Source organism: Aquarana catesbeiana, linkage group LG05 (genome assembly GCF_042186555.1).
Source record: "Aquarana catesbeiana isolate 2022-GZ linkage group LG05, ASM4218655v1, whole genome shotgun sequence".
Classification (NCBI taxonomy): Eukaryota; Metazoa; Chordata; class Amphibia; order Anura; family Ranidae; genus Aquarana; species Aquarana catesbeiana.
The window spans coordinates 80,576,470-81,153,185 of record NC_133328.1 but is presented as its reverse complement, the minus strand read 5'-3'; the positions used below and the strand labels follow the sequence as shown (position 1 = coordinate 81,153,185).

Here is a 576,716-nt window from a genome sequence, read left to right as displayed (position 1 = left end):
TGTTTACTGCCCTTTATTATTAGAAAAGGTTTGGGCCTATCCAAAATGGAGGCTGACAGCTTCTGTCCACTTATCTGCTCTGAGTTTTTTTCTCTTGGATTTGTTTCTAGAGCTAATGTTAGAGACATGAGTGCCTGAAAGGGCAACGGGGGGGGGGGGGGGGGGCAAGGGACATCTTTTGTTAATTATTTATGAGCCAGAAGACCAGCCAAGCTTTCTCCCCATTCATCCTGATGATCAGACTCCTAGAAAGGAAGAAAGGTCAACTGCTTCTACTTTTGACACTTCATTGTTGGTGACACGAAAGGCTTGCTTTCAGTATAAACATTAGAAGTGAAGCACCTAAAGTTGAACTCTAGGCAAACTAAATCAAAAATCAAAACACTTCCAGTATGTACTCATTGTAAAATCATTAAAATATACTTAAAGTGACACTGACAGCAGAACTGCACTGAATCTGAGCCCCACAAACCAAAAACACTACGTAATTCATTTTTAATATTTAAAGCAAACTCCCCTATCAGTCCATGTCTCAATGCGTTATGTCGCTGAGAAATCACTTTGAACCCCCCAGCATTTCTAGCCACAGCCATCTTGAGAAAGGGCAGAAGATTCACGTAGCATTTATTTCCTGGAATCCATCTGCCCTTAGCTCAGGCATGCATTCAGTAGGGTGCACTTAGCTGAGAAAACCTCTGCTCCCCTCCTGAAGACTACTGGGGTATATGACATCATTTGCCTAGGCATAGAAACCAGGAAGTAATTGAAGAAATGTAAAAAAAAAAAAAAAAAAGTTTAACACAAGTAAACATAATATACACTATATTGCCAAAAGTATTGGGACACCTGCCTTTACACCCACATGAAATTTAATGGCATTCCAGTCTTCGTCCGTAGGGTTCAATATTTAGTTGGCCCACCCTTTGCAGCTATAACAGCTTAAATTCTTCTGGGAAGGCTGTCCACAAGGTTTAGGAGTGTGTCTATGGGAATGTTTGACCATTCTTCCAGAAGTGCATTTGTGAGGTCAGGCACTGATGTTGGATGAGAAGACCTGGCTTGCAGTCTCAGCTCTAATTCATCCCAAAGGTGTTCTATCGGGTTGAGGTCAGGATTCTGTGCAGGCCAGGCACGTTCCTCCACCCCAAACATTCCTTCTGTTCATTTTTCATCCATCAATTGATAATCTATTTACATCCGCATCATTAGGTTCAGTTTTCTTTAACCATTTCCATATAGGGCATTTTCATCCGAAGCGCGCCGCAATGAAAAATGGGCGTGGCTTACGGGAAAAGTGGGTGTGACTTGTGTAAAAGTGGGTGTGGCTTACGTGAAAGTGGGCATGGTTTATGTGAAAGTGGACGTGGCTTGCGTGAAAGTGGGCGTGGCTTAAATGGGCGTGGCTCAGGAGGGTGTGGTTAGAGTCTGAGATGAATGAGGGATGGAGAGGGAAAGGGGGAGAAGGAAAGGGGGAGAAGGAAAGGGGGAGAGGGGAATGACGGGACAGCAGCCCCAGATCCTACACAATAGAAATATGTGTATTCTAGAAAGTTTAACAATCAGCAGATAAAGATACTCCAAACGCCTGGTGTTAACGCTTCAATCATCCCGGCACCATGGTTGTTATGGTGTCAGGATGATTGAAGCGCATTATTTCTATTATTACATTGTAATATAAAATTAAATCATTCAACTCACCATAATGCCGAATCAGTGGGATCCCTGAGCATGTCACTAGCCACGTCGCCTGCCACCAGCAGAGTCTGTCCTTGCATCAGGTGCCCCCGGCAGAGTCTGTCCTTGCATCAGGTGCCCCCAGCAGAGTCTGTCCTTGCATCAGGTGCCCCCGGCAGAGTCTGTCCTTGCATCAGGTGCCCCCGCCAGAGTCTGTATAGACCCCCTCAGTGCAGACCCCCTCCATCAGTGCAGATCCCCTCCATCAGTGCAGATCCCCTCCATCAGTGCAGACCCCCCCTCTATTAGTGCAGACCCCCCTCAGTGCGGCCCCCCCTCTAATATTGCAGCCCCCCTCTATTAGTGCAGACCCCCCTCAGTGCAGCCCCCCCTCTATTAGTGCAGCCCCCTCAGTGCAGCCCCCCTCTATTAGTGCAGCCCCCCCTCAGTGCAGCCCCCCTCTATTAGTGCAGCCCCCCCTCAGTGCAGCCGCCCCTCTATTAGTGCAAACCCCCCCTCAGTGCAGCCCCCCCTCTATTAGTGCAGACCCCCCTCAGTGCAGCCCCCCCTCTATTAGTGCAGCCCCCCCTCAAATAGTGCAGACCCCCCTCAGTGCAGTCCCCCCTCAGTGCAGACCCCCCTCAGTGCAGCCCCCCCTCAATTAGTGCAGCCCCCCCCTCAATGCAGCCCGGCCCCCACTCAGTGCAGGAGCGGCCGGTGTTCTGCAGAGAAAGTTCCCCTCGGCAATGGAGGACCCCCTGTACTGCGCAGGCGCAGCGCTTGCGCAGTACGGGGCTGGGAGAACTTTCAGCAAGACACGGCGACGGCGACGTGTCTTCTGCTTGCTTCAGTGGAGAGGGGAGGGGCCGTACAGCTAAAGAAGCCACTTCATTGGCTGCACGGATCGAGCCCCCTTCCTCTCTCCACTCAACACTAGGGGAAGATAGAGCAGCGGCGCCGGCCGCCATTTTGCTGGAGCCCGCTGCTCCAAAAACAAAAAAACCAACATTCCCGATTTTCCTTATGGAAAATCCTAATTCGGGACAGCCTCCAATCGGGACGAGGGTCCCAAAATCGGGATTGTCCTGGGAAAATCGGGACTGTTGGCAACTATGCTTTCAGCGCTGTCGCACTTTGAATAACAATTGCACAGTCATACAACACTGTACCCAAATTAAATTTTTATCATTTTTTCCCCACAAATAGAGCTTTCTTTTGGTGGTATTTGATCACCCCTGCGGTTTTTATTTCTTGTGCTATAAACAAAACAAGAGTGACAAGTTTGAAAAAAACACAATATTTTTTACTTTTAGCTATAATAAATATCCAAATTTTTTTTTTTTAAACAAATTTTTTCCGCAGTTTAGGCCGATACGTATTCTTCTACATATTTTTGGTAAAAAATATCGCAATAAGCAAATATTTATTGGTTTGCGCAAACGTTATAGCGTCTACAAAATAAGGGGATAGATTTATAGCATTTTTATTATTATTTTTTTTTTTTACTAGTAATGGTGACTGCGATATTGCGGAGGACATATCGGAAAATTTTGACACATTTTTGGGACCATTCACATTTATACAGCGATCCGTACTATAAAAATGCATTGATTACTGTATAAATGTGACTGGCAATGAAGGGGTTAATCAGGAGGGGGCCCTGTAGGGTTAAATATGTTGCTAGGGAGTGGGGGGAGTGGGGGGAGGGGACTCACAAGGGGAGGAGACCGATCGGTGTTCCTCTGTACAAGGAACACACCATCGGTCTCCTCCCATCTTACAGGACGTGGATCTGTGTGTTTACACACACAGATCGACGGTCCTGCTCGGTTACCGGGCGATGCAGCGGGTGCGCCCCCTGGGCTGCCTGTGAGGCTGCGCCGTCATATGGCGGTGGCCCAGAACAACAGCTGCACCATCCCGCCGTCATATGACGGCGGGCGGGCAGCAAGTGGTTAAATGGAACAGCCAAAGTCCAGATCTGTTGAAACGGAAAAAGGACTAAATGTAAGTAAACGGATGCTGTCCTTTTACATCTGTCCTGTTTATGTTCATTTTAGGCAAGAAAATTTTTTTTGTTTATATAACTGTAGCACTGACATTTTTGTTTCCTAATGCCATATAATGCAAAACAATAGACAGGGGTATTTGGCACCATCTAGTGGCTTAAACTGCAAATGGACTTGATTTATTTTTCTATTTCAAGAACATGGAGAAATGTTACAGGAAGTGACTGTTTGTTTACATTATACAAGAACTTGCATACCCACAATGCCAAGTGACCTACCCATGAGCACCAATAGACTGAACTGCATGCTGGGTAGGTTATAAAAGGACCCCGTGCGGCCATCTTGGGTCTCTTCTGGATGCGTGGCCTGCCTACAAGGACCTGTGAGGAGGTTTCCAGAGAGCGCGGCCTACACCAACTGCGGAGCGACTCTGTTCTACACCTGTGTGCTGGAAGGACTGTGTAACCGGATTGGGAAGGATCCAGAGGCATCTGTCGGAGCCATCAGAAGGTCCCGGTTCATCTCTCGGAACGGAGCGGTGTGATGGTGCCGGCTGGCGGGAAGCAAGATTGAGACAACCAGAGCGGAGCTGTTCTATTCTCCAGGCCTGTTTGGGTGAGAGGGCTGCCGCCCATAGTTACTAAGGCACCTTTTCACACTTAGACTCTAAACACGGTGTTGCTGGGACCTATAGTACCACAGAGGAGATCTTATCTAAAGGACTGAGTTTAAACAGGCCTTGAGCCTACATTCCATTGATTACTGACACTGTGTGGTTCAGAACCAATTACACCCAAGGCAGTTGTAAGTGTGCTGCATGGCATGTACAGTTCAAACACTCACCCTACAATAATTTTTGTGTTGTTCAACTGTGTGGATTACAGTTACTACAACACAAATAGCTAGCAGAAGACAGAAGACTAAAGACTGCATCTCTTATTGCAAGGCCTTGCATTCTATGAGTATTAAGAGGGACTGCATCATAAAGTAGGGGGAGCTCCCTAGTAATTGTATTGCACTGTACTGATAACTTTGCATTCCTGTGGTTACCTTGGCGTGCTGGAAGTGGGAAGGTGCCCAGAGTTGAGGTGTTGTCACACTGAGAACTGGTCCCACTTGGAGATACGCAATAATATAATATAATAATAATTCAACTCACCATAATGCCGAATCAGTGGGATCCCTGAGCGTGTCACTAGCCACGTCGCTTGCCACCAGCAGAGTCTGTCCTTGCATCAGGTGCCCCCGGCAGAGTCTGTCCTTGCATCAGGTGCCCCCAGCAGAGTCTGTCCTTGCATCAGGTGCCCCCGGCAGAGTCTGTCCTTGCATCAGGTGCCCCCGCCAGAGTCTGTATAGACCCCCTCAGTGCAGACCCCCTCCATCAGTGCAGATCCCCTCCATCAGTGCAGATCCCCTCCATCAGTGCAGACCCCCCCTCTATTAGTGCAGACCCCCCTCAGTGTGGCCCCCCTCTAATATTACAGCCCCCCTCTATTAGTGCAGACCCCCCTCAGTGCAGCCCCCCCTCTATTAGTGCAGCCCCCCTCAGTGCAGCCCCCCTCTATTAGTGCAGCCCCCTCTCAGTGCAGCCCCCCTCTATTAATGCAGCCCCCCCTCAGTGCAGCCGCCCCTCTATTAGTGCAAACCCCCCCTCAGTGCAGCCCCCCCTCTATTAGTGCAGACCCCCCTCAGTGCAGCCCCCCCTCTATTAGTGCAGCCCCCCCTCAAATAGTGCAGACCCCCCTCAGTGCAGTCCCCCCTCAGTGCAGACCCCCCTCAGTGCAGCCCCCCCTCAATTAGTGCAGCCCCCCCCTCAATGCAGCCCGGCCCCCACTCAGTGCAGGAGCGGCCGGTGTTCTGCAGAGAAAGCTCCTACCAAGTGACCTACCCATGAGCACCAATAGACTGAACTGCATGCTGGGTAGGTTATAAAAGGACCCCGTGCGGCCATCTTGGGTCTCTTCTGGATGCGTGGCCAGCCTACAAGGACCTGTGAGGAGGTTTCCAGAGAGCGCGGCCTACACCAACTGCGGAGCGACTCTGTTCTACACCTGTGTGCTGGAAGGACTGTGTAACCGGATTGGGAAGGATCCAGAGGCATCTGTCGGAGCCATCAGAAGGTCCCGGTTCATCTCTAGGAAAACGGAGCGGTGTGATGGCGCCGGCTGGCGGGAAGCAAGATTGAGACAACCAGAGCGGAGCTGTTCTATTCTCCAGGCCTGTTTGGGTGAGAGGGCTGCCGCCCATAGTTACTAAGGCACCTTTTCACACTTAGACTCTAAACACGGTGTTGCTGGGACCTATAGTACCACAGAGGAGATCTTATCTAAAGGACTGAGTTTAAACAGGCCTTGAGCCTACATTCCATTGATTACTGACACTGTGTGGTTCAGAACCAATTACACCCAAGGCAGTTGTAAGTGTGCTGCATGGCATGTACAGTTCAAACACTCACCCTACAATAATTTTTGTGTTGTTCAACTGTGTGGATTACAGTTACTACAACACAAATAGCTAGCAGAAGACAGAAGACTAAAGACTGCATCTCTTATTGCAAGGCCTTGCATTCTATGAGTATTAAGAGGGACTGCATCATAAAGTAGGGGGAGCTCCCTAGTAATTGTATTGCACTGTACTGATAACTTTGCATTCCTGTGGTTACCTTGGCGTGCTGGAAGTGGGAAGGTGCCCAGAGTTGAGGTGTTGTCACACTGAGAACTGGTCCCACTTGGAGATACGCAATAATATAATATAATAATATAATATATTGTTAACAAATTGTTAACAAATTGTTGATACTTATCACTGTCATATTACGTTGGTGTGGCAGTGTAGTTATTGTAATTATCTTTTTCTACCAGTTTCAGTAGAGTCATATTCTGGTTAATTGCAGCTGGTGTGAAGTGTTGTCCATTACCCTACAGGTGGAGTAACGGATACCCAGATACTGGTAAAGGTGCATTGTATTGTATATTGTACATTGTGGGGTTGTCTTTTATTGTTGTTTAACTTCACACTAAAACTGCACCACAGCTGTGTCAAGCGTGTTGAGCCAAGTTATTGGGGGTGTAGGAGCAGAGTACAGGCCCAATCAAATATCCGCAGCTCCTTCGGGGGTCTGTGCTACTTGTGGGGGCTCATCCGGGATATCTGTTACTCTGTAAGCAAACCCACCCCTTGGCGCCAGTATGGACCCCATCACAGTGGTCCAGTGGTGCAAAGCAGAAGGTGCTCACTCAGAAGTGAGCGTGGAAATTGAACTACCAGGGGAAGACTGGGAAGTAATACATGTTAAAGAAGTTGTGCAGACATTGTCCCCAGATAAAAAAGCCTGGGTGATAGCTGTGAGACCAGATTATGGGACCTCTCGCACCCATGCACTACTAGAGTGGAGGAAAGGTGTCTCTGAAAATTTCCAAGGTACCAGTGTGAAACTGTCTGACAGAGTCAAATTTTGCCTGACACACCGGGAGAGACCAGGTGAAAGCCCTACCAGCTCCACACAGGTAAAATCGGTCAAAGCAAAAGTTCCCTCCAGCTCATGTCTAACCACAGTTGAACCAGAGCTCTTTACAGCCATAGGGAACATTGTGGCAAAATGCCAGAAGGGAAACCTCACATACCCTGGAAATGCATACCAGAAACTCAACATTTTCTCTGGAAGACAGCCCGTACCCCCCAAGGAAGGCAACTTTGAAGAATGGTTGGAACAGACCACACAAGCCCTGGATGAATGGGAGATTCCTGAGGTGCACAAGAAACAGAGGATCGCAGAGAGCTTAAAAGGGCCTGCTTCATAAGCTATCTGAAACTTGAAGCTCAGCAAGCGAAACTGCGTGGCTCAGTACTATTTATACATCCTGCAGGAGGGGGTCTGCACTGATGGAGGGGATCTGCACTGATGGAGGGGGTCTGCACTGAGGGGGTCTATACAGACTCTGGGGGGGGCACCTGATGCAAGGACAGACTCTGGCGGGGGCACCTGATGCAAGGACAGACTCTGGCGGGGCACCTGATGCAAGGACAGACTCTGCTGGTGGCACCTGATGCAAGGACAGACTCTGCTGGGGGCACCTGATGCAAGGACAGACTCTGCCGGGGGCACCTGATGCAAGGACAGACTCTGCCGGGGGGCACCTGATGCAAGGACAGACTCTGCTGGTGGCAGGCGATGTGGCTAGTGACACGCTCAGGGATCCCACTGATTCGGCATTATGTTGAGTTGAATGATTTAATTTTATATTACAATGTAATAATAGAAATAATGCGCTTCAATCATCCTGACACCATAACAACCATGGTGCCGGGATGATTGAAGCGTTAACACCAGGCGTTTGGAGTATCTTTATCTGCTGATTGTTAAACTTTCTAGAATACACATATTTCTATTGTGTAGGATGTGGGGCTGCTGTCCCGTCATTCCCCTCTCCCCCTTTCCCTCTCCATCCCTCATTCATCTCAGACTCTAACCACACCCTCTTGAGCCACGCCCATTTAAACCACACCCACTTCATGTAAGCCATGCCCACTTTCACGTAAGCCGCACCCACTTTCACGTAAGCCACGCCCACTTTTCACGTAAGCCACACCCATTTTCGCGCACCACACTTAGAAATTTTTCTAAGCCACGCCTACAAACGAATGCCCCACACCCTAATTATTGCACGGCTCCGCCTGCAGCCAAAAAAGTGTCCCACGTTTTTTTTCTTCAATGTTGGCAACTATGTGAAAGCTGAAATTGCAGAAAAAAACGCTTAAAGCCAGCGGAAAACTTCAGAGGGCCCCAGTGAGGAAGTATTACAATAGCCAACTCCAAACCAACCCATACACACCAGACCCCTGGGACCACAGCTAAGCCAAAGCAAAAAAAGGGAAGTCCACGGAAGCCAAGTGTGAAGGTACAAGCCACCAAACAGGCCAACCGTGCCACTCCCCATGAATTCCCTCCCAAGCTAGTGGGACCTTCCCCAATTGTCCCCATCCAAGTAGAAGGGATCTACACTAAAGCCCTGTTGGATACTGGAGCCCAAGTGACTTTGTTATACAGAGACTTCTATGAGAAACATCTCAAACACCTGCCACTGCAGAAGCTGGAGGAATTGGAGATATGGGGCCTAGGGACCCAGAATTTCCCTTACGACAGCTACCTACCCATCAAGCTTGCCTTCAACCCGAGTGTGGTGGGAAAGGCCGAAACCTTTGATACCTTGGCAGTGGTGTGTCCTCGCCCTCCAGGGGCTGATAGAAGTTCCCTCATCATTGGGACCAACACTGACCTGGTCCGAAGACTTCTAACACCACTTGTGCAGGAGAAGAGCACCCCAGCCACGAGTGTGCACCCTATGCTAATACAGGTGTATAAGGATCTAGTACAGGAGCAGAAGGCCCCACCAGAAGGAGTGGGAAAAATCTGGCGACTAGACAGGAGTGAAAAAGTGGTACAACCGGGAGAGGTAGTCTGTCTAAAAGCTTCGGTCAAACTGAGTTGGAGACAACCTGGCCCATTCATCATCCTTGAGATGGACAGCCAGAAGGAAGATACAGGTCTGGAAATAATCCCAGAAGTGCTGTCAACCAAGGCACTTAAGAGAAACAGAGGGAAAGTCTCAGTCAGTGTGCGAAACACAACAGCCTCACCTGTGACGATGCCAGCTAGAGTGCTGCTGGGACAGGTGACTCAAGCAACCCCAGTCTCACCAAGTGGTATTGTGGAAGGAAAGGAGGGGGAGAATTCTCTGGAAGAATTTTACCTGAGGAACACACCTCTTACCCCTGCTTGCATGGAGAGGGCCAAAAACCTGAGATGGAAAATTGCTTTCTCAAAAAGTGAGTTTGATGTGGGGCTTGCAAGGAGTGCTGAACGCAAGATTCGGTTGGAAGAAGACTTTCTGAGAGAGGGTCAGATGGATTCCACTGGGAGACATGGGCATCCGCAGAACTTTTTTCAGAAGGGGGCATCATTTTAGGGTCACCCATGCGCTGCCCCTTTTCGACAATGTCATTATCACATTGTCATGGTCAAAGACTGCAGGCGTAATACAGTCCCTAGGATAAGTAATGGATAATGGCCGACAGGCCCTCTTACCAGACCCAGCGAAACTACATCAGTGATCCCTCCGGCTGGACAATCACTCACTCTGGGTTCCCCCCAGGACGATTCTGGTCAGTAGTGTAGCATGTCTGTACCCTGGCAGTGGCTCAGTCTGTCTGTCTCTGGTGGTGCTGGGCAGCGTGGCTCTCTCTGGTGGCGCTGGGTAGCATGGCTCTCTCTCTGGCACTGGGTAGCGTGGCTCTCTCTGCTGGTGCTGGGTAGCGTGGCTCTCTCTCTGGTGGCGCTAGGTAGCATGGCTCTCTCTCTGGCGCTGGGTAGCGTGGCTGTCTCTCTGGCGCTGGGTAGCGTGGCTCTCTCACTGGTGGCGCTGGGTAGCGTGGCTCTCTCACTGGTGGCGCTGGGTAGCGTGGCTCTCTCTCTCTGGTGACACTGGGCAGCGTGGCTCTCTCTGGCTTCCGCCTAACACACGCCTTTTTCTTTGTCCTCTAGCACTCACTCCCTCAGCTTTTTTCCAGGCTGTAGTCTCTCAATCTCTCTCTTGATCGAGCTGTAGCCTCCTTCCTGTGGAAAATGGGGCCGCCAATCTTTGGGACTACATGTCCCATGATGCTCTCCTAGTCTCCTTTGAATGGCCCTCAGTTATGGCAAATGGGGAAGGAACGTATAGGGCAGGAAGCTGGGCGGGGAACCTGGTGAGAGCCACCGTCTCTTCTCCCTGACAGGAGAAGGGGGGGTGAGCAGGGGAAACCTCTGACAGCCCACAGCTCACCTTTCTCCTGGCACAGTGCCGCTGAGTTCTCTGCTGGACTGAGCAGGGAAAAGAGCCCACAGTCAGACTACACTGATGGGGGGGCTTGACAGCACCTTGATTGTGTCACCCCGCTGGCTGCCCGCACCCCCATAGCGACGATACTGTGCTGAATGTGCCGATCCGATCCCTAATTCCAAGGGGGGGCACTTGACCCCCCTTGCCCCTACCTGCGGACGCCCATGCTGGGAGATCTTGAGGACCTGAGAGAACAGAGGACAGGAATTATCAGAGAGTCCATATGCCTCCCCAATAGTGGTAGTGAGGAAGAAAAATGGGTCATAACGGTTATCGACTACAGGACCCTGAACCGAAGGATCATTCCCGACCAATATACCACTCCTCGGATAGAAGATGCTTTACAGAGCCTGTCAGGGGCGAAGTGGTTCAGCGTGCTGGATCTGCAAAGTGGATATTACCAGATCCCCATGTGTCCCGGAGATAGGGAGAAGACCGCTTTCATTACCCCTGTAGGATTCTTTGAATTCAACCAGATCCCACAAGGCCTGTCTGGAGCCCCGGCAACTTTCCAGAGATTGATGGAGAAGACTGTGGGCGACATGAACTTGATTGAGGTGCTGGTGTATTTGGATGATATCATAGTGTTTGGTTGAACACTAGAAGAGCATGAAGAGCGCCTGGAGAAAGTCCTGAAGAGACTCCATGATGGCCTAAAGCTCTCAATGGAGAAGTGCCAGTTCTACCAACCCTCAGTAAACTACTTAGGACACATCGTGTCTGCAGAAGGAGTGGCAATGGACCCTAAGAAACTAGAACCCGTCACCTCTTGGCCCAGACCCACGAATGTGACCAAACTTAGATCCTTCTTAGGTTTTTGTTCATACTATCGGAGGTTTGTAGAAGGGTTTGCCAAGATAGCCCACCCACTCACTGAGCTATTAAAGAATCAGGAGGAAACGGGTCCTGACTCAGGGAAACCAAAAGAGGGGCCCAGGAGGAAGAAAGAGTCCATCCAGGACCAGTGGAGCCCACAATGCGAAGAGACCTTCAGACAGCTGAAGTGGAGCCTTACCACTGCTCCGGTCTTAGCCTATGCAGACCCTACCAAACCCATCCATTGCACATGGATGCCAGCTAAGACGGGCTGGGCGGAGTGCTCTACCAAGAACATGACGGGCATCTAAGGCCCATTGCCTATGTGGGCCGAAGTCTAGTCCCTGCTGAGAGGAACTACCCCACTCTCAAACTTGAATTTCTGGCCTTGAAGTGGGCTGTGGTGGACAAGCTAAAAGATTACCTGTATGGTGCAGAGTTCGTGGTCAAGACGGACAACAACCCTCTCACATACTTGCTCACTACAGCAAAATTAGACGCCACAGGCCACAGATGGTTGGCTGCACTCTCGGGATTTACCTTCAGCCTGAAATACTGACCAGGAGTTGGAAACCGAGATGCAGATGCACTTTCAAGAAGGCCCAACTGCCCTCAGGCCACTCAGAAGCATGGACCCAGCTTACCCCGGAAGGAGTAAGAGCTCTTTGTGAAGGGGCAGAACAGCAAAAAAAAGGGGAGCCAGGGCTGAAGAAGTCGGAGTGTCTGACGCAGGGTTGCCTAAATGCTACTGCAAGGTCACTCAGATCATAGAGAAGGGTCTACCCAAGCTATCTAGGAAGGACCTCCGGAGAGATCAACGGGAAGATCCACTCTGTAGCTTGGTATTAAAGGCCTTGGGGGGTCAACACCCTGATTTACTTCTCAAGAGAAGGAAGCTCGCACACTACATAAAGAGTGGGATCGGTTGCAGCTGCAACAAAGGGGTGGTCTACCGAAGGGGCCCCTCTGAAGATCCTGAAGAGAAGTGGCCTTGCATGACCACCGTGGCCATCTGGGATCAGAAAGGACTCTCCAGCTGGTAAGGGACAGGTTCTACTGGCCCTACATGAGAACCGAAGTGGAGAGCTACTGTCATTTCTGCCTCAGGTGCAATTTAGGTGAAATTTCAGGTGAAATTTACAGGTATTCTACAACCTCACAGCATTGAATTCTTAGATGTTAAACTTACTGGTACAGGCAACTCCATCCACACTACCCTATATAGGAAACCTACTGCGGGGAATGCTCTCCTTAGAGCAGACTCAGCACATCCCAAACATACCATACGAGGTGTACCGTATGGACAATTTTTGAGGCTCAAATGCTTATGTAGTACCCCTGAAAACTTCCACAGAGAAGCACACCACATGGCCCAGCGGTTTAAAGATCGGGGATATGGTACAGCCTTAGTTAACAGAGCACTCAATAGAGTGAGCGCTATCCCCAGACAAACACTATTACAAGATAAACCTCATACCAGTCTCCCCTCTATTACCACTCCAGTATTTTCTACACCATGCAGTGCAGAATTTAACCAAATAAGGAAAATAGTCACTAAATATCTTCCAATCTTGTATAATGACGCTGCATATAAGAACATACTTTCCAAGGGCATTAAAGTGGTCTCCCGCAGGGCACCTACCCTGGGGAGTTCCCTTTCACCCAGTTTAGTGGCATCTGAACAAACGAAAGCTAACTGGTTAAATTTTAAGGGTAACTACAAATGTGGTAAAAAGGGATGCAACTACTGTAATCACATAAAAAAGGGCAAGCAAGTTCAATCTTGCACAAATGGCAAAGTTTTCAACATTACTTCTTTCATAAACTGCAACACTCAGTTTATAATATATGTGATCACTTGCGACATTTGCCAGATCCAGTATGTCGGGCGGACAACACGCCGCCTTAGAGACCGTCTATATGACCACCTATATGACATTGAAAAGGATAGATTAACTAACGTGGCAAACCACTGGATCTTTGTACACCAAAAGGACGTATCAAGTCTCTATATTCAGGGTATAGAAAAGGTTGTAACCCCTACCAGAGGAGGAGACAGGTTCCAATTACTTTGCAAACGTGAAGTATATTGGATATTCTCTTTAAACACGAGAATTCCCCTGGGCCTCAATTTTGAATGGGATGTTTCTTATTTTTATGAGTAATTGTCTAAATACACTGCTTAGATATATATATAACACAAGCATTATCACAATTATCCATAATTTTTCATTTTTTACATTTTCTCAGTCATTCTTCACTTCTCTTGTCCCATACTCCAGTCAGACGGTGCCATGATATGGGTTTTTCCATCTACCGACCATTGAGGTCCATACACAGACATATCTAATCTCACATACAAGTAGAAAATATTTCACTACCTTGATTGGTTCATATGCTTGATATGGACCCCTGCTCAACACACCTGTTACACAAATCATGGTGGAGCAAGAATTTTCAATAAATCATGGTCAGTAGTAGATGTATGTAAAAATATTCTTAATATTGCCTTGCGACATCCATTTTGTTTAAATGTGATATACATTTGACTAAATAGTATGTTTGCTTTACTCTTGGATGTGTACTACGACAATATTAAGAATAAGAGTTTTACTTTTCCACACACATTTTTGTGTTATTATTTTTACTTTTATTCTTATTATTTTTTGATAATTATTTTTATGATCGCATTATCAACATTTACAATTTAATTTTTATTTCATTTTTTGCTTTCATTCATCTTTTATTCGCTCTTATTTTTCATATATTTTTTCAGTAGTGTAGGAATTATCCAATATATATATATAAAGTTTTTATGTAAATATATACACTTTTTTTACATTTTTGTACACATTGTGGCTTATACTTATATAGATACCTTGGGATTATTATTTAGACATACGGAATTTATATCCATGCATATAAGCTTGCATATATTATATTGTTGGTGTTTAGTATTCGTTTTGCTGGTCCAATGTCATAATATGAACATGTAATTTGTTTCATTGTAGCGCTCAGCATAATGACACATGTTTTATCATCTTTTTAGATTGGATTCACTTCGACCCATTATGTGCTTGTTTTTAATTGTTTTATTTGACGGTATTTACATATGAGCATTGTTTCAGTAGGTTTATAATATGTATTATTTAACATAGATAACAACACGGCTAGTTATTTGGTGGTCTCGGCATTTGCTGACTTTCACATATAAAGACATATCTTTACACGAGGCACCCGGGACCGGCTATTCATTATCATACTTTAAGTTAATTTCCATATTAGATGGAGTCTACCATCCCAGTCTAGCATTACTCTTGTCTGGTCTGCAGGGTTTCACTTGTTTTTTGTGATGTTCCATCCTCGGGCAACGGGCTGGGACGCCGCACATACCATCATTATTTTTATAACTACATTTGACCATTTCGTGTGACTCTGATCGGCGGGATTCCATTTCTTTGAAGCCCGCCGTTCTTTTTCAAAGTCTCATACACATCCCGCTTGCAGCCGGGTTCATTATTTAAGACTGTATGCCATATGGTTGTCCACCGGGACCCCGCATACATCATCACTATTTTTAACAACATTTGACCAGATCGTGGTAACTCAGATCGGCGGGATTCCATGGCTTTGAATCCCGCCGTTCATTCTCAATATTATAGAGTCTCATACACACCCCGCTTGCAGCCGGGTTCACTACCTGATACTCCATGCCATATTGTTGAGAACTTCACCTTAACTAGTCCGGCACATTGTTGAGAGTTTTTTATCCTCAACTCTTCTGACATTCCCATACATAGACCGACCTCGTCTTATCATCAATTACCGCGGTCGGCAGACACAAGCACCAGGACATCACTTTAGCTGAGTTAAACTTCATTTATTTATTATTTTTTACATAATTCTTGGACAAATCTTTTTATTATACACACTACACATATATACACATGTGATTTTATTTGTTTGGCGGTTCATTGTATCTTAGTTTATTTATATTTCTCAATACCAATGGCATTTCACATCTTCGTTATTGACCACACGATTTTTGTTTCGTGTCACATTTATTGTTACATGTGATTACCCATTGGAATATTCACTTTTCTAATGCAATATACACATATCATCATGATCATGCACATTTTACATACACTTACCGCACACATCATTTGTTCATATATACTTTTTCTTTTCTCTTTTTTCACTTTATATATATACATATATATATATGCATACATTTTTTCATGTTTTCACATCCCTTGCACTTTGTTCACATAACATTATATTTTCACATTCCATTTTAAACTTTTCTATATTAATATTCCTTCACGTACTATTATATACACAATTATAATAATAGAAACAAACTAATTAATACACAAAAATATATAAAGGAAGGATACACATCATCTTTCGTGAATATACACATAAACACATATCCATGCTCACATTTTTTTCTTATTGATTTAAATGTCATTGTTTTGAAGGATTTTTTATTGGATAGTATACTGATTGGTCAGCAGATGCTGAGACCTCATTAAATCGGCTTTCAGCTGAGACCTATTTTTTGCTTAATTAGGTGGTCATGTGGTATCCTCTTGAGTTATATAAGAGTCAGTCTTTTTAATATTTGCTAGCTATGAGTAAGCACTCAGCTCCGAGTGCGAAACACGTCAGCTAATCCTGTACTTTCTGCATGATGGTCTTGTATTTTTGATGATCCCATCTTTCTAATAAAGACAAGTTTTCTACCTCATCCGGTGTGCGGCATCCAGATCTTCTCATTTCAAGCCTCGTTGCCTCAGGTGCATACAGAGGAAGACCTTACCCCAGCGAGCTGCCCCAATGGGCCACTTAGAGAGCCAAGGGCCAATGGATCTGGTCTGCATAGACTTCCTGTGTTTGGAATCCGACCTGAGTGGACAAGAAAATATCTTAGTAGTCACCGATCACTTCACCCGTTATGCTCAGGCATTCCCTGCTAAAGACCAACAAGCAGCCAAAGTGGCAAAGATTCTAGTGGAAAAGTTCTTCGTCCACTATGGTTTACCCCCGTCCCAGGGGAGGGACTTTGAGAGTACTCTGATCAGAAGTCTGTTGGATCTACTAGGTATCCAGAAGTTTAGAACTACTCCCTATCACCCACAATGAGACCCCCAACCGGAGAGGTTTAACAGAACTCTTCTCAACATGTTGGGGACCTTGACCTCTGAACAAAAGCCGCATTGGAGCAGACACATCACTGCATTGGTGCATGCCTAAAATAGCACCAAGAGTGATGCTACAGGATATTCACCCTACCAGTTGATGTTGATGTTTGGGCGAGAAGCCAGACTGCTAATAGACCTAGCCTTCCGAACTAGCCTGGATCATACCTCAGAAACCTCTCATCAAGGGTATGTAGATAGGTTGAGGAGGAGTCTGAAGACTGTATACGAAAAAGCTCAAGCCACGTCAGATAACAGAGGAAGTAGAAACAAGAGGAACTTCAACCTCAAGGTACGGGTTCAGGGTCTACAACCCGGTGACCGAGTCCTATTAAGAAATCTGACCATCCCAGGCAAACATAAGTTGGCTGATCACTGGAAGTCGCAGCCATATGTTGTATGCAGACAACTTCCAGGACTCCCCGTGTATGAAATCAGACCAGAAGGAAGCACTGGACCACTAAAGACCTGGCATCGGAACCACCTTCAACCCTTCACAGAAGCAGTCAGGATTACCCCACAGGGGGGCTACCCTCTACATCTACTGCTGTACACCGACCAGTAACTAGGTCTCAGCCTGGACCCTCAGTCACTGAAAATGGTGAGGGAGAAGAAATGGAAATAAGCTGGCTGTGGTCACCTGAAATGTCAGAAACTGAAGCAGACTTTTCATTTCACACAGGAGGAGAGGATAACAGAATCCTTTGACCAGAGGCCCCTGAGTTTGTACCTCAACACAGATCAACAAAAGACTTAGAGGAGTCTCAAGCTCTTCTGTTGGAAACAGACCCAGAGGATCCTAGTGCTGGTGTTGAATCTGGAATACAAGAGGCGGAAGTGGATGTACAGGGGAGTGAAGGAATTGAAGAAAACGCCAGTTTGTCTTAGACGCCAAAAGCACAGAGTGAAGAGGGTAATTCACCCGCCAAAATGACTAACCTTATGACACCTTGGGTGAATGCTCTGAAGGGACTCAATTTACTGCCAGAAGAAATTCTGAAATGCCTGGTCCTTCTACTGCTGATTCAGAAAGACTCAACCCCATCTCACCCCTTGACACATCTGTACCAGACACCATAATGTCAGCTGTGGGTACACAGAACAGTCTCCTATCATATGAAAATTGGTGGGAGGCTCCTCTGTCAGTATTATGCAATTGAAAAATGTGTAATAGTAATAAGATTCTAAATATCTTTGGGGACCAAAGACTCAAAGCAGGGGGAGTGTGTAGCGCTGATATATTTGTTTCCTGATGACATATAATGCAAAACAATAGACAGTGTTATGAATGAGTATTTGGCACCATCTAGTGGCTTAAACGGGAAATGGACTTGATTTATTTTTTCTATTTCAAGAACATGGAGAAATGTTACAGGAAGTGACTGTTTGTTTACATTATACAAGAACTTGCCTCCCCACAATGCCAAGTGATTTACCGATGAGCACCAAGAGACTGAACTGCATGTTGGGTAGGTTATAAAAGGACCCCGCACAGCCATCTTGGGTCTCTTCTGGAGGCCTGCCTACAAGGACCTTAAAGTGACACTGACAGCGGAACTGCACTGAATCTGAGCCCCACAAACCAAAAACAATACGTAATTCATTTTTAATATTTAAAGCGAACTCACCTATCCGTCCATGTCTCAATGCGTTATGTCGCTGAGAAATCACTTTGAACCCCCCCAGCATTTCTAGCCACAGCCATCTTGAGAAAGGGCAGAAGATTCACGTAGCATTTATTTCCTGGAATCCATCTGCCCTTAGCTCAGGCATGCATGCAGTAGGATGCGCTTAGCTGAGAAAACCTCTGCTCCCCTCCTGAAGACTACTGGGGTGTATGACATCATTTGCCTAGGCATAGAAACCAGGAAGTAATTGAAGAAATGTAAAAAAAAAAAAAATGTTTAACACAAGTAAACATAATATACACTATATTGCCAAAAGTATTGGGACGCCTGCCTTTACACGCACATGAACTTTAATGGCATCCCAGTCTTCGTCCGTAGGATTCAATATTTAGTTGGCCCACCCTTTGCAGCTATAACAGCTTAAACTCTTCTGGGAAGGCTGTCCACAAGGTTTAGGAGTGTGTCTATGGGAATGTTTGACCATTCTTCCAGAAGTGCATTTGTGAGGTCAAGCTCTGATGTTGGATGAGAAGACCTGGCTCGCAGTCTCAGCTCTAATTCATCCCAAAGGTGTTCTATCGGGTTGAGGTCAGGATTCTGTGCAGGCCAGGCAAGTTCCTCCTCCCCAAACATTCCTTCTGTTCATTTTTCATCCATCAATTGATAATCTATTTACATCCGCGTCATTAGGTTCAGTTTCCTTTAAACGGAACAGCCAACGTCCAGATCTGTTGAAACGGAAAAGGGACTAAATGTAAGTAAACGGATGCCATCCCATTACATCTGTCCTGTGTATGTTCATTTTAGGCAAGAAACATTTTTTTGTTTGTATAACTGTAGCGCTGACATTTTTGTTTCCTAATGCCATATAATGCAAAACCATAGACAGTGTTATGAATGGGTATTTGGCAGAAATGTTACAGGAAGTGACTGTTTGTTTACATTACATTATACAAGAACTTACCCACTCCTCTGTTCTCACTTTATTTAGCGCTGCATTTATTTTTTTCTTATTATACAAGAACTTGCCTACCCACAATGCCAAGTGACCTACCCATGAGCACCAAGAGACTGAACTGCATGCTGGGTAGGTTATAAAAGGACCCCGTGCGGCCATCTTGGGTCTCTTCTAGATGCCTGGCCTGCCTGCAAGGACCTGTGAGGAGGTTTCCAGAGAGCGCGGCCTACACCAACTGCGGAGCGGAACAGCCAGCGACTCTGTTCTACACCTGTGTGCTGGAAGGACTGTGTAACCGGATCAGGAAGGATCCAGAGGCATCTGTCGGAGCCATCAGAAGATCTCGGTTTATCTCTCGGAACAGAGCAGTGTGATGGCGCCGGCTGGCGGAAAGCAAGATTGAGACAACCAGAGCGAGAGCGGAGCTGTTCTATTCTCCAGGCCTGTTTGGGTGAGAGGGCTGCCGCCAATAGTTACTAAGGCACCTTTTCACACTTAGACTCTAAACACGGTGTTGCTGGGACCTGTAGTCCCACAGAGGAGATTGTATCTAAAGGACTGAGTTTAAACAGGCCTTGAGCCTACATTCCATTGATTACTGACACTGTGTGGTTCAGAACCAATTACACCCAAGGCAGTTGTGTGCTGCATGGCAAGTACAGTTCTAACACTCACCCTACAATAATCCTTGTTTGTTCAACTGTGTGGATTACAGTTACTACAACACAAATAGCTAGCAGAAGACAGAAGACTAAAGACTGCATCTCTTATTGCAAGGCCTTGCATTCTATGAGTATTAAGAGGGACTGCATCATAAAGTAGGGGGAGCTCCCTAGTAATTGTATTGCACTGTACTGATAACTTTGCATTCCTGTGGTTACCTTGGCGTGCTGGAAGTGGGAAGGTGCCCAGAGTTGAGGTATTGTCACACTGAGAACTGGTCCCACTTGGAGATACGCAATAAAGGGTCACTCAAGGAAGTTATATATTGTTAACAAATTGTGGATACTTATCACACTGTCACATTACGTTGGTGTGGCAGTGTAGTTATTGTAATTATCTTTTTCTACCAGTTTCAGTAAAGTCATATTCTGGCTAATTGTAATTGGTGTGAAGTGTTGTCCATTACCCTACAGGTGGAGTGACGGATACCTAGGTACTGGTAAAGGTACATTGTATTGTATATTGTACATTGTGGGGTTGTCTTTTATTGTTGTTTAACTTCACACTAAAACTGCACCACAGCTGTGTCAAGCGGGTTGAGCCAAGTTATTGGGGGTGTAGGAGCAGAGTACAGGCCCAATCAAATATCAGCAGCTCCTTCGGGGGTCAGTGCTACATAACTGTCATCTCTGATTGGTTTCTGCAACACCTAAAAATAACATGGATGCAAAAACAGATGTAGACTGATGAAAGCTGAACTAAAGAAGGATGTGCAAACTGATATAATCTGAATCAGTTATTAACAGTTTTTTTTCTTAACAAAAAAGTGACTGAACGGATGACACCCATGTGAAAGCAGCCTAAAAGCCCGTACACGTAATCAGAAAGTCGGATTGAAAATACCACTTTCGAAGCAATCTTACGATAATCTGGTTGTTAGTCCACAGCTTTCAAGAGCACGACAGTTCATCTGATATTACCTGATGGGACAAGCACGAAAAAGTTTTCTCGTACGATCCCAGTATGTACGATTTTCACTTCAGCACAGTTTGTGTCTGAAAATGCAATACAATTACACTACAACACATTACATCACTTCTACATTTTTGTTCTGTCGTTTGAGAATTTTTGATATGAGATTAGCATGCAAAAAAAAAAAACGGATGATTATTCATCTGATAATCTCATCATGTGTACCAGGCATAAGGCCTCATTCACATAGGATACTGTATCAATCTGTACACCCGTGCGGAGGGCCATCTTCAAACACCTGAGATGCACAGGTGTTCTGTGCAGTCAGCCTGCTGAAACCAATGACAGCCGTGTGCCTATCTGACCTGCCACATCCAAGTCCAATGCAATGGTGTACGGATCAGTATACCCAGGTGAATGACCCTTTGTCAATACAAAGTTAATGAGACCTGCAGATCAGTTAGCATATCGCAGTGCGAACTGTGAATTCAGACAGGAATTGGATCGCATGGGTGTTCACACTCCAATCCAATTCAGGGACAGACAAAAAAAATTGTCCTGCACGATTTTGGCCCGAATGCGATGCGAATTCAGCCATACAATCTGTATGGCTGAATTTGCATTGCATGTGATCTGCACAGCAGTGCGGTGCGAGTCACATGCGATGTCTGACATAGCTACAGTGTGAGCCGGCACTAATGCCCCGTACACACGGTCGGACTTTGTTCGGACATTCCGACAACAAAATCCTAGGATTTTTTCCAACGGATGTTGGCTCAAACTTGTCTTGCATACACACGGTCACACAAAGTTGTCGGAAAATCCAATCGTTCTGAACGCGGTGACGTAAAACACGTACGTCGGGACTATAAACGGGGCAGTGGCCAATAGCTTTCATCTCTTTATTTATTCTGAGCATGCGTGGCACTTTGTCCATCGGATTTGTGTACACACGATCGGAATTTTAAATTTTAAAATTTTATATCCTGCTCTCAAACTTTGTGTGTCGGAAAATCCGATGGAAAATGTGTGATGAAGCCTACACACGGTCGGAATTTCCGACAACAAGGTCCTATCACACATTTACCGTTGGAAAATCCGACCGTGTGTACGGGGCATAAGAGTTGCAGCACTCATATTCCCAGCACTGAAAGTATAGCAATAGCTATACTATATGGCCTCAATGAAATGGTAAATGTGTAAAGTGTTTGTAAAGGCTCAAGGTTTTTTTACCTTCATGCATTTTATGCATGAAGGTAAAAAACCTTCTCTGTGTAGCAGCTCCCCCCAGCCCCCCCCCCCACTTATACTTACCTGAGCCCGATCTTCCTCCAGCGATGTGCACGAGACACATGCCACAGGACATCTCCCTCCTCATCGGCTAACAGCAGCGGCAGCCAATGCTGTCAGTCACAGCCAGTGAACCAATAAGGGGAGAGAGGGGGCGGTGCTAGGCCTCAGCTCTATGTGTGAATAGACATGCAGAGCCACTGCTTGGGAGCCCCCATAGTAAGATGCTTGCTCTGGGAGCACTTGGCAGGAGGGAGGGACCAGGAGCGCCGGCAAGGGACCCGAGAAGAGGAGGATCGGGGCTGTTCTGTGTAAAACCACTGCTCAGAACAGGTACGTATAACATGTTTGTTATTTTCTTTTTTTTTTTACTTTAATATAAATTTAACCGCTGCCCGATCGCCTCACGCAGATATACTGTAGCAGAAGGGCACGTACAGGTAGATTAACGTACCTGTACGTTGCTCTTTAAGAGGCGGCTCAAGGGCGCACGCCAGCCGGGAGCTCCGTGACCAGGATTGCGGGTCCCGTGGACTCAGTGTCCTCGGGCATACCCGCGATCATCTCACGGTGAGGAAGAACGGGAAGATGCTAATGTAAACAAGCATCTCCCTGTTCTGCCTAATGACACTGACACTGATCACGCTCCCTGTAATCGGGAGCGGTGATCAGTGATGTGTCATACACAGCCCCTCCCCCCCACAGTTAGAATCACTCCCTAGGACACACTTAACCCCTACAGCGCCACCTAGTGGTTAACCCCTTCACTGCCAGTGACATTTTTACAGTAATCAATGCAATTTTTTAGCATTGATCACATATTTGGTCCCAAATATGTGTCAAAATTGTCCGATGTGTCTTCCATAATGTCGCAGTCATAATAAAAATCGCTGATCACCGCTATTACTAGTAAAAAAAAAAAAATAATGAATAAAAATGCTATAAATCTATCCCCTATTTTGTAGACGCTATAACTTTTGCGCAAACCAATGAATAAACGCTTACTGCGATTTTTTTTTTTTTTTACCAAAAATATGTAGAAGAATACGTATCGGCCTAAACTAAGGAAAAAAAATGATTTTTTATATATTTTTTGGGGATATTTATTATAGCAAAAAATGTAAAAAATGCGTTTTTTTTCAAAATTGTCGCTATTTTTTTGTTTATAGCGCAAAAAATAAAAACAGCAGAGCTGATCAAATACCACCAAAAGAAAGCTCTATTTGTGGGGAAAAAAGGACGTCAATTTTGTTTGGGAGCAACATCGCACGACCGCGCAATTGTCAGTTAAAGCGACGCAGTGCCGAATTGCAAAAAGTGCTCTGGTCAGGAAGGGGGTAAATTCTTCTGGGGCTGAAATGGTTAAAGAAAACACAACAATTCTTGATATACACCTCTTGAGACTTAAAGTGACACCAAACTTGGGTTTATAAAAAAATCTATTCAAGTATGTAAAAATCCACCTTCTTCAAATTCCTTTTTTTGCTGCTGTAATCTGATTTCCTGTTAGAGGGTGGCTACATTCATTTTCCAGGGTTCCACTGTATGTAAGAACCTAGCCACCCTTTCTTGCTTGCTTCTAAAATGGATTAGGGACTATGGACTATGGACTATGGGATTTGTAGTGTGCATAGAGTAGAGCACATGACTACAACAAATGTAAACAGCGTGTTCCAAACAAATGAAATTGAGAGGGAAAAAAGAGAGGTTTGGGAAACATAGATTACAGGGCTATTAAAAGAGAAGTATGGGTTTCCTTTTTTTTTTCCTTATATCTATTCTATGTGAGCTGCTGATATCTAAAAATCTTCCCAGCCCTCTCAGAAGTGCCCCCATTCTGTTAAAATCAAGCTAAATACCTGTGGGAGGGGCTACAGGCTTTTGTATACTTTCATACCGACAATGGTCTGGCTCTGGAGTCTGGATCCACCCACTTTCCTGTAATTTTGCTTGATTGTCCTCTCTCTGCTCACTCCCGAGACTTCACAGAGTGTAGCTGCTCCCCCTCTCTCCTCCCTCCTCCCTCCTCCCCGCAGCATGTCTCAATGGTCAGAAGAGTCGCAGACATAAGAGCACTTCAGTGACTAAGGTAGGAGAAGTCACTGATAGTGCTGTGTATGTAAATCTCCTCTACATATTACTATCTACTAGAGTGAAAACAATATATTTGTAAAGCAGAATACACATATGGATGTGACAGGACACAGGCATTCCATGCATTACCGGCATAGTAAACTGAAATAAAATCAGAGCTAACATTGTGAATGAATCCTTTTATTGACTATCTGGATTTTTATATGAGACAATGAAACCTTCCATTCACATCTACTTGTATTTTCATACTGAAGCACAGAGCTCCTTGGACATGGACAGAGCTTTGTTCCCCCATAATTGGTGTATCACCTGGTACCCCTATAGCAGTAATGTTTCCTTCATTGTAAATAGAGTATTACAGGATCACATGCCGCACAGTGCCATCACATTCAGTACAGTGCCATCACATGCCATACAGAGTCATCAAATGCCGTACAGTGTTGTTAGATGTTGTACAGTGCCATCACATGCCGTACAGTGCCTTCACATGCCGTACAGAGTCATCCCATGCCGTACAGAGACATCACATACCATACAGAGTCATCACATGCCGTACAGTGTCATTACATGTTGTACAGTGCCATCACATGCCGCACAGTGCCATCACATGCCATACAGTACCATCACATGCCGTACAGTGCCATCACATGTCGTACAGAGTCATCACATGCCATACAGTGCCATCACATGCCATACAGAGTCATCACATGCCGTACAGTGCCATTCATTGCTGTACAGGGATGGGGATGATGGGACTGCATAGGAATATAGTGACAGAGGGATGATTTGTATGTACAATAAAGGAGACTCTGGGGACATATCGAGGGTCACTTTAGATGTGGGGGAGGTGTCGGTCTCCTATGTACTGTACACAGGTATGACTTCTACACATAGCACTGTGTACATTTCAGAGAACAGACACAGAGCACAGGTCACTATGTTCCTCACCATGTCTCCTGTTCTGATATAACGCAGTGCTATGTGTAGAGAGATTACCTGTGTTCATTGCTGGACATGAGAAGTGACTCTCCCCCTCCCCCCCATCGGCTGGAGGAGACGCTGATACAGACTTTGAATGAGTGAGGGGAGAGGGGGGAGGGAATTCGGAGGACACAGGAAAGAACACCAAAGACCAGGGGAGAGGTAATGGAGTCTCTCAGAGGAGAGCTTGCAGATAACAGCCAGGAAAAGGTGAGGATTTCACTTTTTGTATCACACTGTCTCTGATTCTGGGTTTTAGCTGGGGGCACACTGCCATGGAAACAGAGGCATGTGAAGAACGTGCTCATTCTAGATAGCAGCCTGGGTGTGCACCTCTTCACCAAACACACCCACATGTCCTCCAGAGGGAGGTAGTGAAGGAGTGGCTGGATTGTGGAGCTGTGTCCACCCCCCGGAAACTTTTAAACTGAAAAAGAACCTTTAGAGGCTGATTCTGGGATCTTCAAAAGACTATTCTACAAAAACTAAAGGACTGGGGAAAATAGAAATGCAATGCAGGTATGAGAATAGCATGTACTACCTATTTTTGCATTCCCATACTTCTCCTTTGAGGATATCATGTAGTGTCAGTTTAACATTTATTTAGACCGCATATTAAAAAATTGCTGGAGTTCTGCTTTAAAAATGTTCAAACTTATATACGATTTTAGTGATTGGGTTGAGATGTACATTAACCTGTGAAATACCACAAATTAACACGCATGCGGTAATATACCGCAACATATGAAACCAATCTGAATAGGACTTTATGGTATGCCTGCAGTTTAGCTTTGTAGCATTTTTTTAAATTACTGTCATGTTTATTGAAAAATTGTTTTGTTTTTGACTGGAGTTCCTCTTTAGTTCTCATTACTTTGCCACTAGTCCCATTCAGAAAGGTAATGTAGTACGGGAGGAGCTGTTACCTATTGCTCTTTTGTTTCCTAATGTTGCATAAACCTCATGAAACAAGACATGTATACATTCTCAGTGTATTATTCACAGCCACCTCCCTTCTAAAGCAGCCAAACACATCCCACAACATTATCAAGGCCATGCTTCCTTTTGACTCTCTCTACAGTGTATAATGGCGTGTGGGCGGGGCTACTCACTCTGCACGTGGGGGTATCTTTTGCCGTGAATGCGCTCATCAATGCCTGGAACCAGGCGGGGTCTGCAGTCATGTGAAAATCAAACATTACGGTAGTTCTCCGACTTAGAGATGAGCCATGTCACTGTGCGCAGTAATAAAAGGGCAGAGTTGCTCTGAAAAATGCTGTCCTGAGTCACTACACACTTTTGTCTGATATACTGTACATTGGATTTAAGGGGGACATTGCTGAGCGCTCTCCACCAGTTAAACGTACCTCTGTTATCTCACTCCCAGTAACAGAATGGGGTCCTGCCGTAGTTAAAGTGATTGTAAACAATCACCTTGTAAAACAACACATTCAGTTTAAAATAGAAATGAAATGCAAAACATTTTTGTATAGGTTTAAAAATACATTATAAATACCTTTTTTCCCTTTTTCCTTATAAGTGATCACATTCCCTCTGTTCTCAGCTGCAAACGATCGGAGGGAGGAGAAGCAGCAGTACACTGAGCTTCACAGTGAATGGCTGTTCAGCTGGGGCATGTCAGGACAAGTCTGATCATTGGAGGAGAGAAGGCGTGGTTTCCAGCATAGCTAGAGAACTGACCACGCTGTGCTCTCCTGCTTAGTGTAGTCAGTTTTTAATGGGAAAGCAGAGGGACTGGCAGAAACACCAGGGATTTCTCAAAAAGGAAGCAATAGAACGAAAACAGGAGACTTTCTCATACAAGTATATGGTACAGCAAGCACCTATCAGGAATGTGAAGTGTTGGGGTAACAAATGCTTTAATTCCTTCCTTCTCATACCTTGTGACTATGTCATAGATCTCCGTAATGTGGGTATGGCTCTGGTTGCTACTGTAAACAGACTGCTGGGGAGGGAGCCAGATCACTGACCCCCTTGCTACCAGGGAACCTGTCACCTATACCAGGTAACATGCTTCAGGACTGATTGTAGCTTGTTCTAATTCCTGCTTGTCTTGCTGAGTAGACCTTTGCAGTAGCGGAGCTTCATACCCCACATGTACCTTGCTGACCTAAGTTCTTTTGAATACGTCAGGACCAACAATCACCCCTTGAACCACTTCAGCTCTGGACTGGAAGGTTAACCTCCCTTCCTGACCAGGCCATTTTTTGCGATATAGCACTGCTTTATTTATCATTTTTATCACCAGACAGGGCAGAGCAAATCCAGTAACGAAATGTTGTACAGTAAGAATAGGCTGATACACAAACCAATAAGAAAGTAGCAACATCTAATAGGAACATAGCAAATCGGTTGTCAACATAGCACCACCTCACCTACTTTAGACTGAATTAAGATACAACAGTATAAAACACTTTTATTGCCCCGAGTCAAGTGTATACAAACAAATTTTCCAATATGATGAAGAAGACATTACATCTCAGAGATTAGAAAACAGGAAGGTAAGAGTAAGCAGAAAAAGAACCAGAGCAGGCTCAATAGAAACCGTCGGAAAATGAGAGTAAAGACTTGGGGGGGGAGGTTGGTTGAGAAAGCAAATGGTTAATTTAATTTACCACAGCTATCCACTGACCAATTAAAGGGAAATCTGAGCATTTGCATTTTTGCAGAATACATATTTTCGCAGCACACTGCATCAAATTGGTCTGCATGGCTGTCGTTCCAGAACAAAGCCTCTTCTAAAGATGATGCACAAGGAAGTCGCAAACAGTTTGCTGAAGACAAGAAGAATAAGGACATGGATTAAACTTACTTGGTTCAGATGGTGTCAAGCGTGTGTGGCGGCAACCAGGTGAGGAGAACAAAGACAAGTGTGTCTTGCCTACAGTCAAGCATGGTGGTGGGAGTGTCATGATCTGGGGCTGCATGAGTGCTGCCGGCACTGGGGAGCTACAGTTCATTGAGGGAACCATGAATGCCAACATGTACTGTGACATACTGAAGCAGAGCATGATCCCCTCCCTTCAGGGACTGGGCTGCAGGGCAGTATTCCAACATGATAACGACCCCAAACACACCTCTAAGATGACCACTGCCTTGCTAAAGAAGCTGAAGGGTAAAGGTGATGGACTGCCAAGCATGTCTCCAGACCTAAACCCTATTGAGCATCTGTGGGGCATCCTTAAACGAAAGGTGGAGGAGCGCAAGGTCTCTAACATCCACCAGCTCCGTGAAGTCATCATGGAGGAGTGGAAGAGGACTCCAGTGGCAACCTGTGAAGCTCTGGTTAACTCCATGCCCAAGAGGGTTAAGGCAGTGCTGTTAAATAATGGTGGCCACACAAAATATTGACACTTTGGGCCCAATTTGGCCATTTTTTACTTAGGGGTGTACTCACTTTTGTTTCCAGCGGTTTAGACATTAATGGCTGTGTGTTGAGTTGTTTTGAGGGACAGCAAATTTACACTGTTGTTATACAAACTGTACACTCACTACATTGTAGAAAAGTGTAATTTCTTCAGTGTTGTTACATGAAAAGATATAATAAAATATTTACAAAAATGTGAGTGGTGTATATATATATTTTTTTACTGGTAACAGTAGCGATTAGCGACTTATAGCAGGACTGTGATATTGCGGCGGACAAATCGGACACCTAACTGACACTTTTTTGGGGATCAGTGACACTAATACAGAGATCAGTGCCAACATTATGCCCTGTAACTGTACTAATGACACTGTCAGGTAAGGGGCTAACATCAGGGGCGATCAAGGGGTTAAATGTGTGCCTAATGAGTGCTTACTAAATGTGGGGGAGGTGCTTTTCCTACTGAAAGACATGGATCAGTGTTTCTGCTTCACAGAAACACAGGATCCATGTCTTCTGTACTCACAGAATGACAGTCTGCCTTGTTTGCATAGGCAGACTGTCATTCTGTCAGTAATCAACTATTGGCGGGTCCCAGTGGACATCGGCTCGCACCCAAAACCTGAAAGTGCAGAATCCCATATACTGTATATACGTGATTCTGCACAGAGCGGCCACCCTGTACCAGTAAATCTGTTATGGGGCGGTCATGAACCAGTTAAATAACTTCAGACCAGGTTTAGAACAGTTAATGCAACTTTACTGAAAAGTCGTTAAATAGTACAGTCCATAACGAACATTTGCATAGGAAGTACTCTACTGTATCTACAGTAAATTCAAAACAGTACCGATGTTTAATGTACAGTATATGGTTAGCATTAGCAGTTCACTGATTTAAAGGAGAAGTAACTGCCAAGCTCAAAATACAGTAATATGTAAATGTAAAAGCTTTTTACCCATTTCTACTTTTTATATTGTAGAAGAAAGTGTGAAGGCTGCGATTGCTGACAAATTCCTCTTAAAAATACTAGTTTCCTGGCAGTCATGCCGACTGTTTTGTGTCAATATTCTGAATCACTGACCCAGAACATATGTTCAGATAAGGACTTCATATTTGTTTTTCAAAATTTTCTGAATTTGTGAGTGTTGAACCCAGTGCATTTTCTTAAAGTAGTAAACCCTAACTGGATGGCATTTAGTTTGCACTGTGTATTGTGTATTGTGAATAAAGTTTTTTTATACAGTTTTCCCTTTTTCTCATTTTTTGTTGCATATTGGTGTTGCTGATCTTCTGCAGCTTCCTGTCCACATGTACTCTGGTGATGGCTGCATGGGTTTTCTGATGGTGATAGCAGTAGACCACCTTAAAACTGGTAGTGTCTGAGCAAGAACCTTTATGACAGGATTACCAGACAATAATACCTGCAGCTTTAGAGCTGAACTTCTGGATAAACAAATATTGTCCAGATATATAAGACATGTGAATTTTTAATTAAATCTTGGTGCACCCAACTAAGACACGCAGTGAAGGCCCAATTTCCTGAACCTCTGGTCCCTCTGTGAAGCGCCTGCTGACTTCAAGGGTGCTGGAGAAGCAACTGTCCTTTCTCTATCTCTTTCTGCCAGTGCGCATGCTTCCACCTTGACTAAGACTTTTGACAAGTAAAGGGGAGACATTCCTGACCTCTCGGAAAAACTGTGTAGGCACTTTTGTCACTACTATGATTTCTGCTAAGTCGCTAAGTCATATAACTTAAATTCCTGCATAGGGCTTATTACACTCTGTAGAGATTGGCTGCTATTTACTCTACTGTAAGTCCTCTTTGTACGTGTTGTAATTCCCCCCCCCCCCCCCCAGTACATTGTTTTCATATGGTGTGGTTGTTCCCTCATAATGGCTTAATGGCTCCTTTTGGGAGTTGGTGGTTGATTTGAATGAGCTGTCATGTCCACGCAAACGCGGCCCACAAAAAATGCATAGGTGTGAACCTAGGGTAAAGAAGAACTAGAGCACAATGAGAAAATTTGACATTTTGTGCTAAGGAATGCATGTAAAGCATACAGTATATGAGGGGAATATTCAAACTAGCTTTGAACCAAAAGAAAAGAAGACCTAAAACTGTGTTAGATATTACACAGGAGACCAGGGCATTTGAATAGTTAAATAAGTTCCAAACTTTTTCACATATTTCCAGACTGAGGACTTTACAACAACAATTTAGTCAACTGTTGTTGTATCAATTTGCATCAATTTGATTACTTACTGAAACAGCTTAGACTGAACCAATATTCTCCAAGCTAACATAGCTGGAGCATATTTGGCCAGCCTAATCAAGCAATGCAAGATTAAATAAAATATTCCCTATTTTGTAAAAAGGTACAGAGCTTTATAATCATGAAGGTATTGTGAGTGAATTTAGAGAATTATAATTCTTCATACAATATGAGATCCATTGAGCACACTCTCCAATCCACAACTTTGATTTCCTATTTTAAATGACATATTCCCAATATTATTAAAGATCAAAACACAAATCTTTTTATAACTATTACCGAATCTAAAATCTCCACAGTTTCATATATCCTCAGGGAAGTCAACAGGTGTTGATGACTTTATTAATAAGTATATTTAAGTCTTGGATAAACCGTTACCTGCTTAGCTGGAAAGTTTTATAATCCATCTATTGTAGAGGGATAATTTCCTTTTGAGAACCCAGAGGCCATTATAGTGAATCTGCCTAAGCCTTGGAAGCTGATAACTAATCTGGCTAATTTCATTTTATCTCGCTGTCAAATAGGGATATAAAGGTGAATGCAAAAATATTATTCTTCCATAATTACATACTGTATATCCTCTTTCCAGCATGTGGTTAAAGCTGGTCAAATACAATGTGTATTTAACAGGTAGGCCCTTGATGGGACAGGTCTTTTTTAATCTGGTACAAAAGTGGAGCTATGTGTAACGCTTTCTCTGCTTCTAGCTTTGAATGTAGAGAAGGTGTTTGACAGGGTCCATTGGGAACATAGTTTAGAAATTTTGACATAAATTGACTTCTCAGGACTAATATAAATAGCACTTATGAATCTCTACTCAACACTTAGTGCTAAAGTATGTACCTCAGAATACCTTTTAAAATTTCTAAAGGATCAAGGCAGAACTGCCCATTTTCCCCATTTATATTCACCCTAGTGATGAGGCTACTTGCTGAATATGTCATTATTAACCCAAATAATTATGGGTGACAGTGGGAGAGGAGGCTCAACAACTCAATACTGAACCTTACAGACCAAGACTGGGTGCCATTAAAGTTCATGTGCGTGTAAAGGCAGGCATCCCAATACTTTTGACAATATGGTGTATTTTCAGATGACCCAAAATGCCCTGATGTGTTTTGTCAGAGTATTTTACTATAAAGTCAATGGTACTTAATCACTCCATTTTTTTTTCCAGCTATTAGTGTTATTCTTTGTGTCCATGCACACTATTTTATGTTAGAAGCATTTTTTAAGCCTCTATATACACTCTCCTCTCAATATACCTTATGTGGAAAAAATATATTTGTATGTCACTTATTGACAAGCAATTGGGTTCTAGGTTGATACTTTATACTGTGAGTTGGCATAAAAAAGTCTACTTAAATGTTATTATACCCCGGCCCGATAGTTTAATGCCCCGTACACACAATTGGAAATTCCGCCAGCAAAAGTTCGATGTGAGCTTTTGGTCTGAAATTCCGACCGTGTGTATGCTCCATCGGACTTTCAACAGGTTTCAGCAGGTTCTCTATTTTTCCGTTGGAAAAAGTTCCTATCGGAAATTCTGTTCGTCTGTATGCAATTCCGACACGCAAAAAAACACGCATGCTCAGAATCATCGCTTCGTATGGAACTTCCCTTTTCTAGTGCTGTCGTACGTGTTGTACGTCACCGCGTTCTTGACAGTCGAAAATTCAGAGAACTTTTGTGTGACCGTGTGTATGCAAGCCAAGCTTGAGCGGAATTCCGGGTTTTTCCAATGAAAATTCTGATCGTGTGTACAGGGCATAAGATTCCTACAAAAGGCTCAAAAGTGTGTTGGGGGGTTGTTTTGTTATTGTTACTTTATTACAGGTAGTAGGCCTGCCCAAGAGTGACTAATTTTTGGTTGAAAACTGTTTACTTTATATCTTTTGGCCAAGTGTAACATTGCTCAGAGTCTAGAACTGGCTTTACTGGGCTTGGGTTTTGGAGCACATACATAGCATAAAAAAAAAACTTTTTGCATTTCACACCATAATGACTCTTATGCCGTGTACACACGACTGGACTTTTCGACCGAACTGGTCCGACGGAACGAATCCGTCGGACAATTCGATCGTGTGTGGGCTTCATCGGACCTTTTCTGTCTAAAAATCTGTCAGACTTTAGAAATAGAACATGTTTAAAATCTTTATGACGGACTCAAGTCCGATCGAAAAATCCGTTCGTCTGTATGCTAGTCCAACGGACAAAAAAGGACGCAAGGGCAGCTATTGGCTACTGGCTATGAACTTCCTTATTCTAGTCCAGTTGTACGTCATCACGTTCAAAACGATCGGACTTTGGTGTGATCGTGTGTAGGCAAGTCCGTTTCGTTGGAACTCCGTTGGAACTCCGTCGAAAAGTCCTTCAGGGTTCAGTCCGACGAAAAGTCCGGTCGTGTGTATACGGCATTAGAAGGTGTTTTACCAGACTTTGAAGGCAACATGATTTTTCACAGTTTCAAACATTACTGGACATTCTTAATGATAGCATCTATTATGAGCTAGTGTTTGCAAAAAAGAATCTGTCTTTGACATAACTCAACTCTTTATAGGCAATAGGGCTTAACATTCCGTAATGCACCTTGCCGTTGAAAATAATCTAGTTCTTTCCCTTGGATTAGGTGCTTTGGTTCCTGAAAAGTTTAATTCAACTCTACCACTATCAACATTTAAGAGTGGACCTATAATTAGTGAGGTTGATCTAAGAACCAGAACGTGTTTTTTATTTGTTCCTAACAATTTTCATTTTGTTCTTTTTGTTACAAGTATACTCAGCATGCTATTGTCAAAACTGTGACCAATATAGATATACTCCATATACAATATACTGTGATCAATACACTATATTGCCAAAAGTATTGTGACGCCTACCTTTACATGCACATGAACTTTAATGGCATCCAGGTCTTAGTCCGTAGGGTTCAATATTGAGTTGGCCCACTCTGCAGCTAAAACAGCTTCAACTCTTCAGGGTAGGCTGTCCACAAGGTTCAGATGTGTGTCTATGGGAATGTTTTACCATTCTCCCAGAAGCGCATTTGTGAGGTCAGGCACTGACGTGGATGGTCAGGCACTGATGTGGATGAGAAGGCCTGGCTCGCAATCTCCGCTCTAATTCACCCCAAAGGTGTTCTATCAAGTTGAGGTTAGGACTCTGTGCAGACCAGTCAAGTTCCTCCAACCCAAACACGCTCATCCACACTATATTGCAAAAAGTTTTGGGTCACCCCTCCAAATCATTTGGTGGAGGGGGGATTATGGTGTGGGGTTGTTTTTCAGGGGTTGGGCTTGGCCCCTTAGTTCCAGTGAGGGGAACTCTTAAGGTGTCAGCATACCAAGACATTTTGGACAATTTCATGCTCCCAACTTTGTGGGAACAGTTTGGGGATGGCCCCTTCCTGTTCCAACATGACTGTGCACCAGTGCACAAAGCAAGGTCCATAAAGACATGGATGAGCAAGTTTGGGGTGGAGGAACTTGACTGGCCTGCAACTCAATATTGAACCATACAGACTAATGCCCCGTACACGCGATCGGATTTTCCGATGGAAAATGTCCGATCGGAGCGTGTTGTCGGAAATTCCGACCGTGTGTGGACTCCATCGGACATTTTCCATCGGATTTTCCGACACACAAAGTTTGAGAGCAGGATATAAAATTTTCCGACAACAAAATGTTGTCGGAATTTCCGATCGTGTGTACACAAATCCGACGGACAAAGTGCCACGCATGCTCAGAATAAATAAAGAGATGAAAGCTATTGGCCACTGCCCCGTTTATAGTCCCGACATATGTGTTTTATGTCACTGCGTTTAGAACGATCGGATTTTCCGACAACTTTGTGTGACCGTGTGTATGCAAGACAAGTTTGAGCCAACATCCGTCTGAAAAAATCCTAGGATTTTGTTGTCGGAATGTCCGAACAAAGTCCGACCGTGTGTACGGGGCATAAGACTGTGATGCCATTACAGTTCATGTGCATGTAAAGGCAGGCATCCCGATATCTTTGGCAATATAGTGTATATATGTATTACCCTGTAATGAGGGTAACTGTATCTATGCAATTTTGACATAAATATTGACATTATTGTAACCAATTGTATGCATAGCTTGTACATGCCTACATATTTCTATAAAACAAAGCAAGAATGTTAAAGTGGAAAAAATAGCTTTGGTGACAATTTTGGAAAGTCAACAAACAAAGGTTTCTATTACAAAATTCTCCTGAAAATTCTATTTGTTTGTGATTTTTATACTTTAAGTCACTTACTCGGAACCAGCATGCAGGTTTTGAATTCTGACTTTAACTTGACCTCACTGACTGCATACTTGTTCTGTGTCAGTAAAACAGAATGCACTGAAGAAAGAAAACAAGTAAACCTGTCACTAGGAGTTAAAAAAGGTTTGACATCCATCTTCAACAAAGATGAGTTGACATTACGAGCTGGAGCTGGAGCTGAAACTGTTGTGCAATGAAATCAGCTTAATTTGGACCTGTCAGTCCAGACTGCACTCCTATAAAATATAAGACTCCCAATTCCTAGATGCTGCCTTTCCTGTTTCCTTGAACTTTAGAGCCTTTTAATGAAAATGAGGATTTGTGAGTCAGAACAGGTTTGATGCCAGTAAAACAAAGTACTTTTATTTCCAAAAATAAATCAAATAATCCATCCATATGAAATATATTTAGCCTGAGTTCCCATACAGCAGCTGCGTGACTTTGTGTGGTGTTCTAAGCCAACCTTCAAAAGCTCTGCTGCCTAGCTTGGCCAGTGAAAGTCAATGGGCTTGCAGTATCTGCCTTGAACTTTCAGACAAAATTATATCACTAACCCAGAACCAGTATATGAAGATATGACTTTCTCTGAATTTACCTAATTTGGATACTTGTTATGGGTCATTGACTCATAAAGTAGTAATGCCAGAGCTTATCAGGGAAACAATAGTGATTAAAATGTTTTTGTAATTTTTGTGTCTGCAATTTTCCTGATTGAGGCTTGGTTTCCAGTGTTTGTAGATGCCCCATTGAAATTTGATTTTCCCCTCTCATATATAGTTTATAGCTACCTCTAAGTAGACCCGTGCAGGACAAAGCAGCAGGTTTGGTGTAAGGCTGGATTTACACCTAAGCATAGCAGGAACTCACGTACCAACTCGCGTTTTTTGAGCATTTCAGCTGTTCTACGCACAACAAATGCCCCAAATAAGCTCCAGAACGTTTTTTGGAGTGGAGCCTGGCCTGTTTTTTCACTGCGCACATTGTAGTATCTGTAGCTTGTTTGCCACACAACAAAATGCGTTTGGAGTGCCATTACCAAATTAATGGCACCACAAGTGGGACAAGCATTTGCAACACATTTCCAGAACGTGTGGCAAAATGTGCATTTTCTGCGTGCCTTGTCACGTGTTCCAGAAATGCCAGGTGTGAATGGAGCATAATAATCGCTGCCCCAGCAGCACATACTGACCATTTCCTCACTAACACCTATCACATCTAGGTGTCAGAAGCAAAAAAAAAGTCCTGTAACTGGGGCCAGGCTACTGCCATTCTAATATTTACATACTGCATTCTAAACAAGCAGTATATGAGCTGTAAAACGGGCTTTCACTGACCTCTGTAGCTGCTAGCACTGTGGAACAATTCATCCGAGTTCACAGAGAAGTTGTTTAGGTCATTCTTTCAGAGGCTTAGTTTGTTCTGCTAACTCCTCTCAGAGCTCTTGTTCTGTGTGTATGTCATATAATAAAAGGCTGGTTTCCCTGCTGGGAGTGAAATGTTAACTCGCAAATTGTTTTTTGTTTTTTTTGCCAGAGAGACCGTAAAGTAAATAAAAACTGTGTTGGTCTAACACAGAACTCTGCTCTAATGCGAAAATCGAATTTCCATTCACACCAGGCAGTCTAAACAGGTTTCAAATCCAGGTACTATGTGATAAAAAAAAAAGAGCCTCAAAAATAAAATAATAAATCTTTTACTTATTTAGAGTCTGCATAACTTTCCTTTAAGCTTCACACACTCGCCCTCCCAGACACTGCAGCTTACAGTGGGAGGGTTTTAGGAGCACAGTCATTTCTGTCAATCCTGAAAGCAGTGGGCAGGACTATTTGTGGCCAGGTGCTGACTGACAAGATACAAGCAAAGAAAATGCTAATAGCCACACCCACTTGCAACATCTTCTCATCCCCCTGTTGTGCAAGCAGGTGCGGCTTACAGGAGGGACAATGCTGCTTTGAAATAAGGAGCAGTGCAGCAGGGTTGTTCCACTATCAGAGGAAACTGCATTATGTGAACTTCACTGGCAGATTCAACAGATATTTGTGAGACTTTGCAGGAGGGAAACTAGTGAGTGTACTTTTAATTAAGGGCTGCAGCACATTTTTTTTAATGGCAGGCCATAGTTCTACTTTAATGCACGCTCATTAAGTTGTGAATTAATGAGCATTGTGTCAAAGCAGGTAGTTCATTTGAATAGTCTGCCAACACACCGGAACTGGAACGGACATAAAAAAAAGCACCAGCAGATTTTCTTCAGACACAACACACCAGAGCAAAAGTAGTGCATTACCATGTGTTGCAGTGTGCAGCACTGCTGGAGTTTTTCCCTAGTACACTGGGATATACCATTAAAAATGAATGGCATACAATGTTATTATGAGTAGCATACTACATATTTGTTGTATGTAATGTTGTAATTTGTTCAAAGACTAACGTGAAACCAGCGATGTTCTAATTTGTATTACAACACTAACTTGGTTCAGGTATTATAATTATGGAGACCTCTCACTTAACAGTCAGTTAGACATGATAAGTTCTAAATTAATATCTTCAAAAGAGAGAAAGGCATGAATCTACAAAAAAGTTTGTAATTATTCTGAAGTATACTACATGTATACAATTCACCAGTAATTTTTTTTCAGTGAATGTAGATATTCACTTTAAAGAATATGGATGCTATACGAGGCCATCATTTGTTTACTGCTTCAGTAGATGTTGTTGGTTTTAGGCTTAATTTACAACAAAGCAGTCCATTGCAGTACATTATGCCGCAATGCGCTGCCAATGTACCATTATGGACCAAAAATTGTACTTGCACAAATTTTGTTAAAACAGTTGACCACAACAAATGGGAGCACATTACTGTGCTTGGTGGTGCTTTTTTACACATGTGTAGTCACCCTGTTGGTGTAGAGAAAAAATAGCACTGCAACTCTGTGTTGCGTTTGTTACAATATGATTTTTTTATATTAATCAGACATAAGATACATGGGACATAACATTACACAATAGTGGTTGGTCATAGAGATACTGTCAGGTTCTGGCTTGAGTAGACAATGGGTACGTTGTATTCAATTGACAGTTTTCAACAGACTATTGTCTCTATAGCTACAGTAAACAAGTAAGACATTACTTGTTTGAGATTCTTTCAGCTCTCAAACATAAAGAATGACTGTTAGATTACTGTCAGGTTTTTTAGACAATGGGTACGTAGATACCATTGTTGTATTCAATTGACAGTAAACAGATATGTTTTCTGCTGTTTGGTAGCTATGGTAAACAGCCTGACACATAAAAGGGGAATTCAGGCATAAGCTAAGGACACACACACATCATCATGCTGTAAGATCAGAAGCCACCCATGATAGAAGAAACGTGCCTGATCCTCCAGAAGAATCGTTGCCAATGGAGATCACGAACATACAGTAACAGAAGATAAGTAACCTTTAAGTGTATTTGTACGGCTATAGACCATAGGCTGTGCATGTGCTAGGCATTTTGCTTGTTATAGATATCTGTCAGTCTTGTATTGTATTCCTAAGATTGTAATAGTTTTATATGTACAGCATCTTTGTATAGTAAAAGCACATTTACACACTGCAGAAATCTCAGCTTCCTTGCTTATACCACAGAGTAACCTTGCTAGATAGACGCAAGCAAAACAAACCCACTAACATGTACGTGCCAATAGGCCCCTACAGAGTTGGGTGCTCTCTTCTCATTTCTGAGCACAGGCTTTGAGACCAGCCAGGGCACAGTCAGAAATTCAAACTGGATCTAACATAGATAGATGTCAATTAACTCACCAGAATATTTTGGCAAGAAAAGCAACTCACCCCCAAAAAAACCCAAAAAGATAAAAGTTGAGTGGAAGTAAAATTAGGTCCCTAACACTGCAATGCAAAAATGTTACCTCAGCGACCATGCTGCCCTTTTAAATATATAATAAAGACTAATATCAAAGCAGGATATTGTTTTAAAGTCATCTCTAAAAATCAATAAATGCAACCTAATACAAATTTTAATTGGCAGTGGGAAAACAGAGTAGCATCTTACGCACATCATGCATAAATACAAAAAGCAGATACTATGACTTCTATATAAAAAAAAAATATACAGTGATACCTTGGTTCACAAACTCTTCTGTTCACAAACAACTCAGTTCATGAACAGAAGAGTTCACAAAAATTTGCTTCGGTACGCAAACTCAACTTTTGTTCACGAACACAAACCACGGCCATCTTTCCTGCTCTGACACGTTCATATTGAGAAGAGCAGTGCAAGATAAGAGTCTTAGGAGAACCAGTCCACTCAGATAGGGGTTTCTGCCCCCTGACTACCAAGAGGGTGGGCTCACTTGATTGGGAATCATGGAAAAAAACGTTCATATGAATTATACAACTTTATCATGCCCTCATATAATCTTTTCCTGGATGCACAATGCTGTTTTTTGGCCCCTAGATTAGTCATTTAAATTGGGGTTTGGGATTGTTTCAAACAAGGATTAAAGAGGAGCTATAGTTTTTTTTTTTTTTTTAGATGTACACATGAAAGAGGTCAGCCTAATGTAAAAGACCGTATGTAATATATGTTTAAAATCCTTTTTTTGTACATACACTTCATAATTTTATATATAAACAAAAAAAAAGTTCAGAACGGATTAACCTGATTTACATTGAACCTTATTGGAAAATTTGCCTCAGTTCGCAAATTAAGTTCGTGAACTGAGATATCACTGTATTCTCAAATAATAATATGCTCAGAACATATTTTCAGCAGACATCCATACCCTAAGGAACCCATCACAACCATTCAAAACCACATATAATCCTTCTGATCTCCTAGGGAAATCCTAGGTTGATTTTCTTGTTTGAACATGCTGATCTGTATTTTCCTCACATACAATCTCTAGTTTTTGGAAATACACATAGTTTTCCAATCTCGTCTCTTCCAATCCCCATTCCCACACAATCTATATAGGGGTGTCTGACAGCAAGACTTGTATATAGTAAATCCATCAACGACTTGCTTGGTACTATTGGAGAATTTTTCTATTGGAACATTCGGAGGAGCAGGAATGGAACACAATGAGTTCTCTCCCACAGTTTCCGACTCTCACCCGTAACATTTCTCCTGACCCAAATGGATCTTTGGACTGGCTTTGCGAATAAGCCTAGCTGGGCCCTCAGTGTCTTCTGGATGGCTTCCTCCACCGACTTCTGCTCCAGAGGGCAGAGCCCATCAACAGGTTTCTCCTCCTGCAGATCTGGACCCGGGAACACTTCCACACCCTCTCATTTCTCCTGTTGCTTAGGCCTCAGACTATTTATGGGCTCTTACTACATCTTCTGGGCACACCTCCCCAGGGATTGGCTGGAGTTCCATATATTGTAGCACCCTTTACCTTAGGTAGGTGCTAAGTGTAAGAGTTTTTGTGTAAGCTGCCAGTGCAGGTAAATTTAAGCAGGCCTATGCTGTGAGCTAGGCCTGTTTGTTTTGATCTGGCGGCAGGGGAGTGGTTTAGTATAGCAGTAGGTGACTGACATGTACTTCAGCTCTTGGGTGCCTCCTCTGTTTCCAGGGAGAATGTTCTGGAAAAGGGGCAGGGCAGAGAGCTGGAGTGACATGGGGTGCATGTGAGGAGCCCTGACCAACCCCCAACTAGGATTAGCAGGGGGCAGGCCTCCTACCAGTGTTAATTTCATCAACTAAAATGACTAAAACATTTTAGTCGACTAAATGAATACTATTTTAGTCGACTAAAATAGGACTAAAACAAAAACAATTGAGATGACTAAAATACGACTAAAACTAAAATGGCATTTTATTCAAAAGACTAAAATGGGACTAAAATTAAAATGACATTTTAGTCAAAAGACTAAGACTACAACTAATCGAAATTTGCTGCCAAAATTAACACTGCCTCCTACATATACCCATGGTCAGCCTGCTAGGGGAGGAGTTGTTAGCTGGGTGAACTGGATGATGGAGTGTTAGACTATCGTGTCTGAGGGAACCACCTTTCTGGGGGGGTGTACCTCAGGCAGGGAGCTTGGGAGTGGGAGGGAGCCTCTCCTTACACGGTCATGGAGAGGTGTCCTGGAAGAGGAGCTGGAGGAGACAGTTGGTCCGCATGTCCGGAGTAAATTCATTCAGGAAGAATCCAGGGTAGGTGACGGTGAGTGGAAAGCACAGTGAAAAGCTCTGTAAGAGACATGCCAGGGGAGCTGGATGTAGAGCCATAGGGAGAGACTGTGGGAGTTTTGTGTCAAGTCGCAGCAGCCAGGAGGGCAGACAGGATTTGCAAGTCAGACTTGCTGGGATCAGAAGTCCATCTACATTTATTCTTCTCAAGTAAATCGGTTGCTACCACAAAGAGGTACTGCAGGCCCGGCCTACAAAGGGCTATCAAATAAAGACACTGGGACTTATTCAGAGTGAGGCCTAGTCATGTTCTGATGGTGTGACAGGATTACTAAAATTGGACAGTAAAGTAGTGTGCTGGAGGAAGTGAGCTGGAAGAAGTGTTCTGAGGTAAAAGTCTGTCAAGTTTAGGGTCAGCCATCTTGTTCTGCTGAGAAGTGTGACACAGTTACTTTTATTCTACAAAGTACAATTTATCCTATGGGCATCCCATGTCCCTTTTCCCCAACCAAGTTTAATCCCCTAATAAAAACAACAAAAAACAAGCAAAAGACTGTTCACTGACTGAGAAGTGTGTCTAATGGAGGTCTGAGAGCAGGGTAAAATATGTGGATGCTGTAACAAGTAGCAACCCCACGGGGCCATCGCTACATATATTTAGGCTGCACACTGAAAATTCTAGAACAGTGTTTCTCAACTCCAGTCTTCAAGGTGCCCCAACAGGTCATGTTTTCAGGCTCTCCATTATTTTGTACAGGTGATTTGATCAGTTTCACTGCCTTGGTAATTACCACAGCCATTTGATCTGAGGGATATTCTGAAAACATGACCTGTTGGGGTGCCTTGAGGACTGGAGTTGAGAAACACTGTTCTAAAATTGAGAAACGCTGCTCTAGAAGACAGGGGGAAGTGGCAGGGCTGATTACAGATGATTACTGATTACACTGGAGCTAAACTAAATTTACCTAGCAGCCTACTTTAAAGTAGGAGGGTGCTACATCAGTGTTCTGTGGCGGTTGGATGCAGTAAGTTGAATAATGGGCCTTTTGAACTGTTCAAGGCTGACAGTGGTGCTTGTTATATCAAAGGAAAAAGGCTGGTTAGAAAATATCCACATGAACAGGTTCCACATGAACAGATTCTTCACACTTTTATCTAGAAGAAATAGGAACCCAATTTACATTTTTGCTCAACTGTTTTGCTCCAAATTAGTTTAGTTTAGTTTAGATTCGTTAATCTAGTTATTTGGTTTAATGAAATTTGGTTAATTCACATTTGGGATTCATATTCAGAATTCGTATTTGGAATTATTTTTATGTCTATTTAAAATTTTCTTTGAATGTACAGATTTTTTTCGATTCAAAACATAGGAATCGATAAATTTTGAATTGGCGGAATAGCTACATTCGATTTGAATGTGGCAAAGTGAACAAACAAATCTAACAAATCTAACAAACAAAACAAATCTTCAAATGATTATAATGACTCTTTAAATCACCTTTGGCTTAACTAAAACAGCATTATTTTGAAATTGTACTCTAACACACACAGAGTCTTTGATTTCAGAAACATGTTTAAAGTTCGAATTCGACTGGAATTCAATGTAAATTTAATTCTAATTTCGTTTCGTTATTCGGAGCATTTGGTAGACTTCGTTTATACTGTAATTTGGGTATTAGAATATATCCGAATCTCCGAATAATGAAAAATTTGTCCGACTATTTATCCAGAACGAAACGAACCGCACATGTCTATTAGTTGATGATCCTTTTGTAGTAAAGAGTTGTGCTTGGAGGAACTCATATCTCGCCTCCCGTCATATCTACTGGCAACCTAAAGCTGGCCATGCAAAATTTTCATACGAATGTTTGAATGAAGGTTCACATCAGTTAATTCGATAATGTCATCAGAGATTTAACAAATGTCCTTCAAAAGTATTTCAAAATTTTGTTTGCTTTTAATTCCAGAACAAAAACCACATTCACTGTTAAAATTTGGTTTGATTAATAAAAGATTTCCATCCCGCTCCTTCAATTTTTTTCTTCACTACGGTCAAAAGCACCATGCGGCACAGACCACAATTCGACACTCCCAGAAGAGGAGAGAGCTATGTGCAAGGAGGAAAGGAGGTTGTGCTAGCTAGGGAATCGACTCTTACTGTAGGAGTCAAGTTCCTTAGCAAGTCCAAAAGCATATTGCAAGTCAATACAAAATCATTTATGGAAAGAAAAAACACTGCAAGTAAGGATTTAACATCCTTGATTTTTCTGTGCTTTTACTTGTATTTAAGTTGGTGACAGAGTCTCTTTAGGTTAAGCATTGATTTGTTAGGATACTGTTATGGTATTCTATACTCCACTTCCTGGTAAGCAATATTGTAGTATAAAACCTGTAGCTAGCATGGGCCTGTTAATTACTATTAGAGAATTAGCACCAGTAGAAGAGATTCCTTTGAAGGCGTAACCTATGGTGTCTGTTTTTAGGAGCTATATTTACCACCTATAAATCTTTCACTTCTGTGTTCATTTGAAATGATATAATCACTTTTGGACGTCAGCTTTTACTGCAATACATTGTGTTCTGCCATGTCAGATAATCCAGCACGCATTCCACTACATCTCTGTCACTGTCAAACTATGTCCTAATAATGTTTGTAATGTTTATGTCATCGCTTTTTGTGAGTAGTACATTTTACAGCATGGATATACTCAATCAATAATAGCTCTTAATAACTAGTTGTTTGATATAAAGACTGGGTTTATTGCCAATACTACAAATAATAGCACATACGTCAAAAGTTTCAAAGCCTTACCAGACTTGAACATGAACTGTATATGGGAAGTTCTGAAAGGGGAGGACATTTTTTGCAGACAATTGTCATATGTTCTATCTAAATGTATTACCAATCACCTTGGTTAGCACAGAAAATATATTTTCTATTCACCCCACTAAACCGAGTGTTAATAAGTCCCACCCTTCCGTGGCACCTAATTACAGTTCTTCAGTGGCCAACAAGGGCCGTGTCATTGGATGGGAGTGTAAATCTTATTCTAGCATGTGGCTCAAATTTCAGCCAATTTCTGCAGCATCGGCAGAACCACCCCGCTCAACAACTGCAATCTGAAAATTGAAGGAGCCACACGGAGAATTCTCAGCCAAACAGTGATTGCAGCCAATTAGATGCAGCCGCTCTGTGAATATTTTGATCAGAGTATAAAACCTGGCAGGTTTATGTATATGCAGTGATGCATGCTTGCCATACTCACTGTGGAACCTAAGGAGTATCCTGCATGCACAGATCCTTCTCTTTTTCCACTGTCTCCAAAACAAGTCTGGATATGACAGAGTTACTGGAGTCAGGCTGCACATGCTCACTTTGGTGTGTATTGCTAGAGATTTTTTTTTTCCTGGGAAGGGTGCATGTGATGAGCACAGGGCCGATCAGCACTGTCCAGACAGAGGGCCAGGGGCCAGCCAGTGCAATATGAAAACTCCTCCTACAAGCTTTAACCAGGCACTAATAGAAGTCACAAGACTGCTATATACTGCTGATGAGAAAATGTATTTAGCAGTTTATATTTACTAAAATAATTGGATTTCCATGTTATGTGTACTGTGGGAGAACAGATATAGTGAACATAGGGTCCTGGGTTTAGTAACACTTTAAAGAGGAACTGCAGTGTGCTCACATAATTTGTAATAAAAACATCTTTGCCATTCTAAAGCTTCCCTCCAACCACTTTGCATATTATTTTATATATACTGTGATTCTGTACTTGCCAAATATGCTGCAGAAATCTCCCTCTACGAAGTATGACTGCAGCCATTTTAACTGTGGGCAGCTGAAGCTGCTGCCTGTTCACTTCCTGGATTTACACAGATACACAGAGGCACACCTCCAGCTCTGCAGCTCTCATTGGCCCCCTTATGACTCATCTCCCCTCCCTTCCTGGCAAACTCTCACAAGAGTGAGAGAGAGAGCTGTGCTTGATGTCATAAGCCTAGGCTAATGACCAGACAAGAAACAGGAAGTGGGCTGTATAAGGTATTTAATGTCCGAAAAAAAAATGTTTTACTATCCAAAGTTAAAACAACAAGGGCAGAAAATTTAATAGATGGAAAGTTGAAAAAAATGACTGAAGGTCCGCTGTAAGGTTCTTGAAAGCCAAGCCCTAAGAAACAAAATGAAATCAGAGGAACAGTCAGAAGAGGATTTTCTGATGAAGGTAATAACAGTATCAACTGCTCTAAAACTAAAAGAGAACATATACAAAAACACTATACATTCCCTTTAAACAAAACCTTTAGGCTAGCTTCACACCTATGATTTGCATTCTGCATATTACTGCAACACATGGATCCCAGTTCGGTATATTGCAGCTCCCCAGCACAATAAAGCATTGCACCTGCTTTGCATCGCACCGTAATGTACTGCTGTGCATTGTGGTGCACTGCATTGGCAAACATGGTGCAAGTCCAATTTAAAGTCCATTGTGATTCATTGGCAGCCCATTCTTAAGCCCAGTCTTACTTGTCAATGTGCAGCATAATGCACTACAGCATGCCTGCCAAGTGTGAAAATGACCTAAGCCAGTATTGCTGCCCTTTTTCCCCCTTCTGAATATACTAGCTGTTTGGCTGTCATACCCATTTATTTGCTCCATTACTTTCAGAGTCACAGGGAACAAGTATGCAGTCACAAGTTCTATGTTCATATAAATTTTCCAGATCTGCATGCTTATTCTGGTTTAATGACTCAAAAGGTACCGGAGCTATCGAATCAGCAAAACAGCTAAGGCAACCAACATTTTGAGAAGGTATGGACAGCAGTGACAGCCTCCTTTATGTGTAAGTGAAGAATATTAAAAAAAAAACATGCTTTGGGAAACCAGGAGAGAGTTTTAGGGCATAGTCATAGCTTATAATAGAAAGAATGTTACCTACAGGCTACTGCCCTCTAGTGTTCTATACAAGTATCTGATAAGGGATTTACACGAGCACTGTGCCTGGCCATTTCATGTTCATGGTGTGATCTTTTTTCCCCTCTTATTTTCTCTTTACATATTGCTGTAATTATTAAAAACTCACCCTTATATACAACTGCTTGAAGAGAGTTGAACCCAGCAGTCAAAAATCAGTATGGATAAGAATTTGTGAAGTTAAAGCTAAATTAAAAACAAAACAAAACAAAAAAAAACAATGACCCATATAAGCTTTATGTATAATGTACTAGTATGCACAGGATAATAACACATTATGGCAGACTTAGGCCAACCATAGATGGTTAGAATCTCAGCCAGTTCAGCAGGGCCTGGCCAAGATTCAAACCTATGGGCAGGTCGATCGACTTTGTTACAACCAGCATGTCAGATATTTACATGTGATTATTGTCAGAGGCTATAGCCGCTAGCAGTAATTACTGTGTTCTCCTGGCAGGGACGGGCTTCCCAATAGCTCCTCCAATCATCAGTCAGTGTTGATGGGGGAATCGAAAAATGTATAAAATCTAACAGTGTCCTCCATCCAAGCATAACAGCATGTATATACAAATCTCCTGAACACTGAACCTGAACAGTGCCTGCATCTGACTGGATGCAGGTGCTTTTCAACCAACAATTGTCCCCCATCTCCTTTGATTTTGACAGGGTCACTTACTGATTGATTTTGGCTAGTTCATTCGGATCTAGACAAATTTTGGTCAGTGTTTGGCCAGCTTTAATGAGAAGTGGAAAATCCACCAGCTGGAGACCCTCTTCCATTCATCTGTTCCTGGTGTCAGCATGTCATATTGCTTCACATATTCAACATTTAGGCCAGATTAACATATATGGGCCGTGGGTTCGTGCCTGGCGTCTGGTACGCGTCTGTTCACCAATTCAGGTGCAAATCAGGTCCAAATTTTTGTCTGAATTCGCACCTGACCTGGGCCCAAACACATGCCTCCCAACTTTTGAACTTCAGAATGAGGAACACTTAAGGGAGAAAGCGACTGGCGGCACGCTACGTGCACCACGGCAAAAGTGGAAGGGGCTTATTGGGCGTGGTTAAACAAAACCCAGGTTTCCTTGTACCTATAAAATACGTTTTAGTTGCTGCGCCACAAGCAAGAGTCCCACTGACACATACAAATCCCAGCACAATTATTTTTAAAAAATTACATTACAAACAGTTTTGCATAAACTATGAAAGTGTGCATTACTCAAAGTGTGGAAGAAATCAGGAGTGCATTACACACAGAGTGTAGGGTTTAGGAATGCGTTACGTACAGAGAACAGGGTTCAGGAATGCGTTATGTACAGAGAACAGGGTTCAGGAGTGCACCATGTACAGAGTTCAGGAGTCCCATATGCATAGGGTGCAGGGTTCTGGAGTGGGTTATGCACAAGGTGCAGGGTTCAAGAGAGTGCTAGGTACAGAGTGCAGGGTTCAGGAGAGTTCTAGACACAGAGTGTGGGGTTCTGAAGTGCATTATGCACAGGGTGCAGGGTTCAGGCTAGTGCTAGGCACAGAGTGCAGGGTTCTGGAGTGCGTTACGTACACACACACATATACACATACTAACACATATATATATATATATATACATATATATATATATATATATATATATATATATATATATATATATATATATATATATATATATATATAAAGTGATAGGGGCGCTAATAAGGGAGAGAACCCACTAAATAATGTGCTAAATAAACAATTAAGACCATATATAAAACATGGTTTATATATATGTATAATATGTGATTAGACAAATAAATGCACCGGAAACACAAAAGTGTTTAAATGTCCATATATCTTCAGTGAAATAACTTCTGTTGACCAATATCGTGCAATGTAATCCTCCACCACTTGACAGTAGATTAAAATATACGCCCAAAGTGCTCATATAAAAAGGCCTGCTCACCAGATAGCCATGACCTCTTTAACTCCTTCAGATCTGCGCTATAGCCAAATGACGGCTACAGCGCAGATCTGCTTTGCCGGGAGGGCGTCAATAGACGACCTCCCCTTTACAAGCTGGCCACGCCCCCGTGAAGGGTGCGGGCGGCGCGTACTTTGATCATACAAGATACTCAGTGCTAAAGAGGAAGAGCTCAGGGGATCCAGTGGCTAGTGGATCTGAAGTTTAGTGAGAGAGGGACTGGGAGCTCGTTGATGGAAGACCCATAGTGAGTGAGTGTGGGCTAAGGAGAACTATAAAGCCCCATACACACTATCAGATTTTCAGTTTTTCCTTCAGATTTACCAAAACCATGTAATGCAAGGGCCTGCCTGATTGCATACACATTGAAACTCCTAAGGTTTGACCTCATATTATATGGTTTTGGTAAATCTGAAGGAAAAACTCAGCAGAAAATCTGATAGTGTGTATGGGGCTTTAGTGTTGCAAATAGCTGAATATCATTACCGTTAGTAACAGCTACAAGACTGTTGCCATAGGAGACAGCGGTCTTACCTATACAGAAGTGGTGTACTATACAGAAGTGGCTGGAAGCCTTCACCTGTATAGCTGCCCACCTATAGAAGTCTCTGAGTCTGCTAATTATCTTTGCATCTACCTAAGGGTGTTCTGGCCCTAACCCTCTCTCCCACAGTTCTGTTCAAGAGACAATAAATCTCTCTGCATTTAAAAAGTGTCTGGCGCCCACCTGTTCATCTTGCATTACACCCACCATGCCTTGTAACCCACTCTACACTGAAGGATGTCAGCTCTCCCTAACTCTGGAGGTAACCATTAGGCCTAAAGAAGCACGGGACTTTGCTACACATAAAAACACACATATATACACATACAAACACACACATACACTTACAAACACACATACAAACACACATATACACATACAAACACACACACATACAAAAACACATATACACACATACAATCACACACACATATATACAAACAAACACACAAACACATACAAACACACATACATACAAACACACACATACAAAAACACACATACAAACACACACACTTACATGGAAAATATAGTTTCCATTGCCCTCTCTTCCCATCATGGTTAGCTTATTCACTTAGCAGGCTGGGTGCCTCCTGCATTACCAACCAGAAGTTCTATCCAAAGTTCTGAAGCTCTACACCAGCCTTTCTCAACCTTTTCAACACAGAGGAACCCCTGAAATAACTTTCTGGGCTTAGGGATCCCCTGCTAAATAATACTACATTATATCTACAACTAGTGTACAGTACATTAGGGTGATTAGGAGTGGGAAGAATGCTCCTTACACTTGTGGTCATTGGGAAGAATTACCCCCTTAGGCCCCTTTCACACACAAAATAGCGCCTGCAAACCCACCTGAAACAGCCGCTGCTTTGTCTCCAATGTGAAAGCCCCGAGGGCTTTCACACTGGAGCGGTGCGCTAGCAGGACGGTAAAAAAGGTCCTGCTAGCAGTATCTTTGGAGCAGTGAAGGAGCGGTGTGTATACTGCTCCTTCACTGCTCCTGACACTGCGGCTATACCACCAGCAAAGCGCCTCTGCAGAGGCGCTTTGCGGTGGTTTTTAACCCTTTCTCGGCCTCTAGCAGGGGGGTGTAAAACCGCCCCACTAGTGGCCGCATACCGATGGTAAAGCACCGCCCCAGTGTGAAAGGGGCCTTATAGATAGCTAAAAAGATCAATGGTGTCAGTGAGAACTTATCTGAGAGCCAGAAATTGCTCATTGCTCAAAGAAACCCAAGCAACCTCTGGCGCACAGTGCATTCTGAGCCCTGATTGGGCAAAGCTTTGCCCAATCAGGGTGCAGTGAATAGCTGGTTGTTAAGGAGCAGGCCAGGAAGCCGGCCAGGGTGTCCTTAACAACTGATGAGTCAAAGAAACCCGCATCCAATTTGCAATAGTGTGAACCCAGCCTTAAGCATCATTAAAATCACTGCTCCTGAAAAAATGATCTTTTAAAAAAAAATTTGCATTGATACATGTCCCCCAGGGCATTACCCAGGCCTCCATACCCTTTTTATGGCCAATAACTTTAATATAAGCCCTTTCGATTTTTAAAGTTTGGGTCCCATAGATTTTAATAGGGTTCGCCGTTCGGGTCCGAACTTTTTCTCTGTTTGGGAGATCTGGTGTGAACCGAACAGGGGGATGTTCGGCCCATCACTACACTGGCACTGTGGTGTGAACAAGCCCTTATGACAAATGCCCCTTTACATTGTTGGTCAGAGGAAAAGGGCCCCTTACCTTGATAGTCAATAGTAAATGACTGCTTACATTGGTGGTCAGTATAGAAGGGTCCCTTACATTGGTGGTCACTATAGAAGGGTTCCTTACATTGGTGGTCAGTATAGAAGGGTTCCTTACATTGGTGGTCAGTAGTAAAGGGCCCCTTACATTGTGAGTCAGTGGAGAAGGGCCCCTTAAAATTGCTGATCAGTATAGAAGGGCCTCTTACATTTGAGGTCAGTAGAAAAGGGCCCCTTACCTTGATAGTCAATAGTAAATGGCCCCTTACATTGGTGGTCAGTATAGAAGGGTTCCTTACATTGGTGGTCAGTAATAAAAGGGCCCCTTACTTTGTGGGTCAGTGGAGTAGGGCCCCTTAAACTTGTTGGTCAGTATGGAAAGGCCCCTTACATTGGAGGTCAGTGGAAAAGGGCCCCTTACATTGGAGGTCAGTGGAAAAGGGCCCCTTACATTGGAGGTCAGTGGAAAAGGACACCTTACATTGGTGGTAAAAATAGAAGGGCCCCTTACATTGGTGGTCAGTATAGAAGGGTTCCTTACATTGGTGGTCAGTAATAAAGGGCCCCTTACATTGTGGGTCAGTGGAGTAGGGCCCTTTAAATTTGTTGGTCAGAGGAAAAGGGCCCCTTACCTTGATAGTCAATAGTAAATGACCCCTTACATTGGTGGTCAGTATAGAAGGGTTCCTTACATTGGTGGTCAGTAGTAAAGGGCCCCTTACATTGTGAGTCAGTGGAGAAGGGCCCCTTAAAATTGCTGATCAGTATAGAAGGGCCCCTTACATTTGAGGTCAGTGGAAAAGGGCCCCTTACCTTGATAGTCAATAGTAAATAGCCCCTTACATTGGTGGTCAGTATAGAAGGGTTCCTTACATTGGTGGTCAGTAATAAAGGGATCCTTACATTGTGGGTAAGTGGAGTAGGGCCCCTTAAACTTGTTGGTCAGTATGGAAAGGCCCCTTACATTGGAGGTCAGTGGAAAAGGGCCCCTTACATTGGAGGTCAGTGGAAAAGGGCACCTTACATTGGTGGTAAATATGAAAGGGCCCCTTACATTGGTGGTCAGTATAGAAGGGTTCCTTACATTGGTGGTCAGTAAAAAAGGGCCCCTTACATTGTGGGTCAGTGGAGTAGGGCCCCTTAAATTTGTTGGTCAGTATGGAAGGGCCCCTTACATTGGAGGTCAGTGGAAAAGGGCCCCTTACATTGGAGGTCAGTGGAAAAGGGCCCCTTACATTGGTGGTAAATATGGAAGGGCCCCTTACATTGGTGGTCAGTATGAAAGGGCCCCTACACAGGTGTTCAGTAGAGAAGGGCCCCTTAAAATTGCTGATCAGTATAGAAGGGCCCCTTACATTTGAGGTCAGTGGAAAAGGGCCCCTTACCTTGATAGTCAATAGTAAATGGCCCCTTACATTGGTGGTCAGTATAGAAGGGTTCCTTACATTGGTGGTCAGTAATAAAGGGCCCCTTACATTGTGGGTCAGTGGAGTAGGGCCCCTTAAACTTGTTGGTTAGTATGGAAAGGCCCCTTACATTAGAGGTCAGTGGAAAAGGGCCCCTTACATTGAAGGTCAGTGGAAAAGGGCCCCTTACATTGGAGGTCAGTGGAAAAGGGCACCTTAAATTGGTGGTAAATACGGAAGGGACCCTTACATTGGTGGTCAGTATAGAAGGGTTCCTTACATTGGTGGTCAGTAATAATGGGCCCCTTACATTGTGGGTCAGTGGAGTAGGGCCCCTTACATTGGAGGTCAGTGGAAAATGGCCCCTTACATTGGAGGTCAGTGGAAAAGGGCCCCTTACATTGGTGGTAAATATGGAAGGGCCCCTTACATTGATGGTCAGTATGAAAGGGCCCCTACACCGGTGTTCAGTAGAGAAGGGCCCCTTACATTGGTGGTTTGTATGGAAGGGCCCCTTACATTGGTAGTCCTTATGGAAGGGCCCCTTACAGCATACCTCCCAACTTTCTGAGATGAGAACGAGGGACACCTATTAGCAAATGTATGTAGGCATAGGACATACCCCCTTAAAGGAGAATTTTCCCCCCAAAAAATTAGTTAAGCCCACATGTGCTTTTTACCGTTACTATATACTGGATTTTGAAATTTACAAATGCAGCAATTTAGAAATTGGATGAAACGTTTAGCACTGAGAAACACTTTTTGAAAGATAAAAAGTGCATTTTATACACAATTATATAGATCAGACCAAAATGAGGGACAAATGAGGAGGAAAGAGAGACAGAGGGACTTTGTTCCAAGTCAGGGACAGTTAGGAACTATGCCTTACAGTGGTAGTCCTTAGGGAAGGGCCCCTTACATTGTTGGTCAGAATGGAAGGGCCCCTTACACCAGCTGTCAGTAGAAACCATTGCTATAGTAACACATTAAATTAAAAATAAAAGATGAGGCCGCTTGGGAAAATACAGCCGTCAAACGTCTGGCAAACATGCCCATAATCATCATGGCCGCTCCAGTGCTTGGCTCGGATTTCCGCTTCCTCTTTTCTCAGACGGCTGGTTTCCGGTCCCTTCCACTCTCTCGGAGTCCGGGTCGGGGCAGCACGCACCGCAGACATGGCGCTCTACAACTTCAAGAAGATTATGGTGGTACCCACCGCTAAGGTAAGTCCGGGAATGAGGCTCCTGTGTAAACCTGGGGGTGTCCGGCGGGGGCCCCGCTGTGCGACACGTGACAGTAGCCCGGGCCACATGAGACACGTGGAGAGTTTCCCTGCCACCCACCAGGGTTGTGTCTGGTGCCAGCAGTGTGCGCTCTCCGGGTCATATGGTGGGGAGGAGTCCCCAGGATCTTCTTATAGAGGCCGGAGTGGTGGGAGAGCTGTGATCGGCGTGTCCCCTGACTTCTAGTCCTTACCCTGTATTATGGGGGAGGAATGTCACTTCTTCTATAGTATTATCAGATCTCTGGCTGCTCATCCTCTGTCTTCATGTACTGATCTGTCAGGATCGCAGTCCTGTAGGATAACCATGACAGTCAGACGCAGTGGCGGCTGGTGCTCAAAATTTTTTTGGGGGCGCAAAAAAATTTTGAAAAATCAATTGCAGCCACTGTGCCCATCAAGTGCTGCCAACTGTGCCCTTGAATGCCCCTAGTGTGACCCCCCCGCTCGCCGTCTGCCCGGCACTCACCCTGTCTTGGTGGGGCAGCGGGCGACGAGCAGGGTCCTCCATGTGTCTCCTGCCGTCCTCCTGATAGGCGTCCAATAGCGGCGCCTGTTGTTTCAGCCAATCAGGTAACAGACCCGAGCACCTGATCGGCGGAGAGGCGGTTTAGTGTTAGGAAAGCGAATAGTCATGGCTCTAGCCTATGGCTCTGATCAGGTGCTTCAAAAACACCCCCGCCGCTGTAATTCAGCTTGCCCTGCGCCCGAAAAGGGACCGGGTGGCAGCGGCGGCCATAGATTCATGCAATGCATGAATCTTATCTATTGGTGATAGAGGGGGTGGCAGGAGAGAGGGGGCGGCGCCCTTAATGCACAGGCCACCACTGGTCAGACGATAAGCACGTGTTCAGGGAAGTCCTCAGTACCAGTTGTTATGTTCCCATCATATGAGCTTTGTGTTAAAGCAGACATACCTACCTGGACCAGAATGTACATCCGTCTGACACATACGCTGGACCTGTGTGTGAGACGCACATGGGCATACAACCTGTGTGCATGGGACCTTAGGTAAGGGTCACACCTGGGCGCAGGAAAACATGACAACCAATTTAAATGAGAAGTATGGGGAGATTTTTTTTGGGTGAATCATACTTACCTAGGTGGATGCAGCCTCAGCTCCCTGCCGGCTCTAAGACTGAGAACTGAGCGATCAAACACCACCGATCTCTCAGTTCTCAGAGCTCCCTGAGTGGAGAGTTGGTGACTGTCAGTCAGCGGCTCTCTGCTTTGTCACTGTGGAGGGTGCAGGAGTGGCCGGCTCAGGCTATCAGCGGCTCGCTGCGAGGCTGAGCCAGGTGCTGGTCCAGGCTTCCCGGCTGGATCCCGACCATATGGTCATCCTTCCCCATCCTGGACCAGCTCTGTGACATCAGCTGTCAGCGGGCTTCAGTTGGCTGCAAATAGGTCACAAGAGTGCAGAACGAACTGCACTGCTGTGATCGATAGAAGTACAGACAAACAAGCTTTGGCCATATTTCTCCTTTGACATAATTTCCTAGGAGTCCCATCCACATCTGTGCAGTTCCCTACAGTGTGTTTTTGGAAGAGGTACAGAGACTTTCTTTTTCATGCAGAAAGATGTGTTTTGGGCACCATTGACTTCAATAGAAGTGTATGAAAAACACATGTACATGCTTTTAAGACTCCTTTCACACTGAGTCTCTTTTCAGGTGCTTTTGGGCTAAAAATAGCACCTGTAAAGCTCCTGAAAAATGCCTCCCCTGCAGCCCCAGTGTGAGAGCCCGAGTGCTTTCACACTGGGGCGGTGCACTTGTAGGACATTGGAAAAAGTCCCGCAAACAGCATCTTTGGGTCCTGCAAGCAGCACGGTTTGGTAGATATTGACCCTGCATGCAGCCACTGACGTCAGCAGCGTGTGTGCTTTGCAGGTCCGCCAGAACATAGGGCTCCCGCTCGCATGCCGCCACTCACATTGCCGGAGCCAGCAATCCCGTAAGAACTGCTGAGGTAACATGTCAGCTCCCTCAGCGGTGACCGGGAGAGCTGCGGGAGCTTCGTTCTAAGGTAAGTATTTCATAATGTGCTAGTATGCGAGGCAGGTTTTTTTTTATTTTTCTGCGCGCGGATACCTGCTATAACCCTGAAATTATCATTGGAAATAGATAAAATCTCTCCCTGGTATCTGTTTGTCTCATTTTCATCACAAAATATTTGGGGTATAGTACCAGCAAAAGAAAGCCACCTATAATTCCTAAACAGAATTCTTAGAGCTTACACAGGGCTATGAATCATTTCCTGCCCCCATATGATGGTACTCTGCCAATTACAAGGTAAAAGCACTTTCACAGGGTGAGTGAGTCATAGGTTTACCTATACCTAGACATTCCAGGTATTTCACTATGTGTCCTTGGGGTGAATGGAGGAGTGAAGAAAGGGTTTGTGGATTCCACTGGAGAGGGAAGAGAGAAAAGCAGCTCCATTTATTTTGGCCTACATGGGCGAAGGAAGGAGTCACTTTATAAAGATAAGATTTAAAAGGAAAGATTGAAACAGTTTTGTACTTTGTTACCCTGTTGTGATCAGGCTTTCTCAACCTTTTAACCCTAGAGGAACCACATAAATAATTTTCATGTCTCGAGGAACCCTTCCTAAAACCAAATCATCAGGGCTCAATAGGAGTAATGCTCCTTACATTGGTGGTCAATAGGAAGAATGTCCCCCTTAAAGAGGAAGTAAACCCTGATGGGTTTACTTCCTCTTTGTTTCCCTGCAAAGGTAAAGCATAATGGGCTACTATGCATGGCATAGTAGCCCATTATGTGTCACTTACCTGACACCTGGAGCCTGCGATTTCCCCGATTTCCTTGCCGGCTGGAAGCGTCCATCTTCCTCCCGGGGTCGCGGACTCCGGCTCTGTGACTGGCCGAAGTTGCGTGATGTCACTCCCACGCCACCAGTCACGACATGATCTTCTCTTGGAATGGCACAGTGTGAGATTTCCAAAGTGCGCATGCGCCAAATAGGTCGGCGCATGCGCAGAAGAAGTCCTTGTACGGGGAATTGTAAATATCTCCTAAACCGTGTAGATTCAGGAGATATTTACAGCACCTACAGGTAATCCTTATTTTTAGGCTTACCTGTAGGTAAAAGTGTGTTGTAAGGGTTTACAACCACTTTAAAGACAGCTAAAAAGATATTTGGTGTCATGCTGCTGGCTTTGCCAAGTTGTGCTGAACCTTGAACTCTGTAGACATCATCAAATAGGTGGTTCATCAGCCGCAGCTCAAGGAACCCCTAGCAACCTCTGGAGGAACCCTGGTTGAGAATGGCTGGCCTAGATCAATGAGTAGTAGACAGCTTCTCTATTAGGGCTTATGAAGAAAAGTCAGACATTGGCAGTAATGCGTACCCCAGGGTAGGCTGTGGCTCTAGTTGCAGATTGGATGCTGATCTGGGGTATTTAATATATGGAGGGGCGGGGGAGGCTGTTAAGATTAGGTTGCCTCTAAGTACAGTTATCCTTTAAATTGTGCTGCAGATGCAGGGCTTGTCCATGCACCTGTGCTTAGTAACTGTTTTGCCCAAATACTTACATAGGTTGGATTTTGCAGCAGAACATTACTTGTCTGCCGCTCATAACAAAATCTGGAGTGATTACAGATCTCTTTTGAGGATTTTCATTGTTGTTTTCTGTCTTGCAGGACTTTGTTGACCTCACTTTGTCAAAAACTCAGAGAAAGACGCCAACAGTTATCCACAAACATTATCAGATTCACCGGATCAGACACTTTTATATGAGAAAAGTCAAATATACACAGCAGAATTACCATGATCGACTCTCGCAGATTCTCACAGACTTCCCTAAACTGGACGTGAGTATCTCCTGATTTTTTTTTTCTCCCTATGGGAAGGCAAAGAAGTGCGCTTACGTGAAGCAGCAGAAAGAGTTATTGGTGCTGAAGATTCATGTTGCAGAATTTCTGTTAACCGGAAATTAAAGTTGAACTATAAGCAAAACTCTTTTTTTCATTTTGGATAAAGTAAGGGAAGGTTATAACTCTTGTCAGATTTTTTTTTCCGCCATCTGTGTCCCATTGGGGAGATTTCCCTTCACTTCCGGTCCCATAGCCAAACAGGAAGTGAGAGGAAAGTCCTGCAAATTAAGGGAATTCCTTGGTGACCCCTAGGTCACCAGAACTAGTGTCTCTATTGGAAGATTTCCCCTCTATTACTTTTCTGGTAAAACCCAAAATTTGAGATTTTCTTTTACTTTCACTTTCAATGATAATGGTGAACAGGACAAATAGGGTGAATCTCCTTACTTGGAACACAAACAGCAATAAAAACCTAATGGGTGTTCTAATCCCTCTCCACTCTATCGAAAGTAAAGTCAGAAGGTTTTTTTATCTTAATGCATTTTATGCATTAAGATAAAAAATACTTGTGCAGCAACCCCCCTAATACCTGAGCCCCATCTCGATCCAGCAATTTTGCACAAGAGACTCGGCTGTCTGGGACTCTCCCTCATTGGCTGAGACAGCAGCAAAGTGCCATTTGCTCCTTGGCTCCCACTGCTGTTCGTCAGTGAGCCAATGAGCAGAAAGAGGGGGCGGGCCATGGCTCCGTGTCTGAATGGAGACACGGAGCTACGGCTTGGGTGCCTCCATAGCAAGCTGCTTGCTGTGGGGGTACTCAACAGGAGGGACGGACCCGAGAAGAGGAGGATCTGGGCTGCCCTGTGCAAACATGTTTGTTATTGTTAACCAAAAAAAAACAAGACTTTAGTATCACTTTAAAGCAGTGGTAAACCCTAGGTAACATGACTATCTCCTAAACATGCACCATTTAGGAGATAATTGCAAGCAGCCAGTGACATCAATGGCACATGCGCTCTGAAGGTCCGGCATACCTTGCCGGAATTTAAGAGCTTTCTACCGGAAGCGAGGGCTCCCATGTGCATGCGTCATTGCGGCTCCGGCCAGTCACAGTGCTGGAGCGGGCAAACCCAGAAGAAAGACCAGGGGAACTTGTCAGCCCTCTCAGCGGCGACAGTACAGCGAAAACGGTCTGGAGGGCTTCATTCCAAGGTGAGTATTTCACAATGTGCTAGTATGCGATGCATACTAGCACATTATGCCATTGCCTTGCAGGTATTTTTTTTAGAACATCTGCGATTTACAACCGCTTTAACCACTTAAGGACTGCCCACCACATATATACTGTGGCAGGGCGGCCCTATTGCCTGAAACAACGTACCCGTACATCTTTTCGTGAACGAGATACTGTGGCTGCGCCCGTCCTGACAGGGGAGTACAGAGTGTTTTTCTGTTCTCTGTTCCTAGTGATCAGGAACAGCGATCTCTCTGTACTCCCAGTCAGTACACTGCCCCCACAGTTAGAAAGCACCTCCCTAGGACACACTTAACCCTTGGTTAACCCCTTCCCTGCAAGTGATCAGTGCATATTTTCAGCTCTGATCACTGTAATAATGTCACTGGTCCCAAAAAGTGTCAAAAGTGTCCGATCTGTCTGCCGCAATGTCGCAGTCTGGCTAAAAATCGCTGATCATAGCCATTACTAGTAAAAAAAATAATAATAAAAATGCCATAAATCTATCCCCTATTTTGTAGACGCTATAGCTTTTGCGCAAACCAATCAATATACGCCTATTGCGATTTTTTTTTTTTTTTTTACCAAAAATATATAGAATAATACATATTTGCCTAAACTGATCAATTTTTTTTTTTTTTTTTTTATTGGATATGTATTCTAGCAAAAAGTAAAAAATATTGGGTTTTTTCAAAATTGTTTGTTTTTTGTTTATAGCACAAAAAAATAAAAACTGCAGAGGTGATCAAATACCACCAAAAGAAAGCTGTATTTGTGGGAAAAAAAGGACATATATTTTATTTGGGTACAGCACTGCACGCCCGCGCAATTGCAGTTAAATTAACGCAGTGCCTTATTACAAAAATGGCCTTGTCATTAAGGGGGTAAATCCTTTTGGGGCTGGAGTGGTTAAGAGAGTGTAATTAGTCAATTGTGTTGCAAGGTGCAAAAAATACTCTTCATGTGTTCCAGAGAACATCATTACATGTATTTTTTTCTCTTCAATAGGATGTGCACCCATTTTATGCAGATTTAATGAATGTCCTGTATGACAAAGACCATTACAAACTGGCTTTGGGACAGATAAATATCGCCAAGAACCTAATTGACAAGTGAGTGAGGATTTAATTTTTTTCATAATTGATAATTTATCCTGTTAAGCTCATCTGACTGTTTCTGTGTTCTGTTTCAGTGTGGCCAAGGATTATGTGAGGTTGATGAAATATGGGGACTCTTTATATCGTTGCAAACAGCTGAAACGAGCCGCTCTGGGGCGCATGTGCACCATTATCAAAAGGCAGAAACAGAGTTTGGAGTATTTGGAGCAAGGTATTTCCATGTACTACAGTGTCTATATATTGTACATGTCTTGGGTCGTGTGGCTGCAAATATTAATGGGACATCTAAATGACCCAAACCATTCCTCTTACTGCCCCATCTAATAGTACCTGTGCACAGGCTCTTTATTGATTTGTCTGTATTGTCACAGCTTGCTAGAAATCCTTAAATAAGAGTTGTGGAAACTACTTTATCTCCTTTCAATACCTCTATCCTTCCTGTCCTTTTAGCAAGTGGAGTGGTTAAGTCACTTTAAGGCCCAAATGCTTAAGCCTCATTCATATATCAAAGTGTATGTCCTTGGAGGGCTGTGTTTACTCACACAGGGATGCACAGATGTTCCATGCATCCTTGTGCAGGCAGTTCCATTGATGGCATTTTGGACATAGTGGCTGCACAGACGCTGCTCCCAATCTGGCATTGGTGTGGGTGTACGGCCCCAAATGCAGACAGAAGTGAAGTGCGGGAGTTATTCAGATTCGGCATTGCCAAATTTGTACACTGAGCTGCGCTTGCTCAGCTTACTGTACAAGAGTGGACAGGCTAGTAAGTAACTTTAATATAGAAGTGACAAAGCATTTCTCTTCTGCATTAAAATCCCTGCCTGTCCGCCCATCTCTAATTCTGTGATATAAAAATATCACTTATATCGATGAATACATTAATATTTGATTGATATATCAAACATTTTTGAGATTGTGGAAGTCTGTAATAACTTTCTGTTTTGAGAGGACAATGTTGTGCTTTGAATGGAAATACATTTAGTGGAAGTCCATGCTAAAACTAAAATCCCTGCATCTAAGCTGTAAAGAAGAAATCGGTATACATACCTTTTCTGAAGCCGATCAGACCCGATCTCCAGCGGCAGAAGCTCTACAAAAGGACACAACCGACAATGGCTGTGAAATGACTGGGAAGTGAAGTCACCCATAGAGTTACTATAGGGCTTCCGTTGTCTGATGTGTCATCTGCACCCACCTACACAGCGAAGCTGCGGCTGACAGCTCAGTGTGGGATCGGGTCAGATCAGCTTCAGAAAAGGTATGTAAACTCATTTTTTTCCTTTACAGGGCTAAATAGGTTAGTGTTAGATTGTGGGTGTCTATAGATGCAGGGATTATAGTTTTAGCATGGACTTCCACTTTACATTTACATTTAGGTCATTTTTATTAGTGTTCTCTGTTGCAATACTTTCTACTCTTATCTATGGTGAGGTGGCTGTACAGATGTGCAGAAGTCCTGTGTTATGTACAAGAGTCCCATGTGCTTAGTGTTGAAAAGGGGGTTGATGTCATTTGAAATTTATATCTATATATAAATATACCCTGTTTTTTTTTTAAATTTTTTTACAGTTCGCCAACATCTGTCTCGATTGCCATCTATTGACCCCAATACACGTACCTTGCTTTTGTGTGGCTATCCAAATGTCGGTAAATCCAGCTTTATAAATAAGGTTTGTGTTATTTTAATCAGGATTTGTTTGTATTCACGTTAGTTAACCACTTGCCGACCGCTTAACGACGATATACGTCGGCAGAATGGCACGGGCAGGCAGAATCACGTACCCATACGTGATCTGCCTCCCGCGGGCGGGGCGGGGTGTGTAGTACACACAGGCAGAGGATGTGATGTCATCTCTCCTCGGCTCGGCAGTTTCCGTTCCGGCGCCGAGGAGAGAAGACATGTAAGTGCACAAAACTCACACACACACAGTAGAACATGCCAGGCACACAAAACACCCCCGATCGCCCCCCGATCACCCCCCAATCACCCCTCCCCCCCCTGTCACAAACTGACACCAAGCAGTTTTTTTATTTTTTTTTTTTTCTGATTACTGCATGGTGTCAGTTTGTGACAGTTAGAAGTGGTAGGGCAGCGAGTATTAGCCCCCTGTAGGTCTAGGGTACCCCCCTAACCCCCCCTAATAAAGTTTTAACCCCTTGATCACCCCCTGTCGCCAGTGTCGCTAAGCGATCATTTTTCTGATCGCTGTATTATTGTCGCTGGTGACGCTAGTTAGGGAGGTAAATATTTAGGTTCGCCGTCAGCGTTTTATAGTGACAGGGACCCCCATATACTACCTAATAAATGTTTTAACCCCTTGATTGCCCCCTAGTTAACCCTTTCACCACTGATCACCGTATAAGTGTTACAGGTGACGCTGGTTAGTTCGTTTATTTTTTTTTATAGTGTCAGGGCACCCGCCGCTTATTACCGAATAAAGGTTTAGCCCCCTGATCACCCGGCAGTGATGTGCGTTGCCCCAGGCAGCGTCAGATTAGCGCCAGTACCGCTAACACCCACGCACGCAGCATACGCCTCCCTTAGTGGTATAGTATCTGAACGGATCAATATCTGATCCGAGCAGATCTATACTGGCGTCCCCAGCAGTTTAGGGTTCCCAAAAATGCAGTGTTAGTGGGATCAGCCCAGATACCTGCTAGCACCTGCGTTTTGCCCCTCCGCCCGGCCCAGCCCACCCAAGTGCAGTATCGATCGATCACTGTCACTTACTAAACGCATAACTGCAGCATTCGCAGAGTCAGGCCTGATCCCTGCGATCGCTGACAGTTTTCTTGGTAGCGTTTTGGTGAACTGGCAAGCACCAGCCCCAGGCAGCGTCAGGTTTAGCGCCAGTACCGCTAACACCCACGCACGCACCGTACACCTCCCTTAGTGGTATAGTATCTGAACGGATCAATATCTGATCCGATCTATACTAGCGTCCCCAGCAGTTTAGGGTTCCCAAAAACGCAGTGTTAGCGGGATCAGCCCAGATACCTGCTAGCACCTGCGTTTTGCCCCTCCGCCCGGCCCAGCCCACCCAAGTGCAGTATCGATCGATCACTGTCACTTACAAAACGCATAACTGCAGCGTTCGCAGAGTCAGGCCTGATCCCTGCGATCGCTAACAGTTTTTTTGGTAGCGTTTTGGTGAACTGGCCAGCACCAGCGGCCTAGTACACCCCGGTCGTAGTCAAACCAGCACTGCAGTAACACTTGGTGACGTGGCGAGTCCCATGAGTGCAGTTCAAGCTGGTGAGGTGGAAAGCACAAGTAGTGTCCCGCTGCCACCAAAAAGACAAACACAGGCCCGTCGTGCCCATAGTGCCCTTCCTGCTGCATTCGCCAATCCTAATTGGGAACCCACTGCTTCTGCAGCGCCCGTAATTCCCCCATTCACATCCCCAACCAAATGCAGTCGGCTGCATGAGAGGCATTTTCTTTATGTCATAGGTCTTTTTCATAGGTTGGACTTGATGGACTTGTGTCTTTTTTCAACCTCACCTACTATGTAACTATGTCCTCCCGAGTACCCCTACCCAACGAACCCCCCCAAAAAAGATGTTGTGTCTGCAGCAAGCGCGGATATAGACGTGACACCCGCTATTATTGTCCCTCCTGTCCTGACAATCCTGGTCTTTGCATTGGTGAATGTTTTGAACGCTACCATTCACTAGTTGAGTATTAGCGTAGGGTACAGCATTGCACAGACTAGGCACACTTTCACAGGGTCTCCCAAGATGCCATCGCATTTTGAGAGACCCGAACCTGGAACCGGTTACAGTTATAAAAGTTAGTTACAAAAAAAGTGTAAAAAAAAAAAAACACAAACAAAAATATAAAATAAAAAAAAATAGTTGTCGTTTTATTGTTCTCTCTCTCTCTATTCTCTCTCTATTGTTCTGCTCTTTTTTACTGTATTCTATTCTGCAATGTTTTATTGTTATTATGTTTTATCATGTTTGCTTTTCAGGTATGCAATTTTTTATACTTTACCGTTTACTGTGCTTTATTGTTAACCATTTTTTTGTCTTCAGGTACGCCATTCACGACTTTGAGTGGTTATACCAGAATGATGCCTGCAGGTTTATGTATCATCTTGGTATCATTCTTTTCAGCCAGCGGTCGGCTTTCATGTAAAAGCAATCCTAGCGGCTAATTAGCCTCTAGACTGCTTTTACAAGCCGTGGGAGGGAATGCCCCCCCCCCCCCACCGTCTTTCGTGTTTTTCTCTGGCTCTCCTGTCTCAACAGGGAACCTGAGAATGCAGTCGGTGATTCAGCCAGCTGACCATAGAGCTGATCAGAGACCAGAGTGGCTCCAAACATCTCTATGGCCTTAGAAACCGGAAGCTACAAGCATTTTATGACTTAGATTTCGCCGGATGTAAACAGCGCCATTAGGAAATTGGGAAAGCATTTTATCACACCGATCTTGGTGTGGTCAGATGCTTTGAGGGCAGAGGAGAGATCTAGGGTCTAAAAGACTCCAATTTTTTCAAAAAAGAGTACCTGTCACTACCTATTGCTATGATAGGGGATATTTACATTCCCTGAGATAACAATAAAAATGATTTAAAAAAAAAAATATGAAAGGAACAGTTTAAAAATAAGATAGAAAATCAAAAAAATAATAAAGAAAAAAAAAAAGCACCCCTGTCCCCCCTGCTCTCGCGCTAAGGCGAAGGGCAGTAATTTTAGCAGTAGACCTCCTCTGTAAATCTAAAGTGGTAACCTGTAAAGGCTTTTAAAGGCTTTTAAAAATGTATTTAGTTTGTCACCACTGCACGTTTGTGCGCAATTTTAAAGCATGTCATGTTTGGTATCCATGTACTCGGCCTAAGATCATCTTTTTTATTTCATCAAACATTTGGGCAATATAGTGTGTTTTAGTGCATTAAAATTTAAAAAAGTGTGTTTTTTCCCCAAAAAATGCGTTTGAAAAATCGCTGCGCAAATACTGTGTGGAAAAAAAAAAAAAAAATGAAACGTCCACCATTTTAATCTGTAGGGCCTTTGCTTTAAAAAAAATATATAATGTGTGGGGGTTCAAAGTAATTTTCTTGCAAAAAAAAAATAATTTTTTTATGTAATCAAAAAGTGTCAGAAAGGGCTTTGTCTTCAAGTGGTTAGAAGAGTGGGTGATGTGTGACATAAGCTTCTAAATGTTGTGCATAAAATGCCAGGACAGTTCAAAACCCCCCCAAATGACCCCATTTTGGAAAGTAGACACCCCAAGCTATTTGCTGAGAGGCATGTCGAGTCCATGGAATATTTTATATTGTGACACAAGTTGCGGGAAAGAGACAATTTTTTTTTTTTTTTGCACAAAGTTGTCACTAAATGATATATTGCTCAAACATGCCATGGGAATATGTTACATTACACCCCAAAATACATTCTGTTGCTTCTCCTGAGTACGGGGATACCACATGTGTGGGACTTTTTGGGAGCCTAGCCGCGCACGGGACCCCGAAACCAAGCACCGCCTTCAGGATTTCTAAGGGCGTGAATTTTTGATTTTACTCTTCACTGCCTATCACAGTTTCGGAGGCTATGGAATGCCCAGGTGGCAAACCCCCCCCCAAATGACCCCATTTTGGAAAGTAGACACCCCAAGCGATTTGCTGAGAGGTATAGTGAGTATTTTGCAGACCTCACTTTTTGTCACAAAGTTTTGAAAATTGAAAAAAGAGAAAAAAAATTTTTTTTTCTCGTCTTTCTTTATTTTCAAAAACAAATGAGAGCTGCAAAATACTCACCATGCCTCTCAGCAAATAGCTTGGGGTGTCTACTTTCCAAAATGGGGTCATTTGGGGGGGTTTTGTGCCATCTTGGCATTTTATGGCCTCGGAAACTGTGATAGGCAGTGAAGAGTGAAATCAAAAATTTACACCCTTAGAAATCCTGAAGGCAGTGATTGGTTTTCGTGGCCCCGTACGCGGCTAGGCTCCTAAAAAGTCCCACACATGTGGTATCCCCATACTCAGGAGAAGCAGCAGAATGTATTTTGGGGTGCAATTCCACATATGCCCATGGCCTGTGTGAGCAATATATCATTTAGTGACAACTTTGTGCAAAAAAAAAAAAAAATGTGTCACTTTCCCGCAACTTGTGTCAAAATATAAAACATTCCATGGACTCAACATGCCTCAAAGCAAATAGCTTGGGGTGTCTACTTTCCAAAATGGGGTCATTTGGGGGGGGGGTTTATGCCATCTGGGCATTTTATGGCCTTCAAAACTGTGATAGGTAGTGAGGAGTAAAATCAAAAATGTACGCCCTTAGAAATCCTGAAGGCAGTGATTGGTTTTCGGGGCCCCGTACGCAGCTAGGCTCCCAAAAAGTCCCACACATGTGGTATCCCCGTACTCAGGAGAAGCAGCTAAATGTTTTTTGGGGTGCAATTCCACATATGCCCATGGCCTGTGTGAGCAATAGATCATTTAGTTTCAACTTTTTGTAAAATTTTTTTTTTTTTTTTTTGTCATTATTCAATCACTTGGGACAAAAAAAATGAATATTCAATGGGCTCAACATGCCTCTCAGCAATTTCCTTGGGGTGTCTACTTTCCAAAATGGGGTCATTTGGGGGGGTTTTGTACTGCCCTGCCATTTTAGCACCTCAAGAAACGACATAGGCAGTCATAAATTAAAGGCTGTGTAAATTCCAGAAAATGTACCCTAGTTTGTAGGCGCTATAACTTTTGCGCAAACCAATAAATATAAGCTTATTGACATTTTTTTTTACCAAAGACATGTGGCGGAATACATTTTGGCCTAAATGTATGACTAAAATTGAGTTTATTGGATTTTTTTTAGAACAAAAAGTAGAAAATATCATTTTTTTTCACAATTTTCGGTCTTTTTCCGTGTATAGCGCAAAAAATAAAAACGGCAGAGGTGATCAAATACCATCAAAAGAAAGCTCTATTTGTGGGAAGAAAAGGACGCAAATTTCGTTTGGGTACAGCATTGCATGACCGCGCAATTAGCAGTTAAAACGACGCAGTGCCAAATTGGAAAAAGTGCTCTGGTCAGGAAGGGGGTAAATCCTTCCGGGGCTGAAGTGATTAATCTCTATGCAGCTTAAACATTCCATAATATTCAGGGGCATATTTATAAACTAAGTAGTAAGGCTCGGTTCACACTGGGGCGACTTGGGATCCGACTTTTACGCCCTCAAGTCGCCCCAAGTCGCTCCAGAAATAGTTTCAATGGGAGTTAACGCTAGCGTCTTAATAGACACTACTGAAGTCGCTCCGACTTCAGAGCGTACTCCCTGTACTACTTTGATCTGACTTTGATCCGACTTCAGCCTATTGACTATCATTGAAGTCGGATCAAAGTCGGATCGCCGTCTCGCATGATCCGACTTCGGCATGCGACTTGTGCTCAGATGATCTTGAGGGGAACTCCGCGCCAAATTTTAAATAAAAATCCGGCATGGGTTCCCCCTCCAAGGGCATACCAGGCCCTTGGGTCTGGTATGGACCTTGAGGAGAACCCCCCTACGCCGAAAAAACGGCGTGGGGGGTCCCCCCCCAATCCATACCAGACCCTTATCCGAGCACGCAGCCCGGCCGGACAGGAATGGGGGTGGGGACGAGCGAGCGCCCCCCCCCCCCCCTCCTGAACCGTACCAGGCCGCATGCCCTCAACATGGGGGGTTTGGTACCTTGGGGGAGGGGGGGCGCGCTGCGGCCCCCCCCCACCCCAAAGCACCTTGTCCCCATGTTGATGAGGACAAGGGCCTCTTCCCGACAACCCTGGCCGTTGGTTGTCGGGGTCTGCGGGCGGGGGGCTTATCGGAATCTGGGAGCCCCCTTTAATAAGGGGGCCCCCAGATCCCGGCCCCCCACCCTATGTGAATAGGTATGGGGCATATGGTACCCCTACCCATTCACCTAGGGAAAAAAGCGTCAATAAAAAACACAGTACACAGGTATTTAAAATAATTTATTAGGCAGCTCCGGGATCTTCTTCCGACTTCGGGGGTCTCTCCGGCGTCTTCTCCCGGTGTCCGCATCTTCTGCCGGCTCCACCGCTATCTTCTGGCGCTCTTTTGCCAGCGGTGGTCCGGACCTCTGGATCATCTTCTTCCCTCTTCTCTTCCAGAGATGTTGACATGACGCTCTCCCCAGCCAGAATGGTTTCTGTGCGCTCTGCAAGGGACTTATATAGGCGGTGACCCCGCCCCCTTATGCCGTCACAGTCCCTGGGCATGCTGGGTCTGTGACGTTTTAGGAGGCGTGGTCACCGGGTGATGACCACGCCCCCTTATGACGGCACAGCCCCAGCATGCCCCGGGACAGTGACCTCATAAGGGGGCGGGGTCACCGCCTATATAAGTCCGTTGCGGAGCGTTCAGAGACCATTCCAGCTGGAGAGAGCGTCGTGTCAACATCTCTGGAAGAAAAGAAGAAGGCAGAAGTCCGGACCACCGCTAGCAATTGAGCTGCAGAAGATAGCGGAGGAGCCGGCAGAAGATGCGGACACCGGGAGGAGACGGCGGAGAGACCCCCGAAGTCGGAAGAGGACCCCCGAAGTCGGAAGAAGACCCCGGAGCTGCCTAATAAATTATTTTAAAAACCTGTGTACTGGTTTTTTTATTGACGCTTTTTTTCCCTAGGTGAATGGGTAGGGGTACCATGTACCCCATACTCATTCACATAGGGTGGGGGGCCGGGATCTGGGGGCCCCCTTATTAAAGGGGGCTCCCAGATTCCGATAAGCCCCCCGCCCGCAGACCCCGACAACCAACGGCCAGGGTTGTCGGGAAGAGGCCCTTGTCCTCATCAACATGGGGACAAGGTGCTTTGGGGGGGGGCGCACACTGCGCCCCCCATGCCCCAAAGCACCCCCCATGTTGAGGGCATGCGGCCTGGTACGGTGGGGGCGCCAGCGAAGTCGCCCGTCATGGAGGCGACTTGAAGTCGCCTCGTAATTTGCCGAAGTCGTGCCAAAGTCGCGCTGAAGCCGCGTTGAAGTCGCGGTACAAAGTCGCGTTAAAGTCGTGTTGCCCATGTGTGAACCGACCCTAAGTGTGACTTTAACTAAATACTCACCGGTGGTGATTCAACAACATTCAGTTAAAACACATACACCTGGAAGTTTTACCTGCAGTGAATGTTTGGTGAATATCATATTTACTGCTTTAGGACTATGCCTTAGGTTTTCCAGCTTTATTATCATTTTAAATAGTTTGTTTTGGGCCAAGTTGGCCAAAGTGAACTGTTTTCATGGAACTATGCAGATGTTGTGTGTGCTGTAGTATACTGTGGTAGCATTGGCTACGTACAGTACATAGCGTTGTGCTTTCCGGCAGCAGTATGAGCTACATCCCGTCTGCCGCCAGAATTAAAGAGAGAGTGCTGCTCCGCCAATCTGGAGAAACCCTATATTTATATCAGTAGGTATAAGGCATTCTCCGATTGGCCCGAAGTGCAGAGATGGGCATATGATGTCACAATATCAACCTCAGCCAATGAGAGGAAACCTTGTATTCATTGAAAAAATATAAGACTTCTCCTGAGTGGCAGAGAAGCGCTTGGCCTGACTCTTTTTAATATGGAAAGTCACCCATGTTGCTGCTGAAACACAACCTCAATATGCGGTGTTGTTTACTGTATGCACCTATTGTTACATTACAGAACATCCAGTAGCCACATTGTTTTTTTAAATGGAAATAGGTCACTCAAATGAACTATATAAGGCAGTGGTTCTCAACTCCAGTCCTCAGGACCCACCAACAGGCCAGGTTTGCAAGATTGCTGAAATACATCACAGGTGATATCACTTGCTGCTCAGTGATTGCTGTATTCTAGTCTGCAACTCCCCAAGGTAATACTTAAAATCTGGCCTGTTGGTGGGTCCCGAGGACTGGAGTTGAGAACCACTGATATAAGGTGATACTTTTAAAGTGGTATTGCTGCCTAACACTAACTATGCTTAAAATGTTCCCTACCTCCCTCCTCCTACTACCTATTCTTACTAACCTGTGTAATCAGGATGTGGATACTTCCCTTTTTTTCAGTCTGCTCTGGTCCAGGCACATAATCACACAGCTCCATCTTCCCTTTATCAGTGAGCTTCAGTTTCAAGGGAGAGGAGGGAGCTCCACCAGTGGCTGGGCTATGAGCGATATCACATCTTCTGGAATTCCTAGCCATTGTCAAGGACTCCCTCCTCTCCCCTGCAGCCACCACTCACTGAAATGTAATCACATGACTGGAACAGAGTGGACTAAAAAAAAGATATATATACAGATCTTTTATACATAGGTTAAGCAGGATAGGTAGCAGGAGGAGGCAGAGGAAACTTTTAAGCATAGATAGTTTTAGGCAGGATTTTCATTTAAAATATTGTAGAATAACTTTACACTGGAATGTTCCCTGTTGGTCAAATACTTGTCAATTGCATTGGCACAGTGGGGTTGATTTACTAAAACTGGAGAGTGCAAAATCTGGTGCAGCTATGCCTGGTAGCCAATCGGCTTCTAACCTCAGCTTGTTCAATTATTCTTTGACAAAAAAAACAAAAAAAACCTGGCAGCTGATTTGGTTTCTCTGCAGAGCTGCACCTGTGTTGGGTGGATTTGGTGCATTTCGGGGAGTCTGTCACAAGAGGCACACTGCAAGTGTGAGAAGCCTGTAGTAAGTAAACCTGTAGTTAGAGAACTATAAAGGCTGCTATTGCCAGCACCTTCTGAAAGTGCTAGTTACCAGGCTGTTATTCTGATCTGCTGGGTAAAGTACTACTTATCATTGATCCAGAACAATTGTACTGCTCAGGATTTCATACTCCTCTTGCTGTTTCTGCAGTTTATTTAAGCCTGAAACAGCTCACCAACCAACAATCGCTACCTACATAGTTCTCTTAAGCAAACATGTTATTAACCTAATGTAGTAACTGTTACCTGATAACTCCAAGCAAGAAACATATTTGTGTGAATCAGAGCATGATTATCTTATGGGTCTGCCCTTGCCCAGTTTTAAGATTTACACCCACTTCAGGGTGGCATGTGCTGTGAGCCTATGTGAGAAACCATACTGCTTGTTATTAATCTTAGCTCAAACAAACATTTCTATGGAGCCGCATACACCAGGCAGCTCCCTGCCAGGCTATCAAACAGCAGGGCCTCCTTGACTCCAAAAGGTAGAATTCAGATATGGCTTGATAGGCTCCAAAATTATATCTAAGACAAAACTTTTTTTTTTTTTTTCATTTTGGATAGAGTGGGGCAGGGTTAAAACCACTGTCGGGTTGTTTTTATTTTGGTCTCATTAGGGAGGTTTGTAGGCTCAACAGGAAGTGAGAGGATCTCATTCCAAAATGAGGGAAATCCTCTTTCAGACAGTTGTCACAGGAAGAAGTGCCCCCATTGGAAGATTTCCTCTCTGTTACTGCTCTTAAGTACTATGTAAAACTTTGTAAGTAAGCATGTTCAGTTAAAATAATTACACTGAAATATTCTCACCTTTGCAAAGCTCAGTCCTAACTGGTTTCTGTTTTGCCCTATAGTATTGTGCATTGTATAATATGCACTGTTATCTTTATACTGTTAAAACAATAGCATACTGATATAATTTAAGCCGTTAGAAAATATGAACATTTGATAGTTGGTTGTAGTGATCTCTTGAATGATTGCTCTTTGTTTTTCAGGTAACCAGAGCGGACGTAGAGGTGCAGCCATATGCATTTACCACCAAGTCATTATTTGTGGGGCACATGGATTATAAATACCTCCGCTGGCAGGTTAGTTTTTGCTGTTTTAAAAGGTACCATAATTCATTTCTTGTGTACTGAAATATTTTTAAATGGCACCAAAGGCTATATCCAACTGTAACGTAATGAGTCTGATTCTTTGGATTTTTGACCCTATGTTCTAGTAAAATCTTCATACTTGTATTTTGATCCTGCCATGTGCTGGGTTTCTGCCTGTGACCCTGCCCCTTACTCCATATCCCTCTGACTGAGCTGTTGCTTGAGTGCCCTGACCATAGGGTAGCATGCAGAAGAACAAACGGCATGTCTGCCTTTTTGTTTTTAAAGAAAGATAGTATGTCAGAATTTACTTCAGTATCACAAGGATAGAAAGATGGTTCACTATAACTGTGGTACATTGCAGGTAGTGGACACACCAGGTATTCTGGATCACCCCCTGGAGGAGAGAAACACCATTGAGATGCAAGCTATCACCGCTTTGGCTCACCTTCGTGCTGCCGTCCTCTATGTAATGGACATCTCGGAGCAGTGTGGTCACACCCTGGAGGAGCAGCTGGAGCTCTTCAACAACATCCGTCCTCTCTTTGCCAATAAGGTTTGTCCTCCATAATGTTGAATTCAGATAAATAAGCGTTGCTTGTAAGTGATTAAGATCATTTTTTGTACTTTTCCTTCAGCCTTTAATGATTGTTTTGAACAAGTGTGATGTGAAGAGGGTCTCGGAACTGGACGAGGAACAGCAGGTAAGAGTAATGATGGGGTCATAAAATGGAGAGCACTACACAGGGCACACTACAAGTTTATTTTAATGGGAGTAGTACTGCATATACCATATGGCACACTGTACTGTGCAGGTTTGTGTCTTTTATCTTTTGTTGAAAAGGTATATAGTAGGGGTGCAATGGATCTTCAGTGATCCGTGATCCAAACAGTTCACCCTGTTCGGATCGGCACACATGCACTCCGCGGAGCGCGCCGCTGCCTCTGGCTTAGGAAAGGCCGCGGCTTCGGCCTAGCTCCGGAGTGGCGGCCATCTTGGTACACCCGGCGGCGGCGGTGGTGCGCACTGACGTCATCACCCCTTAACCCCTCATCGTGGATCTGATCTGGCCGGCTTGGCGGCCGGCTTCTATTCTGTAAGAGCCTGTAAACAACACTAAACACAAACAACACTAGTCATCTAATAGTCTTCCTTCCTAATTCCTATACTATACTGTATATACAGTGGGGGAGATGAGGTGGATATTACAACAGTGGGGGAGATGAGGTGGATATTACAACAGTGGGGGAGATGAGGTGGATATTACAACAGTGGGGGAGATGAGGTGGATATTACAACAGTGGGGGAGATGAGGTGGATATTACAACAGTGGGGGAGATGACGTGGATATTACAGTAGGGAAGATTTTTTTTTTTTTTTTTGATCCGAAAATTATCTGAACCGTGACTCCTTTTGATCCGTTGCACCCCTAGTATATAGCAAATCATAGCTTGGTTAGTCAGTGGAAGAAACCTTCAGGGCTCGTTCACACCATACGTGCATTAAAACTGAATGGAAAACCACATTTTTCACTTGCAGAGATATCAGTTTTCATGCGTGTTTTTATGCACATTGACATCAGTTTTTTACATTTTCTGTTCACACCAATGTTAATTTCATGTCAGTTGTTTTTCTGTGCAGAAAATTGCATACACATTGCAAATTCCTGCGCATAAAAAATCACATGATACAGGTGTTGTGGTGTGAACAGGGCACATAGAGAACCATTGTTTTCTTTGAGCCATTGCAGCACACGTGCTGAAAAACTGACCTTTCTGCATGTGGTGTGAATGAGGCCCTAAAGTTCACATTACTGAGGTCCATTAGGTCAATGTGGATGTGCCTTGTCCTCTTTACCATACTAAACTACTGTGTAATTGGGCCCTAAAACTACAGGGATTGCGGCTCATAACTTGCAAATGAGAATATTCAAAATTACTTTTTTTTTTCAAACACTTATTTCAGCATAAAAATGAATCTGTTACAAGATATAGGTTGAAACCAAAGTAGGAGTCTATGGTACTATTATCTTTTGAGAGAAGAGTATTCCAGTACAGAAGAGGTGTAAGGGGTTACATTCCCATCATATAAAGGTTAGGATTATGGGGGGGTTCATTTTAGGATCAGGGGGCCAGGTTTATTAGTGTTATTTTTACAGGGAAAGTTAAGCTGGGTGTACACTAGTAGAATTTACAAAATGAAAATTCATATGAAAGTTCTCAGAACATTTGAATGTTTGTTGAAAAGATTTTGTTTGCTTTTAACATGAGATTTTAGAGCAAATGGACTTTACTGAACGAAAACCACATAGACTATTAGAAGTTCGTACAATCGAGAGAAAATTTCAGTCTCACTCCTTGGAATTTTCTTGTCAGTGCGGTCGAAAACAGATATCGATCTGACCTCTCTAATAATTATAAGAACAAAGAAATGTTCTCTTACAACATTCTAACAACAGAAATGCCAAACGAAATTCTGTTACGTGTTAGGACTACTGATGTATTGGTGTCAGGTTGCAATTATTAGGCTGGGTTCACAATGCAGTACAAAGCGGTTCACAGCAGGGGTCCAGTGCGTCTCTGTTCACCTTTTTAGGTCCGATTTTGGACAAATTTTTGGCTGAATTTGGACCTCAAACGGAGCAGAAGATGCACACGACCCCTATGCTATTCGCTCTGGAGATGTGTGAACCGGCTCCATTGAGAGCCGGTCACAATCTCCTGACATGCGAATTGGATGTGGAGAAACCCGCATCCAATTCGCAATAGTATGAACCCAGCCTAAATTTGATTTTTTTTACATGGAGGATAGGCGTTATATTTATATTAGTGTAGTGGTTACAGGGGAAATTACAGATTTAGGGGCCTATTCAGAACTTTCCAGCAGTATATATCACATGATCGATATGTCCATGTAGTATATCTACATTGATATTGGTTAACCAGGTGGTGGTTGCTGCAGCATCCTCAGCATACTTCAGGCTTTTAACAGGAATGTATGTGATGGGAATATAACTAGTAAAGCTGCACATTGCATTAATGCAAGCTGTCATTTGAATGGCATGCCAACACCTTGAAGATGGACTAAAAAATGAAAATGCACCATTTTTTGGATGCAGTACACAACAATGCATTGTAGTGTGTTACCATGCATTGCAGTGCACAAGAGGGGCGTTGCCTTAGCTTGCTGAAGTGCCATTACAAATGTGTGCCCGGTGTGTTACAATAACGTACTTGTTACCGGAATAAACTACAATGAATGGGTCGGAAAGGGCTAGTGTTAGATTTAGTTTTAGGAGAGAGACTAAAGCCTCGTATGTGTGCCTGGATTTTGTCTTGCATACTAACGGAACGCAATTGTCTGCCAACAAACATGAACGTAGTGATGTACTGCGTGGAATTTCAGCTCTTGAGCGCCACCCTTTGGGCACCTTCTGCTAATGTTGTGTTTGGTGAGCATTGATTGCTACCATGCGTTCCGAGTAAATTGATACCCAACATGTCACGCTTCAAAATTGCGCCCGCTCGTGGAATGGCGTCAAACTTTTACCCTTAAAAATCTCCATAGGCGATGTTTAAAAAATCCTACAGGTTGCATGTTTTGAGTTACAGAGGAGGTCTAGGGCTGGAATTATTGCTCTCGCTCTAACGATCGCAGCGATACCTCACATGTGTGGTTTGACCACCGTATTCATATGCGAGTGCTACTTGTGTATGCGTTCACTTCTGCGCACGAGCTCGTTGGGATGGGGTGCTTTAAAAAACATTTTTTTTTTCCTATTTATTTTACTTTATTTTATTTTTTTTTCACTGTTTAAAAAAAAAAAAAAAAATGGGTCACTTTTATTCCTATTACAAGGAATTTAAACATCCCTTGTAATAGAAGAAAGCATGACAGGACCTCTTAAATATGAGCTCTGGGGTCAAAAAGTCCTCAGATCTCATATTTGGACTTAAATGCAAAAAAAAATAAAAAAATGTTGTCATTTGAAAAAATGACAACAAAAAAATGGCCCTTTAAGACGTATGGGCGGAGCTGACGTTATGACTTTGCTTCCGCCCTTCTATGGTATGGAGACGGTTAGGGGCCATCTTCCCCTCACTCGTCTCCATACCACAGACCATGACAGGTCCCGATCACCTCCACCGCTACCAACGGCTCCGGTAAGCAGCGGGAGAGCGGCGGGAGGGGGGTGGCACCTCTCCTGCTGCCGATAACGGTAATCTTACGGCGAATCAGCCGCAGAGACCACCATTATCGTAAAGACGACCGGCTCCTGAAAAGATGGATACCTCGATTGTGGCAGCAGCTGCTGCCGTTACCGAGCTATCCATCTTTAAAGTGCCGACGTATATGTACAGGAGCTGGTCGGTAAGTGGTTAAGGCTCCATTCACACTTGTGCAACTTGTCATGCGACCTTGGACATGAGAAGTCTCAGCCCATTCTTTTCAATAGCATCCACATAGATCGGTGCAACTTAGTCGCAATGATTTTGAAAAAGTGCCTGCACTACTTTGGTACGGCTTAGGTCCATCTAGTGTAAAGTCAGATCAAAGTTGCCCTGGAAATCATGCGACTTTGGGGTCGTGCTAGTGTGTGCAGAAAACTAACTGCAGTTCTGCTGGCATTAAAGGCTAACTTAAAAAAAGTCATTTATTTGGCTGCCTATTTAGTTTAATATAGCGCTCAAAAATGACTTGATTTGCAGACGTCACTATATCCCACTGCATTATGCATATGAATCTCTTGAATTTTATTCTATACTTGAGATAGGGCGTATTTCAAGGTGTAAGCCTTTCCCACTATAGCAGTATAAAATAGTCTTCTGCTTTTCTTTTTTTTGACAGAAAATCTTCAAGGACTTTGAAAATGAAGGTCTGCCAGTGATTGAGACCAGCACCCTGACCGAGGAAGGTGTGATCCAAGTTAAAACAGAGGTATGCATTGTTAGAATGTTCCATGTGGCCTTAAAAACCCTGGGATTATTATTTAATTTTTTTAAATGAATTCTGTTCTTTGATGTAGGCATGTGACCGATTATTAGCCCACCGAGTAGAGACCAAGATGAAGGGAAATAAAGTGAATGATGTCCTCAATAGGCTTCATTTGGCCATTCCAACCAAGAGAGATGATAAGGTGAGAAGATTTAATCTTTTATGTCACATAGTATGGTTTAGTGCTTATTGTACATCATAGTTCTAATTGTTCATAAAGCATGTGAGTTTGAATGAGAATGATGGACTTTTACTTGTGTCTAATGAACATAGGAAGCCTATAACGCCTAGCTTAAAGTGGAACTTTACCCATAACAACTTGATAAAAAATAATGTTCTTTTGCAAGGAACATACATTCCCCATTCACAACTATGATACTAAAATTAGTGTGTGCTGTAAATTGCCTCCAGTATTGTTCCTATCTTTTTGTGCCGGAGGCTGCCATTTTACTGAAGCCCAGAGTCCTGAGCAGCAGTAAATCTTTAGGCTGTCAGCAGATCATGCTCTACAATTTTGGCTAAGTACCTAAAAAAGAGAGAAACTGAGCATGTGCAGGGCAGCGTGAGACCTTGTATTAATGGATTTTAAACACTAGGCACGTATTTTTAATGTTTTACACAGCTATACCTGTAAAAGGGGCCGGCATGAAGTCATCTAGCCAGACTAATTTTCTGACTAAAGTTCCACTTTAAGTAGAAAACACTTTATGCTGTTATGGTGGCTTTGTTTCTTATGTGTTTTATAGAATAATGAGGAATCTAGGTTTAATGAATGTATTTGCTTTTAAAAGATCAAGGGTAGAATTGGGCACCTTATTGATTTTTTTTTTTTTCTTTATTGATACAAATATTGATTTTGTATAAATTGAACTTGGGATCACACTTCCTGCCTCCCAAGTTTTTTCTTTTGGCCAAGTTCACCCGATCTCTAAAGAAGCCCAGGATGGGGGTCAAGCTCAACTTTAACAGGTTTTATCTGATTGTATTGCTACATCAGTTTGCGATGCAGTTTTCCCTTAAGATAACCTCTGCTCTTTACATCTATTTCATCATGTCCTGCGTGATATAACTTGGATTTAGGAAATGTTAACCTTATAAAGAAAATATAAATCTGTTTGCATAACCTGGATCTTATTGTGGTGGGCTGCTGTCTTCATTTCAGGAAAGGCCACCTTTCATTCCAGAGGGCGCAATAGTCAGGAAAAAACGAATGGATACAAACGCACCGAAGAAGAAATCGGTTAGTAGCCTAAACTGTAAAAGACACTTTGTGTATGGAGGCTTTTACAGCACTAAATATAGTTTCATAATGTGATTTATATTTTGTGTTGTAGGAGAGAGACCTTGAAATGGAGATGGGAGACGAGTATATCCTGGACCTCCAGAGTGAGTGTTAACTCTTCACAATTCTTATTTATTTTAAATTTTTATAACATCAAAAATAGGAAAAGTCTTTTGATGACAGCTTTTTGGAGCTACATACTACAAAAATATTTGTTTAAAAGAAAATCAGTGCTGGGGACTGCCATAGCTCATGCTTGTTGCCTTTCTATCATAATAAATCCAGTACCTTGAACATTTTAAGTCCCTGACCTAGAAACAGTATGCTGTTTAGGAGCTCAGACTTTATCTGCATGCCTGTTTTTGGTCAGTAACCAAGAAAATATTGAAGTCAGAGATAGCTAGGTAAGGAGCATTTTCACAAGGTTTTCTTCAGTGGCAGCCTCCTTATTTCTGTTAGTACAGGTCTCTTTTAAGCCAATAGTTTGTCACCGTATAAGTACAGAAGCTACAAAGGCTTTCATTTTCCTGACTAGCTCATCCCTCGGCTTCACCATGTGGGAAGTCAATATCTTGGAACAAGTTTACAAATGAAACCACCTGACTTTATTGCATTCTTGTTCCAGTTCATTGGAGGATTCATGAATACCAAGGAAATAGTCAATTCTGAAAGAGGTCTGCTCTGGTAGTGCTGTCTGTTATAAGGTTACTATAAATTCTGCAAGACACCAGCATGGAGTAAAGCGGACAAATGCATTATGCTCACACAATGTTTATCTCAAATTCTTTTCCTTAGAAGTATTTTGGAACTGATGGATGGCTACTATCGTACTCACCCTCCTCATAAAGGGAGAATGACAGTCATTTGCTCATGCGTGTTTTTCCCTCTTGTTTTTAGAATACTGGGATCTAATGAATCCATCAGAGAAGCATGATAAGATCCCAGAAGTCTGGCAGGGTCATAATATTGCAGATTATATTGATCCAGATATCATGAAGGTAAGTCTAAATTTTGAGTCTTTGGGTAGGTTATAGTGCTACCTTCTTGTTTTTTTTGTTTTTTTTATCAAAATGACAAAAATGTTATACTTACCTGCTCTATGTGCAATGGTTTTGCACAAAGCAACCCTGAACCTCTTCTTCTATGGTCTCCTGCCAACAATCTTGACTCCTTCCCTTCTGTGTCTGCCCAATGGCAAGTGCTTGCGTGCAGGCTTCATCCCGAGTTGGGCTGTGTGCATCCATTGACACACACAGTGCAGCTCAACCCTGCCCCTCTCTCTGTGCTCGCTGGATTTGACTGAAAGCAGCAGGGGTGTGGAAGAGAGGAGAGAAAACCAGACGGGCATGGCGCTGGATCCTTTATAGGATTCAGGTAAGTATTTAGGGGGGGGGGGTGGATAGGCACAGCAAGTTGCAGAATGTTTTTTTTTTTTTACCTTTAATGCAAGGATTGCATTAACGTGAAAATTATTTTACCCTTAGAACCACTTGAAGTATGACGAGATGTTGTACTACTACTGCACTCTGTGGGTGTCAGGACAACATGCACTCCTTTGGAATTAGCTGCCATCCCAGCTGTCTTGTATAATGAGCCATTCTCAAAAGCTGAATTGTACAAAGATGATGGGTTTGGACTTTCATTATCATAGTTTTTGAGTTCTGTTTGCATATCAGCGATCTCTCCCTTTACCTAGATATGGTAATATTAGTTTATTATTTTGCAGTCATCTCTTGCTATGTTCCTGTCCTGTGATATTCCTGTGATATTTTTCAAACTTACACAGCACAGTGTAGATTGATCAGAGAGGTCAGTGAACCCCAAAAGCTGCATGGGGAGATCCAAACTGGCATTACTGACCAAAGTCATATGTGTACATTGAAGCTCCAACTGGACCATATCGTTTTGTATCTGTTATAAGTGTTAATTTAACATCCAGTATGCATTTACTTTGTATTAGAAACTGGAAGAACTGGAGAAAGAGGAGGAGCTAAAGGAAGCAGCCGGTGAATATGATAGTGATATGGAGAGTGAGGATGAGGAAATGGCCGAGATACGAGAACTTGCTCAACAGATTCGGGAAAAGAAAAAACTCAAGATCCTTCAGTCAAAGGAGAAAGATATACATGGCCCGCGATTGCCAAGAACTGTTAAAAAGGTAAGAGGACCATGGATATATTTCAGATTCATTAGGACCATTGCAGCACTTGCAGAAAAACAACCGGGATTGAGCTGAATAGGTTGGGAAATATATGGAAGCCACACATCACCTTTTAAAGGTGCCTTAGGAATTTTAGTTGTCTAACCTGTTGAAGTGCCATCACTGGTACATGTCCAGAAATGACTAAATTGAGAGGCAGTATACTAAATGTGGAAGTAGGCACATGTACACCATACCACAGCATTGTGGTAAATATGTTAATCAGCTGTCAGTTCCTTAGGGCCCTTTCACACTGGGGTGGGGACGTTGTCGGCGGTAAAGCGCCGCTATTGTAAGCGGCGCTTTACCGTCGGTATTCGGCCGCTAGCGGGACGGTTTTACCTCCCTGCTAGCGGCCGAGAAAGGGTTAAAACGACCGCAAGGCGCTTTGCCAGCGGTATAGCCGCGCCGTCCCATTGATTTCAATGGGCAGGAGCGGTGAAAGAGCGGTAAACACTCCGCTCCTTCACCGCTCCAAAGATGCTGCTAGCAGGACTTTTTTTCCCGTCCTGCTAGCGCACTGCTCCAGTTCACACTGGAATTAAAGCAGCGGCACTTTCGGGTCGGTTTGCAGGCGCTATTATTAGCGCAATAGCGCCTGCAAACCGCCCCAGTGTGAAAGGACCCTTAAAGTAAGCATGCCATACCACATTATTAAAGAATATGTAAACCCTCACCTTGTAGAACAACCCATTCAGACATATGAAGCAAACCATTTGTGTATACATATAAGAATAACATTATAAATACCCCCCATTCATAAGGATCACAGGGAAGAGAAACAGCAGTACACTGATCTTGCCAGTGAATGACTGTGCCAGGTGGCTGTGTCGTACAAGCCTGATCATTGGGTTAGCTCCCAGAACACTGACCGCTATGTGCTCTCATGCCTAGTGTGGTCACTTTTAATTGGAAAGCAGATTGACTGGCAGGAACAAAGGGGATTTCACACAAAGGAAGCAATACAAAGAGAACAGGATACTTTTTCATACATGAACATTGTACAGCAGGCACATATCAGGAATATGAAACGTTGGGATAACAATATGTGTAAATCTTTATTCCTTATTTTCATGCCATACCACAGTATAGTAATTTTGTTTATTATCTGTTACGTCCTGATAGGCAGAGCATATCACAGTATAGCTAATTATTTATTGCTTGACACTTGTTTGCAGCATTGCTAAAAATCTGAATTTTGCCTCTAATTTTACAGGTCCAACGGAAGACATTAGAAAAAGAGATGAGTTCATTGGGTCTTGATGTGAGCAATAATGAGGTAAGAGGACCTCCTAAAGAGAGCAGTTTGATTCACAGTTAGTTTTTAATCCTTATTTCAAAGGATCTTTTCTCAGAAATAAGCCGACTATAGACAATTTGAAACTCTGGTCGGTTCAGTAGGGACCAACCGGCTGGTATTCGAACCATGTATGGGCAGGCTGATTGTACCCAAGTCGATTTATTGGGTACAACCAGCATGTCAGAATTTTAATGCGATTATTGCCAACAACAATAGCTACTAGTAATATTTACTGTGTGATTTCCAGGCAGGGACGGCTCCCCACGCCGCCCCATCGGGAGAACACAATAGTTCCACAGGAGGGATTCCCCTATCAACACATTCAGCGATTGATTTTTTTTTTTTCCTACAACCCGTCGCACCATCTAAGGCCAGCTTTATTCTCATTGGCTTTTATAAGCTAACATTGGGCACCTCCTAAACTCACAACCTTCAAACTTAGAGGAAATAATTGCAGATGCACATGAAAACACAGTGTCACAATCTATTGTACATAAAAATGCTATTAAAAGGCACATTGTGAAATACAGTTTTCAGCACTGTATTGCAGCTGAATAAAATAAAAAAACGATGGTTGAAATTTTAACGGTAATCTTTCATACTGCCGTTTTTCTATTATAATAGGCTTTTACCTGGAAACGGCATTGCTCAGTGTGCTGAGTTTTCAGTGTGTGTGATGTAAGAAACCAAAAACGACAAGGATTCGGTCACTTTTGTTTTTTTGTTTACGAGCCGTTACTGGCTTTTACAGCATCTGATCAAACCAATCTCGGTTTGATTAGATTCTTTGAAGGCCAGCGTAGAAATATTGGGTTTGATAGACCCCCAGATCGATCTATAAAGATGGCCACCTGTCACAACCCATGCTTTCGCAAGGGATGTTGTTCCTCCCTTGTGATAGTAATAAAGTGGATTCAAAAACATTAAAAGGGACAGTATAAAAAAAAGTGGGAGTAAACATAATAATAAGGCTTACCTATACTGTAGGTACAGTAAATATCTTTAGGACATTTTTACTTTAGATGCAGCCAGTCACTGGGGTTGTAAACCCTCAGGGTTTTTCCCCTAATGCATTCTGTGCATTAAGGTTGAAAAACCTTTTGTCCTTTACAATTTACTTTAAGGAATGGCAAACCCGTGCCGTAGCGAGGGAGTCACGTCATCGCAGCCATTCACATTGCCGAAGCCTGTAAACCCAGAAAGAAGACCGTGTAAAGATGGAAGCGCCTTCAGCGGTGACAGCGTGCCACTGGAGGGCTTCGTTTGCAGGTAACTCTGTCGTAATGTGCTAGTATGCGATGCATACTAGCACATTAGGACTTGAACTTCCTGGGGCCTAATTTATTATTTTTTTTATGCGATTTAGTACCGCTTTAAATAAAATAAATGATACATTCAAAGAAAAAAAGTTTAAAGCATCCCTGTTCATCCATGCTCACATGCAAATGTAGGTCCTTCATGTACAGTATCTCACAAAAGTGAGTACACCCCTCACATTTTTGTAAATATTTTATTATATCTTTTCATGTGACAAAACTGAAGAAATTACACTTTGCTACAATGTAAAGTAGTGAGTGTACAGCTTGTATAACAGTGTAAATTTGCTGTCCCCTCAAAATAACTCAACACACAGCCTTTAATGTCTAAACCGCTGGCAACAAAAGTGAGTACACCCCTAAGTGAAAATGTCAAAATTGGGCCCAAAGTGTTGATATTTTTTGTGGCCGCCATTATTTTCCAGCACTGCCGTAACCCTCTTGGGCATGGAGTTCACCAGAGCTTCACAGGTTACCACTGGAGTCCTCTTCCACTCCTCCATGATGACATCACAGAGCTGGTAGATGTTAGAGACCTTGCACTCCACCTTCTGTTTGAGGATGCCCCAATAGATATTCAATAGGGTTTAGGTCTGGAGACATGCTTCGCCAGTCCATCACCTTTACCCTCAGCTTCTTTAGTAAGGCAGTGGTCATCTTGGAGGTGTGTTCGGGGTCGTTGTCATGTTGGAATACTGCCCTTCAGCCCAGTCTCCGAAGGGAGGGGATCATGCTCTGCTTTAGTATGTTACAGTACATGTTGGCATTCCTGGTTCCCTCAATGAACTGTAGCTCCCCAGTGCAGGCAGCACTCATGCAGCACCAGACCATGACATTCCCACCACCATGCTTGACTGTAGGCAAGACACACTTATCTTTGTACTCCTCACCTGGTTGCCACCACACACCCTTGACACCATCTGAACCAAATAAGTTTATCTTGGTCTCATCTGACCACAGTACATGGAATCCATGTAATCCATGAATCCAGTAATCCATGTCCTCAGTCTGCTTGTCTTCAGCAAACTGCAGGCTTTCTTGTGCATCATCTTTAGAAGAGGCTTCCTTCTGGGATGACAGCCATGCAGACCAATTTGATGCAGTGTGCGGCGTATGGTTTGAGCACTAACAGGCTGACCCCCCCCTTCAACCTCTGCAGCAATGCTGGCAGCACTTATACGTCTATTTCCCAAAGACAACCTCTGGATGCAATGCGGAGCACGCGCACTCAACTTCTTTGGTCATCCATGGAGAGGCCTGTTCTGAGTGGAACCTGTCCTTTTAAACCGCTGTATGGTCTTGCTGCAGCTCAGTTTCAGGATCTTGGCAACCTTATAGCCTAGGCCAGCTCTATGTAGAGCAACAATTCTTTTTTTCATATCCTCAGAATTCTTTGCCGTGTTGAACTTTCAGTGACCAGTATGAGAGAGCGAGAGTGATCACACTAAATTTATTACACCTGCTCCCCATTCACACCTGAGACCTTGTAACAGTAACAAGTCACATAACATCGGGGAGGGAAAATGGCTAATTGGGCCCAATTTGGACATTTTCACTTAGAGGTGTACTCACTTTTGTTGCCAGCGCCTTAGACATTAATGGCTGTGTGCTGAGTTATTTTGGGGGGACAGCAAATTTACACTGTTATACAAGCTGTACACTCACTACTTTACATTGTAGCAAAGTGCCATTCCTTCAGTGTTGCCACATGAAAAGATATAATAAAATATTTACAAAAATGTGAGGGGCGTACTCACTTTTGTGAAATACTGTATATGTAAACAGTGATCGCAGCACATATGAGGAATTGCTGCGAACGTCCGAGCAAGAACAAAAATTTTAGCACCAAAACTCCCGTGTAGCTTTAAACTGGTAGACTGTAAAGGCTTTTAAAGTGTCACAGTTGGAGATGTTTCGATACCATAGTTTGTCGCCATTTCATGGGCGTGCGCAATGTTTAAGTGTGACATTTTTGGTATCTCTTTACTCGGCATAACACCATCTTTTACATTTTACTAAAAAAATGGGTATTAATATGGTGTGCACTAACATTCTTTAAAATGTATTTTTTTTTTCAAAATGTGTTTTAAAAATAACATAAATTGCAACAGCCACCGTTTTAAAGTGGTTGTAAACCCTTACAGACCACTTTGACCTACAGGTAAGCCTAGATTAAGGCTTACCTGTAGGTCCAAGAAATATCTCCTAAACCTACACGGTTTAGGAGATATTTGCAAAAAATACAGGCACCACTGTCTACGGCGCAAGCGCCGTAGACAGCAGCGTGCAGGAGCACTGAGCATGCCGCTGCTAGCGGCGATATGCCGTTAGTGGTGGCTCCCGTGCTCATTCGCGGGAGTGGCGTCAGAGCCACGATACCCGGAAAGAAGATGGACGCTCCGAAGCAGAGGGGACAGCGGTGACATCGCAGGCTCCTGTGTCAGGTAAGTGACACATAATGGGCTACTATGCATCATTATGCTTTACCTTTGCAGGGAGACAAAGAGGAAGTAAACCCATCAGGGTTTACTTCCTCTTTAATATCTCTGCAGGGTCTCTGCTTTCAAAAATTTTATACTATTTTAGGGGTTCTTTCTAGAAAAAAAGTGTCAGAATTGTAAGAAGTGTCAGAAGATGTATAAGAGGTGTGGACTTCGGGGTTTATTTACTAAAGGCAAATCCGCTTTTCACTACAAGTGCACTGCAGTTGCTGTAGATCTGAGGGGGACATGCAAGGAAAATAAAACAGCATTTTTGCTTGTACATGATTCCATGATGATGATGATCTCCCCTCAGATCTAAAGTGATTGTACTTCCAAGTGCACTTGTAGTGCAAAGTGGATTTGCCTTTAGTAAATCAACCCCTCTGTACTCGCTCTGCCCATTATGCCACTGTCCGTTCACTGTGCTGTATTACAGCCTATCATATTTTATCTGTATACTTTTTTTGGCCACTGTCACCCTAATGCTACAAAAATGAAGTAGAAAAAGAGTTTAGAATGTGACTACATTGCTGTCACCACGGTGAGCTCCTCTCTACTAACCTTTTTCGAATCCCATGCCCTTTTGAGAGGAAAATCTTTGATGCTTCTGACTTTGTGAATGCTTGTCTGCCAGTGAGGCTGCCCAAAATATGGATAATTTAGAAGGAATTTGTAGGGCTTAGCAACACATTTTGAGGCTACAATGACAGAATAGCATGGCATATTTATCCATGGTGGGGAGATTTGGGTATCTGTTGCAGGTATGCAAGCCTCTAGGAACCTGCACTTCATACTTGCAGCATTAGTTCCAAACCCCCCCCCCCCCCAGTAGTCTCTTTAGCTTTGTTATATGCGCAGTATTTGCCAAGTGCTCATGGAGTTAATTTTTTTTATTTTGTAACTGGCTCCTGTCTTACAGACACATTATGCAGCACAAGCAAGGTCCAGAAGCCTCCAGAGAAAGCGTAAACTTGAAGATTCTGAGCCACCGACATCTGTTACTCGCAGCCGAAGCAACTCCAGGCCACCAAGAGACCAATCTGGAGTTCGTGATGCAAAGGTCAGTGATCCTCCATGTGTTATCATAGACTCGATTGTTGGCTGTTTGCCATTATGTATTCTTTTCATGATACTTTAAAGAGGTGCGCTCCAATTACCCATATGTGGATGCCCTCTAGGTCAGTTTTGCTATACAAATGGGTTTAATATGATCCAGGAGTATTTGTAAACTCTGGACAACTTTTTAAAAATTGGATTAAGACTTCTTTAACCAATAGCCATAATACATAATCATTTCAATGTCTCACCCTCCTCGTAATTGCCACTTAACACCCTTCAAATACCTAACTGGGGGCAGGACTGGGCTCGGTTGAAAAAAATAGTGAAAAAATGTGTTTCTAACTTACACCTGTAAAATAAAAAATATATATTTTGAGATCTGCTACCAAATGAGAACCCTGGCTGAGTAAAGCTTTTGAACGTTATCACTTTTGTGTTTCATCTGATATCATGAAAAGAATTATACATGTTCATTGTTATTTGTGTGTAATTATTATAAAATACTGCAACATATTGTGTATATGTGAACAGAGCCTTGGCTCATTTTGGGGGATGAAAGTCTCCACATTTAAAACAAAAAAAAATCTTTCTTTCTTTAATCGTACATCACGGGACACAGAGCCATAGTAATTACTATATGGGTTATAGTCCACCTTCAGGTGCTGGACACTGGCACACCCTAAACAGGAAGTTGCCTCCCTATATAACCCCTCCCATACTGGGAGTATCTCAGTTTTTTGCCAGTGTCTAAGATGTTGGTCACGAGTGAAGATGTTCTGTGCTGAGCTCCACTGGAGCAATCCTTGCTGGGGCTAGTTATGCAGCCAGATCCATTCAAAGTGTCTTTTAGGCTGAATTGAATGGTACCTGGGCCTGGTGTCCGAAGAAACGAGTTTTTGCCTGTAAACGCTTCTCTTTTTAGAGAGCTGGACCCCGGGATCCAGTACTTTTGGTATTAAGGCCATAAAGTTTTACTGGTGGAGGTTCTATTACAGGTCTAGGATTGTGGGTTTCCCAGAGGGTCCCCGGCTCCTGAAGGTTTGTTAACGAAACCCACCGTGAAGGGTTTCGATTGGGTCTGTTGGTTTTTTAAGAGATTTTTCCCTTAACGTCTTTCAGGACAGCACCTTGAGAGCGTGGCTCCACCCACTTGACAGGAAACACACCTCCACCAAACTTTAAAAGGAGGCTCCTTCCCACTTATCATCAGTTTATGTGTTTCCTCCGGCGGGAACACATGTGGGAGTTTGGAGCTCTCAAGGTTCTGTCCTGAGAGAACAGGCTCCCTACTCCACTATTTTTACCTACCTCAGGAGAGCCGATTCCTCCCATTTTCCACAGGCTTACGGGTGCCGGGTGGATGGGCTCCTTCTCCCTCGTCAGTGCTCGGGGAGAGCCAGGACTGCTCCGGGTATTGCTGCTCCCAGGCAGAGGCGTCAGGCATGTCAGGCATTTCTGTTTGTTTTTTTCTTGCCTGCACATGTTTTTTCCCTGACGCCGCCGCCATCTTGGGAAGGGCAGTCAGAGGACTGCATCCGCCGGATGTGAGGTATCCGGAAGTGGGGCGGCATCCATGGAGCAGGCGCCAGGCGTCATTTCCGCCGGAAGCGCAGGGGGAGGAGGGAGGAATAGGTCTGGTGCTTATTTATTGCTGGTTCCGGTCCGGCGCACAGGTGCTATTGGAGTCCGGAACCGGCGTTTTCGCCACAGGCATCACGCTGCTGCCTCAGCATGGATTTAGGAACCGCAGCGAGTGGAACAGGCACAGGCACCAGCAAGGCCCAGGTAAGGAGCAGACTGTAGTTTCTGCTCAGCTTTACTGTGGGGTCTCTCTCTAGCCCTCTTCTCTCTAATGTTAGTGAAGTTTGAGGGTATTTTTTCCCCCTGGTGGCGGAGGGGCCTGTCAGGGCACATGAGTCTGATAGCTTTTCTCACTGTGCACCTGTGGTGAGCAACCTTGAGTAATCAGGCTGACTCTAAAAGATGGTTTGTCTTTTTTCTCTCTCTTTTTTTCCCTTATCATGGCAGGCCAAGAGCTCTGACCCTGGGATTAGAAAGAAATGTCCTTCATGCAAAATTAAGTTAAATGAAGGCTGGAAAAAGGCTTTATGTCAAGCATGTATTGACTCCTTGGTGAGGGAAGAAACCACTTCCGCATGCAGTGATCTAATCGCATCTGCCAAAAAGGAATTGGATGCTACCATTCAATCCTTCAGATCCTCACTCACCTATCCATCTGCAAGTCAGCCCACTACCTCACAGTCCTCTCAAGGCTCACTGTTAGTCCCGGCAGTAGAGGCGGAAATGGGTCCTCTGAACCGGGAAGGGCTTTCCCCATCCCATTCTAATGAATCGAATGAGGATAGTGATGAGCTGGAAAATATGTCTTCCAAGTATAAATTGTCTTTGGATCAGGTGGATGGCCTTTTAAAGGCTATTTATGCTACTCTAGGCCTTGAGGAAGAGCATAAGGAGATGTCTTTACATGACAAGATGTATGCAGGGCTTAGTGAGTCTAAGTCCCGTACCTTTCCAGTCCATGCAGTGATTTCTGAAACAATCAGAAAAGAATGGGCTGACCCTGATAGGAAACCATTTTTCTCTAGGGCTCATAAGAGAAGGTTCCCTTTTGATGAAGACCCAGCAGCTCTTTGGAATAAGGTTCCAAAACTTGATGCAGCCTTTTCTCAAGTGTCAAGATCTACTGATCTAGCATTTGAGGACATGGGGATCTTAAAAGACCCCATGGATAAAAAAATGGATCAACAGCTCAAGCGGACTTGGCAATCCATTATGGGCAACCTTAAGCCAGCAATGGCAACTACTTGCATCTCCAGGAACTTGGAGTATTGGGTAAATCAGCTTAAAGCTCATATAATAGCAGATTCCCCTAAGCAAGAAATCCTTGACTCCTTTTCTACCCTCTCAGCAGCCGTAGCCTATGTCTCTGATGCCTCAGCAGAGTCTATCAGGATGACAGCTAAGGCGGCAGCCCTTGCTAATTCGGTTAGACGGGCTTTATGGCTAAAGACTTGGCAAGGGGACACAGCATCTAAAAACAAATTATGCGGGGTCCCTTTTCTAGGAGACTTACTGTTCGGCCCTGATTTGGATTCAGTTCTGGACAGGACTGCAGATAAAAAGAAATCTTTTCCTGTCAAAAAGAAGAAACAACCAGTCAAACGTTTTTTTCGTCCTCAAAGGGCTCGGGAACAGAACAAGTCTCAAGAGAAAAAGAAAAGCTGGTCAGGGCAGAGGGGTAAGGGCAGAGGAAATGTCCTTTTCCATCCTCCTGCGTCAGCCAGCAAGACGCAATGACAGTCGGTTACAGGTAGGGGGAAGACTACAAGACTTTCTCCCCTATTGGGCAAGCATAACAGAAAACCAGTACATTCTGAATATGCTAGCCCAGGGTTACAATATAGAATTTTCAGATCTCCCCCTAGAAAGGTACTTGGTGACAAATCTTCCAAGAGATGTAACAAAATCCCTGGCAATGAAGAGCCTATTAAAGGATCTGATAGATCAGGGGGTTATGACTTACGTCCCACAGGGGGAGCTTTATCGGGGGTTTTATTCCCGTATATTCCTGATAAAGAAACCATCCGGAGATTTTCGGTTAATCCTAAACCTGAAACCGCTGAACAGATCAGTCCAATACAAAAGGTTTCGTATGGACTCCATCTTCACGGTTAAGAATCTATTGACGAGGGAATGCTTTATGGCATCAATAGACCTTCGAGATGCCTATCTGCATATCCCTATAGCCCCGCAGTCCCAAAGATTCCTAAGGTTGGCGATAAATTTGGGAAAAGAGGTTCTGCACTTGCAATTCAGGGCCCTCCCCTTTGGCCTGTCTTCTGCCCCACGAATATTCACAAAAATAATGGCAGAAGCGCTTGCACCTCTTCGCATGCAGGGGATTGCGGTAATTCCATACTTGGACAACCTACTCCTTTTTGCCCCCTCCAGGGAAAGACTGCTAGACAACCTCGGAAAGACCCGAGGTCATCTAGAAACCCTGGGTTGGATCATAAATATGCAGAAGTCAAATTTCGTTCCAGCCCAGAAAATACTATTCCTGGGGTATCAGATCTGTTCAAGGGAACAAAAGATTTTTCTCCCAGAAGAGAAGAAGGGGAAAGTCCTGAAGGTGGTAGCGTCCTTGCAGGCAAGCCAGCAATTATCAGTCCGACAAGTGATGTCATGCCTAGGAACCCTAACCGCAACCATACCAGCCATTCAATGGGCAAGGTTACATTTCAGGCCTCTCCAGAGCTTTCTCCTGAGAATATGGAATCACAGGTCAGAATCTCTGGAAGAAAAGATAAAGATACCCACCAAAGTCAAGAGATCACTTTGGTGGTGGAGAAGACAGGAGAATCTGTCAGAAGGCCTGCTCTGGTCATTTCCAATAGAAAAAGTGGTAACGACAGATGCCAGTGTATGGGGTTGGGGAGCTCACTTAGACCAAGACTTCGCGCAAGGAATGTGGTCTCGGACAGAGGCAAAGAGGTCCTCAAATTGGAGGGAACTAAAGGCAGTCGCCTTAGCTTTAGATGCCTTCTCTCCTATCCTTCAAGGTTCTCATGTCCGGGTCCTCTCAGACAATGCCACTACCATAGCCTACCTAAACAAACAGGGGGGTACAAGAAGCAAAACACTTCGGTTGCTAGCTTCAAAGATCCTGGTTTGGGCAGAAAAGCATGTTCGGTCCTTATCAGCAGTCCACCTCAAAGGCACCTTAAATGTAGTGGCAGATTATCTAAGCAGAAGGCGGATTCAGGAGTCAGAATGGAGCCTGAATCCGGAAATCTTTGCAATGATTACCAGGGCCTGGGGTCAACCGCAAATAGACCTATTTGCGTCACAGGAAAATACACAACTCCCAGTATTTTTCTCTATTCACAGAAACGACAAGGCCCAGGGGACAGATGCATTAATCCAGCCCTGGAACTTCCATCTGGGTTACGCATTTCCTCCTTTCCAACTTATCCCGTTGGTGTTAAGGAAGATACAGAGGGAGAAGGTGGCAGTAATCCTAATTACTCCATTTTGGCCAAAGAGGGCATGGTTTTCCACCATTCTACAGATGGCAGTCAAACCATTTTGGCGGCTGCCTCTCCGGCAGGACCTGCTCCTACAGGGTCCAATACAGCATCCGGGAGTGGCCAGTCTAAGCCTCACGGCCTGGTTTCTGAGGAGCAGTTGTTAAGAAACAAAGGTCTGTCACAACCCTTGGTAACTACCTTACTTTCCAGTAGGAAAATAGTGACCAGAAAAATCTATGCTAAATATTGGAAGGTCTTCAACTCTTTTTGTCATTTGACTAAGAGAAAAGTAAAAAATTTAGTGTCAATTTTGGAATTTCTTCAAGAGGGGGCAGACAAGGGATTGTCAGTCAGCACCCTTAAAGTTCAAGTAGCTGCTTTGGGAGTATTTCTAGAAAGACCAATCTCTTCTGAGCCCTTGGTTATAAGATTTTTCAAGGCACTTACCAGATCTAGACCAGCTCCGGCTAAGCACTTTCCCAATTGGGATCTATCAGTGGTCCTGCAAGCCCTTACAAAGGAACCTTTTGAACCACTACAAAGAATCTCTCTAAGGAATCTTACTCTTAAGACCTTGTTCTTAGTTGCAATAACGTCAGCAAGGAGAATTGGTGAGCTGCACGCCCTATCTGTTAAGAGACCCTTTTTAACTATCTACACAGATAGGATTGTACTTAAAACCGATCCGGGTTTTTTGCCAAAGGTAGCGTCAGCACACAATAGGTCGCAGGAGATCATCCTGCCAACCTTTTGCTCTAACCCTTCGGGGGAAAAAGAAGGCAAATTCCACAATTTGGATGTAAGAAGGACTTTATTACAGTATCTGGAGGTAACAAGTAACTTTAGATCCTCGGATTCTCTATTTATACTTTTTTCGGGTAAAAAGAAGGGCCAACAAGCTTCTAAGGGGTCTATAGCTAGATGGCTTAAATCAGCTATTCTAGCAGCATACTCTCAGTCGGGGCTCTCTCCCCCGCTGGGAATTAAAGCGCATTCTACCAGGGCTCAGGCCACTACATGGGCAGAAATGGCTGGTGCCACCCCAGATCAGATTTGTAGGGCGGCTACGTGGTCAAGTTACCTTACGTTTGTCCGTCATTACAGGCTGGATCTTCTGTCAGCCAGTGAACAGGCCTTCGGCAGAAAGGTCTTGCAGGCTGTGGTCCCTCCCTAAGTGGGTAAGTCTCTGTTATCCTCTCAAGGTGCTGTCCTGAAAGACGTTAAGGGAAAAATCAAGTTAGACTTACCGGTAACTTGTTTTCCAGGAGTCTTTCAGGACAGCAGCAACCCGCCCTTATTGTATTAAATTACTATGCTGTGACTAACCATATTCTGATTATGTGTTCCAGCTTGGGCCGGAGGTTCTCTACTACTACTGATAAGTGGGAAGGAGCCTCCTTTTAAAGTTTGGTGGAGGTGTGTTTCCTGTCAAGTGGGTGGAGCCACGCTCTCAAGGTGCTGTCCTGAAAGACTCCTGGAAAACAAGTTACCGGTAAGTCTAACTTGATTTTTCTAAGAGATTTTTGAATTATCTTATGAAATGTCTCCTTTGTTTAGTAAATTTTGTCATGCCTATTTGTCACCACTGGGGACTGTATTAAGCACATACCTTCTCATGCTTCCTCGAGATCACGCTGTGTCCGGAGCAGCAGACTTCTTTTTCTCTCCAGCCAGCAGTAGACCTCTGGTAAGTCTGGGGGAGGGTTCCTCCTCACCAGACACCCCCCACCTGTGCTGTATTCTCCCCCTCTTCACGAGGAAGAGCGTCAGGAGAAAAAAAATGATCAACACGCTGCTCTACTCGGAGGCTTCCAGGCTCTCTCCTCGCAATTTTTTTCCACTCACATGACAATCTTGTAGGATCAGAGGTCCGCGCTCGCGCGGGAAAGCTCTTTTTAAAAAACAAAAAGAGGAGGGTGGCGGAGCTTAGCGCGGCGTTCTCCAACGTCCAGCATGGGAATGTGTTTTTTAAGCACCATTATTACTGCTACAGGCTGACGGAGGGACACAAGAGCAAAGAGGGGCATGAAAGAGGTTTGGTGACACAAGCATTCCTTTTGACACATTTACTATTGCATCAGGCTGAGCATTAATAGCAGCGGCAGGGCTGGACTATTGCTCAAGCAATGGATGCAATTTCTTCTGGTGGTACCTCTGCTTTGTGCATCGGGCTATGGTCAGAAGGGAGGTTGAAACACCCCCAAAAAAGAACTAAAAGGGTCTCCCTCAAGCTCTGGAAAGCCTACTCTACACATGGCATCCTCCCCTGAGAGGGGGTGGCTGGTCAGAGTGAGCATCATGTCCATGAAATGTTTGCAACTGTTTTCAACACTGCAGCCCCTGTTTATTTTACTAAAGATCTCTTTTTCCTCAGCCATGGTAGGTTTTTTTTAAAAAAAAAAAAGAAAAAAGTTTAGCGACTTTAATCGCATCCCAGTGTGGTCAAGATGCAACAGGTTATCTTCCATTTTCCTAGGACCCTCAAACTGGGGAACTAGGGGGCAGGAGAAGACGAATCCCCTCAGGGGACCGTGGTGAGGCTGATGACTCTTCTTCTGAGGTGTCAAATGCGGGATAGTCAGGTGTCACACTCTGTAAGATGGTAAAATTTTCTGCTGAATGATCAGCTCCACATTTATGTACCCTTAACTGAGTGTTTGGGTTTGCTAAAGCCTCCTCAAGCTGTGCATGCTTTTTCCTGTCCATTCTTTGTTGGAAAAGTTTTTTTGTATCTGGAGGGATCACCCAGATAAGCATTATTTTCCTTTCTAAAAAGTTTTCACACTTTATCCTATGGTAGAGAAAATTCACTAAGTAGGGTATACCCGAAATTGACGCTACTATATCCTTTGTGAATAAGTTTTACTTGTCCGGCATACAAAAGGTTGGAATTCCTATTAAATAAAAAAAAAAAAAAAAAAAAAGGCAGCTTTATGTTTGCAATAGTTGCTATGAGATTCTATCCTTTAGGCCTTGCGCCCTTCGCTAAGCGTCATGCAAGAAGCTCATGGCTAGTCTTCCTTTTTGCTGTGAAACAGCTATCTGGGGATATTTTGGATAATATATCCAAAGAATTTCTAGTGAAAAATTACCCCTTTTGCCATTTAAGTGAAGGAGTAAATGTATTTTCATTTCAAAACTCCTTCTGTGCCAGGGGCATCAGCCTCCAGGCAGTCACAACGGTTTCCACCGTCAGGTTTAAAAGGTAATCCTCAGGGTTAATTCCAGGGGCAAAAGGAGGTCTTGGGGGAGGAAGCATACAAGATACTGAAGCCTCCTTATGAGGAGGTGCCCCCGCTTGCTCAATAGGGAGAATTCTTCTGCAGTTCTCAGGGGTCTGGCAGAAGGAGTATCAAGACGAACGGGGGACTTCCTCAATAGCTCCAAGGTACAAACTGGAGTTCCAAGAGTTTCCATCTCCTCGTTTTCTCAGATCAAACGTCCCTAAGGATCCAGAGAAAAAGAAGTCTTTCTCTCAAGCATTGGGCCATCTTTTGGCAAAAAGTGTTCATGGTGGCCCCCATGTAAGAGCAGAGGTTGGGGTTTGGTTAAATCCAAATGGACATTCTGGATCTCAAAAATCTAAATTCAATTCCTGAATATAACCACTCTTTTTTTTGCATGAAGTCAATCCAATCAGTTATCTCCATCCTACAAGGAGGAGAACTTCTGGCGTCAATCGACGTCAAAGATGCATACCTCCATATGCCTATTTCCTCGCTCACTAGTAATATCTATTTTTCAAAGTGGAAAATCTTCATTTTCAGTGTGTAGCTGTGCTTTCTGATCAAGCTAATGCACCTCGAGTACAAAGGTTCTGGCTCCTCTTCTAGCCAGATTGAGGGCTCAAGGCATAACGATTATGGTTTACCTAGTCGATCTGTTCTTGATAGACCAGTCGGTAGCCCGCTTAGACCAAAGTATGGTCAGCACATTGGACTACCTGGAATATCTAGGTCAGATTCTCAACCTAGGAGAAATCTTCTTTAAAACCATGAAGAAGGCTAAAATACTTGGGTCTGATCATAGGTACACCCAGAAAAGGGTATTCATACCCCAGGCAAAGATCAGCGCCATGAAGGAACTGATTTAGGTGGTCGAAGCAAGATGAATTTCTCCTATTCAACTTTGCATGAGGTTGTTGGGAAAGATGGTGGCCTCATTCGAGGTCGTTCCTTAAGCTCTGTTTCATCACGACTGCTGCAAAACAGTATCCTATCGGCTTGAAACAAAGGGTTCAAGTTCTACATTCCCAATGTGTCTGACTCCAAAGCCTATGGCCACATCACCCTGATAGCGCCCGATCTCGTCTGATCTTGGGGGCTAAGCAGGGTTGGGCCTGGTTAGTACCCGGATGAAATACATACCAAGTGCTGTAGGCTGGGTGCGCCGGTGCCTCAGTTTATGGTTAATATCCAAAAATCTGCAAATGGGAAAATCCAACATATGCCAACCTTTTTTGTTTAGGTTGGGGAACAGTCCTGAAAGAGACAGCTATCCAAGAGAAGTGGCCCAGATCAGAAATGGCCTTGCCCATTAACATTTTAGAAATTCAGGCAGAACACTTGGTCCTGAGGGCTTGAACGTTCAGTTTACGGTATTGTCCTGCCAGGATTCAATCCGTCAGTGCCACAGCAATGGCCTATATTAATCACCAAGGGGGAACAAGAAGTTGTGCGGCTCAGAGAAAGATGAATCGTATCTTATCTTGGGCTGAAAATAATGTACTTTGCCTATCGGCAGTCTTCATTCTAGGAATAGAAAATTGGCAGGCGGACTACTTGAGTCGCCAGCATTTTTTCCCAGGAGAATGGTTCCTTCACCCCGATATCTTCCTGTCAATATGTCAAAGATGGGGGATCCCAGACATAGATCTGTTTACGTCCAGGTTCAACAAAAATCGACAACTTTGTGTCAAGAACAAAGGATCCGCTAGCATGAGGAACAGATGCTTTGCTTTTCCTGTTTAGTCGGTTCTCACTGATTTATGCATTCCCTCCTATTCTGCCTGTGTCCACGACTTCTTCGCAGGATCAAGCAGGAAGGGAAGTCGTTAATTCTTGTGACCCCCAGCAGAGCCCAGGAAATCTTGGTATGCAGAGATCGTAAAGATGGCAGTAGGGGACCCATGGACCCTACCATCACGGCCAGACCTTCTCTCGCAAGGTCCAGTGTTCCATCCTACTTTACAAACGCTAAATTTAACGGTTTGGCTATTGAGATCCACACTCTGAAGAAGCGTGGGCTGTCAGGTTCAGTAGTTTTCTACCTTGGTTAATGCAAGGGAGCCGGCCTCCATAATTATATATTATGGAGTCTGGGAAACGTATGTCTCCTGGTGTGAAACCGTGAGCTGCACCCCAGGAAATAGGTCAAAGGTAGAATCCTTGACTCTTTCTGTAGATGGGGTGAGAAATAAAGCTGGCCTTGAGTGCTTTCTAAGGACAGGTGTCAGCCTTATCGGTATTATTTCAACGACCACTTTCTTCGCATTCCTTGGTTCGTAACTTTATTCAGGGGGTAATGCGGCTTAATCTCTGGTTAGGTAACCCCTGAACCCTTGGGACTTGAATTTAGTTTTGTCGGCATTACAAAACAGCCTTTTTTTGGCCTGATGCAAAATATTCCCTTGGTCCTTTTTTTTGACAAGGAAACTATTTTTTTCTGGTAATCATATCTGCTGCAAGAAGGGTATCAGAATGGGATGCTCTTTCTTGTAAAGAGCCATATTTTTATTATTCACAAGGATAAGGTAGTATTGCATACTCATCCTAACTTTTTACCAAAGGTAGTATCAGGTTTTTATCTAAACCAGGATATTGTTCTACCTTCATTTTTCCAGAGCCCTGTTCTTTGGAAGAAAAAACACTGCATTCTCTTGATGTGGCGAGAGCAGTCAAAGTCTACTTACAGGCGATTGCTCAGATTCAGAAAATGGATGTTTTGTTTGTGTTGCCTGAAGGTCCTAAAAGAGGACAGGCAGCATCAAAATCTACTATTCTAAATAGATTCGACAAGTAATCATTTAAGCTTATGGTTTAAAGACGTAGATTCCACCCTCTTAAATCAAAACGCACTCCTCTAGGGCTGTTAGTGCTTCGTGGGCAGTGCATCACCAAGCCTCCATTGCTCATTTCTGAAAGGCCGCAACTTGGTCTTCAATCCATACATTTACCAGATTCTATCAGGTGGATGTAAAAGACATTTGGGTGCAGTGTACTGCAGGCAGCAGTATAAGTCCTCTGATCTCATGGTGCCTTGCTTTTGTTGTGTCTCCCTCCCCTCAGTTGGCATTGCTTTGGGACATCCCACATAGTAATTACTATGGCTCTGTGTCCCATGATGTACAATTAAATAAAATAAGATTTTTATAACAGCTTACCTGTAAAATCCTTCTCTTTTGAAGTACATCATGGGACGCAGAGGTCCCTCCCCTCTTTCTGGTATACACGTGTATTGCTTTGCTACAAAACTGAGATGCTCCCGGTAAGGGAGGGGTTATATAGGGAGGCAACTTTCTGTTTAGGATGTGCCAGTGTCCATCACCTGAAGGTGGCCTATAACCCACATAGTAATTACTATGGCTCTGTGTCCCGTGATGTACTTCAAAAGAAAAGGATTTTACAGGTAAGCTGTCATTAAAATCCTATTTTTCGCACTGCACACCTCATGTGCATTAGATCTGTACACATGTGTTAAGCAGAGATTAGCAATGATGATTATTTCAGCTCTTGATATAGCTAGAATTTAAACTGTAATTATAACAATGAATATTAGTATCATTGTCATCATTGCTTTGTTTTTTATTTATTTAGATGGCAAAGAAAGCCAAAGTGATCATGAAGAAATCCCAGAGGAAAATGAACCAAATGAGCAAGAAAGGAGAGGCTGATAGGCATGTGTTTGATCTTAAACCCAAACATTTACTGGCTGGTAAAAGGAAATCTGGCAAAACAGACAGACGATAAGACCTTCTCCTATAGGAATAAGACAGTCACTCTTCTGCTGCTGCTCCTCCGCGGACTTGTAACTGTCAGTGCACAGCTTTCTCCTTGTCACACTGTGTGGGGATCCCTGTGCTGCCCCGTGTACAGCTCCCTCCTTGTCATACTGAGTGGGTGGGGGTCATTGTGCTGGTAGTGTACAGCTCCCTCCTCATCACACCTAATATCACTGACCATTTTAGTTTTGTAAAAAGGAACAATCTGGACTGCCCATCCTTCATTTTCCACATTTAGGTTTCCTTCAACCACTTTTTCAGAATTGGATGGATTTTACAGCATACAGTGCCTTGAAGCAACCCTGAATCTTTAAATGCGCCCTGAGAAAAATAAATATGAAGTATAAGATCATATTTATTAAAGCTAAATGGACTCCGCTAAAAGTGTATGTGTGTTTTACCTTTACATTCTTCAAGTACTACATAGCAAACTGCTGTATACCGCAAAGAAAGATACCGTTCGTTTTTTAATATGTAAAAATAGTAGAATATTTTGAACACCTGATAAGCGTTACACTTTTCAATAATACGAAGGCCTGATTCACACCTATGCATTTTTTGTGCATTTTGCAGATTTTCACTACACAACGTGTTCCATAGGAAACCATGTTAAATGGCTTTAGTGCAAAATGCACTAAAAATGCATTGGTGTGAATCAGGCCTAAGGCAGCTTTAGTACATTTGATGTAACTAATTTCATTTAGTTACGTTTTTTGAAACCATGTTTTAGAAATTGGTGCTTCCTCCGCAGTGTACGCTATCAAGCATTACAGGTTTGTCACCCTCACCCCCAGCTCTCTGAGCCATGGCAAGGTAACAGGCAGGCAGCAGGGATATGAACATGATGTGAGTAACCTTAAACCACCTCCTGCCCAGCCACTGTACATAAATGACTGATGGGGACTAGCATTGTTCTGGGAAGAGGTACTAATTCGCCCCCCCAGAACCGCACCTCAGTGTGTTATCTGTGACCACTGAGTCATTCCCCATAGCAAGTACAGTGTGATTATGGTGACACATACAGTGCCAGTATGTAAAAAAAAAAACAAAATATTTTTAACATACTGTCACCAATGAAAGTGCCATGTCCATATGGTGACATTGTACTGCTGTGGTGATGATCATCTGCAGTGGCTGGCTGCTCTGATATCACTGTATGTCAGTGCTGCCAGCCATTGTCTCTGGTCACCGCCCCAACAGTACAATGTCATCTGCCAGTCCAGTGTCCTTGATCTCCACCAATCCAGTCAGTGTCCATGATCACCGCTACACCAGTAATGCTGTCCCCATAAAGACTTGTTCGTGTGTGCAATGCTCTCTGAAGAGCCATCTGTGTTTGGATCGCTCTTCAGAGAGCATTTTACAGGCCGTGAAGCATTGCATCGCCTCCTTACCACCTGCTTCAACCCCTTGGACTCCGCAGAAACAACCCTATTCACTTGAATGGGTTATGAACAGCGGGCGTACAGGGGGTTTAATTCTTGCCACAGCTGCAAAGCATCTCAGCCGCGACATGCATATACCTCCGGCCACTGTCTCTGTAGCTAAAGGGGGCATAGGTTGAGGAGGGGGGGGGGGGGGGGGTTAAAGAGAGAGATTTAACCAAGTTTTATCCGATTTTCCCCCTCCCCTCACCAGAGTGTGGCTACAACCCAAATGCAAAAAACCTGAGGCGCTGTGTAACATCTACATAAAAAGAGAATGCAATGATTTGCAAATCTCATAAACCCATATTTTATTCACAGTAGAAAACATATTAAATGTTTAAACTGCGAAAATGGACCATTTTAAAAAACACTCTGACAACACCTGGGAATTGAGACCATTTGCTGGAATTTTGGGAGAGGAATGTTGTCCCATTTTTGCCTCTTTTGGTAAGCCAGCATTGGTGTCCCTGATTTTCACCACACCAGTCCCAGTGTCAGCAGTGTGTTCCTGATTGCTGCCACACTAGTCCCCAGCATCACCAGACCAGTGTAAGTTGGCAATAGTGTTCCTGATCACTGCTACACAATTCCCACTATCACCAAACCAGTGCAGTCAGCAACAGTGTTCCTGACAACTGTCATACCAGTGCAATGTAACCTCTGCCTATACTAAGGCCCCTTTCACATTGGGGCGGTTTGCATTCGCTATTGCGCTAAAAATAGCGCCTGCAAACCGACCTGAAACAGCCGCTGCTGTGTCTCCAGTGTGAAAGCCCCGAGGCTTAGCGCACACTGGAGCGGTGCGCTACCAGGACAGGAAAAAAAAGTCGTACTAGCAGCATCTTCGGAGCGTTGTATACACCGCTCCTTCCCATTGAAATCAATGGCACAGCACGGCTATACCGCCGGCAAAAAGTCGTGCTAGCAGCATCTTCGGAGCGTTGTATACACCGCTCCTTCCCATCGAAATCAATGGCACAGCACGGCTATACCGTCGGCAAAGCGCCTCTGCAGAGGCGCTTTGCGGTGGTTGTTAACCCTTTCTCGGCCACTAGCGGGGGGGGGGGGGTAATACTAACAAGTGTAGGCACAACAACTCAGGATTCACATAAGACCAAAAACTACATCTGCTGATAGATAATATCTAAATAAAGTTCATGAAACGGGAATTGAGACGTTCAATAGTCCATATAGCAAACACAGGCTAATAAGTCTATGTAATAATGCTAGTGAAGGGATAAAAACGTCCAAAGGAAGCAAGCAGGGCTGCCATCATAGTAGGAGAGAAACCATAATCCTGGGGCTGCAAGACAACAAGTAGAGAGGCGCCTCTGGGTGCAGTCGTTTTCATAAAATAACACTAATAAATCAAATAAACTCACATAAGCAAGAAGAAAAAAGGCATATGGTATCCGATGTCAAAAGGTGACGCTCCCAGATCTGTGCCAAAAGCAGTCTGTGCCGTGGATGTAATCAGGGCTCTTCCAGATGATGTGAAAGCCGGCTAGGGAAGGCGGCCTCAGAACTAGGCTTGACACACAGAAGACGGCTGGCTGCAGAGGGATGGCGTCATCGATAGTGGACGCATTTCCTGGGCATGCGCATTTGGGTGTACTGCAAGTCGCGCCCCTTTCTCAACAGACATGGTCTGATTACCATAGGAGGTGGTTAAAAAGGGGATGGCGGAGAAAGCGGGAGCAGAATGACAATGAAAGAAATGATATATGTACAATGCTCTAGAAGCTGTTACAAGTAATAAAAAGGGGGCATATGAGAAACCCGATGCTGAGGGGGAATGAAGGAAAACTATATACATTAACCCCATTACGTAATGCATATTATTATTATTATTATACAGTATTTATATAGCGCCAACAGTTTACGTAGCGCTTTACAACTTGAGGGTAAACAGTACAAATACAATACAATTTGATACAGTAGAAATCAGAGGGCCCTGCTCCTTAGAGCTTACAATCTAATGTATATTGTAACTATTTAGATGAGATATAAATGGGATATGACAAATATATAAAAAGTGAAAGAGAGAGCGCCGAACTTGCAAACCACCAATGCGCATGCATGGAAACAGCCCTCATTTTTGTGGATGACCTCTGAGAACTAACTGGAATAATAAAATATATAATATATGTATACAAACATACTGGAATTCCGGGACAAAGTAACTGCTAACACCAGTACCTATACAGACCATAATAAATGCATAATGATGAAACAAAAAATGATAATAAAGAAAATAAAAATATAAAAATATATATAAGAAATGAATGAAATAGGCTGGCATATTGGGTGCAGTACTAGGTATCATAAGAGGTGATAAACAATGATGAGTACATGATAAAAATATGTATATATAAACATACACGTAAGTTTGAGGTCTATAGGAAAAAAGTGGCATCCAATAAGCCTCAGAGCAATGATATATAAAATTATAAAAATATAAATTATATAAAAATTACCACCTTGAATAAAAAGGATAGGGAAAAATGTAAGTGATATATAAAAACATACACATAAATATATATGTATATAAATATAAAATCATGTATATAAAGGCAGGAGGACTAAATCAGTGAATGGGACCAGACGAGATATTATAGAATGGTGGAGATCTCTATTCCTTCATTCATACCGCCGGGTGAAAGAACATCTAAATTATAAATCCAGAACGTTTCTCTGGCACAAAGTTTTTTGAAACGTTCTGCAGCTGGTAAAGATTTAGAAATTTGATCACCCAAACTTGCAGCCCTTCCGTGGATTGTTGGTGAGCTTGGGTAAAATGTTTTGGCACACTATGTGCAACTTTAGCAGGATCAATACCACCCTCAATGAATCTCCAATGTTCGCCGAACCTTGTCCTGAGGGCTCGTATCGCGCGGCCCACATACAATAGGCCGCAAGGGCAGGTGAGTCCCTAAATGACGAAGTCTGATGAACAGTTGTAAAAGTCCCTCAACGTGTGGGTGACCCCCTTGGTGGTAAATGAATTTTGGAATGTGTCGAACAAATTTACATGTTTTGCATAACGATTTGCGACACTGGAACATCCCAACTAATGGAACGAGTACAGGCTTGTCAGGAGAGGTACATCTGGATCGAATTTTGCTGGGGGCTATTTTCATTTTAGGATTGGACGCTCTACGATATGTGACCTTGAGCCTTGGTATAAAAGGTTTCAGGAGTGGATCTTGTAGTCGTATGCTCCAATGATTTGCCAAGATTTTTTCCATTTTCTTATATTGATGGTGGAAGGTGGTGGTAAAATGGACAGTTGATGGACTAGTTCACGTGATTGCTTCAGAGGTTTTCCTTTTAAATGAAAAATGAAAGTTTGGGTGATCAAACAAATTTCTAAATCTTTCCCAGCTGCAGAACGTTTCAAAAAACTTTGTGCCAGAGAAACGTTCTGGATTTATAATTTAGCTGTTCTTTCACCCGGCGGTATGAATGAAGGAATAGAGATCTCCACCATTCTATAATATCTCGTCTGGTCCCATTCACTGATTTAGTCCTCCTGCCTTTATATACATGATTTTATATGATTATATATTTATATACATATATATATTTTATGTGTATGGTTTTTATATATCACTTACATTTTTCCCTATCCTTTTTATTCATATATCCCTTATTGATTCGAGGTGGTAATTTTTATATAATTTATATATTTTTTTAAATTATTTTTTATAAATCATTGCTTTTAGGCTTATTGGATGCCACTTTTTTCCTATAGACCTCAAACTTACGTGCATGTTCATATTTATTTATATATATATATATATATTTATCATGTACTCATCATTGTTTATCACCTCTTATGATACCTAGTACTGCACCCAATATGCCAGCCTATTTAATTCATTTCTTATATATATATTTTTATTATTATCATTTTTTTGTTTCATCATTATGCATTTTTCATTTATTATGGTCTGTATAGGTACTGGTGTTAGCAGTTACTTTGTCCCGGAATTCCAGTATGTTTGTATAATATATTATATATTTTATTATTCCAGTTAGTTCTCAGAGGTCATCCACAAAAATGAGGGCTGTTTCCATGCATGCGCATTGGTGGTTTGCGAGTTCGTCTCTCTCTCACTTTTTATATATTTGTCATATCCCATTTATATCTCATCTAAATAGTTACAATATACATATGCATTACGTAATGGGGTTATTGTATATAGTTTTCCTTCATTGCCCCTCAGCATCGGGTTTCTCATATGCCCCCTTTTTATTACTTGTAACAGCTTCTAGAGCATTGTACATATATAATTTCTTTCAATGTCATTCTGCTCCCGCTTTCTCCACCCCCGCTTCCTCCCCCACCTCCTTTTTAACCACTTCCTATGGTAATCAGACCATGTCTGTTGAGAAAGGGGCGCGACTTGCAGTACACCCAAGTGCGCATGCCAGAAAACGCGTTCACTATCGATGACGCCACCCCTCTGCAGCCAGCCGTCTCCTGTGTATAAAGCCTCGTTCTGAAGCCGCCTTCCCTAGCCGGCTTTCACATCATCTGGAAGAGCCCTGATTACATCCACAGCACAGATTCGGGAGCGTCACCTTTTGACATCGGATACCATACGCCTGTTTTCTTCTTGCTTATGTGAGTTTATTTGATTTATTAAAGTGTTATTTTATAAAACCGACTGCACCCATAGGTGCCTCTCTACTTGTTGGCTAGCGGGGGGTAAAACCGCCCCGATAGCGGCCGAATACTGACGGTAAAGCACCACTAACAATAGCGGAACTTTACCCCTGCCCCAGTGTGAAAGGGGCCTTACTATGGCTTGTTTATTGGTCATGTTTCTACCTGTTTGCTGACTATGTCCCTGCCTACCACCTGAACTTGACCCATCTGCACATCCAACTGACTATGTTCCCAGGAGACACCAATTACAGCCATCCCATGAAGACAACTACACTCTTGAAACCACAGGAACTCTTTTGTTCTTCCTTTTTTTCAGCCTTCTGTACATGCTGGCCAGTGAACATGGCATTCCTGGGGGCAGCCATGTACCTCCCAGTAGTCTAGGCTCACTTGGCGTATAGGAACTGGGACTGCTATAGGTGATGCTGCACTAAGCTATGTTCCCTGACCACTGGTGCATAGGTAACCATTACCGTACACTGGTTTTGCTTCAACTGTTGAGTTGTGTGATAGACAAGATACAATGTCTGGTGCTTAATCAGTTCACAAAAAAAGAGAGAACATACACGCACATGGTTACCTTCTCAAAATGTTTTATTAGTATCAAAAGACATACAAGTAAAAACATTGTATCACAGGTACCACTCCCCACCCACCAAGCCACCCATGCAGCCCTCCCAAACCCCCCAGCCACCCAAATACCCACTACCCTGCAGGAGCTGTGAGTATGTAGCCAAAACACCAACAGTTGGAAATGTCAAAATGGCCAAATGCTGGTAAAGTTCAAGACATAAACCACAGTACCTAAAACTCTATACTTACACTAATAAACAGCACCCAACTAAATAAGGCAGAAGCAGCTGAGACATCCCCATCAAGAGAGGTGACACTTCTAACACACCAGGCTAAGCATACATGGGAGCAATGACAGTATAGGACCTGATGGATATGCATGTGATATGCTGCAGTGAGTGAGGGTACTCAATAAAATTGTCTACATGCACAAGTGCGCAGCTGCTGTGGTCAATAAAGAAAGAGAGACTCAGCTGTAGATTGATGCGATACAGATGAATGGTGAGCCATTCTCAAATCATTGGATGGATAGGTGAGCTGCAATCATGCCTTAGGTGAGTAGTTGAATAGCTGGCAAAAACAAGTATACCATCAAATATAGAGTGAGCTGTAAAGCCAACCATGCAGCCGATAAAATCACAGGGTATTCAGTACTGTAATGAGATAACATAACAGTCTAGTTCAACACCGTAGAAAGCATGCGGGACCTGTTTTAGAAGGTAAGCTGGGACTGAGAATCTGTACCTCAACCTCGTCTCCGTGCCCCAAGTCCAGCCTGTGCTAGTTAAACGCAGCTGTTATGACCTGTACAGGGATCACTGTGGAGTCTTCTGGTACTCGCTGTGTAAAGTCCATCTAGTCAGCATTATGGTTGTCTACCGCCAATGTGCACCCCATCCAAGCATGCCTAATAAGAGGCTGACTTTTCTCCTTCTCTCCCAGTACCCTACACCAGGAAAACTGGCTCAATCTTACAAACTGTTGGGGTGGCCATGCATGGTTCTATGTCACATTGATGCGTTTTGTCCCACCCACTACCAGGACTTCTTCAGGACATATGGTGGGACAAGCTGTCAATCATGCTTAAGTACTTCTCTGTGCTCCCGCCCAACAACCTCTTAAAGTGACCCTAATAAAGTGCTGCGCAAACCGTTGGCCCTATATTCATCCTCTAAAATAATCCTAATAGTGCCTGTCACCTAGATGTCCAGGTAAGTATAGTACACTACATCACAAAAATAATACTCTATACGCTTAAGAACAGCTATAAACAAAAACACAACCTGTGGGGCTGTCGAGAGAGAGGATTGGCCGATTCCTTTAACCGTACAATGTCTAACACATGAACTTTGATGCCTCATCCAATGCAATAGATCATATACACCGCGTTATACTCATAAGTTGTCTGCAGCATGGCAAATACAGATAGGTCATATCCCAGGGTTTGTCAGACATCCCAACCTTAAAAAAACTAATTTCTGGGAGGTTGCGTATTATGTGCAGGAGAGGTGTATGATGGTGGGTATGTGTAGGAGAGGAGTGTATTTAGGTGGGTATAATGTGCATGTGTAGAGTATACAGCGCAGTGGGTAGTATGTGTCAGTAGAGCAGTGGACGGTGTCGGTAGTTCTTTATTTTTACATAATTTAATTTTTTTGTATTTTTTTCAAAATGCTTTTTTTTTTCCATTTATTTTTCACAATGATTGGAGGAGAGGGGACAGTGTCAGGAGAGCAATGGATGCTGTCAGTGGTTTCTTGTTTTTATCTATTATTTTTTTTACAGTTTTGTTTATTTAAAAAAAAAAAAATCACAGTGCTTCTGGGGAAGGGGGTATGTGGCAGTGGATGTGTCAAGTCATTTATTTTTACAATTTAATTTGTTTTTAATTTTTTTCACAATGCTTTTGGGGTGAGGGGGTTGGGGTATCTAATTTTTTAATTTTATTTTTTACAATTTAAATATTTGTTTTGTTTTTCTTATCAGCCCTGTTGGGGGGCTTTTGTGAGATATCAGGGGTCTGAACAGATCCCTGACACCTCCCCTTTGAGACAGAGCAAGGGACTGAGGACACAGATTCCCCAGTCCCTTTCTCAGCACTAAAGATGACTGAACAGGAGACAGAGGCTCCTCTCCATTCATTATTTGAAGCAGAGAAATCACAGTTTACTCTGCTCAGTTATCACAGGAGCAATTGCTCACTGTGTCCAATTCATAACAGGAAGGGGCCAGTAAATTACATATTTACTGGTCCCTTCCCCCGCTCTCCATCCTGACAGATCCCCCGCAACCAGCAGGAGAGGAGAGCAGGGACCCTGTGTGTATGAGGTCTAATAGAAATTAGAACCAAATGCTAGTCCACACCCAGCTGTAGGGAGGAGGATTTGTCCCAAAGAAAATCTCCTATGTTAGAATCCCAGAGGCTCATACTAGTGAACTATACCTCCCACGTCCAATGATACCAGGGCTGTTTTTAACGCAGGGCAAATGGGGCACCTGCCCTGGGCCCAATCTTTGTTGGAGGGCCCAAAGCATTGAGCCTGTGCTACCCACAAATTAGGGCCCCGATGATGCTTTACAGAGCGCATAGAGTACACAGGAGGTTGTATTCCCGAGCTAGGCAGCAGAGAGAAGGTGGGGCCGGGAGCTGCTCTGACACACCCCCCCCCCCCCATATACAGCCTGTATGCTCGGAACAGAGCAGTGATCAGAGTGGGAATATCAGTGGAGCTTCAGGCCCCACCCCCTCTATACGGGCAATACAAGGTCACGGGGAAGTGGCGGGGGCTCCACTGATGCTCTAACCCCACCCCATGCCTGTATGCTCAGAGTGGAGCACTTGTAGTGAGAGCAGAGAGTGTAAGCCCCGCCCCCGGACCTCTGAATATATGCAGTGAGCTCGGCTGGCCAGGTGTGGCCTTACATCCATAAAATGCCTGACTGCTGAAACCCTGAGCTGTGTTCAGCTGTAAAGCTGTGCATTGCTGAAAGTTCTCTGACCATCTCCTGTATAATGTCTGCAGTCTTTGATTGTCACATGTAGCATGTCCGCAGTCTCTGGTCTCCTGCAGTATATTTGTAGTGTCTAATGCTCTCCTGCAGTATATTTGCAGTCTCTGATCATCTCCTGTAGTATTTATATTAATGTGCCGCTTTACTTGCTCAATTATTTGGGATTGCTCCACTTCTCAGTGAGTGGTAATAATGTGCATTAACCTGTAGCAACCAATCATTGAACAGTAGTGATCTGCTGTAATTTCTAGCAACCAATCAGTGAATGGTAATGAAGTGCTGTAACCCCTAGCAGCTAATCAGTGAGCGCTAATAATGTGCAATAACCTCTAGCAACCAATCCGCAAGCAGAAATTATGTGCTGTAACCTCTAGCAACCAATCCGCAAGCAGAAATTATGTGCTGTAACCTCTAGCAACCCGCCAGTGAGCAGTAAGGATAGGCTGTAACCTCTGACAACCAACTGCAATCGCTGCAGTAAATTGATTCAGAGTCCACCTGCTATTTTTTGTATGTCTCAGAATGGGGGGGGCCCAGGGCCCAATCAATATTAAAGACGGCCCTGAATGATACATCTTGCAAGTAGTAGACTCCCTAGCTTTTATCATCACCAAATCAGAGATTCCCTTGTCCCTCAGAACAACTCTGAAGCAGTGTAGCAAATGTGCCTTTGAGACAAAGATCCAGATGATTTGGTAGAGCACACAAAGCATCTACTAAAAATATTACGAGTCTGAAGTACCACAAGAGCCTTGCTTAATTCTGAGCAATGAGGATCACCAGAATACCCTCCTATCTCAGTTCTGCAAAGCAGTCAAAAGAAAAAAAAAAAGTTTTAGAGGAAGAAATGCTTAGATCGGTTTGTATTGATCCCATGGAGCCATTCGAGCATCCACTACTTCTGCAAAAGGATCGCAGTACCTAGAGACATCCCTGTCCTTTGTTATTAAACCTGGGATGCAGAGACCACTCCAGAATGCAGACACTGCCAGCTGAGGAAGTCTACATCCCAAGTAATACAGTTGACAGGCAAACAGCAGCCAAGGTTGGAACCTTCCCTGCCAGTGTCATTTATACAGTGATCAGTGCATTTTTTTTTTCAGCACAGATCACTGTATTGGTGTCACTGGTCCTAGAAAAGCAGAGTTAGTTTTTACCAGTAACTGTTTCCAGTAGTCTTCCAGGGCACTACACAAAAGCTCTCAGACAAACGATCACTTATCCGGCGCTTAGGAAAATAATAAATGAAGTAAAAGAGCAAAATTCCTGAAACAAGGGAAGCAATCAAAACTACGATTTGGAATAATTTCAATCAAAAGGTAATCTTTCAAAACTTCAGCAGCGCTAAAGATTTTAAATAGAAGCTCAAAAATCTGTATATTCAGCTGAAAACTGGAGAAGCCATAGTGTTTTACAAATAAAAGTTCATAAGTAATTCACCTGTTTAAAACTGGAGAAGCCATAGTGCTTTGCAAATAAATGTTCATAAGTGATTCAGTTGTTTAAAAACTTCAACAATCGATACATCTAATGCTTGAGATCCCTCTAGGAATTGCACTCACCAGAAAGATCAATCGAATGCCTTGTGGTGTATGTGAAGTGGCTGGGATCGCTGCCAAACAAACATCAATCCAATCCACAACGACCGATCAGCAAATAGGGAGGCCAGCACTCTTGTCTTCTAATTCACCCAGATCCAGTCAGCTGAAAGCTATAATTAGTACTCGGGCAAATAAGGAGAGAGGAAGCCTCATAGTGTAAAACTGTAAAGCTTTTAATATCCAAAAAAAACACCCCTCCCTTATTACATTGAACTTACAAACACGTTAAAAAATAGGGCATCCAATAAATGATAGCCTGGTACAATCCGTTATGAGAATCTCACCACCTCGTCTGTAGTGGTTCCCGGGGAGAGCCCAAAACAAATGACCTGTAGGCAAGCCGTGTGTACCGTCAGGGGTTTTAGATTTAATATCAAGTCAAAACTTCCTGGAAGATTTTTTGATCACAAACACATGAGAGTAAAAACACTTTTGTTTCTCTTTCTCTGGGACTGAAGGACTGTCTGGTCTACCGTCTCCCCCCAGCAACAATGAGAGAGCCCTTGCTTTTTCGGGATTCCTGGGAAGTTTCATTAATAAAAATCTCTCTGGAGGATGACAATTGAGTTTCAGGAAGTAACTCCTTGCACTTATGTCTAGAATGAATTGACTGGCTGTTGTCTTCTGCCATTGAGGTAGGAAGGTAGCCAGCCTTCCTCCTACTGACGATCTGTCGTCATTGTTTTGGGGTTTGGTTAGAAGAGCCAAAAGGAGGACATTACTCTTTGGCTTCCCCTTGTGACCAGTCCAGTTCGTTTTGGGGGTAGTCTTTTTTTTTTTTCTTGTGGACGCTCTCTTCGTCCACAAAATAAAAAAAAACTTTTTGGAGGTTTGCGTTTTTCGGTCAGGAACTTTTCTTCGTGTCTGCCGTTCTTTTTAAGGCTTCGTCCAAGCCTGTCCTGAACAAATAGTCTCCGAAGAATGGGAGATTGCATAGCCCTTATTTTGGATGCAGGGTCCCCTGACCAGGTTTTCATCCAAATAGCGCGTGTGGCTGCCACGCTAGTCCTCCTGATCTTGCTGCCAGCTTGACGGACTCTGTGGACACATCTGCTATGTACCCGACTGCCTTGGAGAGAATCGCTAGGGTCTTCAAAATTTCTTCCCTAGGTGTGCCAGTTTTTATATGGTCTTGCAGTTGGGAGAGCCAAAATTCTAGGTTTCTTGCCACAGAAGTGGCGAGTACCAGCTTCAGGCTGGCGACACTTGTTTCCCACGTTCTCTTTAGGATAATGTCGTCCCTCTTATCCGTGCAATCTTTAAGATGCCCCATATCTTGAAAGGCCAATGAATATTTTTTTTTGGAAACTTTGGATAGTTGTGCATCCAATTTCGGATTTTTATCCCACACTTCCTATGGATCGTCACTGAAAGGGAACCGCATCTTATGACTAGTGGCAAAGGAGGGATTCTTTTCTGGGTCTGCCCACTCATTCCTCACGACGTCCGACATCACCTGGTGGACCAGGAATACTATCTCTTCCTAAGACCTTGATACATCATCAGGTCATGTTTTGATGGAAGTTATTTTTCTTCCTCAATCTCCAAAGTCTCATATATGGCCCCAAGTAAGTCCTCTAAGTCTTCCAGGGACAATTTGTACTTGGGCCCCTTTTTCTCTTCTCCTCATCAAATCTCAACCGTCGGTGGCAATTACGCTAACCGCGCTGCTACCCGCTCGTTCCCTCGCCGTCGCCTGCGACGACCGATCTTGGCGCAGCTATGGGAGAGGAACTTCCAGAGGGAGCTGTTGGAGGTTTAACATCTGCAATAAATTTTTTAAGATCCTTAAAGGTAATAGCCATGTCCTCCCTCACAGATCCAAAGATTTTTGTGTAGATTGCATCTGACTGTTTTTTAACCAGTCTGTCAATGCACACTTGGCATAGCGGCTCTGTGTATTCCAAGGGCATCTGGGTAGCACATTTTGCACACAGCTTTCTGGGAGTGGGCTTTGGCTCTTTAGGAGGCTTGGCCAGCCAAGACAAACACAGGGGCCCATGGCTGTGAGGAAAAAGTATACTCAACCCGCTAAACAGTGTGCACACCCAGTGACACCTTACTAACCCATGTAGTGCCCCAGCCCGCTAGAGACCACCACCATCTAGCTAGCTGTTCCCAAACTGGAAAACAAAGGGTCACCCACTGGTACCTACCTGTGACCCGCTGAAGCCTGGGCAGATGACACTATCATCCTCGACCTTCCTGTGGCGTCCATGCTGTCCGCTGCAGCCACGTCCACGATACCGGCACCAGCCAGCCATTCAAGCTTCCCGCGCCTTTAAGGGGGTGGACCAGTTCCCCGGCGCACGTCGATGACATCACCCCTCCCCGGAAGTGACACGTTGAGTCTTCTGGGTCAAGCGACCTCCACGGATACACACCCCCTGCCAGAGCCACCGGAGGGATGGTGTATTGGCGCCTCTCTCCAAGCCTGGGCTCAGAAGCCAGAATCCGGTTCACCTCCTGCCCGCAGCCTAAGGAGGGTTGCCCATGGCCACACATACATCCTCCTCCACCAACCATACAGTAAGGGTGCACGCACCCCCGCAGCCCAGAAGCTCATACCGTGCTCTCCCCTGCTTGCCATGAGACACATGCCCCAGTTCAGCCCTTCGGAGATGGAGCCTCCAGCGGTCCCTTCAGGCAACATGTCTCCTCTGGACGGAGGAAACACTAGGACTGACCATGGACCGCCTTTTAAAGAAATTACTGGCAATGTGTTTCCTGTGTGTGCTGACCTGGAAGACGACCGGGGGAAAGTGTCAGTTAAGGTCAGATTTGTCTGCCACAGTCCCGCTAAAAGTCGCAGGTCACTGCCATTACCAGTAAAAACAAAAATAAATAAAATTAAGAATCCCTAAATCTATCCCCTATTTTGTAGATACTATAACTTTTGCGCAAACAAATCAATATATGCTTATTGGGATTTTTTTTTTTCAAAAAATATGTAGCAGTATACATATTGGCCTAAACTAATGAATACATTTGTTTGATTTTTTTTCTTTTCCCTTTTTAAATTGTCACTTTTGTTTATAGCGCAAAAAATAAAAACCGCAGAGATAAATACCCCCATAAGAAAGCTCTATTTGTGTGAAATAAAAAAAAAAAGTTGACATCAATTTTGTTTTGGTACGTCACACAACCGCGCAAATGTCAGTTAAAGCGAGGAAGTGCCAGAGCGCAAAAAATTGGCCTGGTCATTAAGGGGGGTAAATCCTTCTGGGGCCGAAGTGGTTAAAATTCACTCTGTAAAGAATAGTTGTCAGCATATGTAACATACCTGATATTACAAAAAAAAAAAAATTAACTCAAAATAACATGATGATTTGGTCCATAAAGTTTAACATGACTAGAGAAAAATTTCAACGGAGTGGGCAGGGAAGCTGGCCATACTGACTAGGCTAAAGAAGACTTGAAAGATGGTTTCAGGCTGCAGACGTCAGCGGGCATGCTGTCACCGTAGGAAGGCAGCAGCAGGGAGTTACTTTCTTAGTGCTGCAAGGCAGGATATGCTGTATGGCATGGAGCACGTGTGACACTCTACCACGTAGATATCGGCGTGCAGTCCTACAGCATTAACTCCTTCTGAGGTGGAAACCCATGATCCAATTAAAGAAGGTTGCTTAACTTGTCATAGGCCTGTTAAGCTAAGTCTTCAGAGACAGGACAAGTGGTTGAGGCAGAGTGAGAGAACAGTATTGATTAAAGCGGGGGTCCACCTATCTATCCTTTTTTTTTTTGAGTTCATTCACAAACTTTTCTTCTCAGCATTACATACTCACATATTGTGTGTAATATGTCCGCCTGTGTCAGATTTTGTCGCAAAGAATAACTTATATTCACTGCAGGCGGTTTCCATCTTCATTGTGGGAATTTGAAGCCCACAAGCATTTATTTCCTGGATGTGGTGAATGCTGTGCTCCCAGCATTCACTGCTCGTTCCCGCACATGCTCAGTGGCATCCTGGGAAGCCTGAGACTAGCTCCCAGGAGTCTGGGAGAGGCTAGAAACACGCCTACTCCCACGGGAGGAGAACCAGGAAGTGCAAAGAAGAATAGAAAAATAAAAAGGTAATTACGGCGATTTAAATTTTTTTTAAACGGCATGTCAGCATCTAGGCAAGGAAGAGAATACATACAGATATTGTTCAAAATTTGGGTGGAACTCCGACAAAAAACACAATAAATGAATAAAACTTGTTAGCAAAAAAAATAAAAAAATAAAATAATATAGGTTAGTCTTTCCCACGTCAGAGAGGGGGAGAGAAGAAGTAGTACATCCTACTAGGACACTAGGAAAAAACTGAGGCGTGTTGGCAGTGAGAAATTGTCCTTGGCTAGCCTCTTTTTTTGTTTGCCAATGTCCAGTCCCACTGTAGGCAGCAGTATAACATTCAATAGAAAATAAAGAAAATTGCAGTTCCAAAAAAAAACAAAAACACTTTAGATATCAGATCCATGACCCACTGTATGGCCCCCCATGCAGTACTTAAAGGCATAAAAACCATATGAACTGATAACACACAAGCATCACAGAGAGAAGTTTAATTGAAAAGCTTCATAGACAAGATAGTAAAATTACTTTTTGCATCAAATGCTGAATTAAATAATTATAAAACCACTTTAGGACTAAAGTAGAAATGGTGTGAAGTCTGTTATTGCACACAGTCAAATCAAATGTAAATCTTAATTTACTAATCAAATATTTAAATTCAGAATCTGGTTTCTACAGGTAACATGTCCAGCTTTTATAAAATGAGCCCCTGCCTACTCAATTTTATGTAAGGTATCACAGTTTACTAGCCCACTTAAAGTACTTTACAGAGCTAGAGAAAACAGCTCAATGTGCAGATTTTAAGAATTAAACCTGATCTTACACTAATCTGTAAATGAAGTAGGGCTGCAACTAACGATTATCATAAATCGATTAGTTGGCCGTTTTTTTTTTTCCGATTGAAAAAATAAAGTAATATGCCATTTTTTCGTTTATTTAAAATAAATGAAAAAACCGTCATATACGGGTATCCTGTCATGATGGGGTTTATAGTACAACCCCCCGCCCCCCCCCCCAGGAACACCAATAATGGGGTAATATCTCCCCCCCCCCCAGAACACCAATGATGGGGCACTATCCCCCCCACCCCCTCCGGAACACCAATGATGGGGCACTCCCCCCCAGAAATACTTACTTTCATGGGGTACTTGTAATCACAGAAATGACTGTATTGACTGAGTATTGTATTGCATATTGGGGGTCCCCCATAGGGAGGTTGGGACTTTGAAGGCAACGAAATATCATAAAGGAAACAGTAAATTTAAAATTGATATATTTTATTTAGTCAATGATTAAAAAGTCAGTGCATAAGATTGTTGCAGCTGACTCATTCATAACAATGACATGGAAAAAAGGGGATGTCAAAATACAAAATAACACTTATGGTCTCCTAAAAGAATACAAATGTCAATGTACAAATACGCCTGAAATGCGTCGGGCTATCTTCTCTTCTTTTTTCTCTTCCAGGGAGAGATCAAACTGTATTTGTACATTGACATTTGTATTTTTTTTTAGGAGACCATAAGTGTTGTTATCAGTGTTGAGTCAGCTGCAACAATCTTATGCACTGACTTTTTAATCATTGACTAAATAAAATATATCAATTTTAAATTTATATTCCTTTATGATATTTCGTTGCCTTCAAAGTCCCAACCTCCCTATGGGGGACCCCCAATATGCAATTTTGTACTAGGGATCCTGGCAACAACTCAGTCGCTAAGTTAGATATTTCACCAAAAAGTAGACAGAGTATTGTATAGCCATTAGCCGCCATCTTATAACTTCACACAGGTGCAGCTCGGCTCTCACGGCTGCTTCTCGCCTGTCTATTCCCTCGAGACAGCAGCGGGCGGGGCTGAGAATATCAGGGGGGAGCTGACATCAGCGAGGAGGAGAGGCGCGGACATGCCTGATCACATGAGCGCCGCCGTATTCTCATGCGAATACGGCACCGCTGCCGCCTTGAACACAAGAGGATTCTAACGGACTGGCAGGGAGGAAGGTGCAGACCAACCCATCGAAAATGAAAATCATTGACAACGATTTTCATTATCGATTATTATCAATAATATCAATTAATTGTTTCAGCCCTAAAATGAAGTTCTACTTATTCAGTGTCAGTAGCACATACTTCAGATCACTACATGCAATAAAGTATTATTTTGTGGTCTCCTTCACATCCGATGGATTTTATCATGATCCTCAAATGATTTCAGATTTTCCAAGTTATCCCACCATTTGTACAGAAAAGTGTCCGCAATCAGCTGGAACCATGGTGTAATCTTTACTTCTCCTTGCTTAGCCTTTTCCAACAACTGTGTCAGTTCCTCCTTGGATACGTAGCAGTGGCTTTGAATCTCATTGGAGTCTGGATCTAAAGTGACATCCTTTTGTATAAACAGGATGTAATCTATTTCATGCTCTCCCCAGATGCCATCTGATTGAGCTTTGTAGTGAATTCTCGTAAGGTATCTCAGTTCATCTGGAGTCACCTGTAAAATTTGAATAATTGTTTTACAATTAATCAGCAGACAAACAAAACTTAATAGGTCGCTGAAAGGGAAAAAAAAAAAAAAAAAAAAAAAAAAAAAAAAAAATTATATATATATATATATATATATATATATATATATATATATATATATATATATATATATATATATATATATATATATATATATATATATATATATATATATATATATATATATATATATATATATATATATGTAAACACTTCAATACCAGTCAATTTCACCCCCTTCCTGCCCAGGCCAATTTTCAGTGCTGTCACACTTTAAGCAACATTTGTGCGGTTGTGCAAAGCTGTACTCAAACAAAATTCTACCTTTCTTTGAGACACAGAGCTTTCTTTTGGTGGTATTTAATCACCACTGGGTTTTGTTTTTCTTGTTTAGCAAAATATAAGTTTCTTCGTTTTTGTTATAAAATTTTGTAAATAAGTTTTCTCCTTCACTGACGAGGTGGCAATAATATGCAGCACCGATAGGCAGCAATGAGAAGACACTGACAGGCATCACTGGTGGGCATCGCTGATGGGGCTGCACTGATAATCATCAGTGCAGATCCCCCCCCCCCCCCCCCCCCCCCCCCCCCATCAGGAGGGCAGCTTATCAGCTCTCCTCTACTCACACCCTGTCCGTGTGAATAGAGGAATGCTGGTAACTAGTACTTCCTAGTAATGCTGTGATCAGCTCTGATTGGACACAATAATCACATGGTAAAGAGCCTTCGTCATAAGCTCTTTACTGTGATTGCAGATGCGGTGTGTCAGAACGACACACCGCACCACCGAGTGCCGCGCTGCAGGCTTCCTGGGGCGAGCACGAGCAGCTTCTTCTCCCGGAACGCCATATGATGTCCAGTCAGATCGGGGGAGCCAACGCCCGGCCGTCATTGTGCTATAGGTCGAGTGGGAAGGTGTTAATGAAGCATTGCTAAATGGCAGACTGCTGTGGTCCAAACCAAGTAATTGTTCTAATCTGGACTGCCAGCTTTCCTCCTTTCTGCAGTGATTTGTAGGACCACCAGCACCCTTAATATAAAAAAAAAAAAAATTTGATGACGCCACATGCATGTCCCAAAACATCACAAGAGGGCAAAGTGGAACTTGCTCCATACAGATCATCAGCTTGTTCTGCTTCCTGCCTAGTGCTAAAAAGGTACAGGGATGCTGTGAGGGGGGCACTTGTTGTAAGGGAACAATCCTCAATATTCCCACTGCACACATTCTTGGAATAAGCTTTAAGAGATAAATGGGTGCTGCAGCAACAGCCAGTTGGAAAATGGTAACATCACAGATCAGATCTGCATTACTTGCCAGCACACCAAGGATCTTCAAGTAGAGTCCAGAAGTTTTTATTCAGGGATCCCATCACAGCGGAAGAGAGCAACATTTTGTGGCCATGCAGCAATGGGGACCTGCATAGCCTTGCAATGTTGCACTCTAGATCACTTGGAGTTAAAAATTTTGGAAGCTACCTGAAGATCCTTGGTGCGCTGGCAAATATGTACATTGAACTGATGCAAGGGGCACATTGGAAAATGGACAGTTACCACTATTTGCAACGCTTAAATTAAACTTTACCCTCCCTATCAACTTTATATAAAAGTTTTTTCCTGTAACAACGCAGCTATACAGGCAAGAGAGGAGGGTGAATAAAATAGGTGGCGGGGTCAGGGTTACGTTCCTCTTTAAGCATTGCAAAAACACATTACTTATTTGTAGCTTGCTGAGAAAAAACAGCTAGTACTATAATTTATAAGAGACTATTTACAAAACCAAGACACCAGTAAATACAGAGACAATGTGAAAAACAATAGAAAGTACGTATACCATTAGCACCTGGAAAAACAAAAACAAACACCACACACACTTTTCTCGATATCTAACACGACGGGAACATGCGTAAAACCCGGTACTGACCTGCTTGATTTTTAACTTGCATAGTTGCATAGTAGGCGAGGTTGAAAAAAAAAAAAGACGAGTTTAACCTATGTGTGTGACTATATGTCAGTATTACCTTGTATATCCCTGTATGTTGTGGTCGTTCAGGTGCTTATCTAATAGTTTTTTGAAACTATCGATGCCCCCTGCGCCCCGCTGAAACCGCCGCCTGTGGAAGGGAATTCCACATCCTTGCTGCTCTTACAGTAAAGAACCTTCTATGCAGTTTACAGTTAAACCTCTTTTCTTCTAATTTTAATGGAGTGGCCACGAGTCTTATTAAACTCCCTTCTGCAGAGAAGTTTTATCCCGATTGTGGGGTCACAAATATGGTATTTGTAAATTTAACATTTAAAGAGTTTTTTTATTGAGTACACCGGGTAGGGCAAAACAAGACCAACATTGACAGTTTGTACATTGAGGGCAGACCGATACATAAAACAAAAACACAGCATCAATATACTATATGAAGGTGACAAGTCGGCTGGCACCAAAAATAGCGCCAGCTCACCCACATTAACCATAAAGTACTACAATGTACATTAAAAAGGCAATATGCTCGCCCCAAGTCTGGTGCACCCACACAAGTTTTTCAAGTAATAAAGAGGACATAACAGTACGGAAAACTGAAGACAGGAAAGAAGACATGAACATGGTAAGAACCGATAAGATAAGGCAGGTTTAAAAGAGAGAAAGGGTGGAAGATCAGAAAGGGGAGGGAGAGGGGGTTGGCGAGAAGAAAAAAAAAACAAAAAAACAAAAAACCCACATGCTCTGTCACTGTAGCTCTACTGAGGGGGTCACAAAGGTGTTGTAATCCTGAGAGAATCGGAAATCGTGCCAGTGAAACCAGGTTTTGTTGAATTTTTCCTCCTTACGTTGTAATGCAGCCGTCAATTGTTCCATCAGGTTAATTTCATTCACCACAGCTATCCACTGTCCAACTGACGGGGGAACTGAGCATTTCCATTTTTGCGGAATGCATATTTTAGCGGCGTTTAGAAGGTGTATTAAGAGGGACTTCTTATACCGACGTCTCGACATCGGTGTAAGGTGGAGCAGGCACTGAGCCGGATCATCTGCTAATGTAATGTCCGTCAGTCTAAGAGCTATGCGCCTAATGTCTTCCCAAAAGGGACGAACCCGGGGGCATGTCCAGAAAATGTGCAGTAATGATCTGTCAGGGTGCTGGCAACGCCAGCAGGAAGAAGGAACTGAAGGGTAGATTTTGTGGAGAAGCTTGGGCACTCTATACCAGCGAGTCATTATCTTAAACCCAACCTCCTGGAACCTGCTCGCAATTGAGGAGCGGTGTGCAAAGTATAAAATTCGTTCTCTCTCTTCCTCCGAGAAGGCTCGACTCAGGTCATTCTCCCATTTCCGTAAATAATGAGGTATAAAGCCGTCCTGAGGGTCGACTAGAATCCCATACATTAAGGACAGTAGATGACGGAGGGGAGTAGGATCCAGGTAGAGCCTCTCAAAAGCAGACGTGGAATAACTAGTGGATGGCACGAACTTCGAGGAGGTAAGGAAGTGTCTGATCTGCGTTGCTCTCCATCTATCTAATGGTGGCGATAGCATTGCTTGTATTTCCTCGATGGTGCGCCATCGACCCTCATGATGAAAGTCTTGAAACCTAAATCTGTTAATTATCAGAAATTCCCTAAACCTCCTCCCCGATAGACTACATGGGAACTCCTGAGCGCCAATTACCGGTGACAAAGGTGAGGGAGTGTGGGAGACCAATGTGACACAACCCGTTTTTGCTGCCACCGACACCGTAGTCCCAAAGGGTGGGATTTCAGGGGTACTGGCAAGGCTGAAGTCTGCCACATCAAGGTTGGGAGCGGGAGAGATGTCATTGCCTGCTCCACCCCCACCCACTCCTTCTCTGAGGCATGCTTGGCCCAATCTAGGGCTCTAGTTAGATGAACCGCCTGGTAGTATTTAAACGGGTCTGGGAACCCCAAGCCGCCCTGGTCTTTTGGTAAGGACAGGATATGATGAGACAGTCTTTTTACTTTGTAGCCCCATAAGAAATTCAAAAATTCCCCACTGACAGAGCGAAGGAAGTGATTTGGGACCGTTATTGGCAATGTTTGGAGGAGATATAATAATTTTGGCAAAACCGCCATCTTTAAAATACTATTCCTTCCGAACCAGGAGAAAGTGTTCTTGTGCCAGCGCTGGAGATCTCGACGTAGAGAGGCAAGCCAGGGGACGTAATTCTCTTTGAAGACTGCTGGCACTGAGGGTGTAAGGTAAACGCCCAGGTATTTCATTTTTTGGCGTGCCCATGAGAAGGGGAAATTCTGTTGAATAATATTGAAAGTCTCCTTGGGTAAATTAATGTTTAGCGCCTCTGATTTGTGCACATTAATTTTATAATTAGAAAGAGCAGAGTATGTCTTGAGCGCCTGTAGTAAATTGGGGATTGAAGTGACGGGACTTGTCACAAAAAATAATAAATCATCGGCGTAAGCCGCAACTTTATGCTGTGTGTTGCCGGTGCTAACGCCCTTTATATTTTAGTCATTCCTAATGTGAGCTAGCAGGGGTTCTAGTACCAATATAAATATTAAAGGTGACAGTGGGCATCCCTGTCTTGTCCCGTTGCTCAAGGGAAAGGGGGCTGAAATTGCTTCATTTGCTCGGACTGCTGCTGAGGGTTGGGAGTAGATTGCCTCTATCCATTGACACATATGGGGCCCTAGGCCAAGGTGCTTCAGCGTGCGTTTCATAAAGAGCCAGTTGACCTGGTCGAAGGCTTTCTCCACGTCAGCTGAAATCAGCAACATTGGAGTTTTCCTGGACCGGGTCAAGTGGATAAGATTCAAGGCCCTAATCGTATCATCCCTGGCTTCCCTAGTTGGGACAAAACCTACTTGGTCGTAATGGATTCATTTGGGGACAAAGGAGATCAGGCGGTTAGCTAATATTTTGGTAAATATCTTGAGGTCCGTATTCAATAAAGATATTGGGCGGTAGTTTGCACAGTCTGTCGCATCTCTACCCTCTTTAGGGATCAGGACTATGTGAGCAAATAAGGAGTCCCTAGGGAGTGGGGTCCCGTCCAGGAGCGCATTGTAGGCCTGCACAAAACGCGGCACCAAGTGCGATGCAAACGTCTGATAATAAAGCAGGGGAAAACCATCGGGTCCCGGTGCTTTGCGAGCTTCCAAACCTTTGATGGCTTTGAGCACTTCTTGTTCTGTAATATGGCCTTCCATTTCCTCCCTCTCCTGAGACGTCAACGTGGGAACACCTGAAGTGAGCAGGTATTCGTCTATTAACGAATTATGAGTCTGCGATGTAGACTCTGTTACCGTAGGGGTCAAATTGTAAAGTTTCTCGTAATAACTGCGAAAGCAGTTGGCAATCTCTTGTGATTTGAAGATTTTTTGGCCCGAAGGAGACGTCAGAGAGGGGATATAGGAACGTGTCGTGGTCTCACGTAATGCACGGGCTAGGGGTCTGCCGGGTTTACCTCCAAATTCATAGAATAGTCTCCGTGAGTACATGAATTTGGTTTTTGCTTTAGCCATCAGGAGAGAGTTAAGGGAGTCACGTAAGTTCTGTAGATCTACGGCAACGTCTCGGGCTAGAGATAGTTTATGTTGCTTTTCCAGGACCCCAATGCGCTCCAAGAGAGAGTCCACTTCTCGTTGACCGTCTTTCTTGACTTTAGCTCCCAATTTTATAAGTACTCCCCTGACTACACATTTGTGTGCCTCCCATAACAAGCAAGGCGAGGACACCGAAGCTGTATTGGTTGCAAAATAAGCTTTAATCTCCTCCTCCACCATTTTTGCATATGGTGGCTGCTGGATCAAGCTCTCATTTAACCGCCATGACCCTGGTTGATGTGGCCGCCCCCCTCCCAACATGAGTGTCAGTAAAATTGGTGCGTGATCCGAGAGGGATCTCACCCCTATACTGCTGGAGGACACTAAAGGAAGGGCCGATTGGTGTATTAGAAAGTAATCCAGTCTTGAGTAAGAGTTATGGGGGGACGAAAAAAAAGGTATAGTCCCTAGTGTCGCTGTGTGTGATCCTCCACGCGTCCACCAAGTGAACAGCTGTCAAGGCTTTCTTAATCCGACGAAGGGCCGCATACGACAGATGCGAGGAACCCGTGGAGGTGTCCAACAGGGGGTCCAAGGCTACGTTTAGGTCACCTCCCAAGGTCACTTGTCCCTCTGCAAAGTCAGTCAGTTTGTCCAAGCAGTCCTCAATAAAGCCCACCTGACCTATGTTGGGGGCGTAGATGTTGGCTAGTGTAACAACCTGCCCATAGATTGAACCCTTCACAAAGAGGTAGCGTCCCAGATTGTCACTGAAGACAGCTGACATCGACCAAGCCACATTTTTAGAGATGAGAACACTTACCCCCCGAGATTTAGAGTCTGGGGAGCAGCTGTGGTAAACAAAAGGGTACCTGAAGTTCCCAAATTTTGGGGGTTTTGAAGCCTTAAAATGAGTCTCCTGGAGGAAGGCTACGTGGGCACGATTTCTCCAAATCTCACCTAGCACCTGCGACCTCTTCTCTGGGATATTCAGCCCGTGGGCATTCAGGGAGACCATGGTAACTTTTGGCATGATGATGAACGAAGTGTTCCCTGGAAAAAAAAAAAAAAAAAAAAAAAAAGGGGGGGGGGGGGGAGGAGAGAGAAAGAGAGAGGGGAAGGAAAAGGAGAAAGAGAAAGAAATAGAGGAAGAGAGAGAGAAAGGTAGATAAGTAAACCACCTGTCAGGAACACTCCCTCAAGGGTGGTAGCACAAATTCACAACGATATATACACTTGTACCTGAAAGATCTGGTAAACACAAGACTAATATATGGTCTCCACCTAAAAACGCAGGTGGAGAACGGGCCTATGTGGGGGAAGTGTTGACCGTGGCGGACCCGATTACACACATGGGCCTCCCCGGGCCAAGGTGAAGTGACAGTAAGTCACGGGGACCTTAAACATAGCGATCTGACCAGGGCCTGAAGCTATCCACTGAACCACTCCCCGCAAGTATAAAAATGAGGAATATAAAAGAAACTGAATGCACAGTTATTTAGGGACCGACCGGATCCCCGGGGCCCAAATACCAACCGTTTGAGTGGGATTGGGTTTGCGGTTGTCATATAAGATGCAGGGAGCAGTGCATTGGCCGCTTGTGGCAGGATAACTTATAGAAAAACGGAGCTAAAAAATTCAGCAGAAAACAGCTTAATGTATTTGTAACCTTAACATGTTATGAAATGCCCCCAAAACCTCCCTTATCGGGCCACCCAACCATGGGAACTGGGGTGAAAGGGGCAAGTCCTTATATGCCATCCCGTTGGCAGAGAGACCTGGAAGAGGATGAGCTGGAAACAAAGTACAAAGCCGCCCCATATCAACTGAATGTCAATCAGATCTCGCCCATCCCTCCGCTTAGACATATAACTCTGGATCTTTGGGTGTCCTGGACCGGTAAGGTTAAAGTTAGCCATGATGTAACCAGCGGGAGCAAAGTTTCATGACCGAGGGGTATAGGCTATAGGTAGAACCGTGCAATGTCATCTTTGGAAGTTCACAGGGCACTTGATGGCTGTCACAGTTCCGGATCAGAAGGGTGGATGTGAGCCTGACCAGAGACCGCACCTCTGGAGCGAGACCTTCTGCGCCTTTGGGGCAAAGGATTGGATATCTGTGGAACTGGATCATCAAGGAGGACATCCAACCAATTGGGTACGGGGATCGGGTCAGACCCCAAGAACAGAAAGAGTTCAGGGAGTTGGTCCGGTGACCTCAGGGTAAATTGGCGATTTTCCTTCTTCACTTGCACATAAAATGGGAAGCCCCAGGTATATGTAGCTCCAGATTCGCGTATAGCATTTAGGAGGGGTCTAACTGCCCTGCGCATCCCTAGGGTAGCACGGGACCGATCTGGCAGGAGTTGAATAGAAGCGCCATCAAAGTCAATAGGACCCCTGTGCCAAGCCTTCCGGAGGATCAGATCTTTCTCTTTATAGTAGTGGACGCGACACAAAACATCCCTTGGGCGTCCGCTAGCAGGGGTCATGCCCGGAGACACTCTGTGTACTCTGTCCAGCTCAATCTCTGTGGTTGGGGCTCTATCAAGGTAGGAGTTAAAAATGGACGTAATAGTCACAGCAAGGTCCCCGGGAGCCGTGGCTTCCGGTAAACCCCTGATCCTAATGTTATTCCTCCTGCTCCTGTTCTCGATATCTTCTGACCTTAGTCGGACTTGGAGGAGTTGGGATCTATGGTGGGACACTATGGATTCCAAAGCAGTGATGCGGGTCTCCTGTAAAGCTTGATCTGAGGCAATAGCAGTGACCCTATTATCAGTGTGGGTGACCTGCGCCCGAAGATCCTCCACCTCTCTCTTGAGGGAGGATTCAATACGTTGAGCCCAGTGATCTAGCTCCTGTCTAGTGGGGAGAGTGGCTAAGCTGTGTTGAATCTGCTTCAGGGCTTCTAAAGGGAGTAGCTCTTCAGTGCCGTGCCTGTCTTCAGCGGCGGCATGTGAGGGAGACAGGCTTAGGCTTGGTGAGGGGATCGGAGAGCAGTCTCTCACCTCATCTGTGGGCGCCTCTGGTGAAGCTGTGAGGCTTGATCGTGGGGAAGGTCTGTTCGCCACTGCGCGGCTTGTGGTCGGAGGCGCCGGCGCCATGTTGGCTGCGGCCGACTCCACGAGGACCGGTGTTTCTGGGTCCCGGGAGCCAAAGTAGCGGGTGATTACCGCCGATGTTCGGGGCCGCGGGACGCTCTGGGTCCTCCTCCTTCTGGGCATCAGTCGGGTGACTGTCTCATATAGTGAAACGGCCACGGGGATAGTTCCGTGTGTCGGGAGCTCAGGAATCAGCGTCCGGACTCCGCCATGGCCAGCCACGCCCCGGTATTTGTAAATTTAAATCATATCCCCTCTCAAGCATCTCTTTTCCAGAGAGAATAAGTTCAGTGCTCGTAACCTTTCTTCATAACTAATATCCTCCAGACCCTTTATTAGCTTGCAAATGTGCAAATAAGCTAACAATCAGTGCCCAGTATTCCCCCAATAAAAAAAAAAACCTTCAAGTGCCCACCACAGTGCCAGTCCCCACCAGTAACCCCTGTCAGTAACACATCACAGCCGCCTGTCAGTGCCGCCTATTGATGCCCATCAATTCTACATATCAGTGGCAACTCATCAGTGCCCGTCAGTGAAGGGGAAAAAAAAATTTATGACAAAAACTAAGAAAAATTTTTTTTTTTTTTCAAAAATGTCAGTCTTTTTTAGTTTATCAAACAATAAAAACCCCAGAGGTGATCAAATACCACCAAAAGAAAGCTCCATTTGTGGGAAGAAAATCATAAAAATTTTGTTTGGGTACAGTGTTACTTGACTGCGTAATTGTCATTCAAAGTGTGACAGCACTGAAAGCTGAAAATTGTCCTGGGCAGAAAGGGGCGAAAATGCCCGGTATTGAAGTGGTTAAACCTCATTTGCCATGTAGTTGCCCACACCATTAAATTTGTTCAGATCTTCTTGCAAGGCTTCCACGTCCTGCGGAGAAGTTATTCCCCTGCTTAGCTTAGTGTCACCCGCAAATACAGAGATTGAACTGCTTACCCCATCCTCCAGGTTGTTATGAATAAATTAAACAGGATTGGTGCTAGCACAAAATCTTGGGGGACCCCACTACCCACCCCAGACCATTTCGACTATTCTCCATTTACCACCACCCTCTGAACTCGCCCTTGTAGCCAGTTTTTAATCCATGTACTCACCCTATGGTCCATGCCAACGGACCTCACTTTGTACAGTAAACGTTTATGGGGAACAGTGTCAAATGCTTTTGCAAAATCCAGATACACCACATCTACAGGCCTTCCTTTATCTAGATGGCAGCTCACATCCTCATAGAGGGCAAACTTATGCTTTTGCCGGTATTAGGTAATTATTATTACCGGCTAGAAGGATGAACTTACAGTAAAAGTTTAAAGCAGTTCTAAAATGATAACTTTTTTTTTTACATTAATATATTTTGTGTACTATGAAAAAAAAAAAAAAAAAAAAAAATAGATGATAGATATCTAGCTATCTTATAATGTGCGTGCCTACCCTCCCCTCCCTAATCACTTACCTGCCACCACTCTCAATCCAGTGCTGTCCCTGCTGGCAGTCCTGCTTTCCTCTCTTCCTGCATTTACAGGTGTCACCGAGAGCAGCAGGAGCCATTGGCTCCCACTGCTCTCAGTGAAAACTTGTGAGACAGGAGCGGGGGGGGGGGGGGGGGGTTGGGGCGGGGGGGCGAGCCACACTGTGTCTATGGATGCACTCTGGCTGGATTGGTAGCATGCCCACACAAGTGCCGCCACATATATATGAAAACTGATCAATCGTGATGTACTGACAGCTCATTTCCCGACGCCCTAAAATGCCAGGACAGTAGAAATACAACCCCCCCCCCCCCAAATGACCCCTTTTTGGAAAGTAGACATCCCGAGGGATTTAGTAAGAAGCATGGTGAATTTTTTCCCCACAAATTCTTTGGAAAATTAAAAAAAAAAAAAAAGTCCTCCCCCCACAAAATTGTAATTAACTTTTTTCTCATACACAGTATAGCAATAATTGCAATTGCACCCAAAAATACATTCTGATACTCCTCACAAGTAAGGGGATATATGTATGAGATTTTTTAGCCACATAGAAAGGTACTACATCCACAAGCGCCTTTTGCCTTTCAAGGAGCGTTAATTATGCATCTAATTTCTACTTAAACTACTTATCACACTTTTGAAGAATGTATTTTTTTGGACGAGACAGGTTTTTGGAAAATGTGGAAAGAAAAATTAAACCCCCCCCCCACATAAGTATAAGATATTTCTAACACACATCATGGACATACTAAGAAATACACAATAAAATACATTCCGCTACTCCTCCCGACTATAGCAATACCACATGTGTGAGACTTTTCCAAAGCCTAGCCACAGAGTGACCCAACATCCAAGGAGCACCTTCAGGCATTATAGGGGCATAAATTACACATCCAATCTCCTGACTACTTATCACATTTTTTGGAGGCCATGGAGTACCCAGACAGTGGAAACACCCACAAAATGACCACATTTTGGAAAGCAAACACCCCAACATAAAGTTGTCAATTTCTAACATATATCTAATACACAGCACAGGCATTCTAAGAATTACACTTCAAAACACAGTCCACTACTCCAAAGTATGGTGATACCACATGTGGTACGGGCCCGAATTCTTTGTGGCGGACAGGTCACCCCACTACTAGCACCTGACTTAGGACACTGTGACAGACGCTGAGGTTGCAATGCGAAACACGGTGATGCGAAACTGGGTATCACATTACTGGGACACTGTGACAGATGTTGATTTGCAATGGGACACTGACGGATGATGCTTGGTCCACTGGTGACAGATGGCTGTACTGTGTGGATCTGTGTGTAACTGTACAGGAAATTCAGCAGCTACACACAGATCCCGCCAAGCTGCAGCGATACACTCCACATCCTCACTTAGCTCTCACAAGGCATGTGCCTCAGTTTACATTGTGTGATGGCTGTGATGGGACATGGCCATCACGTGATCAGAAGGGCCTATCAGAGAGCCCATCACAGGATTGTGCTGCTCTAGGGTCACACGGGAGGAGTGGCAGAACTTACCTATAACGTCCTCTCAGAACAGCGCTTGCCCCACCCTGTCATTTATGTGCAGTTACCAAAAATGGGAAGCGGTTAAAGAGTATAGTAAATTGGTCTTGAATAATAACCCACAGCTTTTATTCGGCACCAAATCTCTGTGCCTTGTATGGTAAATTTCAACCATAAATGGTTTTTATACCTGTTCCATTGGTATTCCGAGCTCTGCCTTCAGTCGTCTTTGTGCTGCTCGACGAACCCCTATAGCATCCTGCTCTTCTGTTTCCAGAGGTGCACTGAGGGGATGACTGCAGCATGTGTTTGTGAAACAACCTGAGGAGGTCGGGAAATAGAAACAGGAACCATGTTTAAAAACAAACACATGGCCAGTGTGTACAGCATATATGCAAAATTTGGCAAAAGACTTTATGCTCATCACCCACATCACAAAAGGGGTCATTTGGGGGATATCTGTACTGTCCCAACATTTTTGGGTCTCAAGAAATGAGATCAGCCGTCAGTAAATCAGGATTGGTCAAAACACACACACAGTTTGTGAACTTTCCTACAGACTAAATAATATACACTGATGTGGGTTATTTTCACCAAAGAAATGTAGCAGAATACATTTTGGCCTAAATTCATGAAGGAGGATTATTTATTTGCAAAGGTTTATAGCAGAAACTAAAGTAAAACATGTTTTTTTCAAAATGTTTGTTTTTTCTTAATTTATTAAGCAAAAAAACAAACCCAGTGGTCATTAAATACCACCAAAAGAAAGCTCCATTTGTGTAAACAATATGATAATAATTTAGTTTGGATACAGTGTTGCATGACTGCGCAATTGTCAAAGTGTGACAGCGCGGAAAGCTGAAAATTGGCCTGGGCAGGAAGGGGGTAAAAGTGCAGAGGAATAAGCAATACAGTTTTTAAACATCCTAGGCATAACAGAAGTTCCTGTTTAATACAACACTCACAAGGTGGACCCTTGTCATGGTAGGACAGGGGAAAGGGTCAGTGGGCCAGCCATCTGCCCCATATTTTGTGGAAGGCTTTAGTCCTCTTACAGACGTCAAAGGAAAGTTTATATAGAGGCAGGGAATCATTGACAAGTTTCAGCCACATATTCCGCATTGAGGACTCAGCAGGAGGGATTTCCTAGCATAGAAATAGAGGATGCGAAGTAGTCTTTTAGCATGAGGCTGGACAGCGAGGTCACCAAATATGCCCAACAGATAGTTTTTAGGGTGCACTATATTTGGCAAACCCAGTGCAGAAGATATGAAGGAGCCTATGTCAACCCAGAAGTCATGTACCAGTGGACAAGTCCAAAAGCAGTGGAGAAAATCAGCAGTTTGTCCGCAGCTGCAGAAGCAGTCAGCAGAGGGGGATAGTCCCATTTTTTATAGTCTAGCAGGGGTAAGGTGTGAATGATGGAAAATTTTTAGTTGAATCACCCTGTCCCTTGAGGAAATAACAGAGGTTTTGAATGTATCACAGAACTCAGACCAATCCTCTTATGTGATAGAGATATCATAGGAGGCCCACCTCTCTTGAGCCCTCCGAAACCTAGGGTTAGTGCCTGTCATGAAAGTGGAGTAATAAGTGGATATAAGTTTCGTCTGGTCCGGGTCTCTCAGAAGTTTTTCCAGGTCAGGTGTCTTAATAGGACTGAGCAGAGAACCAAACTGGAGTACGCATAGCATGTCTGAGTTGGAAATAGTAAAATAGGTGTGTCGACGGGATGTCAAAGTCTGTCTGTACTTGAGAAAAGGGTTTAAAACCCTGGGGGGGGGGGGGTATATAGATGACATAGGTATTTCACTCCCTTTGATGTCCATCTGATGGGGTCAGGTATAGAACATAACTCCTTAAGGTTAGGGTTGAACCACGAGGAACTGTTGGGGGAGGTCTGCCTTGAGTCAGTGGAAATTTTCGCAACTACCATACGGAATAGGGAGAGGGAGGTTTGGATTAGCGACATGCCCGGTCCAGGTGGTGTGCATCCCCTATAGACAAATGTTGTGGAGTGTCTCAAATGAGGAAACTATGGCTCCCTCAGTAGTGGTGCAGGCATTATCAGAGCTAGGGTGGAGCCAATCATGAATCTTAACCAGCTCTGGCATGCTAGGTAGTAAAGGTAGACGTTAGGGAATGCCAGACCTGCCATATGTGAGGGGAGGCGCAGAGTTTCTAGCGCAACGCTAGGGGGCTGCCCGTTCCAAAGAAACGCAATACAGATGGAGTCAATGCTTTTAAAAACTGGATTTGGGAATTTTCCAAGGTGAATTAGCCATAACATATAGTAGTTTAGGTAAGTAAATGATTTTAAGGACATTGGCTCTCCAATTGGCTCTCAATGATTTTAAGGACATTGGCTCTCCCTTGTCCAGGGGAAGATCTTGCCACTGTTTGGTCTGTGTCTGTAGTTGTAGCAGTAGGGGGCGTAGATTATTGGCAATATAGAAGGATAGTGGTAACTGAACTATAACCCCTAGATATCTAAAAGGAGGTAGGGACTTGCAGTTCAGAGTTTGAGTGAATCAGCGGGAGAACAGTTTGATCTAGTGGAAATAGGATAGATTTATCCCAGTTCACCCAGAATAGTCAAAACGTGTTATCTTCAGACAAGAGGTCATCAAGAGGTGTATGAGGGTTCGCCAGATAGACTAGAGTAGCGTCAGCATAGAGAGATATACTCTCTTCAGGCTGGGTTCACACTGCTGCGGTGGCAGACATCGCATGTAAATCGCAGCGCACTGCTGTTCACATCACATGCGATGTCTGTGCTGTGCGATATCAGCCATACAGATAGTATGGCTGATATCGCACCGCATTCGGTCCAAACTCGCACAGGACCCTTTTTTTTTGTTCGGACCAAAATCGGATCGCATGGGTGTTCACACCTATGCGATCCGAAAATGTCCGAATTGTCAGTTCGCATTGCGATATGCGGGCTGAACTGGGGGTGTCATTAACATTGTATGACACTCCCCAGCAGTTCGCATATGGCAGTGTGAACTGCCGTGCGAGTTGGTGCGATGCGGGAACCCGCAGTAAATTCGCTGCGTTCCCGCACCGCAGCAGTGTGAACCCAGCCTTAATGTCATTTAGAGGAAGACCCTTAATACTCGGGAGAGCTAGGGATCCTTACATCAAGGAGCTCCACAGCCAAAAGCAAACAGGAAGGGCGATAAGGGACACCCCTGCCCGCTGCCTCTAGTAAGCAGAAAGGACTCAGTGACTTGAGAGTTAAATTCTCAGTCGGGAAAGCGGTGATGTGTAGAGTAGCCGTATCCACGCTATGGGAGTAGAGGGTCAAACCCATACAGTTGCAATACCCGAAATGGATAAGGCCACTCTACACTATCGAAGGCTTTACAAGTGTCTAGTGACACAATCACACGGGTGTAGAGGTACAGTCATGGGGATAGGTCAAATTGTGGAACAATCTACGAATATTCATTCTGGTTGCCTGGTCTGGTATAAATCCCCCTTGATCACTCCCAACCAATTTCGCAACAACCCTAATCAGACGATTAGCCAAGATCTTGGCCAGGATTTTTAACATCCACATTAAATGAGTGAGATAGGTATGTAAGTCACATTTGAGCGGATCTTTCTGTGGTTTGAGTATCAAAATAATTAAAGCCTCTCTCGTAGAAGGAGGGAGCACTCCATCTTTCAGGGCCTCATATGTATTGAGTAAAATGGGACTCAAGGGGTGTCGAAATTGTGCATACCATTCAGCTGGAAAGCCATCCAAGCCCAGGGTCTTATGAGTCAGGCGCTGCGAAATTGCCAGGGAGAGCTCTTCAACAGAGACAGGTTTGTTCAATTCAGTCCGGTCTTGGTCAGAAAGCCAGGGAAGCACCGTCTGGGTCAAGTCGTCCAATTGGGTATCAGAGTAGTGGGTCCTAGTAGTGTATAAATCACAAAAGATGAGGAAGGCGTCTTATCTTCTGAGGGACATCGCTAACCATATCCTGAGATGTTAGAATCCTAGGAATAGAGATGGGAGTACGGTTCGGCCTAGTTAGATATGCAAGTAGGCGACTCGCCTTATTGCCGTGTTCGAACGACTTCTGAGTGACATGGACCTTACTAAAAAACATATGCTCTAAGAGGTGGAGCTCATATTCTCTACGACAATGTAGCCATGAGGTCCGGGTAGCCAGATCAGGATTCACAGCATATGCTGCTTCTGCAGCTACCATCATAATGTCTAGATCCTCAGTGCACTGCTGGGTATTCTTGCGCTAAATCCCAGTAATGGACATAAAAGGTGCCTCATAGCACATTCTTAGAAGCCTCCCAGGCAGTTGAGGACCCAACAGTGCCCTGATTCATACGCCAATAATCTGCAATGTTCTTCCTACAGTCATTCTGTACTATCTCATCCTCCAACCAATGGGAGTTGAATGCAAAGATTAGTGAAGTTTTGCTTCATTCTTCTGGCGATACAGACCTGGAAATGTGATTTTGGCATCTGACCTCTGTTGTAACAGTAGTTTATTTTCTGTATTAAATAAGAAAACGCTAAATGCTCTGTGCAGCAGACCTGTAAGGAATAAGAAAACATTTTAAAATAACAGTACAACACCACAAGAAAATCTCATTCAGAATTCTTGTACCCTGGGCCAAACTATCCCAAATGTTCTTTGGATGCAGCATTACAGGTGCAACCCCATGATCTCTCCTCTTAATTTTGCAACCGCCTCAGAGGGCTGTCATTGGTGATTCTGGAAAGGCAAATACATCCCCCAAAACAAAAAGCTATCAATTCCTTTGTTACTTGCTCCAGTCCACCCCTTCTTGCACCTACTACTGGTGAGACCAGCCATAACAATGATGGCCTTACAATAAAGGCAAATGATGCAGCAGGCTGGAGCCAATGACCAGGAAACTGGTTGCTATTTGCTTAAGAGAGTGCACCGTTTGGGGCTCTGTAGACACTCAAACAGAAATGTGATGTGACAGTCAGGCATTTGGAAATGCTAGACCCAACACTGAAATTGTAGTGCAACATCTTTATTTGAAGACTCAGATTTTTTTTTTTTTTATTTAGTTTGAAGCCATCAGGTTGCTTCCCCCCCCCCCCAAATCTCTTTAACTTGGTGGGCTAGGTTTATATTCCGAGTTCCCAACTAATTAGCTGAGCTAATAGGACTTGATTGATGTTCGAAACCTATAGTAAGTGTGAACGTATGATGTTGGGATTGGTTTGGTGAAAAGAGGGAGGATAGGTACAGGTTTTCATTGACAAGCCATTTGGAGACATAGCGGGTGATACCTGGCATCACAAGTATACCTCCCCCGGCTCCATACCCTCCTATCTCATCTGTTTATCATGATGCACCCCTGCAAATCACATTTAATATTATGGTGGTGGAGCAAAAGAAACAGATCCTCTGGTGATGAGATCTTAGCATTGCAGTAATAGTAAGATCTGCAATCCAGTTGATGAGTCAACTGACAAATATGCATCCTACATTTCAGCATTGGGTAGACACTGCTTTTAAATACACAGCTACAGGAATGGATTTTTTCTAAATCAGATTTAATTTTACTGAAAGTTGGTTTTCCATTTTTACAGAAAAAAAATAAAAATAAAATGGAAGAAGAAAGAAGAAACAGTCAAAAACAGAAAATATAAGCATTAACATAGTTACACATGAGCCTATATTATAATTTCCACAAAGAAAAAGAAAAGAATTGTGGACACTGCAAACCTAATATGGACGATTAAGGTGGACAATTGCAGGACATTTCTAATATCTGCATCTCTGAATCATAACTAGGCACATGTGAGTGTTAACATAAAATGAATGCAGCCATTAAACTTAGCACAGACACCATATCAAAATGACGGAGTAGGAACTGATATTTAGTCTTAAAGGAGTTAGTAAAGGCAGAAGGTTTTTTATCTTAATGCATTCAATGTATTAAGATAAAAAAAAAAACCTTGTGTGTAGCAGCCTCCCTAGCACCCCCCCCCCCCAATTACTTACCTGAGCCCCATCTCTCTCCAGCAATGTCCACGAGTATCTTAGCTGTCCGGAACTCTCCTCCTGAATGGTTGAGACACAGTAGCAGCGCCACTGTCAAAGTCAGTTAGCCAATCAGGGGAGAGAGGGGGCGGGGGCCCCGTGTCTGATTGGACACACAGAGCTGCGGCTCAGCTCGGGTGCCCCCATAGCAAGCTGCTTGCTGTGGGGGCAAGCAGCACCAGCACAGAAGAGGGACCCGAGAAGAGGAGGATCTGGGCTGCTCTGTGCAAAACCAACTTCACAGAGGAGGCAAGTATAACAAGTTTGTTCTTGTTTTTTGTTTTGTTTTTAACGAGACTTTACTATTACTTTAACCCTCTTACCTTTGTCAATGTTGACATTAAGATGGCAGCTTTTCTTGGTGTCAGCTCCAATCTTCTTGTCGTTCTCATCTATTAGAATACACATCTCAGCCAGCAGCTGGACCTGCTTCTCATCCAGGGAGTCTGTGTCTACCTCAGGCATGGCTGCTAGATGTCTCCTAATACCAAATACATGAATTGTAACAAAACTACACAAATCAAAAAGGTAAACAGACAAGTAGTTGTGTAACCTCTCAAACATGATGTATATAGTGTATACCTGACAATTACTATACATTACTGCTGCTTCTCTGAACCTTTTTAACAAGGAGGGGGCTTCCAGATATTAATTAGGCCCCAGCCCGCAGGCTCCCACAACCACAGCCAAGGGTTGTCGGGAAGAGGTCCTTGTCCCCATGAACCTCAACACCCCCCCCCCCCCATGTTGAGGGTATGTGGCCTGGTATGGTTCAGGAGGGGGAGCGGGGACACCACGCCTTTTTATTTTGATGGTCAGGGTTCCCCTTAAAAATTTACACCAGACCCAAGGAGCCAGTTTTTTGTCAGCTTAGTCAATTTTGCTGCAGCAATTTCTATACACAATACAGATGCACCAATTTGCAAGCAGACTAAGGGTATCCGCCAGGCATGTTTAAAGGAATTAATCATTTTTATTGTTTCACTTTAAGCATAATTAAACTCACTGCTTCTTTAAAAATGTATTTTTTTTTTTTAAAAATTTGCATTGATACATGTCCCCCAGGGCAGTACCCGGTCCCCATACCCCTTTTTAATGGCCAATAACTTGGTTACAAGCCTTCAAAATGGGGACTTTTGATTTTTCAAATTCGGGTCCCATAGACTTCAATGGGGTTTGGGTTCCAACTTTTGCGATGTTCTAGAGTTCTGGCAGGAATGAAGAAGGTTCTGCCCTGGAAAGACGTAAGCCTTGCTCCATGTGCATCACTTATACATTGTATTGAACTAAAAGTGTTGGATCATTGATGTGCCTGTTTATACTTACATTTGTGAGTATATTCAAATATTGTCATTTCAATAAAATGGTTTGAGGCTGGGTTCACACTGGTACGACATACGCTCCGACTTTGGGAGCACATGTCACATGACGTGTTTAAATCAATGATTCCCTACGAGAGCCGTCTTAACTGTTCTGACACAAGTCAGTCCGACTTTGAAAAATGTTCCTGCACTGCCTTGGTCCTACTTCAGCCCATTGAATATCATTAAAGTCGGATCCTTGTCCTAACCATCTGACATGGAGATTACTGCAGCAGTAAGGCCGGGTTCACACTGGTACGTCACGACTGTTGTACGACTGTCATCCTACTTTGCCCTGCGACATCGGTCCTACTTCCATCCAAAAAAGGGGGATGAGAAACAGAGGGTTTCTCTAAAGAAGGTCAACAGAGAACACTATTGTCAAATACAAAACCAGCTTTATTAATGACCAAAAAATATATATAACCAATTAATATATCAAAAAGTGAAGATATAAGCAATATGGACAGACGGTTATCACAAACAGATTAAAATGGACAACGTTGTCACAGGGAATATTTAAAATCAAATGGGAGCCGCGGCAACACACCCATACATACGCATCATACACACTTGATATGGGGTATATTGAATTAAGGATAGTCCTGCACAATAGATTGGAGATTAATGGAAAATGTTCCCAGTATAAAGTGTCCAGTAGGGCAGGAACAGTCCTATATCACTAGTTTGGTGATGTAAGTGGGTGGATGATCTGACAAATCAAAGAGTTGGACCATAGATGGAGCGATCTCTCAAACGATCATTGCACTCAATGGTTATTTAGATCACAGCTGATGAAATAGATTACGAACGCTTTCCCAATTGTAGTAAGAATGATTGTACAGATATCTACAGAGGCAGCAGGATACATGTCCTTGGAGACAGCATTTAAGGTAACATAGAAAAAACTGACATACGTTTTGTTGAAGTGCTGAGTAAGGTGGAAGAGTCTCATTAACTGCACTGTGTCTGTCGTCAGACTATGTTAGTCCTGGATGTTGGAGTCTCTCTGAGGATAGATGCCTCTGTGTGGCTCACTAGGAGTGCAGGCCGGTAAGGAGTCGTCACTCACAGCTCCTCACCGTGGAGCCGCCGAAGCACCGCTGCCCCCGTATGATGCGTGGCTGCAGGGAAAAGAATCAACATCAGCTGTTGGATCAGCTGTTAGGTCCGTGTAAGGATGAGTCAGGTCAAATTGCGCGCGGCTCCCGAGAACGTGCTGACGTCACACCGCTGACGCGTTTCACCAGCCAATGGACGCTGGTTTCCTCGAGGAAACCAGCGTCCATTGGCTGGTGAAACGCGTCAGCGGTGTGACGTCAGCACGTTCTCGGGAGCCGCGCGCAATTTGACCTGACTCATCCTTACACGGACCTAACAGCTGATCCAACAGCTGATGTTGATTCTTTTCCCTGCAGCCACGCATCATACGGGGGCAGCGGTGCTTCGGCGGCTCCACGGTGAGGAGCTGTGAGTGACGACTCCTTACCGGCCTGCACTCCTAGTGAGCCACACAGAGGCATCTATCCTCAGAGAGACTCCAACATCCAGGACTAACATAGTCTGACGACAGACACAGTGCAGTTAATGAGACTCTTCCACCTTACTCAGCACTTCAACAAAACGTATGTCAGTTTTTTCTATGTTACCTTAAATGCTGTCTCCAAGGACATGTATCCTGCTGCCTCTGTAGATATCTGTACAATCATTCTTACTACAATTGGGAAAGCGTTCGTAATCTATTTCATCAGCTGTGATCTAAATAACCATTGAGTGCAATGATCGTTTGAGAGATCGCTCCATCTATGGTCCAACTCTTTGATTTGTCAGATCATCCACCCACTTACATCACCAAACTAGTGATATAGGACTGTTCCTGCCCTACTGGACACTTTATACTGGGAACATTTTCCATTAATCTCCAATCTATTGTGCAGGACTATCCTTAATTCAATATACCCCATATCAAGTGTGTATGATGCGTATGTATGGGTGTGTTGCCGCGGCTCCCATTTGATTTTAAATATTCCCTGTGACAACGTTGTCCATTTTAATCTGTTTGTGATAACCGTCTGTCCATATTGCTTATATCTTCACTTTTTGATATATTAATTGGTTATATATATTTTTTGGTCATTAATAAAGCTGGTTTTGTATTTGACAATAGTGTTCTCTGTTGACCTTCTTTAGAGAAACCCTCTGTTTCTCATCCCCCTTTTTTGCAATATGTTTAAAAGGCCAACTTGAACTGCATCCAGGCTTTTTTCCTGTATGATAGGTCTATACTTACCCGCTGAAACTAGCCACCATTATTAATATTCATTGGTTGATCCGGGCAAAAAATTCCTGTTCTTTTGTCTACTTCCATCCAACTTGAATGAACGGGATAAGATTTTGCTCTGACTTTGAAATAATCTGACTTGTCCTTTGACCAATCAAAACAATCCCAGTCTAAGATAAATTCTTTTTGCTACTGCAATCTCCATGTCGGATGGTTAGGACAAGGATCCAACTTCAAAGATATTCAAAGGGCTGAAGTAGGACCAAAGTAGCGCAAGAACCTTTTTCAAAGTCAGACAGACTTGTGTCTGATCAGTTAAGACTCGTGTAAATCAAATGATTCCCTATGTCATCTGACATGTGCTCCCAAAGTCGGAGCGTATGTTGTACCAGTGTGAACCCGACCTAAAAAGGAAATCATCTCACACTGGGATTGTTTTAATTGGTCAAAGGACAAGTCAGAGACTACAGTGGTGTAGTGGGTAGCACTCTCACCTAGCAGTAAGAAGGGTCACTGGTTCGAATCCCAACCATGACACTACCTGCCTGGTGTTTGCATGTTCTCCCTGTGCCTGCGTGGGTTTCCTCCGGGTACTCCGGTTTCCTCCCACACTCCAAAGACATGCTGGTAGGTTAATTGGATCCTGTCTAAATTGTCCCTAGTATGTATGAATGTGAGTTAGGCACCTTAGATTGTAAGCTCCTTGAGGGTAGGGACTGATGTGAATGTACAATGTATATGTAAAGCGCTGCGTAAATTGATGGCGCTATATAAGTACCTGAAATAAATAAAATAAATAAATCTTATCCTGTTCATTCAAGTCGGATGGAAGTAGGACAAAGTAGGATGACAGTCGTGTCGTACCAGTGTGAACCAACCTCATGGTAATTCATAAATCTGCTGCGCCTTCTCTTTGTGCGTTGTGTTACAGTCTAGTTACTCTATTGGCCCATTACTGGTATAGAGATACTCGCTATTTGCTCTATTGGTGCATTAGTGTCATGGGCAGCCTCAATATTCACTCTTTTGGCTCATTACTGATATGGACTGCCTCTCTAGCCACTTACTTGGCCCATTACTGGTAGTTACAGTTACTATGCAGTCTATTGGCCCATTACTGGTAAGGTCTGTTATTGGTACAGGCGGCCAACTCTATTAGTCCATTCCTGGCACCGTCCATTACTGGTACAGGCGGCCACACTATTGAACCCATTTCTGGTACGGTCCATTATTGGTACAGACAGCCACCCTATTGGCCCATTCCTGGCATGGGCAGCCACCCTATTGGCCCGTCACAGGTTCAGTCCATCGCTGGTCTAGGCAGGCAATCTATTGGCCCATTACTGGCACAGGTAGCCTCACTAGCTGCTCTATTGGTGAATTAGTCATGGGCAGCCTCAATATTGGCTCATTACTGAATGGAGCGCCTCTCTTGCCCCATTACTGGTACTGACAGGGTTACTCTCCAGTCCTATTGGCCCATTACTGACACAGACAGTCTGACTGGATACATAAGTGACAGAGATCCCCAATAACAGCCCCCAGCCCCTGTCCTCGGAGGGAAGCAGTCAGTATTGGGGTATTCCGGTAGCAGGACACCCGCACAGTACAGGTCCAGTGTCCGCTCACAGCTCGCTCTGTACACGTTTACTTCCATGTCTGATAATGTCACCTTCAGGTCAGCCCGCCAGACACCCGAGACACACAATACTGCCCCTCCCCCGCTCTCACCTGTTCCCTGGCACTCCGCACACTCTCTCCCGCACAGCACGGCTCACAACGCAGCCAGCCCGGGGACTCTTCACTAAGGCACAAGCTCCGCCCAGCAGTCCCGCCCCCAGCGCGCGACACAACATCTCTTCACCAATCAGGGCACAGCACCACCAAGTCGCACCATCTGCTGATCACTGGCACGCCAGATGACGCCGCCCGCCGGGTCTTCTAGTCAGGCAAACCGAGGACAGGAGAATCAAATAAAATCGTGCGAGAATCCGAGGGGCCTAACCCATAGGAACACACCGTCCTCACACAGCTCCGCCTTCCCGTCCAGCACGACATGCGGAATACTGGACACGCCCACAGGCATGGCATGACCGTCCTATAACAGACCACGCCCCTCTGGACTAGGGCAGAGGCCACGTGATTTCTAGAGGCGCTCATAGCACTAGAGAACAGTACTAATGAAACTTTTGTTAAGAATAATGTCCCAGTCCATAGAGGCAGACATTTTGTTGTAGACTATGATAGGGGCGGCTGGAGTGAGCAGGATAGAGAATGGCTGATCATTAGGAGTAGCTTATGATACCAGTAGTAGCATAGTTCCCAACTGTCCCTGATTTCCAGGGACTGTCCCTGATTTCCAGGGACTGTCCCTGATTTAGAGCAATGTCCCTCTTTCCTCCTCATTTGTCCCTCATTTTGGTCTGATCTGTATAGTTGTATACAAAATGCACTTTTTATCTATCAAAAAGTGTTTTCCAGTGCTAAACTTTTCATCTGATTTCCAAATTGCTGCATTTGTAATTTCCTAAAGTCGATATAAAGGAATAGTTGTGGTAAAAAAGCACTTGTGGGTTTAACCAATCTTGTTTTTTTTATAAAATTCTCCTTTAAGGGGGCGTGGCAAGGGATGCATACTATGCCTGCATACTTTTGCTGATAGATGTCCCTCATTCCCATCTCAAAAAGTTGGGAGGTATGGGTAGTAGTATTTTCTCTTAATATATTTATCATTATAATAAAAGTATTTTAAAAAAGTGTTCTGCCCCCATGAAAAAAATAAAAGTCAGCAGCTACAAATACTGTAGCTGCTGACTTTTAATATTAGGTCACTTACCTGTCTAGGGTTCCCACGATTTCAGCACCCTCCCTAGCCGATTTTCAGCTGCCGCCATTTGTAGTAAGGGAGCCCCGCAGAGAAGCCTTCCAGCTTCACAGCCGGCTCCCTACTGCGCATGCACGAAGCACGCTGTGCTTTCTTACTGGCCCAGCAGCGGAGAAGGGGAGTGAACTTCCAAGGGACAGTCTCTCGGAAGTGAGGAAGGATACCTGTCAAAAACAGGTACCCGTTCCCCCCCTCCCCTGTCAGTTTTTCAGGCAGACCTGATTGGACCATCTATTCCCCCCTATGGAGCGGCAAATGTCAGTAGTGACATGTCTGCTGACATCCGCCGCTATCCAGTCCAATCCTGTCCACCGAATCCAGACAAATGGTGGTCCTATTTTCCATCTGTCTGGCGGATCGGGTGAAAACAGACAGGCAGTCCATTTTCACTTGATTTCCCCATAGGGAAGAGAAGGACTGGGTCCGTATCTGCTCTGCACAGTGAGCGGACATGGACATGTCATCCGCCTGCTCAGCGGGGATCAGCGGAGTGATCTCCTGCTGAGTAAGCAGGGGCGTCCATGTGAAAGGGGCCTTAAAGTTCACCTTTCGGAATATGTTACATTCTCCACCTATTTTTAGGGCTCTCCCCCAATCCCCCCCCTCAATGTAACCACAGGCTGGGGGCCTCTGTCACAATTTGAAAAGAGCACTGCCATGTGGGTCTCCGCCCACCTGGTTACATCATTTATTCGCAGACTTCTGTCAATGAATGAACTACATCTACAGCTGTGACCAAAAGTTTTGAGAATTACACAAATAATTTTCTGAGAGTCTGCTGCCTCAGTTGTTATGATGGCAATTTGCATATACTTCAGACTGTTATGAAGAGTGATCAGATGATTTGCAATTAATTGCAAAGTCCATCTTTGCCATGAAAATGAACTTAATCCTAAAAAAAAAACATTTCAACTGCATTTGTGAAGAAGGTTTCAGGGTGTCAAAGAAAGTCCAGCAAGTGTCAGGAATGTCTCCTACAGGTGATACAGCTGTGGGATCGGGTGCAGAGCTTGCTCAGGAATGGCTGCAGGCAGGTGTCAGTGCATCTGCAGGCACAGTGCGGCAAAGACTTTTGGATGGCCTGGTGTCAAGAAGGACAGCAAAGAAGCTGAACTTCTTCCAACCATCCAAGAATAGTTTGGTGAAGAACAATGCATTTTCCAGCATGTTGGAGCACCTTGCCATGAGGCAAAAGTGATAACTACAGTCCCTTGAAAAAGTATTCATACCCCTTGAGATTTTCCACATTTTGTGATGTTACAAACAAAAACGTAAATTTATTTTATTGGGATTTTTTTGTGATAGACCAACACAAAGTGGCACATAATTGTGAAGTGGAAGGAAAATGGTTTTCAACATTTTTTATAAATAAATATGTGAAAAGTGTGGCGTGCATTTGTATTCAACCCCCTTTACTATGATACCCCTAACTAAAATCTAGTGGAACCAATTGCCTTCAGAAGTCACCTAATTAGTAAATAGAGTCCACCTGTATGTAATTTAATCTCAGTATAAATATATCTGTTCTGTGAAGCCCTCTGAGGTTTGTTAGAGAACCTTAGTGAACAAACAGCATCATGAAGGCCAAGGAACACACCAGACAGGTCAGGGATATAGTTGTTGAGAAGTTTAAAGCAGGGGTAGGTTATAAAAAAATATCCCAAGCTTTGAACATCTCACAGAGCACTGTTCAATCCATCATCCAAAAATGTAAAGAGTATGGCACAACTGCAAACCTACCAAGACATGCCCGTCCACCTAAACTGACAGGCTGGTCAAGGAGAGCATTCATCAGAGAAGCAGCCAAGAGGACCATGATAACTCTGGAGGAGCTGCAGAGATCCACAGCTCAGGTGGGAGAATCTGTCCACAGGACAACTATTAGTCGTGCACTCCACAGATTTGGCCTTTATGGAAGAGTGGCAAGAAGAAAGCCATTGTTGAAAGAAAATCATAAGAAGTCCCATTTGCAGTTTGTGAGAAGCTATGTGGGGAAAACAGCAAACATGTGGAAGAAGGTGCTCTGATCAGCTGCAACCAAAATTGAACTTTTTGGCCTAAAAGCAAAATGCTATGTGTGGTGGAAAACTAACACTGCACATCATCCTGAACACACCATCCCCACTGTGAAACATGGTGGTGACAGCATCATGTTGTGGGGAAGCAGGGAAGCTGGTCAGAGTTGATGGGAAGATGGATGGAGCCAAATACAGGACAATCGTAGAACAAAACCTGTTTGAGTCTGCAAAAGACTTGAGACTGGGGCAGAGGTTCACCAGCAGGACAACGACCCTAAACATATAGCCAGAGCTACAATGGAATGGTTTAGATCAAAGCATATTCATGTGTTAGAATGGCCCAGTCAAAGTCCAGACCTAAATCCAATTGAGGATCTGTGGCAAGACTTGAAAATTGCTGTTCATAGATGCTTTCCATTGAATCTGACAGAGCTTGAGCTATTTTGCAAAGAAGAATGGCCAAAAATGTCACCCTCTAGATGTACAAAGCTGGTAGAGACATCCCCAAAAAGACTTGCAGCTGTGATTGCAGTGAAAGGTGGTTCTATAAAGTATTAAAAAATGTTGAAAAACATTTATCATTTTCCTTCCACTTCGCAATTATGTGACACTTTGTGTTGGTCTATCACATAAAATCCCAATAAAATAAATGTATGTTTTTGGTTGTAACATGAAAAAAGGTGGACATTTTCAAGGGGTATGAATACTTTTTCAAGGCACTGTAAGTGGCTTGGGGAACAAAACATAGAATCTTTGAGTCCATGGCCAGGAAACTCCCCAGACCTTAATCCCATTAAGAACTTGTGGTCAATCCTCAAGAGGTGGGTGAACAACCCCCCCCCCCCCCCCCCACCACCACCACCACCACCACAAATCAAATTCTGACAAACTCCAAGCTTTGTTTATGTAAGAATGTTGCCATTAGTCCGGATGTGGCCCAGAAGTTGATTGACAGCATGCCAGGGCAAATTGCAGAGGTCTTGAAAAAGAAGAGTTAACACTGCAAATATTGTGGGAGATTTACTAAAACTGGAGAGTGCAAGATGTGGTGCAGCTCTGCATAGGAACCAATCAGCTTCAAGTCAAAGCTTAATTGAACAAGCTGAAGTTAGAAGCTGATTGGCTAACCATGCACAGTTGGACTAGATTTTGCACTCTACAGTTTTAGTAAATCAACCCTATTGACTCTTTGCATTAACTTAATGTAACTGTCAATAAAAGCCTTTGAAACGTAAGAAATGCTTGTAATTATACTTCAGTATACCATAGTAACATCTGGCAAAAAGATCTAAAAACACTAGCAGACTTTATTAAATTTAATATTGTGTCATTCTCAAAACTTTTGGCCACGGCTGATCTGTGGCCAACGGCTTGTAGTTCTTAATGAACTGTGAGGGCACTTTTGAGCATCCTTGTAGATCATTGATTCTTCCCGGACTGAAGTAACTGCCAATCCATACGAGGTATGGGCAGACAGCTACACTGACTGTCTGCAGGAACCTGACATTGTAGCTGTGATTGCAGGTGCAATGCTTTAAGGCTCCTAAGAAACAATATTACTAAATAAATATTTTGTACCTGCAAAATGTGCATTTATTAGGCAAACTTATCATTTAACCTGTCCCCGCCTGGCGTATGGCAAGTAGGGCTGCCACATCATCCCTTTAATCCAGGATTAATTACACAGGTTTTGAGGCTGATTTAATGCAGATAAGGCACCAAGTGAGTTTAATTACCACCTCAATCAGCCACAGAACCTGTGTAATAATGTGTGTCCTGGATTAAAGGGATGATGTGGCAACCTTAATGGCAAGATGACGCTGGCGGGAACCTCTCGGCGATTGGGGCAGACGTCTTATGACGTCCTCCCGGACTATGCCCCAGGATACAGCCAATGACCTTATTATTATACACTGCCCAGAATGGAAGACGCTGTAGATCCTTTAGGCTGGGTTCACACTAGTGCGAATTGGATGAGGGTTTTCCGCATCGAATTCGCAATAGCAGGGGATTGTGACCGGCTCTCTATGGAGCCAGTTTACATATCTCTGCTGTGGCTGCGGTGCAAATTTGCACCGGTCCTGTGCGTCTTTTTGGTCCATTTCAGGTCCGAATTCAGCCAAAAATTTGGGCAGAAACTAGGAATATAATGCAGTGAGACGGTGATGGAATTCTTCCAAGACCCGCACTGGGTTACTGGTTAAAACATAATAGCGAGTACACAAGGAGATGGGCTTAAATTTGGGAGTAAAAGTATGTAACCTGTTGGCTAACAGCTTATTCGCCTTGGCATACCATTTCTGGTGGGACCAACGCAAACAGCGCTCAGCTACCTCTGTGAGGCATAGATCTAATTCTGTAGGTACCTGATCAAAAAGCTTACGAGTAGCAGGGGCAGATGATTGTTTGAATGTTGCAGAAAGTGACTCTAAACGGACTTCTAGTTTACGTTGCGTAGTTTGACACTAATATGGCGCAGAAGGACTGCTTTATATGCCTCCCAAAGTGTCACAGGAGAAGAGACCAAACCCGCCTTAAGACAAAAATATTCCAAAGAGGCTCTCAGGAGGTCTGCTTGAATCTCCTTAAAGGGGTTGTAATGGTTCGTGTTTTTTCACCTTAATGCATCCTATGCATTAAGGTGAAAAACCACCTGGCAGTCACCTGCCCCCCCTTTTACTTACTTGAACCCCTTCATTCAGTCGGCGGCGACGTGCTGTCTCTCTCTCCATGGGCTCCCGGCTCTTGATTGGATAAAATGATAGCAGCGCAGCCATTGGCTTCCGCTGATGTCAATCAAATCCAATGACGCAGGGGGCGGGGCAGGATCATTCGGCCTCTATGGACGCCGAATGCTGGACTCGGGAGCACGCCCGCAAGGTAATCCCCCGGGAGAGCGCTTCTCCCAGGCTCTTGAGCTCTGGAAGGTGTTACCCCCTTCATGACCAGGGCATTTTTTTTTGCTATTCAGCACTGTGCTAATTTAACTGGCAATTGCGTGGTCATACAATGCTGTATGCAAATTAAATTGTTATAATTTGTTTCACACAAATAGAGCTTTCTTTTGGGGGTATGTGATTACCGCTGGGTTTTTATTTTTTTAAGGAATATACATATAAAGGAAAAAATACAGAAAATTTTGTAAAAAAAAAAAAAAAAGAACAGTATTTTCTACTTTCTGTCATAAAACATATCCAATAAAATTTAATTTTGTCATAAATTTAGGTCAAATGTATTCTGCTGCATGTCTTTGATAAAAAAAATCCCAATAAGTGTATATTAACTGGTTTGTGTGACAGTTAGAGAGTCTACAAACTATGGTATATACAGGGCTCAAAATTTCAAGTCCTGAGCCACTAGCCAGGCCTTAAGAGTTACTGGCCAACAGTTGCCCCACCCAACCCTTCCCTGCCCTGTCCCTAATTCCGCCCCCTAAACACACCCTCGTAAATTATCTCATTAAATTACACTGTTAAATGTTTTATGCAGAATTAAGTTCCAAAAAAAAAATATTAACAACAACTTTAACAATATTAACATAAAGCATATCAGTCCCCATTAGTGCAGCCTCATCACTGCTTATCAGTGCAGCCTCACTGTGCCCATCAAATGCAGCTTTACTGTGCCCATGAATGCGGCCTCACTGTGCCCATCAATGCACTATCACTGTGCCCATCAATGCAGCCTCACTGTGCCCATCAATGCAGCCTCACTGTGCCCATCATTGCAGCCTCACTGTGCCCATCATTGCAGCCTCACTGTGCCCATCATTGCAGCCTCACTGTGCCCATCAATGCAGCCTCACTGTGCCCATCAATGCAGCCTCACTGTGCCCATCAATGCAGCCTCACTGTGCCCATCAATGCAGCCTCACTGTGCCCATCAATGCAGCCTCACTCTGCCCATGAATGCAGCTTCACTCTGCCCATGAATGCAGCTTCACTCTGCCCATGAATGCAGCTTCACTCTGCCCATGAATGCAGCTCCACTCTGCCCATGAATGCAGCTCCACTCTGCCCATGAGTGCAGCTTCACTCTGCCCATGAGTGCAGCTTCACTCTGCCCATGAGTGCAGCCTCACTGCCCATGAGTGCAGCCTCACTGCCCATGAGTGCAGCCTCACTGTGCCCATGAATGCAGCCTCACTGTGCCCATGAATGCAGCCTCATTGTGCCCATGAATGCAGCCTTATTGTGCCCATGAATGCAGCCTCATTGTGCCCATGAATGCAGCCTCACTGCCCATGAATGCATCCTCACTGTGCCCATGAATGCAGCCCCACTGTGCCCATGAATGCAGCCCCACTGTGCCCATGAATGCAGCCCCAATGTGCCCATGAATGCAGCCCCAATGTGCCCATGAATGCAGCCCCAATGTGCCCATGAATGCAGACTGCCCATGAATGCAGCCTCACTGTGCCCATGAGTGCCGCCTCACTGCCAATGAATGCAGCCTCATTGTGCCATGAATGCAGCCTCTCTGTGCCCATGAATGCAGCCTCATTGCCCATGAATGCAGCCTCACTGTCCCCGTGAATGCAGCCTCACTGTCCCCGTGAATGCAGCCTCACTGTGCCCATGAGTGTCGCCTCACTGAGCCCATGAATGCAGCCCCACTGTACTCATGAATGCAGTTTCACTGTGCCCATCAATGCAGCCTCACTGTGCCCATCAATTCAGCCTTACTGTGCCCATCAATTCAGCCTCACTGTGCCCATGAATGCAGCCTCACTGTGCCCATGAATGCAGCCTCACTCTGCCCATGAATGCAGCCTCACTCTGCCCATGAATGCAGCCTCACTCTGCCCATGAATGCAGCCCCACTGTGCCCATGAATACAGCCTCACTGTGCCCATGAATACAGCCTCCCTGTGCCCATGAATGCAGCCCCACTGTGCCCATGAATGCAGCCTCACTGTGCTCATGAAGGCAGCCTCACTGTGCCCATGAATGCAGACTGCCCATGAATGCAGTCTCACTGTGCCCATGAGTGCCGCCTCACTGCCAATGAATGCAGCCTCATTGTGCCATGAATGCAGCCTCTCTGTGCCCATGAATGCAGCCTCACTGCCCATGAATGCAGCCTCACTGTCCCCATGAATGCAGCCTCACTGTGCCCATGAATGCAGCCTCACTGTGCTCATTAAGGCAGCCTCACTGCCCACGAATGCAGCCTCACTGAGCCCATGAATTCAGCCTCACTGAGCCCATGAATGCAGCTTCACTCTGCCCATGAATGCAGCTTCACTCTGCCCATGAATGCAGCTTCACTCTGCCCATGAATGCAGCTTCACTCTGCCCATGAATGCAGCTTCACTCTGCCCATGAATGCAGCTTCACTCTGCCCATGAGTGCAGCCTCATTGTACCCATGAATGCAGCCTCACTGTGCCCATGAATGCAGCCCCACTGTGCCCATGAATGCAGCCCCACTGTGCTCATGAATGCAGTTTCACTGTGCCCATGAGTGCCGCCTCACTGCCAATGAGTGCAGCCTCATTGTGCCTGTGAATGCAGCCTCACTGTGCCCGTGAATGCAGCCTCACTGTGCCCATGAATGCAGCCTCACTGTGCCCATGAATGCAGCCTCACTGTGCCCATGAATGCAGCCTCACTGCCCATGAATGCAGCCTCACTGCCCATGAATGCAGCCTCACTGCCCATGAATGCAGCCTCACTGTCCCCATGAATGCAGCCTCACTGTGCCCATGAATGCAGCCTCGCTGTGCCCATGAATGCAGCCTCGCTGTCCCCGTGAATACAGCCTCACTGTGCCCATGAATACAGCCTCACTGTGCCCATGAATACAGCCTCCCTGTGCCCATGAATGCAGCCCCACTGTGCCCATGAATGCAGCCTCACTGTGCCCATGAATGCAGCCTCACTGTGCCTATGAATGCAGTTTCACTGTGCCCATGAATGCAGCCCCACTGTGCTCATGAATGCAGTTTCACTGTGCCCATGAATGCAGTTTCACTGTGCCCATGAATGCAGTTTCACTGTGCCCATGAATGCAGATTGCCCATGAATGCAGCCTCACTGTGCCCATGAGTGCCGCCTCACTGCCAATGAATGCAGCCTCACTGTTCCCATGAATGCAGTTTCACCGTGCCCATGAATACAGACTGCCCATGAATGCAGCCTCACTGCCAATGAATGCAGCCTCTCTGTGCCCGTGAATGCAGCCTCACTCTGCCCGTGAATGCAGCCTCACTCTGCCCGTGAATGCAGCCTCACTCTGCCCGTGAATGCAGCCTCACTCTGCCCGTGAATGCAGCCTCACTCTGCCCGTGAATGCAGCCTCACTCTGCCCGTGAATGCAGCCTCACTGTGGTTGTGAATGCAGCCTCACTGTGCTTGTGAATGCAGCCTCACTGTGCTCATGAATGCAGCCTCACTGTGCCTGTGAATGTAGCCTCACTTCCCATGAATGCAGCCTCACTGTGCCCATCAATGCAGCCTCACTGTGCCTATCAGTGCAGCCTCACTGCCCATGTGTTCAGCCTCTCTATGCCCACGAATGCAGCCTCACTGACCATGAATGCAGCCTCACTGACCATGAATGCAGCCTCACTTTGCCCATGAATGCAGCCTCACTGTGCCCATGAATGCAGCCTCACTGTGCCCATGAATGCAGCCCCACTGTGCCCATGAATGCAGCCCCACTGTGCTCATAAGTGCAGCCCCACTGTGCCCATAAGTGCAGCCTCACTGTGCCCATAAGTGCAGCCTCACTGTGCCCACGAATGCAGCTTCACTGTGCCCGTGAATGCAGCCTTACTGCCCGTGAATGCAGCCTCACTGCCTATGAATGTAGCCTCACTGTTCCCGTGAATGCAGCCTCACTGTGCCCATGAATGCAGCCTTACTGCCCATGAATGCAGCCTCACTGCCCATGAATGTAGCCTCACTGTTCCCGTGAATGCAGCCTCACTGTGCCCATGAATGCAGCCTCACTGCCCATGAATGCAGCCTCACTGTGCTCGTGAATGCAGCCTCACTGTGCTCGTGAATGCAGCCTCACTGTGCTCGTGAATGCAGCCTCACTGCCCATGAATGCAGCCTCACTGTGCTTGTGAATGCAGCCTCATTGTGCTTGTGAATGTAGCCTCACTGTGCCTATCAATGCAGCCGCACTGTCCCCATCAATGCAGCCGCACGGTCCCCATCAATGCAGCCGCACTGTCCCCATCAATGCAGCCGCACTGTCCCCATCAATGCAGCCGCACTGTCCCCATCAATGCAGCCGCACTGTCCCCATCAATGCAGCCGCACTGTCCCCATCAATGCAGCCGCACTGTCCCCATCAATGCAGCCGCACTGTCCCCATCAATGCAGCCGCACTGTGCCCATCAATGCAGCCGCACTGTGCCCATCAATGCAGCCGCACTGTGCCCATCAATGCAGCCGCACTGTGCCCATCAATGCAGCCGCACTGTGCCCATCAATGCAGCCTCACTGTGCCCATCAATGCAGCCTCACTGTGCCCATCAATTCAGCCTCACTGTGCCCGTGAATGCAGCCTCACTGTGCCCGTGAATGCAGCCTCACTGTGCCCGTGAATGCAGCCTCACTGTGCTCGTGAATGCAGCCTCACTGTGCTCGTGAATGCAGCCTCACTGTGCTCGTGAATGCAGCCTCACTGTGCTCGTGAATGCAGCCTCACTGCTCGTGAATGCAGCCTCACTGTGCTCGTGAATGCAGCCTCACTGTGCTCGTGAATGCAGCCTCACTGTGCTCGAGAATGCAGCCTCACTGCCCTTGTGAATGCAGCCTCACTGTGCCCATAAAAGCAGCCTCACTGTGCCCATAAATGCAGCCTCACTGCCCATGAATGCAGCCTCACTGCCCATGAATGCAGCCTCACTGTGCTTGTGAATGCAGCCTCACTGCCCATGAATGGAGCTTCACTGTGCCTATGAATGTAGCCTCACTTCCCATGAATGTAGCCTCACTTCCCATGAATGTAGCCTCACTTCCCATGAATGTAGCCTCACTTCCCATGAATGTAGCCTCACTTCCCATGAATGTAGCCTCACTTCCCATGAATGCAGCCGCACTGTGCCTGTCAATGCAACCGCACTGTGCCTGTCAATGCAGCCGCACTGTGCCCGTCAATGCAGCCGCACTGTGCCCGTCAATGCAGCCGCACTGTGCCTGTCAATGCAGCCGCACTGTGCCCATGAATGCAGCCTCACTGTGCCCATGAATGGAGCCTCACTGTGCCCATGAATGCAGCCTCACTGTGCCCATGAATGCAGCCTCACTGTGCCCATGAATGCAGCCTCACTGTGCCCATGAATGCAGCCTCACTGTGCCCATCAATGCAGCCTCACTGTGCCCATCAATGCAGCCTCACTGTGCCCATGAAGGCAGCCTCACTGTGCCCATGAAGGCAGCCTCACTGTGCCCATGAATGCAGCCTCACTGTGCCCATGAATGCAGCCTCACTGTGCCCATGAATGCAGTCGCACTGTCCATGAATGCAGCTTCACTGTGCCCATGAATGCAGCCTCACTGCCCATGAATGCAGCCTCACTGTGCTCGTGAATGCAGCCTCACTGTGCCTATGAATGTAGCCTCACTTCCCATGAATGCAGCCTCACTGTGCCTGTGAATGCAGCCCAACTGTGCCCATGAATGCAGCCTCACTGCCCATGAATGCAGCCTCACTGTGCCCATCATCAATACAGACCCACCATTGCCTGGATGATGGATCACACACAAATCATCTCCTGCTGTGTGTAACGGCTCTGTAACAAGGTCCCGCCCCCCTAGACTGGTTTGTGTGATAGGTGGAACACTAATTCACTCTACAGTGCCACCGAACACAGACCCAGCTCTGTGACACACAGCGGGAGATGCCCGATGTTTGTGTGATACACAAGAGGAGGAGGAGAGAGAGAGGGAGGGAGGGGAGCGCTGCAGCCTCAGCTCAGCTCAAAGCGTCCCTAGGGCAGTCTGGCCCTGCTGCTCTGTGTCTTCCGGCTGACAGTTTCCTGGCTGATTGCTTCTGGCAGAAGTGGTGCAGGCTTTTTTACAGCACATCAGAGGGGAGGGGGGCAGGGAATCCCCCTCCGGGCCACTCTGATGGCCACACCACTTCTGCCAGAATCGATCAGCCAGAAAACTGTCAGCCTGGTCCGCCCCTGCTCCTCACTCGCCCTGCACTAAATTCCACTCGCAAAATGCGAGGCGAGTGGAATTTAGAGGAAAGTAGAAAGGAAAGTAGACAGTTTGAGGCATTTAGTAAAAGGCATGGTGAGCTTCTTGAAGTTGTCATTTTTTGCCACAATTTTTTTTGAAAATTAAGAAATTGAATAAAAATTTTTTTTTCAATTTTTTTTTTTACATACTGTCACCAGTTTCAGTATAGCATCATTATATGGCTGATGTGAAGATGTGAAGGTGATCAGGGACACTCACTGGTGACAGTATGTTAAAAAAAATGGAAATGGGGGACGTGGCTTCGGCATGGCGGCGTGAGGACGCTTGTACTGTGAGCTCCCGGCCGGCGGCACCTGTGCAGCATACCAACGACATGATACCCCACATTACCGGCATCTACCAGCACTACAGACGGCTTGGATACCGAACCGCCGCTAACAGCACACTACCCGCGGCATGGATCGCTATTTAAAACAGCTTAAACTGTCCGCCTCTACCCCGGCGGTATCCAAGATGGCGCCGACCAGGGAGAGACGATCACCTGTGGAGGCTCGTAGCGGCAGAGAGAAGACTTCACGATGCCGCCATACTCCCCCATCAGTGACCTATCTCCCTGCCTGCCAAGATCGCTGGCAGTATCACCTGGTGTGGAAGAGGAGCTGCCCAGCTCCATACAGACCTCTCCATACACCTCTCCCTGCCACGCTACCTCTGGCTTCAGCACAGCAAACATCTCACAGCTACAGGACACAGTGAGTACCCCAGCTACATCATCCCAGCAGTTAGAGCCTGTATTCATTGCTGATCCTACCCACAAGCTATGGACACTATTACAGCAGCTCCCCACCAGAGATGATTTTGAATCACTAGCCTCTAGAATGGAGATGGCCATGAGGGGAGAGATATACAGTCTGTTAAACAGGAAGTTGCAGTGCTAGATAATCGCATTACAGCAGTGGAGCAGGAACAGGGAGCAATGTCCCAGAATATACAGGCTGTGCAGTCTTCACACTCAGAAATGAATGACCAATTTCTCCAGCTACAACTACTCCTAGACGATTTAGAGAATCGCAGTCGCAGACAGAACATACGCCTGAGGGGAATTCCTGAGTCCATCACACAATCTGAGCTCCGCGAGTCGGTGACCTCCATTTTTAACCGTTACTTAGATCGCCCGCGAGACACGGCTATTACCATAGACCGCGTCCACAGAACTCTCGGCCCTAACCCGAACTTACCGGACAGACCCAGGGATGTCCTCTGCTGCCTGCATTCTTTTAGCCTCAAGGAAGAAATCTTGCGACAGGCATGGCAGTTGGGCGTTTTGGAGTTCGATGGCGTGGCCATCCACCTGCTCCCAGATATTTCCAGGAGAACTCTGATGATGAGAAGAGCGCTTAAACCACTTCTAGACGGCATCGGTGAGAAGGGTCTCACATACAAATGGGGCCACCCGTTCCACCTTATTGTCTGTAAGGGTGCGTATGCCTTTGCCTTGCGTCACCCCTCAGAGCTTCCACACCTGTTCACTTTCGCTGGGATGAACCCAGTCACTGTCCCCAACTGGCTCCTGATGAATGTGCAGTTGAACCCACAACGTCGGCCCCTGGATGGAAGACAACAAAGGGTCCGGGCCTACCGTTGATCACAGAGAGGCCCCTCACAGGCACCCCAGGATCAAGCCTCTTGAATCCGAAGAAATGAGTAATTGGCAGTCCCCTTTTGTCGAGGGTGTGTTCACCCCTCACTGCATCGAAGCACTTTCTCCCCTCCTTGGGGGTTGGGCCCCCCCCTTTTTTTTTTCTCTTCGTTGCTTTGGTTTATTCCATTACCGAAGGAGGGCCCAACCGCCCCACAGTTGGTTTTACCGGAGCTCACTAGTCCCCCTTAATGCCTTGAGCCACTCTGAGACATACCTGACTTTCCCAAACGAACACTCCTCGGGACTCCCCGCACAAACAGTGTACACTGCATTGCTCCAGAGTCACGGAGAGGGGGTCTTCTGGGAGGGGGGTATTTTTTTTTTCTCCCCCATTCCCCCCCCCTTTTTTTTTTCTTTCAGCCTGGAGTACAGCAGCCGGACCCATCGCACAAAGACAGAGGAAGCCCAAGGACTTGTCCAATGCTACAGGGGATGGGGAAAGTACTTGATTCAACAGTTAATTTACATGAGCTCATCCCCTTCTGTTTTATACTGTTAGATTGCTTTTTGTTTGTTTCTTCCTATGGGCCTGTGGGGGTAGGTGTCGGATTCGTGTTCCCACATCACCTCCACTCACCCGCTCTGTTAGGTCAGAGGCAGGTATAACCACAGCATTTATGGGGTGCATTTACCTTTTTGACGCTTCACTGGTCTCCTTGGCGGCTCCAATGCCCATTAACGTTGGATCGCTTACAAAGGGCCCCATATAGGGAGACACTCTCTGAATTGCCGCAGAGAGTGGGTCGGGTTTATTTCCAGGTGGGCCTAGGCTGGCAGGGATGGTCCCCTGGTGAGACACGAAAGTGGTAAACCCGGTGCCAAACGCAGGGGAGACTAGGAAGTGTCTCTAGAGCTGGAGTACTGTAAATCTTCTTACTCTCTCCGTGCACTACTTGGCGTACTGGGCCCGATTCTATGGCATTAGATAACCTTTAATTGTTAACTTTTCAGTATTAATTTTGCTGATTGTACATGTTTATATGTTCGGTTCTCCAATGTTAGATCTACAATGACTGTTTTACCTTTCATGTTGGTAATGATATTTCATTAATATGCGAGTGTTGCTGCGGGGGTTCCAATGGCTGGGACTCCGCGCTTGATCGTGCCCTACCTCCTCCCACAGTAGGAACACTCTGCCCTGGTGGCAGTAGCTCTCCTGTACGGAGTTACACCTCTTGATAGACCCCATACCTTTTTTCGTATCTTTCTTCTTCTTTTCTATACTTTTGATTCTCTCACTTCCCTCAACTCCCCCTTTTTTGTCCACTTCCGCCTTTCCCCCTCTTCTCCTCTTTCCTTTTCTATACCCTCTCACCACCTAGGGAGCAGACACTCTACCATTATGGCTCTCAAATTCCTATCTTGGAACATTAACGGATTGAACGCTCCTGAGAAGCGGACCAGCTGTCTGTCTGAACTCTGGAGACATAGAGCGCACGTAGTCTTTCTCCAAGAGACTCATTTTCGGGCAGACAAGGTCCCGAGGCTTACTAACAAGTACTTTCCAGTGGCCTACCATAGTACTTCTACTTCCTCTAAATCCAAGGGGACAAGTATTCTACTATCCAAATCTCTACACTGGCAGTTCCTTGGTGAAATCCGGGATCAAGAGGGCAGGTTCCTGCTTTTGAAGGGCAAAATCGATTCTCACACATTTACTCTTGCAAATTTCTACTTACCTAACACGAATCAAGCTCAGGTCTTAGGAACTTTCCTAAGAAAGTTGGAGCCCTTCTGTGAGGGAACGCTAGTCCTGGGGGGAGACTTTAACTTCACCTTAGATCCATCTAAGGACTCATCTGCCCATTCATCATCCCTACCTCAAGGTGCGAGACGAGCTCTGAAAGACCTGCTGCATGACCATCAATTGGTTGATATATGGAGAATTTTCCATCCCCTAGAACGAGATTTTTCCTACTATTCTCCGACCCACGGATCCTACTCCAGGATTGATTTTTTTCCTAATACAACACTCCGCAATTTCCTTAGCCTCCAAAGCAGAGATAGGCCAGATAACACTATCTGACCACGCTCCAGTTTTCCTAGACCTCACTCTCCCATGCTCACACTCAAAGACACCATCTTGGCGTCTGAATGAAACACTTCTCAAGGACCTGAAACAGTGGCGGAGATCAGCAGAGAACTTCGCTCCTATTTTGAAAACAACACTGGCTCCGTGTCTAACCCTCTCTCAGTGTGGTCAGCACATAAATGCTACATTAGGGGGATCTTCATAAAAATTGGCCAAGCAACGCCGCGCCAAAACTCTGACAGACCTTTTGACAAAACTTCACGTTTTGGAGAAGCAACATAAAGTTCGCCCTGACCATACATCGGAAGCAGAGTTACTTCGGACTAGAGAGGCATTCAGAGAGCATTCCCTTTACAAGGCCAAACATATCCTGCTCAAGTCTCGCCGCTCTTTTTATGCGTATGGAGATAAATGTGGCCGTTTGTTGGCCAATGCATTAAGAACTAAACACACACAATCATACATCCCTGCTCTCTTGACCCCATCAGGGTCCAAGATTCATGCTTCCACAGACCTAGCAGCCGCCTTTTGAGATTTCTATTCAAAGCTTTATAATTTAGATGCAGCACAGGCTGTTGGATCTTCGGCCCCCTCCCTCTCAAACATTCGGGAATACCTCCAAGAGGCCAAACTCCCTTCTCTTACGGAAGCCGAACGGGAACTACTATCCCAACCTCTCCACATAGATGAGCTTGCAAATGCCTTGACGGGTACACAGCCGGGGAAGGCCCCCGGTCCTGATGGCTTTACGCTCCTGTACTACAGGGCATTTCAGACACAGCTGGCCCCCCATTTCATCACAGCCTTCAATGCCATACTCGAAGGACATACCGTTCCCCCTGACATGCTGCGAGCTTCTATTTCTGTTCTTCCTAAGTCCCGGAAAGACCCACTGCTGTGCTCCAGCTACAGGCCCATTTCTCTTCTAAATTGCGACATCAAACCCCTCACGAAAATCATAGCCTCGAGGCTCAACAGTCTAATGCAACGCCTGGTTGCGCTTGACCAGGTGGGCTTCATTCAAATGCGAGAAGCGAGCGATAACACCATCCGGACATTAAACGTCATAGAGAAGGCTAGGCATCCAACACCACTCTTTTACTCCTATCCACCGATGCCGAAAAGGCTTTTGATAGGGTGGACTGGGTATTTCTCCGGGAAGCACTCTGTTCTTTTGGAATGCCGAAGTCTATCCTAGACTGGATCTCTGCCCTCTATTCCAAACCCACAGCCACGGTAAGGGTGAATGGGGTGAACTCGGACATCTTTGCGATTTCCAATGGTACCAGGCAGGGGTGCCCCCTTTCCCCTCTACTATTTGTCCTTTCCCTAGAGCCATTTCTTCGCCATGTAAAAGACAACCCAAATATCAGTGGTGTCCATTCTGACCACTATCAACACAAAGTAGCAGCGTATGCGGATGATCTTTTCTTTTATATCACTAAACCTATAACATCCCTGCCTTCGTTGTTACAAGAATTGAAACGCTATGGCATTCTCTCCAACTTCAATGTTAACCTCCAAAAGTCAGAAGCTCTGAATATTTCGGTACCAGACCGTACACTGACAGGAATTCGTCCCTTCTTCCCGTTTAAATGGGTCACCCGTTCTATTCAATACTTAGGTACCAGAATATCTGCAAATCCAAAGGACATTTTTGCCCTGAATTTTAAACCCTTCCTATCAACGCTCACTACAGATCTTAGGAGATGGGATCCACTCGCTTTGTCTTGGTTCGGTCGATGCAACGTACTGAAGATGAACGCAATGCCACGGCTTCTTTATTTGCTACAAGCCTTACCTGTCAAATTACCGCAAACTTTCTTTCACGAGGTCTGTTCGAGGTTTATTAAGTTCATATGGCAGGGTGGACACCCTCGAATAGGTAGGACGTTGCTGCGAAGGCCGAAGCTGAGGGGAGGCATTGGATTCCCAGACCCTGCTCTCTATTACACAGCGACGCACATGACTCTGGTGATTGACTGGTGCCGATACGGGGAATGGAAACTCTGGGTCACGCTAGAGCAGGAGATGGCACGGGTCCCATTGGCTGGCCTGCCTTGGGCGTGTGGGCGGTTGGACCATTATCTGACCACTTACCCGTTGATTGGCCCCTCTCTCACGGAGATGGAAAGATTTTTCCGTCTTTCCTCCCTGCCTAACTTCCCTTCTCCCATGACTCCAATCTTGGGACATCCTAGATTTCCCCCGGGCCTGTTAGACCCGGTCTTTACCAGACAAGCCCCGAAAAGACTCTTACGCGCATCTCATTTCCTAGGACCCACAGGCTGGATCCCTACAGGGACATTAATAGCAGGACAGGCACCCATCTCATTGGATAGTTGGAGAGCAGGACAGCTCTCCCACTTCCTCAGCTCTCTACCCAAATATACGCTCTTTTCTAGACAACTCCATTCCTTCGAAGAAATATTCCTGAGTGATGGCCCAATCCGAGGTTCCCTTTCTAGGTCTTACAGAACACTGATGGACATACAAGCTACCACAGACCCTCCCTTCTTAACCAAGTGGGAAAAAGACCTACAAACCACATTTACCACCCCACAGAAGGAACGCATACTCTTCTTCGCTCATAAATCGTCACTTTGCAGCAAATATCAGGAAATTTCCTATAAATTGATCACACGCTGGTATCGTACTCCGGCCGTTTTGGCCAAAATATTTCCCAATCAATCTGACCGTTGCTGGCGTTGCGAACAACAAGCTGGCACTATTCTACACATTTTTTGGGATTGCCCCAAACTACAAACTTTCTGGCAACCTGTCCTCCGACTCATCCACAAATTCTCGTACATTTCCTTAACCAATGACCCTGCTGCTGTGCTCCTAAACCTCACCCCCATGTCAAGTAAGCGATACCACAAATCTCTCCTTAAACACCTACTAAACGCTGCTAGAGCTTGCATCCCAAGTCAATGGAAGCAACAATCTGCCCCCACGGTGGCCCATTGGTTCGCAAGGGTTAATGACATTGAGTGAATGGAAGACCTGACCGCAACGATCCGGGATAAATCCGAGGAACATAAGACCAGGTGGTTTTATTGGACCCAGTTCCGCTTCTCAGAGGAATACCTCAGCGCGACATAGTTGGGCCAAGGTGTACGCCAGAGGCTCTTGTTCCAAACCATGGCCTTCAGATGGCCTGGAGAGCCTAGGGCGGTCCTTGCTCTCTGGGTGGACTTCTACTTCTACCCCCTTCACTTCACCAGCACTTCCCCTCCTTCCCCCCCCCCCCTTTTCCTTTACTCAGTCCCTCTCCCCCAGTCTCTTTTCTTTTTTCTTCTTTATTCACTTCCTCTCCTTTAAATCAAAAAATTGGTATGTTTCGACCCCAGCTGGTCACACCACAGTACCCTTCCCCTAGGTGAGGATACCTAAATCCTCCATGGATACCAGGGCTAATCCCCAGAGTATTATTAGTGATTAATTGTCCTGTCGAGGAGAAGCCCTAGTCTTATACCTCCTGGGTATCTCTGTATCTTTTATATGTATAGAGATGTCTCTGTTATAATATCTTGAGTTTACTTATATTTTGTTCAGATACCACTACCTGGTGTTCATATGTAAGCTATTTTGTTTGAACAACATATTCTGTGAAGTTATCATTTCATTGTATGTCGCATACCACTAAATAAACAATTAAAAAAAAAAAAAAAATGGAAATAATTTTTATTCAATTTTTTTTTAAATTCTTATTCAATTTTTTAAAAATTTTTTTCATTTTTTTTACATTTTGTTTGTTGCTACAATGAGATCATTATAACGGCAACATTTTTAACTGTCATGAATGGGTTAACCACTAGTGATCTGTGATTGTCTACAGATAATCACATGGTACAGGGTGCTGTGATTGGCCCAGGTACCATGTGATAGCTGTGGGCCAATCACAGCATTGTGATTGGCCCACAGCATTATGTGGGCAGTTTGACCAATTGATGAAGGTGGATGGTATGATTACAGGTAGAATAAGCAGGAGAGGGATATAGGTCAATAAGGCCATGGACAGTATGAGCAAAACGCAAGAAGGTGGTGTTTACTTATACTCCCTGGCAGGCACACTATCTGATGGGTCTTTTACCATCAATATTTAAAAAAAAAGGCATGTGCGCATATTTTGGTGAACTATCATATTGTCAGGAGCGCAGTGTTATGGTACACACTATGGTATTGATTTACTAAAGGCATATATACTGTGCACTGTAAGTGTACTTGCTCCAGAGCTTAGTAAATGAGGTAAAACTACACTTTACAAAGAATAAAAGAATATTCAATCACAAGGAAAATAAAAAAAAAACAGCATTTTTGTTTGTACATGATTGGATGATCGAAACCAGCAGAACTTCCCCTCAGATCTAGAGCAAATGCACTTAAAGTGCACTTGCAGTCCACAGTATATTTGCCTTTAGTAAATCAATCTCTATGTGTATGAACTCTGTACATGGTACTTTTGTGCACACGTAGCAGATTTCCACATATCCACACATGCACAGAAATAGCACCAGTTTCTACTGAATGGGCACAGTAGTGCCCCGCTGCATTTATGCACATGCACGGACATCTTCCACGTATGCACTGCAAACTTGCAGCTTAGTGACACACTGCCTCCTGGTAGGTGTGACATAATCCCAAGAATAAGTGCATATGGCCTAGGCTGGGAACCTGTAATTACTGCCTTGCAGCACAAAAAAAGATGCAAAATGGTAAACAAATAGAACACATTTTTTTAGCATTTGTGGAAGTGGGGGAATTTCTGTTTTTTATGTCACCAGTGCATAGTTGCCAACATTGTCAAAAAATGTATAGGGATACTTTTTTGTCTGTATGTGGAGTCTTATTATAATTAGGGGGAGTGGCATTCATTTGTAGGCATGTGGTAGTGGGGACAGATAAATGCGCCGCTGTGAAAAATGAGCGTGGTTTGACTGGAATATTGGGTGTGGCTTAAAGTGGGGTGTGGTTTGAGTCTGAGATGAAGGACGGGTGGAGGGAGAAAGAAATAGGGAGGGAAGGAGAGAGAAAGAAAGAGGGATGGAGGGACAGCAGGCCCAGATCCTACACCACAATAGCAATATGTGTATTCCATAAAGTTTAACAATCAGCAGATAAAGATACTCCAAACACCTGGTGTTAGCACTTCAATCATCCTGGCACCATGGTTGTTATGGTGTCAGGACGATTGAAGCACATTATATCTATTATTATATTGTAATATAAAATGAATTTATTCAACTCACCATAATGCAGAATCAGTGGGAGCCCTGAGCGTGTCACTTGCCACGTTGCCTGCCACCAAATGCTTCAGGTGTCCCCAGTAGAGTCCCTCCTTACACCAGGCATTCCCAGCAGAGTCCCTCCTTACACCAGGCATTACCAGCAGAGTCCCTCCTTACATCAGGTGCCTCCAGTGGAGTCCCTCCTTACATCAGGCATTTCCAGCAGAGTCCCTCCTTACATCAGGTGTCCCCAGCAGAGTCCCTCCTTACATCAGGCATTCCCAGCAGAGTCCCTCCTTACATCAGGTGCCCCCAGCGGAGTCCCTCCTTACATCAGGCATTCCCAGCAGAGTCCCTCCTTACATCAGGCATTCCCAGCGGAGTCCCTTATTACATCAGGAATTCTCAGCAGAGTCCTTCCTTACATCAGGTGTCCCCATAGCGGAGTCCTACCTTACATAAGGTGACCCCAGAGCAGAGTCCTTCCTTACATCAGGTGTCCCCAGAGTGGAGTCTTTCCTTACATCAGGTGTCCCCTCCCCAGAGCGGAGCCCTTCCTTACATCAGATGTCCCCAGAGCGGAGTCCTTCCTTACATCAGGTGTCCCCAGAGCGTAATCCTTCCTTACATCAGGTATCCCCAGAGCGGAGTCCCTCCTTACATCAGGTGTCCCCAGAGCGTAATCCTTCCTTACATCAGGTATCCCCAGAGCGGAGTCCCTCCTTACATCAGGTGTCCCCAGAGCGGAGTCCTTCCTTACATCAGGTGTCCCCAGAGTGGAGTCTTTCCTTACATCAGGTGTCCCCTCCCCAGAGCGGAGCCCTTCCTTACATCAGATGTCCCCAGAGCGGAGTCCTTCCTTACATCAGGTGTCCCCAGAGCGTAATCCTTCCTTACATCAGGTATCCCCAGAGCGGAGTCCCTCCTTACATCAGGTGTCCCCAGAGCGTAATCCTTCCTTACATCAGGTATCCCCAGAGCGGAGTCCCTCCTTACATCAGGTGTCCCCAGAGCGGAGTCCTTCCTTACATCAGGTGTCCCCAGAGCGGAGTCCTTCCTTACATCAGGTGTCCCCAGAGCAGAGTCCCTTCTAACATCAGGTGTCCCCAGAGCGGAGTTCCACCTTACATCAGGTGTCCCCCCCAGAATGAAGTCCTTCTTTACATCAGGTGTCCCCAGGGCGGAGCCCTTCCTTACATCAGGTGTCCCCCCCGAACGGAGCCCTTCCTTACATCAAGTGTCCCCTCCCCAGAACGGAGTCCTTCCCTACATCAGGTATTCCCCCCAGAGCAGAGTCTTTCCTTATATCAGGTCCCCCCCAGAGCAGAGTCCTTCCTTACATCAGATGCCCCCCCAGAGCGAAGCCCTTCCTTACATCAGGTGTCCCCTCCCCAGAGCGGAGCCCTTCCTTACATCAGATGTCCCCCCCCCAGAGCGGAGTCCTTCCTAACATCAGGTGTCCCCCCCAGAGCGGAATCCTTCCTTACATCAGGTGTCCCCCCCAGAGCGGAGCCCTTCCTTACATCAGGTGTCCCCCCCCAGAGCAGAGTCCTTCCCTTACATCAGGTGTCCCCCCCAGAGCAGAGTCCTTCCCTTACATTAGGTGTCCCCCCCAGAGCGGAGCCCTTCCTTACATAAGGTGTCCCCCCCAGAGCAGAGTCCTTCCTTACATTAGGTGTCCCCCCTTCTCACCCGGGTGCAGGCTGCACCCCGGTAGCGACACTCCGTTGATCTGGTCTCTGTGCCATTTACAGGAGACCAGCTCGTGGAGCTGGAAGGGAAGAACCAAGAGGCGGAGCTTGGCTTCCGCCTCTTGTTTCCTCCTCACGATAGCTGGTGTTCTGTAAAATGGCAGCAGTGGAGACAATTCAATGCTGGCCATTGAAAAAATAAAACAGGAAAACTGCGATTTCCTGGGACATCTCCCGGGAAACGGCAATGCTGGGAAAAAGGTTTAAATCCCGGAATGTTCCCGAAAATTCGGGACAGTTGGCAAGTATGCCAGTGATAGCTTTAGATATAGAAATTATTGGCAGGGGTTCCTTGAGACCTGGAAGTTTTTTCAAGGGTTCCTCTATGTTAAAATGGTTGAAAAAGCCATTCATTTTATATATTATTGGTCAACAATGGTGCCATCCATCTGAAGCTTCAGAACGCTGCATTCTAAAGTACATTCAATAGCTATGTAGTGTGCAAAGTGAACAAGTATAGCATACCTCCCAGCTTTCTGAAATGGCAATGAGGGATACCAGTTAGCAAAAGTATGTAGGTATAGGACATACCCCCTGCCACACCCCCTAAAAGGAGAATTAAATTAAAAAATGATTAGGTAAACCCACAAGTGCTTTTTTTTTAACACTACTATTGCTTTATATTGGCTTTTAGAGTTTACAAATGCAGCAATTTAGAAACTGGATGGTTTATTACTGTAAGACACTTTTTGATAGATAAATAGTGCATTTTTATATAAAACTGTATGGCTCGAACTAAAATGAGGGACAAATGAGGAGAAAAAAAAAAAAAGAGGGACAGAGGGACTTTGTTCCAAATCGGGGACAGTCCCTCGAAATCAGGGACAGTCGGGAGGTATGGACTATAATCCTGTTTTTTTTCTGAAAATTTTCAAGCACGTTTAATAAGCCAGTGATAGACACTCAGTAGGTCTCCAGCTGCCATGCAGCCATGATAATACAAGTCCTAGCATGCTCTATGGGTTGCTAGTTACATGCAGTTTAGCTAGCAGACATGCAAGGCCTCATATGACTGTAACAGCCGAAGATCTGCAAACTGCAATGCAGAAAGGAAGAGTAAATGTGGTAAATCCATAAAATTAAAGTCATATTTCACAGATCTGATTGCACTATAAGAAAATAAGATTGGCTGCTACAAAGTTACTTCAGTTTGCACACCATCATTATTATTTGCACTGCTGTATAATAATCAGTATAATGATAATCACGCTTGAATGTTAATTTAATCACTATGTCCTATGCTTCTTCTGCCACCTAGTGTCCACTTAGGGATTTTTCTCTTTCCAGTGAAACTGACCATGTTCATAGTTGTAATTTAGAAAACAGAAAGCATTACAGGATAAGTTCATCCTAAAATAAATAAATAAATAAATGCACTTTTTTTGCAGGTAAAATAAAATTTGTATTTATTTTTTTCTCTTGGGAGCCTGTAAAGCATTGCCCCTGCGATCAGTAGATTGCTAGTGCAATTTCAGGCTCTCGTAGACTATCAGTACGCTGTCTGCTTACACCTCTGTACCAGGCAGTTACTGAAGTTCAGGAAGCTCAATGGACTATGAGAATGCTCACCAACACCCTCACAGTTTATTGGGAACTACAAGTTTTCAGCCGCAATGGCTGACAATACTTGTAGGAATTCATTCACAGAACTCTGAATGAATGATGCGACTGTGTGGGCGGAGCCCCACATAGCTGAGCTGTTTTCAAATTGTGACAGTGGGCGCAGGGAGAAGGTCCCCCATCCACTGTCACAAGGAAGGGGTGGATCAAGAGAAAAGGTGCTGGATGCTCAACATGTTACATGTTACACCCTGAATATGAGTATAACATGTAACATGTTGAGAATGGTAAATTTATCCTTTAAAGCAGGGGTCCTCAAACTTTTTAGACAGGGGGCCAGTTCACGGTCCCTCAGACTGTTGGGGGGCCGCACTATAGTTTAAAAAAAATATGAACTAATTCCTAAATTCCTATGCACACATCTTTTTTGTAGTGCAAAAGAATAAAAGAACGAATAATAAATAATAATATATATAGGGGATGGACAGGGGGACAGAGGGATGGACAGGGGGACAGTGGGATGGACAGGGGGACAGAGGGACAGAGGGGTGGACAGGGGGACAGAGGGGTGGACAGGGGGACAGAGGGGTGGACAGGGGGACAGAGGGGTGGACAGGGGGACAGAGGGGGGGACACTGGGGTGGACAGAGGGATGGACAGGGGGACAGAGGGATGGACAGAGGGGTGGACAGGGGAACAGAGGGGTGGACAGGGGGACAGAGGGGTGGACAGGGGGACAGAGGGGTGGACAGGGGGACAGAGGGGTGGACAGGGGGACAGAGGGGGGGACACTGGGGTGGACAGAGGGATGGACAGGGGGACAGAGGGATGGACAGAGGGGTGGACAGGGGGACAGAGGGGTGGACAGGGGGACAGAGGGGTGGACAGGGGGACAGTGGGGTGGACAGGGGGACAGTGGGGTGGACAGGGGGACAGAGGGGTGGACAGAGGGGGGGACAGTGGGGTGGACAGGAGGACAGAGGGGTGGACAGGAGGACAGAGGGGTGGACAGGGGGACAGAGGGGTGGACAGGGGGACAGAGGGGTGGACAGGGGGACAGAGGGGGGGACAGTGGGGTGGACAGGGGGACAGAGGGGGGGACAGAGGGGTGGACAGGGGGACAGAGGGGTGGACAGGGGGACAGTGGGGTGGACAGGGGGACACAGTGGGGTGGACAGGGGGACAGTGGGGTGGACAGGGGGACAGTGGGGTGGACAGGGGGACAGAGGGGTGGACAGGGGGACAGTGGGGTGGACATAGGGGTGGACAGGGGGACAGAGGGAGGGACAGAGGGATGGACAGGGGGACAGAGGGATGGACAGGGGGACAGAGGGATGGACAGGGGGACAGTGGGATGGACAGTGGGGTGGACAGGGGGACAGTGGGGTGGACAGAGGGGTGGACAGAGGGACAGAGGGGTGGACAGGGGGACAGAGGGGTGGACAGGGGGACAGAGGGGTGGACAGGGGGACAGTGGGGTGGACAGGGGGACAGAGGGGTGGACAGGGGGACAGTGGGGTGGACAGGGGGACAGAGGGGTGGACAGGGGGACAGAGGGGTGGACAGGGGGACAGTAGGGTGGACAGGGGGACAGTAGGGTGGACAGGGGGACAGTAGGGTGGACAGGGGGACAGTAGGGTGGACAGGGGGACAGTGGGGTGGACAGGGGGACAGTGGGGTGGACAGTGGGGTGGACAGGGGGACAGTGGGGTGGACAGGAGGACAGAGGGGTGGACAGAGGGGGGGACAGTGGGGTGGACAGGAGGACAGAGGGGTGGACAGGAGGACAGAGGGGTGGACAGGGGGACAGAGGGGTGGACAGGGGGACAGAGGGGTGGACAGGGGGACAGAGGGGTGGACAGGGGGACAGTGGGGTGGACAGGGGGACAGAGGGGTGGACAGTGGGGTGGACAGGGGGACAGAGGGGTGGACAGGGGGACAGAGGGGTGGACAGGGGGACAGTGGGGTGGACAGGGGGACAGAGGGGGGGACAGAGGGGTGGACAGGGGGACAGAGGGGTGGACAGGGGGACAGAGGGGTGGACAGGGGGACAGAGGGGTGGACAGGGGGACAGAGGGGTCCTCACTTGTTCGTAGGCTGTTGCTTGAAGCCTCCGCTCTGTCACTCTTCGCGCCTCCTGTCTCCGTGCGGGACTGTGCTGGGAACTACACTTCCCAGCATGCAGCGCGGCACACGGAGCCCTCCATTACTGGTGTGGGGGAGGCGGCTTGAGCGGAGCGGAGCGGATATGCTCCCTGCCGAAGCCGAGCCGACCTGGCCCCGGCCCGAGCCTGGATTGTCGGGAATCCGGCCCTGGGTGGATTGGGCCGGATAAATGTCCTCGGCGGGCCGCATGTGGCCCGCGGGCCGTAGTTTGAGGACCCCTGCTTTAAAGTCTAAGAATTAAAGCGGTTGTATTGTCTGCTTGGTCATTTTTACCTACATTTAAGCCTATAATAAGGCTTACCTGTAGGTAAAATGAATATCTCCTAAACCTGTATAGTTTAGGGGATATTCTCCTTGCATGCAGCCGCTGACATGTCAGCGGCGCATGCGCAGTGAAGGCGTATAGTGCTGGAACGAAGGACTCCCGTGCGCATGTGTGGGAGTGACTCACAGCGCCGGAGCCGCAAACCGGAAAGAAACGCCAAGGGAACATGTCAGCTCCCTCAGCGGTGACCGGGCAGCACTGCAAGGCATCGTTCTAAGGTAAGTATTTCATAGGGAAGTTAGTATATGGTTCACTTAGCATACATTTCCAATAACTATTCACACCTTGCTTCCCAAAATTCCATGCACCTTGTGTTTACCTTTCCTTATAATTATATTTTATTTAGCAGACAAATCCTATTTGCCATAAGTTGTCTATCAGACAGTATTATTTACCCTATTTATGACTAGAGAGAATTGTACTTTTGAGACTGCAATAATTCTCATCAGAAGACTAATTAATTTTCTTTATTTTAGCTATAGCAGTGCTTCTCAGCCTTTTTTCAGCCATGGAACTATTTGAAAGTACACAAAATCTCGGGACATCCCTAACATACAGTACTGTGCAAAAGTTATAGGCAGGCATGAAGAAATGCTGTAAAGTAAGAATGCTCTCAAAAATATATATTTTAGATGTTTATTTTTGTCAATTTACAAAATGTAAAAGTGAGAAAACAGAAGAAAAATGTAAATCAAATTGATTTTTGGCGTGACTACCTTTGGCTTCAAATCAGCATCAATTCCTCTAGGTATGCACAGTGCATGTGCAAACAGTTTTTAAATGGAACTCGGCAGGTAGGTTGTTCCAAACTAATCACAGATCTCCTGTGGATGTAGGCTGCCTCAAATCCTTCTGTCTCTTCATGTAATTCTAGACAGACTCAATGATGTTGAGGTCAAGGGAGAGAGGGAAGCGCCTAAGTGTAGCATAAGAACGGTTTATTAAAAACACAAAATTGGCAACTCACATTGTTAAAAGTCAACAGGCTCGGTATTGTGTGTCAAAAAAAGATCAAAATTTTTGAAAAAAAAAAAGCATTTTTCTTTGTTTCTGTTATAAAATTTTGCAAATAAATGATTTTCCTTCCTAAATTTAGGCCAAAATGTCTGCTACATTCGGTGAAAATAACTGAATTAGTGTATATTATTTACTCTGTAGAAAAGTTATAGAGTCCACAAACTATGGTATATACTGTACATATCTAAAAATTGATCAATCTTGAGGCCCAAAAATGGCAGGACAAAACAAATACCCCCAAATAACTCCTTTTTGGAAAGTAGACAGTCCAAGGTATTAAGTTAGAGGCATGGCAAGTATTTTGAAGTTGTAATTTTTTGACACAGCTTTTTTGCAAAATTAAGAAATTTAAAAAAAGCTTTTTTTGCAATTTTGTACATACTGTCACCAGTGCAGTACAGCGTCATCATACGACTAGTGTGGCAGTGACTGATGACAGTATGTAAAAAAAAAAACAATTTCTTTTTTGCAATTTTTTTTTCTTACATACAGTAACCAGAACACAGTGTTACCATAGTACTACTCTGGGGTGAATATCAGGATTTTCTTTTTTTACACACTATGATTGCTTATAACTGTGCATTTTACAATTATAAGCAACCATTTTTCTGAATGAAAACTACTCATTCAGTGTTTACTATTTCACAGCTAATCACATGGTACAAACAGATTGGCCCTGTCTGTACCATGTGATGACTGTGATCAATCACAGAGCTCATCAAAATAGTACACAATGAAAGGCGTGTAACAAAGTCTTTCATTGTGTACAACTGTCATGTGATCTGCTGTGATGGACCATATGGTACCAGTAGCAAGCAGGTGGACATGGCCGGTGACAGATTGCGCCAAAGCACAGCTCCTGGGGCGTGATTCTGGGAGGACGTCATATGATGTCCTCCCAGAACAACAGAACAACGGTGTTCCAGCCCAGTCATCATTTTACAATAGACTGGGCTGGAAGAGGTTAATAAATAATCAATAAATAATCCTTATGCTATACTTAGAAGGTGCTTCCTTCTTTCCCTTGCTTGTTTAATTACAGACACTGCTTCTGCTCCTGGGACCGCTGTCACAAGTGTTATGGAGTCAATTATAATTTAATAGACAGTATGTTCATGGGGTTGGCCAGATTGGATTTTGTGCCTACTGTTTCCTTTTAACATCATGATGTTGAGATCAGGGCTCTTTGATGGCCATATCATCACTTCTAGGACTCCTTGTTCTTCTTAACACTGAACATAGTTCTTGAGCAACAAAAGATCACTATACTTGCCTGTTCTCTAGCCACTCCAGTCCGGTCTCCAGTGGTGCCCTGTTTGCAGGAGAGAGTAGACAATGGCTGGGAAATGCCTGGGAAGTGACACCACCCATAGAGTTACCATGTGGCTTCCATTATCGGCTGCCTATCCTACACACTGAAGCTGTTATTGACAGCTCAGGGTGGAACTGGTAAGTGCAGTGATTTTTTTCCTTACAGAGCTAGATAGATTAGGCTTAGAATGTGGCTGAGAGTAGGTTTAGAGTTTGTTAGGTTTTGCCTTCAGGGCTGACTGTCAGGGCTGGGCTCAGACCTTCCTTCTCTGAGCTGGCCGCTCAGCTATCGGCTATTCGCCAGCTCCTATCTCTTCACAGTTACTCAGCTGTTGATGATATCCTGCTCGTCAGTCCTACCTACTTAAGCTGTCCAGTCCAGAGGATCTCTGCCTTCGCCTTGGTCAACATCACAGAAACTCTCCCGCGATCCTGGTCAAAGACTTGCTTTGCTGAAATCCCTTCTGGCTTCAGATCCTGCTTGCTGTTCCACTACACTGATCCCTGACTTTTGGCTTGGCTGACTATTCCTTCCGGTTACTGAACTCTGGCTATGTTTTGACCACGTTTGTTCTTTTTACTTTTATTATTAAAGAAGTGTATTTCTGTCTTGGTCTGATTTCATGGCTTCTGACACTGATGCCAGCATAGGGCACCATAGGCAGCTGCCTAAGGGCGCCAAAGCCGGGGATTCCTCAAGATGCGCTTAAGCTGGCACCACCCTGCTCGCATGCAGCTTTACCCATCTCAGGTCAGGCATGGTGCACAGTGCTGGCCAGCACAGTCCCAGGCTCTGAGGTTCTGCTTCTGCCTCCCTACAGTGACTTTCAGCTGCTCTCCCAGAGTCCCAGCCCTCCTCCTCCTTTCTCCTAGCGCCCGCTCTCTCCCACCTGGGCGGTAACAGAGTTTGCAGAGGCACCATTTCTGCCTGAAGACACGCGCCGCTGAACTGGAGGCGTGTGTGACAGAGGGAGGAGTCAAGACCAGGGCGAGGGGCCAGGTGGCACAGGAGCATTATTGGTACGGAGGGATCAAGGGATCCCACAGTCACAGTGAAAGGTAGGGCAAAGTGCTTAGATAGTTCTAATAATACAGCCCACTGACTGTACATTATGGATCCCACAGGAGAGATGAAAATATGAGGGCATAATGGGGACAGAGAAGGGGACATAGGGACAGAGCAAGGGACAAAAACAAATTGGGGCAGTCAGAGAAGAGTACATGGAGACAGAGCAAAAGAAATGGGGAAAAATAGAAGATATATTGATTGGTGAGATGTAGACAGAGCAAGGAAGATGGAAACAGAGCAGGAGACATTGGGAGCTGGAGACAGGGAGAGCAGGGAGATGGAGCAGTTAGAGAAGGAAACACGGGGACTGTCACAGTCTGGGTTTATAAAAAAAGGGCATTTTTCTCCTGTCCTTAAGACTAGGTTCACATACATATACGTTGTGCAAGAACTGCAGCGAAACCTGTGCATTTCCTGCACCGCATTGAAATCATACGGTGCTCATGCGAACCGCATAGGGTGTCAGGGTTAAGTTAATGACACCCCAAAATGATTTGCAAAAGGCGGTACAATTGACAGAATCGGATCGCATAGGTGTGAACACCCCGTGATCCATTTCCAGTGCAGGGGAAAAAAATGAACCTTCGCCTATGTGGACAAAAATCCTTCCACCAGCACTGTTTGTCTTTACTTCCACTTTAATAACATTGGTGTTATGTTTGGGGTTGATGGCATGACATGGTGGACGTCATGGGGTCCATGACATCATCAGCAGCCACCCCTACCCAGGGAGCCCGGCTAACAACCATGGAGCACTGACTGTTCATGCCAGTGATGAGGCAGACATACACATAAGCTACTCATAGCCTAAGCGCAATGAGCTGACAACATAGTGAAACTAGCCGTGAATTTGCGTCTATCAGACACGGATTAATACAGACTTATGCCATGTACACACGATCAGACATTCTGAAAACAAAATCCATGGATTTTTTCAGACGGATGTTGGCTCAAACTTGTCTTGCATACACGGTCACACAAAGTTGTCGGAAAATCCGATTATTCTGAACGCGGTGACGTTAAATGCGTACGTTGGGACTATAAACGGGGCAGTAGCCAATAGCTTTCGTCTCTTAATTTATTCTGAGCATGCGTGGCACTTTGTGCATCAGATTGGTGTACACACGATCGGAATTTAACTGATCGGATTTTGTTGTCAGAAAATTTTATATCCTGCTCTCAAATTTTGTGTGTCGGAAATTCCGACAGAAAAAGTCCGATGTAGCCCACACACGATCGGAATTTCCAACAACACAATCCGATCTCTCTCCGACCGCGTTTACAGGGCATAAGAGTGAACTGTGAGTACTTGCACCATGTTTTGTCTTTTGAACACTGATGTAAACAATGAACTGACTGGCTGGAGGCAGAGGATCCCCATAGCAGAGTGGCAAACTGAATTTATGTTCATTGATGTTGCTCTTTTGAATTTTTAAGAACTCTATGAACGTGAAAGTATTGACAGCCATGTTACACCCTATTTATAAGCTACAATCAGCTGAAATCTGGGATACATTGTAATTCTGTTGCACATACCGCAGATCCATGGATATCCACTAGATGGGATCACATTACTAACAGATAAGGGCGGAGTGCACAGACAATGCTACATCTTATCAACAGTAGCTATATAGAGACCGCGTCACTTGAATCTCTCTTGCCGAGTTAATATATCCTACGGAGGGATTACACATTCTACCAAAGGATTTATATAGCTGATTCAGAAACCAACAAAACAGTTGACTAGTCTGTCCTCATTGCAGCTACAGCCATGGCCAAAAGTTTTCAGAATGACACAAATATTAGTTTTCACAAAGTCTGCTGCCTCAGTTTTTATGATGGCAATTTGCATATACTCCAGAATGTTATGAAGAGTAATCAGATGAATTGCAATTGATTGCAAAGTTCCCCTTTGCCATGAAAATGAACTGAATTCCTTAAAAATATCTTTCCACTGCATTTGTGAAGAGGGATTCAGGGCACCCAAGAAAGTCCATCAAACGCCAGAATCATCTCCTACAGTTAATTCAGCTGCGGGATCGGGGCACAACCAGTGGAGAGCCTGCTCAGGAATGGCAGCAGGCAGGTGTGAGAGCATCTTCACACACAGTGAGGCAAAGACTTTCGGAGGATGGCCTGGTGTCAAAAAGGGCAGCAGGAAAAATATGAGGGACAGACTGATATTCTGTAAAAGGTACAGGGATTGGACTGCTGAGGACTGGAGTAAAGTCATTTTCTCTGATGAATTCCTTTTCCAATTGTTTGGGAATCCGGAAAAAATGCCTTTTCCTTGCCTTGCCATAAGACAAAAGTGATAACTAAGTGGTTTGGGGGAACAAAACACAGAAATTTTGGGTCCCTGGCCAGAAAACTCCCCAGACCTGAATCCCATCGAAAACTTGTGGTCAATCCTCAAGAGGCGGGAGAACTAAAAAAACCCCCACACGTTCTGACAAATTCCAAACATTGATTATGCAATAATGGGCTGCCATCAGTCAGGGTGTGGCCCAGAAGTTGATTGACAGCATGCCCAGACGAATTGCAGAGGTCTTGAAAAAGAAGGGCCAACACTGCAAATATTGACTCTTTGCGTAAACTTGTAATTGTCAATAAGAGCCTTTGACACTTATGAAAAGCTTGTAATTATCCTTCAGTATACCATGGTAACAGCTGACAAAAAGATCTAAAAACACTGAAGCAGCAGACTTTGTGAAAATTAATATTTGTGTCATTCTCAAAACTTTTGGCCACAGCTGTACCAATACACTAGATGACCTTACATCGGTTGGATGATTCGTCGTGGATGATATCATCAGTTGGATGATACATCGGTTGGATGATGTATACTGCTCCTGCTAGCCTCACAATTGTGTGCACCTAAGTGGTATTAATGCATGGATGTTGATCGGCCTAAAGTCTTGTATTTTAGTCTCAGACCCATCCACTCATGTGTGTGTGGCCCATACTCTGACCTCATTGGGGGGGGTTGGTGTGGGAAGACAACATTGTGTCCTTTTTATGGTGATGGATGCAAGATTTAGCAATTCTAAATTTTTGGATTTTTGATACATTTTGATTGATTTTTTCAATAAACTTGGTATTTTTATTAACCCCATCTATGCTATATAGTCTCTGTAGGTAACTGCTTATCTGCTGTGTTAAAACTATATCGTCACACCGAAAATAATTTTTGTTACTATGGATAAGTATCTGCCTGTATTTCTCAGCATTGAGGACACCATTGATTGAGGACTGTAGACACAGTGGTCGGCCAAGGAAACTTAATGCAGAAGACACATCATGCTTACTTCCCTTCGACACTGGAAGATGTTCAGCAGTGCCATCAGCACAGAACTGGCGAAAACTTGTGGGACCCAGGTACACCCATCTACAGTCCCGAGAAGTCTGGTCACAAGCGGTCTATATGGAAGCAAAAAGCCATACCTCCGACAATGGCACCAGGTGCTCTGGACTGATGTTTTAAAATTTGAAATCTTTGGCTGTATCAGGAGGCAGTTCGTTTGCCGGAAGGGCTTGTGAACGTTACAATAATGAATGTCTGCAGGCAACAGTGAATCGTGGTGGAGGTTCCTTGCAAGTTTGGGGCTACACTTCTGCAAATGTAGTTGGAGATTTGGTCAGGATCAATGGTGTCCTCAATGCTGAGCATTATAGGCAGATACTTATCCATCATGCCATACAAACAGGATGGCATGTGATTGGCCCCAAATGTATTCTTCAGCAGGCCAATGACTCCAAACATACACCCAATGTCATTAAGAACTATCTTCAGCGTAAAGAACAAGAAGTCCTGGAAGTGAAGGTTTGGTCTCCACAGAGCCCAGATCTCATCATCGAGTCTGTCTAGAATTACATGAAGAGACAGAAGGATTTGAGATGCTGTTTTGTTTTGAAAGCAAATGGTGGTCACACCAAATATTGATTTGATTTCTCCTCTGTTCTCTTTTTATTTTGTTAATTGATAAAAATAAACTATTATCACTTCTTATTCTGAAAACATTCCTAATTTACAGCATTTATTCACACCCGCCTATAACTTTTGTACAGTACTGCTTATGGTACTTATTATCAATGGAAAACCTAAACCTGAACCACCTTAATAAAATTACATTCACATCAGAATTCCTTTACATTAGAGGTTGCCCCATGAACGGCATAACCCTCCTCCACCATGTCAGACCCCCCCCCCTTCACATTAGAGTCCCTCCTATACATTGAAGTCTCCTATTCCCAATAGAGCCCTACCTTACTCCAGCAGCATGGCAGAGGGTGGGAGATGGAACAAGCCCAGATAGAGGTGGACGTCATCCCTCCTCAAAAGCTGGGGGGGGGGTGCCCTGAAAGCTCCTTGGCTTTGATCAGCATAATGGTGCAAACAGGACATTGTGAGTCCTTGCCCTAGAGCTTCATTAGTTATAGTACTGGTGGCATGCTCACACCATGACAGCACATAATGCTGATTCTGGCCAAACTGCGTCCGCGGCACTCCCAAATATCCCTGATGGCACCCTGGTTGAGAAAGGCTGAGCTATAGCATACATAGGGCTCATGCACACTGCATCTTAAAGAAGCAGCTCCTACAGGCTCTTGAACTTTTTTGAGTTCTCATTTTTTTCTGCCTGGAAACCCCCCTCTACGTTAGCCAATGAGTCCATGCACACTATGGCTTTTTCAGGAGTTTTTTCAGGAGTTTACAGGCATATGCTCTTACAGGCAGAAAACCCCCCCACCAAACTTGTGTTTTTGAGGAGCTTTCAAGCAGAAAAGACACCCAAGTGCCCAAAAACATGCAAAAAAGCATGAAAAGGCACAATTTTTTTTAGAAAAAAATAGGAAAAATTTGCTGAGTGGAGGGTTTGCAAAAAAACCCCCAAAAAACGCATATGCTCAGGTCAAAGACACTAAAAGAAGCTCAATAAAAACATGCAAAAGAGCACAAAAAGCACAAGCTTCTTTAAGCTTTTAGGCAGAGAAATAAAAGCTCAAATGCCTGTAAAAGCAGCTTTTTTTTTGAGCTGCGGTGTGCATGAGCCCTTAGACTGAGTTCACACATAGCATATGTGTGAACCCAACCTTATAGAACGTGTAGCAGTATACCTCCCTCTGTTCTATGACAAAAAGGACAATATTTTTATGATTTTTTGTTTTTTTTTTATCACTTTCTTTTGACATTGCTAAGCTGTGAATTAATGCATTAGGCCCTTGTAATGTTCCATGACAATAGGTGTAATAACAGTAACATAGCAAGTGTTCAGGACACACGAACATGAAAAAGTCACAGCTTGTTAAAATGAACGAGCACAGTAGTGTCACATCCAGACAAAATCTACAAACATTTCAGTCTCTGTGAATAGCAAAGCAAATTCAATTATTTTTATGGTAATAAAATCACAATGTTAATAAACATCCCCTTCTATCAAATTCTCTGCTGTGCAATTATACACAATGCTAACCTAATGATGAACAAATGTAAAACATTATCTTGTCTGACTGACTGCCATGTCTGATTATCATGTTATGAACATGTTTGGGTACAGTTACAGTTTGATTCAAGCTGGGTACACACTGTAAGATAATTGGAAGAAAAATTCCGTGTGAGGAACCATCGTTCGTTTTTTATATAGCGTATACACATCTTTCGACATCCGATCCAAATTTCTGAAGGGACAAACTGTAATATCCGATTTGTTAAAGGGGAGCTCCACCCAAAAGGGGAAGGTCCACATGTCTGCCTCCTCCCCTGCCACAATTGGCACCTTTTGGGGGGGAGGGGGTCTGGTTTTGACAGGTACCCGCTCCCACTTCCAGCTCAGTTTGTCGCTGTAAAAGTTCGGCCCCCCCTCCTTTCCGCTCAGCCTTCTGGGATACTTGACAAGTCCCAGAAGACTTCAGCCTATTAAAGCGCAGCGCACTTCGCGCATGCACAGTAGGTAGCCGGCTGTGACGCTTCAAGGCTTCACTGCCAGTTTCCCTTAGTCAAGGGGGCGGCGCCAGCTCTCGATAGCCAATTGAAGAATCGGCTCAGCTGAGGACACTGCTGGATGCCCGGGCAGGTAAGTGCCCTAATATTAAAAGTCAGCAGCTACAGTATTTTTAGCTGCTGACTTTTAAATTTTTTTGGAGGGAGCCTGGAGCTCCTCTTTAAAGGCGCCAAGCAGTGCCATGACATCGCCAATTCCCGCCCCCCCCAACCGAGCTGGCTCGGAACTGCGCATAAGTCATCGTGCCCACAGGCCCCCCACCCCACTGGCAGCATACACAGTTTCAAAGCTAGCCCATGGCCATGTTTTTTACGGGCGGCCGCTGTCGGTAACGGACATTGATGGACAGCTAATTTGCCCAATATTTACAAACGGTCTGTAAATTTACGTACAGTTGCCAACCCTGACACCCTCCCCCCTCCTGAGCTGGAGCTGGATTACAAGAACATTGAGAGTCGGTTCACATCATAGTCCGGATGTGTTCCGGATGGTTTTCTGCATGCGCATTTTGACGCGTTTTTGATGCATTCTGGTGCATTTGTCTTCACCTTAAGTAAAAACATGTGTGTTCCGGTGCCTTTTTGGTGCGTTCCAGTGCATTTTTCATGCATTTTCAAAATTTCCTGTACAGGTCAATGCAGAACAATGCAGCATGTTCTGGAACTGACCGCATTGGTGTGAGCTATGCCATTGGAAACCATATAACCTATTATCCAAGCATTTTTGGTGGAGAAAAAAAAACGCACTGGACTGCATGTGGTGTGAACCAGCCTTGACAGCTGAATGTCTCCCTGCCATGTACTTGTATAAAAATCGCCAATACAATATCCAATCTGATTGTACAATCTCTGTACAATTTTCTTTAAATTTACCAAAACTGTGGAATAGGAGAACCCACCCGAATAATCCATTCAATTTGTATCAAATCAGTCAGGCCCTTGCGCTACATAGCTGATGGTAGATGTAAAGGAGATTGTGCATTTAGATTGTATAGTGTATGGCCACCTAAAGAAAGAAGTAGGAAATTGGGTGGAATTAAAAGAGAGGTGGTATAGTAAAAAAGGAGGTGTGGTCCAGAGGAGTAAACACACCCTATTCTGTGATGAATAAAGCAGTGCATGACTGGATATGAAGTTCCTGGAAGGTCACGTGACAATACAAGAAGTTAGGACTCAGAATGCATTTTTTTAAATTTTGAACTGAAAGGAGAAGATTTAGAGATTCTGTGGACTAGGTAAGTGGGAGGGCAGAAAAGATATTAAAAAAAGGATAACATTTTTTATGAAAAGTGAAATTCTGCCTAAAAAGGTGAATGTAGGGGGCGTGTGGAGGAGTGAGGACGTGCGTCTCCTCAGCTCCGTACCCACCGCCGCTTAATCACAAGCACTGAGGGGAGATATCACCCCCGGAAAGGCAGTAAATATATCCCAGGGTCGGCGGGCGCTCTCCCAGCAGTCAAGGATGGACGGGAACCGGCAGGAACAGCTGGATGCTTTCTTTAACGGGACCCGCGGACCGGGACACGAGGCCACCAAGATGGCGCAGAAACTGAAAGCTACTAAAGCTGCACAGCGAGCCGTGGCCCAGCAGCAACAACTCATGGAGTCCCAGATCCCCTCTCCGAGCTTGGTCAGTGACTCTGCCCCTCCAGCCTCCCCGGGATCCTCTGACTCAAATGATAGGGGCTCTGACATGGCGGACTTCCTAGGGGATGAGGACATAAAACGCCATATTTGGTCCCTCCCCACCCGGGATGATTTAGAAAAATTTACTACCAGGGTCGAGAAGACATAGCCCAGCTATAAACTGACACCAATCAATTGGGGGCCAGGGTGGAAAACTTGGAACAGAGACTTGATGAGGCCCTGCCATCTCTATGCTCCAGGACAGATGCCCAGGATCCAAAAATTTAGACTTTGTGTCAGTTGGATGACTTTGAGAACCGCAACAGGTGGGCAAATATCCACATTCGCGGCCTGCCGGAAGCCATGGCTCCTAAAGGTATTGTCCCAACTCTGGAAGACATATTCAGGGAAATCCTAGGATTGCCTGCTACAGCACCCATTGAGATTAATTGTGCCCACAGGACCCTCAGACTCCCTTCCCAAGATGTGGACAATCCTAGAGATGTAATTGGTAAGCTTCACAAATATACGCTAAAGGATCATGCAAAAAATGCGTGGAAAACCGTTCTTTGATTTTGATGGGGCACACCTTCTCTTCTACCAGGACATTTCCAGGCGCACTCTCATGCAGAGCAGGGCCCTCCGCCGCCTGCTAGAAGCTATCCAAAAAGCAGGCCTGCCTTACTGCTGGGGATTCCCCTTCTACCTGCAGGCGACAAAAAATGGCAGACAAGTTACGCTTCGCACCAAGGATTGTTGTATATGTTGTAATATGTTCACCGATTTATGTGGGACATTATATTATTATATGTATGTACACATACAGTCAATATTAACCAGGCCAGAATTCAGTTGACAATGGTCGATTTGTCCAAGCCAACTCAATTTTAATATAACAGCTGAAGACCCTTTGATGTGTTAATCTTATGCAAGTCTACCTAGGGGTGTGAGGTATGGGCTGTTAACCTAATTGAACATTTCAAAGGGTACATTGTTTAAAGGACCATAGAAGAAGTATTTATTGATGGTAATTAGACTTGAGGGGGTAACCAAGGAGTGTTTTGGGTTGGCATAGCAGAGGCTCCCTCCTGGGGGGCTAATATATCAGGGGGACTTGTTGATATTAATATGCAAGAATACAGATTAGGAATGTAGGTATTCCAAGGGCTCAAAAGGGTGTTCAGGTGATATCTGTTAATCTAATCTAATTACACATATCTAAGGGGACTTGTTGATGTTGATATGCGGAAGCGCAAATTGGGGCGGTTTATGACTACAGCTGTTCACGGCTGGGAGTTGTTGTCTGTCTGAAAGACTAGAGTATATCAAAGTCCTAAATTGAAACGGCCAATCAAATTGCTCAGCCATTCAGTGAAAAAAATACTCAAGAACACCGCGCTTACTCTATTGTAGCAGCTCACACACAAAATAAGGAAATTTGGAAACAATATGGGTATATATATAGTGTAGCGCTAGTTTTAGATCACAAAAAAGTTTAAAGTAGCAAAAAACAAATGTATCCAACCGTTTGTTTAGACCACCCTAGATTCAAATAATACAAAAAAAGATTTCAATGAATATCTATTTGCCTAAAAACTGAGGACCAATAAAGAGTCACAATCAGGTGGTGGTGTCCATATACTGCGTAAGTGGGTTGAGAGAGGCAATATACAATAAAAAGGGTCAGGAAAAATGAATACATCCAACCATTTTGTTCATAACATCATATATTCAAAGTGATACTGAGAAGCATTTCAATAAGTATCTGTTTGTATAGAAACTAAAGACACAATAGAAAGTCCCAAATAGATGGTAGTGTCTATACACCACATAGATAGGTTGAAAGGAGGTGGTACACAATGATAGAATCCCCCATATGGAAGCAATGCAGGCTTACCGGAACCGTTGGACTCACAGAGACATATATCTCCTGAGTCAGAAATGCCTGTGTTGCCACCGGGCAATGGAATGAAGTCTCCCGATGGACCAATATGGACTCCGGATGCTATTTCCAAGGCTCCCGACAAAATTCTTTCATGTATAACCAGATTTTGTAGTGGCTCATAGAAAGTAAAAAAGGGGCCACATAGTATAATACCGTTTTTATAAGGTAAATTTATTAAGATAAAACACTTACATTTTCCATAATAAAAAGCGCTTAAAATAAAACTGGTGGCAGGCAGTGGAGTCTCCCGACGCGTTTCGTCTACTCAGACTTCATCTGGGGTACCTTGCCACTGCTGCCATACTCACTTATATATCTACCAAGACCCCCTTTAATGAGAATCCGGCATGTGCCACTTGTTTGCTTGCACTTCCGGGTATCACCAAAATGGCGGCCCCGCGTGCGTTCCAGGCCTCTTTTTAATGGCTTCTATGCATTCCAGCTTTCCCTTGTTGAAAGAATAAGAAATAAATATGCCCATTGACTATAAAGTTTCCGAATCTTATAAAAATTAGATATCAGTAATGATGTATATAGTTAAAATATAAAAAAGATGATGTTAATCAAAGAAAAATCATCCGGACCTCTCACAGGAAGTGAGTGGAACCGGATGACCGCTCCTCCTGACGTGTATAGCGTCAACTTCCGCCCGAGTGGAACGCAAGCTAGGCGGCCGTCCGCCGCATGCGTGCCACGCCTCGGTGTAGCGGTAGGCATGGCGCGATGTCGTCACCAGCGGTCCGCTCTGTCGACACGCCCCCCGCTTGGGAAATGACGCTCCACTGTACAGCACATCCACTGTGTACTGTGGAAATAGACAGCTATGTATAGAAAATAGCTCAATATTCATGCAAAATATTCAAAAAAACAAATGAAATCCTTCATTATAGGACTAATCCTACTAGGGTTGTGAAGGTGAAAAAAATTAATTAATTTAATAACAGTGCAAAAAAAAATATATTATTATTATAACAAATAGTGATATATCTGCATGTTAGTAGCAGGTGCATGTGTTGCACTAAAGCAATAGTATTAGTGTATGTATTTGTGGATTATCACCCACATGTATCCAGTGTGACTAGTATGACTGTGTACTTTATGTGCAATGTAAATTAAAGGAGAAAAAATGTGATTCCAAACCAGTGAAAAAATATTGGGTGTAATGATACCAGAAGTCTCCCAAATTTTACATTCCTAGACATTGTACAAAGAGATATAGATATAAAAACCTTATGAGTTGCAAAATTGCAAAGGGTATAAGCCCAAGACGGATTCTCAATAAGGGGCTCGTATTAAACAAAATTACATACACCATAAAAAATAAAATTCCAAAAAGATAAAAATAAACATCAGACAATAACATATACACAAATACACACAAGAATGGATTTCCTACGTGTAGTGTGTAGTCATCTGAATGGATGTATCTAGTCCCACCAACTTGTAGACCTTAAAATTCATTGGTAAAGATATTTCAAATATTTAGGTGATGTTTGTTTCCCTATATAAAAAAAGCTTAGTCTCACTACTTGTAAGCTTTATTAATGAAGGCATTAATCTCTAAAACCAAGTTTAATCCTGCCCGTTCTAAGATTCATTAATGAAGGCGTTAATATCTAGATCCACATTCATACCCCTTGGGTGAAGGGACCGTAGCTCATGGATCCAGAACATTTCTAAACGAGAAACGCCTCTAGTTAAGGCCCCATCAGTCATCTCGTCGCCCTTTGGGGGGACAAGGGACAGGGCATGATCCCAACTATGGGGAAAACTCATATTACCGCTACCCTCCTTCTCCATTCCCCACCCATAACCGGTATTCACCCCTTAGAGACGTACATAGCTCTAGTGACAGGGGGGGTGATTATAGAGACCATCCATACACATATGGTCCGAACACCTATGGCAACCAGGGTTTTCGCGAGGACCGCCACCCCAAAAAAACGAGGTCCAGACCTAAGAGAGGATGTCGGGGAGGCAGGAAATTACAGAGTAGAAAAGAGAAAAAGAGTGTAGCAGGGCAAGGTATATTCAATTTAAGCACCCAGCCACTCTCCCAGGGAGAAATATCAGTACTAGACAAAGGCCTGAAATATGCCCCACCAAACAAATTAAACAAATTCCATACGTATATAGATGTTCATAAATATATACGCAAAATCAATATACAGAGATATCTTGTTACTAATCCTATGAGGACGGATTGTCCAGCAGCCACTTCAGGGACTGTGCACTCCGGACTCTCTAACCCTTCTTTATTTACCCCCCCTGTCCCTATGGCACCTGCCGTTAAGATCTTCAGAGATCTGGTATTAGATGACCTTGCGAAACTACCTGAGAAACGCATAAGACACCCCCCAATATCAAAAAAGGGGTTGCAGTCTCTGTGCACATGGAAAAACATAGTTGTCCGCCCGGCAGACAAAGGAGGGGGTATAGTGATTTTAGATAAGGATAAGTATGAGGAGGAAATGTACCGGATCTTAAACGAACCAGGTACCTACACTGAACTTGCCAATAATCCCACCAACATATATAAAAAACAACTTCAAAAATTGATAAAGGATATGACCGTGGAATTTTAAATAAAAAAGAAAAAGCATTCATGATACCTAAAGCACCCAGAATTCCCACTATTTACTTCTTGCCAAAGATCCACAAAAATCCGATCTGCCCTCCAGGTAGGCCCATCGTGAGTGGCATTAATTCCATCACCTCACAAATTGGCAAATATATTGACTTTTATTTACAACCTGTGGTTAAAAAAACACCTTCCTTTTTGAAGGACACGGGTTCCACAATCAAACTCCTGGAAGGTGTGAACGTACGGGATGGCTACATCTTAGCTACAGCAGATGTGGCATCCCTGTATACATGCATACCACATCAAAGAGGCATAGAAGCAGTTAGACACTTTCTAAATCAGGAGCAGTCTTTGGCATCCTTTCAGAGTGATTACGTGATAGAGCTTCTAGAATTCGCAACGGAACATAACTATTTTTGGTTCAACCAGCGCTACTATCTTCAACAGCGCGGCGTAGCCATGGGAGCAAAGTTCGCTCCAAGCCTTGCGAACCTCTTTATGGCCAAGTGGGAGGAGGATGTCGTCTATACCCACCGCACCACATCATTGGTGTTGTGGGCAAGATATATAGACGACATCCTCCTCCTATGGAGTGGTACTTTTGAGACTTTAGCAAACTTTTTTGAGGATCTGAACTCTAACAACAGAGGCATTTCTCTTACATACGAAGCCAGCAAAACAGGGATACATTTTCTGGATTTAGAAATTAAAATTGTGGATGGTCAATTCAAGTTTAATACCTACTTTAAATCAACGGACCGAAACAGTTTTATCCCCAGAGATAGCTGCCATCACAGCTCCTGGCTTAATGCCGTCCCTCGGAGCCAATTTCTAAGGCTTCGTAGGAATTGTACCGATGTGGATACATTCATTTCACAAGCAGAGGTCTTGAAACAGAGATTTTTGGACAAAGGGTACAACCAAGCAGATTTGGACACTGAACTTCAAAGAGTGACCAACATAGACAGAAATACTCTTTTAGTAACTAAACAAAAAAGAGATCCAGATACCACTTATAAATGGGCATTGTCCACCACATACTCGATACAACATAAACAAATCAAGAGTATCATGAGAAAACATTGGGGAGTATTAAGACAGGATAATATCTTGGGAAAGATATTGCCGGAACAAGCTAAGATTATCTTTAGGGGAGCACCATCCCTGCAGGGACAGGTAGCACCCAATATTATTAACCCTCCAGCACGTCCATCCTTTTTTCATGATTGGACAGGGTTCTATCCCTGTAAAAAGTGTGTCGTGTGCCGACACAACATACCAATAAGAAGAAAATTAACGGAATTTACTTCGACAGTTACAGGGAAGAGGTATACTATCAAACCCTTTTGTACATGTAATACCAGATATATCGTGTACTTAATTGTTTGCCCATGTGGCAAACAATATGTGGGTCGAACAACTAGAACCTTCACGAAAAGAGTGAGTGAACATATCAGTCTCATTAAAAGCCGAGACTCAAAACATAGTGTCCCGAGACACTATAAAGAGGTTCATAATAGCGACCCCACTGGCTCATTATTCATGATAATTGATAAATACACCCCTCCATGGAGAGGTGGGGCCTTAACTAGAGGCGTTTCTCGTTTAGAAATGTTCTGGATCCATGAGCTACGGTCCCTTCACCCAAGGGGTATGAATGTGGATCTAGATATTAACGCCTTCATTAATGAATCTTAGAACGGGCAGGATTAAACTTGGTTTTAGAGATTAATGCCTCCATTAATAAAGCTTACAAGTAGTGAGACTAAGCTTTTTTTATATAGGGAAACAAACATCACCTAAATATTTGTAATATCTTTACCAATGAATTTTAAGGTCTACAAGTTGGTGGGACTAGATACATCCATTCAGATGACTACACACTACACGTAGGAAATCCATTCTTGTGTGTATTTGTGTATATGTTATTGTCTGATGTTTATTTTTATCTTTTTGGAATTTTATTTTTTATGGTGTATGTAATTTTGTTTAATACGAGCCCCTTATTGAGAATCTGTCTTGGGCTTATACCCTTTGCGATTTTGCAACTCATAAGGTTTTTATATCTATATCTCTTTGTACAATGTCTAGGAATGTAAAATTTGGGAGACTTCTGGTATCATTACATCCAATATTTTTTCACTGGTTTGGAATCACATTTTTTCTCCTTTAATTTACATTGCACATAAAGTACACAGTCATACTAGTCACACTGGATACATGTGGGTGATAATCCACAAATACATACACTAATACTATTGCTTTAGTGCAACACATGCACCTGCTACTAACATGCAGATATATCACTATTTGTTATAATAATAAATTTTTTTTGCACTGTTATTAAATTAATTAATTTTTTTCACCTTCACAACCCTAGTAGGATTAGTCCTATAATGAAGGATTTCATTTGTTTTTTTGAATATTTTGCATGAATATTGAGCTATTTTCTATACATAGCTGTCTATTTCCACAGTACACAGTGGATGTGCTGTACAGTGGAGCGTCATTTCCCAAGCGGGGGTCGTGTCGACAGAGCGGACCGCTGGTGACGACATCGCGCCATGCCTACCGCTACACCGAGGCGTGGCACGCATGCGGCGGACGGACACCTAGCTTGCGTTCCACTCAGGCGGAAGTTGACGCTATACACGTCAGGAGGAGCGGTCATCCGGTTCCACTCACTTCCTGTGAGAGGTCCGGATTATTTTTCTTTGATTAACATCATCTTTTTTATATTTTAACTATATACATCATTACTGATATCTCATTTTTATAAGATTCGGAAACTTTATAGTCAATGGGCATATTTATTTCTTATTCTTTCAACAAGGGAAGGCTGGAATGCATAGAAGCCATTAAAAAGAGGCCTGGAACGCACGCGGGGCCGCCATTTTGGTGATACCCGGAAGTGCAAGCAAACAAGTGGCACATGCCGGATTCTCATTAAAGGGGGTCTTGGTAGATATATAAGTGAGTATGGCAGCAGTGGCAAGGTACCCCAGATGAAGTCTGAGTAGACGAAACGCGTCGGGAGACTCCACTGCCTGCCACCAGTTTTATTTTAAGCGCTTTTTATTATGGAAAATGTAAGTGTTTTATCTTAATAAATTTACCTTATAAAAACGGTATTATACTATGTGGCCCCTTTTTTACTTTCTATGAGCCACTACAAAATCTGGTTATACATGAAAGAATTTTGTCGGGAGCCTTGGAAATAGCATCCGGAGTCCATATTGGTCCATCGGGAGACTTCATTCCATTGCCCGGTGGCAACACAGGCATTTCTGACTCAGGAGATATATGTCTCTGTGAGTCCAACGGTTCCGGTAAGCCTGCATTGCTTCCATATGGGGGATTCTATCATTGTGTACCACCTCCTTTCAACCTATCTATGTGGTGTATAGACACTACCATCTATTTGGGACTTTCTATTGTATCTTTAGTTTCTATACAAACAGATACTTATTGAAATGCTTCTCAGTATCACTTTGAATATATGATGTTATGAACAAAATGGTCAGCCATTCAGTGTCTAGTGAATATAACACGGCATTCAGTCTATAGTTAAAGTAATGCTTGTCTGTGTATTAAGACACAGACCTAGGAACATGGGACTCTGAATGATAAACTCTGCTGGATATTTTTGTCATCTGTGGACTTTGGACTTTGTTCTGTGTTGGAAGTCAGTAAAGTGCATCTCTCTGGAAGAATTGGGTTGCTGCGGAAGAGTACTTACTAATTAATTATCATACCCACGATACTACTATACATATTATTATTATATCACTACAAGGATGACCTCCCACACTTCCTGGCCACCCTGGGACTTGAGTCAACTTTCCAGTTTGGAGGAGAGCGCAGGAACACCCCCTTGCCCAACTCCCTCAACCCTGGCTCCCTGCCAGGTGCAGGGGTCGCAAGAGAGACCGCAGACATCTGCCCTCGGCCTCTCCCTTAGGCCATGCGTCCCCAAGGGACTGAAAAGATAAACTCAGGCACCTGCACCTGTTTATACCTTTCTTAATATTTATTTTTCATTTTCTAGTTTTCAGGTATTTTTTTTGCTCTCTGAGAGAGGTCCAGGCCCAAAATGAGTGCCTTTGTGTGACTCCCTAGTGCAGTGGTTCTCAACCTTTCTAGTGCCGTGACCCCTTGCTTAAAAGTTGTGGGGACCCCAACAGTAAAATTATTTTCGTAGCGTGGGTTGTCAGCACCCAAGGTAAGACAAGTAATTTGCGCCCCTAACCCACGGACATTTAGCGCTCCCTGAGTCCCTTTCACTCGTACAGTATTAAAACCCCTTATGGTACACTTTAGGATGTACCAATCTTTTTCTTTCCCTTTTATCTCTGTCTCTATCCTAATTTCTTGGGGTTTTTTTGCCCATCCCTCTCTCTAGCCATGTTTCTTGTTCTTTCTCTCCCATTTTCTTTGTTCCTCCCCCTCTTTTCCTCTCCCTTCCATGTTTTCTCTTATTCCTTCTCTTACTCCTTGGTGGTGGGGTGTGGGGAATGGGATGAGTGGCAGTGCTGGCGGGGAGTTGGGATGAGTGGCAATGCTGGGGGGAGTTCTGATCAGCCAACTTAGGTGCTCTTGATCAAGGTCATCTGCTGATCTGAGAACTGTAGTGGGGACTTTTAATGGCAACTATAATCAAAGGTAGTGTAACTCACTGTGTCTCCGACTTTGTGGTGTCTCCTAGCAGTGACACCTATGCCGAAATCAGGAGATAGTGTCTCCTCCAATCCCTCCCATTTCACATTCCTCACCAGTCAGCTGACCTCTAGTCTCTGCCCGCCAGCCATGCTGTGAACTGAATGGGCGGCTCCAGGAACAGCCCAGCTGGGCAGCCACAGGCTCCAGGGATAGTTCTGCTGGGTGGCCTCAAAAAGGCTGGGAGAGCAGTGCAGGCATCAGGAACAGCCCAGGATTCGGTGACCCCTGGCAAATCATGATTCGACCCCGAGGGGTTCCCAACCCCCAGGTTGAGAACCACTGTCCTAGTGGAATGCACAATTCTACTAGTTTAACGGACATTGATCTCCCTTGATGACTTTTGGGGATGGCCTGGGGCTTCGGTCCCTGTCTATTATGCCCCTTAGTGGCTGATCTACCTTACAACAGAACCCTGCAAAAGTGTACTCCCCCTTGTCAACTGACATAAAGCTGAGGTGCGGTGGTAGACTGGGGCTGACCCTCACGACTCTCTCTCTCATGTTGGTCCGTGTTCCCCGAGTAGGCTGTACCTTACTAGGTATACTTCCTTTTTGGAAAATGGGGTCGGGTCCCGGGGGTTTCTCCCTAGTGGGGTGGAACCCGGTGCCCGCCCCCCAGGTATTTAATGATGTGGTACTGTTACAATGACATGTTGTGATTTTTATGTCTGTTTTGCTGTTTCTCACCTGTGCCACGGATTTCCGATGGCATAACTTAAGGTAACTTCCTATAATGTCCGTGGTCTCTGTTCTCCATGCCAGCGTAACAAGTTGTGGTGGGAACTCAAGCGGTTAGGGGCCCAGGTAGTTTTCTTGCAGGAGACACACTTCACCCCCCAGTCGACGCCCAAGCTGCCTACTCACCTGTATAACCAGTGGTACTTGAGTAACCGGCTGCGAAATCCAGAGGCACAGCTATTGCCATACATGAGTCTTGTCCTTCCAAGTCGCAGGGAGCAGGGTGGATCCTCAGGGTCGGTACGTCTTCTTAAAGGGGGCTATTGCGGGACAGAAGTTCACCTTTGCTACGATTTTTGCTCCCAATTCCAACCAACCTACCTTTAGATAGCCTAGCGGACTTGAGAGGGTTCCCTGATTATGGGGGGTGACTTTAATGTTAGCCCAGACCCGCTGCTTGACACATCACATTGACGTCCCTCTCACGACTTCCTTAAACACTTTCGCAGATCCCTACAGACTCACCATCTGACAGACAGCTGGGAAGTGCTTCACCCCTCAGACAGGGATTACAGCTACCATTCAAAGGTGGTGCATGATGGATATACCCGTATAGATCTTCTCTGTGTAGACCATCTGACTCTGAAGCTGTTGCAGGCTTTGTCCATTGGGAATATAACTATTTCTGACCACGCCCCAGTGACGACCACACTAGCTTTGCTGCTGGGTACCTATAATGCCTGGTCGTGGTGACTAACTGAATACTCATTGGACGATGCGGCAGTTGTTTCTGGAGTCACGAATGTCCTGTCCCATTACTTCAAAGAGAACACTATGGAAGGCATGAGTAAGGGGATCATCTGGGAGGGTCATAAGGCGGTGGTGAGGGGCAAGCTGATCTCTTTGGGCTCCAAGCTCAAGAAAGCCCGTCAAGCTGACTTCAACAGGGTACTTCAGGCCCTCCAACAGGCAGAACTTCAGCAGAAACATGACGGAGACCCAGAGGCTCTGACGAAACTGACTGAATTGAGAGAACTATTCCTGCACTTATTAGATCATCAGGCGCGTAAACAATTACAATATATGTCGCATAAATATTACGAGCACGGCAAGAAATGTGGCTGAATGCTGGCCAGAGCTCTCAGAAGGAAACGTGCGCTGATGTATGTACATAGGTTGCGCCTATCCTTTGATGAGCTCTCAGTCAGGTCCTCTCAAATTGCCTCTGGGTTTCGTGACTATTATGCTACCCTTTATAACTTGGGCTCAGACCAGACCCCAGATGCTCAGGCAGTGAAACTGACTGCCATTCAAGCTTACATGACCACTTCTGACCTTCCCCGTTGACTGAAGATCAGTGCTCTACCTTAAAGTCCCCCATTACCCCCTACTGAGATAGAGTCAACGGTGAAGTCCTTGCCTAATGGGAAGAGCCCAGGGCCCTGACAAGTTCACCAAGGCGTACTACAGGTTATTCCTACCCCTGCTGTCAGAGTCGATGTGTGGTTACTTCAATTCTATAGCAGAGGGCACCGCGATCCCCACAGAGGCACTATTGGCTCATATCTCAGTGATCCCCAAAGAAGGGAAGGACCCCACTATGCCCCAAAGTTACCGACCTATATCCCTCCTTAATGTGGATATTAAGATTTTAGTGAAAATCCTTGCGACCAGACTGAAACACCTGGTTCCACTTATTGTCAGCCCTGACCAGACAAGGGTCATTGCGGGTCGAGAGTCTAGAGACAACTCCATCAGGGCAATACAACTTATCCACTGGGCACGTATCTCCCCAGACTCCCCCCCCACCTGATCTTGTCCACAGATGCGGAGAAAGAGTTTGACCGGGTCGACTGGACATACCTACACGCAGTGCTAGAGACCCTGGGACTACGGACGCATATGCTGACATGGATCATGGTCTTGTATTCGGATCCAAGTGCTCAGGTCAAGGTCAATGGACTCCCTTCCCCCAGATTCGGATGGGGGGAAAGACGGATAGATTTGACACCTTATATGCAGCCAGTTACCCCCCCTTGATGGCAATTGTGAAAAAAGATTTAGCTCACTGGACTAAGACAGCCTTCACCTAGTTAGGGAGAATTAACATTATAAAAATGAATATCCTCCCACAAATACTGTTTTACATGCAGATGATACCTGTGTCCTTGCCTAGAGGTTTTTTTACCCAAATGTCCAGCATGTTTTCGAGCCTTGTCTGGAATAATCAGAGACCGAGAATTGCGCTTAGAGTGCTGAGCCGCCCAAGAGTATGATATGGAGATTTTTATACCTACCTCACTTATATGGAGTGATTAAACATTTTCCTATATAAGAATTAAAAACGAACGATAACAGTGCGAAAAGATAAACAATTACATTTATTTATTCAGAAAAGGAACGTTAGAGATTACCAAATACAAAGTGGAGGATACAACCGTAAAACAGAGACCAATGATACAAAATATTGCTATAATGGTCATACACATGCTAGCTAGAGATTAATAATATATTAAGGCAAAATCGTACAGTAGAAAAGGTTACAGAAAAGAAAAGAGACAGAAGATAATAGAGATACATTGTATAGAGAAGTCTTATGTAACCATCCTTCATCTAGACCGTCAGCACAAGAGAATGGGCAGTGATCTGTGCTGCAATATATACACTTGTAAACCCCCCCTTCCTTCCATATGCCAAAACTGCTACATTGAGTCAATGGGGGTGGGGGGCTCTCTTACCAGCTACCATATCATGACCAGGTTATTCCTGTTCCCTTCACACCTCCCACCTCCTTTGAAGCGACACTGTACTATCAAATGGTCAGATAGCCACTCCAGATAACATTCCACAGCAGGGCAAGATGTCTCTGTCGATTCCAAACTAGGGTTCTCAAACTATAGTCATTAAAAAGTCACTGCAAGTAACATTAATAATAAAGTCCATCACCTTCAGGGCCCAAATCTCCACCACAGTCCCCCCTGAAGTTCATTCTTGATGTCCTCCTTCAATGATTCTGTACCCACCCACAACAGCCCAGAAGCCCCGACCCTTCCCCACCACCACTGCGGCCTCCTCTTCCTTTCTTGAACACGCCGGAACTCCTCAAGGTAGGCTTAAGACAGCAAAGAAATCCTGGTGCCTTTGAGACATCACATCCAAACCATGAGTGTCTGTACTGCAATGTTTCATCGCCCCTCTGCCTTGGAAGAGCGGAACTCCAACATTGATGGCGGGATCCTGGCATGTCTAGTCCTGTAACTTTGTAAGACCATGTAATGGTTGCACCAATTGGATCGGACCGCGAGACAGCACTTTTCAGCATGGTGAAGGAAAGTTCAGGAAAGTCTTATTCGTGACATATTTATCTCAAGAAATAAATTGGTTGTCGTTGCTTCTTCAGGTAGGGTTGGGGTGGGCCTCCAGACAGTCGTGCATGAATACAGAAAGAGAGAGGAGAACGTTAGTGTACAGATATTGGAGGAATGCCGGACAGGAGCAGAGTGTGGGCCATTAAGACTAAATACTTATAAGGGGTGTAATGTGGACGAGTAAAGTGGGATCCCCACAGGGTACAGAGTCCGAGCAATAGCCAGTATCATCCATGGCCCTTGATGGTAGGGATAGTCAACACTGCCTGTTATTGCCAGGTCCCTGGGTTCACCACACCTGCTCACGGGGCTCAGAGGTAGACTAGGGGAGGTGAAATTACATTAAAGACCTAAAACTGGATGTCCAGGGATACTTTAGTTAAAATATGGTACTTGTGGGCAGGCAAAGTCTTTTTTTAAACAAAAATGATATGACTGATGTCTTAGTTACATTATCTTGAGAAGATAGATGATAGAAACCAAAGGAAAAACTCAGAGAGCATAATATTAAAGAAGAAAAAGGAATGGAAGAGAGGTGAGTAATGAAAATAAACAGGAAAAATAGTGGGAATAATAATGAAAAAAAGAACAAAAAATCGAAAAAAACTACAGATTGAACGCTGCTCCAACCAAGACTGTTAAAGAGCCTTGAATCTGTATAAAAAAACGAATACATTGGTTAAAAAAAACATAATAAAAAATAAAAAACAAAAAACACAAAACAAATGTTTTTCTAAATAAAACTCCTCTCCCATTAACAGTATTTTTGCAGGTCAGGTACACAGATATTAACAACAAAAGGGAGAGAAAAGAAAAAAAAAAAAAAAATATGATTAAAACTTTTGGAATTTAGGTAAACCTGACTGCACTTTATTACTAAAAATTGAAGAGGCTTATCCCTGGAACAAGAAAATTATAGGGTCCTCTCTTAAATGCGCAACTTCTGTGTACTGGTCTGGATTGGATATGGCTTCCTCCGATTTGTTTCTGAGTTAGTGGCCTTTCTGTTCCTTGAGAGAAGATACCTTGTTGAGGTACACATTCTCATAGCTTTGGCATTCATTCTCCTGATAGTAACGCACATTATTACCTGCAACAGGAAAAGCAATAAGGCTGCACAGGTTAGGACAACAACAGGGTGGAGCAAAATGTTTAGGAAAGCTGTAGCGTTCGGACTATACCCAAATAAACTTTCCCACCAAGAAAGCGTCTGCGTCTAAAGCGTGGGATACTTGGATCAGTCTATTTTGATCATGGGTGAGTCGTATGGTGGCTTGTTTTTCAGCATCTCTTAGTACATTTAATATTTCATCCTGTTGTCCAAAATCCATCAGCCAAGCTTTTAACTCAGCCCCAAATCACAGAGGAAGTTTCTGTAAATGTATGGGGGTATCAGGTTTGATATCAAGCCTTTTCTCTGGGGTAATAGGGGTCCGCCCTTGTGTCCCTGCTATATCTATTCCAAGGACAGGGGAAGATGTGCAGTAGACTCCCTGAGGTAACGTACCACGCTGAGTATAGTTCAACCCGTAGGCAGAATATAGGGCATCACTGGACGTTTGATACCAGCACCAATACCCTTGGCCCAAGTATTTTATATAAGGTTGGGACATTTCCTCGGCATCCATGAGACATGACCCTTCCCTGTGCCAACATTGTTGTCTCATGATCCTATCCTGTTTCCCTTGGCATAACACAACCCCTTCCTTTCTCCAGCACCCATCAGTATCAATCATTTGAGGTTGTCCGGACTCATAAACCATCAGATCATGATGGACTCGGGGGTGTAACACGGTAGAGCCCGATAGGATAGTACCCAAATTGACTGTGGTATAAGCACGATGCTCAGTCCCTGCAACCGGAATCAGGGATGAGACTGTGCAAGTCAGGTTTTTACAGCCATGGAATTGAGTCATCCACCAATCCATATGACTCATAGCAAACTTGGATACTACCCTACCTGCTTGTTTTCTCAAATTTAGTGGAAATTATCCTGCTGAAAAAGAAGCAATCATTACTCTGAGGTCTTGGGACAATTCTGATTGTACCTGGGTGCAAGATAAAGCAAGTTGGATGCTTTCCTGTACTTTGGATAAACCCGCTATCAATCCTGTGAATTTCTGTTTCATTGCCTCAGATATTGAGGCAGTAGCATCGATATGCGCATGTTGTAAATTTTCGAGGATATGATTCACGTCTAGCTGCACCTTAACCCCTTCTCCAACATGTTGTGCCAACCCCCCTCCTAACTTGTTTCTGAGTATTTCTAAATCCATAGTGTTTAGGCTACCCAGGGCAACACCCCCTGCTCCTAAGGCAGTCTCTGTTAGGCCTCTCTTTACTCTAGTGCTGGAATATTCTGAATATCCCGACTGCAGCCACCCCTTCAACATGTATACCTGATTCTTTATGAAGGCTGCACACCGTTTATCCCACTTATCAACCCGGAAATCAGATAAGGTTATCCTCCAAGTATATAACATAAATTGCGTGTCTGTTAATACCGTCCAGTGAGAAGAGAGTAAAGGGATGACTAGATCTGCTGCCTTCACTATAGAAGCCTTACAGGAGTCTGAACTAATTTTTGCTGGCACAAGAACATCTAACTCATTGGGTACCCGTACAACTGTCACGCAGATTTTTCCTCGCCCCTTCCAGGGATACCAACGTTTAGGATCAATAACTGGGGTACTGATTCCGGGAAACATGTCATCATTCCTAAGCTTTGTCATTTGCATAAAGGTCCAACAGCCTTTGTCAAATGTGTTGCAGAATGGCCACACAAATGGGCCATCTAGATGTAAGTCTAAATCCAGATCATATCCTTGGGGATCCTGCCAGTCTACAGTCATATGCACGCCTCTCATTTCTTCATTCATTGGTCTTCCATTCATCCACTCATTCACACTAGGCAGATCCACACCATTGCATAAAACATCCCACTTCCATGGGTTTGGACTGTTAAAAGCCAAGGATTGATTTGGGGGCCAATAAGCGGTGTCAATAAAATAGTGACCCTCTGTTTCGGAGTCACAAGTTTCCCTCATTATTTGCAACACAAAGGCATGTATGGACAGTCTTGGTTGTAAATCCAGGACCTCATACTATTTGTTTTTAGCATCGGTCCTAATTTTTAGGATTACAGTGTTGGTATATTTGGTAGAGAGAGTCACATTTGCTCGTTCATACCACATAGCCTGATGGGCGCTACTACAATTCAACTGCAAGACAACCTTTTTCTTTGACAGATAGTTTAGTGGATGTGTCTTCCTATCATAGGTGGGACTTTTAGTGATTAGAATCTCAAGGGTTCCCTCCGCCGGGTGGAAACACTTATCCGCTAGTGACCCTTGAACAAGTTCTGGGAAGTCATAATAGTACCTCTTGTGTTCTTTCTCTTCCCCCTGATTGAAGATAATGTAAACAATATACTACCCTTCATAGTTCTCCCCTGTGGGATCTACGGGATATAACTTGCTATTTTTGCATTTTATCCTCCATAAATCTGACCCCTTGGTTAAGTTTGTTATGGACATTTCATAGGTCTCGGTATCAAGATCTACAAACATCCTCTGGGTAGATTGACTGTCATTTGATCCTTTAGGAAAAATTCCTGGGATTAGACATTCCACATCCTTGGGGTCCCAATCTCCTTCACACAAGGCAACGTAGTCATCTAGGTGATATGTTACATACATTGTGGTATCAGGGCTCTCTCTTACCACCTGCTGTATTCGTTCCCGCTCATCAGGACTAGTCTTCCAGTATGCAAGACTGCAAAGCCTCTCTAGTAGATACCCTGCATCAACGTCCCCAAAGGCTGTATGAAATCTGTAAGGGTGGGGATCGAGGCCGGTGGTATGTTCTAGGAAGGTCCCATCAAAACCCATCCCTGCTATGGCATGAATGAGTATATACCCATGAAAGTACATTGGGTATCTGGGGAGTAGTTGTCCTTGTTTGCACTCGGCCTTATGGATCTGTGTGTGACTCCACGCCTCAGGTTTTATTACCTATTTACTATACTCCTTCGGTGGGATCCAGTGTACAGGCTCTGTTTGGATTTCCTTCTTAGGAGCTGGTGTTTCTTGAGCAGAAACGAGAACATACCAGCTGAGTAAACCTAACAATAGGGAAGATGTGCCATCCCACCCACCTCCCTAAATCTCCTTCTGAACTTGTTTGCAATGAGAAGCATGCACCCAAGAAATTTTTCCCTCTATCTTCACTGAGGTGGGGGTGGTCAGCAATACCTGGTAGGGACCCTCAAACCTGGGTTCCAGTCCTCTTCGTTGAAATTTCTTGATTACCACCCAATCTCCAGGCTGTAGGGAGTGAGATTTACCGTCAGAATTTGGGTCTGGAATAGAAGAGAACACTTGGGCATGCTTATGTAATTCCTGCACATACATCTTTAAGGAACAATGCATTAATGTCATCTCTTGTGGAAAAAACAATCCTGTCATTGGGGGTCTCCTGAACAATATCTCGAATGGAGATAGTTTTTTTGGACCTCTAGGAGTATGTCGCATGGATTTCAATACCAGAGGGAGAGCTTGCACCCAAGTAAGGCGCGTATTCTCACAAATTTTGGCTAGTCTATTCTTGATCATTCCATTATACCTCCCAACCTTTCCTGATGCCTGTGGGTGATAGGGAGTATGGAACTTCTGTTCAATTTGGAGTCCCCCCATAACCTCAGCCATCACTTGACCTGTGAGGTCTAGGCCTACCAGACATCCAGAAGTATTATAGGTCTATTGTCCTCCAGAGAATACTCAACTGGCGCTTCCACACTCAATCCAAACTTTGGGTCTCCCTGGAGAAATACATGGCAGGTAGAAACCTGTCCTATGCCCTGTGGCTGGCTCAGGAACACAGAGGGTTGTTGGACTTTACCTCACCATTGACGACCCAGGCTTTAGCAGCTTGGGATCGCCTCAACACTAAAATGGCCCTGGCACCTCCTGTGTCCCCACTGGCCCCATTGGGGGGGTTTCTGTGGTTCCCTCCTGGGAAACAGGTGGCTTTTTTTGGCCCCTGGGTGGATGATAACGCCAGCTGTGGTAAACTTCTGCAGGACAGTAAATTATTACCCTTAGAGACCCTACGGGACTGACACGGGAGTTTCCCTATGGACTTTTGTTTTCAATCTCTTTTTATTATTTTCATTCCATATAAATACCGATACATAAATACATTTACACAGCTTCCTAGAATATTTCAGATTAATCTGACTCCATGTTCAAGCTATATATTAAAACAATTTCCATATTCTATTCTCTTACATAGGGTCCCTTAAATTATCTTCCTTCAATTCTAGACACCAACCTCTCCTCTCCCAAAAAAAAAAAAAAACACCCCTCATTCCCATCCTCCCCCCTCCCCCAACACTCAACATTGTAGGTCAGGGTGGTTCATTCTCTTCATAAATGAGTACATTTCCCGATGACCTAAACTCTCCCCATTTTTTCCATATTTTTAATTTTGGGGTATTCATTTTTTCTTCAGTAATTATCATTGTCTCTATTTGCTGTATTTCACTCATCTCACAAATACATTCTGCTATTGTGGGGCTGTTTGCTTGCCGCAACTTTCAAGCTATTATTGTCTTGGCTTCCGTTATCATATGGTGAAGAATATCTGTCTTAATTGTTTTTCTGGCTCCTGGGATAACATTCAGTATTGAGATGTTTACACTTGAATGTACCACATGGCTTGATATTTTTTGATACATTTTAAAAATATTGTCCCAGAAATCCTTCACTATCGAGCAATTATGCCATATATTTGTCATAGTCCCCCTTTCCTTCAGGCATCTCCAACACATTTCTGAATTGTTTGTTTATTTTATGTAATTCCACTGGAGTCCTATACTATCTTATAATGATTTTATAGTTCCTTTCTTGATTTCTAATTGTTATTGAGATTTTATATGTCAAGAAGATTGCCCTATCCCACTCTGCTACTGGGATCGAAATTCCCATTTCCTTCTCCCACTTCTTCATCTATATTAATTCATTAAGAGGTTCCGAAGTAGGAGCTTATATATAGTAGATAGATTATGAGTCGGCCTTTGTTCCTTTATTAATAATTGTTCAAAAATAGTTAGTTGTCTATCAAGTAAGGAGGGTTGTATGCTAGTCCTAATATATGTATCTAACTGTTGATATTGCAGGCTCCAGTTCGGACAATCGTGGAAGCTTGCCATCCACTAGGGTCTGAGCTATCCTTACATTTTCAATCCTTTTCCATTTAAGAAACTCTGGATAAGAAAATAATGTAATCAATGGACCCATCAATGTGGATAGACCTCCCTTTTTCAAAATTTGTCCCATATCTTTAAAGTTGTTAGTGTAAATAAAGTTAAATCTTTTTTCTCTGGTCTAAACTGAGGCTTAATCCATGAAAGAGATTTAAGCTGCAAGCCGACAATGTCTTCTTCCAAATTTACCCATTGTTTGTATTCCATTTTATGGTACCAGTCTATAATCCTATTTAACCACTTGACCACTGGGCACTTAAACCCATTTAATAACCAGACCAATTTTCAGCTTTCAGTGCTCTCACATTTTGAATGACAATTACTCAGTCATGCAACACTGTACCTATATAAAATGTTTGTCCTTTTTTTCACACAAATAGAGCTTTCTTTTGGTGGTATTTAATCACCGCTGGGTTCTTTATTTTTTGCGCTAAAAAAGATCGAAAATTCTGTAAAAAATTGCATTTTTTTTTGTTTCCGTTATAAAATTTTACAAATTAGTAATTTTTCTTTATATATTTTGGCCAAAATTTATACCGCTACATATCTTTGGTAAAAATAACCCAAATCGGTGTATATTATTTGGTCTTTGTGAAAGTTATAGAGTCCAAAAGCAATGGTGCCAATATCTGAAAATTGATCACACCTGAAGTACTGGTTCTTGAAACCCTAACATGCCAGGAAAGTACAAATACCCCCAAAATGACCCCTTTTTTGAAAGAAGACATTGCAAAGTATTTAGAAAGATGCATGGTGAGTTTTTTGAAGTTGTAATTTTTTCCCACAATTCTTTGCAAAATCAAGATTTTTTTTCACAAAATTGTCATATTAGCAGGTTATTTCACACACATAGCATATGCATACCACAAATTACACCCCAAAACACATTCTGCTATTACTCCCGAGTATGGTGATACCACATGTGTGTGAATTTTACACAGCGTGGCCACATACAGAGGCCCAACATGCAGGGAGCACCTTCAGGCGTTCTGGGGCACCCAGGCCAAATTCTGACATTTGTCTACTACATATAAAAATCATCATTTATTTGCTAGAAAATTACATAGAACCCCAAAACATTATATATGTTTTTTTAGCAAAGACCCTAAAGAATACAAAGTTAGCCCAATGTTTTTGCATAATATGAAAGATGAAGTTATGCCAAGTAAATAGATACCCAACATGTCACCCTTCAAAATTGCACACGCTCGTGGAATGGCGCCAAACTTCACTACTTAAAAATCCCCATAGGCGACGCTTTAAAATTTTTTACTGGTTACATGTTTTGAGTTATAGAGGAGGTCTAGGGCTAAAATTATTGCTCTCGCTCTACTGATCGCAGTGATACCTCACATGTGTGGTTTGAGCACCGTTTTCATATGTGGGCGGGACATACGTATGCGTTTGCTTCTGCATGCGAACACACGGGGACATGGGTGCTTTAAAAAATTTTATTTTTTTTATTGTTCATTTTACTTTATTTTAGTTTGATGCTTTTTTCCAAAAAATAAATTTTTAAATCACTTTTATTCCTATTACAAGGAATGTAAACATCCCTTGTAATAGGAATATGGCATGACAGGTCCGCTTTACAGTGAGGTATGGGGTGAAGAAAACCCCACATCTCCTCTCTAGGCTGGGAAGCCTGAAATAAAATGAAAACGATCCTGGCTTCGATCGTAGCGGTGAGCCGGTAGAAGCACTGTAGGGCGGCGGGAGATGTCCCCTCTCACCTCCCGTAAGAATGATCAAGCAGTGGAACAGCTGCTATGATCATTCTTATGGGGTAGGGAATCGCTGGCTGAAAAAGCTGATATATGAATGATGCCTGTAGCTGCAGGCATCATTCAGATATCCCCGCACAAAGTCAAGGACGTCGTATGACGGCGGGGGGGGAAGTGGTTACAACGCTTTTTTTTTAACACAAAGTTGTCCGTTTATACAATATTTCTAACATGTACACATACCAAAAATGACACCCCAAAATAGATTCTCCTACTCCTCCTGAGTACGGCGATACCACATGTGTGAGACTTCCACAGCCTGGCCACATACAGGGGCCGAGTACAGCCGAGTATGGCTGAGCATGACCGAGTATGGCTGAGCATGGCTGGGTATGGCTGAGTATGGTAGGGTATTGCAGGGTATCGCCGAGTATGACTGGGTATCACCAAGTATTGCAGAGTATGGCTGGGTATGGCAGAGTATGGCAGGGTATGGCAGGGTATGGCAGAGTATGGCAGAGTTTGGCAGGGTATGGCAGAGTTTGGCAGAGTATGGCAGGGTATGGCAGAGTTTGGCAGGGTATGGCAGAGTATAGCTGGGTGTTGCAGAGTATAGCTGGGTGTTGCAGAGTATGGCTGGATATTGCAGAGTATGGCAGGGTATTGCAGAGTATGACTGGGTATTGCAGAGTATGGCAGGGTATGGCAGAATATGGCAGAGTACGGCTGGGTATGGCAGAGTACGGCTGGGTATGGCAGAGTACGGCTGGGTATGGCAGAGTACGGCTGGGTATGGCAGAGTACGGCTGGGTATGGCAGAGTACGGCTGGGTATGGCAGAGTACGGCTGGGTATGGCAGAGTATTGCAGGGTGTTGCAGAGTATTGCGGGGTATTGCGGGGTATTGCAGAGTAGTGCAGAGTATAAGAATATGGCTGAGCATGGAGGGATGGATGGCTGTGACTGCAATTGTCACAGAGCAGCGCTGTGGGCACTACAGATCCAGCCCACAGCGCTGCTGCCATCCGATCCCTCCCCCTCTCCTCTCACACTGTACCGATCGGTACACAGAGGGGAGAGAGGAACCGGCGTCATGACATGATGCCGGTTTGTTTACATGTGATCGTCCGTCATTTGACGGAGCGATCACATGGTAAACGGCTGCGATCAGCGGCCGTTTACCATGATGCGACGGGTTCAGAGGTCACGGATGTTCTCAGGTGCGCGCCCCAGGGGCGCGTGAGATTGGGATTTTGGGAGGACGTCACTGTATGCCCTCCCGGGGTTAAACAACTACCCTATAGCCGTCATTCGGCTATGGGCGAGTTGCTAAGTGGTTAAAGATGCAGCTTGTAGATATTTTGTAAAATCTGGTAGAACAAGGCCTCCATCCTTTTATATCCTAATTAATATATTCCTTCTTATTTGAGGAGTTTTTATGAGCCAAAATAAAGTTTCCTACAGCCTTACATAGCTGCTCCATTAAATTAATTGGGGGGATCAAAGGTATAGCTTGGAATAAATACAGCAATTTTGGTAATATATCCATTTTTACTGTATTGATTCTCCCCATCCATGACTGGACCAATTTATCATATTTTGGAAGCAATTTCAAAATCTTACGTATCATTGAGGAATAATTCAATTCCTGAAATTTAGTCAAGTCTATTGGGATATATATCCCAAGATATTTAATTGCCACTTTTTGCCATTTAAAAGGGGAATTTACCTGAAGAAGTTCCTGATCTTTATTTGGCAATGATGCCCTATGGACTTTTGGTGGTAAAGGCAACTTCACCACTTTTTTGAGACTCACAGACACTCCATAAGAGATATCTTCACCCTTACGCCCTTTGAACGCCTCTTTATAGCAGAGGAACCGATCCCACATGTGGTCTCCAAACTTTGACGTCTGATTGACTCTACCACTATGGCAGCTAAGCCCACATACATCAGGTCCTGAGAACGAGATTTGGGGCTGGTTTTTACCCCAACCCAACTGTCTCACCTCTACCAATTTACCCGGTCCAGCTCTATTGACTCCAAAACCCAGGAAACTAACTATAAGATTCTGTCGCGTTGGTACCGTGTACCAGTGGACTTAGCACAAATTTACCCATCCACTTAGGACCAGTGCTGGAGGGGCTGTGGTCACAGGGGTACACTGTACATTTGGTGGGACTGATCGGTGAACAGACCCTATTGGGAGGACATTAGGTCTCAGATTAAGGATATTATGTGCCTGGACGTCCCTCTCTCCCCAGTTCATTTCCTTCTGCACATTCCTCCCAATATAGGAAAACGTGTTTTGCCTCATTTATTGCACGCAGCTAAGCCGCTACTCCCCATATACTGGAAACAAACACAAATCCCTAGCAGGGAGAAATGGAGGCGCAAGGTGAGTGAAATAAGGGAAGCGGAGGACTGGATCACCACCTGCAGGGGTGCCCAGGACTGCTTCTCCAGCACTTGGTCAGCTTGGATAACATATGTCTCCGACCCAGGACAAGTGTCCTGTAGCATAGACCTGGCCCTACTTGAACTGGCAGAGCCATCCTTTAAGTGACGCCCTCAGACTCCACAAGTGAGAACAGAGACCAATTTAGCCACCTGAGGTGGGAGGGAAATAATGTTTCTCTTTCAGTTACTCATCATATTTTGCTGTGGGATCAGAGACGGGGCGTGAGAGATGGTGTTGGACGCAAGATTCCAGGTATGTTTCAGTTATTCTGTTTTCCTTTTCCTGTTTCCTATACTTTTTCTTACTTTTTCCTCTACTTACCCCGGTCCCCTGACCAATGGTTCATTTGTTTATATATCTGGTGGTTAGTGGTGCGTGGACGTGCCAGCTGCAACGGCAAGCTGGAGAGTTTGCTACCATGTGACAGCCCGGCTCACCCCGGGGTTGACATACTTTTGGAGCAAACACTCGACCTTAGGGTGGCCCTGGTACGGGCGGTGTGCACGGTGAGGTCAGTTGGAGGCCTAAAGTTACCACCCTCACCCTTGCGCTCCACCTAGGAGACCCAGCCCTTAATCTTAACACACCATAAACTACTTGTTGCTTGGAAAGCTGACTATTCTGCTCCCACACTGCAACACCTCTTAAGGGGACATGTAAATGTAGAAAACGGGGGCTGTTGGAGTTCCCCTCACTCCCTGTAAGAGAGGGTGCCCCACTGCAGCCCTGTTACATTACTGCTAAGCCTTTCACACTTCTAGTTGTACTAACTATTTTACATTATGTTGTTTATGGTTTACATGTTTTATACTTTGACATATATGACTCGTGCAACATTTGCTACTTATGCCAATGGCACTGTTCATGGAGATCGTAGCGCACATGTGTCAAAAACATTCTGGCCCTCCAGGCCATTTCATGTGGCCCTCACACCTCTCCTTCGGCTGTGGCACCTTCATCGTCTCTGCCCCCACCTTGTCTCAGCAGTCAGCAGTGAAGAGGAAGATAGAACTCTTCCTACAGATCCTGCACCTCTATGTGCAGCCACAACACCCCCTTGTCTCCAACTGCCCTGGTGCATTCAGCAGACTCCAGCAAGTGATTACAGCCCTCCACTGGTCCTCCTCCAGACCCTGCACTTTCTGCTTACCAGCTCTACCCCCAGCTTCCTTCTGGCAACAGCACTGTGCACTGTGATGTAAGGGCGGGTGGAGGCCTCTTGACTTCTGATAGTGGGAGGGGGCTCTTGACACCTGATGTAAAGGGGGGTCAGGGTGCTCTGGACATCTGCTTATAATTATCATGAGAATAATACAATTGTTTGCCAGGTGAAAGGGAGGTTCGCACACCGCTGGTATCACCCACAATAAACTTTATTGGAGACTGCATAGAGAGAACACCACAGCAGAACCCTGTTCTGTCTGGGCAGTCTCCAATAAAGTTTTTGTGCATGATACCAGCAGTGTGCAACCCTCCTTTTCACACTTGCATCATTTGCTATAGGGGTGTGAGTGGGCTCCGTGCCAGTGTGCACCTGCATTTCACAGCCTAAAGCCCAACTCTGGGCAAAAAAAGATTTCCAATGCAGTCAGACTGTGCCCCCACTGCATGGGTCAACTGCTCGTTTTGTCTAGGGGTGAGGAGAAAGCTAATATTCCCCCAATCCTTCTTCCCTCCAGAAAACAGCGCTCCCCCATGGTTCAGCAGTGGATTGTTCCTGGTCTATGGAGCATGCTCTGAGCTTGATGATGACAAGAACAGTCCACAACTCAAGACTGCTGGAGCGTAGGGTTTGCTGGATGGGTCTTGTGCTGGGAGGATCGGAGGTTCAGGTAAGGATATCTCCTCTAATTCCCTAGACAAAAATGAGCAATTAACCCATGCAGTGTGGCTACAGCTCCACTGCATGGGAAAACTTTTTATTTTTGCCCAGAGTTGGGCTTTAAGTCTTAAGTTATTACTAAAACCAGTAATAATGGAATGCAGAGGCAATTATTTAAAGCGATAGTAAAGGCAAATTAACCCCCCCAAAAAATCCCCTGCAAGGCATACCTTACAACAAAGCCTCCCAGTTGTGCGCTGTCAGCGATAACAGGGCTTCCATCTTTACCCAGTCTTCGTTACGTGTTAGCCCGCTCTGGTCCTTTAAATGGCCAAACCACGATGACGTCACTCATGCAAAAATCATGGCTATGGCATGGAGCTCTGAAGGGGTTGCATGAGTATACCATCCCTTCAGAGCGCATGCATCGGTGACATCACTGCCTCCCATTCATTGCAATGGGTGCTTTCACACCCGGGCGGTGCACTTGGGGAACATTAGAAAAAGTCCTGCAAGCGGCATCTTTGGGAGTATATATACTGTATAGAGCTCTGCCAAAATGCCCCTGCCCATTGCAATAAAAGGACACCGCTTCTGAAGCGCCAAAAAAGCGCCCTTTTCTGGGGTTAAAAGTGCCCCGCTGGCAAAGAAAAAGCGCTGCATAAACAGCAGTAAAGCTCTGCTTTACCGCGAACACACAGGCGGTTTTTTGTTGCTCTTTCTCTCCAGCCAAGCAACTGGCTACACTAGAAAATGTTTTATTACTGTTTGGGCCACCAACAGAATTGAGGGGAATCTCTCTAACAAAGACACAAATGGCAAAAAAAAAAAAAAAAAATTGTACTACGTGCTTGAGTTCCAGTGCTGGTAGCTAAAGCAACATTTAAAGGCTAGGTCCACCTTTTCAGAAAAAAATGAAACAGTGAACTAGCTAACAGCATCCTGCTTGAGGATAAATAGCTTTGTGATTTATTCACCCCTTAAAGTGAATGTCAGGCATACAAAACAAAAAATTGTTTTGGATAGAGTGGGGAAGGAGTAGAACCCCTGTCTGGTTATAACTGCTATCCGTGGCTCCATTAGAGAAACGTATCCCTAATTTCCTGCACTGCTGACAACCTTTTCTCCAGGAAGCAAGTAAAGGAAAACAACAAATACAACAGGGACACTAGTCTTCCCAAACCATACTAAAGAAAATAATTTTTATTCCTGATTGTGACACCTGACAAGTGTTTCAACCCTTCCCAATTCTATCTAAAACTAAGAAGAAAGTTTTGGCTGAACATACACTTTGACCCTTAAACCAAACACTAACCTAATCTAAACCCTAAACTAAGAGCTAATTCTAATTATTATTATTAATAATAATAAACAGGCTTTATATAGCGTCAACAGTTTACGCAGCGCTTTACAGCATGAGTACAGACAGTACACTTACAATACAAATCAATACAGGAGGAATCAGAGGGCCCTGCTCATTAGAGCTTACAATCTAGAAGGGAGGGTCAAGTGGAAACAAAAGGTAATAACTGTGGGGGGTGTGCTGATAGAGAAAATTAAAAAACAGTTGTTAGGTGTGGGTAGGGTAGGCTTCTCTGAAGAGAAGGGTTTTCAGGGATCGTCTAAAATAGAGTAGGAGATAAGTGGACAGATTGGGGTAAGGCATTCCATAGGATTGGAGAGGCTTTGGAAAAGTCCTGGAGGCGAGCATGGGAGGAGGTGATGAGGGAGCTAGAGAGCAGAAGGTCTTGAGAGGAACAAAGAGAATGAGTAGGTTGGTATTTAGAGACTAGGCTAGTGATGTAGCAGGGGGCTAAATTGTGGATGGCTTTGTAAGTAGTTGTTAGTATTTTGAATTTAATTCTTTGGCCGACCAGAAGCCAGTGGAGGGATTGACAGAGAGGGATAGCAGAGACAGAGCGATTGGTAAGGTGGATGAGTCTGGCAGCAGCATTCATGATGGATTGAAAAGGTGATAGACTATGTAGAGGTAAGCCAATGAGAAGGGAGTTGCAGTAGTCGAGGCGAGAGATGAGCAGCGAGTGAATTAAGAGCTTTGTTGTGTCATTGGTTAGAAAGGGGCGTATTTTGGAGATGTTGCAGAGGTTGAGTTGGCAGGATTTGGACAGTGATTGGATGTGTTGCTTGAAGGAGAGTTCAGAGTCCAGGACGACACCTAGAACCTTGTCATGTGGGGATGGGCTTACAGTTGTGCCATCGATTTTGACCGAGAGATCAGGGGAAGGGGCATATGGGGGAGGACAAATTATAAGTTCGGTTTTGGATAGATTGAGTTTGAGGAAGTGGTGTGACATCCAGACTGATATATCTGATAGTAAATTAGTGATACGTGAGGAGACAGAGGGAGTAAGCTGAGGGGTAGAGAAATAGATTTGGGTGTTGTCAGCGTAGAAGTGGTATTGGAAGCCATGGGATGCTATCAGCTGACCCAGGGAGGAGGTGTAGATTAAAAATAGGAGAGGTCCAAGAACAGAACCTTGGGGGACTCAAACTAAGAAAGGAAGAGGAGAAGAGGAAGTAGAGTTGTAGGAAACGCTAAAGGTGCGGTTGGATAAGTAGGGAGAGAACCAGCGAAGAGTACAGTCACGGAGACCCAGGGTGTGGAGTTTTTTGAGGAGGAGGGGGTGGTCAGCTGTATCAAAGGCAGCAGAGAGCTCCAGGAGTAGGAGTACAGAATAGTGTCGATTGGTTTTGGCCGTTAGTAGATCGTTTGTTAATTTTAGGAGAGCATTTTCTGTGTAGTGTTGAGGACGAAATCCAAACTGAATGGGATCAAGAAGGCTATTATCAGCGAGGTGGATGCTCAGTCGGTTGTAGACCAGACGTTTGAGGAGTTTGGATAAGAAGGGGAACAAGGAGATGGGGCATAGGTTGTTAAGATTGGATGGGTCCAGTGAGGGCTTTTTAAGTATGGGTCTGACAAGTGCATGTTTTAGAGAGTTGGGGAAGATGCCAGAAGAGAGGGAGAGAGGGAGAGATTGAAGATGTGGGTTAGAGAGTGTAACATAGAGCCAGAGGGTGAACGTAGCATTTGTGAGGGAACAGGATCCAGAGGGCAGGTGGTAAGGTGGACATTAGCAGGTAGTTTAGCAACCTCGTCTATAGTGGTGGGGTTGAAAGAGGGAAGTAATGATTGTGCCTGTGGGCATGAAGTGTGAAGCGTGGAGGGTATCGGAACAGTAGAGATCTCCTCACGAACTGTATCAATCTTCTTTGAAGATTTTGAAGTGATTGGCGATCTCCTGGGCAGTAAGTGAGTTGGCAGGTGGAGGCGGTGGAGGACGAAGTAGAGAGCTGAAGGCAGAGAAGAGTTGACAGGGACGGGATAAGTTGCTAATGAGAGTGATAAAGTAGGTCTGCTTGGCAGTGAGGTGGCTGGAATTGTATTTTTGGAGGGCAGATTTATATTGGTTGAAATCTCTCTGAGACTTAGTCTTATGTCACTGGCGCTCGTGAGCATGACTACATTTTCTCAGACCTCTAGTATCATCTGTTTGCCAAGGTTGAAGGGGTCGGGGCCTGATTCTTTGTGTAGTGAGGGGGGCCATTGAGTCCAGTGAGGCTAGAAGTGAGGTGTTGTAGACAGAAGTGGCTAGGTTGGTGCAGGATAGGGGTGAGATTTTGTCGCAGAGGTTGTCGATACCAGAGTAGAGAAGAGAAGGGAGTTCTCATTCACACAGGTGTACTTAAAGTGGTTTTAAACCCTTACATACACCTAGTGAAGTGACTGGCCTCAGGTGACACACAGAGATGAAACAAATCCTCCTACGTAAGTTGTACCTGTTTATCTACAGTCTTCTCTTCACATCTGTCCAAACTGTTGAATTATGAAGCTTTTCTGAATGTTCAGAAAAAAGGGGGCGGAGAGCTGAAGTTACACTCTTCCCCTCCCCTCTAAAACATGCGCAGATCACTCCCATACTTAAAAAGCCCTCACTGGAGCCCACCAACCTGAACAACTTAAGACCCATCTCATTGCTCCCATTCACCTCTAAACTTCTAGAACGCTTAGTCTACAACTGTCTTAGCTCCTACCTCAGTGAAAATAACCTTCTTGACCCCTTACAGTCTGGCTTTTGCTCGCAGCACTCCACGGAAACTGCCTTACTAAAACTCACTAACGATTTACTAACTGCTAAAACCAACAGCCAGTACTCCATACTCCTACTACCTGACCTCTCTGCGGCCTTTGATACTGTTGACCACCCGTTCTTTCTCAATAAACTGCATTCCCTTGGCCTCCGAGATTCTGCTCTATCCTGGTTCTCTGCCTATCTATCACAGCGCTCCTTCAGTGTCACCTACAACTATCCATTCCTATCCTATCCTCTCCATTGCCCCTTTCTGTGGGGGTCCCCCAAGGCTCTGTTCTTGAACTCTCTTCTCTATCTACACCTCCTCCCTTGGTCACTTGATAACAGCCCACGGCTTCCAATACCACCTATACGCCGATGACCCCCAAATCTATCTGTCTACTCATCACCTCACTCCTTCAGTCTCCTCTCGCATTACTAACTTACTAACTGACATATCAGCATGGATGTTGCACCACTTCCTTAAACTAAATCTCTCTAAAAACTGAACTATTAATATTCCTCCCCGCCCGTGCCCCTCTCCATGACTTTTCCATCAAAATCAACAATGCAGCTATCAGTTCCTCCCCTCACGCCAGGGTTATGGTGTAATCCTAGACTCCGACTTGTCATTTCAGCCTCAAGTCCAATCTTTGTCAAAAGTTTGTAGAATTCACCTCCGTAACATCTCTAAAATTCGCCACTTTTTGACAAATGAAACCACCAAGCTCCTCATTCACTCCCTTGTTATCTCTTGCCTTGACTATTGTAACTCCCTTCTCATTGGCCTGCCTTTCCATAGGCTATCCCCTCTTCAGTCTATCATGAATGCTGCTGCCAGACTTATCCACCTTACCAACCGCTCAGTGTCTGCCAACCCTCTCCCTCATCCCTACACTGGCTCCCAATCACCCAGCAAATTAAATTCAAAATACTAACCACAACATACAAAGCCATTCACAACTCTGCCCCGAGCTACATCACCAATCTTGTCTCCAAATATCACCTAAATCATCCTCTCTGCTCTTCTCAAGACCTCCTACTCTGAAGCTCTCTTGTCTCCTCCTCCCATTCTCGTCTCCATGATTTCTCCAGAGTCTCTCCCATCCTCTGGAACTTGCTACCCCCACCTGTCCTGCTATCCCCTACTCTTGCCACCATCAGGCGATCCCTGAAAACTCATCTCTTCAGGAAAGCCTATCACGTCTCCAACTAATCTTTTACCACTTCCATCAGCTCATTCCCCAAAGTTACAACCTTTTGTACCACCTGCCCCACCCTATTAGATTGTAAGCTCTTCTGAGCAGGGCATCCACACCACTATTCCCACAGATGTATGCCCATGTGAACAAGGCCTAACCCCTATTCTACATACAGCAGATTTTCATTATTTAATACTGTGGGGGTTAGAATTCTTACCAGGTTTTTAATACTGTGACCAAGCTGCTGAGATTACCCCTCTCTTCCTGTCATCTCGTATGTTGGGGTGTAACAGAGTAAATGAGGGGAAATCAGCAATAAATGTGGTTCCAATCCTTCCCAACTCTGAAACAAAGAAGGCATTTTGGCTGGAGTTATGATGAAAATAAATTAATAAACATTTAGGCCGCTTTTACACTGAGGCACTTTACAGGTGCTATAGCGCTAAAAATAGCACCCGCAAAGCGCCTGTAAAGCGCCTCTTCTGTCACTCCAGTGTGAAAGCCCGAGTGCTTTCACACTGGAGCGGTGCGCTTGCGGGACGTTAAAAAAAGTCCTGCAAGCAGCATCTTTGCAGCGCTTTAGGAGCGGTGTATATTAAAGCGCCCATGCCCATTGAAATCAATGGGCAGTGCCGCCGAAGCGCCTGCAAAGCGATTCGGTAGCGCCGCTTTGTGGGCGTTTTTAACCCTTTTTTGGCTGCTAGCGGGGATTAAGAGCGCTCCGCTAGTGGCTGAAAATCTCCGCTATATTGACGGTAAAGTGCCGCTAAAAATAGCGGTGCTTTACCGCCGACGTCCCCAATGCCCAGTGTAAAAGTGCCCTTAAATAACCACAGGAAGTATTATGCTGTGTATGACTTAAAGTCTTTTAATTGCTGTCTATGCTGTAAACATGTTTGTAGTTTTTTTTCTGTAGCAAGGCACGCTCCATTCATTAATTTCAAGGTGACCTCTCCTGCCTAATTATCATGTAGCTTACAAATGACTCAGCTTAGTACATCTAATTAATGTCTCCCAGTGCACACAGGAACCCTGCTGCTGAATTTGCTTCCTCACTTGTAGTGTTCTTCTCTTTTCATTAAGATATACATGAGCCTTCCACACAGATACATAGGCTGGCTGTACAGTAATCATTTTTTTTTTTATTCAATCAGCTGGTTAAACAAAAAAAAAACAAAAAAAGACCAGATTGCTTACCACTGAGCTATTTTATACCAAACACACTGATGAATGCTATAGACGGTGGCACTGATCGTTCAGGAAAAAACAGGAAGGTTGTAGAGAAGTTGATCGGTAGATTGAATTCTGTATAACCAGCCTGCCCATACATGGATCTAAATTCGGCTGCTCCTATCTGAACCAGTTGAATTTGAATCCATGTATGGTGGCCATAAAATACAAGAGGGGTTCTACTCATTTTCCCATACGCAGCAGCCATTGTATTGTGAATATTTGCATTTTGTTTAGGAGACACCATACAATAAATCTCCTCCAGCAATGCAATATCCGCGTGCTATCTTGGCCAGCATGTTATCCAGATCTTTTTACAGGCTTGGCATCCTTAGCCATTTTGATGAGTCCAGCATGACGTACCCCCTCCCACCCCCCCCCCCCCCCCCCCCACACACGAACAATAATTAATCTAGGCATCAATAAATCAATAAAAACATAAAATCGCGCTAAACATATAAATATATATATATATATATATATATATATATAAAGTAAAAGTGCTCTCATGCACCAATTAGATGGCAAAAGCAGGTCATATAATTAGTTTTCTAAGACCCTATATTGAACAAAGGAAATATCCAAATCATAAATTACCAAACACCTAAATAATTAATGTAATAAAGATATAGAACATGTCCATATATAGCAAAGTGAATGGGCCAGATGAAATGATATCCAAAGGCCCACACAGTGATAACACCCGTGAAGTAAACAATAAATGTCCATCCATAAAAAGTATATTCCTCACAGATGAATGAAGGACTAGTGCGGAAATCCACCACCAAAATATAAGGGGTTACTGCTTACCGGAAGCCCGTGATCCCCCATTATAGAGGATCAAGGGAAGCCTGTATATAATAAGCCCTCCAGAAGGTGCACCAACTGTCCTCGGTGTATTGGGGGTGATAAAGGATCTCCAGAACTGCCCCAGGGCCCTCATAACATTTCAACACTCCTCATTTCATTCCAAACTCATGAATGGATGTATATGGCATGGAAAGATAAAAAGTGCTCCATAGTTTAAAACCTTCAAGTTTATGGAGTATAAAAACAGTATTGCACTTACATAAGCAAGCAGAAAAAAACGCCTTGGTGTCTGGTGCGCTTGCCGGTAGCACACAGACCAACCCATCCTTCTGGAACCGACAGTGGCAACACGAGGTGATGTCAGCACATCGGTCCACCCTACGCGTTTCGTAATAGGTTACGTCGTCCAGGGGCACGGGCGGCATGCTGCGTCACCTCCCTTTATATCATAGCAACAATGCCTTATTTATAAGGGGAAAAAAGGGATATTTGCTCTGATACCCCTATAGAAAAATATAAAAACTCAAATATACTTTTCTTTTATTAAAACTCATATTGGGAAGTATTATTTTTACGCTGGAATGTTTTTTTATTTTAACGTAGACGCCAAAATTCTGACTAAGATATTGGCCAATAGACTAAACTCGGTTATATTCTCTTTAATACATGGAGACCAGACAGGCTTTATGCTGGGCAAGGGTACAGACATCAATATTCGTCGGCTCCACACTAATATAGCACTGCTCAGATAAAAAAAAAAACGAGGGGGGCGGTGGCCTCGCTGGATGCAGAAAAGGCCATTGATTCAGTGGAATGTGATTTTTTGTGGCAGGTACTCGACAAATTTGGTTTCGGCCCCAAATTTACCACATGGATAAGGCTGCTATATAGGTCTCCCATAGCTAGTTTGCGTACTAACGGTGTCCTCCCCCCCTTCCACCTTTGTAGAGGTACAAGACAGGGCAGCATCTTGTCCCTGGGGCTCTTTGCTCTTGCCATAGAGCCCATGGCTATCCTGATCCGCTCGGCGGATGAGGTGGGAGGACTGATTTTGGGACCTCTGGTAAAGCGGATATCGTTGTATGCAGACGATACTCTTTTATACCTAAACAATGCCTCTGACTCTCTTGTGGCGGCCCATAGATAGATATGGTAGCTTTTCTGGGGTTAAGGTTAATTGGGGTAAATCCAACGTATTTCCTCTATCTGACTCTGTCCCTCCTCCGTTTAGTTTGACCCCTCTACAAAGGGTCTCCCAATTCCGCTATCTTGGCATTGAAATAAGTAATGATCTATCCCGATATCTGACAGACAACCTATATCCGGTTATGCAAACTCTAATACTGAAATGCTGAACATGGAAAACACTCCCCTTGATACCGGTGGGACGGTTAAACTTACTAAAAATGACTTTTCTCCCCAAATTCCTTTACATTTTTAGGAACACCCCTAGTCTCTATCGCTGCTGCTTTTTTCCACAAGTTGGATGGGATTTTCACATCCTTCATCTGGGGTGGGAAGGTCCCTAGGACAGCTAAACATAAACTACAGCTCCCTCTATCTTCAGGCGGACTGGCATTGTCTTGTTTCCGGAAATACTACTGGGCAGCAATGCTGGTCACTGTTCGCTGGTGGTTCACCCAGATCAGGTCTAACCCAGTGGTCAACCTTGAGGCAGCTGTTATGGGTTCCTACTCTGCCCTAACAAACATGGTCTATAGAGGAGTAAAGGCCAGTCCGCAAGCAACAACCTCTATGCGAACTACGGTCCAAGTATGGGAACAGGTTACCGCTGCAGTTAGAACAGCTGACACTATTTCACCTCCTACCCCATTATGGGGCAAACCTAAACTACCACACTTTAGATCCATTCCAGACCCCAACATCTGGGCTAGATTTGTAATAGTAAAACTGCAGCAGATTATGCCTGCTTGGGTGTTGCTTCCCTTCCTGGAATTGCGGGAGACATTCCAACTTCCCTTGTGGATGCTGTTCCGCTACTTACAGCTGAAACATGCAACACAAGCGCAATTCCTTAGAGTAATCTCCATGATGCCACATGTAGTGGAAAGATTCCTCACCTCTCATGGTGCAGAAAGACTCCTGTCCTCTCTTTATCTCTGCCTCATGTGCGGAGACTCAGAGGGGGAATCTCCCCTATTTCTCCCCTACATGTTATGCTGATCATGCTTACTCAGAGTGGGCCCTTGACAACCCCAATCCTTTTAAAAATCACCTATCTCTCCCTCCCATTCCCCCCCCCACCCTCATGCTTTGTCCTTTCCCCTCAATTAAACCTTGCCCCCTGAGGATGGAGGGGACTGTAATTGGTACCCGATGAACTAGGTGCGTCAACAGCACCTCTTAGATCCCTATGGAACCCCCTTTTCTTTTTTTCTTTTTTGGACCGCAACATAATTTGTGTTGATTAATTAACCCTATTGGAAGTTATCTCATCCTGTTCACTCACTCTAGACATCTTAATGTCCAGCATTACATCATTGTATGTATTTACTTCTGCTATCTCAATGTCTCATATGCCTCATTACTGTGTGTTCAAGTTGTATTAATACCTTGTCCACTAATAAAACTTTTCTGTTTTATTAGTATAAAAAAAAAAAAAATCTGCTTATAGTTCAGGCGACATGTATTTACTTTGATTATATAACTCATTTAACCTTTCCATGTAGGTATAACTTGTCAGTTGCAATGAAATGTAATAAACGGACTTTGATGTGTAAATTTGTGATTTGCTGTGTATTTTAATTCCCGTGTATGAGGGACCTACTAAGCCCCAAAAGGTCTAAATCTGGTCCTGCAAGCATGCGAGATAGTACATTGAGCTGCCCATGCACAGCTCAGAGTATACTCTCAGGCCCTATTCACTCCTCAGTGTTTTGTAGCTTGAAGCTCGAAGCTCCAAAACGCTGGAGAAAAAAACCCCCAGAGTCACTACACCGGGATATTTATCAATCACCAGCATACCTTGATGGTATTCAGGTAAGAATCAATGATGAAGTGGTTTATTAACTTTAGATATCCTCCACAGAGAAGACAATGGATAGAATGAAATCTAAAAATAGAGATCATAATATGTTATCAGAAAAATAATGTTAATCACCCACCAACTGGTTGCAAATTGAAAAGCTGTTCCACTTATGAACAACATTCAGCTGCAAACTTACCAATAGATCAGAGTGAGAATTAGCATCAATTACCATGCATTGCACAGCCACTGATATAATCCACATTCACTGGCGACACCATCAGCAAAATAGTCTAGGAAAATAAATATAGATGCAAATAGTCTTCAGTTAGGGCCCTTTCACACTGAGGCAGGGGCGGCGTTGGCGGTAAAGCGCCGCTATTGTAAGAGGCGCTTTGCCGGCGGTATAGCCGCGCTGTCCCATTGATTTCAATGGGCAGGAGCAGTGAAGGAGCGGTATATACTCCGCTCCCTCACCGCTCCGAAGTTGCTGCTAGCAGGACTTTTTTTCCCATCCTGCTAGCGCAGCGCTCCAGTGTGAAAGCCCTTGGGGATGTGGATGAACAGCGCCACAGCATGCCGCGCATGTGCCGTAGGGACATCAGAGCCTGCATCAAAAGTGCGCGCATGCGCAACGTCGACCACTTTGACCCAGCAGTAATAGGAATTTAATATGATATATACATTATGTGATTATATCAATGAGAGCTTCAATTTTCTTGTTTTTATCTTGTACTCATTTTTTAGAATCTTTTTGTAATATAGTTGTAATAAACAGAATTTCATAAAATTATGTAGTGTTCCTTTTTTGGTACCAGTGAAGTCTGCTCAAAATGTCCTAATCTTTTAAACAGGCATAACGGATAAGTATCTGCCTGTATTTCTCTCCACTCTCTCCTGCCCCCCTCCCTCCTGGCAGAGCCATTTAGAAGAGACCAGAACTTTTCCTGGGCAAATTACGAGAGATCGGGGCAGATAGTGCACGGAAACCAGACTGTGGGGACATGCTGCTGTGTGGGCCTGCACTGGGAAACAACTTGGTGGAGTCCAGAACTGTGTGCTGTGTCCTGTGTCCATAGAGGCTGAGAGATCTACCCTGAGACAGTCTGAAATCTGGGACTGAGCCTTGTGAACACCTGATCATGAGGCCTTAGTCATGAGGACTGAGCCATCTGGGACAACTGACCGCAAAGAATGTGGGACAGGAACTGTTATGAGCCAGGAGCAGTGAGCAAGACTACACAGCCTAGTCCCTTGCCACTAGGGATGAGCCGAACACCCCCCTGTTCGGTTCGCACCAGAACATGCGAACAGGAAAAAAGTTCGCTCGAACACGCGAACACCGTTAAAGTCTATGGGACACGAACATGAATAATCAAAAGTGCTAATTTTAAAGGCTTATATGCAAGTTATTGTCATAAAAAGTGTTTGGGGACCTGGGTCCTGCCCCAGGGGACATGGATCAATGCAAAAAAAAGTTTTAAAAACGGCCGTTTTTTCAGGAGCAGTGATTTTAATAATGCTTAAAGTCAAACAATAAAAGTGTAATATCCCTTTAAATTTCGTACCTGGGGGGTGTCTATAGTATGCCTGTAAAGGGGCGCATGTTTCCTGTGTTTAGAACAGTCTGACAGCAAAATGACATTTGGAAGGAAAAAACTCATTTAAAACTACCCGCGGCTATTGCATTGCCGACAATACACATAGAAGTTCATTGATAAAAACGGCATGGGAATTCCCCCCAGGGAAACCCCGAACCAAAATTAAAAAAAAAAAAAATGACGTGGGGGGGTCCCCCTAAATTCCATACCAGGCCCTTCAGGTCTGGTATGGATATTAAGGGGAACCCCGGCCAAAATTTAAAAAAAAAATGACGTGGGGTTCCCCCTAAATTCCATACCAGACCCTTCAGGTCTGGTATGGATTTTAAGGGGAACCCCGCGCCAAAAAAAAAAAAAAAAAAAACGGCGTGGGGTTCCCCCAAAAATCCATACCAGACCCTTATCCGAGCACGCAACCTGGCAGGCCGCAGGAAAAGAGGGGGGGACGAGAGTGCGGCCCCCCCCCCTCCTGAACCGTACCAGGCCACATGCCCTCAACATTGGGAGGGTGCTTTGGGGTAGCTCCCCAAAACACCTTGTCCCCATGTTGATGAGGACAAGGGCCTCATCCCCACAACCGTGGCTGGTGGTTGTGGGGGTCTGCGGGCGGGGGGCTTATCGGAATCTGGAAGCCCCCTTTAACAAGGGGACCCCCAGATCCCGGCCCCCCCCCTGTGTGAAATGGTAAGGGGGTACTTACCCCTACCATTTCACTAAAAAACTGTCAAAATAGTTAAAAATGACAAGAGACAGTTTTTGACAATTCCTTTATTTAAATGCTTCTTCTATCTTCCTTCATCTTCTTCTTCTTCTGGTTCTTCTGACTCTTCTGGTTCTTCCTCCGGCGTTCTCGTCCAGCATCTTCTCCGCGGCGTCTTCTATCTTCTTCTCCTCGGGCCGCTCCGCAGCCATGGCATGAGGGGAGGCTCCCGCTCTTCTCTTCATCTTCTTCTTCATCCTCTTCTCTTCTTCATCTTCTCTTCTTTTCTTCTGCGGGCCGCTCCGCATCCATGCATGGAGGGAGGCTCCCGCTGTGTGACGGCGTCTCCTCATCTGACGGTTCTTAAATAACGGGGGGCGGGGCCACCCGGTGACCCCGCCCCCCTCTGACGCACGGTGACTTGACGGGACTTCCCTGTGACGTCACGGGGAATGCCACAGGGAAGTCCCGTCAAGTCACCGTGCGTCAGAGGGGGGCGGGGTCACCGGGTGGCCCCGCCCCCCGTTATTTAAGAACCGTCAGACGAGGAGACGCCGTCACACAGCGGGAGCCTCCCTCCATGCATGGATGCGGAGCGGCCCGCAGAAGAAAAGAAGAGAAGATGAAGATGAAGAAGATGAAGAAGAGAAGAGGATGAAGAAGAAGATGAAGAGAAGAGCGGGAGCCTCCCCTCATGCCATGGGTGCGGAGCGGCCCGAGGAGAAGAAGATAGAAGACGCCGCGGAGAAGATGCTGGACGAGAACACCGGAGGAAGAACCAGAAGAGCCAGAAGAACCAGAAGAAGATGAAGGAAGATAGAAGAAGCATTTAAATAAAGGAATTGTCAAAAACTGTCTCTTGTCATTTTTAACTATTTTGACAGTTTTTTAGTGAAATGGTAGGGGTAAGTACCCCCTTACCATTTCACACAGGGGGGGGGCCGGGATCTGGGGGTCCCCTTGTTAAAGGGGGCTTCCAGATTCCGATAAGCCCCCCGCCCGCAGGCCCCCACAACCACCGGCCACGGTTGTGGGGATGAGGCCCTTGTCCTCATCAACATGGGGACAAGGTGTTTTGGGGGGCTACCCCAAAGCACCCTCCCAATGTTGAGGGCATGTGGCCTGGTACGGTTCAGGAGGGGGGGGGCCGCACTCTCGTCCGCCCCTCTTTTCCTGCGGCCTGCCAGGTTGCGTGCTCGGATAAGGGTCTGGTATGGATTTTTGGGGGAACCCCACGCCGTTTTTTTTTTTTTTTTGGCGCGGGGTTCCCCTTAAAATCCATACCAGACCTGAAGGGTCTGGTATGGAATTTAGGGGGAACCCCACGTCATTTTTTTTTTTAAATTTTGGCCGGGGTTCCCCTTAATATCCATACCAGACCTGAAGGGCCTTGTATGGAATTTAGGGGGACCCCCCCACGTCATTTTTTTTTTTTTTTAATTTTGGTTCGGGGTTTCCCTGGGGGGAATTCCCATGCCGTTTTTATCAATGAACTTCTATGTGTATTGTCGGCAATGCAATAGCCGCGGGTAGTTTTAAATGTGTTTTTTCCTTCCAAATGTCATTTTGCTGTCAGACTGTTCTAAACACGGGAAACATGCGCCCCTTTACAGGCATACTATAGACACCCCCCAGGTACGAAATTTAAAGGGATATTACACTTTTATTGTTTGACTTTAAGCATTATTAAAATCACTGCTCCTGAAAAAACGTCCGTTTTTAAAACTTCTTTTTGCATTGATACATGTCCCCTGGGGCAGGACCCGGGTCCCCAAACACTTTTTATGACAATAACTTGCATATAAGCCTTTAAAATTAGCACTTTTGATTTCTCCCATAGACTTTTAAAGGGTGTTCCGCGGCATTCGAATTTGCCGCGAACACCCCAAATTGTTCGGTGTTCGGCGAACTTGCGAACAGCTAATGTTCGAGTCGAACATGAGTTCGACTCGAACTCGAAGCTCATCCCTACTTGCCACACACAGTGAATGCCAGTAGATATGTCCCCCTTACTCAGTAGTCCATCAGCCATCCATTGCACAGTCTTAAAGAGACAGCTTCAAGTGCATCACCTTACAAATGGTTCCAACCATAGCCGGCTTAGTACTGCTAAATAGGTGGTCACCTTCAGGGGTACCCCTTGTCAGGAACTCCTACACCCTCCAACTATTACAGTTGTATGCACAGAGTGCACTCTGGGATAATTTTCTGAACAGCTATTGCCAAGAGTAAGGCCCCTTTCACACTGGGGTGGTAGGGGGCGTCGGCGGTAAAACAGCGCTGTTTTACCGCGGTATTCGGCCGCTAGCGGTGCGGTTTTAACCCCCCGCTGGCGGCCGAAAAAGGGTTAAAACCCCTCGTATAGCGCGGCTATAGCCGCGGTATTACCGCGGTATAGCCGCGCTGTCCCATTGATTTCAATGAGCAGGAACGGTGAAGGAGCGGTGAATACACCGCTCCAAAGATGCGGCTGACAGGAGATTTTTTCTTCTCCTGCCAGCGCACCGCTTCAGTGTGAAAGCCCTCGGGCTTTCACACTGAACAAACAGCGGAGGCTGTTTAGGGGCGGTTTGCAGGCGCTATTTTTAGCGCAATAACGCCTGCAAACCTCCCCAGTTTGAAAGGGGTCTTACAGTGAAGCTTTTATTTGTGCCATTCATGCTTTAACGGTTGATGCTGTTCTTATCAACGCTGCGTATACTACTTCTGTGTAGTCTTATACATACTAACATGCTAACGCTTAAGTTACACAGGTGTGAGCAACCTTCAACTTATAGCCAGGTGTGTCATTGGGGAACAAGTGGTTTAGCCTGCTGGGCACTTTTGCCCCCTTCCTGCCCAGGCCAATTTACAGTATTCAGCGCTGTTGCACTTTGAATGACAATTGCATGTCCATGCTACACTGTACCCAAACAAAATTGTTATCATTTTTTTCACACAAATAGAGCTAGCTTTCTTTTGGTGATTTTTAATCACCACTGGGTTTTTTATATTTTGCTAAATATACAAAAAAAGACTAAAAAAAAAAAAGCAAAAAACAAAAAAAAAACCCCTTTCGTAGTTTGTTATAAAATTTGGCAAACAGGTACGCTTTCCCCTTTACTGATGTGCACTGATGAGGCTGCACTAATGGGCACTGATGGGCACTGATAGGCGGCACTGGTGGGCACTGATGAGGATGCACTGATGAGGCTGCACTGAACAGCGGCACTGATGGGCACTAATAGGTGGCACTGGTGGGCACTGATGAGGCTGCACTGAACAGCGGCACTGATAGGGGGGCACTGATAGGTGACAATGATGGGCAGTGGTAGGTGACACTGGTGAGGCGACACCGATGGGCACTGATTGGCAGAACTGGTGGGCAATGTTGGGACTGCACTGATAATCAGTGCCCACTGATAGGTGGCTCTGGTGGGCACTGATAGGGAGGCACTGATGGGCACTTATTGGCAGAACTGGTGGGTACTGTTGGGACTGCACAGATAATCAGTGCCCTGATTATCAGTGTACATGTCCCTTTTACACAAGCCAGCATGAGGAAAGGAATGCTGATAACCGGCTTCTGCTTACATCATGGTCAGCTGTGATTGGACACAGCTGATCACGTAGTAAAGAGCCACTGATTGGTTCTTTACCTCAATCTGTGAACAGCAGTGTCCAGAGGCAATGTGTGGACTGCAATATTCCATGGTGGAGTCATTTATTCAATCATCTGACTATAGTAAAATAAAATATGACCGGCAGTTGTTAGCTACTACATTGTGCATAACACCAAAGAGCCAACTGTAGATGGTTTTGTTTTAGAAAGGATAGAATGAAGATGAATCTGTATATACCTGTATCCATCATATTACTGCTGTATTGGTCAGATCTAAGTTTGGATTGATCAGTTCCATAATTGCCAACATTGCAAAAAAAATATGTGGGACACTTTTTTGGCTGTAGGCGGAGCCGTACAATGATTAGGGGGCAGGGCATTCATTTGTAGGCGTGGCTTAACGGGAAAATGACAAGTGCGTCGCGCGAAGCGACGGAAAATGAGCGTGGGTTACGGGGAAAGCAGGCGTGGCTTAAATGGGCGTGGCTCAAGAGGGTGTGGTTAGAGTCTGAGATGAATGAGGGATGGAGAGGGAAAGGGGGAGAGGGGAGTGACGGGACAGCAGCCCCAGATCCTACACAATAGAAATATGTGTATTCTAGAAAGTTTAACAATCAGCAAAGATACTCCAAACACCTGGTGTTAACACTTCAATCATCCTGGCACCATGGTTGTTATGGTGTCATGATGACTGAAGCGCAATATTTCTATTATTACATTGTAATATAAAATTAAATCACTCAACTCACCATAATGCCGAATCAGTGGGATCCCTGAGCATGTCACTAGCCACGTCGCCTGCCACCAGCAGAGTCTGTCCTTGCATCAGGTGCCCCCGGCAGTGTCTGTCCTTGCATCAGGTGCCCCCAGCAGAGTCTGTATAGACCCCCTCAGTGCAGACCCCCTCCATCAGTGCAGACCCCCTCCATCAGTGCAGACCCCCTCCATCAGTGCAGACCCCCTCCATCAGTGCAGACCCCCCCCTATTAGTGCAGACCCCCCTCTATTAGTGCAGACCCCCCTCTATTAGTGCAGACCCCCCTCTATTAGTGCAGACCCCCCCCTCTATTAGTGCAGACCCCCCCCTCTATTAGTGCAGACCCCCCCCTCTATTAGTGCAGACCCCCCCCTCTATTAGTGCAGACCCCCCCCTCTATTAGTGCAGACCCCCCCCTCTATTAGTGCAGACCCCCCCCTCTATTAGTGCAGACCCCCCCTCTATTAGTGCAGACCCCCCCCTCTATTAGTGCAGACCCCCCCCTCTATTAGTGCAGACCCCCCCCTCTATTAGTGCAGACCCCCCCCTCTATTAGTGCAGACCCCCCCTCTATTAGTGCAGACCCCCCCTCTATTAGTGCAGACCCCCCCCTCTATTAGTGCAGACCCCCCCCTCTATTAGTGCAGACCCCCCCCTCTATTAGTGCAGACCCCCCCCTCTATTAGTGCAGACCCCCCCCTCTATTAGTGCAGACCCCCCCTCTATTAGTGCAGACCCCCCCTCTATTAGTGCAGACCCCCCCTCTATTAGTGCAGACCCCCCCCCTCTATTAGTGCAGACCCCCCCCCTCTATTAGTGCAGACCCCCCCTCTATTAGTGCAGACCCCCCCTCTATTAGTGCAGACCCCCCCTCTATTAGTGCAGACCCCCCCTCTATTAGTGCAGACCCCCCCTCTATTAGTGCAGACCCCCCCTCTATTAGTGCAGACCCCTCCACTCAGTGCAGGAGCGGCCGGTGTTCTGTCGAGAAAATTCCCCTTGGCAAGTAAGGACCCCCTGTACTGCGCTTGCGCAGTACGGGGCTGGGGAACTTTTCGGCAATACACGGCGATGGCAGCGCCATGTCTTCTGCTTCAGTGGAGAAGGGAGGGGCCGTGCAGCTAAAGAAGCCGATTCATTGGCTGCACGGATCAAACCCCCTTCCTCTCTCCACTTACTCAACACTAGGGGGAAGATCGAGCGGCAGCGCCATTTTGCTGGAGCCAGCTGCTCCAAAAATTAAAAAAAACAACATTCCCGATTTTCCTTATGGAAAATCCCGATTCGGGACAGCCTCCAATCGGGACGAGGGTCCCAAAATCGGGATTGTCCCGGGAAAATCGGGACTGTTGGCAACTATGCAGTTCACTTATTTCTACTCAACAGTGGAACGTAGAGGTGAATCTTTCTTTATCATGGGACATTGCTCAGGGTGGGGAACTTCTATATTTTCCAACCTTCCTACTTTTACTGGTGTGGATACAGCAAGTAAAGGTAGAGTAAAATCAGAACTCCTAATTGGCATGCATATTATGGGTCAGTGAAGCAGAAAGCATTAAAGAAAGGTCAGCATAAAAGCCAGATAATTAGCAATTTCAGAGAAAGGGGTCTGCAGTGGGAGATACATATTTCTTGCAGTACAAGTTTCTTTTAAAATGCTATCCTTTGTTAACATTCATCAGCAAACAATGGTAAACAGAGGCAAGCCCCAAGGTAGTGCATTTATATATGAAACTAGCCTCAGCTCTCCATCCCCTCCTATCTAATGTCTGCTTTTGAATGAATGTTAGTAAAGGACAAGAGGCAAGCAATTCTAAATATAAAGTATGTCAGTTTGTTACACCACATGGCCAAGAGCACATATATATGCGGAAATGACACAGATTGTTTCGTGCATAATAAGTTGTAGTTATTGTTGCACAACTGCAATTATGATTTAAAGGCCCTAAAATACAAGTAGACAGGAGGAAATGGCAGGATTTAGAAAAAGAGTTATTACACTAGACATGAGAAATGGTTAACTGAACTTTTTTAGGATTGGATCTAGAGCCCAGCACTGTCCTTGAAAAAAGCCACAACTAGCAACAGTTCTAGAACTTCGGATCCACCTCATACCTGCCAGTTGTACAGGATTCAAAGAGTCAAAGGAAAGGTCTTCTCGCATGATGTATTATTAATGGGACAAAATAGGAAGCATAGAGATGGAGTTAGGTATATCAGGGCAGAATATATCCTTGTCTTTGACTTAAATTTCTTGACAGCTGTGTGGAGAAGTTTTTAATTTAGGCTACATGTGGGAGTCAACTAATACTTCTTACCATTTGCACTTCCAAATAAAATAATGCACAATAATATAATTGTAAATTGTTCCAACAACTGAAATGCCGCACACCAAGATACAAAATAATATTCTTCCTTTATAAAAATAGCTAGTAGGAGCAGTTTCTATTCCAACATGTTTTGCTCTAGGCACAGCGCTTTCTCAAAGAAACTTTATTGAAACAATTCTTTGAGAAAGCACTGTGCACTTTGTAAAGGGACCCGCAACCTCCTGGAACCTGTGATAAGTCCCAGGAGGTTTCGGGATGATGGGGGGGGCTCAACTTTCAATGGAATTGCCTAGGCCAACCCAACAGAAGCGAGAGTGAGTACCTTCAGGGTTCCCAGAGTTACCACCCCATTACATTAAGTTCCCAAAGTCCCCTTCCAAGCATCAGGTTCCCCAGAGCCACCCCCACTTATATCAGGGTCTCCAGAGTCACCATCCCTTATATTAGGATTCTCAGAGTCCCCTTGCTTATATTGGGGTCCCCAAAGTCAGCCCCCAACATTAAATTAGGGTTTCCAGAGTTCCCTCACCCCCCCAACTACTAGACCTGACAGTGGCTGAGGCGGGGTGGCACTATAGCAGTGGCTGACAAAAAAGAACAACCTCTGTGAGATAGAGGTGCTATAGCAAACCCATGCTCACTCCTGGCGCTGCCCCTGTGCACTGCTGATGAGCTGTGCAGCAGCACTGGGTACTTGGACATCATGCTCTGTACCCTCCTGCCACCCCCCTCTATATATGCTCCTGATTACCATGGATGTATTTTTATAAGAACTTATCTTTAGGAATATGGAAAATTGGACTCGGGATTGGGAAAATATCCAACCACTCTACTCTTCCTGATCTACTGTCATTTGGCTGTGGTGTGTGTCTTGAGGCCCCACTGTCCAATCCATTTGCAGCCTCATGATCTTGCATGGTGTCCCCTGCCAGATGCATATGTTCACCTAGTCAATACACATATGTCAAATCTCAAAATGGTGAACCTACTTATTGACAGTCTGCTGTACCTAGCAGGCCCAGCATCAAGATTCCAAAATAGCAGCAACTGCAACCCAGTTTTGATCATCAGCTGAACCATCAAGGGTGCAGTGGTAGGGAGTTATGCCTGCTTAGACCAGTCACAACATCAAAGTGGTAGTTGTTGATTTTATTCCTTATTTGCTGATCACACTGCAGGTTTGCTTTTAAAAGAACTGGTCACAAATGAGCATAAGCAAGTACAGTAATCTAATATTTCTCCACAAATGAAGTTTCTAGTGGGTGAAAAGACTAATACTTCTCTAACTTTCTAACTAAATGTCCCCAATATCAAATAACATAACTTCCCCCTCAACATACTGTATAACCCCAGCATAAACAGTATATAATTTTCCTTTGTTCTCTGGCAAATTCTTTCTACTCCAGGAGCTGAAGTATGGAGGAGCATATGACTGGGCCATGCGGCTCCAGGGACTTATAGCTAACACAGCTCTCTTTTATTTACGGCTATTGAACTGAAAAGAACCAAACAAAAGGGAAAAATATATATTGTTGTAGGTTCACTTTAATGTTGCTTTTAAAGAGGAAGTAAAGCCTCTTACAAAAAAAAAAATTCACCCTGCAAGGCAAAGGCATAATGAGCTAGTATGCATAGCATACTAGCTCATTATGAATTACTTACCTGAGATCAAAGCCCCGGGCGTCAGCCTTCGTTTGCCTCCTCCGACGCCACCATCTATACTGGAGTGACTTCCGGGTATCACGGTTGCGGCGCTGTGACTGGCCAGAGCCGCAATGATGTCACTCCTGTGCATGCGCGCTGGTGCCACCACTAATGTCATGATCGCAGTTAGAAACGGCACGCTCAGTGCGCATGCGCTCGATGTCTACGGCGCATGCCGCTATTCCTGCAAATATCTCCTAAACCTTTTAGGTTTGGGAAATATTTCTTGCACCTACAGGTAAGCGTTAATCTTAATCACATTGGGTACCAGTATATAGTAATATTTTTGCTACACAATTGAGATTATCACATTGATTATTTAACATACACATGAACGTCAGTTTATCAGCTGCAGTGTACATGAGGCCTTATTATATTTCTTTACAAAATATCGCCAAAGCACTATTGTTTTCAAAAACAACATAAGTTATCAGTTTGCATGTCTCTCTATGAAATCTTGGGCAGAGTCAGTCCTCACACTCATTCACTTGTGTGTGTAAACTTCAGATTGAGCTCTGTAAACAACAGTTATACAACAATATACTAGAAAACATAAAAATTAGCTTAGAGTGCCACCAACTAACTGGCTGTCCGTATATGGTAATACATAATATTAATCTGCTACATTTCATATTTACCTGTCTAGTGTTTTATTTTCTAGCCCTTGCCATAATAAAGAAAGAAGATATGCACAAAACTGCTATATACTGCTTTTAAAAAAGTGGTTGCTTTTAAGAAAAGGGTAATTGCCCAAACTGCCCACTACATGTCGCCAGAGTTAGGGTTGGGAACCCTGTAGTGGGAGTAGGCAGTGAAATCAACATTTGGGATGACTGAAGTGTGCAAAATGTGTATATCAATTGTGTTTCAATGATGTGTTAAAATTAATTGTATGCACTTTTCTTACACCTAACTTTATAAGGGAAATGTCTTCTGGAAACAAAACTTTTGCTGGAAGGGCTGCTGCTGGGTTCCATTGCTGTAAGGCTTGAGGAAGGTCTAGAACAGGTCAGGGCAAGGGAAGGCTCTCTAGGTTAATAGGTTAAAGAGTGCAGTTGTTCCCCTACTATGAGGCTGTGTATGTAGAGGACATGCAGAACAGCATGGCTACACAAGACTTATTACCCTTGAAATAATTTTCATTTCCAATGGATGGTATGAGTAGCAATATTTTCTCACTCAGGATTCATTATTCATGGTGTCAGCAGTGACCTCACATGTCTAGAAATCACTTTCTTTTACACAGCTGACTCTCTAGCTTTATAAGATGAATATGAACTTTGAGAAATAGCCAACTATGGTTTTTCCTTACCAAACCCATCAAAGCTGACTATTCAGTGTGTGCAAAAATGTTAGCACAGCAACAATGTTATCGTTCTGATTACACACCTTAATATTTGTGCTGCGTACAGATAAGGAATGAATGTAAATACATTAAACTTGCTCTGTCAATTAATAGACAAGGTCAAAGTGATACTTTGTCAAAGATAGAAAACAAATGGATTAAACATTTTCTTGCAACAATATCAATGGCTCATGCCTCACACTCGTGTTGCAGTGTTTAGAGACTATCATTTTAAATTCAATGATTTCAAATGAAACAGGGATTATGATTGATTTTATGGGTTACAGGAAAGTTCTCTTATTAGCATTCTTAGACCCCTTTCACACTGGGGTGCTTTGCAGGCGCTACAGCGCTAAAAATAGCGCCTGCAAAGCGCCGCGGCTGTCTCTCCAATGTGAAAGCCCCGAGGCTTTCTCATTGGATCGGTGCGCTGGCAGGACACTAAAAAAGTCCTGCTAGCAGCATCATTGGAGCGGTGAAGGAGCGGTGTATACACCGCTCCTGCACATTGAAATCAATGGGGCAGCGTGGCTATACTGCCGGCATAGCGCTGCTACAGCAGCGCTTTGCAGTGGTTTTAACCCTTTCTCGGCCGCTAGCGGGGGGTAAAATCGCTGCGAAATTGACGGTAAAGTGCCGCTAGAAATAGCGGCGCTTTTCCTGCCAACGCACCCACCGACTCAGTGTGAAAGGGGCCCAAAGGTATTTGTTTCTGTCTTCCTTCTCCATTCCCATCTTTAATTTAATTTCCCTTCCTTCTTTCCTCTTCTTTTTTCATTCCCCCACTTTGCTCTCTCCCATCCCTTTTCTTTTTTTTTCCTTTTCCTTTTTTCTTCCCCTCCTTTTTTTCTCGACCGCCTAACTGTAACTATACATCATTACTCTGACACTGCCATAACCCAGGTATCTTTATTTACAGCAGGTGATTGGCTTTCATATAGACCCCTTTCACACTGAAGCCGTTTTTCAGGCTTATTAGCTCTAAAAATAGCGCTTGTAAAGCACCTGAAAAATGCCTGCCCTGCCACCCCAGTGTGAAAGCCTGAGTGCTTTCACACTGGGGCGGTGCTCTTGCGGGACTTTCTGAAAAGTCCTGCAAGCAGCATCTTTGGGGCGGTTTGGGAGCGGTGTACACACTGCTCCAAAAATGCTCTGACCATTGAAATGAGTGGGCAGCGCTGCTGAAGCGCCTGCAAAGAGATGCGCAACATGGGCAAAAAGGGCCACTAAAACGACGGTAAAGTGGCGCTTTACTGTTAACGCGGCCTGGCCCCAGTGTGCAAGGGGCCATAAAAGTGGTCAATGTCTCCTGCTGCTATCAATCTATCCAACAAGGACTCGAGACAGCGGCTGGAGCGACGTATATCCACGGTGGACGGTCCAGCAGTGGGATACATTTTTTCCCTTAAAGGCAAAATTACATTTTTTTTTTTAAAGGTAAATGAGAGATCTGGGGTCTTTTTTACCCCCGATCTCTCAATAAAGAGGACTTGTCATGCTTATTTCTATTACAAGTGATGTTTACATTTCTTGTAATAGGAATAAAAGTGGTCAAAAATAACTAAAGGGACAGCGTAAAAATAAATTAAATAAGAAAAAAATTTTTTTTAGAGCGCCCTATTCCTCCAAGCACGCACTCTGAAGCAAACGCATGCATAAGTTGCACCTGCATATGTAAATGCTGCTCAAACCACACATGTGTGGTATAGCCATGATCGTTAGAGTGAGAGCAATAATTCTAGCGCAAGACCTCCTCTGTAACAGTTAACCTGTAAAAAAATTGAAAGCATCACTTAGACATTTTTAAATACCGTAGTTTCCACGAGCGTGCACCATTTTAAAGCATGACATGTTAGTGTAGCAAAGTCCCGGGCCTCTTTAGGCCTAACGGTGACCTCCAGAGTTAGGGACAGCTCACATCCGTCTGTGTAGAGTGGGTTGCATGGCATGGTGAGTGTAATGCAAGGAGGATTGATGGGAGCCATACACTATTTAAATGCAAAGAGATTTATTGCCTCCTAAACTGAACTGTGGGAGAGAGGGTTGGGGCCAGAACACCCTTAAGTAGACAGCCATATCTTCCTGAAGCATCACCCCCCCATCCCTGCTGGGTCCCTAGCTTAGCACTCACAGATATTTCTCAAGCGTCACCCCGCTGGCCTGCTTGGTCTCTGGCTTGGCACACAATAATGCTTTGCAAGCGTCACCTCCACTGGCTGGGTCCCTGGCTTGGCACGTGCTGAAGTTTTCCCACTTCTTCACCATCCCCGGCTGGTGAGAATACTGCTCTGGTACTTGCTTCATCTACTCACAGTGGTCCCCGGTAACAAGGTGGATGGTCCCTTAGTGGCGACAGCTTTCTCCTCTACCTCCGACCACGACAGGTTCTCCGGCCAGCAGAACCGTTACTTCTGGTTGGACTGCAAGCCCGCAGTCCAAACCCTACGCTGCTCTCTCCCTACGCAGCATCGCGGCCAGATGTCCCTGGGATAGGCCTCAGGCTTCCGGCCTAGCAGCTCGGGGCAGCACAACACACGTCCACCCAGACAGCTGTCCCTGTGGCACAGACCCCGATCACCTGACTCCACCCAAATAAATAGGCTCTCCCAGCAAGCCTAGGGACCCAAGAAAATCCCTGCCCATTGGCCGTGACACCCCATTCATTCCTAATCTGTCCTTGCAATGTCCTTGTCTTATCTAATGTCACCAGATACCCAGCCACGTAACGACAGAAGTGAGAAGTGCAGCAATTCCAGAATTATGGCAAAATCAATTGACCTCCTAACAATTGGCCAAGGCAACTACCGCTTGGCAACTAAATTTAATAGCATCCCTGCCTAAACATCAGGGTGCTACATCCTCCCCTTGCCTAGGAAAACTACGGTTTAGGTTTTGCAGAAAAATAATGTGAGCTTTAAAACCTGAGAGTGAATGTCCTGGCAAAAACTGGGATGGGTGGGGAAACAAGGAAAAGAATAATAGTAACAAACAGTACATGTGGTGTACCACATAAATGGAATATACATACCATATATATATATATATGAGCAAGTGGCAGTTCACAAAAGGGCAAATAAATAATAGACATTATATACAGTTTTACATGTGGCGTACCACCCAAACAGTTAAGGAAAAAAAATGCAAAAACATTAACCTTTCTCGGCTTTCAATATCATTTCTACGCTGACGACACACAAATCTATCTCTCCACCCCTCATCTCACTCCATCAGTCTCCTCACGCATAACTAACTTACTAACAGACATATCTATATGGAGGTCACACCACTTCCTCAAACTCAACTTGTCCAAAACCGAGCTTATAATATTCCCCCCCCCCACGTGCCTCTTCCCCTGACTTGTCTGTCAAGAGCAATGGCACAACTATCCACCCGTCCCCACGTCAGGGTGCTAGGTGTTATCCTGGACTCTGAACTCTCCTTTCGGCCCCACATCCAATCACTTTCCAAAGCTTGCCGCCCCAACCTCCGCAACATCTCTAAACTACATCCCTTCCTAACCAATGAAACCACAAAGCTCCTGATTCACTCCCTGGTTATGTTTCGCCTTGACTACTACAACTCCCTCCTCATTGGCTTACCTTTAAATAGACTATCCCCCCTTCAGTCCATCATGAATGCTGCTGCCAGACTCATCCACCTTACAAACCGCTCAGTGTCTGCTACCCCTCTCTGCCAATCCCTCCATTGGCTGCCACTCACCCAACAAATTAAATTCAAAATGCTAACAATAAGTTACAAAGCCATCCACAACTCTGCCCCCAGCTACATCACTAACCTAGTCTCAAAATACCAACCTAATCGCCCTCTCCGTTACTCCTGCTTTCTAGCTCCCTCATCACTTCCTCCCATATCTGCCTCCAGTACTTCTCCCGAGCCTCGCCCATCCTCTGAAATTCCCTACCCCAATCTGCCAGACTGTCTCCAAATGTATCCACTTTTAGGCGATCCCTGAAAACTTTCCTCTTTAGAGAAGCCTATCCTACCTCCATCTAACAACTGCACTATTTTCTCCATTAGCTCATCCCCCACAGCTATTACCCTTTTGTATAACTTGACCCTCCCTCCTAGATTGTAAACTCTAACGAGCAGGGCCCTCTGATTCCTCCTGTATTGAATTGTATTGTACTTGTACTGTCTGCCCTAATGTTGTAAAGCGCTGCGTAAACTGTTGGCGCTATATAAATCCTGCATAATAATAACCTTATATCCTAACTAACTATCTAATATATACAGTATCTCACAAAAGTGAGTACACCCCTCACATTTTTGTAAATATATTATATCTTTTCATGTGACAACACTGAAGAAATTACACTTTGCTACAATGTACAGTAGTGAGTGTACATCTTGTATAACAGTGTAAATTTGCTGCCCCCTCAAAATAACGCACACAGCCATTAATGTCCAAACCGCTGGCAACAAAAGTGAGTACACCCCTAAGTAAAAATGTCCAAATTGGGCCCAATTAGCCATTTTCCCTCCCTGGTGTCATGTGACTCGTTAGTGTTACAAGGTCTCAGGTGTGATTGGGAAACAAGTGTGCTAAATTTGGTGTTATCGCTCTCACTCTCTCATACTGGTCACTGGAAGTTCAACATGGCACCTCATGGCAAAGAACTCTCTGAGGATCTGAAAAAAAAAAATGTTGCTCTAAAGATGGCCTAGGCTATAAGAAAATTGGGAAGGTCCTGAAACTGAGCTGCAGCATGGTGGCAAAGACCATACAGCGGTTTAACAGGACAGGTTCCACTCAGAACAGGCCTTGTCATGGTCGACCAAAGAAGTTGAGTGCACGTGCTTAGCGTCATATGCAGAGGTTAATGGCCCAATTTGGACATTTTAACTTAGGGTTGTGCTCACTTTTGTTGCCAGTGGTTTAGACATTAAATGGCTGCGTGTTGAGTTATTTTGAGGGGACAGCAAATTTACACTGTTATACAAGCTGTACACTCACTACTTTACATTGTAGCAAAGTGTCATTTCTTAAGTGTTGTCACATGAAAAGAATAATAATAAATAAAATATTTACAAAAATGTGAGGGGTGTACTTACTTTTGTGAGATACTGTACATGAGTGAACCTTGACTATCTGTTAATTACTCCCAGCTGAGAGCAGCATAGTGATGTAAAGACACCCTATAATATACCAAGAATACACACATTTACATCATCATCTGAGAATGCCACCCCCTTTCATAGTCATCTTACAGCAACTTTCTTAGCATGCCCTATCACAGGGCTCAAAATTTCAAGTCCTGAGCTACTAGCCAGGCCTCAAGGGTTACCTGCCACCAGTTGCCCCGCCCAACCCCTACCATGCCCTGCCCCTAATCCCACCCCTAAACACGCCCTCATAAATTATCTCATGAAATGACACTTAAATGTTTTATGCAGAATTACGTTATAAAAATAGATATTAATAACTTTATCTGTGTCCCCAATGCAGCTATGTGCCGCCAGTGCAGCCCGTGTCCGCCAGTGCAGCCCGTGTCCGCCAGTGCAGCCATGTGTCCCCAATGCAGCTGTGCTCGACAAAGAGGAGGGGCTGTATATGACGGCGCACACACAGCTATTGAAATGAAAGCTGTTACGTTCCCCGCGCTCTGATCAACCAGGCGGTGGCTCTACTCTCCCCTACGATCGCTCTGACAAACCCAGGCTGCCGGCGGTGCTCGTCCCCCCGCAAGCCCACATGAACAGGCGAGTGGATTTTGTGAGGGCTGCTATCAGATAAACACACAATATGAATAAGAGCTCACTCAGGTTGGGACCGCTCACGCCACCTGGTGGTCAGTGTATGAAAACAATTCTGGTACACTGGACAGTCCATCAAAGTGTAAGGTAAGAATTTTGCCTCAGCTTATTCTACCTAGCTAACTAAAAACCCAGTGAGAGAACCTCTGCGCTATTAAAATACAAATAAAGGTACAAGTAATGTGGAATTGCTGCAAAATCTACCAGTGATCACAAATCACCTAATGGTCATACAGTGAATATAAAGGATCATATGTGATCTTGCACAAGACCTTGGTGAATAAGAATAACAATAGTGACCAAAATAACATATAAATAATCAAACAGTGATAATGTGATGCAAAAAAAGTGCAAGTGCTAAATGATCTTCAAACTGATAAAAAAGTAGTAAAAAACTCATAGGAGTGAAAAAAAAAATATATAGGTATATATAATATATACTCTACAGTGTAGAATATATCGAACTATGTAGTAAACATTTCCAAAGTGTAGACAAGGTTAACTGAAACCAATCCCAAAATGCTCAAAAATGGTTAAATGTGCAAAAAAGTGAAAAAAGTTGAATGTGCAAAAAGTTCAAAAAATGAAAATAAAGTAAAAATAATAGTGCAAACAGTTCATAAATCAGTAGATTAAAGCAGAACATATCATGTTGACTGTAGATCAGATGGTAATAACTGTTCTGTCTCAAGGAGCAGATTGCTAAACCTTCTTATCTCAATAATTGTAGATACCATATTTCTTTGATCTCAGTTTTATTAGAACAAGCCAGGTGAAACTACAAAATAACAGAAATAGACCTCAATAAGTATAACATTGCATTCAATACAGCATACATTGCATAAACAACAATACACAGTACAAGATGGGATAGTAAAAACTTACTTTTTAAGTTCTCTAAGGGGTGATGGAGATAGATAGAGAAATACATGTGTTGTTTCCTGAATGTCTTCTCACAAAATGGTGGCTGTTTCACTTCCTGCTAAGATGCTACCCAGAATTCCCTGCTTGCTGACAACTTCCTTAGTTACACATACAAATAAACAAAGAAATAGAACTGCAGCAATACCAAAAAGGAACGCTAGATGGAGCCTGCACACCACATATGATTGTCTTAAGTAAATTACATATTTGCATGTAAATTTAACAGCACATACAAATAACCAGTATAAAACATCAGCAAGACATCTGGTGGACAGAACAATAACATCCATTCAATGTGCTCTGAGAACTCTTACCTCATGGGCATAGATAAATGCCTTAATCCATCAAATGGATAATTGCCACAATTCCAGAGTCCCGGATCAATCAGAGAAGAAGATGACTGCTCAGTAAAATAGGGGAGAATCACCTCTAACCCGGTGTTCGGATCCACATAAAAAAATAATAAACCTCTAATACGCATTTCAGTTTGAAGATCAGTTTGAAGATCATTTAGCACTTGCACTTTTTTTGCATCACATTATCACTGTTTGATGATTTATATGTTATTTTGGTCAGTATTGTTATTCTTATTCACCAAGGTCTTGCGCAAGATCACATATAATCCTTTATATTCACTGTATAACTAAAAACCCCAGTGTCCTTGAAGCTTCAAAGTCGTTCAATATTTTTCACTCGGGGTAGGGAAACATTTCCCAGCAGTTTCCCTTCTTTTCAGGGACAACTCCGGAGACAGGAGGCATGGCTGCAATCAGGCAACAAGCAGCCAGCCCATGGTGCAAAGGACCACACTTCTGAACACAGGTCCCCCTGCAATGGTACTCTCAGTCTGTCCACATAACAGCCAGGGACTATGAAAGATTTCCTCATTGGTTGAAGAACAAATCTGCTGAACGTCACATCAACAGATTACTTTTCAGAGGGAGGCACACTAGCAATTCCACAGCACTAGCCAGCATTACTCAAGTGGGCACTCCCTGTATCTGCCGGCAGCGTTCAGTCCAGCACAGTCCCAGCAATACAGCCAACAGGAATGTTCCCCACTAGTAACAATTTCTGTACAAAAGATGGAGTGGCTTTTCAGCAGAGCGTCTTAACTCCACAAAGCACACATTTGTAATCCACATGGTGTCAGTGAAACACAATGCAATATCTTCTAACAGTAATATCCGGGATCTGGCAATTTCAGGGCCTCCCCTTTGGCATTCACCCTAGTAATGAAATGTCGAATGTCCTTCTTGTTGGGCCTACGGATGATCACACTGTCTGCGTTAATTTTGCGACCATAGCCCCAGGTTTGCCATACTGAAATGTACTTTTCGGCTATCTTGGGTGACAACTTTGGGAAGTCCACCCGCAAAGGGATCCGAAGGAAACCTCGAACAGCTTCATTTACCCATTGTGTTTCCCTGTCATGAATCTCTTCCTCTAGATGAGCTGATATATGGGGATACAAATATCCATATTCCTCAGCCACTTTCTTAATAATGATGCGCTGTACTTTGGACAGCCTAGGCAGTGTCTTAGGGTCTCCATTTCCGGGTATGACCTGTGCGTCTGGAGCATGCTGAACCGTGTATCCTGCAACAACGTCGGGCTTGCAATCAAACTTAGTTACTTCTATCATTTTAGTGGGAATAACTTTAGAGACCCAATTTTCCAAGCGATCCTCCTGTAATACACACAGTTGGCACGGTATTAGTAGACAATCCAAACTTAACACAGTAGACCCTAGAGGAATTTCATCCTCTTCCAAGTCAAATAACTGCTCCTCTTCACTCTCACTCCACTTTCCAGTCCATGACAAATTGTCTGAAAACAGTTCGGAGATCCTGTCAGAGGCGATATCAGAATTGGATATGGTGGAGCATTCTTTGGCCGGGAGATAGAAGCACATGGAGCTGGCTTTAGCTGGCACAACCGTATTGTCTCCCTTAATGGCCAGAGGTATCACCTCCCCTACTAGCAAACCACTTTCACCCCTTGCAGGCTTACCCAACTCCGGTATCCTTTTCCTCAGTGATTCTGACATCAGGGAGAGCAGGTGGGCCCGACCACAGCCTCAAGGCAAATCTTTCCACTGTTTAGCCTGTGTCTGTAGTTGTAGCAGTAGGGGGCGTAGATTATTGGCAATATACAAAGATAGTGGTAATTGAACTATAACCCCTAGATATCTAAAAGAGGTAGCGACTTGCAGTTTAGAGTTCGGGGGAAATCAGTGGGAGTACAGTTTGAGCTAGTGGAAATAGGATAGATTTATCCCAGTTCACCCAGAATCCAGAATAGTCACCAAACGTGTTAACTTCAGACAAGAGATTATTAAGAGATGTATGAGGGTCCGCCAGATAGACTAAAGTATCGTCAGCATAGAGAGATATACTCTCTTCAATGTTATTTATAGGAAGGCCCTTAATAATCGGAGAGCTAGGGATCTTTACGGCAAGGGGTTCCATAGCCAGAGCAAACAGGAGGGGCGATAAGGGACACCTCTGCTTGGTGTCTCAAGTAATTGGAAAGACTCAGTGATCTGAGAGTTAATTCTTAGTCGGGCAAGCGGTGAAGTATAGAGTAGCCATATCCATGCTATGAGTCGAGGGCCAAACCCACACAGTTGCAATACCCGAAATAGATAGGGCCTCTCTACAGTATCAAAGGCTTTATAAGTGTCTAGTGACAAAATCATACGGGTAGATGTACAGTCATGGGGATAGGTCAAATTGTGGAACAGTCTAGGAATATTCATTCTGGTTGAACGGCCTAGTATAAATCCCCCTTGATCCCACCCCTAACCAATTTCGCAACCACCCTACTCGGTTTGCCAGGATCTTGGCCAAAATTTTAACATTCATATTAAAGTGGTTGTATACCCTATTTATTAATTTTTACCTACAGGTAAGCCTATAATAAGGCTTACCTGTAGGTAAAATGAATATCTCCTAGGAGATATTCACTTTGCATGCAGCCGCTGACGTCAGCGGCGCATGCGCTGTGAATGCCCGGCTGAAGGTCCGGCAGACACTGCTGGACCTTGACGGGAAAAAACTCCCGCTTGCATCGCGGCTCTGGCCACTCATAGCGCCGGAGCCGCAAACTCGGAAGACGCGCCGAGGGCAAAATGTCAGCTCCCTCGGCATGGAGCAGGATTAGATACCGACGCCTCGTTCTAAGGTAAGTATTTCATAATGAGCTAGTATGCGCTGTATACTAGCTCATTATGCCTTTGCCTTACAGGTTTTTTATTTTTATTTTTCCTGTGGGTATACAACTGCTTTAATGAGAGAGATAGGTCTATAAGAGTCACATTGGAGCGAATCTTTCTGTGGTTTGAGTATCAAAATAATTAAAGGCTCTCTCAGACGGAGGTTGCACCCCATCTTTCAGGGCCTCAATATAGGTATTGAGTAAGATGGGACTCAATAGGTGTTGAAATTGTGTATACCATTCAGCTGGAAAACCATCCAAGCCCGGCGTCTTATGAGTCGGAGCTGCGAAATGGCTAGGGAGAGCTCCTCAACAGAGAAAGGTTCGTCCAGTTCAATCTGGTCTTGGTCAAATAGTTGGGGAAGCACTGTCTGGGTCAAGTAGTATCGTCCAGTTGGGCATCAGTGTAGTGGGCCCTAGTAGTGTATAAATCACGATAGAAGGTCAGGAAGGCATCTGTTATCTCCTGAGGGACATCGTTAACCCTATTCTGAGAAGTTAGAATCCTAGGGATAGCGATGGGAGTGCCGTCCGGCCTGGTTAGATATGCAAGTAGGCGACCTGCCTTATCGCCGTGCTCGAACGTCTTCTGAGTGAAATAGAGCATATGTTTTTTAGTAAGGTCCAATAGGCGGAGTTTATATTCTCTACGACTATGTAGCCACGATGTCTGGGTAGCCGGATCAGGATTCACAGCATATGCTCCCTCAGCAGCTGCCATCTTGTTTTCTAGATCCTCAGTGCACTGCTGGGTGTTCTTGCGCAGAATACCAGTAATGGACATAAAGGTGCCTCGTAGTACAGCCTTAGAAGCCTCCCAGGCAGTTGAGGACCCAACAGTGCCCTGATTCGTACGCCAATAATCCGCAATGTTCAGTCGCCAGACAAAAGTGCTCGAGTTTGGCAGGAGGAGGAGATCCGCAGAAAGGGGGGCATGACACCCCTCAGGGAAGGTAGGAAGCCATCTGCACAATAGGGAGTACTTCAACAGTAGGGAATGCCATATCTATATGTGACATAATGTGGAAGGAGTCAGAGTGGCAAGAGAAATGTCGCTCCTCTGGGTGCTTCCACCACCACAGCTCAGTAAGACCATACACCTGGGTCCAGTCAATAAATGAGGGGTAGGGTCTACCCCCACCCCCAAGCAGTCCATGGTAGGATCAAGAACAGCATTAAAGGCCCCAACATAGAGCAGGGGACCAGGGACTCTAGACAGCAGCATTAGGGATAAATTAGAAAGTAGGTCTGAGGAAAATGGGAGAGGAACATATATGTTCACTAGTGTAAAGACTATAGAGATAATTGGTATAGCAAGTATAATGAATATCCCTTCTGGATCAGTCTTAATGCACAAGATTTCAGCGAGGAGGGATTTTGCTAGCAGATAGAAACCGCACGGGAGTAGTTGGTATGTGTAGCGTGGTACTGTGTAGTCAGCCAAGGGTGTTTAAGGGACCGCAGTTTAGCATTGGTGAGGTGAGTCTTGAAAGCAGACAATATGTGGCTTATATTTTTTAAGGAAGGAGAATACCAAGGACCGCTTAAGAGGTGAGATCAAACCCCTAACATTCTAAGAGATCAGTTTTAGTACATTAGCCACATTCAGTCATATACAGCATAACATAGGGAGGATCATGGGGAGATGCAATACAACATATAAAACATTGCACGAGAGAGACACCAGAATAAATGCACAGTAGCAACAGAAATGGATCAGCAATAGGAGCATAAAAAACATTAGCAGAAAAAAACCTAGAAGTCCAGACAATCCCAACAAATAAAACGTGAGAGGTACCAAAAAAGAAAAAAAAAAAACAAAGTCCCTTCCCCCCTACCCTGCTCAACCATCCCAAACATAGTGAGCTTTGGTTCCCCAAACAAGAAAACAATAACCTGTGGCCTCGCCACCTACTGGTGCGGGCTAAGTAGTGGGTCCAGAAAGGCTCTCTGTAAGGGCGAAGGTTTCTATCCGGGAGGATATGACAGTAACCTGTAAAAGAAGGCACAAACAGTGGTAGTCATTTAAGACAAGGCAGGTGTTATATCCAGCAATGGCATCTGACAGTTCTGCCACACGAGTAGCATATAGCAGCAAAAAAGGAAGAAAGGGGTGGGTGCAGTCCTCAGGTCATCTGTAGCAATAGAGTGTAGGAGGCAGAAAGAAGGATAGGGTGACCCACAGGTGCTCAAGCTTGCTTCAGGAGAGATGAGTAGTGAGGCAAGGAGGAAGAAAAAATACAGAGAGCAGCATCTGTTGCAGCGTTGTCTAGGTTGTTTCCCAAAACGAGCATCTATCCAGACCATAGCATCCTTTGGACAAGTGCAGAAGTGTGCTTTACCCTCATGGATAATCTGCAGCTCAGCAGGGAAGAGCATCGCATATGGCAAGCCCTCAGCGCTGAGGCGGTCTTTCCCCGCAGCAAAGGATATGCGCTGGCATTGAACTTCAGCCGAGAAACTCGGCTATATGGAGATATTGTTACTGTTAAACTTGAGTGGGCCCTTTGCTTTAGCAAGGCGCAGGATGGTGTCTTTTTCTTGAAAAGTGAGGATTTTTGCAAACAGGGACCTTGGGGGGGCCCCCGAGGGGGAAAGACGTGGGGGGGTACGATGTCCACCCTCAGTCACAAAGGCATGGGACAACACCTCCATCCCAAAAACATTTCGCAGCCAGGAGTGAAGGATCCTTTCATGAACGCTCAGGGAGCCCCACAACACTGAGATTATTCCTGCGAGAGCGGTTCTCTAAGTCATCCATTTTGGCTCTGAGGGACACCAGCTCATCAGTAGCCATACACACAGTGGCAGCTAAGGGCCTGCAGGATGTCTGTGTAGAGCCGGAGCTGTGGATCTAAGCAGCCACGCTCATGGACCCCAAGCAACGTCTCCCCTTCACTAGACCTTTTGATCCAATTGCCACCGGATCCCCTGAGCTCTTCCAAACTTCTCACTCAGTATCTTCCTCAAGCTTCACCCCTGCATCCCTGCTGTGTCCCTAGCTTGGCACTCACAGATACTCCTCAAGCGTCACCCCGCTGGCCTGCTTGGTCCCTGGCTTGGCACACAATGCTCTGCAAGCGTCACCTCCACTGGCTGGGTCCCTGACTTGGCACGTGCTGAAGTATCCCACTTCTCCACCGTCCCCAGCTGGTGAGAATACTGCTCTGGTACTTGCTTAAGCTGCTCACAGTGGTCCCTGGTAACAAGGTGGATGGTCCCTTAGTGGCGACAGCTTTCCCCTCTACCTCCAACCACGACAGGTTCTCCGGCCAACAGAACCATTACTTCTGGTTGGACTGCAAGCCCGCAGTCCAAACCCTACGCTGCTCTCATGCTTTTGGATATGCCCTCAGACAGCCTAGCAGCCAGATGTCCCCGGAATAGGCCTCAAGGCTTCTGGCCTAGCAGCCCAGGGCAGCACAACACATGTCCACCAAGACAGCCGTCCAGGTGGCACAGACCCCGATCACCTGACTCCACCCAAATAAATAGGCTCTCCCAGCAGGCTTCGGGACCCAAGAAAATCCCTGCCCATTGGCTGAGACACCCCATTCATTCCTCATCTGTCCTTGCAATGCCCTTGTCTTATCTAATGTCACCAGATACCCGGCCACCTAGCGACAGAAGAGAGAAATGCAGCAATTCCAGCATTAGGGCAAAATCAACTGATCTCCTAACAATTGGCCAAGACAACTACCGCTTGGCAACTAAATTTAATAGCATGCCTGCCTAAACATCAGGGTGCTACATCAGGTAACTATTTACTTGGCGTAACATCATCTTTCACATTATATAAAAAAATTGGGCTAACACTACTGTTTTTTTGTTTTTTATTCATTAAATTGTACTTTTTACCAAAAAATTAATTTTGAAGACCGCTGCGCAAATACAGTATGACATAAAATATTGCAATGACTGCCATTTTATTCGCTGGTGTCTCTGCTAAAAAAATATATATACTGTAATGTCTGGGGGTTCTAAGTAATTTTCTAGCAAACAATACAGATTTTTACTTGCAAACAACAAATGTCAGAAAAAGCCAGGGTCAGAAAGTGATCAACAGAAGTTTACTCCTACTTTGGTTGCTTTTCACTATTACATTCGTGCACATGTCCCCATGTGTTTCTGTGGTATCATTTGAAAAGAACATGCAAAATGCCATTGAAGAATGATAATGTGATGGAAGAGAGTTTGGTTGAGATGAGCAGTTGTTTCTTCTGCTAAGTATGGGAAATGCAAATTATAAAATGCACTGCTATGAAAATAATGACCGGGGAAATGTTATTGTTTGAGCTAAATGTAACTTTTCCATTTATAAAAATATAAATTTAGATTAAATTGGTATTTTATTGTACAGATGTAAAAATAATCTATCATTAGACCGAGTCGCGTTTCAGCATACATTATACTGGCTTGTTCATTAAATCTATTCAGGGCTGCTGTTGGAAATCACAGGGCTCGGTACAGCCTACCTGACAGGGCCCTTACAAATAGTAAAACTACTTTTTCGATGAAAATACACTTAAAAAAAAATACACAAAATTAATTTTTATGGACACAAACATGAAGAAACTTACAAAATCCTGCCAAGTCTAAAAGATAAAACTGTATTGACTTAATAAGTAAAGCTCTGTGTGTGAATAAGGTCCTAGGTCTCATTCACCTAAGTGTTGTGGTGGCCTGTACAGTGGCTGAAGCTGTGTGGAGGCAGGCTATGTTACTCTATAGGGACGCAGTGGCTCTTCGAACACAGCCACAGGTCCTACTTTGACAGGTATGTGGGTGCAGGTGTACAGGCCTAAACACAGACAGTGTGCAATCGGGGCCACTCACCCACACCTGCACACCTGTTAAATTAGGACCTGTGGCTGTGTTCGTACAGCTGCCGCGCCCTCAGAGTGACAAGTGGTTCCAGCTACACAAACAAACTACTCATTCACACTGTATTGGCCAGAGAACCATTGTGGATGAGCTGTACATTTTTTTGTCTCACTTTTGAGACAGAGAAAGGGACTGAGGACAGAGATTCCACCACCCCTTTCTCTGCAGCCTCAGCTGCACTGGACAGTGAGGCTGTACAGAGGCTTCCAGTTCATTCACAAACTGAAGAATAGTAAACAGTTTACTATGCTACAGTCATGAATAAATACTGTGAGTGATCGGTACTGATCACTCACTGTGGTCATTCAATAAATTAAGCACCGTTAAATATGACATATTTACTGACCCCTTATCTGCTCTCTATCCTGAAAGCAGCAGGCAGGAGAGGAGAGCAGGGTGACTGGTGTGGAGGTGCGCAGTTACAGAAACCGATCCCCTGTGTGTCTCTCCCTGCAGCAGCTGAAAGCCAGCGGGAGGGAGAGAAGGAGAAACCAGCTTTCAGCTGTTGCAGGGAGAGGCACACAGGGGATCGGTTCCTGTATTTGCCCTCCCGCTGCACTGATCACCTCTTCTCCTGCTCACATCTGATTGTTCTGTTGCCTGGGCCTCCTTGCTGGCCTGGGCCCAGTGCAGGAGAACTGGTTCTACCCCCTTATCAGCAGCCCAGAAGCTATAAGGCCGGGTTCACATAGGTGTGACCGTGGTTTCATGCCTGGGGTCCGGTGCCTTTCTGCTCACCGGTTCAGGTGTGATTCAGGTCTGAATTTTTGCCTGAATTCACACCTGAACTGGTGCCGACATCCTTACTAAAGGAGACGGGAACGGAAGCCTTGCAGCTTCACAGCCCATTTCCTACTGCGCATGCACGAGTTGCGCTGAGCTTTCTGAATGGTCCAGCTGTCTTCTGGGACCTTTGTGTCTCCCAGAAGGCAGCGGGGGGGAGGAGGAGGGGCCGGACATTGCGTAGATCGCCGCACAACGATCGTAGCAATCTTACGAGGGAGTGGGAGGGGATACCTGTGTTTTTTTTTTTTTAATTCTTTATTTTGAAGAGTAATCATGCGGAGACAAAGATACAATCCCAATGATATGTACAGAAGTAGGGGATACCTGGTTTTGACATGTATCTGCTCCCTCTCCCCCCCCCAAATGTACCAAATGTGGCAACGGAGGGAGGGAGGAAGCAACCAAGCAGAGCTTCCCCTTTAGGGTGGAGCTCCGCTTTAACACAGGAGGGAGGAAGCAAACAAGCAGAGGTTCCCCTTTAGGGTGGAGCTCCGCTTTAAAACAGCTCCTTTCACTCCCATATTGAATACACTTGGTATGTAAGACCCCGTCATATACAGTAGATGGGATTGACAGTGTTGAACATGAGAATTGTTTGGTAAATCTAGACCAGCCTTTCTCAACCTTTTTTACCCTAGAGGAAACCATAAAATAATTCTCAGGTCTCAGGGAACCTCTGTTAAGAGTAGTCCATCAGGGGTCATTGGGAAATGGTAGTGGTAAGTGGGAATAATGCCCTCCCTAAAGGGGTGACCAGAATGACATCTTTGCAGTCATACCCCTTTGTATCCTTTTGTAGATTTCCTTCCTGTCCTGTGCTTTGAAATCATTGTCATTGTGACAAGGAAGATCCCACCGAATTCTTCCCACTCTATCCTAAATTAAAAAAAATTACAATTGGTTGGACAAAATTTTCAAGTAATCGATAGAGCCAGCTGAATTCTTAAATTTATAACAAATACAGCAAGAGCTAAAGTATTTTTATTGCATAAGGTAGAATGTCATCTAGCATGGACATGTCATTATAGCTTCAAACTTTGATTTAAGGTGCCAGTTAAATGAACCTGTCATTGTGGCATCATGCAGGTGTAGTATTATTGAGCTCTCATGTCAGTGAAGAGGACTTCTGATTATGGCATCCTACAGATGTGACTGAAGCTGCCAGCAAAAGAGCCTGTCATTATGGCATCACGTGTAGGAATGACAGTCACTGATCCTGCCAGTAAAAAAGATCTTCTGTTGTGACATTATAAAGGTCTAGCTGTGGCCGGAGCTGACAGTAAAGACAATCTGCTAATATGACTCAGTGAATGAAACTGTCTATAAAGAGGACCTGTCATAGAGCAACATGCAGGTTTGTCACTGACTGAAATTTCCAGTAAAGAGGACCCATCATTATCACCTCATGTAGGTGTAGCAGTTAAACCTATGCATAGGGACAACCTTAAAGTGTATTTCCACTTTTGCAGCCAAATTAAGATAACACATGCTTTATATTTGTCACATGTTCATTAAAAATTGCTTACTTTTTTAATTGCTTCCTAGCTTTCCTCTTCTATGCAGCGATAAAGATGGGGCTGTGGATGTTTGCCATAATAAACCCTGTCTGAACTGTGCTGGCAAATCTCATTATTAGTCGTAAACTAAATGCGCACGTTGTCTGTCCTAACAAAGCGTTAGAGATCTCCAGGCTTTCATGGTACATTGTATGTTAAGGCACTTTCCCTCATTCGCTCCATTTACATGAGGTGGACCTGCCAGTGGGTCCGTTTGCTCGGTGGGAGATCTCTTCACTAATCTCCGCTGAGCAGGCGGATGACAGGTCCGTGTCTGCTCTGCTTATGCAGAACAGACATGGACACAGCCCGCTTTTTCTCTATGGGGTGGTCAGATGGAAGTGGACTGCCTGTTCGTTCCCATCTGACTGTCATCCGATCAGATACGCTGGACGGATGGGGAACATCCGTCCCCATCTATCTGTTTTTAGCGGACACTATCGTATCGGATGCCAGCAGGTGTCTGCTGACACCTGCCGCTAGATTGTAAACTCTAACAAGCAGGGCCCCCTGATTCCTCCTGCATTGAATTGTATTGTAATTGTACTGTCTGCCCTAATGATGTAAAGCACTGCGCAAACTGTGCTATATAAATCCTGTATAAGAATAATAATAACAATAAGTGGTCCGATCGGGTTTGCCTGAAAAACGAACAGCCAGACTTGATTGGTCCACTGGTGTGAAAGGGGCTGCACCAAAAAACAACCAGAAATATAAGGAATATTTTTTCTTCATTATTAATGCCGTGGAAACACATAACAAATATGTAAAAGTGGATCTACACTCCTGAAATAGTAGGGTGGGTGAGTGTTGTCATCTGGGCATAGGAAGCATAGGTGTGCGCAAGGGGTGTGCCAGGTGTGCCTGGGCACACCCTAATCCTGGAGTTGGCAACCCATCAATTGTGGACAGGTGACAGGTAAGCCGCGATCCTTACTTGACGACCCCCAGAACCTGGACAGGATAGGTGGCTGGAGTGGAAATTAAGGGACCGATCTGTATTTTCTTCTGCAGCAGCTGAAAGTAGGCTTCTCCTCCTCTTCCTCTCGCCGATATTCAGATGCCATGGGAGGAAAATACAGGGGATTGGTACCAATGTATGCCACCCCTCTTGTCCCAGTTCCTTTTCTTTCTGCTGCCCAGGTCCCCCTGTGTGCTCACCTGCTCCCCCCCATTGTTTTAGGATGACGAGTGAGGAAAAGGCCCGTTAGTATGTCACAAAGGCATATGTGTTGGAGCTTTGAGGTGCACACCTTAATACAATAGGCTGCGCACACCTATGATAGGAAGTATGTTTTTTTTTTTTCACAAGAAAAGGAAGTATGTTACTAGCAGGATCATTAGGTGAAAACAAAAACTGAAAAAAGAAAACTACTGCAGCCGCCACATCTAAGGACTGATATTATTTTCGGTTTAGATACTCCTTAAATGGATTTTTATTTCTACCCAGGAAAGAAACAAAATGAGAACTACACAGAGCCATCTACTCTACTCCTTATTTCCTTATCTGCTCACTTTCTCAATTATTATTCTGCTGTCTTTTTTTTTTTCTTTTCACAAATTGTTAGCCAAAATTGCAGGCTTTTTTTTATCATTTTGCTAAGGCTGGTCATAGATTAAGCAAAATCACTTGATTCAGTGACTGGCTATGTTGATGAAGAGATCCCTCCCGCTGCGCTATTGTATTCTGACAGCTGGAGGTTTTCTCGCCATTACAATCCAATGATCACTGCTGGCAGCTATAGCCACTGGAAGTGATCGTACAAATAAGAATATAAAAAGAGGCTGGTTGCACTAAACTAATTCGATAGATTGCCTTAAGTACAATCAGCCTGCCATAGATTGATCAAAATTGCTGAACCAGTCGAATTTCGATCTGTCTATGGCCGGCCTGAAATGGCAGGATCCCTAGCCAGGACCATTGTAAACATGTCACATCATTAGATACTGCAGAGTCTATTGTTTTTCAGACGGGCAGAGCCTGTCTGGTAGACTTTAAGCCTTGGTTCACACTGCTGCGACTTATCATGCAACATATACGGGTTGATTTACTAAAACTGGACGATGCAAAATCTGGTGCAGCTCTGCATAGAAACCAATCAGCATCCAGGTTTTATTGTGAAGGCTCATGCCGTGTACACACGACCGGACTTTTCATCAGCAAAGGTCCGACGGAAGGAATCCGGCGGACAATTCGATCATGTGTGGGCTTCATCGGACCTTTGCTGTCGAAAAATCAGACGGACTTTAGAAACAGAACGTTTCAAATCTTTCCGACGGACTCGAGTCCGATCGAAAAATCTGTTCGTCTGTATACTAGTCCGACGGACAAAAAAGTACGCTAGGGCAGCTATTGGCTACTGGCCAGTTTTAATAAATTAACTCCATAAAGTCGTATGACAAGTCAAAACACATTTATTTCAATGGGTGCTATCTTAGACCCCTTTCACACTGGGGCGGTTTGCAGGCGGTATTGCGCTAAAAATACCGTCTGCGAACCGCCCCTAAACAGCCTCCGCTGTTTGTTCAGTGTGAAAGCCCGAGGGCTTTCACACTGAAGCGGTGCGCAGGACGGTGAAAAAAGTCCAGCAAACCGCTTTTTTGGAGCGGTGAAGGAGCGGTGTATTCACCGCTCCTTCACCGCTCCTGCCCATTGAAATCAATGGGACAGCGCGGCTATACCGCGGCAATACCGCGGCTATAGCCGCGCTGTACGAGGGATTTTAACCCCTTTTCGGCCACCAGCGGGGGTTAAAACCGCACCGCTAGCGGCCGAATACCGCTGCAAGAACGACGGTACAGCAGCGCTAAAAATAGCGCTGTTGTACCGCCGATGCCCCCACCGCCCCAGTGTGAAAGGGGCCTTAATCAATGTGATTTAAGTCACAAGTGACAAAAAAAAAAAAAAAAAGGTTCTTGCGCTTCTTTTCTGCAACTTTGGTGCAACTTGAGTGCCATAGACTGCAATGTTAAATCCAAAGCAAATCTCAGGCAAGTCACACGACTTTTGGGTTCACAGCAGCATGAACTGAACCCTAGTAAGATAAGAATATCAGCCACAAATTAACACATACTGAGTAGACTCATTTAAAACGAAACTCCACGCCGAAAAAACGCCACTTCATTTGAAGAGTAATCATTTGGTGTATTTTTAAAAGCAAATAGTGTGTGTATATGAATTTGACAAGTTGTCACACTCTTGCATTCCCTTGTAAAACAGAGCTCAGACTGGATTAGGAAGAAGCAGCACAAGAAGCCCACCCATTATGTTGCAGTGCTTATGTGTGAACAAGGAGCATGCCCATAGGAGAGATCTCTAGTATTTCCTCCCCATAACAACTCATGCATTGTGTCTGCAAATGAATCACAGCCACACTGTCAGTTTGCATGTAACTTACCTCCTTTATTACTGCCTACACACAGGCTCCTATTTTATTATGCTCTGATTATTTATAACAGTGAGTGGTCTTTTTTTTTAATGATTTGCAATGTGTGACACTTTACAGTATTGTTCCGTGTCCCCCTTCAACCTGATGATCAGTGTATTAATGTTAGGGAGCGCCACAATTTTTTTCTGCAGGGTAACCCTTTATATTCATATCAGAACCTAATTCTGGATGAGGGTCTGCTAAAGGTATTAAGGGGTACCACACTTTTTTATATTTTACATTCATAACAACACCAAATCCTGGATGAGAGATTATTATGAACAACAATGGGACACCAAACATATTTATATTTTAAGTGAGAAGTTCCCCTTTATATACATATCAGAACTTAATCCTGGATGAGGGTCTGCTATGGATAATAAGGCTAAGTATGCACAGCAACAAAGAGCTGCCGGAACGCTTTACCGTTTTGCCACCTGTCTGTTCCCAGTTGCAGCTGGGGCATGTGGTGCATGATTTAGCACGTCACACAGCTCTCTTTGTTTTGTACAAACTTTTGTACAAAACACACTTCATTCATGGCGTCGTACAGCAGTGCGATGCACTATGCTGCAGTTCCATGCGATTTGCTACGGTGCACTGTGATAAAATGCAACATGTTTACTGCAGTGCAGGTCCGGGCTGCGTTGCAATATGAATGAGACACATAACAACAATTGTTTTCTGTTTGTCCTTGCGGTGACAGGCGTTTTACAATGCAATGTGTGAATTCAGCCTTGAAGGGGTTGTAAAGGCAGAAGTTTTTTTTTTATCTTAATGCATTAAGACAAAAAACCTTCTATGTATAGCAGCCCCCCTCAGCCCCCCCTAATACTTACCTGGGCCCCATCTCTGTAAAGTGACATGCACGAGGGCCTTGGCCATCCGGGACTCTCCCTCCTGATTTGCTGAGACACAGCAGCGGCGCCATTGACTCCCGCTGCTGTCAATCAAAGTCAGTTAGCCAATCAGGAGAGAGACGGGTGCAGGGCCGAACCGCGGCTCCGTGTCTAAATGGACACATGGAGCTGCAGCTCGGCTCGGGTTCCCCCATAGCAAGCTGCTTGCTGTGGAGGCACTCAGCAGGAAGGAGGGGCCAGGAGCACTGAAGAGGGACCCAGGAAGAGGAGGATTGGGGCTGCTCTGTGCAAAACTACTACACAGAGCAGGGGCGGAAGTATAGGGATCGCAGAAGTCGCCATTGCAGCTGGACCACATGCTGCAGGGGGTTCATCTGCCCCCCCCCTCCCCTCCCTGAGGGGGGGCTGCATATGGGACCGAGTTTCCCGATCCTCAGCCCATGCGTAAATCGGTAGTGCAGGTGCTGGGTCACGCTGTGTTTACTCTGAAAGTGAAAGCAAGGGAGAGGTGTCTAGCACAGTGTGTGCTGTGCTCTCTGCCTCCCCCTACAGTGCAGTACCCAGCATGGAGTGTGAAGGTACAGAGCTGCAGCTGCCGATTTTTAAAAAGGCGATCTATATATGGTTGTATGCATGTGTGTGTGTTTATATGTGTGTGTCTGCTTGGGTGTGCGCATGTGTGTGTGTTTTATATGTGTGTGCGCGTTTATTAGTGTGCATGTTTATATGTGTGTGTGTGGGCATATTTGTGTGTGAGCACGTGCGTGTTGTATATATGTGTGTATGTATTTATATGTGTATGTATACAGTGGGGACGGAAAGTATTCAGATCCCCTTAAATTTTTCACTCTTTGTTATATTGCAGCCATTTGCTAAAATCATTTAAGTTAATTTTTTTCCTCATTAATGTACACACAGCACCCCATATTGACAGAAAAACACAGAATTGTTGACATTTTTGCAGATTTATTAAAAAAGAAAAACTGAAATACCACATGGCCCTAAGTATTCAGACCCTTTGCTCAGTATTTAGTAGAAGCACCCTTTTGATCTAATACAGCCATGAGTCTTTTTGGGAAAGATGCAACAAGTTTTTCACACCTGGATTTGGGGATCCTCTGCCATTCCTCCTTGCAGATCCTCTCCAGTTCTGTCAGGTTGGATGGTAAACGTTGGTGGAAAGCCATTTTTAGGTCTCTCCAGAGATGCTCAATTGGGTTTAAGTCAGGGCTCTGGCTGGGCCATTCAAGAACAGTCACGGAGTTGTTGTGAAGCAATTCCTTCGTTATTGTAGCTGCGTGCTTAGGGTCATTGTCTTGTTGGAAGGTAAACCTTCGGCCCAGTCTGGGGTCTTGAGCACTCTGGAGAAGCTTTTCGTCCATGATATCCCTGTACTTGGCCGCATTCCCTCAATTGCAATCAGTCGTCCTGTCCCTGCAGCTGAAAAACATCCACACAGCATGATGCTGCCACCAACATGCTTCACTGTTGGGACTGTATTGGATAGGTGATGAGCAGTGCCTGGTTTTCTCCACACATACCGCTTAGAATTAAGGTAAAAAAGTTCTATCTTGGTCTCATCAGACCAAAGAATCTTATTTCTCACCATCTTGGAGTCCTTCAGGTGTTTTTTAGCAAACTCCATGCGGGCTTTCATGTGTCTTGCACTGAGGAGAGGCTTCCGTCGGGCCACTCTGTCATAAAGCCCCGACTGGTGGAGGGCTGCAGTGATGGTTGACTTTCTACAACTCTCTCCCATCTCCCGACTGCATCTCTGGAGCTCAGCCACAGTGATCTTTGGGTTCTTCTTTATCTCTCTCACCAAGGCTCTTCTCCCCCGATAGCTCAGTTTGGCCGGATGGCCAGCTCTAGGAAGGGTTCTGGTCGTCCCAAACGTCTTCCATTTAAGGATTATGGAGGCCACTGTGCTCTTAGGAACCTTAAGTGCAGCAGCAATTATTTTGTAACCTTGGCCAGATCTGTGCCTTGCCACAATTCTGTCTCTGAGCTCTTCAGGCAGTTCCTTTGACCTCATGATTCTGATTTTCTCTGACATGCACTGTGAGCTGTAAGGTCTTATATAGACAGGTGTGTGGCTTTCCTAATCAAGTCCAATCAGTATAATCAAACACAGCTGGATCAAATGAAGGTGTAGAACCATCTCAAAGATGATCAGAAGAAATGGACAGTACCTGAGTTAAATATATGAGTGTCACAGCAAAGGGTCTGAATACTTATGACCATGTGATATTTCAGTTTTTCTTTTTTAACAAATCTGCAAAAATGTCAACAATTCTGTGTTTTTCTGTCAATATGGGGTGCTGTGTGTACATTAATGAGGAAAAAAATGAACTTAAATGATTTCAGCAAATAGCTGCAATATAACAAAGAGTGAAAAATTTTTGGGGGCCTGAATACTTTCCGTCCACACTGTATGTGTGTGTATGTGCGTACATGTGTGTTTACATGCATGTGTATGTATACATATTACTTTTAATCCTGACCCCCTTTTTCTTTATGAACAGAACTGATTTTTTTTAGGGCGGGTTCATAATACCAACAAAAGAATTCCATTGAAAAGCGATGCAGGCTCAGGTCTCTTTTCAGAGGCATTTGACGGGCAGTGAAGAGGAAATATGTTGCACCTTGACTGGTAAAATCTTGGGAAACACTGATACAGAGAAACTGATCTCTCCATTTTCCTCCTGCAGCTGCTGAAAGCCTGTAGGAGGGAGAGTAGAAGTGGAGGAAATGGAAAGATCAGCTCCTCTACAAGCAGCCGCCCCCACCTCTCCTCCTATGCAGCTTCTTTCTGCTGCCCCCCCGTGTGCTCTCCAGCCCCCCTGTGCTTTTTCCTGGTCCCCCCGTGCTCTCTCCTGGCCCCTCCCCTTGTCCCCACAGCTCCGCAGTGTTCCCCCCTCCCCTCTCCTGATGGCTGCTGCAGGGTATCTATCAGGATGAATCCTTTTCTGAATGGAGAGTCAGTGATCCATACCGACCAAGGACTCAGTCTATTCATAACTGAAACATAGTAAACTATATTTACTGTGCTTCAGTTTGCGAATGAAGAGGGTAGCTCTATACAGAGCTATTCCTGTACATTCGTTCTGTGCAGCTGAGGCTGTGTTCTCAATCTCCTTTCTCAGTCTCAAAGGTGACACATCAGAGGTCTACTTAGACCCCTGATATCTCACCAAAGCCCCCCAACGGTGCTCTTAAAAAAATGAAAAAAAAATATTTTTAAAAAATAATATTGTAAAAAATTAAAAAAAAAAAATAAATGGTAGAAAAAAAAAAAAAAGAACAGACGCCAGTGGCAGAACTACCGGGGTCACAAACATTGCACTTGCGACCGGACCTTATCGTTTCCGACACCGGGCTTGAAGGGAAGGGCCCCAACTGGGGGTCAGGGGGGCCCTTCATGGTTTCTTGCACCGGGGGGCCTGAAGGTTCTAGTTATGCCACTAACACAGAGCAGGTAAGTATGACATGTTTGTCTTTTTTAAAGAAAAAGAAAACAAGACTTTTGTATGACTTTAAGGAGAACACCACACTTTAGTTATGTGGCAGAGTTATCCTTTATAATCATAGTAGCCCTTTATCCGAATGAGGGTCAAAATATTACAGCAGATCCCCACATGGCTTTTAAATTTTGCCATGGAGTTCCCTTTTATAACCATAGCAGATGCTAATCCTGTATGAGAGTTTGATATGAATATTAAAGAGGAACCCCATATTTTGTTTTATTTCAGCTGCAGTGTTCCCCTATATATTCATATTAGATACTAATGCTGGATGAGGGTCTGGTATGGATTTTGAAGTGGAAGACCACACTTTATCTTTGCTGCAGAGTTCCCAGTACTGCCTAAAAGAAGGGGATAAACCCCTAAAAGTTTGTCCTAATAAATGAACAGTTAGTGCACATAAAAAAAATATATCACAGACAGTACTCAAGTGTTTTTTGCAAAAGCACCAACATGGGCACAATCATCTTATTCAGGGTGTTGAGGCTGTCCTTACAGTAGAGCTGCAGGATGCTGGCTAAAATGAGAATCATGATTTATTTGCTTAGAATAAAGATCACGATTCTCTCACGATTCTCGGGGCGTAACATCATCTTTCATATTACACAAAAAAATAAATAAAAAATAAATAAAAAATTGGGCTAACTTTATTGTTTAGTTTTTTGTTTTTTTTTTAATTCATTCATTCATTGTAAATTCATTTCACACATAGGTTTGACTTGATGGACTTGTGTCTTTTTTCAACCTCACCTACTATGTACTATGTAAGTGTATTTTTTCTCAAAACATTGCGTTTAAAAGACCGCTGCGCAAGTAACGTCTGACAGAAAATATTGCAACAACCATTATTTTATTCTCTAGGGTCTCTGCTAAAAATATATATTTAATGTTTGGGGGTTCCAAGTAATTTTCTAGCAAATAATACTGATTTTAACTTTCTAAGAAACAAGTGTCAGAAAAAGGTTTAGTCTTTAAGTGGTTAAACTTCCCTCATGACAGACCGAAGTTCATCCCTTTGATCTAAGAACCAAAAAGTTACAATGTTTATAGTTCTCTTCCAGCACAGACAATGTTGTGAAAAACTTGGCCCAACTGCCCGTTTTTTTTTTCTTTTGACAGCTGAGTGAGCAGAGAACTCTCTACATATGTTACATGAATGAATCGGGAAATTCTACATAGAGATTGTGAGATCGTGAGGGTGGTTGAAACGAGATCGCGTTTTTTTAATCTGAAGCTCTAACTTACAGTCATGAAGACTTTATGGACAATGGTTACAGTGGTGTAAAAAATATACATGTGTCTTTTAGTGCTCATTCACACCATAGCATTGCATTAATGCATGGGATATTGCAAGTTTATCACTCAGCACATTGCATAACAGGTGGACTGGTGGATTGTGTTGCCATTTATTCTCAATGGCATCCTAGTGTACCTGCTGTTGGCAATGCGTTGCAGAGAAGCGCAACAACAGAATAATGTGCATTGCGGCGTACTGAAAAAAAAACAAAAAAAAAAACAATTGCATGCACTACTTTTTTCCAGCACACACTACTGCTTTGATGCACAGTTTGCTGTGTTGAAACCAATGGGTGTCGACGGGCGCGTTGGGATTCCATTGAGAATGAGTGGCAACACAACGTACGTAGCATGCGTTGCTATGTGCTATGCTACACCATGTTCTAAATGCGTGGAATGCCACACATTAGCCCATTACTATATTGTGAACAGGCTGTAAAGGTAGAACCAAAGGCAAAACATTTTGTTTTAGAGAAAGTGGAGTGGGATTAGAATCTCTACCTGCTTTTTGTTTTTATAGCTATCTGTGTACCCATTAGGAAGATTCACCTTCTCTATTTGTCACGTTTACCATTGTCACTGAAAGGGCAGGGAAAATTCCAAATTTTGGGTTGTCACCGGAACAGGGATAGAGGGTAAATCTTTCAATGGGGACACTAGTTCTGGTGACAACCAGGGATTCCATCACTTTCAGTTTTGGCTATGGGAAGTAAGTGAAGATAAGTCTCCCCAATAAGACAGAGATAGGAATAAAAACTGACAAGGGTTATAACCCTCCCTTACTTTATCCAAAATGAAAAAAAATGTTTAGCCTTTAGGTTACTAAAAGATTTGTAATTTATGTAAGCCAGGATTGTGATTCGCAAAGGCCGGTTCCTTTTTCAACTTCGCAGTTTCCCTTATCTCCTATCTGCTTCCGAGCTATAAATCATATCATCACAATCCCGCCGGTGTCAACCCACGTTTTTATAGCCATCAGACTAAAAAAATGACAGATAGTTATGACGTTTTTTGGGCTTACAGTGTCAATATCACACTCTCCTTGCGGGTAAGTATCATATGTATCTAATGTGCCGTAATGATTCTGTTCGTATTAGTAACATTCTTAGTAAAGATGTCATGCCTCAAAGCTTCATCATCATCAGTGTCAGAAGCGATGACTGGGCAGGTTGTCACACTGTACGGTGTTATACAACATGCAGGGACCTATCCTGTGTGTGACACCAATTAAACAGATATTCAAGAATGCATCAAATTATTCTTGGAGGACAATATGGTGGTTGTCATATTTTTTCCATCAATACAATCAATCAAACTGGTTTAATAATCTGTATTTACAATAAAACCTTGGTTTGAGAGTAACTTGGTTTGCAAGACAAGCAAAATTTTATAATACATTTTGACTTGATATACAAGCGATGTCTTGATACACAAGTAGTGTCATGTCACAACTGAGTATAAAAAATAAGAGAGGTGCCTCTAATGCCGTGTACACACAGGCGGACTTTTCAGCATCAAAGGTCCGACGGTCTTTCCGACGGACTTTTGACGAAGTTACGACGAACTTTCGGACAACCGGACTTGCCCACACACGAACAGACTAAAGTCCGTTTAAAAGTCCATTGGTTTGAACGTGATGATGTACGAAGGGACTAGAATAAGGAAGGTCATAGCCAGTAGCCAATAGCTGCCCTTGCATCCTTTTTTGTCCGTCGGACTAGCATACAGATGAACGGACTTTTCGACCTGACTCGAGTCCATCGGAAAGATTGGAAGCAAAGATTGGAAAGATTGGAAAATGTCAGCTGAAGGTCCGATGAAGCCCACACACCTTCGGATTGTCCGATGGATTTGTTCTGTCGGACCAGTCCGGTCGAAAAGTCCGCCTGTGTGTACGGGGCTTGCACACAGTGTAGCAATATGGTTACATTTAATGAAGGTACAATGTTTAGAAACTCACATGGTTGATGGTTAAAACAGACACATCTAAGTATGCAGGCATCCGGGGTAAATATGTCCACATAGACCATCCTCCGCACCACCATTGATGTCGTCCCTTCCATGCTGCACTCCACGAGTGCTTCAAGCCTCGCTTCCAGATCGCTCTACTGCAGGGTATTCTTCCCGTTTACGACTGCAGACAGCTTTACCCCAGATGCCTGCATACTTAGATGTGCCTCTTTTAATCATCAACCATGGAAGTTGCTAAATGTACCTTCATTAAATGTAACCATATTATTAAACTTAGAGGCGCCTCTCTTCTCTTTTATACTCTGTAGCTCCTGCTGGATTTTGCTTCTAATCCCCTTGAGGAGGCTTCCATTTGTGGATGGACATTTTATGGTTACACAACCTATCCCATTGCTATGATCTTTTTATATGGACTATAAACTGAAAGACCTATGAATAAATGGTTGTGGAACAAATCATCTGAGTTTCCATTATTTCTTATGGGGAAATTCGCTTTGATATACAGTGCTTTGGATTACAAGCATGCTTCCGGAACGAATTATGCTCGCAATCCAAGGTTTTACTGTACTGTGTATGTAGTCCTATATCTTCTACTAAAGCGATCGTCACCCAATAAGACAACTTTTTTGTACCTGGCTCCTCCCCCTCCCACTTCCCACATGTGTTACTCGTCAAGAATTGTACATGTCCATCTTTTTCATGTGCTAAGGTGGGTTGAGAGCCCATGTAGCACTAAAAATTCTGGATGAACCATCTGCACACTGCAACGCACACTTTCTAGCAAACTTTGCAATAAAAAAACAGGGATTTTTAGTTCACATGCATTGCAATACATGTTTAGGCTGGCCAACTGCGTCAAAGTTATCCCTCTCTGGCCAGTCTCTGCTCTGCAAAATGCAAATTCTGCAGTGGATATTATGCTAATATGGGGCAGATATTCGCAAGCTGTAGGAGAGCTATGAATGGCAGGTCTGGTCATTATGCCAACAGAAGTAAGATATACCTGTGCTCAAATCAATTAACATAATGGTGTAAATATATGGACTGTGCACTACATCTCGAGACAACATGCCCCTTCTCTGCTCTGCAAAGTGCAAATATTCCAGTGCCAATATTTTTTTCTAGTTTGAAATCCATGTGGAGAGGGATTGGGGCATCTATTTGGTTTGTATTGGTGTCTGTGCCCCCGGTAACAATAAGGACATATATACATCTATAGTTGAGAAGAATACTTGAAAGGTGTAAAGATCACTTGTTGGTTGGCTCTGTATAGTCACATTAAAGGTCATTGGATCCTGATGAAGCTATATATCTGGCATCTATTTATGATTTTAATATGTGAAGCTATAACACCTTCAAGCTGTTATGTGATATGAGTGACCTTTCTTGATGTGAAATTGGCATGCATACACTTTCTTTACTTCTTATACTGTTTTTAAATTTGTAATAAAGTATTATTGCATTTATTATACTTGTTGGTATTTTCTGGAAGGCATATTTAAAGTTCTAATAATTATGCCTCTCTCTGCACTTGTTGATCAGGTTAACAGAAGAGAGACAGTTGTGTAAATTGTATTTTTAGGGTTCGTGTCCTCTGGGAAAATTATATGTATCTGCCACTACCCTAGGTATTAATGAAATAAAGTCCCCAAAATTTGAATTGTCGCCAGATTAAAGGAGAAGTACAGCCAAAGCTTGTTTGGCTGTACTTCTCCTATGGATCACAGGAGTGCAGTTTGTTCTGCACTCCTGTGACACATTTTCAGCAGACAGCGAGCCGAAGCCCGCTTTCGGCTGACATCATAGAGCCGGTCTAGGCTCAGGCAAGATCGGGACAATGAAGTCGGGATCCGCCCACATGCCTGGACCGGCACTCAGCGTGTTGCTGAGAGTCTGAGCCGGCCGCTCCCACCCCCTTCACAGCCCAGCGCTCCAGTGAGTGAGGAGGGGGGAGAGCAGAGAGCCGCTGACTGACAGTTAGGCTCCATGCACACTGAAGCTCATAAACTGCCGTTTTTGGGAGTTTGGGCGTTTTTTTTTTAACAGCCCATAAACTCCTCTCTATGTTATCCTATGTGTCCATGCACACATGGACGTTTTTGGACGTTTATCAGCAGTGGAGTTTATGGGCTGTTTTTCTATGGAGTCGTTTTTCTGACTACAAAAAACGCCAAACACTCATAAACACTGATAAATGCTCAAAAAACGTGGCTCACCAGCGTTTTTTAAGGTTTATGATCCATTAAAAAAAAAAAAAACACTAAAAAATGCTGATGCAGAAAAATGCTTTGCTTAAAACCGTAAAAAAACCCTATTGCAAAAACGTTAAAAAACGTTGAAAGACTCACTGCAAAGCTACTGGCGTTTTTATAACATTATTTTAACGTCCAGTGTGCATGGAGCCTGACCAGCTCTCTGCTCAGGGAGCTCTGAGAACCGAGTGATTAGTGGTTTTTGATCGCTCAGTTGTCAGTATTAGTGCCTGCAGGGTGGAGATGTAGCATCGGACCACCTAGGTAAGTATGAATCCGAAAAAATAACCAAACCCATACTTCTCTTTTAACACAAGCCCCTTGCCCCCCCAACTGCACACCTTATGCTAACATGGTGGCTGAAGGTAGACTTTGCAGCCACAGCACAAATGATACCACATGTCACTTTTGGAGGGCTAAACTACTGCCAAATGTGTCCCATTCATGTGAAGGGGGTTACACCGCAACTGCCCTGCAACTGTGTGTAATGCACATGATTATAGTGCAGTGGTGCAGTATTTCAAGGGTTAAAACAGGCATCCAGGAGCCGATATATCGCCTCACAGCTGCCTGTCATCTGCCTTCTGAAAAGAGATCCACTGTGGATTCATTTTCCAGGAGGTCAGCATTGACCACTGGAAGTATGAATGAGACCTTAGGGCTCATTCACAATTCCAGTGGTCAATGCTGACCCTCTGAAAATCAATGCGGTTGGGGGGAAGTAAAACTCCTCAGCTGAGCCACACATATACCCCCTCCCCCCCAACCTCTACCTTTAGCTGGAGAAGCAGTGACTGGGGGTGTACACATGCTGCAGAATGCTGCAAAGCATTGTGGCAGGAATTATACACCCTGTCACTTTTGGTTGGTGTAGCATTTGCTAAATGGGGCCTATTCAAGTGGTTGGGGCTGCTCTGCAAGCACTCAACAAGTACACACTAGTGGTGGGTTCAAGGATCTAAAGCAAGCAGTGAGGAGGAGATACAATGACTGTCAAATGGTCTCTGAGACTTCATTCACACCTTCTCGTTTTGGGAATGTACACATAAACGTGCATTTCGCATGACCCTGGGAAAGCGCCTAAAACATGCCAAAACATGCATGATTTCTTAATGGCACCCCAAACATGGGTGGCAGTCACACATGTTGTGCACCAGAACATACATTGCAAAAATGAGCGAGGCTCACTGGCAAAAAATGCATGCGTTGCACATAGGGCAGCCCGTTCAGATGAATGGGCTGCCCTATACTGTTGTGAGACAAATGCGCAAAAAAAAAAAATGAAAAAACATGACGCTTTGCTCTGGTGTGAATAGGGCCCGAAGAGTGATCCGAATTTGGATCAAAGCTAGTGAGATGATGATGATCCCTGAGGCTAGGTTCACACCTAGCGTTTTATGAACGCACTTTTTTCACACTACAGGAATAAAGCAATCCATTAATTTCAATGGTCTGCCCTGCGTGTGACAAATGCACCAAAGAAGCTCATGTAGCTATTTGAGTGTCGAGTTTTGTGTATTTTTTTTTTGCCGGGCGCCAAAATCCGCCTCTGCTTGCTGCATTTGGCTTGCCATAAACAACGAATGGCACTAGAAGTGCAATACACTTTTTGTTCTCTTTTTTCCCTTTATGTTGCTTTCACACGTGCGTGTTCTGTGAACGTGTGCAAAAGTGCGCACATTCATGGAACACAAAAATGTGTGCAATCATGGAATGCTCAGGTGGGAAAGCATCCTAAAAGTGAAAAATAAAGAACAAAAACAGTAAAGACGGTAATGTGTCATAAGAACGCACATCAGCGCGCGTCCTGCGCTCTCTGAACCAAGGTCTGAACGCAGCGCTCCTCAATGCAAGAATACCAGCTATGCAGTGCGATGTGATACATTGGAGGAAGAGAACTCAGTGACAGCTGATTACATCTCCCATAGAGGTGAATTACATAGAAGCCACCATGACAAGACTTGCCGAGTGTCTCCATTCCTCCCACAGTGTAAGGAGGTGCCCCCCCCCTCATTATTCCTCCCCCTCCCCCCCCATTCATGTTATTAAACAAACATCAGGACAGAAATCAGGCTAAAAATAGCCCGGAGCTGCCAGTTTGACAGCAGACAGGAGTGGGCGTGGCAAAACCACCTGGAGCTCTCGATTGACGTCCCTCCCTACCAATGGCCGCTGACGCTATTCTGTCCAATCGGCACGAGCTGGCTGGTGACAGGCCAGGAAGGGGGCGGGACTTCCGTTGTCAAGGCAAATGTCCGGAGCTGGCTGTGTGTGTGCTGGGTAGAGAAAAGGAGGTGGCCGGTGGATGAGCCCGTGTACCCCGCACAGGTAATGGAGGGCCCGGGTGGTGGTGCGGGGGGAGGCTGTGTGTGGTGGGAAGGTGTCATGGCTGCTGGTCACCTGTCATAGGCTGTCAGTGAGCAGACAATGGAGCTGTGTGATGGAGACGGATCTTCTCCTCCAGGTGTGAGCACAGCAGTCCTCCTCCTGTGTGTGCGATCTCTATGGAGCTCTATGGCTGTGTGATCTCTATGGAGCTCTATGGCTGTGTGATCTCTATGGAGCTCTATGGCTGTGTGATCTCTATGGAGCTCTATGGCTGTGTGATCTCTATGGAGCTCTATGGCTGTGTGATCTCTATGGCTGTGTGATCTGGGCTCATCTTCCTGGAGATCCAGGTGTGCGCAGCTCAGCCCTTGTCTGTACATCAGTCTTCTGTTTACATTTCTGTTTACATCTGTCTGTACATTGTGTGATGCTGGGGGCCCATCCTGGGCTCTCCTTGGAGGTCTGCAAGACAACCTTCTTCCTGAGATTCTTCAAATACAAGAGGAGGGGGATTTACTAATCTAGACCTTCATCCCCAGCCTCATCCTCCGTCTTCATCAGAGGTATAGGCGTCTCCCCCCCCCGACCTCCGTCTTCATCAGAGGTATAGGCGTCTCCCCCCCCCGACCTCCGCCTTCATCAGAGGTATAGGCGTCTCCCCCCCCCGACCTCCGTCTTCATCAGAGGTATAGGCGTCTCCCCCCCCCGACCTCCGCCTTCATCAGAGGTATAGGCGTCTCCCCCCCCGACCTCTGCCTTCATCAGAGGTATAGGCGTCTCCCCCCCGACCTCCGCCTTCATCAGAGGTATAGGCGTCTCCCCCCCGACCTCCGCCTTCATCAGAGGTATAGGCGTCTCCCCCCCGACCTCCGCCTTCATCAGAGGTATAGGCGTCTCCCCCCGACCTCCGCCTTCATCAGAGGTATAGGCGTCTCCCCCCCCCCCGACCTTCGCCTTCATCAGAGGTATAGACGTCCCCCCCCCCCCCCCGACCTCCGCCTTCATCAGAGGTATAGACGTCCCCCCCCCGACCTCCGCCTTCATCAGAGGTATAGACTCCCCCCCCCCCCCCCGACCTCCGCCTTTATCAGAGGTATAGACTGTCCCCCCCCCCCCGACCTCCGCCTTCATCAGAGGTATAGACGTCCCCCCCCCCCCCGACCTCCGCCTTCATCAGAGGTATAGACGTCCCCCCCCCCGACCTCCGCCTTCATCAGAGGTATAGACTCCCCCCCCCCCCGACCTCCGCCTTCATCAGAGGTATAGACTCCCCCCCCCCCCCCCCGACCTCCGCCTTCATCAGAGGTATAGACTCCCCCCCCCCCCCCCCCGACCTCCGCCTTCATCAGAGGTATAGACTCCCCCCCCCCCCCCCCCCCGACCTCCGCCTTCATCAGAGGTATAGACTCCCCCCCCCCCCCCGACCTCCGCCTTCATCAGAGGTATAGACTCCCCCCCCCCCCGACCTCCGCCTTCATCAGAGGTATAGACGTCCCCCCCCCCCCCCCCGACCTCCGCCTTCATCAGAGGTATAGACGTCCCCCCCCCCCCCGACCTCCGCCTTCATCAGAGGTATAGACGTCCCCCCCCCCCCGACCTCCGCCTTCATCAGAGGTATAGACGTCCCCCCCCCCCGACCTCCGCCTTCATCAGAGGTATAGACGTCCCCCCCCCCGACCTCCGCCTTCATCAGAGGTATAGACGTCCCCCCCCCCCGACCTCCGCCTTCATCAGAGGTATAGACGTCCCCCCCCCCGACATCCGCCTTCATCAGAGGTATAGACGTCCCCCCCCCCGACATCCGCCTTCATCAGAGGTATAGACGTCCCCCCCCCCCGACCTCCGCCTTCATCAGAGGTATAGACGTCCCCCCCCCCGACCTCCGCCTTCATCACATATATAGACGTCCCCCCCCCCCCGACCTCCGCCTTCATCAGAGGTATAAACGTCCCCCCCCCGACCTCCGCCTTCATCAGAGGTATAAACGTCCCCCCCCCCCGACCTCCGCCTTCATCAGAGGTATAGACGTCCCCCCCCGCCCCCGACCTCCGCCTTCATCAGAGGTATAGACGTCCACCCCAACCTCCGCCTTCATCAGAGGTCCGTAGATAGACTAGATGTACTGAACTACTAATTTCTTAAAGTGTATGGGGTCATCGCATTCTTCAGATGTATGGGCAGACCTATCCAGCTTCTTCAGGGGTATGGGTAAAATAGAGAAAAACATTGCCGCCTTCAGCAACATGAACAGAATAGACCTACCCGACTAGCACCTTCTTCAGGGGAAGGAGCAGAAGCAGCATACCGCACAATCACCTTCTTCAGGAATATGTGAAGAATAGACATGGCCAACCACCAGCTTCTTTAGCATTATGGGGCAGAATAGAGACAGCCAACCCTCACCTTCTTCAGGGACTGAACAGAATAGATGTTTCCCTGAAATCTGATTAGGTAAATACAGGTTAGATTGAAATTTTCTGCTCTACCTATATGACCTGAGCAAAGCAGTCAAAGTAGATGTAAACTCGCATAGAAGCTGTAACATGATGACATAATTCCAGAAATAGTTTTCAGTCTTTCAAATCTAAAAGAATACCTGTGATCCTGCTGTGAAGGTCATAGTTCGGACACTTCTTGGGGTGACAGCTGTCACCTAATTGTGCTCATGTGTTGTCACTTTTCATATGACCCCCTCCCCTCCGTCTTGTAGACTACAAGCTGCCATGCCAACACACATTGTGCTGACGTTGGTCACCATTGAAGACAGGAGGTGGTGAAAGAGGGCTGGAGATCAGCAGCTGTCTTGAGATGTAATCATGTATCAGAAGTTGTTTACGATACAAAGTGCTTCAACTAAATGTACTGTCTGTCCATGGTGGCTTAGATCTTGGCTTCATGTTTGCATAATATATTGTCTAGTAACTATTATTATTAGTATCTTGTGTATAGATCTGTAAGTGGTTTTGGTGTATTATCTTCCTGTGCTGTGCTTGTATCTCAAGCACCCATATATAGATCAGCATGCAAGATTTGGGAACCCAGAGCATCCAATCAGAGTCCATCCTTGGTGCTCGTTTTCTGGATCAAGGCGATGTACCTACATCTTTGCCATACAACTGAATACAATTGGTGATAGGTGGAAATGATGTAATAATAGCTCTATGTATGGCCAATGTCACAGATCTAGGGCTGCAATCACGATAGCATTTTGTGAACACGTGCATATGTGCGTTTTTGTGTTGTTGTGCCACAAGCATAGGACAGCCCACCATTCATTTCAGTGCGCAGCAGTGTAGTTCTTGTACCTTCTTCTTCCTTTTTTTTTTTTTTTTTTTTTTTTTTTTTTTTTTTTTCAGCTTAAAGCTTTTTTTTTAACTGGGCGTTTTACAGCGTTTGGGGTGTTTGTTAACTATGAATGGTACCGTAAGCGTGAAATGCATGCATAATGTGTGTAAATGCAGCTTTACCGTGGATAACAGAAATGTGATTGCTATGAGTTATCACATCTTCAATACCATCTATAGTCTTTGCACTGCTTTGGCTTTTGTATACATCATGAGATAATAAAAACAGGTTTTATCTCCGTGCAATTACCTACAATGTGTTTTTCATATGGACAATTCTCAGTGAGTTACGGATAATCCAATCCATAGTGTACGCTCGTGCCTTGATGTCTTTTTATTATAACATTCGTTCCTTTCATTATTGTGCTGCAGTACAATGACATGTACCTGTGTCTATTATCTGTATCCATCTTTTCATTTGTGTGCCTTTGATCCCTGTTTGATTTGACTTCTCTCCTGTATTTGCTTCTTTTTCCGCCTTTGTTGTTTTCAATACTCTCCAGTATAAAATGTCATATTTAATCCTGTTTACATTCTTACTGTGAACATTTGGCGGGTTGATTGCTCTAGTCATTCTAAGCACGGAGTGTCTCTTTTCCACGTTACATGGTCTTTAAATTCTGCGTTCTATTTTGTTTTTCTACCTCTTGTCTCACATGCGTCTGTCTAGATTGGAAGGACATTGTAAGCTGTCATTTTGATCCCCCCCCCCCCCTATTGTAATCACTGATTGCTTTTTTGGTTTTTATATTATGGAGTTGCATGTGTTTGGCACAATGGCATCACATGTGGTACTGCATTCCCAATACTGAATATTGTGTTGATGTTTTAATTGCTCAGAGTAACAAGTGCATCTCTAAGGATCGCCATACACACTACATTATGGCTGTACAATCAATCTTAGGCCTCTTGCACACGGTACTGATGTTTGAGCATCTGCTTTTTTTGTACGTAATTTCAGGTGCTTGTTTTGCATGCATTTGCAAATATTTCTGCACGTATTTGTGCGCACAATTGATTTATAGATTTCTAGGAAAAATGAATTTATATTTGTGCTCACATGCAAGCATTTGTGCACATACCGTTGCAAAATACTGACCGAGAATGCAGATTTTTTACTTTTTTTTTTTTTTTTTTTTTAATTTTTTTTTTTTTTACTCTAGACTATGCAGTGCTTGTTTACATTCCTGTGTGTACAGACACATTATAAACAATGGGCTGCATTTTGGATCAATAAAAATAAACAAATGCTGTACGGAGCTTTTTCAAGCTGCTGTGTGCAAGATTTACCAAACCGATATAATTTGAGTACCTACCTAATGTATCCAATCAATTTATACCCAGTCGATTTAGGACTGGCTCACACCACAAAAAGGCACTCCAGATCTGTTCTGCATGTGTGGTTTTCGATGCGTTTCAAGATGCATTCCAGTTGCTTTTTTAAATTGTTTTCCTGTGGGGTGTGTTTTTTTTTTTTTTTTTTTTTTTTTTTTTTTTTTTTTCTTCACTGTACTACGGTCCGGTATGTTTTTGATGGGTTCTATCACGTTCGAGTACAAGAAAATGCAGCACGTTTTTTTTTTTTTTTTTTTTTTTTTTTTCTTTTTTTGTTTTGTTTTCCCCCCTAGAACTGGAACGCCCTGGAACTGACTGCACTGGTATGATCGTTGCCATTAAAAACCATGTTATCCACTTTCCATTAGAGCTGCACAATTAATCATTAAAAAATCGTGATCTCGATTCACCCCCTCTGAGGATGCTGAGTTTGCCGATTCTTTCATAGAAACAAGTGGAAAGATTATCTACTCACTCAGCTGTCAAAAGAAAGCATCCAGGAAGTCTGCCAAGTTTGTAACTTGAAACATTGTAACTAAGCTTCCTTCTTAGTTCAAAGGGATAGAACTTCTGTGTAAATAAATAATCTGGGCATTCTGCCAAGTTTTCAACAACATGTTAAAGCAGGAAGTTTAACCACTTAAAGTGGGGTTCCACCCAAAAAACTAAATTCTAAAAAAAAAAAAACAAAAAAACATTTGGATATTTTTTTTTTTTTCACTTGCCTCTAAATGCTTGTTGCTAGGTGGTCCCTCGTAGTCTGCCTGTTCCTTTACCTGGGCTGGTGACATCACTTCCCCCCCAGGCACAGGAAGGGCTCCGCTCTGCTCCCTCCCTCCTGTCAATCATCTGGGACCCATTACAGGTCCCAGGTGATTGAGCGGCCAATCACGGCACGCGGCGCCGCTCGCGCATGCGCAGTGGGTGCCGGGCTGTGAAGCCACAGCCCGGCGCCCACAGTTGAAATGCCGACGAGTGGAGGGGGGGGGACGAGCGGGGCTTCGATCCCCCGCATCGCTGGACCCAGGGACAGGTGAGTGCCCAATTAAAAGTCAGCAGCTGCAGTATTTGTAGCTGCTGACTTTTAAATTTTTTTTTTTTTTTTTTTTTTTTTTACGGCCCCCCTGGGTGGAACTCCTCTTTAAGTTAAAATCAATATTTTTTGCTAGAAAATTACTTGGAACCCCCAGACATTATATATATTTTAGCAGAGACCCTAGGGAATAAAATAGCAGTTGCTGCAATATTTTATGGCACACTGTATTTGCCCAGCGGTCTTTCAAATGCAATTTTTTTGGGGGGAAAAAAATACACTTCAATGAATAAAAAAAAAACAAAAAAACAAAACCGCAAAGTTATCACAATTTTTTTTTTTTTGTTTTAATGTGAAAGATGATGTTATGCCGTGAGAATCGTGATCTATCTTCTAAGCAAAAAAATTGTGATTCTCATTTTAGCCAGAATTGTGCAGCTCTACTCTCCATGCATTTTTTATGCAGAAAAATCCCACCGGTGTAAACTGGCCCTTACTTTACATAGTTGTTGGTAGATCCAAAAGGGATTGTACGATCAGACTGCAATGTTTTTTTTAGAGTCACCTCTAAGAAATATGGATTTTTGAAGTCAGCCTTTTATTGGGCATGCTAAGATTTAGGCCTCATTCATACTAAAGCGTACGCATATGGAGAGCCGTGTTACCTGCATGGGGATGTTCATTTTCTATTGCCCAATGCCTGGGACATGCAGTTCCGGGCAAGAGGTTTCTTTTTCACTTATCCCTGCTGCGGGCAAGCCTAACTAGCCGCTGGATTGCTTTTACGAGCAGCGGGAGGGGACGTGTCAGCTGATCATAGAGGCGGACAAAATCCAGAACCGTTCTGTTCCCTTCTATGATATAGGAAACGGTAAGGGATGAGCATACATCTCTTCTGGTTTCCTCTGCGCCATTTTTAAAAATGGAAAGCATTTGATCGCACCGATCTTGGTGTGATCAAATGCTGTTAAGGGCAGAGGAGGGAACTGAGGTCTTGTTGACCCCAGATCGCTCCATAAAGAGTACCTGTCACTGTTTATTGTTGTCACAAGGGATGTTTACCTTTTTTTTTTTTTTTTTTTTTTTTTCCTTGTGACAGCAATAAAAGTGATTAAAAAAAAATGAAAGTGAAAGTGTTAATAATAAATAAAAATAAAATTGAAAGCACTAAATCTTTGAAAAATCTTTTTTTTAATCAAATTTTTATTTTAATAAAATGCTTTTGGAGTAAAAATCTAGCTAAAGAGAGTTTTCTATATAACCACTTCCATACGGGGCACTTTTGCACCTTCCTTCCCAGGCCAGTTTTCAGCTTTCAGTGCTTTCACTTTTTAAATGACAATTGGGCGGTCATGCTACACTGTACCTCCTGCGGTTTTTATTTTTTGCTAAACAAATAAAAGAAGACCAAAAATTTTGAAAAAAAAAAAAAAAAAGTTTTTTTCTTTGTTTTTGTGCTAAAATTTTTTAAATACGTAAGTTTCTCCTGCACTGATGGGCACAGATAAGCTGCACTGATGAGGTGGCACTGACGATGGACATTGATAGGCATCACTGGTGGCACTGGCAGGCATTTTCCATTGGCACTGATTGGCAGCTGCCTGGGCACTGATTGGCATTTCGCTTGTGGTCGGCAAGTGGTTAAGATACATTAATAATTTTAGTTTATTCAGCATGAAATGGAGTTTATTCTGCAATATTAAAGTCTGCCCCCCCCCCCCCCCTGCTGTCTTCTGGGAGACACACAGGTCCCAGAAGACAGCAGGGACCATTCAGAACATGCAGCGTAGGGAACCAGGAGTGAAGCCGAAAGTCGATCCGAAGTGCCGACACTGTGGGCTCCCTGGACAGGTAAGTGTCCATATATTAAAAGTCAGCAGCTACTGTATTTGTAGCTGCTGACGTTAAATAGTTTTTTTTTTTTTTTTTTTTTTTTTCCAAGGCGGAACTCCGCTTTAAAGATTTTAACTACCAGCAAGAATAAGTTTACATTTAACAGCTTCAGCCCGGAAGATTTTACCCCCTTCCTGACCAGAGCACTTTTTGCGATTTGGCACTGCGTCGCTTTAACTGACAATTGCGCGGTCGTGCGACATTGCTCCCAAACAAAATTGACGTCCTTTTTTCCCCACAAATAGAGCTTTCTTTTGGTGGTATTTGATCACCTCTGCGTTTTTTTTTTTTTTTTTTTTTTTTAAATTAATTTTTTTATTTTTTGTGCTATAAACAAAATAAGAGCGACAATTTTGAAAAAAAACGCTTTATTTTTTACATTTTGCTATAATAAATACCCCACAAAAATATATAAAAAAACATTTTTTTTCCTCAGTTTAGGCCGATCCATATTCTTCTACATATTTTTGGTAAAAAAAATCGCAATAAGCGATTGGTTTGCGCAAAAGTTACAGCAACTACAAAATAGGGGATAGTTTTATGGCATTTTTATTAATATTTTTTTTTTTTTACTAGTAATGGCGACAATCAGCGATTTTTATCGTGACTGCGACATTATGGCGGACACATCGGACATTTTTGACACATTTTTGGGACCATTGTCATTTATACAGCAATCAGTGCTATAAAAAATGCACTGATTCCTGTGTAAATGACACTGGCAGGGAAGGGGTTAACCACTAGGGGGCAGGGAGGGGTTAAGTCGCTACTAGGGATGTGTCTCTAACTGTAGGGGGGATGGACTAGCTGTGACACGTCACTGATATCTGCTCCCATGACAGGGAGCAGAGATCAGTAACACTTGTCACTAGGCAGAACGGGGAGATGCTGTTTACATCAGCATCTCCCCGTTTGTCCTCTCCGTAAGGCGATTGCGGGTATCCCAGTGGCGATCGAATCCGTGGGACCCGCAACCCGACTCACGGAGCCCCCGGCCGGTGCGCGCGCCGCCGGCGGTGCGCACGTGATGGCATGGGAGCAAATTCAAGGGGACGTACCTGTACGCCCATTTGCCCAGCCGTGCCATTCTGCCGACGTACATCGGCGTGCGCTGGTCGGGAAGTGGTTAAAGATCATCTGTCATTTCAGATCCATCATGGCAGTGCCTGTTAGTGGGCATCCGCTCACCTGCTGCCGCCACGTCCCTCGCCTTGTTGTGTCACTGCCACATCACCAGCCGTCCCATTAAAGTGAATAGGACTGTCGGTGAGTCAACAGCGGGTCAGAGGAGGAGGAGCCACTGCGGGACAGAGATGACAGTTGCTCTTTAAAATTTTATGATTTAAATCGAGTTGATTTAAATCCAATCCACCCTGAGTGGGACTATGGAGCTACAACCACAAGAAAGTCCCCATTGACTTGAATGTCTGAGTTTAACAGGCGGTACTACCTGTCAACTCAACATGCTTTCTCCTCGCCGATCAGCGGTCACGTGACCACCCGTTGCTCTCTTCCTCTGATGTATGTACTATGAGGGAGGTCACATGACCGCTGATCAGCGAGGAGAAATGAGGTATTTAAAAAAACGACACAACAACCCCTTTAAGGTTCCGTTCACATATTTCTGCAGCCGCAGCATACCACATGGGGTCCGGGTGCGTCCCTGTTCACAAATTTTATTTATTTTATGGTGTGAATTGGGTCCGAATTTTTGCCTGAATTTGCACCCGAATCGGAACCAAAGATGCACAGGTCCCTTTTTTAATGTGGACCGCGGCCGCCCCGGAGCTGTGTGAACCGGCTCCATTGAGAGCGGATCACTCTCTCCTGTCATGCGAATTGGATGCGGTGAAACCTGAATCCAATTCACAGTAGTGTGAACGGAGCCAAAGTAAATCTTTTCTATGCCCCCTAGACCTATATGGGCAGGTAATCCTCGCAGTGGGGCTGCCTTCATTTTCCTGGACTTGTTCTTTAATGAATATTTCTAATAAAGGATGTCGCTCGAGGGGAATCAAGTGGCTTTACCTCTATAAATTCTGCTAAATGACATAATTGTTTTCATCGGCACGTGTTCTCTTCACATTCTTCTTCTTTGTTTGGAAGATATTTGGCAGCACTGCTGTAAAAAATATGTAAACCCGGCATGGTATTATAAACAGTACCTAGGTCTGTCCAAATATACAGAATAGAATGTGAAAGGTGAGCTGTGTTTTATACAACTAAACCAAATCGAGTTCTATTCATAAATCTACATGTAAAAGGATGAGATGACAGAAGGTTTAAAGTATAACTAAAGGCAAAACTTTTTTTTTTTCCCTAGTTTTGGGTAGTGGGGAGGGATTAGATCACCTGACAGTTTTTATTGCTGTCTGTTCCCATTAGGGAGATGTACCCTCTCGATTTTTCATTATCATGAAAGTAAAAGAAAATCCCATTATTTTGGGTTTTCCCCAGAAAATTAATTTTTTAGGTAACTCTTCCAATGAGGACACTAGTTCTGGTGACGTGGTGGGGTCCCCAAGAGATTCCCTTTTATTTGCAGGGATTTAATCGCACTTCCTGTTTTGGCTATGGGACAGGAAGTTGAAGGGAAATCTCCCCAATACAACAAAGATCGGGAAAAAAAAATGGATTGTAAATTTCCCTTACTTTTCTAAAAAATGGGAAAAAATTTTTTGCCTGTAGTTCTACTTTAAAGTAAATCTAAAACCAAAATCTCATAGCAGATATAAAATGTTAATTTTAATCTCAGATCTTCAGTTTCCATTAAAAGAATACCTGGTGATCCTGCCATAAAGATCCTTGTTCAGTCTCTTCTCATTATGGGCTGAGCACTTGTCTCTCTCTGTTTTTTGGTTCTGCGTTTGGGCCATGCTGGCACACATTGTGTGGGCGTGGTCCAACATTGTTACTATTGAGAAGCTGGTACAGAGCAATGATGTGCAGCCGACATTGGAGGAAGTAAATCTAGACTGAAAGAGGCTGGAGGAGATCAGCAGTACTGTTATGCAAACAATGGAAGAAAAAAAAAAAAAAATTTTATGGGAGAAGAAAAGCATGGCAGATATTTGACACATCGAGGAAGATTTACTAAAACTGACGCACACAGAATCTGGTGCAGCTGTGCATAGTAACAAAACGGCTTCTAACTTCAGCTTGGTCAGCTTTAGGCTCGGTTCACACTCCTGCAACTTAGACCTCTTTCACACTGAGGCGGTGTGGGCGTTAGCGGTAAAACGCTGCTAGTTCAAGCGGCGCTTTACCGCCCACTAGTGGCCGAAGAAAGGGTTAATAGCGCTCTTGTTGCGGCACTGTCGAAGCACTTTGCAGGCGCTTCGGCAGCGCTGCCCATTCATTTCATCCCCAAATATGCAGGCCCCCCCCCCCCCCAATCCTGCAAGCGCACCGCCCCAGTGTGAAAGCACTCGGGCTTTCACGGTGGGGTGGCTTGAGAGGCACTATTTTTAGCGCTAAAACGCCTGAAAAGCGCCCCAGTGTGAAAGGGGTCTAAGGATCCAACTTTTGAGACCCAAAGTTTTAGGACATGTGAAATGCCATGTATCTCTGAGAGCTATTCCATCTGACGCTGCTGAAGTCGCTGCTACTTTAGAAAATGTTCCTGCACTACTTTGGGGAGGGGACTGGACGGCGCAGGAGGCAGCTGGTCTACCTTTATGGAGTAGGAGCACATGATCTCATCCACAGCTTGGCGCTATTAAGGCATGCTATAGAACGGTGCACTAACGCACCAGATCCATGTGAGTATCTTATAATAGCGCTTTGTTTGCAGTAAATAAAATCTTTAAAATGGTATCACACTATATGGAGTTTCTTTTTTGTTATTTATATACTACATCTTTGAGCAGTGTTTGGACCTTGCAACCTGACCTGGATTCTGTTTTGATGATTCAATAGCGTGTATTGACCAAACTTAATTGCGAGGTCACACGCTCTGAGGTGAGCGGCCATTACCTTGGGGTGGGGAGCACCTGAGTATAATCACTGCTGCAGATCGTTATATTTACAGTCACCTATCAAGTCACGTTTATTATTGCTATAATAAGGACACTGAAAACTGATCCTGGGTGGTTAGAGTATCACGGACTTCTATGCACTTGAGCACTTTATGGATCACTTTTGTAGTAATATTTATATTTTATGAAATATGTGTATATTTACGCTATTTGATGGTGTAAGCTGAATGACAACTTTAGATATATTGCTCTTGCTCTAACGTTCGTGATGATACCTCACATGTGTGGTTTTAACGCTGATTACGTATGTGTACGCAACCTACATATGTGTTCGCTTCTGCGTGCAAGCACGAGGGGATAGGGACGTTTTAAAATCTGTTTTTACTTTTTTTTTTATTTTTACGCTTTCCCTTTTAATTCATTATTTTTTGATCACTTATGCCCTGTACACACGACCGGTTTTGCCGTCGGAATAAACTCTGAAGGTTTTTCCGACGGAGTTCCGCTCAAGCTGTCTTGCATACACACGGTCACACCAAAATCCGACCGTCCAGAACGTGGTGACGTACGACGGGACTAAAAACGTAAGTTCAATGGCCAGTAGCCAATAGCTTCCATCTCGTACTTGCTTCAGAGCATGCGTCGTTTTTGGTGTGTTGGAACAGCATACAGACGAGTGGCTTTTGCGATAGTAATTTGTTCCGTCGGAAAAATATAGAACATGTTCTCTATCTAAGTCCATCTGAATTTTCGACAGAAAAAGTCCGATGGGGCATACACACAGTCGGACTGTACGATAAAAAGCTCCCATCTTTCTGTCAGAAATTCCACTCGTGTGTACGCGGCATTATTCTTTTACTAGGAATGTAACCATCCCTTGTAATAGGAACAGGGCATGACAGGTCCTCTTTACAGAGAAATGTGGGGGCTATAAGCCCCCACATATATCCTCTATGCTGGAGAGGCAGAGACAAAAAAAAAAAAAAAAAAAAAAAAAAAAAAACACCTCAGGCTTTCCAGCAAAAAAAAAAAAAGATGGCAGTGTTCAAACCTGCTAGAGCTTGAAGTGATGTCATGTCATTACTTTTGGCCTCCAAGGGTCATAGAGATGGTTTGGGACCATCTGGTCCACGGCCAGCTGTATGGCAAACCGCTGCCGCTGGCAGATTCAATCGCTGGCTCCCTGAACGCACAGGAGAGACCAGCAGGGGGGAGGGCTTCCCTTCCCACCACCTGTAAAAGCTATCAAGCAGCTAAACAGCCGCTATGATGACTTTTACTTTGCAGGGAATTGCTTGCTGAAAAAAAAGCTGCAGGCATCATTCAGAGATCGCCACTCAAAGTCCACAATGTCATATGATGGCCTTCGGGAGGCAAGTGGTTTTAAATGATTTAATCAACCAATGAAATAATCGATTTAAGCTGTTTTAGGACAACTTGCATATAAATTTTTATCTGGGCTCAGCATTGATGGGCTCTCTCTCCTCCACTACATCTGTTTGCTGGATGTCATTAATGCACAATGCACCTAGATGACCCAAAGTTGTGATTGACATGAGACAGCGGGATGTGTCATTCAGTGATAGACGATGAGGAGTAATGATGACTACACCTGGTCAGTGATAGACGATGTGGAGTAATGACTACACCTGGTTGGGAGGGGAACGTAGGATTGCTATGATGAGGTCAGGTCTGGTTGGGAACAATGGTGTATGAGTAATACGGCTCTGTTGAAACCACCATTGTCAGACAAATTAGAAGTGACAGTCGATCTCCCTGGAAGAAACCTATGGCATTAATTCTGGTCAGCTCTGAGCTATGGAAATATTGGGAGCCAGGCTGTCATGAGGCAAATAAGCTGCCAATTCTCACCTTCCTTTTGTTAGCTGACTGTCAGGCTTATACTCTGGCTTCAATGCATTCCGAGTCACCATCCTGAAAACATTTGAGGACCATTCTGGGTCAGTAATTTATAATAAAGCTCGAGGGGTCTCATAACAGCCAGACATCCAGTGCTTATTATTATTATAGAGCTCGTTTAGTAGTACATTTTAGGGCTTAGGCTTGACGTGACTACTTTGTTGAGCATGCCTGTGTATTGAGCCGGTATGCAAATACCTGATATGTAAACAAAGCGTGTGCCATAGGATGTCTGTCTGTGCGAGTGGAAGGATGTGGGAACTGAAATGTATCAGCCTCCTATAACGCAGGGTTTGCGTTTACGCTACGCGCAGAGCGCAGGGTTTGCGTTTACGCTACGCGCAGGGTTTGCGTTTACGCTACGTGCAGGGTTTGCGTTTACGCTACGCGCAGGGTTTGCGTTTACGCTACGCGCAGGGTTTGCGTTTACGATTTAGGGGTGCGCTATGTATGTTTCTCACATCTCTCTCTCTCCTTCCCGGCCCAGCTCTTGTGCCTCGTCTTGCAGGGAGATCGTTCTCTCTCTCTCTCGGATTCTGGAGATCTGTTACTGCTGTGAGTGTGTACAGAGATCTGTTAGTTATGGGAGCTGATGAGAGCAAAACTGTCCCGAATAAAAAAAAAAAAAAAAAAAAAAAAAAATGCATGCACATAGATCTGAGTAAGCCCTATTATGTTTCGTGTTTTTGGAAAAAGTCTCATCATTGGAACCCTGTTTACTATGGCCTTGTGTTTTATGGCAGAGCAGATATCCCTACAGCTCATTGCATATGATAATTTATAGATTATTCAAAGCACCCAGAATAGAAACGTGTTCTTTCTTTTTTCTGCTCCATGCCTGGATTAAATCTAAAAAGCTAAAAGCAGTGGAGCGGACTGCACTCATTTCCTTGCCCTTTTGGGTTTTAAAAATAACTTTAGTTTGTTACCCTTAACCGAGTACAATAAAGGTCTGTAGCAATCAATGAGGTTTCTGGTCGCTTTGGGCATCAGGTTTTTTTTTTTGTCTTCAGTTTGCTCCTGGGCTAGGATTGTAGTGCTTTTGTTCTGAATAAAGATTTTATTAGGACTTGGGGGACATAATTATTCAGAGTAGCATCATGGAGAGAAGTGACCCTTTGCCAGGACCTCTAGTATTGGCACTATTTCTATCTATAACAGTATTCACGTGTGTTTTTTCCTGAATATAGTTTTTTTACTCATATGATTGTTTTCTTATTTTTGTTGTTGATTAATTTTGATGTATGGATTGGGTGGGAATTAATTGTAAGACCGCAGAAAAGAGGAGGTGAACGCAGAAAATCAGTTTGTACAATTCTAAGGTGCCATCATATCTAAGGCCCCATTCACACCCGAGCGTAGCGTTTTCAGGCAGAAAGTCGCGCAGTTTTACCGCAGGTCAAAAGGTCACCAATGTAAAAAGCAGAAATGCCTGTAATCTGCCTAAGGCCCCTTTTCACACTTGTACAACAACTTGGGACTGCAAAGTCGCATGACAAGTCGTTCCCCATGATTTCAACAACTATTCATATTAGTATGACTTCAAGTTCTTCCGACTTCAAAGTAGTCCCTGCACTACTTTGGTTCGACTTTTATGCGAGTTACACAGGCATTCCCTGAAATTGTGCGACTTTGAAGTCGTGGTAGTGTGAAAGGGGCCTAAAAAAAGTTCCAGAGCTTCAGGAGTTTTGGAGCTTCTGGCTTCAAGCGTTTTGGAGTGGAGATGTGAACCATCTCTATAGAGAATTTTTTTTTTTTTTTTTTTCCCCTCCAGCGTTTTGTAGCTTCAGGCTTCAAGCTACAAAACGCTCAGATGTGAGTGGGGCCTCAGGCTGCATTCATACCTGAGCGTTTTCAGCTCGTAAAACGCCCGCCAAGCAAAATCCCATTCACTTCAATGGCACCTGTTCACATCTGAGCGTTTTGTCACTTGAAGCAAAATGCCTGAAAAAAGCCCTGAGCTCAAAAAAGAACATTAGCTTATCTGGGGCAGATTACAGGCATTTTTTTTTTTTTTGCCTTTAACATTGCTGACCTGACTAAAAACGCACGACTTTGGAAAGCTCAGGTGCAGGGCTGGTGCAAGGATTTTTGACACCCTAGGCGAAACCTAATTTTGCCGCCCCCATTGGCTCCACCTCCGACCCCACCCCCTTTGCCCTGTCCATGTGACAGGAGGTGGCGCTATACAAGAAGCATCGGCTCTGCTTCTTCTAGCGCTGGCTCCAGTACTGCACTGCGCCTCTAATTTCACTACCGGTCGGACAGGACAGCAGCCTGAGACTGAGTTAGTTACATGCTGCAACCTGCAAAACATGCAGGTGCGGAAGGAATCCAGCGGTTGGGCGCACCTAGGCAGCAGTGAGCCCTAGGCGGTTGCCTAGTTTGCCTAGTGGTAGCACCGGCCCTGCTCAGGTGTGAATGCAGCCTAAACCATAATGTACTCTAGAGCAGTGGTCTCCAAACTGCGGCCTAGGGGCTGGATGGGACCCTTTGTTCGCCTTTATCTAGCTCTTGGAACACTTTTCCTTCCACTGATACAAGACACTATTCCTCCCACTGGCACCCATTGTTGGTGGGCGCTATTCCTGCCACTGGCACCAATGACGGGGCTCTTCTCCCCCCGATAGCTCAGTTTGGCCGGACGGCCAGCTCTAGGAAGGGTTCTGGTTGTCCCAAACATCTTCCATTTAAGGATTATGGAGGCCACTGTGCTCTTAGGAACCTTAGCAGAAAGTTTTTTTGTAACCTTAGCCAGATCTGTGCCTTGCCACAATTCTGTCTCTGAGCTCTTCAGGGAATTCCTTTGACCTCATTCTCATTTGCTCTGACATGCACTGTGAGCTATAAGGTCTTATATAGACAGGTGTGTGGCTTTCCATCTCAAGGATGATCAGAAGAAATGGACAGCACCTGAGTTAAATATATGAGTGTCACAGCAAAGGGTCTGAGATATATATATATATATATATATATATATATATATATATATATATATATATATATATATATATATATATATATATATATATATATATATATATATATATATATATATATATATATATATATATATATAATTATTCAGACCCTTTGCTGTGACACATATATTTAAAGCGGAGTTCCACACAAAAATGGAACTTACGCTTTTCGGAACCCTCCCCCCCCCTCCGTTGTCACATTTGGCACCTTTCAGGGGGGAGGGGGGGTGCAGATACCTGTCTAAGACAGGTATTTGCCCCCACTTCCGGCATAGACTCCCATGGGAGTCTATGCCTCTTCCTGTCCCTCCGTGCTGTCTCCTGGGAAACACACAGCTCCCAGGAGATAGCGGGGACCAGCTACGATGCGCAGCGTGCATGCTCAGTAGGGAACCGAGAAGTGAAGCTGCAACGCTTCACTTCCTGATTCCCTCACCTAGGATGGCAGCAGCAGCTGCCGAGAACCGAGTGGGTTCTCTGCGTCGCCTGCCGACATCGCTGGACCCTGGGACAGGTAAGTGGCCATTTATTAAAAGTCAGCAGCTGCAGTATTTGTAGCTGCTGGCTTTTAATATTTTTTTTTTTTGGCGGTTTAGGTGGACCCCCGCTTTAACTCAGGTGCTGTCCATTTCTTCTGATCATCTTTGAGATGGTTCTACGCCTTCATTTGAGCCCAGCTGTGTTTGATTATACTGATTGGACTTGATTAGGAAAGCCACACACCTGTCTATATAAGACCTTACAGCTCACAGTGCATGTCAGAGCAAATGAGAATTATGAGGTCAAAGGAACTGCCTGAATATAAATATATATATTTTTTATCTCTTATAACAAAACGTAAATCAATTTTAATAACATATTCTTACCACATGTTGTTATATAATAAATACGTACCACATCTGTACAATTGTCAATATTACTACACCCAATTCCTATTTCCACTATATTACATTTTTATTTTTTTCATTTATTTTTTAATATTGAAAATCAATTTGAAATCAAGTCATGCATTACTGCAAAATGTTTTTTTTTATACAGTATGTTGTCTGTCTTCCCCTAAAATGTGCTGCCTCTTCAAAATGTCATAATATATTGTACTTCCATATATATATCAGATATTTTTGGGCTGGGATAAATAAAGGTATGAGACATTAAGGCTTCAAAAAGAGAACGAAAAGGGGAGAAAAAAAGAAAAGCTTTTTCATTATAGAAGCCATACAGTTTGAAAGGAGACTGAATCCATTAGGAAGCTTACTCAAAAAGCATTCCTCTCCAGGGCTTCTGGTGACCATATGTTATATGTACAATGGAGATCAAAGGCGACATTTCTCTCCTAATTACCTATGTACACCGATCAGATATAACATGACCACCCATCATAACCCTTGCGACATGGACTACACTAGACATCTGAAGGTATGTTGTGGTATCTGGTACCAAGCCGTCAGTAGCAGATCCTTTTAAGTTGCGAGGTGAGGCCTCCATGGATCTGAGTTGTTTTTCCAGCACATCCCACAAATGCTTGATTGAATTGAAATCTGGAGAATTTGGAGCCAAGTCAATACCTTGAGCTTGTTGTGTTCCTTAAACCATTCTTGAACTCACCAGACCAGGCCACTTTCTTCCATTGCTCCATGGTCCAGTTCTAAAGTGGCCATGCCCACTGTAGGCGCTTGTGGCTATGGACATGGGTCAGCATGGCACCCTGACCGGTCTGCAGCTACGCAGCCCCAAAAAACACAAACTGCGATGTAGGGCTGAAACGATTAATTGATATTATTGGTAATGAAAATCGTTGTCAACGATTTTCATTATCGATTAGTTTGTCCGCACCTTCCTTCCGGTCCGTCCGTTAAAATCCTCCTCCTGTGTCCAAGGCACCGCCATATGTGACCAAGGCACGTCCGCGCCGCACCTCTTTTTGAAATCGGCGCAGCGCCACAGATGCGGAGTCGCACCAATTAGGACGGTGCCATTGACAGCAATTGCTGCCGATTTGACATGTCAAAATGCTCCAGTGTGAACCAAGGCTAAAACCTAAAGGCTGATCACTCTGTAGCCCCAAAAAAGAAGTAGAAGGGCTAATTACTCTCCTTGGGATAACACTGGTAGACACGTGACAACTCTAAACTTCTAACTTGATCAATAGTTATTTTTGTGCACTTATAACACCGATTAAAAAAAAAAAAAAAACAAAAAAAAAAAAAAAAAACTTTTAATAGGCAGCAAAGTGAGAACTGATCTGGGCTGTGGTTCCAGGTCATTGATGTATGATTAGCATATCGGAGCTCCCCAGTTTTTTAGGCACCTGGGCGCTCTACCGAACAGCTGAACGAATGTGCATGAACCTAGAAATGCTTTATATTGCAATACAAAAGTATGGCATATGTGTTTATCCCACAGATGTTTTAGGACATTTTATTTTATTTCCTCCTGGTTCAGCATTGTTCTGTCTTGTTTCTTCTGTCTTTTGTAATGGTGAAATTCTCATAATAGCACGTTTTTCCTTCCACACTAGGTCATAGAGTCTTGTACCAGAAGACTGACATCCCTGATGGGCCAGGAGTGCTTCTCTGCCTAAATACAAGTGAGTTGATTCTTTTATATAATTTGAAGAATTGATTTGTAGCAAGGTTACACTGGTCTTGGTTTATTTTAAAGCGGAACTAAACCCTCCTATCATTTTCCGCCAAGGAAGCTGCCATCTTGGCCTCTGGTCACATGTGCAGCATCATGGCGGTTGAAGATCTGTTATGACACCAACCAGTTATGACTCTGGTTGAGAGCACAACCAATGTGACAGTTACATTCCCGACATGTGCCAGATGTGCAAATGTTTTTAGAAACTGATAAATCCATGGGTTTAGTTCCGCTTTAAGTGTTTTGGAAAAAGCTGCTTTCTGCGTAGAAAAAACATCCAGAAAAACACGTTACAGAGTATAGAATACTAATATGTGATACCTGAAAACGTGTCCAGGGTCGGCTTGCGCCATTTTCATCTTGGGAGAATAAGACTCCAATTAGGGGAATATGCACTTAAAAACGTTTGATTTTCCTGATGTTTAACTTGAAGGATGAGCTTTGCTTATAACTGCTCAAGCTTTCAACATTGTCACCATTGCTAAGCTGGTTTACAATCCCTTACTGCTATTTCAAGGAGTTTAGATAACGATATTGTACCTGAGGATGCCCAAACTTGCAGCTTGTAGTTCTTTCTACCATATTCCATAAATAAATTTCAGTTTGTGCAGCTTTGTTCCTGTACTATCTGGGTTATGGGAGCTTTTGTTCTCTGTGTATTCATATGACTCACTGGTAGTGTTTGGGACTTTACATGTTATGCGTTCTGCAATTAAACTGCAGTGTTTGCTTTGGATGATCCTGCTTGTTTTCATTTTTACATGTAGCATTGTATAAATATGATGATGGTAGCATTTTATTACACATGATTATTGTAATGAAGGCATTAAATCATTTTCTGTGGGGAAAAAACACAGATTAGGCCAAGTTGTATTCTGCTCCATATATTTTTGGTAAAAAAAAATCCCAATTGGTGTATATTGATTGGTTTGCGCAAAAGTTATAGCATCTACAAGCTATGGGATAGATTTAGGGACTTTTTTATTTTTTAATTTTTAAATTTTTTTTTTTTGCTAGTAAAGGCGGCGATCAGTGATTTTTAGCCGGACTGCAACATTGCAGCGGACAAATCTGACACTAAGGCTACTTTTGCACTGGGATGTTCGGGGCGGTAGCGGTAAAGCGCCACTATTTTTAGTGGCGCTTTACCGTAGTTTTTGCGGAGGATTTCGGCTACTAGCGGTGTGCTTTTAACCCCTGCTAGCGGCCAAAAAAGGGTTAAAACCATTGATGTTGGCTTCAGTGGGCAGCGGCACTTTAGGAGCAGTGTATACACCGTTCCTACAGCGCTGCAAAGATGCGACTTGCAGGACTTTTTTTTACCGTCCTGCCAGTGCACCGCTCCAGTGTGACAGCACTCCGGCTTTCACACTGGGGTGAGAAGAGAGGCTCTTTACGGGTGCTATGCAGGCGCTATTTTTAGAGCTAAAGCGTCTCAGTGTGAAATCAGCCTAAGTGACACTTTTTGGGAACCAGTAACACCAATACAGTGATCGGTGCTAAAAAAAAAAAAAAAAAAAAAAAATGCACTGATCACTGTATAAATGACACTGGCAAGGAAGGGGTTAACCGGGACAATCAAAAGGTTAAGTGTGTTCCCTGGGTGTGTTTACTAACTGTGGGGGGGATGCTGACACAGACAGAGAGAGAGGTCTGTGTTTGTGATTACTAGGAATCTCAGATCTCTTTGTCTGTGACAGAATGACGATTCCTGAGAATGTACCAATCACAAATGTCAATCAGTGCTCGTCAGTGTCGCATATTGGTGCCTCCTCATCAGTGCTAGTCAGTAAAGGAGAAAACGTACTTATAACATTTTATAACCGAGAAGAAAAAAAAAAAGTTTTCACTTTACGTTTTTTAATGTGTTTCACAAAAATTAAAACCCCAGTGGTGAATAAATACCACCAAAAGAAATCTCTATTTGTGTAGAATAAAAATGATGTATGGGTACAGTGTTGCATGAACGCACAATTGTCATTCTAAATGCCACAGCGCTGAAAGGTGAAAATTGGCTTGGGCAGGAAGGGGGTGAAAGTGCCCGGTATTGAAGTGGTTAAAAACTCATTTGGCCAAGTCCTGAATTTTCAGTTTGGTGCACCACTAGTACACTTAGCCTTGGCGGCATTTTTTCCCATGAAAAGAGATCTCAACATTTATAGAACGTCATTATTCTGTGCAACATGCCATTTTATGTGATAAGAATCGGTCTCTTTCTGTATCTTTTAAAAAATAAATACACACTATAAAAAGTCTACACACCCCTGTTAAAATGTCTGGTTTCTGTGATGTAAAAAGATTAGACAAAGATGAATCATTTCAGAACTTTTTCCACCTTTAATGTAACTTATAAACTGTACAACTCAATTGAAAAACAAACTGAAATCTTTTAGGAGGGGGGGGAAGTAAAAATAAAAAATGTGGTTGAATAAGTGTGTTCTCCCTCTTATAACTGGGGATGTAGCTGTGTTCAGAATTAAGCAATCACATTCAAACTCTTGTTAATTTGGAGTCAGTACACACCTGCCATCATTTAAAGTGCCTCTGATTAACCCCAAATAAAGTTCAGCTGTTCTAGTAGGTCTTTCCTGACAGTTTCTTAGTCGCATCCTACAGCAAAAGCCACAGTCTGCAGAGAACTTCCAAAGCATCAGAGGGATCTCTTTGTTAAAATGTATCAGTCTGGAGATGGGTAAAAGAATTTTGAAGGCGTTAGATATACCATGGAACACAGTGAGGACAGTTATCCTCAAGTGGAGAAAATATGGCACAACAGTGACATTACAAAGAACTGGAAATCCCTCCAAAATTGATGAAAAGACGAGAAGAAAACTGGTCAGGGAGACTGCGGGGAGGCCTACAGCAATATTAAAGGAGCTGCAGGAATACCTGGCAAGGACTGGCTGTGTGGTACATGTGACAACAATCTCCCGTATTCTTCATATGTCTGAGGCAGAGTGGCAAGATAGAAGCATTTTTCCCCATTCATCTTTCAGGACAGCACCATAGAGAGACACCGGCTCCTCCCCTCTTAGGAAACACCGCCTTCCAATTCAATATTTAAATCTCATCCTCCCAACGGCCCCTCAGTTCAGGTGTTTCCTCCGGTGGGGAGACACTGCTTGGGAACCGTGGCGGATCAGTCAGGGAGACTGAAGCCAAAGATTTTGTGTGAGGAAGAGGGGGAGTCGGGTCTCTCTAGCTCTTTCCCTCTACTATTGTTTGTTCAGTTAGGTAAAGGCTGGGGAAGCCATACTTACCTGTTTTTAAAACTGAATTGGCGCGCCTCAGCCTCTCTTGGGGAAAGAAACAGCTGAGGAGGTCCGTGTTTCTTCTGCCCAGGGGGGCGCTGTGGGAAGTGCCTGAGTCTCTCCTGCTTGTTCAAGCAGCCAGCGTTTGAAGCTCTATGGCCGGGTCGGATGACGGGTGACGTCAGTTCTGGCGAGGGCGGGCACTTCCGACGATTCCGCGTCTTCCGGTTCCGGACGCGGGGAAAGAAAACGGACCGAGCGTTCGGCTGGTGCGACCCTCTTGCTTTGCTGTAGAGTCAGCTGTCGGGGGAAACGATCGACCACCATCCTCAGCGGACATGTCTGAGACAGAGGTCTCTAGAACTGCTCCAGGAGACAGTAGCCCCAGCCATGCTAAGGTAAGTGGAACCCTGGGGTGGTGTTCCCTTACCTAAATCCCGATAGCTTCACGGGTGTTCTCCCCTCACTGGTGGTCGGGGGGAAGGGGAGTGTGTCTGGGACCCTGGTGGTGGTTGGTCCTGGGGGGGGCACTCCTGGTGGTCCTCTGTAAAAGCACTGGTGGGATTGGGCATTTATGGCGACTCTCTCTCTTTCTTTTTCAGAAAGCCACAGAGAAAAGCAAGTCGCCTCATGGTTCAAAGAAAAAATGCCCCTCTTGTAGAGTTAGTATGGGGGAATCCTGGACCAAGGCACTTTGCAAGGAGTGCATTGATGGATTAGTCAGGGAACAGGCAGCAGAACAGGGTACAGATCTTGCTGCATCCGTCAAAGAGCTTTCTAGCACCTTTCAGTCCTTTAAGGCACTCTTTTCTAGCTTCCAGTTGCCGCAAGCCCAAAGCAGTCCTTTACCAGTGCAGCAGAGTGTTACACCTAGCCCAGTGGATACTCCCTCTGTTAGTGGAGAGAGACCAGGGGGCTCCAGAGTGGAAATTGAGGAGGAGCCAGATAGCACCGCTTCAGATTCTCAAAGGGAATCGGATGTGGAGGAGGTGGATGGGGAATCCACAAAAACCTCTCGCTATAAGCTTTCCCTGGACGAAGTGGAGGAGCTCTTGGGAGCTATTCACACCACTTTGGGAATTCAGGAAGAAAAGAAGGTGTTATCGCTCCATGACCAAATGTACAAAGGTCTTGGGGAACAAAAAAGGAAGGATTTCCCAGTCCATGATGTATTGGTTGAGGCCATAAAGAATGAATGGAAAGATCCTGAGAGAAAACCTTTCTTTTCAAGGGCTTTGAAGCGAAGGTTTCCTTTTTCAGAAGGGGAGTCTCTAGTCTGGAATAAGACCCCTAGGCTGGATGCTGCTTTTTCTCAGGTTTCCAGGCAAACAGATCTGGCCTTCGAGGACATGGGGGTTCTTGCAGACCCCATGGACAGAAGGATGGACTCTCTCTTAAAGAAGTCCTGGGATTCGTCACAGGGAAACCTTAAGCCTGCCATGGCGGTCACAGTAGTGGCCCGCAATATGGAATATTGGCTTACGCAGATAAAGGCGCATATTGAGGCAGGAACGCCAAAAGAGACTATTTTGGCTTCCTTTCCCATGCTACTTAAGGGTGTAGCGTATATTGCGGACGCTTCCGCCGAATCAGTGCGCATGTCCGCAAGGTCTTCAGCCCTCACTAATTCGGCTCGAAGGGCCCTATGGCTTAAGACGTGGCAAGGAGACAGCGCGTCTAAAGTTAAACTCTGTGGAATTCCCCTCACAGGAGATCTCTTGTTTGGCCCAGGTTTAGAGACCGTTTTAGACCGGACAGCCGATAAGAAAAAGGCCTTTCCCATTAAAAAGAAGTTTGGGGAGCAGGCTAAAAGAAAGTTTCGCCCTCAGAGAAAGTTTGAAACCCCAAAAGGAGAGCGGCAGAAAAAAGCTTGGGGGCAGAAGGGCAAGGGGCGGGGAGAGGCGATTTTTCGCCCTCCTGAACAGCCCAAGAAGACCCAATGACGGGGTAACCACGGTGGGAGGAAGATTGGGGGCCTTCCTCCCACAATGGGAGATGATCACCTCCAACCAGTTTGTGTTAGGGATCATAAGAAGAGGTTACCAGCTAGAGTTCTCAGAACCTCCTCAGCACAGACTTCTGGTCACCGAGCTGCCAAAGTGTGCAGAGAAAGCGTCAGCTCTTCTATCCTCCCTACAGGAGTTAGAGGAACAAGAGGTGATAGTGAGGGTTCCTGTAGAGGAGATAGGCAGAGGCTTTTACTCCCACATTTTTGTGGTCCGCAAGCCTTCGGGAAAATTCAGGCTTATCATGAATCTGAAGCCTCTGAATGTCTCAATTACCTACAGGAAATTCCGGATGGATTCTGTCTATTCGGTGAAAGCGCTTCTTCCCCCAAATTGCTTCATGGCGTCAATAGACTTAAAGGACGCTTATCTGCACATTCCAGTCGCAGAAAGTTACCAGAGGTTTCTCAGACTGGCGGTGAAAACTGGGGAAGGAACGTTTCATCTACAGTTCAAAGCACTCCCCTTTGGACTATCCTCTTCCCCCCGCACCTTCACCAAAGTGATGGTGGAGGTCCTGGCTTTCTTGCGGCTCAGAGGCATCTCTGTAGTCACGTACCTGGACGACCTACTCCTGTTTGCTCCTTCCCCGGAGCAGTTGTACCAGGATCTTCAGGTAGCAAGAGACAGCTTAGAAAACCTGGGATGGCTCTTGAACCTGGAAAAATCCAGTTTGGTTCCGGCCCAAAAGGTCACCTTCCTGGGCTATGTACTGGATTCGACAAAACAAAAAGTGTTCCTTCCAGCAGAAAAAATCCAGAAGGTGGACAGAGCAATATTACTGCTCCAGGGCAGCAGTCAGATCTCAGTAAGGAAAGCAATGTCAGCACTGGGCTTACTGACTTCCACGCTTCTGGCAGTTCAGTGGGCAGGGCTGCACTTTCGCCCCCTACAGCTGTTTATTCTGAGTGTCTGGGACCACAGTCCAGCATCTCTGGACTCCCTTATATCTGTGCCAAGTCAGGTCAAAAGGTCCCTCTGGTGGTGGAGGAAAGGGTCCAATCTCTCACAGGGCCTGGAGTGGGTTCTTCCAGTGTCCAGAACGGTTACGACCGATGCGAGCGGCACAGGGTGGGGAGCACACCTAGATTCCCAGATGATGCAAGGCACCTGGGAAAAAGAAGACGCAAAGAAGTCCTCGAACTGGAGGGAACTGAGAGCAATAGAGTTGGCTCTCAGAGCTTTTCAGAGAGAACTCCTGGGGCAGCATGTGAGGGTCCGTTCGGACAACTCATCAGCAGTGGCCTACATCAACAGGCAAGGGGGAACCAGGAGCAGATCCTTGTGGGGTCTGGCAGAATCCATCCTCAGGTGGGCCGAAGGGAACATTCTCTCTCTCTCTGCAATACATCTGAAGGGGGAGCAGAACCACGTAGCAGATTTTCTGAGCAGAAAAATGCTGAAGGAAGGCGACTGGGTCTTGAACCAGGACATCTTCGAGATGATTACTCGGAAGTGGGGGGTCCCCTCCGTGGATCTCTTCGCCTCAAAGGCGAATACGAAAGCTCGTCTGTTCTTTTCCCTAAACAGATGGGACGGAGCAGCCGGGGTGGATGCACTAGCTCAGAGCTGGCGTTTCTCAAAGTGTTATGCCTTCCCCCCTCCCGTAATGATTCCAGCAGTTCTGAGAAAATTTCGGTCAGAAGACACAACCCTCATTCTGATCGCACCACACTGGCCAAGGAGGCCGTGGTTCTCCCTCTTGAAGAGTCTGACAGTGGAGCCTCCCTGGATTCTGCCTATCCGGGAGGATCTTCTCTCTCAGGGTCCAATCTGTTGCCCTCAGGTGGAGCGATGGAACCTCGCAGCGTGGCTACTGAGGAAGAATTGCTAAAGGGCAAAGGTTTCTCGGATCGGCTAGTGACAACTCTCCTAAATTGCAGGAAAAGAGAGACGCAAGCCATTTACCTAAAGGTGTGGAAACGCTTTAACAGTTGGTGCACAGAAAGCTCCTTCGATGTACGAAGTTCTGTAGCAGTATTAGAGTTTCTGCAGGCAGGAGCGGACAAAGGATTAGCCCTTAGCACCTTGAAAGGACAAGTATCGGCACTAAGCGTTTTCCTGGAAAAGCCACTAGCTATAGATCCTTGGGTAGCTAGGTTTTTTAGAGCTTTAGGCAGACAGAGGCCTGTTAAAAGTTCCCCATTCCCAGTGTGGGATCTTTCCTTAGTTTTACAGTCTCTTACAGGGGATCCTTTTGAGCCATTGGAATCCTGTACCTTGAAGTTGATCACCCTCAAAACTGTGTTTTTGGTGGCGATCACCACAGCAAGGAGAGTAAGTGAACGCGAAGCCCTTTCTATTAGGGCGCCTTTTTTTCAGGTTTTTCCGGACCGTTTGATTTTTAAAACGGATCCGGCCTTTTTACCAAAAGTGGCCTCTAGTTTTCATAGGGACCAGGAAATTATTTTACCTACCTTCTGTTCGAATCCTGTGAGGGAACAGGAGCATATTTTTCACAAACTGGACGTTAGAAGGTGCGTCCTTCAGTACTTAGATAGTACAAAACAGTTTAGGAAATCCGATTCTTTTTTTTGTTTATTGTATTGTTTTCAGGGGCTAGGAAAGGGTTCAAAGCCTCTAGACGATCAATAGCCAGATGGTTAAGGTTGGCCATTAGCCAGGCCTATGTAATCGGGGGTTTGGAGCCCCCGGAGGGTATTAAAGCACATTCCACCAGGGCAGTGGCAACTTCTCAAGCAGAGTGGGCTGGTGCTTCTCCGGAGCAGATCTGTAGAGCAGCAACGTGGTCCAGTTTTTCCACGTTTGTGAAGCATTACAGATTGGACCTGCTGTCAGCCAAAGACCAAGCCTTTGGGCGTAAGGTGCTGCAGGCAGTAGTCCCTCCCTAAGGTAAGGTGCTCGCTTATCCTCTCTATGGTGCTGTCCTGAAAGATGAATGGGGAAAAACGGAGTTACTTACCGGTAACATCCTTTTCCAGGAATCTTTCAGGACAGCACTAGTACCCACCCAGGTTTTTGATTGTCTATGAGAACTCATCGCATGAGAACGTCAGGTAAGATAAAGATTTGTATGACGTATTCTTGTGTCTCCCCAGCTGGCCGGAGGAACTCGTGAAGAACTGAGGGGCCGTTGGGAGGATGAGATTTAAATATTGAATTGGAAGGCGGTGTTTCCTAAGAGGGGAGGAGCCGGTGTCTCTCTATGGTGCTGTCCTGAAAGATTCCTGGAAAAGGATGTTACCGGTAAGTAACTCCGTTTTTTTCTTACGAAGAAAAACGTCCAAGCCCAGCTAAATTTTGCAAAAAAATGCATCTCAAATCTCCCAAAATCATGTGGGGGGAAATGTGTTTTGGTCTGATGGAGCCAAGGTTGAACTTTTTGGCTGTAATTCCAAAAGATATGTTTGGTGCAAAAACAACACTGTACATTATCAAAACACCATACCCACTGTGAAACATGGTGGTGGCAGCATCATGCGTTGGGGCTGTTTTTCTTCAGCAGGAACAGAGGCCTTAGTCAAGGTAGATTAAATTATGAAGAGTTCCAAATACCAGTCCATATTGGCACAAAACCTTTTAAAATCAGTTTAAAGGTCACATTAAAGGTAGAAAAATTTCTGAAATTATTTCTTTGTCTCATTTTTTTACATCACAGAAACCTGACATTTTTAAAGGGGTGTGTAGACTTTTTATATCCACTGTGTGTGATATGTGTGTGTATGTATACATACATACATACATACATACATACATACATACATACGCACATATGCAGCTCAGTCCTGTTGAAAGGCAGCGTCGTCTCTCCATCCTTCACATTTACAATAATTGAACATTCCGCAGCTCTCCTGCAGCGCACACCTGCCATTGAATGTTTTGCTGAGCACAGTGGGAATCATCAGAATAAGATGCATTGCTGCTCACAGGCTTTCCACCGCGCTCAGCAAAACAGGCAAGCGCACGTGTACACCGCATGATTAATATTAATGAACTATAAGAGCAGTGAGGTTGGGGTGGTCCTCAAATGTGTACATCTAGCTTAATGCTGTTTATGCCTCTGGTATGTGCATGTGACTTAAATTAAAATTTAACTTGTTTCTTTTAAAACTCAGCCAGTTCATAGGGAACAATAAGTTGCCACGTTACAAAATCCTTCTTGGCACACAGTGTTTGCATCCTCCAGCACCGCTGATTTAGGTCATAGGAGTTCTAGCCTGTATATGCCCTCTTCTTCTTTTTTTTTTTTTTCCCCATTTTCAGCACTGTGAAAGTTTGACTGACAATTACTTGTTCATGCCATACTTTACCCAAATAAATGTTATATCATTTTATAAGACTGATCCTTTTGTTTTGCTGGTGTTTAGCAGCAGTTTACCTTGCTTTGTTATAGAGAATACCAAATAAAAAGCTGGGACAGTACAGAGACCTCCAAAATGACCCCTTTTTTGGAATGCAGACGCCCCAAGTTGATCTCCTCCTCCTTTTTTCTTTTACCACGATATTTTGTAAATAAATGTACTGGTAATGGTGCACTAGTTATACCTGGAAGGAGGAGGAGTTGAAGGGGTTAATGTACAGAGCACATACCGTACAGTGGGGGGGGATTAAGATGAAGGGGTTTATTAGCAGGATAAGGTGTTAATATACAGTTCTCATACAGACAGAATGTACTAGAGGTCGACCAATATCGTTTTTTCAGGGCCAATACAGATTTTTTGGCTGCCGATATTCTATAGATTTAAAGGTTGTGTTTTTTTTTTTTGTTTTTTGTTTTTTGTTTTTTTTACACAGTTCTTTTTCATTTTAATTTTTATTTATTTTTTTTATTGCTGTCACAAGGAATATAAACATCCCTTGTGACAGGTACTCTTTTTATGGAGGGATCTGGGGACCCCAAACTCCCTCCTACGCTTGAAAGTATTTAAAACTGCGGTTTTGTATACTTTCTATATTTTAAAACTGGTGCCTTTTTTAGGATACCAGTAATCCAGAAGTGATGTCATGACATTGCTCCCAGGTTACTAGATCCGAGCAAAGCGTGCTGGCTGGTCGCTTGGGCCTCCTGGTGGGACGGGAGACCCAGGCGGAGGGGGGAAGGGGGAGAAGAGAGAGACATCCCCTCCCACTGCTTATTACAAGAAATCTGACCGTCTGCTCTAAAGAACTGTACTGTTAGATCTCTCTCTCGATCTCGATATCTCTCTCTCTATCTCTCTCGATCTCTCTATCTCTCTCGATCTCTCTCTCTCGATCTCTATCTCTCTCTCTAGATCTCTCTCTCTCTCTCTAGATCTCTCTCTCTCTCTAGATCTCTCTCTCTCTCTAGATCTCTCTCTCTCTCTAGATCTCTCTCTCTCTCTAGATCTCTCTCTCTCTCTCTCTAGATCTCTCTCTCTCTCTCTCTAGATCTCTCTCTCTCTCTAGATCTCTCTCTCTCTCTAGATCTCTCTCTCTCTAGATCTCTCTCTCTCTCTCTCTCTCTAGATATCTCTCTCTCTAGATCTCTCTCTCTCTAGATCTCTCTAGATCTCTCTCTCTCTAGATCTCTCTCTCTCTCTCGATCTCTCTCTCTCTCTCGATCTCTCTCTCTCTCTCGATCTCTCTCGATCTCTCTCTCTCTCTCTCGATCTCTCTCTCTCTCTCGATCTCTCTCTCGATCTCTCTCTCGATCTCTCTCTCTCGCTCTCTCTATAGATCTCTCTCTCTCGCTCTCTCTATAGATCTCTCTCTCTCGCTCTCTCTATAGATCTCTCTCTCTCGCTCTCTCTATAGATCTCTCTCGCTCTCTCTATAGATCTCTCTCTCTCGCTCTCTCTATAGATCTCTCTCTCTCGCTCTCTCTATAGATCTCTCTCTCTCGCTCTCTCTATAGATCTCTCTCTCTCGCTCTCTCTATATATATATATATATATATATCTATACACACAATATCTTTTTAATATCTAAATCAGCGGGTTTTCTGTTCTGCACTGGCGTTTTTAAAAGACCAGAGTAGTGTCCACAAGCTGAAGCCAAAGTTGAATTTTGGATTGAGACAGACCAGGTCTACATATCAGCTTGGTCTGACACCGCCTGACTTGTAGTATTGAATTGGTGGTGCTGAAGGAGTTAAAGGCTAAGTTCACCTTTTCACAAAAAAATTGAAAGGTGAGCTAATGCCAGATATCCTGGCCGCCCCTCCTGCACATAGCAGCCGCGATGCCTTCTCCATACCACACATATCTGCCAGTGTGACAGTCCTTACTATGCGATACACAATCCCGATTTGATTACTGTAAAGCTCACACTGGTGAGTGCTCATTGGTCAACACAGCCATGTGACCTGATCAATGAGAAATGTGTCTGAGACGCCGTCTTCCAGTAAGGTGTCCCAGAAGAAGTAAGTGCTTCTCAATGGTCAGCATGGTCACATGACCAATGAGCGCTTGCCATTGCGATCATTCTTATGGATACTCTCAGGACTGTGTATTACAATGTATGGACAAATGCACGGCAGCATGGCCGCTATGTGCAGCGGGGTCCAGAGGGTCAGGATGTTTTGGAGTTCATTCACCTTTTTTCTTTTCACTTGACCCATTAAAGCTTAAGTACAGTCACAGACAAATCCTGAGCACATGATGAGCATCCTGCCCTTAACATTATATAGTCATTTTAGTGGAAATACATTTATGTCTGTGCCTTGTATGTAGCGGAGAGTGGCAAGATTTCCAATCTGTTACTTTTCTGGGGTGACCCCAAAATTTGGCATTTTCCTCTATTTTCACTTTCAATGATAGTGGGAGAAATCGAGATGATGAATCTCCCAGGGGACACACAGCAATAAAAACTGACAGGTGTTCTAATCCCCCTCCACTCTGTCCAAAACTAAAAAAAAAAGTTTTTTGTCTTTAGTTATACTTGAACCACCTCAGTACTGCCATACGTATGTATACTGAGCTACGTATGTATCCGTTTTTTCAGCTGCAGATTCCCGCTCTCCCGCTGCCACCTTGCCTGGGACTGATCCGACCGCGGCATCTGCTTCCCTGCAGCCAGTGAGAGGAACTCATATTGTGCCTCCCACTGTGTGACATCAGAAGCTTGAAGCAACCAAGGCTTTCGTCACTTTCGGTTTATTTACAAGCCATCACCGACTTGTAAAGCAGCTGATAAAAGTAATATCTAGACTGTTCGAATGAAAGAAATAATTCCAGCACCAGACCTCCTGTGTAAATCTAAACTGGTAACATGTAAAGGCTTTTAAGCCCCGTACACACGATCCGAAAATTGTACGAAAAATGCCGCATTTGAATCGATCGTACGATAATCGGATCGTTAGTACAGAGCTTTCGAGAGCCGATCAGGACAGTTCGTCCCATATTATTCTATCAGACATGCATGGAAATTTTTTTCGTACGATGCCAGATCGTACGATTTTCATTTAGTCAGTACACCTATCATTCGAAAATGCAATGCAAATGTATTACAACACATGACATCACTTCCGAATTTTTATGCTGTCGTATGGGAATTTTCGTGACTTTAGTAAACTCATCAGATTCGACATGAGATCAGCATGCAAAAAAAAAAACGGACGATCATTCGTCCGATAATCGGATCGTGTGTACCAGGCACAAAAGCGTCACCTATGGATAATTTAATGTATCGTAGTTTTTCTTCTTTCCATGGGCGTGCGCAATTTTAAAGCATTACATGTTTGGTATCTATTTACTCGGTGTAACATCATCCTTTTATATTTTAATATGGGTATTCTATTGCGTTTTGTGTTTTTTTTTTTTTTTTTTTTCCCCTGAAAATTTGTGTTTGATAAACCACTGTGCGAATATCTTGTGACATAAAAAAAGAAAAATTGCAACAATAACCATTTTATTCTCCAGGGCCTCTCCTTAAATATTTTATATATAACAGGAACTCAACCATGCCCGCCACACATACATACCTGCCAAATGGCATCAAACAGTAGCTCTTCCCTCTGCATACAACCCCCTCCCTCCACTGCCCTCATTTTCTCCCCCCTCCTTTTAAAAGCTCCACCATCTGTCATATGTCTTACCTTTTGTTGCAATATTAAGCTGAAACACCTATCCGGCTGTAGTACCTCCCAGCATACTATACTATACTACAGTCACTTGCAAGGGAGATCATGCGGTAGGAGCATCAACAACTGGTCACCAGGGAAAAATGGAGACCACAGAGGGTGCAGCCTACCACGCACCCTCTCCTGCCCATGACTGCACTGAACCCTGGGCCCCTGAGATAAGCTATCACTTGTAAATGCAGAAGCTGTACTTCAGTGTTTCCAAGCGATAGTGGGGAGCAGAAGACCTGAGCCAGAGGTGGTGGAACTGAGTTCCCCCTAGTTCCTGCTGAAAAAAAAGATATATTGCACCAATAACATTTTTTACAAATGAAATAAATAGTTTTTTTTTGTCATTTTGCACTTTTTCAATGGGAAATGTGTAAATATATGTTAAAATATATATATGTGCAAAAATATTCACTAACAAAGCAAACAAAAAAAAAGTTTTAATTGTTTGTTTATAAAATAGACGTGAACAAAAAAATAGCAGGAAAATAATTAAATGGAGGAGAATAAGGAGTTAATTAAGGCTGATTAGAGTAAATTAAGTGTTTATAAGGGGTTAGAGGAACAGAGGAAGATTTGTTCACCCCTTTGATCTGCAGATGAAGAAACAGAAAGATTAAAAAAGAAACAATGTTTCTTTTTGTTTTAAGCTGGCCATACACCTATAGATTATCTGCAGATTTTCTATGGTTAGATAGAAAATGTGCAACAGATCTCTCCATGTTCGCTAAACTGTGTGGATGGAGGAATCTCCCACTTTTTCCATCTAACCATAGAAAATCTGCAGATAATCTATAGGTGTATGGCCAGCCTTAGTCTTTCAGTGGCTGAGCAATGCTTTATTTTTTTGACAATTACCCAATTACCTAACACTTCAGCTGTCAACAGGGGAGACCCACTGACAGCTCAAAGAACAGAGCCTGATAATATCTGTTTCAGGTATTGGTTCATTTGCACAAGTACCGATACTTGGGCAAATACTCGGTGTCGGCACCAATACCATTATCGGTGCAACCCTAATAAAAAAAAAAAAAAAAAAAATAATATATATATATATATATATTGTGGTTGGGGACTTGCTCACACGAGCAACTGCACTGAACTTTCTTTCACTGGGTAGTTAGTATAGGAGTTAGAAGGGAGGTGGGAGCAGGGTTAAGCCTTGTTAGATTGATCCTGGACTTCCCAGTTAAGTTCTATTGACTTGGTGCCATGGCGTTGATTGACTGCAATGCAGGGGTGTGAGTTGAGCAGATTGTAAACATGGAATATTGCCTTGTCCTTTGTTCATAGCACACCTGATGTGAATGGGCTCTTAGGCCCCTCTCACACGGGTGGATTCTGCCTACTCAGCAGGGACTCTCTCCGCTGAGCAGGCATATGGCTTGTCCATGTCGGCTCTGTTTATGTAGAGCGGACAAAGACCCAGCCCCCTCTCCTCTATGGGCGGTCGGATGTAAATGGAGCGCCAGTTCGTTTTACACCTGATTGCCATCTAATCCGCCAGATGGATGGGGAACGGATCCCCATCCATCCATTTTTATCGGATCGAAATGGATTTCAGCGGGTGTAAATAGACATATGTCCGTTTACATCCACTGCTCCATAGAGGACAATGAAGGGGCCGATCAGGTCTGCCTGAAAATCTGACAAACTGACCCAATCGCCCTGCTCGAGTGACAGGGACCTTAGACACATACCTAGGGGCTTTGGTATATTTGAACACCTCAATGTTGCATTGAGTCTTCATCAGATTTTGCTGTAATATAGAAAATCTGCTGAATTTGAATAGTTACTCGTTTACAGTTTTGTTGCTGGTTGTGGTCCAGCTTACTATTACATATAAACTTGCTATTTGCAGGACATACAAATACTTAGAAAACCTACTAACAGACTATGAGACCACTTTTAATCTTTGAAGTTTTGTATTTCCTAAGATTAGCCATGGCTCAATGTTGTTGAGTGTTTAAAGCCTAGCAAATGCTGCTAGTTTTTTGTTTTTTTTTCGTTCAACCCAGTGGGCTGAGCGAAAAAAAAAAAAAAAAAAAAACCTGACCGATTTAGGTCGAAGCTGCTGTACTAACAATCTTCTGATGTTAGTACAGCAATCTCCCTGCTGAGCTATTTGTTCTGATAGGGAGCCTGCCCCCTCCCCTCTAAAACACCCAGGTCAGCCGATCGGTAGACCTTTTTTGGTCCTGCCCCTTCAACACAAGCAGGCCTGGCTGCAGTACACACGAGCCGAATGCCGCCTGACGTTTGGCCCTTGTGTTTGGGACTTTAACACAATACTGGTAGATTTTAATTCGCTTCTCATTAATTGACCCTAGTGGTGTGTGTGGTGGGGACATTAGATTGTGAGCACCAACAGAGACTGGTGTGAAGAGCTCTGTAATATATCGGTGTTCTAGAAGTATTTAAAACTAAAAAAATATCTACCTTCTCGGGGAATATCTTCCTGTCTATGGCAACTTTGGAAGGGAACATTTGAGAGAACGTTTGTACTGTGTTTCAGTATTGGCTGCTCCCTGTAATGGCCGTACACACGATCCGAAAATCGGACAACATATTGTCAGTTTTTTTTTTTTTTTTTTTTGCATGCCAGCCGCATATCAAAAATGGCGAGGTTCAGAAAATTCTTGTACGACAGAATAAAAAATCCAAAGTGATGTCATGTGTTGTAGTGTATTTGTATTGTATTTTCAGACGGCAACTGTACTGACTAAACGAAAATCGTACGATCTGGTCTCATATGAGAAATTATTTTCATGCTTGTCCGTTCGGATAATATCAGATGAACTGTCATGATCGGCTCTCGAAAGCTCTGTACTAACGATCCATTTTTTAGTGCGATCACTTCTAAAGCGGTATTTTTCGTCCAATTTTCAGATCGTGCATACGGGCATTGCATTGAACGTAGGTAAAGTAATTGTCACTTTAGGGGATTTCAATAGCTTCTATGTTGAAAACAATATCCTTCCTGGTAATTTATTGCAGACTTCACCTTCTCCTCCCTTGTAGGAAAGTGACTTGTCTGTAGAGGGTTTGGAGGTGATCATGTATAAGGTTACTGTCTCTGAGGAGCTGATTTACGTGAGCACTTTTGTCATTCTGCCATTGGACTCCTGATGGTCTCATGGTGCCAAACCACAGGAGGAATGAACGCATGATCCCTTGTTTTATATATAGTGCAGATGTGACACAGTCCACAATAAAATACAATTTCTGGAAAAGTAACCCTTTTCTTCTCTGTATGTGCAGCCTGTAAGAATTGCAGAATATTTTCCATGCCAATAAGGTAAGTATATAGGGGTATTAGGAGAATGTGTTGGGTTAAAATAAGGTTAAATTCTAAATTTCAGGCTTGCATTAAAGTGTTACTAAACCCACAACAGTAAAATCAGTCTGTGTATGCAGACTAGCATGCTTGTTATACTCACTCTGAAACTTAAGGGGTTAATCCTCAGCATTGTGTATAAAGGCTCTTTGATCCTGTATGCACAGATTCTTCCCTCCTGCACTGTCTATCTGGGGAAGGCCAGCTAACACAGGCAGGGTAGCCAACCTGCACATGCTCAGTTGTGTCTTTTATGCTGGAGAGAACATTTCCTTGTTCTCAGAGCTAGCCATGTCACATGATATTGACATCACACATGTGGGTGTGTATACAGGCTATAGTGGAAATCTCCTCCTACCCGGACACACAGCTCTGGACAAACTCTGTAGTTTATCATGTGACTATGGTATATAGTGGCAGTATTTTAATGTAAAAAGATTTATAAGCTGTGGGCACTGTGAACTATTTTCATATTACAGGGGTCCCCGGGTTACAAACAAGATAGGGACTGTAGGTTTGTTCTTAAGTTGAATCTGTTTGTAAGTCGGAACAGGTACGTTTTTTAAGTGTAGCTCCAGCCAAAAAAAATATTTTTAAGCTTTTTAGATAGCATAGGTAAGGGTTAACACCCCTGTAACATTTGTTTTGATGTGTGTGCCCCTGTTCAGAAGATTTCACCTCCCTTTCTGTCCCAATGACAATTGGATTTTGAAAATTGTGGGTTGTTGTTTAAACAAGGATTGGTGATAAAGCATCAGTGGAGGTACCTTTTCCCCATAATAGCTCTTACAGGAGAGAATTTCCCTTCCTAGGGGTAGATTTCCTCTCACTTCCTGTTGTCTCCCTCCGTTTGTAAGTAGGAGTCGTTTGTAAGTTGGATGTTTGTAACTAGGGGACCCCCTGTACTGTGTTTAGTAACACTTTAAGGCCTAATCTTCTGCTTCGGGAGGATAAATATGTGTTGGAGGTGGTTAGTTGTTAATTTTAGTGATCAAGTCACTTGTATAAAGAAATCGAGATGCTCTATACTGTATAGCAGGGGTCAGGAACCTATTGCTCGCGAGCCAGATGTGGCTCTTTTGATGGCTGCAACTGGCTCGCAGACAAATCTTTAACCACTTTAAGACCAGCCTCGTTTTGGATTTTAGGTGTTTACATGTTTAAAACAGGTTTTTCTGCTAGAAAATTACTTAGAACCCCCAAACATTATATATGGTTTTTCTTCTAACACCCTAGAGAATACAATGGCGGTCATTGCAATACTTTTTTTTGCACCGTATTTGCGCAGCGGTCTTATAAGCGCACTTTTTTTGGAAAAAATTCACTTTTTTGAATAAAAAAATAAAACAACAGTAAAGTTATCCCAATTTTTTTTTATATTGTGAAATATAATGTTACGCCAAGTAAATTGATACCCAACATGTCATGCTTGAAAATTGCACCCGCTCGTGTAATGGCGTCAAACTTTTACCCTCAAAAATCTCCATAGGCGACGTTTAAAAAATTCTACAGGTTGCATATTTTGCGCTACAGAGGAGGTCTAGGGCTAGAATTATTGCTCTCGCTCTACCGGTCGCGGCGATACCTCACATGTGTGGTTTGACCACCGTTTTCATATGCGGGCGCTACTCGCGTATGCGTTCGCTTCTGCGCGCGAGCTCGTCGGGACAGGGGGGTTTTAAAAATTTTTTTTTTTTTATTATTTATTTAACAATATTTTATTTATTTTTACACTTTAAAAAAAAAAAAAAAAAAATTGTGTCACTTTTATTTCTATTACAAGGAATGTAAACATCCCTTGTAATAGAAAAAAGCATGGCAGGACCTCTTAAATATGAGATCTGGGGTCAAAAAGACCTTAGATCTCATATTTACACTAAAATGCAATTAAAAAAAAAAAAAAAAAAAAAAAAAGTCATTTAGAAAAATGACATTTGAAAAAATATGCCTTTAAGAGGCGTGGACGGAAGTGACGTTTTGACGTCGCTTCCGCCCAGCAGTGTCATGGAGACGAGTGAGCGCCATCTTGGCCTCACTCGTCTCTATGCACACCACGGCAGAGGACGTGATCGCCTCCGCCGCTACCGACGGCTCCGGTGAGCGGCGGAGGGCACCGGATCGCGGCGGGAGGGGGGGGGCCCCCTCTCCCGCCACCGATAAAAGTGATCTCGCGGCGAATCCGCCGCAGGGACCACTTTTATCTAAAAGCCGGCCGCCGCACGAAAACGGGGATACCGGGGTTATGGCAGCTAGCTGCTGCCATAACCCCGATATCCCCGTTCAAACTTAGGATGTACATAGTCGTGCGGCGGTCGGGAAGTGGTTAATAAAACAATTATTAACGTTAAAAATATAAAACATTCTCATGTATTTCAATCCATTCATTTCCTACTGCTCATGTTCATGGTTGCGGGTAGGGATGGGCTTTATGTTCGGGTGTTCGCGGCAAATTCGAAAGCCGCGGAACACCCTTTAAATGTCTATGGGAGAAATCAAAAGTGCTCATTTTAAAGGCTTCTATGCATGGTATTGTCATAAAAAGGGTTTGGGGACCCGTGTCCTGCCCCAGGGGACATGTATCAATGCAAAAAAAACTTTTAAAAATGGCCGTTTTTTCCGGAGCAGTGATTTTAATGATGCTTAAAGTAAAAAAAAAAAAAAAAAAAAAATGTAATATTCCTTTAAATTTCGTATCTGGGGGTGTCTATAGTATGCCTGTAAAGGGGCGCATGTTTCCCGTGTTTAGAACAGTCAGACAGCAAAATTACATTTCTAAAGGAAAAAAGTCATGTAAAACTACTATCGCTAGCGCCGGCTATAATGAATTGTCGGTCCGGCAATACACTTAACAGTTAATTGATAAAAACGGCACAGGGGAACCCCGAACCAAAATTAAAAAAAAAAAAATGCGTGGGGGTCCCCCTAAATTTCATACCAGGCCCTTCAGATCTGGTATGGATATTAAGGGGAACCCTGCGCCAAAATTAAAAAAAAAAATGGCGTGGGGGTCCCCCTCAAAATCCATACTTGACCCTTCAGGTCTGGTATGGATTTTAAGGGGAACCCCGCGCCAAAATTTTTAAAAAAATGGTGTGGGGTCCCCCCAAAAATCCATACCAGAACCTTATCCGAGCACGCAACCTAGCAGGCCGCAGGAAAAGAGGGGGGGACGAGAGCGAGGGTCACCGGGTGGCCCCGCCCTCCGTTATATAAGAAGTGTCAGAAGAACCAAAGCGTCACACGGTGGAAGACTCCCACTGAGGCGGATCGTGCGGACGGAGCAGAGAAGAAGCCGAAGGAAGATGCGGGAAGACAAGCGCGGAGGAAGAAGATGGAGAAGAGGAAGATGAAGATGGAGGAGAAGATGAGGAGGAGGAGAAGATGGAGGAGGAGGAGGAGGAGGAAGAAGAAGAAGAAGATGGAAGAAGAAGAAGAACACCGAAGGAAGACCAGAAGAAAGAACATGGAAGAAGAAGAATTTAATAAAGGACTTGTCAAAATCCGTCTCGTCTTTTTTAACCTTTTTGACACTTTTTTTGTGAAATGGTAGGGGTACATTTGTATCCCATTACCAATTCACACGGGGGGGGGGGGATCTGGGTGTCCCCTTGTTAAAGGGGGCTTCGATTCCGATGAACCCCCCGCCCGCAGACCCTCACAACCACCGGGCAAGGGTTGTGAGGATGAGGCCCTTCTCCCCATCAACATGGGGACAAGGTGCTTTGGGGGGCTACCCCAAAGCACCCTTCCAATGTTGAGGGCATGTGGCCTGGTACGGTTCAGGGGGGGTGCGCTTTCTCTCCCCCCCCTCTTTTCCTGGGGCCTGCCAGGTGGTGTGCTCGGATAAGGGTCTGGTATGGATTTTTGGGGGGGACCCCACGCTTTTTTTTTTTTTTTTTAATTTTGGCATGCCGTTCCCCTTGAAATCCATACTGGACCAGGTCTGGTATGGATTTTGAGGATGACCCCCACGCCATTTTTTTTTTTTTTTTTTTTTTTTTAATTTTGGTGCAGGGTTCCCCTTAATATCCATACCAGACCTGAAGGGCCTGGTATGGAATTTAGGGGGACCCCCACACTTTCTTTTTTTTTTTTTTTTTTTTTTTAAAATTTTGGTTCGGGGTTCCCCTGTGGGGAAATTCCATGCCATTTTTATCAATGAACTTTTATGTGTATTGCCGGACCGACAATTATAGCCGGCGCTAGCAATAGTACTTTTACATGACTTTTTTTTTTTTTTCCTTTTAGAAATGTCATTTTGCTGTCAGACTGTTCTAAACATGGGAAACATGCGCCCCTTTACAGGCATACTACCGTTAGCAACAGCATAACAACGTTATTAAAAAGAATTCAGAGGTCATGTCATGTTCGGCAACTTTGCCGTATTTCTTTGTTCTGTGATTTCATCCCTTAATAAAGAACACCAGATCGTTAAAAAAAAAAAAAAAAAAATTCAGAGACTTATTGTACTTTTAAAAGTGTTGGTCTTACATAAAATGCACACATTTTACTTGTATTTAGTTTTAAACATATTGTATGGCTCCCACGGAATTACATTTTTAAAATATGTGGCGTTCATGGCTCTCTCAGCCAAAAAGGTTCCCGACCCCTGCTGTAGAGACTAAGGCCCCTTTCACACTGGGGCGGTTTGCAGGCGTTATTGCGCTAAAAATAGCGCCTGCAAACCGCCGCTAAACAGCCTCCGCTGTTTGTTCAGTGTGAAAATTGCTTATTTACAAAATTTACTGACAGAAACTAAAACTTCTTTTTTGCTAAAAAAAATTAAAAAGCCAGCAGTGATTAAATACCACCAAAAGAAAGCTCTATTTGTGGGAAGAAAATTATAAAAATTGAATTTGGGTCCAGTGTTTCAGGACCGCTCAATTGTCATTCAAAGTGCGACAGTGCTGAAAGCTGAAAATTGGTCTGGTCAGGAAGGCGGTTAAAGAAGCTTTAGGGGTAGTTTTAAGAGTTGAAATGTTGGGTGGCCTAAACCAGAACCATACTGCCTCTGAGTACCACAAACCAAAAATGCTATTGTGTTTCATTTATTCAAAGCAAACTTGGACATCCATCCATCCATCCATTTCTCCATGCTTTATTTTGTTGAGAAATCGGTTTGAAAAAAGCCCTCTAGCCGTGGCCATCTTCAGCAAGGGCAGATGATTCATATAACATTTACAGTACTTTCTGGAATCTATCTGCCCTTGGCTCATGCATGCAGGCTGGAGGTTGTGCTTGCCTAAGAAAAGCTTTCCTGAAGACTCCTGAATTGTATGACATAATTTGCCTAGGCCTGGAAACCAGGAAGGAATTGAAAAAATGTAAAAAAAAGTTTAAGGCCTCTTTCACACGGACGATCCATTCAGGTCCGCCTGTCAGTTTTTTAGACGGACCTGAACAGATGCTCCATAGACCTCTATGGAGCGTCGGATGTCAGCAGTGACATGTCCGCTGACATCCGACCCGCTCCGATCCGAAAAAGTGTGACGGAGGAAAAACCTACTTTTCCATCCGTCATCGGATCGGGTGACGATGGACTCTACGGTCCGTCTTCATCCGATCCCCCATAGGGGAGAGCGGCGCTCTGACAGGTCCACCCGTGCACAGTGTGCAGTGACAGACCTGTCATCTGCCTGCTCAGCGGGGATCGACAGAGCGATCTCCTGCTGAGCAGAGCGGGCTCCGTACACTGACACTTCCGTGTGAAGGAGCCCTAAAACCAGTAGATGGGAAAGTGTATCTTATTTACTAATACTAGCAGCATAAGGATTAACCCATTAGTGCCACTTGTTCCAATATTGGAACAGTAGTGATGTGGGAGCAGGGTGGATTTGATTTTAAATCAAGTCGATTTTAAATCACTAGTAAATAGCTTGATTTAAATCATTCATTTTTAAAGAGCAACTGTCATCTCTGTCCCACAGCTCCTCCTCCGACCTGCTGTTGACTCACCGACAGTCTCATTCACTTTAATGGGACGGCTGGTGATGCGGCAGTGACACAACAAGGTGAGGGACGTGGCGGCAGCAGGTGAGTTGATGCCCGCTAACTGGCGCTGCCATGATGGATCTGAAATGACAGGTGCTCTTTAAATGTAAGGACTTATTCTTGCTGGTAGTTAGAATCTTAATATTTAATATTTGCAAACAAAATGAAGGTTTCCTATTTAGAATAATAAGCTGTCAGGTTAGTAAAACAGCGATATTCGAACCGATTCAATCAAACCGTTTTGTAGTGTACATAGATTTGCTAAACAATGGGATAAAGGAATATTCCTGAACTTTGTTATATCCCATGGTTACTGTGAAATTATGTGAATGCATCAATGCAGTGCATGGTTTTTTCAGCTTGCAGAGCTTGTATTCATTGAATGAGTTTACAAAAAATGTAAATGTTGCTGAATATACAGCCTCATGCTACATAACTAAGCTCCATTTCATGCTGAATAAACTAAATTATTAATGTATCTTAAATAGAAAACTACCTTTAGCTAGATTTTTACTCCAAAAGCATTTTATAAAAATTTGATAAAAATAAAAAAAAATGATTTAAATCAAAACAATCCGTGTTTTTTTTTTTTTTTTTTTTTTTTTTTTATTTATAAAAAAAAAACAATTTTTATATCCACCCTGTGTGGGAGTTATTTATATCCTACTACTTTAGATAATAACATATATAAATGTTATTAATGGTCAATGTTGATTTAAGAGTGAATTTCCGCTTTAAGTGTTGTCAACCTAAAAGTTAGGGGTCTGTGGAAGAAAAGCTGAATTGGAGCCCCTGGATATTTTTTATTACAGATATTTATATAGCAAAGAACATTTACACAGCACTTTACATATGTATTGTACATTCACATCAGTCCCTGCCCTCCACGGAGCTCGCAATCTCTAAAGTCCCTATGTCACAAACATACACATACTAGGGCCAATTTAGACCAGTTCTAAACCTATGGAAACCCAAGCAAACACAAGGAGAATATGCAATCTCCAAGCGGCTAGTGTCCTGGTCGGGTTCGAACAGGAAACCCTAATGCTGTAAGGCAGGCGTTGCTAACCGCTAAGCTGGTCTACTAGTAAAACAAAATTAAAAAATAAGCGTTCCGTTGCTCTTGACACCAGAACCCCATGTGCCATCCATAGGATCTAGTAACATGAACCAGGATAGCAGAATGAAGAGGAATTGATGCTGCAGCTATAGCTTTTAACTTGGTGCACAGCAAACCCTTTTATTTTGCTCTTCAGAGTATTGAGCCATTTAGCGGCACTGGGGAGCGCTCAATGTGCTGCCTGGATCCTGCTGATTCTTCCATCTCTGTTCTGTTCTTAGCCCAAGGCCTGGTTTTCTACTGAGAAGTGCGCAGGCTCAAGGTAGCAGAATGGCTCCCTGCTTCTTCATTGCATTACAGGAATGGTGAAAATGCTTTGATGATGAAAAAAAGATGTGTAAATGCGCTCCTTTATCTGTCGCTGAAATCTGCTAGGCACAGCTGGAGGTGACAGTAATATATTGGACAGGACCCGGATCACATTGTTGCATGGAAGGCTCTGGAAACCGACTGTGGCAGTTACAACAAACTCAACAGAAGCGGAATGTCAGCAGACGGAGCAGGATAAATCTGTGATCAGGAGTACTGCTGAGCTCACAGTTTCCAAAAGAATACAAACAATTTTTTTATGTACAGCTCCATTTATTGTGTCTGTTCAGGAGTGAGGGCTCATTAACATCACATTTGTTGGGCTAACTAACGCATAGACGGGGCATAATGCTGATGTTGTGGTATTTACTTCTGTCATTTTTTTTTTTTTTCTGATGTTCTTCATTTATATTACTCTAGTATCATAAGATCTCTAATTTTAAAAGAGAAGTATGGTGTTTTTTTTTTTTTTTTTTCTCGCCTCATCTTTCAGGACAGCACCTGGAGAGAGCGCAGCTCCACCCACTTTCTAGGAAACACTGCAGTTATTTCTTTAAAGCCTGGACACTGCCACCATGGCCTCTGTTGTAGTGTTTCCTCCAGCCAACATACCCCCCCCCCCCCCCCCCACAGGTGGGGGGTGTTCCAGTGCCTTTTCCTTCATAGAGTCCGGCGAGGGCAGAGGCCAGCGGAGGCCTCATGCTTTAGTCTTTTAACTTGTCTGAAAATACACCAAGTGGACAAAACATACCATCAATACATTTTACAGATTGGATCTCCTCCCCAGCAGATCCCAAAAGAGTAGGTGAACAAAAACCATATCCCACAAAATCATTGCTATACAAACAAACCCACACTACTCAGAGAAGTCACTTGACTGCGCTCCAACAGCCAGAAGCCCTGCGCTGGCCAGAAGTCCTGCCCTGTCCGGCAATGACGTCACCGGCGCCGATAGACCGGGGGGGGGGGGGGGCGCATGGGCGGAGTGCGGGGCTGCACTAGGCAGTGTGGCGTCTCTGGCTTCCAGCCTGCATCCTCTTCCGGATCCCAAGTGGCGGATGACGTCACTGCCGGACAGGACTTCCGGTGGCACGCAGGGGCTTCCGGTTCCGGGTCTTGGAGCGCAGGAGGGGGGCAGAGGGAGCCTGCCTCACACTCAGGTGACTTCTCTGAGTAGTGTGGGTTTGTTTGTACAGCAGTGATTTTTGTGGGATATGGTTTTTGTTCACTGACTCTTTTGGGATCTGCAGGGGAGGAGATCCAATCTGTAAATGTATTGATGGTATGTTTTGTCTGCTTGGTGTATTTTCAGACAAACGTTAAAAGACTAAGCATGTTTCCCCTCCCCAGAGAGGGCCCCCTTTTTCTCTAGGTCTCTTAAAATTAGTTGTTATTTGATGAAGATAGCACGCAAGTTTGGAATAAGAGACCTAAACTTGACGCAGCTTTCTCGCAAGTATCATCTAATACCGACCTGGCTTTTGAGGACATGGGTGTCTTGAAAGACACTATGGACAGGAGGGCCAATTCTTTTTTATAGAAGACTTGGGATTCTACGCTAGCCAGTGGTAGCCAGGATTTTAGAACACTGGTTGGAACAACTAAAAGGCCATAGTGAGGCAGGGACCTCTCGCGAGGATTTGCTGGATACATGGAAGATGCACGTGGTTGGGTGATTCAGCATCCAAATCGAAGCTGTGTGGCCTACTCTTTGAAGGGGATCTGGTATTTGGCCCTGACCTTGACGCTGTCCTGGACAAAACAGCGGATAAGAAAAAAGTCTTTCCAGCCAAAAAGAAGGTAGCACCGCAAACTAGGCCAGTGATGGCGAACCTTGGCACCCCAGATGTTTTGGAACTACATTTCCCATGATGCTCATGCACTCTGCAGTATAGTTGAGCATCATGGGAAATGTAGTTCCAAAACATCTGGGGTGCCAAGGTTTGCCATCACTGTTCTAGGCAAATATGTATGGCCCAACTTGGAATTGGTGTTTCGTAGAGCAACTACATTGAGGAACAGACTTACCAGCAGCCATTATCGGGCACTTTTTCCAGTGTGGCCACTGCCCATGTTGTCCTTGGATCCAGGAAGGCACAACTTTCATTCTCCCCCTCCCCAGCCCCCCCCCCCAACATGCCAATTGTGGAATGAGGGCGTTGTTTACCTGATGGCCTGTGCCTGCAATATGTTTTATGTAGGCAAGACCATTAGAGAATTAATGCAAAGAATGGGAGACCATTTATACCACTCTTCCGCCATATAGGCTTACATCACAGATTTCAACTTGAAGTTGTCAAATTCCTGGTCCTAGAAGTTGTTCCAGGAGACCCCCTCGGGGGGGGGGGGGGGCTTGGAACCGAGCGATCCTGAGACATGAAGCTATCTGGATCGAGCAGCTCAATGCCCTCACACCACCGGGCCTCAATGAAGCTCTCTCCTATAAACCTTACCTATGAACGACTTATTTGTTGATTCCACCTTTTCCTGATCTCTATGTTCTCTCGGGCCCTTGCTTTTTGTTTTTTGTTTTCTGTTAATTGTTTTTTGTCATTTTGCTCTTTGTTTCACAATTTATCTTTATTTTTCCATCCCTTCTATGTCCCTTTATCCTACATTCCCCCTCCCCCTTCACCTCACTCAACTATACCTTTGACAACCAAGACAACCAAGACGAGTGTTTGATTGTCAATTGGGTCATGCATATATTCCAAAAATATTTTAATTTTTAGGATCACTTGTAATCATGTGCGATCCTTTGTGGTGAGATTAGGACTGCAGACAAATTGTTTTTATTATTAACCACATGTTGTAATTGCCTGGCATATGTGTGTGCCTTGGGCATGAACCGGGATGGAATTCCTGCTGCGGCCGCATCTTTGGCACACACATTGCCTCGCCAACTGCTTTGTTTAATCAATGTTCTTTGATTAAACCTTTTTTGTCAGGCATGCTTTGCCATGGGATCTACAGCGGCCTGAGGTGCTACACTCCCCCTAGCGGCGGATATGCATCTCTCTATTAGGAAGAGGGGCTCCAACTCCTGGATTGCCCTCCCTTTCTTCCCTCGATGACGTCCTTGCGCCCTCTTCTGTCAGGGTTACGTGCGCACACGCGCAGTGGCCATCCTTTCACGAGTGTCACGCGCGTGCGCTTGCACTGTGGGTGAGACGGACCCGGTGACGTCAGGCGTCGGCACACTGACGTGGGCCTAGTTGGAAGCTCTTTAAAAGGATGCTTATGGGGGCCTCTATTCAGATGGCTGCCACCCAGGGACAGGCTTCAATACAGACATTTAAAGATAGGACTGGCTTGTTTGACTGCTGCTAGTGTGGCCTACGGTTCTATGATGGGAGGTGCTTGATACTCTTTTCTGCCTCTTGTTATGCTATGTGACCGCTGCTGCTGGTGTGGACTGACGGTCCTCTTCTCTGCACGTATTTATTGCATTTCTTTTTTCAGCCCAATAGCTGCAGGAGACCTACTTATTGGCCTCATCTGACAACTGGATACCGTTCTGTATCAACGGCCCACCTGCCTTTCCTTGCTACATGGTTGTGTTATGAGCCTTGTTCCTGATCCCTGGGTGTTTCACTATCTACATGCCATCTATTGGGTGGGTTAGTTCTTTAATTGGATCAATGTTTTTCCCCCCTCCTCTCCTCCTCCCCCCCCCCCCCCTCCCCCCTCCTGGTACATAATTGTGAAGTGAAAGCAAAATGATAAATGTTTTTTTCCAAATTTTTTACAGATATCTGAAAAGTGTGGCGTGTGCTCAGCTCCCTTTACTCTGATACTCCTAACTAAAATCTAGTGGAACCAATTGCCTTCCGAAGTCACCTAATTAGTAAATGGAGTTCACTTGTGTGAAATTTAGTCTCGCTATAAATACAGCTGTTCTGTGAAGCCCCCAGAGGTTTGTTAGAGAACCTTGGTGAACAAACCGCAGCATGAAGGCCAAGGAACACCCCAGACAGGTCAGGGATAAAGTTGTGGAGAAGTTTAAAGCAGGGTTAGGATATAAAAAAATATCCCAAGCTTTGAACATCTCACAGAGTACTGTTCAATCCATTATCGGAAAATGTTAAGAGTATGGCACAACTGGAAACCTACCAAGACATGGCCGCCCACCTAAACTGACAGGCTGGCCAAGGAGAGCATTAATAAGAGAAGCAGCCAAGAGACCCATGGTTACTCTGTAGGAGCTGCAGAGATCCACAGCTCAGGTGGGAGAATCTGTCCACAGGTAACTATTAGTTGTGCACTCCACAAATCTGGCTTTATGGAAGAGTGGCAAGAAGAAAGCCATTGTTGAAAGAAAGCCATAAGATGTCCCGTTTGCGAGAAGCCATGTGGCGGACACAGCAAACATATCGAACAGGGTGCTCTGGTCAAATGAGACCAAAATTGAACTTTTTGGCCCAAAAGCAAAATGCTATTTATGACGGAAAACTAGCACTGCACATCACCCTGAACACGCCATCCCCACCATAAAACATGGTGGTGGCAGCATCATGTTGTGGGGATGCTTTTCTTCAGCAGGGATAGGGAAGCTGGTCAGAGTTGATGGGAAGATGGATGTAGCCAATACAGGGCAATCTTAGAAGAAAACCTGTTAGTCTGCAAAAGACTTGAAGCAGAAGTTCATCTTCCAGCAGGACAACGACCCCAAACAGCCAGGCCCACAATGGAATGGTTTAGCTCAAAGTGTATTCATGTTTTAGACTGGCCCAGTCAAAGTCCAGACCTAAATCCAATTCAGAACTTGTGGCAAAACATGAAAATTGCTGTTCACAGACGCTCTCCATCCAATCTGACAGAGTTTGAACTATTTTGCAAAGAATGGGCAAAAATGTCACTCTCTAGATGTGCAAAGCTAGTAGAGACATCCCCCAAAAAGACTTACAGCTGTAATTGCAGCGAAAGGTGGTTCTACAAAGTATTGACTCGGGGCTGAATACAAATACACGTCACACTTTTTTCACATATTATATATATATTTATAAAATATTTTGAAAACCATTTATCATTTTCCTTCAACTTCACAATTATGTGCCACTTTGTGTTGGTCTATCAGATAAAATCCCAATAAAATACAGTTACGTTTTTGGTTGTAACATGACAAAATGTGGAACATGTCAAGGGGTATGAATACTTATTCAGGGCATTGTAGATACCCTCTAAAAAATGCTGCACTTCACATGACACTACATTCCTAAAATTTCTTTATAATCCATAACATTGTGCAGTGGTATAATCGAGCACTCTAGGCATCTGTCATGCTACATGTGATTTTCTCAGAATCTCAGCAATAATACCATAAATGTTCTGCAGGCATCCTCAATGTGCACCGTTCAACAACCGTCTAAAAGCAAAGTTATGGTATACATCCATCTGATGGGAGACTTGAGGAAATAATGGCTGCTAAAGTTAGACTTAAAAGGGGTTGTAAACCTCTTGACATGAAATATGAACAAAGCATATCCTTTTATAGTGTGTACTTGCCTTAAGATCACCAAGTATCACTTTTTATCTGCCGAAGGATCTCTAGCAGATTGACAGCCTCAGCTTTGTTCCTGTGTGCTGTGTGAAGGTTGGGGGGTGGGTGTTCCCTTCCCCCTACCCTTCCCTCTCTCCCCCCCCCCCCCCTCCAATCAGCTGTCAGAGCTCTCCTCTCTGTTCTCTGCAGAGTCTAAGGCCGGTCATAGACGGTTTGACTCTTAGCTGGAATGTGCTGAACCGAACCAGGTTGACAGGCTCGATGTACCAAGTTGATCGATCAATTAACTTGGGTACAACCAGCCTGCCAGATTCACTTGCGATTATCGCTAGCAGCTGCCGGGAACAGACAGTTGCTCGGCAATTGGGATTCCCCCTGTCAGCACTGTCTGTGTTGATGGGGGGAGTTGACGTGCACATTTCTTTCTTGCAACCCGTTCATGGCCTGCTTAACTTCAGCTCTCCGGCTTCTTTTTTTCTGAACTTTTAAATAGATGTAGAGAAGAGAAGACTGCAGATAAACATGTACAACTTACGTAGGAGGATTTGTTTCATCCCTGTGTATCACCTGAGGCCAGTCACTTCACTGGGTATATGTAACTATTAAACCACTTTAACAGTCAGCTCCCTCATCTTGCTGATTGGATAGTGAAGGAGCAGAAGTAAAATAATGTCATCCCTGTGTCTTCCCCACCTGTTAATCAATTTACTGTTAAGCCGGCCATAGCAAGGACCTGCTACAAATTTCTCACTGTGTATGCATAGGCTGGTTGTACACAAGTTTGTCAGTTTATTGGTCTGTGGCTGGACACCAAGTGCTACTTATGTTTAGGGCAGTATGTGCCCAGGGACTAAAGCTTGGAACACAAGCAGTCTGCCTACCTAATATTCATCCCTGGGTGCATACCGCCCTAGATGTTAGTACGGCTCCGTGCACCCTCCAGCCGTAGCAGCTGTTAGTCTCTTAGAGTTTTACAGGCTATTGACATTGGGGCTGGATGGTACGCCTGTGCCCTCTGCCCACACCCAAACACCAAGTCTGGTTTATCAGATCTAAATACCCACTGTGCAAGAGGCCTTAAAGTGGTTGTAAAGCCAGAAGGTTTATCCTAATGCATTCTATGTATTAAATAGCCTTCTGTGTACAGTAGCCTCCCTCGGCCCCCCTAATACTTACCTGAGCCCCATCTCTATCCAGCGATGTCCACGAGTGCCTCGGCTGTCCGCGACTCTCCTTCCTGATTGGTTGAGACACAACAGTGGCGCCATTTGCTCCCGCTGCTGTCAGTCAGTTAGCCAATCGGGAGAGAGAGAGGATGGGGCCGGGTCGCAGCTCTGTGTCTGAATAGAAACATGGAGCTACGGCTCGGCTTGGGTGCCCCCATAGCAAGCTGCTTGCTTTTGGGACACTCGACAAGATGGAGGGACCAGGAGCTCCAGCCAGGGACCCGAGAAGAGGAGGATCTAGGCTGCTCTGTGCAAAACCATTACACAGAGCAGGTAAGTATAACATGTTTGTTATTTTAATAGAAAAAAAACGAGACTTTACAATCACTTTAATGTATGTGTTTTGTGTAATGGTGTTACGTTTTTTATAATTACTTGGAGTTCTGCTGTTATTTCAGAGAAGTGAATTGCACATCGTACACACGATGAGAATATCATATGTATGTCTGTTTTTTTTCGGGGGTGTTTTTTGCATGCTAGTCTCCTATCGAAAACGAATAGATTACTAAAAGTTATGAAAAATCTCATACAACAAAATACAACTTCGGAACTGATGTATTGTATTCTAATGTATTCTTTCATTTCTGAGCATGCGTGTTCTTGGGCTGGCCATATAGGGTGCAAATTTCTTTCCTGCAACCCGTTTTGCACGATTCCCCCGATCAACACAGCCCGTGCTGATAGGAGAATCCCTTCTAATGAGCCATTGTCTTCTCCTGGCGGGGGGGAAGCTATCTTTGTCGGGAGAAGACATCGATTATCGCTAGCGGCTATAGCAGCTGCTAGCGATAATCGCAAGAGAATTCGGCAGGCTGGTTGTACCCAAGTTGATTGATTTATCAACTTGGTACATTTAATACCAACTCCACCGCTCAAGTATATCCAAGCCAAAATGCATGCGTCCTAAACCTCCGGGAAGAGAAGAGCCCCAGGTGCTGGCTAATACTTGTATAGGTAGAAGTAAACGAAAAACTCTGGGCAGCCGCACACCGGAAGAAATTTCATATGCCTTTTGTTCGTAGAAAAGGATCATGAAGTACACAGGGCACCACGGCAAGGTGGTACAGAGTAACAGCTGACGCGTAAGCACTTAGTTTAAGTGTGAAACACGTCAGCTGTTACTCTGTACCACCTTGCCGTGGTGCCCTGTGTACTACATGATCCTGTTCTACGAACAAAAGGCATATGAAATTTCTTCCGGTGTGCGGCTGTCCAGACTTTTTCGTTTACTTCTAACTTGGTACATTTAGCCTGCCCATTAATGGTTCGAATCTGTGTTCGAAACAAATTCAAACTGTGTATAGCCAGCCCTGGTCGCACGATTTTTTTATTTTTTTTTTTTTTTCCGTACAAATACTATTCTACTGACATGAAAATCGTTCATTCTGTTATATTTCCTGCTTGTCCATTTTTGCATATTTTTGCATGAACTGTCATGACCGGCTCTGGAAAGCTGTATACTAACAAATAGATTGTTGGACGATTGCTTCAAATGTGCTTTTTTTTTTTTTTTTTTTTTTTTTTTATATTTTTTTTTCATTTATTTCTTTTTTTCCATCCAATTTTCTCTGTGTACGTATATATGTAGGAAACCCCTCATTTAATGTAATCCCAGTATAAGAGACCGATATTGTTAAAGTTTATGTAGAACATCAAACCAAACCTGCCTTGGTACGTGAAATCAGATAAGTAGAAATATGCCGGAACTTGACATGAGAATTGCTTGAGAGGCGAAAGTTGGAAATAAAGAACCCACGTCTGTACGTTTTATTCTGTCTCATAGCATTCATTGTTTGCATTTCTTCTAAGAGCTTCCTGCGGTCTGCTGCCTGTGCATTAGGAATGCTTCACCACATCTCTAAAGCTGCTGCTTATTGAATTCTCTGCTTTTCTCCATTTTTACTACCATCCTGCTGGTTTCTAAGTCTCGGCGGTGAGTAATGACATCTCCAAAGTGCAGTTCTTTACATCAGCCAATCAGGTTTTACCTTTCAAGAGAAGTGTTATTGCTGATTTTGCTGATTAGTTAATGTGTTATTGTACTTTTGCAAATTGCCGTTCGCTCATTTTTTATTCCTTTTTGCATGTCCCAAGCCTCCCAGTTCTTTTTTTTTTTTTTTTTTTATTTGCCATTCTGGTCAAAAGGCAGGCTCAGGAGCCACTAGGGTCAAGTTTATATTTTATAGGAAAAAAATCAAGATTTGCATACGATTTCTACCACCTTTTTTATATAGATCGTTTTGACACATTACCCCCATATGCCTTACAGCAATGTTGTTCTAGATTCGATTCCTGGTCAGGGCACTTTTATGTGCATGGAGTTTGCATGTTCTCCCTGTGATTGCGCAAGTTTCTTCCAGGTGCTTCGGTTTATTCCCACACTCCAAAGACACGCTGGTAGGTTAAAGGGGCACTATACTCTTTCAATCAGCATTATCCATTTTTTATCCTTATGCTGCTACTAGGGTGTATTATATTTAGTTGTTTTAACCACTTAAGGACAGAGCCTCGTTTTTGAGAATTGGTGTTTAGTTAAAATCAGTTTTGTTTTGCTAGAAAATTACTTAGAACCCCAAACATAATACATAATATATTTTTTTTCTAACACCCTAGAGAATAAAATGGCGGTCGTTGCAATACTTTGTCACACCGTATTTGCGCAGCGGTCTTACAAGCGCACTTTTTTTGAAAAAATACACTTTTCAAAATAAAAAATAAGACCACAGTAAAGTTAGCCCAATTCTTTTTTTTTTTTTTTTAATATATTGTGAAAGATAATGTTACTCTGAGTAAATCGATAGCTAACATGTCACGCTTCAAAATTGCATCCGCTCGTGGAATGGGCGACAAACTTTTATCCTTAATCTCCATAGGCGATGTTTAAAAAATTCTACAGGTTGCATGATTTGAGTTATAGAGGAGGTCTAGGGCTGGAATTATTGCTCTCGCTCCAACGATCGTGGCGATACCTCACGTGTGGTTTGAACACCGTTTTCATATTTTTTTTTTCTTATTAACTTTTTTATTTATTTTTACACTGTTTTTTAAAAAAAAAAAAAAATTGTGTCACTTTTATTCCTATTACAAGAAATGTAAACATCCCTTGTAATAGAAAAAAAGCATGACAGGACCTCTTAAATATGAGATCTGGGGTCAAAAAAACCTCAGATCTCATATTTACACTAAAATGCTATTTAAAAAAAAAAGAAAAAAAAAAGTAATTTGGGGTAAAAAAAAAAGTCCCTTTTTAAGAGCTATGGGCGGAAGTGACACGTTTTGACGTCGCTTCCACCCTGCAATGGTATGGAGCCGAGCTGGGGCCATCTTAAGTCACAAGATGGTAATGAATCGCTAAATAAAGTCACGAAAATTCTGATATGACAGGAAAAAAAATCGGATACTGACTAACCGAAAATCGTACAATCTGGAATCGTACGAGGAAAATTTTCGTGCATGCCCGATCGAATAAGATCGGATGAACGGTCATGATCGGTTGTCGAAAGTAGTGTACACACGATCCGAAAATCGTACGATCCTTCCTCGGACGACCATTTTCATACGGTATTTGGATCCTGTATATGGGCCATTACCCTCAGTCAGCTCCATAACACAGACTGAGAAGGATCTGATTGCCTCCACCGATACCGATGGCTCCGGTAAGCGGCGGAGGGCATCGGAGTGTGGCGGGAGGGGCTTCTCCCACCACCGATAAAAGTGATCTCGCGGTGAATCCGCCGCAGAGACCACTTTTATCTAAAAGCTGACCGCCCGCTGAAGAAGAGAATACCGGGGTTATGGCAGCTAGCTGCTGCCATAACATCGATATTTCTCTTCAAACAGCCGACGTATAACGATGGCGTGCAGTCGGCAAGTGGTTAAACGTGGTGTGTGTGGTGTTGTGTTTTGTTTTTGTTTTTTTTTCATTTCTTAAGTTGCTTCCTGGTTTCTGGCCTGGACTAAAAATGTCATCTGAAGGAGGGGCTTTCTCAGCTAAGCACACCCTGCTGCCTGGATGCCTGAGCTAAGGGCAGATGGATTCCTGGAAGTAAATGCTACTTGAAGCATCTGCCCTTACTCATGGCTGTAAATGCAAAAGGGTGTTTTGCAAAGTGATTTATCAGCAAAATGAATCATGGAGACCTGGATGGATGTGTGAATTTACTGTAAATATTAAATAGTGTTTTCAGTTTGTGATGCTAAGCTACAGTTGAGTTTCACTTTAATTGGCCCTAGTGTGTGTGTGTGTGTGTGTGTGTGTTTGTTTGTGTGTGTGTGTGTGTTTGTTTGTGTGTGTACATGCGGGATAGAGACCTTTAAGCTCTTGAGGGTAGGGACTGATGTGAATGTACAGAATGGTGGCAATATATAGTCATTTAAAGTGTTACTAAACCCACAACAGTAAAATCAGTCTGTATATGCAGTAAAGCATGCTTGTTATACTCACTGTGGAACCTAAGGGGTTAATCCCTCTGTATTGTGTAAAAAGGCTGTTTTATCCTGTCTTCTTTTGATCCTCCCCTTCTTCCACACTCCCCAATCCATCTCCTGATAAGACAGATCATTTGAAATCAATCTGCACAGTTTGGTGCGTATTGCTGGAGAGTTTTTTTTTTTTCCCCTTTTTCTTGTGAAGGTGCATGTGATCAGCACAGGGCTCTGACAGACAGAGGGTCAGGGGTCCTGCAGCCTCATAGGACAGTCAGAGGAGAACAAAAACTCCTCCTACAAGCTTTAACCAGACACTGATAGAAGTCACAAGACTGCTATATACTGCTGATGAGAAAAGGTATTTAGCAGTTTATATTTACTAAAATAATTGCATTTCCATGTTCTGTGTACTGTGGGAGACCAGATATAGTGAATGCAGGGTCCTGGGTTTAGTAACACTTTAATAAGTAACAGAACTCTGTTTGTTTTTAAATTATTCAGATTTTTGAAAGATTTAAAGTATTAAATGCATACTTGGACATGAATTGTACTTTTTCCTTTGCAATTTACCTGTCCCCCTCTGAGTTAAACTTCCAGTAGATTAGGAAATATAATCTTATTATTATTATTATTATTTATTTTTTTGCCCTGGCTATCTTCTCAGTTTGTCTACTGGTCACTGAACACACATCACTGTAAGGCTCCGTGCACACTGGACGTTAAAATGATGTTATAAAAACAGCAGTAGCTTTGCAGTGAGTTTAGCGTTTTTTTTTTTTTTTCAATGGAACAAAAACGCTAAACGCTGGTGAGCCACGTTTTTGAGCGTTTATCGAAGTTTATTAGCGTTTATGAGTATTTGGCCTTTTTTGTGGTCAGAAAAATGACCCCTGAACGTGATTTTATGGCGCTCAGAAAACAGCCCATAAACTCCACTGCTGATAAACATCCAAAAACGTCCATGTGTGCACGGACACATAGGATAACATAGAGGGGAGTTTATGGGCTGTTAAAAAAAAAAAAAAAAAAAAACAAAACGCCCGAACTCCCAAAAACGGCTGTTTATGAGCTGCATGGAGCCTAAAAATCCTATGAGGAGAGTTGAATGTGAATTTTAGGCCCCTTTCACGGATGCCTTTGTCTTGCGGATTCCGCTTGCTCAGCGGGGGATCGCTCCGCTGAACCCCCGCTGAGCAGGCGGATGACAGGTTTGTCTCCCCTCGCTGTGTAGCGCGGACATGGACACTGTCCTGCTCTCCCCTATGGGGAAATCTGGTGGAAAACGAGCCACTTGTCTGTTTTCATCTGATCCTATCCAATGCACTAGACCAGTGCAACATAGGACCACCATCCATCTGGATTTTGCAGGCAAAATCGGATCGCATGGCAGTCGGTGCTCCATACAACGCCTTGAAAAAGTATTTTTACCCCTTGAAATTTTCCACATTTTGTCATGTTGCAACCAAAAACGTTAATGTATTTTATTGGGATTTTATGTGATAGACCAAAAGAAAGTAGCACATAATTGTGAAGTGGAAGGAAAATGATAAATGGTTTTCAAAATGTTTTACAAATAAATATCAATATAATGAAAAGTGTGCATTCATATTCAGCCCCCTTTTACTCCGATACTCCTAACTAAAATCTAGTGAAACCAATTGCCTTCAGAAGTCACCTAATTAGTAAATAGAGTCCACCTGTGTGTAATTTAATCTCAGTATAAATACAGCTGTTCTGTGAAAGCCCTCAGAGGTTTGTTAGAGAACCTTAGCCCTGGTTCACACAGGGGCGACTTGTCAGCCGCCTGACAAGTTGCGTCCTGTTCTGTACTACGGAACCATTCTAATAGGAGCGACGCAAGTCGCTCCGACTTAGAAAAAGGTTCCTGTACTATTTTTGGGGCGACTTCAGGCGACTTGCATTGACTTCTATACAGAAGTCGCCGCTGAAGTCATGTGCAGGTCGCCTCGGTGAGTCGACCTGCAAGTCGTGTTGCCCCTGTGTGAACCGGCAGTAAGTGAACAAACCGCATCATGAAGGCCAAGGAACACATCAGACAGGTCAGGGATAAAGTTGTGGAGAAGTTTAAAGCAGCATAAAAAATATCCCAAGCTTTGAACATCTCACAGAACACTGTTCAATCCATCATCTGAAAATGGAAAGAGTATGGCACAACTGCAAACCTACCAAGACTTGGCCATCCACCTAAATTGATAGGCCAGACAAGGACCGCAAGAAGCAGCCAAGAGGACCATGGTAACTCTGAAGGAGCTGCAGAGATCCACAGCTCAGGTGGGAGAATCTGTCCACAGGACAACTATTAGTCGTGCACTCCACAAATCTGACTTTATGGAAGAGTGGCAAGAAGAAAGCCATTGCTATAGGAAAGCCATAAGAAGTCCCGTTTGCAAGAAGCCATGCAGGGGAACTTAAACTTTTCGCCTAAAAGCAAAACGCTATGTGTGGTAGAAAACTAACACTGGACATCACCCTGAACAGACCATCCCCACTGTGAAATGTGGTGGTGGCAGCATCATGTTGTGGGGATGCTTTTCTTCAGCAGGGACAGGGAAGCTGATCAAAGTTGATGGGAAGATGGATGGAGCCAAATACAGGGCAATCTTAGAAGAAAACCTGTTAGATTCTGCAAAAGATTTGAGACTGGGGTGGAGGTTCACCTTCCAGTAGGACAACAACTCCAAACATACAGCCAGAGCTACAATGGAATGGTTTAGATCAAAGAATATTAATGTGTTAGAATGGCCCAGTCAATGTCCAGACCTAAATCCTAAATTGAGAATCTGTGGCAGGACTTGAAAATTGCTGTTCACAGATGCTCTCCATCCAATTTGACAGAGCCTGAGCTAAGAAGAATGGGCAAAAATGTCACTCTTTAGCTGTGCAAAGCTGGTAGAAACCTCCCCAAAAAAGACTTGCAGCTGTAATTTCAGTGAAAGGTGGTTCTACAAAGTATTGACTCAGGGGGGCTGAATACAAATACACGCCATACTTTTCACTTATTTGTAAAAATTTTGAAAACCATTTTATCATTTTCCTTTCATTTCACAATTATGTGCCACTTTGTGTTGGTCTGTCATATAAAATCCCAATAAAATACATTTACGTTTTTGGTTGTAACATGGCAAAATGTGGAAAAGTTCAAGAGGTATGAATACTTTTTCAAGGCACTGTAGGGAAGACTGTAAGGTCCGATCAGGTGATCTGCACCCATAAGCTTTTTTCGCTTTTCTGAATATAGCCGTCGAAATAGAAAAAAATAAATATAGTATTCTTGTGTGGCCCTACTAACATGCTGAGCTTTCACTGTCTGAGAGAGAATTACACAGTCGTTACACATAAATAGATAAGTGGTTGGCACCTTTTTTTTTTCTCACCGTGGGTTTTTTTGTTTGGTCAGGGTTCCCTTCACAGCTCAAAATATAATGGTAGCTTAATTGGTGGTCACCCAGATTGGCCGTGGTGTGGATAGATGATTGTATGGCTGTGGTATTGGCTTTATTTTGTAAGCTTATTCTGCTAATTTTTATGGACGATCAGTGTGCTCTGTAAAGCCATGCATAAGTCAGTGAACTATTTTAAAATGGAGTAATTACACACTAGATACTCATGTGTCATCTGTGTCCATTATCTACCATTGTTCCTTGCTAGAAGATTTTCTTAAAGCAGGGCTCGACAAAACCCAGGTCGCAATGGCCATTGCATCCTGGCGTCTGGGTTACACTGCAGCAGTGATTGGAATCCTCCCATGGTGGATAAGAATGAGCTCAGGCGTGTTCGCAACCCGCACGTGCAGAGACCGCCAGGGTGTCGGCACTGCACAGCGCTATTCACAGGCAGTGAGACATTTCCCAATCTCTGCAGCCTCGGATCGGGTAAATGGTAAATGTCTCACTGCCTGTGATTAGCGCTGTGCCGTGTGAATTCCTGGTGGGCTCTGCACGTGCGGGTTGCGAACATGCCTGAGCTCATCCTTACTGGTGGACAGTGCTGTGAGCGTGGCTTGCTCTCACTGCCCGCCCATCTCCGGCATCATCTTCTCAGGTTGACGGGTTGAGGATGCAGTCATGATCAGTCACTGAGTGGATGGAGATTGCTGCCCATCAGGGCAGCCTCATCAGTGCCCATAAGGGCCACCTATCAGTGCTTGTCAGCGCAGCCTCATGAGAGCCGCTTGTCAGTGCCCATAAGTGCCACCTCATCAGTTTCGCCTGTCAGTGCTCATCAGTGATCAGCGCAGCCTCGTCAATGCCTATCAGTGCAGTCTGTGTCACTTGTCAGTGCCACCTCATCGGTGTCCATCAGTGCTTATCACCATCGCCTGTCAGTGCCTCCTCATCAATGCATATTTGCGCAGCCTCATCAATGCCCATCAGTGCAGCCAATCTTTTATTTTTTTTATTTTTTCTGTCTTTTTTTGCCTGGCACCCCGGACATGCAGTTCTGGCCGCTGGGCAGCTGATTTAAAAAACTGGCTCCTAACTTTTTTTTTTTTTTTTTTTTTTACCTGGCTCCTAGATGCTAAGCAAATGGATGATTTGTTTACATCCGCCCACCCATAGGAATGAATTGACTGTTTTTCAACTGAAAATGGAATATATATATATATATATATATATATATATATATAATATACCTATATCTCCCACTAACCCACTTTTAAGTACACAATGGGATTTATTTACTAAAGCTGGAAAGTGCAAAATCAGGCTTACTTCTGCATAGAAACAAATGAGCTTCTAACCCCAGCTTGTTCAATTAAGCTTTGGTAATAAAACCTGGAAGCTCATTGGTTTCTATGCAGCAGTGAGCCTGATTTTGCACTTTCCAGCTTTAGTAAATAAGCCCCATTGTGTACTTAAAAGTGGGGTAGATATATATAGATAGAGAGATTTATAATTTTTTTTTTTTTTTTTTTTTGCCTCTACGGGCCCTTTTACATGGGTGCTTTAGTCTGGATCTGTTTTTGTCAGTATTTCAACCAGATCGAACTACAATGGGATGTCTACACTCAAGTCTGTTTTATAACGGCTTGCTGACCACGCTGTAGCCACATGACAGCTACAGCACAGTCATCCAGTTCTTGGAGGGTGTCTGTTAATGTCCTCCCAGAACCACGCATCCGGTGCGCTCAGTGATCGCTGTGTCATCACGACCGCCGATCACGCACATCGGCACCCCCGCGCACGCCTGCTATCCTGCCTAAAGAGACTGACGTTTAGCTATGACAGTTTGCTGGATCGTGCCGACCTGCCGCAGTATAATGATGGCGGCTGCTCTGCAAGCGGTTAAACAAAAATCGTTGGCGGCAATTTACAGCACACACTAATTTTGGTAGCATAATTATTAATGTGGAATGTATGTTCCTTGTTAAACATTATTTTTATCAAGTTCCACTTTCATTTACATTCATCAGGACTGCATATTCCATCATGAATAGTGCCAATGTGCCCCATCTTTGAGATTGATTGCCAGTGTGATGAAGCTGGCTGTGTGCACACACATAGGGGGGTTTACTGTGGGACTCTATAAGACCCTGTAAGGGGAAGGAACCACCCTAAAAATGGAAAGTGGGGCCAGCGTACCTGAAGTACAAATTGCTAAAAAATAAAAAAAAAATAAAAATAGGCTTTAATGTTACTTTAAAGACATTTAAAGTGGTGTTCCGGCCGAAATGATACTTTTTAAATAAAAATACCCCTTTAACACACAAGCTTAATGTATTCTAGTAAAGTTAGTCTGTAAACTAAGGTCTGTTTTGTTAGTTTATAGCAGTAGTTTGTTATTTTATAAACTTACAGCTGGCCGTGGCCATCTTAAGTGTGGGCATCTGAAGCCAGACTGTATTTCTTCCTGGATCTCATCCTTGCAGATCTCGCACATGCTCAGTGCAGCGCAAGCAGTGTAATAGGTTTCAGGTCAGGTTTCCATAGCAACGGCAGTGTCAGAGGAAGTTGCCGCCCCTTCCCAGAAGGCATTGCAAACAGGAAATGATGCGATGGGCCGCGGCCAGGGAGGAGGAGGTGAAAAATGAATACAACAGATATACAGTAGGTGCTGAGAAAAAAAATTTAAAAATATCCAATTTGTTTACAGTGCACAGTTTAGTGAGGGATGCTGAAGAGTTGTAAAAGTGGGTGGAACTCCACTTTAAATATTGAGAAAACAAAGCATAAAGAAAATATGATATAGTAGAAAGACACCGCAAAGATTCAAAATGTAAATATCCTTTTTACAAGAAAGAATGCATGGCAAATATGGAACTGATAAAAAATATTTTGAATTGTTGCTTTGTTTGGTCAAGTACAGCAGCATGGTGTGTGTGTGTGTGTGTGTGTGTGTGTGTGTGTGTGTGTGTGTGTGTTTTTTTTTTGTTTTGTTTTTTTTTTTTTTTTTTTTTTTTTTGAAGCATAAACAGCCTCGGTTCACACACATTGCATGTGATTCGCACCCTCATTGCTGTGCCTCACGTGATGTCTGTGCAATGCAAATTCAGCAATACAGATTGTATGGCTGAACTCTCATTGGATTCGCACAAAAAAGGTGTTTGGTTTTTTTTTTTTTCTCCCACACTGGAATCTGATCACATGGGTGTTTTCACGCCCATGTGATCTGATTCCTGTCTGAATTCACAGTTCACACTGCGATCTGTGAACTGATCTGGGGATGGCATTAACTTTGTATTGACACCTGCAGCGGTTCACGGAGGGCAGTGTGAACTGCCTGCGGGGGAAATGCGATGCAGGAACCGGCACTGGAATCGCGCTGGTTCCCGCATCACATATATGTGAACCCAGGCTAAAGGGTTCTAATTCGTAAAGGATATCCCAACTCCAGAACAAATGCACTATTATTATTATTATTATTATTATTAATATTATTATTATTATACAGGATTTATATAGCGCCAACAGTTTATGCAGCGCTTTTACAGTGTAAAAAGGAGACAGTACAGTTACAATACAATAAAATACAAGAGGGTTAAGAGGGCCCTGCTCATGAGAGCTTACAATCTAAGAGGATGAGGCAAGTGGTACAAAAGGTTATAACTGTGGGGAATGAGGCGATGGAAGAAATAAGATTAGTTGGAGGCGTGATAGGCTTCCCTGAAGAGATGAGTTTTCAGGGATCACCTAAAGGCCGCCAGAGTATGAGATAGCCGGACAGATTGAGTTAGAGAGTTCCTAGAGGATGGAAGAGGCTCTGCAGAAGTCCTGGAGATGAGCATGGGAGGAGGAGACAAGGGAGCTTGAGAGTAGGAGGTCTTGAGAGGAACGGAGAGGACGGTTTGGGTGAAACTTGGAGACGAGATTGGTGATGTAGCTTGGGGTAGAGTTGTGAATGGCTGTTTATGATGATGATGATAGTATTTTGAATTTAATGTGCTGGGAGATCGGAAGCCAGTGTAGGGATTGGCAGACACTGAGCGTTTGGTAGAGTAGATGAGTCTGACAGCAGCATTCATGATAGACTGAAGAGGGGATAGCTTATGGAGAGGTAGGCCTATGAGAAGGAAGTTTCAATAGTCAAAGCGAGAGATAACAAGGAAGTGGATGAGTAGCTTGGTGGTTTCCTTAGTTAAAAAGGGGCAAATTTTACGGAGGCGAAGTCCTACAAGCTTTTGACAAAGATTGGATTTGGGGCTGAAAGGACAGGTCAGAGTCTAGAATTACACCTAGTACCCTGGCGTTGGAGTATTGATGGTTCTATATTGCAGCTTACCAGTTCTTAGATGCGATTGCTGTATTTGTTTCCTTTTTTTCAATCCAAGTACATTTTCTACAAGTGCAGTAAAATACCAGTTGATGCTGCCAAAAATCCAGTGTTTTTATAATTTCTGTGAACTGAACTAATCAAACAATGTTACCAGCTTTTCAAGTTATTTCCTCCTGAACCACAAAATACCTCCCCTCTAATGGGGGTGAAGAGATGGGGAGGTGTTTATAGTCCAAATCAGGAGGAGATCAGCCTAGGGTGACAACACTGCTCTTCCATAAATACAGTACAGTGAGCGTTGTCACCTTAGGACAGAAATTGTTGCTGGCAGTGTCAGCAGATAAAAAATAAAGAGTAACAAACCTGAAAAAATTTGAAGCCAATTCAACCACCATATCATTAGTAAAATGCATTATATTTCATTTTTGTGTTTAGATTTGCTTTAAGATTAGCCAGTTTGAATGCCCTCTGCTGATGTCATACTGGTACATGGGGTATTTTGATTGGTTGGTTTAGGGTATTGCACTCAGATTAGCACTCTTTATTATATACTCTACATCTAGTAGTTTACATAAACCAAGAATAGGCAGGTATGCTCCGATTTCAACCTACAGAAAAATAAAAAAAATAAACGTTCTCTTTCTATCATAGGCTTTGCCTCCGCAGTGACCTAAAAAAGATTAGTTTTCAGCTGAATTTACCATATGGACTATTTATACATCTATGTAAGGTAATCCTATCCCTCTTAATCATGTCATTGCCGGGGTCAGTAAATTAATTTAAACCAGCCTATCCTTGTAGCTGTGAACCTTTTTGTGTCTTTTCTTAAAGGGAACTTTAAGCAGAAAAATGCGTGCTGCCGTTACTTTCTGCAAACGCTGGTTGCTTGGATCTTCTACCCCTTATTGGCTTCAGGGCCGTCTTTAATTTTGATTGGGCCCTGGGCAAACATTTTCTTGGGGCCCCCCCTCCATTCTGAGACATACAAAAAATAGCAGGTAGACTCAAAATCAGTTTACTGCAGCAGATCACGCAGCGATTGCAATTGTTTGCCAGAGGTTACAGCATATCATTACTGCTCAGTGGCTGGTTTCTAGAGGTTACAACACATAATTTCTGCTTGCCGATTGGTTGCTAGAGGTTAATGTACATTATTAGTGCTCACTAATTGGTTGCTAGGGGTTACAGTACATCATTAGCACTTACTGATTGGTTGCTAGAGATTAAAGCAGATCACTACTGTTTGCTGATTGGTTGCTAGAGGTTCATGCACATCATTACCTCTCACTGAGCAGTGGAGCAATCCCAAATAATTGAGCAAGTAAAGGGGCACATTAATACACATACTACAGGAGAGGTTCAGAGACTGCGGACATACTGCAGGAGATTACCAGAGACTGCGGACATACTGCAGGAGACAATCAGAGACTGCGGACATACTGCAGGAGACAATCATAGACTGCGGACATACTGCAGGAGACACTCAGATGCTGCGGACATACTGCAGGAGACACTCAGATGCTGCGGACATACTGCAGGAGACACTCAGAGACTGCGGACATACTGCAGGAGACAATCAGAGACTGCGGACATACTGCAGGAGACAATCAGAGACTGCGGACATACTGCAGGAGACAATCAGAGACTGCGGACATACTGCAGGAGACAATCAGAGACTGCGGACATACTGCAGGAGACAATCAGAGACTGCGGACATACTGCAGGAGACAATCAGAGACTGCGGACATACTGCAGGAGACAATCAGAGACTGCGGACATACTGCAGGAGACAATCAGAGACTGCGGACATACTGCAGGAGACAATCAGAGACTGCGGACATACTGCAGGAGACAATCAGAGACTGCGGACATACTGCAGGAGACAATCAGAGACTGCGGACATACTGCAGGAGACAATCAGAGACTGCGGACATACTGCAGGAGACAATCAGAGACTGCGGACATACTGCAGGAGACAATCAGAGACTGCGGACATACTGCAGGAGACAATCAGAGACTGCGGACATACTGCAGGAGACAATCAGAGACTGCGGACATACTGCAGGAGACAATCAGAGACTGCGGACATACTGCAGGAGACAATCAGAGACTGCGGACATACTGCAGGAGACAATCAGAGACTGCGGACATACTGCAGGAGACAATCAGAGACTGCGGACATACTGCAGGAGACAATCAGAGACTGCGGACATACTGCAGGAGACAATCAGAGACTGCGGACATACTGCAGGAGACAATCAGAGACTGCGGACATACTGCAGGAGACAATCAGAGACTGCGGACATACTGCAGGAGACAATCAGAGACTGCGGACATACTGCAGGAGACAATCAGAGACTGCGGACATACTGCAGGAGACAATCAGAGACTGCGGACATACTGCAGGAGACAATCAGAGACTGCGGACATACTGCAGGAGACAATCAGAGACTGCGGACATACTGCAGGAGACAATCAGAGACTGCGGACATACTGCAGGAGACAATCAGAGACTGCGGACATACTGCAGGAGACAATCAGAGACTGCGGACATACTGCAGGAGACAATCAGAGACTGCGGACATACTGCAGGAGACAATCAGAGACTGCGGACATACTGCAGGAGACAATCAGAGACTGCGGACATACTGCAGGAGACAATCAGAGACTGCGGACATACTGCAGGAGACAATCAGAGACTGCGGACATACTGCAGGAGACAATCAGAGACTGCGGACATACTGCAGGAGACAATCAGAGACTGCGGACATACTGCAGGAGACAATCAGAGACTGCGGACATACTGCAGGAGACAATCAGAGACTGCGGACATACTGCAGGAGACAATCAGAGACTGCGGACATACTGCAGGAGACAATCAGAGACTGCGGACATACTGCAGGAGACAATCAGAGACTGCGGACATACTGCAGGAGACAATCAGAGACTGCGGACATACTGCAGGAGACAATCAGAGACTGAGGAAATACTGCAGGAGATAGAGACTGCAGACATTATACAGGGGATGGTCAGAGAACTTTCAGCAATGCACAGCTTTACAGTTAAATAACACAGCTCAGGGTTTAAACAGTCAGGCATTTTATGGTTGTAAGGACATACCTGGCCAGCCAAACTTACTACATACATTCAGGACTGTGGGGCGGGGCTTCCACTCTCTGCTCTCACTAAAGCAGCTGGGAGCTCCACTGATGCTTTGTTGGGGGGGCCCACATCACCCGTGAATGGTCGCCCCGATGACAGCTTTGCAGAGCGCACAGAGGACACGGGAGGATGTATTCTGCGCTAGCCAGCTGAGAGGGGCGGGGCCGGGAGCTCCACTGACGCTCTTACCCCGCCCACGTGCAGCCTGTGTACTGGGAATAGAGCGCCTGTAGTGAGAGCCAGTGATCGGAGTGGGAGTGTCATTGGAGCTCCCGGCCCCGCCCCCGGACCTCTGTATTCACCAGCCAGTATAGAGGGGGCGGGGCCGGAAGCTCCACTGACAGTCACACTCCGATCACTGGCTCTCACTACAGAAGCTCTTTTCCGAGTACACAGGCTGCACGTGGGCGGGGTCAGAGCGTCAGTGGAGCTCCCGGCCCCGCCCCCTCTCAGCTGGCTAGCGAGGAATACATCCTCCCGTGTCCTCTGTGCGCTCTGCAAAGCTGTCATCGGGGCCCCAATTCACGGCTAGCGCGGGCCCCCCAACAAAGATTGGGCCCGGGGCAAGTGCCCCGTTTGCCCTGCGCTAAAGACGGCCCTGATTGGCTTCAACACTTGGAGTCATTGACCAAAAAGAGATCTGCAGTCAGTAAAGACACAAGGACCTTGGAGCTGCTGATTTTCCATACTGATAGATGAGTGATTTAGAAAGTATTGGAGCCTGTGGATACATTTTAAAAAGCCAGGCGACTATTATTTTAAGATTGATGGTAGAAAAGGCAAACAACATCTTTTTCTCTTGTCGTCATATCCAGTTATTGTAGCTTTTACCCAAAACTGAGCTTCATGTTCTTGCATATAAATGATAATAATGTTCCAATACCCTATTGGGTTTTTAAGAAGGTGTTCCCCAATAGAAAAATAATGCATACAGTGGGTATAGAAAAGAATCACCCCTCTTTAAATTAATTACATTTTGTTGCTTTGCAGCTGGAAATGAAGACAGACAGTTTTTGTTTTATCCAGCTGTATTTATTAGTGCAACTTATAACATCCAAGTGAAAGATAGATATATAACACCAACATGTCAGAAAAAAATAAAAAATAAAATAAACAATCACTGAGTTTGAAAAGGATCCCCCCTTATGTCAGTATTTTGTTGGACCACATTTTTCTTTAATTACAGCCTTTAGTCTGTTGGGATATGTCTCTACTAAGTTTGCACATTTAGGCTGGGTTCACACTGCAGGGTGCTCCAGCTCACAGCAGGGGTCCGGTGCGTCCTCATTCACCTTTCGGGTCCAGTTTCAGACTCAATTTTTGGCTGAATTCTGACCTGAAACAGACCGAAAGATGCACAGGACTCCTTTACAATTCGCACTGGAGCCGCTGCGGAGATGTGTGACCCGGCTCCATAAAAAGCCAGTCACAATCTCCTGCTATGCGACTTGGATGCAGAACTGCTCAAGTTCAGGTAAAATTGATGGTGACCGTTTGTGGACTGCAATCTTCAAGTCATTCCACAGATTTTCATTGGGGTTCAAGTCTGGGCTCTGACTAGGCCATGCAAGGGCATTCACCTTTTTCTCCTTCAACCACTGTGTGGTCATTTTTGCTGTAGGCTTTCGGTCATTGTCATGTTGGAAGGTAAACCTTCTTCCCATTGACAACTTTCTGGCAGTGGGCAGCAGATTTTCCTCAAGAATTTGATGGTATTTTGCCCCATTTATTTTTCTTCTATCCTGACAAGTGCTCCAGTCCCTGCTTGCAGAGAAACACCCCATGGCAGGATATTACCACCTCCATGCTTTACTGAAGGAATGGTATTATTTGGATGGTGAGCTGTGTTGGATTTCCACCACACATAACAATTGGTGTTGAGACCAAATAATTCAATTTTAGTCTCATCTGACCACCTTAACCACGTAAGGACTACCCCACCTACATGTACTGCGGCAGGGCGGCTCTTTAGCGCAAAATCACGCCGTGGAAGCCAATTAGCGGGGCCGCGGCCACCTGCGACCATTTGGGGGAATGACAGAACGGAGGTCTGCCTATGTAAACAAGGCAGACCATTGTTCTGTCAGCGAGGGAAAGACAGATCTGCGATTCCTGCTAATCAGGAACACAGATGTGTCTCTTCCTCCAGTCAGTCCATCCCCCACACAGTAAGAAAACACACCCAGGGAACACGGCTAACCCCTTAATTACCCCTGTTAACCTCTCCCCTGCCAGTGTCATTTATACAGTGTCAGTGCTTTTTTTTTTTTTCACTGATCACTGTATTGGTGTCACTGGTCCCCAAAAAGCGTCATAGTGTCAGATTTATCCGCTGCAATGTCACAGTCCCGTCAAAAATCACTGATTGCTGCCATTACTGGTAAAAACAAAAAAATATATAAATTCCATAAATCTATCTCATATTTTGTAAACGCTATTACTTTTGCATAAACTAAGCAATATATACTTATTGGGGTTTGTTTTACCAAAAATATGTAGCAGAATACAATTTGGCCTAAACTGATGAATTTAAAAAAGAAATTTTTGATTTTTTTTACTTTTTTTTTTTTTTTTATTGGATATGTTTTATAGCAGAAAGTAAAAAAATATTATTTTTTTTTCAAAATTGTCGCCCATTTTTTTGTTTTATAGCTCAAAAAATAAAAACTGCAGAGTTGATCAAATACCACCAAAAGAACTAGATGTGTACCTCAAAATGGGATTTTAAGGGCAATGCAGAAATTGGCAGTGTTGAATTATAGTTAAAAAGAAGTTTATTGATACAAAAACGAATAGGATATACATGAACATACACATTGATCTAGTTAAGAATAATTATAAAAACATCAGATATATGGAAACATATGATGCATCCTACTGCTAGTTACAAGTACCACCCCCGCTAGGTGTGATGGCGTCCTGATAGCAGATTTCCAACGCGTTTCAGCTTATTGTAAGGATAAAGTCTTCCTCAGGGAGGGACTGCATCACATTCTAAAATTTTAAGTAACAGCATGATTATTGGTATATACCTAAATATTTGTTTGTTACCTATATCTACAGAAATCGCATTACAACAGAAAAGTATTATATGCGACTTACATTTGCGACTACAGAAATCGCATTACAACAGAAAAGTATTATATGCGACTTACATTTGCATTTAACTGTGAAAAATCGCTTTCCCAGTGCTGGCAGGGGTCCTAACACGTGATTGTCAATGCTGCTCAAATATCCTCTACGGGATGGCCTGGTATATTGTGAAGAAACCAGTATTTGGCAGTCGTGATAATTAAACAACTGAAAAACATGAAGGTATAAGGGAAATGCTAAGAAATTGAACATCAAAGAGGTCAAAGAATGGAAATAATGGTGATTCGTAGGGGAAATAAGGTTCCCCAGGGCCATCATAGAGTAAAAGAGATCAAATACCTTAAATTGATTGTGTCAGGTGTATTGTTCCAAGTGGCAGGGAGCTCCGGTCCTGGAGTACCTCTCTGTAACAAAGCCAGTTGTGGAATGCTGCCTGTGGCCATCCCTGGCGTCCTAATATATGGGGTGTGGGCGTGGCTAAGTGATGGGCGTAGCCCTATTCTAGGTAGAGTCTCACATTCATTGGTGGTGCAGTGGAGGGGGTGCGACTTCAATTGGCTGCTGTCACTGTTTAGAGGAAGCACCTTTGTACAATGTATTAAGGGGAAGCGTCCACAAGCTTCCCTGTTGTCTAGGTAGCAGACGCTTGGACCTCCTCCTTCCTTTTCTCCTCCCCGTGACGTGAAGCCTATTGCTTACACATAGCCCATGTAATATGGGCACGGGGTGAGGCGGGGAGAGAGGTGCGTCTGATTGCCAGGGCAATGTGCATATGACGTTGGGGTCACATGGCCCCGACGTCAGTTCCTAAAAGAGGGAGGGGCGCCGTGTGACTCCACAGCGCTATTGAGCAGTCTTATCCATGTTAAACCGGGCATCGGGGCATAGTAGCCCCGCTGTCTGACAAAAAAGTATCAGACTATGCACAGCGGTGTATGGGGTACTGTTCTATGCTGATGTCATAGATGTCACCAAGATATACAGTGACGAGTATGACAAAAAGTAGCAGGTCTATACTCCCTCATTAGAGATGGAAAAAGGAAGTAAGAAAAATTGTATAAAAGAATTGCAAAGAATTGATTGAAATGGGGATAGTACTGATGAAATATGAAATATATATAATAAGAGAATGTGAAGGGAGATTTTTATTCTTAAATATGCCCAAACCTCTTTATGATGATTGTACTGTCATTGAGCGAATGGCAGAACATCAAAATTAGGGCTTATAACCACCGACACAGTAGGAAATCCCGGGGCATCAAAATAAGATCTGACGCCTTCGGGGTATTCGGGCCATGATGTTGCGTCATGGCCCCCCCCTGTGCCGGGTAGGGATAGTGGGCAGAATGGCAACGGTATCATTGGCCCCTTGTTTCAGCACTGAGAGGCGGATTCATATGGCACAGTCGCATGAAAAATGCATCTGCAGAAATAACAGCAATTAACATAATACTGTATACAAAATAGTTACACAGAAGAGATTACAATAATTACAGTAAATAAGTTTAATTAGTTAACTAATTAAACTTATTTACTGTAATTATTGTAATCTCTTCTGTGTAACTATTTTGTATACAGTATTATGTTAATTGCTGTTATTTCTGCAGATGCATTTTTCATGCGACTGTGCCATATGAATCCGCCTCTCAGTGCTGAAACAAGGGGCCAATGATACCGTTGCCATTCTGCCCACTATCCCTACCCGGCACAGGGGGGGGCCATGACGCAACATCATGGCCCGAATACCCCGAAGGCGTCAGATCTTATTTTGATGCCCCGGGATTTCCTACTGTGTCGGTGGTTATAAGCCCTAATTTTGATGTTCTGCCATTCGCTCAATGACAGTACAATCATCATAAAGAGGTTTGGGCATATTTAAGAATAAAAATCTCCCTTCACATTCTCTTATTATATATATTTCATATTTCATCAGTACTATCCCCATTTCAATCAATTCTTTGCAATTCTTTTATACAATTTTTCTTCCTTCCTTTTTCCATCTCTAATGAGGGAGTATAGACCTGCTACTTTTTGTCATACTCGTCACTGTATATCTTGGTGACATCTATGACATCAGCATAGAACAGTACCCCATACACCGCTGTGCATAGTCTGATACTTTTTTGTCAGACAGCGGGGCTACTATGCCCCGATGCCCGGTTTAACATGGATAAGACTGCTCAATAGCGCTGTGGAGTCACACGGCGCCCCTCCCTCTTTTAGGAACTGACGTCGGGGCCATGTGACCCCAACGTCATATGCACATTGCCCTGGCAACCAGACGCACCTCTCTCCCCGCCTCACCCCGTGCCCATATTACATGGGCTATGTGTAAGCAATAGGCTTCACGTCACGGGGAGGAGAAAAGGAAGGAGGAGGTCCAAGCGTCTGCTACCTAGACAACAGGGAAGCTTGTGGACGCTTCCCCTTAATACATTGTACAAAGGTGCTTCCTCTAAACAGTGACAGCAGCCAATTGAAGTCGCACCCCCTCCACTGCACCACCAATGAATGTGAGACTCTACCTAGAATAGGGCTACGCCCATCACTTAGCCACGCCCACACCCCATATATTAGGACGCCAGGGATGGCCACAGGCAGCATTCCACAACTGGCTTTGTTACAGAGAGGTACTCCAGGACCGGAGCTCCCTGCCACTTGGAACAATACACCTGACACAATCAATTTAAGGTATTTGATCTCTTTTACTCTATGATGGCCCTGGGGAACCTTATTTCCCCTACGAATCACCATTATTTCCATTCTTTGACCTCTTTGATGTTCAATTTCTTAGCATTTCCCTTATACCTTCATGTTTTTCAGTTGTTTAATTATCACGACTGCCAAATACTGGTTTCTTCACAATATACCAGGCCATCCCGTAGAGGATATTTGAGCAGCATTGACAATCACGTGTTAGGACCCCTGCCAGCACTGGGAAAGCGATTTTTCACAGTTAAATGCAAATGTAAGTCGCATATAATACTTTTCTGTTGTAATGCGATTTCTGTAGTCGCAAATGTAAGTCGCATATAATACTTTTCTGTTGTAATGCGATTTCTGAAGTCGCAAATGTAAGTCGCATATAATACTTTTCTGTTGTAATGCGATTTCTGTAGATATAGGTAACAAACAAATATTTAAGTATATACCAATAATCATGCTGTTACTTAAAATTTTAGAATGTGATGCAGTCCCTCCCTGAGGAAGACTTTATCCTTACAATAAGTTGAAACGCGTTGGAAATCTGCTATCAGGACGCCATCACACCTATCGGGGGTGGTACTTGTAACTAGCAGTAGGATGCATCATATGTTTCCATATATCTGATGTTTTTATAATTATTCTTAACTAGATCAATGTGTATGTTCATGTATATCCTATTCGTTTTTGTATCAATAAACTTCTTTTTAACTATAATTCAACACTGCCAATTTCTGCATTGCCCTTAAAAACCCATTTTGAGGTACACATCTAGTTCTAAAAATTACAAGGGATGTTGGCAATGACACGGCCAACCCTCTGAGTCATACATTTATGTAATGCCACCAAAAGAAAGCTCTATTTGTGGGGGAAAAAAAAACATCAATTTTATTTAGGTACAATGTCACACGACCACGCAATTGTCAGTTAAAATAACGGAGTGCAGTATCGCAAAAAATGGCCTGGTCAGGAAGGGGGTAAAACCTTCCGGAGCTGAAGTGGTGAAACGCACCTTTAGACTCTGAAGGCACATGAAAAAGGTGTTATGGTCAGATGAGACTAAAAATGAATACCGTCAAATTCTTAACACCCCAAATGTAGGTCACAGAACACAGTGTGGTTCCCTGAATCGGCTCGCATAGGCTTCCTTTACACCATGGTGCAGAGACATTCGCTTTTCTGTATGCATTCTGCAAGGGCTTAAAAAAAAAAAAAAAAAAGGCTCTTTATGTGCCCTGTTCACACCACAACGTGCTGATTTTTTTTTTTTTTTTTTTTTTTTCTGTGCAAGAATCTGCAACGTGTATGTAGTTTTCTACACAAAAAAAAAAACTGACATGAAATCAACAGAAGTGTGAACAGGGCACAGAACTGATGCGCATGAAAACTGATGTCAACTGGAGCGCATTGAAACGCATGTAAACTCGTGTCTATGCAAGTGAAATCTGCGTGGTTTTCGCATCAGTTTTCTTGCACGTATGGTGTGAATGAGCCTTAAAAAAATGATTCTGCACCATTTTGGTGCAGATATGGTGCGATTTGAACCATACAAAATGCCTCAGATTGCACCACACAGACATCGCATGGGATTTGCACAGGAATGCAAATTTAAATGCTCATTTAAAGTCCCAAAACTCCCCTTTTTTGTAATTTATACACTTTATTATTCTATTTTATTCAATTTTTTTTTTTTTCCATTTACATTATATTTTCAGTGTTCATTTTGGCAGCAAATTTCGATTTAGTTTTAGTCTTATGCCCTGTACATGCCCTGTACTTAATGTGGTTTGATCTGTATAGAGAACTATTAGATGAAAGGATACATGTCTGGGCCACTTCGGGACTTTTCTTCCAGGAAATCTGTATATTTAATAAGCGGAGTAGAATGCTGAGTGTACACAAGCTGATAACGCCTGCAGCTAGCCGGAGTGCTGAACGCGCCGAGCTGTGCTGGGCTTCTTCTCTCCCTGCAGACTGGGAGGCTGTGCGATTCCCGGGAGCTTTCTGCTGTGGGTAAATGGCTAGAAATCAGTTTAAACAATTAAACAGCCTAATGAGGATGCTTCCGGCCCTATGTTTTCTTCCTTCCACGACCACGGCCAACTCTCATTGATTCAGGCCAAACGTTATAGGATCATTTTTTTCTTTTAATTCATTTTTCCATTATCTTCTTCCTACATCTTCCAAAGCTAAATTACTGTTGTGTGCAAATACCAGATCTTCCTACACTTTCCTCGTATGCTGTGACATAGGCAGAGCTGCCTATAATAGAGGAGTCAGCTGGCCCGTGCTTAGAAAGCAACATGCATCACACATAAGTGATGAGATTTTCAACACTATATGTATTTAAAGCAGTATTAAACCCAACACTAAAAATGTATTATATTGCATCGTACCAAACCTTAGATGTGGCTGCATTAGTTTTTTTTTTTTTTTTTTAGTCTTTTTCACCATTTGTTTTCACCTGGTGATCTGTCCAGTAACATACCTCCTGTATTAGTGCCCTTACTCTGGATCAGTGTTCTCCAAACAAAGGGCCAGTTTACTGCCCTTCAGACTTCAGGGGGGTTGGACTGTGGCCAGTGGGAGTGAAAACTGTTCTGGCATCAGTGGGAGAAAACAATGCATCTTCAATGTTAGAAGGAGGGGAAATAGTGCCTATCTCATCGTTTGTGTCAGTAGGAGAAATAATGCTCCATTGTTGGTGTCAGTGGGAGAAATAATGCTCCATTGTTGGTGTCAGTGGGAGAAATAATGCTCCATTGTTGGTGTCAGTGGGAGAAATAATGCTCCATTGTTGGTGTCAATAGCAGGGATTATGCCCCGTCGTTGGTGCCAGTGGGAGGATTAGAGCCCCATCATTGGTGTCGATAGCAGGAATTATGCCTCATTGTTGGTGTCAGTGAAAGGAATAGTGTCTTGTATCAGCTGAAGGAAAAGTTTTCCAAGGGCCGGATAAAGACAAGCGAAGGTCTGAATCTGGCCCCCGGGCCGCAGTTTGGAGGAGACCACTGGTCTGGATAAAGAAGCACAAGGGACACACAGCAGACAGCAGCATTGTCAGTCTGGGGGGGAAGGGAGTAATGTACTAGCAGATTTAAATACACTACCAAATTGAAGACAAACTTCAGCATACACTTAACAAGCAGTTTCAGCAAACCTTTTTTTTTTTTTTTTTTTTTTTTTCTTTTTGGGATAAAGGTTTTAAATGAACAAATGAAAGCTGATCATTGTAAGCACCCTGTGCTAAGGGTAAATGGTCTGTCTCATCCCTGTAAACCGATACATATGAAGGAGAGCTTGTTCTATTGACTTACTGGTGGGATCTCCAGATGAAAACAGAAGATAGAAAGCCTAAAAAAATAAAAGGAATGCAGCCACCACATCGAAGAATTGGTAAGCTGCAGTTTATTAAATGTTTGATTTTGGGTTTAATACCACTTTAAGCTATGAGGGTTTAATAACACTTTAATGCACCACAAGAGGATTGCTATTGCTATGGGGATTGTTAACACCCGTTGCTCATCTTTGAGTCTGCTGGAACCCTGTCCAAGTGGAACCGGTCTAAGTGATGAGTTAAAAACCGGAGTTAAAAACAGGAGGTTATAACAGGGGTCATAGTACCTGAGTAGTGTGAGTAACTGAGTGTTGTCTGAGTAGTGTGTGTGGATCGTTAGTACTTGTGTATTGTGTACCTTGTATTGCGAGTGCACGTAGGTCTGCGAGTGCCCGTGTATTGTCTTGTTGAGTACCTGTGTATTGTCTTGTTGAGTACCTGTGTATTGTCTTGTTGAGTACCTGTGTATTGTATTGTTGAGAACCTGTGTATTGTCTTGTTGAGTTTTAGTGTCAGGAAGCTAGTTGTTAGGTAATTTGGACAGGGTATAATCCCCAATCCTCATTAAATTTAATGGGTACGATGCCCGGCGGGTGTGGAGAGGCGACTCGTTGTACATGTATGCGTTCTTTGATCATCCGATCGAGGGTGAATACTGCTGTGCAAAATGTAAGCGCATTGTTTCCCTGGAAGCCCAGGTTCTGAATCTGGGGAAGCAACTGTCAGCACTGAGACGTCCCTCTATACTAAAGGAGAGCCAGGAACGTACGAGGCAGGTTCTGGCTGGGGCCAGCACAGAGGCAAGTGGAGACAAAGAGGTGCAGGCGCTAGCAAAGAGTAGATGGGTGACAGTCAGGAAGGGTAGAGAGGGAAGTGCCAGGGAGGCCGATCCAGGGCTGGAGCATCCCAATAAGTACGCTCCATTGAGTGACATTGGTGAAACCAGTCAGGGACCAGCACTGCTGGAGCTGAGGGAAAGGAAAGACAGATTCTGGTTGTAGGTGACTCAATTCTTAGAAGGACAGAGAGGCCAATCTGTAACAAAGACCTGAAGCGCCGAACAGTATGTTGTCTACCGGGTGCTCGGATTCGGCACATCACGGATCTGATGGACAGATTACTGGCACGTTGGCACCAATGACAAAGTCAGAGGCAGATGGAGTGTCCTAAAGAACTATTTTAGGGACTTGGGAGTTAAATTGAGGAAAAGGACCTCCAAGGTAGTATTCTCAGGAATACTACCGGTACATCGAGCCACACCAGAAAGGCAGAGGGAGATTAGGAAAGTAAATAAGTGGCTGAAGAGCTGGTGTAGTAAGGAGAGGTTTGTGTTCTAGGAGGACTGGGCCGACTTCTCAGTCGATAACCGGTACTGTAGAAGGGACGGACTGCACCTAAATGAGGAGAGTGCAGATCAGCTGGGAATGAAGATGGCCAAAAAGTTAGAGGGGTTTTTAAACTAGGAGATGGGGGGGGTCCAGAGGTAGAGATAGTCAGCTGGAACATATTCCATGGGGTAGTATTGGGGGCATTAGTGGTAGGTTGACCAAAACACATAAACCCAAGGTAAGTATAGTAGCAAGTCCTAGTTGCAGTCTCGGAGCACCCAATAAGAGGATAATATGCGACCGGTCTAAACTACGTGGCATGTTCACCAATGCCAGGAGCCTGGCGGACAAGATGGGTGAACTAGAGATACTGTTGTATGAGGAGGATTTGGATTTTGTGGGAATTTCAGAGACCTGGTTTAACAGCTCTCATGATTGGCTGGCAAATATTCAAGGGTCAACCCTTTATCGCAAGGATAGAGAGGGTAAAAAAGGGGGAGGGGTATGCCTATATATGAAGAATAATGAAGAACTGAATGTGAGAGATGACATCACTAAGGGAGCTAGGGAGGAGGTGGAATCCTTATGGGTGGAGCTCCAAAGGGATGAAGCTAAGGGGCAAATAATACTGAGAGTATGCTATAGCTCCCCTAACCTGAGGGAGGAAGGGGAGACAGATCTCCTATCACAATTTGGATTAGCAGCAAGGATGGGAAGTGTTATCATAGTGGGAGATTTTAACTATCCAGACATAGACTGGGCGGAGGGATCCACACATTCCTCTAAGGCTTGCCAGTTCCCAAATGTCTTGCAGGACAATTTTATGGGTCAGATGGTAGACACACCAACTAGAAATAAAGCGTTACTGGATCTACTGATTACCAATAATACAGACCTCATCACAGATGTGGAGATACAAGGCAATTAATGTAACAGCGATCACAGGTCAATTGGCTTCAGTATAAATCACACAACATAAGGGGAATGCAAAGACATCGAATTTCAAAAGAGCCAACTTCCCTTGCTTGAAGGCATAAATTGGAATAAAATCTTAGGAACAAAGAACACTAAGGAGAGATGGGTTTGCTTTAAGAGCATATTAAATAAGGGCATTAGCCAATGCATCCCATTGGGTAATACATTAAAAAGAGCAAACAAAAGTCCTGGATGGCTTAACTCCAATGTAAAAATGCATATAAAAGCAAAGGAGAAGGCCTTCAAAAAATACATGGTTGAGGAATCATCATCGGCATTCAGACTTTATAAAGAATGCAACAAGAAAGAAAGTGTGCAATAAGGACGGCTAAGATAGAACATAAAAGACACATTGTGGAGGAGAGCAAAAAAAATCCCAAGAAATTCTTTAAGTATGTAAACAGTAAAAAAGGGGCTACAGACCATATTGGCCCCATAAAGAATGAGGAAGTACATCTGGTTACAAAGGATGGGGGGATGGCGAAGGTATTGATTTTATTCTTCTCCTCAGTCTTCACGAGGGAATCGGGGGGGGGGGGGGGGGGGGGGCTTCAGTAACCAAAACTGCAGTGTTTATCCTCATGACACATCACAGGAAGCACCTCCATGGTTAACAGAGGACAGAATTAAAATTAGACTTGGGAAACTTAACATTAATAAATCACCGGGACCAGATGGCTTGCACCCGAGGGTACTTGGGGAACTCAGTCAAGTAATTGCCAGACCATTGTTCCTAATTTTTACTGACAGTCTACTGACTGGAATGGTACCAGCTGATTGAAGAAAAGCCAATGTAGCACCAATATTTAAAAAGGGCCCAAAATACATTCCTGGGAATTACAGAAAAGTTAGCCTAACATCAATAGTATGCAAGCTCTTGGAGGGGATGATAAAGGACTATATACAAGATTTTAGTAACGAGAACAGTATCATTAGCAGTAATCTGCATGGATTGATGAAGAATCGTTCTTGCCAAACCAATCTATTAACCTTCTATGAGGAGGTGAGTTGCCATCTAGATAAAGGAAGGCCCGTAGATGTGGTGTATCTGGATTTTGCAAAAGCATTTGACACAGTTCCCCACAAACGTTTACTGTACAAAATAAGGTCCGTTGGCATAGACCAAAGGGTGAGTACATGGATTGAAAACTGGCTACAAGGGCAAGTTCAGAGGGTGCTGATAAATGGGGAGTACTCGGAATGGTCATGGGTGGGTAGTGGGGTCCCCCAGGGTTCTGTGCTGGGACCAATCCTATTTAATTTGTTCATAAACAACTTGGAGGATGGGGTAAACAGTTCAATCTCTGTATTTGCTGACGATACTTCTCCGTAGGATGTGGAAAACCTTGCAAAAAGATCTGAACAAATTTAATGGGGTGGGCAACTACATGGCAAATGAGGTTCAATGTAGAAATATGTAAAATAATGCATTTGGGTGGAAAAAATATAAATGCAAATTGTACACTGGGGGGAGAACCTCTGGGGGAATCTAGGATGGTAAAGGACCTGGGGTCCTAGTAGATGATAGGCTCAGCAATGGCATGCAATGCCAAGCTGCTACTAACAAAGCAAACAGAATATTGGCATGCGTTAAAAAGGGATCAACTCCAGAGATAAAAAGATAATTCTCGGGCTCTGCAAGTCTCTGGTCCGGCCGCACCTAGAGTATGTTGTCCAGTTCTGGGCACCAGTCCTCAGGAAGGATGTACTGGCAATGGAGCGAGTACAAAGAAGGGCAACAAAGCTAATAAAGGGTCTGGAGGATATTAGTTATGAGTAAAGGTTGCGAGCACTGAACTTATTCTCTCTGGAAAAGAGACGCTTGAGAGAGGATATGATTTCAATATACAAATACCGTACTGGTGACCCCACAATAGGGATAAAACTTTTTCGCAGAAAACTTTTTCGCAGGAGTTTAACAAGACACGTGGCCACTCATTAAAATTAGAAGAAAAGAGGTTTAATCTTAAACTACGTAGAGGGTTCTTTACTGTAAGAGCGGCAAGGATGTGGAATTCCCTTCCACAGGCGGTGGTCTCAGCGGGGTGCCTTGATAGTTTCAAGAAACTATTAGATAAGCACCTGAACGACCGCAACATACAGGGATATACAATGTATTACTGACATGTAATCACACACATGGGTTGGACTTGATGGACGGTGTCTTTTTTCAACCTCACCTACTATGTAACTATAGGCTGCACTGCAATGTACTTCAGGTGCTTTTTCGGAGCATCAATGTGTGTGTTTTGAACCCAGCAGACTTTTCAGCGCATGAAAAATTGTATGTGAACTGCACAAAAAATGCATATGCAAAGCTGTGAACCGAGCCTTTTTGTATCAAATGTGCTCCACATTTTCTATTAAACCCTCCTTTGCATCACAAAAAATAAACTTCTATCAAACACTGCAGCCTCTGTCTTCCCCCACTTCAATATTTCAGTGTTTGCCCTGTATCCATAAGCCAGAAGATAGAAATTAAAGCTGAACGCTCGAAAACTTAAATTCTCCCTTGCAGTGTGGCTGGGTCTGCTTTTTTAAGTCTAGGTGGCATAGAAAACTAGATGTACTGAACTGATCTTCAGCTCCTGCAGGTTCCTCCATACCACCTGACCCATCCCCGTTTTCTCCTTCATGCAGTCTAAGGACCTGAGCTCATTAAAATCAATGCAGGGTCCAATCTCTGAATTGAATGTAAAGATGCTGAGGAAGAGACCACCACCACGGCCTATTTAGCATGGAAGCAGAGGATTGGCTAAGTAAAATTGCTTTTACCATTCTCTAGAGAGCAGTCAACTCCTGCAGTGCAGGGGCAGCCCCATTGCAAGGGAGAATTTTCAGGTTTAGTGGAGTTCTGCAATTATAACCATCGAAAAGGTGTGGGTGTGTGTGTGTGTGTGTGTGTGTTTTTTTTTTTTATTTATATATTTAAATTTTTTTTTTTTTCACAAACACTATAACAGTATTATAATAGTACATCTCCATACATCTGTCTCCTTTCCATACAGGCGAGGAAAGAACAAAATGCATACATTTTTGTTTCATTGGTGGAAACATTTAGGTAAAAAACTGGACTGGAAGAAGTCGGGGGATGCGTCGTTTTAGAGAAAATCCATGACGTTAAGCGTCCTCATATTGTAACATGAGACCTTTTCATAAAAATCCAGCAGTAGTAGGGGAAGGATTAGGAGACCTGATGAGCTTGATCACCTACAATACATCTGGAAGGCAGGGAGATGCCTAGGGGATGCTTGTGACCAGGAAATGCTGGGATTTGATAATTGCAATGCAAGATGATTGTGTGCATTATACTACATTTCTGCCGACTTTGTTGGGCACTTATGTCACTTGGCACGTTTACTTTTAGGATATAGGTTCAGATTAAATTCCATAATGCGTTGCTCAGTAACTGGTGGATGCATGTGCTTATTGATATTTTGAAGAAAGGCTGTGTTATTTAATGGAAAGGAAATGCAGTCATGTGCTTTAAAGTATATTGTATGGGTGGGTGGAGGATGTAGACACCTAGAAAGTATAGGTAAAAACGGGCCATAAATTAAAAAAAACAAAAAAAGTAATGAACTATTCTTATTGGACTGCATTTATTACTGATACATTATTAAAGTGTCGTTTTTTTCAGCCTGTTATAGAAAATAGTTTTCGGAGTGAGTAATATTACTCCACAAATGGCTCTGAAAGTTGTTTCCTGTCTGGAGTAATACCAAGTATCGGTTTCAGACGTTGTTCGTTCGATCTTGCATGTCAACCTCAGGGCATGATTTATTATCTCACCTTCGTAAGAAATGCTGTCATGGGTGGGTATTGGCCTGTCACTCAGACTTGTGCAATAAGGAAGTACAGGAACTCCCACCAGCCATTCAGGTTTTCAGTTTTCACTTGCATTCCTGTTGTGTGTTTTTTATTTTTTCGTCTTCTGCATTTTGCACACCATCATTGCTCTTTGCTTTGCTTTATTGAAGGAGTACTAGATGTAAACTGTTAATGAATGCCATTTCATTTTTTAAAGGCAGGTACACATGGGCCGAGTATCAGCCTAACCGCTTCTGTTGAATGGGCATGCTGGAAAACCAGCAGCCGAATGGCATCTGATCAGCGCTTGCAGTGAACGACGTGCGTGTGATCAAACCGTCAGATCACAATAGCTTAGCGGGAAGATTGCATAATTAGTACAGCAAGCTCCTCTTTTTTTTTTTTTTTTTTTTATTCAGCCTGGTGGGTCGGAAAAAAATCTACCTGTATGTATCAGGCTTAAGGAGCTGTGTTTCATAAGCAAATGCCATGTTATATTTTTATGTAAATTCCTTGTTTTGACCCTTTTTTTTTTTTTTTTTTTTTTTTTTTTTTTTTCAGTAATTTGTTGCATCTAAATCCTGCTGTTTTACTGGACTCTGCCTGCCTCTGTAGACCAGTGATGCCCAACCTTTTGAGGAGCGAGGGCCACTTTATTGACTTGATAACTGGTCGCGGGCCACAATGAGCATAAAGGGGGGATGGCAGGTCTGTGTCCACTCTGCATATGTAGAGCAGACACGGATGCAACCCGCTCTACCCTAAGGGCCTTCTGATCCGCCCAGACAGAAGGGGACAGATCCCCTTCTGTTTTCTTTTTAATGAGATCGTATTGCAGATAGGTGGGTGTAAATGGACATAAGTCCGTTTACATCTGCCGCTCTATAGAGGTGAATGGAGAGTCCGTTTGAGTCCACCTGAAAAACAGACAGGCAGACCCGATCGGACTGATCATGTGAAAGGGGCCTAAGGCTGCTTTCACACTGATGCACAGCAGTTTACCTGCATCTCAACTGACCTCAATCTTCACTTCTTCATCAGAAATTCCTGCAGCTGGTGGGTACTGTTGGCTGGTACTGTTGGTTGGTACTGCTGGCTAGTATTGTTGGCAGGTACTGGTACTGCTGGCTGGTACTGGTACTGTGGCTGATACTGGTGGCTGCTGTCCCAGATCCCGGGTTCCTGTGTCCCGACCCCCCATCGCCGAGCATAATTGTGACAAAAGCATGCAGCTGCAGTAGAGAGCAGAGCCGATGCTTCCTGTCACAGGCGGAGTACATTTGGTATCATTCTGCCTGTGAAGGAGCCAGCGCTATAAAGGAAGCATCGGCTCTGCTTCCTCTAGCGGTGGCTCCGTTCTTCGTACTAATGCTCGGAGATGGCGGGTCGGGAACCCGCGATCTGGGCTTGCCTACCCACCATCTCAGAGCAAGACATGGCAGGCCACATCGGAGGGCGCCGCGGGCCACATGTGGCCCACGGACCATCGGTTGGGCACACCTGCTGTACACCAACTTAAGCTATGATGCACACTGAGCAGGCATGCAGTGTGTCTTCTGCAATAAAATTATATCCTATCTTTCTGCTCAGAGTGATCCCCAGACTGTAAACTGAGTTGCACACGTGCAGGTCAGCTTACAGCAGCCAGGCCGATTCTGTGTGCCGGGATTACTAGCTCCTGTGCATGCTCGGGAGTGACCTCATTCCGTTCCGGCCAATGAAGATGGGACGAAACCCCACACAGGAGAAGATGACGCCTGTGAGGGAGCATTGGGAAGGTGAGTATCCTTCATTTTGTTTTGCTTAGTTGTCAATGTCTATGAATCGCCATTGGGCCCCACCTATCCCAGCTTCAAAAGTCCTCAGCTGCTGTGCAGTTTGTGTGATCGCTGTGGGGAGGGAGAGAGCTGCACTGCAGAGGACAGAGTGTCAGTTTGAACACTCCAGTCTCATTGTGTCTCTACATGCTGTGTGTTCTCCAAATGGACATATCTATTCACAACAGGTGCATAAATGTCCCCTGCACCAACATTTGTCATGTGGAGGCACGTCGGAGTTCTTAAGAGTTTACAAATTCCCCACAGTGTGTGTTGAACTGAAAAAAAAAAGGCAGCATGCAGATTCATTTCACAAGAGAATGATCATTTCATTGACTTAAGCCATCAGTCCTAGGGTTGTAGATGAATTTTGGGTAGTGTGTACATTTTCATGCTTTAATCCCTAACCTTTACTCTGTGCGACATTCACTGCACTGGCATTTAGATAATACTTTCCTCTTTAGCTTTCCAACCTTGTCTTTGCTATTGAAGAAATTTATAAGCTCAAATCTGGCCTTCAGGATATCTGCTGATGTGTTGAGCCAAACACATCACATATTAATTAGACAAATCTGTTTGGGCAGCTGTCCTCTAAATCCGTTCTGTTCAAGTTTTCCATGGGATGGACTACATATGGGTTAGAATACCATGCTCCAGTGCCATATTATTAAAAATGTTGTCTAAAAACTATTAAGAGATTTCAGAGAAAAAGAATTGTTGAGGACCATAAACTGCTTTGTTTGACTTTCTGATTAGTTTCGTGCAAATTCTCGTTTTCAAAAGACAAGGCATCAGTAGAATTTAATTGGTTAGCCTGCCAAAACTAATACTAGAGATTCCGGTATTTCATTTTCTTCCTCCTCGTACATACTGTGGTTATTGAAAGGACTTTAAGGGCCCCATGTACACTGCTGCTGCTAAACGGACGTTCAGAGGCAGTTGGACACTTTTTTCAGTTCTTATGTGTACCATGTACACAGGTTCGTTTACTATCATTTTTAGGCAGTTGCATTTATAGGCCTTTTTTTTTTTTTTTTTTGAAGGCAAAAAAATGAGTTCAGACGCCAAACTCGACTAAAGGTGGCTAAACGCGGTAACCCACGTTTCTTTTATAGGCGTTTTTTCGTTTTTGGCCATTTAATAAATAATAATTTGAAACTCTTCTAAATGCAAACACGACTAAACGTGGCATGTAAACGCGGCAAATGGACGTTTTAAACGTGTGTTACTATCTGTCAAGTTAAATCGTTCGGGAGAGATTGTAAAAACGTCCTGTGTACATATGAAGCCTGACTCCCTCCTGAATTTTTTATACATTACTAGAAATGAAAGCTTACAGTAGATGGACTCTACGAAGTGCAGTAGACCATCACTGTCCATACAAAACTTCAGTACATCTTGGAAACAGCATGTATCACTGGACCAGTAGGTCAACCTTCTCATTTAAAGTGCATCAACGCACAGGCAAATATCTGAGATAGCTTGTTACCCAAAGGGCTTGTAGGGACCCTAAGAAGACAAAATCAGGGTCATGTAACATCTGAGAAGTTGTGAGCCAGGCTGAGCCTCTAAGTGTTTTTGTTGTTTTTGCAGTGTTAGAAATGCCTTATCCTGTAGACAGCATGACAGTATTTCCTAAGATAAGGAAAAAGGGTTAAGAGAGGGGAGAAGGTGCCGTAACATCTAAATCACAGTCCGCCAGGTTGGGGCCATGTTGGGATGCTTGTAAATGGCAATTTGCTAGAAACAAATGTGAAAAGGACATTTTTCTTAGCATCTTCAGCATAGGAAAATGGCATGTTGGATGAGCGCTGGTCTGGAGGACCATATGAAGCTGTTCAACACTATTTGGATAGATTTGAAAAAGTAGCTGAACAAAGTTGAGTAAAGAGTACTGGGGTGAGGTTGTTTGACAGTTGTATGCCAAGCTATAGAATGTGTTCCTTCTGAAGATGAAGTTGGTTTTAAGTTTTGTGGAGGGTTGCTCTCATGAAAATCAAGTTCCACTGCCTCTTGATAGTTAATGTGGAAGTTGGATAATACTCCATATTGAATTCAGCCACTGAGATTGGGGTTTAAGATATCTGAGCTACTTAAGAAGAAACGTAGGCCATCAACATATGCAACAATTCCAGATATAATTAGTAGTGCACTGATTATTTATTTTATCTAGCAAATGCTACAGCAGGGTTAAATTCAGAAATTCCATCCCATTTACTATAATTCTTTCAAATCAACTGAGGTAAGAATTAACAGACCTTTTTTGCATGCTCAGAGGGAAAGGTGTTCTTCAAGCCTTTCACTGGTGATGCAGCAAGTAAAAAGAAAATTACACAGCAGAGTCAAGCTTTTAAATGCATTTTTGAATCAAATTGGTTTCCGTTAAACATCTCTAAGGAAATCTTGGGGGGGGGGCAAAATATATAGACGTTGCAATTCTCAAATTGGTTATTAAAGAGGCTAGGTTTTGGGCTGCCATCCAGATCCTGACTTCACTAACTAGTGACTCAGTAACATGAAACAAGCTTGGTAGAGCGAAGTTCAGATTTGCTGAGTGCAAGCTTGCCCCATGAACATGACTCAGTAGGTTAGTAAAGTCAGAATCAGGATGAGAGCCACAAAGCATGCCTGCCACCTACCACCAGTGTAGAAAGCATTCTTGCCACTGACCACCAGGCTAATGTATCATGAGTTGTTGATACAGTAATTATTGGCAGAGGTTCCCCGAAACTTGAAAGTTATTTTAAAGGATTTTCCATGGTAAAAAAGTTGGGAGAGGCTACTCCAGTGGGTGTTACTAGTACCTCAGCCTGAGTACTCTAAATACAGGATTACGTTTAGATAAAAAGTGGAGCTTAGAGTAGGTAGTTTCTGCCTCCTTTTTGCATTTAAAGGGTTTATTTTTAAATTTGACTGGAGTTTACAGAAAAGAGTGCCTCTCAGCAGTCCAACATAATCTTCACACTTCAATGCAGTTGGGGCAGGTGGCATATACATGTGTCATAGTGTTGGGTCTGTCATTACCTGCCAACCCCCCCCCCCCCCATCCTCTCCAGTAATGTGCATGCCAGCCACAGATCATATGAAGGACTGCTTGGAGGGAGGTTTTACCAGGATCACCAAATTGAGTGTCTCCCATTGGAAGAGTTCCCTTCTATTCCTGTTTTGGTGACGACACAAAATTTGGGATTTTATTTCACTTTTATTCTCAGTGATAACATTAAACCAAGTGAGACAAATAGAGAAGCTGACTCTCCCAAAGGGCACACAGACAGGTGTTCTAATACCGCTCCACTTTATCCAAAACTTTAAAGGCATTTTTTAAAATTTTCTTTTGTACTTTAATATTGTGTTATGTAATCCTCATGAAGTACCACATATGTTCTGTGTGTATTGTCCTTTGGATCATAGTAAAAGTGAATGGGAAAATGTAGACTTCTGCTATTTGCTGTCCGACATAAAAAAGACGGAGAACCTGGTTGTCTTTTTAATGTTCTGTTTTAAAAAAAAATAAATCACGTGTCACTCTTGTGAGAGGAAGTTTTGTCATGTTGACCTTTTGATCACGGAGGATTTTTAAGTTTTTCTTTAGAGGAACATGTGACATCATACATTGTTTTTCATTGTGTTTTGACCTAAAAGCATGGTCTTAATGCTGAAAAGGGTTGGTAGAGACTTGTACTCCTTCATATCTGTCTGAATATTGTCTTTATAATAATAGAATTTTGGGGGTGTACAGGTGGTCCTGGGTGCTGCAGATGAATCCTGTAACCATCAGACATTCTAAGGAGGTTTGTATCAAGCTTCAAGACTTTAGATCTCACAAGGACCCAAATGTCAGGTTAACAGGTTAAATCATTTTTTCACTGATATCCACTTTTTCTGCTGCTATCATGACCCATCGGGGCAATTCAATAAAGCCTTGCATCTCTTTTCTGATGTTATGGCCACATTCAAAAGTCCTGCACCAATTTTTTATAAAAGCTGTGAGACAGTGTTCTTACGATTTCATTTATGAAATTGTTCTTATGTACAGCACTTACGTTCTGCTGCGATGGCTGCGACAAACTCATTAAGAAATACCTCCATATATTGGTGGTGATAAAAGTGAAGATAAATAAAGCTAATATGCTAATTGAAACTCTACCGGTTAGATGAATATTGGGAAGGGAGGTAGGGCTATAATTTGAACAGTGGGGCTGGGGACCGGTTAAATTTTGATCAGTGTGTGTCTGCCCCCACTTGACAGAAGTCAATGTTTGATTGCTGGAAAAGTTTTCTTGATAGTGGCCACAGCTGCTTATCAGTGTCTTCTGATAGCAGTGGGTACAGCTGTCAGAATACAGTGTCCCGGTGTGGGGGTTCCTCCATCCACTTTATTTGTGTGGATGGAGGAATCTGTTGGTTTGTTTTTGTTCAGTATTGTGGCTGAACGAAAAAAAAAAGTTTGTATGGCCAGCTTAAAACCTCTAACATGTTTGGAGTAAACTGTATCACGTGCAAGTATTGGGTTGCAGACACAATTCTGTCTGACCATAGTGAAATATGCCGGCAACTCGGTATACTCTTCTATTAGAAATTTATTTGCTACATGTAAATAGACAGTGTACAAAATGTCAATGCGTTTCGGCTAATACAGCCTTCCTCATAGCTATGAGGAAGGCTGTATTAGCTGAAACGTGTTAGCTTTTGTACACTTTGTCTATGTAAATGGTCTATTTCTAATAGAGAAGTATACAGAGTTGCTGGCATTTTTCACTATGGTCAGACAGCATTCGGGATGGAAAATCCCAGCCTGTACACCGGTCTCCAGCACAGAATCTTGGATTGAGCAGTAGAGCTGGGGAATGATGTAGGTTTTCAAATTGAAAAAAATCTTGTTTCCCCGGATGAATCGGCTCTGGGACTATCCTTTGGTTTTATAGCCTAAACAGAAACACTCTGGCGACTCCAAAATTCCTGTTTAGAAGTAAAGCTGTGTCAGAAGACTTCATGAGATAGTCAGGTCCAACGTCGCACTGTGGTCTGCTCTGTATGGTCCACTTTATATTTCCAGCTAATATATCTTCAAACAATATGTGAGAACTGCTGCGGCTGTCATTTATAAGCATGCAAAACTCTTAACTGCACAAACCAAATGCTGCATCTGTTGGCGGACAGCAGCTCGTAACTTCTATTCTCTTTTATGTATGCTATAGGTGTGCAGGTGTGTACGGAGTGCACACGTTTTCACGTGTTGCATGTAAGGCAGCCTAATCATATGAATGGACAGCCCTACACCTGAGAAACTCACTAAAGTTATTTCTGACCCTTTTGCAAAGTCCCACCAAACTACATGGTACATACACATTTTAGCAAACACATGGGGTTGCCATGTAGAATTAAAGGTACCACTGCGTGTCTGCAATTTTTTTTCTTCTAGTCCACAGATGGGAGTACAAACAGTATATAATATTTTTTTTTATTTTGTGAAATAGAAAGCCCTTCTAAAAGATAAATGCCTTTACTGAACAGGAATGGATCCCTGTAAGTGATGTAACTATTCTAAACATTTCTCAGATACATAAATCAGGCTATTAGGCTGCATTCACACCTGAGTGTTTTTACCGAGATTTTGTTCAGGTCACCAATGTAAAAGGCAGAAAAACGCCTGTAATCTCCCCAAAGAAGCTTGTGTCTTTTTTTTGAGGTTAGGGCGTTTTTCAGGTGTTTTGCTTCAGGTGACAAAACGCTCAGATGTTAACAGGTCCCATTGAAATTAATGCGATTTTTGCTTGTTGGGCATTTTTCATGTGTTTTTTTTGGGTACATTTATGAGCGTTTTTATGAGCTTAAAATGCTCAGGTGTGACTGCAGCCTTATGGGATTTCCTAGAGAGTGATACTGAGCATTTCTGAAGGTTTTATGCCCTGGTTACTACATAAAATTTGTTGGGAAATCTTGCTTTGACTGGGTGCCTGTTGAAGAATAAGAAACTACCATTTTACTAATATTGTGTGCACCACACAGAGCTGGTCCCAGCAGCACAGAGACATTAATCGGGAATGTCGAGCTGCCGAGGACCTCATGCACATTGAGCATTTAGCCCTGGGGCATGAGACTTTGGAGTTTAGGTGCAGGCGGAAGGCACATATAAAACCAATATAAAGTTCAGTGCATATAACACATTTCAGACAAAAATTAAAAAGTGATTTCTTAGTAATCAATAATAGTAGTAATAATAACCAATAAATATATGTGTAAAATTAAATTCATAAAAGTCTAGAAGGCACACCGTGAAATGTGCTAATGAGTACACCTCAAAACCATGGAGTGGTAAAGAAAGAAATAAAGTTCCAAACAAAGGTTCTGTACTGGAGTGGAAGGAAGTCCAAGGATAGCCAATCTGACCCCGAGGGAATCCCACCACCAGAGGCTTACCAGAATGCTGGTGGTCCGTAAACGCTCAATCAGCCAGTGAGGATATTCTTCTTAGTAGAAACATGGACAACCGCTCATATATTCCTGGTAGCCTGTCCAATAGATTCTATATAAAGGCTTGTATAGAATTTAAGCTTCAACGTTTGGACGCAGGGGTATTATACCTGCTTTTAGATTTCATGTTCCTCTAGCAGTTGACAGAATCGCTTAACTAAATAGATTGAGGGCAAATTATTTTCAATTTCTTGGAATTTTGTAAAACTGATTAGTGATACATTGACAGAAAAACAGGAGTTAGCACGGACTAGACAGCAGAAAGCAGAAGCACCACTCTACACGTGAGGGGCATTCTGGCACAGGCGTACCTTCCAGCCCCACTGCAGACAGGAAATGATCTACTTTAAGGCATGGTTAGGTTGTGGTGTGATAGCAGACATTTTTGTAAATTATCTACAAGATGGATTTATATACTTTGATCTCTCTGACACTTGGCTTGGTCCAGCTCAACTTTGCTGAAACAAAAAGCTTTGCCGCTGGCAATAATGCTTAGTGCCACTGTTTGGTATTGCTGGCTGGTTTGATGAATTTACCTGCACACCAAAGCGAATTAAGTTACCACGCGGCTGTTCTGTACAAACAAGTGGTTGAAGCTGCTTTGTCCTAGTTCTTTATTATTTCCCTGTGCATTCTGTGATACAAGAACCTCCACTGCCTCTCCCCCATGCCCAGTTAATGCTTTATAAATGTTTCTGTAACTCTCAATAAATGCTTTAGGTGCTGTTTTTTATAGAGCATTACCATTTGAAATTGGTGGAGGCCATCAAACTCCCATACTTCACAAGATCCCAATTTGAACTGACTACATATGTTATACTAGTAGCAAAACAAACTATCGCAAAAGCTTGAAAACCGTTTGTTCCTTTTGTAGAAGTCCATTGTCGTCTAGACAACTTCTTTTTTCTTAGCTTTTCATTGATAAAAAAAAAAAGAAAAAAAAAAACTAGCATTCTTCTAGACACCCAAAAAATTCCTAAAAACCTGGGCACTATTGATACAATACGCTCATCCTTCCATGTCTCTCAAAAGCTATACACTCCTATAAGTATTAACGGCCCTGTGTTTTCAGCTAGGGTGTCCCCTACGTCCTTTTTCTGCTCTCTTCCCTTTCTTTCAATCTTGCTCGATTCCTTTCCCTCTGATCTTTCTCTTGGCCCCCAGTTCTGGAAAGCACTGGTTACTAAAATTCTTGACCACCCTCTGTGTAGAGCCCGATTCCATGTAATCAAAGAGTGTCGCCTAGTTCACGTTTAACACATGTTTACCCTCCGCCTCTTACCCCTCCCACCCTTCCTTTCCTACCTATTTTTATGTTATTTACAATACAGGTATCGCTACTGCAACTCTACAGAGTAAGGAAAGGGATGGTCGGCACTCGGGATCACATCCAAAAAAATTGTATTTCTTTAATAAGTAGCCGTGACTAAGGACTATTTTTTTTTGGATATCATCCTGAGTGCCAACTATCCTTTTCCTTAATCTGGTACATTGGAGGTGTCAGCAGCCTCAAGGTCTGAGCATGGGACGTAGCTTTAATGTGGGAAGGTTGTAGCGCCTTTACACCTGTTTTCCGCTACTGCAACTCTGCCTTGTAGTATGTCATGCTTATTGATCTTTACTGTTATAACCTACAGTATATTGTTTTCTATGATTTACAGATACTCTAAAATTTCTTCATATGTTAGTCACATTTGAGCATTTGTATGGGTTACAATATGTATCTTGCAAAATTTGAAAAAAAAGCGTTGAAAGTGAAATCGACTGAGGCGTCTGACCAGCGTCGATGCCTCATGAAAGAGACATGCTGCTTAAAGTGGAATTCCAGTCAACCTAACACTAAACCAACCTGCTCTCTGACACATTCTGATCATAATCTATCTAAGACTGTAAAGCAAAAATCGCTATACTTCCCTTTTCTGATCCGGTCTGATCTCGAGCGGCGGATGCTGTGTGCAGGAGAGCACCAACAATGGCTGTGAAATGGGTGGAAAGTGACGTCACCCATAGAGTCACTATGGAGCGTCCGTTGTCGGCTGCCTCTTATGCACATGCCTACACACTGAATCTGCTGCTGACAGCTCAGCATGTGACCAGACTGGAGTGGCTGCAGAACAGACAAGTACAGCAATTTTGCTTTACAGTGCTAGATAGCTTAGGCTAAGAATGTGGTAGAGTGTAGGTTTAGAGTTAAAGCGGTTGTATACCGCTGGACGTTTCTTGTTCCCTTTTTTTTTTTTTTTTTTTTTCTTCCTGCAAGGTAAAGTCTTAATGTGCTAGTATGCATCGCATACTAGCACATTACGTGAAAATTACCTTAAAACTAAGCTGTTCCAGCGTCGCAATGTCAGAGCTGCAGCCGCTTCCATTTTCACCCATCTTGCCTCTGGGTTCGCGGGCTTCGGCTCTGTGACTTACCGGAGCCAGGATGACGTCACTCCCACGCATGTGTGCGGGAGCCGCCGTTTACAGCACAGGGCTTGGAAGGAAAGGCAGCTTCAGAGAGCATGCGCCAGTGATGTCACTGGTTGCATGTCATGTAAATATCTCCTAAACAGTACACGTTTAGGAGATCTTTACACTAACTATAGGTAAGCCTTATTATAATTTGAACAAGCCCATGGAGTTTTACAGGTTGCCAGTGATGGGGCTAAACATCCAGTGTGCAGGAGGCCAAGCACTCTCATTAGACATCTGTCCATCTTTGATCAGCCATATACAGTCATGGTTTCAGACTTTTTCAGCAATCACTAATTTACTTTTCTTATCCTAGTATAGACAAGCTGGAGCCATATTTAGAGCAGCCCTGTATAAAATTTTGTGTGTTAAAATTGGTCCCTGTACATCATTAAATTTGATCCAAATAGCAGGCCCATAATTGAGTGTGTGAGTGTGTGTGTGTGTGTGTGTGTGTGTGTGTGTGTGTGTGTGTATGTATGTATGTATGTATGTATGTATGTATGTATGTATGTATATATATTTATATATATTTTTTTATGTATATGTTAGGGTTTCTTGAAGAACAAGGTTAGGACTCAAGGAGTCCTAACCTTGTTCTTCAAGGGGAAACCCTAACCTTAAAAGCCCTGCATAAATTGATAGCGCTATATAAGTACCCTAAGTGAATAAAATAAATATACACTGTGTAAATATTCACTAGCAGACTACAGATCTTTAAATAAGTCTGAACTGTTTTACATTACATATACATTACTTTACATGCCTGACAAAGTGGCCCTGCGCGGCTATGAAACGTTGCACTTTTTTTGTAATGTTATCTTTCTTCAATAAAAATACGTTTGAACTTTTTATATGAAGATCTGTGGCGTGCTGGTGAATATTTTCAGTGTCGTCATGCTCCAGTATCCAGCTGGTGGTCACTACAGCACCCGATACCCTTTGAGCTCATTTCAGGAACGTGTGTGATGGGAATATAGAAAGTGACCCATATATAAACATCCTCCCCTTATTTTGTTCTCTCTTTTGCTGGTTTTTCCTGTCTGTTGGCATGTTCTGTCCGTAGAGACGTATTTGAGCAGATTTCCATGTTATTATAGTACTAATCATTTTCTTGTAGAATTTAAGGCTTGATTGCCCAGGTTCCTAGAAAGCGTAGGCCCCAGCAACTGACTGTTACCTTGGTAACCGCAGGCACTCGACAGCTAGGCGAACTGATTGGAGACCTCACAAATAGGTTTCCTTTAAAGCCTCTGGACATTCTTCTCTTTCAGTGTGTTGTTAGAATCAAATCTCTGAAACTCCCTTCCTTATTCTAATGCTGGTGAAAGTCGCGAGTCAACCTGTGGTAGAGGATTTCACACATGATCTAATGTCATGCGCTAATCCAGTGCTGTGTCATGAGCCCAGCTTTTGATGTCAGGTCATGGATTAATAAAGACAGACTGTTTTTAAAAGCTTAGCTCACCTTTTGCAGAAAATATTTTATGCAATTAAGGGACCCCGGTAGGTTATTAAAAAGTTGAAAATATGCCCAAAATGGGCTCTTTTCTCTTATTTCTCTTCTTTTTGTGTCGTTATATGTTATGAAAACCAAAATAAAAATTACTTTACTGGGATTATTCATAGAGATATGAGATACTCCATCAGACCCCACTAAATGAGGGTGTAATCCATAGCTGTAGCTTTGATGTTGGACTTCCCTAAGCAATCCTTTCCCGGTTCTATTGCTTCCTCTTCTGCAGCACTCCCAAGTTAAACAAAAGGGGCATTACTCTGAATAATTCCCTCTGCCTGACTGATGGATTTCCTTTTGGTGTTGAACTTAATGCCACAGGCCATCACTGCCTATTTCCATGACTCCCACGCCAACGCCCATCAGTCTTTGGGAAGTTACTGTAATATGGTTTATACGATGGTCCATAGACTCACAGTATGTCATTCCATTTACTTCTACACTAGTTTCTCTGGATTTCACTGACCTGTTCTCTCCCAATCCACAGTCCATGTTTCACTCACAGAAAGTAGATCCCCAGTCCTTTTCTCCCGCTTTACTTCTACTTCCTCCTCACTCGTCCGGCACATCCCCACATGGGAATGTCTGGTTCTGTCCCAAACGCTACGTGCTGGCTCCGCCGCAATCCTGGTGCCCAAACTGGACTCCTGAAACACTCTTCTGGGCCCCTGGCCCCTTTCCTCCTGCGCTCGGGCCCCAGGCCCCTCCCGCCTCCTAAAGCATGCGACCTCCCTTTTATATAAGAGACCTCCTTTCGACCAAACAAGCTAATGATTGGTTGGGACTCTCACATAAGTTCCTTGCCACTCAGGTCTCAGCCCATCCTCTCCTTCTGGAACAATCCACCATCAGGTAGAGGAGGCGTCTCTGAACCCAAGTGTAGGGGGCCACACCCCCCACTATTCTGACACTTCCAACCCCAAACCAAAACAACCAGGCCTGGTAAAACACAGCAGGCCTGGCTAAATTTACCTGTAATAACTCCTATGCTACAAATTCTACAATATCCCACACCTATCTTTAAGTAGAGGGCGCTACCAAAAAAATAATAAATTGTAAAGCGTTGTAAAATGTTTATTCATTTTGTTGTTATACCATTTGAAACCCCCTTGGAAGCCTGGCTGCAAAACTCCCAGTTAGCAGTCCTCACGTCTTGTTGCTAGGACAAGAAAACATTGCTTTTTGCTCCTGTAGTGCTGGGAGTGAGTTTCCTATGCTTTTCAAGTCTTCGCAACAAGTGAGGACATGGAGATTGATGATTCAGAAAGATGAAGAATAAACAGCTGTGAGATTTTCAGCCAGGCTTCTGGTAGGGCACAAATGGTGTACAGGTATGACAACAACCTTAACGAACATTTTACAAAGCAGGAACAGTTTTTTTTTTTTTTATCAACTTAGGCCGCTTGACTATATAGGCTATTTTCTGAAAAAGGTGAACATAGCCTTTATCGTGAAATGAAACTCACAAGTTAAAGTGATGGTATAGTCAGAAAGTTTTTTTTATCTTAAAGTGATACTAAAGGTTCCTTTTTTTTTTTTTTTTTTATAACAAACGTCATACTTACCTCCACTGTGCAACTTGTTTTGCACAGAGTGGCTCCAAACCTGCTCTTCTGGGGTCCCTCGGCGGCTCTCTCTGCTCCTCCCCGCATTAGATAACCCCCTGGGAGAAGTGCTCTCCCGAGGGGGTTACCTTGCGGGCGTGCGCCCGAGTATAGCATAAGGCTTCCATAGAGGCCGAATGCAGGACTCAGCCCTGCCCCTGGTGGCTGCGTCATTGTATTTGATTGACGGCAGCAGGAGCCAATGGCTACGCTGCTATCAATCTATCCAATCAACAGCTTAGAACCCCCAAGTTCGAGGGTTCAGGTAAGTAAAGCGGGGGTGGGGGGGCCATGGCTGGGGGGACGGTCACTGACAGGTGTTTTTTCACCTTAATGCATAGGATGCATTAAGGTGAAAAAACACTTACCTTTACAACCCTTTTAATGCTTCTATGCATTAACCACTTCAGCCAACTGACAATTGCGTGGTCGTGCGACGTTGTACCCAAACAAAATTTATGTCCTTTTTTTCCCCACAAATAGAGCCTTCTTTTGGTGGTATTTGATCACCTCTGCGGTTTTTATTTTTTGCGCTATAAACAAAAAAAGCGACAATTTTGGGAAAAAAAAAAAAAAAACCCAATTTTTTTTTTTTTTTTTAGTTTGCTATAATATCCAGAAAAAAAATATATAAAAAAACAAATTTATTCATCAGTTTAGGCTGATGTATATATTCTTCTACATATTTTTGGTAAAAAAAAATTGCAATAGGCATATTGATTGGTTTGCGCAAAACTTATAGTGTCTACGAACTACGGGATAGATTTAGGGACTTTTACTGTTTTTTGTTTTTTTTGTTTTTACTGGTAATGGCGGTGATCTGCGATTTTTAGCGGGACTGCGACATTGCAGGGGACAAATTTGGCCCCATATTACACTTTTTGGGGACCAGTGACATTATTACATTGATCAGTGCTATAAAAATGCACTGATCAATGTACAAATGACACATTACTTCACTTGAACATCCTCCATATTCACCCGATTTAGCACCATGCGGCTTTTATCTTTTCCCAAAAGTTAAATCGGGGCTTAAGCCCAGGTTCACACTTATGCAATCTCAAGACACATGTGATTCGCACCCGCACTGTAGGTGCTGATCACATGGAATGTCTTTGCGATGCGAGTTCAGCCATAACTCGCATCGTTGTATGGCTGAACTCGCATTGGATTTGCAGAAAAAGGGCCAGGGACCCCCCCCCCCCCCACTGGAATCGGATCCCATGCGATCCGAATCCACAGTTTGTACTGCGATTCTGCGAACCGATCTGGGGGTGTCAGTAACATTGTATTGACACCCTCAGCAGTTCATGGAGGGCAGTGTGAACTGCCTGCGGGAGAGATGCGATGTGGGAACCGGCGCTATAATCGCGCTGGTTCCCGCATCGCATATGTGTGATCCTAAGCTAAAGGGACATGTTTTAAGCTGACAGAAATTTGATTTTCTCCATGCCTTCGACCAGTGAAAATCAAGACTGCAGCAATGTATTAGTGCAAATGGGGAATATATTGAAGGGGACAAGCATTAAATTTGTATTGCATATAAATAAAGCGGAGTTATTTAATACACACCTCGATTATGTCATGCTTTGTGCCAACTATTCTTCACATATATGGACTATTTTATTTGTTTTTGAATTTTATTGTATAACGTGCTAATTTTATATAATATATACTTTTTTGGTTTCTGCTGCACTACTTTGTTTTATCACTGATCAGGTCAGGCCTCAATCTTTGCCTCCATTTACACTTGAGCCTCATGTACACTGCTACTGGTAAAGGGATGTTTAGGAGCAGTTGGGCATTTTTCTCAACTGCTCCTGAACTCTCCTCTGTTATCTTATCACTACATGTACACAGGGTGTTTCTAGGCAGTTGAGTTTAGAGGCTTTTTTTGGAATGCAAAAAAATGGGTTCAGAAATTGAGTTTAGAGGCATTTCAAGTGCCAAACGCTTCTAACAACAATAAAAACCCCACATTTTTATTTAACGCTTCTAAGCGCAAAACGGGTGTTTTTAAACGTGGGTTACTATCTGTCAAGTTAAATTGTTCAGGAGAGGTTGTAAAGCGTCCCGTGTATATCAAATCTAAGACCCCTTTCGCACTGGAGCGTTTTGCAGGCGCTATAGCGTTAAAAATAGCGCCTGCAAACTGCCCTAAAACAGCTGCTCCATTCACTCCAGTGTCAAAGCCTGAGGGCTTTGACACTGGAGTGGTGCGCTGGCAGGGCGTCAGAAAAAGTCCTGCCAGCAGCTTCTTTGGAGCGGTGAACTCGACAACTCGACTCCACAGCTGCTCCCCATTGAAATCAATGGGGGAGCGCTGCGATACCGCCGGCAAAACGCCGCTCCGGCTGCATTTTCCAGGCGGATTTAACCCCTTTTTGGCCGCTAGCGGGGGGGGTTAAAACCGCCCTGCTAGCAGCCGAATAGCGCCGCTAAAACGACGGTAAAGCAGTGCTAAAAATAGGGCCGCTTTACCGCTGATGCCGGTGTGAAAGGGGTCTTAGTGTGAGCATAGCCAGGCTATTTTTTTTTCTTTTTGTGAGTTTGTATTCATTACTTGTAGTATAGGAGCAGAGCTACGGGATTTTGGCCCCATAGACTTTTAAATGGCCCCACCAGAAGCTTATAAATTTTAAGCTTCTTGCAACTGAAGATAAGCGACAAAACATGAACGGGCCCATTGAGAATGCAGAGATTGTTCACATTTAAATATTGTTGAGCTTTGGGAATTGGGTGACTAGAAGCTCAGGTGTGGTATAGTCAGTGTTTATCTGGTGCTCCAGATGGAGTAATCCTTAGGGGTATAGTCTGTGGCTGTAATAGCTGGGATGGTGATGTATCCATAGAAAGGGGCATTAAGTGTTAAAATGAAGGTAGCCATCCTTCAGAGTGTGCCCAGAACTCTGCAAGACATGTAAGGTAAAAAACAGGGAGGGGGAGGCGCCAACCTGAGTGTAGTATTAAAATGATGACTTTAATAGGATATGATTAAAAACACTTACAAGATGATAGAAGATGCATGCTTGTCAAAGTAAGTGCAGTCCTGGCATTCCATATGGCTCTGTGGGTCCCACCGCTGTGCCGGATTGCTGGAAAGGATTGAGAAGCTGCCTGGAATGGATCACAGTGTTAATCCAGGAGCAAAGGAACCAAGCGGCTCCACACAGACCAGCATGGACTGTGGAACAGGAAGTGATGTCACCGGTGTCTGATTGGACCTAGGCAGGGCTGGAATCTTGTCAATCAGGGCTGCAGTGATGAAAGGCTACGTGCTCCGAGCTGACCGCTCCTTCTATTGGCTTCAGGTGTAAATGGGACCTTCCTGTCAACATGTTCACATTTGCATTCAACAGATTGGCTCCCTTTCCCAGTCTGAGTGCTGCTTTACAGAGGATTACAGGAGGCTAAAATCAAGACGGATTCAGATACTTAAAGCTGAATTTTTAAAAGCAGTCTAACAATCCACCATTTGTTATGTCTTTGTGGAATAACAGAGGCACGATTATGAGAAGCGTGCTGCTAATGCAAGCCAAAAATGTAAATAATATCTAACAGGCGTCTAAGACAGACAGTAATGAGCATTTTTGGGGAGTAGGCGTTCTGTTCTTAGCAGGAAATGTTGTCAAGGGATGAGTCCAGGGGAGAGTCTCCATTATAGAGAGAACTGCTGGTGGTAAGTAGGTAGAGAATTGTCAAGCTGTGTCTCCATGAAAGTCTGTTCACTTTTTTGTTTTTACTGTAAATAAGCATAAATGTATGCATTCCTATGTGTGCTTCATTGTGTCCACAACATTAACAAATATGCATGGAATGTGTTTACAAAAAAAAATATGTATAAAACGGCTGGAAAAATAAATTCCTTCTATAATTGAAGACTCTTTGGATGCTACATTGTTCTCAATTCACAGCGTGAACCAACTGCGATAAGATCCTTGTTTAAAAAAAGTTTTTTTCAGTTGAACTGTAAGGCCGCGTACATACGGGCGGACTTTTTGGCCATTCCGGCAGACTTTCGTCAGACTTTTGATGGACTTTTGAACGAACGGACTTGCCTACACACGATCACACCAAAGTCCGACGGATTCGTACGTGATGACTTACACCGGACTAAAATAAGGAAGTTGATAGCCAGTAGCCAATAGCTGCCCTAGTGTCGGTTTTCGTTCGTCGGACTAGCATACAGAAGAGCGGATTTTTCGACCGGACTCGAGTCCGCCGGAAAGATTTGAAGCATGTTTCAAACCTAAAGTTCGTCAGATTTTCGACTGGAAAAGTCAGCTGAAGGTCCGATGAAGCCCACACACGATCGGATTGTCCGCCGGACAATCCGGTTGAAAAGTCCGCTCGTGTGTACGCTTCATAAGGCCTCATGCACACTGGATGTTTTTCTGACCTTTTTACAGCAGCTGTTTTTGGCTGTAGATGTCTTTTTCTACAGTCATTAAACTCTCCCATGTTATCCTATGTGTCCATGCACACATAGGGGGTTATTTACTAAAGGCAAATCCACTTTGCACTACAAGTGCGCTTGGAAGTACAGTTGCTGTAGATCCAAGGGGGACATGCAAGGAAGATAAACAGCATTTTAGCTTGAACATGATTGGATGATAAAATCAGCAGAGCTTCCCCTCATTTCAGATCTACCCCTTAGATTTAGAGCGATTGCACTTTCAAGTGCACTTGCAATGCACTTGTAGTGCAAAGTGGATTGGCCTTTCATAAATAACCCCCATAGTCTGTTATCAGCAGTTTTGGGCAGTGGCGTTTTTGAGCAGTAAAAAACCCCCAAAACTAGTGGGTTCTGAGAGACATTTTTCAGCTGTAAAAATGCTCTAATGCTGATAAACACTGGTAAACGTCGATAAACGCTCAAAAACGACGCTCATAAGCATTTTTTAACGTTTGAGATCTATTGGAAAAAAAAAAAAAAAAAAGCTATTGCAAAAACGTTGAAAAAAGTCGAAAAACTCACTGCAAAACTACTGATCTGTTTTTATAATGTTATTTTAATGTCCAGTGTGCATGAGGCCTTAAAATGTAATTCACTTGGGTTTATTAAAGATAATTGCCCTTACTAAAGCTTTCAAAATTCAATGTATTGCTTGTGATCCTAAAGTAAAACTATAGGGAGAACTTTTTAATTTTGGATAGAGCAAAGGGATTGTTATAATCCCTGTCAGATTTTTTTTTTTTTGGCCATCTGTCTCCCATTGTGGAAATTTCCCTTCACTTCCTGTCCCATAGCCAAACAGGAAGTGAGAGGAAATCCCTGCAAATTAAGGGAATTTCGTTAGGCTCCCCAGGTCACCAGAACTAGTGTCCCCATTGGAAGATTTCCCCTCCATTCCTTTTCTAGGAACAACCAAAAATTTGGGATTTTCTTTTACTTGATAATGGTAAACGGGACAGATGGAGAGGGTGAATCTCCATAACGGGGGCACAAATGGCAATAAAAACCATCAGGTGTTCTAATACATCTCCACTCTGTCCCCAAATGAATACGATTTGCTTTTAGTTATACTTTTAAAGTGGAACTAAATTTTGTTTGCGGGTGAATTCTCACCTTAACATTCTTGTATGCACATTTACCTCACACAGCGCCCTCCTCCTGCCATGATAGGTCCTTCTTCTGGGTCCTGAGACACTCCTCTTCCACTTTTGCAGGAGGTGGCTACACGACTCTAGCACCCAGCCCTGTTCTCAGCATTCCCATTATGAGCAGGGATATACACTTTGCCGTGCACCTGACTGTATTCTCATTGTGCCAAGTATGATCCGGGATATACATGTAACTGTGCACCTGGCTCTATTTTCATCATGCTGAGTCTGGGCAGTGCATCTGGCTGTATTCTCAGATTGCCAAGTATGAGAAGTGATATATAATGCACAGTGCACCCAGCTCTATTCTTCTCAGAGTATGAGCTACGGGTATACACGACACAGTACACCAAGCTCTATTGTTGGTCTGCCGATATACACAATGTGGTGCACCCTTCTCTATTCTCTGCACTTTTTTTTATATTAAATGTGGTAAAGTATGCCCAGGATTATCCAGAGTTAAGCATCTGGCACCAACATCCCTTAGGTATGAATACGAAGAACAATGGAAGGGAGATATGGGACTTTATAGGGGCCGATTACATAATTCCATATAGCAAAGTAAATTAAAACAAATTTTTTTTTGTTAAATCACATAAATAGAGATAAAAACATTAATACAAAACAACATCCATAGAGGATATAGAACACTACTTTTTTATGGTTACATTGCTGTTTGCACACTCTTATTTCAACATGTTTCGCCGTAAAACTTCTTCAGGAAAAGGCGTGGTATGATAGCTACTAAACAGATAAAAAAGCATATATCAAAAGACTGTACATAAACATGACTAAATGCATAGGTATTAAACAGATTTACAACTGTATAGCAAGGACAAGGATCCGCCTCACCATTCAGGCAGAAGTGGATTCCTACCTCAGAGTGATGGGGTAATGAAGCCAAAAAAAAGCGGGTTCTAAGAGAAAGGGGTCTGTTCATGACGGCCTTGTGTGCCCAACCAACTGAATTCTGCTCACCCACATATACTTCTCTCCGCGGGAGATCGGTGTATGTAGGCGATCAGAATTCAGTTGGTTGGGCACCCAAGGCCATCATGAACAGACTCCTTTCTCTTAGAACCTGCTTTTCTTTATCGTACATCACGGGACACAGAGCACCTATAATAATTACTATCTGGGTTATACGCCACCTGTAGGTGAATGGACACTGGCACATCAAAAAGACAGGCAGTCCCCCTCTATATAACCCCTACCATACAGGAATTACCTCCCAGTTTTTTTCGCCAGTGTCTGCAAGGTGGTGGTCATTGATGTGATGTATGTGCTTTTGGGGCATACTTGGAGGTCTGGACGGTTCTTCTGAGAATCATGGACTTCAATAGGATCCATTAGAAAAACCTGTCAGCCAAAATGAATAGTACCCGAGCCTCATTGGAAGGAGAGAAGATTCCTCGAGGTTTGCCTGTAATACAGCCTTTTGGCGCTGGACCCTGCGTAAGGGCGGCCATGCCATGTGGCAGCAGGTTCAGCAGGCCTCTAGAGACAGCAGCAGCCCAGAGATACTAAGTGTGAGTACTTGCTATGGGAGAACTGTGTGACAAACAAGTCATGATTATATGCTGCATATTTACTGCTTATCCGGGGGGACTGTACAACTGTAAGTCGATACACCCCTGGATAGTTAGCAGTTCACTTTAAAGTGTTCTTGACTGCTCGGTAGGCAGGTGCAGTGTAGTATACATGCTTGCAAACTTGTTGCTTAAATGCATGTTTAAATATACAAGTTTGGAAAAACATGAGCATGGGTGCATTTTAAGGAGTTGTATCTCCAGTATAGTGCATATGTGCTTGGCTAAATCCTGCAGGACTAGTATGGGGCCAACTGCAGTTAGGCAGGTGCATGCTTGCAAACTAGCTAAAACACACAGTTGCTGAAACGCACGGTTGCTAAAGATGCATGTTTTTACATATTTGCATTAGGGGTGCAACGGATCAAAAATCTCACGGATCGGATCGATCCTCGGATCAGAGTCACGGATCGGATCATTTTCGGATCAGCAAAAAAAAAAAAAACACACAAATCTTGTTACACCCACCGGAGTTTTAGATTTAAAAGCTATTTTCAACACAAAACCGAGCTTATATGCATAAATACAGTATTTGTGCATATAAGCTCAGTTTTGTGTTGAAAATGGCTTTTAAATCTAAAACTCCAGTGGGTGTAACAAGATGTCCGCTTGCCCCCTTCTCACTCTATCATTATTGTACTGTGCAGGAATGTGGGGTGTAGCAAGATGGCGGCGACGAAACGTCACTTCCTGACGAAACAGCGGCCGCTTCCGGGTGTACTAAGATGGCCGCCGGCTCCGGAGCTAGGCCGAAGCCGCGGCCTTTCCTATGGCTGAGGCCGAAAAGTGCTCCGCGGATCGCGGGTGTGCCGATCCGTGGAGGGTGATCCGTACAGATCACGGATCGGCAACGATCCGTTGCACCCCTAATTTGCATACATATACATGGTTATACATGATTGCATGAAGATAGATGGTTGCATAAAGATGCATGTTTAGTCATGTTTGTATAAATATACATGGTGATACATGTTGCATAAAGATGCATGTTTAGACATGTTTTTATAAATATACATGGTAATACATGATCGCATAAAGATACACGTTTGCATAAAGATACATGTTTAGACATGTTTGTATAGATATACATGGTTTTACATGATCGCATAAAGATACATGATCGCATAAGGTTGCATGTTTATACATGTTTGCTTAAATATACATGATCGCATAAGGATACATGGCTGCATAGAGATACATGGTTGCATAAGGATTGCATAAAGATTCATGGTTGCATAAAAATGCATGTTTATACATGTCTGCATAGATGAGTTTTGCGTAATGTTGCATAAACACGTTTCATAAATGCATGCTTGCTTATTGCGTAAATGCTTGTTTCCATGGGCACATATTGCATGGATGCGTGTTTACAGGGACGCACGCTTTCATATTTTGCCTAAATGCATAGTTGTATAAACGCATGCTTCCATAGATGCATATTGCTTAAATACATGCTGGCAAGTTTTCATTTGTACTGCATATCTATGTTTATTTAGATTAAGCTGTATACATATGTACTTGTTTTCCTGGAACTACATACATATGTGCTTATTTGCGTAGGATTACATGCATATGGGCTTATTTGCCTGGGGCTACATGCATATGTGCTTGTTTGCCTGGGGGTACATGCATGTGTGCATATTGGCCTTGTACTGCATTCATAAATGCATGAATGGCAAGAATACTTGTATACCTGCATGTTTGCATACCTAGGTACTTGCATACCTAAGGGGTTGCATAGAGGTAAACCAACATTGTTTTAGGCCTGCATCCTTGGAGGACTGTATATTAGGTTGGCTAATATAGTTGCTGCGTTATCTACCTGTTATACTAGTTAAATGGTTCCAGAAAAGAGAGGCAGCCGGGTGAAGGCAGGGGCACCGCTCTCAGGTTCAGGGATCTGGTGGTGTCCACATCTCCCGATGGACAGTGGTGTCGGGTGCATCTGAGCCACTGTAGTGTTTGGCATTGCAGTGTTTCCTGTCGCATTCATTTTTCGTCAGACTGCGACCACAGTTTGAACCCAGCAGTGATTAAATACCACCAAAAGAAAGCTCTACTTGTGTCAAAAAAAATTATAAAAATGTCATTTGGGTACAGTGTTGCATGACCGCGTAATTGTCATTTAAATTGCGACAGCGCTGAAAGTTGGCATGGGCAGGAAAGGGGTTTAAGTGCCCAGTAGGTAAGTGGCTAATAAACATTTTTTGTTTTAATTGACTTTGCTATATGGAATTATGTAATCAGCACCTATAAAGTCCCATATCTCCCTTCCATTCTTCCTATTCATTTTTATATTGTATACATCCCAAATTTCTGAGTTGGGAAAAGGGACACCTTTCAGCACAAAGTATACAAAGGAACCCCCCCCCAGTTATGCAGACAAATGCTTTTCTTATTTATCTCTCACACGCGCCCCCTCCCAGTCACTGCAGCTCTCAGTGGGAGGGTTCTAGCAACAGAGGCAGTGATGCCAATCCAGAAGGCAGGACAGGTGTGGCCAGGTGCTGCCTGACAAGCTACAGACTTGTCAATCAGAGTATGAATGATAGCCACACTGCCTGCAATATCTTCTCACCACGCCTTAGTGTAAGCAGGCATAGCCGACTAGTGTGACAACTCTGCTTGAGATTCAGGAGCAATGCAACATCATTGCCAGCCTATCCCAGCATGTATATATGTGTGTATGTGTATATATATAAGTCACATGACACTGGGGATGGAAAATGGCCAATTGAGCCCAATTTGGACATTTTCACTTAGGGGTGTACTCACTTTTGTTGCCAGTGGTTTAGACATTAATGGCTGTGTGTTGAGTTATTTTGAGGGGACAGCAAATTTACACTGTTATACAAGCTGTACACTCACTACTTTACATTGTAGCAAAGTGTCATTTCTTCAGTGTTGTCACATGAAAAGATATAATAAAATATTTACAAAAATGTGAGGGGCGTACTCACTTTTGTGATAGAGATATAATTTAAGTATTTTTCTTACACAGGTTAGTTAGCATAGTGTTAAGAGGGGGGAGGGGACGGTTTTAAGGCTTGTTTCGTGTAAGCTGGAATTCCACTTTAGGTACTGCGGAACATTTTTTTTTTTTACATTTTTTATTTTGTTCAAGAGGAAGGTAGAATGGTTAAATTATATAAGCGTTCACATTTGTTATGGATATAGACAACGTAATTTCCATGTAGGCATGCACAGTTGGATAATGCAGTCGTATATACTCGAGTATAAGTCGACCCTATAAGTCGAGGCCCTAATTTACCATAAAAAAATGGGAAAAACGTATAGACCCAAGTATAAGACGAGGGTGAGAAATGCAGCATCTACTGTAAGTGGAAAAAGAGGGTCAACAGTGCCCATCTGCAGCCGTATACCTCCCTGTGTAGTTTCATGTGTATATGTGTCATGTGTGCATGTGTCCTGTGCATGTGTCCTGTGCATGTGTGTATGTGTCCTGTGTATGTGTACAACCCACCTGTGTCCTGTGCATGCCTCCGTGTGCCCCTCTGCATCCACTGATCAGCGTGTGCTATTACTATTCGGCGGCCATTCACTGTTCAAAAGGCGCGCCTCCTCCTCGTCCGTGATAGGCAGAAAACTCCATTTCCCAGCAGTCAGCGGTCAGCCTATCACGGACATTCTCTCATCCTCATACCTTGGACGAGGATGAGAGAATGTCCGTGATAGACTGCTGGGAAATGGAGTTTTCTGCCTATCACAGACGAGGAGGAGGCGCAGCTTTTGAACAGTGAGAGGCTGCCGAATGGTATGTAGGCAGATGGTGGTGACTCGAATATAAGTCGAGGGGGGCACTTTCAGCCCAAAAAAAAGGGTCTGAAAATCTCGACTTATACTCGAGTATATATGGTATTTTCATTAGCTGTGTGCAAATAACATATTACAGCGTTAAGGCCCCTTTCACACTGGAGGTGTTTTTCAGGCTCTTTAGCGCTAAAAATAGCACCTGTAAAGCCCCTGAAAAATGGCTCATCTGCAATCGCAGTGTGAAAGCCTTAGTGCTTTCACACTGGGGCGATGCGCAGGCAGGACGTCAAAAAAAGTCCTGCAAGCAGCTTCTTTGAGGCGCTTTAGAAACGGTGTATACACCACTCCTAAATCGCCCCTGCCCATTAAAATCAATGGGCAGCGCCGCCGACGCGCCTGCAAAGCGACTCTGCAGCGCCACTTTCAACCCTTTATTCGGCTGCTAGCGGGGGTTAAAAGCTCCCTATATATATACACCAGTTTCCATGGGCATCGGCCAGGTATAGTATATGTATAGTTACTGTATATTGGTCCAGTGTAACTATGTACAAAATATCCATGCCTTTTTCACCACTTAAAGTGGTTGTATACCCACTTTTTAAATTTTTACCTACAGGTAAGCCTATAATAAGGCTTACCTGTAGGTAAAATTAATATCTCCTAAACCTATACTGTGTAGGAGATATTCACTTTGCATGCAGCCGCTGACGTAATCGGCGAATGCGCTGTGAATGCCCAGCTGAAGGTCCAGCAGACGCTGCCAGACCTTGCAGGGAAGAAGACTCCATGCGCGGGAGTGACGTCATTGCGGCTCCGGCCACTCACAGCGCCAGAGCCGCGAACCCGGAAGACACGCCAAGGGCAAAATGTCAGCTCCCTCGGCGTGGACCGGCATGTGATACGGGGACCTCGTTCTAAGGTAAGTATTTCGTAATGAGCTAGTACGCGGTGCATACTAGCACCGATTAGGGAGAAGGGAGGAGCTGATAGTCACGTTCAGTTGGGGGGGTCAGATCCTTATTAAAAGGGTCTAGTACACGCCCCAGGGTTATATCCTATATGGAAAGGTGATGTTTAATTTTTCTTGCATGTATTTTAGAAAGCTACTGAAAAGTCAATATCCTCACATAGCTCTAAGAGTGTGTGCCTCTTGTAGGGACACCTTAGGGGAATCTTGGACAAAAGTATTGTGCAAGGACTGTATGGATGCTTTAGTCAGAGAAAGGGCATCAGAGCAGGAAGCGGGGTTAGGGGCTTCAGTAAAAGAACTTTCTTCCACCTTTCAAATCTTTGTTTGAAGGTTTTCAGCTTCCTACTAATCCCTCAGCTGCATCCCAAAGTACAACCCCTCAACAAGCGCAGGGCTCTGCATCTTCCCAACCGGCTGCGACTGCCACGGCAGATGGATCTACTGGGGCCTCCAGACAGGAGGCTTGGAGAAGACCCGGATAGTAACACCTCTGGTTCCCAGGATGAATCTGAGGGAGAGGACCGGGACGGGGAGTTCAGGAAACCCTCAAGATATAAACTGTCCCTGGAAGAGGTAGATGACCTCTTGAGGGCAATTTATACCACCCTTGGAATTCAGGTGGACAAGAAACCCCTGACACTCCACGACCAGATGTACAGGGGCTTGGGAGAACAGAAAAAAGGTTTTCCCAGTCCATGAGGTCCTAGTGGAAATGGTAAAGGAGTGGCAGGATCCTGAGCGGAAACCTTTTTTTCTCCAGATCCTTGAAGAGAAGGTTCCCGTTTTCAGAAGATCCATCGTCCATCTGTAATAAGAACCCCAAACTGAATGCTGCCTTCTCCCAGGTCTCCAGACATACAGATCTGGCCTTCAAGGATATGGGGGCTCTGGCAGGTATTATGGACAAGAGAATAGATTCTCTCCTGAAGAAGACCTGGGAATCAACTATAGGAAATTTAAAGCCAGAAATGGCTCTCACAGTAGTGGCCCATAACCTGGAGCTTTCCCAAATTCAGGCTCATATTGAAGCGGGAACTGCCAAGGAAACAACATTGTCATCTTTTCTAACTATTTTGCAAGGAGTGGCATATATAGCAGATGCATCTCTAGCCAACTTGGCCAGAAGAGCCCTCTGGCTAAAAAACGTGGCCGGGCGATAGTGCTTCTAAGGTTAAACTGTGCAGGATCCCACTGATGGGGGATCTACTTTTTGAGCCAGGTCTAGAAGCCATGCTAGACTGCACAGCGGACAAGTAGAAATCCTTCCCGGTGAAACGTAAACCCCCAGTTCAAACAAAGAAGGGGTTTCCTGCACAGAAGTGAAGGGGGCCCCCCAAGCCGGAGGGGGAAAAGAAAACCTGGGGCCAAAGGGGCGGCGCAATTTTTTTGTCGTCCTGAACAGCCCTGAAAAAGCCAATGACCCTCCAAACACGGTGGGAGGAAGACTGGGGGCCGTCCTCCTCCCACAGTGGGAGGCGGTTTCCCCAGCCAATTTATCCTGGGGATCATAAGGAGGGGGGGTGCCGCCTAGAATTTACAAGACCACCCCTATGAAGATTCTGCGTCACACACCTTCCCAGGTGTGCGGCGAAGGCCGAGGCCCTACTGGAGACATTAAAGGAGCTAGAGGAACAAAATGTGGTTCGCAGAGTTCCAAAAGGGGAGGGGGGCTTTTATTCACACATTTTTGCACTGAAAAAACCCTCAGTGAAATACAGATTGATCCTGAACCAGTCGATTTCCTGCAAGAGGTTCCGTATGGAATTGATCTAGCAAGGCTCTGATCTTTACAGTCAGAGCCTTGCTACCGCAGAACTGTTGCATGGTGTCACTAGATCTCAAGGTCGCCTACCTCCACGTCCTATCGTGGAGGCTTTCCAGAAGTTTCTCTGTCTAGCGGTGAACATAGGAGAAACAATTCATCTACAGTTTCAAGCACTTCCATTTGGCCTATCCTCGTTACCTCAAATATTCACAAAGGTCATGGCAGAAGCCATGGCCTTTCTGCGACTCAAAGGAGTCTCGATTATTGCATATCTGGACGACCTGCTCCTCTTCGCAGTATCTCCAGAACAGCTAACCAGAGATCTGGATCTGACAAAGGCATCCCTGACAAGGCTGGTGTCAGAGTCCTGGATGTGAGGCCAGATTGCCGAGGGGGCGCCCCTTGCGGCTAAGTGCAGCGTAACCCTGGGAGTGAGACAGGGAGTACGGTGCCCAAAGGTGCACGGGTTGCCAGAGCGCTGTTGCTGAGTAGCAGATAGCAGGTAGCTGCTGGGGTGCGCTGGTAAGGTTGAAGGGCAACCGTGCAAGGAGGGATTCCAGGTATGGAGCTGTGGAGCAACCAGGAGCGGAGTCAGAGCCAGGCCAATGGTCATTCAGCACAGGAATCAGTCCAAGGTGAGGTACAGCAGGATAATCAGGAACGGAGAAGGTAGCCGAGCCAGGGGTCAAACACAGGAGGATGATCAAGGTACAGATGCGGAGCCGAAGAATAGTCAGGTCCAAGCCGGGGTCAATGCAGGCGGAACACTGGAGCAGTCAGGCAAGCCGAGTAGTAACAGGAAGCAGGTATCACAACAGGCACAAGGAACACAGGAAGCTGATGATAATCCAGCAACCAGCATGCACCAGCAGCAGACTTAAATAGGCAGAAGGGCGCCACCATGAGGAATACTGGCAGAATTACCCGTCATACGGTTATCACCCTGACAGCTGGGGTGGCTGCTGAACCTGGAAAAGTCCAGCTTGATTCCATCTCAGTACATTGCCTACTTAGGATACCTGCTAGACTCCACTCAGTTGAGAGTTTTTCTCCTGGAAGATAAGATACAGAAATTGGACAAGGCAGTAGCCTCTCTCCAAATCAATCAGCAGGTCTCTAAGGTCAGCAATATCAACTCTGGGTCTGCTAACGTCAACCATCCCAGCAGTTCAGTGGGCAGGGCTACATTTTTGTCCCTGCAAGCCTTGGTGCTACAGGTGTGGGATCACAGCCAGGAGTCGTTAGACACCTTACTATGCGTTCCACCTCAGGTAAAAAGATGCCTCTGGAAAAATGGTAAACCTGTCGCAGGGGCGTCTGTGGCTCATCCTGGTCTCCAGGGTGGTAACCACGGATGCAAGCGGCAAAGGCTGGGGCGCACAGTTGGGAACCCTACTGGCACAGGGCACCTAAAGGGACAAGGAGCTCAAAAGGTTATCCAGTTGGAAGGAACTAAAAGCCATCTGGTTGGCACTCAAGGCCTTCGGGAGGGAACTTCAGGGCCACCACATTCAAGTGTTCGCTCAGACAACTCCTCGGTTGTTGCTTATGTAAACAGGCAAGGCAGCACAAGGCATTCAGCGGTATTCTGTTGGCCCTAGCATAGAAGTCCTGAGCTGGGCAGAGGCCAACGCACTCTCCCTATCGGCGGTTTTTCTAAAAGGGGAAAAGAATGTGGTGGCGGACTTTCTCAGCAGAAAGCAGCTGAGAGAGGGCAATTGGGTCCTCAACCAGGAAGTCTTCAGCCTTCTATCCAAAAGATGGGGACCCCTGGAGGTTGACCTCTTTGCATCAAAGGACAACGCAAAAACCCCCTTTTTTTTTTTCTCACTAGACAGGTGGGAAAACGCACTAGGGGTAGATGCGCTAATGCAGAGCTGGCGTTTCAAAAAATACTATGCCTTCCCACCCCCGGTCTTGCTCCCGGCTGTGCTGAGAAAATTTCAGACAGAGAACACCTCTCTAATCTTGGTGGCACCACATTGGCCCAAAAGGGCTTGGTTCTCGATCCTCAAACAGTTAGCGGTAGAACCTCCTTGGTTCCTAAAACTTCGGGAGGATCTCCTTTCACAGGGCCTGGTCCTCTGTCCCCAAGTACACTGTTGGAACTTAGCGGCCTGGCTACTGAGGAAGGTATATAAAAAACAAAGGGATTTTCACAAAGGCTCATAGCCATTCACTCTCCTCAATAGCAGAAAGGAGACGCGCCAGATCTACAAAAAGGTCTGGGTTCGCTTTAGCGAGTGGTGCATAGGAAACTCCTTCAGATGCAGAGCCCCATAGCATTTTTGGAGTTTTTGCAGTGCGGGGCAGATAAAGGGTTAGCCATTAGTACCCTTAAGAGCCAGGTATCAGCACATATTTGGAAAAACCTCTGGCCACCAACCCTTGGGTGGTCAGATTTTTCAGAGCTCTAGCAAGACAGAGGACCAGTTCAAGGTCCACCCTTCCCTAAGTGGGACCTATCTCTGGTCTTACAGGCCCTAACTGAGCCACCATTTGAGCCTTTAGAAAATTGTTCACTAAAGCAGTGGTCATCAACCCTGCCCTCGGCCCACTAACAGGCCAGGTTTGCAAGATAACTGAAATACATCGCATGTGATATCATTTGCTGCTCATTGATTGCAGTATTCTAGTCTGCATCTCCCCAAGGTAATACATAAAATCTGGCCTGTTAGTGGGCCCTGAGGACAGGGTTTTGATGACCACTGCACTAAAGGATCTTACTTTCAAAACAGTATTTTTGGTTGCAGTGACAACTGTCAGGAGGGTCATCAAAATAGAGGCTTTATTAGTCAGACCCCCATTTTGTGTTGTTTTTTTCGATCGGGTAGTTTTTAAAACCGATCCGGCATTCTTACCTAAAGTGGCCTCGAAGTATCATGGAAGCCAGGAGATGGTCTTACCCACTTTCTGCCCTAATCCCTCAGAAGAAAGGGAGTTTAAATTTCATACCTTAGATGTAAGGAGATGTATCCTGCAGCATTTAGACCTGACGAAAACAGTAAGGAAGTCAGGCGCTTTGTTTATTTTGTTTTCTGGGGCAAGAAAGGGGTATAAAGCGTCTCATCGCACCATTTCCAGATGGCTCAAGGTAACCATTGGCCAGGCCTATAAGTTAGCAGGAAAAGAGGTTCCTGTTGGTAAAAAAGCACACTCTATTAAGGTTATGGTGGCTTCTCAGGCGGAAAGGGCTGGAGCGAAGCCAGAGCAAATTTACAAAGCAGCAATGTGGTCCAGTTTCGCCACCTTTGTAAAACATTACAGGGTTGACCTGGTGTCGGCGAATGAGCAAGCCTTTGGGCAAAAAGTTTTGCAGGCCGTTGTCACACCCTAAGTGGTAAGTACTCGTCTATCCTCTCATTGTGGCTGTCCTGAAAGACGGGGAGGGAAAATTTAAAGTGGTGTTCCGGCCGAAATGATACTTTTTAAATAAAAATACCCCTATAATAAACAAGCTTAACCACTTAAGGACCGCCTAACGCCGATTTACGTCGGCAAAGCGGCACGGGCAGGCAAAATCACGTACATGTACGTGATTTGCCTTCCGCGGGTGGGGGGTCCGATCGGACCCCCCCCCGCCGCCCGAGGCGGTCCCGTTCTGTTCCCCGGCGATCCGAGATGAGGGGGAGGCCATCCGTTCGTGGCCCCCCCCTCGCGATCGCCGCCGGCCAATGGGAACATTCCTTTGCTGCTGTATGCTAAACAGCAGCAAAGGAAATTATGTCATCTCCCCTCAGCTCGGTATTCCGTTCCAGCGCCGAGGGGAGAAGACATCAATGTAAGTGCACAACACACTACACACACAGTAGAACATGCCAGGCATACAAAACACCCCGATCCCCCCCCCGATCGCCCCCCGATCGCCCCCCGATCACCCCCCAATCACCCCCCCCCCTGTCACAAACTGACACCAGCAGGTTTTTTTTTTTTTTTTTTTTTTTTTTTTCTGATTACTGCATAGTGTCAGTTTGTGACAGTTACAGTGTTGGGACAGTTAGTATTACCCCCCTTTAGGTCTAGGGTACCCCCCTAACCCCCCCTAATAAAGTTTTAACCCCTTGATCACCCCCTGTCACCAGTGTCGCTAAGCGATCATTTTTCTGATCGCTGTATTAGTGTCACTGGTGACGCTAGTTAGGGACGTAAATATTTAGGTTCGCCGTCAGCGTTTTACAGTGTCAGGGACCCCCATATACTATCTAATAAATGTTTTAACCCCTTGATTGCCCCCTAGTTAACCCTTTCACCACTGATCACCGTATAAACGTTACGGTTGACGCTGGTTAGTTTGTTTATTTTTTATAGTGTCAGGGCACCCGCCGTTTATTACCGAATAAAGGTTTAGCCCCCTGATCGCCCGGCGGTGATATGCGTCGCCCCAGGCAGCGTCAGATTAGCGCCAGTACCGCTAACACCCACGCACGCAGCATACGCCTCCCTTAGTGGTATAGTATCTGATCGGATCAATATCTGATCCGATCAGATCTATACTAGCGTCCCCAGCAGTTTAGGGTTCCCAAAAACGCAGTGTTAGCGGGATCAGCCCAGATACCCACTAGCACCTGCGTTTTGCCCCTCCGTCCGGCCCACCCAAGTGCAGTATCGATCGATCGCTGTCACTTACAAAACACTAAACGCATAACTGCAGCGTTCGCAGAGTCAGGCCTGATCCCTGCGATCGCTAACAGTTTTTTTGGTAGCATTTTGGTGAACTGGCAAGCAAGCACCAGGCAGCGTCAGGTTAGCGCCAGTAGCGCTAACACCCACGCACGCACCGTACACCTCCCTTAGTGGTATAGTATCTGATCGGATCAATATCTGATCCGATCAGATCTATACTAGCGTCCCCAGCAGTTTAGGGTTCCCAAAAACGCAGTGTTAGCGGGATCAGCCCAGATACCTGCTAGCACCTGTGTTTTGCCCCTCCGCCCGGCCCAGCCCAGCCCACCCAAGTGCAGTATCGATCGATCACTGACACTTACAAAACACTAAACACATAACTGCAGCGTTCGCAGAGTCAGGCCTTGATCCCTGCGATCGCTAACAGTTTTTTTGGTAGCGTTTTGGTGAACTGGCAAGCACCAGCGGCCTAGTACACCCCGGTCGTAGTCAAACCAGCACTGCAGCAACACTTGGTGACGTGGCGAGTCCCATAAGTGCAGTTCAAGCTGGTGAGGTGGCAAGCACAAGTAGTGTCCCGCTGTCACCAAAAAGACAAACACAGGCCCGTCGTGTCCATAGTGCCCTTCCTGCTGCATTCGCCAATCCTAATTGGGAACCCACCACTTCTGCAGCGCCCGTACTTCCCCCATTCACATCCCCAATCAAATGCAGTCGGCTGCATGAGAGGCATTTTCTTTATGTCCTCCCGAGTACCCCTACCCAACGAACCCCCCCAAAAAAGATGTTGTGTCTGCAGGAAGCGCGGATATAGGCGTGACACCCGCTATTATTGTCCCTCCTGTCCTGACAATCCTGGTCTTTGCATTGGTGAATGTTTTGAACGCTACCATTCATTAGTTGAGTATTAGCGTAGGGTACAGCATTGCACAGACTAGGACACACTTTCACAGGGTCTCCCAAGATGCCATCGCATTTTGAGAGACCCGAACCTGGAACCGGTTACAGTTACAAAAGTTAGTTACAAAAAAAGTGTCAAAAAAAAAATATATATATAAAATAAAAAAAAATAGTTGTCGTTTTATTGTTCTCTCTCTCTCTATTCTCTCTCTATTGTTCTGCTCTTTTTTACTGTATTCTATTCTGCAATGTTTTATTGTTATTATGTTTTATCATGTTTGCTTTTTCAGGTATGCAATTTTTTATACTTTACCGTTTACTGTGCTTTATTGTTAACCATTTTTTTGTCTTCAGGTACGCCATTCACGACTTTGAGTGGTTATACCAGAATGATGCCTGCAGGTTTAGGTATCATCTTGGTATCATTCTTTTCAGCCAGCGGTCGGCTTTCATGTAAAAGCAATCCTAGCGGCTAATTAGCCTCTAGACTGCTTTTACAAGCCGTGGGAGGGAATGCCCCCCCCACCGTCTTCCGTGGTTTTTCTCTGGCTCTCCTGTCTCAACAGGGAACCTGAGAATGCAGCCGGTGATTCAGCCAGCTGACCATAGAGCTGATCAGAGACCAGAGTGGCTCCAAACATCTCTATGGCCTAAGAAACCGGAAGCTACGAGCATTTTATGACTTAGATTTCGCCGGATGTAAATAGCGCCATTGGGAAATTGGGGAAGCATTTTATCACACCGATCTTGGTGTGGTCAGATGCTTTGAGGGCAGAGGAGAGATCTAGGGTCTAATAGACCCCAATTTTTTCAAAAAAGAGTACCTGTCACTACCTATTGCTATCATAGGGGATATTTACATTCCCCGAGATAACAATAAAAATGATTAAAAAAAAAAAATATGAAAGGAACAGTTTAAAAATAAGATAAAAAAAGCAGAAAAATAATAAAGAAAAAAAAAAAAAAAAGCACCCCTGTCGCCCCCTGCTCTCGCGCTAAGGCGAACGCAATCGGCGGTCTGTCGTCAAACGTAAACAGCAATTGCACCATGCATGTGAGGTATCACCGCGAAGGTCAGATCGAGGGCAGTAATTTTTGCAGTAGACCTCCTCTGTAGATCTAAAGTGGTAACCTGTAAAGGCTTTTAAAGGCTTTTAAAAATGTATTTATTTTGTTGCCACTGCACGTTTGTGCGCAATTTTAAAGCATGTCATGTTTGGTATCCATGTACTCGGCCTAAGATCATCTTTTTTATTTCATCAAACATTTGGGCAATATAGTGTGTTTTAGTGCATTAAAATTTAAAAAAGTGTGTTTTTTCCCCAAAAAATGCGTTTGAAAAATCGCTGCGCAAATACTGTGTGAAAAAAAAAATGAAACACCCACCATTTTAATCTGTAGGGCATTTGCTTTAAAAAAATATATAATGTTTGGGGGTTCAAAGTAATTTTTTTGCAAAAAAAAAATAACTTTTTCATGTAAACAATAAGTGTCAGAAAGGGCTTTGTCTTCAAGTGGTTAGAAGAGTGGGTGATGTGTGACATAAGCTTCTAAATGTTGTGCATAAAATGCCAGGACAGTTCAAAACCCCCCCAAATGACCCCATTTTGGAAAGTAGACACCCCAAGCTATTTGCTGAGAGGCATGTCGAGTCCATGGAATATTTTATATTGCGACACAAGTTGCGGGAAAGAAACAATTTTTTTTTTTTTTTTTTTTTTTTTTTTTTTTTTTTGCACAAAGTTGTCACTAAATGTTATATTGCTCAAACATGCCATGGGAATATGTGAAATTACACCCCAAAATACATTCTGCTGCTTCTCCTGAGTACGGGGATACCACATGTGTGAGACTTTTTGGGAGCCTAGCCACGTACGGGACCCCGAAAACCAAGCACCGCCTTCAGGCTTTCTAAGGGCGTGAATTTTTGATTTCACTCTTCACTGCCTATCACAGTTTCGGAGGCCATGGAAAGCCCAGGTGGCACAAACCCCCCCCAAATGACCCCATTTTGGAAAGTAGACACCCCAAGCTATTTTCTGAGAGGTATAGTGAGTATTTTGCAGACCTCACTTTTTGTCACAAAGTTTTGAAAATTGAAAAAAGAAAAAAAAAAATGTTTTTTCTTGTCTTTCTTCATTTTCAAAAACAAATGAGAGCTGCAAAATACTCACCATGCCTCTCAGCAATTTCCTTGGGGTGTCTACTTTCCAAAATGGGGTCACTTGGGGGGGTTTTGTACTGCCCTGCCATTTTAGCACCTCAAGAAATGACATAGGCAGTCATAAACTAAAAGCTGTGTAAATTACAGAAAATGTACCCTAGTTTGTAGACGCTATAACTTTTGCGTAAACCAATAAATATACGCTTATTGACATTTTTTTTACCAAAGACATGTGGCCGAATACATTTTGGCCTAAATGTATGACTAAAATTTAGTTTATTGGATTTTTTTTATAACAAAAAGTAGAAAATATCATTTTTTTTTTCAAAATTTTCAGTCTTTTTCCGTTTATAGCGCAAAAAATAAAAACCGCAGAGGTGATCAAATACCATCAAAAGAAAGCTCTATTTGTGGGAAGAAAAGGACGCAAATTTCGTTTGGGTACAGCATTGCATGACCGCGCAATTAGCAGTTAAAGCGACGCAGTGCCAAATTGGAAAAAGACCTCTGGTCCTTAGGCAGCATAATGGTCCGGGGCTCAAGTGGTTAATGTATTCTAGTAAAGTTAGTCTGTAAACTAAGGTCTGTTTTGTTAGTTTATAGCAGTAGTTTGTTATTTTATAAACTTACAGCAGGCCGTGGCCATCTTAAGTGTGGGCATCTGAAGCCAGACTGTATTTCTTCCTGGATCTCACCCTTGCAGATCTCGCACATGCTCAGTGCAGCACAAGCAGTGTAATAGGTTTCAGGTCAGGTTTCCATAGCAACGGCAGTGTCAGAGGAAGTTGCCACCCCTTCCCAGAAGGCATTGCAAACAGGAAATGATGCGATGGGCCACGGCCAGGGAGGAGGAAGTGAAAAATGAATACAGCAGATATATAGTAGGTGCTGAGAAAAAAAAGTTATCCAATATCCAATTCGTTTACAGTGCACAGTTTAGTGAGGGATGCTACTACTTACCCACCTGAAATTTATGGAGGGTCTTGAGGAAGACCTGAACACAGGCACAATAGTAATATGTGATGGTATGTTATTAATGTGTTCTTGCGTCTGCCCAGCTGGCTGGAGGTGCTCTTAGAAAAATTGAAGTCCGGCTGGGGGGAAGTGAAAATTTATTGGCTGGCGCAATGTTTCCTAAGGAAGGGGAGAAGCCAAGGTCTCTCATTGTGACTGTCCTAAAAGACGTTGCAACAGAATTAATCAATTTTCAGAGATAGGCCGTGTGTGTGTGTGTGTGTGTGTGTGTGTGTGTATATGTATATGTGTGTGTGTGTGTGTGTGTGTGTGTGTGTATGTGTGTGTGTATATATATATATATATATATATATATATATATATATATATATATATATATATATATATATATATATATATATATATATATATATATATATATATCATAGTTTGTGGACTCTATAACTTTCCTACAGGCTAAATAATACACTGATTTGGATTATTTTCACCATAGAAATGTAGCAGAATACATTTTGGTCTAAATTTTATGAAGAAAAATTTATTTGAAACATTCTAATACAGAAACAAAAAAGATTTTTTTTTTTTACAAATTTTTTGTCCCTTTTTAGTTTATTTAGCAAAAAATAACCTCAGTGGTGTTGAAATACCCCCCAAAAGAAAGCTCTATTTGTGTAAAATAAAAATGATAATTTCATACATTGTTACATGACCACGCAATTGTCATTAAAAGTGTGACAGTGCTGAAAGCTGAAAATTGGTCTGGGCAGGAAGGGGGTGATAGAGTCCGGTGGTTAAGCAGTATGCGCCAGAGGTAAGCACTCCCATACATCTGCATTTCATACCACTTGGGTCACCCTTTAAATGGCAGGCTAGCCAATCGACATCGGACTATTCGCCGTGATGTCCAGATCTGACACTTGTCAATTGACCAGACATGTGATAGCTACCATTGTCTAAGAGGGGTTGTAGGTCTTCTAGAGGTGCATATATGTGATGTTATGGCCCTTGTAAATTGCATTACTCCTGACAAATGCTAGACTGAATAATGAATTATTGGTGGTAGGGAAGGGAGGTGTTGGGGGTTTGGAGCTGATGCTGGCAGAGAAGGTATTGGATGATCTTTCCGGGCAGATCACCTGCACGTGTTTGGGCTCCTTTTGTGATGCCAGATACTGTGATGTCTAGATGCTTTACCAGAAATAGCAACACCAGATAATGTAATTACTATGTTTCTAAATGGATCAACTCCAGACAGCTTGCACGCCAGTGACCTCAATGGCAGGAGGAAGAATGGTACTTGAATCGCCTAAATGTTCTCTGAAGAACTGGTCAGCTTTACATCACACAGCTTTTTCTTTGTATTCTGCTAGTCCCATTGTGTCTTGATATTTACATAAAAAAAAAAAACAAGCATAATTTAGTCTTGAGCTGGATGAATTCCCTTTTTTCATAGCCGGTATAATTTTTATCGACATGCAGCATTCGATGAGTTACAATATATGAAACCAAATAATTCAATCAGACACAGCCAGACAGCTAGCTTTTTATAGTCGGGGATGGTAGCCCACACATGCCGCTCGTGACTAGTTTACCTAAAGTAGAACTTCACTTTTTGTTTTTTTTAATAAAGTAAACAGGCAGAATTTTTTATGCAAGAGACATACTATGTCTCTTCTGCAATAAAGTTACTTAGCCGCCTGTCTGCACTGTACACTAATCTGTGCACGTACATCCCAGTGCAAGAATTTCGCCATTTGCCAAAATGACCAAACTCTTATGCATGCAGAAACAGAATGCAAATGGCCAGGAATCTACACTCACCGGCCACTTTATTAGGCACACCTTACTAGTTCCAGATTGGACCCCCTTTTGCCTTCAGAACTGCCTTAATTCTTCATGGCATAGATTTAACAAGGTGTTGGAAACATTCCTCAGAGATTTTGGTCCATAGTGACGTGATAGCATCCCACAGTTGCTGCAGATTTGTCGGCTGCGCATCCATGATGCAAATCTCCCATTCTACCACATCCCAAAGGTGCTCTATTGGATTGAGATCTGGTGACTGTGGAGGCCATTGGAGTACAGTGACCTCATTGTCGTGTTCTAAAATCCAGTTTGAGATGATTTGAGCTTTGTGACATGGTGCATTATCCTGCTGGAAGTAGCCATCAGAAGACATGGATGAGTAAGTTTGGGGTGGAGGAACTTGACTGGACTGCACCTCAACCTGATAAAACACCTTTGGGATCAATTGAGAGCCAGGCCTTCTCGTCCAACATCAGTGCCTGACCTCACAAATGCGCTTCTGGAAGAATGGTCAAACATTCCCATAGACACACTCCTAAACCTTGTGGACAGCCTTCCCAGAAGAGCTGAAGCTGTTATAGCTGCAAAGGTTGGGCCAACTCAGTATTGAACCCAACAGACTAAGACCGGGATGCCAATGAACTATGACATGCCTGGAAAGGAATCGCACCGCATCCTGTTCAAATCGTATGTAATTCTTTGCAGTGCAATTTGAGCCCATTCATTTTGTATTGGCTTAAATCGTACTTCGTAGGTATCAGAGCATTTGCACAAGTACTCGTGCAAATGCTTAGTATTGGCACCGATGCCGGCACTGACCCTGGTATCGGTGCAACCCTAGTATGAAGTAGGGCTGGGGAAAAATTGGTTTAAATCTTGAATCGAGTTGAGAGGTCAATTCGATTTAAAATTTAAGCAAATCGATTTTTTTAGATTTTTTTTTTTTTTTCACCGCGCCAGTCCTGAGGAGCTACGGGCAGGAGTTTTTAGGCGAGGCAGCGGCTTCGGCCTAGTCTGTGGCTTCGTCCTAGTCCGCGAGGCCGGACGCCGTGGACTAGGCCGAAGCCGCGGCCTCGCCTAAAAACTCCTGCCCGCAGCTCCTCAGGACCGGCGCGGTGTCCAAAAAAAATAACTACATTTTTTTTTTTAAAGAAAATCGTTGATTTTTTTTTTTTTTCTTTTGGAAAAGCTCCCAGCCCTAGTATGAAGTATTTGCAGTGCACACAGTCAGTGCTTCTCTCTGTATATGGAGAATCCTATGCAGTGTGGGATACAGAAGAAACATACTGTGCGGTCCTCGGATCATGCCTGATAAGCAGGTTTAAATCCCGGTAGAAGGGAGGGGTTAGTGGAAAAGTTCAGAACTTCATACACATTTTACTTTGTGGAATTATAAATCCGCTTTGCCTTCTTTTCCACTGCTATTAATCTGGCCACATTCCATCTCCAGGCGTTCACTGCCTGTCCATGTCCTGTTGTTAATGGGCCTCTCTGGTAGGTCAGCCAGAGTCTTTTAAGGTTTTTCCTGTATGTAGGAAGTTAGAGACCTTTATTCCTTCCTGTGCAAGAATAAAAAAAAATATATTCTACTGGTTACAGCACTGAATATACAAAGAAAGATTGAGCGTGTTGTGTCTTCACTGTATGTGTTAAAGGGGTAAAAAATATATTTTTAATGACCATGTACTATAAATCAATAAACATTCTTCAGAGCATTCTTTCCTTAGAGTTCGTTCACCCCGGGTGCATTGAGCTCTACTGATCAGCACTGCTCAATGTAGGCTGAATGAAAGAGAACATAGAAAATAATTGTTCTCGATGTGCCCTGTTCACACCATACATGAGCAGCGGTGTGTGTTGTGCAAAAATGCAGCATGCAAGTCAACTCACTGCAGGGCAGCATTGAGTTGAATGTATTGTCATTTTGTTATAATTGCAGTCCAATACTTGTGATACAATTTACTCTCAACATTATAGAGGAAACCCAACACCCTGCATGCACTATATTGGGTCTCCCACAGTACACAAAAAATGGAAATGCAATTATTTTTGTAAATATACACGGCTTAATACATTTTATCATCAGCTGTTAGAGCAGTCTTGTAACATCTATCAGTGTCTGGTTAAAGCTTGTAGGAGGAGTTTTCATTCTCCTCTGATTGTCCTATGAGGCTGCAGGACCCCTGTCCCTCTGGACAATGCTGATTGGCCCTGTGCTGAACACATGCACCCTCCCAAGAGAAAAAAAATCTCTAGCAATACACCTCAAACTGAGCATGTGCAGCTTTTCCCCTAGCCTCTGTTCTATCAGGAGATGGGTTGGGGACAATAGGAGAGGGGGAGGATCAGGGAAGACGGGATTGAACAGCCTTTTTACCCAATGCAGAAGATTAACCCCTTAGGTTCCACAGTGAGAATAGAAAGCATGCTTTACTGCAGAGATATGCATTTAGTGGACCTCCAGCTGTTGCAGAACTACAAGTCCCATGAGGCATAGCAAGACTCTGACAGCCACAAGCATGACACCCAGAGGCAGAGGCATGATGCAACAACTGGAGGTCCGCTAATTGCATATCCCTGCTTTACTGCATATACAGACTGATTTTACTGTTGTTGGTTTAGTAACTCTATAATTTAAAAGAAATTAGGAGACTGTGTGATGCCTTGTACCTCACTTCCCACCAGTGTGCAAGAATTATATGGTTTGTAATGTGTGCGGGCTGGTGTGAACAAGCTCTTATAATCCTTAAAGTTTATACACTATATTACCAAAAGTATTGGGTTGCCTGCCTATATACGCACATAGAAATGCGAATACATTTCTGCGCCACCAATGTGAAAATAAGCTGCTAACACAACAATAAGACTAATTGTATGCAAAATGTGAGTGAAAAATGTGTAGCGCTAAAAGCATATAAGCCCTAGAAATGAGCCTAGGGAAAAGTGCATATACACCTCTCTGATTGTGTAAAATAAAATACTATTCTGAACCAAACAACGTAGATAGGATATTACTATAACTACCGACTCCACTGAATGCAGGCATATAAGGTAATATCTATAGTGCACATATATACACATCAATGTTCAAATGAACAAGAAAAAAGTGTGATGAAGTGATAAGTCCAAACAAATAGGTTTTTTGGGAACAATCCACAACCGGAATCTTTTTAGTAGAGTAAAAGATGTTAATAATATATCCCAAAAAATTTCAGATGATGATATTCAAATAGTCTGAATCTGACGGCACCCAGGACTGTGCTTCCACCACCGAGGGGAGGGGTAGGTACTCTTACCATGAGTTGTGGACCCACAAATCAGCGGCAATGAGTCGTGCAGTTTAAGGATGCAAACCTAGATTGCAGGTTACAATCTCCTTGGATGGCTGAGATAAAGACACACTCCAGCACTTTTACAGCATTTAACGGGTACTGGAACCAGGAATTCAACCGAAATCTCCCAGTATTGTGCAATATTCACAGACCGCTCACCAATCAATGGTGGGAGCAATGATCATAAAAGAAAAAAGAGAAGGACTCCACATGGCGCAGATAAAAAATGTAGGGTTTTAATACAAAAAGGTACAAACGTCATGACAGATGTGTACTATAAAAGGTGATCGCTTAAAATATATATAAAATTGCGCAGTGTGTATAGCTTTAACAAGCATTAACTCAACGCGTTTCGTCCTACAGGACTTCCACTGGGGCATTCATGCTTTTAGCACTACACATTTTTCAATCACTATATACGCACATGAACTTTAATGGCACCCCAGTCCTAATTTGTATGGTTCAATATTGAGTTGGCCCACCTTTTTGCAGCTATAACAGCATCAACTGTTCTCGGAAGGCCCAAAGCAAGATCCATAAAGACATGGATGAGCAAGTTTGTGGTTTAGGAACTTGACTGGCCTGACCTCAACCTGATGGAACACCTTTTGGATGAATTAGAGCAGTGACTGCGAGCCAGGTCTTCTCGTCCATATAAGTGCCTGACCTCACAAATGCGCTTCTAGAAGAATGGTCAAACATTCCCGTGGACAGCCTTCCCAGAAGAGCTGAAGCTGTTATAGCTGCAAAGGGTGGGCCAACTCAATATTGAACCGCCATTAAAGTTCACGTGTGTGTAAAGGCAGGCGTCCCAATACTTTTTGTAATATAGTGTATTAAACATAATTGGTAAAATCACGTCAGGTAATTTCCAAAGCCATTTTAAATATACAGTTGTATGCAAAAGTTTAGGAACCCCTGACAATTTCCATGATTGCCATTTATAAATATTTGGGTGTTTGGATCAGCAATTTCATTTTGATCTATCAAATAACTGAAGGGGTGCCCAAATGTATGCACCTGTCTAATTTCGTTTTGATGCATAGTGCGCATTTTCTGTTAATCCAATAAACCTAATTTCACTACTGAAATATTACTGTGTCCTCCGGTTATTTGATAGATCAAAATGAAATTGCTGATCAAAACACCCAACTATTTATAAATGACAATCATGGAAATTATCAGGGGTTCCTAAACTTTTGCATACGACTGTATATTTTTTAAAAAATTCTTTATTTAGAAAGGTTATGAGTTGTACAGGACCAGTTGTACACACCCTGCATGTAGATTAGGGGCTTACACCGCATCCAATTTGCATGACATTTTAACCATTTGACCACTGGGCACTTAAAGGGGTTGTAAAGGTAAAAATTTTTTCACCTTAATGCATTCTATGCATTAAGGTGAAAAAACTTTTGACAATACCGCCGCCCCCAGCCCCCCCGTTTTACTTACCTGACGCCTCGAATCTTCGCTGCTCGTTCTCGTCATCTTCATTGCAGCTCAGCCTGGTCGCTGATTGGCTGCAGTGGATGGATTGAAAGCAGCGCAGCCATTGGCTCGCGCTGCTGTCAATCACATCCGATGACGCGGCGCGCCGGGGGGCGGGGCCGAGTGATACAGCGAGCGGCTATAGCCGCCGGCTGTATCACGGGAGCGCGCCCGCAAGCACTCACCACCATGCGAGGGAGCTCGCATTAAGGTGGTTAATGCTTGCGGGGAGGAGCTGAAACAGCCGCCGAGGGATCCCAGAAGACCAGGTTCGGGGCCACTCTGTGCAGAACGAGCTGCACAGTGAAGGTAAGTATAACATGTTTGTTATTTAAAAAAAAAAAAAAAAAATTTACCTTTACAACCCCTTTAAACCCCCTTCCTAACCAGACCAATTTTCAGCTTTCAGTGCTCTCACATTTTGAATGACAATTACTCAGTCATGCAACATGCTACCCATATGAAATTTTTGGTGTGAATTGCAAGCACATTATCTTCTATGGGAACGCATCTGATTCGCAGATACATTCCGTTGTGAACAGGATAAAATCCTGATGTAAACCTGACCTGATCCTTATCAAAAACTGACGTGAAACGCTGAACTACTTTGTCAATTAGCTGTGAAAACGGAGCGTCAATTTGCACCGCATATGTGTGAACCCAGCCTCAACCTGTCTTCCCTAATGGCTCCCGTCACTTTGTATGTGTGTGTTAGAGGTGCACAGAGTGCTGCACTCAAAATGCCACATCACTGTATATTTTGTAACAAATTATGGAATGCTTACCTGTGAGTAATTGCAAAACTAAAGGTACGTTAGCAAATATTTTGTCTAGGTGCGTGCTGGAAGAGTGGTTGTGCCTGCAGTGTCTGGCCTCCCCATTTTAGATGATGGATTGTTTTAATTCCTCAGCACTATTTGTGGCAAGTAAAGGCAGTTGGGGCATTTAATTGCTTGTATACGTCTTAAACAAACATAGCTGAGTACATAGAGAACACATCTTGGCGGAAATGGCAATACTCTGTGCTGTGATTTTTTTTTTTTTTTTTTTTTTTTTTTTTTTTTTACTACTCACTGAACTGCAACTCAATTTATAACATTTGTATATTGTGTTTTTTTTCTGGATTTTTTTGGTTGATATTCTGTCTCTCCCATTTAAAATACACCTATGAAAAAAATGATAGATTCTTAATTTCTTTGTAATGCCGCGTACACACAATAGGAAATTCCGCCAGCAAAAGGCCGATGAGAGCTTTCGGTCGGAAAATGCGACCGTGTGTATGCTCCATCGGACTTTTGCTGGCCGAATTCCAGCCAGCAAAAGATTTGAGAGCATGTTCTCAATTTTTCGGTCGGAAAAAGTTTTTATCTGAAAATGCGATCGTCTGTAGCAATTCTGATGCCCAAAATTCCTACACATGCTCGGAAACAATTCAATGCATGCTCGGAAGCATTGAACTTCATTTTCTCGGCTCGTCGTAGTGTTGTACGTCACCGCGTTCTTGACAGTCGAAAGTTCAGCAAACTTTTTTGTGACCGTGTGTATGCAAGGCAAGCTAGAGCGGAATCCCGTCGGAAAAGCCATCATATCTTTTTCCGACCAAATCCCGATCGTTTGTATGCGGCATAAGTGGGCAAACTTACAAAATCTGCAGGGGATCAAATCATTTCCCCACTGTATATTTTATTCCCCCCCCCCCCCAAAAAAAAAACCCATGTCATCTCATCTCTGAGCTCCATCGGTCAGTCATGTCCATGACGGGTGGTGGTTTTCCAGGGCACATAATGAAGGTATTTATTACAAAGAAGAGAAAGCATTGTTTTTGCCTTTGCTCTGTTAGAGAAACATAAATGTGAAGGAGCAAACAAACTGTTAATTGAAGCAGAGGCAGCAGTGGCTGGTGGGTGAGTTCTAATGTCTGCTATATTACCATATAGAAAATGTAGTTTGCATATAAATTAGGTTAAGAAAAGAAAAGGAGCTTTAATTTGAACAGATGGCTGTTAATGGTGGCCTTTTAAAAAAAATGCAACTTATGTTTTTTTTTTAGTTTAGTTATCCTCCTAATCTAAATAATTAATAATATGTCACTAATGCAGAAAGTTTAAAGCGATTATTAAACCCAAAACCAAAAAATGGAATATATTGCAGCTTATCAATCATTCGATGTTTTGGCTGCATTAGTTTTCTTTTTTCTTTTTTTTTCTTTTCACCTGGTGATCAAGCCAGTAACATACATCCTGACTCAGGGTGGCTCCTCTATCTATGGAGGAGCAGCAGAGACACTCTTGAAGACAGAGCTGCCTGTAGAGGGTACTGTTAGTGATATTAACCGCTTCAGCCCCAGAAGATTTTACTCCCTTCCTGAGCAGAGCACTGTTTGCGATTCAGCACTGCGTCGCTTTAACTGTCAATTGCACGGTCGTGCGACGTTGCATCCAAACAAATCTGACATCATTTTTTCCCCCACAAATAGAGCTTTCTTTTGGTGGTATTTGATCACCTCTGCAGGTTTTTATTTTTTGCGCTATAAACAAAAAAAAAGTGCAAATTTTGAAAAAAACACAATATATTTTTTCCTTTTTTCATAATAAATAATCCCCAAAAATATATAATAATATTTTTTTTGCTCAGTTTAGGCCGATATGTTTTCTTCTACATATGTTTGGTAAAAAAAATCGCAATAAGCGTATATTGATTGGTTTGCGCAAAAGTTATAGCGTCTACAAAATAGGGGATAGTTTTATTATAATAGAAATGCCATTTTTTTTTTTTTTACTAGTAATGGCAGCGATCTGCGATTTTTATCCGGACTGCGACATTATGGCGGACACATCGGACACTTTTGACACATTTTTGGGACCATTGGCATTTATACAGCGATCAGTGCTATAAAAATGCACTGATTACTGTAAAAATGTCACTGGCAGGGAAGGGGTTAACCACCAGGGGGCGATCAAGGGGTTAAATGTGTTCCCTTTCTGTGTTCTAACTGAAGGCGGAGGGGACTGTGTAGGGGAGATGACAGATCACTCTTCATACTGTGTATGATTAGACGACCAGTCGCTAGGGGGCACGTGCGCCCCTAGTGAGTGGCCACAGGGAGAAGCGAAAAGCAGTTGTGTTTTTTTTTTTTTTTTTTTTTTTTTTTTTAAATAAATAACAAACATGTTATACTTACCTGCTCCTGCTTCTGACCATTCGGATATGGAGTTAAACTTGGCCCTGCCTCCACTCTCTCCTCATTGGCTTACTGGCTGTGATTGACAGTAGTGGTAGCCAATGGCCAATGGCTACCACTGCTGTCCCAGCCAATGCGGAGAAACAGACTTGGGAGAGTCGCTGCTCTCGTGCACATCACTGGCTTGAGATGGGGCTCAGGTAAGGATTATGGGGGCTTGCGGCCCGCGTTCCTGTTTTGAACGGCCCGCCTGGTTATCTGGACATATATATCTTTTGTGGCCCCCAACGATCTCCCAGCGCTGGGGCCAAAAAAAGATATATATCTGGCTGCCCTGGAGGGGACGGGGAGGAGGCGGGACGAGAGCCGTACACACAGGAGTATTTCCTGTTTACACGGCAGCCTCTGTAATAGGAAGTCCCGTCTCTGGCGCTGCCATTGGACAACTGTTCTGTCCATCAAAGGAGGCGGGACTTTCTATTAAAGAGGCCGCCAAGGAAAACAGGAGTTTCTCCTGTATGTAATCTTTTTGGCGCTCTTCCAGTCCCTTCCCTGTCCCCTCCGAGGCTGCAGATGGATGAGCAATCCTTCTGGCCGCACTGATGGCCATGGTGAGTCTGCATTCCTGGCAATGTTTGGGTGCTGCATTTCTGACAATGGTGGGGTGCTGCTTTTCTGACAATGGTGGGGTGCTGCATTTCTGACAATGGTGGGGTGCTGCATTTCTGACAATGGTGGGGTGCTGCATTTCTGACAATGGTGGGGTGCTGCATTTCTGACAATGGTGGGGTGCTGCATTTCTGACAATGGTGGGGTGCTGCATTTCTGACAATGGTGGGGTGCTGCATTTCTGACAATGGTGGGGTGCTGCATTTCTGACAATGGTGGGGTGCTGCATTTCTGACAATGGTGAGGTGCTGCATTTCTGGCAATGGTGGGGTGCTGCATTTCTGGCAATGGTGGTGTGCTGCATTTCTGGCAATGGTGGGGTGCTGCATTCCTGACAATGGTGGGGTGGTACTGGCAATGGTGGGGTGCTGCATTCCTGACAATGGTGGGGTGCTGCATTCCTGACAATGGTGGGGTGCTGCATTCCTGACAATGGTGGGGTGCTGCATTCCTGACAATGGTGGGGTGCTGCATTCCTGACAATGGTGGGGTGCTGCATTCCTGACAATGGTGGGGTGCTGCATTCCTGACAATGGTGGGGTGCTGCATTCCTGACAATGGTGGGTTGGTGGGGTGCTGCATTCCTGACAATGGTGGGTTGGTGGGTGCTGCATTCCTGACAATGGTGGGTTGGTGGGTGCTGCATTCCTGACAATGGTGGGTTGGTGGGTGCTGCATTCCTGGCAGTGCATTCCTGGCAATGGTGGTGCTGCACTTATATGAATGGTGGGGCTGCATTCATGGCAATGGTGGGGCTGCAGATTGGTGCTGATCCTTTATTTTGCTTCACAGTTCTTTATTTAAAATTGACGTTTTTTCTGAAACTTCTCTCTTAAAGTGCGTGTTATAGGCCAATTAATACGGTATATCCAAATAACACGCCCAAGCTCATCTCTTTACTCACACACAGCCACAAAGGCAAGAGAATTCTTGTTGGGCAGTGTATTAGTGCTCGAATGAACACACTTGGACCGAATTTTAATGGTTCGAAGAATGTCAGGCAAAATGGTCGGCCCTCACGCATGTTCACTTCATCAAATCTGGCCCTCTTTGAAAAAAGTTTGGACACCCCTGGTTTAGGTCATTTTGATAAAACTGGCCATAGATGGGTAACATTTTGAATAAAAATACTTAGGAAAAGAAGGATCTAAAAAAGTTTGTTCGCTTTTCTAATCATTATAGGTCAAAACGACATTAGTTTTCAACTGCAGTGATGAGAAAATTCAAAGCCAATTTTCAAATGTGATTGTGGTATTCGTTCAGTAAAGTCCATTCATTCCAAAATCATATGGTAAAAGCAAACAAACAAACTTTTGAATGACAAATGTTCTGACAAACATGATATCCTTTTATTGAAATGTATGCACCCTTAACAAGGGATCTAAGGCATCCTGAAAGCTTGCACATTTAATAACCTAAATTGACCAATAAAAGGTATCATTTAAAATGGTCTTAAAGTCTAAGGACCCTTTTGCACTACTGCGACTTCAAAGTCGTGCGATTTTTGTCGCGGTTTCAGGGAATGCCATTGTAACTGGCATCAAAGTCGGACCAAAGTAGTGCAGGGACTACTTTGAAGTCGGCACGACTTGAAGTCGTACTAATATGAATGGTTATCATTGGAAATCGTGGGGAACGACTTGTCATGCGACTTTGCAGTCCCAAGTCGTTGTACAAGTCGTACAAGTGTGAAAGGGGCCTAAATGTTTTTTTACGGTTTTAATGTTTTTTTAAGGTTTTACTGCATTAAGGTAAAAAACATCCCATTACCTTTTCTACCCTAACCCCCCTCAACCCCGTTCCTAAACTACCTTATCCCTCTCACCGCTCCAGCACTATCTTGGCATCCACTCTGTTGTTTCCTGGTCTCATAGGAGCCTCTGAGAGCCGTGGGAACCATTGGTTGTCAGTCAAATCCTGTGGGGAGTGAGCGAGGGACATGGCCAAGCCATGCTGTGTGTGTGTCTATGGATGTACAAAATCCATTTCAGGAGCCCTTAGGCGCCCCCTTAGCAGTCTGTTTGCTAAGGGGGCACCCGGAGGAGAGGAAGACCAGACCGCACTTGCAGGGGACACCAGAAGAGAATTGTTGCTTAGAGCAGGTAAGTACACGTAAGTAAGACAAAAAAAAAATTGCCTTTAAAATCTCTAACTACACACTTAAAGTGTTACTAAACCCAAGACCCTGCATTCACTATATCTGGTCTTTCACAGTACACATAACATGGAAATGCAATTATTTTAGTAAATATATACTGCTAAATACCCTTTCTCTTCAGCAGTATATAGCAGTTTTATGACTTTTTTCAGTGTCTGGCCGAGCACTGGTTAAAGTTTGAAGGAGGAGTTTTCATTCTCCTCAGACTGTCCCATGAGGCTGCATCAACCCTGACTTTCAGTCGGGACAGTGCTGATTGGCCCTGTGCTGATCACATGCACCCTCCTAAAAAAACAAAACAAAAACTCTCTAGCAATACACACCAAACTGGGCATGTGCAGAGTGCCCCCAAGGCTCTGTTCTATCAGCAGATGGATTGGGGACAGTAAAAGAAGGTGAGGATCAGAGATGACGTGATCAAACAGCCTTTTTACACAATGCTAAATATTTACCCCTTAGGTTCCACAGTGAGTATAACAAGTATGCTTTACTACATATACAGACTGATTTTACTGTTGTGGGTTTTGTAACACTTCAACCACAGTCATAAGACTAGTGTCCAGGTGTCTATCACATGGTGTCTGCCGAAAGGGTTTGAATGAATGACATTCCTGTAGAAATAGCCAGTTAACAGTGCTGCCTGAGCAGTGACCTCTCTCTGCCTGAGCAGTGACCTCTCTCTGCCTGAGCAGTGACCTCTCTCTGCCTGAGCAGTGGCCAGCAGTGACCACTCTCTGCCTGAGCAGTGACCTCTCTCTGCCTGAGCAGTGGCCAGCAGTGACCACTCTCTGCCTGAGCAGTGACCAGCAGTGACCACTCTCTGCCTGAGCAGTGACCTCTCTCTCTGCCTGAGCAGTGACCAGCAGTGACCACTCTCTGCCTGAGCAGTGACCTCTCTCTCTGCCTGAGCAGTGACCAGCAGTGACCAGCAGTGACCTCTCTCTCTGCCTGAGCAGTGACCTCTCTCTCTGCCTGAGCAGTGACCTCTCTCTCTGCCTGAGCAGTGACCTCTCTCTCTGCCTGAGCAGTGACCTCTCTCTCTGCCTGAGCAGTGACCTCTCTCTCTCTGCCTGAGCAGTGACCTCTCTCTCTCTGCCTGAGCAGTGACCTCTCTCTCTCTGCCTGAGCAGTGACCTCTCTCTCTCTGCCTGAGCAGTGACCTCTCTCTCTCTGCCTGAGCAGTGACCTCTCTCTCTCTGCCTGAGCAGTGACCTCTCTCTCTCTGCCTGAGCAGTGACCTCTCTCTCTCTGCCTGAGCAGTGACCTCTCTCTCTCTGCCTGAGCAGTGACCTCTCTCTCTCTGCCTGAGCAGTGACCTCTCTCTCTCTGCCTGAGCAGTGACCTCTCTCTCTCTCTCTGCCTGAGCAGTGACCTCTCTCTCTCTGCCTGAGCAGTGACCTCTCTCTCTCTGCCTGAGCAGTGACCTCTCTCTCTCTGCCTGAGCAGTGACCTCTCTCTCTGCCTGAGCAGTGACCTCTCTCTCTCTGCCTGAGCAGTGACCTCTCTCTCTCTGCCTGAGCAGTGACCTCTCTCTCTCTGCCTGAGCAGTGACCTCTCTCTCTCTGCCTGAGCAGTGACCTCTCTCTCTCTGCCTGAGCAGTGACCTCTCTCTCTGCCTGAGCAGTGACCTCCCTCTCTCTGCCTGAGCAGTGACCTCCCTCTCTCTGCCTGAGCAGTGACCTCCCTCTCTCTGCCTGAGCAGTGACCTCCCTCTCTCTGCCTGAGCAGTGACCTCCCTCTCTCTGCCTGAGCAGTGACCTCCCTCTCTCTGCCTGAGCAGTGACCTCCCTCTCTCTGCCTGAGCAGTGACCTCTCTCTCTCTGCCTGAGCAGTGACCTCTCTCTCTCTGCCTGAGCAGTGACCTCTCTCTCTCTGCCTGAGCAGTGACCTCTCTCTCTCTGCCTGAGCAGTGACCTCTCTCTCTCTGCCTGAGCAGTGACCTCTCTCTCTCTGCCTGAGCAGTGACCTCTCTCTCTCTGCCTGAGCAGTGACCTCTCTCTCTCTGCCTGAGCAGTGACCTCTCTCTCTCTGCCTGAGCAGTGACCTCTCTCTCTCTGCCTGAGCAGTGACCTCTCTCTCTCTGCCTGAGCAGTGACCTCTCTCTCTCTGCCTGAGCAGTGACCTCTCTCTCTCTGCCTGAGCAGTGACCTCTCTCTCTGCCTGAGCAGTGACCTCTCTCTCTGCCTGAGCAGTGACCCCTCTCTCTGCCTGAGCAGTGACCTCTCTCTCTGCCTGAGCAGAGACCACATGAACAATGCTGCGCCATTTCTCACTAAATGAGCTTTGCTTGGGGAAATGTGATCAACAGCAGAAATATTTAAGCATGGGAGAGAAGGGCTGTTTAGTTGTGCTGCACATAGGAGTTTAAATTGTGAATAAACTCCCATCTCTGACTTTTACCTATAGATAAGTCTATAATGAGGCTTACCTATAGTGTTAATTTTGCCTAATCGTGCACCGTTTAGGAGATATTTACTGTACATTCAGCCAGTGAAATCACTGGCTCATGTGCTCTGAAGGAACGGCCATGCGGACCATTCCTTCAGAGCCCTGTGCCGTAAACTGCAGCGCACGTGTGGGAGTGACGTCATTGCGGCTCCGGCCAGTCACACAGCCTGAGTCTGCGAACCCTGAAGAAAGACCAGTGAAGATGGGAGCGCCTGCAGCTCTGACATCTCGGCCCTGGAATGCTTCGTTTTGGGGCAAGTTTAACATAATATGACATTTACCTTCCAGGGGAAAAAAAAAAACGTCCCGCAGTTTACTACTGCTTTAAAGCCCAACTTCAGTAATTAGAAAAACTACAAGGCTAGATTTTTTTCTAATTCCTTGACTTGGGCTTTTAAGCATAGGTACAGTTTTCGATTCATACAAATCCCCCTTCATACTTCACACAGTATAAAAACCGCAATACCAATAGACGCCTGCCTAACTGTCAGATTTACATAGCTCTGCTAAATAACAAGCTGTAGCAATCATCAGCCACAGTAGATCTGTTAATGCTTGGTGCCAGCTGGCACTGCTAAAGGTTTTACCACTTCGGATGGTAAAGCTTTCATCATCATCATCAATCAATTCCTGATCAGTGTTTGAACATTGATAATCCTATGGCTGTGTTGTGCGGTAGGTCATTATGTTGAAAAGCTAATTTGTCTTTCCATCCCTATGTGCTGTTCTGGTTATATCTGTTTGACTACTTTGCATAATCCCAACTTAATCTGAATCTCATTTGCTAAATCTTCTTCTGCATCACATGAACTGGCAAATATAGTAGGTCGAGACATCAGGGTGAGTGCGCAAAACAAATGGCTTCCATGTGCGTTCAGCTCTCCAAGTTGCTGAAAATGGGGGGATGGGGGAGTATAGCCTAACCGTGATAAAAACAAAAATATTAGCAGTGTGGGGCTGATCCTAGCATCCTTACTGATAATAGTGTAGGCCAGCATTTCCTAACTTTAATAAACTATGCATATTTTTATAGTAAGCAGTTTTTACCAAGTAATATCAACTGTGGGTTAGCTTCTCTCCTCACCATCTCATTGTGAACAGCAAAAACATCTGTGTACCAGTAGGTGCAGATTTCAGTATTATGCTGGCCATAGAGGGGTTGAATTTCGAAAGAACTTTCTTTCGAAAATCTTATCTAAGAATTTTTGTTGTTCTGCGTATTTCGCACCATTAGTGGGCTGCAGCAACAGCTGATTTTTGTGCGGCTATCGAATTTTAATAATCGGACATGTTGGAAATTTTTTGAAAAAACGAACGATTTTCTAATCAATGATGGGAGAATCGTGCGAGAAATGTAATCGAAAAAGAAATGCGCATGTGCAAGAAAAGAAGATTCCCGGAAAGAAAAGAAGATTCCCGGAAAGAAAAGAAGATTCCCAGACACGAAAATTCTTTTCTGTTTGCACATGAGGTGAAATTGAAGGTTTGGTTGGTCGAATTTCGAAATCGATGGTGGCAACATCAGATCACAAAATGCACAAATTTTCTGATTTTCAAAAGAAAGTTTTTTTCGAAATTCGCCCCGTGTATGGCCAGCATAATTCTAGTTTACACTTTTTAAAGCCCAACTCCAGTAAAAGAAATTAAAATGGTTCAGTTAGTATCAGTTACTTTATTCCTCAGTCTTCATTTCGAACACCTCTTCCTAGGCTACCTTGCAGTGTGATGGATCAAAGTTACACATAAACTAAGCTAATAACTTAACACTTTGATAGTGCATAGAAAGGGTGTTGTAAAAAACTGGGCATACACCCTGCAAACCTAGCCCAACAATTAATGAGAATATGCTGGGCTATACTACCAGAAACCCTACATATGCATGTGAAAAATCAATTTGTGTGCATAATAAATAACAGAAATAAGCTAAAAACGATCCGCTCAAGGAATTGTAGATTAATGCAAACATAAAATGTCAATAATAGGAAGAACGTGGCTGATGGTAAAGACCCTCTTCATAGGAAGACAATGAGCAGGCTTCCAGCTCTCACATCCTTAGAAACAAACAGGGCTGATAATGTAACGAAGCAGAGATTGCTTGGAGGGGACCACAACACACGTTCCACCGGAGGAGAAAAAGAGAAGCATATAGCATAAAACCCTATGTCACCAAGGGTCACCTGCGCAAAAATGCGCTACTCACGAGACCGGTAGAAAAAAATTTTTGTTTATCCTTTGTCACAGGATTCAACAGGCAGTATCGTGATCTAGAGAAAATTATAAGGAAGCATTGGCCCCTTCTTTATCAGGATAATGATCTCAAGAAGGTGCTGCCAAAACAGCCCAATTTTATCTACACCAAACCACCTACATTGAGGCTCCAGCTAGCACATAATGTTATAGACCCCCCTAGGAAGGTATGCACTTTTCTAGACAGTGTTGGGTTCTATAGTTGTGGTAGGTGTGGAATGTGCAGGACATCTAAATTTCGTAAACGCAAAACCACCCACTTTAGTTCCCTGGTAGATGGTAGATCATATGTAATTAAAAAAATTTATAACCTGTAGTACAACACATGTTACCTACCTCTTGTCTTGCCCCTGCAATCTTCAATATGTAGGAAGAACCACCAGACAACTGGGTATAAGACTTAATGAACATGTAAATAGGATCAAGAATGGGTATAGGTTTCATGGTCTCTCCAATCATTTTAGGCTTTTTCACAACAAAGATCCTAGCCTACTCACTTTTTGTGGGATTGATAGAGCTGAAAACCACTGGCGAGGTTCTAATCTCAAACAAAATATCTCACAAAATGAAACCCAGTGGATACATAGATTACGTACATTGAGCCCCCTGGGCCTGAATATCGAGCTAGACCTGAATTGTTTTTTATCTAATTGGTAGTTTAAACATATTTTTTATATTTCCATTAAATTTTATTTTATATTTCTATTTTTAATATTTTGAATATATTTTTGTTTTTATATATATACCACCTATTTTTGTATTTGGATAGTTGTTTAATATTTATTTTATTTTATTGGCATCAAATACCATCAATTATGAATATTATTTATTTTTATAAATAAGTATAGAGCCAAAAAATTTATTTTGTATTATCCGTCATGAATTTTATCATTTGTTTCTGTTCTCATAATTAATTATTGAGTTAAATTTGTGATTATTCATTAATTATAATTTTCATTTATATATGTGTTTGCACACATATTTTTTGTGTTTGCACACATATTTTTTTCAATATATTTTTAGGTATTATTAAATAATTGTTTTATCATTAGAGATTCAGATATTCAATATATTGTATAGAATTCCTCCATTTATCTAAATGTCCTGATGTCAGCATATGCTTTTGTTTGGTGGAAGATAGTGAGTGTAAAATCGTTTTCTATGGAGATGTTACAAATGTCTATCTGTTTACTGGAGGTGTTTTGTCTCCGACCACTGAATAAAGTTTTTGTTTACAAACGGGATATGATGATGGAGGAAGGAATGGGTGCCTCTCACCCATTGGCCGTAAAGGGCTGTCACTCTCTTAAGCAGAATATAAATGTGTCTCTACGTGAGCAGGATGATGAGTCTTTGATAACGCCCTGGGGGAGGGGCGAAACGCGTCGACGCAACATCCTGTCCACGTCCATCTGATCTGATACCAGTGACATCACTTCCTGGCGGTGGAACGCACGCCGGAGAGCGGCGAACCGACCATAACATCTGAATGCCTGTTTTTTCTACCGGTCTCGTGAGTAGCGCATTTTTGCGCAGGTGACCCTTGGTGACATAGGGTTTTATGCTATATGCTTCTCTTTTTCTCCTCCGGTGGAACGTGTGTTGTGGTCCCCTCCAAGCAATCTCTGCTTCGTTACATTATCAGCCCTGTTTGTTTCTAAGGATGTGAGAGCTGGAAGCCTGCTCATTGTCTTCCTATGAAGAGGGTCTTTACCATCAGCCACGTTCTTCCTATTATTGACATTTTATGTTTGCATTAATCTACAATTCCTTGAGCGGATCGTTTTTAGCTTATTTCTGTTATTTATTATGCACACAAATTGATTTTTCACATGCATATGTAGGGTTTCTGGTAGTATAGCCCAGCATATTCTCATTAATTGTTGGGCTAGGTTTGCAGGGTGTATGCCCAGTTTTTTACAACACCCTTTCTATGCACTATCAAAGTGTTACTTTATATATATTTTTTGAGTTTTTGCATATGTTTAGTTTCATTCACAGTTGCTAGCGCAGTTCACTTGGTTATATAATACTAAAAGTACAGCACTTTCACTCTGCAGCTGCAACATATTTCTTTCTTATATTTTGAGATCACAGATTATATTTGCGAGCGCTGTATTGTATGATTTTAAGCTAATAACTTGCCCTGGGGACCATACATATTTTCCTGCACAGAATGTTAGGAATATGAGTTGCACTCTGTCATTTATTTATTTATTTATTTATTTATTTATTTATTTATGGTACTTATATAGCGCCGTCAATTTTACGCAGCGCTTTACATATACATTGTACATTCACATCAGTCCCTACCCTCAAGGAGCTTACAATCTAAGGTCCCTAACTCACATTCATACATACTAGGGACAATTTAGACAGGATCCAATTAACCTATCAGCATGTCTTTGGAGTGTGGGAGGAAACCGGAGTACCTGGAGGAAACCCACGCAGGCACAGGGAGAACATGCAAACTCCAAGCAGGTAGTGTCGTGGTTGGGATTCGAACCAGCGACCCTTCTTACTGCTAGGCGAAAGTGCTACCCACTGCACCACTGTGCCGCCCTTAGTGTCATAGACCACCATGCGTTTTACTCCAATGGGCTTGTTCACAGGGATTTGAAAGGCATCTTCTTACAATGCCATGCTGAAGTGAAGAAGGGCTACAGGATTTGACACTGGATGGTCCGTGAACTTGGGGGGGAGGGTTTGGAGTGGTGCCATGCATTTGGCTGTTTTTTCCCTGCTTGTTAACTTCTTAGGCACTGGGTCCTTCTTCGATTGTCTGCATCACTGCCTGCTTGATGTGGGCACCTCCTATTGGTTGAGGCAACACTTCTAGCAGCCAGGTCCTCTCTCATAGGCTTCAGAAGCAAGGAGAACTCATGGGGGCGGTGAGAGCACCAGTGCCCACTGCTGAGAGGCTGAGCCTGCCATTCCCACCCCCTCCGCAGCCCAGCGCTCCAGTGAGTGAGGAGGAGGCAGAGCAGAGAGCCGGTCACTGACAGTCACCGGCTCTCTGCTCAGGGAGCTGTGAGAACCGAGCGACCTACGGTGTTTGATCACTTGGTTCTCAGTCTTATGCCCCGTACACACGGTCGGATTTTCCGACGGAAAATGTGTGATAGGACCTTATTGTCAGAAATTCCGACCGTGTGTGGGCTCCATCACACATTTTCCATCGGATTTTCTGACACACAAAGTTTGAGAGCAGGCTATAAAATTTTCCGACAACAAAATCCGTTGTTGGAATTTCCGATCGTGTGTACACAAATCCGACGCACAAAGTGCAACGCATGCTCAGAATAAATAAAGATGAAAGCTTTTGGCTACTGCCCCGTTTAGAGTCCCGACATACGTGTTTTACGTCACCGCGTTCAGAACGATCGGATTTTCCGACAACTTTGTGTGACCGTGTGTATGCAAGACAAGTTTGGAAAAAATCCATGGATTTTGTTGTTGGAATGTCTGATCAATGTCCGACCGTGTGTACAGAGCATTAGAGGCATCGGGTACAGATGCAGCATCGGTCCAATGCTGCATCCACCTAGATAAGTATGATTGAGAAGTGGCAGCAATGAAATTTATAATATTGGTGTCTTCACCATGGTATGGTTTTACTAAGGGCCGAAATTACACCACTTCATATATGGTTTTTTTTTTTTTTTTTTTTTTTTTTTTTTCAACCTGTGTGAGCTGGGCGTACTGGAAACAAGGATTTTTGACTTGGTATTGCATTTTGGCCTTTGTTGAAGTGGACGTAAACTGTATCTGAGCACTACAAACTGAAACCACAATTTAATTCATTTTTAATATTCAAAGCAAACTCCCTCATCCATCCATGTCTCCATACTTTATTTTGATGAGAAACCACTTTGAAAAACACCTGAATCGCACATTCCTGGAATCCATCAGCCCTTAGCTCAGGTATGCAGGCAGGAGGGTGTGCTTAGCTCATAAAGCCCCTCCTCCCTGATGGAAAAAAAATGCTCATGAATACTCCTGGGATGTATGACATTATTATGGCCTAGTCCAGAAACCAGGAAGCAACTAAAAAAATACACAGCTCTAGGCATATGATGTAAATGGGCCTTGAAAGAGAAAATTCCAGGCAACACAAAAACAATCAGCAAGTTACTGACTGTCCAGCAAACAATGCAACGGTACTTTAGTTGGAATCTTTTGGGTGATCCACTGCTGTGAAAGTACCATTCAAACTTGGACAGTAATGTTCTTCCATTAGGTGATCCATGGTACTATTGCATTTAAATGAGTAAAGCCTCATACACACGATCAGATTGTTGGCCAAAAAGTGTCAGACTTTTGTCCGGAGGGCGTGTGCCAGGAACTTGTCTTTCATACAAACTGTACACAATTGTCAGCCAACAAACACGAACGTAGTGACGTACTACGAGAAATTTCAGCTCTTGAGCACCACACTTTGGGCACCTTCTGCTAATGTCATGTTTGGTGAGCATTGATTCTGAGCATGTGTGTTTGTACTTTCAACTTTTGTGTGACGGACTTGTGTACAGACGATAGGAAAATCTGACAACAGAAAAATTGTCCACCAAAAATTTACTAGCCTGCCATCCAACATTTGTTGGTGGAAAGTTGGACAACAATTGTCTGATGGAGCGTACTAATCTTAGGCCAACAGTCTGTCATCACACAATTCCCTGCCGAAAATCTGATCGTGTGTACGAGGCTTAACAGTGCTGGGCTTCTTATTTTGACTTTCAAAGTACCTCACCAGTACAACTGCACAGAGGTGAAACGGGCTGCTCTTTTATAGGTACCATATTTATCGGCGTATAACACACTTTTTCCCCCTGAAAATCAGGGAGGAATTGTGCGTGTTATACGCCAATTCCTGCTGCCCCGGAGTGGAAGGAGGGGACGAGCGCCGCCAGATTACACAGAGCCGCGATCTCCTGTGTACCAGGTGCTCAGTCATGTGCAGTCCCGCCCTCCTGGACCGGCATTGGACCACTGTTCTGTGTATCATATGAGCTGGGCGGGACTGTGAGTGACTGAGCGCCGGGTACACAGGAGATCGCAGATCTGTGTAATCCATCACTGGCGAGGCTGCAATGATCGACAAAGGTGAGGCTGCAGAAGGGCACTAAACAGGCTACAATGATGGGCATGTTAGAGGCTGCAGATGGGCATGGATCAGGCTGCATTGATGGGCACTGGGTATATGCAAAAATGGATCATTTTTCATTGTTTGCTTAGGCCCCTGTGCTATACTTGTGTTTTTGTGAGTACAGCCACAAACAGCCGTTCATGTCTATGGGGTGCTGGGTGGAGGAACACTAAACGTTACATTGATTAGGCTCAGACTCCCGTGTTCAGGAGCCCCCCATACACATGCAGTATAATTTAGCTCGGCTTTCACTTGTTTTTCTCATTATAAGCAGAAAGAGCAGCTTGTTCTCTATTCGCAGGTTCTTTAAGCCTGTTTGTGAGAATTTATGGCGTTTTGGTTATCATGACCTTCCACCGTCTAGTGGCTGTGTAACTGATATTGAGAACACTGTATTAAAATGGCATATATTAGCTTCAGTACTGCTTGCATTTTGGAAAAAGACTTGTGGTTTCCAGCTAAGACTTCTAAAACGTTAATCATTTATGGTGATTGTCACTAAATTAAACCACTTAAATTTAAATGACTATAAAAATGTTACTACATTTTTGTTAGAAGTGTTCGTTTGTTCATTAAAACTTAATTACAGATAGATGGTTAAATACACCATTGATATCAACTTTTATTTCTGTCCACTTAGTCCCAAAATTAAAAAAAAAAAAACGAACACTGGCAATGGAACAAACAGATTTTTCCATCCATAGAAACCAGGTGGGTGGAGGAATTCCCCCCCCCCCCGACATTGTATTCTGATGGTGGGACCCAGCGCTATCCAAATATACTGATCAGTGACTGTAACTGTTTATTGACATAAGTTTTCCAGCTTTTCCGCTTGACCGGAGTCAATCTAACGTAAGGTTGCCACTTTATCCCTTTAAAACCGAACACATATTTTTTACACGGGCTCTGTGGCTGATTAAGGTGGTAATTAAATTCACTTAGTGCCTTATTTGCACTAAATTAGCCCTAGAACCTGTGTAACGAATGTGTTTAGTTTTAAAGGGATGAGGTGGCAACCCTAATGACGGTTGACTTTTGTTGAACAGGGACAGCCACACACTGGTCAAAATCTGGCCGTTTCTTGCCGAACCAGCCGAGTTTCGATTCAACTAGAGGCAGCTTTGATTTTTACCAGCTAGGGTTGTCAGGAAGAGGCCTTTGTCCTCATCAACATGGGGGCAAGGTGCTTTGGGGTGGGGGGGGCTCAGAGCCCCCCCCGCCCCAAAGCACCCATCCCCCCCATGTTGAAGGCATGCGGTCTGGTATGGTTCAGGAGGGAGGAGAGCGCTCTCTCGACCTCCCTTTCCTGACCCGCCGGGCGGCATGCTCGGGTAAGGGTCTGGTAGTATGGATTTTGGGGGACCCCACGCTGTTTTTTTTTACATTGTGGGGGGGTCCCCTCCAAATCCATGCTAGATCTGAAGGACCTGGTATGGACCGGGGGGGGGGGGGGGATGCCACGCCATTTTTTGCACAAATCTTTTTGTCTGCAATTTTTTAAAAAATTTTTATTCAGCTTTCAGCATGAACCCCACTGACAGCTGATCTGATGACTCATTGGTTGTTAGGGATGTGGCAGCCGGCTTCCCGGCCCCCTCCTTAGCAACCAGCTTTATACAGTCTGTTTTTACAGTGCATTTAAAGAGAAAAAAACGCCAAATGCACAAACACTGCATGCAAAAACACATTAAAAAAGATGGTTCAAAAAACGCAAAATGCACGGAAAAACATGCCAAAAAACCCATCAAACGCAGCCGCATAGGTGTGAACTTAGACAAGTTACTTTGAATGTTGCCATTATTGGCTGCAATAAGAATAAACTAAGATAGCTCGACATGAGCCTTCTAAGGGAATGCGTTTGTTTTTTTTTTGTGAAATAATCTTTGCTTTAGGAATAAATGTAGTTTTGAAAACCTAGTTGGAGACCTCAAGCAACTTTGCAAGTATAACCTCTCTCCATTTTACAAGTATGTTTGCTTGCTGTCCCCTGAGGGCTGTACTGCAATCCATCAAGAATTCTCCAATTTTAAAGGTTCCTTTTTTTTCTATTATGTTTGCAGACACAGGACATACAGCCTTATAGGAAAGGTATTTGGCAACCCCCATGGACAGGCATGATCTGTAATCTTGCTCACAATTGACTGGCAAGGATGTGCAAGGAGAATACAATTTTAAATGGGTCCCAGGAATTACTTCTTTAACACAAAATCGCCACTGCCTCTGTGCTCTATAGAAATTTAAGTAGAACTATAGGCAAAATGCTTTTTTTAATTTTTTCCTTTTGGAGTAAGGGATTTCCATAACCCCTGTCAGTTTTTTGCCAACTGTGTTTTTTATTGGGGAGATTTCCCTTCACTTCCTGTCCTATAGCCAAACAGGAAGTGAGAGATAATCCCTGCAAATTAAAAACCCTTGTGGCCCCCGGGTCACCAGAACTAGTGTCTCTATTGGAAGATTTCCCCTCCTATTCTGGGGACAACACAAAGTTCAGGATTTTCTTTTAGTTTTCACTTTCAATGATAATGATAAACCGGATAAATAGGGATGAGTCTCCCTAACGGGGGCACAGACAGCATTAAAAACCTAATAAGTGTTCTAATCGATCTCCACGCTATCCGAAACTAAAAAAAAAAATAGTTTTGGTTAAAGCTGACCTCCAGATTATCTTTTTCCCCCCACACTTTTATCGAATCCTCAACTGTGTTTAAATTACTCTGAATTCCCTTACAACTTACATCTCTACAATATTGTATAACCCCTTAAAGATGCAGCAGTGTGCTTTTATTTCCTGTCTAAACAGCATCAATCATCAATGCCCACTCCCTCTACTGTTTTTACTTGTCAAAGCAATTCCCTTTGTCTGCCATTAATAATTTTGTTCCCAAACATTTTATGAAAGAACACATCCTCAGTATCCCTTTATACATGCATGCTAAAGTCTGCAGCACCCAGTGGCCAGCAGGAAGGAGCATGTACATTTAAAAGGGTACTGGAAATGTGTTCTTTCAACGCTTTTAAACAAAAGGCAGGGGTGCTGTGCCAGTTTCTCCCACAGAACTCAGAGAAAAAGCCCAGCAGACAGACCCAGTGATAACGTCTTTTCCAGAATTTCACTATAGTTTACAGTATATATATTTTTTATTTTAACAACTGGCTGTGCGTTGAAAAATGGTATCAAAAAGGATGATCTTGGCTATTTCCCATCAACATATTCGACAGCAGCGAAGCTGATAAATCACTGAAGCAGTAAGATAATGTAGTTTGTAATTTTATTGAAAAGTTCATTCTGGTTGAAAAACCCTTCTATCCCCATGGATGTGAAGCTGGCCTCTAGGTATCCTCTGCAATCTGAAATGAAGAATATCTGGGTGTGATTGGCCAGTTCCGGACAAAGCAGCTGTAGGCTGAGAACAGGGGATCAATATCATCCTCCTATCATCCTCCTCTTGTCCGCCCACCTTGGATGAATCACTGAAACTGGTATTCCTTATAAAAATAACACAATTACAGTAATATCTACCAGCCTTAGGTGCGGCTTTTTCTTCCATACTGAGATATTATTTGAAAGCCGCAATCTAAATATACCACAGCCAGGAAGACACAGAGGTCAACCGACATGAGTATAAAGTGCTGTTCAATGTTTCTCGTAGATCTGCTTAGATTTGAGTAGAAAGAGCTGTTATTGTTACTCACAGATCTAGTAAGGGTTAAATGCTTGTTTAATCTGGGAGGGTGATGTAAAATAGTGGAATATTTACTTTATTGCTCGCTTCTCTTTAGTCCTGGGGTGTGAGCAGATCCTCAACCGTGTTATGCAATACAGGACCGCATCCAAAGGCTGCACAGCTGGCGAGGAGGAGCTGCTTCGTGGGACCGGTCAACTGGTATGGAGGATGAAGTCCATCACCTGGGGTTTAAGGGACCCATCACGCCTAGCCCGTCCTTCACCACCTTCCCTTTTTTTTTTTTTTTTTTTTTTTTAATCTGTACGTAACTTCTTTTTTTTTTTTTTCCCCCAAGTGCATTCTGGCTGGTCTGATGACCTGATGGGTTCTTCCTCTTGTCATCTGGCAGTGGTAGTAAGTGGTCCTGGTCCTAGACTGAACAGTGTAATGATGTGTGACCTCCATGGGCTGCAGTAGCCCATGGTGGGGAAAGTGTTACCATGGTCAGTCTGGTATGGTAACTTTTCCCAGTAGGTTTGACCATGACAGCCTGGGCTCAAAGTGCAGTTGGAAGTGCAGTCACTTTAGATCTCAAGGGGAAGATCTGAAATGAGGGGAAGCTCTGCTGATTTTATCATCCAATCATGTACATGCAAAAATGCTGTTTTTTTTTATTTCCTTTGCATGTCCCCCTCAGATCTACAGCAACTGCACTTCCAAGTAAATAAAGCCCAGTGTTTCATTAAGCCCGGGTTCACACATGTGCATTGCGAATTGAAGCTCCGGTTTCACTGCGAAGATAAAAAATCAGTTGTTCAGAGGTTCCTCTGCGTTTTAGCTGCGGATCAGTGAGCAGGGAGAGGGGGAGGTGTAATGAGGAGAAGGAGAGAATTTGTGTTCAGAACGGAATGCATCTGCGAATCAGATGCGTTCCCATAGGAGATAATAGGCTTGTAGTTCGCACCGCAATGCCCAGAAAACGCACACTTTTTTGTGCAATGCGCAGTGCGAATGCAACGCACATATGTGAACCAGATGCATTCAAATGAATGTATTTTAAAATGTCCTGTGAATTGGATGCGGTGTAAGCCGCATCTAATTCGCATGGGTGTGAACGGGGGTTAAGGATTAAAAATGCAATAAAAGCTACTTTTTTTTTTTGTGTGTGTGTGTTTCTAATAGGAGTTTAACTGCTTTACCCACTTGAGCTCCGGAAGGTTTTACTCCCTTCGTGACCAGAGCATTTTCTGCAATTAAGCACTGTGCTACTTTAACAGGCAATTGCACTGTCATGCAACACTGTGTGCAAAATAAATTGATATCCTTTTTTTCATACAAATAGAGCTTTCATTTGGTTATATTTGATCACCACTGGGTTTATTTTCTAATCATATAAACGAAAAACATTATAACACCTATCCAATAAAAAAATCTAATTTCTTCTTGAATTTAGGGTCAAAATGTATTATGCCACATGTCTTTGGTGAAAAAAAAATAAAATCTAAATTGTTTATTGGTTTGTGCGAAAGTTATAGCCTCTACAAACACTGGTGTATATATACTGGAATTTAGGCAGCGATGACACTATACTAGTAATGGTGGTAATCAGTGACTTATAGTGGAACTGTGATAGTGTGGCGGGCAATCTGGCACTAGTTGACTCTGGCTGGGTGGTACGCTAACTGACACTGACATCAATAGTGACACTAATATAGTGATCAGTGCTAATACTGTACACTGTCACTGTGCTAATGGCTGGGAAAGAATTGACATCTAGGGGCAATCAAAGGGTTAATTGTGTGCCTAACAATGTGTAATGTGTTCTGCTTTTACTTTACTATCTGGCTGTTTTTTCTCCCTGCTTTGTAGGAAACAAACAGCCAGATCGCTGTTCACAGTACACAGTTCTGTGTTTCTGCAAACACAGAACTTTGTGATTGGAAACAGCCATTTAAGTGAATTCAGCCAATAACATGGCAACAAACTGATGATGTACAGATACATTGTTCGGCCTGCCCGTGCCACTCACTTGTAATAAATACACTACGGGCTGGCAGCCAGCAGTTAAAATGACAGTCCAGCTCCTCTAATGTCTGAAGGACAGTAAACTGGCCCTTTTTGTTTAGAAAATTTGGAGACCCCTGCATGTAAAGTAAAAAAAAAACTCTTAAAGAATATGTAAACCCAACATTTCATATTCCTGATATGTGCCTGCTTCACCATGTACTTTGTATTGCTTCCTTTGTTGGAAATCCTTGGCGATCCTGCCAGTCCCTCTGCTTTCCTATTAAAAACTGACCACACTAAGCAGGAGAACACAGCGTGGTCAGTTCCCTAGCTATGCTGGGAACTCACCCTGCTCTCCTCCATTCACTGGGAGCATCCATGTATTGCTGTTTCTCCTCCCCAGCTCTTATATAGCTTAGAACAGAGGGTATGTGATTAAATAAATAAAATAAAAGGGGAGGCGGGGGCTTAGTTTTTATAATGTATTTTTATATCTTCAATGGTTTGCCTTTCATTTCTATTTTAAACTGAATGGGTTGATTCGCAATGTGAACGTTTACAATCATTTTAAAACTACTTTAAATAGTTTTTTTTTAAATTGACTCATCTGATTTATTTATTTATTTATTTTTTGTAGTTTTTTTCCTTGATTGTGCTGAGAACCAAAAAGTGAGGCGGGATGCCCACGGAAAGTGGAAGCTGGTCGGCCGCGCGCCAGACGAAACAGAAACGCAAGTCTAACAGTCTGACGTTGAAACGGACGAACAGCTCAGAGCAGGATCGGCCCGGTCTGCAGAGAGACTTGCTGGAGGGACAGGTAAATTGGCAGCTCTATGGTGCTTGTATGTTTTGTTATGACGTTTATTTTGGGGTGTTTTTCACTGATAGCGGTGTGGTTGGAGGGCTTGATTAAGCTTCAGAATTATTTTATACCTCTTTTGAAAAAACTTTGGAGTTGGGAGTTAGTACTCCCTTGATTAGATTTTTTTTTTTTAATTTTTATTTGATGTGAAGGAACAAGGCAGACAATCAATACTGTTCACAGTGCGGATTTTTTCACTGACCTCCTTTGGGCGTTGTATGGTGCAGAAGACTGAAATAGCTTGAAGCAAAAAAGTACTCGGCAAAGTATGTCCCTCGCCTTGCACTATATAGTGATATAATGGAAACAGTATGTGGGTTTGTGTACATACACAACATTTTTAATTTGTTTTGTATAAAACAGGAAAGGGTTAAAGCCCCTGTCAGTTCATACTGCTATCTGTTTTCCCATTGGAGAAAATTGCCTTCATTTCTTGTTTCCGAGAAAATGTTCTCTTTTCTTTTCCTTTCCTTTCTTTCTTTCTTTCTTTCTTTCTTTCTTTCTTTCTTTCTTTCTTTCTTTCTTTCTTTCTTTCTTTCTTTCTTTCTTTCTTTCTTTCTTTCTTTCTTTCTTTCTTTCTTTCTTTCTTTCTTTCTTTCTTTCTTTCTTTCTTTCTTTCTTTCTTTCTTTCTTTCTTTCTTTCTTTCTTTCTTTCTTTCTTTCTTTCTTTCTTTCTTTCTCCCCTCGCCACTCCCCCCCCCACTTAACTACTTAAGGACCGAGCCTCTTTTCTGAGATTTGTTGTTTACAAGTTAAAAACATTCTTTTTGCTAGAAAATTACTTAGAACCCCCATACATTATACATTTTTTTTCTAACACCTTAGAGAATAAAATGGTCATTGCAATACTTTCTGTCACACTGTACTTGCGCAGCAGTCTTACAAGTGCACTTTTTTGGGGGAAAAAATGCACTTTTTTGAATTAAACAAATAAGACAACAGTAAAGTTAGCCCATTTTTTTTTTTTTTATATTGTGAAAGATAATGTTACACCAAGTAAATTGATACCCAGCATGTCACGCTTCAAAATTGCGCCCGCTCGTGGAATGGCGACAAACTTTTTACCCTTAAAAATCTCCATAGGCAACGTTTAAAAAATGCTACAGGTTGCATGTTTTAAGTTACAGAGGAGGTCTAGGGCTAGAATTATTGCTCTCGCTCTACCAATCGCGGCGATACCTCACATGTGTGCTTTGAACATCGTTTTCATATGCGGGCGATACTCGCGTATGCGTTCGCTTCTGCACGCGAGCTCTTATTTATTTTACCTTTTTATTTTTACACTGTTTTTAAGAAAAAAAAAAAGTGTCACTTTTATTCCTATTACAAGTAATGTAAACATCCCTTGTAATAGGAAAAAAAAGCATGACAGGACCTCTTAAATATGAGATCTGGGGTCAAAAAGACCTCAGATATCATATTTACACTAAAATGCAATAAAAAAAAAAAAGAAAAAAAAAAATGTCCCTTTTAGAGCTATGGGCGGAAGTGACGTTTTGACGTTGCTTCTGCCCTGCAATGATATGGAGACGGGTGGGGGCCATCTTCCCCTCACTTGTCTCCATGTCAGGCCACAGGAAGGATCCAATTGCCTCCGCCGCTGCCGACGGCTCCGGTAAGCGGCAGGGGGGCGAATCCGCCACTGAGACCACTTTTATTTTAAACCGGACCGCGCACTGAAGAAGAGTATACCGGGGTTATGGCAGCTAGCTGCTGCCATAACAACGACAACCTCCTTCAAAGTACCGACGTATAACAACGTTGGGCGGTCCGGAAGTGGTTACCTAAACCTTTTGATCCAGCGTTGTGCACGTCTGCAGCTCTTCTCTCTCTCCTCACTTCTGGGTCTCACTGTCTTTGCTGAGGCACTGGGAGCCATTGGCTCCCAGTGTTGTCAATCAAAGCCTGTCACGAGGGAACTGGGGCGGGGCCAAGTCCCACTGTCTGTGTTAATAGATGTAGCAGCTGGGCTCGGGAGTAAGCACTCCTGAGTGCCCCCACGGGAAGGGGCTTCCCGTGGAAGCACAGGACAGAGAGGAGGAGCGCCGGCGGGGGACCTGAGAAGAGGAAGTTTGGGGCCGCATACACACAGCCCATTCCCCCTACAGTTAGAATCACTCCCCTAGGACACACTTAACCCCTCCCCGCCCCCTAGTGGTTAACCCCTTCACTGCCAGTGTCATTTACACAGTAATCAGTGCATTTTTAATCGCACTGATCGCTGTATAAATGCCATCGGTCCCAAAAATGTGTCAAAAATGTCCGCCATAATGTCGCAGTCACAATAAAAATCGCTGATCGCCACCATTACTAGTAAAAAAAAAAAAATTATTAATAAAAAATGTCATAAAACTATCCCCTATTTTGTAAACGCTATAACATTTGCGCAAACCAATCAATAAACGCTTATTGCGATATTTTTTTTTTTTTTTTTTTTTACCAAAAATATGTAGAAGAATACGATCGGCCTAAACTGAGGAAAAAAAATGTTTTTTTTTTATATATTTTTGGGGGATATTTATTATAGCAAAATGTAAAAAATAATGCTTTTTTTTTCAAAATTGTCGCTCTTATTTTGTTTATAGCGCAAAAAATAAAAATCACAGAGGTGATCAAATACCACCAAAAGAAAGCTCTATTTGTGGGAAAAAAAGGACGTCAATTTTGTTTGAGAGCCATGTCGCACGACCGCGCAGTTGTCAGTTAAAGCGACGCAGTGCCGAATCGCAAAAAGTGCTCTGGTCAGGAAGGGGGTACACACTGGACATTTTTACAGCTACAGTTTTTGGATCCAGGTGTTTTTTTTTTTTTTTGCAGCCAATAAACTCCCCATCATGTTATCCTATGTGTCCATGCACACATAGGCTGTTTTCAGCAGTTTTTGGCAGGGGCTTCTTCTGGCTGGAAACCCCCTCCAGAACTAGTGGGTTTTGAGAGGGGTTTTTCAGCTGTAAAAATGTTCTAACTCTAAAAAAAAGCTTAAAAACAAAAGCTACTGCAAAAATGCTGAAAAACTCATTCTACAGCTTTCTACAGATAACGCCACTGGCATTTTATAACATCCGGTGTGCATGAGGCCTTACAATCGCTTTAAAGCAGAGTTCCAGCCAAAAATGGAACCGCTATAAGTGCTGGTGACCCCCTGACATGCCACATTTGGGGGGGGGGGGTACCCAGTAAATATCTCCCATACGGTGCAAGTATTCACTGTACACTGCCATATTATAGGCTTACCTGTAGGTACAATTAAAGAGGAAGACTTTACTTCCTATTTAACTGAAAAATCTGAAGTTAGAAATTGATTCTGTGTGCTCCAGTCTTCGTAAATCGTCCTCCGTGTGACAACATGGTCTCCCCTATGAGACCACAGATAACACCTGTCAAATTTTAATGGTACCCAATTAGGGAGATTTCGCCCTCTGTTTGTCCTGTTTATCGTTATTACTGAGAGTAAAAGTAAAAAAATCCCAAATTTTAAATCCTAACTCGAACATGAATTGTCATAGTGCGAGTTATTTTGAATTTGCTTAAAGTGGTTGTAAAGGCAGAAGGTTTTTTCTCTTTATGCATTAAGAGAAAAAACCTTCAGTGTGCTGCAGCCCCCCTCATACTTACCTGAGCCCCATCTTGATCCAGCGATGTTGCATGAGAACCCCGGCTACCCAGGACTCTCCCTCCTGATTGGCTGAGACACAGCACCGGGCACCATTGGCTCCCGGTGCTGTCAATCAAAGTCAGTGAGCCAATGAGAAGAGAAGGGACAGAATGGACACACAGAGCAGTGGCTCAGCTCGGGTGCCCCCCATAGCTAGCTGCTTGCTGTGGGGGCACTTGGCAGAAGGGAGGGGCCAGGAGCGTCGGCGAGGAACCCAAGAAGAGGAGGATCCAGGCTGCTCTGTGCAAATCCACTGCTCAGAGCAGATAAGTGGAATATGTTTAAAAAATAAACTAAAAAAAAAAAACACGAGACTTTACTATCACTTTAAATATGTTCACACGGGCCTTTTCTGATCTTTTACAATACAGGATATGAATCATAATTACATAGGAGTTGTAGAACCTGCAAATCCCACGTTTTTGTTTCACTCGGATATTTCCTTGTAGATTGTCTGATTTGTAGAGTGATTTTCCTATCCCTGTCTATTTTATGGTCTGTACCAAGTCCGTTCACTGGGAATAAGAACAGGCCAGTGAAAGCTGTGGGGCGGTAAAACAAAGACTAAAGTTGTCATCTATAATAACTAATCAGAAAACATCGATCGCTATAAACTGCGTAATTTGTATAATTTGGGGAGTTGATATGTAGCAGCCTATTTATGTTCTGATAAATGTTCAGTATAATCCGTCTACTTTTCCCTGAAGTGTATTTCATGTTTTTACATTTTGTTGCTAAAAATCATCGTTACTAAAATCAGAGATTCTTTCCCAAGCCCTCTGTGTACATTGGATTGATTTGTGTACTGTCTGATAACCCTTTTTGTTTATAATGTCTTGTTTCCTCATTTCCTTTTTATGACCATTTTTGGCAAGTTTTGTCTAGCTGTGATTTGTATTTGTTTTTTCTGTTTTCTTCACACGCTTGTAGATTGTACCACACATTTTCTTTCTCTTTAAAGTGTTAGAACACCCAGGACCCTTCATTCACTATATCTGGTCTCCCACAGTACACAGAACATGGAAATGCAATTATTTTAGAAAATATAAACGGCTAAATACCTTTTCTCATCAGCAGTTATAGCAGTCTTGTGACTTCTATCAGTGTCTGGTTAAAGCTTGTAGGAGGAGTTTTCATTCTACGCTGACTGTCTTATGAGGCTGTATGACCCCTGACCCTCTGTCTTGACATTGCTTGATTGGCCCTGTGCCGATCCTTTGAACCCTCCCAAGAAAATAAAAAAGCACTCTCTAGCAATGCACACCAAACTGAGAACATGTAGAGTGACTCCAAGGCTCTTTCTTATCAAGAGATAGTTAGGGGACAGTGTAAGAAGGGGAGGATCGGAGAAGACAGGCTAAAAAACAACCTTTTTACACAATGTGGAGGATGAACCCCTTAGGTTCCACAGTAATTATAACAAGCATGCTTTACTGCCAATACAGACTGATGTTACTGTTGTAGGTTTAGTAACACTTTTAAGGCTCGGTTAGGCGTTTTGAACCGCATCCAAATCGCATAACATGTGAACTAGGCTGCCTTGCAATAGAGCCGCTTGACACATGTCCGGGGGCGACGGCCGCAGTCTATTTTTGAAAAGAGTCCTGTGTGATTTTTGTGTCTGGTTTAGGTTACAAATTCAAGTAAAAATTCCCACCTGAACTGGTGAACAAAGCTGCACCGGACTCCTTTTAAATACTGACTGCAAACCGCAGCTGGACATGTGTGAACCTTGCCTAAGAGCCTATTCATACCATATGCATTGAGCTGTGATGTCCGAATTCGCCCAACACATAGACAGGGCAATTTGCCTTTGTTTTATTAGTGAAGTTGCAGCGATGCATGCTGAAAAAAAAATAGGACATCTGCATTTTGTGCAGTGTGTTGCGATGCATAACATTGCATCACAAAGTGCTGCTATGCGTAGAAATGATTGGAATGTCGTTTTGTGACATTTCAATAAAGTAAAAAAAAAAGAGAAAAGAAATGGTTTTAAACACGACCCATCACAACATTTGCCAGCAGGCACGTGTTATACTGAACATAATGCATACCTGCATGTGAATGGGCCCTAACAGAACTGCAGCCAAAACGTTAGTGCGGATGGTTAGAACCTCCTTTAGGTATATATTTCTTTGTCTCTGTTGTCACAGTTGTATGGTTTTTGCAGGAACAGAAAATACGGGGAAATCCTACAACCATCACCTGAGAAGTATGGAGAAATCTCCCTGTGATGACTCGTGCCAGTAACAGATGTCCAGGGTGGGATTCCCCATCATTTTGGGAAGGCTTTCTAACTTCCTTTTGTGTCACCAGTACATTCTGCATTAAGTTGAAAATCCTTCCGTGCTGCAGCTCCCCCCACTCCTCCCCCTTTTCCTTAGCTGAACGCATCTGATCCAGTGATGTGCACGAGCGTAGCGGCTCCCGCCGCTGTCTCTCTCCTCATTGGGCAGATTGATAGCATCAGGAGCAATTGGCTCCCACTGCTGTCAGTCAAATCTGGTGGGCGGGGCCGAGTCCTGCTGTCTGTGTCAATGGACACAGCAGCGTGATTCGGGAGCTAGCTCGCACAGGTGCCCCATGGAACGTGGCTTTTCGTGGGGGGCCCCGATGAAGAGGGGGAGCCATGCGCGCTCCCCCAAAACCATTGCACAGAGCAAATAAGTATAGGTATTTTTGTTATATATATATATATATATATATATATATATATAAATTTATCAAAAATAAAAATGAAAAAATCCCATGTACAAAAGTATTCATAGCCTTTGCCATGACGCTCAAAATTTGAGCTCAGGTGCATCCTGTTTCCACTGATCATCCTTGAGATGTTTCTACAACTTGATTGGAGTCCACCTGTGGTAAATTCAGATGATTGGACATGATTTGGAAAAGCACACACCTGTCTATATAAGGTTAACAGTGCATGTCAGAGCACAAACCAAGCCATGAAGGCCAAGGAATGGTCTGTAGACCTCTGAGACAGGATTGTATTGAGGCACAGATCTGGGGAAGGGTACAGAAAAATTTCTGCAGCATTGAAGGTCCCAATGAGCTCAGTGGCCTCCATCATCCGTAAATGGAAGAAGTTTGGAACCACCAGGACTCTTCCCAGAGTGGGCCGCCTGGCAAAAACTGAACTATCGGGAGGTTGGTGGGGTGGGGGCTTTAGTCAGGGAGGTAACCAAGAACACAATGGTCTCTCTGACAGAGCTCCAGCGTTTCTCTGTGGAGAAAGGAGAACCTTCCAGAAGAACAACCATCTCTGCAGCACTCCACCAATCAGGCATGTACGGTATAGTGGCCAGACAGAAGCCACTCCCCAGTAAAAGGCACATGACTGCCCATCTGGAGTTTGCAGCTGAAGGACTCTGACCAAGAGAAGTGATCAGTGATCCCTACAGTGAAGCATGGTGGTGGCAGCATCATGCCATGGGAATGTTTTTCAGAGGCAGGAACTGGGAGACTAGTCAGGATTGAGGGAAAGACAAGTGCAGCAATGTACAGAGACATACTTGATGAAAACCTACTCCAGAGCGCTCTGGACCTCCCTCAGACTGGGGCGACAGTTCATCTTTCAACAGGACAACGACCCTAGGTACACAGCCAAGATAACAAAGGAGTGGCTATGGGACAACTCTGTGAGTGTTCTTGAGTGGCCCAGCCAGAGCCCAGACTTGAACCCTATTGAACATCTCTGGAGAGATCTGAAAATGGCTGTGAACCGATGCTCCTCATCCAACCTGATGGAGCCTGAGAGGTCCTGCAAAGAAGAATGGGAGAAACTGCCCAAAAATAGGTGTGCCAAGCTTGTAGCATCATACTCAAAAAGACTTGAGGCTGTAATTGGTGCCAAAGGGGTTTCAACAAAGCATTGAGCAAAGGCTGCGAATACTTATGTACATGGGATTTTTTTATTTGTAATAAATTTGCAAAGATTTCAAACAAACTTCTTTCACATTGTCATGAATGTAAACCATTTTGGAATAAGGCTGTAACGTAAAAAATGTGGAAAAAGTGAAGCGCTGTTAATACTTTCCGGATGCAGTGTAAATCCTGTCTAATAATGTAAAGGTTTGAAGTTATGCTAGATGCAGCTTTTCATGCTATCACCCACTGTAAACTAACACCAGTGCAGTAGTTTTCCTGCATGCAGCTCAATCATAGCATTATCTCTATTATCTCTATTATCTCTATTGGCTTTATTTCTGTGATTTTAAGCAACAGAAACCCGGGACTGATTATCTCTATCATACATCAATAATAAAGAAGTATTGCTGGCCAATGACTTTAGTTTTAGCATATTTTGTTTAGCTTTATATCTTATGCTGAGGGTGGGAACTGGACAACCTCAAGTTAATTTAGTCCTTGGTGTGTTAGCATACACTGTACAAAGTGACTTTTGGCTCATTTTGTATTGTTTTGATGATACATGGCAGTTGGAAGAGTTTGGGGGCCCATTTACAATATATGCACTGGGCTTGCTGAACAGCCTTGCCCAGTACATAGACAAAGAATGTTTCCTTTGTCCTATTAGTTTCATATACACCACTGTGCATTGTGTGCATAAAAAGAAAAACTAGGACACGGTGCAGTCTTACGCAGCACAGCATGTTGGGACACACTACACCAAATCATGGGGAACTGAGGCTCATAAAGATGAATGTTATATTTATTCAATGACATTTCAAGTTAAAAAAGATGACTAGTGCAATGTATTTCAAGAATGCATGACGCTGTCTTGTAATGCACACCAGCAGCTGCATGTGTTAGATCCCTTTCACACTGGAGCATTTTGCAGGCGCTATAGCGTTAAAAATAGCGACTGCAAACCGCCCTAAAACAGCTGCTCCATTTTCTCCAGTGTGAAAGCCCGAGGGCTTTCACACTGGTGCGGTGCGCTGGCGGGGCATCAGGAAAAGTCCTGCCAGCAGCTTCTTTGGAGTGGTGAAAGCGGTAAACTCATCGCTCCTCCACCACTCCTCCCCATTGAAATCAACGGGGCAGCGCTGCGATACCGCCGGCATTTTGCGGGCGGATTTAACCCCTTTTCGGCTGCTAGTGGGGGGGTTAAAACCGCCCCCACTAGCGGGCAAATAGTGCCACTAAAAATAGCGACACTTTACCGCTGATGCCGGTGGCGGCACAGTGTGAAAAGAGTCTAACAACCCTTTCACACTGGGGCGCTTTGCAGGCGCTACACCGCTAAAAATAGCGCCTGCAAAGCGCCCTGAAAGAGCCGCTCCTCACACTCCAGTGTGAAAGCCCCAAGAGCTTTCACACAGGAGCGGTGTGCTGGCAGGACGGTAAAAAAAGTCCTCCTAGCAGCATCTTTGGAGCGTGTGTATACCGCTCCTGCCCATTGAAATGAATGGGGCACCGCGGCTATACTGCCGGCAAAGCTCCGCTGCAGCAGCGCTTTGTGGTGGTTTTAACCCTTTCTCGCCGCTAGCAGGGGGGGTAAAACCGCCCCCGCTAGCGGACGAATAACCCAGCTAAAACAACAGTAAAGCGGTGCTAAAAATAGCGTCTCTTTACCGCCGGCGCCCACATCGCCCCAGTGTGAAAGGGCTTTTAGAGTATAATGTGCTGCTGGTTTGAATGGGCCCAAACAGTCCTGCAAGACAAATCTAATCAGCTGGACACATTGGGGTTGATTTACTGAAACTGGAGAGTGAAAAATCTGGTGCAAAGAAACCAATCAGCTTCTAGATTTTTTTTTTTTTTGTCAAAGCTTAACCACTTAAGGACCAGGCCTATTTTTCAAACTTGTCGTTTACAAGTTAAAATCAGGTTTTTTGTTTTACTTTTTTTTTTTTTTTTTTTTTTTTTTACACTGTCCCTTTAAAAAACAAAAAACAAAAAAAAAAAATTTGTAAACATTGCTTGTAATAGAAAAAAAGCATGACAGAACCTCTTTAATGTGAGATCTGGGGTCAAAAAGACCTCAGATCTCACATTTACACTTAGACCCCTTTCACACTGTGCCGTCAGCGGTAAACAGCGCTATTTCTAGCCGCGCTATTCGGCTGCTAGCGGGCAGTTTGAACCCCCTGCCAGCGGCCGAAAAGGGGTTAATTCAGCCCGCAAAACGCAGCTGGTATCGCAGCGCTGCCCCATTGATTTCAATGGGGAGGAGCGGTGGAGGAGCGCTGAGTTCACCGCTCCAAAGAAGCTGATGGCAGGACTTTTTCTGACGCCCTGCCAGAGCACCGCTCCAGTGTGAAAGCCTGGAGCCGCGGCTCGGCCTCACCCTCTATCTCATTGGCTCACTGACTTTGACAGCAGCGAGAGCCAATGGCGCCCACTGCTGTGTCTCAGCCAATCAGGAGGGAGAGTCCCGGACAGCCAAGGCTCTTGTGCAACATCGCTGGATCAAGATGGGGCTCAGGTAAGTATTAGGGGGTGCTGCTGCACTCTGAAGGTTTTTTATCTTTTTTTTTAACAAGCTGAAATTAGCCAATTGGTTTCTATGCACAGCTGCACCAGATTTTGCACCCTGAGTAAATCAACCCCACCGTTTATTATTTTTTCTTGTCTTTTTTAATTTTGCAAGCTTGGGTAATGTACACGTATGCCCTGCTGTTCCTTACTTATTTGCATTACAGTATTAGTGCACTTTTAAAACCTTACCCCCAATTAAGTGTATGTATACACCATACACCATCATATCTCAATGTATACAGTTTTTTAAGCAAAATTGGTTTTTATCCGTTGCAAAGTTTCTTACTAGGAGATCCTGCCACTAACAGAACTTCCTCTTGCAGGTTGATAAGGTTAAGCCACTGCCTTGAAATAAACATCAAAGGACTAAAGAATAGGACGGCCTCAACGAATTTAGCTCACTGTGGTCTGTTGGACCTGTAAGATAAAGCATCATGCAGTGTGATGTACAGTAAGGCCCGGTTCACACTGCTGCGATGTCAGACGTCTCATGAGATTCGCAGAACTCTGCTGTTCACACCACATGCGATGTGTGTGCGATGCAATTTCAGCCATACAGATAGTATGGCTGATATCGCACCGCATTCAGTCCAAACACGCACAGGACCCTTTTTTCTGTTCGGACCAGAATCGGATCGCATGGGTGTTCACACTTGTGCGATTCGATTCATGTCCTAACTGTCAGTTCGCAGTGCGATATGCAAGCTGAACTGGGGGTGTCGTTAACAGTGTATTGACACTCCCCAGCAGTTCGCATGTGGTAGTGTGAACTGCCGTGTGAGTTGGTGCGATACGGGAACTCACAGTGGATTCGCAGGGTTCATGTATACATGTTGAATTTTTTTTTCATTCAGCCAAGAGGTTGAACAAAAAAAACATGCAGATTCCCAATCAACACAAGCAGTGATGTAGGGATCTCTCCTGCTGTTCTATTGGATTCTGACATGGGGGACACTGACAGCGGTACAAACGGACCAAAATTCAGCCAGTTCATACCCTGCTTAATTTAAAAAAAAAAAAAAAAAAAAAAAAGCAAATAAAAAAATTCGGCACAAGGGATATTACTTACCGTCAGTGTGATGTGTCCCTTGTGCTGCTGTGTCCTCTTTTTCCTGTTATCTTCCTCCTCCAATCCCCTACACCCCATGACGTATTAATCTGCCAGCATGTCAGGGGTTAATAGAACTGAGAGAACTGTGACCGACACTCATCAAGCGTGGCCGACTATGCCTGCCCATTCCACTGTAATACAGCTTCTATGAATGAAACCTGATCTATAAATGGAGGATGGGCGGATGATTGAAACGTCCACCACTCCATTCATAGATCACCTTTCATGCATAGAATAGTATTCATAGATCACATTTCATGCATAGAATGGTATTCATAGATCACATTTCATTCATTCATAGCTTCTAATAATGGAGGAGCTGGACAGAAAGGCTGGGCATAGTTGGACGCTCTTCATGAATGTCTGCCACAGCTTGCTCAGTTCTGTTAACCCCTGCCATGCCAGAAGATTATGGGGGTGGGGGGCATTGGAGGAGGAAAATTTTACCTACATCAGTGGACAGCAGCACAAAGGATGCGTCACACTACAAGTAATGTCCCTTGTGCTGATTTTTTTTTTTTTTTTTTTTATAGTAAGCATTGGCTTTAATTAATGAATTACAGGTATGCAGGCCAGGTTAAATAATTGTGGTTTTGGCTGGGTTCACACTGGTACCACACAACAGTCGTTGTGAATCTTTAGGGGGAACTCCACGGCAAATTTGAAAATTAAAGGAAAACGGCATGGGTTCCCCCTCCAAGAGCATACCAGGCCCATCGGTCTGGTATGGATTTTAAGCGCAGAAAACCCGGCAAAAGAGCGAGAAGACATCGAAGAAGACCCGGCAGAGGCTGAAGACAGAGGACAGAGGGAGAAGAACCGGAGAGGGCTAGAAGACATCAGCGGAGGAGGCAGAAGAGCTGGAAAGGGGAGAAGAAATCGGAAGAGATGCTGGAATTGCCTTAATAAATTACTTTAAAAACCTGTATACTGCGTTTTATTTTTGAAACTTTTTTTTTTTTTTTAATAGGTGAATGGGTAGGGGTACAATGTACCCCATACTCATTCACATAGGGTGGGAGGCCAGGATCTGCGAGCCCCCTTGTTAAAGGGGGCTTCCAGATTCCGATAAGCCCCCTGCCCGCAGACCCCGACCACCAATGGCCAGGGTTGTCGGGAAGAGGCCCTTCTCCTCATCAACATGGGGACAAGGTGCTTTGGGGTGGGGGGTGCAAGGTCCCCCTGCCCCAAAGCACACCCCCCCCCCATGTTGAGGGCATGCGGTCTGGTATGGTTCTGGGGATGGGGGGGTGTCCCCACCCCCTTTCCTGACCTGCCGGGCTATGTGCTTGGATAAGGGTCTGGTATGAATTCTTTGGGGGACCCCACACCGTAATTTCGGCGTGGGGGATTCCCCTTAAAATCCATGCTTGATCGAAGGGCCTGGTATGGTCTTGGAGGGGGAACCTATGCCGTTTTTTTTTTAAATTTGGCGTAGAGTTCCCCTTTAAGATAATCGGAGTACAAGTCGCTAGCCAAAGTCGGATCAGTTAAGTCCGCGATCCGGCTTCAGTGACATCCAATGGGCTGAAGTAGGAAAGTCGGACCAAGGTAGTGCAGGGAGCATTTTCAAAGTCGGACTGACTTGTGTCGGACCAGTTAAGACGGCTCCCATATAAAAACATTGCTTTTCACACGTCATGCAACATGAGCTCCCAATGTCAGAGCGTTTGTCGTACCAGTGTGAACCCGGCCTGAGTTCCCATTGTAAAATAGACAATACTAGTATGATGTATTTCTGCAGCACGTCAGCATTTCTACCACTAGTTTTTACTTTAAATGTCAATATCATGAAGGAGAAGAAAGTAGAATCCATTGTGTGTTGGGAGAAAGCATTGACCTTCTGCCTGTGAATTATTGCTCCTATAAAGGTATTGTTTAAAACAGTCTGCTTGCAGTTTGTAATTGCTGAGGTTAAGGTGAATTTTTTCTGTCTTGCCCATAAGAATCTCTTATGCAGAGCTACATTTATGCCTGAACCCGAGTACTTTGATGTTCTATGGCATGATAACGTGATTTATTCCAACATTTGGGATGTTGAAAAGATACAATGGAGAATAGTGTTAAAATGAAAATCTCCTCAATTCTTCAGACTAAAATCACCTTTCTGAACATGTTACATGTTACACCGTATTTAGGGCACTGCTGATTCTATTGTGACAGCCGGTGGGGGATATTCTTCCCACACCTGCTGTCATGATTTAAAAAACGTGTAGCCATGTGGGGCTCCACCCTCATGTCCACGTCATCCATTCACAGAATTCTGTGATTCAATGAACTACAAGTACCGTCTGCCATTGCGGCAGGCGGCTTGTAATTCTCAATGAACTGCAAGGGAACTGATGAGTGCTCTTAGTTCATTGATCACCCTGTTCTCCAGTAACTGTGTACAGGAGCTACGGACAGACAGCTTTACTGAGAGTCTGCATAAGCCTGGTATTACACCAGCGATCTGCGGATTGCAGGTGCAATGCACTTCTGGCTCCTAAGAGAAAAAAAAAATTCTATTTTTTTTTACCTGCAAAAAATGTGCATTTATGATTAAAGTGAACTTATCCTTTAAATATAATCGGCTTCATAGAGAGAGCAGCTTACATTCCACCTCAGGACAGCTCCAAAAAATGTATCTATGCAAACTGCCCTTTTTTTTATGCTTTTGGTTGATCGCAAAGCTTACACAGAAGAACTGAAATAGAGAGTGTGCTTTCTATCTCAGTGTCTGTTTTTTTTCCCCTCCTTGTTAAAGTGAACTTAAACAGTAGGAACTATGCCCAAAAAAAAAAAATTTTAAAAATGGGGAAGGTCCAAGACTAGTCACCAGTATTGCCTGCAGCCAATCTTTTGTCCAGGGCTGACTTAATATGCCTTGTTCCTGCTAACAGCACTCCAGCCCCAGTCTGCTAATTGGAGAGTGAAGGACCAGAGGAGACTGATGAGGTCATTACTCTGCTCACTCTGTTCTCTTGTTCCTTTCAGCTTAATACTTTAAATCATATTTGCATGCAGCTCATCTGACTTCCAGCATTGTTCCTTCCTCTTAGTCACACTGCTGATGTACACGGGTTTAAAATAGTCTGAAATCTAGCCAAATGTGAGTCCTTACACTTGCTGCATTAAAACAAATCCGTGGTTTACTAATGAATACAGAGTAACCCTATAAGGACACAGCCTTTTTCTGACATTTTGTTGTTTACAAGTAAAAATCTGTATTGTTTGCTAGAAAATTACCTAGCACCCCTCCAAATAAATATATATATATATATATATATATATATATATATATATATATATATATATATATATATATATATATATATATATATATATATATACATATATATAATTTTATTTTATTATTATTATTTTAGCAGAGACCCTAGAGAATAAAATGGTGGTCCTTGTAGTTTTTTTTTTATGTCACACGGTTTTTGCACAGCAGTTATTCAAATGCAATTTGGAAAAAATGCACTTAAAGAGGATGTAAACCCGATTCACGAAATTTGTGCTGGGCACATTTATCTGTTTTCTTATCTCTTTTCAAAGCCCTGTCTCTTGTAACTTTGTTGTGCTCCTTTTGTCTGTTATCTGCCATCAACTTTTGTCAACTTTTGACAAGACTCTGTGAGGCCCAGAGATAGGAGGGGGTTGCTAGCACACTGCTAAACTATACACAGGCAACCTCTGCGTGTGTGTGTGTGTGTGTGTGTGTGTGTGTGTGTGTGTGTGTGTGGGGGGGGGGTGCCTTCCCTCCAATCAGCTGTCTCACAGTCTCTCACAGTGTCTAGCAATGATCTCCTCCTACAGGGGAATCAGAAAGTGAAAATTCTAACAGGACGTTCACTTTCTAAACAGTATATCAAGGTGAAGACAGCATATATACATGTAAAACTTATATAGGGAGATTTGTTCCATCTCTGTGTATCATCTGAGTCTGTTCCCTTCACTGGGTATATGGAGGGTTTACATCCACTTTAAATGAATTACAAAAAGAAACAAAACATAATATATACCCCATTTGTTGTGTACTATGAAAGATGATGTTATGCTGAGTAAATGGATACCTAACTTGTCACGCTTTAAAATTGCTTGCACTTCTGGAATGGCGCCAAACTACGGTGCTCTCCATAGGCAATGCTTTAAGAAATTCTACAGGTTACCAGTTTACAATTACAGAGGAGGTCTAACATTGTTGCAAGAATTATTGCTCTCGCTCAGACATTCGCTGCGATACCTCATGTGTTTACATATATGGGCGTGACCTAAGTGTGCGTTCACTACTGCACGTAGGGACTGGGTGGTTTAATGACATTTTTTTTTAACAATGTTTTTACAATGTCCCTTTAAACAAAATTTTTTTTGATCACTTTTATTGCTATCGCAAGGAAAGTAAACATCCCTTGCGATAACAATACAGCATGACAGGTCCTCTTTATGGAGAGATCTGGGGTCTAAAAAAACCCTAATTGCTCCTCTACCCTTAAAAGCAACAGATAAAAAAAAAAAAAAATTCTTTTGCTTTAACCTCCCTGGCGGTGTGATTATTTCGGATTTTAGGTGCTGAAAGCGATACAATTATGTTGCATGGAAATTTGGCATTCTATATTGTAGGTCTGTAATTTTTAACAATAACACACTTAAATCTGTCCAAACAAGAGTCTAGTAGATATCCCGGGTATGATAAAGTTTGAAACACAAAAACATAAATTATAATATAAAAAAAAAAAAAAAAAAATAATGATAATAAAATACATTTCCCCACGATTCACTATCGTCCAATTCTACAAGTGTTCTAATTTACTATCGCTGTTTTCTAGCTGGTCTAAAGCCACTTTTGACGTAAAGGGACACTTTTTGGTTGCTATGGACAATCTCCAGTTTCCAGGCAGAAAGAACAGTATATATATAACATAAAACTGCATGCAGGGCATGGGCCAAAGCACTGGGGACAAAAGGGATGTGAAATGATTTCATACAGTATTGTAATCTGTAAGATTACAGTACTGTATGTGTTATGATTTTTACAATTTTTTGAATTTGTTGCCAGGCTCCGCCCCCGTGCGTCACGACGCTCGCAGGGAACGGAGCCTGGCACGGAGAGGCTTCGGAGGAGGACGGAGCCCACGGACACAGCGGGGGACATCGCAGGATCCCGGTGACAAGGTAAGAAAAGCCACACCAGGATCCTGCGATGTAATCCCGAGTGTGGCTCGGGGTTACCGCTAATGGTCCTGAATTTTAACCCTGAGCCACACTCGGGAAAACCGCCAGGGAGGCTACGAAAAAAAATAAAACATGGTTTACATGGTCCGAGAACTGGTGTTCTGTCCAAACAGCCAACTCGCCAAAATCCCATACCACGCCTTGTCCGGTGACACTCCAGTAGCAGTAATTGCAGATTTTGACTACTGTTTTCACAGAACACCGGCAGCGTATACACTGCAGTACACAATATAATGAGTGGACATTGTTAGTCCACACGCTAGTAACCAACAATGTGGCTGCCTCCAAGGCGGTGACAACTTTTTTTACTCCTTAGCCAGTGTTCTGTCAAAACAGCCAACTTGTCGTGTAACGTAGTGTATACGCTGCCGGTGTTCTGTGAACAGCCAAGTCGTCAATCTGCAATTACTGCTGCTGGAGAGTCACTGTAAGTGGCGTAATTGGAGATTTTGACAAGTTGCCTCTTTTGACAGAACACCGGAAGTGATGTATGACATCGTTACGGTCCTCCAAGGGCATAGAGATGAGAGGTGGCCATCTTGCTATCGCTTATCTCTATGGCAAGCAGACCGACGGTGCCGGATGGTTCCCAGGCTCAGTGATTGGCAACATAAGCCCTTAAGCCCGAGAAAGGGGGGGGGTTACCTCTCACGCCACTTCTAAAAGTGATCCCGCGGTGAATCTGGAAAAGGTAAGGGAAAAGAAAATACCGGGGTTTGGGCATAACCCCCAGTATTTAACGTCAGAGTCATGACATAATTTCCCAGTTAGGTGGTCGGCAAGTGGTGTGCTTCCTAAAAGCTTGTTGTAGGTAGGCTGTGTTCTCTGTGTGCATCAATTTTGCTTAGTGTGCCTTTTGACCTTACCTTCAAAAAAAAAATACTGGTTCCCTGTTGTACTGAATTTAGGGTCTCCTGGTCCCTGAAAAAAGGAACTTGACTCTGGCTTCACTTGTTGCATGCTTGTTCTGGATACGTGACATGGAAATGACTAAACCTGAGAAGATCATTTTCCAGATGAACGCCATATGTTGATCAGAACTTTTTTTTGAGCCCTGTAGTGATTAAAACTGGTTGCACAATTTCAGAGATGAAGTGTCATGATTTCCTGATGATGGGGACCTTATGCAGCTAGAAATGCTGCATGTCTTTCACGCTGACTATATAAAAACTCTGCTTACTGAGCGGTTCTGGTGACCTGGTGACATACTTTTCTTCTGCAAATATCGAAGCCAGAAAGTCAAACAGCTGTCCTTTTTAGAAGGTTTAGCAATCTTTAAATTTATCACCCTGCAAAATAAAGAATTGGCTTTTATTTAAACACGTGCTCCATAGTGTATTTCTTTATGATCTATCTGGGGGGAAAAATTCTGCCCACCGCTCCACCTTGTCTTAGACACCTCCTGGATGGGAATTTTTCTTTTTGTTCTCTCAGGTTACTTTTAAATTAAATAGCTTTTAATTACAGATTTAATTTCCCCATCTTGTGTGTATGAATTGACAGTATAGTAGTCCATAGCGACCAATTAACAGATTTAGCAGATTTGAAAAAAGCTGGTTGCTGTAAGGCAGGCCATAAATTGTGCGATCTTCTTTCTCTCTCTGCAACCACGGGTTGCAGGAAAGAAAATATTGCTTTAATTCCCCATCAACCCAGTTAGTGTTGATGAGGCATCCCTCCCACGGAGCTATTCTGTTCTCCCGCAGAATTTTTTCCTGCTGGGAGAACACAATGATTATTGCTAGCGGCTAAGGCCACTGGCAATAATCACATGCTAGAAATTCGACATGCTGATGGTCCCCAAGTCGATCGATGTGTCAACTTACAAAATGCTGTACGCCTGATGTCAGCCCGGCGGATGGTGAATGTGCGGTAATACTGCATGTAGCTTCAGTATACACCGCTGAGCCGATCACAGCAAGCGATGTATTCTATTAATGAATACAGTAGCCTGCCTAGATTGGAGTAACAACCTCTGCCAATCTAAGCAGGCTACATACAGTAGCCTGCTCGGATTGGCTTTGAGAGTCAGAGAGGCACAGGCTGATGATGTTACAGCCTCTGCCAATCCGAGCAGGCTTTGTATTCATTAATAGAATACATCGCTTGCTGTGATTGGCTCAGCGCAGTATGGCTCCAGCAAGAAGAAGGAAATATGAAGCCTCGTAAGGGGGGTCGTCTTATATGGTGAGTATAGGAAAAAAATGTAAAATTAGGGGGGTCATCTTATACCCTGGTCGTCTTATGCGCCGGCAAATAAGGTAATCAATTAGACTGGATTGTAAAAATAGTTGTCAACTATTTTCATAATCGATTAGTTGGTCAGCCGATTAGTTGACCAGCACATGGAATGCATTATTTGTTTACATATCAGGAAATACAGTGCATCCTATGCATTAAGGTAAAAAAACCTTCTATGACCAGCCCCCATGTATACTTACCTGATCCCAATCTCAATCTAGAGCTGTACCTGAGAGCAGCAGCACTGCTCTTTCTCCTTCCCACAGGACTCCGATGCAGCAGTGGGAGCCATTGGCACCTGCTGCTGTCAATCACAGCCTGTGAGGAGGAAGCAGGGGGCGGAGCCGAGCCGCACTGTGTGTATCAACAGAAGCACACAGTGCGGCTAGGAATCGAGCCCGCATAAGTACCCCCCATAGCAAGCGGCTTGTGATAGGGGCACTCTGAAGATAGCAGGAGCCAAAAGTGCCAGTGGGTGACCCCAGAAGATGAGGATTGAGGCTGCTGTGTGCAAAACCAAAAACCATTACACAGAGCAGGTAAGAATGGCATGTTTAAAAGAGGAAAAAAATTGCATGTTAACAGGGCTCTGTGCAGGGAAGATCAACATCTGAACCCAGAGAAGCTGGAAGCCAAAAAGGGATTACATTTAAAGTAAAAGTTTACCAGTATTGTCCATTCTATTTAAAATGATTATATCCATGCAAACAAGTCTCGGCCTTTAGTACTACCTAAATATAAAAGATTTATATCCCCTCTCCACCCTTTATATAGCTTCATCTCCTAGGTAAAATACCCTGTATATCCTACTCTGGATATATTATTATTATTATTATAAATATATGATATAAACTTTACATAATAACTAAATTTATACACCACACTTTTTTGAAATTTTTATCCGATTAATCGGAACAATTAATCGGGCAAATAATAATTTATGAAAACAAATGCCCTACCATACGCGGATCGAATATTGGCCGGTCCCTGCTGAACTGGCCGAGATTCTAACCATCTATGGCAGGCATTACTTACAATGTCATTGTTGTTTCCCACCTGCTGTAATGCTGTGAGCATTGCATTGTCAAATCATGAATTATGATCACAGGTGTTGGCTGGAGGGAAATGTTCTTCTATGAGTTTTTTGTTAGAAATCATTTTTAAATAATGCATCCATAGTAATTATTAAAGCATTTATAAACTGCAGCCATGGTACACGCACTGACAGCGTACTATAGACTAAGTAAGTTGTAATGAATGCTGACCCACACAGTTTATTGATCTCCCTCCAGTCAATAATTTCCTGCCACATTACTGCATGTTTAAACACCACTTCTGCTGCAATGTATTGCTTTCCTAAGTTGATTCATCTTTGCATTGAATTATGTGGCTAGACTGGGCTCAAGACACTGAAAAGCAATACACCTCTGAATTGAAAGCGGTATTAAACACAAAACCAATAATTTAATTTTTTTTTTTTTTTTTACCAATCATTAGATGTGGTGGCTGCACTTTTTAGGCACTATCCACCCCCCCACCCCCACCCCCGTCTATCCCTGGTGATCTGGCTAGTAACACACTTCCTGTATTAGAGTGCCACCAGAGACACCTTTGGACAGCAGCATTGTCAGTCTGTGGTTTGAAGAGTGCTAGATGTACTAGCAGATTCAGATACACTAAACAGTTTGAAGTTGAACTCCAGATAACACTTTTTAACCACTTCATGACCAGGCTATTTTTTGCGACCCAGCACTGCCTTACTTTAACTGACCATTGCACGGTCCTGCGATGCTGTACCCAAAAAAATGTATGTCCTTTTGTTCCCACAAATAGAGCTTTCTTTTGGTGGTATTTGATCACCTCTGCGGTTTTTATTTTTTGCACTATAAACAAAAAAAGACAGACAATATTGAAAAAAAAACAAAAAAAAAAACAATATTTAACAACTTTAACAACTTTCTGCTGTTAAACACTTCCAATAAAAACGTGAAAAATCAAATTTCTTCATCAATTATCAATTTAGGCCAATATTTATTCTACTACATAAATATTGATTGGTTTGTGCACAAATTATGGGATATTTTTATGGAATTTTTATTTTTATAATTTTTTTTTTTTTTTTTACTAGTAATGGCGGTGATCAGGGACTTTGATATTGAGGTGGATAAATCCGACACTGACGCTTTTGACACTTTTTTGGGAACCAGTGACGCCAATACAGTGATCAGTGCTAAAAATATGCACTGTCACTGTACTAATGATACTGGCTGGGAAGGGGTAACATCAGGGATAGTTCATCCTATGACAGTCAGCTCCATCTAGTGCCCATAATGCCACATAAATCGGAAAAATACAGATTTATGGGCACTAGATGTAGCTAGAAAAAAACAGAAAAGAAGGAGGGCGCACCAACCTAGTGCATTACCACTAATAAACTTTAATGCAGCATAAAAACAGCAGAAATAATACTCACAAACGAGCTTGTATAACCAGCTTTAAAAAGGGCGCAACAGCGCTGTTTCTGTAAATCGACACACCAGGACCTATTGCCAAGAGGGTCAAACCGGTGCAAACGGCTAACGCGTTTCGGGGGAGCACCCCTTTCTTCAGAGCCTAAGCGGGCAATGGTTCATGTGTTTTTTTTCTAGCTTGAATACCCATTGTTCAAAGGAGGGCTGCAAGACAGTAGGCATTACCTTTTTAGGCGGTTGCACCACATGTTTGGTTCATGGACACCTGAGCGCAGGAGAGATTGTTACTGTGTTCACTAGATGTAGCTGACAGTCATAGGATGAATGTATTTATTTCCTATGATCGTCAGCTGCATCTAGTGGCCATGGGATGCTATGGCTCTCAGGGCAGTGGCACTTGGATGCTTTGGCTTGCATGGCTGCGGCATTTATTTGAAGATGTTGTTGTCTTTTACAAAATCTCTGCTGCTTCCAAGCTATCTAGCAGTACTCTTGTGTTTTGGCTTGGTGTATAAAATGGCCCTGCATAGTCTGCTTTTATATAGCAAAATCTCAATCGGATGTGAAATTAGGCTAAGTGAAAGAATGATGAGCATTATGTAAAAGCTAGACTAATTTCTACATTCGACTTTAGACATTTTTTATTGGATGCAATTTTATCCATTTCCTTTAGCGCTGAATCCATAGAAATCACTAATCCCTTTTAATGTTGTAAAGAGAACTGTAGAGAAAAGGGAATGTTCTGTAGAGTAGGAGGTTGGGGAAAGTATTAATTACTAATTCTTTTGTTGTATTATAAGGCATTTAGTACATTCTTCAAGTGTGATGTATAAATCTTGCTGCAGTCCTATGTAATCTCTGCCTCCACTCTATTCACTTGATCATGGCGGTACAACGAAGTACATATGTAGGGGAAGTTATGTGTGCCTTTCTGGGGTGATACAAAGAGAAAGAGGGGCAAAAATAGAAGACTGGAGGGGGACAAAAGTTAGAAACCTGGTCCCTGGATTCATTGCTTTGCCTGTTTATCATTTGTTATATAGCTCCCTCTGTTTGTCCTATTAGCTACTGTATTTTTCGCTCCATAAGACGCACCTTGACCATAAGACGCACCTAGGTTTTAGAGGAGGAAAACAAGAAAAAAAATATTCTGAACCAAATAGTGTACTAAAATATTTACCAGTGCCAATAAAATGCAGCCTGACCTGTGCCAATAAAATGCAGCTTGAAATTTGCCAATAAAATGCAGCCTAATCAATGCCATGAAATGCAGCTTTACCTGTGCCACCTCCACCTTGCACAGACTGACATTTCTTATGCATCCACCTGTCACTCAGAACACAGAGAAGCCCGAGCGGCCCCATGGCCATACTCCATTCAGCCGCTCGGGTTGCTCTGTCTTCTGCTTTGTGTGAGTGACAGGCCCAGGGGGAGGCGGCCGTGCTGCCGCCGGACCAGTTTTGTAATATGGCAGCGACGGGGGTTGTTGGACCTGGCCAGTATTCGCTCCATAAGACGCAGAGACCCCATTTTTGGGGGGGAAAAAATGCATCTTGTGTAGCGAAAAATACAGTATTTAGGAATAACAGTGCTAATTACCCCACAGTCTACCCCTTTAGATAATTTAAAAGGAAAAAGTAGTTTAATTCTATTAAGTATGTATTATTGTAACATTTTCCTTAAAGTAGGGGTGCCCAAACACTGGCCCGTGGGCCACGTGGTCTGCAGAGCCCTCTGATGTGGCTCGCTATCTCCTGCTCTGGGATGGCAGATCGGCAAGTAGATCCCAGAGCATCAGTGTTCTGAATAAAGAAGAAGCATGGCTGCGGAAGGAGCAGAGCCGCATAAGCCGATTCTTCCTGTATAGCGCTGGCTCCTGTCACAGGCGGAGTGATACAATATGCTCTCTGCCCGGGACAGCAACAGCTGGCAATACCTGTAGTAAGGGAGATTCCTGAATGGAAGATTATTATTAAAGGTCAGTTTATATTCTAAAATAACACTGTACTACATGGGCATATCTATTCTGCAATGGTTACTGGGCTACTTTCAACAGCTGCTGGTAAACTTTTTTTTCTACAATAATAATAAAAAAAGTTGGATTTGGGCTATAATAGCAGTTGAGAGAAGATATCAGACAAGCATTGAATGCATTGTTTTTAATGAGTCTGCTGACTGATGTAATTATATTGTGAATGGGGAATCCCTAAAAGACAATGGATATGTAGAATTGCAATACATGCACAGCCTGTGTATTTAATGAGAAAATAAGGCTTTCCCCATGTGAATGTAGAATTACAAACAATGCATGGGAAAACTGTTTTTAAAACATTGATACATTGATTAGATTTATATCAAGCTGATCTTTTTCATATATTACATATTGATAGGACTGTCCATGCCCTATATTTACTAGGGCACACTTCACAAATATATGAACGCCTTCAGAAATATATATCACAAATATATGAATTGAGAAAAACAAGGTGGTGTCTACTCTTCCTCCCTATGTGTCATGTTATACAGTAAAACCTTGGTTTGCGAGCATAATTTGTTCCAGAAACATGCTTGTAATCCAAAGCACTTGTGTATCAAAGCAATTTTTTTACAGAGTATAAAAGAGAAGAGAGGCACCTCTAAGTGTAGCAATAAGTTGCTAAATGTTGTACCTTCATTAAATGTAACCATATTTCTACACTTAGAGGTGCCTCTCTTCTTTTTTTTTTTTATACTCAGTTGTGACATGATGCTACTCTTATATCAAGACATCGCTTGTATATCAAGGCAAAATTTATTAAAACATTTTGCTTGTCTTGCAAAACGCTCTCAAACCAAGTTACTCTCAAACCAAGGTTTTACTGTACTTGTATTGTCTCATTTTTAAATAATTTTGACAGCATTATCAAACCCACGGTGAGTAAAATTCTTATTTTCTACCTTTTTGTTTTTCCTATGTAGGATTCCAAGCTGCCATCTTCTGTGCGCAATACACTCATGGATCTTTTTGGACAAATAGAAAGGGAATTTGAGAACCTTTATATTGAGAACTTGGAATGTAAGTACTGCATGAGTGCTGCTGATCACAAAGTTGTGGAGACTCTTTCCTGGTTTGAAATAAAGAAATCTGTGCCATGAGAAAGTGTCTGACGTGCCTACTGACGTGGAAATTCCCCCATACGCTACACGTAATCCATGTCTCCTACGCTAATAAATCACCCTTTCAGCCTTTTGATATAATGCTTCTGTGTACACCCGTATCTTCCCAAATAACACAGACATGACCACCATCCTCACATCCTTAGCTCCACCAACAGCCAGCCTCTGACCATGGGCGCGATGTTTATTTATATAATAATAAAGCTTGATTGCTTCACAATCAGCCAATCAAGCACAGGCAAACAGGAGGAGTTATACAAATCTCAACCAATGAATAATGACTAGGGGAGTTTATGGGCGTGTCTGGGCAGGGGCAGTGTGTATGATTCCCCGCCCCTTGTACCTCTAAGCTGTGTTCTCCAGTAAGACAAAGAAAGCCACATGGCTGGCCTAAGAACTCATGAACACTGCCCCCGACCACAACGCACACAAAGACTCCTGTTTTTACTGTTGGCGCGAATCTTTATTCTGCATTGTTCAGAGAACAACGCATACCCGGATTATTCTACCATTCCAGAGGATGGGAGATTCTCTGCAGAGACACACCATAGCCCCTCCACGTGCTAATCAGACACACAGAGCGACACGAGTGTACACCCCCCAGTCTGTGGGAATGTTTGACCATCCTTCCAGAAGTGCATTCCAGAAGGTCAGGCACTGATGTGGATGAAAAGGCCTGGCTCGCAGTCTCCAATCAAATTCATTCCAAAGGTGTTTTATCAGGTTGAGGTCAGGACTCTGTGCAGGCCAGTCAAGTTCCTCCACCCCAAACTCACTCACCTATGTCTTTATGGACCTTGGTTTGTGCACTGTCAACTTGCAACAAGAAGGGGCCATCCCCTAACTGTTCCCACAAAGTTGGGAGCATGATATTGTCCAAAATATCTTGGTATGCTGACACCTTAGCAGTTCCCTTCACTGGGACTAAGGGGCCAAGCCCAACCCCTGCCCCTCCACAAAATGATTTGGACCAGTGCACAAATCAAGGTCCATAAAGACATGGATAAGCGAGTTTGAGGTGGAGGAACGTGACTGGCCTGTGCAGAGTCCTGACCTCAACCCGATAGAATGCCTTTGGGATGAATTAAAGCAGAGACTGCGAGCCAGGCCTTCCCATCCACATCAGTGCCTGACCTCACAAATGCGCTTCTGGAAGAATGGTCAAACATTCCCATAGACACACTCCTAAACCTTGTGGACAGCCTTCCCAGAAGAGTCAAAGCTGTTATAGCTGCAAAGGGTGGGCCAACTCAATATTGAACCCAACAGACTAAGACACCATTAATATTCATGTGCGTGTAAAGGCAGGTGTCCCAATACTTTTGGTAATATAGTGTACATTGTGTGCTACAGTTTAATATTTTGACACTTGAGCCATTGCAGCTGAGTTGCAGTGAATGCAGTCAACCACGTTGAGCAAAGCCGATTCAATGGTACATTTTGTATGATTTTTTTTTTTTTTTATATATAGATCTATATAGCGCTAACATACTTACACATGTAACATTTAACTCATTAAAGGATAAAAAGAAGTGTGCCTGGTAATGGTGCCTGGGGTGAGGATTAGCTGCCCCTTTAAAATGGTAGGAACCAGACTGGTGATGTAACAAACGTAAAGGTGTTGGCGCTCAGATCATCATGAACAACAAAATATTCAACATATATATTGGTGCAAGTGAACCATATGCAAACTGCAAACTATAAAAGTCCAAAATGACAATCCCAACACCATAATATCTAAAGATTCTTCTGGTTTGAAGTATCTTCAAATAAATGCTTCATCATGAGGGCTCATGAGGTAGATAGCAACTCACCAGAGGTGTTTGACCACTTTTTACAGTAGGTCTAAACACGCTTTATTGAATAAACCAGTATGATCCTGGGTAAAACATCTCTGCACTGTGGGACCCCCTCCGACAAAGGATTTGGGAACAGACTCCACCAGGGACACAAAGAAGAGCGCTTATGGTGTAGTACGTTTTAATAAAAATGGTTTAAAAGTGATAACATTTGCACTCACATGTGCCTGTGCCAAGCTCGGCACTAAGGTATCTACAGCCTGTGCGGATGGGTATATTGAGCTCCTATTGGCGTGCGATCCACTCCTCGTTCTGGATATACCATTTGCTTGGAACTCACAAATGGGACTCGGAAATGGAGAATTCCCGCTCCCGGGGATTTGTCATTTCCGGGTCCCATTTGTGAGTTCCATTTTTTAGGAGCCTTGAAAGCATTGCACCAGCGATCAGCAGATTGATGGTACCATGCAGGACTCCTGCAGACTGTCCGTGTAAATTTCCCAGTTTTACACTGACAGTGAAGAATCAATGAACTACCAGAGCGCTCAACAGCGCCATAGTAGTTTATTGAGAACTACAAGCCAACATCTGCAAAGTATGTTGGTATTTGTAGCTGATTCATTCACAGAACTCTGTGGATAAATGACACGGCCATGTGGCCAGAGCACCGCACAGCTGCGCTCTTTAAAAAAAAAAAAAAAAAAGTGACACATGGCACGGGGAACTTCTCCCTGTATTGCTGTCACACAGAGGGCTTGATTGGCCGAGCCGCTGCAGGAGCAGGTACATGTTACACACTTAAAACTGGTGAAACAAAACATGCTCCTGAAGGTGCACTTATCCTTTAAATTGCTTGTTTTTGACAAATTTTTCAGTATCTAGACATATGTCAGGGCAATACCAAATCGTCATCTCAATTTAACCCCCTCCCAATCCTAATCAGCCATTTCCTCGATTCTTTAAAACCATGCAGAGCCGAGCTGTCAAAAAAAAAAAAAAAATCTGACAAATGTTTATCAACATTCCTAGGCACTGAGAGATAGAGAAGAGATACAATGCATCTTTTAGGGATCAAAGGGAAGAACTTTGGTCTGTAAATGAGGTCAGTTTAACCACTTAAAGACTAAACCTTTTTTGACAATTGTTGCTTACAAATTAAAATCAGTATTTTTTGCTGTAAAATTACTTAGAACCCCCAAACGTTATATGTATGTGTATATATGTATGTATGTGTATATATATATATATATATATATATATATATATATATATATATATATATATATATATATATATATATATATAGCAGAGACTCTAGAAAATAAAATAGCAGTCATTGCAATATTTTATGTCACAATGTATTTGTGCAGTGGTCTTTCAAACGCAATTTTTTGGCAAAATATACACTTCAATCAAGTAAAAAAAAAAAAAAACAGTAAAGTTAGCCCAATTTTTTTGTATCATGTGAAAGATGTTACGCTGCAAGATCGTGATCTTTATTCTAAGCCAAAAAAATTGCGATTCTCATATTACACACACAATAAAAAAAAAAAAATATATATATATATATATATATATATAATATAAATATAGGCTTCTGATTATTGGCAGGGTCTGAACTGTCAGTCTGACAGCTAGATTTTTTGTGCTACAACAGGGTACATAGAGGCAGTAAGAGGTCTCTAATGCATTTAGTACTGAATAGCACTTCAAAGGTTATAACTGAGTAAGCACTATTCAGCGTGAAACATGCTTTTACATCACAACAAATAAACGACACTAGATTGTAAGAGCTTTTGGCTCATTCATTTTACATCTGTGTCAGTATCTGTTACCACCTGATGTTGTTGTTCTAGACATATGGCATTGACGGTTACCAACCTCCTGCATCATTTTTTGCTGACAGAACATGGAAAATTTACTGACAACCTGGGAAAATGACAGAACTCCTTTTTAGAAACTAAAACAATCATATTTAAACATAAACACCATCTGTAAACAATGACAATACCCATAACAGGTAATTGGCCCGGTTTACATTTAGAAAATCGATACAGCATGACATTATCAGCCACACTGCTGAGTTACAGTTGAAAAACGATTTCTATTATGCATGTCAAATAGACCAATGGGCATGACCGGATTGCGGATTGTGTCTAATAGTGGGAGTGGGCCAAAAGAGGATGATTAAACAGAACCGCTCCCTGACCACCTACCATTAAATGAAAATAGCTGCTGCTTGGGTGAGTACACACTGCCATGGCCCTAATGCTTAGCTTTATAGCAGCATCGCCTGTCAAACTTGCCCATTAAGCTCAACGGGGCTGCACAGCAGCCTCAAGCCAAATACTTGGCTTGCGATAGTGACACAGTATTTCAATGCAAAATTTCCATTCAGCTAGAAAAAAAAAACACATTCGGGAAGCAGTAGTATTGCCTCCTGCACGAACAGTGGGAGGGTCTTAAAGGGGCATTAAATACCAGGAGTGTGTGTTAAGTACAGCGTGCAGGGTTTGGGTGTGAGCTGCGCTACAGAGTGCAGGGGTACTCCCACCCCCAAATCCCCCTCCTTAAGTTACCTGATGGAGAACTGCTGCTGCAGAAGAGCAGGATAGGTTGCTCAGGAGGAGAGTAGTGTAGCTGTGGGGCCGTGGGCACAGGCTTCAGGAGCTGTTGACACGAGACAAGCACTGTGATCCAACTACCTATCTTTGCAGAGAGGCGGCAGGCGGAGCTCTGTTGAGATCATTCCACAGCCAGAACTAGAGGAAGCAGGCTTGGCAAATGTGGCTGCCTGCTCCTTCCAGCCTGCTTCTATTTAGAAATAATCCCAACTGGCTCCAAACTCTGCCTGAATCAGTGGCTGCTGGTGCTGCATCAAGCTGTCAAGAGGTCTTTTCTTACACTTGCCGAGCCAACACAAACCTGCCTGAAGAAAGGACTGATTTTTACTGACATAATATTTCTCAAACTGACATTTACAGACAGCTGTAAAGATCACTTTTTTTTTTTTTTTACACAAGCTGTCAATAAATTTGCTGATGGTTGGTAACCCTGATAAAGGGGGTAGGTGGTAGCTTTCTTAATCTCAAAGTAGTGTGGATGTTGATTGGTTAACTCTTCTTTTACAATGCAGATAAAACCTTTTGATGTTTTCGTTCAAAATTATTTTACTACATCAAGGCAAAGTTGTTTTAATGTTATTGTCCAAGGACAAAGATTAAACACACGGATAACAATTTTAATTAAGCAGGAATGTATGTGAAGCCTAAGAACTGTTTCTTTGATTAAGGTTTTTTAATACAAAGGAATCTAAGAGGCTGCCTGAATTATGGCTCAAATAATTCTTTCATGTCTGGTTATGTTTTATTAAGGATGGACAGAACAGATGGCATGGAAATTACAAAATGACAGGCATATTTTATTAACGTCCCCACTCACTGCACTCACTGTCCTACACTGCCCCGATCCATGTGTGCTCTACATTGATCCCACTCCCTGTCTGTCCTACATTGCCCCCGATCCATGGGTGCACTACATTGATCCCACTCCATGTCTGTCCTACATTGCCCCCTATCCGTGTTTGTGCCACATTGATCCCACTCCATGTCTGTCCTACACTGCCCCTGATCCATGTGTGCACTACATTGATCCCACTCCATGTCTGTCCTACACTGCCCCCCCGATCCATGTGTGCGCCACATTGGTCCTACTCCTTGTCTGTCCTACATTGCCCCCATCCATGTGTGCGCTACATTGATCCCACTCCATGTCTGTCCTACACTGCCCCCGATCCATGTGTGCGCCACATTGGTCCTACTCCTTGTCTGTCCTACACTGCCCCCATCCATGTGTGCGCTACATTGATCCCACTCCATGTCTGTCCTACATTGCCCCCGATCCATGTGTACGCTAAATTGATCCCACTCCCTGTCTGTCCTACATTGCCCACGATCCATGGGTGCACTACATTGATCCCACTCCATGTCTGTCCTACACTGCCCCTGATCCATGTGTGCACTACATTGATCCCACTCCATGTCTGTCCTACATTGCCCCCTATCCGTGTTTGCGCCACATTGATCCCACTCCCTGTCTGTCCTACACTGCCCCTGATCCATGTGGCACTACATTGATCCCACTCCATGTCTGTCCTACACTGCCCCCGATCCATGTGTGCGCCACATTGATCCCACTCCATGTCTGTCCTACGCTGCCCCCCCGATCCATGTGTGCGCTACATTGATCCCACTCCCTGTCTGTCCTACATTGCCCCCTATCCATGTTTGCGCCACATTGATCCCACTCCATGTCTGTCCTACACTGCCCCCGATCCATGTGTGCGCCACATTGGTCCTACTCCTTGTCTGTCCTACACTGCCCCCATCCATGTTTGCGCCACATTGATCCCACTCCATGTCTGTCCTACATTGCCCCCTATCCGTGTTTGCGCCACATTGATCCCACTCCCTGTCTGTCCTACACTGCCCCTGATCCATGTGTGCACTACATTGATCCCACTCCATGTCTGTCCTACATTGCCCCCGATCCATGGGTGCACTACATTGATCCCACTCCATGTCTGTCCTACATTGCCCCCTATCCGTGTTTGCGCCACATTGATCCCACTCCATGTCTGTCCTACACTGCCCCTGATCCATGTGTGCACTACATTGATCCCACTCCATGTCTGTCCTACACTGCCCCCCATCCATGTGTGCGCCACATTGATCCCACTCCATGTCTGTCCTACACTGCCCCAGGTCCATGTGTGCGCCACATTGATCCCACTCCATGTCTGTCCTACGCTGGCCCCCCCGATCCATGTGTTCGCTACATTGATCCCACTCCCTGTCTGTCCTACATTGCCCTCTATCCATGTTTGCGCCACATTGATCCCACTCCATGTCTGTCCTACACTGCCCCCGATCCATGTGTGCGCCACATTGGTCCTACTCCTTGTCTGTCCTACACTGCCCCCGATCCATGTGTACGCCACATTGATCCCACTTAGTGTCTGTCCTATATTACCCCTTCTTCATGTGTCTGCTGCATTGCCCCCACAATGTGTCTATTCTACACTTCTGCTGCTCCATGTGTCTGCTGCTTTGCTCCTACTTTGTGTCTGTCCTACACTGCCACTGCTCCTTGTATCTGCTGCATTTTTTTTGTCCTTCCTAAATTGGGGTACACTCTAAAAGAAAATGTAACGAACGATCGTCTAGTTTTTCTAGGTTGTTCGCAGCTGGTTGAACCTGAGGGTGCTACTCATTGTATGAAAAATCTCTTGTGACAAAAGCATTTTTTGTTTTGATGTAGGAACATCGTACGTAGATTGTATTGTTTATTGTTGCCGATCATTCTTGTACGAAAACCATGCACATTAAACTAAACTCATTAGTTCTGCTTACGTACGAGAAAAATTTTGGAGCTTGTACCTTTTAGAAATTTTGGTTTGGAAGGTTTGAATCGGCTGTCGAAAGTTTTGTACAAGCTATACGAAAATCCTATGATCATTCCTCGTACAAAAATGTTTGGCTGCTTTTCTTATAGTGTGTACCCTACCTAACTCTTTGGATAGATTAGGAGTATTGCACCAAGGATCACATAGATTTAAAGTGGAAGTAAAAGCAAAACCTAACTAACTCTAAACCTACTCTCAGCCAAATTCCAAGCCTAATCTATCTAGCCCTGTAAAGAAAAAAATCACTATACTTACCTGTTCTACAGTTGCTCCGGTCTCCAGCAGCGTCCACTGTGTGAAGGTGAGTGGGCTGGGAACACATAGCATTATTATGGGGCTTCTGTTGGCTGCGTCTCCTATACATTCCTACACACTGAAGGTGCCTCTAACAGCTCAGCCTGAGGCTGGACCGGAGTGGATGCAGAACAGGTATAGTCATTTCTTTCTTTACAGGGCTACATAGATTAGGCTTTAGAGTTTGGAAGAGTGTGTTAAGAGTTAAGTATTGCATTTACTTCCACTTTAAGGGTAGGTTTGGTGCATGAAAAGCTAAATGGAGACCTCCAGCTCTGTTGGTGTGGGTACTGGTGTACCCAGCCAGATGCCACCAAGCTTACAGCAGTACAGTGCTGACATCACAAGCGCTCCTTGGGGTTCTCGATCCAACACTTGTGTATGAACCCTTGCTATGAGTAGTCCAATGCCAATATGGTGGCTCTACCAATAGACATATAGCCAATTGTAAATAATAACTATGACATTTACTTTACATGCTGAACAATGAAGGATTTTAAACGTTTCTCCAGAATGCTAATTCCTGCTTTTGTTATATTGAAGTGCGACGTGAAATAGACACATTGAATGAACGCCTGGCAGTAGAAGGACAGACGATCGATGGAGCCGAATTAAATAAAGGTCAAATGAAAACAAAAGGTAAATGGTTTTGTTGAATAGCCAATCTTGTTATCAAGCCTAAAACTGCAGTGTCAGTGTCTTGTACATTTTGGTGCCGTCTAGCTTTAAAAGTGTGAGCACAGAGAATGTCTGAGACTGGACTTCTACTCCAAGGGTCTACTGGTTTATATGTATTTTTGGATGGAGGCTGAGCAAGTGGAGAAGCGCTAGTATCTGCCCTTTAGTCTTGGTTCAAGCCCCTGCGTGCGGGTGCGGGAATCGCCTCCGTTCCGCAGCCAAATTGCGTTGCTCTTAAGAGAGACGCAGGCTTGCCATTCATTGTGAATAAAAAAATTGGTGCCCCCCCCCCAACCAATTTCAGCATGCAGCGCGTTTGTGGGTGCGGTAACCACAGGGAAATCACGTGGTCAGAAAGACCACGTGATTTCCCTGTGGCCGCATTTTTAAAAAGATGCATGCACTTTTTTTTTGTTTTTTTGTGAAAACTCAGGCACAGTAGCCCATTCATTTGAATAGGCTGCTGTGCTGGCGCAAACACTGCCCACAAAAACGCATAGGTGTGAATCTAGCATTAAAGCTGAACCATAAAAAAAAAAACCTAAATTTTATTATATTTGTTTTCCTTTTAAAAAGTAATAAATACTTTTTGGAATTGTTTCCTTCTGGGGGTTTCTGGAATAGAAATTTAGCCTGGTTCAGCACGAACCTGGCGAATTTGATCCATCTATGGGTGAGGCTGGTTATACAGAAGTCGATCTATCTCTCGATCAACTTCTGAAGAACCAGCTTATAAATTTCCTGTGTTGGGCTAAGGGCCAGTTCACATCATAGAAACGCAGTCCAGATGCGTTTGAGATGCTTTTCTGCATGTGTGTTTTTGACGCAATTTTGATGTGTTCCAGTGCGTTTTTGATGCAGTCCAGTGCATTTTTCCCTTTTTTTTTTAAAAATAAGGACGTGTGTTCTAGTGCATTTTTGGTGCGTCCCAGTGCGTTTTTAGCGTTTCAGTAGAGTCCAGTGCAGCAAAAATGCATGTTTTTTGCTTTTTTTTTTTCTTGAACTGGAACTGCAAGCCCTTGTGTGAAATTTGCCATTGAAAAACCATATAACCTACTTTCTATGCGTTTTTTATGCAGAAAAAAAAAACACGCTGGGCTGCATGTGGCCCTAAAACAGCGGGTGACTAAATCAATCTTTGGTTGGCTCTTTTTGGAGTACTTTTTATTGACTTTGGATACTATTTTGTTGTTGTGTTTTTTTTTTTTTTTTTTTTTACAATATTGGCACTTTATGTATATTTGGTTATGTATATGTTTGTTTGATTTACCGATTGTTTAACACAACACAGATAATTTATATTTTGATATTGGAAGAGATATCTTCTTTTTGTTTTTGCAGCTTTTATATTATATTGTACACTATTTTGCACATTTTCCTTTTATTTATTTATTTACTTTTAGAACCAGCTTGTTGGAAAATTAATGATCAGTGCCCTCGGCTGTAGCTGACAGTGCTGATAAGTGTATTATGACAGAGGGGAACTCTCCCCACTGTCACAATACAATAGCTCCATGGGAGGGATTCCCCCAACCACCTCAAATGTGTTTTTGGGGAATCGATTAATTTTCTGTCGTTCAACCTGCTGGCTGAATGGTAGAAAATGAATCATATATGGCCAGTGTCCCAAGTATGTTTGTGTGTTTTTTTTTATTTTCTGTTGGCAAACTCGGGTTTTGGGTCTTTTTTTCTTGTTTGGGAATTGGTTGTTTTTGGTAGGTTCTGGTTAATCAGCTTCCTGCTGACTCAGGTTCAGTGTTTCCTTCTGTGTAGAGCCATTCCCCTCTGGTGTTGTCCTTCTCCATTCTGGTCTGGACAGTTGGGTTGTTCAACTTGCTCTCCCTTTGGTTGCATTGACAGGTTGACCTATATGGTAGGGGGTCCCAAGTCATCCATTCAGAATTGGCAGTTGATTCTTCAGTTGGCTTCTGGGCTTTAAGCAGCCCCTGGCCTCCTAGTGTGGCATGTTGTGATTTTTTTTTTTTTATGTCTTTCCCATCGCTCAGTTGGGCTGCTTTTGGATGTCCTGACTCTATCTGAATTCTTGTGTCCCACAATGGATAAGAGGGGAAATATTTCCTTATTGATTTGTCTGCTGTCTCTGCTATCTTTTTAGACAAAATAACTATACGGGTTAGGGAGAAAAGGGGCCAAAGCAGGCCTGCAGCACAATAAAGCCTTCTTAAACAGAAGGTATTGACATGTCTCGTTTTACCACATATCCCAAAAATAAGAGGTTTATTCCTCATTTCCGGACAGTGGAGGGAGTCATGAAAATCCATTCCTTTACCCCAAACAGCCAAATGCAAATTATGAACTGCTGATGCATAGTGCAAAATATTGCCTCATAATAAAGTGATATTAAAAGCATTTTTTTTTGTTTTAAATAACAAACATGTCAAACTTACCTGCTCTGTGTAGTGGTTTTGAACAGAGCAGCCCCGATCCCCCTCTTCTTTGGTCCCCCGCCGGTGCTCCTGGCCCCTCCCTTCTGGCAAGTGGCCCCATAGCAAACTGCTCTGTGTCCGTTTACACACAGAGGGTGGCTCGGCCTCGCGCCCACTCTCTCCTCATTGGCTCACTTGCTGTAATTGACAGTAGTGGGAGCCAGTAGCTCCCGCTGCTGTCTCAGCCAATAAGGGGGAAGAGACCCCAGGAGAGCTGCTGCTCTCGTGCACATTGCTGGATCGAGATGGGGTTCAGGTAAGTATTAGGGGTCTGCTGCACACAGAAGAATTTTTACCTTCATGCATAAAGATAAAAAAAATCTTGAGCCTTTACAGTCACTTTAAAGAACCATTTATTCCAAACTGTAATTCAGACTTTTTGGTCATCATCAGTGCAGTGTATGGAACTGTGTTAATTTCTTCTACGAAATTAAAATAGAACTATAGGGGAAAACTTTTTTTTTGGATAGAGTAAGGGAGGGTTATAATCCCCTGTCAGACTTCTTTTTTTTTTCACCATCTGTGTCCAAATGCGGAGATTTCCCTTTGCTTCCTGTCCCATAGCCAAACAGGAAGTGAGAGGAAATCCCTGCAAATTAATGGAATCTCGTGGGGCTCTCCAGGTCACCAGAACTAGTGTCTCCATTGGAAGATTTCCCCTCAATTACTTTTCTGGAGACAACTCAAAATTTGGGAATTTCTTTTACTTTTGCTTTCAATGATAATAGTAAACAGGACAAATAGAGAGGGTGAATCTCCCTAACGGGAGCACAGAGAGAGAGAAAAACCTGACAGGTGTCCTAATCCCTCTCCACTCTATCCAAAAAAAAAGAGAAAGTTTTGCCTTTAGACATCTTTCACACTGGAGGCGTTTTTCAGACGCTTTAGCGCTAAAAATAGTGCCTGAAAAATGCCTCATCTGCAGTCCCAGTGTGAAAGCCAGAGTGCGCTTGCAGGACGTTAAAAAAAGTCCCGCAAGCAGCATCTTTGTGGCCCTTTAGACATCTTTTGGGGCTAAAGCGACCCTGCCCATTAAAATCAATGGGCAGCGCTGCAAAGCACCTCAGCAGCAGTGCTTTGCGGACCCTTTTAACCCTTTATTCGGCTGCTAGTGGGGGTTGAAAGCGCCCCGCTAGCTTCCGAAAATCGCCTCTAAAACAACGGTAAAGCGCCGCTAAAACTAGCTGCGCTTTACCGCCAACGCTGACACGCTGTCCGTGTGAAAGGGCTCTTAGTTATACTTTAACACCATTTTACTCCACTGAAACACGAATTAAACTAAAAAAGTTCAGATGACTAAAATGGCAGTTTAGTCAAAAGATTATGACTAAAATGAAATTTGATGTCCAAATTAATTACATTTTTTATAACAAATTTTTGATAACATTCAATTACAATATGACTTGTGTTGCAATTTTATGTATTAGTCCCCTTTCACACTGAGGCAGTTTTCAGGCGCTTTCGCGCTAGAAATAACGCCTGTAAACTGCCTCCCATTCATTGCAATGGGTGCTTTCACCCCTGGGCGGTACATACAGTGCTCCCAAAATGCCTCTGCCTATTGCAATGAATGGGCAGCGCTTCCGAAAGTGGCGCAACACGGGAGTTTTTAATCCCTTTTTTGGGGTTAAGAGCGCCCCGCTAGCGGCCGAAAAGTGGCACAAAAGCGCCACTTAAACAGCGGTAAATCGCCGCTAAAATGAGCGGCGCTTTACTGCAAATGCACGGGCAGCCCCAGTGTGAAAGGGGTCTTATATTTTATTTTGCTCACTAATTTTTTTCCCCACAAAAGTGGATTTGCCCTTTTAATACCATAAACAATATGTTATTAGATTTTTACTCCAGGAGTCTATAATGAGTTTGGAAATTCTAAAGAAATGCTTAAATAATGCATCACAATGTAACTAATCCCATAAGATTTTAGTAGACTAAAATGTACTTGATTAAAATATTAATTAAACTAAAACAATTCAGATGACTAAAATATGACTAAAACTAAATAAAAATTTGGTGTCAAAATTAACACTGGTATGGAAACCACTGCTTCTATGGAGTAGGGCTTGTAAGCAGTTTGGAATAAATGGCTCTATTATATTAGGAAATGTATATTGGTTCTCAATGTGTATTTGGTTGTTTGGGAAGTAAACAAATGATTTGCATGGCTCAGCCCCCTGTCCTGAAATTGAGGAACAATCCTCTAATTTTGGGGCTATGTGATGGAATGAGATGTGAATACCCATCAAGCCTCTTCTTGGAGTCATGTTTATGGCGTCAGTCTTGCAGTGCCTTATGGTACTTGTAGGACCGAAGTTTATCTAGCCCTGCCTTAAGGTTTTGCTCGCTATCTGTAATCTAAAACATGCACACACATAACACATGGTGAAAGTATTCTCTCATCTGCACCTTGTAAAGGGTTGTTAGGAGAAGACTTTCTCCTTTTACAAGAGACAAGAAAACTGTGGGGGTTATTTACAAAAGGCAAATCCACTTTGCAGTACAAGAGCAAAGTGCACTTGGAAGTGTATTCACTGTAAATCTAAGGGGTAGATCTGAAATGAGGGGAAGCTCTGCTGATTTTATCATCCAATCATGTGTAAGCTAAAATGCTGTTTTTTTATTTTCCTTGCATGTCCCCCTCGGATCTACAGCAACTTTACTTCCAAGTACAATTTCAAGTGGATTTGCCTTTCGTAAATTACCCCCACGGTCTATCCTTAGGCTTTACAGCTAAAGAATTCCTATTTTGGCATCTTGTGGAAATTCTTTGGTCTTACCTATTATGCATGTTTAAAGTCTTTATTATTTTTCAGCTAGCCACAGTACCAGCCAATTGTCCCAAAAGCTGAAGACCACTTACAAAGCATCTACTAGCAAGGTAAACCTCATATTTTATAGCTTTTGTTTTTGTTTGATGAAAAGAGAGCATTTCGCTTTAATTAAAAAATGTGCTTTCTTTTGCAGTCATAGTTTACCTGTTTGTGCACACAAGATCAGTGGGTTTCCAATCAAAGCAGGCTGATCACCTATGCACATTGACTCTGCACCAAATCAAAGCTACATACAAATCAATATGCTTAAATTGTAGTTTGTAGTATCACCACAATTCCTTTTGTACACAAATGTTTGTTAAACTACCATTGGTTAGTATGAATACATATTAATATATCCTCATGTGCTCACTGTGCTTGTGGAGCCTCTTAACTTGTTACCACTAGTATATAGAACATCGGATGGGCCAATCATTTAGAAAGAATTTAAGCGGCTTTCTCAAAACCTTTAAAGGATAAGTAAATCTTTTGTAAAAAAAAGAAATAAATGCACATCTTTTTGCAGGTAAAAAAAAAATGTGCGTTGATTATTTATTTTTTTTAATTAGAAGCCTACAGAGCATTGCACCTGTGATCTGCTGATCACGAGTGCAATGCTCTGTAGGCTTCTAATCTCAGGCTCCTGCAGACTGTCAGTGTAGCTGTCTGCTTGTACCACGTATGGGCACTGCCAAACTGAATGGCAGGAAGAATCATTAAACCATCTAGAGCGCTCATCAGCACCCTGGTAGTTCATTGAGAACTACAAGCCGTCAGCTTCAATGGCTGATGGCATTTTTAGTCCCCCCATTCACAGAACTCTGTGAATGAATGACTTGGTCTTTTGGACGGAGCCCTGCACTGCCATGTGTTTTTTTTTTTTTTTATTGTGACAGTGGGTGCAGGGAGAAGATCCCCAGCCCACGGTCACAATGGGAGCTGCTGCATCTTTAACATGTTATGTGCTACACCCTGGTTGTAATACGTAACGTTATAGAAGGCAAACGTATCCTTTAAAACCCCTCTCTGCTCTAATCACGGAGTGCTGAATGGTCACTTGTAGTTTAGTTAATTGGTCTTACACATGGCATCTCGGGAACAGATGTGCCTTCAGTCAATACTCTTAGAGCTTGTGTTAATGGCATCCGTTTAAGATACTTCTGAGATCATTCAGTATTCTTTGAAAGATGCATTGGACCTGCATTTCACTTGCTCCAAGCAGATTTTTTCCTTTCCCAAAGACTTGTATGGGAATGTAAAACTCATTTGAGGCAAATAAATGTTCGTCAACATTGGCCCTTAATGCATGTGTGGTTGCACTTGTTCTTCTTTTCATATCTTAAAGCAAAACTCAAGAAAAAAATAAAATACAAAAATTCTCCCATGCAGTGCATGGGTTAACTGCTCGTTTTGTCTAGGGGCGCACCAAGAGGCTATATTTACCTGATCCTTTGATCCTTCGGAAAACAGCACTTTCCCTGTTCCTGCCGTTCTCGCGTCCAGAGCTGGTCTATGGGTGTGATGACGTCAGGAAAAAGTCCATTCACAAGACTGCTAGCATGCAGGGGGCAGGTGTGGCAGGGATCGGCCTTGCGCTTGAAGGATTGGTGGATTAGGTAAGTATATCTGTGCAATCCCCTAGACAAAAATGAGTGGTTAACCTGAGCAGTACAGGGCACCGCCCCACTGCATGGGAAAGTAAACATTGTGCTCAGAGTTCTTCTTTAATTGCTTCCCCCTGCCCCCCATACACATCAATAGGTAGCAACTTCAAGTGGGTTAATACAGCTTAAAAGGAGGTCACCTGCACCTGCCAGTGAATTTTAAATGTTCTCAGAAGAGTCTCAAACTGATCTCAACTGACAAATGCGTTTTCCAAACAGATCCATCAAGATCTATTTATATGGTGCAAGAAAGATTTCTAGCTATGTTCTGCTATATACATACAGAACAGTGTTATTACACCTAGGTCACTATTGGGCAGACCTCCCTTGTTCTAAGTGAACTTTGTTATTAGAAAATGTATATACATATTGTCACATGCAATTTGCCAAATTGCTATTTCATTGCTTTTCTCCAAGGAAAGCTTATTGGTTAGTCCTTGACAATTACATTAATCACAGTTGTAAGAATAGACCTTCATAGAAATTGCTTTGAATAGTGACCTTATGTGAGGATAAAATTGGAAGAAGGGCTAATTAGTTCATCTGTGGCCTCTCTGAAGACTTGCCCTCATTTTTCTCTGTGACATGTCATTAAAGTTCACCTGTCTTTATACTCCTATGTGGACAGTCATTTGTCAGCTACACTGATATGTCATACAATTTAGCCTGTAGGAACTGTTTTCATCACTGTGGGAGAAGATAGGTTAGGCTTTTTACATAAAATTAAATGCAGTGTGTAGTAAAGGTGGTAATATTTAACCTGAAAAAATTGGTTGATGTAACAACAACTTTTGGGCCCTATTGGGGTGTGTTAATGAGCACTTTTAGTACTTATTTCTGCGTATAGATCATCCTCATATCAAAAATTATTTGACAAGAAACTAATCATTGATGTTATCACCGCTGGGGCTCATCTGCTGTTTTGGGAAATTATTCCCCTTAAAGTAATTCTAAATCTACTGGCAGCCACATTTTAAGACTAATCTATCTAACCCTGTAAAGCAAATATCGCTATACGTACCTTTTCTGCAGCTGATTCGGTCCAGTCTCCAATGGAGGAAGCTGTGTGGAAGAGAGAGCCGACAACAGCTAGGAAATGCCTGGGAAGTGACGTCACCCATAGAGTTGCTATGGGACTTCCATTGTCGGCTGCCTCAACTGCACTCGCCTACACAGAGAAGCCACCGCTGACAGCTCAGCGTGGGACCAGGCCGGATTGGCTGCAGAAAAGGTATGTAAAGGGATTTTTGCTTTACAGGGTTAGATTAGTCTTAGAATGTGGATGCGAGTAGGTTTAGAGTTAGTTTTAGGCTGAACTACTTTAACAATGTATTTTACAGCTTCCAAAATGGTGCAAGATTCCAGGCATAGACAACCCTTGCTCAAGCACTCCTAAGGACTTATGACTGGGCAAATAGTTACTTTTTTTATTGCTAAAAGGGAAGCCTGCCTTTGCCATATGACCACCACATTCGTCCTTGGCCAAGTCAGGGAGTAGAATGCAACAGATCCTGGTGCCTTATGAGTCATGCAAGGATTGGCATATGTCTGCCTTTCCATTGATCTTGGATAGACATCTGCCTCTTCAATGTTAACTCTGACCCATTGCAGCCAAGCGTAATTATCCCTTAATTTATTTGACTTTAGCTGCTTGAAATCTGGTTCTATGGTTAGTAATAGTTAATCACATTTAACTGGATTTATTAAATGTGATGATCTACGACTACTTATACCATGATCCAGATAAATGTAAACCTTCATAAACATGTTGGTTCTATGGGCCTCTGCAGTCTGGACCACTTTTTAGAAAACTCCTGTCTGACGCCATAGTCATAATTTTAGTTCTTAAAGTGAACCTGTAACTACAGTAAGTAAGCTACAGCCGGTAAAAGAAGAGGCTATATACTTACCTTTCTGGTAGCCTTTGAGTTGAAACACATTGTTGATGGTCAATCGTAGGAGACATCCAACATTTCGAGATGTGTTGAATGCAAGCTCCACACTGCACCCAGTGTTTTTTCTTGCTGGTTCTTACATCCTGGAGTTATGTATAAGCCAGCGGGAGAACCCACAAATCTGGTATTTGCCACACCTGAAAGTGTTGCATGTCTGCAGCAGCTGGGGATCGCCAACATAACAGTTTCAACACAAAGGCTGCCAGAAAAGGTAATTGCATAGAATCTTGTTTTTCAAGCTGGGGTTATTTTACTTTTGATCCTTGTATTGACAAGGTCTCTTTAAGAAATTCATAGGTTGAAATAGGGCCTGATTTTATAAGGGGGTAAAAAGAAAGCGGCCCCCCTTTATACAAAAGATTGTATAAAACAATATAAAAGATATATAAAATGTATAATTAAAAACTTGTTTTATGTTATTAAATGTATCTTGGGAAGTAATATTTTGCTGGACATCATCTGTAAAACTCTGGACTGGTATATTGTATAATTTTTCAAAAATGAATTTTGGCGGCTCAAGCAAACAACACATAGAGCACTATGTCTGCGTTTGTGTGGGCATATGTGACCTCAGAATGCCATTGTCATGCATTTAAAAATGTGTGACTGTCACTGAGAATGTAAACCAACTTTGTGTATAAGCTCCGGGCCCCCCCAAGGTTTAAATCTGGCTCTGTGTTTAAATGTAGATATAAATTTGGTTATTTTTCTGCAAATAGAATGGGGCTTAGGCAGGCCATACATGGTCTGAATCTCGGCTGTTTCCTGCTGAACTGGCCCAGATTCAAACCGTGTATGGACAGGCTGAATGTAGCAAGTTGATCGATCAATCAACTTGGGTACAACCAGCATGCCAGGTTTTACTTGTGATTATCGCTAGCGGTTGCTATAGCCACTAGCAATTATCACTGTCTTTTCCTGCCAATGGGAGAAGATAATGGCCCGATAAGAGGGATTCCCTCATCAACACTGTGTGAATGGGGGGAATCAAGCTAATTTCTTTCCTGCAACCAAATAAATTTGCTCCGTGTATGGCCGACCTTTGGAAAACTAGACTAAAAGACTGATCTCTGAATCTGAACCCTGTAGCAATCAATTCCACTTTTCACCCTTTTTTTTTTTTTTTTATGAGGCCCTATTCACAGCACAATTTTTACGCATTCTATGTACTGATCATTGTGCAGGAACTTTTGTTCCTTATCAGTAAATTGTTCAGTAAATTGTTACGACCTTGTGAATGAGGCCATATAGCGAATAGTAAAGAAAATACAAGCCTTTACCTGAATAAATGTTATAGGCAAAGCCTCCATTTTCATGTCCTCAAGATGTCACAGGTAACCCAATTTATCTCACTTTGAATTGCAGTAGCGTCTTAGTGGATTGAGACTGCATTTAAATTGGCCGTTTATTTATCTTTCACTTAATTTATGAGCTTAATAAAGATTATCACAGGACGATGTTAGGAAAAACTGAATTTCCAAAATTTCCCTGTGAATTCTCTATATAGTGTAATGGTGGACATATCAGAGCTCCTGAGACCATCAGCTCCTATTCTAGATCTGTTAAGTAGCACTGCTTAAAGCAGAGTTTCACCCATTTCTGTGTTTTATTAAAAGTCAGCAGCTACAAAAAGTGTAGCTGCTGACTTTTAATAAACACATACTCACCTGTCCCACGATCCAGCAATGTGGATGCCTGAAGCCTCGGTTCTCTCCCGCGCCTCTCCCCGGCGCCGACATCACTAGTGTGGGCACTCGGCTGTGACAGCTTGCGGCTTCACAGCCAGCTGCACACTGTGCATGCGCAACCTAAATGGCCAGGCAATCTTCTGGGGCCTGTGAGGTGTCCCAGAAGATGCCTCGCGGAAGCTCCACCGAAGCCTAACGGAAGCACCAAGCAAAAGCAAGGCGTAAACAGGACTGTAAGCTAACCATTTTATTTAGTGACAGGAGCTTTGACTGGCATTCAGAGAGCTTTAACAAAGCGTGTCCGAAGCCTTGTTTTGAAGTAAGTATAAACTAGCCCTAAGAGTGATTTGGTTATTGCATGGGGATCATAATATCAAAATTGTAGGCAATTATTTAAGGGCTCATTGACACTTGCTTTGGCTTCAACGCACTTTAACGGATAGTTTACACTTGCTTCAAAACAAGGCTTCGGACAGGCTTTCTTAAAGCTCTCTGAACACTAGTCAAAGCTCCTGTCACTAAATAAAATGGTTAGCTTACTGTCCTGTTTACACCTTGCTTTTGCTTTGCTTTACTTAAGCTTCGCTTCAAAAATTATACCTCATGTAGCTTTAGTGGTGCGTCTTCAAAGCCTTCATAGACATCTACGGCAAAGCTCACTTGAAGCACCACAAAGCCCCACCGAAGCCTCATCAAAGCACCAAGCAAAAGCAAGGTGTAAACAGGACTGTAAGCTAACCATTTTTTTTAGTGACAGGAGCTTTGAGTGGTGTTGAGAGAGCTTTAACAAAACGTGTCCGAAGCCATGTTTTTGAAGCAAGTGTAAATTAGCCCTTATGATGAACACCCAGATACAGGATTACTGTTGCCTGCAGTCTGTTTCTTACAGGAAAGTGAAGGTGAAGCACAATTTTGTATGCGTACAACACTGAGGGCTGTGTTTAAATGATTTATTCTCACAAAAGTATTGGACAATGAATTGCATTTAAACGATCAGTCTTTTTCTGTAGAGCATGGTTACATATAATATGAAAGGTTTCTACTTTTGCTTGTAAACGAAGCTTCGTGGGGTAGGGTGGGGTGGGGACTCGTCCCTTTTTTGTTTAAAAAAAAATTATATACATACATTTTTCTAGGCATGTTTTCAGGTTTATATCAGTCAATATCATCCCCTTGGATACATAGCTACAAGATGTACAAATAGATTGTATAATTATCTGCATGGCATAACTCCATTCTGTTTCTTGTTCAAGACATACTTTCCTTTTAAGATTTATTCTTGGGGGTCTCTGCTTTTAAAGGTCAAATATAGAAATGCTAAATATTTGTTCTCTTGGTCTTGCTGTAGCGCTTACATTATTTCTCAGACAAGGCACATCGTCGCATCTCCAGAGGGCGGAGCTGGGAATTATGGGGTGGAGACTCCTGGGTAACTTCTGTGTGCCAGTGTGCATGTGTGGGTGTGGACCTGAATGAGCATTCTCGGAGCCATTCGTTTTTTTACCCTGTCCTTTAAATGTTGCTAAATTCCTGCTTGGTAGAACCTAATTCCAACTAAATTGCTCAGTACCTGTGTTACCTGAGATTGCTTTTTTAGAGATATCATATCTATCAACTGACCCTTTCTACCAGCAATTTGGGCAGTCTTATGACTGTGCCGAGTGTGCAATATGTTCATCTCAATTTGCGGGAAGGTAATTGACATGTTGAGAAGGAACCAATAACCGCATATGTCTGTATGTTTTATATCTATTCTAGACGACGTTTTGGTGCTCTATCAAGGAGATATCTTGAGCTAGTTACGTAGAATATCACAATTGTGTATTCACAACTAGCATTCTTTCTCAGTGGCTTAGGATTGAGGAGCATTGGCAGCCATTGAAAAGCTAATTATTGGTCTTTTCTGCTTGCCAACTGTTAGTTGTCCTATGGTGGAAATTATCGGTGGACGCCAACAGCAGCAGACTTCTAGACATGAGCTGGGGTTACACCTTTGGATAGAAATCCTTAGAAAAAACACGCTTCTCATTTAAACTAATGTTAATCATTTTTTCAATGTTCTGTTAAAGTAAGCACAGATGAGTCGGTCTTGGGATGCGTTTTAAATGACGCTCTTCCATCTTCTACTGTTAAATTGCCTGATTTTCCCGTAGCTCTTGCCACTGCCTTCCAGTCTATACTTTCTTCTCTCTCCATTGGTTTCATAGACCTCTTTGCTGATATGCATAGCACCTAGGGAGGCAGCAATCGCCTGCTGCTTGGTCAGAACTTTAAAACAGAAGATGGGAGAGCACAGACAGACAGTGCTTATGATTTGTATTGTCTGGTGTCCTATAATACAGAATGCCTGTCAAGCCAAATCGTATTAATTCACTTATCTTCCGCCAACCATGGATGTTTATATAATACTTAAATGTAAAATGTATCCCCATAATTTTCAGGCTTCCTGAGTAATAGCTTCTTGGCTCTTTGTTTTAGCAAGGATTATACTAGGTCTAATGGAAAAAGTAGGCTAAAATCTGGACGAGTTCCAACTAATAAACATTTCAAACCTTCCAGTTGAGTTGCAGTATGTTTGTTTTTTTTTATTTCAATTTTTTTGTTCTGTGAACTCTTTTCCATCATTGTACAAAACAGCAGTGTAAAATCATTTCATGAGGATATACAGTATGTAGCTTCAGGTGTCAAGGATCAAGTCCTTTTCTTTCAAAATCTTTAATAAGAAAAAAACAGTATTTTAATCTCACTATGCAGAAAGCTTATAATTAATTTTAGGTGGGCACAGATGGGTTGATTCATCCATCAATTTAATATTTATTTTCCATAGACTCCAGTATTGATATATACTAGTAGTAAATGAAGGGATCAGTTCACTAATGCTTGTTTCCTGCAGCTGGATCTCCCTGGCCTTTTTTCTAGGGTGGTGCCTTTTTAATTGTTTTATTAGTTTAGTATTATTACTCCTATCATGGTGTTCCTTGTGAACAAATTTATATATGGCATACCTCAGGGCTCAAAGCTAATAGCCAGGCCTCAAGGGTTACTCCAGCAGGGTTACTACCACCAGATGCCCCACCCAACCCCTACACTGCCCCCCCCTAATTCCGCCCCTAAACACGCCCTCATAAATTATCTCATGAAATGACACTTAAATGTTTTATGCAGAATTAAGTTCTAAAAATAAATATTAACAACAACTTTATCTGTGCCCAACAATGCTGCTTTAACTGTGTCCACCAGCGCAGCCTCCCCGTGTCCACCAGCGCAGCCTCCCCGTGTCCACCATGCTGGGGAAGAGAGGAGAGGAAGATGATTGCCGGCCGGACGATCAGAGCGCCGAGGGACATCACTGGAACAGCTCTCATTTCAATAGCAGTTGTGTTCCCGCCGCTCGGCGTCACATACTGCCCCGCCCCCTGACTGGGGAACTTTGATACACGTCACTCATCCCGGGTGATCTGTCTATCAAGGTCCCGGGACCAGGGGGCAGGACTGTGTGTGACAGCAACGGCGGAGAACACTCTACTATTGAAATGAAAGCCGCTAATGATGTTCCTCTCAATCTGATGATCCAGCCATCTGCTCTCCTCTCTTCCCCTCCGAGCGCTCTGAGAAGGACTCCCATACAACCCACCTGCCGGTGGTGCTCCCCCCTCACTCCCAGGCAGCCCACGCTCGCCAGACCTCAAAATCCACTTACAAAATGCACGCAGGCGAGTGGATTTTTTTAAGGGCTGGAATACCTGATCTAAACTGACCTCTTAAGTTTTGACCCTTCCTCTCCTGATTTAAATGCTGCTGTATAAGGATTTGCAAAATGCTGCTTGCACATCATGTTCAAGTACTTGCACTAGTGGCATTTAAAAAAAAATAATTCTGCCTAGAATTCAGATTTAAAGTAATCCTGTCAACACAGGCCCACTTTTATAAAACCATATACTTGCTAAAACAAGAAGGGAATGTGCTTACCTTTTATGGTGGCCCTTGTGCTCAAATGCCACCACTGCACTGCTCCCCTGCCCTTATTGCGGTTGGAATGGGTCAAATGCCTGTTACCCCCTCTGCTCACTGTGGTTCCTCCTGTTGGCTCACATGTCCTGTAGTGATGAGGGGGCAAGAGGCATTGTGTGCAGCAAGGAGCAGGAATTCCACACACCCAGAATTGCGGAATATGTACCGCTGCCAGGGAGCAGTGAAAGGTAAGTTTATTTTTCTTCTTTAAGTATGCTATTGTAGAGAAGTGACCCTGTGCTGACAAGGTCATTTTAAAGCAGAACTGTAGGAGTCAGACGCATGTAAAATAGAGATGAAAAATGTTCCCAGTTTGTAATGCACTGGTTCCTCATATATTCTCACCTCCATCTTACCCTCAAACTTCTTTCATATTTTCATGTTCACCCATATTTCCCGCAATGGCAGTGCCATCCTAGCTTTCTCCATCTTCTGCTTCCTGGTTCACTGTCTGTCCCAATTATGATGCTAGTATTGCAGTCTTGTGTATGCACAGGCAGAAACCTAATTGGTAGTTGCAGACAAGATAAGTACTTGCTGGAGAAAGTGACAAACATAGTCATCCCTGAATTAAGTTTTGAATTCATGCAGAGGAAGAAGACTAGTAAAATAATCGTACAATAGAAAGAAGCAGCTGAGGTGGTTGAAAAAAGGCTTGATAAGTACGGTAAGTTTTAGGACACTGCTCCATGTATCACAGATCTGGTTTAGGCCTACAGTTCCACTTTAGGGGAACCAGACACCCAAACAGAGCAGGGGAAAAGAAGACAAGTCTCAGATGTGCTTAAGACAGGAGATTCCAAACAGTAAATGGTTGAAATCGAGGCATGGAAATTAATTTGATTAACTTGTCAGGCTTGGCTCAACTTGGCCCAGTAGTTATGGCTGGCTGGATTTTGAATTAAGTTGCCTTTTGAACATTTGTGCAGCACAGAATGGTTTCTGCTCAGTCTGCAGTGGCTTGGTTAAAGAGGAACAAATACAGAAAGTAACAATGTGCGCGCAAACCTTTCATCTCTGAAGTTGTCGTACATACAAGGCCACATCAACTGCTAGACATTATGCTGATTGATACGACAGGATCTTTCTTCACTAGGAACTCCAGTTTGTACCATAGCCAGTCAGCTTCTGACTGGCCATACTTTTCTCCCTGAGTTCAGAGTGCTAGCGATCTTCAATATGGGGCATTGCCTAGTGGCACACAACCTTTCTCCTTAAAATGTCCCTGTCCACTTAGTACGCACGCGTTGCAGCCCCATTTATTTCCATTAGTGAGCCATATTTCAGCCAATATTTTTCAATGACGGGGGCAGGGCTTACTGTCCAAAAACCTGCTTACTGTCCTAAATTCACACCATAGCTGCTGACCTAGGCTTTTAACCATGTGACCTGGCTGTCATGATGATCAAATTTGTTACATAAATGTTAGTCACTTACCTTCAACTAGTCTGTAAGCCAAGAGTTTGGCCATTACTGGCTGTGTGCTGGATGTGTTGCACATCTGTGATGTAGAAGTATCAAAGCCAGAGACAGCTAAGAGATCAAGTCAAATTACATGAGAGGTCTTCAAAAAGTTTCCGCACTATTTTATATTTAGCAGAGTTAAAAAAAGAAAAAAGTGCGGAAACTTTTTGAACACTCGTATTTTAGAAGTGTGCAAATGACCTCAGGAGGAAGCCTAAAAAAAAAAATTGCCACAGTATCCATAAGTGTTTTAGAGGACAAGCAGAGAAACCTATTAGGTATACCAGAGAAAAGGGCACAATAAGGACAAATGAGATTTATTAGTAAAAAAAAAATCCTAAGGTTGAGTTAAAGTGGTGTTCCGCCTGAAATTATACTTTCTTTCTCGAACATCACGGGACACAGAGCCACAGTAATTACTGATGGGTTATATAGGTATCACTGGTGATTGGACACTGACACACCCTATCAGGAAGTTCAACCCCCTATATAATCCCTCCCCCTTGCAGGGATACCTCAGTTTTTACGCCAGTGTCTTAGGTGATGGACGTGTAAAGATGTCCTGTGCTGAGCTTCAAAGGGAAGATCCTATACTGGGGCAAGTTAGGCGAACCGGATCCATTCAAAGTGTCTTTTCATGGCCGAATTGAATGGTACCCGGGCCTCGTGTCCGAAGAAACGAGGTTTTACCCGTAATGCTTCTCTTTTTAGAGAGCTGGACCCCGCAGATCAGAAAATGGCTTTAAACTTCCTCATTTCTGGCGAGGAACTTTACGGTCCCAGAACTGTTGGATCCCCCTACTGATGGGGGCCCCAGTCTCTGACGGTTTTTTCAAACGGAGCCCACCGTGAGAGGTGAAGATTGGGTCTGTGTAAACAGCACCCTGCGGCTGGATAAGGTAAGAGGAGATTCCACAGAATTTTTGAGTTCTAGTGGCTTTTCTCCTTTAAGGTAAATGCATGCTATGCCTATTGTGACCACCGGGGGCTGCCTAGAGCACAAACCTACACATGCTGACTGACTGTCTCAGGTGTTCAGTGCTGATTATGTCCCAGCATCTCAAAGCAGGCTGCAAGCAGGTAAGGTGGAAAGGGGGATTTCTCATGTTTGAATGTTCCCCCCAGGCTAGAGAGGGGCCACAGGGGTCTAGAAAGTGGTTATACCACCGGGGCTCTGCGGCCTAATGGCCACCATCTCTGAAGATAGCCGTTCAGGCAGATCTTGTTACCAGTCTCCCTCCCCCCCCCCCCCCCCCCCCCCCATCCCCAGCCTTTTCTCCAGAAGCATGACAGGAGAGTCGGCAGTGCGGGAAGCGCTTTTTTTTTTTCAAAACTCGAGGGGGGGGGCGGTAGAGGAGGGGGCGGGATGTCAGCACAGAGTGTTTAGACTCCCACTCAGGCCAGCTGCAGGCTATTAAAGGCACTCTGTACAGGTGCACTCAGCCTTCTGAGAGACACAGAGCTGACGGTCGCATGTAAGGTGGGACACAGGCATTCTCCTAGGCAGCATTTACTGAAGTAACACCAGACTGAGCACTGGGTAGCAAGGCTTTTAGCCAGACTACATCGCTCAGCGGGCAGTGTTCATTTGTATACCTCACACCTTGTTGCTTTGCACTATGGGTAGAAGAGGTTCAAGCACCCCAGGAACCAGAGACACTAGGGGATCTCGTTCAGGTTCTGAGGGCCCCCTGTCGGCAGCATCCTCCCCCCCTAAAGATGGGCCAGGGACGGCTAGCCAGGGAGAGCCATCGGGGTCAGGGGCTACACCTGCTTCTGGCACTTTAGCCCCTGTATATATTACACAAGAGGTTTTTTCCTCAACCATTAATGGTCTAGAGGAAAGATTAATGGCCGTGATTATGTCTTCACTCAGTGGAAGAAAACGCACTAGGCTTTCCTCTGTTCCCCAAGACCCTCAGACAGAGGAGCGCTGGGATAAAGGAGATGAATCCCTTTCAGAGGATCGGGATGGGATGGATGATTCCTCTTCGGAGGATTCAGGTGGAGAGGGACCCTCTGCGACTTCCCAAGAGGAGAAAGTCTTAGTGCAGATCCTCACTGGATTGGTCCGCTCCACATTTAAGTTGCCCATACCTGAAACTGCTAAAGAATCCTCTTCTGCTTTGGGGTCACTGAAACCTTTCCAAGCAGCACATGCTTTTCCTGTTCATACTTTACTTGAAAAGCTTATTTATTCTGAGTGGGATCACCCAGACAAACGTTTTTTTCCGCCGAGAAAGTTTTCAACACTTTATCCGATGGAAGAAAAGTTTATTAAAATGTGGGGAATACCGGCTATTGATGCCGCCATTTCCTCCGTAAATAATAGCCTGACTTGTCCTGTAGACAATGCTCAGATGCTCAGGGATCCTGTAGATAAAAGGATGGAATCCCTATTGAAGGATGTTTTCTCCTTAGCAGGATCAGTGGCCCAACCTGCAGTAGCAGAGATTGGAGTCTGTCAATACTTAAGAGACCATGTTAAGCAGGTCATCAAAGTATTACCTGAACAGCAGGCCCAGGGGTTTGCTAACCTTCCAGCGGCCTTATGCTTTGTGGTTGACGCCATTAGAGATTCTATCGTGCAAACCTCCCGTCTTTCACTGGGGTTGGTGCATATACGTAGAATCCTATGGTTGAAAAATTGGTCAGCCGAAGCACCATGTAAGAAGCTACTGGCTGGGTTTCCATTTCGTGGTGCAAGGTTGTTTGGAGAGGACTTGGATAACTATATCAAGAGAATCTCTTGTGGGAAAAGCACTCTCTTACCTGTCAAGAAGAAGCGTAAGCGTCCCTCTTTCAAACTGACTCTTTCCCCAGCGCCGGGGGCTTCAGCCTCCAGGCAGTCTCGACGACCGCCTCCATCGGGGTCCAGAGACAAGAGTCAACCCCAGGGACAAAAGAAGTCCTGGGGAAAGAAGCCTACTAGGCAAAACACTAAGACCTCTGCATGAGGGGGCGCCCCCGCTCACTCGAGTGGGGGGAAGACTGCGACAGTTCTCAGAGCTCTGGCACGAGGACTTCCAGGACAGATGGGTAGTCTCCACGGTAACCTTAGGGTACAAGCTGGAGTTTCAGGAATTCCCTTCTCCTCGGTTCCTCAGATCAAATGTTCCCAGAGACCCAGAGAAGAAGCAGTCGCTCCTTCTAGCGTTAGAGCGACTTTTGTCGCAGGAGGTCATTATGATAGTTCCCGCAAAGGACCAGGGATTGGGCTTCTATTCCAACCTTTTTACGGTCCAAAAGCCAATTGGGGATGTCAGGCCCATTTTGGACTTAAGGGATCTGAACCGATTCCTAAGGATTCAATCCTTCCGCATGGAATCAATTCGAACAGTAGTTCCCACCCTGCAGGGAGGAGAATTTCTGGCATCAATAGACATCAGAGATGCATATCTGCATGTGCCCATTTTTCCTGCTCATCAGAAGTTTCTGCGCTTCGAGGTAGGAGGGCGCCATTTCCAGTTTGTGGCTCTGCCTTTTGGGATAGCCACTGCACCTCGAGTGTTCACAAAGATCTTGGCTCCTCCTCTGGCCAGATTAAGGGCTCAGGGTATAGCTGTCATAGCATACCTAGACGACCTGCTCTTGATAGACCGGTCGGTAGCCTCTTTGAATGGAAACTTGAGGACCACGGTCAGGTATCTAGAACACCTGGGTTGGATCCTCAACTTAGAAAAGTCTTTCCTAAAACCAGTAAGAAGACTGGAGTATTTAGGTCTGATTATAGATACAAGCCAGGAGAAAATATTTCTACCCCAGGCAAAGATCACTGCTTTGAGAGAGCTGATTCTGACAGTAAGGACCAAGAAGGGTCCCTCAGTCCGCCTTTGTATGAGGCTACTAGGGAAGATGGTGTCTTCATTCGAAGCAGTTCCCTATGCTCCGTTTCACTCAAGAATGCTGCAACACAGTATTCTGTCGACCTGGAACAAGAAGGTTCAGGCATTAGACTTTCCGATGCACCTGTCGCATGCGGTGCGTCAGAGCCTCAATTGGTGGCTCATACCCGAAAACCTGCAGAAGGGGAAATCCTTTCTACCGGTTACTTGGATGGTGGTAACAACAGATGCCAGTCTGTCAGGTTGGGGAGCAGTTCTGGAACAGGCTGCGGTCCAAGGGGTATGGTCCAAGACAGAGAGGACCTTACCCATCAACATTCTGGAGATCTGGGCGATACATCTAGCTCTAAAAGCCTGGACTATCAGGCTACAGGGTTGTCCGGTCAGGATCCAGTCCGACAATGCCACAGCAGTGGCTTATGTCAATCATCAGGGAGGCACCCGGAGCCGAGCTGCTCAAAAAGAGGTGAACCAGATCTTAGTCTGGGCAGAGATGCATGTGCCATGCATATCGGCAGTTTTCATCCCGGGAATAGAGAATTGGCAGGCGGACTATCTAAGTCGCCAGCAGTTACTTCCAGGGGAATGGTCTCTGCATCCCGATGTCTTTTGGGCCATATGCCAAAGATGGGGGGTTCCAGATGTAGATCTCTTTGCATCCCGATTCAACAAAAAGATAGACAGATTTGTGGCAAGGACAAAAGATCCTCTTGCATGCGGGACAGATGCGTTGGTGATTCCGTGGCATCGGTTCTCACTGATTTACGCATTCCCGCCTATTCTGCTACTACCACGACTCCTTCGCAGGATCAGGCAGGAAAGGAAGTCGGTACTTCTGGTGGCCCCCGCTTGGCCCAGAAGGACTTGGTATGCAGAAATAGTAAGGATGACGGTGGGTTCCCCGTGGACCCTACCGGTACGCCCAGACCTGTTATCTCAGGGTCCAGTGTTCCATCCTGCCTTACAAACGCTAAATTTGACGGTTTGGCTATTGAGACCCACGTTCTGAAGAGTCGTGGGCTCTCAGGTCCTGTCATATCTACCTTGATTAATGCAAGGAAGCCAGCTTCCAGGATGATTTATCATAGAGTCTGGAAGGCTTATATAACCTGGTGTGAATCCAGAGGTTGGCATCCCAGGAAATATGTCATAGGTAGAATCCTTGATTTTCTACAGATGGGATTAGAGATGAAGCTGGCCTTGAGTACCATCAAGGGCCAGGTTTCTGCTTTATCAGTATTATTTCAGCGGCCACTTGCTTCGCATTCTTTGGTCCGAAACTTTATGCAGGGGGTGATGCGTCTTAATCCTCCGGTTAAAGCGCCCCTAAACCCCTGGGACTTGAATTTGGTCCTGGCTGTGTTACAGAAACAGCCTTTTGAACCAATAAGTCAGATTCCTTTGGTCTTGTTGACAAGGAAATTAATTTTTCTGGTGGCCATCTTTTCTGCTAGAAGAGTATCAGAATTAGCAGCTCTTTCCTGTAAGGAGCCTTATTTGATTATACACAAGGATAGAGTGGTACTACGCCCTCATCCTAGTTTTTTACCGAAGGTGGTTTCTGATTTTCATTTAAACCAAGACATTGTTCTACCTTCCTTTTTTCCAGATCCCTGTTCTCCGGAAGAGAGATCTCTACATTCGTTGGATGTAGTAAGAGCAGTTAAGGCCTATCTAGGAGCAACTACTCAGATCCGCAAGACGGATGTTTTGTTTGTGCTGCCAGAGGGTCCCAATAGAGGACAGGCAGCGTCAAAAGCTACCATTTCTAAATGGATTCGACAGTTGATCATTCAAGCTTACGGTTTGAAACAGAAGATTCCTCCGTTTCAGATCAGGGCACATTCCACAAGGGCTATTGGTGCTTCTTGGGCAGTGCATCACCGGGCCTCTATGGCTCAAATCTGCAAGGCCGCAACCTGGTCTTCAGTTCATACATTCACCAGATTCTATCAGGTGGATGTGAGAAGGCATGAGGATATCGCCTTTGGGCGTAGTGTGCTGCAGGCAGCGGTACAGGGTCCTCAGGTCTGAATGCACCCTACTTGGTCGTGGTTCCCCCCCCTCAGGTAGCATTGCTCTGGGACATCCCATCAGTAATTACTGTGGCTCTGTGTCCCGTGATGTTCGAGAAAGAAAATGGGATTTTTTAAAACAGCTTACCTGTAAATTCCTTTTCTTTCGAAGGACATCACGGGACACAGAGGTCCCGCCCCTCTTCTAATACACTATATTGCTTGGCTACAAAACTGAGGTATCCCTGCAAGGGGGAGGGATTATATAGGGGGTTGAACTTCCTGATAGGGTGTGCCAGTGTCCAATCACCAGTGATACCTATATAACCCATCAGTAATTACTGTGGCTCTGTGTCCTGTGATGTCCTTCGAAAGAAAAGGATTTTACAGGTAAGCTGTTTTAAAAAATCCTATTTTTTAAATAAAAATACCCCTATAATACACAAGCTTAATGTATTCTGGTAAAGTTAGTCTGTAAACTAAGGTCTGTTTTGTTAGTTTATGGTCTGTTTTGTTAGTTTATAGCAGTAGTTTGTTATTTTATAAACTTACAGCAGGCCGTGGCCATCTTAAGTGTGGGCATCTGAAGCCAGACAATTTCTTCCTGGATCTCATCCTTTCAGATCTCGCACATGCTCAGTGCAGCACAAGCAGTGTAATAGGTTTCAGGTCAGGTTTCCATATCAACGGCAGTGTCAGAAGTTGCCGCCCCTTCCCAGATTGCAAACAGGAAATGATGCGATGGGCCACGGCCAGGGAGGAGGAAGTGAAAAATGAATACAGCAGATATACAGTAGGTGCTGAGAAAAAAAATTTTTAAATATCCAATTCGTTTACAGTGCGCAGTTTAGTGAGGGATGCTGAAGAGTTGTAAAAGTGGGTGGAACTCCACTTTAAGTTTTAATTCAATAACCAGTAGAAGCCCCTAAAAACAGCATCATCAGGTGCCATGACATGTTCAGTTGTCATCTTTAATTCTGACCTCTGCAGGATGCTCGGGAGAGGGGTGCTTGCCAGAGTTTGGACTTGGTACTCAGTTGAAAATTGAATATATACCAGGGTTACTGGGTACCTGAAAGCCTCTTTTGGGGGTTGCGTTTATTTTATATTTTTGTGTTCGTGCCAGGTTCATTTTAAATGCAGTTGAAAGATATGATTCCTAACAAAATAGCATTGCTTTTTCCATCTTGTTTCCATTTTTGCAATTTGATTACTAACTGTTAATGCATTGTACGCATTATTTGTAGATTAACTTGTAATGGATTTGTTAACAGCTGTGCTCAGCATTGCATTTGAAACAGGCTGTCCTCTTGTGTTCTTAACTCTCGAGTACAAATTTGTTCCTCGTCTGTAGCATTTGTTATTTTAGTGGTTCTTGTGGCATATAGCTTCCCTTCACTGACTATTTGTGGGGTTGGAGGACCTCTCTGTCATGTTAAAAATAGAGAGCTGCTACCCAAAGCATTTGCACTGAGCAGACATTCCACGGTCATGTACTCCCTCCAGAGACAGACATCTGTTAGCTGCAAATGTCATGAGCATGACGACCTGTTCTGTATATTTAGATTTTACTGTCCCAATCAAGGTCGTCGAAATATTAGTTGTTCTATGCCGTACAAGTGAACCTCCTGCGCAAAAACTCCTAATTTTATGTTGCTACTTCATGTAGAAGTTTTCATTATTCTTTTCCAGATTTTGATAAACTACCTTAAGAACTCTGCAGATAGTATTTTATATTTTTGTTGACCACAGAACGTTGGGCTGTAATTGTTGAAAACCTATCATGCTTTCCATGTTTTCTAATTGCTAGAGCCCTTGTATAGAAGTAGTAATTTTGTTCTTGTGTAAAGGAACTACTCCTCCTCCGAATGCTAAAGCTAATAGGTGCAAATAAAGTTTAATGGCTGGCCTATCACTTGATATGGTTTACTGAAGGAGCTGGGCACATAAAACTGCTACAGCAAAGCTGTGCTTTGGGGAATACAGAGGCCACCATTTGGAAAATGCTAGTTGCTTTGTGTCATGCCGACCCTCTGTCTTTAATAGTTTGTCACTGTCATGGAACATGTATGCGCCAGTGCTGACGGACGACTTTCTGTGTTCACAATGCAGCAGGGCAGCCACTCAGCACAGGACCCTGAAGCTAGTGTAGATGACTGGAGTAGTGGCGTCTACCTCAGTGATTTCCATCTTCCAGCTGCATCAGCCAGGTATGATATGTACAGTGGGTAAAATAAGTATTGAACACGTCACCATTTTTCTAGGTAAATACTTTTCTAAAGGTGCTACTGACATGAAATTTTGACCACATGTTGGTAACAACCCATGCAATCCATACATACCAAAAACTGAAATCAAAACAAATAAGTTCTGAAATTAGGTTATGTATAATAAAATGGAATGAAACCGGGAAAAAGTAATGAACACGTGAAGAAAGGGATGTGCAAAAAGGCATGGAAAGTCAAGACACCAGCTGAAATCTATCAGTAATTAGAAAGCAATCCTGCCCCTTGTCAGTGCAAATTAATATCAGTTGGTTTAGTCTCAACTGATGGCCTATAAAAAAGGTGTCTTATTACCAAGGTGTCACACAAAAAACCTCTCATGATTGGTAAAAGCAAAGCGCTCTCTCAAGACCTTTGCAACCTTATTGTTCCAAAACATACTGAAGGCATTGGTTACAGAAGTATTTCTAAACTTCTAAATGTTCCAGTGAGCACTGTTGGGGCCATAATCCGGAAGTGGAAGAAACATCATTTCATAATGCAGTCACGGCCAGGTGCTTCTCACAAGAATTCTGACAGAGGAGTGAAAAGAATTCTCAGAAGAGTTCTCCAAAAGCCAAGGACCACTTGTTGGAGAGCTTTAGAAAGACCTGGAATTAGCAGGTACAATTGTTTCAAAGAAAACAATAAGTAATGCACTCAACCGCCATGGCCTGTACACATGTGCACCACACAAGACTCTATTGCTGAAGAAAAAGCATGTTGAAGCTTGTTTAAAGTTTGCTGCACAGACAAGCCTGTGAAATACTGGGAGAATATAGTCTGGTCAGATAGACCAAAATTGAACCCTTTGGATGCCATAATACACACCATGTTTTGAAGTCAAATGGCACTGCACATCACCCCAAAAACACCCCCATACCAACAGTGAAGTTTGGCGGGGGGGAACATCATGGTGTGAGGTTGTTTTTCAGCAGACGGTACTGGTAAACTTAATATGATTGAAGGAAGGATGAATGGAAGTATGTACCAAGACATTCTTGATAAAAATCTGCTGCCATCTACCTGGATGATGAAGATGAAACAAGGGTAAACTGTTCAGCAAGACAATGATCCCAAACACAAAGCCAAGGAAACTCTCAATTGGTTTTCAAAGAAAATAAAGCTGCTAGAATGGCCCAGCCAATCACCTGACTTAAATCCAATAGAAAATCTATGGAAAAAACTAAAGATCAGAGTTCATAGAAGAGGCCCACGGGACCTTCAAAATTTGAAGACTGTGTGGAAGAATTGGCCAAAATCACACCTGAGCAATGCATGTGACTAGTTTCTCCATACAGGAGCCTGCGACTTAAAGCTCATTACCAACAAAGGATTTTGTACGAAGTATTAAATAAATTTCAGTTGGTGTGTTCAATACTTTTTACTGGTTTCTTTGTGTGTATGGATTACCTAGAAAAATGGTGACATGTTCAATACTTATTTTACCCGCTATGCATAGTTACATTGGTCTCAACTGGACCAATGTTTAACATATCGATGCCTGCAATTCTTCTTTAAAAAAAGACCTATATATTATCGTACTATCTATTATTTTATCAGATGTTTCAAGATACAATAGGCTCAGTAACAACATTTGTGGATGTTGCAAAGCAGAGTCTTCTCTATGTTTCTCCAGACTTTTATGTTATTTATGGTAATCTGTAGCCTTTGAACTTGACTATACTTGGGTCTGGTTATCTGCACCCAGCATTACTGAGTACAGCTCTCCTAATATTCATGGTTGTGTTAATTCCCCCACAACATCTACAGTCTGTGGTATTTGCTATGCATTCCAGAAATGTTTTAAACCTAGCAACGTTTTTTGTGAATAAGTAGGCGAAAATGCTGTAGAACAATTGTGGAAACTGATATTTCTACCAACAGAAGGTAAAGTCATGCAAAGATCTTACCTTGTGAGTATTGCTAGGTCTCAGCAACGCATGCTCAGCATATACTTTAATTGATATTTCATTTTACAGATGAACTTGTTTTGCATATGTGAATGTAGATTAGCTGTGCAGAGCAGAACTTGTTAAATGACAGCAATAGCTGTGATAACATTAAAGAAGGTTTAGTTACCTGTAGCATATGAAGGCGATCTGATCTCTTAAAAGGTATAACAAACTTACAGTGTGATATAAGGAGTAAATACAAGACAAGTGCTAAAGCTAATATTTTAATGTATCGAGAGGTTTAACATTAACAATTTTTTTTTTTATCGGGAACCTACTATAAAGGTACAGTAATACCTCGGATTGCGAGTAATGCGGTTAACGAGCATTTTGCAAAACAGGCAGGATTCAGGCCTCTGCGGCATGCAGTACGCATTTAGCCAGAGGCGCTGGGGCGCCGGTGACACGGAGTTGCTCGGATGCACTCGGAAACAATCCGTTCCCGAGTGTTTCCGAGCCTTTCCAAAGGTGTCTGAGTATTTCCAAGTCTCTCCAGTGCCGCCCCCCCAACCTCTGGCCACATGCGGTACTGCATACAATAGAAGTCAGTGTGGAACAAATTATCTTCGTTTCCAAAAGGTGTTTTTAGGCTGCTGATCCACAGGTGCATCGCAGTGCACCTGCGGCTTTCCTGCAGGTTACCTTTCTCTGAGCCATAGACTTCAATTATATCCTGCAGGTTTGGTGTACTTTCTGAAAGCCCACTAAAACTCCTGAATGCAGGAGTTTTGATGCACTTTCAGAAAGCGCACCACACCTGAAGGATATAACAGACATCTATGGCAAAGCACAGTTACCCTGCTGGAAAGCCACAGGTGCACTGCACTGCACCCACAGTGTGGGTAAATCACAGCACATCAATGTGAAAGCAGCCTTGGGCCCCATTCACATGATTGATCCAAGTAGGTCTGCCTGTCCCTTTCATTTCTTTTTGAGATTGTGTTTTAACCGTGGGTAAACATCCAATGGGGATTGGTCCCACAGAAAACGATGATCCTGATTGTTTAAAATCTTCACTATGCTATTCAAAATAAAAAAAAAAAAAATTCTGAAGCATTTCATATTATTGTGGCCCATGACCAATTACCAAATCGCTTAAGTGGCTCTCGCTCTTCAAAAGGTTGAGCACCCTTGCCATAGAGTGTACCCATTGACCTTCCATTATTACTTATCTGCCTTCAATTAAATGGATTGATTTCTCCATATTACAGCACATGGGCCTTTCTGCTACTTTGTGAAATGTGTAAATCTGGTTGTAATTAAAGTGGTTGTAAACTCTGTTAGACCCCTTCTACCTAAAGGTAAGCCTATAACAAGGTCTACCTGTAGGTACCGTGAATATCTTGTAAACTTGCACAGCTTAGGCGATATTCAGTATATGCGTTGCTGCCGGCGTCATCAGCGCATGCGCACTGAAGAAACGGCCTGCTGGTGCCGTTTCTTCAGGACTCCTGCGGCTCCCACGTGCATACATCATCGCGGCTCTGGCCAACCACAGCACCGGAGCCGCGAACCCGGAAGTAACTTCGGTGAAAGATGTCGGCCATGTACTTGGGAGTGCCGAGGCCGATTCGGGGCATTGTTCTGAGGTATGTATTTCTTAATGAGCTAGTATGTGATGCATACTAGCTCACTATGCCTTTCTTTGTCTTGCAGGGTTTTTTTCCCCTACGAATTTTACAGCCTTGTTTAAAGCACTTCATTGCTTTGTCATTGTCAACAGAGACCACTTCCAATGGTCAGCAATTAAGATTATAAATAACCTGAGTGTTGAGTGGTACAAAACTTGTGAACATAGCCAATGAACAAAAACTCTTCTCCAATCTGTCTCCAGAGACCAAGTTATTCAACTGGTGGGAGAAAGTGAAGACAGGCTGTCAACAAATTGAATGCTTAAAACAAGTCCTTCCCTACTACTGTACCATTACTTTCTACATACCTCTGTAGCCAATGACATATACCTCTAGAAGTGTTTCGGTGATGGAAATTCGATCTTTGCTATTACCTTAAAAAAAAAAAAAGTGGGTGTGTGTATGTATATGTGTGTGTGTGTGTGTGTGTGTGTGTATATAGATAGATAGATAGATAGATATATATATAGATCTATATATATAGTTTGCGTGTGTGTATATATAGATAGAGATATATATATATAAAATCTCACACGGAAGTGTGGTTTAGTCTGCAGTTTTTGGGGCAGGAAAATTAATGTGTTTTTAAATCTGCTGATGAAGTGGAAAACTAAAATCTCACAATGTTCTTAGGGGTGGAGAACAGAAAAAAAGGCTCACTTTATAACTGAAACTCAGCTTAAAAAGAACAGAAATATCCATGTAGAATGTGCCAAATACAGATACATTAAAGTGGAAGTCCATGCTAAAACTGAAATCCCTGCATCTATAACCACCAACATTCTAACACTATCCTATCTAGCCCTGTAAAGAAAAAAAAATTGGTATACATACCTTTTTTGAAGGGGATCCGACCCGATCTCCAGGGACGGAAGCTCTGCTGAGTAGATGTCCGACAACGGCTGTGAAATGAATGGGGAGTGACATCACCCATAGACTTGCTATGGGGCTTCCATTGTCGGACGCATCCTCTGCACCCGCCCACACGGCAAAGCCGCGACTGACAACTCAGCGTGGGATCAGAGCTTCCACCGCTGGAGATCGGGTTGGATCGCCTGCAGAAAAGGTACGAATACTGATTTTTTCTTTACAGGGCTAGATAGGATAGTGTTAGAGTGTTGGTGGCTATAGATGCAGGGATTTTAATTCTAGCATGGACTTCCACTTTAATTCCCGTTGACCCTTATTTAGTTATTTTTATAGTTTTTAGGCTTTGCTTTATGGATCCTAGTGAAATTCCAGCCTAAAACTCCCATCCCTCTTATAACTCCTATTCTAACTACCCAGTAGAAGGAAGATGCTTATACTTACCTATTTTCAGGGTGCTCTGGTCCGGTTACGTGATCTCCCCAGTGGCTGCGTTCAGGGGAGAGGAGAGAGTTCCCGCATCGGATAGAATGCCTGGGTGGTCATATCATCCATAGGCTTACTATGGTTCATCCGTTGGCAGCACTCATTCCTCTCCTCTGAAGCCGGTCGCTGGGAGTCTGCTACGTGACCAGACCGAAGTGCTCTGAGAATAAGCAAGTAAAAAAAACATCTTCCCTCTACTGGGTACATATTGTAAGTGTTATAAGGAGTTTGGGAGCCATTTTAAGATTCGTTAGTACCTGGAATTCCACTTTAGGTATAATGGCACATAAGCTTAGTGCTGATGTCAATGAGCTGTTATTTTTTTTCTTCACTTTTATGTTGCTTTGCTTCTAGCTTCAGGTTGAGCTTTTTCTGCTCGATTCAAAATTGATGACTGAACTTTGGGTGTGAGTCACACTGTTTGAAGTTTGAGCCTTTATTTTTCAAAAGGTTTGCTATAAATGATGGCCGCATAGCAACTGACCTACTGATATATAATACATTGTGTATGTAAGTTTGAGTCTCTTTCTGAGAAGCAGTAAGTATCGTTTGACAAATTTGATGCTTGAACAGATTTCAGGGCAGCTACATTTATACAGTAATTTTTTGTTATACTTTTTCTTTGTTTTAAAAAATGTATAGTTTCAAACTTTGAGATTTACCCTAGTGCCAAACTCTACTGGTTTGTTTTGCTTCCTAATAAATATCTATTGTATATGGTAAAGTGCTGGTGTGCCGTAGCAAATAATTGTGCATATATCAACATGTGCATCAATTCATATAACATATTCAAAATTCATCAGTATATGGAGATAAAAAACTAGATACGGCACACCAGCACTTTACTGTATACAATAGATATTTATTAGGAAGCGCAGCAAACACCAGTAGAGCTTGGCACAAGGGTAAATTTTACCATTAATGCTGCAGCATCCTAGCAGTGGACAATTATTGTATTTTCTTTTTACCCACATACACATTTTGGTTTTCTTTTTATTCAACATTTTATCTCAATTTGTATTTGTCTTCTGACACCTTGCACGAGTGACACTTATAACACATTAGCTTTTTTGAGATTTCCCTGAAAAATTTTGTTTTGTTTCTCCACCACCTCACGCACGATTATAACAAATTTGTTGGATTTCTATTTTAGTGTTTGATCTACATGATGTACTGTAGAATCCTTTGAAGAAGTGGGTCCTTTGTCAATCATTTTATATTGTAGTGGTGGCAACAATGTAAATGTAAAGTATATTGGTGTAATTTTGCCACTGCAGTCCACTGGACCTTTAGGAAGCCAGCATGACATTTAACCATCAGATGGGAACTTTTCTGCCTTTCCTTCTCCCTCTCTAGAAGGTGTCTTGTCCATTAGAGTCTTCAGGAAACTCGATAAAACACAAGGAGATTGAGGTACAGATTGTGGAAGTCCCAGAAGCCACTGTAATTGGCACATTCAAGTGGTGGAATGGGAAAATTTTGTCAATGGGTTTCTCAGACTTGAGGTCAATAGATATCTGACTCCAAAAATAAAAGATGCACTCATACAAGGGCTATATCAGGGCATGCGTGTGGCTTTTTATATGTGCTTCTCTTGTCCTCTGTGCATTAAGTGCCCATCAAAAAGAAGTGTGTCTTCACCATTAATGAGAAGGGTTCTGAGACTGTAAGTGCCGGTTCACACAGGGGCAGCACGACTTGCAGGTCGCCTCAGCGAGGCGACCTGCAAACGACTTCCGAGGCGACTTGCAAAACGACTTCTGTATAGAAGTCTATGCAAGTCGCCCCAAGTCGCCCCCAAAGTAGTACAGGAACCTTTTTCTAAGTCGGAGCGACTTGCGTCGCTCCTATTAGAACGGTTCCGTAGCACAGAACGGGAGGCGACTTGTCAGGCGACTAGGTCGCCTGACAAGTCGCCCCTATGTGAACCGGCACTAAGTGTTTGATCAACTGTGGCTTCAAAGGAGATTTGTGATCTTATTTAGCCCATTTTTTTAATCGTTGCATGTTAAAATCAGTATGTTACAAATAAACTGACTTCCAAGATGGGCTTCAGCTCACGCTGTGAAGAATTATAACTCTGAGGAACTTGGGCCTTTCTGGCCATACACTAAGCAATTTTTGGCTGGTTCCTGATAAGCCAGATGGCATTTGCTTAGTGGGTAGCCTTGCTATGTTTCAGAGAAGTCAATCCTTCAATTGACATTTGTTAAAGGAACCTTCTGGAAAATTTATGGCTGAACAGTGACTGCATCCATTCAGTTGCACTTGTTTAGGATTTCTGACAACTGCCACCATAGACTGTCAGAATACAATAGCCCAGCAAGGGGATTTGTCCATCTGCACTGTTTAGAGTGGATGGGAGGAATATGTTAGATTCCTTTCATTCAGTTCTCAAGGTGAACCAAAAAGCTGTATAGCTTTATTTGTCCTTTTTACCCAAGACTAGGGATGAGCTTCGAGTTTGACTCGAACATCGGCTGTTCGCAAGTTCGCCGAACAGCGAACAATTTGGGGTGTTCGCGGCAAATTCGAATGCCGCGGAACACCCTTTAAAAGTCTATGGGAGAAATCAAAAGTGCTAATTTTAAAGGCTTATAACTTGCATATTGTCATAAAAAGTGTTTGGGGACCTGGGTCCTGCCCCAGGGGACATGGATCAATGCAAAAAAAAGTTTTAAAAACGGCCGTTTTTTCAGGAGCAGTGATTTTAATAATGCTTAAAGTCAAACAATAAAAGTGTAATATCCCTTTAAATTTCGTAGCTGGGGGGTGTCTATAGTATGCCTGTAAAGGGGCGCATGTTTCCCATGTTTAGAACAGTCTGACAGCAAAATGACATTTCAAAGGAAAAAAAGTCATTTAAAACTACTTGAGGCTATTGCATTGCCGGTCCGACAATACACATAAAAGTTCATTGATAAAAGGCATAGGAATTCCCCACAGGGGAACCCCGAACCAATATTTAAAAAAAAAAATGACGTGGGGATCCCCCTAAATTCCATACCGGCCCTTCAGGTCTGGTATGGATATTAAGTGGAACCCCGGCCAAAAAAAAAAAATATGACGCGGGGGTCCCCCTAAATTCCATACCAGACCCTTATCCGAGCACGCAACCTGGCAGGCCGCAGGAAAAGAGGGGGGGATGAGAGAGCGCCCCCCCCCCCCCCCCCCGAACCGTACCAGGCCACATGCCCTCAACATTGGTAGAAGAAGAAGATGAAGGAAGAAAGAAGAAGCATTTAAATAAAGGAATTGTCAAAAACTGTCTCTTGTCATTTTTAACATTTTTTTTGTGAAAAGGTAGGGGTACTTTTGTACCCCCTTACCATTTCACACGGGGGTGGGTGGGATCTGGGGGTCCCCTTGTTAAAGGGGGCTTCCAGATTCCGATAAGCCCCCCGCCCGCAGACCCCCACAACCCATCAACATGGGGACAAGGTGTTTTGGGGGGCTACCCCAAAGCACCCTCCCAATGTTGAGGGCACGTGGCCTGGTACGGTTCAGGAGGGGGGGGCGCTCTCTCGTCCCCCCTCTTTTCCTGCGGCCTGCCAGGTTGCGTGCTCGGATAAGGGTCTGGTATGGATTTTTGGGGGGACCACGCCGTGTTTTTTTTTTTTTTTTTTTTTTTTAATTTTGGCGCGGGGTTCTCCTTGAAATCCATACCAGACTTGAAGGGCCTGGTATGGAATTTAGGGGGACCCCCACGTCATTTTTTTTTTTTTTGTTTAATTTTGGTTCGGGGTTCCCCTGTGGGGAATTCCCATGCCGTTTTTATCAATGAACTTTTATGTGTATTGTGGACCGGCAATGCAATAGCCGCAAGTAGTTTTAAATGACTTATACAGTATAGTTACATAGTTACATAGTAGGTGAGGTTGAAAAAAGACACAAGTCCATCAAGTCCAACCTATGTGTGTGATTATGTGTCAGTATTGCATTGTATATCCCTGTATGTTGTGGTCATTCAGGTGCTTATCTAATAGTTTCTTGAAGCTATCAATGCTCCCCGCTGAGACCACCGCCTGTGGAAGGGAATTCCACATCCTTGCCGCTCTTACAGTAAAGAACCCTCTACGTAGTTTAAGATTAAACCTCTTTTCTTCTAATTTTAATGAGTGGCCACGAGTCTTGGTAAACTCTCTTCTGCGAAAAAGTTTTATCCCTATTGAGGGGTCACCAGTCCGGTATTTGTAAATTGAAATCATATCCCCTCTCAAGCGTCTCTTCTCCAGAGAGAATAAGTTCAGTGCTCGCAACCTTTCCTCATAACTAAGATCCTCCAGACCCTTTATTAGCTTTGTTGCCCTTCTTTGAACTCGCTCCATTTCCAGTACATCCTTCCTGAGGACTGGTGCCCAGAACTGGACCGCATACTCTAGGTGCGGCCGGACCAGAGTCTTGTAGAGCGGGAGAATTATCGTTTTATCTCTGGAGTTGATCCCCCTTTTAATGCATGCCAATATTCTGTTTGCTTTGTTAGCAGCAGCTTGGCATTGCCTGCCATTGCTGAGCCTATCATCCACTAGGACCCCCAGGTCCTTTTCCATCCTAGATTCCCCCAGAGGTTCTCCCCCCAGCGTATAGATTGCCTTCATATTTTTGCCACCCAAATGCATTATTTTACATTTTTCTACATTGAACCTCATTTGCCATGTAGTCGCCCACCCCATTAATTTGTTCAGGTCTTTTTGCAAGGTTTCCACGTCCTGTGGAGAAGTTATTGCCCTGCTTAGCTTAGTATCGTCTGCAAATACAGAGATTGAACTGTTTATCCCATCCTCCAGATCGTTTATGAACAAATTAAATAGGATTGGTCCCAGCACAGAACCCTGGGGCACCCCACTACCCACCCCTGACCATTCTGAGTACTCCCCATTTATCACCACCCTCTGAACTCGCCCTTGTAGCCAGTTTTCAATCCATGTACTCACCCTATGGTCCATGCCAACAGACCTTATTTTGTACAGTAAACGTTTATGGGGAACTGTGTCAAATGCTTTTGCAAAATCCAGATACACCACGTCTACAGGCCTTCCTTTATCTAGATGGCAACTCACCTCCTCATAGAAGGTTAATAGATTGGTTTGGCAAGAACGATTCTTCATGAATCCATGCTGATTACTGCTAATGATATCGTTCTTATTACTAAAATATTGTATATAGTCCCTTATCATCCCCTCCAAGAGTTTACATACTATCGATGTTAGGCTAACTGGTCTGTAATTCCCAGGGATGTATTTTGGGCCCTTTTTAAATATAGGTGCTACATTGGCTTTTCTCCAATCAGCTGGTACCATTCCAGTCAGTAGACTATCTGTAAAAATTAGGAACAACGGTCTGGCAATCACTTGACTGAGTTCCCTAAGTACCCTCGGATGCAAGCCATCTGGTCCCGGTGATTTATTAATGTTAAGTTTCTCAAGTCTAATTTTAATTCCGTCCTCTGTTAACCATGGAGGTGCTTCCTGTGTTGTGTCATGAGGATAAACACTGCAGTTTTGGTTACTGAAGCCCCCCGATTCACTCGTGAAGACTGAGGAGAAGAATAAATTCAATACCTTCGCCATCTCCCCATCCTTTGTAACCAGATGTCCTTCCTCATTCTTTATGGGGCCAATATGGTCTGTCCTCCCTTTTTTACTGTTTACATACTTAAAGAATTTCTTGGGATTTTTTTTGCTCTCCTCCGCTATGTGTCTTTCATGTTCTATCTTAGCTGTCCTAATTGCACCTTTACATATCCTGTTGCATTCTTTATAAAGTCTGAATGCTGAGGATGATCCCTCAACCTTGTATTTTTTGAAGGCCTTCTCCTTTGCTTTTATATGCATTTTTACATTGGAGTTAAGCCATCCAGGACTTTTGTTCGCTCTTTGAAATTTATTACCCAATGGGATACATTGGCTAATGCCCTTATTTAATATGCTCTTAAAGCAAACCCATCTCTCCTCTGTATTCTTTGTTTCTAATATTTTATCCCAGTTTATGCCTTTTAGCAAGGTTTTTAGTTTAGGGAAGTTGGCTCTTTTGAAATTCAGTGTCTTTGTATTCCCTTTATGTTTCCTATTTGTGTGATTTATACTGAAACTAATTGACCTGTGATCACTGTTACCTAAATTGCCCCGCATTTCCACATCCGTGATCAGGTCTGTATTGTTGGTAATCAGTAGATCCAGTAATGTTTTATTTCTAGTTGGTGCGTCTACCATCTGACCCATAAAATTGTCCTGCAAGACATTAAGGAACTGGCGAGCCTTAAATGAATGTGCGGTTCCCTCCGCCCAGTCTATGTCTGGATAATTAAAATCCCCCATTATGATAACACTTCCCATCCTTGCTGCTAATCCAATTTGTGATAGGAGATCCGTCTCCACTTCCTCCCTCAGGTTTGGGGGCCTATAGCATACTCCCAGTATTATTTTCCCCTTAGCTTTATCCCTTTGGAGCTCTACCCATAAGGATTCCACCTCCTCTCTAGCTCCCTCAGTGATGTCATCTCTCACATTCACTTGTACATTATTCTTGATATATAGGCATACCCCTCCCCCTTTTTTACCCTCTCTATCCTTGCGGTATAGGGTATACCCTTGAATTGACTTTTTTTCTTTGAAATGTCATTTTGCTGTCAGACTGTTCTAAACACGGGAAACATGCGCCCCTTTACAGGCATACTATAGACACCCCCCAGCTACGAAATTTAAAGGGATATTACACTTTTATTGTTTGACTTTAAGCATTATTAAAATCACTGCTCCTGAAAAAACGGTCGTTTTTAAAACTTTTTTTGATCCATGTCCCCTGGGGCAGGACCCAGGTCCCCAAACACTTTTTATGACAATAACTTGCATATAAGCCTTTAAAATTAGCACTTTTGATTATTCATGTTCGTGTCCCATAGACTTTAACGGTGTTCGCATGTTCGAACAAACTTTTTTCCTGTTCGCATGTCAAGATGTAGTCAAGCCAACAGCAAGATATAATCTTGTTATTTTATGGGCAACATACAGGCCCCTAGTGGTTGAAAATGCCTGGGAAGCTTCTCATGAAGCCTCTAGTGGCACATCTGTATAAATGCTCAAAACACCTTACTGGTACATCTTCATTAGAAGGAACTTCTTTTCGTACCATGATGCTGCTCATATTTTTCCCTGTGCAGTCCTAACAGTCCTAAAGAGATTTCTCCTCCTCTACTTTTGACTACATTGTTTTTTTTGTCAGTACATGGTCAGTCATTTGGAAGCAAGATTTAGATTGATCAGTAATTCTCAAATTGTAACTTAAAAACCCAGCTATTTACCAGCCACAGACCAGTATGTATATGCATCAACTAGCAGTCACTTGTAACATATGTATGTCACTTTAATGTCTACTACTTGACATTGTCTCCCTAAATGTCTAATGTATAGATTTGGTTCCTTAAGAGGAAAGAGGGTACTGAGCTGCAATTTACCTACTAACCAGAGGGAAACTGGCTGCAAGATTGTGCGTTACTTACTGCGTTTCTCAGTTTAATTAACGGATTTCTTTTCTTTTCTTTTTTTTTTTTTTGTGCCTGCTGAAAGTGTCTTGTCTGTTCCAAATTCTATGATTTTATTTATTTTTATTTTTTTATTTTAGATTGTTTCCAGTTTCAAGACTACAACCTCTCGGGCGATCTGCCAGTTGGTGAAGGAGTATGTTGGACATAGAGATGGGCTTTGGGACGTCGGTGTTACACGAACACAGCCGGTGGTTCTGGGCACAGCTTCTGCTGGTAGCGTAAATAACATTAATGATATGTTTTGCATAGTATGTAGCATGCCAACAACACAATATCCTGTGTCTAAACAAGCTGAATGCACAGATAAGCATTTTTTTCCTTTTTCAGCAAAATATTATTTACATCTTTAAAGCAAACCTGTGCTTTGTCAATGCAATCTAAAGCAACATGTTTGCATTGAAGCCCCCTTTCCAGAAGCTCATAGGTCTTTCCAATACCCAGTACTTGTTGATAAGGAGGAGTACGTGACTTACTGCTTTGATCACATATAACCATGCAGATGCTTGATTGCCAGTTTGGTATTGTAACATTTTGACGTGTACAAGGTCCTCGGCTCTGCATAAGCTCTGACTGGAACTTACACAGGTTCCCTTACCCTTTTTCCTGGCTGCTGAATGGCATGCCAGGAAAGCAGGAAGCAGACGAATATAAACTGCTGGGAAGGAAAATGATCGTGTGAACTTCTGTTTGCCCATGTAGGTGCACTGCAATTATATTTGAAAATAAAGTTTTGAGATGCAAACACAGAAAGAAACCTGCAAATATTTTTAAGGCATTGTTTAATAGCACTAATTCACCCCATGCTCTTTTATTGGGAATCTGTTGATCCTGCACCATGTCTGCTTGTGTACTTACACTACTGTATAGGCTTCTTGCTGCCTCTCACAAAAAGCACAATTAAAAGAAAACGCCAGAGCTAAGATTTTTTTTTTTTGTTCATTTTTGTTGACGCATTATGTCAGTACAATACATCAGGTGAAAAGGGGTACAGATTCTTTAGATACATATCAATTCTCAAATGAAATGGTGTTTACCTGTGTCATACCTGGAACAGCAAGTATGGATTCCTTATACCGGTAGGCCACATAAAAGACCTATTTTGGTCTCAGAACTCTGCCTAGGTATTCCTCTCAAGAGCTCTAAGTGCTGATGCAAGCAGTGAACTGGCTTTTGGAAGGAATCACACAAGTATTAAAATGCCTTGATGGTTGGATATCAGTCTGGAGAAATGTGCATTCTGATGCAAACTACCCTAGGTAATGTCCACACATGATGCTGAGCCTCCATGATTGAAAGAACTGAAGTCTAAGGGCTCTTTCACACAAATGTGAGGGCCAGGGACATTATGACTGGGGAGGAAAGGGTTAGATAATGCTGGACATCCTCCATCCAAATAATGAGGCAGGCTCTATCTGATATGCTGCAACTTCTAATGAGAAGATCACAGTGTACAGTTAAATCTGAGTAAGCAATATTGGTACAGGAGATGAGCTTATACAGCTGTGCAAACCTGAAAGTAAAGCTAAAGTTCAATTTTAGGAATATGCAGATTAAAGGTTCAGTCTTGGCCCAGGTAAATTTAAAAAAATATATATATGAAAACAAAAATGTTGCATTTTACTTCCTCACTAATTCTCACAAAGTGAATATTCCCAAAATCAAATGACCGGAAATTTCTGCAGCTATTTATGCCATCTGCTGGTTTATAGTAAAGATGCAGCCTAATATTGTTGAGACATTTATTCTAATACACCTACTTCGGTTTTGTTAGGTTGGTTGAGGTATTTTGTGTTTCTTTAAGCCCACTCTGCTATAATCTGTCTGGTTATACTGTCTTATTTTGTAGCTCTAAAGAGACACTAATACAAAATCAATAGTTGAGGCTGGTGTTTAGACACCGCCGTCTAAACTCTACTTTGTCATGACACTCAGTCCCTCTGTTATTGACAAAAGACAGAGAGGCAGAGAGCTACATAGGTTCCCAGCACTACGTAGCCATTTGTTATCTTAAACCTAAACTTTTTTTTGAATATAATAGGTAAGGGTTATAACTGTTGTTTTTTTGCCATCTGGGTCTCATTAGGGAGCTATATATTTACTTCCTCTCCTCTAGACTGCCCTAGTGAGACAATATCATTCCAATGTGATGGAAATTATTATTATTGTTATACAGGATTTATATAGCGCCAACAGTTTGCGCAGCGCTTTACAACATGGGGCAGACAGTACACTTACAATACAAATCAATACAGGAGGGATCAGAGGGCCCTGCTCGTTAGAGCTTACAATCTAGAAGGGAGGGTCAAGTGGAGACAAAAGGTAATAACTGTGGGGGATGAGCTGATGGAAAAAAAAAATGAAAGTACAGTTGTTAGGTGTGGGTAGGATAGGCTTCTCTGAAGAGAAGGGTTTTCAGGGATCTTCTGAAAGCTAATAAAGTAGGAGATAAGCGGACAGATTGGGGTAAGGAGTTCCATAGGATTGGAGAGGCTTTGGAAAAGGCCTAGAGGCGAGCATGGGAGGAGGTGACAAGGGAGCTAGAGAGCAGGAGGTCTTGAGAGGAACGAAGAGAGCGATTGGGTTGGTATTTAGAGACCAAGTTAGTGATGTAGCTGGTGGCAAAATTGTGGATGGCTTTGTACGTATTTGTTAGAATTTTGAATTTAATTCTTTGGCCGAGTGGAAGCCAGTGGACGGATTGACAGAGAGGAGTGGCAGACACACAGCGATTGGTAAGGTGGATGAGTCTGGCAGCGGTATTCATGATGGATTGAAGAGGTGATAGACTATGTAGTGGTAAGCCAATGAGAAGGGAGTTGCAGTAGTCAAGGCGAGAGATGACCAGCGAGTGAATTAAGAGCTTAGTTGTGTCATTGGTTAGAAAGGGGCGTATTTTGGAGATGTTGCGGAGGTTGAGGCGGCAGGATTTGGACAGTGATTGGATGTGTTGCTTGAAGGAGAGTTCAGAGTCTAGGACTACACTTAGAACCTTGGCATGTGGGGATGGGCTTATAGTTGTGCCATCGATTTTGACAGAGAGATCAGGGGAAGAGGCATAGGGGGGAGGAAAAATTAGAAGTTCGGTTTTGGCTAGATTGAGTTTAAGGAAGTGGTGAGACATCCAGACTGATATACCTGAGAGTAAATTACTGATACGTGAGGAGACAGAGGGAGTGAGCTGAGGGGTAGAGAAATAGATTTGGGTGTCATCAGCGTAGAGGTGGTATTGGAAGCCATGGGAGGCTATCAGTTGACCCAGGGAGGCAGTGTAGATTGAAAATAGTAGAGGTCCAAGAACAGAACCCTGAGGGACCCCAACAGAGAAAGGAAGAGGAGAGGAGGAAGTAGAGTTATAAGAAATGCTAAAGGTGCGGTTGGATAAGTAGGAAGAGAACCAGCGAAGTGTACAGTCACGGAGACCAAAGGCGTGTAGTTTTTTGAGGAGGAGGGGGTGGTCAACCGTATCAAAGGCAGCAGAGAGGTCCAGGAGTAGGAGTACAGAATAGTGTCGATTGGTTTTGGCCGTTAGTAGATCATTTGTTAGTTTTAGGAGAGCAGTTTCTGTGGAGTGTTGAGGACGAAATCCAGACTGAAGGGGATCGAGAAGGCCATTATCAGCGAGGTGGACGCTCAGTCGGTTGTAGACCAGACGTTCGAGGAGTTTGGATAAGAAGGGGAGCAAGGAGATGGGGCGTAAGTTGTTAAGATTGGATGGGTCCAGTGAGGGCTTTTTAAGTATGGGTCTGACAAGTGCATGTTTTAGAGAGTTGGGGAAGATGCCAGAAGAGAGGGAGAGATTGAAGATGTGGGTTAGAGAGTGTAGTATAGGGCCAGAGGGTGAACGTAGCATTTGTGCGGGAACAGGATCCAGAGGGCAGGTGGTAAGGTGGACATTAGCAAGTAGTTTAGCAACTTCGTCTGTAGTGGTGGGGTTAAAAGAGGGAAATAATGATTGTGCCTGTGGGCATGAAGTGTAAAGCGTGGAGGGTGTCGGCACAGTAGAGATCTCAGCGCGAATAGTATCAATCTTCTGTTTGAAGTGATTGGCGATCTCCTGTGCAGTGAGTGAGTTGGCGGGTGGAGGCGGTGGAGGACGAAGTTGAGAGTTGAAGGTGGAGAAGAGTTGACGGGGACAGGATGATAAGTTGCTAATGAGAGTGGTAAAATAGGTCTGCTTGGCAGAGAGGAGGCTGGAGTTGTATTTTTGGAGGGCAGATTTATATTGGTAGAAATCTCTCTGGGACTTAGTCTTGCGCCACAGGCGCTCCAGAGCACGACTACGTTTTTTCAGACTTCTAGTATCATCTGTTTGCCAAGGTTGAAGGGGTCTGGGCTTGATTCTGTGTGTAGTGAGGGGGGCAAGTGAGTTCAGTGAGGCTAGAAGTGAAGCGTTGTACACAGAAGTGGCTAGGTTGGTGCAGGATAGGGGTGAGATTTTGTTGTAGAGGTTGTTGATAGCAGAGTAGAGAAGAGAAAGGTTGAGATGATGTAGGTTTCTGCGGGTAACTTTAAGGTGGTTGGAGGGAGAGGAGGTGAAGGAGAGGGAGAGAGTGAAACTAATAAGGTGATGATCAGAGAGAGGGAATGGATAGATAGAGAGGTTGCATTAAGTGCAAAGGTGAGAGAACACGAGGTCAAGGATATTGCCTTCTGAGTGAGTTGGAGCATGTATCCACTGCTTCAGGTCAAAGGAGGATATTAGGCTGAGAAGTTTGGAAGTGGAAGGAGTGTTAGTATTAATAGGGATGTTGAAGTCCCCGAGAATGATAGTGGGGATTTCAGAAGAAAGAAAGTAGGGTAGCCAGGCAGAGAAGTCTTATACCGTGTACACACGATCAGATTTTGCGATGGGAAAAATGTGGTTATTTTGTGAGTGTTTCTACTGTCTTGGCATTCCAGGGCCTCCAAAGTTTGATAGGTAGTCAGGAAATTAAATGTGTAATTTATGCCCCTTGCAAGCTGGAAGGTGCTCCTTGTATTTTGAGCCCTGCTGTGCAGCTAGGCTCTAAAAAAAAGTGTTGTGTGTGGTATTCCTATACTCAGGAGGAATAGCAGAATGTGTTATGAGGTGTAATTGTAAGTATGCCCACGCTGTGTGTGGGACATTTCTTATTAACAACTTTGTGTAAAAATGAATACATTTCAAATTCTTACATTTTCAAAAACTTGTGGCGAAAAATGTGATCTTCTAGACTTGCTATGTGTCTGAATTAATATGGTGGCGGGTCTACTTTGCAAAACATCTTCATTTTGTGGATGTTTTTCCTGTCCTGGCAGTTCAGGGCCTCAAATGTGATAGTCAAGAAAACAGATGTAATATTTATGCCCCTTGAAAGTCTGAAGGTGCTCCTTGGATTTTGGGCCTCTCTACGTATCTAGGCAGTAGAAGTCTCGCATGTTGTATCCTCATACCTGGGAGAAGTTGAACGTGTATTGAGGTGTAAGTGTCAATTTGCCTGGAATGTATGTTAGAAAACAACTTAAATAAACTCTTCATACCTTTTTACTAAATACCTTGGACAGTCTGCTTTTCAAATATTGGTAATTTTTGGGGTGTTTATAATGTCCTGGCATTTTAGTAACTCGAGCAGTTAGAGAAGTAGTCCTACTACATCAGGGTTGTTAAATTTCACATATAATATACACCTTGAATCATAGAAATATTTTAGTAAAAACAAATGCTAAAATGCATTGCTGGAGGCAGTGTGGTGTCTTTTAAATATTCAAAGTTGCTTTTACCTGTACAGACTACCAAACAAGAGAAAAGAGATACGATTTCATGTTTCTTGACCTATAGTAACCTGCACCCTTTTCCAAAGATGGCCGACCAGAGGTGGTCAGAAAAGGAAAACAAAGTGAGAAAATAATGCAAATATTAAAGCTTTGTGCTGCTCCTTGTAACCTTGATGTCCTAGTGCCATTATAGTAAACACAGCCATCGCCACAAAGGGTTTAAAAGGAATTTTCCCCTAAAACCTGGAGCTCTTGCAATATGCAGATGTTCTTTACCAACTTTTGCAAAAGTTGATATTTGCACGCAGCGGAATCCTTATCCAAGAATCTCCCAGGCTGCCCTGCAGCTAATTATTAGGGGCCCTGTAAGTTTAGTTTGAGGAACTTGCATGAACACTGGTTTCCTTTAAAATAATTATTTTGTCATGTCCATATTTTTTCATGTAATTTTTTTATTTTGTTTGTAAGCCATCATGCATTTGTTTTTGCAGATCACACAGCATTACTTTGGAGTATTGAAACAGGAAAATGCCTTACCAAGTATGTCGGCCATGCTGGATCAGGTAAAAACAAAAGAAATGAAATTCTATGGTAGTGAGGTGTTAACCGTTAAGTAACACTTCAAAAATGTTTAGTTACTGGGACAGGGATTATGGGGGAAGTTTTCCCTGTATGGACACAGATTGTAACCCCCTTCCCATTTCCATCCAGAACTGAAAAAAAAACAGGTTTGACTGGAGTTTACTGTACATTTGAAGGATAATTGCACCAGTAGGGTCAGTTGCATGCACTAAGCTAAGCTTGGGGCCCTGGTTAAAGAGAACAAGGGCCAGACTACCCATCTGAACTTATTTTCAAGGGCCTGTCTTGAACTTATTTTCTATAGCCAGACCCCATCCTCTATTGGGCCAGATTTAAAGAAAGCTAGTAAACACTGTACAAACTAGACTTTTTGCTTTATAAAGTTTCTCTTATGTTTAATTGATGCAGGAGCTGGGGAGAAAGGGGTACTCATATTTAAGATACAATTATGGATGTTCTTTAAAAAAAATCCCCTGCACTAATTCTTGTCACAGCGTGGCCCTCTAATAAATAGAAAATAAATAAGTGAGGGAATGTAGTCTGTGAATTATGAGGTTTTTTACCTACTATCTAAAAGTCTAGCCTGTTTCTGTCTTGTAAAATGCATTGTGGTGTATGATTAGAGGTGCTCAGTGGAGTTGGTAATATTTACTCCGAGATAATACAGGGGTTTGGCGCAATAACCTAGCAAGGTTTTCAAATTATCAATCCATTTCTTTAGTTTTGGAGAGGTAGGGCCTAGATACGGTATGTATAAACTTTTGTTTTTATTGTTACAAAGTAGCCAATTTTTTTTTTTTTTAAATAAAGTTGGGTAGCAAAATGTATTTTTCTTTGAAATTAAAGGAACAAACTCTAAAACATTTTAAACCCCCATGGTAGTTAAATAGAACATTTATTTATACAGATATATAGTATAACGTACATTAGACGTAAAATAAAGGTGAGTCTGAAGGATGAAACAACAAAGGTCTTTGTGCCGTTCTCCTTCAGAAGAGGGATAACTGAGGCCTGTGCATTCACATTTGTGGTGGTATTAGTAATCTATATGATACAGGGAGGGAAAAAAAGTATTTGATTCCCTGCTGATTTTCTACGTTCGCCCACTGACAAATAAATGATCAGTCTATAATTTTAATGGTAGGTTTATAACAGTGAGAGACAGAATAACAACATAAATATCCAGAAAAACGCATTTCAAAAAAGTTATCAATTGATTTGAATTTTAATGAGAGAAATAAATATTTGACCCCTTTGCAAAACATGACTTGATACCTGGTGGCGAAACCCTTGTTGGCAATCACAGGGGTCAGATGTTTCTTTGGTTTGCACACATCTCAGAAGTGATTTTCAAATCTGGTGCTTTCGTTTCTACAGAAGCCTTCGTTTGAAAATATTCGAGAAATTCCCCTGCTCACTCTGTCACAGAAGGTGGCCTTCTTGGTGGCTACCACCTCTGCTTGCAGGGTGTCGGAAATGGCGGCACTATCCTGTCGCACGCCCTACCTGGTGATTCATAAGGATAAGGTGGTTCTTCGTCCTTGTCCTTCATTCCTTTCAAAAGTTGTTTCTGATTTCCATTTAAATGAAGACATTGTGTTGCCTTCCCTGTGTCCCAGGCCGCAACATCCGAGGGAATATGTCTTACACACCCTGGATGTGGTTCGTGCAATCAGGGTGTATTTGGCAACCACTGAGTCCTTTCGGAGGTCAAACTCCCTGTTCATGGTCGTGGACGGGCCAAAGAAGGAGCTGTCTGCTTCCTCGGCGACCATTTCTAGATGGATCAGACAGACGGTGACTCAGGTCTAATCTGTTAGGGGTCGGGTTCCTCCCTACCCGGTGAAGGCGCACTCTACTCGGACGCTGAATTATAGACTGATCATTTCTTTGTCAGTGGGCAATCGTACAAAAAAGCAGGGGATCAAATACTTTTTTCCCTCAGTGTTATAAAGTATATAATTACATGATCATTTTTGTAGTATCTTGCTGTTTGCACTAGTTTATTCAGTCCATATGCAAGTAACTCCGAATTCAGCTTTTATTGTTAAAACCTCACGAAAAGGAAAGTATTTACCTACCATATGCTTTTCCTTATCATTGTTCTGTGTTCTTGCTGGTAACCTTGTACTGTGGTTTAATTTTAAATATTGTGCTTATTAAATTTGTAACATTTTAACGCTTTAGTAATTTGCTTTCACTGGATAATTCAAATGTTTTTTTTCTTTTGCAGTAAACTCAATAAAATTTCATCCCACTGATCAAATTGCATTAACAGGCAAGTATAGCAGTTTTAAATCATTTGTAAAATTGTTGACTTGTTGCATTAATGGGATGGGGATTGGGGTAAAGTGCCTCATCAAAACTTGCTGAAACTTTGCTTCTACACAAACCGCTGAATGCACTATTAATAATAATACTTATATTGGAACGGTTTTACCCATCCAAATATTTATAATTTGGTTTATTTAGTCTTGTAATCCATGTAAATCCTTTTTTTTTTTTAAGATATTTTTATTGGGTTTAAAGACAAACCAACATACAAAGGAAAAAAAAACTTTGGTTGTTCATTGGTATACATAAACAAGCAATACACTCTTTCAGTCAATAAACAATTATCAATTCACTTATCTCCTGCGATTATTAATTGCATAAGTACAGGAATTGACCATACCGTCAGTGTGTACTTCATATATCTACAGTGGAGATCAACACATTTAAAGTATGTGGCACGACCAAGAAATGACATAATGTATTCACTCTGGGGTAAGGGTCAGAGGGCTCGCTATCCATTACCCCAAATTTTGTGGAATGTCTTTTTTCCTTTTCCGGAGTTCAAAAGTAAGTTTGTATAGTAGTATAGAATCATTGTTTAACTTTAACCATAGGAATTTCAGGATGGTCTGTGCTCCTTTCCAAGACAGCATGATACACTTTTTAACATAGAAGTACAGAATGCGGAGTAGTCTCTTAGCATGGAATGGTATGTGTTAGTGACCAAAGATGCCTAGAAGGCACTTCTTGGGATGGACAGTGTTGGGGAGACCCAGTGCCGAGGAGATGAAAGAACCTACTGTACCTCTGCCCAGAAGAATTGAACCACTGGACAGTACCAGAAACAGTGTAGGAAATCAGCGGTTTGGCCACAGCCTCTGAAACACTCAGCCGAGGGAGTTAGCCCCATTTTATGTAACCCAGCTGGAGTAAGTGAGAGTGGTGAAAGATTTTAATGTGTATAATTCGGTCCCTGGATGAGATAACTGAGGTCTTGTATGTATCACTAAATTCCGACCAGTCATCGTCCGTGAGGGAGATGTCCATAGAGGTCCATTTCGTTTGAGCCATACGGAATCTAGGGTTAAAGTTAGTCGTGAGGGCAGCATAGTAAGTGGAGATGAGTTTAGTGGGGTCAGGGTGTCTTAGCAGTTTCTCCATTGGGGGTATAGTTAGAGTCGTCTAAGGAGCCAAACTGGGCACGAACAGCATGTCGAAGCTGATAATAGTATAACAGGTAGGAGGTTGGTAGGTCAAAGTCAATGCGTAGTTAAGAGAAAGATTTAAAACCCTGTGTATCGTATAAATGACATGGGTATTTAACCCCTTTAGAGTACCAGGGATTGGGTAAGGCGTACAGTTCCTGCAGATTGATTAAACCATAGAGTGTTATTGGGAGAGGTCGACCAAGATTGTTTGGATATCTTCGAAACAACTCAGCGGAATAACGAAAGGGAAGTAGCTAATATGGATGTGCCGGGATGAGCTGGAACCCGGCCTCTATAGATAATGTTATGGAGGGTCTCTAGGGAAGAGGCAGTGGCTCCCTCAGTGGTAGTGCATGCATTTGCGGCAGCCGGGTGTAGCCAATCATGAATATGTACCAATTGAGATGCTAGATAATAGAAATAAAAGATCGGAAATGCCAAACCTGCCAGATGTGTCGGCAGCCTCAGCGTTTCAAGAGCCACCCGGGGGCGTCGGCTATGCCATAAGAAGGCCACGCAGATCGTGTCTATACACTTAAAAATGGATTTAGGGTTTTGCAAGGGGAGTTAGCCAGAACATACAATAACTTGGGTAGATATATAATTTTAAGGGTGTTGGTCCTGCCCATGAGATCCAGAGGCAAATCCATCCATTGCTTGGTTTGTTCTTGTAGCTGAGTTAATAAGGGACCTAGGTTATTAGCAACGTAGGAAGATAGAGGTATCTGTACCACAACTCCTGAGATACCTACAGGAGGACGCAACCTGTAGTCTCGATTCTGGGTGAATCTGGGGGAAAGCAGCGGGATCCAAAGAAATATCGGACTTATCCCAGTTCACCCGGAAGCCAGAGTAGTCGCCAAAGGTGCTCATTTCAGAAAGCAGAGTGTGAAGTGACTTATGAGTATCAGCCAGGTATACCAGGGTGTCATCCGCGTACAGTGAGCTATAAGGGAAGGTGGAGGAGTACGGTGTGCGCGCTCAATGACATACGAGAATGAAGGTGCATAGGTGCCAAAAATGTCCCGCAGCCAGGAGTAGAGAAACTTTTTAGGGTGGGAGCCCTCTGCGTGTTCAGGAAACCCCATAAAACGGACAATAATCCTGTGTGAGCCACTCTCTAAGTCATCGAGTTTAGCGCAGAGAGCTGCCATCTCACTTGTAGTATCACGCACTGTAACAGACAAGGAGTGCACAGCATCTTCCAGGGAGCTTATACGTTCCTCAGTGGCCCCGGTTCTATCACGTAGATTCTGAACATTTCAGGAGGGAGAAATCCATATGTATGGAAGCTGAGTGGAGAGGGAGGCCCTACAATCCTGCATGGCCAGCATAATGGTAGACAGGGTAGGCTCATTAGGGGGAGTGTGTCCTGGCCAGTGTCCTGGCAGCCTTCGTCATGCTGTGGAGATTCCTGGGACAGCAGGGGATCTAATTGGGTGGTGAACAGAGCAGGGGATGATTCACTCACCCTTGTAGCAGAGCCCCTGTCAGCAGAGAATACCTGCAGTGTGTCTGACGGCAGCTGCCTGCGTCCCAGCGCTATCTTGCTGCCAGAACTGAGTGCGTTGTTCCACCGTGGATGGAGGCCAGGGCGGCCCATATTTTACCATCTCAGACAGCCTGGTGGATGCCCACAGCCGTAGGGAAGGATTTGGTGCTGTTTGCGGAGAGCGAGGACACAGAATGAAGGCAGGATGGTCGTTGAGAGCCGGAGCGGTGTTGCTATGCAGCCGCTCGCTCCACCATTAAGCCACGCCCCAATCCATGTAAATCATTCACACAATACAGCCCACACCCACTGAGACTTCTCTGCAGACAGTCCTAACTTAGTCAAGGACTCCCCCAAACTCTCAGTTTGGGCAGTGATGGAGAAGCAGCACACTGTTTAGAACATCACTTTGTTCTCTACTTTTCTCAACACTTTCTCTGTTATATGGAAGGGGGTGTACAGTGCAGCAGATCCCTGATTGGGCATACAGGGCTCCCTCGCCTCCTGTAGGAGTACTTCTGTGTAGGGGATTACCGGAGGCTACAATTGGGGCAGCTTAAAGTGAAGCTCCACCCAAAAGGGGAAGTTATGCTTTTAAGGCCTCCTCCCCTGCTCCTGCTTGTGAAATGGAGCTTTGGTGGGGGGGGGGGGGGTGGTTAGAGGGTACCCGATTTTGACAGGTGCCTGCTTCCACTTCGGAAGTGGAAGTCCCCCCCCCCCCCTCCGAAGTCTTCTGGAACACATGACAGGTCCCAGAAGACTGCAGGACCAGTCACAGGGAGCAGCGCCGCTCACACATGCGCAGTGGGCACCAGGCTGTGAAGCCGCATGCTATCACAGATGGGTGCCCATGGTAATGATGCCAGCACTGGCAAGGGAGGACACAGGGAGAAAGCGGCCGCACACCACCAGATCGTGGGACATGTGAGTGAGTGTTTATTAAAAGTCAGCAACTACAGTTTTTTTTAGCTGCTGACTTTTGATTTTCACTTAAGCGACTGGAGCTCCCCTTTACGGTACCTTTTAAAGTGGTTGTAAACCCTTACAGACCACTTTTACCTACAGGTAAGCCTAGATTAATGCTTACCTGTAGTTGCAAGAAATATCTCCTAAACCTACACGTTTAGGAGATATTTCCAAAAGACAGGCACCGATGTCTACGGCGCATGCGCCATAGACAACGGCGCGCAGGCGCACTGAGCTTGCCGTTTCTAACGGTGATCATGCCGTTAGTGGCGGCACCAGCGCGCATACCCGGAAAGAAGATGGACGCTTCGTGGAAGGAGGGACAGCGGTGACATCGCAGGCTCCTGTGTCAGGTAAGTAACACAATGGTTTACTATGCGATGCATAGTAGCCCATTATGCTTTACCTTTGCAGGGAAGCAAAGATGAAGTAAACCCATTAGGGTTTACTTCCTCTTTAACAGCTGTATGTAAAAACATATTTTAAAAAATATATAAATAAAATCTGTTCATGCCTATAGATATACAGTACTTGTCAAAAAGAAGACCTTTCCCCATTTTCTGCCATGGCAACTCTCATTATTTGAAGATCTTTTATTGATACTATACATGGATTAAATTTTGGATTTTTATTCCTGCTTGAAAATGCAAATACCTAAGGCCCCTTTCACACTGGGGCGGTTTGCAGGCGCTATTGCGCTAAAAATAGCGCCTGCAAACTGACCCGAAACAGCCGCTGCTGTGAATCCAGTGTGAAAGCCTCAAAGTCCTGCTAGCAGCATCTTCAGAGCAGGGAAGGAGCAGTGTATGCACCGCTCCTTCCCCGCTCCTGCCCATTAAAATCAATGGGACAGCGCGGATATACCGCCGGCAAAGAGCCTCTGCAGTTGGTTTATAACCCTTTCTCGGCCACTAGCGGGGGGTAAAACCGCCCCGCTAGCGGCCGAATACCGACGGTAAAGCGCCGCTTTACCGCCAACGCCACCCCCGCCCCAGTGTGAAAGGGGCCTAAGAGCAGGTAGTTACAAAATCAAGCTCCCATCTACACCATAACCTCATATACAGGCTTATCTCAAGGTAATTTTAACAATGGAATCAGGATCAGAGTTTTATCTGTATGTGAAAATGAAACAGGTGGACAGGTATGCCTGCATGACTTCAGATGGGATAGGGAAGTTCCAGCTCCGCAACAATTACTGTACAGTACATGGACTTTGTTCCACAATTTCTGTTCTCAAATCCTCAGACAATTCTTTGCTGCTCTTTCTCTTCTCCATGCTCCGTGTGACACACAGAGACACACAACAGAAAGGTTGAGTCAGTTTTTCACTATTTTAACTGGTTGCTGGTGTGATTTCTATATTGTCAGCACCTGTAAATTGATACAGGTGAGTTAAATTACAAAGGAGCACCACAAACATAGAATGCAATTACCGTATTTATCGGCGTATAACACGCACCCCAAGTTTAGGAGGAAATTTTAAGGAAAAAAACTTTTAGGAGGGAAGTTTAAGGAAAAAAAACTTACATTAAAATGCCCATCAATGCAGCCTTATCGTGTCCATCTGCAGCCTTGTCAGTGCAGCCTTTCAGTGTCAGTGCAGCCTTTCAGTGTCAGTGCAGCCTTTCAGTGTCAGTGCAGCCTTTCAGTGTCAGTGCAGCCTTTCAGTGTCAGTGCAGCCTTTCAGTGTCAGTGCAGCCTTTCAGTGTCAGTGCAGCCTTTCAGTGTCAGTGCATCCATTCAGTGTCAGTGCAGCCTTGCCCCAGTGTCCAGTGCAGCCTTGCCCCAGTGTCCAGTGCAGCCTTGTCAGTGCAGCTTTGCCCCAGTGCAGCCTTTTCAGTGCAGCCTTGTCAGTGCAGCTTTGCCCCAGTGGTCAGTGCAGCTTTGCCCCAGTGGTCAGTGCAGCTTTGCCCCAGTGGTCAGTGCAGCCTTGCCCCAGTGGTCAGTGCAGCCTTGCCCCAGTGGTCAGTGCAGCCTTGCCCCCAGTGTCCATTAAATGCTTGGACAGATCGCCGCTGACATACACATAGCATGTCGTTTTAAATATGGCGCCGCGGAGTTCGGAAGGACTCGGCGGAGCTGAATGAGCGCAGCCGAGATACACATAGTCGAGTCGACATTCACATAGTGTGTAGTTTTAAATATGGCGCCGCGGAATTCGGAGGGACTCGGTGGAGCTGAACGAGCGCCGCCGAGATCACAGTGACTGGGCGGAGCCGAGATACACATAGTATCGAGTGTACTCGGCTCTTTCCGGCGCCGCTCACAGTCCCGCCCTACGATGGACATAACACAGGTCCAATGGCGGGACTGTGAGCGGCGCCGGAAAGAGCCGAGAACACTCGACTATGTGTATCTCGGCTCCGCCCAGTCACGGTGATCTCGGTGGCACTCGTTCAGCTCCGCCGAGTCCCTCCGAACTCCGCGGCGCCATATTTAAAACTACACGCTATGTGAATGTTGGCTGCGATCGCGGCAATCGCTCCGATAGATCACAATTAGCGGGGATCGCGTATAACACGCACCCACAATTTCCCCCTGATTTTAAGGGGAAAAAAGTGCGTGTTATACGCCGATAAATACGGTATTTCTTATGATTTTGAGAAGGTGCCAAAATCTATTTTTGGAGTTTTGCTTGGAATTTGTCAGATTTGGCTTTTTGTTTCTTGACTTTTTCGTGTCATACCAATACAAACGAAAGAAATAAACATGAGAATGCCAAAACATTTGTAATTGCAACAATTTTTATGGGCAAAATGGTGCATTATCTGACAGAAATGCAGGGGTGCCAATATGTTTCGTCATGACTGTATAGTTGATGTACATTCAGTCAAAACTGCATAATAATCATCCTCATTTCAGAAGCCTTTTACATTATCTATAAGGCACACTGTCCAACACCTTTCTAGCATATTTTCTAGCATTGTAACAATCAAATGCCATGCTTGGCTAATGGGCATATGGGAGTCGCCACCACCATGAATGTTCAGATACCCTTGTCTATTTATTGTAACTGATCATTGTCAGCAGAATCTTTTTCTGGTGTATTGGCATTAGACAGAGTTATTTGTTTGCATTTATGACTGCAGTAATATCCCAGACAGACAAGGAAGATGCATGGGGGTGCATGGAGCCTTATTAGAAATACATAAAATAAAAATGTATTTACACTGAAGGATGTGATTTGACTCTGTTTTCTGTCCTGCAGCATCTGGGGACCAGACGGCTCACATCTGGCGCTACGTGGTACAGTTACCCACTCCACAGCCGACGGCAGACACCAGTGTAAGCTTGCCACTGAAATAAAGACATTATCCTTAAGGGTAGCAGACTACAATGATATGGGAAATAGTGATGTTTGTTTCAGTTACTACATGATTATATCTACTGGAATACATTTTCCCTGACATTAAGGAGATCGCTTAAAAAAAAGTACAGGCCTTGGGGTGGATGTTTTTTTTTTTTTCTTGTTTTTTACATTATTGCTACTTGTTATGCACATTCCTTAACACAGCAAATCCTATCCTGCTGACTGTCTGTTCTTTGCCAGTTGGTTGTGCAGCCAGTGAAGTCAGAGCTGCTTAGCTGCCTACATGTTTCAGCTTAGTGACACAAAGTATTTAAGCCATTGAATAAACACAACAGCCAGGCAACTAGCAGTCAGAGGGAGAGGTCATTTTGTGCCTTTCCTTTAGCCCAGAGATTTTACACATCACTTTCTGATCTGACAGAAAGAGAAGGGAAATCTTAAAGGATAAGTTCACCTTTTGTTAAAAAAAAAACTAAAAAAATACATGCACGTCTTTTTATTTATTTATTTTTTTACTCTGCAGCCTTTAAAGCAGTGCACCCACAATGAGCAGATCACGGGTGCAATTCCAGGATACTTCCGTCTCTTAGTAAGCTGTTTGCCCATACCTTCAATACGAGGAGGTAGTTATTGAATGGTAGGAAGAATCAATGAACTATGAGAGTGCTCACCAGCGCCCTCACAGTTAATTGAGAACTACAAACCATCAGGCGCAATGGCTGACAGCGGGTGCTGGGAGAAGGTTCCCCACCCATTGACACAAAGCAGGGAGCGCTGACGGCGGTAGGTTGCTGCATAGGAACATGTTACATGTTACACCCTAAATATGCATGTAACATGTTCCTAAATGTGAACTTGGCCTTTAACCACTTGACCTCCATAAGATTTACCCCCCCCTTCTGTCTGACCAGGGCATTTTTTGTGATATGACACTGCATTACTTTAATGGACAATTGTGCGGTAATGCAACGCTGTACCCAAATAAAATTAAAGTCTTTTTTTTTTTTTTTTTTTTTTTTTTGCACAAATTGATCTTTCTTTTGGTGGTATTTCATCACCTCTGTTTAGGAAGAAAAACACAACAAATATTTTTCTGTATAACATTTACGTTCTATAAAACATATCCAATAAAAAAAAAAATTCTTCCTAAATTTAGTCCATTATGTATTCCGTTATATTTTTGGAAAAAAAAAATCCCAATAAGCGTATATTGATTGGATTGTGCAAAAGTTTTACAGCGTCTACAAACAATGGAATTTTTTTGTTTATTAGTAATGGTGGCGATCAGCAACTTATAGCGGGACTGTTGCGACACTTTTGACACTTTTTGGGGTCCAGGGGGGATAAAGTACAGTACATAAAATAATGACAGTGCAGGAGATTTACTAAATTGTGGTGTAGCTGTGCGTGGTAGGTCTTATTTAAAACAATTAGTTATAGAATGAATTGACAGGGATTTTTGTATTCTCCAAGACCGATCTGATATTATTATTTTTTAAATATCTGCTTTTATTTATGGTGGTACATATGAAATTTTAAGGAGGAGAAAGTGATGTCTCCATAGCACCCACTCAGATGCCAGCTACTATTTTCATAGTGCAAGTTGGAAAATAAAAGCTTCTGATTGACTGCTTTGGGTAACCGTTCCATTTTTAAGAGGAATAACAAAATTATTTTGTTCTGGAAGGGGTATACTATTTGCTGTAATGCTAACCCTGAGATTAATTCATTTTAGCAGATTTCTGGAGAAGAAGAGGTGGAATTTTCAGATAAAGATGAGCTTGACCAGGATGGAGATATTTCCAGTGATTGTCCCACTGTTCGAGTCCCAATCACGTCACTGAAAAGCCATCAGGGAGTGGTCATAGCAGCGGATTGGCTGGTTGGCGGCAAGCAGGCAGTCACTGCTTCTTGGGACAGAACAGCCAATCTGTATGACGTAGAGACATCCGAGTTGGTCCATTCTCTTACAGGTATGATATGAATTGGGATATCAATGCACAGCGTTGCTAGTTAGAGCATTTCTGAGTGGCTCAATTTTTCATGAAACTAGAAGTCTCATAGGGGCAGATGTATGTAATACAGATGTGTGAAATTTCACACATCATATATGTGATATTACTCTCAGCCTCACCCTGTGCTGAGATTTTCCAGCTTGCAGGACAACATTCTAAATGTCAGCAGTCTGGGAGTGATTGTCACTGGGGCAAGTTAAAGTGGATGTACACCCTCACATATGCCCAGTGAAGTGAATAGCCTCATATGATACACAGAGATGAAACATATCTCCTTACATAAGTTTTAAATCTATATCTGCTGTCTTCAGCTTTATATATTGTTTAGAATAGTGGTTTTCAACCCCAGTCCTCAGGACCCACTAACAGGCCAGATTTTAAGTATTACCTTGGGGAGATGCAGACTAGAATACTGCAATCACCGAGCAGCAAATAATATCACCTGTGATGTATTTCAGATCTTGCAAACCTGGCCTGTTAGTGGGTCCTGAGGACAGAAGTTGAGAACCACTGGTTTAGAAAGTGCACGTCCTGTTAGATTTTTCACTTCCTCATTCCCCTGTAGGAGTGGATTATTGCTAGACACTGTGAGTAAGCTGATTGAAGGAAAGGCACACCCCCCCCTTCCCACACATGCATAGGTTGCCTGTGAATAGTTTAGCAGTGCGCTAATCTATTTATAGCAACCTCCCCCGACACGTGTATCTCCCATCTCGGAGAGCTTGTAAGAAGTTATCCAGCTGATAACAAACAAAGGGAGCAGGAGACCGCTACGGGACATAGTGCTTTGAAGATAGATAAGAAAACACTGCAGATATTCAGTGGGGATGGAAAATATTCAGACCCCCTTAAATTTTTCACTCTTTGTTATATTGCAGCCATTTGCTAAAATCATTTAAGTACATTTTTTTTCCTCATTAATGTACACACAGCAACCCATATTGACAGAAAAACACAGAATTGTTGACATTTTTGCAGATTTATTAAAAAAGAAAAACTGAAATATCACATGGCCCTAAGTATTCAGACCCTTTGCTCAGTATTTAGTAGAAGCACCCTTTTGATCTAATACAGCCATGAGTCTTTTTGGGAAAGATTCAATAAGTTTTTCACACCTGGATTTGGGGATCCTCTGCCATTCCTCCTTGCAGATCCTCTCCAGTTCTGTTAGGTTGGATGGTAAAGGTTGGTGGACAGCCATTTTTAGGTCTCTCCAGAGATGCACAATTGGGTTTAAGTCAGGGCTCTGGCTGGGCCATTCAAGAACAGTTACTGAGTTGTTGTGAAGCCACTTCTTCGTTATTTTAACTGTGTGCTTAGGGTCATTGTCTTGTTGGAAGGTAAACCTTCGGCCCAGTCTGAGGTCCTGAGCACTCTGGAGAAGGTTTTCATCCAGGATATCCCTGCACTTGGCCGCATTCATCTTTCCCTCGATTGCAACCAGTCGTCCTGTCCCTGCAGCTGAAAATACCCCACAGCATGATGCTGCAACCACCATGCTTCACTGTTGGGACTGTATTGGACAGGTGATGAGCAGTGCCTGGTTTTCTCCACACATACCGCTTAGAATTAAGGCCAAAAAGTTCTATCTTGTTCTCATCAGACCAGAGAATCTTATTTCTAACCATCTTGGAGTTCTTCGGGTGTTTTTTTTTTTAGCAAACTCCATGCAGGCTTTCATGTGTCTTGCACTGAGGAGAGGCTTCCATCGGGACACTCTGCCATAAAGCCCCGACTGGTGGAGGGCTGCAGTGATGGTTGACTTTCTACAACTTTCTCCCATCCCCCGACTGCATCTCTGGAGCTCAGCCACAGTGATCTTTGGGTTCTTCTTTACCTCTCTCACCAAGGCTCTTCTCCCCCGATGGCTCAGTTTGGCCGGACGGCCAGCTCTAGGAAGGGTTCTGGTCGTCCCAAACATCTTCCATTTAAGGATTATGGAGGCCACTGTGCTCTTAGGAACCTTAAGTGCTGCAGAAATTTTTTGCAACCTTAGCCAGATCTGTGCCTTGCCACAATTCTGTCTCTGAGCTCTTCAGACGGTTCCTTTGACCTCATGATTCTCATTTGCTCTGACATGCACTGTGAGCTGTAAGGTCTTATATAGACAGGTGTGTGGCTTTCCTAATCAAGTCCAATCAGTATAATCAAACACAGCTGGACTCAAATGAAGGTGTAGAACCATCTCAAGGATGATTAGAAGAAATGGACAGCACCTGAGTTAAATATATGAGTGTCACAGCAAAGGGTCTGAATACTTAGGACTATGTGATATTTCAGTTTTTCTTTTTCTTTTTTAATAAATCTGCAAAAATGTCAACAATTCTGTGTTTTTCTGTCAATATGGGGTGCTGTGTGTACATTAATGAGGAAAAAAATGAACTTAAATGATTTTAGCAAATGGCTGCAATATAACAAAGAGTGAAAAATTTAAGGGGGTCTGAGTACTTTTCGTCCACACTGTATGTGCCCAGCTCAAATTTCATGAATCTAGTTTACTTCCACTTTAACACTGCAGTTAACTAGTGGCACACACAAACTGTAGCTGCCACTATGTGTTACAAAAGAAACACGCACAGTTTGCAGCATCTTCTATTGTAATTATGACCTCTAAGAAAAGATGTCTGTTTCACTTGCTGCCACACTCAGACAGGAACGTGTGTGTATATATACACTACTCAAAAAAAATGAACACTTTGAAAACACATCAGATCTCAATGGGGAAATATATATTGCTGGAAATCTATACTGATATGGACTGGGTAATGTGTTAGGAACGAAAGGATGTCACATTGTTTGATGGAAATTAAAATTATCAACCTAAAGAGGGCTGAATTCAAAGACACCCCGAAAATCAAAGTGATGCAGTAGGCTAGTTCATTTTGATGAAATTTTGCATTGCAGCAACTCCAAATCAGTAGTTTGTATGGCCCCCACGTGCTTGTATGCATGCCTGACAATATCGGAGCATGCACCTGCTGAGACGATGGATGGTGTCCTGTGGTATTTCCTCCCAGATCTGGACCAGGGCATCACTGAGCTCCTGAACAGACTGAGGTGCAACCTGGTGGCGTCGGATAGACTGAAACAGAATGTTCCAGAGGTGTTCTATTGGATTTAGGTCAGGTGAGCATGGGGGCCATTCAGTGGTATCAATTCCTTTATCCTCCAGGAACTGGTGGCATACTCTCGCCACATAAGGCCGGACATTGTCGTGCACCAGGAGGAACCCGGGACTCCACTGCACCAGCGTAGGGTCTGACGATGGGTCCATGAATTTCATCCCAATACCTAAAGGCAGTCAGGGTGCATTGTCTAGCCTGTAGAGGTCTGTGCGTCCCTCCATGGGTATGCCTCCCCGGGCCATCACTGACCCATCACCAAACCGGTCATGCTGAACGATGTTACATGCAGCATAACGTTCTCCATGGCTTTTCCAGACCCGTTCATGTCTGTCACATGTACTCAGGGTGAACCTGCTCTCATCTGTGAAAAGCATAGGGTGCCAGTGGTGGACCTGACAATTCTGAGTTCAAGGTGTTCAAATGCCAATCTAGCTCCACGGTCCCAGGCAGTTGGCACAGGAGGTTGGGGCCTCAGGCCACCCTCATAAAGTCTGTTTCTGATTGTTTGGTCAGAGACATTCACACCAGTGGCCTGCTGGAGGTAATTTTATAGGGCTCTGGCCAGTACTCATCATGTTCCTCCTTGTAAAAAGGAGCAGATACCGGTCCTGCTGATGGCTTAGGCCCTTCTGTGGCCCTGTCCAGCTTTCTTACAGTAACTGCCAGTCTCCTAGAATCTCCTCCATGGTCTTAAGACTGTGCTGGGAGTCGCAGCAAACCTTCTGGTAATGATACATTTTTAGGCGGGGTTCCCATTAAAAAAAAAAATTAAAAGTCAGCGGCTACAAATACTGCAGCTGCTGACTTTTAATCGGACACTAACCTGTCCCAGGGTCCAGCGATGCGGGGGATCGAAGCCCTGCTTGGCGGCACCGGCATTTTAACTGTGGGCGCCCAGCTGTGCCTTCACAGCTGGGCACCCACTGCACATAGCCAGGTGCACATTGCGCATGTGTGAGTCGCGCTGTGCCTGCTGAATGGTCCAGCAGTCTTCTGGGACCTGTGACATGTCCCAGAAGAGGGCTCCGTGGGCCACTGGTTGGGCACCCCTGGCCTAGGCAATCCAAGTGGGAATGGGTACCTGTCAAAACTAGGTACCCGCTCCCCACCCAAAAAAAAGTTAAATGCCAAATGTGGCGGGGAATGAGTGCTTAAAGTGTAACTTTCCCTTTTGGGTGGAGCTCCGCTTTAAGCAAGCTTCGCCTGATCTTTGGTTCCATTGCAGAGTGAGCGCAATCTGATATATCAGATTAGTCACTGGCTCTCATACATGACTTTTTGCGTGTCTTTATAGTTTTGATGGTAAGAAAGAGCTGCAGCTTCCAATTGCTACCTTCTTTTTCACAAGTGATCAAAGAGTCTAAGGTGTGTGCTGAAGGGGCTGGAAAGTTTTTTTTGTTTTTTTTTTGGTGCTCAGCAGACACTCCCTCATAAAGACGTTTATAAATATATCTATTCCCAAATGACCAAGTTTTACATTTAGACAACCAACATATATTGTACAGAATTAAATTATGATTTGATAGAAACCATACATCTATGAATCAGATGCAGTGGCGGCTGGTGCTGAATTTTTTTGGGGGGCAGTAAACAAACCTGGTCCCCTCACTCACCCCCCTCCCCATCACTGGATTGATCGCTGTTTCGTAAGCCCTGCACTTACCCCATCCAGTTTGTGGCTTCGGTTGCTTCTCCTCCCGGGCAATCGGGTCTTAGGACTCCCGGCCAATCGGGTCTCAGGACCTGCTTCCTGATTGGCCGGGAGAAGAAGCAGGAAGACATTAGTCGAATATCAATTTGCTAATGTCACACAAGTGGGTGGCCTGGGGCGCAGTGCTCGGCACCCCGAGCCCACCCATTTTGAAGCCAATTTAGAGCCTCAGGCTCTAAAATGTGCTTCAAAGAAAAAAAAAACCCCATTGAAATCCATGCGTCCAGCACCCTGCATGGAGATTAGGGGGGCTGCGCCCCTTATGAGCGACCGCCACTGATCAGATGCATATATTAGATTTCTTGTGTATCATTAGTTTGCTGAGCATCATAATATGGTCATATTACAGTGACAGCAAAACCTTTATCTATGTGTAAGCCCAACCAACATGTTAAATCAGGTCATGGCTGATATTCTATAACAAGCTGTAGTTCATATTTAAAAGCTGTACAAAGAATGTTAACACTACAATGCCATATGTTTTCCTATATAAATGAGTCTTAAGTAGTAGCAATAAAAACACATTGTGGAGGAAAACATAATGTGTTCTCATAGTAACTGGTATAGTGTTTTGATTCTAAAGCTGTGTAACATGCCTAATAGACTTAGTAAAGGGAAAAAAAGAAAGGTAACCAAAGTCTGAAATATGTATCTTTCCAGGACAAATGCTGCTGTAGACTTCCTGCAGTGTTGGTTATTTAACCAATAGTTTAGGCATATAAGAGCATACAGTATCTCACAAAAGTGAGTACACCCCTCAAATTTTTGTAAATATTTTATTCTATCTTTTCATGCGACAACACTGAAGAAATGGCACTTTGCTACAATGTAAAGTAGTGAGTGTACAGCTTGTATAACAGTTTATATTTGCTGTCCCCTGAAAATAACTCAGCACACAGCCATTAATGTCTAAACCGCTGGCAACAAAAGTGAGTACACCCCTAACTGAAAATGTACAAATTGGGCCCAAAGGGTCAATATTTTTTGTGGCCACCATTATTTTCCAGCACTGCCTTAACCCTCTGGGGCATGGAGTTCACCGGAGTTTCACAGGTTGCCACTGGAGTTCTATTCTACTCCTCCATGACAACATCACCGAGCTGGTGCATGTTAGAGACATAGCACTCCTCTGCCTTCCATTTGAGGATTCCCCACAGATGCTCAATAGCGCTTAGGTCTGAAGACATGCTTGGCCAGTCCATCACCTTTACCCTCAGCTTCTTTAGCAAGGCAGTGGGTGGTCATCTTGAAGGTGTGTTTGGGGTTGTTATCATGTTGGAATACTGCTCTGTGGACCAGTCTCTGAAGGGAGGGGATCATGCTCTGTTTCAGTATGTCACAGTACATGTTGGCATTCATGGTTCCCTCAATAAACTGTAGCTCCCCACTCATGCAGCCCCAGACCATGACACTCCCACCACCATGCTTGACTGTAGGCAAGACACACTTGTCTTTGTACTCCTCACTTGGTTGCCACCACACACGCTTGACACCATCTGAACCAAATAAGTTTATCTTGATCTCATCAGACCACAGGACATGGTTCCAGTAATCCATATCCTTAGTCTGCTTGTCTTCAGCAAACTGTTTGTGGGCTTTCTTGTGCATCATCTTTAGAACAGACTTCCTTCTGTGATGATAGCCATGCAGACCAATTTGATGCAGTGTGTGGCGTATGGTCTGAGCACTGACAGGCTGACCCCCACCCCTTCAACCTTTGCAGCAATGCTGGCAGCACTCATACGTCTGTTTTCCAAAGACAACCTCTGGATAGGACACTGAGCGAGGCCTGTTCTGAGTGGAACCTGTCCTTTTAAACCATTGTATGACTTTGGCCACAGTGCTGCAGCTCAGTTTCAGGGTCTTGGCTGTCTTCTTATAGCCTAGGCCCTCTTTATGTAGAGCAACAATTCTTTTTTTTTTTTTTTTTTTTTTTTTTTTTTAGATCCTCAGAGTTCTTTGCCATGAGGTTCCATGTTGAACTTCCAGTGACCAATATGAGAGAGAGCGATAATACATCTGCTCCCCATTCACACCTGAGGCCTTGTAACACTAACGAGTCACATGACACCGAGTTATTTTGAGGGGGCAGCAAATTTACACTGTTATACAAGCTGTACACTCACTACTTTATGTGACAGACTCTTCCGGGACAGAGGCTTTTGGAGGGGACTGAATGCTAGCCTCTTGCCTACCGATTATGGGCCCTGGCTTTTGGGGGAATGGTGCTCTTTGTGAGCTGTATGCCTGGGGACCCTTGAGGTGGTGTTACTTTAGATTCAGGTCCATGTCCCCCAAGACACACAGACTCTTGGAACCCTGTATATGCCTTATTAGAAATAGTGACTGATTCATACTGTTGGGACACATACTGTTAGATGCTAATGTCATCAACTCCAGCCACCTGTCTGTTGTCTTCTATATTGTAAATGAGTCTAGTCTGGCTTGCCACAGCTTCTAAGAGTATTTCACCCATTGTTGTTTGTGCTAATTAACCCTGCTATTGTATGAAGGAGTTCTGGGTTGATATTTATGATAATGTTGATTGTGTCTTCTGAGCTAAAAGACGGCAAGTCTGTCCTAAAGGTCATTTCTCTGAGTCACCTAGGCTGTCTAAAGGATTAGATAATTAGCGCATGTTAATTAGGTTTCTGGTTACAGTTTGTATTATCATCCTGCTGTATATACAGTCATGGCTGAAATTGTTGGCACCCCAGAAATTTTTCCAGAAAATCAAGTATTTCTCACAGAAAAGTATTGCAGTAACACATGTTTTGCTATACACATGTTTATTCCCTTTGTGTGTATTGGAACAAAACAAAAAAAGGGAGGAAAAAAAGCTAATTGGACATAATGTCACACAAAACTTCAAAAATGGGCTGGTCAAAATTCTTGGCACCCTTAACTTAATATTTGGTTGCACACCCTTTGGAGAAAATAACTGAAATCAGTCGCTTCCTATAACCATCAATAAGCTTCTTACACCTCTCACCAGAAATTTTGGACCACTCTTCCTTTGCAAACTGCTCCAGGTCTCTCTAATTGGAAGGGCGCCTTTTCTCAACAGCAATTTTAAGATCTCTCCACAGGTATTCAATGGGATTTAGATCTGGACTCATTGCTGGCCACTTTAGAACTCTCCAGCACTTTGCTGCCATCCATTTCTGGGTGCTTTTTGATGTATGTTTGGGGTCATTGTCCTGCTGGAAGACCCAAGATCTCGGACACAAACCCAGCTTTCTGACACTGGGCTCTACAGTGCGACCCTAAATCCTTTGGTAATCCTCAGATTTCATGATGCCTTGCACATATTCAAGGCACCCAAAACATCATTGAACCTCCACCATCTTTGTAGTCCTCATTCTGTTTTCGGTAAACAGTAGAAAAATGTGCTTTACCAAAAAGCTCTTTCTTGGTCTCATCTGTCCACAAGACGTTTTCCCAGAAGGATTTTGGCTTACTCAAGTACATTTTGGCAAACTGTAGTCTTGCTTTTTTATGTCTCTGTCAGCAGTGGGGTCCTCCTGGGTCTCCTGCCATAGCGTTTCATTTCATTTAAATGTCGACGGATAGTTCGCGCTGACACTGATGCTCCCTGAGCCTGCAAGACAGCTTGAATTTCTTTGGAACTTGTTTGGGGCTGCTTATTCACCATCAGGACTATCCTGCGTTGCAACCTTTCATCAATTTTTCTCTTACGTCCACGCCCAGAGAGATTAGCTACAGTGCCATGGGTTGCAACTTCTTGATAATGTTGCGCACTGTGGACAAAGGCAAATCTAGATCGCTGGAGATGGACTTGTAACCTTGAGATTGTTGATATTTTTCCACAATTTTGGTTCTCAAGTCCTCAGACAGTTCTCTTCTCCTCTTTCTGTTGTCCATGCTTAGTGTGGCACACACAGACACACAATGCAAAGACTAAGTGAACTTCTCTCCTTTTTATCTGCTTTCAGGTGTGATTTTTATATTGCCCACATCTGTTACTTGCCCCAGGTGAGTTTAAAGGAGCATCACATGCTTGAAACAATCTTATTTATCCACAATTTTGAAAGGGTGCCAAGAATTTTGACCAGCCCATTTTTGGAATTTTGTGTGACATTATGTCCAATTTGCTTTTTTCTTCCCTTTGTGTATGGCAAAACATGTGTTACTACAATACTTTTCTGTGAGAAATACTCTGGAAACATTTCTGGGGTGCCAAAATTTTGGCCATGACTGTATTTGTGTGAGATCTCAAATAAAAGGCTATTGCTGATGTACTCCAAGACTGGTGTGATCTGATGTTTTACCCTACACTGAGCTGTGACTAGTGAATGGGAAAGCTAAGGGGTCTTGGATTGTGTGGTACTGGACAGAGGAAGCATTTACAGGGGACATCTTGAGTACGGGGGTCCGTCACACTTTACATTGTAGCAAAGTGTCATTTCTTCAGTCTTGTCACATGAAAAGATATATAATAAAATATTTACAAAAATGTGAGGGGTGTACTCACTTTTGTGAGATACTGTATATGCCCATTTACAACTGATATAAAAAGTCTACACACCCCTTTTTTAAAATGTCAGGTTTCTGTGATGTAAAAAAAAAACACGAGACAAAGATAAATAATTTCAGAACTTTTTAAACCTTTAATGTAACTTCTAAACTGTACAACTCAATCGAAAAACAAACTGAAATCTTTTTGGGGAGGGAAGTAAAAATAAAATAACGTGGTTGCATATGTGTGCTCACCCTCTTATAACTGGGGGTGTAGCTGTGTTCAGAATTGAGCAATCACATTCAAACTCATGTTAAATAGGAGTCAGTACACACCTGCCATCATTTAAAGTGCCTCTGATTAACCCCAAATAAAGTTCAGCTGTTCTAGTAGGTCTTTCCTGACATTTTCTTAGTCGCATCCTACAGCAAAAGCCACAGTCCACAGAGGGCTTCCAAGGCATCGGAGGGATCTCATTATTGAAATGTATCAGTAGAAGGGCACAAAAGAATTCGAAGGCATTAGATATACCATGGAACACAGTGAAGACAGTCATCATCAAGTGTAGAAAATATGGCACAACAATGACATTACCAAGACCTGGACGTCCTCCCAAAATTGATGAAAAGACGAGAAGAAAACTGGTATGGGAGGCTGCCAAGAGGCCTACAGCAACTTTTTGGTCAGAATTCCAAAAGATATGTTTGGCGCAAAAACAACACTGCACATCACCAAAAGAACACCATACCCACTGTGAAGCATGGTGGTGGCAGCATCATGCTTTGGGGCTGTTTTTCTTCAGCTGGAACAGGGGCCTTAGTCAAAGTAGAGGGAATTATATACAGTTCCAAATGCCAGTCAATATTGGCACAAAACCGTCAGGTTTGTGCTAGAAAGCTGAACATGAAGAGAAACTTCATCTTTCAGCATGACAACAATCCAAAGCATACATCCAATTCAACAAAGGAATGGCTTTACCAGAAGAAAATTAAAGTTTTGGAATGGCCTAGCCAGAGCCCAGACCTGAATCCGATTTAAAAATCTGTCGGGTGATCTGAAGAGGGTTTTTCTGTTGTGTGTCTCTGTGTGCCACACACAGCATGGAGAAGAGTAAGAGAGCAGCAAAGAATTGTCTGAGAATTTGAGAACAAAAGTTGAAAACAAAGTTGAGAATAAAAGTAAAAATGCATGGTCAATCTCATGGCTACAAGTACTCCAGAGATCTTGATTTTCCTGTGTCCACTGTGCGCAACATTGTCAAGATGTTTACAGCTTATGGCACTGTAGCTAATCTCCCTGGACGTGGACAAGAGAGAAAAATTGATCATTGAGTTTGCCAAAACTTACCTGAGGAAGCCAAAATCCTTTTGGGAGAATGTTCTGTGGACAGACGAAACAAAATAAAAGCTCTTTGGTAAAGCCCATCATTCTACTGTTTTCAGAAAAAGACGAGGCCTTTAAAGAAAAGAATAGATTCCCTATTCAAACATGGTGGAGGTTCACTGATGTTTTGGGGTTGCTTTGCTACTTCAGGCACTGGATGTCTTGACTGTGTGCCTGGTATTATGAAATCTGAAGACTATCAAAGAATTCTGGGGTGCAATGTAGGGCCAAGTGTCAAGAAGTTGGGTCTCCGTCAGAGGTCATGGGTCTTACAGCAGGACAATGACCCAAAGCACATGTGAAAAAGCACAGAGAAATGATTTAAGACGAAGCACTGGAGAGTACTAAACTGGCCAGCTATAAGTCCAGATCTAAATACTATAGAGCACCTGTGGAGAGATCAACAGCAGTTGGGAAAAGGAACCCTTCCAATCTGAGAGACCTGGAGCAGTTTGCGAAAAAAGTGGTCCAAAATTCCAGTGGAGAGGTGTAAGAAACTCATTGATTTCAGTTATTTTTTCAAAGGGGTGTGCTACCAAATATTATATTGAGGGTGCCAATTATTTTGCCCAGTCCATTTTTGGAGTTTTGTGTGAAATGTGTCAAATTTAGCTTTTTGTGTCTCTACTTTTTTTGTGTTATACTGATACAAACAAAAGTAATAAACATGAGAATGCCTAAACATTTGTAATTGCAACAATTTTCTGGGTGAAGTGGGGAATTATCTGACAAATGCAGGGGTGCCAATATTTTTGGCCATGACTGTAGCTATTACATCTAAGAATTGACAAGCTGCAGTATGTAAGCTTTTGGATTTAATACCACTTTAGGGCAACTAATCAGATTTCATATTAAGAGTATTTAATATTTTGTTATTTTTCAAGAAGTGCAGAAAAAAGTAAATCTTTATGGAGGAGAGGGAACAAAACAATTTTGACTTTGTAAGGATGGGACTCTAGAATAGGTAGGCGGTATCTTAAAGGCCAATGAGGATGGATATGTATACTTTAGCCAGTATAAATGGAGATGGTGTCCATAATTATTATTATTATTATAATACAGGTTTTATATAGCGCCAACAGTTTGCGCAGTGCTTAACAAAATAAAGGCAGACATTACAGTTACATTACAATTTGGTACAAGAGGAATCAGAGGGCCCTGCTCATTAGAGCTTACAATCTAAAAAGGAAGGGTTAATTGATACAAAAGGGATGAGCTGATGAAGTAAAACAGTGTTAGAAGCAGGATAGGCTTCTTTAAAGAGAAGGGTTTTCAGGGATCGTCTAAAGATGGATAGATTAGGGGACAGTCGAACAGATTGGGGTAGGGAGTTCCAAAGGAGGGGAGAAGCGCTGGAGAAATCTTGCAGGCGAGCATGGGAGGAGGTGACAAGGAAGCTTGTGAGCAGGAGGTTTTGAGAAGACCGAAGAGAGTGGCTTGGTTGGTATTTTGGGACTAGGTTAGTGATGTAGCTGGGGGCAGAGTTATGGATGGCTTTGTAAATTATTGTTAGTACTTTGAATTTTATTCGTTGGGTGAGTGGAAGCCAGTGGAGGGATGGAGGACTCTGGTTGGTAAGGTGGATGAGCCTTGCAGCAGCATTTATTATGGACTGAAGGGGGGATAGTCTATGTAAAGGTAATCCAATGAGGATAGAGTTGCAGTAGTCGAGGTGAGAGAAAACCAGGGAGTGAATTAGAAGCTTGGTGGTGTCATTAGTTAAAAAGGGGCATATTCTGGAAATGTTGCGGAGGCTAAGGCGGCATGATTTTGACAGGGATTGTATGTGGGCCTGAAAGGACAGTTCAGAGTCTAAGGTTACCCCTAGCACCCTAGCATGTGGGGACAGACTGATAGATGTGCCATTGATCTTGACAGAGAAGTCAGGGGAAGGGGCACGTGGGGGGAGGAAATATTAAGAGCTCGGTTTTAGATTCAGTTTGAGGAAGTGGTTTGACATCCAGGCTGATATGTCTGTTAGTAAATCAGTGATGCATGAGGAGATGGATGGGGTGAGCTGAGGGGCAGAAAGATAGATTTTGGTGTCATCGGTATGAAAATGGTAGTGGAAGCCATGGGAGGCTATCAGCTGACCCAGGGAGGATGTGTAGATCCAGAATAGTAGAGGTCCATGGACAGAACCTTGGGGGACCCCAACGGTAAGAGGAGTTGGAGAGGAGGAAGGGGAGTTGTAAGTGACACTGAAGGTGCGATGAGATAGGTAAAATTTTAACCAACGGAGAGTGCAGCAATGGAGACCAAGCAAATTTAGTTTTTTGAGGAGGAGGGGCTGGTCAACTGTATCAAAGGCAGCGGGAAGGTCCAAGAGTAAAAGTACGGAATAATGACCGTTGGTTTTGGCTGTTAGTAAGTCGTTTGTGAGTTTTAGGAGGGCAGTTACTGTGGAGTGCTCTGGGCGAAATCCAGACTGAGGGGGATCAAAAAGGTTATTCTCAATGAGGTGATCGCTCAGTCAGTTGTAGACTAAAGGTTCAAGGAGTTTGGAGGCAAAAGGGAGTAAAGAGATGGGTCTTAGGTTGTTAAGATTGGTGGGGTCTAGTGAGGCCTTTTTTGGTATGGGAGTGTGATTAGCGCATGTTTTAGAGCAGGGATATGTAATTAGCAGACCTCCAGCTGTTGCAGAACTACAAGTCCCACGAGGCATAACAAGACTCTAACAGTCACAAGCTTGACACCCAGAGGCAGAGGCATGATGGGACTTGTAGTTTTGCAACAGCTGGAGGTCCGCTAATTGCATATCTCTGTTTTAGAGGGTTGGGGAAGATGCCAGTAGAGAGTGAGAGTTTGACGATATGAATTAAACAGTGTAGGATAGAGTCAGATGGTGACTGTAGTGTTTAAGAAGGAACAGGTTCAGGGGGCAGGAGGTTAGGTGGGCGTTTAGAAAAAAGCTTAGTGACTTCCTCTATAGTAGCTGGGTTAAAAGAGGGAAGTATTGATTGTGCAGGAGGACAAGGAGTGTAAAGTGAGGGGGATATCTGTAGAGCAGAGATCTCGAGACGAATTGTCTCAATCTTAATTTTGAAGTGATTAGCAATCTCCTGGGCAGTGAGTAAGTTAGTGGGTGTAGGTAATGGAGGATGAAGTAGAGTGGTAAAGGTAGAAAAGAGTTGACGGGGACTGCGTGAGAGGGTGTTAATTAGGGTGATAAAGTATATCTGTTTGGCAGTGTGCAGGCAGGAATGGTATTTTTGGAGGGCAGATTTATATTGGCTGAAATTTTGCTGTGACTTAGACTTAGGCCACAGACACTCAAGAGCGTGGCTACGTTTTTTGAGGCTTCTGGTATTGTCTGTCTGCCAGGGTTGTAGTGATCGGGGCCTGATTCTGTGTGTAGTGAGGGGGGGGCGAAGGTATCCAGGGTGGATGACAGTGAACTGTTGTAGACAGAAGTGGCCAAGTTGGGGCAGGACAAGGATGAGATTTTGTCGTAGAGACAATCTGTAGCAGCAAAAAAGAAGAGAAGGGTTAAGATGGCGAAAGTTTCTACAGGTAATAGTTTGGTAGTTGGAAGGTAAGGAGGAGGCAGATCCATTCCTGCATGCTCTGTAGGTAACAATACTGCTTAAGCCACAGGAGTTCTAGTGATATTTTATTCATATGTTTTTTAGCACCATGGGTTAGGTGCTTGCTGACACAAGTGCGTCTGTTGTTTATTATCCAATTGAGCTCTTTGTACGTACTGTGTACATCCAATGAGCGAACCCTTAATCACAAGCTGATGGCTGCAGTAGTGGGTTTTGTTCAGCCAGCGATCAGCTTCAAAGTGAGAGTGATGCGGCAGCTCCATAGCTGCCGACCACTTTCACTTTCGCGCCCCCCCCCGTGGTTTCCAGGCTGTCGTGCACTCACCGGAGCCCGGGAACACATCCATCAGCTGGAGGAGAGAGATTGCAGTGAGACCGAGGCAAATCCATGCCTCGATCTCACTTGCAAACAGTGTAAGCGGAAGTCATGTCACTTCTGGTTTCAGATGCACCCTTTCCTGGCCAGCACAACCAGGGGACACTTCCAATCAAGCCGATCTGTGCTTGGTTAGATGGTGTGAAGGGCAGGGGAGACATTGGGGTGTGCACACGCATGTAAACCCTGGTCGCACCACATGTATGACATATCTCAGCGAACGTCAGAGTGAGAACAATAATTCTAGCGCAAGAGGTTACTAGCTCACTCTAAACTGATGAGCTGATGAAAATTTGTGTTTAATAAACAGTTCCCAAATATCATGTGAAACAAAAATTTGCAACTGTCACCTTTTTATTCTACGGGGCCTCTGCTTTCAAAAAATATACAATGTTCTGGGGGTTTAATTAATTTTATTGCCAAAAATTAAGATTTCTACATGTATGCGAAAAATAAAAATAAAATGCTCTGCAGCCAAACTGGTTATTGAAAGTCTCACAGAAAGGGACTTTGAAAATTCAGACTTTATGTACTATTTACATTAAAATGATTTGGATTGTTTGTTTTCTATGGATTACTAAATTTTAAGCTGATGTAGCAAAAGTATTTTTTTGTTTTGTAGAATTTCACTAATGGATCCATAATAAGATAATTTCTGTTTTAAGGTCATGACCAGGAATTAACCCATTGCTGTACTCATCCCACACAACGCTTAGTGGTGACATCTTCCCGAGACACAACCTTCCGCCTGTGGGATTTTCGAGACCCCTCAATACATTCTGTGAATGTTTTCCAGGGTCACACTGAGTAAGTGTACATTTCCTCAATACTGAATAACACTAATGTTGATGCTTTTTTTATATGTTATTACATCATAACTAAGCATTCATGGAATACTATGCACTTATGGCACTTTATCTAGTTCCTGATGGTACAAAACACATGTAATAATTTTGTCCTATCTTCCTAGGTACAAGTAGCAAGCTTTGATACCGGTCTCCCATCAGGACTTGAATAATGTAGAAAAAAAATGTTCTTTAGGTTTATTCATCTCTACATCATATTACGTTAAAAAAAAATGGCAGTAGAACAATATTTACATGTGTCAGACCAGAGAATTTTGTGCCAATCTGTCACAAACGTCTCATAATAATAGAAATCTTATGACCTGTTTTGTTGGGTGATGGTCTCTTTATTTCTGATGATAAACTCTTTTGAAAGTATAACTATGTTGTTTATTTAACATAAATGCCAGTATCTGTGGTATCATCTCTCTGCACAGCAGATATTAGACAGAGTTAAAGGAAATACACTTTAATCTTTGTTGCATTGGCTACCAGTAAAGCATGTTTTCAGGCACTTGGAGCTGGAGTGGGAATATTCAGACAGCTTATAGGCCAACAAGACTTCCAAAGCATGATTGCTGGCGTCACTTCTGGTCCATTGACCTGGCGGGTGACACTGAAGACTAAAACAGTGAATAGTACTGTCACCGTCCTAGCTATACATTGGAGGGCATGGGGAGATTATCACAAGAGGTACAGAAAAGAAAGACATAAATTTTTTTTTAGGTAACACAGCTCACATATTTGTATTTAGCTGTTTGGCAGAAATGTGGCTTCAAGGACCAAAATATCTATATTTCACATTAATATGCTTAAAGTAGAACTATAGGCAAAACTTTTTCACTTTGGATAGTATAAGGATGGGTCATAACTCCTGTCAGTTTTTTGCCATCTATGCCCATTTGGGAAGATTTTCCTTCACTTCCTGTTCCATAGCCAGAACAGGAAGTGAAAGGAAATCCCTGCAAATTAAGGGAATTCCTCGGGACCTCCAGGTCATCAGAACTAATTGTGCCCACTGGAAGATTTCCCCTCTTATTACTTTTCTGGGGACAACCCAAAATGTAGGATTTTCTTTTACTTACAATGATAAAGGTAAACTGGACATTTCCAAAGGCAGACAGCATACACAGAGTCTGAGACAAAAAACAGTCAGACTATCAAATCCACAGAAGTACACAGCATAGCAAGGGAGCCAGGGCAGCACATCCAGAGACAGAAAGGAGTCAGAATCTGAGGGGTCATCACACCGAGACCAAGTTACGTGTAGAAGAGCTCTGCCCAGAGTCCTAGATGCAATTTGGATTCCATATCATTTGGTTGGGAGACCCCACTTCATTGCCTATTGGCAATACAAGCTTTACTGACTCATGAGACATATGTTTGTATGAGTCCAACTGTTCTGGTAAGCCTGCATTGCTTCTACGCGGGGGACCCATTATACCTGTGTCACTTCTTTACCAGCTATCCATGTGGTGAACAACACTATCATGTCTATGGGACTTTTACCCTTTTTCAAAATCTTGTTTTTATAGATGCCTATTAGAGTATCTCACATCAATATTTGTGCTATATGCAGTCATTTGCGTTTTTTGTGTATGCATTTTTTTCAATTTAAAAATCTTTGTAATTTAAGTTAGCGCTACACTATATATGCAAACTGGACAAATAGAGAGGCTGGATATCCGTAACGGGGCCACAGACAGCAATAAAAAATGACAGGTGTTCTAATCCCTCTCCACTCTGTCAAAAGCTTAGAAAAAAAAAAAAAAAGTTCCAGTTGTACTTTAAAAACAGTACTTTGAACTGACTTGCTATGCAGAGAGAGTTGTACTTCTCTGGCAATTTCACCTAATGTCTATACACTTTGGGGATTTTTAGCACAGAGTTAGTTTGAGATCATTTTAGTACTATATTATATGTATCTATGTGCATTGGGTTATGCAGCTACTTCTTATGAGACTGGACACATGCAAACAATGACAGCCTAGTATAACCAACTCTTCTTACCCCAAATGCATTAGGGTATTTTCTTTTACTTTTTTAGCTAGTTTCCTTCGGAAAACTAATGTCTTCTCTCTGATCTGGAGGAAGAAAATGACATCTTATTTTTTTCTACTCTTGTGATTCTTTTTCAAGGACCGCTTGCCTTTCACTCCTTAGTGAAAGCCTTTGTGCATTGTGTTGCACATATTCCTCTCTGTTAATTCCCCAGTCACTCATTGGGATCCCAATTTGCTTTCGTGTTTCTTCAGAAACCGCCCTCTTGTATATTCCTCGGTCTACTTTCACTTACAAAGTTGCCTTCTTTGAGCATGTCCTGCTCCATGACATCCCAAGGAGATTTGCCTCCACTGGTCTGGGTGTGGTATGTGCTGTTCATGTGTGTCTCTCGGACTACAACTTCCTTTAGGCTTCATGTACACTACAGCTACCAAACTTGAGTTTAGGAGCTTTTGGCATTTTTTTTGCCAAAGCTCCTAAACTCAACTCCATAAAAGCCTATGTGTCCATGTACACACAGGCTTTTAGCATTGTTTATGAGCTGCTGTGGTTAGGGGAGGTTCGACCTCCCTCTCCTGAACGTGGAAGAATCTCGTTCAGGATAGTAAGGTTTTGACCGCCAACCGCAAAATGTGTTTTGTGTTTTCCCATGGCCGGCGGTCATAATAGGCTATGTGTACATGAAGTCTTAGATAGGCTGGCTTTTTTGTGTCTTACTTGAGAGTCCCTGTAGAGGACAACCTGCTTGTGCCACTATTGCGCAGTGTATTTGTCATCTAATTCAAGCCTACAGACCTTGGGACAATGCTCCACCTTTCTCTGTCAAAGCAAGCTCCACTAGGGCAGTTGGTGCTTCATGGGCTTTCAACATCAGGCATCTGTTTCTGCCATCTGGTCTTCTGTTCACATGTTTAAGTTTTACCATGTAAGTGTTCATGCCATCTTCAGTCTTTGAAGATTCTGTGAGCCTTGTTGAGACCCTTCTGGTAAAGTTTGTCAGTCAGTGACTGCTGCTATTGTTCTGTGTATTCTGACAGAGGTGAGGCCTGCTGTAGTTAATAATGTCCTGGAGGGGGATTCCTATATCCATCTTGTTTGTGTGGATGGGGGAATCCTTTTTTTTTTTTTTTTTTTTTTTTTTTTTTTTTTTAATCTTCTTCATTCAACCCACTTTATTGCTGAAATGCTTGAGATATGAGGTCTCTTGGTGGTTCAATCCTTTAGTGTCCCCTATAGCTAAAATATTTACTTTTTAAACAAGGGTTCAGATTTGTTGCTACACATTGCAGGTCTCAGCAGACAGTTGCAGAAAATAAAGCAGGGTACAACCATGCATGCACTCTGCAGTTTTAGGAGCATAAAAGCTATAAACGTTCTATTTACACCTGAGGTAAGTAGCCTACACTCTGCATATATCCATAAACTGCTTTTCCTGCAATTTTTGTACATTTATGTTCCTCAGCATGGTGTACAGTACTACGGGAATGTTATCAATGTTTTCTGGTGGAACTTGGAGCCAGCAGCAATGTGGGCTCCGAGCTACAAGACTGCTCTGTCACTAGCAGCAGTGGTCTCCCACAATGATTAGGGTTCATGCTGATTGGTTTCTATTCATGTTATTACAACTGCCTATCATGGTTCTAACATCAATTTGTTTACAAAACAAACCTGCTGGGTTAAGCCAGCTATATAGTACATGGACTGACATTTGTCTGGTTCAACAGGGACTGGCCAAATTTCAATCCATGTATGGGCAGGGTGGTTGTACAGAAGTTGATCTACAAATCGACTTCTGTAAAACCACCCTGCCAGAATTTTGCCGCTCGAGCAGTGATGCCGCATTTCGGAAAGCGCATCAGAAGTCCTGCATGCAGGATCTTTGGTGCAATGTGTGAGTTCAGCTTTAAATTCAGTTTGTGTAAGCACTTGGATTTGGACTTGGTACCAGCCTCTTGGAATCCCCTGTACTCCAGAGCTCAGAATGGGAGAGGGAGAAGCAGCACAAAGAGCCAATCAGTTCATGTGCTAGCAAGAGACCTGCTGATAGGTTGGAAGAACAGAGTGACAGACACAAGCTCATCAGTCTGCTGCGTGTTTTGTAATTCATTTGAGACAAATGTCATACAGTTGACCATCAGCTGCTTTTTGAATTTATATATATTTTTATCGGGAGAGAAGCAGTGCTGAATGTAGTGCCTTGTCAACACCGACCCAAAGTGTGGTTATAATAATTTTTGTGGTTTTAAACCGCAGTGTGCAATGGTTAAGCACAGGAAAACACCTGATTTATCAAATGACAATTTAGATAAGGCTGGCAGGCGGCATCCTCTGCATTTTTTTTTTTTTATTACACCAAACGGATACACTAATCTGATTGGCTCATGTACCATCTGCTGTACACTGATTAGGAGATGGCATAGCGTTCATTATGCTATCCAGTCTTCTCTAGCCCCACCTTCCCTTACCCTGTGGATACAAGGTGCAGGAGGATCAAGGTCGCTTTCACACTATACAATGTGGTTTGGCCGCAGCACAGTGTACCCGTGGGTTTCATGCAGGTTACCTGCATTTTTACATAGACTTTCTATTGTGTCCTGTGTTTTCGGTGCATTTTCTGAAAGCGCACCATGCTGCATCTTTGGTGCGCTGTGCGTAATCAGCCTAAGGGGTTGCCCCTGGCTGGTTGTTAGGCACTGATGATGTCCATGGCTGCCTGGTTTTGCATGCAATTTGTGGTGATCTGGATGTGCTTAATGTTTGAACTTTTTCTATTTAAATTGTAAAATATATCCTAGCTGTACTTATCCTTAAAATCCAGGATCCAGCAGGAATGCATTAATAGATATAAATCCATGCTGAATCTCTCACACATGTTTTGGGCAAATAAAAGGAACTTGAAAAAATGTGCAATACAGATTAAACGTAAAAGTCACAGCTGAAAAAAAAAAAAAAAACAATAAGAAAGATACTGTATATTGAAGCTCCACTCCCCACTGTTCCGTTCTTCCGTTCTTAGGAGTTTGCTTTGCTGATTTGCTTATAATTTCTGTCTGCTTTTGGTGCCAAGAGTTTGAAGATTACCTTACAAATTTAGCCCAGTTTTCACAATTTCCACATACATTTTCATGTACAAAAGCCATTTCCTAAGACCCACCTATGCACTTTAGTTCTCTTTGTAATAAATTTGGATTTAAAACTGTCCTGTAGAGATTCCAATTTATAAATCCATAAGCTTATTACTCGCTTCTAAGTAATACTTTTGAGTTAGAGTGGCCTATCTGAATGAAGATTTGCAGCTGAAATATGACTTCCATGGACTGTGCAAATGCTCGCCTTGCCTTTTCATAATTTCATTGCTACTATATCTTAATAAAGAGCTTTTCTTAAGAGCGCCTGGAGCTGTGCGATAAGGCTCGGGTGCCAGGGCGCTGCAAAGACATGCACACATTTTAACAAGGCTTCAATCTGTCCTGCGTTGGCCCATTAACTAGCCTATTAATATATGATCTGGCACATTGTTTACTGAGGCAGCAAGTCTTTATATAAAACAAAAAATAAATAAATAAAATAAAACGATAATGGTTTCATTAAAATAATGCGGATGTATTAATAACTTTGAAATGACATCTTCAGTTGTTAGTTCTTTGCCCAGCAGATGGCATTGTAACACCGCAGTGAAAGCCAACGGCATATTGGGCCTTATGAGATGCTCAGAAAAAAAGGAAGCTAGGGAGAGAGACGGATGTGGTTTGGTAGGTTTGGATAGGCTTACCTTGTTTGCACCTATTAATGAAAGCAAACTGGGTTGAGGGTTTAGGGAGGATCATGGTGCTGGAAGGCTCCAGTGGTTTTAGGAAGGCACAGGGGGTTTTATGTCAAAGGTTAAGGAATTTATCTTGTGTCTTTTATTACCAGTACAAATTACTGCTGCCAGACAAATCTTCTGCCTGTCATTTCATACTCTGTAAATCCACCTTGTAGACATTTACTAGGCTTTGTTTTCTTGGAATTTACAAGGCTGTTTGTTTTCTTTTAAAAAGTTTGTTTTTTTGTCAGTCTTTGAGTCTACATTGGCATTGCCGAGTATGACATGCCTTACACTAGAACTCTAGCTAAAACCTTTAAATAATTTTGGACAGCATGGGAAAGCTTGGGGTATGTTTCAGGCTGTCGTCATTGTCTGTGCCCCTTTTTCTTCTATTGCATGTCCAGGAGACCCCAGTGGAGATGGAAGTTGATCTTTTACATAGGAGAGGAATTCCAGCCTTGACCGTTGTGCAAGTGTCCTTATTGGGAGATAGTACTTACTGGTGACAACTGTAGAATTTGTCTCCACTGTGGCAAGATTTCCTGTAAGTGCCTATTGTGCAATGTAAACCTGACCAAGGTTTTTGAAAAAATAAGGAACGGGGCATGGAGAGGAGAATGGTGTATTTTTCGTAAGGGTAACTTTTAGAGTTGTAATTATTGTAACGTTAATCAGAAAGTAGTGATTAATTGCGGACATGGTGTGGTCACCTGTTCTATCTCCTCCAAAAACCCTTAGTGGTTGACCTCATCCCCATATTTCAGCATTTTAAAGGGTCTTTTATATTTCAACCATTTTTTAATCCTTTCATGTGTAAAGCTATTTCTGACATTTATTGCTTACAAGTTAAAAATCCGTATTTTTTGCTAGAAAATTACTTGGAACCCCCAAACATTATATATATTTTTTTTTAGCAAAGACCCTAGAGAATAAAATGGTGATTGTTGCAATATTTTATGTCACATGGTATTTGCACAGTGGTCTTTCAAACACAAATTTTTGGGAAAAAATACACTTTTGTGAATTAAAAAAAAAGAAACCGTAACATTAGCCGCCCAATTTTTTTGTATGATGTGAAAGATGATGTTACGCAGATACCTAACATGTCATGCTTTGAAATTGCGCACACTCGTGGAATGGCGACAAACTATGGTACCCAAAAATCTCCATAGGCGACGCTTTAAAAAAATGTAACGGTCACCAGTTTAAAGTTGCAGAAAAATTCTGATCACTTTTATTGCTGTCACAAGGAATGTAAACCTCCCTTGTGACAGTAATAGGTGGTGACAGGTACTTTTTATGAAGGGATCTGGGGTCTAAAAGACCCCAAATCCCTCCTTTTGCACTTCAAAGTATTCAGATTGCCAAAAACGGCGATTCTGAATACTGTCATTTTTTTAAATCAGTGCCATTGGCAGCTGAGTTAACCTGGAAGTAATGTTGCAACGTCACTTCCATGTTTTTACTTAGGAGACTGAACAAAGCCATTTCCGGCTATTTTCCAGTCTCCGCCTAGGCGGCGGAAGTGCCGGTTCGTGGATCGGGTCTCCCGGTGGGACAAGAGGCCTGGAAAGAGTGGTGGGAGGAGGGGGGGCGTCCCCTCCCGCTCTTTTAGGATAACAGCCGAGCGACTTTTAGCCTCATCAGTTGTTATCTCTAAAGAGCTGACTGCCCGCTCTAAAAAAAAAAAATGGTACAGGGGTGATGCCTGCAACTGCAGGCATAACCCTGGGTCAACCCCTTCAAGCCGATATGTGCAAACGGTCGGTGCTAAGGGGTTATATCATTTTTGCATCTTTATATGAATACTTTTGTGATGTATCGAATACATTATGCCGAATCAAGCTCACTTCCAAAATGGTTTGATATTCATTGCTGATAATTTTTTTTCCTTTATGTACTAAAATGCCTTGAAATAAAGAGTTTAATTAGAAAAAAAAAAAAACTAGAAAATTCTCTGCTGAGTGCTCAGTGGGAGACTGCGTGGCTCAGTGACTGCACCCTGTCAGACATGAATTTAATTTTTTTTTTTTTTTTTAAATGTTTTATTTCAGTGCAGTATCGGATGCAGTCAGTGTTTAGGCCATCTGTGGAGATTCCTCCATCCACATGGTTTAGGAATCTCTTGTACGGCTAGTTTACACTTGAGAGGTTTCCAGCACTAAAACACAAACATTAAAGTGATTCTAAAGCCAGGGCATATTTTTTTTTTTTTACCTTAAAGTGTTACTAAACCCACAACAGTAAAATCCGTCTGTATATACAGAATAGCATGCTTGTTCTACTCACTGTGGAACTTAAAGCAGTTGTATACCCCTTCAGCACATTTTTACCTACAGGTAAGCCTATAATAAGCCTTACCTGTAGGTAAAATGAATATCTTCTGAACCTGTACGGTTTAGGAGATAATTCCCCTTGCATGTAGACGCTGACGTGAGCAGCGCATGCGCAGTGAAGGTCCGACGTACCATGCCGGAATGGAGGCTAAATGTCAGCTCCCTCGGCAGTGACTGGTAGACTGTGCGTGGGCTTTATTCTAAGGTAAATATTTCATACTGAGCTAGTATGTGGTGCATACTAGTTCATTATGCCTTTGCCTTTAAGTTTTTTTTGTTTGTTGTTTTTTTCTGGATATACAACCGCTTTAAGGGGTTAATCCTCTGCATTGTGTAAAAAGGCTCTTTGATCCTTTATGCACAGATCCTCCCCCTCCTGCAGGGTCTCTCCGGACAAGGCCAGATAATACACAGTCAGAGAGGTCCCCCTGCACATGCTCTGTTTGGTCTCTATTGCTGGAGAGAACATTTCCTTGTTGAGCTGAGCTTTTCCGGTCACATAGTATTGACATCACACATGTGGGCGTGTAGACAGATCCAAAATGACAATGTAGTGGAAATCTCCTCCTACCTGAACACTCAGCACTCGGGCAAACCCTGCAGTTTATCACGTGACCATGGTATACAGATCAGCCAAAAAAGATATATAGTGGCAGTATGCTAATGTAAAAAGAAGAGTTTTTAAAGCTGTGGGCACTGCTGGGGGGCAGGGTTTCATATTAACTATGTTCATATTATGGGGTTTAGTAACACTTTTTAATGCATGCCCTGCATTTAGGTAAAGAAATGAACAGGGAAGACACTTATTGAGAAAAGAACAGAATGCTGCACACCCCGAATGATATAGGAAAAAAGGGAAATGTCCCACATGTGGGGTTTTCTAGGCAGCAAATGAGTAGAAAGGTGATAACATGTGGTTTAAAATTGTTTAGATTTTATTAATAGCATGATCTCAAAATTGTCAATGACAGTTAAAATATGAGCTGTGGAACAGGAAATATGAAAGCAACAACACAAGTAAAAGTAAACCTAGTATTCTACAATGTTCGAGCGCTACAATGAGAATTTAAGTGAAATCTGACGCGTTTCGACCCCACGGGTCTTCAGAGGATTTGGGCGCTGTAGAGGAATATTATTTGTATTGAGATTCATAAATATAACCGCAAAAATAAAATAAACTATAATAGTGGTGGACATTTTTCAGTATAGTTACCAATCACATTGTGTTGAGCAATTTCTCCTGAGCCTGAAATCCTCTAAGACCTCCCTCTATCTCGGCAGGGGTCCCGGCCAGCCGACACGCCACCAGAGGGAGCCGACCGTTCATGCGTAACTTACAAGGAGTCACACAGGTGGATAGATTACAATTTGCCAGGAAGGGGCGTGAGGGCGAACAAGCAGCACCTGCAATTGAGGCATCGAGTAACAATGCTATCAGTGCATTTTTATAGCATGGATAGGAGTATTAGGGTATTCCCAATAATTAAATGGAAATAGCAGATCTATTAATTAGTTTTACTATCATATGTGTTTCTAAAACCAGCAGCATATAAGCATTCCCATACTTGTATCAGGATAGAATAGAAATAATACTAGGTTTAAATTATCCTTTTATTAAAAACGAAAAAATATAATATAAATGGGGTTATGGTGAGTTTGTTATGTTTATGGAATAAATTAGAAAGGTTGAAATAAAATAAATGTGATTGGTAACTATACTGAAAAATGTCCACCACTATTATAGTTCATTTTATTTTGTGGTTATATTTATGAATCTCACTACAAATAATATTCCTCTACAGAGCCCAAATCCTCTGAAGAAGACCTGGTGGGGTCGAAACGTGTTAGAATTCACTTAACTTCTCACTCTAGCGCTTGAACATTGTAGAATACTATATTTACTTTAACTTGTGTTGTTGCTTTCATATTTCCTGTTCCACAGCTCATATTTTAACAGTCATTGTCAATTTTGAGATTATGCTATTAATAAAATCTAAACAATTTTAAACCACATGTTATCACCTTTCTATTCATTTGCTGTCTAGAAAACCCCACATGGGGGACATTTCCCTTTTTCCTAAGGTAAAGAAATGTCCCATTATTTGTTTTGCCCCCTCACCCACCCTTATACTTGCAGTTCCTTGAAAAAGTATTCATACTCCTTGAAATTTTTCACATTTTGTCATGTTAAAACCAAAAACGTAAATTTATTTTATTGGGGTTTTATGTGATAGACCAGCACAAAGTGGCACATAAATGTTAAGTGGAAGGAAAATTATAAATGGTTTTCAAAATTAAAAAAAAAAAAATATGTGAATAGTGTGGCGTGCCATCCAGCCCAAATGATCTCTGCCTTCGCCTTGGTCAACATCACAGAGACTATCTCCTGAGTTCCCAAATGATCTCTGCCTTCGCCTTGGTCAACATCACAGAGACTATCTCCTGAGTTCCTGTTAAAGACTTGCTTGGCTGACATTTCTTCTGGCTCCAGATCCTGCCTTCTGTTTCACTACGCTGATCTCCTGGCTCACCCGACTTTCTGGCTTGTCTGACTATCCGTTCCGGTTACCGAACTGGTTATGTTTTGACTACGTTTGTTCTATTTACTTTTATTATTAAACAAGTGTGATTTAACTGTACTTCTGTCTCGGTCTGATTCATGGTTTCTGACAGATATAAACAGGGCCAAGGATAAATCCAAGGAAAAAAACAAGCTTAGGAAGGAAAATGATAAATGGTTTTCAAATGTTTACAAATATCTGAAAAGTGTAGCGTGCATTTGTATTAAGCCCCCTTTTACTCTGATACCCCTAACTAAAATCTAGTGGAACCAACTGCTATCAGAAGTGTATCACTGTATATTGGTCAGGCAACGCACTGACACCTTCGCAGCCATTGAGCTACATGCCGGGTGCTCAGTGTGCTCCTGTACCTTTTTAAAAAGTGGTGGGCTCCCCTTCAGTCCACCTGCCCTCCATCTATCCATCAGAATGCATGTGCTTCCACTGTGGAGACGCTTATAAGTTAGTGTTAGGGACTAGAGGTCGACCGATATATCGGCCGGCCGATATATCGGCCGATATTTGGTGTTTTTTACTTAATCGGCATCGGCCGATTGTGCTGATAAAAAAGCCGATATAGCTTCAGCGCGACTTGCAAAAGACTTCTGTAATAGAAGTCAGTGTAAGTTGTCTGTGTGAAGCGACTTCTCCCCCTCTCTGGGCAGCCTGCCAAATCTGATAAAAAGAACCTGAAGGATACAATGTTTACACTTCTGAATGAACTAAATTCCGTGTGTAGAAGTTCTCAGTTTAACCATTTAAAGACTAAATCTTTTCTGACATTTGTTGCTTACAAGTAAAAATCCAGTATTTTCTGCTAGAAAATCACTTGGAACCCCCAAACATTATATATATTTTTTTTAGCAGAGACCCTAGGGAATAAAATAGCGGTTGTTGCAATATTTTATGTCACACGGTATTTGCGCAGCGGTCTTTCAAATGTAATTTAAAAAAAAAAAATACACTAATAAATTTAAAAAAAAAACTAAGCAGTAAAGTTAGCCCATTTTTTTTCATCCAGAAGTTTTGATTACCTGTTTTTGTGTATTTAATATTTAAGAGAGGTTTTTTTTATATTTTTTTTATCTAAATTCTACATACAAGTGAACTGATTGGAGGTTTGTTTTGTTTAATAAATGTTTAAATGTAAAAAAATTTCCGTATCACTGAAGGTTGCTTTCACACTGGAGCGGGCATGCATTGACGGTAAAAGACTGCTAGTTTTAGCGGCTCTTTACCGTCATTTTAGCGGCGCTATTCGGCTGCTAGCAGGTCGCTTATAACCCAGCTAGCGGCCGAGGAAGGGGTTAAACGCACCCCTGAAGCGCTGCTGCCGAAACGCTTTGCAGGCGATTCGACAGCGGTGCGCATTAATTTCAATGGGCAGGAGTGGTGGTATACACCGCTCCAAAGATGCTGCTTGCAGGACTTTTTTTAATATCCTGCCAGCACATCGCCTCAGTGTGAAAGCACTCGGGCTTTCACACTGAGACTGCAGGGGAGCCGTTTGACAGGCACTTTACAGGTGCTATTTTTAGCCCAAAAGCGCCTGAAAAACGCCCCATTGTGAAAGGGGTCTAACTGTTAGATTTTATGAGATGAAGGTAAAAAAAAAAAAAAAATCGGCCTAATATATCGGCCCAAAAAAATCGGCATCACATATCGGCCATCGGCCACCGCGATTTCTAAATATCGGCATCGGCATCGGCCAGAGAAAAACCCATATCGGTCGACCTCTATTAGGGACCACAGATACCAGGGTGCTGTGACGAGGCTCTGTGGCTTACGCATGCATTTGCAAATGCGTGCAGACTAATCCCCTGTTTCTTTATCGTACTTCATGGGACACAGAGCCTTAAGTAATTACTTAATGGGTTATAGGCCACCGTCAGGTGATGGACACTTGTATACCCAATCCAGGAAGTTCACTCCCTACATAACCCCTCCTCCTCCCAGGAACACATCAGTTTTTTCGCCAGTGTCTAAGGTGTTGGTCACGAGTGAAGATGTGCTCTGAGGAGCTCCAGGAGGGATCCATGCTGGATTTAAATAGCCTCCATAGACTAGATCCATCCAAAGTGCCACTGAGGTCAAAGTGGATAGTACCTGGGCCTCGTATCCAAAGCACGAGGTTTTGCCTGTAATGCCTCTTTGTAGGGCTGGACCCCGGGACCCAGGGCTTTGGTCATGCTACATTACCTAAAGCTTTCCTGGTGGGGTGCTTTTTATAGGTCCAAGGGAGTGGAACCCTAAACTAAAGGGACCCGGTCCTTAAAGGTTTGCTAAACGCAGCCCGCTGTGATGGGTGAAGGTTGGATTGTCTGTTAATTCAGCAAATCCTGTGACAGGGAAAAGGTAAGGGAAGAAACTTAGGAACTGTAAAGTCCACCTATGCTTTCTTCTTTAAGGGAAAAAATGTTGTCAAGCCTTAATTCTCCACTAGAGGGAGTCTATGCACATAGCTTAATCTGATGTTTTCACTGTAAAGCTCAGTGTCAGTCTGTGTGTAGCCGCAGCAGCTTGCGCAGGGGGATTCTCTCAGGTAAGAGATCTGCCAAAATGCTTTTTTTTTCTCCCCCAGGGCCAGGGGTTAGGGAAACACCAGCGGTGTACCCCCCTTGTAATACCCCCCCTCCCCCCGCCGCCCGTGTGTGAATGAGGGAACATTTTCAAAAACGAAAGAGGGGGGCGGGTGTACGGAGGGGGAGAGGCCTAAGCGCAGCGCCGTGCAACGCCCACAAGGATGCACAGCAGGCAAGCAGGAAATAAAAATACAGCTGGAGGAGGAGCAAGCAGGCTGCACACAGACACAGGAGCTGTGGGGCACGGAAGGGTGGCAAGTGGCATTCCTGATACAGGAAGACTTTTTTTTCCCAGCACTAGGCTGAGCTTAATAGCGGCTTTACTGTCATGACCATGTTCAGCGATTAAGTGCAATTTAATAGTGCCTTTGCTTTTGTGCTTAGGAATATGCGTACCAAAAAAGACACCACAAAGACCAAAAAGGTACCAAAGGTTTCACCCCCAGGTGTCAGGATCTTCAGTCTTATTTCCATGCTGTCATCCTCACCTGAAATACCAATTATGGCAAGCCAGGGTGAGCCATTGGAACAAATTGATGGTGCAACTGCTTCTCACATCTCAGCCCCTGTATACATGACTGAAGATGTTTTTTCCTCCACCCTGCAGGGCCTGGAAGGAAGATTAGCGGCTTTAATCACATCCTCCATTCAAACGGATATGAAGCGTGCTAGACCCTCCTCCCCCACTTCAGACCCTTTGCGAGGGGAACAGTGGGCACAGGATGAGGTATTACCCTCAGCCGATCAGGAGGAAAGACAAACCAATGATTCCTCTGTGGAGGAAACAACGGTAGATAAACCTTTTTCAGCCTCACAATCTGAGAAGTTGCTGATTACACTCTCTTATGGAGATGGTTCGTTCTACTTTCATGCTACCCCTTATGGAGTCTCCTGAAAGCTTGATTTCTTCTTTGGGTTCTTTAAAACCGTCACAGCCTTTGCATGCGTTTTCCTGTGCATGCATTACTTGAACAGTTTATTCTTGCTGAATGGGATCACCCAGAAAAGCATTTTCTCCCTCCAAAGAGATTTTCAGTTCTCTATCCCATGGAGGAGAAATTCACTAAAAAATGGAAGGTACCACCAGTTGACGCTGCGATTTCCAGTATGAATAAAAGTCTAACTTGTCCAGTAGACAATGCACAAGTGGTTAAGGATCCAACAGGTAAAAGGTTGGAATTCCTGGGGTACAGGCTGGAACTTTGGGACTTTCCACCGTCTCATTTCCTGAGGTTAAACGCTCCCAAAGATCCAGAGTAAAGACTATCTCTGTTTCAGGCACTAGACCGATTAATATCTCAGGGGGTGATCATACAGATCCCCACAAAAGAGCAAGGTTTGGGGTTTTTATTCAAACCTTTTTATGGTACTAAAACCAAATTGAGATGTCAGACCCATTCTAGATCTAAAAAATCTAAATCAGTTCCTGAAGATCCGCTCCTTTTGCATGGAGACGATCAGGTCAGTAGTTTCTGTCCTATTAGTAGGAGAACTTCTGGCTTCTCTATCGACATCAGGGATGCATATCTGCATGTTCCTATGTTTCCCGCTCACCAAAGGTTTCTGTGGTTTGAGGTAGAACGGCAGCATTTCCAGTTTGTAGCCCTGCCCTTCGTGCTAGCTACAGCACCCCGGGTGTTTACAAAAGTCCTGGGCCCACCTCTAGCCAGGTTAAGGGCGCAGGGCATAACAGTCTTGGCGTACTTAAACGATCTCTTGCTAATAGACCAGTCTGTGGCTCGTTTGGAGCAAAGCGTACGCATTTCAACCAGTTACCTGGAAAGTTTGGGTTGGATTCTCAACCTAGAGAAATCTTCCTTAATACCGCTAAAAAGGCTGGAGTACTTGGCTCTGATCATAGACACAGCCCCGAAAAAGGTGCTCTTGTCTCAGGCAATGCTCAACTCCATAAGAGAGCTGGTGTGGATGGTCAGGTCAAAAGGCGATCCCTTCATTCGCCTTTGCATGAGGTTGCAAGGAAAGATGGTGGCTTCATTCAAAGCAGTTCCCTATGCCCAGTTCCAGCCAAGATTGTTGCAAAACAGTATCCTGTCTACTTGGAACGAAACAATTAAAGCTTTAGACTTGCCAATGCGGCTGTCCCCAAAAGTGCCCCAAAGCCTCATTTGGTGGTCACTAACCCAGAATCTGCTGAAAGGAAAATTCTTCAGACCAGTTATCTGGAAAGTGGTAAAGACAGATGCCAGCCTTTCAGGCTGGGGATACTAGAAGAGACAACTGTCCAGGGACAGTGGTCAAGAGCCGAAAGAACCTTGTCCATCAATATCGTAGAGATTCGGGCAGTACGTCTGATTCTGAAGGCCTGGGCTTCAGGTTATGGGATTGTCCTGTCAGGATCCAATCCGACAATGCCGCAGCTGTGGCCTATATCAATCTCCAGGGGGGCACCAAGAGTCTCTCAGCGCAGAGAGAGGTGAACCATATTCTAACTTGGGCAGAAAGGAATGTTCAGTGCCTTTCGGCAGTCTTCATTCTGGGAGTAGAGAATTGGCAGGTGGACTATTTGAGTCACCAGCAGTTATTGCAGGGGGAATGGTCTCTTCACCCCAACATTTTTTGGACTATTTGCCAAAGATGGAGACTCCGGATGTAGATCTTCTAGCGTCCAAGTTCAACATGAAGTTAGTCAACTTTGTGGCCAGAACAAGGGATCCACTCGCATGCGGTACGGATGCGTTGGTGACCCCGTGGGATCAGTTCTCACTGATCAATGCATTTCCCCCTACTCAGTTGCTGCCTCGACTTCTTTGCAGGATCAAGCTGGAAAGAAAGCCGCTAATTCTGGTTTCACCAACCAGCATGGCCCAGAAGGTCATGGTATTCAGAAATCGTAAAGATGGCAGTGGAGGGTCCATGGTCCCTCCCACTACGGCCAGATCTGCTCTCACAGGGACCGATATTCCATCCTTCCTTACAGTCTCTAAATTTAACGGCTTGGCTATTGAAACCCACATTCTAAAGAAACGTGGGCTTTCTGGGTCAGTTATCTCTACCCTGATTAATGCAAGGAAGCCAGCTTCCAGAACTATATATTATAGGGTCTGGAGGGCTTATGTTTCCTGGTGTGAATCCAAGGGTTGGCATCCTCAGAGATATATCATAGGCAGACTTCTTGCCTTTCTACAATTAGGGGTAGAGATGAAATTGGCCTTGAGTGCTTTATCGGTCTTATTTCAAAGACCACTTGCTACACATTCTTTAGTCTGGGGTTTTTATGCAAGGGGTGATGCGACTTAATCCGCCAGTCAAACCTCCCTTGAACCCTTGGGACTTGAACTTAGTTTTGTCTATGTTGCAAAAACAGCCATTTGAACCGATACAACATATTCCCTTAATCCTTCTGACAAGGAAGTTGGTATTTTTGGTTGCTATATCCTCAGCAAGGAGGATTTCGGAATTGGCTGCTCGCTCTTGTAAAGAGCCATATTTGATTTTTCATGAGGACAGAGTGGTGTTACGCCCTCGTCCAGACTTTTTGCCAAAAGTGGTTTCAGGTTTTCACCTGGACCAAGATATTGTCCTGCCATCGTTTTTTCCAAAACCATGTTCCAGGGAAGAAAAGTCACTACATTGTCTTGATGTGGTGAGAGCAGTGAAAATCTATTTTAGGACAACTGCTCAGATTCGTAAGACTAATGTCTTATTTATTCTGCCAGAGGGTCCTAAGAAAGGACTGGCAGTGTCGAAATACACTGTCGCTAAGTGGATTGGGCAAGTTATAATTCAAACTTATAATTTAAGCGGTAAGATTCCCCCTTTTCAAGTTAAGGCGCACTCTACCAGGGTGGTTAGTGCTTCTTGGGCAGTGCGTCACTAGGCCTCCATGGCTCAGATCTGTAAGGCCGCAACTTGGTCTTCAGTGTATACATTCACAAAATTTTATCAGGTGGATGAAGGAGGCATGAGGATATCGCCTTCGGGCGCAGTGTGCTGCAGGCAGCAGTATATGTCCTCAAGTCTGTGGGTACCCTGCGGGTTGTCTCTCACTCCCCTCAAATAGCATTGCTATGGGACATCCCATTAAGTAATCACTTAAGGCTCTGTGTCCCATGATGTACGATAAAGAAAATAGGATTTTTTTTATTTTTAACAGCTTAACTGTAAAATCCTTTTCTTGGAGTACATCATGGGACACAAAGGTCCCTCCCCTCTTTTTGGGGTTTAAGTATATTGCTATGCTACAAAAACTGATGTGCTCCTGGAAGGAGGAGGGGTTATATAGGGAGTGAACTTCCTGAATTGGGTTATACCAGTGTCCCTCTCCTGAAGGTGACCTATAAGCCATTAAGTAATTACTTAAGGCTCTGTGTCCCATGATGTACTCCAAGAAAATAATTTTACAGGTAAGCTGTTATAAAAATCCTATTTTTAACGCATACTGTTAGACAGGTTTATTTGGTTGTCTTCGAACTGGTCGGTAAGTAAGCTTGTTTTTTTCCTTGGATTTATCCTTGGCCCTGTTTATATCTGTCAGAAACCATGAATCAGACCGAGACGGAAGTACAGTTAAATCACACTGGTTTAATAATAAAAGTAAATAGAACAAACGTTAGTCAAAACATAGCCAAAATTCGGTAACCGGAACGGATAGTCAAAAACAAGCCAGAAAGTCGGGGGAGCCAGGGATCAGCGTAGTGCAACAGCAAGCAGGATCTGGAGCCAGAAGGAATGTCAGCCAAGCAAGTCTTTAACAGGAACGCAGGAGATAGTCTCTGTGATGTTGACCAAGGCGAAGGCAGAGATCATTTGGGCTGGACGGCACGCCACACTATTCACATATTTATTTATTTTTTTAAAAATTTGAAAACCATTTATAATTTTACTTCCACTTCACATTTATGTGCCACTTTGTGTTGGCTATCACATAAAATCCCAATAAAAAACATTTAAGTTTTTGGTTGTAACATGCCAAAATGTGGAAAATTTCAAGAGGTGTGAATACTTTTTCAGGGCACTGTACTTAAGTTCTCACTTGAAGCATTGTGCCCTTCTCTAGAGGCTCTCTCCTCTCTCTCCTCTTTCCTTGCATTCACAAGACGGAGAGGCAACAGCGAGAACCATTGTTTCTGGCTGCTGTCAATCAAATCCTATGAGCAGAGAATGGGGGTGGGGCTGAGTTGCGCTGTGTACAGTGGGGACGGAAAGTATTCAGGCCTCCTTAAATTTTTCACTCTTTGTTATATTGCGGCCATTTGGTAAAATCATTTAAGTTCATTTTTTTCCTCATTAATGTACACACAGCACCCCACATTGACAGAAAAAACAGAATTGTTGACATTTTTGCAGATTTATTTAAAAAAGAAAAACTGAAATATCACATGGTCCTAAGTATTTGTTTGCTGTGACACTCATATATTTAACTCAGGTGCTGTCCATTTCTTCTGATCATCCTTGAGATGGTTCTACACCTTTATTTGAGTCCAGCTGTGTTTGATTATACTGATTGAACTTGATTAGGAAAGCCAAACACCTGTCTATATAAGACCTTACAGCTCACAGTGCATGTCAGCAAATGAGAATCATGAGGTCAAAGGAACTGCCTGAAGAGCTCAGAGACAGAATTGTGGCAAGGCACCGATGGTGAGAAATAAGATTCTCTGGTCTGATGAGACCACAATAGAACTTTTTGGTCTTAATTCTAAGCGGTATGTGTGGAGAAAATCAGGCACTGCTCATCAACTATCCAATACAGTCCCAGCAGTGAAGCATGGTGGTGGTAGCATCATGCTGTGGGGGTGTTTTTCAGCTGCAGGGACAGGATGACTGTTTGCAATCGAGGGAAAGATGAATGCGGCCAAGTACAGTGATATCCTGGACGAAAACCTTCTCCAGAGTGCTCAGGACCTCAGACTGGGCTGAAGGTTTACCTTCCAACAAGACAATGACCCTAAGCACACAGCTAAAATAACAAAGGAGTGGCTTCACAACAGTTCCGTGACTGTTTTTGAATGGCCCAGCCAGAGCCCTGACTTAAACCCAATTGAGCATCTCTGGAGAGACCTAAAAATGGCTGTCCACCAACGTTTACCATCCATCCTGACAGAACTGGAGAGGATCTGCAAGGAGGAATGGCAGAGGATCCCCAAATTCAAGTGTGAAAAACTTGTTGCATCTTTCGCAAAAAGACTCATGGCTGTATTAGATCAAAAGGGTGCTTCTACTAAATAGTGAGCAAAGGGTCTGAATACTTAGGATATTTCAATTTTTCTTTTCTAATAAATCTGCAAAAATGTCAACAATTCTGTGTTTTTCTGTCAATATGGGGTGCTGTGTGTACATTGAGGGGAAAAAAAATGAACTTAAATAATTTTAGCAAATGGCTGCAATATACCAAAGAGTGAAAAATTTAAGGGGTTCTGAATACTTTCCGTCCCCACTGTATGTCTATGGACGGACACAGCCTGGCTTGGGAGCGAGCCCATACGCGCACCCCCATGGGAAGCGGCTTCCTGTGGTGGCACATGGAGAAGAGGAGGAGCCAGAAGTGCCAGTGTGGGACCACAGAAGAGGTTTGGGGTCACTGTGTGCAATACTATTGCACAGAGCAGGTAAATATAGCACATTTAATATTTTAATTAAAAAAAAAAAATACTTCACAACCACTTTAAAAAGGCGTTTCTTTGCTCCTTACCTTGGGTACAAAATGAGTGAGAGAGCATAGCAAGTTGCACCCCAGATTGTGCCTCATCCTTGAAGGATGCTTCTACAGAAGGCGTAGCAAGCATTCTTGACACAACTTCCCGCCTTCCTCATCTAAACAGAAGTGTGTAGGAATGTAAATTAGGGAACTTAGATTGTAAGCTCCTTGAGGGCAGGGGCTGATGTGAATGTACAATATATATGTAAAGTGTTGCGTAAATTGTCAGTGCTATATAATACCTGAAATGAATCAATAAGTTGGCACTGTAGGACACAACATAGAGAATTCTGCACACCTAGTTAGATGAACAATCAGAGGTACCATATGTGACTCTAGAAACGGTCACCTACCTGTTTAGCTTTGCTAAGCCAAACTGCAAATATTGTAATGACTTTTTGGCATGTAGGGACATCAGAGAGCGAACAGGCATTAACATATATGTCTTCCCCGCAACTGGTTTCAATTAAAGTTTATGTTCAGCCTAAACTTTTTTCTTAATCTTGGACAGAGTTTGAGAGAGGTTAGAAGTCCAGGAATGTGTGCACTGCTATCTGCGACGCCATTAAGCCATACACAATCTCTGTACAATCTGCTATAGATTTACCAAAACTATGCAATATGAATACAAGCCTAAACAACCTATTTAATATGTAGCAAATCAGACAGACCTTTGCACTGCATTGTAATTCTAAACTAGATCAGATTGTGTAGTATATGGTGAGCCCAATGGTGGTCGGACATACTTTTGATTTTATTGTCCAGTACAAATCTTCAAACAATTGAATAGCCATAACTTCCCTTACAATCAAATTAGACTGAATTTGGATTGGATTTGATCGGACTGGGCCAATAGCCAGGACAGGACATATTTAGTTTTGCATCGATCAGCAGCACTGAGATACTATGTCCTTTAATATGATCGTATTTTGATCAATCAGGTTATGAGATTACATAGTGGAGACAGAGATGGGATTGATACTTTACAAGGGTCACTTAAATAATGATCGAAATCCACTTCCTTGTGTGTGTGTGTGTGTGACAAAATGATCAAATGGGTTGTCGACTATAAATTGATTATTCCTATCGAATAACAAAGATAGTAAAAGAAATTGATAGTTTATCGAATGTGTATGGCTAACAATAGCGATTTCCCCTGCTTCCTGCCTTGTTGATGACATTTCGCCAGACAGGAAGTGAGGGAAAGTCGCCAACAGCAAAACATAAATGAACATTTTTTTTTCTAATTAGAGTAGGGAAGACCAGAAACCCCTGTCAGTATTCCTGTCAGTGTCCGTGTTGCAGGTTTTCCCTCCCTTCTGTCTGGTGAAACTGTTGTCACTGTGTCAGAAAGGAAGGGAATCTCTCTAGTGAAGCATTGGAAAGGGCCCTAATTCTGCCCCTCTATCCGAAACTAAAAGAAGAAAAATAAAAAAACATTGTATTTGGGTGCAGAGAACGTCTTCATCCCTGTCAGAGAGTGAGCAGTTCCTGCGGGTATACTTACCTAACGAGGTGTTCTGTATGCTACGCCAGCAAATACAAGCCCAGATTTGTTCTTTGTAGACAAGAACTAGTTTGAGTCAGAGGCTGCAAATGGCAAAGAACTGCGTTCTAGTGAACCATTCCCATTATGAAGTTCTGTCTCTCTCTGTTTAAAGCTGATTTGTGTGTGTGTATATGTATATGTGTATATATATAATATATAATACAGTATCCCACAAAAGTGAGTACACCCCTCACATAAATATTTTTCATGTTACAACACTGAGGAAATTACACTTTGCTACAATGTAAAGAAGTGAGTGTACAGCTTGTATAACAGTGTAAATTTGCTGTCCCCTCAAAATAACTCAACGCACAGCCATTAATGTCTAGACCACTAGCAACAAAAGTGAGTACACCTCTAAGTGAAAATGTCCAAAAAGGGCCCAATTAGCCATTTTCCCTCCCCGGTGTCATGTGCCTTGTTAGTGTTTCAAGGTCTCAGGTGTGAATGGGGAGCAGGTGTGTTAAATTTGGTGTTATCGCTCTCACTCTCTCATACTGGTCACTGGAAGTTCAACATGGCACCTCATGGCAAAGAACTCTCTGAGTATCTGAAAAAAGGAACTGTTGCTCTACATAAAGATGGCCTAGACTATAAGAAGATTGCCAAGACCCTGAAACTGAGCTGCAGCACAGTGGCGAAGATCATACAGCGGTTTAACAGGACAGGTTCCACTCAGAACAGACCTCGCCATGGTCGACCAAAGAAGTTGAGTGCACATGCTCCACGTCCTATCCAGAGGTTGTCTGGGAAATAGACGTATGAGTGCTTCCAGCATTGCTGCAGAGGATGAAGGGGTGGGGGGTCAGCCTGTCAGTGCTCAGACCATACGCTGCGCACTGCATCAAATTGGTCTGCATGGCTGTTGTCCCAGAAGGAAGCCTCTTCTAAAGATGATGCACAAGAAAGCCCGCAGTTTGCTGAAGACATGCAGACTAAGGACATGGATTAGTGGAACCATGTCCTGTGGTCTGATGAGACCAAGATAAACTTATATTGATATTTAGTTCAGATGGTGTCAAGTGTGTGTGTGGCGTCAACCAGATGAGGAGTACAAAGACAAGTGTGTCTTGCCTACGGTCAAGCATGGTGGTGGGAGTGTCATGGTCTGGGGCTGCATGACTGCTGCCAGCACTTGGGAGCTACAGTTCATTGAGGGAACCATGAATGCCAACATGTACAGTGACAAACTGAAGCAGAGCATGATCCCCCTCCCTTCGGTGACTAGGCCGCAGGGAAGTATTCCAACATGATAACGACCCCAAACACACCTCCAAGACAACCACTTCCTTGCTAAACAAGCTGAGAGTAAAGGTGATGAACTGGCCAAGCATGTTTTCAGACCTAAACCCTATTGAGCATCTGTGGGGCATCCTTAAACAGAAGGTAGAGGTCTCTAGCATCCACCAGCTCCATGATTGATGTCATGGAGGAGTAGAAGAGGACTCCAGTGGCAACCTGTGAAGCTCTGGTGAACTCCATGCCCAAGAGGGTTAAGGCAGTCAGGAAAATAATGGTTCCCGCACAAAATATTGGGCCCAATTTGGACATTTTCACATGGGGTGTACTCATGTTTGTTGCCAGCGGTTTAGACATTAATGGCTGTGTGTTGAGTTATTTTGAGGGGACAGCAATTTTACACTGTTATACAAGCTGTACACTCACTACATTACATTGTAGTAAAGTGTAATTTCTTCAGTGTTGTCACATGAAAAAAGATATAATAACATATTTACAAAAATGTGAGGAGTGTACTTTTGTGAGATACTGTATGTGTATCATTTTAAATAAATAATATATATATTAGGGCTGTTACTGATTAAAATTTTCGTGTTCGATTAATCTTTTTTTTTTTTTTTAATCGATTAATCGACTAATTTCGATTAATTATAACGCACATACAGATCCAACTACTTTTAGCTGATCTCCTTGCATTGCAACTCTGCATTAGTCAGTGGTAAATGTGGTATACAATCACCCGACACTAGTTAGTTTCCACAATCCATGACTTAACTTCACAGTTCACACAAATACGTTTTAAATTCAAACTGTAGAACTGACGTAAGTAATTATTTTTTTTTTTTTTTTTTTTTTATTAAACTTTAAGAAAAATGTAAAAAGTTTAATTTTAGTTATAAAACTTATCTAGTATATTGACTGTCAAATTTGGTTATCAAATTTGCCTACACTTAGCTCACTGAATGAGCCCAGTTAACCACATCCATATTTACCATCACTGTCCAGGCTGTCCGGTGACGTCACGGACATCAACGTCACCGGACTCCTCCCCCCTTCCCTTCGTTGGTAGACGGAGGCACTTGGGGGGGGGGGGGGGGGAGTCCGGTGACGCCGATGTCCGTGACGTCACCGGATCTCTGATGGAACTCCCTGAAGACCCGGAAGCAGGCGGAGAGGTGAGTACCGATCAAAACAATTAACGATTAATCGAGGAATTAATCTTTAATTTCCACAGCCCTAATATATATATATATATATATATATATATATATATATATATATACTGTTATGCGCGAGTTGTTGCACGCATAATGAGTGAGTTGTTTTAAGCAAATACAAATTTTAATAATGATATGGTAGTGTTTTGCATCCATGCCCTTTGTTAAGCCTGTGAGTACTCCTCCACACACCCCACTCTTCTCCCAGCATGTAATATTAGCCGGTTCTAATCTCAGCTTTTTTTAACTAAATCATCACTTCTATAACTTCATTCTCTGCATTTTGCCATCTAGAATGCATTAACTAAGCAGGGGACAGAATGATGCATATGGGGAACGAAGGCTGCAGTAATGGGATCAGGGGAATCTTTCACTGCTGGATCCCCAAAAGTCTCATTGGGTAATTATTAGCTGCTCTGCCCAAATAAAATATTCAAGGTGTTCCTTAATCCCCCTCCCGCCCGCCCTGGCGACCATTTAAAAACTTCTGATCGCCCAGGGGCAGGAAGGATTGGAGATCTTGTGACCACTGTGATTGCCTGTCATAGTGGTCACAGGTTTTGGAGCTGGTCCAGCCAGCTACTGCTCATTAGGGGGAACCAAGAGCTGTCTTTGACAGCGCAGTCTCTGTGCTGAGAGCCGTGCAATCCTGTATGAATTTGACTACTTTTCAGGCATTACTTTTCAGGCATTAGATTGCAAGCTTTTTTTTTGGGGGGGGGGGGGGGGGCGCTATTGTTGAGGGCTGTATTAAACTTTAGTTCTTCAGGGAATAATAAACATTTACAGGTGCACTTTAAAAATGGAATTCTGAGATTCCATATGCAAAAAAATGGTTTTCTGTTAAAGTCACATAAGATTTTATATGCTCTATTTTCCTGATCAGTTTAAAAGGCCATTCCATTTGTTTCAGTAATTAATTTTTGTTCCTGTACTTTTACTTCTCTTCTTTTCTGACTTTAATTTGATATCTCTTTCCCACAATTCCCTGTTTTTGCCATCTGCTTTTCACTTGCTGGCACTTTAATGTGCGTCGCTCATTTTTCCATTAGAATTTTTGTCACAACTCATTTATTTTATGGGACATTTTGGAATCTGTGTAGCTGTCTGAGATAGAATTGCCTGCCATAGATGAGCAAAGTCAGCCTCTCACTGATCACTTTTACCATTCGAACAGGTAGATGTGTCCATCATTTATAAGGTGCCTTTCATGACATCTTTCTTAAGTGCCATTGAAAATAGAAAGGCGGTGAATGATTATATATGTAATCTTGATTTGATTCTGCCATTGAGAATTTATGCAAAATGAAAACCTTGCACAAGATATATTTTTGAGATGATAAGGATAAAAGAAAGAGGATAAAGTACCCACAGTGCTAAGATAATCGCCCAGTCCTGCTAATAGCTACTACACCGCCTCTGGATGCAGCAGCACTCTGCTATGGCTGCATTCAAACTGGCCAATTAACTGCATCCACATTGTGTGTAGCCAAAACTCTGCAGAATGCCGACTCTTGACACATACTGACTGGGTTCAGGGTTGGCCGTAGGATCTTTTTGCATGTAATCGCTCAGTTGAGTGGCTACATGTGAACAGCAGAGGCACCAGCCATTGATTTGTACAGAGTACAAATTTTACAGCTGCGACTGACAGTTGCAGCTGTTCACACACTGTGTGAAAGCAGTGCCTACTGATACTTGCCAAGGGCCATCCCGGGCTGCAGATAAACTGCCATGTAAATGTAGCCTAACTCTTTCATCTCCTGACCTACTAATGGGTTCATATGATTTCTCCAAATTAGATTCCAACAGTACTCCTTCACAGCCCTGTTGAGAGCACTTTTTTGCAGCACACAGAATGTGTTCGTCCCCCAGTGGGTCTCAAATACCCCTCCTTTTGTAGAAGTATGAATGTTTTAACTTGATGGACTTGTTTTCTTTTGAAAAACTTGCTAACCAACTATGGGGCGAAGGGCCATCCGCAGACGCTCTTAGGTAGGGTCCCGCTGGTTGGATCTCCTCTTAAGTCCAGTATTGCCCTTTCTCTTTTGGATTCCTATAGTTCTCCCAGCAAAGGAAAGAAATGAATGAGGGATCTCATCGCCCTCCCCCAATCCCTCATTCCTTTTTCTCAGTATTACTTTAATTACATTATGATTTTGACCAGGGGGTCTCCAAACAGTTTATTGTCCTTCAGACTTTAGGGGGAATGGACTGTGGCCAGTGGGACTAGAAAAAGCCCCAGCGACTGTGGGAGTATAAAAAAAATACATAACGCCTGTGGTCAGTAGGAGGAGGAATAGTGCCCCATTGTTGGTGTCAGTGGGAGGACTTGTACCCCATTGTTTGTGTCAGTGGATTGAAACAATGCTTCATTGTTGGTGTCAGTGGGGGATATTACACCCCACTGTTGGTGTCAGTGGAAGGAATGGTGCCTCATCAGTGTTAGTTGAAGAAATCATGCCTTGTATCAGTGGGAGAAACCACGTCGAAGGGCCAGAAAAAGGCATAAAAGAAAAAGGGCCAGAAAAAGGCAAGCAAAGGGCCGCAGTTTGGAGACAACAGATTTAGACTCTGATGCTTGCTTTGAATTGCCTGATTCTGGAACGGTTTCTGTGCTTTCCCCTGCACCAAATGTGTTGGTTTTGTGTTCGGTTTTACTGTCTGTATTTGTCCGCTTTGTTGAAAAATCCGAAAAAATTTATAAATAAAATCTATTTAAAAAAAAATGTGAAAGTCACTTCAAAAGCTACTGTTCTAGGAAATTGCTGAATTTATGAGGTGATGTATCTGCAGGAACCTCCAAAACCTTGATGTTAAAGTAGGACTATAGGTAAAACTTATTATTTTCATTTTGGATAGAGAAAGGGAGGGTTATAAACCCTGTCGGATTTTTTTTTTTTTTTTCACCATCTGTGTGTCCCGTTTCGGAGATTTCCCTTCACTTCCTATCCCAAACAGATTAAATTAAGGGAATCCCTTTGGGATCCCTCGGTCACCAGAACTAGTATTTGATGGGTGCGAGGTACTTTATACTGTACTTGCAGCAGTCATGTTAAAAAAAACCTTGATAGGTGCTCCTTTATACTACACTATACTTTCCTTCTAAATACCTCGTTTTCACAATATGACTTTGGTGTGAAGATTAAAAAACCCCAGTTAAAAGTTTAGAAAAACAATTTGCATATTGGGTAGGAAAGACTTGGAGTCCTCCTCATATCTCATACAAAGCTGAACAAATGCAAGTTGTAAATATCTGCATGGAAGCCTCATCACCTCAAAGCTTTTCCAGCCTGAACAAAGAAGAGTCTCAGCTCCAGTGATGCACTGTTGTGCTGTGCACCAGAATGATGTAGTCGATTGAGTATATAGACAGCACTTTACAGGCTACCTGGCATTTATCTAACCTTTTAGAGGTTTTCCCAGATTTGAGCAGCTCTTCATTTGAAGGAAATATCCTGTTTTTGCCATGGACCAGAGTCCTTATTTACCTTAACGCAAGCTTCAGTAGTAGAAAACGTTCCATATGATGCAGTTCGTCACTGAAAATGTATTTTAAAATGTTGACAGCTATTCAGAAGTCATGTCTGAACAGCTTTCCATTGAATCAGTGGTGCCAGTAATTGCCTCATTACCATAGATCTTTCATTCAAATTTTGCTTTATTAGTCCAATCAATATCTTCTGGTCCTCAGAGTTCAGATATACCCCTGTTCCATTTTACGGATGGTTTTTTGAGCTTGTGTTTTGATGAGATTTGTCCTTTGATGTGAAGTTACTAATTAGCTCCTGTCACTTGGTTCAAGCGTTTTATTCATTTAAACTTTTTGTCATTCGCATAACTACTGTACCTCCCTATGAGGAAAAGAAGAACGTGTGTTGTACTTTAATATAACTGGTTCTTACAAGGTAAAGAAGAGGTCGCCTAGAACTGCAGTCTAGAGAATTGTGTTACTGCTATTAATCCAGATCAGCCATTCTCAACTCTAGGGTTCCTCCAGAGTTTGCTAAAAAATTAATCTTATATGAATGAGCTGTAATGAGACATCAGAAATTTACAAAAACTAGGGTAGAAGTTGTCACAGTAATTTTTTCCTGGTAAAGTGATGATTGGGTATCTCATTCTCTCATTTTACAGTAATAAGTGAGCTTTGTAAATTTTTTTTTTTGGTGTGCAGCACAGTGACATTTTCTTGGTAAAGCCTCAACCAATAACCTAATTGTGCTCCTTTACAGAACATAGGGGATTAATGTTGACATTTAAGAAAGCCAGCATGAGTGTGGATTCTTCTCCTACCAGTACCTTGCTGAGAGTATTAACAAAAGATAACGAGATGTTGCTTCCTTCAGGCATCGCTTGTATCATGCAATTTTTGGAGATGCTCAAAAGGTGTCTTATTGGTGTACTTGTCTAGTTAGATCTTGTCATCAACACCTTTTAAGACGTTTGCCGGGAAGAGCATAGTTAATTTTGAGACTTAATGCCAACTCTGATCATACTGCATCAGCATTTCATGGTCCAGCATCCTTCCCATCATATTTTTATTTTTTTTTGTTTCCCTGTGTATGTGAAATTTCAGCAGATTGTTATGCAAAACAGTTCTCGGTCTCTGTGTGACTGGGGAGACAGCTGTTAGTCCTAATGAGGAGTGCTAGCATCACAGTATTTCCGTTGATTGAGACCCACAGAGGGAGCAGAATGTTCCAGATCGGGCAGTGGTGTGTGGTGAGAAAGTGCCACGCTGTCAGCTGGAAGTACATGCTCGGCTGCTCCCTACGACAAGATAAATGAGTTTTGCTGGGGTTTGGCAGAGTCTGAATCTTTTCCAGAGGAGAGGAGCATCGTACCAAACTCCCAGAGCGACCTGCTGCCTAAAGAGTCTCCAGCCTATACAGAGGCTGCCTCTCTGACTTCCTCCCCCATTGATCTGCATTGCTTGTCATACCTTTGAGTTATTAAAATCCTAATGTCTTATAGCATTCCATTAAGACATGGTCCACTGGATGTCCAGATTTTTTTTTATCTGTGATCTAACCTCTGGTTAACCCTCATACTTTTTTCTAAATGGGTGCCAGATGTAAAGAACTGATCACATTTGCTCTCGGGGTCCCAAGGAAAAGAATTTTGTATTCCAGCTGAACAGCGGTGAAGGAAATAATGCTTAAACATTTATATGCAAATTGATTTGGCTTGAAAATCATTGTTGACTCAGGATTCCTTTAAAACCATCCTTCGGTGTTAAATTGTGTGAGTGTTTTTTTCCCATTCTCTTTTTCTTTACCTATGTATTGGTTTGCGTTTCGGAATCCATACGCAGATCTGGCACATATGGTGATCAAAAATGCAATAATTGTGTTAGTGGTTACAATTCAGTTGTCACAGTACATCCCAAATGCAAAGTAAAGTTTTTTTGTTTTTTTTTTAAAGCCAAGGGATATGTAGTGATTTGTGGCAGAAAAGGGTTTTCTAATTTGCCAAACACATTTACCATCTATGTGATGTCTGGCTTTACACGGTAGAGGCAGCCAGGTACGTGGCCCTCAACCTGCACTTTTTTACTGCTTTCCTAAATGCGATTATTTTCCAAGAGGAACACCCATTTCTGTTGTTTGCAGAGTTGTTCAGCAGTGGTGTCATTGTCACCAACAATTTCCATATAGCGCTAGGTTCCACGCTATGTTGGCATTCATAGCGTGGATTTCATCAAGGAAATCTGCACTGGTGGTTTTTGGCAGAGAGTTTTTGTTGAAGACAATGCAAGAAGGCAAGCCAATGGAAGCAGTGGGATGCTTTGGGCAATGTTCTGCTGGAAATCATTGGGTTCTGTGGATGTTACTGGCATATACTAAATACCTAAGCAATGTTGCTGACGAAGTACACCCCTTCATGGAAACTGGTTTTTACTGATGGTAGTGGCCTCTTTCAGCAGGATAATGCTCCCTGCCACTCTGCAAAAATAGTTCAAGAATAGTTTGAGGAAAACAACAACGCGTTTGAGGTATTGACTTGGCTTCCGTCTCAAGATCTCAATCCAATTGGGCATCTGTGGGATATGCTGGAAAAACAAGTCTGATCCTTGGAGACCCTCTCAGCTTGGTGCCTGATACCACAACATACCTTCAGAGTTCTAATGTGTTCATCTCTTAACAGGTCAGGGCTGTTTCGAGGGCAAAAGGGTGACCTACTCAGCGAGTGGTCATAAAGTTATGACTAGTGCGACTTATCATGCGACTTTGGACACACAAAATGTATTTCGATGAAACCCATTCCAGTCTATGCGACTTAAGTTGCAGCAACTTTGAAAAGGTTCCTGCACTACTTTGTGACTTTCTTGCAACTTAAGTACCAGAGTGTAAAGTTGCATCAAAGTAGCACTTGAAATCGCACAACTTTGGCGTTGCACTAGTGGGAACAGAGCCTAAGACCCTCACAAAGAAAGTCGTGGATGCCTGTGAGTCTGGAAATGGATTTTAAAAATTGCCAAATTTTTTTAAGTCAATCATCACTCTAAGGAAAAACAAAGTCTTTTACCTTTTGAAGCTAGGAGTTTTTTCACTTCTCCCAGTCCTCTATGCTGAAGTCCAAGCCTGGGATTCCATTTTGCCTTGGTCTCTCCAAGTCTGCAAACAAGTCCTAATCAAAGTGGGGGGATGCCTGTCAGCATTGCTAGCACCTAATCTGTAAGCATGTCAGATGCTTGGGTGAAAGTTATGGTATCCAGGGACTATAACCCTTTGCTTAGGTGGTGGTCTTTGCCTCCTTTTGAGGCAGTTCTGTATGCTCAATTCCACTCCAAATCACTGTAACTTGACATTATAGCAGTATGGGACGAGAAGACACTATTATTAGACAGTCGCATGCACCTGACACCCAGGACCAGGTTATCTCTGGCTTGGCAGCTCACAAATCCAGCCCTGAAATCGTGGCAATCCTTCCTTCCATTGGTCTGGCAGATTCTCACAATAGGCATCAGTATAGGCAGGCTTGGAATCTGGAGAGTGCTCTCGCTTCACTCGTGGGAGTGGTCTCGCTTCACTCGTGGGAGTGGCCTGTCTTTGCTCGTGGGAGTGGCCTGTCTTTGCTCGTGGGAGTGGCCTGTCTTTGCTCGTGGGAGTGGCCTGTCTTCACTCTGTCGTAGGTTGGGAACCGTGAGGTTTCTCTCCAGGTTCAGGGAACCCCTAGGCATAGGAGAGCATCCCTTAGGTGTCTTTGTGGGATCTATTCAGCCTGATATACGCCTTTCCCTCTGAAACGCCTTCCCCGTCTAATTCACAGAATTGAAACCGAGCATTATGGTGCTACCCAACGCACTGAAATGACACAGGTGGATGTGCTACTCAGGCCTCATCAGACTCTTGGTGGACTTTCTGTGGGCTCTTCCACATCGCTCGTCTGTGCCAAGGAACTGGTTACCACCTTGCTTTATGCTTGCTGGTTTTAATGACATGGCTGTTGAAATTCAGGTCATAAAAGATGGGGCCTATATGATCCCAATATTCTTCTGCTCCTAAAATCTAGGAAAGGTGCCTCTTGCAAGGACTATCCTCGCACCTGAAAGGTGTACTTTGCAGGGTGTAGGCAGGGAATTTTCTTCTTAGGAGGTACAATCAAACGTCTGATTGGACTCTTCTTTCCCCAAGACCACTTGCCTCTCATTCCATGGTGAAAGCCTTTGTTCAGGGTGTTGCTTACATAGTTCTGAGAGTAAAGCTATCTGTGAATCTTGGGGACACCAACCTGGATCTGTTAGCTCTTCAAAAACCAACCCTTAAACCTATCATAGAGATTGCTCTTAACGCTTTCCTTAAAGCCTTGGTGTTTTGTGTTTTTTTTTTTTTGTTTTGTTTTTTTATGCAAGCAGTGAATTTGACATTTTGTCGGCCTCTTGCTATCCTTGTACAGCAGGGCTTAAGTGTGAAAAGAAGCAGTAGCACAAGCAGCCAATCAATTCATGAACTGATGGGAAGAGAAAGCAGAGTGACAGTGAATTGATATTATTACTGTGCTGCTTTTCCTTTCACTTTTGGGTCACAGCCTGATGCAGGTCCAGGATGTCGTGGGCTCAGAGAAAGTTGGTTGAATGATGCAGGCCATCAGACATCTAGTGTCTATAAAATTTCAGCTTGCAAAGCTCTGGAATAATGAAAGGTCTGGTTAAGTGTGTGTGTTAAACACCAAACATTTGTTATGACACAAAGCATTATTTTCAAATTTCAACTTTTTCTGTATAAACTTAGCCCCACTACTTTTCCATCTCCAAAGTTTTCCTTTTGACCAGTGTGGTAGCTGTCAGTCATTGTAAAGAACAAATAGAGAGACTTAGTAAGCAGAAAGAGGTAGGAACCAACTTGAATTTAACAGGCAAATTTAAGATTTGCATGTAACCACAGCTGCAGAAACCTCGGGGTCGAAGACGTGTGGCTCCTCCATTGCACATGCAGATGCATGATTGTATCCTACGGTCTTATCTGGACTGTGAACCTCTGTAAGGCCTGGTTTACGCCTATGCATTTTTTTTAGTGCGTTTTTAGTTTTGCTGAAATGCACTACAGTCCATTTAACATGGTTTACTATAGGTCACGATCACATCTGTTCATTTTATGAAAAAGGCCAGAGACCAGCAGGTTGTGCCTTTGGTTTCATAGACTTCAATGGATCAAAAACTTGTATTGAAAAATGCAAAATGCACCTGGAATATGCATCAACTGCAACCTGCATTGGTGTGAATCAGACCTTACTGACCTGAGCTATTAGGTCATATAGGAACGTTTTGAGATACCTTCTTGTAGATATAAGGTTGCATGAAACCATCATTCTTTCTTCATATGAAGACTGATTTCCCTTCACAACATACCTTTAAAAAAATCTCGGCTGTTTCTGTATCATATCTTTAGTGCAGTTTCCTAAAGATGATCTTTTGACAAGCAAATAAAGATAAAATGGCACTAGACCCCTGCCTAAGGATTTGTATTTTTAATTTTTTTTTTATTAACCCTGGCAGACTGCACAGTAAGGTGCTTGGTCCTCACGTCCACAAAGGCCAGCTTGGTCAAGAAAATACCCACAACCTGCTCATTGAACAATTAATGGTGCCACACAGCCTTGTTTCTGAAAACATTCTTATCAAGACCTCATCATTCTGAACATGCATGCTACCGTTACATTAATTTCTATGGAGAGCCATACTCATGTCGGTCTCCAGTGTTCCTGCAGAGTATGACTTCCCCATAGGAATAAGTGGAGCTGCAGAAGGACATGTGCAAGCTGAAGAAGACCTAGCAAGGATGTTTTTAGAAGAAATGTATTTATTGAAAATGGTGAAACCTCACTGTGTAAGATCTAGGGGAAAAGGAAACTCCAAATTTCACTAATGTCTAGGCAGCTCAGGAGGAGAATAGGCTAAACTTGCCTTATGCAGAAAACAATGAAGTCTTGCTATAACTTCATCTTCTATATCCCTGTGTACTGACTGTTCTGACTTTCACTGTTCACTAGAGGTATCCTCTGCTTATTCATTTTTTACTCTTCATATGCCCAGTCTGAATTAACCAAGTTTTCAACAGGTTTACAATAATTTCAGTAGTTCCTCTTTTTAAAACCATTTTCTTGCTATTCCATTAAACCAGATTTATTTATTAATCATTGACCAGATTGATCCTTTCAACTTGGCATGCATATTATGATTTGAAAATGTACGAAGTGTACTTTTGCATATAAAACTTGTTTCTAGTATGCAAATTAAGTCTACAGTATTCTACAGGAATAAAAAGCATTTTTTAAGGCTTGAGAGAAAAGACAGACAAGTTAATTACTGCAATGTTTCTTTTTTTCTTTTTTTTTCTTCTTTACTCAAATCCTTATTAAAAGCTTCAGTATAGTTTTATTCAGGGCTCAAGGGTCAATTGTAATGTGTGTACTAGTCTGCTTGTGAAAGGGTTAATGGACAGCAGAACGGATTTAGGTGCCATATCATTTTACGAGGAATGTTGCCGCACTCTGAAATTACATTAAGCAACTTTGTCTCATTAATGCAGTATGGTCCGTCCTAATTAGAACCTAATTTGATGTCAATTTAAATTAAGAGGGCTTGCGTAAATTGGGCCTTTGTGACCTGGATAGTGCTAATCTCTAATCAGCAGACTGAATGGAACATGAAATCAAATTCCCGCAGTACCGGGGAAATGACAGAAACAACTGACATTTTAAATTAAAATTACAAAATTCACCGAAATAGATGTTCATGACCCCTGCTAAGGCATGTGTCAGGAAATCAAATGCACTGGAAGGATAAGCTGACAAACCTGAATTAATGTGATGATTTCGGACAGAAAATGTGCCATGGTTTTTTTTCCCCTGCATTCTAAGTAGGCTAAATTTCATCTTGAAACTTTGTGCCTATTTCTCTTTGTGGAAATACAGATCTGATCTTAACATAGATCTGGGGCTGTACATACATAGCTCAGTTTGGGTATTGCTTGTGATAATCGGACCATGTCGGTGTAAGTAAAAATGTAGTACTGTATTTTTTAAGCACAAAACAGAATAACTTTATTATGGGAGCATTGACTTGGCAGATATCTCTGTGGCCAGCCAGATAATGCTCTCTTCAGATCCAGTCCTCAAAAGCATCATCACTACACAGATTCTAATGAAGGTTTTCATTTGATTCCAAAAAAAAGTAAAACTTTCTTTTTAAGGTAGCACAGGAGTCTTAACACATATGCCCCGTACACACGGTCGGACATTGATCGGACATTCCGACAACAAAATCCTAGGATTTTTTCTAACGGATGTTGGCTCAAACTTGTTTTGCATACACACGGTCACACAAAGTTGTCAGAAAATCCAATCGTTCTGAACGCGGTGACGTAAAACACGTATGTCGGGACTCTAAACGGGGCAGTAGCCAATAGCTTTCATCTCTTTATTTATTCTGAGCATGCGTGGCACTTTGTGCATCGGATTTGTGTACACACGATCGGAAATTCCGACAACGGATTTTGTTTTCGGAAAATTTTATAGCCTGCTCTCAAACTTTGTGTGTCGGAAAATTCGATGGAAAATGTGTGATGGAGCCTACACACGGTCTGAATTTCCGACAACAAGGTCCTATCGCACATTTTCCGTCGGAAAATCCGACCGTGTGTACGGGGCAATAGAGATCACTAGAGCTGGCCAGACATGGGCACATCGTAGCTGGAGTGGTCTTCACAAGGACTGGACAATCCAGTGACTTTTAGCACATAACGATGTTTAGTGCTGGTACAGACTACCATATCATTCAGGGGACAATAGAGGGAATTCCATAACATACAGCGGTTAAAATAAGTATTGAACACGTCACCATTTTTCTAGGTAAATATACTTCTAAAGGTGCTATTGGCTATTTTCAGCACATGTTGGTAACAACCCAAGCAATCCATACATACAAAGAAACATACAAAGAAACCAAAACAAAGTTCAGGAATTAAATTTTGTGTATTAAAATGGAATGACACAGGGAAAAAGTATTGAACACGCTAACTGAAATGTATTTAATACTTAGTACAAAATCCTTTGTTGGTAATGACAGCTTCAAGATGCCTCCTGTATGGAGAAACTAGTCGCATGCATTGCTCAGGTGTGATTTTGCCCCATTCTTCCACACAGTCTTCAAATCTTGAAGATTCCGTGGGCTACTTCTATCAACTCTGATCTTTAGTTCTTTCCATAGATTTTCTATTGGATTAAAGTCAGGTGATTAGCTGGGCCATTCTAGCAGCTTTATTTTCTTTCTTTGAAACCAATTGAGAGTTTCCTGGGCTTTGTGTTTGGGATCATTGTCTTGCTGAAATGTCCACCCTCGATTCATCTTCATCATCCTGGTAGATGGCAGCTGATTTTTATCAAGAATGTCTTGGTACATTTTTACATGCATCCTTCCTTCAATGATATGAAGTTTGCCAGTACTGTATGCTGAAAAGCAGCCCCACACCATGATATTCCCACCTCCAAACTTCACGGTTGGTATGTTTTTTTTAGGGTGATGTGCAGTGCCATTTGACCTCCAAACATGGTGTGTATTATGGCAGGGCTCACAATTTCAAGTTCCGAGCTACTAGCCAGGCCTTAAGGGTTACCCGCCACCAGTTGCCCCACCCAATCCCTACCCTGCCCTGCCCCTAAACACGCCCTCATAAATTATCTCATGAAATGACACCTAAGAGCCCTTTCACACTGGGGCGGGGGCGGCGTCGGCGGTAAAACGCCACTATTATTAGCGGCGTTTTAGCGTCGGTATGCGGCCGCTAGCGGGGCGGTTTTACCCCCCGCTAGCTGCCGAGTAAGGGTTAAATACCACCGCAAAGCGCCTCTGCAGAGGCGCTTTGCCGGCGGTATAGCCGCGCCGTCCCATTGATTTCAATGGGCAGGAGCGGTAAAGGAGCAGCATACACACTCCTTCACCGCTCCGAAGATGCTGCTGGCAGGACTTTTTTTACCGTCCTGCCAGCACATCGCTCCAGTGTGAAAGCAGCGGCACTTTCAGGTCGGTTTGCAGGCGCTATTATTAGCGCAATAGCGCCTGCAAACTGCCCCAGTGTGAAAGGGCTCTAAATGTTTTATGCAGAATTAAGTTACAAAAATAAATATTAACAACAACTTTATCAGTGTTTATCAATGCAGCCTCACCTGTGCCCAACAATGCAGCCTCACCTGTGCCCAACAATGCAGCCTCACCTGTGCCCAACAATGCATTCTCACCTGTGCCCAACAGTGCAGCCTCACCTGTGCCCAACAGTGCAGCCTCACCTGTGCCCAACAGTGCAGCCTCACCTGTGCCCAACAGTGCAGCCTCACCTGTGCCCAACAGTGCAGCCTCACCTGTGCCCAACAGTGCAGCCTCACCTGTGCCCAACAGTGCAGCCTCACCTGTGCCCAACAGTGCAGCCTCACCTGTGCCCAACAGTGCAGCCTCACCTGTGCCCATCAGTGCAGCCTACCTGTGCCCATCAGTGCAGCCTACCTGTGCCCATCAGTGCAGCCTACCTGTGCCCATCAGTGCAGCCTACCTGTGCCCATCAGTGCAGCCTACCTGTGCCCATCAGTGCAGCCTACCTGTGCCCATCAGTGCAGCCTACCTGTGTCCATCAATGCAGCCTCACCTGTGCAGGGGAAGAGAGGAGAGGAAGAGGATTGCCAGCCAGATCATCAGAGAGTGGGGAACATCGCTGTTACAGCTTTCATTTCAATTGCCGTGTGTTTTCGCCGTCACCTAAAGCCCCGCCTCCTGGCCCAGGTACTTTGATATACGTCACACATCCCGGCATTTGACGGGGTGATCTGTCTATCAAAGTACCCGGGCCAGGAGGCGGGGCTGTATGTGACGGCGTGCTATATCACTCCAAATACCCACGTCTCGCTGCACCGTCCTGTGTCAGTATCTCTGCTTAGGATAGTGTCCAGCTCACACCTTGCCGCCTACGAAAGTCCACGGGCTGCTGTCCCGAGAGACGTCTCGTGCGTGATGATGCCACGCTACAGAGGTCAGTCGTTGTACACAGGTGCACTTTAAGGGTGTAGTATCCATGCTTTACTGAATAGAAGGGAACAAAAATATTTTGCTACATACTAACCTATTACTAATGTGTGTGTTTTTTTTTTTTTCTCTTGTAAGCACTGTGACCTCTGCTGTATTTACCGTGGGGGACAATGTGGTGTCAGGAAGTGATGACCGTACAGTAAAAGTCTGGGATTTAAAGAACATGAGATCACCCATTGCTACTATTCGTACAGACTCTGCTGTAAACAGGTACAAGGAACATGTTTTTATTAAATTATATGCAGCATGCAAGTGTATTTTTTGTATTTTGCAAAGATTGTATTTGATTAAATAGAACAACATTTGGCATAGCTCTTTCGTGTGATTTATTTGTGGTTGCTGGATGTTTTTTTGATGAACATGCAAAGTATTTTCTCCCTGCTGCACGCTCCACACACGTATATCACTGTTTTCATCCCTACCTGTTAAAGAATACAGCAAGGAAGCAAAAAATTGTTCTATATCACTCAGACAGAAAATGTCAAGTCTTTTAAGAAGGAAAAGTCCTTAGAACATGCCTTTACCTTCTTAACAAACTCTGTTCTTAAGACACAATCCGACAGCCCAGGAGAAGAAGCCTCTTGTATTACCGAGGATCACAGCTCTGCATGTACAAACTCAGCCCACACTTCTTTATGGACTTCAATAGAATGTGACTGAACAGAAGAAAAGCAGCAGCCTTGTACACAGTTCATGCTTTTACATTTCTCTTTCTCTCCATCTCTAGGGAGGTATAGGTGTGTTTTTATATATATATATATATATATATATATATATATATATATATATATATATATATATATATATATATATATACACACACACACACACACACACACACACACACACACACACACACACACACACACACACACACACACACACACACACACACACATATATATATATACATACACACACACACACACATATATATATATATATATATATATATACACACACACATATATATATATACATACATATATATACACAGAATTTTCGGGTTGCCCCCAGAAAAGTAATTGAGGGGAAATCTTCAGATGGGGACACTAGTTCTGGTGACCTGGAGAGCCCCAAGGAATTCTCTTAATTTAGAGATTTCCTCTCACTTCCTGTTTGGCTAAGGGACAGGAAGTGAAGGTATTTCCGCAATGGGACACAGAGGGCAAAAAATAATCTCACAGGGGTTGTAACCCTCCCTTACTCTATCCAAAATAAAAAAAAAAAAAACGTTTTGCCAATAGTTCTACTTTAATTCACCAGTTACAAGTAAAAAATAGCATACGTTGAAATCCATGGTAATTTTTTTTTTTTTTTAATTTTTAGAAAAAAAATATGTAATATGCAATACGCTAATAATAATCTTCTTCCCAGTCTCTCAGTATGTGTACTCTCAGGAGTACTTCTGTTTAATTAAACTCGGAATCCATGTTTATGAAAATAAAGACAAATGTTACAGCAAGTATTATTATTTAAAACCATAAAGGGCTCCCTTAGAACAATTTCTATGAACTTTAAAATTACTGGATATCAGTAAAAATACATTGAAAGGAAGTTGAAGCCCAAATAAACCCCCTTAATTACTGCAATGCAGTAAGGTTGCATGTTCAGTAATGAATATGCCTCTTTTCTACTTTTTATTTTGCAGCTACGTTACGTTAAGTTACTATCCCAGCATTGGCCCAGTTGACAGCCCAGCTCTATGATTTGATCTCACTGAACACTGCTCCAATTAGCAGCATTGCGCAAAGACCAGGAGTGCATGTTGATTAGAGCCGTGTTCAGTGCGGCATGTCAGACAGCATTAGAGCTTGTGTGTGAGAGCTGTGGTCCGACTCTGCTGTGTGCTGACAGCACAGGGTTTTTAAACCATTGATGTGGCACATAGCTGATAAACGGTAAAAAGTGGCATATTGTCTACATTATATCCAACCCGACTACATTACAGTAATACATTAAGAGGGTTCAGCTGAGCTTTAGGATAAACTGATGCAGCATGGGGTACTTGGAAATCTGGTAATTTTTTATTTATTTTTTTTACAAAGCAGTTTATTTTTTGGCAAAGCAGAAATGGAGCAATTACTTGCTGGTAGGGACAGATGATTGCTCATGGATGCGTTTGTCCCAGGGTGATCATCTGTTCTTAAAGTGATTGTAAAGGAATTTTCTTTTTTCCAAACAACAAACATCTCTATACTTACCTGCTCTGTGCAATAGAATTGCATAGAGTGGCCCTGAACCTCCTCCTCTTGGGTCCCCTACTGGCTCCTCCTCTCTGTCCTGTTCCCCCACAGGAAGGCGCTTCCAATGGGGGCTCTTGTGCATGCTCGTGCCCAAGCCCCGCTGCTGTGTCCATTGCCCCCCCCCCCCCCTCCCTCGTCACTGGTTTTGATGGACAGCACTGGGAGCCAATAGCTCCCGGTGCCCTAGCAAAGCCAGCGAGATGCAGAAGTGAGAGGAGAGCAGAACTGCAGTTGTGCACAGTGCTGGATCGAATAAGGGCTCAGGTAAGTATTAGTGAGGTGAGGGGGGATGCTGATGCCTAAACGTTGTTTATACCTTAATGCAAGGAATTAATTTAGGTAAAAAATGTTTTTAGTAAATAATTGTCACGTCTATCCTATCAAATATGTGATACTCCCTTCCAAGTGAACAAACTTTTTGCCTCAGAAAAGTGTGTAGCTGCCCCTTTAAGTGTATTACCACTTGAACTATTTCCAACCGTGTAAATAAGGTTCAGCGCTATCGCCCTAAAGAATACAAATGAACTTCGAGAAAATGTTTCAAATACAACTTCTTAAATGTCCATAAGAAAAATAAAAAAAAAAATCACACAAAACTAAAATATAAATTAATAAAGTCCCATCCACCAGTGTGAAAAGGTGTTCTTAACACAAATGGATATTTCTCAACTCATTTTAAAAGTGTTTTCCACCACATGTGTCACTCCAATGCACTCACCACACTATCATGACCCTCTAAGTAAAGGTAAGGTCATAAGCGCTTAATCCAGTGGCTCGAATATGCTCTTCAGATAGTAATGCATTCACAGACCTGCTACTTCCCCCAGTAATGATGTTTATAGCTCTTAAGGTAATGCACACCAAAAAAGATAAAAATTCTCAGTGCAGTATTTATTAAGAGAGTAAATCTATCCCCAGAGTTTAAAGTAATGCACTCACATTATAAGGAGCCCAGTTTCTCGGCACCAATGCACTCAGCCACCGCTCTTTTCACGGGAGTCGTGTGCTTTCCAAGGCCCGGAACCACTTCTGTATACATACAATGGATGATGGCAGTGAGTGTCTTTTTATTCTATAGTTACCTGAGCTTGATCCAGCGACGTGCACGAGAGCAGAGACTCGCTTAGCTCTCTCTCCTCATTGGCTCAGACACTGCAGCAGGAGCCATTGTCAATCACATCCATTGAGGAGGGGGTGGGGCCAATCCACACTCTGTATCTTTTTGGATACACACAGCCAGCTCTCGAACAAGCGAGCATGCATGAGTGTCCCCATAGCAAGCGGCTTACTATGGGGACATTCGGCAAGTGGGAGGAGGCTAGAGCACCAGTAAGGGACCCCAGAACTGGAGAATCAGGGCTACTCTGTGCTAAACCATTGAAAAGGTAAGGATAACATGTGGTCACATAGGGCTTGTAGTGGCGGTCCAAACTGCAGGCTTTAGGATCTCCCCACCGACACAGGAGCAGGCGTCTAAATGCACCAATCCAGAATGTAGACAAACCATGGAAAAGACACCACTGAAAACTGACCCGCCAGCATTACCCGGCCATACCCACCTGAAACATTTTGCCCCGCTGGAGGTTGGTAACCGCTAAACGCATCAGGGGAGTGGCCAGAGCAGCATTTAGGTGCAGAAAAAAAATTGTTTTTGTAGCGTTTCTCTATAGCATTTTTCCAGCAGAAAAAAAAAACCCTAAATGCTTCTAAACTCTACTAAAATGCTCCTATCGCTTCTTTTGAGCTTTTTTTTTTTTTTTTTTTTCTTTTCTTAATTTACTGTAAAAACACTAATACGCTAATGCTTCTAAAAGCAGTTGCATAAACTGTTGGCACTATATAAATCCTGTATAATAATAAAATTTAAAAAAAACGACTAAAACGCTAATACAAGCCGACACAAAAACGCTATTATCAGCATTTTTCATCCAGTGTTTTTTGTAGCATTTTTTGAGCTTATAAAAAATGCTAGTGTGCATGGAGCCTAAAAGATCCTGCATAACATACAAGCCTAAAGTATTCACGTTGATGCGCTTATGTGTGTAAAATCTGCAGCAGTGTCCTACTTTTTTTTTTTTTTTTTTTTTTTGTGCAGGGCTAAAGGCATTGCTACATTTTGTTATGTAGAGGCAACTGTGTGTGTATGGGCTCATTGATTATTATTTTAACTGCATACAACACAAAGTTATGCATTGAAATGCAGTTTTTTTTTTTCCTGCCCATACAAATTAGCTTCATGTCTGCCAAGAATGAACATATCTGTTTTGGCAGACTTTCCTGTTACTGTTTTGGTACTTTCATAAAAAGTGAAAGTTTTTTTATTTCAAGTACGGTTCTGTAATCCGTTTTTGTTCTCCAGGAACCCAGCATTGAGTCCTTTATCTTAGCATGTGCCCCATTGTACAAGGAGCAAGAAATACATTATTGCATTGCTTTATCATTTGTATGCATCTCACTGGTTCCAGACAAACTGTAATCACATTTCAGTGCTGCAAGAGGAAGCAACATGGATCCAGTCTGTAGCTTTATATAAATAAAATTTGAATACTCCTCATTCTCCTACAGCCAAGAAATTACAAGTGTGAAATAGGACAAACGAATGAGCTGAGACATTAATGTAATGGAGTACGATTGCTGTTTCTAGGTTTTCCATTTACCACTACTGCTTGACATTTTATGATGGCTCAGCATTTGTTGGAACTTATGTTTTTTGTTGTGCAGATTTTCACAATAAAGTAGCTCTTTAACCACTTGACCTCTGGAAGGTTTTACCCCCTTCACGACCAGGCCATTTTTTGCTCTTCAGCACTGTGCTACTTTGACTGGCAATTGCGTGGTCATGCAACACTGTACACACATTTATATCATTTTTTTTTTCACACGAATAGATCTTTTTTTTGGTGGTATTTGACCACCACTGGGTTTTATATTTTTTATTATATAAATGAAAAAAGACCAAAAATTTGGGGGCAAAAAAAAGATCTTTACCACTTTCTGCTATAAAACATGGGAAAAAAAAAAACAATAAATGTGTAATAATTGATATGTGTGAAAGTTTTATAGTGTCTACAAACTATGGTTTATATTGGAATTTACACAGCTATAGATGCTATACTGTAATGGCAGTGATCAGCAACTAGTCACTCACTGACATCATTGGTGACACTAATACAATGATCATTGACAATACTGTATACTGACACTGTACTAATGACACTGGCTGGGAAGGGGTTAACATCTAGGGGCAATCAAGGGGCTAATTGTGTTCCTAAGTGCAATGTGTGCTGCTTTTACGTTCTGATCTGGCTGTTCCTATACACACAGTGTTCTGTGTGTTTGTACACACAGAACTCTGTGTGTGATTGGACGATCAGCAGGTTTTAGCTGAAATCATTGGCTAAAATCTGCTGCCAAGCGTGTGCTGTGTCCAATCACAGTGTGGATCAGCAGGGGGCGCACACATCCATGACCCAAACCCAAAAGAAGTCCAAGTACATGTACATTCTTTATTGAGAAAGAAATCAAAATTTTAAGCAAAGTACGTTTTCAAGCGACAGGAAAGTGTCCAATCTACCACTTTGCAGTTTCGATGGTGTTCAAGTAATTTAGTGGTAACAAAATATAACATTTATATAAAGTATGGTCATTTGTTTGTGTTATCTCTAGTTTTTTTTTTAATCTCAATTCCTTCTGCTTCGTTTGTCTTCTACTGTACCTGGGCTATAAAATGTATTTTTATGTCATGATTTTACTTTAAATAAACCATCTCCATAATTCTACCTCCATTTTGGTGGGTATGTAACTCACCAAAATGTAGTGAAGCTTCTGTGTTTTTGAGCAGAAAGATCTCACTGATCATTATTTTATCTTTCATCAAATAGTAGTAATGTATATCAATTCAAATAAGATGATATTTAGCAATGACTACTTAGTGCAAGATCTAAATCAGGGGTCTCAAAGTACCGGCCCGCGGGCCATTTGCGGCCCGCGGACCGGTTAAAAATGGCCCGCAGGCAGGGCTGATAAAGGACTAGAGGTCGACCGATATTTGGCCATTAGGTCGATATATAGCACTGGCCGCTGCTCTTCCTTCCTTCTCCACACTCAGCGCTTGATGCTTGTGTGAAACTGACACGTAACAGGAGGAGAGAGACAGAGGGATCTGTCAGATTTGAGGTTGATGTCGGGGGTGGGCGGGACCCGGCCGGGGTGGGCGGGACCCGGCCAATATCAAACACCAGCCAATGGGATCTGGGCGGGCAGCTACGTGTATGTGGCCCGCCCCTTTTCTTAAGCAGCCCAATCATTGGCTGGTGTTTGACAGCTGCTGGCCCCGCCCACCTCGGCCGGGTCCCGCCCACCCCGACATCAACCTCAATTCTGACAGATCCCTCTGTCTCTCTCCTCTGTGCTACGTGTCAGCTTCACACAAGCATCAAGCGCTGAGTGTGGACAGCTCCTTGTCAGTTTCACACACTGTTACACTCCGCTCAGTGTGAAACCTGCCAGTGGCACCTGCCTGTGCCAATCAGTGCCATCTGTCAGTGCCATCTGTCAGTGCCAGTGCCACTGCCAATCAGTGCCACCTGCCAGTGCCAACCAGTCTGCCATTGCCACCTGCCACCTCCAACCAGTACCACCTGCCAGTGCCACCTGCCACCGCCAATCAGTGCCACCACCAACCAGTGCCTGCCAGTGCCACCGCCAACCAGTGCCCCTGCCAATCAAAGCCACCTGCCAGTGCCACCTTCCGCCACCTGCAAGTGCCACGCCAATCAGTGCCACCTGCCAGTGCCAACCAGTGCTTGCCAGTGCCACCTGCCACCACCTGCCAGTGCCACGCCAATCAGTGCCACCTGCCAGTGCCACGCCAATCAGTGCCACCTGCCAGTGCCACGCCAATCAGTGCCACCTGTCAGTGCCAATAGTGCCACCTGCCAGTTCCAAACCAGTGCCACCTGCCAGTTTCAAACCAGTGCCACTTGCCAATGCCTGCCAGTGCCACCTTCCAGTGCCAACCAGTGCCACTGCCAATAAGTGCCACCTGCCAGTGCCATTGCCAATCAGTGCCACCTGCCAGTGCCATCTGTCAGTGCCAATCAGTGCACCCTCCAAACAGTGCAACGTGCCACCTGCCAGTGCCACCTGCCAGTGACAGACAGTGCCACCTGCCAGTGCCACCTGCCTAAGCCAACCAGTGCCATCTGTACTGAGGACATCAAGTGTTTGGTAGAGTGACAGGAGCAAGCAGGGAGGAGTGGAGTGGGTGAGGTTTTTTTTTTTTCAAATCGGCCTAAAATATCGGCCACAAAAATCGTCATCATATATCGGCCATCGGCTTTACCTCTCCATCTCTTCTGTCCTCTCCGCTGCACGCTGCTGCAGCCCAGAGAGAGAACAGAGCTGAGAATGGAGCGGAGGAAGGATCCGCTCATCGATCCGCCCACCTAGGCATTGACGATCGACCAGAGCTCCAAACCAGGGTCCTGCTGCCACCTCAGGGCGGGAGATTGTGTTCTCTGGGTCCCCTGTCACTAGGCCTGTATGGAAGCCAGGAGGAGAGGATTTGGGAGGCAGATGATCCTGACTGCCAGGAGAGGTGAGTGAGCCATCACACTGAGGCAAAGTCCTTAGTGGGGTGACTGGGGTAGAAATTTGTGCAGTGTGGGGGGTATTTTATGCAGTGTGGAGGGTGATTGTGCAGTGTGGGGGGTAATTGTGTAGTGTGGGGGTATTTTATGGAGTGTGGGGGGTATTTTATGGAGTGTGGGGGGTATTTTATGGAGTGTGGGGCTATTTGTGCAGTGTGTGGCTATTTGTGCAGTGTGGGAGGGGTAATGCTGGGTAGTTAATAATGCGTTTGCTGACACCAATGCTGGGTTAATAATGCGCTTACGGACACCAGTGCTGGGTATAGTATAGTATATTATTGCTGGTATAGTTCATTGCTTTTGAAGTTTTAAAAGTTTGCATGCGGCCCCCCATGGGATATGAAAACTTGTCATGTGGCCCTCAGGCAATTTGAGTTTGAGACCCCTGATCTAAATGATCATCTCTGGTAGATACAATGCTCACCTTTCATTTGATAGTAAAGTGGAGCTAAGCTTACCTTTTCTCCAGTGGTCCCCATCCCTCTTCGACATCTTCTCCAGGGCTTTTGAGCAGAAAGATCTCACTGATCATTATTTTATCTTTCACCAAAAAGTAGTAGTAGCAATTCAAATAAGATCTGTTGTTTAGCAATGAGTGTTTAGTGCAAGATGTAAATGATCATCTCTGCTAGAGATATTAATTTATCCTCATTGCCTATGTCCCCTCCACATATTGTTTACTACACAGTGTTGTCGCTATCTTCCCCATGGTGTTCTTTGGTAGCTAACCCACCCCAAGCTGTGTACTGTGGCAGTTTTCCCACACAGTGTTTTCACTACACTTATGGAAGGTTTAGTGCTGTAGGTTCTCACATTTGCCCCCCCCCCAAAACTAACCACACTACATTCTCTGTTAGATCACCACCGTTATCCACATTACATTATGTGGCAGCTCTTTCCTCGCTATTCACATTACATTATGTGGTCACAACCAGTCCTCATCTGCCTCCTCTTATCCCCCCACTCCCTCCTCAAGCCAACGCCCTGCAACCAATTTGAAGTTCTCTTTCTTCCCTCCTGTGCATGAATAGCTCCCACCCTGTCCCTTTTCCCAGTAGTGTCAGCTCTACAGCTTATCAAAGCATATATCACTAGCACACTGTGGATCTTCAAGACATTTATGAAAGTGATCACAGCAGTTAGGATTCATTTTGGGACCACACTGGACTCCTTCATCAGGCTGGTGATCATTTTTGCTTATAAATTCCCAACATTGGGATTGAAAGATAACTGCATGGTGTGTCTGGTTTTATTTAATTAAACCCAACTCCAGGAAACTCTAAACTTCTACGTGCAGTGAGGCTGGGCCGCACTGTGCTGGTTCACTACTCATTTAGGTCAAAGGGACATAGAAAGGAAGAGTTACTTACCCCATCCGCTGCTCCTCTGCTGCTCCAGTGGTCTGAGGTCCTGACGTCGTCGGGTCCATAGTCCTGCATGCGCCGTCCACCACAAGGGGGGAACCAGGGGAGCGGAGGATCGGGGTAAGAAAAATGCTTTTACTCTACCCTAGACCTACTGTAAATGAGCAGGTATACCTTGCGTTGTGGGCTCAGTCCCACTACAAGGAGGTATTTTCTGATTTTTTGTAGTTGAGTTTTATACACTATTGCTTAGAAATCCTATATACTGTTTACCGCAAATAACTCATAGTGAAAAAGAATAGTGCTCAGCCATGATCAGTGTTACCAATTCTTGTCTCCTGATAACTTTTGTCTCAATTTTCCAGGATTAACGTGTCTGTTGGGCAGAGGATCATCGCTCTTCCACATGACAACAGACAGGTCCGGTTATTTGACATGTCCGGAGTTCGATTAGCACGACTTCCTCGTAGCAACAGACAGGTAAGCAGATTCGGTTACAATGTTATTTTATATGACTGTGGAGTAGAGGAGAACAGTGATAAAAAATTAGAAGCCAGTAAATCTCAAATTCTTGCTAGGCTAAGGCAGCATCTTTTTTTTTTGCTTTGGAAATTGAATGGAGATTTAAGTGTATATAAACCCAAAGCCAAAAAAGTAAAAAATATATATTGCAGATTGCCAATCCTTAGATGTGAAGGCTTCAATAGTTTTAGTTTTTTAGACTTTTTTTTTGCCCTTTATTTTCACTTGGCCCTACAGTCAGTAAGTGTTATTTTTCAACTTCTTTTACAACACCAAGCTGTCCATCAAAAATAGCAGTTATAGGGTTGAGAGAAACCATTTAACAATGACAGGAATGTTTACAATGCTCAGCTTTAATTTTTTAGTAAAGCAGAGCTAAGCTTACCTTTTCTCAAACAGTCCCCATCCCTCTCCGGCATCTTCTCCTGTGTGCTGGTCTTTGGCCGTCTTCATTGCCATCATGGGGTTATGGCCTACAAGCAGGCAGGTAGTTGTATTTTATTGCAGAAGAGACATTGCATGTTTCTTCTACATTAAAGAGCCTAACTGCTGTTTGTGAGGGCGGAACTTTATGTAGATACAGAGATTGGAAAGAATGGACTTTTCAAGCACATTTTTCTTTTGGTTAAAAAGTAACCATGTTTATTACCAATCATTGATAAAAGACTAGGACAAAGATAAGACATTTACATAAGTATATGTGGTTTAACTACTTCCTGCCCGTCCTATAGCAGATTGATGGCCAGGCAGTGGTTCTGTTATCATGACTGGGTGTAGCATCACATATGGCGACCCATCACATTTGGCTACCCGTGGACTGCGGCATGCACAATGCCGCTATATGTGTTCCAACGCTGTGTCGATTTGCACTTGCGCAGAATTTTGTGGCCACACCCCTGAGTCCAGGTTCAAGCCCCACCATCCAAGTAGACATAGAGTTAGACTATAATTATGATAAGCGAGGCCGTGCCCGAAGTGTGGCGAGCGAAGCAAGCCCACGAGGGGCCCTGTGACGAAGTGGTCTTACAACAGTGTTGGAACGCATATGGCGGCGTCACACATGCGCACTCCAGCGGGTAGCAAAATGTGATGGGTAACGAATGTGACGTGACATGGGCACCATATGACGTCCGGCAGGATAACATGCCAGCGCATAGCGCCGTGTCAGTCTGATCACTCTATCACTCTGACAGAGGCTTCTTACCACGTGATCAGCTGTGACCAGTCACAGCTGATCATCGCGTGAACCAGGAAGTGCCGGTAAACGGCATTCCTCGGTTCGCGCTGACAGGGAGAGCCAATCGGCTGCTCTCCCTGTCAGGGTGGGGGGGTCTGTGCTGATAATCAGCACATTGATCATCAGCACAGCCCCCATTAGATGTGCCAATCGGCTGCCAATCAGTGCCCAATAGCTGCCAGTCAGTGCCCCTCAAAGTCTCCCAGTGCCCACCACAGTGCCAATCAGTGCCCAGCAGTAACACCTGTCAGTACCTCATCATCAGTGCTGCCCATCAGTGCCATCTATTAGTGTCCATCAGTGCCACCTATCGGTGCCCATCAGTGCTGCATATCAGTGTCACCTATCAGTGCCTATCAATTCTACATATCAGTGCCACTTCATCAGTGCCTGTCAGTGAAGGAGAAAACAAAATTTTATGACAGAAACTAAGAAAAAACGTTTTTTTCTCAAAAATGTCGGTCTTTTTTAGTTTAGCAAAAAATAAAACCCCCCAGAGGTGATCAAATACCACCAAAAGAAAGCTCTATTTATGGGAAGACAATTATAAAAAATTTCGTTTCGGTACAGTGTTGCATGACCGCGCAATTGTCATTCAAAGTGCGACAGCACTGAAAGCTGAAAATTGTCCTGGGCAGGAAGGGGCAAAAGTGCCTGGTATTGAAGTGGTTAAAAACATGTCTCAGTGACCAACCATGCAGTCCAGAGTTCGAATTGAACCTCATTGGGCTGGGTCTACAAAGTAGGCTATAAAGGGTTTTTTTGCCTTGACTATAATCCCAAGAGGGAATACATGTTTATACATATAAGATGACCTAATTATCGAATAAGGTACAGAAAAAAGCATAATATCTATATGCTATAAATGGCTTATTCATTTGACAAAAGGCATATACTGTGTTACAGACATACACACACGCGCACACAAACAGCAATAGTCGCACATATGTGAGGTATCACCATGAGCGTCGGTTGTATCATGGGCAGTAATTCTAGCACTAGACCTCCTCTGTAAATCTAAAGTCGTAACCTGTAAGGGCTTTTAAAACATCACCTATGGATAGTAAAATTTACGTAATTTGCACACGCCTTTGCAACGGTGATAATTTTTAAAGCATGACATGGTTGGCATCTATTTACTTATTTTACAAAGAAACTGGGTTATGTATTGTGTACTTTTGCATTAAAATTTAAAAAAAAAGTATTGTTCCAAAAAATTGCGTTTAAAAAAAGAAAAAAAAAAAAAAACATTGGGCTAAAATTGTGTGATATAAAAAAAAATGCAAAACCCATCAATTTATTCTCTAGGGCCCCTGCTTTAAAAAATGTATAATATTTGGGGGTTCTGACGCATTTTCTAGCAAAAAATACAGATTTTTACATGTAAACAAAAGTGTAAAAAAAAGGCCTGGAGCTGAAGTGAGTGTTCACCAATACAATATAAACCATTTTTGATTTTATGTTTAGAAACGCTTTAACTCAACATTCCATATAAGTTTGTACGGAAATGATTCACCTTTTTAATAGCAATACTTTTCTCCTAGCCTGTTAGTTCTTCCCAAACTTTCTTCAAAGTTTTATGAAAATAGGAACAAAGTTTGTAGGTTTTTCCGTAATCTCAAAACATACATATCCAAAGTTTTGTTGTATACTTTTTGGGTTACAGCCAAGTTTTCACATCTCTTGTGCTCCCCCCTCGTGTCGGGAGCCTGACTCTTTCACCATAGGTACATATTGCCTTCCTTTCTACTGTTCTCAAGAATCCTTTTATCTGATTGGAACAACAACCTCCAATATAGAGAACAGTATGCCTATTACACGTCGTCCCGCCCTCCGGTGCTTCTCCCGGCTCGCACCTGCGATCGGTGAACTGGAGAAGGAACTGACCGGCGCCAGATGCTGACCATAGAGATTTCCGGTGGGCCAGATGGTCCCCGAAGTCTTTATGATTGTTCAGAGGCCAGGCGTGATGTTATGACAGAATGCCGCTGCCATCGGCTGGGAAACTGAGACGCTTTTTTTTTTTTTTTTTTTCAGGCTTCCCAGCCTAGAGGTGAGATCTGGGGACTTATTGACCCCAGATCTCACTGTAAAGAGGACCTGTCACGCACTATTCCTATTACAAGGGATGCTTACATTCCTTGTAACAGGAATAAAAGTGATCAAAAAAAAAAAAGTAAAAAGAAAGCATCAAACTAGAAAAATAAAAGTAAAATTTAACAATAAAAAGAAAGAAAAAATGTAAAGCAATCCTGTCCCCACGTGCTTGCTCGCAGAAGCAAACACATACCTAAGTTGCGTCCACATATGTAAACGGCGTTCAAACTACACATGTGAGGTATCGCTGTAAATGTTCGAGCGAGGGCAATCATTCTAGTCCCAAGACCTCCTCTGTAACTCAAAACATGTAACCTGTAAACATTTTTAAAGCGTCGCCTATGGGGATTTTTAAGTACCGACGTTTGTAATTTTGAAGCATGACATGTTTGGTATCTATTTACTCGGCATAACAACATCTTTCACATTCTGCAAAAAAATTGGGCTAACTTTACTGTTTTTTTTTTTTTTATTTATTTTTACTTATTTTTTAATGCATGGAACTTAGTTTTTTTTATAAAAAAAAAAAAAAAATGAATAATTGCTGTGCAAATACCGTGTGAGATAAAAAGTTGCAGCAACCGCCATTTTATTCTCGAGGGTCTCTGCTAAAAAAAATATATAATGTTTGGGGGTTCCGTGTAAGTTTCCTTGCAAAGAAAATTATGATTTACACATGTAGGAGAGAAATTTCATAATTGGCCTGGTAGGCAAGTGGTTAAAGGAGAATTATACAAAAAAAAATTACTTGAACCCCCAGGTCCTTTTTTTTTTTTTTTTTTTTTTTTTTTTTTTTTTTTTTAACTACTACTATTTCTTTATATTGGATTTTAATATTTTCAAGTGCAGCAATTTAGAAATTGGATGAAAGTTGTAGCACTGGGAAACACTTTTTGAAAGATAAATAGTGCATTTTATATACAACTATATAGATCAGACCAAAATGAGGGACAAATGAGGAGGAAAGAGGAAGAATTTGTTCCAAATCAGGGACATTCCATCAATAACGGGGACAGTTGGAAACTAAGCTATAACCCAGCTACAGTGAAAGAAACAAGGCCATTTGTAGTAAGGACTATCATGGGTGCTCAACCTGTGGCCCTCCAGCTGTTGCGGAACTACAAGTCCCATCACGCCTCTGCCTTTGTGAGTCATGCTTGTCAGCGGCTTGCAATGCCTCATGGGACTTGTAGTTCCACAACAGCTGAAGGGCCACAGGTTGAGCGCTCATGGATTTAGCTAGTTTTACAATGCAACTAGATATTTGGGTTTCTCCCAGCTATGATGTCTCTTTAAATACATGTAAAGAATTACCTGAAAAATGTTTGTTGTACAGTTAAACCAACAAGAATCATAGAAACTATCTGAGACTATGAGTTAGGCTTTGGTAAGCAGTGGAGGGGTTCTTTCAAAAGTGGTTGTCAAGAGACAACATGGACCTGTTTTCAAATACAATAAAGCTGAAAAAAATAACACCTGAAGTTTAGGTGAATTTTAGAGCTTAAGTTGGATAATAGAACTGCACTGTACGTTAATTTTCTTTTTGTTTGGACACAATTTTAGGGCCACCGCAGAATGGTGTGCTGTACCGTCTGGAGCGAAGATCACCCGACTTGCAACCTCTTCTCTTGTGGCTTTGATCGCCAGGCCATAGGCTGGAACATCAACATCCCGGCCCTGCTGCAAGAGAAATAATCCTGAGATGGCACACACTTGTGGATTCTGTGTTTTTACCATGAACACTATTCTTTTTGTCGCAGGCACTTATTAGCCTGCCATCATTGTGAGATCCCAGACATGAGTGCTTTGTAAATGTGTCCTTGTCCCCCTCTACATGGCATATCCGGGGAGGGGGGGAAATTCAGTGACAGCAGGCTCTTTCTCAGATAGTTTTATCCATGACGTGCATTTTATCTGAGATATCATCCATTACAGTGGCTTTGCGCAGGGCGCCTCCTAGTGCTCTGCGTCTGTCATTACCCAGCATAGATGAGCATTAGGGTATTACATTTCTGTGAAATAAATGTGAACTATATGTCATTGTTGTGAAGGATGTAATAGTTGCATTTATACATGGGCGTATCTGCCTCCTGTAAGGCAAAAAATACTATAAAGTACAAAAAAGTAAATTATAAACTGTTACAGAAATAAACTATGAAAAAAGAGTGTATATTTCACTCGCTGCTTAGTTCAGCATTAAATAATGAACCCATCACAACGCGTTCATTGGTTCCGGTGTTATTTTTATTTGTTTGGCTCAAGCTTTAGCATTTTATTGTTTTTTTTTTAAATATGTCTATTTTTTATTCATGGAACTGCTGTATGATTTCAAGACGTTAAGCATTTAACTAGTGATAGAGGGTTTTTTTTTTTTTTTTTTTAGAATGTTTCAAGATAGTATTATTCTAAAGACTGTGCTCCTAGTTTAGAGCTGACTTTAAAGGACTTTGTTCCCAGCTGTAAAATTTGCTTCTGGTTTTGTTGTTTCTTGAAATGGGAAAGTTATTTCATGACAACTATTTGCAAGGTGCCAGTGGCAGAAGTTCATGCATCTCTTTCAAAATGGTAAATTACTTAGAAAAAAGAAAACTATTCTAAAGATTTTTGTTGTTTTGGAACTACAGTGACCAGCATGGAGTGGGCTTTTCTTTCTCTGCAGCATGGATGAACACTGGTGGGGTACATTTCATAAAGCATCTTTGTACCTTCTTAAGACAAACTTGTTCTTTGCTTATGAAGAGAAAAGCATACAGTTCACTTTAAAGCCCTTCACCCCAGCAGCCTTTACTCACCATTCCATTTCAATTCAGGATATGGAAGAGCATGTGACTAAACTTCTGCAGCCACTCTAGTCCCTCTCACCCGGCCACTCTGTTCAGCTACCTGGAGTGAAGAAAATACACTGCTTAGTGATTGATCCAATGCTGTCAAATGGATACGGGAATATAGTCAGCCCTGGCTAATCTTCAACTAGACACATGGGTGCTCAACCTGTGGCGCTCCAGCTGTTGCGGAACTACAAGTCCCATCATGCCTGTAACTGTCAGCAGCTACCAGTGCCTCATGGGACTTGTAGTTCCGCAACAGCTGGAGGACCACAGGTTGAGGACCCAGGAACTAGAGCTTACACAGGGCTCTCATTGACTTAGTATAGCCATCTGGTGATATTGGGTTAATGATGTCATGAGCATCCCTGCCTCTTTGTGTACACACTGAATGCACTGGATTGCATCAGAGCTGGCCAGCTCTGACAGCTTTCTTCCAGGTTTGGCTGAACACGGCTTCGAACTGAACCCAAGTTCAAAATTATTCCTTATGGCTAAACAGAGTGGCAGAGACACAAGAAACAATTAAAAAGAACCCGTTGTGTCCTGCATTCTCAAAGCACAAGTTCACCTTAATTACTTTTTGCATCTAAGCTGATTTGCCCAAGTCTCTAAGGGCTTGTGTACACACAGACTAGGTTGACCGCCAGCCACGGGAAAAAGCACAACACTGCAAAATCGCACCTTGATTTTGCACGCCGCGGTCAAAATGTTCCTATCCAGGAAGAGGGAGGTTAAAGGAGGTTGAACCTCCCCTAACCGCAGTAGAAAAAAAACACCAAAAGCTCCTAAACTCAAATTTAGAAAGCTGTAGTGTACATGAGCCCTAACAGTCATAAGTAAAATAAAAATAAAGCCGGCCATAGGCGATACGGTTTTCTTTCCTGCAACCGTGAGTTGCAGGAAAGAAAATCCGTCAATTCCCCCATCTACACAGTTGTTTATGATGATGGAGGAATGCCTTCCGCAGAGCTATTGTGTTCTTACAACAGGGAAGGGAGGTACGGGGGAGCGATTCCTACCTGGAGAACACAATGATTATTGCTAGAGCCTATAGCCAATGGCAATAAAAGCTTCCTAAGAGTCCGACATGCTGGTTGGTACCCAAGTCGTTAAATGGATTGACTTGAGTACAATCAGCCTGCCCATACATGGTTCAAATCTCAGCCATTCCCTGCTGAACGGTCCAAGATTTGAACCGTCTATGACTGTCTTAAGCCTCTGTAGCCACAGCTAGTTCTTAGTAAGTCATGGCTGAACAGGTCTAAGCCAAGAAAAAAAAAAAAGCAGCCCGTTCCCATGATAAAACAGAAGCTTTCCTTATTCTGCTACATGTAAGCTGTGCTGATATAGGAGGTGGACATAGACACATTTTCAGGAAGAAAGGAAGATAGTTTAAAGAAAGATGTGTGTTGGCCTTACACCCATTCTATCGGGATGATGCCTGGCCAAAATGAAGAAAACCTGCAGTAAGAGAATGATGGAGGCTACTATTGATGACCCCTCATTAAAGTGTTAGTTGCCTGGCTGTCCCTCTAGCTTGAATGATGACCTGGAACAAGTATGTAGATTATGAGTTCTGGCTGTTGTCTGATTTTTCCATTAGACCTGAGTTCATTTTAATATGAATCAAACCACTGCTATTGTAATGGGAATGCTGGTTCTTGTAGTTCCACAGCAGTTGGAGGGCCACAACCCAGCCAAACAATCTCCTGTGAGCCTGTACTTGTGACAATAGAGATCGGGCACACAATGTGAGTTTCCATCACAGGAATATTAAAGCAAATTTAAAGCACTTTAGCTCCAAGATGCCGTTCTGAACAATTTGTAACACTTTCAAATAGCATTGGCAGTGTATGTGAGATGACCTTCTTAGGAATGACTTTGACAACTTTGAGAACCATTTCCAAAAATAAAAAAGCTGCAATTTCAAAGGGTTTTTTCTTTTCAAACGATAATGTTTCATACCCATTGCAGATTATTTTTCTATTTACATTTCAATGCTGGGTTGTTAAGTCGTGTTATAAAATGTTGTTGTTGACTTGGTTGCTTTTGGAAATATGTGAATCTATGATTAATAAGCAAATAGATGCTACAGATTCTCCACTTTGAGATAATTGTCTATATCTCAACTGCCTTTTGTATTATTTACACATGAATAAAGATACAATCACACTCCAGGAGATGTCTAGGTGAAGCTTTCACTGGAAAATGCTTTTGTAAAGAATAAAATGTAATACTGTAGTTGTTCTATGTCTCACCCCCCCCAGAAAATATAGTATTTACAGTTAAAGGGAAACATTAAGGTTCAGTTTTATCTTATTTCTTTATGTCTATAAACTGATATTAAATATAATATATCATTACTATGATAACTTGACAACAAAATGTTAATTTTATAAGTTGACATTAAATACAGGGTGCTTAAGTTTTGCATTAGATGCAGAGCTATCTTATGGGAAAGCCCAGCACTAATTCTGCACTGGTTGTTATTATAATACAGGATTTATATAGTGCCAACAGTTTGCGCAGCGCTTTACAACATCAGGGCAGAGAGTACAGTTACAATACAATTCAATACAGGAGGAATCAGAGGGCCCTGCTCATCAGAGCTTACAATCTAGTTGGCTGCTACTGGAGAATGAAGATTTATATGGTGCTGTACTTAGAGAGGAGAAGGAGATAAGTGTGTCCCTTCTCTGTGTGATTCAGCTCTCTGCATTGGCACACTTCAGCATTTTGAATCGCGGGCAGATTTGCCACTATTCTGCCCGCGTTTTCAAAGCGCCAGGGTGTGAATGACAAATCGCAGAATACACATTGCGGTTTTGCCACCATTGACGTGTGATAAATTGTGACGCAATTGCGGCAACCTGCATTCCGTAAAGCATGTCACCCAAAAGTAGCTCAACTTTTTTTGGGGGCGAAATGCTTTACGCAATGCAGGTTGCCAGAAATTACGTCACGAGTTATCGCACGTCAGTGGCGGCAGAACCGCACCGCACATTTGAGAGGCCATTCAAATGAATGGTCTCTCAAATGTGCGTTCTGCGATTTGTCATTCACACATCGCGCTTTGAAATCGCAGGCAGAATCGTAGCAAATCTGCCCATGATTCAAAATGCTGAGATGTGAATGCAGCCTAAGACCTGGTATTCAGGTATGTATCACAAAGCAGCAATCCAGCTGTATGAAATTCTGGAATACTGGACTTATGCTGGCCATACACTATACAAAAAATCATCTGAAATTCGATCATTTAGCCAGTTCGTTTTTCGGTAAGTTAATGGGCACAAAATCGATAATCGGGACGTTTTTGAGCCAAAAAAGGACAAGTTTTGAAATTTTTTACAGAGCGAACGATGAATTGAAAGGTTAATGTGTTTCCCGTCCGAACTGTCTACACTAGGTATATGTAAAACTAACAAAAAATTGATTTATGTCCAGTGAATGATTTATCAGTCATTACATGATGGTACTATCGTTTGCTCTCACGGCCGAATGTTTGTGTTTCAAAAATGGATTCGGACGATTTTACGTATAGTGTATGGCCAGCATTACACTCACTACCTGCTGACTGCACAGAAAGCTAAATATGACTTATTTTATTTATGCAAATATATTGCATTATAAATGTTTTACTTAATCCTGAACGGATTATATAAAGAAACTTAAAACACTAATACAAAACAAAACTGAATGTTCACAAATGCCAAGAGCCTAGTCAATAAAATGGAGGAACTGGAGCTGCTACTACACGAGGAGGATGTGGACTTCATAGGAATATCAGAAACTTGGTTTCACAGCTCACATGACTGGCTGGCAAACATTCAGGGGTATTCCTTGTATTGGAGAGACAGAGAGGGTAGGAGAGGGGTTTGTCAGGAATGATTAACGAGTAGAAGAGTGGAATGACATCAGTGATGGGGCAAGAGGGGAGATGGAGTCTGTATGGGTGGAACTAAGCAGAAAATTACTATTGGGTGGGGGGTTATGTTACAGGCCCCCTAACCTGGGGGAAGAGGTGGAGTTGGATCTTCTTTCACAATTAGAAATGACCGCAAGACAGGGAAATGTCATCATAATGGGGGAATTCAACTATCCCGACATTGACTGGGCAGAAGGGACAGCCCACTCATTAAAGGTCCGCCATTTCTTAAATGTTCTACAGGACAGTTTCATGCCCCAATTGGTAGATTCCCTGACTAGGAGCAATGCATTGCTAGACCTTTTAATTACAAATGATACAGATCTGATTGCAGATGTGGAAATATGGGAAAACTTGGGAACTAGCGACCACAGGATTATTACATTCCGCATAAATCATAGAAAAGGGAGGCATGAGGGGAGTACAAAAACACAAAATTTCAAAAGAGACAACTTTTCTAAACTCCGCTCAAAGCGGCAGGATATTAAGAAGGACCAAATCCTTAAAACATTGAACACAGAGGAAAAATGGGAATGCCTTAGGAACATTAAATAAAAGTATCACCGGGTGCTTTTCAAGGGGTAATAAATATAGAAGAACAAAGGTTGAACCAAAAAGTAAAATGTCAAATGAAGGACAAAAAAAAAAATGGCCTTTAAAAAGTACAAAGTGGAGGGGTCAGTGTCAGCATTCTAACAGTACAAGGAATGCAATGAGGTGTAGGAAACGCATTTAGGGCGGCTAAAAAAGAATGTCGAAAAAACAATCAAGTAGTTGCGTGCTGCTACCTAGTGGTAAGTGAATTTTTTTTTTTTTTTTTTTAAAAAGCTGCTGCTATCACCTATGTATTCCCATATCAACAGCAATTAAATAAGATATCTATGATAGCGCTGCTGATGAAGCTAATATCTATATGTGACTATAAAGACATACAATTCATAGTAAAGTGTCAGTGCCAATAAATAAAGTGCCAAACAGTCAATATGTGCAAACAGTTCATAAAGAGTCCATGAAGGATACAAATAAATGAAAGTCTTCTTCTAGAAGGTGCACAAAAAACTTTGCTTCACAACTAACTCCACTCCGTGACGTGTGCTCCCTTCACTGGGTGCAGTGCAAGCTCACCTCCTTCTTAGACCCTAACAGCGTAAAATGCGTTCTGAGCACAGTATGACTCTCCTTTAAAAATGGCTCCACACTGATCACCAGCAGCTCCAAGACGACATAAAAAGACAAGAATGCTTCCAATAGTGCAGTACCTAGGTGTTATTCAGAATAAACCACGCCACCCCAGCTTCATATATTGCACTGACGTTTATTTGAATAAAATATAGCATAAAAACAAAATCAAGCAGTTCTCACGTAATGCATGTAAATCCCACCGCCAAGTTCCACCTCTGCGCGTTACGCCACCATCCTCGTGGCTTCATCTGGAGATATCTATGTGTTAGCAGCGCTATCACATAGATATCTTAAGAATATGAGAGACATATAGCGGAGGAAAGTAAAAAATAATCCCAAGAAGTTTTTTTTTAAAATATATTAACAGTAAAAAGCCCCCATAAAGGATGAGAAAGAGAAGGTGGTTACAGATGACAAGGAGAAGGCAGCTGTGCTAAATGCTTTCTTTGCCTCAGTCTTCACACAGGAAAAGGATGGATATATTGACCAAGACAATATTGTTAGCAACACGCCACAGAATCCACCCTTGTGGCTAACGGAGGCCAGAATCCAGGAAAGGATTGGAGACGCTTAACATAAATAAATCACTGGGACCGAATGGCTTACACCCGAGAGTCCTTAAAGAACTCAGGTTATAGCCAGACCACTATTCCTAATCTTCATGGACAGCTTACTGTCAAGATTGGTACCAGCTGATTGGCTAAAAGCCCACATGGTACCAAAATTCAAAAAAGGGCAGAGATCTATTCCTGGGTATTATAGGCCGGTCAATCTAACGTCGGTAGTTTGTAAACTATTTAAGGGGATGATAAGGGACTATATCCAAGAATTTGCTGATGAAAACAGTATCATTAGCAGTAATTGACATGGGCTTACGAAAGGTCATTCTTGCCAAACCAACCTATTAACATTCTACGAAGAAGTGAGCTGCCATCTAGATAAAGGTAGGCCGGTGGATATGGTGTATCTGGATTTTGCAAAAGCATTGGATACAGTCCCCCCACAAACATTTAATGTACAAGCTGAGGTCTGTAGGCATGGACCATAGGGTAGGTACCTGGATAGAAAACTGGCTACAGGGGCGTGTCCAAAAGGTTGTGATAAATAAGGTATACTCAGAATGGTCTAGAGGGGTTAGTGGGGTACCTCAAGGCTCTGTCCTGGGACCAATTCTGTTTAATTTATTTATAAATTATATAGCGGGTGGGATAAATAGCTTAATCTCAGTGTTTGCTGACGACACAAAAATATGCAGGGCAATAGCAACACAGCAGGATATAGAAACTTTACAAGAGGACCTGAATAAATTGACCACTTCTGGACTGCCCGTCGCACATATACTGAGGCAGGGCGGCCCAGCTGCGTGAACCGACATACCTCTAAATCGGTCCGTGCATTAAATACAGGAAAAGGAAGGGGTTCCCCTGAGTGGATTTTTCGCACTTGCAAAAGTAATATATGTAAAATAGGAAAATACGCGTATATATATATATAAGATAAAACAGTATTTATGTTTATTCAAAACGTTCTAGTGTTAAAAACAATGCATACATTGGCAAACAACAACAACATGTACATTAGACATATTACAAAGCGGTTGTAATATCTATTTCGGTTGGTAGGTAACAGATGATGTTTAAATAGTGGAATTCTTTTCAAGCCCAACGCGTTTCGGGTACATTCTGTTTCAGTCCTTCTGTTATGTTACCGTTGGTGTTTATGCAGAAAAAGACATTGGTAATTACAACCAGGAATGGGAAATGCTTGCAAGAGAGATGGCGTTTGATTTGATGTTCATGAGTAGGAAAGCTGTTCTCTGGGTACTTGTATCTCATATATAACACTTCCCCAATGAGAGGGGGGAGAGATGAAGGGGAGGGAAGGTTTATGGAGTTTTTTTGGGTTTTGTTTTTATGATGTATATAGAGGTTCACCTACCCCTGCCTCCCCCGGATGCGTGCGGGCCACAGCGGTATACTGGAGCGAAGAGGAACCGTCCTGTTCTTAAAAAGAAGACATGTTGAGCCAGCCACGCATCCCAGCATCCGGCAAGTCCGGCAAGTAAGACGCCTTAAGATCTCTCCCCCCTCTCATTGGGGAAGTGTTATATATGAGATACAAGTACCCAGAGAACAGCTTTCCTACTCATGAACATCAAATCAAACGCCATCTCTCTTGCAAGCATTTCCCATTCCTGGTTGTAATTACCAATGTCTTTTTCTGCATAAACACCAACGGTAACATAACAGAAGGACTGAAATAGAATGTACCCGAAACGCGTTGGGCTTGAAAAGAATTCCACTATTTAAACATCATCTGTTACCTACCAACCGAAATAGATATTACAACCGCTTTGTAATATGTCTAATGTACATGTTGTTGTTGTTTGCCAATGTATGCATTGTTTTTAACACTAGAACGTTTTGAATAAACATAAATACTGTTTTATCTTATATATATATATATACGCGTATTTTCCTATTTTACATATATTACTTTTGCAAGTGCCGGAAAAATCCACTCAGGGGAACCCCTTCCTTTTCCTATAAAAGTTTTTTGGATGTGGCACGGCCCCCTTTCCCTTTTAACCTAGTTAGACCAGTCATCTCCCTCTGTGCATTAAATACAGTGGGCATGGTGCATGAGCGGGGGTGGCGGCCTCGACGATTGCCGGCCACTCGCGATCGTGGTACAGAGAGGCAGAACAGGGATCTGCCTATGTAAACAAGGCAGATCCCCTTTCTGTGGTTTGTAGCAAGAGCTATACAAATAAACCGCCCCTGAATCTCTCTTACTCCACTGCGCCAAAGAAAAGTGCAAAGCTGTATAAAAGATGTGTAAATGAATACAAAATGTGTGTACATACACAGTCTACAGTGAAAAAAGCCACTTAAATAAATACGTAAATTGATCAGAATCCCAAAACTATACCTCTCACATGTGTACAGATAGAGACAGCGGCGCTAATATAAATTGTGTAAAATAATGAGTCAGAGCAGCATGATGCCTATGACCCTCTACTTATACATAAAAATAATAATAATAGTGTAATTAAAAAAATCATTTTTATCATGAAAATTTTTTTTTTTTTTTTGACACCCAGTGAAAAGTGTCACTATAGATAATAAATTACAAGAAATGAATGATCAAGTTCAACAGTTGTTTTTCAATCTTCTTGTGTGAAAAATCTTCTACTCTTCCACCACACCACCGTGATAGTGACACCACTCCCTCTGAAGAGCGCACTCACCAGATTGCATAGCCTCCCACTCTCGTGTTCGGCAAAACAGCAATTGAACCACACCTGGGTTGCATGTGATGAACCGTGACTCCAATCAAGCCAGCTCCATATGTGAAAAAATAAATAAAGTGCTCCACATAGCGTGATACCATTTTGACAGATTTATTAAAATCACTCCAAACACACTTCAATGGTTACACTCACGTTTAAACTGAAACATAAAAGCCTTTAAGAATCCCATTTGAAGAACATGTCTTGGGTATGGTTACACTGCTTTCCATCGCACTGACATTAGACGCCGCTGTCTGAGGAGGACTACACCGATCGGATGGCTGGGCCTTAGAAGGTTGGGTGAGAGATACACCAGATCACACTTCAGGTCCGCTGTGACTGCAGTGCATCGTTGGATCACTGATCCTGTTGCTTGCTGTGCTTGCTGTGGATTTTTTAAAGGCTTTTATGTTTCAGTTTAAAAGTGAGTGTAACCATTGAAGTGTGTTTGAAGTGATTTTAATAAATCTGTCAAAATGGTATCACGCTATGTGGAGCACTTTATTCCTTTTTTTTCACATATGGAGCTGGCTTGATTGGAGTCACGGTTCATCACATGCAACCCAGGTGTGGTTCAATTGCTGTTTTGCCGAACACGAGAGTGGGAGGCTATACAATCTGGTGAGTGCGCTCTTCAGAGGGAGTGGTGTCACTATCACGGTGGTGTGGTGGAAGAGTAGAAGATTTTTCACACAAGAAGATTGAAAAACAACTGTTGAGCTTGATCATTCATTTCTTGTAATTTATTATCTATAGTGACACTTTTCACTGGGTGTAAAAAGAAAAAAAAAAAACAATTTCATGATAAAAATGATTTTTTTCATGACACTATTATTATTATGTTTATGTATAAAAAGAGGGTCATCGGCATCATGCTGCTCTGACTCATTATTTTACATAATTTATATTAGCGCCGCTGTCTCTATCTGTACACATGTGAGAGGTATAGTTGTGGGATTCTGATCAAGATCCCCTTTCTGACAGGGAACAATACTGAGATCTGCTGTTCCTAGTGATCAGGAACAGCGATCTCTGTGTTGGCCCAGTAAGCCCATCCCCCACACAGTTAGAACACACCCAGGGAACACAGTTAACCCTTTGATCGCTCATTTCATTAAACATTGATCAGTGCATTTTTTTTTAGCACTGATCACTGTAATAATGTCACTGGTCCCCAAAAAGTGTCACTTGGGGTCAGATTTGTCCGCCGCAATGTCGCAGTCCCGCTAAAAATGGCAGATCGCCGCCATTGCCAGTAAAAACAAAACAAAAAAAAATTAAAAGTCCATAAATCTTTTCCATAGTTTGTAGACGCTATAACTTTTATGCAAACCAATCAATATATGCTTATTGCGACAGGAACCTGCCGTGATGGGTGAAGTGAAGTTTGGGCTCTTAGTTTCTAAGCTGCCCTGTGCCTGGAGGGGTAAGTGAAACCCCTTTACTTATTATTGTGAGGTGTCCCAGTAATTGTAAAAATCAGTCAACCTAGCTAGAGGCACCTGTGTTTCGGTGACCATACAGGGGAGTTTTGGGCTAGCTGTGGGTGTTTGCACGACGGTGCGCCATTTCGCCTTGGTTCACCAGGGCGCACGTACGTTCGCAAGAGTGCTGCTATGATCAGTTAGCAGTTTTTCGGCCATGGTGCACGCGGCTTCATCGCACATGTGCAGTAGCCTTTTATTTGGGCGCACAAGGAATCTCGTCATATGTACAGCCGCGCCCGTTCGCCGGGACCACGTGCATGCGTACGCATGCACAGAATGCTCCAGGACAAAAACCCAGCTTATTTAAGTTGTGTAGGCCAAGCATGCGGTGCTTCCAGAAGGCAGCTGTGGGACACAGAGCAGGCTCTGAACAGACACTTGCAGCGGTTCATTTTTTCCTTAACTGGGTCGCGTAAGTCACCAAGTGTTGCTTGGCAGGCTAAAGGTGCTTAGCAGGATTGTTACATAGGGACTTGGCGAGCCCTATTAAAGGGTCTCCCTTCTGAGGTGTTTTAATACTAGGATGAACTGTCCTCGGCCCTAGCCGGGTTAGAGCACAGGATTGCTGGCATGATTGCCTCCATCCTGCAGGGTAGCAGGAAGCGTGACAGATCCCCCTCCCTGGAGCCTCCTAGTCTGGAGCAGGAATGGGTTGAGGATGGGGAAGAGCTTAAAGCTCAGGACTCTGTGGAGGGCCCGGCAGATGAGTCTGCTTCCGAGCAATCTGGACAAGAAGATATCCAGTTGATGTCTGCCTTTCAGTCGCAGAGGCTTTTGATCCTGACTCTGACCGAAATGGTTCGTTCTGCCTTTAAATTGCCTCTTGCAGAGGTGACTGAGCCCCCCTGGTCCTCTTTGGGATCCCTGAGGCCTCTTCAGGCCGCACAAGCTTTCCCTCTACACCCCCTGTTGGAACAGGCGGTGTATGCTGATTGGGAACATCCTGACAGCATTTTTATTCCTCCTAAGAGGTTTTCCCTTTTATATCCCATGGATGAAAAGTTCATTTAAAAATGGAGCATGCCAGCAGTAGATGCAGCAGTCTCTTCCTTAAACAAGAACTTAACTTGTCCGGTAGATAACGCACAGGGTTTGAAAGACCCTGTTGACAAGAAATTGGAGTCATTATTAAAGGCTTCCTTTTCTTTGGCCAGTTCATCTATTCAGCCAGCTGTTGCAGCAATTGGTATCTGCCAGTCCATAAAGGATCAGGTCAAATGGCCTGATAGGCCTAACCAGGAGGATGATCTGCCTGAAAGTAAGACAGATATTTCTCAAACGCTGTGTTTTGCTATTGATGCCTTAAAGGATACAATACAGCAGATTTCTCGTTTGGCTCTCTCGTCTGTACATATGCGCAGACTCCTGTGGCTTAAGAACTGGTCAGCCGAGCTTCCTTGTAAAAAGTTATTGGCAGGTTTCCCTTTTCATGGGGAACATTTATTTGGTGATCATTTGGACAAATATATCCAAAAGATTTCCAGAGGGAAGAGTTCTCTACTTCCTGTGAAGAAAATCGATATTTTATCGAATATTGATTTTTAATTGTTGTTTGTAAGTGCATAGGGTTAAGGGGGGATTTGATTTATAATAAAAATCTTAACAGAGTTACGCTATGAGGGTTATTTTTCTTTATGTTTGAGTCTGAGGAAACACCTATGATCACATGAGTGAGATTAACGTGATTTGGAGTGCACCAATCCATGGTCCTGATGTTTTAATTGAGATGCCCTGGATGATGATTTCCTGATATTGTTTGGGCATAAATATCCAAAGCATTATTTGAAAGATTTCTGGTAAGTGCAATTCCTGTGGGAGTGGAATCACGCGGTGCAGTGAAGGTGGACTCTCCATACACCTGATGAATTTCTATAAACTGTTATTCAAGCATCTTGACCGAATTTGTCTCACTGGGTGTTTTGTACTATTGTCATCTAACGGTGTACAACGTTATTTGGAAGCGCTGCTTTGCCTTAAGGACCTTTTTTAGGAATGGACTTTATGGCTTATGGATCATATAGGAAAATTTATCATAAGATCTGAAAGACTTATATTGCTTGGTGTGAAGCCAGAAAATGGCATCCTCAGAAATACGTGATTGGGAGAATTCTCTTTTTTCTACAGTCAGCTGTGGAAATCAAATTGGCTTTGAGTGCAATCAGAGGTCAAGTTTCGGCCCTATCAGTATTCTTCCAAAGGCTTTTAGCCTCCCATTCACTGATCCAAACCTTTATGCAGGGGGAAACTCTCTTGCTTCCCCCCATTAGGTCACCTATGTGTCCTTGGGACTTGAACTTGGTGCTGTCTGTGTTACAGAAACAACCATTTAAACCTATCAAGGAAATTCCATTAGACTTGCTGTCACGCAAGCTAGCCTTCCTGATGGCCATCACCTCGGCTAGAAGGGTGTCGGAGTTGGCGGCCCTTTCGTGCAGGGAACCATACTTGATCCTTCACCAAGACGGAGTCGTGTTACGACCTGTTCCATTCTTTTTGCCAAAGGTGATGTCGGCTTTTCATTTAAATCAGGACATTATTTTGCCTTCTTTTTTCTCTCAGCCTCGTTCAGCAGAAGAGAGACGACTGCACTCCTTGGAGCAGTCAAGGTTTATTTGTCTAGATCTGCGGAGATCCGAGGATCAGACTCCTTTTTTGTTTTACCAAAAGGACCCAAGAAGGGGCAGGCAGCTTCCATTGCCGATTGGGTCCGTCAATTGATAATTCAGGCTTACGGTCTGAAACATAAAGCTCCTCCCTTTAGAGTGAGAGCCCATTCTGCCAGGGGTTAGGAACCTCCTGGGCTTTTCGCCATCAGGTATCTGCGGCTCAGATTTGTAAGGCTGCTACCTGGTCTTCGGTGCATAATTTCACAAAATTTTATTAAGTGGATATTCGAGCAGCCGAGGATTCGGCCTTCAGCCGCAGTGTACTGCGGGCTGCCGTATAAGTTTTGATGGCTATTGTTTGGCAAGGTGTCTCCCTCCCCTCAAGGCTATTGCTCTGGGATGTCCCAGCAGGTAATGAATATTAGCCTGACTCTGTGTCCCATGATGTATGAAAGAAAAAATAGGATTTTTTTGTCATACTTACCTGTAAAATTCTTTTCTTTGACTACATCATGGTACACAGCGATCCCTCACCTCTTTTTTGAGGATTCAGTGCTTGCTACAAAAATGAAGTGCTTCCTGTGTGGGAGGGGTTATATAGTTGATCACTTACTGTCTACCAGTGTCCATTCACCTGGAGATAGAGTCAGGCTAATATTCATTACTTACTGGGTTATACTCCGTGTCCCATGATGTACTCAAAGAAAAGGATTTTACAGGTAAGTATGACAAAAAAAATCCTTTTTTTTCCCCAAATTGTCAGTCTTTGTTTATAGCACAAAAAAACACAGGGGTGATCAAATACCATAAAAGAAAGCTCTATTTGTGGGGAAAAAAAGGCATCAATTTTGTTTTGGTACAGCATCGCATGAATGCGCAATTGTCAGTTAAACCGTTGCAGTGCCATATCGCAAAAAATTGCCTGGTCATTCAGAGGGTAAATCCTTCCGGAGCTGAAGTGATTAATGGAGCGGGCTACTACATGGCAAATGACGTTTAACCACTTCCCCCCGGAAGGATTTACCCCCTTCCTGACCAGAGCACTTTTTACAATTTGGCACTGCGACGCTTTAACTGCTAATTGCGCGGTCATGCAATGCTGTAACCAAACGAAATTTGCGTCCTTTTCTTCCCACAAATAGAGCTTTCTTTTGATGGTATTTGATCACCTCTGCCGTTTTTATTTTTTGCGCTATACACGGAAAAAGACCGAAAATTTTGAAAAAAAATGATATTTTCTACTTTTTGTTCTAAAAAAAATCCAATAAACTCAATTTTAGTCATACATTTAGGCCAAAATGTATTTGGCCACATGTCTTTGGTAAAAAAAATGTCAATAAGTGTATATTTATTGGTTTGCGCAAAAGTTATAGCGCCTACAAACTAGGGTACATTTTCTGGAATTTACACAGCCTTTAATTTATGACTGCCTATGTCGTTTCTTGAGGTGCTAAAATGGCAGGGCAGTACAAAACCCCCACAAATGACCCCATTTTGGAAAGTAGACACCCCAAGGAAATTGCTGAGAGGCATTTTGAGCCCATTGAATATTCATTTTTTTTGTCCCAAGTGATTGAATAATGACAAAAAAAAAAAAAAAAATTACAAAAAGTTGTCACTAAATGATATATTGCTCACACAGGCCATGGACATATGTGGAATTTCACCCCAAAATACATTTAGCTGCTTCTCCTGAGTATGGGGATATCACATGTGTGGGACTTTTTGGGAGCCTAGCCGCATACGGGGCCCCGAAAACCAATCACTGCCTTCAGGATTTCTAAGGGCGTACATTTTTGATTTTACTCCTCATTACCTATCACAGTTTTGAAGGCCATAAAATGCCCAGATGGCACAAACCCCCCCCAAATGACCCCATTTTGGAAAGTAGACACCCCAAGCTATTTGCTGAGAGGCATGTTGAGTCCATGGAATATTTTATATTTTGACACAAGTTGCGGGAAAGTGACAATTTATTTTTTATTTTTTTTTTTTTTTGCACAAAGTTGTCACTAAATGATATATTGCTCACACAGGTCATGGGCATATGTGGAATTGCACCCCAAAATACATTCTGCTGCTTCTCTTGAGTATGGGGATACCACATGTATGGGACTTTTTAGGAGCCTAGCCGCGTACGGGACCCCGAAAACCAATCACCGCCTTCAGGATTTCTAAGAGTGTACATTTTTGATTTCACTCTTCACTGCCTATCACAGTTTCGGAGGTCATGGAATGCCCAGGTGGCACAAACCCCCCCCCAAATGACCCCATTTTGGAAAGTAGACACCCCAAGCTATTTGCTGAGAGGCATGGTGAGTGTTTTGCAGCTCTCATTTGTTTTTGAAAATGAAGAAAGACAAAAATAAAAATTTTTTTTTTCTTTTTTTAATTTTCAAAACTTTGTGACAAAAAGTGAGGTCTGCAAAATACTCACTATACCGCTCAGCAAATAGCTTTGGGTGTCTACTTTCCAAAATGGGGTCATTTGGGGGGGGTTTGTGCCACCTGGGCATTCCATGGCCTCCGAGACTGTGATAGGCAGTGAAGAGTGAAATCAAAAATTTACGCCCTTAGAAAGCCTGAAGGCGGTGCTTGGTTTTCGGGGTCCCATACGCGGCTAGGCTCCCAAAAAGTCTCACACATGTGGTATCCCCGTACTCAGGAGAAGCAACAGAATGTATTTTGGGGTGTAATTTCACATATTCCCATGGCATGTTTGAGCAATATATCATTTAGTGACAACTTTGTGCAAAAAAAAAAAAAAAATTTGTCTCTTTCCCGCAACTTGTGTCACAATATAAAATATTCCATGGACTCGACATGCCTCTCAGCAAATAGCTTGGGGTGTCTACTTTCCAAAATGGGGTCATTTGGGGGGGGTTTGAACTGTCCTGGCATTTTATGCACAACATTTAGAAGCTTATGTCACACATCACCCACTCTTCTAACCACTTGAAGACAAAGCCCTTTCTGACACTTTTTGATTACATGAAAAAATTATTTTTTTTTGCAAGAAAATTACTTTGAACCCCCACACATTATATATATTTTTAAAGCAAATGCCCTACAGATTAAAATGGTGGGTGTTTAATTTTTTTTTTTCACACAGTATTTGCGCAGCGATTTTTCAAACGCATTTTTTGGGGAAAAAACACACTTTTTTACATTTTAATGCACTAAAACACACTATATTGCCCAAATGTTTGATGAAATAAAAAAGATGATCTTAGGCCGAGTACATGGATACCAAACATGACATGCTTTACAATTGCGCACAAACGTGCAGTGGCACCAAAATAAATACATTTTTAAAAGCCTTTAAAAGCCTTTACAGGTTACCACTTTAGATTTACAGAGGAGGTCTACTGCTAAAATTACTGCCCTCGATCTGACCGTCGCGGTGATACCTCACATGCATGGTGCAATTGCTGTTTACATTTGACGCCAGACCGACGCTTGCGTTCGCCTTAGCGCGAGAGCAGGGGGGACAGGGGTGCTTTTTTTTTTTTTTTTTTTTTTCTTTATTATTTTTTTGCTTTTTTATCTTATTTTAAAACTGTTCCTTTCATTTTTTTTTTTTTTTTAATCATTTTTATTGTTATCTCAGGGAATGTAAATATCCCCTATGATAGCAATAGGTAGTGACAGGTACTCTTTTTTGAAAAAATTGGGGTCTATTAGACCCTAGATTTCTCCTCTGCCCTCAAAGCATCTGACCACACCAAGATCGGTGTGATAAAATGCTTCCCCAATTTCCCAATGGCGCTATTTACATCCGGCGAAATCTAAGTCATAAAATGCTCGTAGCTTCCGGTTTCTTAGGCCATAGAGATGTTTGGAGCCACTCTGGTCTCTGATCAGCTCTATGGTCAGCTGGCTGAATCACCGGCTGCATTCTCAGGTTCCCTGTTGAGACAGGAGAGCCAGAGAAAAACACGGAAGATGGTGGGGGGTGGGGCATTCTCTCCCACTGCTTGTAAAAGCAGTCTAGAGGCTAATTAGCCACTAGGATTGCTTTTACATGAAAGCCGACCGCTGGCTGAAAAGAATGATACCAAGATGATACCTAAACCTGCAAGCATCATTCTGGTATAACCACACAAAGTCGTGAATGGTGTACCTGAAGACAAAAAAATGGTTAACAATAAAGCACAGTAAACGGTAAAGTATAAAAAAATTGCATACCTGAAAAGCAAACATGATAAAACATAATAACAATAAAACATTGCAGAATAGAATACAGTAAAAAAGAGCAGAAGAATAGAGAGAGAGAGAATAGAGAGAGAACAATAAAACGACAACTATTATTTTTTATTTTATATTTTTGTTTGTGTTTTTTTTTTTTTTTACACTTTTTTTGTAACTGTAACTTTTATAACTGTAACCGGTTCCAGGTTCGGGTCTCTCAAAATGCGATGGCATCTTGGGAGACCCTGTGAAAGTGTGCCTAGTCTGTGCAATGCTGTACCCTACGCTAATACTCAACTAGTGAATGGTAGCGTTCAAAACATTCACCAATGCAAAGACCAGGATTGTCAGGACAGGAGGGACAATAATAGCGGGTGTCATGCCTATATCCGCGTTTGCTGCAGACACAACATCTTTTTTGGGGGGGTTCGTTGGGTAGGGGTACTCGGGAGGACATAAAAATGCCTCTCATGCAGCCGACTGCATTTGGTTGGGGATGTGAATGGGGGAAGTACGGGCGCTGCAGAAGTGGTGGGTTCCCAATTAGGATTGGCGAATGCAGCAGGAAGGGCATTATGGGCACGACGGGCCTGTGTTTGTCTTCTTGGTGGCAGCGGGACACTATTTGTGCTTGCCACCTCACCAGCTTGAACTGCACTTATGGGACTCGCCACGTCACCACGTGTTACTGCAGTGCTGGTTTGACTACGACCGGGGTGTACTAGGCCGCTGGCGCTTGCCAGTTCACCAAAACGCTACCAAAAAAACTGTTAACGATCGCAGGGATCAGGCCTGACTCTGCAAACGCTGCAGTTATGCGTTTAGTGTTTTGTAAGTGACAGTGATCGATCGATACTGCACTTGGGTGGGCTGGGCCGGGCCGGGCGGAGGGGCAAAACGCAGGTGCTAGCAGGTATCTGGGCTGATCCCACTAACACTGCGTTTTTGGGAACCCTAAACTGCTGGGGACGCCAGTATAGATCTGATCGGATCAGATATTGATCAGTTCAGATACTATACCGCTAAGGAAGGTGTACGG

General features: G+C 43.6%; 3 protein-coding genes across 7 annotated transcripts; 2 read left to right on the top strand and 1 right to left on the bottom strand.

Annotated features, from left to right (window-relative positions):
• The first annotated feature begins 52,972 nt into the window (after nucleotides 1-52,972).
• On the top strand, nucleotides 52,973-98,198 carry GTPBP4 (GTP binding protein 4). The gene is made up of 17 exons (XM_073629906.1): nucleotides 52,973-53,108; nucleotides 56,833-57,003; nucleotides 59,249-59,352; nucleotides 59,433-59,569; nucleotides 60,931-61,031; nucleotides 71,026-71,118; nucleotides 71,492-71,683; nucleotides 71,766-71,831; nucleotides 75,977-76,066; nucleotides 76,155-76,265; nucleotides 77,286-77,363; nucleotides 77,458-77,509; nucleotides 78,303-78,403; nucleotides 79,366-79,563; nucleotides 80,822-80,884; nucleotides 85,624-85,764; nucleotides 97,630-98,198. Exons 1-17 carry the CDS (start codon nucleotides 53,061-53,063, stop codon nucleotides 97,780-97,782), a joined length of 1,899 nt encoding a protein of 632 aa, XP_073486007.1. The 5' UTR covers nucleotides 52,973-53,060; the 3' UTR covers nucleotides 97,783-98,198.
• Nucleotides 98,199-113,634: 15,436 nt separating this feature from the next.
• On the bottom strand, nucleotides 113,635-139,098 carry IDI1 (isopentenyl-diphosphate delta isomerase 1). Its single transcript, XM_073629905.1, has 5 exons — nucleotides 138,709-139,098; nucleotides 133,659-133,816; nucleotides 131,754-131,846; nucleotides 127,488-127,618; nucleotides 113,635-115,650 (listed from the first exon to the last, which is right to left on the bottom strand). The coding sequence occupies exons 1-5, from the start codon at nucleotides 138,831-138,833 to the stop codon at nucleotides 115,333-115,335; spliced, it is 825 nt and encodes a 274-aa protein (XP_073486006.1). The 5' UTR covers nucleotides 138,834-139,098; the 3' UTR covers nucleotides 113,635-115,332.
• A 118,330-nt stretch (nucleotides 139,099-257,428) lies between these two features.
• WDR37 (WD repeat domain 37) lies at nucleotides 257,429-561,171 on the top strand. 5 transcript variants are annotated; one of them, XM_073629900.1, is made up of 16 exons: nucleotides 257,429-257,563; nucleotides 276,565-276,633; nucleotides 403,066-403,245; nucleotides 427,394-427,490; nucleotides 435,692-435,787; nucleotides 441,084-441,148; nucleotides 447,736-447,816; nucleotides 472,546-472,681; nucleotides 478,693-478,764; nucleotides 481,017-481,061; nucleotides 487,932-488,008; nucleotides 489,772-490,006; nucleotides 505,337-505,478; nucleotides 543,125-543,259; nucleotides 552,676-552,790; nucleotides 557,730-561,171. In XM_073629900.1, the coding sequence occupies exons 3-16, from the start codon at nucleotides 403,108-403,110 to the stop codon at nucleotides 557,859-557,861; spliced, it is 1,566 nt and encodes a 521-aa protein (XP_073486001.1). In that variant the 5' UTR covers nucleotides 257,429-257,563; nucleotides 276,565-276,633; nucleotides 403,066-403,107; the 3' UTR covers nucleotides 557,862-561,171. The 5 variants fall into 5 exon arrangements, with proteins under 5 accessions (XP_073486001.1, XP_073486000.1, XP_073486003.1 ...); XM_073629899.1 differs by having other exon boundaries at nucleotides 489,769-490,006; XM_073629902.1 differs by lacking the exon at nucleotides 447,736-447,816.
• Nucleotides 561,172-576,716: the final 15,545 nt, after the last annotated feature.

What these genes read in the sequence shown, in the direction of transcription:
- GTPBP4 (XM_073629906.1), top strand. Translation starts at nt 53,061, where the DNA reads ATGGCGCTCTACAACTTCAAGAAGATTATGGTGGTACCCACCGCTAAG. An exon ending in AATCCAGCTTTATAAATAAG is followed by an intron (nt 61,032 to 71,025) that starts GTTTGTGTTATT and finishes TTTGTTTTTCAG; the next exon opens with GTAACCAGAGCGGACGTAGA. An exon ending in ACGCACCGAAGAAGAAATCG is followed by an intron (nt 77,364 to 77,457) that starts GTTAGTAGCCTA and finishes TTTGTGTTGTAG; the next exon opens with GAGAGAGACCTTGAAATGGA.
- IDI1 (XM_073629905.1), bottom strand. Translation starts at nt 138,833, where the DNA reads ATGTTGTGTCGCGCGCTGGGGGCGGGACTGCTGGGCGGAGCTTGTGCC. An exon ending in TAATGTCAACATTGACAAAG is followed by an intron (nt 131,847 to 133,658) that starts GTAAGAGGGTTA and finishes TATTCCTTACAG; the next exon opens with GTCTGCTGCACAGAGCATTT. An exon ending in TGCCAAAATCACATTTCCAG is followed by an intron (nt 127,619 to 131,753) that starts GTCTGTATCGCC and finishes CGACCTCCTCAG; the next exon opens with GTTGTTTCACAAACACATGC.
- WDR37 (XM_073629899.1), top strand. Translation starts at nt 403,108, where the DNA reads ATGCCCACGGAAAGTGGAAGCTGGTCGGCCGCGCGCCAGACGAAACAG. An exon ending in TATGGGGTGGAGACTCCTGG is followed by an intron (nt 447,817 to 472,545) that starts GTAACTTCTGTG and finishes TTTTTATTTTAG; the next exon opens with ATTGTTTCCAGTTTCAAGAC. An exon ending in TGTCGGCCATGCTGGATCAG is followed by an intron (nt 478,765 to 481,016) that starts GTAAAAACAAAA and finishes TTTCTTTTGCAG; the next exon opens with TAAACTCAATAAAATTTCAT.